General features: G+C 44.8%; 4 protein-coding genes and 1 long non-coding RNA gene across 5 annotated transcripts in view; 2 read left to right on the top strand and 3 right to left on the bottom strand.

The window, feature by feature from the left end:
* Positions 1-115101: 115101 nt before the first annotated feature.
* Positions 115102-266037, bottom strand: HSPBAP1 (HSPB1 associated protein 1). The gene is made up of 8 exons (XM_030210164.1): positions 265657-266037; positions 217123-217308; positions 208242-208426; positions 194995-195131; positions 184793-184964; positions 130613-130696; positions 115978-116088; positions 115102-115788 (listed from the first exon to the last, which is right to left on the bottom strand). Exons 1-8 carry the CDS (start codon positions 265739-265741, stop codon positions 115234-115236), a joined length of 1515 nt encoding a protein of 504 aa, XP_030066024.1. The 5' UTR covers positions 265742-266037; the 3' UTR covers positions 115102-115233.
* Positions 170740-184092, top strand: LOC115474619 (metallothionein-like). The gene is made up of 3 exons (XM_030210166.1): positions 170740-170748; positions 183714-183844; positions 183908-184092. The coding sequence occupies exons 2-3, from the start codon at positions 183748-183750 to the stop codon at positions 184000-184002; spliced, it is 192 nt and encodes a 63-aa protein (XP_030066026.1). The 5' UTR covers positions 170740-170748; positions 183714-183747; the 3' UTR covers positions 184003-184092.
* Positions 266038-266436: 399 nt separating the features above from the next.
* On the top strand, positions 266437-383915 carry SLC49A4 (solute carrier family 49 member 4). Its single transcript, XM_030209163.1, has 9 exons — positions 266437-266829; positions 300753-300846; positions 315093-315358; positions 316353-316482; positions 323335-323443; positions 324193-324260; positions 353499-353626; positions 369758-369940; positions 383057-383915. Exons 1-9 carry the CDS (start codon positions 266535-266537, stop codon positions 383170-383172), a joined length of 1389 nt encoding a protein of 462 aa, XP_030065023.1. The 5' UTR covers positions 266437-266534; the 3' UTR covers positions 383173-383915.
* Positions 364539-383992, bottom strand: LOC115473948. The gene is made up of 3 exons (XR_003942785.1): positions 383910-383992; positions 365141-365146; positions 364539-364551 (listed from the first exon to the last, which is right to left on the bottom strand). It is a non-coding gene; the product is annotated as an uncharacterized LOC115473948 (long non-coding RNA).
* Positions 383993-423582: 39590 nt separating this feature from the next.
* Positions 423583-470072, bottom strand: part of SEMA5B (semaphorin 5B) — a gene marked incomplete in the record, with an annotated part of 415784 nt that continues 369294 nt past the window's right edge. The window contains 4 exon segments of the mRNA XM_030209426.1: positions 423583-425503; positions 455398-455603; positions 457201-457245; positions 466528-466677. Of these exon segments, the coding sequence (XP_030065286.1) occupies positions 425348-425503; positions 455398-455603; positions 457201-457245; positions 466528-466677 (557 nt within the window).

Genomic DNA, 470072 nt, shown 5'->3' with positions numbered 1-470072 from the left:
TTCAGCAACATCAAATCAGTGTAGAATATATTAAATGGAAAAGAGAGGAACTACATCGAAAACACAGGACAGAGAAAAGGGAGGGGGAAAGAGTCTGTCTTCCAGATCAGAGCCCTGCTGCCGGGCAACTCACAGGCTGGGAACATTGAAAGCTTGAGTAAATAAGTGAGTTTTCGAAAACATGGATAGGACTGTTCAGTTCTAAGCTCAACAGGGAGTGCATTCCATAGGGTAGAGGCCATACAAAAAAAGGTCAAATGTCAAGTCAACTTTAGGTGAGAGAGGCAAATGAGGGGGGGGGGGGGGGGTGGAGACTAGAGGCCAAGGCTGAGAGAAGAGTTTGGGAAGGCATATAAGAAGTAATAAATTTGAAAAGATAGTAAGGGATCCCAGTGTGGAGGTTGTGGGTGAAGGTGAGGATTTTAAACTGTTTATGAAAAGAAAGAGGGAACCAATGATAATGAGCCAGCAAGGGTGAGACAAGATGAGATCTGCGTGCATGAGAAAATGCCCAAATGGAAGTGTTCTGGACTGTTTAAAGGCATTTGAGAAGGTATTTTGGGAAACCAGAGTAAATATTATTACAGTAATCGAGATGGGAAGAGACCAGGGAGCATAAGAGGGTAGAACAGGAGGATTAATCAAGGAGGTAACTATGTGAGGAGTGGATTTGGCAAAGAGAAAAGAAACAGGATTTAACTAAAGAGGAAATATGCAGGGAGAAAGAAAGTTAGGCATCAAAGGCCACATACAAGTATTTCAGGGTGGACACTAGAGTCAGGGGAGAATTACGAAGTAAGGGGGCTGACGTTGGGACTGAAAGTTTAAAATTTACTACTTTGTAGCTTCATTGCGTGCCCCCTAGACCTAGTATTTTTGGAAAGAGTGAACAAGTGATTCACGTTTACCTGTTCTGCTCCACTCATTATTTTATAGACCTCTATCATATCCCCCCTCAGCCTTATTTTTTCCAAGCTGAAGAGCCCTAGCCGCTTTAGCCTTTCCTCATGGAGAAGTCGTCCCATCCCCTTTATCATTTTACTACTACTACTACTTAACATTTCTAGAGCGCTACTAGGGTTACGCAGCGCTGTACAATTTAACAAAGAAGGACGTTTCCCTGCTCAGGTGAGCTTACAATCTAAAGGACAAAATGTCAAGTTAGGTGCCAAAGGCGACATTGAAGAGGTGGGCTTTTCTTCGTCCTTCTCTATACCTTTTCTAATTCCACTATATCTTTATTGAGATAGCATCCAAACAGGACTGGCGCTTTAACAGATCAGGATTGTACAGATTTTGGGTGGAAACAAGAATATCAGCTGCATAAACACAGAACTTGATAGAGGTCACTTGAATGAGCGACACCATAGAACTGAGAAAGATGTTAAACAGAGATGGAGAGAGCAAAGAACCTTGCAGAACATTACAACGGAGGCCGCGGGAAACTGAACTAGACTGAACTGAACTGCATCCGTCTGTTCATCCTGGCCAGGCGGGCGGTAGTACACTCCTATCACTATCCTTTTCCCCTTTACATATGGAATTTCAATCCACAGGATTCCAAGAAGTGTTTTGTTTCCTGCAGAATTTTCAATCTATTTGATTCAAGGCTCTCGTTAATATACCATGCTACCCCTCCACCAATTCGATCCACCCTATCACTACGATATAATTTGTACCCTGGTATGACAGTGTCCCACTGGTTATCCTCCTTCCACCAGGTCTCAGAAATGCCTATTATATCTAATTTTTCATTTAGTGCAATATATTTTAACTCTCCCATCTTATTTCTTAGGCTCCTGGCATTCGCATATAGACATTTCAAAGTATGTTTGTTGTTCCTATTTATATCATGTTTAGTACTTGACAGTATTAATTAATTATCATCCCATGGCTTTCGATACCATCTCTATGCTGACGACTCCCAGATCTACCTCTCTACCCCCGAAATCTCAACCAGCATTCAGACCAAGGTTTTAGCCTGCCTATCTGACATCACTGCCTGGATGTCTCAACGTCATCTGAAACTTAACATGGCTAAGACCGAGCTTCTCATCTTTCCCCCTAAACCCACCTCTTCTCTCCCCGTTTCTCTATTTCTGTCGATAGCACTCTCATTCTCCCTGTCTCTTCAGCTCGTAACCTTGGGGTCATCTTTGACTCCTCTCTCGCCTTCTCTGCTCACATTCAGCAGATTGCCAAAACCTGTCGTTTCTTTCTCTATAACATCAGCAAAATCCATCCCTTCATCTCTGAGCACTCTACCAGAACCCTTATCCACACTCGTATTACCTCTCGCCTAGATTACTGCAACCTGCTTCTCACTGGCCTCCCATTTAGCCATCTCTCTCCTCTTCAATCAGTCCAAAACTCTGCTGCATGACTCATTTTCCGCCAGAGTTGCTATGCTCACATTAGCCCTCTCCTCAAGTCACTTCACTGGCTCCCTATCTGTTTTCGCATTCAATTCAAACTTCTCTTACTGACCTATACATGCATTCACTCTGCCACTCCCCAATACCTCTCCACACTTGTCTCTCCCTACGCCCCCCCTCGGATACTTCGCTCTGTAGATAAATCTCTCTTGTCTGTCCCCTTCTCCTCTACTGCTAATTCCAGACTCCGTTCCTTTTATCTCGCAGCACCTCATGCCTGGAATAAACTTCCCGAGCCTGTTCATCTAGCTCCATCATTGGCCGTTTTCAAGTCCAGGCTAGAAGCCCACCTCTTTGACACTGCTTTCTACTCACTTACTCTGTACCCCACCTCTTTAATTCCCTTACCTCTTAGTTGTTCTGTCTGTTTACCTGTCTTATTTAGATTGTGAGCTCATTGAGCAGGGACTGTCTTTTCATGTTTACTGTACAGCGCTGTGTATGCCTTGTGGCGCTATAGAAGTGATAAGTAGTAGTAGTATTAATTTGCAATCTTTTGTCTGATTTTTATTTTTATTTAAGGACACCTGATCTACTACGGTCTCTTTTGCAACCTCACTATCAGGATACCCTATGTTCCCTGTTTTGGTGATATCTTTGAAAGATACCTTAGCCTGAACCATGCGCTTTTAAGCGACTGTCAGCCTCCCCCCCATTTCTAGTTTTAAAGCTGCTCTATCTCCTTTTTAAATGCCGATGCCAGCAGCCTGGTCCCACCCTGGTGAAGGTGGAGCCCATCCTTTGTGAATAGGCTCCCCCTTCCCCAGAATGTTGCCCAGTTCCTAACAAATCTAAAACCCTCCTCCCTGCACCATCGTCTCATCCACACATTGAGACTTCAGAGCTCCGCCTGTCTCTTGGGCCCTGCGTGTGGAACGAGTAGCATTTCAGAAAATGCTACCTTAGAGGATCTGGATTTGAGCCTAAATTTGGCTTCCAGAACCTCTCTCCCACATTTTCCTATGACATTGGTACCTACATGTACCAAGACAGCCGTCTCCTCCCCAGCACTATCTAAAATCCTATCTAGGTGACGAGTGAGGTCCGCCAACTTCGCACCAGGAAGGCAAGTCACCAGGCGATCCTCATGTCTACCAGCCACAAGTGGGCTCGAGTGGGCACAGGACCACCATGTTTGAGCTCAAGTCCACCCAGCAGTGGCACAACTGGTTTGTGGCTAGCAGGGATCCTCAAGCCCCACCAGCTGAAGACTCCCTGTGATCCAGCATCTCTTAACTTCCTCCCCCAACCCCCCTGGTATCTTTTAAATCTTCACTGCTGGACCAGCAGCGAGCAGTGACTCATACCTGCTGCTCATGCCAGCCCTGAGCCTCCCCTCTGATGCAACTTCCTGTTTCCAGGACCAGGAAGTTGCATCAGAGGGAAGGCTCAATGCCGTTGTGAGAAGCCAGTATGAGTCACTGCTTGCTGCCAGTCCAGCACTGAAGGATTTAAAAGGTCCTGGACAGCGAGAGGAGGGGGATTGGGAGTGTGATGTTAAGAGATGCTCGATCACCTGGGGGGGGGGGGGGAAGAGATGCCCAGCAGGGGACAGGGTTCCGGGACCAACCCACTCACCCACTTGAGGCTCAAGACTGCCCAAAATTGGGTGTCTGACTATGCACCTGGAAAAGTGCCCTTTGGGTTTTGAAAATGTGGCTTTTTTTTTTTTTTTTTTTAGTAGAGACACAGGAGAACAAGGGAAGCTGGCTGGAAAGTGTCTCGTCATAATCTATGTTTTGCCTTTCTGAGTTAGAAAGTCACTGCACATAAAAACAAAAGAGAACACTGAGCCATGAAAAAGCCATTTAACTTTTAATAATCTGTCCTCCAAAATTGTTATGATGTTGCTTTCCGAATGATCCATTTATCTCTGCTTCCAACAGCCTACCCAAGGGCATGGAGCGCGCCTTGTTTCCTTAAGTGTTCTGTGATGTCTACTCAAATGTTTCTTTTAGTTTCCACATAAGCTTGCCATTTATTTAGTAAGACATTTATATATTTCCTTATACAAAGCGGTGTATTTTTCAACAACTTACATACATTGCATAGGTACAAATCAGTGGCGTAGCCAAGGGTGGGCTTGGGTGGGCCCAGGCCCACCCACTTTGGGTTCAGGCCCACCCAGTAGCAGCATACCTACGATGTGGCTGGCAGGGATCCCACCAGCCGAAAACTCCCAACAAGGGTCCCTCCTGCATACCTTGTAAGTAGCAGATCTTTGCCTGCAGCAAGCAGCGACTGATACGTACTGCTCGCACCGGCCCCACAGCCTTCCCTCTGATGTATTTCTGCCTAGGCAGAAACAGGAAGTTGCATCAGAGGGAAGGCTGTGGGGGCCAACATGAGCAGTGTGTATTAGTTGCTGCTCGCTGCTGGTGAAAATCTGCTATTTAAAAGGTATACGGGAGAGGGGGGATGTTTGAGAGACCGTATGGCATGCAGGCGAGAAGGGGAGAGACCAAATCACCTGTGGGACTGGGCAAGCTTCTTCTGCCCATCCATCTTGGGCCCAGGCCCACCCAAAATTGGGTGTCTGGCTACGCCCCTGGTACAAATCGCTTCCATAAAGAGTTTAACATCTAGGTGGATGCCTGAAGCTACAGAAGGTACAGTGAGTTGTCCAAGGGCTCAAGGATTGTCAAGGGGAGGAGAAGGATATGCTCTGCTAGTTCCCAAATTGTTGTCCGAACAACTGGACCACTTCATCTCCGGCCATATGTTACAAGAGCCCCTTCTATTATCCAGTCCTCGAGACACACCTAGCCAGTTAGGTTTTCAGGAAAGCCCCAATGAATATGCATGAGATAGATTTACATGCCCTATCTCTATGGTATGCAAATTTATCTCATGCATAACCTGACTGGCTAGGTGTGTCTCGAGAACTGGGTTGAGAACCCCTATATTAGACTAAAGCTTCTCCTCAGCTATGCACTTCCTTTACTGCAAAGTGGAGACAGGAACCATTAGATCTGAGGGTTAGTTTCTCTGTCATGGTGACTTGGACATGCATCTTGCAGACTTCAACACAGCCCATTGTTATTAGAAGAAGCTGAATGAGGTCTCAACTCCTTCCATCCTTCAGTAACTGATGTTGGAGCCACTCTGGATCAAAATGAGCTGAAGGAGAGTCACTGAGTATCTTCCCATGCTGCTTCCATGCTGAAAAAAAAATGTGGCTGGCCCTCCGTGGAGACTTTCAAGCGAGCTGGATGAAGCAAGGCAAACTGGATATGCCGTTGATGGAGAGCAACGTGTATGCCTTCTGCATTGAGGAGACTCTTGCAGAAAAGTACTGGAAACACATTACTGTCTTGTTTTCATAGGTAAGAGGACCATGAGAGTGGCTAGCCGGTTAAAGTTTGGCTTTATGCATGTAGTTCAATAGTTTGAAGATTACCACTGTAGGATGAGCATCCAGCTGTCAGTAGGGCCTCGAGCGATGTGCCCACTTGATGCAAAGCAGGCCTGCTCCTGATTGAAGTTGTAAGGTGTTGACCAACCAGGACTCTAAGAAGCCCCATGTCCATGATAGACTTTGGGAGCCCAATGAACCGGAGATTCAAGGGACGTGACCTATTTTCAATATCATCGAGTTTTTCCTCCATAGCAAACAGTTTAGACTGAAGATCTGCATTTATGGTCATTAGCTTTTGCACGCAGTCCTCTAAATCCGAGACGCTGTGCTGAAAACTCCCCCCCCCCCCCCCCACAAGCAAGGCTTTCAATCGGCCATCCAGAATGTCCAGTTTGTCAGAGGAAGAGCTGGTTTTTCAGAATGGATCGACCTTTGAGGTGGTCATCTGCAAAGACAATAATAATATGTTTCTCATTGGCGCTGTTTTTTTTGCAAATTGTCCCTCCTTAGAGCAACCTCACTGGAGAACATGCGTGGGCTAAACATAAAGGAATCCTGTTCAGAAGGAATGGATCCTCAGGAGCTTAACTGAGATTGGATAGCAGAGCCGGTAGTGGGAGGTGGGGCTGGAGGTTGGGAGGCGGGGATAGTGCGGGGCAGACTTATACGGTCTGTGCCAGAGCCGGTGGTGGGAGGCGGGGCTGGTGGTTGGGAGGCGGGGATAGTGCTGGGCAGACTTATACGGTCTGTGCCAGAGCCGGTGGTGGGAGGCGGGGCTGGTGGTTGGGAGGCGGGGATAGTGCTGGACAGACTTATATGGTCTGTGCCCTGAAGAGCATAGGTACAAATCAAAGTAGGGTATACACAAAAAGTAGCACACATGAGTTGTCTTGTTGGGCAGACTGGATGGACCGTGCAGGTCTTTTTCTGCCGTCATCTACTATGTAGAACAAAACACAAAAAATGGCGGAAGATAAACCAAAACAGACCAAAAAAACCAAAAAACACAAGGGGGTAAGAGCGCCAGAAAAGTTTAATGGGACCCTACACGGTCCGTGTTTCGGCCAACAGGCCTTCCTCAGGGGTCAGCCAGTTGAGAACTTGAATTATCTTGAAGTATCGTTGGACTCCAAATCAACTTTCTTAACACAGGTTTCATCAGTACTCAAGTCAGGCTTTATGGTTCTCAGTGTCTCTAAGACCGCATTATCCGATTCCAATCAGCAGCAACCTACATATATTTCCTACTCCACTTTTTTCCGGTGGAGTAGGAAATATATGTAGGTTGCTGCTGCTCACAGAAACAGAAGCCTGCGCAGCCTTCTACATGGAATGTTGCTATTGGAATAGCAACATTCCATGTAGAATCTCCAATAGTAGTAACATTCCATGTAGAATCTCCAATAGTATCTATTTTATTTTTGTTACATTTGTACCCTGCACTTTCCCACTCATAACAGGCTCAATGCGGCTTACATGGGGCAATGGAGGGTGAAGTGACTTGCCCAGAGTCACAAGGAGCTGCCTGTGCCTGAAGTGGGAATCGAACTCAGTTCCTCAAGACCAAAGTCCACCACCCTAACCACTAGGCCACTCCTTTCTTCTCTGTAACACCAGTCACCGACCCTTTCGCATGCTGCCGCATATCAGGTTCAGATCCAGCCATGGGAAAGTCGCATGTTACCGGTGGTCACCGAGGTAACTGGTAAAGAAGAGTGCTTTTCTTTTTAAAATTAGTAGCCAGACTTTCGCTGCTTTGTATCTTTAAATATAAAAAATCAGAATAACAATTGCAGGATGTTCGTGCTCAGAGCTGCTGTTTTAGTATTTCCTAATACTGAAAATATGAGGGTTTCTCAAACTACAAGGTGTTAGACTTCCTGGCATCTCAGATCAGTATTTGCCACATGTTACACGCTATGTCCTTGAAATCATACTTAAGGCACAGAAAGAAGGGGAGCAGGCCTCTCGGTCACCCGTCATGGTTGTCCTTTGTCTATCCAACCTCCTTCAGGTCATTAGATAACATGGAGGGGCATAATTGAACGAAAACGTCTGTCTCCATGGGCGTTTATCTCCGAGAACGGGTCCGTGAAGGGGCGGACCGAACCGTATTTTCGCAAAAAATAGACGTCCATGTTTTATTCGACAATTTGTGAGCTGGGCGTTTTTGTTTTTCAGCGATAATGGAAAATGAAAGCGCCCAGCTCAAAAACGAATAAATCCAAGGCATTTGTTCGTGGGAGGGGCCAGGATTCGTAGTGCACTGGTCCCCCTCACATGCCAGGACACCAACCGGGCACCCTAGGGGGCACTTTTACAATAACAAAAAAAAAGGTTAAAGAGCTCCCAGGTGCATAGCACCCTTCCCTTGTGTGTTGAGCCCCCCAAATCCCCCTCAAAACCCACTGCCCACAAGTCTACACCATTATTATAGCCCTAAGGGGTGAAGGGGGGCACCTACATGTGGGTACAGTGGGTTTGGGGGGGGGGGGGTTGGACGACTAATAAGCATTAAGCAGCACAATTGTAACAGGTAGGGGGGGATGGGCCTGGGTCCACCTGTCTGAAGTCCACTGCACCCCCTAACAACTGCTCCAGGGACCTGCATACTGCTGCCAGGGAGGTGGGTATGACATTTGAGGGTGAAAATAAAAAAAAGTTGTGAAACATCATTGTTTGTGGTGGGAGGGGGTTAGTGACCACTGGGGGAGTCAGGGGAGGTCATCCCCGATTCCCTCCGATGGTCATCTGGTCATTTAGAGCACTTTTTTGGGACCTGTTTGTGTGAAAAAAGGGTCCAACAAAAGTGGCCTAAATGTTCGCTAAAAACGCCTTTATTTTTTCGATTATCGCCCTAACGCGTACATCTCTCCTTGGCCGATAACCGAGCCCCAGTTCCACCTTCGCCACACCTCTGACACGCCCCCATCAACTTTGTCCGCATCCGCGACGGAGTGCAGTTGAAAACGTCCAAAATCGGCTTTCGATTATACCGATTTATTCGTTTTTGTGAGATAAACGTCTATCTCCCGATTTGGGTCGAAATCTAGGCATTTTTCTCTTTCGATTATAAGCTGGATAGTAACATAGTAACATAGTAGATGACGGCAGAAAAAGATCTGCATGGTCCATCCAGTCTGCCCCACAAGATAAACTCATATGTGTATACCTTACCTTGATTTGTACCTGCCTTTTTCAGGGCACAGACTGTACAAGTCTGCCCAGCACTATCCTCGCCTCCCAACCACCAACCCCTCTTCCCAACCACCGGCTCCGGTACAGTTTTGATGCCATCACACAGCAAGCTAATGCAATCTGGTACACACCAAGGGCCGACGTAATCTCTCAAATGAATCCCTTTTCTCGCCAGTTCTGAGCACATTTCTGGCCTTATGAGGGATGCAGATAAGTAACTGTGACAGTGGTGCTTCTGCAAAACCAGATGGTGCCAAGGATCTTAATCCATTCTTGTCTTTTTTTATAGTAGACTTTTTTTTTTCTTTCCGTTAAACTTATTTCATCGCTCACTTTTTTCAGTTCAGCGTGTCTGAATGGTAAATGCAATGTTTCATCATGCCGTGGTTGTGTTTGAAAAATTTCCACCCTGAAAGGAGTATTTAATCACGAGGTGCACAGAAACAATGCTTCAATAATCAGGAAGCTTGATTCCCTTTTAGAAGGCAAAATCTATCTTATAATAAAGAGCTCATGTCTAAACAAACAGAGACCCAGGCATGTAGAACCGTCATTCTTTGGCAGTGTTAAACAGGGTCATATTTCATGGAGATCTATTTAGCTATCTTATCGTTCCTGTTTGCAATAGATAAGTCTACAAAAAGGAAAAACATATTCCTGAATGAAACAGATTAGACTACCATTTCAGAGGAGACCCTATGGCTCGGCTATAGGGCAGAAGAGTTTGCTTTAAGTCTACAGGTTATGGAAACTTATGTGTGATAGATCTGTTGCATAGGAGCCAACTTTTCAAAATTATTGGGGGTGCTAAGCCCAATGGAAATAACCCCTCCCTGGACACATACAAGGAATTTTCTCAATATTGGGGGTGCTCAAGCACCCACAGAGTTGGCTCCAATGTGTTGCACTTGATTTCTGAGGAAGGAGGGGCAGGAGGATACTACTATGATGACTCTGGTTGGTGCAAGAGTTCCCTGCCAACCTTTGATCAGCAAGGACATCTGAATCTGGCAGGGCGTGACATCTAGGGCGGGGCTAGGAAAATGGGAGACCTCCTCCAGCATTTCAAGGGGGCCGAAACAGAAATCCTTACCAACAATTTAACCTGCTTTTTTACCGTGGATTTTACTGGCCGAACAATGCAGAAATGATTTCCGTGCGGGTGTTAACTCGCAGGAAAACCACTGCAGCACAGTGGGTTAAAATGCACCAAACTGGATGGTAATGCGGTCATTAACAATTCTGAAGTCATTAAAAAATAGTTTCCGATGCACATTGTGTGCAAGGAAGGTGACCATCACGGAGCGGGTGTCTAGTGGTATCTTTTCTCTCCCTCAAACCCAACCATCCTGATCTGGATTGCTTTCGGCATCAGCCCCTTGCACTGCCTCACCAACATGACCAACCCTTCTGACATGAATGACTCCTCTCCTGCCCCAACCCCCGAAAAATATCCCTGGTGTCTAGTGGCACTGACTTCCTGCGTGCTCTGAACCCTCAAAATATTTCTAGTATCTAGTGGCACCCCTCCTTTCCTTTTGATGCCCTGACCTGAAAACAAAAGTCCTTGGTGTCTAGTGGGACTTTGCCCAGTTGCCCCCCAAGACCCCATACCTTAAAATAAGGCAGGAGCACTGCCTTGATCCTGCCTACAGCACTGTCATCTTCAAAATGGCAGTACCCTGCCCCATATCATGCTTCCTGGGATGTACCAGGCGGGGTCAATCTGCTTTGCTGTTTTCTCAAGATCTCCATGTTCCTCAACAAGAGATTCTCAAACTTCTAGAAAGAGTTCATCAAACTCCTTTGTTTTCCAAGGCCTGTCACTGACATTTTCTTTCCTTAACCAGCTCATCTTGTGACTTAAAATGGGATTTATCTAAGGGATTCCAACGTCCTGTAATTCTTTCATCGATTTGGGTAATAGAACTCCAGCCCTTTTCCAAAAGTGATCTTGTGAAGAGTCAAGGACAGAAGTCCCTTGCGCTACACTACTGGTACTAGTAGAAGTTTCTGGGCTCCAGGGGCCTTCACAAGGTAGAAGTAGTCAGCTGTCCTTTACTTATGTACTGATGTAGTCTCCATTCGGTGTAGTCTGCAGTCTGGTAAGCTACTCAAATATTTCCGATCTCACTGTGCATAGAATTCTTGGAGCTGGTACATCATCTCTGCCCAGGATGAACAGAAACACCTTTTTGGATGCTGAAATTCCCACAGCTATTTCAGTTCCACTGCTATCGGTGGCATAGGGGGTGCTTGCTCCTCAGGGGTAAGGTGACATCGCCATCCAGGAAGAATATTAAGGCAACTGATTCACTTCTTTGTCTCCTTAGGTACTCTTCTGGACTGTAGGAGTAGCCTCGTGGTTAGAGCACTTTTGATATTTCTGCTGCTTTTGATACCATCTGTCATGATATTCTGATTAATTGATTGCAAGAAACTGGATTAGGGGGGTGCGGCATTTAATTGGTTCCGTTCTTTTTTGTCTGACAGAAAGTTCAGAAAGTTTTGTTTAATGAACACTGGGGTTAGTTTGTCAGAAATCATGTCCTAAACAAGTCCCGCAGGGGTCATGTTGATCAGCAATTTTATTTAATATCTTTTTGCTTCCTTTGTGTAAACTATTGTAGTATTTTGCATTTCAGTTCAGAATCTATGCTGATGATACACAATCTCTGTGAAATATTGATAAATCTTTTGATGATTGTTTTGCTAAATTACACCCTTGCTTGAATTTCATTGCAAAAACTCAAATTTAATTGTTACCTGGCTTCCCTTCTGATGATGTGCACTCCCATTTTCAAATGGATGATTTTAATATTACAATTGCTCAGGCTATTCACAAATCTTGGAGTGATAGATTCTACCATTACGATGACACAGCAAGTCACTAGGATGATTCAACAGGTTTATTTCTAAATTAAGGACTGTTAGAAGGATAAAAGATTATAAGGTCCTTTTACTAAGCTGCGGTAAAAAGGAGTCTGCGCTAGTGTCAGCGTGTGTTTTTGATGTGTGCTTAGGCCCCCTTTTACCGCAGCAGGTAAAAAGCTGTCTTTTTTTTTTTTTCAAAAAGAAATGGCTGTGTGGCAGGGGGGTAGCCAGACTTCGGCGGGAGGGGGGGTCCAGAGCCCGAGGTGAGAGGGCACATTTTAGCCCCCCCCCCGCCGCCGCCACCACCACCTTGACCCCCCCTGCTGACGCCCCTCTCGACCCCCCTCCCGTTGCCAACCCTCCCCCGCCGTTACCTACCTTTGCTGGCGGGGGAACCCCAACCCCCGCCAGCCGAGGTCCTCTTCTTCCTTCGTTCTGTTTCTGAGTCAGCAAAGGTAGGCAATGGCGGGTTGGCGGTGGGAGGGGGGTCGAGAGGGGCATCGGCAGGGGGTCCAGGGCCAAATCTACGGGGGCCCAGGCCCCCATGGCCCCACGTAGCTACGCCCCTGCTGTGTGGTAAGTGAACCACTTGCTGCACTGCCATTTTTTGGGGGAAGAGGGGGGAGCACTTACCGCCAACCAAAGGGCTCTTGCGCTAACCCAGCGGTAACCAGGCAGCATTTATTGCTGGGTAAGCACCAGTGCTACAAGAATAGAAAATATTTTTGTAGCAGCAGAAATGGCATGAGCAGGGGGTGGGAACTACCACCGGGTTCCTGCGGTAGCCTGGCAATAGTTCCGGATTGGAATGTGGCAAGCCTGTTGCCAAGCGCCAACCCTTCAGTAAAAGGATCCCTTTGTGAATGAGTCAAATTTTAGGAGGATAGTTCAAAGTATTGTTTGTCCATCTTTTGATTATTGCAACTGGCTATTTACTGTAATAAAAAGAAAAAACACCCTGAAAGCATCGCAAGTGGTGCAGAATGCCACAGCTAGAGTGGCTACAGGAATTTCTCGTTTTTCACATATTACTCCACTATTTGGAAAAGATGCATTGGCTTCCTATTGAGCAGCAAATTAAGTTTAAAATTATATTGCTTGTTTTAACAAGCTGTATTTGTGGTTCTATCATCCAGTTTAAAACTTTATCAGCCATCGTGAACTTTGAGCTTGTTGCAAAAATATTTATTGGCTGTTCCTTCTTTTCATTCAGTCCAACTCGATGAGTGTAGATCTTCTTGGGCCCATTTGCTAAGCCACATGCGGTGCATGCCCAAATGAGATTACTGCCAGGCCACTTCTTCTGCTACCCTCCTGTTCTATATTTTGTCTTTTTTGATCTGCTTTTTTTCTTTTGATTTGCTGTTTCCAATACAGGTACAAATGTATGGGCATGGTCCATGATGTATCTCTTGTCCCTATAACAGATACGCATGATGTCTCATTTGGGAGTGGAGGAAAACGCATATCCAAGTGAATGAAGAGGTTGAATATTGTGTATTATACAGAGTAGGAAGCGTGACCCTATAGTTTAGTATCCAGAGAGCTAAGCTGACCAAGTCCTACTATTGTCCCATTTTCTGTATAAACATAGTTCTGATTTCCCAGCGGTCTGCCCCGGGTGCACGCCGCTGGGGGGGGTGCCATGCGCCTGTCGGTGCCGCTCGTTCCGTGCTCCCTCTGCCCCGGAACAGGTTACTTCCTGTTCCGGGGCAGAGGGAGCACGGAACGAGCGACGCCAACAGGCGCGCAGCACCCCCCCCTCCCAGCAGGTAAAAATGCACCCCGGGGGTGTGTGTCATTTTGCCGGGGGGAGGTGTCGTTTCGTCGGGGGGGGGGGGCGCTGCACCGGGGGGAGGAGGGCGCATCGGCGATCTGCCCCGGGTGTCAGCCACCCTAGGAACGCCACTGGTCTAACAACATCTCAAGGTGTATTGGTTCGACATGCTACACTAGCTGCTCATTGGAAGTCTCCGCAAGTTCCTTCTTTGATTTCATGGTTGAATAAGGTGTGGTATATTTGTGAAACGGAAAGATGGTGGGCTATAAGTCATCGCACTTTGTCTAAGTGGGAGGATATTTGGGTGCCTTTTAGAACTCACTGTTTGTTTTGAGATTTGGGGATTGGATGGGGTGAGAGAGAGAGAGGATGGGGTTTTTTTTTTAAAATTCTTTTGGGGAATGGGAGAGGGAGTACTTATAATAAAATAAAACTTAAAATATGGAAGTTCCTTTTTTTGTGTTATGGTGTATTTGGATACGTTAAGAGATTTCCATTTTGTTCCTTTTTTAAGGATGCTCTGAGAAACTGATCTATGATGTTTTCTCTTTGTTTTTGTTTTTTTTTAGAGCTGTTATGTAATATTTGCATATGATGTTGTATTTCTTCGAACAGCTGATTTTGTGTTATCTCTTCTTATTCAATAAATACTTCTTTAAATTTCAAAAAACCCAGAATATAAATATTTTATTTATTTATTTTTATGTATTGCACTTGTATCCCACATTTTCCCCACCTATTTGCAGGCTCAATGTGGCTAACAAAGATCTGTTATGGCATCGCCATTACAGGGTAGAAAGATACAATTGGTGTTACAGAGAGATCAAGGATGATAGAGAAGAACTAAGCAGACAGTTATAGAAAGACGTCAATCAGAGTCATGATGGAGCGGTGAAGTGTTGTAGTTATAGTTTATGCAGCAAAATCAGCAAACATAGTTGGGCTCCATTTTTGTCAGTCATAAATTTGGAAGCGTCCAACCCACTATGTTGAAGAGGCAGGACCGACACTTCCCACAGCCAAGATTTTACTGTCCCTTAGCCGAGTAGCCCTTAAATACACATCACACAAAGACTCCAACCTTATGCACCCTGAAGCTTGGATGATCTTGGCTGCCATTCAGTAGATCAGTAAATAAAGCTATTGATTTTTTTTTTTGCTTCTGGTTGAGGGTAAATTGTCATCCAACAGAAGAAGCAGCCCCCCCCCCCCCCCCCCACCCAAGCATGGTCAGATAAGGTGATTATATGGATACGTGTATACTAGAAACTGGAACTGTGCATTAGGAATTGGACCGGAAAATAATTTCATCAATGAGAAACGGCTAGACAGCAACCAAGACAATTATTTCATTTAGCCACGTTCCATCTTCTCCATCTGCGTCCTGGGTGTAATTAAATCATTATCTCGTTGCCTGCTGGAACTTTGCTAAAAAACTTTCCCCGCTTACGAATAAGCTCCGGTAATTCTCCATAGAGCTTTCAAGAGGTTTCCTGTAAATATTAGTCAGCTCTGTAACCCACTGGCTTGCTCATAATCCTGCTTAGTATCAGCGTTTAATTATTACTGCTCTTGTCAGAATCGCGGAGCTACTGGAGAGCAGAACATTGAAAAGAAAAAAAGGCATTAGTTACAGTTTCCGAAGCACAATTACCCGATAAACATGCCAGCGATAAGAATAGCCCAATTACCTAATACACTCACGCCAACAGCTGTATATCAGAAATCAACTCAGCCAAAAGGAACCGGACTATTAACTTAACTTGCTCATGATAATTAATTTATGATGATATAATCATTCATGGTTATAATCTCTAAACTGTACTGTGGTGGTAATTGATTTTTTTTTAGTCCAATGAATTTCAATACTATATAGTCAAAACTAATAACTAAATATCATTTATTTACACGTTGGCTGCAACTTTATAATCGCTCATGTTTTCTAATGGATAGCTAAGATTTTTGTCTCTAAAATATAATATCATTTCTGTTATATTTAAGTGATGGTTCTAAAAGTAAGAATCTCTCCAGATATGAACAGGAAACTATTAGCCATTCCGATTTAACTAGTGTTGTTTTTGGATGTTGCAGGCACAGTGCAGTTCAAACAACCGTTACAAATGATATGATTACAAACACGCTTAAATGCTTTTCATTGTTATATTAGATCAGCAGGTATAAATGTTTTCTACAATGAGAATAGTGGACCCAATATTCTTAAAAAGCTGAGCTCTTAAATTTATGCTCCTAAGGGGTCCTTTTACTAAGGTGCGCTGAAAAGTGGCCTGCGCTGGTGTAGACGAGTGTATTGGACGTGCGCAGGTTCATTTTCAGCGCACCTGCAAAAAAAGGCGGGGGTTTTTTGGTCAAAAATGGACGTGCGGCGAAATGAAAATTGGCGCGTGTCCATTTTGGGCCTGAGACCTTACCGCCACCCATTGACTTAGTGGTAAGGACTCGCGTGAACAAGGAGGTGATAGCGCCGTTGTATATGGTGAGGCCCCATTTGGAGACTGCACCTACGGAAAGATATAAACAGGATGGAGTCGGTCCAGAGGGCGGCTACAAAATTAGTAAGCGATCTTGAACGCAAAAATTATAGGGACAGGCTTATGAACCTCAACATGTATACGCTGGAAGAGAGGAGGGAGAGAGGAGACATGATAGAGACGTTTAAATATCTCAAGGGCATTTATGTTCTTCTGTTTGTCTTCTGTGCATCTTTCAGCAGCGCCACCTTTAGACTGCCTTGAGCACTACATTTGTATAATAAACTGTCTTCTGATTCTATCTGATCGTAACTCAATAGATATGGATGGGCTGGAGTGTAAATTTTAAGGGGCTTCAACATTAGCTTCAGAACGTTTTAGTACAAGAAGAGAGCTGGGCAGACTTCCACGGTCTGGGCCCTGAGAAAGGCAAGGACAAATCAAACTCGGGTATACATATAAAGTATCACATACCATGTAAAATGAGGTTATCTTGTTGGGCAGACTGGATGGACCATACAGGTCTTTATCTGCCATCATGTATTATGTTACTATGTTACTCTTTAGGGTTCTACATGGAATATTGCTACTAATTGGGATTCCGGAATGTTGTAACTCTTTAGGATTCCAGAATTTTCAGAACTTTTAGTACAAGAAGAGTGCTGGGCAGACTTCTACGGTCTGTGCCCTGAGAAAGGCAAGGACAAATCAAACTCAGGTATACATATAAAGTATCACATACCATGTAAAAAATGAGTTTATCTTGTCGGGGACACTGGATGGACCGTTCAGGTCTTTATCTGCCGTCATTTACTATGTTACTATTAATCTTTAAATGGCCTACTGTGCTTCACCGCTTTCAGCAGTATCTTTCTCCTCAGGTGATTTCTCTCCCCCACTTTCTTTCTCTCTGTTCTTCCTGCTCCAGGTTCACTGTGCTGTCTTTTCTAATTTGGGATACATCGCGTTTCAGCATATTGTTGTTTGTCACTTCTCTCCTGGAGATAACTTAGCTGCACTTCGCTTATTATCTCTCAATAACAATATCTCTTTCATCTCTTTACTTAACTCACTAACTTCTGGCCTCTGTCCAACCTAACATCTGCAACACTTATGTAACCATCGTAAGCATAAAAAAAATGTCTTTGGCTTCATTTCCCTTGTGATTTGAATAATCTTTGGCATTGGCATTTCTGAGCACTCCAATGTTTGAGATCTGCCTCTCCATTTTTATTCCTAGATTTCTTTATTTTGGATATTTACTATAATATCACAAAGATCAACACTTGTAACTGTACAATCTTTCATATATATAGGAATATCTTATAATGTATTTTGCTTTAATACAACCATGTATTTCACCACCACGTAACCCAAAACCCTCTGTAAAACCAAATGTATATTCTCTTCTATTTCCAGTATCCATGACGAATTGTAAGCCACATTGAGCCTGCAAAGAGGTGGGATAATGTGGGATACAAATGCAATAAATAATAATAATAATCTATATATATAAAACTCACCCTCAACATTCTGAAGACAGTGACGTCAGTGAAGCCAAGCCCTGACTTCCCTCAAAAAGGTTCGAAGGTTCGTGGTGGTGAAGCCACCAAAATCGCTCCGGGCCCTGCCCTCGAGGGTGGAGCAATGGCAGAACAACGAAGGGGTTGGCAGGGAGGGAGGCAGGGAGGGAGGCGGGGGTGGGTGGGAAATCGCTACGGGCCCCGCCCTTGAGGGCGGAGCAAGGGCAGAACAACGAAGGGGTTGGCAGGGAGAGAGGGAGGCAGGGAGGCGGGAGGGGTGGGAAATCGCTACGGGCCCCGCCCTCGCGTCAAACGTCATGACGTTGAGGGCGGACCAATGCCACAACAACGAAGGGATTGGCGGGGGGGGGGGGGGGTGTTGCCGACAAAAACCTTGCTAGCGCCCGTTTCATTTGCTCAGAAACGGGCCTTTGTTTACTAGTATACTATAATGTCAGAGTTTTCTATACTGCTCTTATTCCGAAAGGATTCAAAGCAGTTTACAGTAATAGAAGAGGCTTAAAATGATGAGGAGAAATTAACAGTCTGAAACTTACATGTTAACTAAGCTTATAAATACATAATAAAATGAACCCGAAACAAATTTAAAATCCAGAAATCTTTAAAGTAAATCAAAAAATGATTGCTCAAAGGAGTAGGTTTTTTAACATTTTCCTAAAAGAAAAATAAGAAGGTAAAAGCTTCCGTTCCAGAGGCAATTTATTCCATATTGCAGCTCCGATAAAAGGAAAAGAAACCTCAAAAACAGATTTGAATTGAATGGGTTTTTTTTTTTTAAAGAAGATAAACCTAATTTCAGAGTTCTCAAGAAATCTAATTTTCTATCTACAGATGGAAATACCAACAACTCACTTAAACCCTCAGAGTTCTAAAATGCAAATACCAAGTTGTAATGTCTATTGATTTTACCCTAGACCAGGGGTTCTAAACCCAGTCCTCGGGACACACCTGGCCAGTTAGGTTTTCAAGATAGCCACAATGAATATGAGTGAGATGAATTTGCATACAATCCTCATTCATAGTAAAGGGTAAAATAAAGAGTAAAGTGACTTGCTTAAGGACATGAGCCACAGTGGGATTTGAACTAGGATTCCCTGGTTGGCAGCCTGGTGCTCAAACCACTAAGATACTCCTTCACACATCAGATCAGCTTACAGAAAGTGAAGCCAAGCAATTTTCAAGCTATTCGCAGTACTGGCCAAAATAGAAACTACAGAGTCAAGTTGTGAAGCCCGACCCAGCACATCCCAGGATGTACTAGAAAGGGCTGGGCGCCGCCATTTTCGAGGCAGCGCTGCTGGAAGAGGACAGAGTCTACCTCCCTCTTCCAACAAAGTTGTGAAGCCCCACCTAGCACATCCCAGGATGTACTGGGCTGGTCTGGGCGCCGTCATTTTTGAGGCAGCACTGCTGGAAGAGGAGGGACTTTATCTCTCTCCTCCAAGAAAGGTATGGGGTGGGGGACAGGGAAGAGGGCTGCTAGTCCACGTGCTCGGGGGTTCTGATCATGGGGCCGTAGCAAAAGCAGGTCCTAGTATGGTGCTAATAGCCTCTAGCGCCTGCGTTTGCTTCTGATCATCGACCCATAGGGGACACCTGAGGAAGTTACACAGAAATACTTTTAAAACAAATAGAAGGAAATATTTTTTCACTCAACGAATAGTTAAGCTCTGGAAGTCTTTGTCAGAGGATATAGTAACAGTGGTTAGTGTATCTGGGTTTTAAAAAGGTTTGGACAAATTCCTGGAGGAAAAGTCCATAGTCTGCTATTGAGACATGGGGAAGCTTCTGCTTGCTCCGGGATTGGTAGCATGGAATGTTGCTACTATTTGGGTTTCTACCAGGTAATGCGGAGATTCTGTATAATATATCTGTTTCTTGGCCTTTTGGTTGAGAGGGGACCATTCCTTCCATAGGGGCTAATCTGATCTACAGGCTCCAGAGGGCTGGAATAAGAGAGAGATAGACTCACAAAAGCACTAAGAGCTGTGGACCTGGCAGGTAAAATGACCCCTGGAAACTCCTCCTAAAGACAGCAGTATCAGCCTACCAAGAAGAGGGGCCCAGCATCAGAACTGTCCTTGGGAGCACACTCAGGGCAAAGTGGTAAGGCCCTTGAGGCCACAATTGGTGCTTGGGGTCCAGCGGCAGAAAGGATCCTGGGAGCGCAATCGGTACTTGGAATCCAGCAGCGGCCCCTGGGAGCACAATCTAGGGTTACCATATGACCGGATTTACCCAGACATGTCCTCTTTTTGAAGGCATGTCCGGGCAACCAGGTGGGTTTTGCCAATCTGCCCGTTTGTCCGGATTTCTGGACAAACGGGCAGGCTGGTGGGCAGGCCGTCCTATACGGCCTGCCCACCAGCCTGCCCGTTTGTCCAGAAATCCGGACAAACGGACACTACTACTACTACTACTTAGCATTTCTATAGCGCTACTAGGGTTACGCAGCGCTGTACAAGTTAAAACATGGGGAAGGACAGTCCCTGCTCAAGAGAGCTTACAATCTAAAGGTAACAAACTATGTAGTCAGTGTATCGTGAATGGGGAAGGTGGTTAGGCGCCAAACGGACAGATTGTTAGCCTCCCCTCCCCTTACTTACTAGTGCCCTGGTGGTCTAGTGACCTCTTCCGCCTTCGGGGCAAGAAAGAGCCCCCTCTTTCCTGCCCGGAGTGCTGCCCTGCATGCATCCTTTCTGTTGGTGATCCTTGGCTCCAGTTCAAAATGGCCGCCGAGAGTTGAAGTGACCTCGCGAGACTTCAACTCTCAGCAGCCATTTTGAATTGGCGCCGAGGATCACCAACAGAAAGGATGCATGCAGGGCAGTGCTCCGGGCAGGAAAGAGGGGGCTCTTTCCTGCCCCAAAGAGGTCACTAGACCACCAGGGCAGTAGTAAGGTAAGTGGAGGGGGGTGATGGGGAGGGGGGGCAACGAGATATGTGACAGAGGGGAGGGAAAAATGTGACAGGGGCAGAGCGAGGGTGTGACAGGGGGGTGGAGTGAGGGTGTGAAAGGGGGAGGGGTATGAAAGGGGGCAGGGTGCAGTGTCCTCCTTTTTGGGGGACAAAAAATGGTAACCCTAGCACAATCGGTGCTCAGGGTTTAGAGAAGGCCCCTGAAAGCATAATAGGTCCCTGGGGGTACCCAGTCCAGAGTTCCCCAATAGAAGGACAGGGGGACATAGGTAATTCTTCTGCCATTTTGATTTAAAAAAAAAGATTTAAAGAAGGAACAGGGAGATATATTTGAAGAGAGCATCCTGGGATCTACTGGGTCAGGCTTCACAACTTTACTATGTAGTTTCTATTTCTACCACATTGGTACAAAGACTGACTGGTTCTAAGAGTACTGTTTAGAGGCTGCTTATTTTTTTTTGTTACATTTGTACCCCGCGCTTTTCCACTCATGGCAGGCTCAATGCAGCTTACATGGGGCAATGGAGGGTCAAGTGACTTGCCCAGAGTCACAAGGAGCTGCCTGTGCCTGAAGTGGGAATCCAACTCAGTTCCTCAGGACCAAAGTCCACCACCCTAACCACTAGGCCACTCCTCCACTCCAAGGTATCAAATACCTTGTTTAAAGAATGCTTAACAAGTTCCTTACTGAACTACTTTTCATAAAGTAAAATGTCCTACTAGATTCATACAATGTAAGTTGCAAATAGTTAAATGAGCCGTTTAATAGTTAAGCCAGCCTTGTTCACAGCACTCGTCTTGATTTTTTCCTAGGGGGAATCCTCCCACCCACTAACCCCTTTCTTCTCCTGGTGGAGGTACCAGGCGCCAATCGTACGAGAGACTGACAGAATTTACCCGAGGGAGACTCTTGCCAGGTTGACCCCAGACCAGAGATGCTTACAAAGGGGCGTTACATTCTCCTGCCAAAAAATTATCAGAAGATTGGGAGTCTCCCAAGATTACCTCTGTCCCTATCCTCCCTGCCATATCGCCCCCCCCCCCCACCCTAGAGTCTCCCCATTGTCTTTTCTTTCAAGTAACCTCATGATGAGATTTGTAAACCATTCACAGGCTCCAGGCAGTGGCGTAGCCAAGGGTGGGCTGGGGTGGGCCCAGGCCCACCCACTTTAGGTTCAGGCCCACCAAGTAGCAGCATACCTATAATGTGGCTGGCAGGGACCCCAAGCCCCACCAGCCAAAAATTCCCAACAACTGTTTGCTGCCGGTGAAAATCTGCTATTTAAAAGGTATACGGAGAAGAGGGGATGTTTCAAAGACCATATGGCATGCAGGCGGGAGAGGGAGAAACCAAATCACTTGTAGGACAAGGTGGAGTTCTGCCCACCCACCTTGGGTCCAGGCCCACCCAAACTTGGGTGTCTGGCTACGCCCCTGGCTCCAGGTCAGCCCTGCCTCTTCCTCCTGCACAGTCTTCTGGTTACCCTACAAATCAACTGTGGGGGTGATCTCTGCAGATTGTGAACAGGCATGCCAGCTTGGCAGAGGAAAGCAGCTGAAGCCTCAAAGGGCAGTCCTGGATAGCAGTTTTGCAATAGTGGCAGCATCCTGGAACCTATAAAATTTAGGCATCAGAGGGCAGTTGTTAGTGCCTGAATCTGAGCCCATTTTTCTCTGGTTGCAGAAAAGTGTGTGTATGTGTGCATGCCATTAACACTGAGCTAGTATTAGCAACAGAGTGCTAAAGAAGACAGTGTTATATCAAAGGATAATAGACCTTCTGCTGCTTATCTTCAATGAGGTCTCCTTTTGACTGCCTGCCAGAGCTGTTTCCATTAATCCTCAGGTTCAATTGATTTAGTCCCAGTTTCACAGGCAGGCTGACCGCAGGCTATGAAGTTGAACTAAATATGTGTGTCATGCTCCAGGAGGTCTGTACAGCTGCAGCCACTACATTTAAATTCCACTGCGGTTGACCATTCCTGTCAGGTATAACTTCTATCAGGTACAGCTGCAGTTGGTACATCTCCAGCGAGGCCAGATTTAACCTGCCACAAATTTATTTCACTTAACCGCTGATGGATGTGTTCCCCTCACAATGCATTTAATTAGGTGGGGGCCTGATTTATTAGGCGATCTGAAGTGCGTGTGAAGTATTTCATTTACAAGGTGGCAGTGTGACTCTGAATTAATATGTCGACTGTCTGATTGAATAGGCAATAAATCTGATTCAATAGAGGATGTATCCATTTCCATCCAAAATTCATCAAATTTAACTTGCAGCCTGTTTGCTACAACGTGTGGTACTGTACTGTGCTGTGAATGCTAAGCGTAAACATGTTGACGTGATAGGCACGCAGGCTTCGGAATTTTTAATTAAATGGAATTTCGTAGACGTGGCTTCTGATCACGCTGTCCAATTAACTACAAAACATTGCTAGATTCTCAAATGGCCCAAACTGAAGAGGCTGTCAGAGGCTTCTAAAATGTTTGCTTTACATCTGCAGAGAAGATGACGTTCTGACACCTCTCTAATAACTAAGGGGCCCTTTTAATGTCCGCCCAACGCACGCCAAATTGGAATTACCACCCGGTTACCGCATGGCCCTTGCGGTAATTTCAATTTTGGCGCGCGTCAGCTGTGTGCATCTGAAAAATATATTTTTATTTTCTGGTGTGCGGCAGCTACGCGCGTCAAGCAGCATTAGATGCGCGTAGACCATTACCACCCGGTTACCGCGTGAGACCTTACTGCTAGATCAGTGGCTTGCGGTAAAGGTCTCAGGCTCAAAATGGACACGCGTCAATTTTCATTTTGCCGCACGTCCATTTTCGGCAAAAAAAAAAGACATTTTTTTTGTAGGTGCGCTAAAAAATAATTCTGCATGCGCCCAAAACATGCTTCTATACTTCTGCAGGCCATTTTTCATTGCAGCTTAGTAAAAGATCTCCTAAGATGTTAATATTAAAAAAAAAAAACCCAAAACTGAGCTCCTAAGTTAGGTGTCTATTTTCAGTCAAACTTAGGAACCTAAAGTTTCACTTGATAATTGATAAAAACTTAGGAGACTATTTAGGTGTTTAGTGCTGAAAATCAGTGATAAACTCCTAACTTTTTTCTTCACCCTGAATCCATTCCACAGTATGGTATTTTATATCACATATATATCAAATGCTATGAATGCTATGTATCTCAGTGGGGGAGGGAAAGACATCTTAACCCTTTAGTGTCCAATGTTCTCATCAGGGGCGTAGCCAGACCGGCGGGAGGGGGGTCCAGAGCCCGAGGTGAGGGAGCACAACCGCTGCCTGCACCACCACCAACATTGACCCCCCCCCTGCCGACGAACCTCTCGACCCCCCCCGCCCACCGTCGCCTACGTTTGCTGGCGGGGGACCCCAACCCCCACCAGCCGAGGTCCTCTTCTTCCTTCGTTCTGTTTCTGAGTCTGACGTCCTGCACACACAACGTGCAGGACGTCAGACTCAGAAACAAAACGAAGGAAAAATACTTCGGCAGGCGGAGGTTGGGGTCCCCCGCCAGCAAAGGTAGCAGACAGTTGACGGCGGGAGGGGGGGTTGAGAGGGTCGTCGGCAGGGGGGTCCAGGGCCAAATCTACAGGGGCCCAGGCCCCCGTGGCCCCATAGTAGCTACGCCCCTGGGTCCCGTAATAAGCCATATGGGAACAATTGGACACTAAAGGGTTAAGGTTGAAATTACAGAGTAAAATGTTTTTAATGAGCAATATTATTGGATTATTGGTTTAATCATTATCATAATGAATATGATTTGCTCTTCAGACTATTGGCACGGTGGTGTGATATTGTGGCATCATGCAGAACTGACTAGACGTGATAGGTATGGTAACAAATTGCCATCTGTCCTGGTTGTGATGCCAGCGTTCATTCAATAAAGAGTGTGACCTGCACAGATTGGGCAGACTAGATGGACTGTACAGGTCTTTATCTGCCGTCATTTCCTGTGCAAACTCAAATACGTTAGCGTTTAACTTTAAAAAAGGAGACTATGGTAAAATGAGAAGAACGGTGAAAAGAAAACTTAGAGGAGTGGCTGCGAGGGTCAAAAATTTACATCAGGCGTGGATGCTGTTCAAAAACACCATCCTGGAAGCCCAGGCCAAATATATTCCGCGTATTAAAAAAGGAGGATGGCTAGAAAAAAACCAAATGGCTAGAAATGTAAGGAGGGGAGACAAAAACTTCTTCATGTATATTAGTGAAAGGAGAAAGACTATAAAGGGAATTGTGAGACTAAAAGATACAACAAAACGCTATGTAGAAAATGATGAAGAAAAAGCCAATTTGCTAAATAGATACTTTTGTTCTGTTTTCACTGAAGAAAACCCTGGGGAAGGACCGAGAGGGACTGGCAAAAGTACACCTGAAAATGAGGTGGATAGAGCGCCGTTCACGGAAGAGAGTGTGTATCAACAACTTGGAAAGCTAAAGGTGGACAAAGCCATGGGGCCGGACGGGATCCACCCCAGAATACTGAGGGAGCTCAGAGAGGTTCTGGCGGGTCCTCTTAAACACTTGTTTAATAAATCCTTGGAGACGGGAGAGGTTCCGAGGGATTGGAGAACGGCGGAGATGGTCCCTCTTCACAAAAGTGGGGAAAGGGAAGAAGCTGGAAACTACAGGCCGGTAAGCCTCACTTCGGTTATTGGAAAAGTAATGGAAGCCATGCTGAAGGAAAGGATAGTGAATTTCCTGGAAGCCAATAAGTTGCAAGATCCAAGACAACATGGTTTCACCAAAGGGAAATCGTGCCAAACGAATCTCATTGAATTCTTTGACTGGGTGACGGGAGAATTAAATCAAGGACGTGCTATGGATGTCATCTACTTAGATTTCAGCAAGGCTTTCGACACGGTTCCCCACAGGAGGCTCTTAAATAAACTAGACGGCCTGAAGATAGGACCCGAAGTGGTGAACTGGATTAGGAACTGGTTGACGGACAGACGCCAGAGGGTGGTGGTGAATGGAGTTCGCTCGGAGGAAGGAAAGGTGAGTAGTGGAGTGCCTCAGGGATCGGTGCTGGGGCCCATTCTGTTCAATATATTTGTGAGTGACATTGCCGAAGGGTTACAAGGTAAAGTTTGCCTTTTTGCGGATGACACCAAGATTTCCAACAGAGTGGACAACCCGGAGGGTGTGGAAAACATGAAAAAAGATCTGAAGAAGCTAAAAGAATGGTCTAACGTTTGGCAATTAAAATTCAATGCGAAGAAATGCAAAGTGATGCACTTAGGGAGTAGAAATCCAAGGGAGATGTATGTGTTAGACGGGGAGAGTCTGATAGGCACGGACGGGGAGAGGGATCTTGGGGTGATAGTATCTGAGGACCTGAAGGCGACGAAACAGTGCGACAAGGCGGTGGCAGTAGCTAGAAGATTGCTAGGCTGTATAGAGAGAGGAGTGACCAGCAGAAGAAAGGAGGTTTTAATGCCCCTGTATAAGACGTTGGTGAGGCCCCACCTGAAGTATTGTGTTCAGTTTTGGAGGCCGTATCTTGCGAAGGATGTTAAAAAAATGGAAGCGGTGCAAAGAAAAGCTACGAGGATGGTATGGGATTTACGTTCCAAGACGTATGAAGAGAGGCTTGCTGACCTGAACATGTACACCCTGGAGGAAAGGAGGAACAGGGGTGATATGATACAGACGTTCAAATATTGGAAAGGTATTAATCCGCAAACTAATCTTTTCCGGAGATGAGAAGGCGGTAGAACGAGAGGACATGAATGAGATTGAAGGGGGGCAGACTCAGGAAAGATGTCAGGAAGTATTTCTTCACGGAGAGGGTGGTGGACGCTTGGAATGCCCTCCCGCGGGAGGTGGTGGAGATGAAAACGGTAACGGAGTTCAAACATGCGTGGGACATGCATAGAGGAATCCTGTGCAGAAGGAATGGATCCTCAGAAGCTTAGCTGAAATTGGGTGGCGGAGCAGTTGGGGGGAAGAGGGGGTGGTGGTTGGGAGGCGAGGATAGGGGAGGGCAGGCTTATACGGTCTGTACCAGAGCCGGTGATGGGAGGCGGGACTGGTGGTTGGGAGGTGGGAAATACTGCTGGGCAGACTTATACGGTCTGTGCCCTGAAAAGGACAGGTACAAATTCAAGGTAAGGTATACACATATGAGTTTGTCTTGGGCAGACTGGATGGACCATGCAGGTCTTTTTCTGCCGTCATCTACTATGTTACTATGAGGATGGAAGACCAAACGACAGCCGGCGTGATTAAAAAGTGAGGTGAAGGAAGCAATTAGAGGTAAAAGAAAATCCTTCAGAAAATGGAAGAAGGAACCGACTGAAAATAATAACAAACAGCATAAGGAATGTCAAGTCAAATACAAAGTGCTGATAAGGAAGGCTAAGAGGGACTTCGAAAAAAAGATTGTGTTGGAGGCCACGAGCCAGACAGTCTACATCTTGCTGCTGAATGCACAGGTTCTGCTGCTCACCTACACTGAACCTGACTTTTTACTTCCGTTCATTCAGCATCCCATCCCTGAACCACCTTCATTCACCACAGCTCTTCCATCTCTGCCATAAAGCTTCCTTCTCTTCAAATTTCCATCTTCACCCTTTGTTACAGCTCTCAGAACTACGAAGTCTCTTGCCTCGGAGCAATAACTTCTGAGAATCTATTAACTGTGAATGAATTGGCTATATTTATTCAGTAAAAGTAAATTTCAGAAAAGGAAAGGAGTCTTCTGGTGTTTGCTGCCGTGCTGAGGTTGTATTATCTGATTATTTTAACACATATCTGCTTTAAGAAGATGTTAAATGAGAAGAATGGTGAAAAAAAAACTCTCGTCTCGTCTTCCGCCAGGGTCGCTTTACTCATATACTACCCCTCTCCTCAAGTCGCTTCACTGGCTCCCTATCTGTTTTCGCATCCTGTTCAAGCTTCTTCTACTAACCTATAAATGTACTCACTCTGCTGCTCCCCAGTATCTCTCCACACTCGTCCTTCCCTACATCCCTTCCCGTGCACTCCGCTCCATGGATAAATCCTTCTTATCTGTTCCCTTCTCCACTACTGCCAACTCCAGACTTCGCACCTTCTGTCTCGCTGCACCCTATGCCTGGAATAAACTTCCTGAGCCCCTACGTCTTGCCCCATCCTTGGCCACCTTTAAATCTAGACTGAAAGCCCACCTCTTTAACATTGCTTTTGACTCGTAACCACTTGTAACCACTCGCCTCCACCTACCCTCCTCTCCTCCTTCCTGTACCCATTAATTGATTTGATTTGCTTACTTTATTTTTTGTCTATTAGATTGTAAGCTCTTTGAGCAGGGACTGTCTTTCTTCTATGTTTGTGCAGCGCTGCGTTCGCCTTGTAGCACTATAGAAATGCTAAATAGTAGTACCGTAGTAGTAGTAATGTTACGCTTTAAGAGATCAGAAACATTGAATATGGCTAGTGGTCAAATAACTGCCAGCTGCCCCAGCACTGACCGGGCAGTACTAGGAGCCAATATTCGGCAGTTGTTACTGAATATTGATCACCAAGCTTATGAGCTTGATTTCACTAGGCAGGAGCTTCTCGCTCTTGCCTGATTAAATTGCTTCGAATATCGGGGCCAAAGATTTTTAAACGAGTCCTTTATCTCGGACATCCCATCCTGATTCGTTATGGTGCCAGTAGCACTGATTTCAAAATGGTGGAATTAGAGACTACAAATACCATGATGCATTGGAATGCAAGCTCAAAGACCAGGGCTGGCCAAAAGTCCTCTGTCCTTGAACTAGCTCACATGGCAGCTATGATATACAGAGCCATCTCCTGTGCCATTTTTCACATTTTTCCTTTTTAATCTTTACCGACACAGTATATGCCCATAAAAGTTATAGCTATTCCTGCTTATCTCACAGGTCATGCTTAACAGAGCACAGCTAAGTTTTAATTAGCATCCAAAGATTATTAGCCAGTTTACATTTCAGAATGAGTTACACTGTGAACCTACTAAAAAGCCTGTCTAAATATTTATTTTAGCATTTTTATGAAATTAGTTATTTAAGATTTGTTCTTCTTGTGTTCCATTAAGCGTTGCTTCTCCATACTCCGTCACTCCCTTGAGAAATTGTATCTATGTACTGGGCATATTAATGAACATTATAAATTGCCCATTTTACTGGCAAGGATCGTCACTCTTTTTTCCTCCGCTGACATCTGAAGGGATTCATGTTATGTTAAGACACATGGGAAAGAAAGAGAGTGGCCTGTGCACCAAGAAAACCATGTAAAACCACCCCTGTATGAGAAACAGGGGGGGGGGAACAGTAAGATACACAGGGGCCAATACGCAAAGATACTGCCAGTGTCAACATGCAGTTGACGCTGGGTTTGTGCACTGAATGCTCAGAGGGCTGAAGGGCTAGTATTAACGTGTATAGACCTGGTTTCCGCCTCAGTTGGGGGCCACAGGCTAAGCTCCCCGGGTCAGTCACCTGGGACCAGGGTCCACAAAACAGATTGTATTTCAGTCGAGCTGGGTGCAGGCTGGGGCCGGGCTAAATTCAGGTAGGCCGAAAGGCTCTTTCCCCCCGGAATAATCAGAAGTTCACTCTAAAAAAGAAAAAAAAAATGATGACCAGCAATCTTAGTAAGTAACTTCAACTTTCCTTTACTGAACAAACAACTCAAATCAAGTTCAGGAAAAAAAAAACAGTCTAGTATATACAATCCAGCTGCATATAGAGGTCTTAAGTCAAAAATCAAATAAAGTTCCATTTGTCTGTAGCCCGTACCGGATCAGAGTTATTTCTGAGCACTGGCTGTGACCCACCAGGAATGAGGCTCCTCCGCTCCCATTCCTTCCAGCCTGTGTTGTCCTCTCCCACCAGGATCTCCTTTCCTTATGGTTCTCCACATCAAGGAGACCAACTGCAGGCACCCTCTGCCCTTCGACAGGGATTTCAACCACCTAGGGTTAACATAAGGCTCCAGAAAAAGGGAGGACACATCAATCCAGTCCGGGTTTTGCTTCCATTGAAAGCAATGGAAGTGAAACCCAGACTGACTCAATCTGTCCTCCATTTTCTGGAGCCATATGGTAACCCTACATCCACCAGTCACCTCAGGTTTTAACTCACTCCATTCTAGGACTTTCCCTTCAGTGCTCATGATCTCGGCAGCGGCAGGCAACCAAAGACCTAATTTTATTTATTTATTATTTTATTGCATTTGTATCCCACATTTTCCCCACCTATATGCAGGCTCAATGTGGCTTATATAGTTTTAATAGCATAGTTATTTCAGGATATCAGATACAGTTAGTATTGTGTAAAGATTAAGCAGGGAAGAGAGCGGAAAGAAGGGATTGATTAGGGTAGTTATAGAAGGTGGACTTTCATAACTGAGTAGGTTGGTGTGATGGTTTAGTGATGTTATCGATTATCGGTTCTCATTGTAGGTTTTGTTGAAGAAGTGTGTCTTCAGAGCTTTGCGAAAGGTGGTTATTTCGTTGATTGTTTTCAGGTCTGTAGGTAGTGCATTCCATAGCTGTGTGCTCCTGTAAGAGAAGGTAGTGGCATGCACCAGCTTGTATTTTAGTCCTTTACAGCTGGGGGGGAGGCGTAGGTTGAGAAATTTGCGGGATGATCTTGTGGCGTTTCTGGGAGGTAGGTCCACGAGGTTTAGCATGTATATTGCGGCGTCTGCGTGAATGATTTTGTGTACAATCGTGCAGATCTTGAATGCAATTCATTCCTTGAGTGGGAGCCAGTGGAGTTTCTCTCTTAAGGGTTTTGCACTTTCATATTTGGTTTTTCCAAATATGAGTCTGGCGGCAGTGTTCTGGGCAGTTTGGAGTTTTTTGATAGTCTGTTCTTTACAGCCAGCGTACAGTGTGTTGCAGTAGTCCAGATTACTTATTACCATTGAATGTACCAGGGTACGGAAGATGTGTCTCGGGAAGAACGGTTTTACTCTTTTGAGTTTCCACATGGAGTAGAACATCTTTTTCGTCGTGTTTTTCACGTGGGTATCAAGAGTGAGGTTTCAATCAATGGTGACTCCAAGAATTTTCAAGTTTTGTGAGACAGGAAGAGAACAGTATGGTGTGATTATGGTGGAGAAATTTTCCCAAATACAATGCATTTTATTTTCTCCTCACCCTGCCCACTAGGGCTGGGCCTCTCCATCTCTACCCACAGGGACAGTGACTCCATCCCCCATTTCCAAATTGACCCCCAGGAAATTCTCCCACCTTCACTTTTTGGGGTCACACATGTGTGGTAAGCAGTGCATTTTGTCTAGCAAAAAAGGTGCCGGCACTCAAATGCCAGGCCACCCTTCAGGGGTGGAGTGATCATTGAGGGACTCACCCAACAATAGCCAGGACCCCTGCAACCAGTCGTAGAATCTATGACAAGGCAGAATTTGTATGTAGAACCTGAGCTCTTTCATTAAAATACAAGAACCATGGGTCAAGTTTAGCAGACAGTGGAAAAGGTGCCGGTACTCAGTACCCCCAAGTACCCCCTCAAAAAAAGCCCTGGTGGTAAGGATGGCCACAGATTCTATTGAAATGTATTGGAATGAGGTAAGTATTCCTTCTCAATGCACAGAAGGGAGTGCTGAAATGCTCAGAAGGAAATGAAGGCCTATAACACCGAAATGTTTTCACCAGGCCAGGGCAGCGTAGAAGGGTTTGAGGAGAGGATTTCTTGTCACTTTTCCCACAATGAACCGCTGGTTTTGTCTTCTCTAACGAACAGAAGGAGGATCCTTAACGTTTCAAAGACAGATGGGAAGGCGCAAACGTGTGCCCATTTCAGAGCAAAACCAAAAGTAAAACACACACCCTTCAGCACTTAAATCTGAGCCTCACAAATATTACTAACACATGGAATTTTTGCAAAGCTCATAGTTAGGAGCAGAAGAACAGACACTGATGTGTGCTTTTACTTTTGGTTTTGCTCTGACATGAGCACAAGAGCAGCACTTACTGCAAAACCTTTGTGTGCATATTTAAATTTTTTTTTTTTAATTTAGATTTTGTTCACACCTTTTTCAGTAGTACTTAAGGTACGTTACGTTCAGGTACACTGGATATTTCCCTGTCCCTGGAGGGCTCACAGTTTAAGATTGTACCTGAGGCAATGGAGGGTTAAGTGACTTGCCCAAGATCACAAGGAGCAGTAGACACGTCCCTCCCTCCATTTCCTGTTTAATAGCACAATTTAACTGCACATAAAATCTCTATATATAAAACGCACCTCCAACATTCTAATGAAGCCTCCATAAGTCCCAACATTCTAAATCTGTGGTGGTGTAGATCAAAGTTTGCCCATGAGTGTTTGCCCCGCCCTCGCATCCAACATAAGAGGGGGGGAGAGGGGGGGGGAGGAGGGAGGGGGGAGAAGGGTATAGGAGGGAGGAAGAGGAGGGGGCAAAGGGGAAGAGAGTAGTAGGGGGGAGAAACACTCACTCTCTCACACTCACTGTGTCTCACATACGCACTCGCACACAGTCATTCTGAAACACACACACACACTCACAGATACACAAGCACACAGACACAATCTCTCTCTGACACACAATCGCACAGTCACTCTCTCTCTCTCACACAGTCACTCTCACACACACACTCACTCAAACATACACACTACGAGGAAAACCTGGCTAGCGCCCGTTTCATTTGTTTTGGAAACGGGCATTTTTTACTAGTCTATATATAATTTGCATTGAGTATCGCTGAACTAGTTTTTTGCATTACTGTTGAGTTGTGGGTCCATCTGTGCGCGGTTTTGAGCATCGGCCTCACAGTGCGTCCGGAAAAGACAAAAATGCCCCCCCCCCAAGTGTCTCCCACCCAGCACCATGTTGGCATGAGCTGTTGACTACTCTTCCTAGTCTAACTCTACATTTCTGACACCTTGTCAGACAGCAAGGCTCAAAATTAATTTATAGCTGCGTTACAAAGGTTAGAACAACATCTCATGACAAAAACATGGCATGTAATTTATTTGTTCAATGGATTAAAAAATGTTAAAACACATCAGTTATGTGGAAAAGACAATCAAAAACAGGACTATGTTTTCCTGGGGCCTGATGCACACCAGCATTTCATTTCCATTCTTAACCAATCAGGAATAGCTCCCACTCCTGGGACTGGATTCATACCAATGTTCTTCCCTATTGATGCCAATCCTGTCTTATACATTTCAGTACATTTATATTATAGAAAATGATATGAAACAGAATACAACCAATGATGACTATTACCCTTTTTCCCTACTTCTAGAATAAAAGCACTCCCAAACCCTGTTTTTCAACTCAAAATGCAGGCAAATTTTTCTATTTATTTGCCTTCTCCAATATCCTTCGTTTTTCATCCACTGCTGAATTTGGAAGTATGGCTCAAGCCTTGATCATTAATTGAGGGCAAGACCAGAGAATTAATCAATGGAATATGAGCAAATGGAGCTCTGTGCCAAGGAATGCAGAGAGAAGGAAAGCACCAGTGCGGTTATATACCGGGATCGTAGCCAACTATCAACCGATTCAATACACACCATTCATTTCCAAAATCATAGAAATCAAACAAAATAAAACATGGAAAAGAAAATAAGATGATACCTTTTTTATTGGACATCACTTAATACATTTCTTTTTTTTAAAAATTTTTTATTTATAACCATTTAAATTTTTACAAGCGATAAAACAATTTGCCAGAAATACAGAGAAAGTAATATATAGGAATTATTTCAGTCAGATAATTCTATTCTCTTCCTTAGACCACTAAATAGGGAGAGTGAAACAAGACAAGGAGATCAATTAAACAGTAAACAGGGAAAAAAAATATGTGGTATTAACCTGATTATCCCCAGATATTTTTTTTTTTAGTTACATTTGTACCCTGTGCTTTCCCACTCATGGCAGGCTCAATGTGGCTTACATGGGGCAATGGAGGGTTAAGTGACTTGCCCAGAGTCACAAGGAGCTGCCTGTGCCTGAAGTGGGAATCAAACTCAGTTTCTCAGGACCAAAGTCCACCACCCTAACCACTAGGCCACTCCTCCACTGCTGCTACTATTTGAGATTCTACATGAAATGTTGCTATTCCACTAGCAACATTCCATGTAGAAGTCGGCCCTTGCAGATCACCAATGTGGCCGCGCAGGCTTCTGCTTCTGTGAGTCTGACGTCCTGCACGTACGTGCAGGACGTCAGACTCACAGAAACAGAAGCCTGCGCAGCCTTCTACGTGGAATGTTGCTAGTGGAATAGCAACATTCCATGTAGAATCTCCAATAGTAGCAACAGAATCTCCAATAGTAGCAACATTCCATGTAGAATCTCAAAGAGTAGCAACATTCCATGTAGAATCTCCAATAGTATCTATTTTATTTTTGTTACATTTGTACCCTGCGCTTTCCCACTCATGGCAGGCTCAATGCGGCTTACATGGGGCAATGGAGGGTTAAGTGACTTGCCCAGAGTCACAAGGAGCTGCCTGTGCCTGAAGTGGGAATCAAACTCAGTTTCTCAGGACCAGAGTCCACCACCCTAACCACTAGGCCACTCCTCCACATTACTCGTCTAATACATTATTCCACTTGATCATCTGGTTGGCTTCTTCAAGGCCAATACAGTGTGTAGCATTGAAAACATACTTATTGTCCAATATTAGTTAGAAATAACACATCTGATGACATTCTTTCTCTTTTAAAAACCAGAAGTTATTTAACAATACATATAGTTAAGTCTCTAATTCAAATCCCACTGATTAAAGTAATCCCAGTTTTCACAGGCTTCACTCCTTTAAAAGTAATAATTGAGGAACTATTTATCTGCCGTCATCTACTATGTTACTGTGTAAGTGACAATACATCATTCCTTCTTTTCTGGGGACCAGGGGAACGCATCTGAAGTCGCTCTGCTATTAATCCCCCCCCCTTGCCCTCAGCTGAAGATATTAAGGACTGAATTCTAGAAATGGCACCTAAAAAATCAGCACTGAAAAAAATAGCGCTAACTGCTATTCTATAAATGGCGCTTAAAGTTAGGGGCCGTTTCTACAATAGCACTTAGTGCCGGGAACCACAACTACGTTTAGGCGTGACTATTTACACCAACGAAAACTTGGTATACATCCCCATGTCTCAATTAGGCATGGATCCCCTTTATGCTAAACCAATGGGCATAAATTAAAGGAACACCCAAGATCCGCCTGTAACCCACCCATAGCTGTGTTCCCCCTTTCTGCGCCCACGCCTAAATTCGCATGCGTAAATGTAATTGAATCCAATTTGCACCAGTTATTTGCTTGTTAAGATCTCAATTATCGTCACTAATTGGCTTATTATTCAATTTGTGCAAATTGTGCACAAGCCCAAATTTGTGCACACAATTTTTAGTGCTTTTTATAGAACTTGTGGTAAGTCCTGTCAACATCGAAAATTGTACTCAAGTGATGATGAAATCAGAGGAAGAAGGGACTTGAGGTGCCGACCTTTGAAGCAATGGGTTCAGCAGTTTAATGACTCCAAGTGAAATACTGCTCTCAGATCTGATTAATTCTTTTTTTTTTTTTTTATTTATTTATGACATTTATATCCTGCATTATCCCAAACAAGTTTGGGTTCAATGTGGTTTGAGCACCGGTCTTGCAATCCAGAGGTGGCCGGTTCAAATCCCGCTGCTGCTCCTTGTGACTTTGGGCAAGTCACTTAACCCTCTATTGCCTCAGGTACAAACTTAGATTGTGAGCCCTCCTGGGACAGAGAAATATCCAGAGTACCTGAATGTAACTCACCTTGAGCTACTACTGAAAAAGGTGTGAGCAAAATCTAAATACATAAATAAAGATTCTAGAATTCTAAAGAATAACAAGATTCCATGCAGAATTTCAAAGTGTAGCAACATTCCATGTAGAACCCCAAAGAGTAACAAGATTCTTTGGGGTGGAGGAGTGTTTGGGGTAGAGGAGTGGCCTAGTGGTTAGAGCACCAGTCTTGCAATCTAGAGGTGGCCAGTTCAAATCCCACTCCAACTCCTTGTGATCTTGGGTGTCACTTAACCCTCCCTTGCCTCAGGTACAAACTTAGATTGTGAGCCCTGCTGGGACTGAGAAATATCCAGTGTACCTGAATGTAACTCACCTTGAGCTACTACTGAAAAAGGTGTGAGCAAAATCTAAATTAATAAATAAATACTATTAACCAAGAGCTAACAATTACAAGTGTGAGTAAGGGATTTACTAAAAAAAAAAATGCTTTCATAAGCTTACAAAATAACAGGTAATCAGTAACATATCTTCATGGATTAGGCAGAATATTCCATATCTTCATACCTTTATAGGTAAAGCCTGCATTATGAATAGATTTATAATGAAGCTTCTTACAACTTGGATAATGAAGGATGAGATAGTCCCTAGATATAGGAAGAGCATTTCGTAAAGGCAGTTCTATCAGGTTTTAATTTCTCCAGTCTCTACATCTCAGTCACTTCCTGTACCATCACTGTATTGTTTTTGATAAAATCTAGCATAATTTGATATTCAAATGGAAAATATGTATTATAAAAAGCTTCATTTCAAGTGATTATACGTAATTTGAGATTATTCTCCCAAGCGAGGAAATGTCTTTCATCAGGAGTAATAAAAAAACTTTAATTCTATGTTCACATCTCTTGTTAGTTCAGAGGTGCAAGAAGTATTTCTAACCAATAGATCATTTAAATATTCTCCATTTCCCTTCTCACAGCTGATAAAATCATATGGGTAAGAGGGTCAGGAGTACTACCAACTTGAAACAGGCCATGCAGCATGTCAGATCATGAGAGCAGTACTGTTGCAAGAATATTAGGCACCTTAGGCAAAACTTCATTTTTGCACCCCTTCCCCCATTCAGCATCTCTCGTCCAATCTTCTCCCACCCATACCTTTGCCATCATCACTGTCACATCTGTGCGGGAGCTATGGTAGCAACAATGATCATAAACAGAAAGGAAGTACACCGTGGGACCTTTGAACCCATACATATCCAGCTGAGCCCCGCCCCTTATGACAGACTTCCTGTTTGCATGAGGTCAGAATGTGGCTAGACTTTAACAGCACAATGTGTAAGGGCTCAGAGGTCCCACACTGTGCTTCTCATCTCTTTTATTGCAATTGCCAATGCCACAGGTCTAGGGGAGATGTAGCGGCAATAGTGGCAGGTGGGTGGGTAGGGCTGGGAGATTGGAAGCTGCTACTGAAGAGATTTTTGGGGGAGGCATCTTCTTCCATCCCCCAAAGTCTGGTGTTGAATGCAACCACCTAGTTCATTTAATGGTAATACTGGCTCTGCCTAACAGCCACAAACAGTCAAAGAGACACTGGAGCAGAGGAGTAGCCTAATAGATAGTGTAGCAGGCTGAGCACTTGAGGAACTGGGTTCAATTTCCACTGCAGCTCCCTGTGACCATTGACGAGTCACTTAACCCTCTATTTCTCCAGGTACAAAAACTTGTGTAACCTGGGTCTTGCCTGCACCACCACCAGCTCAGTTCCAATGGCTGACCCAGGCCACATCAAAAAGATTCATTTCACCCTGCTATACTCTCTCTCTACACTCCCTAGATTGCACAGTCTCTCCTGTTCAAGCTTGAGTGAGGTTCAAGGTGTGGCACTGGGGAATGAAGTCAGATTTCTAAGGGGCTGTCTACCTGTCCAGGGAGTAAGCGTCCTCGCTCCCGTTCCAAAGAACTACACTACACTCCAAGGATTAAGTCTTTTTGCAATTTCAGCTTTACTGAACTTTCCGCAACCAGCAGGTAAATCACTTTATAACTTCATCTGTGGCTTAGTGGTTAGGGTGGTGGACTTAGTTCCTGGGGAACTGAGGAACTGAGTTCGATTCCCACTTCAGGTACAGGCAGCTCCTTGTGACTCTGGGCAAGTCACTTAACCCTCCATTGCCCCATGTAAGCCGCATTGAGCCTGCCATGAGTGGGAAAGCGCGGGGTACAAATGTAACAAAAATAAAATAGATACTGTTGGAGATTCTACATGGAATGTTGCTACTATTGGAGATTCTACATGGAATGTTACTATTCCACTAGCAACATTCCATGTAGAAGGCTGCGCAGGCTTCTGTTTCTGTGAGTCTGATGTCCACGTGCAGGACGTCAGACTCACAGAAGCAGAAGCCTGCACGGCCACATTGGTCCTGGGAGGTGGTGGACTTTGGTCCTGGGAAACTGAGGAACTGAGTTCAATTCCCACTTCAGGCACAGGCAGCTCCTTGTGACTCTGAGCAAGTCACTTAACCCTCCATTGCCCCAGGTACAAATAAGTACCTGTATACAATATGTAAGCCACATTGAGCCTGCCATGAGTGGGAAAGCGTGGGGTACAAATGTAACAAAAAAAAACCTATTTGTTTCAGTAGCTCTCATGTTCACTCAAGATTGTGAATTACTTCCTCAATCCCTTTCCTACTCGTTTCCTTCAGTCAACCCCAAGATATTTACATGTATCAGTCCCTTTGGACTAGCAATAATCCAAGGCTGTTCCAGTTATTCCTGATTACAATCCAACTCCTTCAGGCACAAATCTCCTTCCAACGATATACTTCTTGAGCTGCACCCTGGCCTTCAACAGGCTTTCTCTGCTCCAGTTCCTGCTCCCGGGATGGGCTCCTCTTGCCCACCCAGAGCTTCTCATGCCTTCTCAGTTGCTACTGTTAAGTTATACTGCCACTCCAGGACCCCCCTCCCCTCCAAGGGTCCCAGCGGGGGTACAGGCAAACCGATTGTTAGGTGTGCCAATTTTATGTCATGCCAATGGCTGATACAAGTTGACAAGCTTAAGTGTGCCATACAATGTATGCCAGGGCCATAGCAAGTTATGTGCGGCTGTACAGGGTGCAAGAGAAGCCATCCATTGCAGTGATATCACCAAAATGGGTGGGGCAGGAGCGCACTGCATCAGTTGGGGGGGGGGGGGTGTCGGACAGGGTATATTGGGTGCTTGTAATGCTCCTGATGCATGCAACAAAATCAAAGCTTGTAATGGACATACTTAACTCTTCCTCTCTAAGGTCCCCCAATGTGTCTATCACACATGAACCTTATTCCACCACAATATCACCTTGTATTTGTTCATACCGGAATTGGCGAACGCCGATACGGTACTATGTAAGCCACATTGAGCCTGCAAATAGGTGGGAAAATGTGGGATACAAATGTAACAAATAAATAAATAGTATTCTATAAGTTCCTTGTTTTGTGTGGCAACATGTCCATGCTCTACCCATGTGTACGTCCCCCTGTTGCAGGTCCCCTGGCGCTGTGAACCCCGACTTAGCAGCAGCATCAGGCCCTGCCTGGCCCAGGAAACTGACGGATGAGAATAAGATCTAGGACTTTCACATACTGCTGCTGAGCCACCAAGCCACCCCCTCTCACTTCTTTTCTTTCATTTGATCTCCAAAACTGATATTAGGAAAGGACCGTTTTGGTTGTACAGTTATCCCTTTCATCTTAATTGCTATTGATTTCTTTGTGCTGACGCAGATCAGAATTACTGCTGACTCAGGAGCTCTCATCGGTGAATGCGGGCCGAGCAGACATTTTACTTTGGAATTTCAAGAGTAACCACGGTCATTCTGAAAGCACCGTGGAAAGCCAAGCGCTGGGAAGATTTACATAGTAACATAGTAACATAGTAGATGACGGCAGAAAAAGACCTGCATGGTCCATCCAGTCTGCCCAAGACAAACTCATATGTGTATACCTTACCTTGAATTGAATTTGTACCTGTCCTTTTCAGGGCACAGACCATATAAGTCTGCCCAGCAGTATTTCCCGCCTCCCAACCACCAGTCCCGCATCCCATCACCGGCTCTGGTACAGACCGTATAAGTCTGCCCTCCCCTATCCTCGCCTCCCAACCACCACCCCCTCTTCCCCCCAACTGCTCCGCCACCCAATTTCAGCTAAGCTTCTGAGGATCCATTCCTTCTGCACAGGATTCCTCTATGCATATCCCACGCATGTTTGAACTCCGTTACCGTTTTCATCTCCACCACCTCCCGCGGGAGGGCATTCCAAGCGTCCACCACCCTCTCCGTGAAAAAATACTTCCTGACATCTTTCCTGAGTCTGCCCCCCCCTTCAATCTCATTTCATGTCCTCTCGTTCTACCGCCTTCCCATCTCCGGAAAAGACTTCCGTTCAAAAATAAAACCATTTATTACATCAACCTTTTTAACACTCAAAATCCAGTTCCATTCAAGGGTCTTCCTTGAAAAACCGTAAACTGCTATTGATTTTAGATGAAAGACCTATCTTCTGATTACTATGCAGTAGTTCAGAAGTAACATAGTAACATAGTAGATGACGGCAGAAAAAGACCTGCATGGTCCATCCACTCTGCCCAACGAAAAACCTATAAGTGTATACCTTACCTTGAATTTGTACCTGTCCTTTTCAGGGCACAGACCATATAAGTCTGCCCAGCAGTATTTCCCGCCTCCCAACCACCAGTCCCGCCTCCCATCAGCGGCTCTGGTACAGACCGTATAAGTCTGCCCTCCACTATCCTCGCCTCCCAACTACCACCCCCTCTTCCCCCCAACTGCTCCGCCACTACTTAAAGGTGGATGGAGGGAGTCTAGCATCATGAATTTTATTTGATTTTAACGTCAAAGAAACTTAAAAAAAAAATCAAAACTATAAAAATCTTTTAAATTCCAAAATAATTCTGTCAGAAATCATAAAATTATGCATGAAAGTAAGCCATACATCCAAATATAACGATAAGAACAGAATATAGCACAGTGAGATCTAGGTGTCGTCGTTGATACGTTTAAACCTTCTGCTCAGTGTGCTGCGGCGGCTAAGAAAGCAAATAGAATGTTAGGTATTGTTAGGAAAAGAATGGAAAACAAAAATGAGGACGTTATAATGCCTTTGTATCGCTCCATGGTGCAACAGCACCTCGAATATTGTGTTCAATTCTGGTCGCCGCATCTCAAAAAAGATATAGTGGGATTAGAAAAGGTGCAGAGAAGGGCGACGAAAATGATAAAGGGGATGGGACGACTTCCCTATGAGGAAAGGCTAAAGCGGCTGGGGCTCTTCAGCTTGGAGAAAAGACGGCTGAGGGGATAGATCTACAGTCTATAAAATAATGAGTGGAGTGGAACAGGTAGACGTGAAGCGTCTGTTTACACTTTCCAAAAATACTAGGACTAGGGGGCATGCGATGAAGCTACAAAGTAGTAAATTTAAAACGAATTGGAGAAAATGTTTCTTCACTCAACGTGTAATTAAACTCTGGAATTTGCTGCCAGAAAATGTGGTAAAGGCGGTTAGCTTAGTGGAGTTTTAAAAAGGTTTGGACGGCTTCCTAAAGGAAAAGTCCATAGACCAGTATTAAATGGACTTGGGGAAAATCCACTATTTCTGGGATAAGCAGTATAAAATGTTTTGTATTTTTTTGGGGATCTTGCCAGGTTTTTGTGACCTGGATTGGCCACTGTTGGAAACAGGATGCTGGGCTTGATGGACCTTTGGTTTGTCCCAGTATGGCAATACTTATGTACTTATGAGTATGTGAGGCCATTACTCTAATTATTTGATCACTCTTAACCAGCCACCACCGAAGGCTAATGCTCTTTGGGATCCTTCTACTAAAGTGCACTAAACTTTGCAGTTAACATTGTCATGGCATTACCGTGACCCCGGCTCCAATCCTGCCAGACTTGCCCTTGGAGCGGCCTAACTTTAGGCTTAGTTTATACAATCATGCTATGCGCGTGGTTTTTCGGCGCCGATTTTTAAGGCGCCATTTTTAGAATTTGGCCCACTGTGAACCCATCACTTCATTGATGTAAAATAAGTATAGGAAGTCTTCAAATTAATTTGAGACCTAATTGGGAGCCAATGTAATGATCGCAGTAATGGGTTGGCTCTATTCCACACACCCCAACCCACCCCTCGGTTAATTATCTGACAAACAAAACAGCAAAGTGACCAATCAGATTATCTATTCATCCTTTGCAACCTATGGTGTTTGGTTGTACCACAGAAATGCAGTACATCAAATGCATGACCCATACAATACCATACCACTGTCTCCCTTCCATGAGGGACATATGACCTGATGAGGTTCAATCTCGTCTTGCCTATGCCATTGAGCTATTATAGCAGTGGATGAGATTTGAAGAATATCTGTAGTTGTTCATAAGTACATAAGTAATGCCACACTGGGAAAAGACCAAGGGTCCATCAAGCCCAGCATCCTGTCCACGACAGCGGCCAATCCAGGCCAAGGGCACCTGGCGAGCTTCCCAAACGTACAAACATTCTATACAATCAAGCCATTGTGACATCACTAATGAGGTTGGCTCTTATTGGTGGAATGAGCCACTATGACATCACAATAGGTTAAATCACTGCTCTATGTAATAAAAGTGAGCCAAGTAGAGGACATAAGTACATAAGTAATGCCACACTGGGAAAAGACCAAGGGTCCATCGAGCCCAGCATCCTGTCCACGACAGCGACCAATCCAGGGCAAGGGCACCTGGCAAGCTTCCCAAACATACAAGCATTCTATACATGTTATTCCTGGAATTGTGGATTTCTCCCAAGTCCATTTAGTAGTGGTTTATGGACTTGTTCTTAGGAAACCGTCTAACCCCTTTTTAAACTCTGCTAAGCTAACCGCCTCACCACGTTCTCCGGCAACGAATTCCAGAGTTTAATTACGCGTTGGGTGAAGAATTTTATATGGTTTGACATGCCTGGTTAATTGTCCAGGCCGGCATTGAATATCGGTGGTGTCCGGATTACTTCTAAGTTTGGCTCAAATCCATCCCTGGACTGTCACAACACTAATGGGATACATAAGTACATAAGTAATGCCAATCCAGACCAAGGGCACCTGGCAAGCTTCCCAAACGTACAAACATTCTATACATGTTATTCCTGGAATTGTGGATTTTTCCCAAGTCCATTTAGTAGTGGCTTATGGACTTTAGGAAATCGTCTAACCCCTTTTTAAACTCTTCTGAACCCATCTCATACAATTTGACGATATAGATAATACACAGCTTTTTCGGTGCCTATTGTATGTAATGGGACGCTTACGTTCCCTCGTCTCGTAACTTTATTGCAGGTTTTAGGAAACATGGCCATGTCAGGTGTCTTCTTTATTTGATTAATAAGTGTTCTGAAAATGAGAGAGGCAATTCTACAAGCGTAAAGTAAGGCCCCAAAGAATATGGAATAGCAGCACCTATGCACATGATTGGTGCCATTAAGTAGCTCTTACACATGCAACTGCTTGGCGCTATTCTATCGACTCAGCGTGCATTTTGCATTGCATGCAGATGCAAGTGTGCCACACCCTTGGGTTGAGGGAGAGGTGTCATGGGCACGTCGTGATGCAACATGAAGAACTTATAGAACACTAGCAGTGGCACACGTGGCATAGCGCACTTAGAAGCATCAACCTAACGTCAACCATTCACCTGGCATATGTGGTCAAGTCTAAGTTCCAGCATGCCAAAGTGGGTTTGCGCTAGTATTCTATAATGGGCTAAGCTTAATGCAATTATAGAATTGGCACCAACCTCCTAATTCTATAAAAGTTGCCAAAAATTGCACATGCAAATTTAGGCATGCGTGCCAATTTGCATGTGCAATTTAATTGAATAACGAGCTAATTAGCGCCAATGATCGGCTTTTTAACAAGCAATTTTTGGCACTAATTAAATTGGCATTTACGTGTGATCTGAAAAAGGGGGCTCAAAAATGGGAGGGTCATAGCTTGATGGAGGCGTTCCTAAAATGAACGCACATTGTTATAGAATAATGGCCGCACCTAAAGTTAGGTGTGATTCCCGTTCTATAAACCGGTCCTAACTTTAAGTGCAGCTTATAGAATGGCGCTTTTTTTCATGCCGTTTTTTTGGCGCCATACATAGAATTTAGCCCTAAGCGTGCCCCATTGTGGCACCTTAATTTAGGCCTCAATTTATTGAATTGTTCCCATATTTCCTCTGACTGATGGTTCGTTCACAAGACCTGTTGCTTTGGCGAAATCCTAGACAAAATGTCTCCCTAGGCTATCCAGCCGGGCATGGACACCTAGAAAAAGTAGCTAGGTTTAAAAAGAGGATTCATCATAAGGCAGATGTGAGGCTTTATTGCGTCCTTGTTATTTCAAAGCACTTCTGTAGAGATTTGTAGAAAGATCCGTCCATTTATTTCCACACATATTTTCTCAGTAGACCATTTGCTTCAGTGGTTTTATCAGCCTTTTACTACTTCATCAATCTTCAGGTATTTTAGGCCCCCCCGGGGGGGAGAAAAGAGGAATTTATTGTGTGAAGTTTTATGAGAAAGGCTGTTAGTGATGACAAAAGATTTTCCTTTTTGACCCATTCATTTTCTACTTCTATAAAGCTTCACCTAATGCATGTTCTTTGATATAAGGGGATAACCAGAAAGAATTGTACTTTATGCAAATGCAAAGTTGTAGCAGCCCTGATTCTGGAGAATGCTGGTATTTTCGTAGCTAGTGATATCTTTCAAGTGGACAAAGGGGGGGGGGGGGGGGGGGAATGTAGGAAATGTGTTTGAGAGCCTTCTGGAGTTCTTCTTCGGATGAGTCGAACATTAAATCTATTGCTGTACGGGGAGATAGGGAGGCAAAGTGTATGTAATGGGAGGGTTAGATCAATATATTTTAAAATAATAATTTCACTAGCTGTTTATAAAGTGCCTCTAGCAGAAAACTAAATTCAGCATACAAACCCTTTCTTGCTGTGAGGCAGAAATAAAGGGGCACTTTTACTAAGCGGCGGGGAAAAAGCAGCCTTAGCATGCCCCCACGCAAGTTTTTCCCACGCACAGGCCTTTTGTACTGCAGATGTGAAAGTGGTCTTTTTGCATTTTTTTTGTAATTAATGGCCATGCACTAATGTTGCCATCAGCGTGTGGCCATTGAAAACATTTACCGTGTCAGCACTTACAACCACCCATTTTGTTGGCTGTAAGGGCTCATGTGCTATCTGTACACTAATCAGTTACTGTGCAGTAATGTACAAGAACATAAGAATAGCCATACTGGGTCAGACCAGTGGTCCATCTAGCCCAGTATCCTGCTTCCAACAGTGGCCAATCCAGGTCACAAGTACCTGGCAGAAACCAAATTAGTAGCAACATTCCATGTAGAACCCCAATGAGTAGCAAGATTCCATTCAGAATCTCAAATAGAAGCAACATTCCATGCTACCAATGCCGGGGCAAGCAGTGGCTTCGCCCGTGTCCATCTCAATAACAGACTATGGGCTGTTTTATGGCTCATCTTAATTGATTCCAATTAGCGCCAGTAATTTCTTGTTAAAAAGCCAATGATTGGCACTAATTGGCTCATTATTCAATTCAATTGCAAGTTCAAATAGAGCACACGCCCAAATTTGCGCATGCAATTTTTGGCGAGTTTTATAGAATTAGGGGATAAGTGATTTCTAGAAAATGACTTTCAGTGTTTGCAAGTTTCGTTACAATGGAATGTAAAAACCACCAGGTAACAGTAAGAAAATAAAATATATTGCTGTCCTAATTGGTCTTAATGATGCAAGCAATAAAGAAATGACATCAAACCCAGAAAGACAACAATACAAAATTTACAATTTTGTCATGCACATCTCTATATTACTGTGCTGTTGCTTAGTCATCATTAGTCTTGCAGTGCCATCAAGATATTCATTAAAATGAAAGACGTGGTAACTTTTCCATTTCTTTTATTTAACAGTTTCCTTCTTCTTCGGATTCTGGCTCAATCAAATCTAGTCTTTGTTGGCCTAAGGCATCATAAGTCTTAATTTGCAACTTCTTGGGGGTTTCCCCCTATTTTTTTATCCCCTGTCTAACTCACCTACCCAAGCCGTTGCAGCAACACAGAGCCCTAACTCATGTTGGGACATGATAATGTGGACACAACTGAATCTCGTCACTAAGGAGATTAGTTACCAATGTGTGTTTGTTTATTTATTTATTTATTTTTGTTACATTTGTACCCCGCGCTTTCCCACTCAGGGCAGGCTCAATGCAGCTTACGTGGGGCAGTGGAGGGTTAAGTGACTTGCCCAGAGTCACAAGGAGCTGCCTGTGCCTGAAGTGGGAATTGAACTCAGTTCCTCAGTTCCCCAGGACCAAAGTCCACCACTCCTCCACTGTTGCTACTATTGGAGATTCTACATGGAACGTTGCTATTCCACTAGCAACATTCCACGTAGAAGTCGGCCCTTGCAGATCACCCATGTGGCCGCGCAGGCTTCTACATGGAATGTTGCTAGTGGAATAGCAACATTCCATGTAGAATCTCCAATAGTATCTATTTTATTTTTGTTACATTTGTACCCTACGCTTTCCCACTCATGGCAGGCTCAATGCGGCTTACGTGGGGCAATGGAGGGTTAAGTGACTTGCCCAGAGTCACAAGGAGCTGCCTGTGCCTGAAGTGGGAATTGAACTCAGTTCCTCAGTTCCCCAGGACCAAAGTCCACCACCCTAACCACTAGGCCACTCCTAAGGGAATAGCACGTTATTTGCCCCTTAATGCACATTAAATGGTAAAATCAAGTGTTATTTTACCATAACGCGCTTTAGGTTAAATTATCACAGGGTGCATAATAATGAAATTCAAAACTTGCAAATGTATGCAAAGTACCTCTTGAATATGCAAATCAAAAATATGAGCTTGTATTGAACACTGCAAGTAGTGTTATTTTTCCTGCCCAGGAGTATCAGGCTGCAAAATGTGGCTTGATGTTCTTAAGAACCATATTAAAGAGGCTGGATCTGTATTAATAGTGATCCCTCCTTCCCCCCACTGACAGCTTGACCCCTAGTGGTAGAACTGAGAGACTATAGGAATGGGTTACAGCACTACATTGAACCCAGGGCCGCAAGGGATAGGCACAACTAGGGACTGTTTATACCCCATTCCACTGCACCGCCAAGGTCTTCTGAAGCTAGGCCCAGGGGAGGTGGGAGGCCTACATGGGGGGGGGGGGTCTTTTGAAGGGGGGTCTGTCAGGGAGGGTAAGGGGACCAATATTAATTTCGCTTTGGCCCTTTTAAGAAGGCTTCTCAGGAGCATCAGGGCTCACGTTCTTGGGCCAATGCTCCAAGGGTGCTTGTGAGAGTGAGAGATACCAGATCTAATGAGGGGAGATGCTGAACTACAGTGGTGGGGGTGGAGGAATGGGGGGATGAGAGAGGGGAAGAGATGCTATATTGGGGGAAGGAAGTGATGGCAAAAGATGTAGAAAGACCAGACAAGGGAGGAGAGGGGGACAGATGCTGAACCAATGGAAGGAAGGGACGGAGGAAGAGAGAGAGAGAGAAATGCTGGTCCTAGGGTGGGGCATTGATTGTTGATACACAGGGCAGGAATAGGGACACAGAGAGGACAGATGCAGGAGGAGGATGTACATAAGTACATAAGTACATAAGTAGTGCCATACTGGGAAAGACCAAAGGTCCATCTAGCCCAGCATCCTGTCACCGACAGTGGCCAATCCAGGTCAAGGGCACCTGGCACGCTCCCCAAACGTAAAAACATTCCAGACAAGTTATACCTAAAAATGAGGAATTTTTCCAGTCCATTTAATAGCGGTCTATGGACTTGTCCTTTAGGAATCTATCTAACCCCTTTTTAAACTCCGTCAAGCTAACCGCCCGTACCACGTTCTCCGGCAATGAATTCCAGAGTCTAATTACACGTTGGGTGAAGAAAAATTTTCTCCGATTCGTTTTAAATTTACCACACTGTAGCTTCAACTCATGCCCTCTAGTCCTAGTATTTTTGGATAGCGTGAACAGTCGCTTCACATCCACCCGATCCATTCCACTCATTATTTTATACACTTCTATCATATCTCCCCTCAGCCGTCTCTTCTCCAAGCTGAAAAGCCCTAGCCTTCTCAGCCTCTCTTCATAGGAAAGTCGTCCCATCCCCACTATCATTTTCGTCGCCCTTCGCTGTACCTTTTCCAATTCTACTATATCTTTTTTGAGATACGGAGACCAGTACTGAACACAATACTCCAGGTGCGGTCGCACCATGGAGCGATACAACGGCATTATAACATCCGCACACCTGGACTCCATACCCTTCTTAATAACACCCAACATTCTATTCGCTTTCCTAGCCGCAGCAGCACACTGAGCAGAAGGTTTCAGCGTATCATCGACGACGACACCCAGATCCCTTTCTTGATCCGTAACTCCTAACGCGGAACCTTGCAAGACGTAGCTATAATTCGGGTTCCTCTTACCCACATGCATCACTTTGCACTTGTCAACATTGAACTTCATCTGCCACTTGCACGCCCATTCTCCCAGTCTCGCAAGGTCCTCCTGTAATCGTTCACATTCCTCCTGCGACTTGACGACCCTGAATAATTTTGTGTCATCGGCGAATTTAATTACCTCACTAGTTATTCCCATCTCTAGGTCATTTATAAATACATTAAAAAGCAACGGACCCAGCACAGACCCCTGCGGGACCCCACTAACTACCCTCCTCCACTGAGAATACTGGCCACGCAATCCTACTCTCTGCTTCCTATCTTTCAACCAGTTCTTAATCCATAATAATACCCTACCTCCGATTCCATGACTCTGCAATTTCTTCAGGAGTCTTTCGTGCGGCACTTTGTCAAACGCCTTCTGAAAATCCAGATATACAATATCAACCGGCTCCCCATTGTCCACATGTTTGCTTACCCCCTCAAAAAAATGCATTAGATTGGTGAGGCAAGACTTCCCTTCACTAAATCTGTGCTGACTTTGTCTCATCAGTCCATGTTTTTGTATATGCTCTGCAATTTTATTCTTAATAATAGCCTCCACCATCTTGCCCGGCACCGACGTCAGACTCACCGGTCTATAATTTCCCGGATCTCCTCTGGAACCTTTCTTAAAAATCGGAGTAACATTGGCTACCCTCCAGTGACACAGAGAGGAGATGCTGGACAGGACAAACAAGGGATGCAGAGGGAAGATGGATGGTGGATATGAAGAAAGAAGAAATTTCAAATGGACAGGAGACCCTGGAAAGAGAGTTCAGAAAAATAGAGAAAAGTAGAAAAGAGACACTTAGACCAAAACAAATGGAAAAATAAAATGTTCAGACAACAACGGCAGAAAAATATTTTATTCTGAATTTATTATTTGGAATACGTCAGCTTTGGGAACTGTGCATCTCTGATATCTTGCATTTCACATTCTATTTCTCTAGTATTGCTGTACATGCAGAGTCTGACTTCTTCAAGTTTCCAGTTGTATTACTGATGGTGGTCCCTTGTTTCCTGTTTGTTGAGGGTATGTCTGTGTGTTGCACATGTGACTGAGATGCGTTTTTCCGCTAACATGTAGGTTTATGTTTATTAAGATGTTTGATACACCACCTGGGCTGGCACACAGATCACAGCAGTGTACATAAAACTATAAAATGAAATGAAAAGAAAAGAACTCCAATTTAAAATAGGAAAGTACCAGGCATACTAAGGTAAACAAGACAAATCACAATTTATCATAGGTAATCCAGGAACACATCTCAGCACTCATTGCAACAGAGTCCCCTCATAAATTAAGGCACAGAAATGTGTCTTCAATAGTGTTTTAAATGTTGTGAAGGAACGTTCAGAACAAATAGTTGGAGGAAGGTCGTTCCACAGTCTGGGAGCTGGGTAAAAGAAATGTTTAGTTTCTATGTAGGGATCTGTACTAATCTGACTTGTTCTGTTTTTCCAGCAGGAAGTGTATCTATCCTAGGGTGCTGCCGTTTTAAGGTAGGATTGTTGGACACTAGTACTGCTTTATTATGACAGGTTTTCTACAGAGGTCTGGAATGTGTTTGTTTCTGGCAGGGTTTGGTTACCTGAGCTCCGAAAGGGGTCTATCCCTCCCCCCTAGACCCCAATAACTTGGGAGAGATGGTGTTACAGGGGCTCATCTTCATTTTTCTGCCCAGGGCCCATTCAGTCCTAGCTAGACCACTGTGGCTCCCTCTGTAAACTAATCTGCAGTAAATGTGAAGTTTACTAACTGCTCCCTTACACGTCTCCCTTCTCCCCTCCCGGGGCTGTGAACAGTGCCTCTGCAGCACCCCAACCCCGACTGGCCCAGAGAGAAGAAGCTGGCCTGGGAAATAGAACCAAGGGCATCTCCGTAGAAGTACTACTACTACTACTACTTATCATTTCTATAGCGCTACAAGGCATACGCAGCGCTGTACACCAAACACAAAAGACAGTCCCTGCTCAAAGAGCTTACAATCTAGATAAGACAGGTAAACAGACACAACAATTAAGGGTAGGGAATAAAGAGGGGAGGATAAAGGACAGGGCAAGTGAGTTAGGAGTCAAATGCAGTGGTAAAGAGGTGGGTGTTGAGTTTGGACTTGAAAACGGCCAAAGACGGGGCTAGACGTATAGACTCGGGAAGTGTATTCCAGGCGTGAGGTGCAGCGAGATAAAAGGAACGGAGTCTTGAATTAGCAGCAGAGGAGAAAGGGACAGATAAGAGAGATTTATCTACAGAATGGAGTACTCGAGAGGGGACGTAGGGGGAGACAAGAGTGGAGAGGTACTGGGGAGCGACAGAGTGAATGCACTTATAGGTCAATAGGAGAAGTTTGAATTGAATATGGAAACGGATAGGGAGCCAGTGAAGTGACTTAAGGAGAGGGCTAATGTGAGCATAGCGACTTTGGAGGAAAATGAGTCGCGCAGCAGAGTTTTGGACTGATTGAAGAGGAGAGAGATGGCTAAGAGGGAGGCCAGTGAGAAGTACTGAGCCACTAAGACACGTCTGATGGGATACTTTTTAAAAGTCTCTCAAAAAGGGGGTCCTGTGATCTTCAGGAGCAAAATAGGGCTCTAAAATTAGAAGCGATCGGGACAAATTATCTAGATGTGAAAAACCTTAACATGAATAATATAGTGCATCAGATACATTACAGATATCCATGGTTATAACAAGTAGGTTGCGAGGTGAGAACCTTGTTTGAGAACTTGGATATGAGAACAAATAATATATGCAAATTACTATAGTGAGAGGACTTCCTTTAGTAACTTAGAGCCTCTTTTACTAAACTTCGCTAGCAATTCCCGCATGGCAAATGCACCACAGCCCATTCATTGCTAGCGCAGTTTAGTAAAAGAAGCCATTGATTAGGAATTTCATTTTACTTTCAGGCTTATTTTCAAAAGAGAAGGGCGTCCATCTTTCGACACAAATCGGGAGATGGGTGTCCTTCTCCCAGGGTCGCCCAAATTGGCATAATCGAAAGCTGATTTTGGGCATCCTCAACTGCTTTCCATCGCGGGGACGACCAAAGTTCACGGGGGCGTGTCGGAAGCGCAGCAAAGGCGGGACTGGGGTGTGCCTAACACATGGGCGTCCTCAACCGATAATGGAAAAAAGAAGGGCGTCCCTGACAAGCACTTGGCCGACTTTACTTGATCCATTTTTTCTTATGACCAAGCCTCGAAAAAGGTGCCCGAACTGACCAGATGACCACCGGAGGGAATCGGGGATGACTTCCCCTTACTCTCCCAGTGGTCATTAACCCCCTCGCACCCTCAAAAAATTATTTTAAATATTTTTTCCAGCCTCTATGCCAGCCTCAAATATCATACCCAGCTCCATGACAGCAGTATGCAGGTCTGTGGAGTAGTTTTAGTGGGTGCAGTGCACTTCAGGCAGGCGGACCCAGGCCCACCCCCCCCCCCCCCACCTGCTACACTTGTGGTGGTAAATGTGAGCCCTTCAAAACCCACCATAAACCCACTGTACCCAAATGTAGGTGCTCCCCTTCACCCCTTAGGGCTATGGTAGTGTTGTACAGTTGTGGGTAGTGGGTTTTGGGGGGGGGGGTTTGGGGGGGGGTTTGGGGGGGGGTGGGGGGCTCAGCACCCAAGGTAAGGGAGTTATGAACCTGGGAGCAATTTCTGAAGTCCACTGCAGTGCCCCCTAGAATGCCCAGTTCTTGTCCTGGCATGTCAAGGGGACCAGTGCATTACGAATGCTGGCTTCTCCCACGACCAAAGGGCTTGGATTTGGTTGTTTCTGAGATGGGCGTCCTCGGTTTCCATTTTCGCTGAAAATCGAGGATGACCATCTCTAAGTTCGACCTAAATTTTTTGATTTGAGCGTCCCCGACCGTATTATTGAAATGAAATATGGACGCCCATCTTGTTTCGATAATACGGGTTTCCCCGCCCCCCTCGCTGGGACATCTTGCGAGGATGCCCTCTTGAAAACTTGGGCGCCCCTTTTGATTATGCCCCTCTTTGTTAGCTCATCGGTCCCTGTTACAAAGCGACGGTAAGCCCACCACGGGCTTACTGCGTGCCAATTTGGAGCTACCGCTGGCCCAACGCAGGCACTGGTAGTAGTTCCACCCCTAGCACGTGGTAATTCCGATGCTAGTGGAAATTTAAAAAAAATATTTACACAGGCGCTAACACGGTGGTAATCGGGCAACATGGTTAGCGTGGCAGAGTTTTAAAAGGGGTTGGACGGTTTCCTAAAGGACAAGTCCATAGACCACTACTAAATGGACTTGGGAAAAATCCACAATTTCGGGAATAACATGTATAAAATGTTTGTACATTTGGGTAGCTTGCCAGGTGCCCTTGACCTAGATTGGCCGCTGTTGGGGACACGATGTTGGGCTCGATGGACCTTTGGTCTTTTCCCAGTATGGCATTACTTATGTACTTATGTCCCCGGTTACTTCCGGGTTAGCGCGGAAGCCCTTACCACCACCTCAATGGGTGACGTTAAGCGCTTCCCCCTGTGTGGCCACGCAGTAAGTGAAATCTTACCTCATGGCCATTTCATTTTTCAGCCTTTTTATCCACTGCGGTAAAAAGGGCATCAGCGCGCCACAGTTGGTAAAAGGACCCCTCGACGCAGGGTGGATCTTACGGCATGGCGAGCAGTGGACCCTGTGCAATACATCCTGTCACAGACGGTCGCAGATAGCCATGCATCCAGGCAAAAGCCTCCAGGTTTATTGAATGGTCCAAAAATGTAATGTGGTTGGTAAGAATCACACTTGGACATATGCTGTACTGCAAGGCAGGGCGAGATTATTTGGCACAGGGGTCTCTGGAGACTGTGATATTTTTTCCCTTCTTCCAAATGCAACCTTGAAAGACTACAGTTTTAAAACAATGGGATTCCACTGTGCTTAGAATGTACTGCAACAGGCAAAGACTGCATTGTCTGATGGAGCTGTCTGCCACTTAGCTATGCGATTGGAAATCTCGTAATATTAAATATAGAATTGCTATATGCACAGTAATTGAATTTGATTACCTATAATAGAGCAGCCTTTCAGCAGTGTGACTAGAGACATTTCCATACCTATAGCATTGATATTGACCATGTGAGTACTTTTAATAATATTTGCTACATGAACAGATCAATTTATGGGACAGCCTTGGGTATTTCAAACATGGCTCAGGTCCTGTATTTACATATTTCCGGTGGTTTCTCATTACCTAGAAAATAATTTTTGCTATGTATGTGATCATAGCTTTGATTTTAGTCAGATCACAAGCACTTAAAACTGGATGCCACTATTGCTTGTGAAAGAAAGAAAGAAAAGGGGGTGGGGGTGAGTGTGGGGGGGGGGGGGGGGGGAGGCAAAAGAAAAGGAAGAAAGAGGGGGAAAGAAATGGATTACAGAGGAATGCCAGCAGGTGCATTAACATAGTAACACAGTAACATAGTAAATGACGGCAGATAAAGACCTGTACGGTCCATGTAGTCTGCTCAACAAGATAAACTCATTAAATGGTATGTGATACTTTATATGTATACTTGAGTTTGATTTGTCATTGCCTTTCTCAGGGCACAGACCATAGAAGTCTGCTCCTGTAGTAAGTTCAGAAGCTAACGTCAAAACCCCTTAAAATTTACACTCCAGCCCATCCCTATCTATTCAGTCACAATCAGGGCATAGACCGTAGACGTCTGCCCAGCTACCATTTTGTTTCCCAATTACCAGTGTCACCACCCAATCTCCGCTAAGATTCCGCGGAACCATTCCTTCTAAACAGGATTCCTTTGTGTTTATCCCACGCATGTTTGAATTCCATTACCGTTTTCATCTCCACCACCTCCCGCGAGAGGGCATTCCACATACAGTGGTGGAAATAAGTATTTGATCCCTTGCTGATTTTGTAAGTTTGCCCACTGACAAAGACATGAGCAGCCCATAATTGAAGGGTAGGTTATTGGTAACAGTGAGAGATAGCACATCACAAATTAAATCTGGAAAATCACATTGTGGAAAGTATATGAATTTATTTGCATTCTGCAGAGGGAAATAAGTATTTGATCCCCCACCAACCAGTAAGAGATCTGGCCCCTACAGACCAGGTAGATGCTCCAAATCAACTCGTTACCTGCATGACAGACAGCTGTCGGCAATGGTCACCTGTATGAAAGACACCTGTCCACAGACTCAGTGAATCAGTCAGACTCTAACCTCTACAAAATGGCCAAGAGCAAGGAGCTGTCTAAGGATGTCAGGGACAAGATCATACACCTGCACAAGGCTGGAATGGGCTACAAAACCATCAGTAAGACGCTGGCAAGAAGGAGACAACTGTTGGTGCCATAGTAAGAAAATGGAAGAAGTACAAAATGACTATCAATCGACAAAGATCTGGGGCTCCACGCAAAATCTCACCTCGTGGGGTATCCTTGATCATGAGGAAGGTTAGAAATCAGCCTACAACTACAAGGGGGGAACTTGTCAATGATCTCAAGGCAGCTGGGACCACTGTCACCACGAAAACCATTGGTAACACATTACGACATAACGGATTGCAATCCTGCAGTGCCCGCAAGGTCCCCCTGCTCCGGAAGGCACATGTGACGGCCCGTCTGAAGTTTGCCAGTGAACACCTGGATGATGCCGAGAGTGATTGGGAGAAGGTGCTGTGGTCAGATGAGACAAAAATTGAGCTCTTTGGCATGAACTCAACTCGCCGTGTTTGGAGGAAGAGAAATGCTGCCTATGACCCAAAGAACACCGTCCCCACTGTCAAGCATGGAGGTGGAAATGTTATGTTTTTGGGGGTGTTTCTCTGCTAAGGGCACAGGACTACTTCACCGCATCAATGGGAGAATGGATGGGGCCATGTACCGTACAATTCTGAGTGACAACCTCCTTCCCTCCGCCAGGGCCTTAAAAATGGGTCGTGGCTGGGTCTTCCAGCACGACAATGACCCAAAACATACAGCCAAGGCAACAAAGGAGTGGCTCAGGAAGAAGCACATTAGGGTCATGGAGTGGCCTAGCCAGTCACCAGACCTTAATCCCATTGAAAACTTATGGAGGGAGCTGAAGCTGCGAGTTGCCAAGCGACAGCCCAGAACTCTTAATGATTTAGAGATGATCTGCAAAGAGGAGTGGACCAAAATTCCTCCTGACATGTGTGCAAACCTCATCATCAACTACAGAAGACGTCTGACCGCTGTGCTTGCCAACAAGGGTTTTGCCACCAAGTATTAGGTCTTGTTTGCCAGAGGGATTAAATACTTATTTCCCTCTGCAGAATGCAAATAAATTCATATACTTTCCACAATGTGATTTTCCGGATTTAATTTGTGATGTGCTATCTCTCACTGTTACCAATAACCTACCCTTCAATTATGGGCTGCTCATGTCTTTGTCAGTGGGCAAACTTACAAAATCAGCAAGGGATCAAATACTTATTTCCACCACTGTATCCACCAACCTCTCCGTGAAAAAATACTTCCTGACGTTAGTCCTGAGTCTGCCCCCCTTCAACCTCAATTCATGACCTCTAGTTCTACCGCCTTCCCGTCTCCGAAAAAGGTTAGTTTGCGGATTAATACCTTTCAAATATTTGAACGTCTGTATCATGTCACCCCTGTTACTCCATTCCTCCAAGGTATACATGTTCAGGTCAGCAAGTCTCTCCTCGTACGGTTTGCAACGCAAATCCCATACCATTTTTGTAGCTTTTCTTTGCACCGCTTCCAGTCTTTTTACATCTTTAGCAAGATACGGCCTCAAAAACTGAACACAATACTCGCAAGTGGGGCCTCACCAACGACTTGTAGAGGGGCATCAACACCTTCTTTCTTCTGCTGGTTACACCCCTCTCTACGCAGCCTAGCATCCTGAGATGCACAGGCAGTTAGTATTTAAGTCGGGCTCAGTCTGTTCTAGTGGTAGTTTGGTGTCTCTCAGTAGGTGAAAAGGTAGGAACATTGGAGTTTTTTAGATCATTCACTTTTCTCAGGTAAAGTGAGTTTTTTGCTCTTGATCATTTTTTCTCCTTTGTTCCGTACAGGAACCAATGATAGTAATGGACTCCTAAATTGATAGTGGTTTCATCAATCCGGTAGTATTTACCCTATCTGGAACTTTGAGGTTCCTATTTACCGTATTTTTCGGACTATAAGACGCACTTTTTTCCCCCCAAATTTGGGAGGAAAATGGGGGGTGCGTCTTATAGTCCGAAGGTAGACTTCTCCCTACTCACGCGATCTTCCCTGGTGGTTTAGTGACGTTGGGGCAGGAAAGACCCTCCTCTTTCCTGCCCAGCGTGCTGCTCTCCATCCTCCTGTATGCAGCCTGACGGTCTCGGCGAGATTCAAAATGGCCGCCGAGACTTCAATTCTCGGCGGCCATTTTGAATCTCGCCGAGACCGTCAGGCAGCAATGCATACAGGAGGATGGAGAGCAGCGCGCTGGGCAGGAAAGAGGGAACTCTTTCCTGCCCCGACGTCACTAGACCACCAGGGAAGATCACGTGAGTAGGGAGAAGTGGTGACAGGGCCGGGGGGAGGGCGGGATTCGGACAAGACGCACCAGAGCACCTAGGTTTTAGAGTTGGGAAAAAGGAAAAAAAAATTTTTCCTATTTCCCTCCTCTAAAACCTAGGTGCGTCTTATGGTCCGAAAAATACGGTATGTAATTTGTTATAGATTCTTCATTGGAATCTTTACTAACCCAGGGGGGAAGACACCCACAAACTATATTTTTAATATTCAAACTTCTAGGAATTGTTGAATCCACAATATTTAAGTTTAAAATTCCCTGTGTAATTATAGAGTTTCTCTACTATGTAAACAGTACCATTTACACGTATACATCGCATACATGCGTAAATACCAATTTCAGATAGCTTCTGTTTACACCTGGAAATCTACACCATGCAGAAGCTTCAGAGGGACATAGTTTAGGCATTGGTTCCATCTCACGAATGAAATCAAGCTAAAATTGTAGTCTCACTGCACTTTCAGTTGTATATTTGCAAAATGAGGCAGCTACTCGTGGACGTGGTGCCACTTACGCACATGGAAAGTGTGACATTGCCACCTCCACATGGAAGCTGTCTGGTTTGTTCTCTTCATTTTTCCAACGCCTATATTTGTAAAATAGTTGCTTCTGCTGCTTGAAATACACGTGCATTTCTGCAGGTATTTTTAGAAAAGCTCTGTGTTGGCAGACCCTTTTCTAAAATACCGTTGGATTTGATCATGTCCCAACTTGGACATCTCAATTCCAATGTCTACGTTTTATATTAAAATTGGACTCCGCCTCCACTCTAGTGCTCTTCTCCACAGGCGTCAAATTTCCCAAAATTATTGGAAATGCTAAACCCAATGGAAATGACCTCTGTTATTAAGGGAAATTTTAGAAGCTTCACTGCCAGACCTTTTCAATGCTTCTTTAGAGTCGGGAGTGGTCCTGGATGACTGGAGACAAGTGGATGTAAACTGAGGTCTACATCCCTTCTGTTACTATTTGTGCCCATTTTCTGCAGTCCTACTCCTGGCCTTTCCTCACTGGCAACCAAACAGAAATATTTGTGGATTCCAGCGCTCACCTACCCTTGCTTATTCCTCTCCTACTCCCTTCACCCTTGCCCTTCTCTACCTATATTTTTTAGTTATTCGACTAAACATATTTTCTCTATCAATACTCTTAAGTAGAGGAGTGTGGTAGCCGTGTTAGTCCACTCTTAAGGTTATCAATAGTAATCAAACAAAATAAAACATGGAAAAGAAAATAAGATGATACCTTTTTTATTGGACATAACTTAATACATTTCTTGATTAGCTTTCGAAGGTTGCCCTTTTTCCTCAGATCGGAAATAAGCAAATGTGCTAGCTGACAGTGTATATAAGTGAAAACATTCAAGCATTACTATGACAGTCTGACAGGGAGGGAGGAGGGGGGTGGGTAGGAAGTATGCATGGGGACATCAAAGCATATCATTGATATTCTAACAGGATGGGTGTGGATAGGTGAGGGGAGGGTGATCAACACATACAGCTTTATGGTTTATAATGGGCTAGGAACTCCAGGTCCTTGTTAAGTCCTTTCTGTTGGGTGTTAAAATATTCAATCATTCTGACTTCAAAGGTCTTACGTTCTTGTATGGTTTTAAAGTTACCTTTGAGGATTCTCACTGTGAAGTCACTGGTACAGTGTCCTGGTCCTGTAAAATGTTGACCAACAGGCGTGGGAACCCTGCTGGCACCAGTATTGTTCATATGATGTCTATGTAAATTGAATCTTGTCTTAAGCATCTGGCCTGTTTCTCCAATATAGCATCCTTCGTTACATTTTTTACACTGAATGATATATACCACATTGGAAGATGAGCAAGTGAAAGATCCCTTTATGTTGAATATCTTTCCTTTGTGGATGACTTTGGGGTCCTGTGAAATATTTTGGCATAGTTTGCAACTGGATAAATTACAGGGACGTGTGCCCTTCTGTTCCTTTTCAGTCTGTGAAGGAAGTTTACTTCTGATTAGCTTGTGTTTTAAATTGGGTGGCTGTCGGAAGGCCAGTACTGGTGGGGATGGGAATATCTCTTTCAGTAATTCATCCTCCTGGAGTATAGGTTGTAGATCTCTTATGATTTTCCTCAGTTTTTCCAGCTCTGGATTGTATGTCACTACAAGCGGGATTCTGTCTGTGGATTTTTTCTTTTTGTACTGTAGCAGATTCTCCCTGGGTGTTTTGAGGGAGGAGGCAATATTCTTGGAGATTATTTTGGGGTTGTAGCCCTTCTGTTTGAAGGATTCAGTCAGGCTTTTAAGGTGTCTGTCTCTGTCCCCTGGGTCAGAGCAGATACGGTGGTATCTTGTGGCTTGGCTGTAAATGATGGATCTTTTTGTATGTGAAGGATGGAAGCTGGAGTTGTGGAGGTAGCTACATCTGTCTGTGGGTTTCTTGTATATAGATGTTTGTATACAGCCATCACTGATTGAGACCGTGGTGTCCAAAAAATTGACTTTTTCTGGGGAGTAGTCAATTTTGAATCTGATTGTAGGATGGTATGTATTGAATGCAGAATAAAATTGTTTCAGAGTTTCTTCACCCTCCGTCCAAATCATAAAAATGTCATCGATGTACCGGTAGTATTTTAGAGGTTTGGTCTGGTGTGTATTCAGAAATGTCTCTTCTAGCTCAGCCATAAAAAGGTTGGCATATTGGGGTGCTGTCCTGGTGCCCATCGCAGTGCCCATTATTTGCAGATAGATATCATTGTTAAAGTGGAAGTAGTTGTGAGTTAAAATGAATTTGATTAATTTTGTAATAGTTTCTGGTGAGTATTGATGGTCCAGTTGGATTTTTTTAGGAGTCTTCCACATGCAGCTATGCCATCCGCATGTGGAATGTTGCTGTATAGTGATTCTACATCCATCGTGACCAGAAGGGTGTTAGGTGGTAGTTGCTTGATATTTTTCAATTTATTCAGAAAGTCTGTGGTGTCTTGTATGAAGCTGTTAGTTTTGTGTACGAGTGGTTTCAGAATTCCCTCTATGAATCCAGATATTTCTTCCGTGAGTGTGCCAATACCTGATATGATTGGTCTGCCAGGGTTTCCCGGTTTGTGGATCTTGGGTAGCATGTAAAATGTGCCCACGGAAGGTTGATTTGGTATGAGTTTCTTCAGGTGAGGTTGCGCTTGTGTAGGAAATGTTTTGATAAGGTCTTTCAGCTGTTTTGTTTAATTCTGTGTGGGGTCCTCAGTTAGTTTCCTGTAGTATTTATTGTCTGAGAGCTGTCTGTGCCCCTCTTCAATGTATTTTTGTATGTCCATAATTACCACTGTGCCTCCTTTGTCTGCGGGTTTGATGATAATGCGTTCGTTAGGATGGCAGAGAAAGAGGGAAAACGGAAGGATGGGGAGAGAAAGAGGGAAAACAGACGGAAGGATGGCAGAGAAAGAGGGAAAATGGATGGAAGGATGGCAGAGAAAGAGGGAAAATGGATGGATGGGGAGAGAGACACTGGATGGAAGGATGGGGAAAGAAAGAGGGGAGATGGATGAAAGGATGCAGAGAGAAAGGGGAGAGACTGGAAGGATGTAGAGAGAGAAGGGACACTGAACAGAAAAGGGTAGAGAGCTAGACACTGGTTAGAAGGAGGGAGAGAGAGACATTAGATGGAAGGATCAGGAGAGAGGGTAGATGGGTGGAAGGATGGGGAGAGAAAGAGGGAAGACGCTGGATGGAAGGGTAGGGAGAAAGAGGTGACACTGGATGGAAGGATGCAGAAAAAAAGAGGGGAGACTACTGGAAGGATGGGGAGAGAAAGAAGAGAGCTGCTGGATGGAAAAGGAGAGTAGTGAAAGACTGGAGAATAAGAGGAAGGGGCATGGGGAGAACAAGGGTGAGAAAAAGATGAAAAGCTATAAGTAGATGAAGGAAATTAAAGAATGGATAGTAAGAATGAATTAAATCTGGACAGAGAGAGAGAGAGAGAGGCAGAAAAATATTGAAGAAAGCAAAGGAGAGAATAATGACAAATGGCCAGGAAAATCTGGCAGAAGAGTTAAGCGAAAACGAAGGAAAGCAGAATCTAGAGACTGGGAGCAACACAATGAGAAAAAGTAAACGGGCATACAACAAAGGTAAAGAAAATAATTTTATTTTTAATTTAGAATAAAGTAATATGATACCTGTGTTAATGAAGTTTCAGAGACCAATACTTCCTTCCTTAGGTCAGGCGAGGATACCGTAACAGCATTATACTGACCTGAGGCAGGAGTTTTTGGCCTCTGAAAGCTCATTGAAAAGGGTGTTAGGCTATTAAATAAATTGTCTGAAATCTGATGCACTGAAAAGCAGCACTTTACCCTGTGTGACAAATGCATCTGATTAGCGTGACTAAATTTTGCTGGGGGAGGGGGGTAGAGAGAAAATTTTGTGCCCACCCACTTTGGGTTCAGGCCCACCCAATATTGGCAGTCTGGCTACGCCACTGGCACAAATGTTACAGGTAGGGGGGATGGGCCTGGGTCCGCCTGCCTGAAGTGCACTGCGGTACCCACTAAAAGTGCTCCAAGGACCTACATACATGCAGGCCTCTAGGACTTGTTGCTGCTGTATAACCTTGGTACACCAGTTGACACCTAAACACTAATGTCTCCGAAAATGTCCTTTATTGGAATAAGGACGTTTACTCACAGTTAACTGCAGATCACAGGTTGTGCCCCACTGGCAAAGAGTCTCCCTGGTACTGAGATTAGCAGTAGGTCCCAGCTGGCAGAATGGTGTACAATGCCTTCTTTCAGCAACATTCAAGGTAAGAATTAAGTGCTGTAACGTGGCTAACACATGACCGGGATCTAAAACTGGCTTACAAAAATGGCCACTACCGGAAACACAACAGGGCACACTCTGACCCAGTAAGCAGAGGGAAAAGCACCATGGGAGTAGAGCCTACCAACTACCAACATCGTGAGCATTGAACACAAGCTAGTGGAATCACCGAGCCCAATACCCTACCCCCACCACAATGCATTGCTGATGTGACTCTGCAGTGCGCATAACAGAAAAGGTGTCACACTCACCCGAGACCCACATCAGAACCAGGGAAAGGCTGTCAGAGGATAGAACACATTCTGCTGTCATGGAGGTGGGTACGGCATTTGAGGCTGGCATACAGGCTGGGAAAAAAAGTTTGTAAAGTGGGTTTCTTTTGGTGGGAGGGGGTTAGTGACCACTGGGGGAGTCAGGGCAGGTGATCCCCGATTCCCTCCAGTGGTCATCTGGTCAGTTGGGGCACTTTTTTGGGACTTGTTCGTGAAAAAAAAGGGTCCAAAAAAAGTGACCCAAAATCGCGGTAAAAAGGCCTTTTTTTTTCGATTATCAGTTAAAGACGCCCATCTCTGCTCGGCCGATAACCATGCCCCAGTCCTGCCTTCACCACATCTCCGACACGCCCCCATCAACTTTATTCGTTCCCGCGACGGAGTGCAGTTGAAGCCGCCCAAAATCGGCTTTCGATTATACCGATTTGGGCACCTGCGAGAGAAAGACGTCCATCTCCCGATTTAGGTCGGAATATAGGCGTTTTTCTCTTTCGATTATAAGCAGGATAGTAACATAGTAGATGACGGCAGAAAAAGACCTGCACGGTCCATCCAGTCTGCCCAACAAGATAAAATCATATGTGCCACTTTTTGTGAATACCTTACCTTGATTTGTACCTGTCTTTTTCAGGGCACGGACCGTATAAGTTTGCCTAGCACTATCCTCGCCTCCCATCCACCAGCCCCGCCTCCCACCACTGGCTCTGGCACAGACCGTATAAGTCTGCCCAGCACTATCCCCGCCTCCCACTACCAGCTCTGCCACCCAATCTCGGCTAAGCTCCTGAGGATCCATTCCTTCTGGATTCCTTTATGTTTATCCCACGCATGTTTGAAATCCGTTACCATTTTCATCACCACCACCTCCCGCGGGAGGGCATTCCAAGCACCCACCACTCTCTCTGTGAAAAAATACTTCCTGACATTTTTCTGCCCTCCTTCAATCTCATTACATGTCCTCTCGTTCTACCGCCTTCGCATTGTCTTTGCATATGTAAGATGATGAATGTTGCAGCCGTAATAAATTGCACTTTTCTCGAATAAGGTGTCAAGTGTTGCTATGTGTAATGTATGGTAGGATCAGAAGAGTGCCAAGGTGCCGCCTGCCCAGTTTAGAACATCAGTCTCATATTTCAGGGATAACACTGGCTGTCAGCCATGCCCATCCTTGGTCACCCTGTTATTTTTAAAGCAGAAACTCATTTAGCACCTGCTTCAGCCTTAATGAGGGGTACATGGAGCTGGTAGGCTGTGAAATAAGCAGGATTAGCTCCTGGAATCTGACAACAAGCAGACACATTTTCAAGTTTACACCTCTAAGAGCTTCAAAACAGAATTTTGTAGAATGTCTCACAGTTTCTCACTTCTGTCACCTACAAAGAAGGATGTGTTTACTAGGTCATTGGTAAACTGCTTTGCTGTATCGTAGTAACATACTAGATGACGGCAGAAAAAGACCCGCACGGTCCATCCAGTCTGCCCAACAAGATAAATTCATATGTGCTACTTTTTATTTGTACCTGTCCTCTTCAGGAGACAGACCGTATAAGTCTGCCCAGCACTATCCCAGCCTCCCGCCACCGGCTCTGGCACAGACTGTATGTCTGGCCAGCACTATCCCCGCCTCCCAACCACCAGCCCCGCCTCCCACCACTGGCTCTGGCACAGACCGTATAAGTCTGCCCAGCACTATCCCCGCCTCCCACCACCGGCTCTAGCACAGACCGTATAAGTCTGCCCAGCACTATCCCCGCCTCCCAACCACCAGTCCCGCCTCCCACCACCGGCTCTAGCACAGACCGTATAAGTCTGCCCAGCACTATCCCCGCCTCCCACCACCGGCTCTGGCACAGACCGTATAAGTCTGCCCAGCACTATCCCCGCCTCCCAACCACCAGCCCCGCCTCCCACCACCGGCCCTGGCACAGACCGTATAAGTCTGCCCAGCACTATCCCCGCCTCCCACCACCGGCTCTGGCACAGACCGTATAAGTCTGCCCAGCACTATCCCCGCCTCCCAACCACCAGCCCCGCCTCCCACCACCGGCTCTGCCACCTAAACTCGGCTAAGCTCCCAAGGATACATCCTTGTCTGACTTTTAAAGGCGGTATACCAAAACACCAAATAAACCTTGCCGATGAGTTCTGCAGCGGAAAAATTTAAATGGAATCATCTTCAGGATGCTTCTTTTTATTTTCTACTAAGTTCTACTGTCTGATTTATTACTATTTTTTTTTAGGTTCGTTGAAAAGAAGTAAGAAGATTTACATAAATGCTACTGGCAGCATTTAAAACCCGGTTTCATTAAAATGCAGCCGAGCTTCTTGAGGGACGTTGGGCTTTGAAGGTTAGTTCAAATTGACGTCCAGCCAGATCTTGCAAATTCTGCCACAGGCTTCAGTTTTCCAGCAATTTTTCACTGATGTTCTCCAAAGCCCAGCGATGCCAGAGATTATGTAACGGATTGAACAGCGGGCTCTCTTGAGTAATGTTAAAAAGATCATATGTTTACGCCTTCCCTATGAGACCCAAACGCAAAAGTGTAGAAAAAAAAAAAACATATGCAAAATGCCTGAGCTCTAGTAACACTGGAAAATGTACAGGCAGTAAGTAGCTAATGCGACTTGAGAAAAACAATCAGATAAACACAGCTGACCACTGGTTCAGACGTGCAATTCATTTTACTAATTGCTTTTGCATCCAAAGGGGGTTTTGGAATAAAACATGCAATTACTTGAAGTTTGTACATAAGAAGAGTTGCAAAAATGGTTCTATTATGAACATATTTTTTCTGATCTACGAACGGGGGGGGGGGGGGGGCTACATGACTTGTTTAAAAAAAAAATCACATACTCAGGGGTAGATGCACTAACAAAAACGTTAAAGCCCTTCCCTTACCGATTCCTTAGCGAATCGGTAAGAAACGGGCAAGCGTCAAGGAAATCGCATGCAAATGAGCTGCTCGCTCTGCTAGCTCATTTGCATGCGATTTCCTTCCAAGCCAGTCGGCCAGCTGAGCATGCGCAGAGCAGCCAAGCATTATGCTGGCTGCTCTGCGCATGCCATGGACGTCCTTTATGGACGTCCTTCCCTCAAAAAACAACAAGGGGTGTTAGCAGCACGTCCGATCCCACTGCACAAGGGCTTAGCTGCCTGCCTTGGATCCAGACCAGCTGTCACCATCCCTCGTATTACCCCTGCCCTCCCCATACATTTTCCAAGACACCCCCGGGGCTGGAGCGTGGGCATGAGATCCGGTCCTCGCCTCCAGCTGCAACTTCCCGGGAATCCCACGCACTGAGTGAAAGTGAGCTGATCGCAGAGAGAGATGTCAAGAAGGAAACAGGCAAATCAAACGTAAGTGCCAAGCGGATCGCTTCACAGTAGAGAGCAGGGACAGCAGACCGAGCTGCGCCTCATGCAGCCCACACAGGACCGGCGCGCACTCCTCTCTCATGGCTTCCGCCGTTCTCTCCCTGCCAGTGACGCGCAAAGCTCTAGCCGGCTGCAGGACCACCCGAGGGAAAGGAAAAGTGCTCTAGTGGGCTGTCTCTCTTCATCTTCCTGTCCTCGCTGCGTTTGCTTCCCTGTTAATTGCCTTCTCTCACCCTACTTGCAGGGTTTCTCTTTTTTTTCTTTCCTTCCGATTCCCTCACAGCAGCCCCAACGAGAGGTGCAGACCTCCCGTTAGGTTTTCCACAGTAAGGGGATCGGAAAACGGTACTGCATCTCATTATAATATGAATTATACACATTATGATACTAATTTGCTCATCTGCATTCCGTTTTCGTTAGTTGCTACCGTGACAGGACAATGCCCTTTTGTGCATGTCCTGGTTTACTACTTGCACGTTAAACTGGCTAGAACCAGTTTAAAACCCACATTGCTGGCTCGTTAAAGTTTAGTGCATCTAGCCCTCAGTGCTGAAGTGGGTAATTAAGCCTGGGTTTTACAACTTTCACAACATGAGTTTTCAATCACTAGGCAATGCCTCCAGCTCTTCACTTTTGTGCCATAGGTTCCGCTGGTTACACAAATCACAACACTGGGTAACAAAACACTTATAGTTGTAAATTGTATCACACATATAAATCATGCAACAACTATCACTAAAATACACTTTATTATATATCCAACTTCTAAAATCAAATTCAATAGGGCACTGGGGCATAGCTGCAGGATGTGCCGTGAATTCCTGTCTACCCAATATCCATGAATGTGATTGAATCATCAATTTATTTATTTATTTATTTATTTGTTGCATTTGTATCCCACATTTCCCCACCTATTTGCAGGCTCAATGTGGCTTACAGTTTCCGTCATGACATATGCCGAACCCTGATGACGCTAAGGAAGCAAAACGCAGACTGTGTAGGGTGCGGGAAAATTGCAAGATACAGAGGGATTTTTTTGACCTGTGAAGATTTGTTGACTGGTTCCAGACATTTCAACTTAATGACTGCTTCGTTGAGGAGAAGCTCAATTCGACCCAGCCGTTAATTTGGTGATTTGGGACATTACATTTCAGCAAGAGCTCCATTGAACAGATATATATGGACCGCCAGTGGTGGAAGGAGTGAAACGAAAAATGTTGAAGACCCATCTCTTCAAGATAGCTTACTCTAATGACCCAACTTAACTTTTTAAGCCCACCCACATGATTCCTGCCGCAACGATTATTATACCTTTGACCATGTCTCACAATCTCCTTATGCTCATTCCTCAATCTCTTCCTCTCCATCCTTCCTACTCCTTACCCCTCCCAATCGCTTCTCCTTTTGCTCACCCTATCTTTGTTTACCTCTCCATGCTCAATTTACATATCCTCAAAACCCCACTACTACTATGTTTACTACAACTTGTAACATTCTCCTTCAAGACTTTGTAATTCTATTTACTATGTAAGCCGCATTGAACCTGCTATGTGTGGGAAAGCGCGGGGTACAAATGTAATTAATAATAAACAACTTTTGTGGAATGAATGTAAAGTAGGCTTTATGAAAGGACTCTAAAACTGGAGTACGGGGTGATTAGCGTGGTTGTGGATGAGGACATGCTGTTATAGCTGCACTGCATTAGGGAGGCATTTCTATTGTATTAGGTTGGAAACACTGAAATGTTTGGGTATTTGTGAGTTTTTATAGCTGATTTACCTACTGAATTTGATTTTAGAAGTTTGATGTATAATAAAGTGTATTTTAGTTGTTGCATGATTTATATAGGCTTAGCTGGGAGAAAGTGTTCTGAAAGGTGTCCTACTGACCCAGAACAAAACAGTAGAGATGACCAAAAGCAATCAATAGGGTAAAGCTGGATTTATTAGATGCTTTTGGTCATCTCTACTGTGTTGTTCTGCGTTTTTAGTGTGTGGAGATTGGTTCTTCTTTGGTTTGTGACTGTTTTACTGACCCAGAGCAGATTGGAACCTACAACACAATGGGAGTTAACATAGTAACATAGTAAATGACAGCAGATAAAGACCTGAACAGTCCATCCACTCTGCCCAACAAGATAATAAACTCATTTTACATAGTATGTGATACTTGATATATAACATAGTAACATAGTAGATGACGGCAGAAAAAGACCTGCCCGGTCCATCCAGTCTGCCCAACAAGATAAACTCATATGTGCTACTTTTTGTGTATACCTTACCTTGATTTGTACCTGTCCTTTTCAGGGCACAGACCGTATAAGTCTGCCCAGCACTATCCCCGCCTCCCAACCACCAGCCCCGCCTCTCACCACCGGTTCTGGCACAGACCGTATAAGTCTGCCCAGCACTATCCCCGCCTCCCAACCACCAGTCCCGCCTCCCACCACCGAATTTGATTTGTCCTTGCCATTCTCAGGGCACAGACTGTAGAAGTCTGCCCAGCACTGGTTTTGCTTCCCAATTACCCAATTTACCCACTCCTACAGTATCTGAGATAATATTTACCCATCTCTCTGACCTCATGCGCAACTTTCTCTAAATTAGTCACCTTACTTTCTAACTCTTCTTAGTCTCTTACCTCCCTATGTGTTCCATCTTTGCTTTACCCTTCACTATCAATTATAATGTTCTATTACATATTGTGTTGATATTGTAGGTAGCATACTATGCCATACTTTGTATTGTTCTTTGAATATTTTGACTGCTGTAATTGCCTATTGCTTATGTTTGATCTATTCTTACTGTACACCGCCTTGAGTGAAGTCCTTCAAAAAGGCGGTAAATACATCCTAATGAATAAATTACCGGAGTTGCCACCCAATTTCCGCTAAGATTCCGTAGATCCAATCATTCTAAACAGGATTCCTTTGTGTTTATCCCACGCATGTTTGACTTCCATTACCGTTTTTATCTCCACCACCTCCCGCGGGCGTTATCATTGCTAATGAAGTTTGCACATTGGTTTTACAATATATGTGTTTTTATTTGATTCAGGGAAAGGGGATAGGACTAGAGGAGACAAATTACATAGAAAAGCTGTCTCAGATTTCTTCCGTTACATTACTTTTTTTTCCCGATTAGGCTTGCCTCTCATAAAAGCAGCGATGAGGACCGGTGCATTAGCACTGAGGATGTCATGAGTGAGAGAAGAGGCCCAAAAAGCATATGAGTGAGATTGCCTTCAAATGAATGTGACACACAGGACAGTGCTGAGCTTTACATGCATGCGGCCTATGCAACTTGTCACCACTGCCAATGAGACGTTGGGTAGGGAGCAATTCAAGGCCTTATTTCCAAAACCCACTAAAAGGGGCATAATCGAACGAAAACGTCTATCTCCATGGGCGTTTATCTCCGAGAACGGGTCCGTGAAGGGGCGGACCGAACCATATTTTTGAAAAAAAATAGACGTCCATGTTTTATTCGACAATTTGTGAGCTGGGTGTTTTTGCTTTTCAGTGATAATGGAAAATGAAAGCGCCCGGCTCAAAAACGAATAAATCCAAGGCATTTGTTCGTGGGAGGGGCCAGGATTCGTAGTGCACTGGTCCCCCTCACATGCCAGGACACCAACTGGGCACCCTAGGGGGCACTTTTACAAAAACAAAAAAAAAGGTAAAAGAGCTCCCAGGTGCATAGCACCCTTCCCTTTTGTGTTGAGCCCCCCAAATCCCCCTCAAAACCCACTGCCCACAACACTACACCATTACTATAGCCCTAAGGGGTGAAGGGGGGCACCTACATGTGGGTACAGTGGGTTTGGGGGGGGGGTTGGACGACTAAGCATAAAGCAGCACAATTGTAACAGGTAGGGGGGGGGAAGGGCCTGGGTCCACCTGCCTGAAGTCCACTGCACCCCCTAACAACTGCTCCAGGGACCTGCATACTGCTGCCAGGGAGGTGGGTATGACATTTGAGGGTGAAAATAAAAAGTTGTGAAACATCATTTTTTGTGCTGGGAGGGGGTTAGTGACCACTGGGGGAGTCAGGGGAGGTCATCCCCGATTCCCTCTGGTGGTAATCTGGTCATTTAGGGCACTTTTTGGGGCCTTATTCGTGAAAAAACAGGGTCCAGGAAAAGTGCCCTAAATTCTAGCTACAAACGCATATTTTTTTTCCATTATCGACGAAAGGCGCCCATCTCTGTTCGGGTGAAAACCATGCCCCAGTCCCGCCTTCACCACGCCTCCGACACGCCCCCGTCAACTTTGTACGCTTCCGCGATGGAGTGCAGTTGAAAACGTCCAAGTTTGGCTTTCGATTATACCGTGTTATTCATTTTTGTGAGATAAACGTCCATCTCCCGATTTAGGTCGGAACTTGGGCGTTTTTCTCGTTCGATTATAAGCTGGTAAGTCCATTTTAGTTGCATGAAAGAAAAATCAAGAGGTGGAGTAAACATACATTCAAAAAGCTAAAACATGATAATTATAAGTCTTGTTTAAAATCTTGCATGAATTATGTGTTTGAAAATGTTGAATTCTAGAGAAACATATGCATTTTATTTCATGCCAGTCATATCACATAAATCTTGAAACTGAATCTCTCAGGGGCCCTTGTACCAAGCTACGGAAAGCACTAATGTGTGCTGGGGCACGCTGAGGCATCCTGCTGCAAAATCTTGAAATGCACACGCTGCCCACACGCTAAAACAAAAATGTTATTTTTTGGCCAAGGGAGCATGTCTGGGGGATGGACAGTGGACATGTCTGTGCTAATCAGTTAGTGCAGCCACATTGCTGTGTGCTAACTGATGAGAGCATGATTAGTTGATCGACACACAGAGAAGAACAAAAAAAACCTCCGCACAAGTGAACTGAAGTCGACAAACGCAGCAGGGGTGACACGAACGGCGACGCAATAAAACATCAAATGGACAAAGAAAGTTCACATCAGAAGCTTTATTCAGGATAAAATGGACTCAACACGAATCGTGTTTCGGCCGCAATGGTCTGCCTCAGGAGTCCCCAGGCAATACATAAAATCCATATAAATCAAAGACTGTCATAAAAACAAAAGTAAACAGATAAAACAAGTGCAAATTCAATGGCGTTACAGTTAATAACATGAAGCCTGGGCAGGAAAAGAAGGGGACTGCTTCTGCCTTGACCCACTGAAATATCAAAGATGACCCCCCCCAGTAGTTCTCAGGGAAGGTTAATAGTGGTGGGGGATGAGTGGCCTAGTGGTTAGGGTGGTGGACTTTGGTCTTGGGGAACTGAGGAAGTGAGTTCAATTCCTGGCACAGGCAGCTCCTTGTGACTCTGGGCAAGTCACTTAACCCTCCATTGCTCCATGTAAGCCGCATTGAGCCTGCCATGAGTGCAGGGTACAAAAAAAATAAATAAATAAATATATGTTGTGAAATAAGCATGTAGACCCATGGCAAATAATTAGGATATACATAAAAATATTATTATTATTATTAGCATTTGTATAGCGCTACCAGACGCACGCAGCGCTGAACACCTGACATAAAGAGACAGTCCCTGTTCAAAAGAGCTTACAATCTAAATAATACAGACAGGCAAGACAGTAACAGGTAACTTATTTTAATGTCTTTCTCCATATAAGGAGTTGGTTGACCCCTTGTGGTAGTACCGGATAACTACCACTAGTAATCAGGATGGCCATTTTGGAGGATGGCTGAAGCCTGGGCAGGAGAAGAGGGGGACTGCTTCTGCCTTGACCCACTGAACTATCAAAGATGACCCCCCCCCAGAAGTTCTCAGGGAAGGTTAATAGTGGTGGGGGATGAGAGGCCTTTGGGGGGGTAATTTTGTTCACAGGGAGTGGAGTTTCTGCAAGGGGGTAGAGTTTCTGCACAGGGATAGGATGGGACCACTGGAGGGCACTTGGATAGTCGGAAGAATGATGAGAAGAGGATTGGGCCATGGATTTAGGGATCACTGTTGCAGGGGGATCAGGGGATTCCAGGAGCTATGATGTGTGAGGAGGTTTAAAAAAAAACAGACTTTCAAAACATAAGTCATTAAAGAACAATAAAATACATAAATTTTGAGCACAATCTGACTTTAAACTCGTGGATTTAAATTTAAATGCACTTATCTGATATATTAGCTGTGACGAGGTTCAACTTGTGTGGTTCACCGCCTTGGGTCAGATACTATATAAAAACCTGCTACCAAAATAATTAATAATGTGGGACATCACTGTGTTTTGCCAGTGTTAATTTCTATTTGAGATGCACTGAAATACCCTAACACTTCATTAGCACAGATGTTACATTATTTGAATACTGTAGCGCTGAAATGACGACAATAAAAGCTCCTTCCGTCATCAAATTTATACAAATTCTATTCATCCCGAGAAGCCATTTTTAAAACAATGAAGACAAAATGGGCAGAAACAGTTGCACATTAATTTACTCTGTATAATCTGATTATTTATAAAGGTAATTTTCCCTAAGAAGGAATCCCATGGAGTATTCTGAATAAAAGCATCTGAATTAGAATACAGCCATCTAACTGTAAAAAATCTAATCGTCGCATAGGAATTATGATAGTTTTTTTCTCCCATAAGCACAAAGTACATAAGTATTGCCATACTGGGACAGACCAATGGTCCATCAAGCCCAGCATCCTGTTTCCAACAGTGGCCAATCCAGGTCACAAATACCTGGCAAGATCCCGAAAAAGTACAAAACATTTTATGCTGCTTATCCCAGAAATATTTTCCCCAAGTCCAATTTAATAGTGGTCTATGGACTTTTCCTTTAGGAAGCCGTCCAAACCTTTTTAAAACTCTACCGAGCTAACCGCCTTTACCACATTTTCTGGCAACGAGTTCCAGAGTTGAATTACACGTTGAGTGAGGAAAACTTTTCTCCGATTCGTTTTCAATTTACTACTTTGTAGCTTCATCGCATGCCTCCTAGTCCTAGTATTTTTGGAAAGCGTAAACAGACGCTTCACGTCTACCCGTTCCACTCCACTCATTATTTTATAGACCTCTATTATATCTCCCCTCAGTCATCTTTTCTCCAAGCTGAAGAGCCCCAGCCACTTTAGCCTTTCCTCATAGGGAAGTCATCCCATCCCCTCTATCAAAAGGAAAAACTCCTTCAATAATTCAGTGCTACAGTTCAGCTGAACTCAGTGTATGTGTTATGCTCAGTTTACAAACTAATTACCCTAGTTCACAGCTAAAGCAAAATGGGTACTGGATAAATCCCAAATGAGAAGCCGAATAGTGTGATTCCATTCAGATGCCATCTTAAAAGAAAAACAAGTAATGTTCTTTCCTCCAAGCTGAAGTATTCATAATAGAACAGCACGCATTTGGAGATTAGCCAAGAGTTGTTTGTACTATGGCTGTAAAATGCAGGGATATACAGATGTTAAATCTGGAGATGAATACAAAAGCTAGAAGGATAGACATTGTTGCTAACATTTGTATTAACTATTCATATCCCAGCATGCCCATCTCTACCATTCTCCTCTGAGGTAAACTGAATACAATGCGATGAAACAGTGAAACAAGGCGATGGCCCATGGCCAGAAGGATGCTAGGCCTGCATAAAGGGAAGAATAATGAGCAGAAGAAAGAAGGTGTTGATGCCTCCGTACAAGTCATTGGAGAGGCCCCTCTTGGAGTATTGTGTTCAGTTTTGGAGGCTGTACTTTGCTAAGGACGTATAAAGACTTGAAGCAGTTCAGAGAAAAGTGACGAAAATGGTATGGGGTTTGTGCCACAAGACAAATGAAAGACTTGATGACCTGAAGATGTATACTCTGGAGTTGTTGTTACATTTGTACCCCGCGCTTTCCCACTCATGGCAGGCTCAATGCGGCTTACATGGGGCAATGGAGGGTTAAGTGACTTGCCCAGAGTCCCACTAGCAACATTCCATGTAGAAGTCGGTCCTTGCAGATCACCAATGTGGCCGCGCAGGCTTCTGCTTCTGTGAGTCTGACGTCCTGCACGTAGGTGCAGGACGTCAGACTCACAGAAACAGAAGCCCGCGCAGCCTTCTACATGGAATGTTGCTAGTGGAATAGCAACATTCCATGTAGAATCTCCAATAGTATCTATTTTATTTTTGTTACATTTGTACCCTGCGCTTTCCCACTCATGGCAGGCTCAATGCGACTTACATGGGGCAATGGAGGGTTAAGTGACTTGCCCAGAGTCACAAGGAGCTGCCTGTGCCTGAAGTGGGAATCGAACTCGGTTCCTCAGTTCCCCAGGGGCAGACTCAGGAATAACTTCAGAAAGCACTTTTTTATGGAGAGGCCGGTAGATACCTGGAATGCCCTCCCGTGGGAGGTGGTGGAACGGAATTCAAAAATGCATGGGATAAACACAAAGGAATCCTTTATGGAAAGAATGGAACCAAACAAACTTAGTGGTGCTTAAAAACTCTGGTAATTGGGAAGCAATGCCAGCGTCAGGCAGACTTCTATGGCCCGTGCTCTGATCATAGGAGCCAACTTTTCAAAATGATTGGGGGTGCTGAATTTTTTTTTTTTTTTTTTACAGGCAATGCGTTCTCTCTCCCCCCCCCCACCTTAAAATCCTGTCTGCTGCAAATACATTTTTCTTGGGTCAAGACCCCACAGCCCATCTAAGAAAAGTTCTTGGAGACCCCTACCACCAAAAGAACTATCTTAAAATTTTCCCTGAAACCCTGGCTAATGCGACCCAAAAATCACAATTAAAAATTAAAATAAAAATTTTAAAACATGCAGAATTAAAAAAAACAATAGACAACAGTTCCAATATGAATTAAAATTGTTTTTATTAAACTGAATGTGTGAAATGAACCAAATCATACCACCCAAAAGCTGAGAAAGTTTACAAACGTTCCAAAAAAAGAACTGACATTATGCAAATCCCTAGAATATAGAGAACAAAGAGCATAAATAATGGAATATAGGAATTTAAGTGTCTGACTGGTTGGAAGATTGAACTGCGATTTGTACGGGGACTGAGCGTCCTGGGTATCCAGGAGTGAAAACAGTGAAGTCATAAAGTACAAGAGATTTTTTTTAAAGGAATTACAAAATTTCACAGCTGAAAGGGAAGACGCCTATGTGCTGGGTAGCTCGTGTAACTTTATGCGCATACAGGGGCCCTATTCTGGGACTACCGTTGGCCCAACACGGCTGCCAGCGGTAGTTCCGGGTTGAGCGCATGCCATTTCCTGGGGAACCCCCCCCCCTGAAATGGTTAGCGCGGTGATAACCTGGTGGTAATCGGGCATCGCCACACGCTGCCCGGTTACCGCTGGGTTACCGCGGGAGCCCTTACCACCAGACAGGTGGTGGTAAGGGCTCCCCGCCGCATGGCCATTTTGTTTTGGGGGCTTTGTACATTCTGCGGTAAAAAAAAAAGGCCCTTGCGCAAGAGAAACACAACCCCCGCCACTACCGCAGGGCCGCTTTTCCCACAGCTTAGTAAAAAGACCCCACAATATGCACAAGTACACATATTTTTTTTTTGTTACATTTGTACCCCGTGCTTTCCCACTCATGGCAGGCTCAAAGCGGCTTACATGGGGCAATGGAGGGTTAAGTGACTTGCCCAGACTCACAAGGAGCTGCCTGTGCCTGAAGTGGGAATCGAACTCAGTTCCCCAGGACCAAAGGCCACCACCCTAACCACTAGGCCACTCCTCCACTGTTGCTACTATTTGAGATTCTACATGGAATGTTGCTATTCCAACATTCCATGTAGAAGTCGGCCCTTGCAGATCATCAATGTGGCCGCGCAAGCTTCTGCTTCTGTGAGTCTGACGTCCTGCACGTACGTGCAGGACGTCAGACTCACAGAAACAGAAGCCTGCGCAGCCTTCTACATGGAATGTTGCTAGTGCAATAGCAACATTTCATGTAGAATCTCCAATAGTATCTATTTTATTTTTGTTACATTTGTACCCTGAGCTTTCCCACTCATGGCAGGCTCAATGCAGCTTACATGGGGCAATGGAGGGTTAAGTGACTTGCCCAGAGTCACAAGGAGCTGCCTCTGCCTGAAGTGGGAATCGAACGCAGTTCCCCAGGACCAAAGTCCACCACCCTAACCACTAGGCCACTCCTCCACTTTTATTTTATAAAAGAATGCACGTAAATCAATCATCCCCCCCAACATACCGACCCTCGAGTCCCTTAGAAGGACACATGATCTTCCCATTTCACGTATTTTTACAGTTTGGAGTTTGTTCAAGAATTTGATTTACTGCCATTTGGAAATTCCAGCAAACCGGTTTGTAATAGCCATTATAAAATACACTAAAAACAGATAAAAGAAAGAGTGAAACAGATATATAACCCATTATCTAGATAAAGAAAGGAGACATAGCTGTTCTTAGGTGTCCCGTGTCCTCAGCCAGTCTCGCTATACTTCACTGCTGCCTTAATTAGGTCTCAAAAGCATCTTTAAACAAGAAGGACTTATGACATTTCCTGATAAGACAGTAACATCCTTAAAAAACTGTGGCAGGCTGTTCCTGAGAGAAGGTCCCACGACACTAAAAATAAAATTATGAATATTGTCCAAATGTATAAATCAAAAAGATGATACTGTCAAAAGATTTTGCTGGGAAGAAAGCAGGTCTCTTGATGACAAGTGTGGTGCAAGAAAATGAGATAAAAAAGGTATATTACAGTGATGGATTTTATATACAAGGACTAAGGGGGAGATTCTATGTATGGTGCCTGGAAAATCCACACGGAACTCATTCTCACCTAAGCGTATTCTATAAGAGATAGGCACAGTAGATAGAATACACTTAGTTGATATCCTAGCACCTAAAACTATGCACACCCATTTAAACAATAACACTAAATACGATCTACACAAAACCGGAATCTTACCACATGACTGATTAACCCCTTTTCTATTAATGATCAAGCATTACCCATTAAACCTTAGTTCGAATAGGGTCTCTCTATAGTCAATGACCTAATGTATATTACAATCCAATGTATTACTTAGGTACCTTCATGCAATACCATAATGTACTTTGTTTTACCATGTATGTATACACATGATATACATATAACATAGTAACATAGTAGATGAAGGTAGAAAAAGAACTGCACGGTCCATCCAGTCTGCCCAAGAAGATAAATTCATATGTGCTACTTTTTTATTTGTACTGTCCTCTTCAGGGCACAGACCGTATAAGTCTGGCCAGCCCTATCCTCGCCTCCCAACCACCAGCCCCGACACAGACCGTAAAATTCTGCCCAGCACTATCCCCGCCTCCCAACCACCAGCCCCGGCACAGACCGTATAAGTCTGCCCAGCCCTAGCCCCACCTCCCAACCATCAGCTCTGCCACCCATGATCTGTTCCATATATGTTATGTTCCATGTATGTTACCATGTATGTATGCACCTTAACACAACACCAATTGTAATTCTGTTATCTGGAAATGGCAATCGCCATTACGGTAAATGTAAGCCACATTGAGCCTGCAAATCGGTGGGAAAATGTGGGATACAAATGCTACAAATAAATAAATACCAACGAAAACTTGTAAATCCCTGCACATAGATTAACACAGACTGAGCCATATTTTATAACAGCGCACATAAATTTGCAAACTTCCATGAAATACCCATTTCTCCGCCCATAGCCATGTCCCTTTTGAACTGCGTGCTTTAGAATTTAGGCGCAGTTCATTACACAATAGGCTTAGTGAGTTATGCGCATAATTTCTAATTATTGCCAGTTAGTGCTCATTATTGCTTGTTAAGTGCTGTTAAAAACGCTGATTGGCTTATTAAGCCAATTAAGTTACATGCGTTGTTATGGAATCCATGTAGATTTTAGTGGGGATCTCTAGGCACGCTATATAGAATCTGGGGATAGGGGTCTAATATTCAGCTTTTGATGGTAAGTGACTTGTAAGCTGCTCATAGCCATGAGCTGAATTAACCTGAAATATTCAATGCCAGGGTATGTCTGGCCTCTGACATTGAAACACCGGGTTAGTGCGACAAACTGGCAGTCAACCAGGTACCGGCCAATATTCAGACCTCTGCCTGTTTAACTTGGCAGATAATGTTAGGACAGCCTTTTTACTGTGCTAATTTTTTATCTGCTTATGGGAGTGAACACTGGTGAAATCACAAACGTTCCCATGAGAAGAAAATATGAACAAATCCAGAAACTCTCTACAAATATGTCAATGAAAATTGAACAATTCTTGTAGCGCACTACAGTATTCCTATATAATAATTCTCACCTCCAACGTTCTATGAGCCTGGCTGCCTGTGTCTGTAACTTTGGGCTCCGAAGCCCCAGCTGACGTCATTGGAAGCATTACGCCGAAATCCCAAGGGACGTGATCAAGTTGGAATCTGTTTGTGTGCGTGCATCAGACGTCAGTCGCATGAGCACAAACTGATTCAAACTTGATCACGTCATTCATCCACACTGCGTGGCCGAGAAGAGGAGACTTCGGCTGGCGGGGGTTGGGGTCCCCCGCCAGCACAGGTACGCGACAGCGGCGGGGGAGGTTTGGCGGCGGGAAGGGGGCTTGAGAGGGTCCCGAAAGGGGGGTCCAGGGGTCAGGAACTCCGAGGAGGGGTCTGGAAATCGGAGAGAGGGGGGTCTGCAAATCGGAGGGAGGAAGGCAGGGAGGTGGGCTCTGCAAATCGGAGGGAGGGAGGCAGGGAGGTGGGGTCTGGAACTCAGAGAGCGAGAGGGAGGGGTCTGGAATTCGGATGGAGGGAGGGGGGTCTGGAACTGGGGGGAGGGAGAGAGGGGTCTGGAACTCGGAGGGAGGTCTGGAATTCGGAGGGAGGGACAGGGGTCTGGAATTCAGAGGAGGGGATGAAAGGGGAGGAGGGGGGAATGCACCATCTGTAAAAAAAACTAAAAAATAAAAAAAAGGGGGGACTACCCTGGAACTCGGAGGGAGGGGGACGACGTCGACGACCCTGGAACACAGAGGAATGGGGGACACTGGAACTGGGTGGGAGGGAGGGACCCCAGGCACACACACTCTCTCTCACAGACACACACTCGCACACAGTCTCACTCACTCCGTCACACACACACACTCGCAAATTCACTCTCTCACACACAGTCACTCTCACACACACTCTTTCAAACATACACACTCTGAGGAAAACCTTGCTAGTGCCTGTTACATTTGTGCCTGAAACGGGCCTTTTCTACTAGTATCTTAATAAAACAAATGCGAGACCATCAGTGTTTGACAATAAAGGCAGCCAACACTTACATAAAAAATGCTGTCCGTATGTCAGCTGCTTCACCATTAGCAAATGTTCTTTGCTGTGGGGTTAATGTCACTCACATGACGTCATCGGTCTCTTCAACAAAAGTAATCAGTGTTCAAAATTCAAAGTCTAAGTGTCCATAAAGTGCCCAACAAAATCATTAAAACACATTCAAATAATTGCCATAAATTGCTATAAGCGTGAAGGAATGCTGTCACTTATCTATTGCTCATCTTAGCACGACTCGCTCATGGCTGCTTCCTTCGGTCTGACGAAGCTCCTCGTTTTGATTCCAGCTTCAGAGACCTTCAGATTGCTCTGCCGGGCCTCTCAAAAATACCACACATATGTTCAAAGGGCTTGACATTTAGGCAGTTGGCCACTAGAGGGAGCTGTAGGGGAAACTTCCTACACGGCCACTGGTAATCCAACAAGAACTCCTACTCGGCAGCAAGAGATGCATTAATAAGACATTGTCTCCTGGAGTGGAGGAGTGGCCTAGTGGTTAGGGTGGAGGAGTGGCCTAGTGGTTAGGGTGGTGGACTTTGGTCCTGAGGAACTGAGTTTGATTCCCACTTCAGGCACAGGCAGCTCCTTGTGACTCTGGGCAAGTCACTTAACCCTCCATTGCCCCATGTAAGCCGCATTGAGCCTGCCATGAGTGGGAAAGCGCAGGGTACAAATGTAACAAAAATAAAATAGATACTATTGGAGATTCTACATGGAATGTTGCTACTATTGAGATTCTGTTGCTACTATTGGAGATTCTACATGGAATGTTGCTACTATTGGAGATTCTGTTGCTACTATTGGAGATTCTACATGGAATGTTGCTACTATTGGAGATTCTACATGGAATGTTGCTATTCCACTAGCAACATTCCATGTAGAAGGCTGCGCAGGCTTCTGTTTCTGTGAGTCTGACGTCCTGCACGTACGTGCAGGACGTCAGACTCACAGAAGCAGAAGCCTGCGCGGCCACAGTGGTGATCTGCAAGGTCCGACTTCTACATGGAACGTTGCTAGTGGAATAGCAACATTCCATGTAGAATCTCAAATAGTAGCAACTGTGGAGGAGTGGCCTAGTGGTTAGGGTGGTGGACTTTGGTCCTGGGGAACTGAGGAACTGAGTTGGATTCCCACTTCAGGCACAGGCAGCTCCTTGTGACTCTGGGCAAGTCACTTAACCCTCCATTGCCCCATGTAAGCCGCATTGAGCCTGCCATGAGTGGGGAAGTGTGGGGTACAAATGTAACAAAAAAAAAAGATGCGGGACCAGTCTCACAATAAGACCTGTGATATTTCACAGCTCTTATCATGGGACTGTTCCTGCAGCAGCAGGTGTTCTGTTTGAGTTGCTTATAAAGTTTTTTTTTTTACCGAATCGGTGTCTCCCAGGTCTCAGTGTCTAATTTATGTAGAGCACGGACTTTGGTGGTTCCTAGGAAAGATTTTTCTCACTGGGTGCTGCACTGGAATACTGAATTGAAGATTTGTCTTCGTGAACCTGAGATGCTTTTTAAAAAAAAACTTATTTATCAGTTTAGTGTTTTTATTGATTTTCAATACACAGGTAAGACAATGAATAACAATCTTGAAGCGAGGAGCACTGTACATATTTGTCTAAAAGACAATAATGAAGAAGAGGGAGGGGAAAAAAGGAGGAAATGTGACAAAACGTATTTCACGCATAAGCCATAGATAGCATGAAATACAACAAATAAGCAAACATAGCATACGAGACTAAGCATCTTTAAAATAAGATACAAGTGGAGACCATTTTTGCACAAGCAAAGCAAAATGGAATGACTTTTTAGCAAAATAGGTTTCATACTTGTAAGTTTAAGTAGAGGAGTGTGGTAGCCGTGTTAGTCCACTCTTAAGGTTATCAATAGAAACCAAACAAAATAAAACATGGAAAAGAAAATAAGATGATACCTTTTTTATTGGACATAACTTAATACATTTCTTGATTATTTATTTTGTTTGATTTCTATTGATACTTGTAAGTTTGAAACAACAAATTCCACCATTCTTGGCAAGTAACGTTATATAAGGATTTCCAATGCAAGAAAATTACTTTTAAAGCGATAGATAGCATGGTATTAATAAGGGTATTTATTTATTTTAGGTCATTTATACCCTGCCTTTTGCCGCAGTTTAGCAGCCTCAAAGCGGCTTACAATGAACTATTAAATAAATACAATACAGTGCACAGTAAAATCAGTTACAGTTACATTACATTAGGAAGAGCGAAAGAACAGGGTAAGAAGGGAAAGGGAAAGGGAAGAGAGACTTAGATGGACGGCAGAAAAACAGGTGAGCCAAGAGGGATGATGATGATCCAGGCAAAACAGAGTGGCTCGAACAGGTCCGGCAAGGCGATCCTCAAACGGGAACTGCAGCAGGGCCCAGATAGCACAGATGAGGCACCGAGGAAACAGCAGCAGCATGCGGAAACGATCACCAGAGTTAACGGTGCAGGATCCAAGATGCTGGTTCAAACGGACCTCCTCTGCAGCTCCAACCGTCGGGGTCCTCCAAGCCAAGGGTCTCCGCCACTGCTCCTCCATCAGACCGGCAGAAGAGGAAGAACCGGCGGTGCCAGCAGGGGAACAACTCCAACACACCAGCCAGAAGATCACCTGGGCCAGGGCAGCAAAGGCAGCAGACTCCCCGACAGGAAGGATGAAGTACGAGGAAGAGGCAGCCGCAGCAGACAAACAGCGAGCCACGGCACCCCGGGCCAAGACAGGCTCAGACCCGGTGAGGAGCAGGCGATCAACGAACAAACGCCGACTGATTTCCCATGGAATCTCACGAACAGCGGGACAGGCCTCATGAGCAGGGACCGCGCAATCGGGCTGACAGCCGGCCCACCGACCCGCAGGAAGCGAGCTATGCATTCATTAGATTTAAGAACACCTTTAAAACATTGGTCTTTATGTACCACATACTTGTAGGACATTGAACCAGAAAGATGGAATACGTCTACCGTTAATAGCCATGTGTCATTCCAATAACTCTGAATACACATACAATCAAACACAAGGTGCTTTAAATTGCCTTGCTGAGATTGACAAGACCAACATAAGTCAGAGCTAGAGGAATCAATAGTGTGCAATTTAAGAGGCGTCCACAATGATCTGTGCATGAAAAAGTATAAAGATTGCAATGTTGATGAGGATTTAGAACACTTAAATAAGGAACTCCATAGCTGCTCCCATAACTTATCTGAGATAGATTGTTGGATGTCCTCCTCCCAGCATCTACGTAAACCTGAACATTTAATAGGAAGCTTACTTAGGATATATTTATAAATGTGGGAAGCAGCGTGGCCTGTAATGCTGGAGCCGTAAATTTATGTCAACAAGTTCTGGAGTTTGAGGCATGTGCTGAATTTGTAAGCTGCTTTTCCTCAGCATAGAGGTAATCTGTAGCCCTTGATAACATTGAGAATCAGGCAGCGAGAATTCAGTTTTCATATCTGCGAAGGATTTCCAAGTTTGTTTTTTTAAAGTCAATAAAATCATTAAGGGTCCATATGCCTATGCGCTGCCAATGAGACCACGAAATTTGCTTTTTATCAGTTTTAAATTTAGGGCTGTTCCAGACAGACACACATGCTGTAGGGGACCAGGGAATACTTAAAGACTTATCAAAAGATGACAGCAACTTATGAGTAGTATTAATGATCGGATTAGAGACAATATTTTTTGGAAGACGCATGCCAATTAGATGAGAGTGCAATAATGGGTGAATGATAACTTGCTCAAATGCTAATATGGGAAGGAAAGCAGCGTTCAATGGAGCAATCCATTCCATGCCTTGACGCATAATAAAAGCTCTATGATACAGTAGAAGGTCAGGAAAACGGACTCCGCCAAGTAATCTAGGCAGTTTTAATTTACGCAAAGAGATTCTAGGTAACTTGAGATTCCATAGAAAATTAGAGAGCTGCCACTGCTGGGTTTGGAACATCACCGTGATGAGGTAAAATGCCTCACTCAACGTGTAATTAAACTCTGGCAATGTGGTAAAGGTGGTTAGCTTAGCAGAGTTTAAAAAAGGTTTGGCCGGCTTCCTAAAGGGAAAGTCCATAGACCATTATTAAATTGGACTTGGGGAACATATTTCTGGGATAAGCAGTATAAAATGTTTTGTACTTTTTTGGGGATCTTGCCAGGTATTTGTGACCTGGATTGGCCATTGTTGGAAACAGGATGCTGGGCTTGATGGACCTTTGGTCTGTCCCAGTATGGCAATACTTATGTACTTATGGCTTACTGCGGGAGTTTTGGGGCTGGTAAGAATTTTCAGTAGCATTATGGAGATGGTGCTGCTGAAAATTCACAGATAAAGCACTTACATGTAAGTATTTGCGTGCGTCGGACCCTAGGTAGACTGGCAAAAGAAGAATTATAATGAACGTTATGACCAGCTGAGAATCTTCCAAGTTAATGTTGCCAATCTGAAGGGAATGAATCGAGTCACATTAATATTCCCTGCTAAATCTAGTTAAGCGTGCGCTATAGCAGAGAGAGGCTGATTAATTCTTATGGTTTTCACTGCTGCAGGTGGTTAATGCACTAATTGTCTGGGGTATGAACGCCAATGGTAGCAATTCTGGAAAGTTCTTTGGAGAAAACAAAAATATCATCCAGTTCTCACCTTGACACGGATTATGCAACTTTAAGCCTGTGACTTATTTTCCTTTAGAAGGCTCCTGAGGCAGGACTTAACAGTCATGCAATCTGAGTTATTAAATAAGGGGAAATTACAGAGCTGGTTATTATTCCTAAGTACAACTAATTTGTAATAGAAATCATTTTCAGTGCTAATGGTGCCAGGATCTGAACAATAAAACCATTCCCTCTTTCAAATGTTCTCACTGTAGTCATGCATTTAATAATCATTTATTATAATTACTACTACTACTAATGTATTACTTTTTGCATGTTCATCAATTTATTACCCTTTGGACCAGGGCCATTTTTTGGATACTGTCTACACAAATAGACATCTGAAACCTAACTGATCAAATCAGTTTGTTAATCAATTGCAGGGGAAAAAGCAGATTGACAGATTCTTCAGAACTATGTCTGTGAGGTGACTATACACTACAGTCTGCATTTTACATAGTAGACGATGGCAGATAAAGACCTGTACGGTCCATCCAGTCTGCCCAACAAGATAAACTCATAAGTATAAGAGCCCCCTCTTTCCTGGCCGTAGTGCTGCTGCTAGCTGCCCTGCTGCATCCTGTACGAGTCCGGCTCTCGGCGTTTCAAAAAAGATATAGTAGAATTGGAAAAGGTACAGCGAAGGGCGACGAAAATGATAGTGGGGATGGGACGACTTTCCTATGAAGAGAGGCTGAGAAGGCTAGGGCTTTTCAGCTTGGAGAAGAGACGGCTGAGGGGAGATATGATAGAAGTGTATAAAATAATGAGTGGAATGGATCGGGTGGATGTGAAGCGACTGTTCACGCTATCCAAAAATACTAGGACTAGAGGGCATGAGTTGAAGCTACAGTGTGGTAAATTTAAAACGAATCGGAGAAAATTTTTCTTCACCCAACGTGTAATTAGACTCTGGAATTCGTTGCCGGAGAACGTGGTACGGGCGGTTAGCTTGACAGAGTTTAAAAAGGGGTTAGATAGATTCCTAAAGGACAAGTCCATAGACCGCTATTAAATGGACTTGGAAAAATTCCGCATTTTTAGGTATAACTTGTCTGGAATGTTTTTACGTTTAGGGAGCGTGCCAGGTGCCCTTGACCTGGATTGGCCACTGTCGGTGACAGGATGCTGGGCTAGATGGACCTTTGGTCTTTCCCAGTATGGCACTACTTATGTACTTATGTACTATGTAAAATTATCAACAACCGTTGCAAAATATTACAAATCTTTATTAAATACTTTCCTTTAACATTACTGTTTATCTATTGTTATCTGAAAAATCCTCAATCACATTCAAACACAGTCACTCATACCAAACACATTCAACTATGTAAAATCACATTATTGCTTATACACATGATACATGAACCCCGAATGGTTATACCACACACAATTTCTGATATTTAAATAACTAGTAAAAAAGGCCAGTTTCTGCCTGTGATGAAACGGGCGCTAGCGGGCACGGGACTCCCTTCCCCTCCCCTTACGCTAGTATCCCTGGTGGTGTAGAGGTACCTGTTCACTCGGGGCAGGAAAGAAAGAGCCCCCTCTTTCCTGGCCGTAGCGCTGCTGCATCCTGTACGAGTCCGGCTCTCGGCGTTTCAAAATGGCCACCGAGAGTTGAAGTCTCGCGAGGCTGCTTCAACTCTCGGCGGCCATTTTGAAACACCGAGAGCCCGACTCACAGAGGATGCATCAGGGCAGCTAGCAGCAGCGCTCCGGGCAGGAAAGCGGGGGCTCTTTCTTTCTTGCCCTGAGCGAACAGGTACATCTACACCACCAGGGATGGTAGCGTAAGGGGAGGGGAGGTGACAGGGGGGAGGGAAGGTGATGGGGGGGGAAGAAGAGGCGACTGGGGGCGGGGTGCTAGCATTAAAGGGGCGGAGCAATGGCGCAAAAGGGGCGGGGTGATGGGCACGTCCTCGGCGGCTGCGATTTGTTGGAAGGGGAGGAGTACTCGTCCCCGTTCGTTCATTTGCGTGGTTGTGTACATGTTCCGCCCTCGACATCATCACGTGTGACGCAAGGGCGGGGCATCGAGACATGGTGAGTGTTCTGGCTTCACCACCATGAACTTACGAACTGGTGTCTGAGTGCCTGCAGTGACGTCAGTGTCCTCAGAACGTTGAGGGTGCGTTTTATTATAGTAGATACACAATTCTTCACTTGAGTTAACGCTCAATAACTAGTTGCGTATAAACTATATACCAATTACACCAACCGTTGCTTAATGTACAAATCTTTATTGTACGCATGTGTGAGCGTACTTTGAGGCGCTCCCACGAGCACACCGGTAACTGTGAGTTTGGCTGCCTAGTAGAGCCGACTTTAGACCCCTGATGACGCCTTAGAAGCAAAACACGATCGTGTAGGGTCTACATTGAAACACCTCAAGACATGATTATGTGACAAGTTTAGAAGTATATGATGTAAAGGCTACAAAAGAAGAAATAAGTGGTATCGAGATTGAGGAGCCACTGTGATGTTGGGGTACAAGGAGAAGAACGTTTTGTTTTGAATCCGTTGTGGAATACAATAGTGATTAACTTTCAGACTTGGCTCCGGATTAAACAAGAACTGAGAACTACAAAGATTGTAATAACATGGACATATACACATGATGATATCTTGTGATCCACAGAAATGTTGTTAATGATGTTGTAGATTTAATGAAATATTGTGAATTACGATAATTTCGTTCATGATGATAAATATTTATGAAGTTTGTAGTTTGATGAAAATACCAGCACCAGGGCACTAAAAGATAGATATGTAGAGACAGTTGTGGAATTTTAGTGATATGTATTTAGAAATGGTATGAATGATTGAGTGAAAGTGGTGGGGAGTTTTAATAAGACAGGAGGAGCCTCCACGGAAAGTCAAAGCAAAACAGCAAAAGTAGAGGCTGACAAATGCGCAAACCAATAGGGAGATAATCTCAAAAAACAGTTTATTCAGAATATTCATATCAATATCAAGGACCCGACACGGTCTGTGTTTCGGTGCCAAAGCGCCTGCCTCAGGGGTCACAATCAACTTTCTCTGAGAAGAAGCTGATAGGCTTGAATTCCTTTATGTATGCAAGTTAATCCACAGAGAGAACAAAGGAACAGCCAACCGATCAGCAAACACATGTGTCCTTGATATTGATATGAATATTCTGAATAAACTGTTTTTTGAGATTATCTCCCTATTGGTTTGCGCATTTGTCAGCCTCTACTTTTGCTGTTTTGCTTTGGGGAGTTTTAATAACAATGTTAATAAAATGTTACATTTAAGTATTCAATAAAGATTTGTACATTAAGCAACGGTTGGTATTATTATAGTAGATTATATATCTGTAAACTATTCTGCAATACTTTTGTTAATAAGAACACACTACTTTCCCACACCAAGCATTACATCATCTTTGGAGCATGCTATTAGTTCACCCAAGTTCATCAACAGTCCCACATCATTCTTATACCTCTTCTCTTATGGGTTCTTGTTGTTTTCCCAGAAAGCTACTATAGTGTTTGAAGCACTTCCGATTCAAACGAATCCATCTACAACTTCATCTTCCACAACAAATTCTAGTATAGAATGTTCTTCAGTTATGTGGCCATAATCATCACGGGAAAGATGCTCTGTATTCTTTTATACAAAATTTTTCTTCGCAAGGCACTGCACCATGTCCTTACAATGAATCACTCTCCTTTCTTCCGTCCATTGAGGCAACCTCATTCAGAGAGTATAAGGTATGATACATATATTTGATCCTGATTTGTCCTTGCCACTTTCAGGGCATAGACCGTAGAAGTCTGCCCAGCACTGGCCTTGTTCTCCAGTGACTGAAGCTGAATCCGTCCAGCCATGGTCAGGGCACAGACCTTAGAAGTCTGCTCAGCTCTGGCTTTGCTTCCCAACTACTGGTGTTGCCATCAAATTTCTACTAAGCTTGTTGGGTTCCACGCCTTCTATACAGGATTCCTTTGTGTTTATCCCATGCATTTTTGAATTTTGTTACCATTTTCATCTCCACCACCTCCTGCGGGAGGGCATTCCAGGAATCTACCACCCTCTCCATTAAAAGTACTTCCTGACATTATTCCTGAGTCTTCCCCCCCTACTACTACTACTTATCATTTCTATAGCGCTACAAGGCATACGCAGCGCTGTACACCATACACAAAAAGAAAGTCCCTGCTCAAAGAGCTTACAATCTAGATAAGACAGGTAAACAGACAGAACAATAAGGGTAAGGGAATAAAGAGGTGAGGATAAAAGGACAGGGCAAGTGAGTGGTGGTTAGGAGTCAAAAGCAGTGGTAAAGAGGTCGGCTTTAAGTTTGGACTTGAAAGCGGCCAAAGACATGTCCTCTACGTCTACCACTTTCCCATTTCTGGACAAGGTTTATATGTACATTTTAAGACCTCAATGCAATAAATGCTGAGTTAGAATGTTCCGCTAAGCTCCAGTTCGCAATGCAGACACTAAAACAAATTTGTACTCCTAATTCAGGGGCCATTTTACTAAGCCGGGTAGGCGCCTAAGCACACCCAACACATGCCAGTTTCGAACTACAGCCCAGTTACCGCGTGGCCCGGGCGGTAATTTCATTTTGTACGCGCATCCAGTAGGCGCGCCAGAAATTTTCCAGCGTGTGGCACTTACCGGGTGGTAATCGGCATTGTACGTGCGTTGATGATTACCTCTTGGTTAACGCGTGAGACCTTACCATGTAGTCAATGGATGGCGGTAAGCTCTCAGGCCCAAAATGAACGCGCCAATTTTCATTTTGCCGCACATCCATTTCCGGCCAAAAAAAAAAGGCCTTTTTTTTCAGGTGCACTGAAAAATGAACCTGCACACGTTCAATACACGCGTCTACACCAGCACAGGCCACTTTTCGGAGCACCTTAGTAAAAGGACCCCTCAGTAAACTACTGGCATGCAAAGTACGTACTGCAAAACAATAAAATTGTTTGAATTTTTCTGTTACCCGTGGAGATTCCCTCCTGCCATGTACACTCCATTACTCTTTTTCTGCCGTCATCTACTATGTTACTATGTTAGTCTGCTAAGCAGGTGACCCAGTTTACTAAGTGGTCCTCATTGTTTCAAGAGCAAAATGGAAATAATACCCAAGATTTCTAATATCTTAAAAACCAGTGGTTGAATTCACAGAGGATATTGATTAGATTAGAACTTGATACCATGTCCTTGGTAGAGTATGAGGGGCATTTTCGATATGACATCTAAGTCCGACTTTGGACGTTTTGCTCAAAATGTCCAGAATCCGAATAGCAAATAAAGTGATTTTTAAAATAACAAAACATCATCTTTTTTTCACTTGCTAAATATTTTTGGTCCATTTCGCAAAACAAAGGTCCAAGTGAAAAACGCACAAAATCAAGCCATTGGGATGTAGGAGGAACCACGATATATCATTTTCATCTCACTCCAAGCTCCAGTGATTCGTCGCCATTTACCTGAGCAAGAGCTGTTTTTCTTAGGTTGTACCATACTGCGAACCACAAGCAACACCAGACCCTCTTTGCTTTTCATTTGATATTGCGAGCGAAGCGCTGGCTTTATGTAAGTAGGATCTTTGTTTTAATGCTCTTTCAACGGCGAATTTGAAATTGAGTTAAACAAATACACTATTGATCTTTTTATAAACCATGCACAGAATTACGTTATCGATTATACATAGAGACAAACACATTACTGTCTCCACTTCTTTTTAGATCAGTGGACCATGTTTCGAAATCTCTGACTCAGCTGTTTTTTTTCCAAACCAAACCTTGATGCATGTGAGTCCAATATATATTTTTTATAACAAGTTTGGCTCTTCATTTTAGTATATAACAGTGATACTTACTCATACAAATCTTTTGAAATTAACAGGATTTCTACAGTTTGCCTTAGACTTGGCAACAAAGGATTTTCTGTATAGGTGGGTGTCTTAGCCTATGTCAATCTAATTTACTCTTATGTATACATAGGGTATAGCTGTTCCTTTTCTTTTGATTTCTTTTGAGTTCTGTTTTATCAATATTTGATATAATTTTAGATGATGTTCTCTATATATGTATTGTCCAAGCGATAAGTGTTATATATAGTGCATGCTTTATGAGATACATATGATTTTAAATTTATGTATGTATATACATGATATATTTGTTGTACGTGCATATACATGTATGTATATTTTTTTATACATTTTATATATATGTTACCTGGATATGTAATATTATAGCAGATTACTCACCAATTTTAATTATTTTTTTAAATATCTTTTATAGCCCCTGAAGCAGCCCAGTTGGGCGAAACACGGCCTGTGTCGGGCTGTTTGTACTCATATAAATACTGTTGTATTGTTTAAATAAATTGCATTTCATTTCCACATGATCTGCTCTTTTTGTTTTCCATCTTGGAGTTTGCAGACCGTCTGCCTTCGTGCTTTCTTGAGCGTACACAGTAACCAGAAGGACATAACGGTGCACAAGCACAGAACCATTTTCATACAACCTATTTCCCCCTAATGAAAAGAAAAATCTGTCTTGCTTTTTAACATAACATGAACAGGGGCCAGATCTTCTGGAACCGAATGTGCACTAATCAAATTATAGCATAGCCTCATCCCATATAATATTTAGTGGAATAGTTACCAAATTACTCCTGGACCACAGAAGGTGGCAGTTGTACTCAAAATAAGAAACATGGCTACCCAACCTCCAAAACACTGGTATAGTGCTGTAACAAGAAATGATTTATCTTGGGGGAAGGGCTGTGTGTACCTCAAAAGCAAGTTGAGAAGCACTACCCTAACTTACACTCTTGATCATGTAACGTAACTTACTAAACTTATTAAAAACCTTTCTCTTCCCAAAGACTGCTTCATAACAATCCATCATGACCTCTACCTCCTAGAATCATCCATTATCTTTTCCTTCATGTTTTTAGTCTCATGCATTAATCCAATGGTCTCTAATGTTTCTCAGACCTCACACTAACACTATCTGCTTTTGTCTCACCTAGAATGTAAACCACACTGAACCCTGGAAAGAGGATATTAGCGGTATACAAGAATTGATTTGAATTTGAATATTACTCTTCTATCTGGGTAATTATTTGCTAGTGACAGTGTGTTTTCATAAAATACAGCTGCTTTTAGGTTTCTTTCTTTCCATGATTGGAGCATTTCCAGCATAGCCAATTTTTTAATTCGGTTCTAGATACAGATTATTTTTTGTTAAACAGTGGAATTCATCTATTATAAGAAAGGTTTTAAATCTGAAAAACATTCTCTACATGTGTTCGTTTCATTTATTCCATTATTCTGTATTTTTTCTGATGAATACCCAAAGTATTTTCCGTCGTTATGTTTTGCAATTTGGTATTAACAAAACAAGCTAAAGTGATAAACCTCATTTGCAAGCAAGTCAAAAGTAGTTTATAATTTTTCTGTAACTGGTTGTGCTGCATTTTGAGCAGCTAGCAATTGTAAATAGCTGTTTCAAGAAAGCAACTTTTACAGCATATAAACTTGACCTGGCAGGGATTGTATGGTCTGGACATGCTGAAGGCAGTGATGCACTAGGTTCCCAGAAAGAGAATAACTCTGTGCAGCAAAGGAGACCCCTGCTGGCAGAGAAAGGAACTGACACTTTCAACGTGGGCTGAGGAGTGTGGTAGCCGTGTTAGTCCACTCTTAAGGTTATCAATAGAAATCAAACAAAATAAAACATGGAAAAGAAAATAAGATGATACCTTTTTTATTGGACATCACTTAATACATTTCTTGATTAGCTTTCGAAGGTTGCCCTTCTTCCTCAGATCGGAAATAAGCAAATGTGCTAGCTGACAGTGTACATAAGTGAAAACATTCAAGCATTACTATGACAGTAAAATAGATACCATTGGAGATTCTACATGGAATGTTGCTACTATTGGAGATTCTACATGGAATGTTGCTATTCCACTAGCAACATTCCATGTAGAAGCCTGCGCGGCCACATTGGTGATCTACAAGGGCCGACTTCTACATGGAATGTTGCTAGTGGAATAGCAACATTCCATGTAGAATCTATAGAAATCAAACAAAATAAAACATGGAAAAGAAAATAAGATGATACCTTTTTTATTGGACATCACTTAATACATTTCTTGATTAGCTTTCGAAGGTTGCCCTTCTTCCTCAGATCGGAAATAAGCAAATGTGCTAGCTGACAGTGTATATAAGTGAAAACATTCAAGCATTCTAGGTGAGACAAAAGCAGACAGTGTCTGAGAAACATTAGAGACCATTGGATTAATGCATGAGACTAAAAACATTAAGGAAAAGCACTTGCTTATTTCCGATCTGAGGAAGAAGGGCAACCTTCGAAAGCTAATCAAGAAATGTATTAAGTTATGTCCAATAAAAAAGGTATCATCTTATTTTCTTTTCCATGTTTTATTTTGTTTGATTTCTATTGATAACCTTTAAGAGTAGACTAACACGGCTACCACACCTCTCTACATGTAGAACCCCAAAGAATAGCAAGATTCCGGAATGCTAAAGAGTGACAAGATTCCACAGCAGAATCTCAAAGAGTAGCAACGTTCCATGTAGAACCTGATCTGACGAAGAAGGGCAACCTTCGAAAGCTAATCAAGAAATGTATTAAGTTATGTCCAATAAAAAAGGTATCATCTTATTTTCTTTTCCATGTTTTATTTTGTTTGATTTCTATTGATAACGTGGGCTGAGAATTCATTGCAAGTCCAAAGGCAGCAGCATGCTTTCTATTCTCCCAGGCAGGTAGAGGTCATGAAAACAGGAGAAAAACTCTAAATGATATAGCTCACACCGTTTCAGTAGTTGCTCCAAAAAGGCTTGCAATCTAAGCTTGTATGTGGAGACAGTAGAGGGTAAAATGACATGTTGAAGGTCACAAAGAATATCCATGAGATTTGAACCCAAGCTTCTCCAGCTTCAATGTTCTAACCGCTTAGCTACTTCTCTGTGCCATCTTCCATAGAACCTAAGGCTTTGCATATCATAAACATCACAATTTCTTGTTTTTTATTGACATATCTAAGAGAAAACTAGCCTCCCCGCATGGGTGGCGGAGCCGGTGGGGGGAAGAGGGGTTGGTGGTTGGGAGGCGAGGATAGTGGTGGGCAGACTTATATGGTCTGTGCCAGAGCCGGTGGTGGGAGGCGGGGCTGGTGGTTGGGAGGAGGGGATAGTGCTGGCAGATTTATACGGTCTGTGCCCTGAAAAAGACAGGTACAAATCAAGGTAAGGTATACACAAAAAATGGCACATGTGAGTTTATCTTGTTGGGCAGACTGGATGGACCGTGCAGGTCTTTTTCTGCCGTCATCTACTAAAACAGGTACAAATCAAGGTAAGGTACAAATCAAGGGCAGACTTATATGGTCTATGCCCTGAAAAAGACAGGTACAAATCAAGGGCAGACTTATACGGTCTGTGATGGAGGTGGGACTGGTGGTTGGGAGGCAGGGAATACTGCTGGGCAGATTTATACGGTCTGTGCCCTGAAAAAGACATGTACAAATCAAGGTAAGGTATACACATATGAGTTTATCTTGTTGGGCAGACTAGATGGACCGTGCGGGTCTTTTTCTGCCGTCATCTACTATGTTACTATGTTACTATGTTATGTTACTATGTATATAAAGTGGTTAAAAGATAGAAAGCAGAGAGTAGGGTTAAATGGTCAGTATTCTCAATGAAGGGTAGATAGTGGGGTTCCCCAGGGATCTGTACTGGGACTGCTTATTTTTAACATATTTATAAATGGCCTTGAGCTGGGAGTAACCAGTGAGGTAATTAAATATGCTGACAACACAAAGTTATTCAAAGTTGTTAAATCGCAAGAGGATTGTGAAAAATTACAAGAGGACCTTACGGGACTGGGAGACTGAGCATCTAAATAGCAGATGACGTTTAATGTGAGCAAGTGCAAAGTGATGTATGTGGGAAAGAGGAACCCAAACTATAGCTACGTAATGCAAGGTTCCACATTAGGAGTCACTGACCAGGAAAGGGATCAAGGCATCTTCGTTAATGATACATTGAAACACTCTGCTCAGTGTGCGGAGGTGGCTAAGAAAACAAATAGAATGTTAGGTATTATTAGGAAAGGAATGGAAAACAAAAATGAGGATCTTATAATGCCTTTGTATTGCTCCTTGGTGCGAATGCACCTCGAATATTGTGTGCGATTCTGGTCATCGCACCTCAAAAAAGATATAGTGGAATTAGAAAAAGTACAGAGAGGGGTGAAAAAAAATGATAAAGTGGGTGGGATGACTTCCCTATGAGGAAAGGCTAAGGTGATTAGGGCTCTTCAGCTTGGAGAAAAGACGCCGGAGGGGAGATACGATAGAGGTCTATCAAATAATGAGTGGAGTGGAATGGGTAGACGTGAATCACTTGTTTACTCTTTCTAAAAATACTAGGACTAGGGGGCACGCAATGAAGCTACAAAGTAGTAAATATAAAATAAATCAGAGTAAGTATTTCTTTACTCAACATGTAATTAAACTCTGGAATTCGTTACCAGAGAATGTAGTAAAAGCAGTTAGCTTAGCAGGGTTTTAAAAAAAAAAGGTTTGGATAGCTTCCTAAAAGAAAAGCCCATAAGCCATTATTAAAATGGACTTGGGGAAAATCCACTACTTATTTCTAGAATAAGCAGCATAAAATGTATTGTACTGTTTTGGGATCTTGCCAGGTACCTGTAAACTGGATTGGCCACTGTTAGAAACAGGATATTGAGCTTGATGGACCTTCGGCCTGTCCCAGTATGGCTATACTTATGTACTTATATCACTAAACACTGAGACTAGTCAAAATAAATTAGTGATGTCACTAAATTCTGTATTAGGATACAGGGAATCATATCCAAATGAATCAAGTTAATGGTGAATGTGGGAGCCCTCAATATGAAAGAGAAGAACTAATGAATATAGCCTCAATACTAGGAAATCATTAATGCATTTGAACACATCATTTGGCTCCCCCAACATGTGCAGGTGTACTAATGTGTAGTAAATTAAAGTTCAATCATGTGAAAAAAGAAACAGCATCAGTAGTGTTTAAACTCTATTTTTATTAAGCTTTTTAACAAACATAATTTCAGATTTATGAATGATAATACACAATTTGGAAATGAAAATTATATAAACTACTACTACTACTACTACTACTACTATTTAGCATTTCTATAGCGCTACAAGGCGTACGCAGCGCTGCACAAACATAGAAGAAAGACAGTCCCTGCTCAAAGAGCTTACAATCTAATAGACAAAAAATAAATAAAGTAAGCAAATCAAATCAATTAATGTGAACGGGAAGGAAGAGAGGAGAGTAGGTGGAGGCTCAGTCCACCAATAAGAGCCAACCTCATCAGTGATGTCACAATGGCTTGATTGCCTGATACTTGGCTCACTTCTGATATTGTGATGTCATAAGGGAAAGGGAAATGGAACTTGATATACCGCCTTTCTGAGGTTTTTGCAACTACATTCAAAGCGGTTTACATATATTCAGGTATTATTTTGTACCAGGGGCAATGGAGGGTTTAGTGACTTACCCAGTCACAAGGAGCTGCACTGCACTAACCAATAGGCTACTCCTCTACTACTACTACTAATACTATTTAGCATTTCTATAGCGCTACAAGGCGTACGCAGCGCTGCACAAACATAGAAGAAAGACAGTCCCTGCTCAAAGAGCTTACAATCTAATAGACAAAAAATAAATAAAGTAAGCAAATCAAATCAATTAATGTGAACGGGAAGGAAGAGAGGAGGGTAGGTGGAGGCGAGTGGTTACAAGTGGTTACGAGTCAAAAGCAATGTGAAAGAGGTGGGCTTTCAGTCTAGATTTAAAGGTGGCCAAGGATGGGGCAAGACGTAGGGGCTCAGGAAGTTTATTCCAGGCGTAGGGTGCAGTGTAGGGCGAAAGAATTCAGCAAGGGTCTGAGGAGATAATGAAGGGGGAGTTGGGGGAGGGGGCACCTTTAGGAGAGAGTTCAATGTGGTGAAGAGAAGTCGAGGACTAGAGCCAAGAGAGTTGGTCAGTTGGATATAATAATCTTGTTTGGCACGTAAAAGAGCAGATTGGAAGGAGGTCAGCATGAACTTAAAGTGTAAGAAATCAGCAAGGGCCCGAGATTTCTGCCAGAGGCGTTCGGCGGAGCGGGTACAGGAATGTAGGTAGCGGATATTAGAAGTCAGCCAAGGTTGGGGTTTTGAAGTCTGGCAGTCTCCCTGGAGGCCCAATGTTGAATGGACCTAGAGCCAAACCCCATTCTCACCCTAGGGGATGCCTACAGAGCTGCACTTCCTCACACAGAAAGGTTGATTTCTGGCACTAATTGAGGAGTAAGAATTAAAACGAAGCAAAAAGCACCGTTCTTTCAGCAGCACACAAGTTATACCTATTTTTATTAAGCTTTTTAACAAACATAATTTCAGATTTATGAATGATAATACACAATTTGGAAATGAAAATTATATAAACAAGCAAATTACTATTTAAGTTTCATAAAATTATCCACCACAAGAATAAGAAATCAATCCAAGATGTAAGATTAATCATATAATCTAAAGGAAATAATCGTACATTGTAAATTATATTAATGAGGTGTCATGTCCCGAGTGATTCACTCCAAGGCTGTTAAACAGTGTACATATGGGATTAAACCACTACATTAACCTCTTCCCTACTAATTAGAAATTCCTCTAGTTGTTTGGGGTCGAAAAATTGAAACTGTTTAGATTGAAACATAATTCTGCATCAGTAGTGTTTAACGTTGATCATTTGGTACGTACAATGAGTAAAAACACAGCATAACTGTTGACTGTTGTTTTCTAGGCCATGCTTCTCTGATAAGGAGTTACTTCACAATCGTCCTTCATTTGGCTCCTCTGTTCTCAAGGATTACCTCTCCTGTCTTTTAATAAAAAAAAAAAAAAAAAAGCCCAAATCATTCCCATTTCCTTAGGCTCACCTGCTGGGAGGTCTTTCTTTAGTTTCCCCTGCACAGTTGCTGTTAGTCCTCACTCCCCACAAATAGTCTTTTGTCCTCTAGAGTCCTGGTCAGACAGAGATGTTCTCCCCTCCTGCCCCCTTCCGGGGCCTAACAGGGTTATGTTCTCCCATCCAGGGTTTTCTCAGCAAACAGTGTTCATAGCTCACTTTCTATATGCAAATGAGATGCAGATCTCTCTCCAGTTAACAGTGGTATTCTTGGCTTGCTCCCAGAGTACAGGGAATTGTAGTAGTGGAAATCTTGAAGAGTTAGTCCCCCGTCACCTCCCCTGTAGCCTTCCCTGATCAACTACAACCATCCATAGCAAGGTTCCAGTCCAGGCGCCGTAAGTGTACAAATGAACTATGAAACCAACCTCACACACAGGTTTCCAATCTATAGGCCTGAGTTCTGTTCCATCTTCCTTGGACTTCTTAGTCCAAGCTACCCTGTGGTAGAATATATATTCTCATGTGCCTGTAGATGGACAGATTCAACAAAAACTGTTTTGGAGAATAAATCCTTCTTCAGGAACCCCAATCCATCGGTAAATGAATCATGGGGTAAGGGTTATGCACTTGAACAAAGATGATGGGTACACTGACAGGAGCTGCTTAGTCACTCAAAAAACTGTGTTTAGTTCTGGAGGCCATACCTCCAGAAGAAAATAGACAGAGTAAGAAAAGACATTCTAGAATGTGACGGCAGGAGGAGGCTCAGAGGAGGTGGACTCAAGAGCAACACTGGAAAATATTTTTTTCACTAAAAGGGTGGTGGATGCCTGGAAGGCTGGACAACTTCCAAGGGAGGCGATGAAAATAGTGATAGAATGAAAGAAAGCACTGGGGACATCGGTAATCTACTTTGAGCAGTGGTCCTTGGAACACACTCAGCCATCAATGAATATGCATGAAATAGATTTGCATACCCACAGATCCATCTTGTATACATTCACTGTGGAACACCTACAAAGCTGACCTGAAAGATAGGCTAAGAACCACTGAGGATAATTTATATTGTAATAAACAGAATACCAAGACCAAGTGAATAAATAAGCAGATGGGGGTCTATTGGGGGCATTTCCATTTCCCTGGATGAATGAGTTATTTTGCCCACCTTTGCTGCAGGTAAAAGTAGATATTGATGGTTCTTTGAGTTGTGCAACTTTCAGAATGTATTGTCTTGCTTTGATTGCTACTGCCCATTGCAATTGGAGTAGAGGAGTGGCCTAGCGGTTAGGGTGGTGAACTTTGGTCCTGGGGAACTGAGGAACTGAGTTCGATTCCCACTTCAGGCACAGGCAGCTCCTTGTGACTCTGGGCAAGTCACTTAACCCTCCCATTGCCCCATGTAAGCCGCATTGAGCCTGCCATGAGTGAGAAAGCGCAGGGTACAAATGTAACAAAAATAAAATAGATACTATTGGAGATTCTACATGGAATGTTGCTACTATTGAGATTCTACATGGAATGTTGCTATTCCACTAGCAACATTCCATGTACAAGGCTGCACAGGCTTCTGCTTCTGTGAGTCTGACGTCCTGCACGTACGTGCAGGACGTCAGACTCACAGAAGCAGAAGCCTGCGCGGCCACATTGGTGATCTGCAAGGGCCGACTTCTATATGGAATGTTGGAATAGCAACATTCCATGTAGAATCTCAAATAGTAGCAACAGTGGAGGAGTGGCCTAGTGGGTAGGGTGGTGGACTTTGGTCCTGGGGAGCTCAGGAACTGAGTTTGATTCCCACTTCAGGCACAGGCAGCTCCTTGTGACTCTGGGCAAGTCACTTAACCCTCCATTGCCCCATGTAAGCCGCATTGAGCCTGCCATGAGTGGGAAAGCGCGGGGTACAAATGTAACAAAAAAAAAAAAAAATCCACCCAACCCAGTGGGAAGGCTGTAGGGCCAGTGTGAGCAGTATGTATCAGTCGCTGCTCATTGCAGGCGAAGATCTGATATTTACAAGGTATACAGGAGGGACAGTTGTTGGGAGTTTTCAGCTGGCGGGGGGCTTGGGGATCTCTGCCAGCCACATCATAGATGTGCTGCTACCGGGTGGGCCTGAGCATAGCCGTCTGCCCCCTGCATTGAAATCGCAGTCTCACCTCCGTGAAAGCAGCGCTGCAGGCAGAAGAACGCCTCCCTTTGGCCCTCCTTCCCTCCCTGTGTCCCGCCCTCATCTGACGTAACTTCCTCGAGGGCGGGACACAAGGAGGGAAGGAGGGCCGAAGGGAGGCGTTCTGCTGCTTGCAGCACTGCTTTCACAGAGGTGAGACTGCGATTTCAATGCAGGGGGCTCGGCCTGGTGGCGGACGGAGAGGGGAGCGGCGGTGGCGGCGACCTCGGGGGGTGGAGGGGGGAGCAGTGGCTGCGGCGATCTTGGGGGTGAGCGGTGGCGACCTCGGGGGGGGGGGGCGGGGTGGCGAGGGTGGCAGGGGCGGGGCCCCAGGGGTGGCCTTGCCCCTGGCCCGGCCCAGTCTCTCGGCGGCCCTGGGCCTGAGCCCAAAGTGGGTGGGCCTGGGCTCAACCTTGGCTACGCCACTGCCCCGTGGTAGTGCATTTTGGCACACAGGAAGCATGCGGTAGTGCTTGCCACCACAGTAAAAGGATCCCTAAATTTGTACCTGAGACAATGGAGAGTTAAGTGACTTGTCCAAGATCACAAGAAGTTTTCTTTTTATAAGAAAAAAGATCAGGTTTCAGTACTGTGTGCTTTTTTTTTTTTTTTAATTCACATTCTTCTGTACCTTTCCCTTGGACCATTTGCTGTGCTTCTCACCTCATTTCATCCCAAGTGATGCTGCTTTCAGTGCTTTTATTTCTTAAAGCATTGGCTTTAATTTTTCAGTACTTCTTACAAATTTTGCAGGTAGTTGACTTTTGATTGTTAAATCATTTGGAATAAAAGCATAAGCCATTTCCTAACAGAGATGCATACACAGCAGAAATATGGAAGAAAAGAAATGAGGGATCTGTTAATATAGCTAAGAACACCTAAGGTACAAGATGGGAACATAATGAAAGAGCAGCAGCAGAACTGAAGCTGAATTCAATTTCTGCCCCTGCAATAGGTGCCTGTTTCAGCTTTCAGAAATTGGCCAAAACCACGTTTCTAAGGAAAAATAATTACTTGCAGTTTTTGGTTAGCTGATAACTATACCGAGCTCTTCTGCTGTTCTTATAACATGGTCAAGGAGGAGAGAACAGGAAATAGCATCCCCTGCAGGGCCACCTGGTTACTGCATCCAATCCACTGCAGAAGGTCAATGGCATGGTGGAAATTGGCACGCAGTAACACATTACAACGGGTGATATTACAGCTCCTGGATGTACTACTACAAATATAATTGTAGTCAGGCAATAATAAGCAGTTTGTACATGTCCCACATTCATTAATTATATGGTGCAAACTCCACGTTAGTATAAGCAGTGCAATGTTTTAAAGCGAACTAGTTTATACCGTTAGCATATTTTAGTTTAATGTATTAGATGCACAAATAACAAAAAAAAAATGTCTACACTTAATACAAAGAGACTTTTCTTCTTCATGCTCTGGCAACGATAAAGCACTTAAACTTCACTCATGTGGTTTATGATGACCCCAGAAAACTTTGATGGAAATGTATTTTGACAGTAACCTCTAATTCCTCTTCCTCCATATGGATGTGCCACTGTGACTCTTCTCAAGTTTTCCGTTTCTCCCCCGTTGTGTTTTTGTTTTCGGGTTCCTTCAAGCATGAAATCAATCTCCTAGATTGGAGCGGTGGTATTTTTGAAATATGGGTCTACAGGAAGTGTCAGAGAGCAAAATGCTAGAGCAGATATGGTTTTGTAGGGCACCGTAAAGTCTGAGCGTAGCGCTGAAGCTGCCGTAAATCACAGTTATGAATCCACGCCTTCCCTCGTAGTGATGCAGTAAAACTCAGGCTTGAGATCGTCTGGTCACTGAATGTGTCCCTCTCCTAGTTTTTAACAATATTTCATTACAGATTTAGACTTTGCAGTTTTAATCTATTCTGCCATCTCCCTCAGTCAGGACCATTTCTTAACGGAACTTTCAGCTGTAGATACTATTTCATTTAAATCATTAAATCGTGCTTAAGGTTCAACAGTGATGTGAGCGGAACCTATGTAGCGACAATAGCAGATCTGAAATTTTGCTCTTAATGGAAAGGATGAAAAAGACTGAGGAGGCAACAATAGACATTTGTGAGAGTTTTATATTTAGAACTAATAACACAAGGTGTGAGAAGGGCCATATACACAGGGCTGACTTAATCATTACGCAGACTGGATGGTCACTTAGGGTGACAGCTTCTGGGGGGGTGGTTGGGTGGCAGCAAGGAATGGCTTCAGTCAACGCAGAAGGCCAAAAACCACGGTCCATGTCGGGTCTTCATCATAAATAAAGGACTACATTTTTCTCAATCCTGAAGGCCCAGTGTTTACCTTGTTTGTTTGGTTGCTTCAGTCAACGCAAAACAGCAGGTCCTGCCAAGCACTGAAACGCAAAGAGCCATCAGCACCTACTTTTACTCAGAAGGAAGACCGGGGTAGACACCTGGGTAAATTTTTAGAAACTGCCCTTTTATATATGTATATAAGAGGGATGGTGTTGCGATTTCAAGATTGTTGAGTTTAATTATCAGAATCTGAAGGTGTTAATTGAGGAGGATAAAAGGCAGAAGTTCATATAGGGCAAGGTAATTACCTTGCACCAGCCCTGCAATAACACGGGGGCCATTTTGACAGCTGAAGTAATAGTACTGAGTTAGACCAGTGGTCCTCTTTCCAATCCTGAAAGCACACCTAACCAGTTGGGTTTTTGAGATTACCACAATGAATGTGCATGGCCCCGAGTATCTGAAGAGTAGGATGATTCTCCACACACTGCCAAGGACACTAAGGTCCTCCCAAGGACTTTCACTAACTACACCCTCTCCAAAAGACATTACACAATGTGATACCTACAAGCGAGCCTTCTCCAGAGTAGCCCCCACACTCTGGAATGCATTGCCTTAAAGGCTCCGCTTAACACAAGACTATCTGTACTTCAGGAAGCAGGTGAAAGCTTGGCTCTTCAACCAAGCCTTTAACGGAAGAAGTAACTAACTTGTTAGTCTCACTCACATACACACACAAGGATTGACTCGGGCTGCACATACTGCAGCGGGACATGTTTATCCACTCCTACTCTAGCTGAGATAATATTTAACCATCTCTCTGACCTCACGTGCAACTTTCTTCAAATCAATCACCTTACTTTCTAATTCTTCCTACTGTTTTACTCATCTATATGTTACAACTTTGCCTTACCCTTCACTACCAATTATAACGTTCTAGTACATATTGTGTTGTCATTGCAAGTAGTATACCATGCCATACTTTGTATTGTTGTTCGAATATTTTTACTGCTCTAATTGCCTCCTGTTCATGTTTGATCTATTCTTACTGTACACCGCCTTGAGGGAATTCCTTCAAAAAGGCGGTAAATAAATCCTAATAAATAAATACACTTGTATACAGTGGAATTCCAATATTTGTAACTGGATCTCATGCATATTCTTTATGATAATCCCTATAACCCAACTGACTAGGTGTGTTTCCAGGAGAGGGGCAAGAAGCACTGGTTTAGACAATGCAGGAGTCCATTTCTGCATCATGACATCCTGCAGGTTGGACCATCTAGTGCTGTGGTTCTTAACCCAGTCTTCAGGGGCTGCTTGCTTGGCCACTGAGGTTTTCAGGATATGCACAGTTCCCCTGATATTCAATGCTATTTAACCAGTCAGAAACAGCTGCTGACCGGTTAAATAATGTTTTTGCAGCTAACTGCGAATATTCAGCGGGAGATAACCGGTTATCTTCTGCCGAATACGCGCGGCTATGGCATGACTTATCTGGTTAGGTGTGGATATTCAGCAACACAGCAAAATATGGACCGTACTAGACTTCTATCACCACCCCCTCTTTATTTCTTTGTTGTTTTATACTGATGTCTGGTACATGCTTACTACTGTACTATGTATTTGTACTATTGAACCGGAACCTACCTCTGCATTATTGTGTAAGCCACATTGAGCCTGCAACTAAGTGGAAAAAATGTGGGATATAAATGTGTTAAATAAATAAGATTAGCGGTTAAATCAGACCGCATAAATAGCAGTCCTATCTTTAACCGCTATAACTTGCCGCTGAATATTGGCTTAACTGGCCAAAGAAATTACAGAACAGTCTTGATTATCTGACCTAAATGGGACCGACCCGTTGTCGGCTAAAAGTGAAAAGTCAGATAATGTGGAAAACAATGGTAACCCCTTAAACAATGCATAAACAAAGGCATGTAGGGCCACCTTTTGCCAAGCTGCGGCAAAAGGGGGCGGGCGCTGCTGTCGGCGCATGTTTTACTTGCAACGCTGAGGCCCCCTTTTACCACAGCTGGTAAAAGGGAAGATCTCGCTTTCCTGCAGGAAATGGCTGGGCAGCAGCAAGTAAAGCATTTGCCACATGCCATTTCGGGGGGGGGGGGCCCTTACTGACACCCGTTGAGGTTGGCGGTAAGGGCTTCTGAACTAACCCGGCGGTAACCAGGCAGTGATTAACAACAACAACAATCATGTCTAAAGCGCTACTAGGGTTACGCAGCGCTGTACAATTCAAACATAGAAGGACAGTCCCTGCTCAAAGAGCTTACAATCTAAAAGACAAGAGAACAATCTAAAGACAAGTGAACAATCTAGAGGACGAGTGAACAGTTAATCTGATAGGGTGGATAGATTGGGGTATTTTATATTTCTCGAGCGGTTAGGCGCCGAAGGCAGCATTGAAGAGGTGAGTTTTAAGCAGAGATTTGAAGATGGGTAGGGAGGGGGCATGGCGTATGGGTAAAGGAAGATTATTCCAGGCATAGGGTGAGGCAAGGCAGAATGAGCGGAGCCTGGAGTTGGAAGTAGTGGAGAAGGGTACTGAGAGAAGGACTTTGTCCTGTGAGCGGAGGTTGCGGGCGGGAAAATAGGGGGAGATGAGGGTGGAGAGGTAGTGAGGAGCCACAGCCTGAGTGCATTTGTAGGTAAGGAGGAGCAGCTTGAATTGTATGCGATATCTGATCGGAAGCCAATGAAGTGATTTAAGGAGAGGGGTGGTATGAGTATAACGGTTTTGGCGGAATATAAGACGTGCAGCAGCGTTCTGAACGGATTGAAGGGGGGATAGATGGCCGAGTGGGAGGCCGGTGAGGAGTAAGTTGCAGTAATCGAGGCGAGAGGTAATGAGAGGCGAGAGGCGAGATTACTATTGGGTACAGACCCGGCACTACAAAAATATATTTTTGTAGCCTGGAAATGACGGCATGCTAGGAGTGGGAAGTACCGCCGGGCTGCTGTGGTAGTCTGGTGGTACTTCTGTTATAGCGAGCGGTAAGCCCGTGTTGGGATTGCTGCCACTTCGTAAAAGGAGCCCATAGTTTCTGATTTTCAAAAATTCTCTTAACAATAGGTTTTCTTTAGCCTGAAACAACTTAGAACTGATGATGACGTCACCGGAGGGGTCTGTTGGATATGCTGGATGGTAGGATTAGCGAAGGTCAGATAAACGAGACTGTGCTGCGCCAGATATTCAATGTCAGTCGCTGGAAAAGGCCTGGCATTGAATATCTGTGTTTAATACCAGTGGCAGGCAGCGAGGAAACAGTGTGAAAAGGCGGTGGCCGTAGCGAGAAGGTTGCTAGGCTGTATAGAGAGAGGTGTGACCAGCAGAAGAAAGGAAGTGTTGATGCCCCTGTATAAGTCATTGGTGAGGCCCCACCTGGAGTATAGTGTTCAGTTTTGGAGGCCGTATCTTGCGAAGGATGTTAAAAAAAATGGAAGCAGTGCAAAGAAAAGCTACGAGAATGGTACGGGATTTGCGTTCCAAGACGTATGAAGAGAGACTTGCTGTCCTGAACATGTATACCCTGGAGGAAAGGAGGAACAGGGGTGATATGATACAGACGTTCAAATATTTGAAAGGTATTAATCCGCAAACAAATCTTTTCCGGAGATGGGAAGGCGGTAGAACGAGAGGACATGAAATGAGGTTGAAGGGGGGCAGACTCAGGAAAGATGTCAGGAAGTATTTTTTCACAGAGAGGGTGGTGGATGCTTGGAATGCCCTCCCGCGGGAGGTGGTGGAGATGAAAACGGTAACGGAATTCAAACATGCGTGGGATATGCACAAAGGAATCCTGTGCTGAAGGAATGGATCCTCAGAAGCTTAGCCGAAATTGGGTGGCAGAGCAGGTGGGTGAAAGAGGGGTTGGTGGTTGGGAGGCGAGGATAGCGGAGGGCAGACTTATACGGTCTGTCCATAGCCAGTGATGGGAGGCGGGACTGGTGGTTGGGAGGCGGGAAGTACTGCTGGGCAGACTTGTACGGTCTGTGCCCTGAATAAGGCAGGTACAAATCAAGGTAAGGTATACACATATGAGTTTGTCTTGTTGGGTAGACTGGATGGATCGTGCAGGTCTTTTTCTGCCATCATCTACTATGTTACTAGTGGTTAGTGCAGTGGACCTTGATCCTGGGGAACTGAGTTTGATTCCCACTGCAGCTCCTTGTGACTCTGGGCAAGTCACTTAACCCTCCATTGCCCCTGGTACAAAATAAGTACCTGAATATATGTAAACCGCTTTGAATGTAGCTGCAAAAACCACAGAAAAGCGGTACATCAAGTCCCATTTCCTTTCCTTAAAGTGCTGCCTGCTGCCAGCTGAATATCAGATCCAATGAATATATATATGAGAGAGATTGAAATACAGTGGAAGCAGTGCATGATCTCTCTCATGAATACTCATTGTGGATATCCTGAAAACCTGACTCACCAGGCGGTCCCTCAGGTTTGAGAAGCAGTGATATACGGCTGGAATGAGACAGAAGTATCCTTCACAACTAGGATATCAAGGATAATAGATACTCTAGCAAATCTGCTGGCCAGGAAAAGGTCAAAACTAACTGGACTGATGGGTGAGGTGGGGTGTCTAGAGAAAGACAGGCAGCTGCCATGAGGGCGAGAGAGAGGCACCACCAATGAGGTGCCTTGGGGGCCATTACACTGGGTGGGCCTGCGGCAAGAACCACCCATAGCTATGCCACTTGCTAACACACCGACTCATGGTAAAGGTATACTTTCCTCACTGTTATCACTCTCTTATCTAATAAATAATAAATCAAAGCAGGACATTTGGGTGCTGCTGTTTTGGCATTGCCATTTCTGTGCTGCTTGTTACGTTGCTGCACTTTTAGCTGCAGGACTTTTGGGTACCCAAACAGCAGCATCTAGAAGTCCTCCACTTCGCTCCCATGCACTGACTTCCAGTACTCATCAGGAGCAAGGCCAGTGCCTCCTCGCTGCTACAGCCATGGGGTCCCTGGGGGAAAGGGAAATGTAGGCTGCCCACGGTGATGCCTGTGAAGGAGGTCTGAACAGGTTTCCTGAAGAACTGTCCTCCCTCACAGGCACCACCCTGGGCAGCCCACATCTCCTTTGAGACTGAGGATCTCCAGCTGCAGCAATGATCAGGACGGCCCCTGCTCCCAATGAGTTCCAGAGGTCAGCGTAGGGGAGGGAGGAGTGAGAAGAAGAAGACTTTTAGATGCTGCCATTTGGGTGCCAAAATGGCGGTGCCAAGAGCATGTACACATAATAAACATCTCTTATTCTTCTGGAGACTTCACTTTCTAAAAGATATAAACAGGATGGAGTTGGTCCAAAGGGTGGCTAGTAATATGGTCACTAGTCTTCATCATAAAGCATACGGGGACAGACTTTAAGATCTCAATATGTACAGTGGGGGAAATAAGTATTTGATCCCTTGCTGATTTTGTAAGTTTGCCCACTGACAAAGACATGAGCAGCCCATAATTGAAGGGTAGGTTATTGGTAACAGTGAGAGATAGCACATCACAAATTAAATCCGGAAAATCACATTGTGGAAAGTATATGAATTTATTTGCATTCTGCAGAGGGAAATAAGTATTTGATCCCCCACCAACCAGTAAGAGATCTGGCCCCTACAGACCAGGTAGATGCTCCAAATCAACTCGTTACCTGCATGACAGACAGCTGTCGGCAATGGTCACCTGTATGAAAGACACCTGTCCACAGACTCAGTGAATCAGTCAGACTCTAACCTCTACAAAATGGCCAAGAGCAAGGAGCTGTCTAAGGATGTCAGGGACAAGATCATACACCTGCACAAGGCTGGAATGGGCTACAAAACCATCAGTAAGACGCTGGGCGAGAAGGAGACAACTGTTGGTGCCATAGTAAGAAAATGGAAGAAGTACAAAATGACTGTCAATCGACAAAGATCTGGGGCTCCACGCAAAATCTCACCTCGTGGGGTATCCTTGATCATGAGGAAGGTTAGAAATCAGCCTACAACTACAAGGGGGGAACTTGTCAATGATCTCAAGGCAGCTGGGACCACTGTCACCACGAAAACCATTGGTAACACATTACGACATAACGGATTGCAATCCTGCAGTGCCCGCAAGGTCCCCCTGCTCCGGAAGGCACATGTGACGGCCCGTCTGAAGTTTGCCAGTGAACACCTGGATGATGCCGAGAGTGATTGGGAGAAGGTGCTGTGGTCAGATGAGACAAAAATTGAGCTCTTTGGCATGAACTCAACTCGCCGTGTTTGGAGGAAGAGAAATGCTGCCTATGACCCAAAGAACACCGTCCCCACTGTCAAGCATGGAGGTGGAAATGTTATGTTTTGGGGGTGTTTCTCTGCTAAGGGCACAGGACTACTTCACCGCATCAATGGGAGAATGGATGGGGCCATGTACCGTACAATTCTGAGTGACAACCTCCTTCCCTCCGCCAGGGCCTTAAAAATGGGTCGTGGCTGGGTCTTCCAGCACGACAATGACCCAAAACATACAGCCAAGGCAACAAAGGAGTGGCTCAGGAAGAAGCACATTAGGGTCATGGAGTGGCCTAGCCAGTCACCAGACCTTAATCCCATTGAAAACTTATGGAGGGAGCTGAAGCTGCGAGTTGCCAAGCGACAGCCCAGAACTCTTAATGATTTAGAGATGATCTGCAAAGAGGAGTGGACCAAAATTCCTCCTGACATGTGTGCAAACCTCATCATCAACTACAGAAGACGTCTGACCGCTGTGCTTGCCAACAAGGGTTTTGCCACCAAGTATTAGGTCTTGTTTGCCAGAGGGATTAAATACTTATTTCCCTCTGCAGAATGCAAATAAATTCATATACTTTCCACAATGTGATTTTCCGGATTTAATTTGTGATGTGCTATCTCTCACTGTTACCAATAACCTACCCTTCAATTATGGGCTGCTCATGTCTTTGTCAGTGGGCAAACTTACAAAATCAGCAAGGGATCAAATACTTATTTCCCCCACTGTATACTATGGATGAAAAGTAGGAGAGGGGAGACACGAAAGGGATATTTAAATACCTCCATGGCACAAAAAGCGCAGAAGGTGAGTCTCCTTTCACTTGAAAGTAAGCTCTGGAATGAAGGGGCATAGGATGAAGGTGAAAGGGGACAGCCTCAGGAGTAATTTCATGAAAGGGTGGTGAATTCATGGAAGGGCCTCCCAGTGGAGGTAGTGGAGATGAGGACTGTATCTGAATTCAAGAAAGCTTGGGACAATTACATAGGATCTCTAAGGGTGAGGAAAGGTATGGATGGGCAGACTGGGTAGGCCATATGGTTAGGGTTACCATATGGCTCCAGAAAAAGGAGGACACATTAATCCAGTCCGGGTTTTACTTCCATTGAAAGCAATGGAAGTAAAACCCAGACTGGTTCAATCTGTCCTCCTTTGTCTGGAGCCATATGGTAACCCTACATATGGTCTTTATCTGCCTTTATTGTTTTCTATAAAATTACCTATCACGTGTCTCCATAAAATTTGCTCCTTTTCTGCTTTAGGTAGGTACAGTCCCATAATAGGAGATTCTCTCACAGAACAATTTATACATAGAAGTGAAAATTCTACTGTTCTCCCAGTCAGATAGTAAAATCACAGGGCCAAGGAAATATTTAATTACCAACCTAAAGCCATAGTGTGAATCTCTGCTGCTGGGAACAAGGGAGAGAGGATGAGGCTGTAAGGGCCTTCAAGCTGAAATATAATTAAAAATAAATGCCAGATTCCTTGCCATCCACCAGCCACCTGCGATAGACTAATTCTTTATTCTCAGTTTTGAAGAATACTGTCATAAAGGGAGAAAATCAACTCCATGCGCCTAAATGATTCAGTTAAATGGAGATGCATTGGTAAGAAACGAAACACAATGGCTTATTAGTGGGCCAGAAATACTGGCAATGCAACATGAAATTTAATTTTAAAAGGCAATTAGGGCTTTGTGAGTATTCACATTGTCCCTTTAATAAGCCAAACACATTAGTTAAAAAATTTAAACTTTTGCATAAGGCTGTAACATAAGCTAATGAATGTTATTTTTGTATCAGCTGGTTTATACAGATGAAGTGGATGTCATGAAAACTCTAAACAGAGAGCAATGTGCCAAAGTATGAGAGCTAAGTAATGACTTGAAATAAATAGCAGATTTTTAATGCTTCGTCGTTGATCCAAAAAACTCATTTGTATCTAGGAATGAAAACATTCGTAGGCAGTGAATGTCTCTCTTAGATCTGCTTTGCACTGTCCCTTTTCTTCTTTGTTACTTCCTGTGGTTGTTGCCTGTGATAAAGAACGCTCAACGAGGACATAGTTTTGTCTGAATCACATAGGATGATGTATGACCACCTTTATTTTCACAAGAAATTTTATGCAAGATCACGAGCGATGTTCTTGATCATATACAAGCGTGGACACAAAATAACGGATTAAAAATAAATCCTGAAAAAAAAAATTATGTTTTTATGGATAGGTCATAGAAATGACGAATTACCTCGGGCTAATCCAATTTTTGATGGTTCTACTATTTCTTTGCAGGATGAAATCAAGTGTTGGGCATGACAATTGATGCCAAACTATAGAACCTTGTGTAGATATGGTAGCCAGGAAAATCTTTTGCAACCTAAGGTTGATTCATTGGATTAAAACCTAGCCGGAACCTAAGTATTTACAGATTGTGCAGGCTATCGTCCTATTCCACTTAAAGTACTGCAATAATGTTTTCTTGGGTCTGTCAGAAAAGCAATTTCATAGGTTACAGGTTCCGCAAAATGTAGTGGCCGAATTTGTATTGGGGGAGGGGGTGGACTGAGCTGCACCATACTTGGCTAAATTGCATTGACTTCCGGTGAGGGTTCCAGCAAATTATTGTTAAGATTTTATGTGATGTTGGCACCAGAATATTTAATCATTTATGCACTTAACACCAGTATATACTAGTATCTATTCTTTTGTACTCTAAAATAATTTTTTATTTTATATATGCAGTGCTCAGTGTGAGTCTACATGCTCTTAAACCAAATACTTTAAAAAACTGTATTAAATGCTGAGATTGACTGGTGGTCTTTATTTTGAGCTGACTGGGAGTCTCCATTCTTAGCTGATTGGCTGTTTTTCTGCCTATCAGGGCTCAGTGTTCTTGAGTCAGCTGTAGTCTATTTAAAGCTAAAGACCACACTTAGATGCTGTGGCCATTTTGTTTCTATGCAGGCGTATATGAGACATATGTTTTGGTGAGTGCTCTGTGAAAGGAATTGAATATCTGATCTTTAATATATGAGGGATCAATGTAATTCTGTTATATTATATCTGAGACTTTGTTATCTGTTTTTCTTTTAGAGAACCTCTTCCCTGAGGAAGTTTTTTTTACAAAACCTGGTCATGTCGGTGGAGGTTCTCCTGCTATTAGATACTGTCGCCAGCTTATTAAGATAAGTGTTATGCTGTGCTGTACTACATTTTTTGTAAAGAATTATAAAATACTGCATAAGATATATGCCAAAAATTCACAAAATCAGGATGATCTAATGACGATTTGCACCGCAACTATTTTTTTCAATATGAAGAAGGAACAAGATGTTCTAATGGTGTGAGCTACATTAAGATCTGATGATCCCCCCCCCCCCCAAAATATTCTTATATAAAAAATGTCATATTGTTGTAGATTTTGTAGCTGAAATCAACCATGGCAGCACACGATTATGAACAACAATTAATACAACATGATAATCAGATGAAAAGGTTTTCACAGGAAATTAGGGCCCATAATGTGGCCAAATACAAACGTGATGAAATGGGTTATACAAAAGGTTATGTGTTCCCATGGATGGACAAAGGGAGAAAAATGAGACGCCCCAGAAGGAACAAGAGAATTGCATTTAATACCTCCAGTGAATCATCGAGTGATAATAGTGGCCCTCCAGATGTAGCAGGACCCCATATGGAAAACTCTGCACAGCAAGATTTTTTTACCCATCAGTCAGTCAACCATGCAATCATATCCTGACCAAGCACCCTCCAAACAACTCAGGGCTCGACGTCAGAAGACCAGCAAACAGTAGTCTTCAACTTATCCTCTAAGCAGTTAACTAGTGCACAATATCAAGTATTGGGCCTGGGTTTGTCATTCGTTCCCACTCAGCGGTATGATCCATTCTATACCAGGAAGTTTCTGTACAGATTTTTTAGAGCGTTAAGGTTGCGCCTACTTTTTAATGAACCACTAGACCACACAGAACACTCAAATGAGGGTGACACGTCATTTATGAGAACACACAGGCTCCCGTCTACCTGGGTTCCCCCAGGGGTCCCAGATGCCACCGTAGAAACTTTCACCCAATTAGTTCTTAGAGACTTAACTCATTTGGAAAATTCTTTACAGAACCCAACTGACAACTTAGCAAAACAACAGTGGCAGGCTCTAATGAATTTACAACATGATCCTACCATAGTCATCTTAAGAGCAGACAAGGGAGGAGCAATAGTGGTACAGAACAAAGACCAGTACATTCGAGAAGCTCAGCGTCAATTATCTGATACGGATTATTATGAATCATTACCTATCGACCCTACGGCACAGTATCAGTTAGAGGTCCAAGATTTGTTAATAACAGACAATCAGAAGGGAGTAATTACCCTCAGGGAATTCAAATACCTGTACAAATCCCATCCTCAGACTCTACGGCTATATTTCATACCTAAAATACATAAAAATTTGAGGGAACCTCCAGGCAGGCCAATAGTATCGGGTAAGAATTCTCTATTAGAACCTTTGTCTCAGTACTTGGACAATTTCCTACAACTGTGCTTGCAAAATATTGCTTCATACATCAAGGATTTGACACATCTACTACAGATCCTGGCATCCAGTCCACTTCCCACAAATAGACAAGTTATGCTTGTAACGTTAGATATTCAAGCACTGTACACGAATATTCCCCAACGAGGAGCTCTGCATGTTATTGACGCTTGTGTACACAATTTGGAAATATCACCCGACAAGAAACGATTTCTACTTACTATAGCGGACTTGGTGTTACAACGTAATTACTTTTGTTTGGAACAATCCCACTACTTGTAGATTAAGGGAGTCGCCATGGGGGGCTACAGTCGCCCCCACGGTGGCTTGCTTTTATATGTCAGAATATGAAAATACTTTTATATACCCCTCGGCGTAGCAGCAAAATATAGTCATATGGCGCCGGTTTATCGATGATGTTCTACTGGTATGTGACGGCAACAGAGCAGACCTTGAAGACTTTTTGATGTACTTAAACAGATATGACCACAATATACGGTTTTCATCGTGCATAGGAGACCAGAGTGTGGACTTTTTGGATATTCATATTTCACTAGAACAAGGGAATATACATACATCATTATTCAAAAAGCCAACTGACAGGAATACCATTCTTCACTATACCAGCTGTCATCCATTACCTTTGAAAAAAGGAATCCCGATAGGTCAATTTCTGCGGGTAAAAAGATTATTTAGCAAAGAGGATTCCTTTAAATATCATGCACATCAGATGATTAACAAGTTTAGGCAACGTGGTTACCCTAGTAAAGTAGTCAAACATGCCTATAAGCGAGCACGGTATGCTCATAGACAATGGTTGTTGTTGCCTCGGCCCACAGACGCGAGTATTCATAATACTGTGCAGTGTGTCTTACCGTATACCTCTCAGGGGTCTAAAATATCTAAGATTATCCATAGGCATTGGCCTATTCTACAACTGCATTCACAATTTGTTAATAAACCTTGTACAGCCTACACTAGGGCAAGAAACATGGGAGAGATGTTATCCATATTCCGGTGCAATAATTCACAGATAGATGAACAAGAAAGGGGACATACAAGCTGTCAACATTGCATTTAATGCACGCATGTAATGGAGGTGAAATATGTCATTAATCCAAACAAGGGCAAAAGATATTATCTGCGAGAGCGAACAGATTGCAATACGCCACAAGTGGTCTATGCGATCCAATGCCCTTGCCAGAAATGGTACGTGGGCCAAACAAGACGGAAAGTGAAACAGCGTATTGGAGAACATTTGCGCAATCTTCAAAATAAAAAAAGGGACGCCCCATTAGTAGATCACTGGGATCTTCATAAACATCAGGAATCAGATCTAAAGTATGTAGTATTGTCACATATCCAATTATGCTGGGGAGGAAATGTGTCAGCTGCTTTGGTCCAGGTGGAGCAACAGTTCATTTTCCAATGGGACACGGTTCAGCCAAAAGGCTTAAATAAAGAGATAGATTGGTTAATTTAACCTGTCTTAAAACACACTTTACTCAACCTCATAGTTATCAGCTGCACGATACAAATACAGGAATAAGGGAGCATGTGCCAGCTTTCTGGTTGTAAGGAGGAGTACGGAAAGGGATTACTTCCCGGAGAGACTGCAAGTCAGATTTTGAAACAAATTGTTTGAAAGGTAACTTCAATATATAATTATGTTTAATAGTGTTTAAAAGGAGCAGGAAGCGTTGACAGTGTGGTGTTCTATTGATTTTTTTCAGTAGATTCCCCTGAGGACGCCGACTAGGTGAAACGTGGTACCCACGTTGGGAATAAAAATAAGTGGAGACGTTAAGAAGATGTTTAATTTGATTTTATAGCACATATAGAGCACACGACACAGATTTCAGCAGCACACACCAAGCAGCACTGAACGGGACCTGCAAGCAGGGCTGCTGAGAGACTAGGCCGGGCCCGGGGCAAGGCCGCATCACCTCCGCCCCCTGCCGCTGCCGCCCCCCGTCGCTCCCCCTGCCGCTGTAGTCCACTGTCTCACCTGCCTGCCTCCACGGTTCCGGGCCCCCTTCATTTAAAGCGGCAGTCGCAGATCGCGTCTCTTCTGGCCTTCTCTCCCTATGTCTCGCCCTCGTCTGATGTAACGTCCGGTTTCCGCGAGGGTGGGACACAGGGAGGGAAGGCCAGAAGAGAAGTGATCTGCGACTGCCGCTTTGAATGAAGGGGGCCCAGAACCGGCAGGTGAGACTGGGGACTGCAGCGCCGGCGGCCTGACCCTGGCGCCGGGCCCCCCTTAGAGGCCCGGGCCCCGGGGAATTTTGCCCCCCCTCTCGGCGGCCCTGCCCGCAAGAACATCGCAATAAGCTAAGTGATTAAGCTTCAAGAACTTTTAAATTCCTTTAATGATAATTAGTTCATCTATTATCCATATAGGCAGGTCAGGAAAGGACAGTGCAATGATGGCAATTGGTCGATGTGCTTTTTCCAGGCCCCTCTGCACCCACATACCATCTATATTTTTAAGCCCTCTTCCCTGCACCCACATTCCATTCACTTTTCCCAGCCCCTCTCCCTGCATCCACATTCCATCTACCTTTTTTCCAGCCCCTCTCCCTCCACCCACACGCTAACTTAATTCCCAGGCCCACCCTGCACACACACACACACACACCATTTATCTTTTTTCCAGCCCCCTCCCTGCACCCACATGCCATCCATATTTTTCCAACCCCCTCTCTACACCCACACTCCAGCCTCCCTCCCTACACCCAAACTCCAGCTACTCTGTCAGTTCTCATCTGAGAATCATAACAAAGACTGACTGCTTTGGTGACAAACCACAACTAACTGCCACTGTGCAAGTCCTCTGAGTCATCCCTTCAGTAATTCAGCACCGCATTTGCTGTCTGCCTAGGCTGATGCAGCAAGGCTCACACTGACACATGAACGGACCAGCTGCACATGGAGGTCACTACACGCGCATGCGCCAGTAGATCAGACGACCTCTGATGCCACTGGCCCATGCGTGTGTCAGTGTGAGCCTTGATGCATCAGCCTGGGCAGAGAGCAAGTATGGCTGCACTGAATTATTGGAGAGAAAGAGACAGTACTTGGACATCTTGGAGGACTCTGGGTATGTAGGTGGTCACCAAGGGGCTTGTACACTCCCACAGGAGGTGAAGCGAGAAACGCTGCTGAACCTGGGCTTAAATCATCATTGAGAGCCAGCTGCAGCAGAGCGCACACAGCTGCAGAGCCAGGGAAGGTCAAGCCACAGGAGATCACTGCGGCATCCCCTCTCAACTGTGGCACACCTGGTGAATCTCTGCGGCATACTGCTGGGCAGACGTGTACAGTCTGTGCCCTGAAAAAGGCAGGTACAAATCAAGGTAAGGTATACACATATGAGTTTATCTTGTTGGGCAGACTGGACGGACCATGCAGGTCTTTTTCTGCCGTCATCTACTATGTTACTATCAGGCATATTTTCAAAGCACTTTGGGAGGCTAAGTTCCATAGGTTTCTATGGAACTTTGGGAGGCTAAGTGCTTTGAAAATGAGCTTGTATGTTACCTAACCAGTCAGGTTTTTAGGATACCTACAATGACTATGCACAAGATAAGATTGAGATACTATGAAGGTGGTATATGCAAATTTATCTCATGCATAGTCATTGTGGGTATCTTGAAAACTTGACTGGCTAGGTGTGTCCCGAGGAGACTGGGTTGAGAACCCCTAGTTTAGGGAGGACAGCATTGAAGTGCTCTGGGCCTTAGCCAGTATAAAAACAGCCTTTTCTGGCTGAGCACTGTAATCTGAATCAGGCCCAGCACGTTGAATTTGTTGTAATTTCTGAAATGTTTGCTGCTAGAAAAAGCACTCCATGAAAACTAAACAACACGACGGGTGTGGGTTATGCAAGCACGTAGTGCAGTGAATGTGTTAGTTCATCCATCTGTGACCTACAAATGAGAGAAAGAAAGCAGATACATTATGTTGTGAATTATTTTATTAGACCTGGCTGGGATACAAAAGATCAGGTTTATTAAGGGATTTTAAAATAACGATACATCCCTTTGTTTTTTTAATCTTCAATTTAGAAGCACTTCCACATTAAGAACTTTGCCTCTCAAGCAAAAGACGAGTCACTAAATGGATTACCTGAGGATTAACCAAACAATCAAGGAAATCATTAGTAGAGATGGGCTTTGGGGGAGAGCATGCACTCCTGCCAGAAAGGGCTTGCTCTGCCAATGTCTCATTTCTATTCATAACAGACTCCTTCCAGGCGCTGTGAAATTCCTCACTACGTTCCCCTTCCATTTTGCGGACCTGGTGGCTGCTGCTGCCACTTTCACCTTCGCCTTTTTTATCTCCTTCACAATTCGCTCTTTCCGACTGGGGGACAACTGGGACAAGATGCAGGCTAAGAGGCAGTTTCTCTTTTCTTTTTGGCATTGGAAGACTGGGCTCATGCTCACGGGGCTTGCAGTCACTTGAATTACTGCTTCTCTCCATTTTCATCCTCTTGCATTGTGCAAATGAGTCCTGTTCGCTACTTGCTCTGTGCTGTTTGGGCTCTATCGCAGCTTCCCTTTGGTGTTTCAAATAAGCAGCAACAGCAGCATGCAAATACTTGAGATTGATGTCATGGGATGTTGCATCAACCTATAAAAAAATTAATTCCATGTATTAAAAAAAATAAATCACTTGTGTTTATGCAAAAATTGTAGTCTGATGTACATTATTGATATTTTTTTTCATTATAAAAGTTTTATTTTGAGAGCGTGCAGAAAAGGCGGTATTAGAAAGCAGCTATTTTGACATTGATTTTAGTACACAGAAAAGGAATCATACTTCTGTGGGATTTAACCAGACTTCTGCGGTGCAGGGGTCTTCTGCAGATTTGATGGCACACACAGTTAATCGGGTTATTGCTTCTTCAACACGGGCTTTGTGGTCTTCTTCCTGATCATTAGAGAACAGAAGATAAATATTATCTACATTATGTACTGTTCACGTTAATGACAAACATTTGGCTATTAAGATCTCATAAAGGAAGCAAGTTTAAACCTGCATATTGTGTGATAAGCTCTTAAGAGAGGGGCACACAATTTCAGCCATCAAGGGCTGAGACAAGTAAGGTTTTCAGGATATCCCTAATGCATCTGCATAAACATCAATCTGGTGACCACGTTTCAATTTTACTGCATTTTATTTTTCTTACAAATATACCAGATTTAAATATTTATATTTTCTCATGGTATTCTTGTATCTTCATTCACTCACTATCACACATCTCTTATTGCCTCACACTTTATAAATCGCATGAATATGCTTAAACACTAAGGTATGATACTGGGATTCCACTAATCCCCTACGTATATAGTTTAGCTGCCACCAAGTCTATTGAGGTGTTTTAAGTAGTCCTTGCTCCCTGTTGGTTCGAGTAAATCTTACTTCTCAGTATTTCTTATTCATGACAGCACGTCTGTGGCAAAGAGTATTCTCCCGACTTTGCAAATGGCGAATTGTTCTTGCCGTTCGCGTTCCACCAAAGTTCGTTATCTCTATTATTACGTTACTTCCTTGGATTATTTTCAATAGCCTTGGCTTATTTTATTGACCACTACCTAATTCATCAGTGCACATGCATATGCAAGAGATAAATTTGACACAATAGATCTGAATGCATAATACATCCATCTTGTGCCATTCATTAGGGATAACCTTAAAACTCAACTTCTCAAACACTTAGGTCATCTCAACAGAACTTGCTCATTGTTCCTACCTGTCTTGAAATTATTTATGAAACCATACACTCCAGTTTTTCAGGTCAGGGCCCAGTGCTTTGGAATAAACTGCCACCTCATCTTAGGCTTTCATCCTTTCTTCAGCAATTCAAAATGGATCTCAAAACCTTCCTCTTCATTGATGCCTGTAACTAATACTGCCCAGTACTGCACTCGTGAGGGCACTGGCCACCAGCCTGGACCACACATCCCCCTCCTTTTGTGATCTCCCACCCTATTTTCCTATTGAACATTGTAATTCGCCCGTTCTTCCCCCCACCAGCCTGTCATTAGATTCTCTCACATCCTCCCCTCTTACTTTAGAATGTAAGCTGCCCAGACATTAATTTTGATGGATGGGGTAGAAACTCTGACATAAACTTGGAAACATGGACCTTGAGGACTAAAGTTGTGCATCAATGCCTTACAGAAAATCAGAATTGTATAGCTCTAGGGTGGTCTCATTGGGGCTAATTCTATAACTTTGCATCCATATTTGATGGATTACTAGCATAACTGAGTATATACATGTGTAAGCGCTTGGGTGTGAGTACTTACACCACCGTAGAGCCGGGGGTACCTTTAGTATTCTAAGACACTGTTTCCAAAGTCCAGTCCTGGAGTAACCCTTACCGGTCAGGTTTCCAGGATATCTACAATGAATATGCATGAACTTGATTTGCATACACTGTCTCCATTATATGAAAATCTCTTTCATGCATATTCATTGTGGATATCCTGAAAACTTGACCGGCAAGGGGTACTCCAGGACCGGACTTGGGAAACAGTGCTCTAAGATACGCATGGAATTGTGCGTTCCACCTAGACTCTGTCATCTGTAAAATTTACAGAATAGTGCTTGGGTGGATTTTTGGCATATAAACCTATATGTGTTCACCAGTGGCATAGCTACATGGGGCCACGGGGGCCTGGGCCCCCCCAATTTCCTCTGGGCCCCTGGTTTTGCTGTCAGGGGTCCTCAACCCCGGCCAGCTGAAGCCTTGTCCAGCACCGGTCTCTGGTGCCGCCATGGTGCCTGCCCTGCTCTGTCTTCCCCTCATATCCTGCACGCTCCTTTTAGTAAAATTGAGCACGCTCAGTTTCACTAAAAGGAGCGTGCCGGACGTGAAAGGAAGACAGAACACGGCAGGCACACTCAGTTTCACTAAAAGGAGAGTGCCGAACGTGAGAGGAAGACTGAGCAGGGCAGGCATGCTCAGTTTCACTAAAAGGAGAGTGCCGGACGTGAGAGGAAGACTGAGCAGGGCAGGCACGCTCAGTTTCACTAAAAGGAGAGTGCCGGACGTGAGAGGAAGACTGAGCAGGGCAGGCATGCTCAGTTTCACTAAAAGGAGAGTGCCGGACGTGAGAGGAAGACTGAGCAGGGCAGGCACGCTCAGTTTCACTAAAAGGAGAGTGCCAGACGTGAGAGGAAGACTGAGCAGGGCAGGCATGCTCAGTTTCACTAAAAGGAGAGTGCTGGACGTGAGAGGAAGACAGAGCAAGGCAGGCAACGCGGCAGCGCCAGAGACCGACACTGGACCCGGCTTCAAGCTGGCAAGAGTTGGGGACCCCCACCAGCCAAGGTGGCGGGGGTGGGAAGTGGCAGGGTGGTGAGGCAGGGGGCAGTGACGAAGCAGCAGACCAAAATGTGCCCCCCACCTTGGCTCTGGCCCCCTCCCACCACGAGGTCTGGTTACGCCCCTGCTGTTCACCTGCTTCTATTCCAGTATTCTATTGATTTATACACATAATTGGTACATAAAAAAAGCGCCTGCATTATACAATTACCCTCATTGTGGCTGTTGCATTTTAACATCCGCACACATCTATAAAAGCTTCAATTTAGTGAGCTAGTAAAAATATATCAGGGCACATTTTAGAAGCAGTTTATGTGGATAAATATCAATTTACCTGGGCAAACTGACTATCTGAAAACTGTCTACCCTTTTTCTGTGTGGGGTTAAGTAACAGCCATCCTTTTAACTGGGGAAGAAGTAAGTCACATCTGGGTAGAGCACTGTGGTTTCTGTAGTAATCAAATTGAATGTATAGAAATACATGTGTAATTAGCGATTTCAGAACAGGTGCAGATTTGACTGGGAAATTGTCTGGGTGTGGTTCGGCAGACATGTATTTCCTATTCTACAATGGAAACACGCAAAAAAGGCAATTTTATAACTGGGTCCGTGCAGCTACATGCACCTTGTCCCTTTTAAGTGCACAGAAAAGCGCCGTTACATACATATATGCACTACAGCACGTAACTGTAAGAGGGTGTACAACAGCATGGGGGAAGGCATGAGCGTGTCTCTGACTTACTCACACAATTTACAGTATACTATAAGTTATACCAGTAGTTCCCAAATTGGGCCCTGGAGGCACCCCAGCCAATCAGGATCTTGGACATAAAACATATAGGCACAGGCTGATGAACCTCAACATGTATACGCTGGAACTGAGGAGGGACAGAGGAGATAGGGAAAGGGAAATAGGACTTGATATACTGCCTTTCTGAGGTTTTTGCAACTACATTCAAAGCGGTTTACATATATTCAGGTACTTATTTTGTACCAGGGGCAATGGAGGGTTAAGTGACTTGCCCAGAGTCACAAGGAGCTGCAGTGGGAATCAAACTCAGTTCCCCAGGATCAAAGTCCACTGCACTAACCACTAGGCTACTCCTCCACTAGCAACATTCTATGTAGAAGCCTGCCCTTGCAGATCAGCAACGTGGCTGCGCAGGCTTCTGTTTCTGTGAGTCTGACGTCGTCAGACTCACAGAAACAGAAGCCTGCGTAGCCACGTTGCTGATCTGCAAGCGCAGGCTTCTACATGGAATGTTGCTAGTGGAATAGCAACATTCCATCTAGAATCTCAAATAGTAGCAACAGAATCTCCATAGTAGCAACATTCCATGTAGAATCTCAAATAGGGAAAGGGAAATGGGACTTGATATACCACCTTTCTGAGGTGTTTTTGCAACTTCATTCAAAGCGGTTTACATATATTCAGGTACTTATTTTGTACCAGGGGCAATGGAGGGTTAGGTGACTTGCCCAGAGTCACAAGGAGCTGCAGTGGGAATCGAACTCAGTTCCCCAGGATCAAAGTCCACTGCACTAACCACTAGGCTACTCCTCCACTATGATAGAGAGGTTTAAATATCTCAGGGGCATTAATGTACAAGAAGTGAGCCTCTTTCAAACTCTGGAATGAGGGGGCATACGATTAAGCTAAGAGGAAATAGGCTTAGGAGGAATCTAAGAAAGCATTCATTCACGGAAAGGGTGGTGGAAGCATGGAATGGCCTCCCAGTGGAGGCTGTGGAGACAAGGACTGTGTCGGAATTTAAGAACGCGTGGGACAGGTACGTGAGATCCCTTAGGAAAAGGAAGAGTTATTGGTTATGGAGGATGGACACACTGGATGGGCCATTTGGCCTTCATCTGCCATCATGTTTCTATGTTTTCAGGATATCCACAATGAATATTCATGAGAGAGATTTGCATGCACTGCCTCCACAGAATGCAAATCTTTCTCATGAATATTCATTGTGGATATCCTGAAAACCTAATTGGCTGGAGCACTTAGGGACACCCATTTACGCTTACCGTTGTTCTAGCGTACAAGGTCATGCCTACATTTTGGGTGTGTTAATATGGGTTTATGCTAGTATTCTTTATACAAAAAAAAACAGAAGACACCAGTCTCTGCAAAAAACAGTTGAAAAGCAAAAACAGCAAAGATGACTAAAATCAAAAATGAAAAAAGACGACCTTACAGAAATCAATTTTTGAAAAAGTTTGATTATAAAAATTAAAAAGGGAAGGTGATTGGGACTCGACACAGCTGTGTTTCGGACTTTCAGGCCTGCATCAGGAGTCTTTTACCATACAGAAAATCTTGTTTTCATTCACAAATAATTGTATTGAAAAACTTGTACCGGAGCTTCTGCTCGGTCTATTCTTCGGGTTTCTCGTAAGAGCGTTTCTCGTTAAAGGTGCAGCAAAAACTGTATCAATAAACTGAGCTCTGGTCAGCGTCTTGCATCTGAAGAACGCAAGACGCTGACCAGAGCTCAGTATTTTTTAATGGCATCTTCGCACACTGATGCTGTTATAGAATTGGCACACCAATTTACAGAATTGCCCCCATATACTGCAAAAATATTTCCTTGCTGCCATTTACATTGGCTTTGATGCAGCCATAACTGGCAAGTAACTGCTCATTTGGATCTGGGATTTGGAGAAGTGATTGAGGGGAGAATTAATTTTACCTCTCTGGGATTCAAAACCACTTTATAGAACAAAAATTTGAGTTTCGAAGCTCAGTTTCCCTTTCACATGATTAAGTACATAAGTAACGCCACACTGGGAAAAGACCAAGGGTCCATCGAGCCCAGCATCCTGTCCACGACAGCGGCCAATCCAGGCCAAGGGCACCTGGCAAGCTTCAAAAAACGTACAAACATTTTATACATGTTATTCCTGGAATTGTGGATTTTTCCCAAGTCCATTTAGTAGTGGTTTATGGACTTGTCCTTTAGGAAACCATCTAACCCCTTTTTAAACTCTGCTAAGCTAACCGACTTCACCACGTTCTCCGGCAACGAATTCCAGAGTTTAATTATGCATTGGGTGAAGAAAACTTTTCTCCGATTTGTTTTAAATTTACTACACTGTAGTTTCATCGCATGCCCCCTAGTCCTAGTATTTTTGGAAAGCGTGAACAGACGCTTCACATCCACCTGTTCCACTCCACTCATTATTTTATATGCAGTTTTGTAACTCCACAACTTTCACGTGCATATGCTGCCATTTTACTCATGCTTCTAATTTTGAATTTGTTTGTTTCTAAAATCAGTATTCCCTCTGTATATGCCACCAAATACACATAATGTTTCCTCTGTTCTTATATGTATTTTACAAAAGGCTCTGTTCTTAATGAGCTTTTTAGAAAATATGTTGCAAACTGTGAACATTCTGACTTGGAGGTTTCTTTTCTGACCTAAATCACCTAAACAAAATTAGACTTAAGAATGCATTATGCTAGTCCGATAAAAAGGTTTTACCTTTTTTTTTTTGTCTCTATTTATTAACCTTTATAACTCTGGGTAGAAATTCCAGCTCTGCAGCAGGGAATGAAACAAGCTTTCTCATTCAGAAATTGAAAACATGAAAGCTTTCATAACACCTTTTAAATTATGCATTTTCTGATAACTGGATCTAATGATGTGTGGATTTATTTATACATAAATAAAAATTCAGCAAACACTGTCAACAGATGAAAGAACATGAATGTCACAGAAAGCCATAAGAGTAGAAATACTTTTCTATTACCATACAAAATGCCATGGTATTAATACGGAATGCAAAATAGCCTGAGTTTTATTGTGAAACAGAGATATTGTCAGGTTTTAATCCATTGATATAATTTCTATTAGACCACCTGGCCGCAGTTCACATTACACAAATCATAAACATCCATTACAGAAAGTGCCCTGCTTCTCCAGACAGATCACAACACATTTCTGTCATGTTGAACACAATGTATTCAAATTTTCAAAATATATATCAGTAGAGGAGTGTGGTAGCCGTGTTAGTCCACTCTTAAGGTTATCAATAGAAATCAAACAAAATAAAACATGGAAAAGAAAATAAGATGATACCTTTTTTATTGGACATAACTTAATACATTTCTTGATTAGCTTTCGAAGGTCGAAGGTCGAGGAAGAAGGGCGACCTTCGAAAGCTAATCAAGAAATGTATTAAGTTATGTCCAATAAAAAAGGTATCATCTTATTTTCTTTTCCATGTTTTATTTTGTTTGATTTCTATTGATAACCAAAATATATATGAAAGCCCAAACCTTTGTCTTTGGTTACAAAGACAGATATTTCACAGATGCAGGGCCTCTGATTTTAGATTTTAATCAAAGAACACTGATAAACACCCCCCCGATGCCAAAAAAAAAAGTTGTTTGTTGGATACCACTTAACTGAACATTTTCTTAACTCTCCCCTAACTTGTCTTGTACCTTCCACTCTGGTTTTGAACCTTTTCTGCACAAACAATTCCTAAGTAACACAAACGTACATATTTGGTTGCATTAGAGAAAGGTACCCAGCAATGGTACCTGTTGATTGCCATAGCTTGGTCAATGACCACAAGGATCACCTGGGATCTGTAGGAGTATTTACCTGCGATCTCACCTTTGCTGTTCTTGGCCTATACAAGCCAAACCATTCTGTTATAACAATATGGATACTTCTGCCTGTGGCCTGCATGCATCTGTAACCATCAGAAACCAGCTTTGCTACAAAAGGAAAATTACTGCTGAGCGTACCATGATGACTTCATCCAAGGCCATATTATTGGTTGCAAACTAGCCCAGTTATCTCCTGGGAAGAATGGAGGAGAGAGACACACATGGTTCCAGGAGTATGAGATCAGACAGGGAGGTTTGCATGCCATTGATAAGTTTCTTTGCTATAACAAAGGCCTCTCTTCATGACCATGAAGCTGGCTGGACATTATTACACCTGCTGTGATTGGTTCACAGGGATCATCTGACCCTTGGATGCCAATGGGGGCAGAAGGGAGAGGACCAGAAGACTGGCAGGAGGATAGAAGGCTCGGAGAGAGAGCAAGAGACTGATTTCATAAACACCAGTGAACTGCATACCTTGTAACAAACTCGCAAGGTTAGCTCAGCTACAATACACGACCTTACCTAAAGACTGTGCCATTTGCATCCAGAATACCGATCTCAAACTTTATTCCTGGACTTAAGAGGCTCGCTGAGGCTTCAGCTTGAGTCTACTACTACTACTTAACATTTCTAGAGCGCTACTAGGGTTACGCAGCGCTGTACAATTTAACAAAGAGAGACAGTCCCTGCTCAAAGAGCTTACAATCTAATAGACAAGTGAACGGTCGGTCCGATAGGGGCAGTCAAATTGGGGCAGTCTGGATTCACTGAACGGTAAGGGTTAGGTGCCGAACGCAGCATTGAAGAGGTGGGCTTTAAGAGTCTCAGAGGAGGAATCTGCTTCTTTACTATTGGAAGTCTGCCACAGACTGCAGGGTGAGATAACAGAATTTGCTACCTATTAGTTAGGGGATAACTAGTTCTTGGCTTTTGTCTGAGACAGATGGGTTTTATGTCATGATTTATGGTCTGTGAATTTAGCTGCTAACTGTGTATTTTGCATAAGACGTATGGTGTAAGTTCTCATAATAATCATTAGGATATCAGTATTGTGATTGGTTGTGTAATCACTCATTTAGTTAGTCCATTAGGAAAATCATATATCATTATCTATATTTTGGTGATAATCTATTTTTATAGCAAGTTATTTTGTATTTTGCTTTGCCGTTTGCTTCGGATTGGTGATAATCTATTTTTATAGCAAGTTATTTTGTATTTTGCTTTGCCGTTTGCTTCGGATTTATATATATATATATACATACACCTAATAAATAATATAGATTCCATCTGTGGCATTGTTCCTTTTTCCAGCACAGCTAGCTAGCCATAGGGCCAAAGAGGTACGTTTCCCCTAGACACGAGTCCAGAAAAATTGCTATTTAGTGGTGTCCTGTCAGCTAAGTACCTCAGGATATATATATTAGGAGTTGTCCTCCTGAACATATACCCCTAAAGATCCTGGGCCTAGGTTGTGTTTTCACTTTTAATAGCCCCTTTCTCTTCGGGTTATACCCTCTAGTAGTTGGAAGACCAAGGCAGAGCAGACCCACAGTTGCCAGATTGAAAGAGGCAGAAGATAGAACTTCAAAGTTAGTTCCAACAGGGCAGTCTTGCAGATCAGAATACCACCAAAACAGAAGGTAAAAAAGTGATCAGGAAACAGACTCTCAAGCAGATGATCAAAAGCCCCGCACTGTTCCAAACAGCGCTCTAAAAATAGTGCTGGAACAGCATGGGGCGTTATTGGACCTATGATCAGAGATAATGACGTGCAAATTTAAGCACGCAATTATTTCTGATCATTCTCCCGCACTTGTTTGACAGGTCCGCTCCCCCCGACCTGGTTCAAGGGGGGCTGGACATCTGGTGGGTCTCCAGCCCCCCTACCCCCCCCCCCCCACCATTAACAAGAAATCCCTTGTGGTCCTGTGGGCCGCTGTCAATCCCCCACCCCCACTACCTTGAGTTGGAGGAAGGAAGTGGTCTCCCTCCTCTTCCTTTGATGCCACCTGCAATATGGCGGCACCCAGCCCTGCCCAGTGTATCCTGGGATGTGCTAGGCAGGGCTTAACACCATATAAGGGAGTTTCTCCCTTATATGGTGTGAAGCCACGCCCAACACATCCCAGGATACACTGGGTAGGGCGCCACCATTTTGTAGGCGGGTGGTAGAGGGATTGACAGTGGCCCACTGGACCACCAGGGACCGCTTGCTAATGCTACTACTACTATTTATCATTTCTACAGCGCTACAAGGCATATGCAGGCCTGTACACCAGACACAAAAAGACAGTCCCTGCTGGGGGGGGGGGGGGGCTTGCTTCATTGGGGGGAATGGGGACCTGCTAGCATGCAAATAGAGAGATCTTACAGAGCTAAGAACCACAATTGCAGTAAGAGGTAGTTTTTCCTTGAGAAAGCCGAGGACGGTAAAATGGGACCCCGTCGGAACAGAACGGAGTTACCAACTGCAATTCGCAACATCAAGATAAGTGTTGAATTAAGTCTGTTTATACCTACAATTGCATCAGGGAGGTTTTTCTGCTGATGAAGATTTTGTCTCTAGTATTCAGATCAAATATTCTGAACCGGGAACTCAGAGGCTTTTTCCTCCATAAATACAACACGTATGAATACACTTTCTTTCTTATACAAGATATGTTTCTATGTTAAAAAAAATATTTTTATTCATTTTTTTTTCACTTTTTATTTTTTTCCTTGTGGCTGTTTATCTTGGTATAAACTGAAGACAATGCCACTGCTTTACAAATATGTTCAATGGAAGCAGAGCAAAGGAGAGCCACAAAAGCCAGCATAGTTCAAACTTGATGTGCTTTAACTATCTCTCTATATAAAACGCACCTCCAACGTTCCATGAAGCCTCTTTTAGCCAAAAGTGAAGGGGGTGAGATCCCATTGTGTCTGCCCCGCCCATGCGTCAAACGTGATGACGTCGAGGGCGGAGCAATGACACTCAACCAATCGCATCGGTCGGCAGCGAAGCGTCAGGGAAGGAGGCGGCGCTCTCGGCGTCTAGCCTTCCCTTCGCTGTGTTCCGCCTTCTTCTGACGTCAAGGATGACGTCAAAAGAAGGCGGAACACAGCGAAGGGAAGGCTAGACGCCGAGAGCGCCGCCTCCTTCCCTGACGCTTCGCTGCCGGAACCGCCACGGAGGTAAATTTTAAAAGAAGAAAAAAAAAAAAAATACAACCCGATGCATGGATGCGAAGGAGGGGGGGGGGCATGGATGCGAAGGAGGGGGGGGGCATGGATGCGAAGGGGGGGGGATGCATGGATGCGAAGGGGGGGCATGGATGCGAAGGGGGGGAGGAGAAGAGGGCGGGCCAGGCTGGGACATGGGAGAGAGAGGAGCATGGATGCGAGGGGGGGTCATGGAAGGGAGAGAGGGGACTTGCTGGAAAAGGATGAATGGAGGTGGCAGGGGACAGAGGAGCATGGATTGCAGGGCAGGCCTCAGGCAGAGAGGGCAAATGCTGGATAGGGATGAATGGAGGGGGCAGGTGACAGAGTTACATGGATGGCCATGGATTGGGACAGCAGGGCTCAGGGAAAGGGGAATTGCTGGATAGGGATGAATGGAGGGGACAGATGGCCATGGATGGATATGGATTGCAGGGCAGGCCTCAGGCAGAGAGGGGAAATGCTGCATAGGGATGAATGGAGGGGGCAGGTGACAGAGTAACATGGATGGCCATGGATTGAGACGGCAGGGCTCAGGGAAAGGAGAATTGCTGGATAGGGATGAATGGAGGGGACAGATGGCCATGGATGGATATGGATTGCAGGGCAGGCCTCAGGCAAAGAGGGGAAATGCTGGAAAGGGATGAATGGAGGGGGCAGGGGACAGAGTAACATGGATGGCCATGGATTGGGAGGGCAGGGCTCAGGGAAAGGGGAATTGCTGGATAGGGATGAATGAAGGGCACAGATGGGCATGGATGGATATGGATTGCAGGACAGGCCTCAGGCAGAGAGGGGAAATGCTGGAAAGGGATGAATGGAGGCGGCAGGGGACAGAGGAGCATGGATTGCAGGGCAGGCCTCAGGCAGAGAGGGGAAATGCTGGATAGGGATGAATGGAGGGGGCAGGTGACAGAGTAACATGGATGGCCATGGATTGGGACGGCAGAGCTCAGGGAAAGGGGAATTGCTGTATAGGGATGAATGGAGGGGACAGATGGCCATGGATGGATATGGATTGCAGGGCAGGCCTCAGGCAAAGAGGGGAAATGCTGGAAAGGGATGAATGGAGGGGGCAGAGGAGCATGGATGGCCACACACACACACTCTCTATCACACTGTGTCTCACATACACACTTGCACACACTCTCATTCTCACACACACACTCTCTCACAAACACACTCACACCCAGACTCACTCTCTCTCTCACACACTCACACTTTCACTCTGACTCTCAAACAGTCACTCTCACATACACTCTCCCAAACATACATACTCCGAAGAAAACCTTGCTAGCGCCCGTTTCATTTGTGTCAGAAAAGGGCCTTTTTTACTAGTGTCAGATAATTACCAACTTGCCAGATGGTAACAGTGATATATGGAGCCACCTGGATTGGAATTTTAGATTTGTTACTCACCTTTTCCATATTCAAGCTCAAGTTAAGTTATACTCACATATACAAGCTATTTCCTTGATCAAATGGGCTCACAATCTAAGTGGCACCTGAGGCAATGGAGGGTGAAGTGACTAGCCCAAGACTATAAAGAGTGTTTATATACCTTGCTACTAACTGTAGCCCTAGGAAGAATGAAGTAAAGACGACCAAGAAGTAAGAACCAAGGAGACCTGGTTCCCAAAGTGAATTCTTTATTCTGTATCCAACAGAACAATTCCAAGGATTCCATACAGACTGTTTCAGCAATAATGCCTGCATTAGGAATCCAAAGATCTGGTAGGCTGCATCAAACAACACAAATAATCAGGGTGTGAATTAATCTGACAGGAGTCACTTGTACCAGCGAACCTACATGAACGTACTGCCTTTAAGATTTTAAGATATGCACCTTGATTCATAGGATTATTTACGGAGATGTTCCTAGATACATGTTAAGTCTAATAGATCTACCACCCAGAAACAGTTTCTACTCTTCCCGATCCTTCCTAAATTTACATTATCCAGACTGCAACGGCCTTAAATACAAATCTACCTACGCATCCAGCTTCTCCATAGGCACACAGCTATGGAATGCACTACCCAAAATCTTAAGATCAATTCAGAACCGTCTAAATTTCAGGAAATTACTGAAGACCACCCTGTTCAAGAAGGCTTACCTTCCAGACTCAACCTAACTTACTTCTTCTTTTTACAGCAAAATTCATGGACTTTATCATCCTTAATTATCTTTTATTATCTTTGTTGTCTTATACGTTGCATATTTGATTACTATCTTATTATTACATTGTTAAATTGTATTTTACTAACTGTAGCCTGCACTACGGTATTATGTAAGCCACATTGAGCCTACAACTAGTGGGAAAATGTGGGGTATAAATGGAGTGGCCTAGTGGTTAGGGTGGTGGACTTTGGTCCTGGGGAACTGAGTTCGATTCTCACTTCAGGCACGGGCAGCTCCTTGTGACTCTGGGCAAGTCACTTAACCCTCCATTGCCCCAGGTACAAATAAGTACCTGTATACAATATGTAAGCCGCATTGAGCCTGCCATGAGTGGGAAAGTGCGGGGTACAAATGTAACAAAAAAATAAAATATATATATGATTGTAAAAAGCACTAAGCACTGATCTCACGCTTTCTTCTTGGTCATTCCTACTTTATTCTTCCAACTTATTTTTCTGTGGGGAATGGTCTATATATATATATTTTTTTTTTACTAACTGTATCTCTGCCATTACCATGATGGTCCTTAGGCAAGAAATCACAAACCACAAGTCTCTTCAGAACCCTAAAACCACAGTCCCTAAAGTTTACAGTAACTGCTAGGTGTCACCTTTAACAATGGCTGATGTTGAAAATGAGTTTTTAAATCGCTATTCCCATCCCTTATCTGCTGTTCAAGTATCAGTCTCACAAATGCAATATTACTTATAGTACAAGTACCTTAATACACTCAGCTCCTTCAGTACTGACAATAAACTGTTGGTTTTTGCAGTGGCGTAGGAAGGGGGGGAGGCGGTCCGCCCCAGGTGCACGCCGCTGGGGGGGGGTGTCCGCTCCGTTGGTTCTTTGCTCCCTCTGCCCCGGAACAGGTTACTTCCTGTTCCGGGGCAGAGAGAGCAAGGAACCAACGGAGCTGACGCAGCTCCCAGCGACGTGGATTCGGGGGCGGATCGGCCCTCCCGCCCGCCTCTCGCTTTTAAATCAATTAAAAATGCGCTCCGGGGGAGGTGGGGGAGGGTGCGCACCGAGGGGGGGGGCGCCGTGCTGCACCGGGGGGGGGGGGGGGGGGGGGAGTGCGCAGCGGCAACCTGCCCTGGGTGTCAGCCGCCCTCGCTACGGCACTGGGTTTTTGCCACGTGCCCACCAGTGCACCTCTTCTTTGTAACAGAAGGACATCTACCGTACAGTAGATCATACAAATGCAGATAAATGAACTATTAGTTGGCCTATCTTCTTTGCATGCATTCTTATTCTCTTATTTTTAGGAACACAAACAAATCAACTAGGAAAGGGTATTCTGAATATTGGTACTCCAAGTGCACCATTTTGAACAGCATATTTCCATAGACTGAATAAATATTCAGAGTTTTTAATTTGACAAATAGTCTTTGGATACAGGTAGAGCGTGAGTTCATCATTCTACTCACATACACAGGACTGTGCACTATAAGCCAGTAGATGTTGTGATAAATGTCTCCCATTAAGAAATTGTTTCCCTGAAACCTGGGTGAGGTAGCTGAGAAACACAGCAAAGCTGTTTTGGAAGCTTAGAACCACAGAATGGATTTTTTTTTTTTTTTTTAATACCCTGTAAGCGCTCTCACTGCCCCTATTTCCTGTAAGTACACACAAACGCTGCAATTTGTTTATAAAAATGGAAATTAAACCAGTTGACTTAATTAAGTTTTGTGTTTTGTTTTAGACTCCTCTAGCATTTACCAAATGTACACTGGGAAAAAAAACAGATGTGTTGAGCTGTTTTGCAGTGTGTCGAGAAAATGTTCCATTCCTATAAAGAAAAGGAAGGTATTGGAATGCTTCCAATTTCTGCACCATGACTGACTCCATCTCTCAAGAGTAATTTATATTTTTTAATAGACTAAAGCCTTTAATCTGCATGATCCTGTCTCCCTGGAGCACTGCCTTTAGTCTTTATATCAATGCAGAACTGACAGAATCATCACCCAAAATGACACTTGATCACCTGTGCCGTGGGCTATTTCTTTTCCTGTCTAGCGCCCACACTCCATAATGCAAATGGTTGTGAACTAGAAAACATGTAAAGCAGGGTTATTCGACATGGAAAATACCGTAGAAAAAAACACACCAGTTCAATCCAGGAATTTACGCTGACAGTGATGGGGTCAATAGATTCCACATAGTGCCACCAGTGTCTGGGAACAAACAGGACCTGAAAGCAAGGAAACCAGCTAATTAGAATCATAAGACTGTAAGAACATATGATGGAGCCATATTGTGTCAGAACAAGGTCCATCGAGCCCAGAATCTTGTCTCCAACAGCGGCCAGTGTTGGTCACAAGTGTCCTGCAAATCCCAAAATGTAGATCAGTTTTTCATATCTGATTTTCAAGGGTCAGTGATGGCTTTCCTGAGTCTACCTGGCTAATAATTTTTAAGGCCCTTTGCTCCTGGAACTTGTTCAAACCTCTTTTGAACCCTGCTCTGCCTGTTACCTACCCTTATTACATCCCGCAGTAACAGATTCCACAGCTTAATTAATGTAAACATAAATTTCTCTTTTTTGTCTTGCCCTTTAATTAAAAGCACCATCCTACACAGCAAGCAAAACCCTGGCTGAAGTAATTTGCAAATAATAAAACATTAATATTGTGATGATCCCAGGCTGTCCTGCTCCTGGATCCTCAATGCTCTGGGCCCATGCCTTCTATAGGCCACTGTGACAACCCTGCTAAGGCCTTATTAAGCAGTCACTACTTCAGAGGTTTTCAACCCAGTCCTCAGGCACACCCCCAGCCAGTCGAGGTTTTCTGGATATCCCCATTGAAGCAATGGGGAAATCCTGAAAACCCAGATTGGATAGGTATATCCCGAGGACTGGGCTGAAAACCTCTGCATTATTTTCAAGGGCTTCACACACTAAAGCTTTTCAAAATCAAAAGCTTTAATGTTTCTTAACAAAACTCATGTCATCTTCACATCACAGACTTGGGATTCTTTCCCTTCCCAGTTGCAACCATACAACAGGTAAATACAAAGTCTATGCGCAGGTACTGCCCAACTTTAACAGACCTTCTTTATTATGCACCTCTGCTTCATATTTCAGAGCAATCTTTTGCATCTTCTGGGGTTACCTTTAACCTTTCCCTCTTTTATCACTTTCCTTCTAGAATCTGGTTTAAGAGCAAATCTACCCAAACTACAAACTAGAACCAAATCTTCCTATAAAGCCAACTCACAGGTAACTTCCTGCATAGGTCTTTCTTCCTAGACTGGTTTTCACCCTTGCACCCACAGGCTTTTAAATAGGGCCGCCGAGAGACTGGGCCAGGCCCGGGACAAGGCTGCCCCCGGGCCCCCCCCCCCCCACCCGAGGTCGCCGGGCCCCCCTCCACCAGGCCCTCTCTCTACCCCCGGGCCCTCTGCATGCCACTGACCTTAAGCGCCTCATCGTCTCCTTCGAAAGCGCAGCAAGCAGCGGCAGACCTCTCCTTTCCGTGTCCCGCCCTCGCGGAAGTTACATCAGGCGAGGGTGGGACATGGAAGGAAGGAGTGGTCTGCTGTTGCTTGCTGCGCTTTTGAGCGCTTAAGGTCAGTATCAGGGAGCGACGGCGGGCGGGCCGGACTGCAGCGGCGCCGCCCCCCCCCCCCCCCCCGGAGGCCCGGGCAATTTTGTCCCCCCCCTCTCGGCGGCCCTGCTTTTAAATAACTTAAGCTCCTTAAGCGGCTGACATGGAGGCCAGCCTCTCCTCCTTCCTCAGACTCCCAGTTATCTATTGTGAAGCCCAAATAACTTCCCAAGCTCATCTGCCTGTACCTAGGAAAACGAGCAAGGAGAGGGAACCTTGCTACAGTGGCTAATCACCCACTCTCTGGGGGAAATCCTTCCTCATTTCCCCATAAGCTGTGTCATACTGTGTGCCCTGGCTATGTCTCTTCTAAACGACAAAACCTTCTTTTAAATTCCTCTCATAGCATGAGAGGCCTTAGTAATCAAACACCTGGGAGCTTGCTAATTCACCCTCCTCCCAGGTCCCTCAAGCACCTGCTCTTTCCTAACTCCAGCCCTACTGCTTGCCAGGGTTGCCAGGTGGAAAATGTTTCCTCACCCAAACCAGCCCAAAACCTGCCGAAAGTCAAACCCCGCCCCTGACACCCCCACCCCCGCGTCATCGCCCCCGCCGTCATCACCCCCGCTCAGAACGTCACTAACCCCGCCCAAAACATCACTAACCCCGCCCAAAATGCCACTAGCCCCGCCCAAAATGCCACTAGCCCCGCCCCCGCGGCTGAAAAAACACTTAAAAAACCGCCCAAAAGACCCAAAACAAGCCCAAAAAAACGCAACCCGCCACGGGCAAAAATTTCCCGCGGCGGGTCGCGGAAAACCGCCCAATTGGGCGGTAAAACCGCCCACCTGGCAACACTGCTGCTTGCTGACAAATGTAGTCTGACTTTCTCCACCCTCAAAGCACATGCTCCCTCCAATTCCAGCCCTACTGCCTGCTGGGAAATGCAGTCAAAACCCCTTTTTAAAGGGACCAAGTTTAAAAGGGCCTGAACTTGAATACAGAACTTTCCAGGCTACATCAACAGTGGCCTCCAGGCTACAAAAAATTCAATAGTCTGTATATCTTATTATCATTTGAATCAAAATGCAAATAACCAGAAGCACAGCTAATTTCATTCCAGTGTAAATGAAATAAAAAGCAGCGGTTTTATGGTCCTGGCCTCGACTGATTAAAATGTTCCTCCCAGAAAGAATGTTCATAGCAGGCATAATCCAAGTATATCATTCTTTGTACCGGACCATGGTTGAAAAACATTTTTTTCGATAAAACTTTTTTTCCTCTTACACTAAGCAGAGAATGCAGCACATACAAACTGCCCTTGCGACAGTCTACAGTTTGCAAAACTTGAAGAAAGGGCATATTGACAAGATTTGAAAGTTTAAAAATATCATGATATATTATTACCCACTACTACTATTAGCATTTATATAGCGCTACCAGACGCACGCAGCTACCCACCTACACATCTCCATTACTCTGCTAAGCTTAGTCTGTACTCTCTACACTTTACTTTGTAATCCTATTACTATGTAAGCCGCATTGAACCTGCTATGAGTGGGAAAGTGCGGGGTACAAATGTAACAAATAAATTTAGTACACACTCATCCCATTCTCTCTTAAGGCTGGAGTTCAAAAAAATCTTCCAAAGGTGTTCTTTACATTCTAGGTGCCTGTATGGCTGTTCAACCCCCAGTCCATTCTCTCTTCCCTTCTGTCCCCAATCAGTTTTCATTCTTTTATCCCTTCCCCTGCTTTACTCAACTCCTTCCTCAGTTACCTCCCTTGTCCTTGGTCATTCCTTTCCCATCATCTCATGTTCCCCCTTCAACAGCTTATTCTCTTATCTCAGCAAAATGTGGAGGCATCCCCTGTCCCCACCTCAGGAGTATTACTCAGCCTTAACCTATTCCTCAGCATTCTTCAAGCCCCAGGTCCCCTGTTTCTACATATGTGTTGATCTGTGGAAAGCACCTTCTAGCATCCCGAAAAGAAACCAAATTGAGGCTTAGAGTCGCTGACTGGCAGTGTGCTACCTGGTTTTTAGCAACCAGTTTAAAAAAGTCTGGTAGGTGAGAGACCTAATGGCATCAGATTCCTTTCAGAGCAGTGGCGTAGCCATTGGTGGGCCTGGGTGGGCCAGGGCCCACCCTATTTGGACTCAGGCCCACCCAAAATTGTGGCACTCTTGCTATGGCTGATAGAGATCCTCAAACCCCACCAGCTGAAGATTTCCACCTCAGGCAGCTGGCTTAACTTGCCTAGAGCTGACACTAGCACCAGCCCCTCTGCACATGCTTAGTTTGTTTTCATGCATGCAGAGCCTGCTGGCCATGGCATCAGCTCGAGGAAAGTGCTGCTGGCTGCTGTTTAGAAGAGAACTGACTGCCTGAGCAGGAGGAAATCTTCAGCTAGTGGGGTTTGTAGATCCCCTCCTGCTCAGGTATTTAATATTGTGGGCTTGCAGGTGGAGGGAAGGATGAAGAGAAGACAGCGGAGCAAAGCAGAGCAGAGGGGGCCTAGGGACAGGGGGCATGAATTCTGTGCCCACCCACCTTGGACTCAGGCCCACCCAAAATTGTCTGGCTGGCTACGCCCCTGTTTCAGAGAAGCATGAATTTGCTCCATGGAGATCCTACTTTTGCTCTTGTAGTTGTTTCTGATCTTTGAGCACGAGCCACCAGTCATGGCCTCCGGAAGTCTGTTGCCATTTCTCTTATTCATGGATGCTAGGAGGCTCATTTTCAAAAGAGAAAAACATTCAAAAAGCAGCATTTGGATGTATTTCTTTTCAAAACGTTCAAATCTGTATTTTCAAAACCTTTTTTGCAAATGTTTATCTATGCATTTTGTTTGCAATGTGTGCAAATCACAAGGGGGCATGTTGGAGGTGGGAATAGGGCATGCCTAACACTTAAATGTTTTTGCAGCCATAATGGAACAAAACAAAAACGTCCCGTGCGAAAATCTAAATGCTTGGGGCTAGACCTGTTTTTAAAACGAGTAAGGGACAAAAAGGTGCCCTAAATGACCAGATAAGCACTGGAAGGAATCAAGGATGACTCCCCTTACTCCCCCAATGGATCGTTAACTCTCTCACCCCCCCCCCCCCCCCAAATTGTGGATTAAAAAATTACTCACCGGCCTCTATGACAGCCTCAGATGTTATAAGCCAGGTCTATCAGAGCAGCATGCAGTTCCCTGGAGTAGTGGAGTGGTCGGTGCAATGCACTTGTAGACAGGTGGTCCCAGGCCCATACCTCCCCCTACCTGTTACACTTGTGGTGAAAAATGTCGGCCCCCAAAACTCACCCAAACCCTCCTCTACTCATATATAGGTGCCCCCTTCACCCATAAGGGCTTGGGGGCAGTGGGTTTTGGGTGGGTTTAGGAGGGCTCAGAAGACAAGCTAAGGGGTTAACGGTGAGATGTATACCTGGAAGCATTTGTATAAAGTCTAATGTATTATTGTTTTACATATATTTTATCAATAGACCTCTGAGGCAGGCGTTTTGACGCTGAAACACAGTCCGTGTCGGGTCAACAGTGCAAGTTTTATTCAACTGCATATTTGACATTTTAATTAAAAGTTTTTGTCCCGCTTGTGAAGGCCCCTGGTACTTCTTTTTTTGTGTGATGGAAAAGCAAAGCATCTTGACTAGGAGAGTGAATCAACAAGGCACGTAAAGATAGTCTATTCCAATGGCTCTAGTAGCCATTTGAACAAGTTGTACAGCTTGGCAGAATCTCGTTTAGGCACATGACAGATCAAGGGTTCGTTAAGAGAAACTCTTTTAGCTGTGTTTCTCCCAGCCTTTCAAGCATCAGCACTAGGCAAAATTCAAAGGTTGAACTACCTTGCTTTTTTTTTTTTTAAGTGTATGCATGTTCTTGGTGTAAAAGTTTCTACCCTATATTACTTTGGAGTTCTTTCTACCATTATTTATTTATTTGTAACATTTGTATCCCGTATTTTCCCACTTATTAGTAGGCTCAATGTGGCTTACAAAATACCGTAATGGTGTACGCCAAGTACGGTAGGTATTAAACAAATACAATTAGAAAAAGGGTCAAGTAAGGTAGGGGTAAATGGGTACAATAAGGGACAAGGAAATAAGAAATAAAATGTCCACTGCAATGTATGTAGAGATGCATTGTAGAGTTGAGGCATTTAAGTAGAATCAGTAGGGTAGGCCTTGCAAAACAGATAGGTCTTTAAACTTCGCTTGAAGTTTTGATGGTCGTGCATCATTTTCACATTCTTTGGTAACGCATTCCACATTTGCGTACTAAAGTAAGAGAAATTGGATGCATAGGTTGATTTGTATCTGAGTCCAATGCAGCTTGGATAGTGAAGGTTCAGATAAGTATGTGATGAACTGGTTCTGTTTCTGGCTGGAAGATCTATTAAATCAATCATATATCCTGGGGCTTCACCATAGATTATCTTGTGGACCAGAGAGCAAATTTTGAAAGTAATGCGGTCCTTGATATTTTATTTTAGTTACATTTGTACCCCGCGCTTTCCCACTCATGGTAGGCTTAATGCAGCCAATGTAGTTTTAGTTGAAGAGGTTTAGCGCTATCAAATCTTGTTTTGTTGAATATCAGTCTGGCAGCTGTGTTTTGGGCTGTCTGGAGTTTTTTCATAAGCTGTAATTTACAACCCGCATATATATTCCATTGCAATAATCTGTGCGGCACAATAGCATTGATTGTGTCAAGTTACGGAATATATCTCTCGGAAAGTAAGGTCTTATACGTTTAAGTTTCCACATAGAATAAAATATGATATATTGCATTTTATTTTGCATCGCCCTGACCTGCTTATTCAGATAGGGCGGTATATCATATTTTATTAAACAAAAACATCTGTCACTGGTCCAACAAGATGTCGAGAATGGGACCCTAGCCTGTATTAACAAGTTCCAAGGTAACTGTTGTGTGGAGGTCAACACAGAAGTTGCTACAAACATTTCAGAGAGATTTTATGAGATCAAGTTACAGATGGAATTAACCATTCGCACTAGACTCACAGTTATGTGTACAGGATATATGTCAGACTAAAGATCAAATATGACGTTCCATAAAAATAATTAATACATTTGTTATGTTTCATTTCAGAACTGTACTTAGCTTTATTCTTATTCACTGTGGTGAAGCCTTAATTCCCTGTTTTAGAAGTGCATAAGTTGTTTAAATGTATTCATACATAAATATCCACTCCTACCCTAGATAACATTTAATCATCTCTCTGACCTCATGTGCAACTTTCTTTAAATTAGTCTCCTTGGGGTCCTTTTACTAAGGTGTGGTGAAAAATAGCCTGCGGTAGTATAGACGCATGTTTTGGGCGTGTGCAGAATTATTTTTTAGCGCACCTACAAAAAATGCCTTCTTTTTGTGCCGAAAACGGACATGTGGCAAAATGAAAATTGCAACGTGTCCCTTTTGGGTCTGAGAACTTACTGCAAGCCACTGACCTAGCGGTAAGGTCTCGCGTGGTAATGTTCTACGTGCATCAAATGCCACTTGACACGCGTAGCTGCTGCGCGCCAGAAAATAAAAAATATTTTTCAGTTGCGCACCAAAATTGAACTTACCGCAGTGGCCACGCGGTAACTCCAATTTGGCGCGTGTAGGCGCCTACGCGGCTTAGTAAAAGGGCCCCTTTATTTTCTAACTCCTCTTACCTATCTATATGTTCCATCTTTGCTTATACCATACACTGTCTATTAAAATGCTCTATTACGTATTGTGTTGACATTGTAAGTAGTATACGTAATCACAAAAGAGAGGGTAATACAGCATACAAGCATACAACATAAACAAGAAAAAGCAACACTGGGCCTTCAAGAAAGAGACAATGGCAGTCCTTTATTGTGAAAAAGACCCGACATGGGCCATGTTTCGGCGCACATGCCCCTGCCTCAGGGGTCAGAGTAGGTCTATATGAGCAGGAATGTTCAGACAGTCTGAGTAAATTGCCAGCCACCACTCAGCGTTTGTTCAATCCTACCAGACGCTGTCTGTGTGAAAACTGCCAAAAGATAGGACAGACGCCATTACCGGCACTTGTGCGCCGAAACACGGCCCGTGTTGGGTCTTTTTCAAAATAAAGGACTGCCATTGAGGCTTATTTTCGAAAGAGAAAAACGCCCAAATTCCGACCTAAATCGGGATATGGACATCTTTCTCTTGTGGGTGCCCAAATCGGTATAATCGAAAGCCGATTTTGGGCGTTTCAAAACTGCACTCCGTCGCGGGAACGCATAAAGTTGACGGGGGCGTGTCGGAGGCGTGGTGAAGGCGGGACTGAGGCGTGGTTATCGGCTGAGCAGAGATGTGCGTGCTCGGCCGATAATGGAAAAAAGAAAGGCGTTTTCAGAGAGAATTTAGGTCACTTTTGTTGGACCCATTATTTTCACGAACAGGTCCCAAAAAAGTGCCCTAAATGACCAGATGACCACCGGAGGGAACCGGGGATGACCTCCCCTGACTCCCCCAGTGGTCACTAACCCCCTCCCACAAAAAAAAAACGAATGTTAAACACTTTTTTCCCAACTTGTAAGCCAGCCTCAAATGTCATCCCCAGCTCCATGACAGCAGTATGCAGGTCCCCGAAGTAATTTTTATTTTAGTTAGTGCTGTGCGGGACCCATGCAGAGAGGAAAAATCGGAAGAAAAAAAAAAAACAAGCAAGTGCAGTCAGGGCGTCTAAATTACCTGGATAGTAAAAGGGGGAATTGAACCAGCAACCTTCTGATTACAAGCTCAGTGCTCTAGCCAGTGAACCACATTATTCAGGTGCTTAGATGTCCTTCCCTTTCCATTAAGTCCCTCCAAGTTTCTGTCAGCCAATCACCGCTGTTTAGCTGACACAGATGTCAGCTAAATGAGCTGTGATTGGCTGACAGAAACTTGGAGAGACTTAATGGAAACGGAAGGATGTCTAATCAGTGGTGCACTGGCTAGAGCACTGAGCTTGTAGTCAAAAGGTTGCTGGTTCAATTCCCCCTTTTACTATCTTTTAATTTGGACGTCCCTGACTGCACTTGCTTGCTTGTTTTATTTTTCTTCCGATTTTTCCTCTCTGCATGGGTCCCGCGCAGCACCAACTAAAGTAAAATTGCTCTGGGGACCTGCATACTACTGTCATGGAGCTAGGTATGATATTTGAGGCTGGCACAGAGGCATCTCAGGGGGACCAGTGCACTACGAATGCTGGCCCCTCCCACGACCAAATGCCTTGGATTTGGTCGTTTTTGAGCTGGGACGCTTCGGTTTCGATTATCGCTAAAAAACAAAAACGCCCAGCTCAAAAAAAACGCCCTAATCCAATGTATTTTCGAAAAAAAAAGATGGACGTCCATTTTTTTTCGAAAATACAGTTCGGCCCGCCCCTTCACGGACCCGTTCTCGGAGATGGACGTTTTTACAAATGGGCGTTCACGTTCGATTATGCCCCTCATTGTCTCTTTCTTGAAGGCCCAGTGATGCTTTTTCTTGTTTATAAGTAGTATACTATATCATACTTTGTATTGCTATTTGAATATTTTTACTGCTGTAATTGTCCACTGCTTATGTTTGATTTATTCTTACTATACACCACCTTGAGTGAATTCTTTCCAAAAAGGCATAAATAAATCCTAATAAATAAATGCTTATGTTTATAAATACGGGCTGTTAAAGGACATAATTCTCATGATGTTTCTGTACAATAGCATATTTTCTCAACAGAGTAAATGGGTTTTGAGAGCCAAACTTTGTGGCAGAAATTTATACACGATGAAGGATACGACTCTGGCAAAAGCTCAAACACTTCAATGAGCCAAGACCATCAGGATAAATATAAACCATAATGTACCAGAGGGCAGAAAATTGATCGATATACCAGAGTAAACAAAAATCCCAGAAACTTACACAAAAGGAAATTTCTCCTTAGAAGTAGGAGTTCCACATTAAATTGAAAGAACAGAGAGCTTGATGTACAAAAAGGTTGCAATGAAACCACAGGATGGGGCAAGAATCTTTGATAAAGGGGGCTTATTTATTTATTTTATTGCATTTGTATCCCACATTTTCCCACCGTTTTGCAGGCTCAGTGTGGCTTACAATACATTATGAATGATGGAAATACAATTTGTTACAACTCGGTTATGAATTACATTGTGAAGAGTTTTAGTCTGGACACTAAAGCTGAATTGTAATAGCAACCAAGACACACGCACAGAGCTGTCCAAACATAACCATTCAGAGTGTTAGGGGCACCGATTATGGTACTGAGGAGCTAAAGGCTGAATTCTGCCAAATTCAGGAGTTGCATAACACGCCAAATAATTGACAGATACCAGGTACAAGGGTTTGAGATGACAGTGTGGACGTAGACTCCCCTGACACTATTCTCTCTGGCCAGAAGGTGCTCAGATTTAAGTTACCCACATATACATGGCAAATGACAGTATTCTATCTAAGCCAGGGGCGTAGCTAGGTGGGGCCACGGGGGCATGGGCCCCCACAGATTTAGCCCTGGCCCCCTCTACTTTTGAACCCCCCGCCGCTGACCCTCCCCCACCAGGTACCTTTGCTGGTGGGGGTCCCCAACCCCCGCCAGCCGAAGTCTTCTGCAGCGCCGGTCTCCTGTACCTTCGCTGATCTGTTTCTGTGAGTCCTGACTCCTGACATCCTGCGTATACGTGCTGTATGTAGCCCCGTGCAGGATGGGGGAGGGTCAGTGGCGGCAGGGGGGTCGGCGGCTGGGGGAGGCGGGCTAAACTGTACCCCCCCCACCTCGGGCTCTGGACCCACCGAGGTCTGGCTACGCCCCTGAGCTATTCTGCAAATACCAATTTAACTTTCATAGCGGTTATTTGCAAGGGGGGGGGGGCACATAGAGGAGGAGCATGGGTGGAAAACAGGTGCTTATGTGAGTAACTTAAGGGGCCCTTTTACTAAGCTGCGGTAGGGTTAACGCACTGGTAGCGCGCACCAAATTGATACTATCAGCAGATGCCCGGCGGTAATTCCAAAGTTGGTGCACGCTATTTTTTCCTACGGGAGCATGACCACATTAGCGCACACTACCTGATTACCACACGAGTAGCAAGGGAGCCTTTATCACTAGGTCAATGGCTGGCGGTAAGTGCTCAGGCAGTAAAAAGCCGTGTGCTACTTTTAAAATGCTGCAAAGTTTGCAAATGCAGTACGGTGAATTATGTTACAGGATACTGAGGGTGCCATTCCTGACTTCACCATTCCTTTTAAACATCTCCAGTATGAAAATGTTTCAAAGGCTTTTAGAAATAATTTCTATAGCTGCCTAAAAAAAATGGAAGGTCATTGTTCCCATCAGATGTCAGGATTTAAAAAATAAAGGCTCTGGCCCTCAAAAGACATGTCAAACTTCATTTCACAGCTTATGAACCGTGAAACGACAGAAAGAAAATGTGAGAACGGCTTCAAAAGAAGACCCACAAAAATAGAAGCCGGCCTGCTTTTGTTTAGACTCGGAGAATTTACAGTTACATGAACTGTAAGAGAAACACAGAGCAAAAAGCAAATTAAACAAGAGAAGACAATGGAAAAAAAATGATATTCTGTAACGTCTTGGGTCACCTTCATTTCAGACCTTCAATCCCTCCTCACAGGGCAGCTCATCATGACAGAAATTGATTGCAGTGGTTATAGCTCTAGAGAAATCAATTTGAATAAGCTTTAAAAATTATACAAATCATTCCTCCTCCACCCCCAGTGTATTATTTGAATATTTTTACTGTTGTAATTCTCTTGTTTATGTTTGACTTATTTTTGCTGTACACCACTGACATTCCTTTTGGATTTACTAAGTATCAACATAGTAACTTAGTACATGACGGCAGATAAAGACCTGTACGGTCCATCCAGTCTGCCCAACAATTGCATGAGCTACTTTATATGTGTACCTGACCTTGATTTGTCCTTGCCATTTTCAGGGCACAGACCGTAGAAGTCTGCCCAGCACTAGCTTTGCTTCCCAATTACCGGTGTTGCCACCCAATCTTCTGTGGAACCATTCCTTCTGAACAGGATTCCTTTGTGTTTATCCCACGCATTTTTGAATTCCGTTACCATTTTCATCTCCACCACCTCCCGCGGGAGGGCGTTCCAAATATCCACCGCCCTTCTCCGTGAAAAAATACTTCCTGATATTTTTACCACCTTCCTGTTTCCGGTAGAACTAGAGGATATGAACTGAGGTTGAAAGGGGGCAGACTCAGGAAAAATGTCAGGAAGTATTTTTTCCACAGAGACGGTGGTAGATACTCAAGATCATGTTGATACTCTCTGCGTTTATATAAAGACCAGTTATATTGTTTTGTTTTTTTTCCAATTGCTGTGAAAGAAACAATAAAAAACTTGGGACGTTTCTGACCCCTGATGCAGGTGTATTCATACCGAAACACAGCCCATGTCGGGTCACCCTTCAATAACTTTTCTCCGTTGTCCTAGTCTTGAAGGTCCTCGTGTGCTTTTTTTTTTTTGTTTTGATTTGTGTACCCTTGATCCCTCTTTCGTTTTCTCCTTGTGCTAGTAAGAAAGCAATTTGGATTACAGATAAACACTAGTAAAACTAAACTTCTGATATAGACTGGGGTAATGTAACATCTGTACACGCAAGGGACATAAGATTTCTTGATGAAATCAAGGACAGCTTCATGGAACAGCTAGTTCAGGAGCCGACAAGAGAAGGAAAAATACTAGACTTAGTCCTTAGTGGTGCTCATGATCTAGTGCAGGGGGTAACGATACGAGGGCCGCTTGATAACAGTGATCATAATATGATCGGTTTTGATATTGGCATTGAAGGAAGTGAAACTAGGAAATCAAGTACGCTAGCGTTTAACTATAGAAAGGGTGATTACGACAAAATGAGAAAAATGGTGAAAAAAAGACTGAAAGGAGCAGCTCGCAGAGTAAAAAACTTGCATCAGGCGTGGATGCTGTTTAAAAACACCATCCTGGAGGTTCAGGACAAATATATTCCACGTATTAGAAAAAAGGGAAAAAAGACTAAACGTCAGCCGGCGTGGCTAAACAGTAAGATAAAGGAAATCATTAGAGCCAAAAAACAATCCTTCAGAAAGTGGAGAAGAGAACCAACTGAAAGTAACAGGATAGATCATAAGGAATGCCAAGCCAAATGCAAAGCGGAGATAAGGAGGGCAAAAAAGGACTTTGAGAAGAAATTAGCGTTGGAAGCAAAAATACATAGTAAAAACTTTTTTAGATACATTAAAAGCAGGAAACCGGCCAAAGAGTCGGTTGGGCCGCTGGACGAAAATGGTGTTAAAGAGGCGATCAAGGAGGACAAAGCCGTAGCGGAGAAATTAAATGAATTCTTTGCTTCGGTCTTCACCGAGGAGGATTTGGGGGGGACACCGGTGCCGGAAAGAATATTTGAAGCGGGGGAGTCGGAGAAACTAAACAAATTCTCTGTAACCTTGGAGGATGTAATGGGTCAGTTCAGCAAGCTGAAGAGTAGTAAATCACCGGGACCTGATGGTATTCATCCCAGAGTATTAATAGAACTAAAAAATGAACTTGCGGAGCTACTGTTAGAAATATGCAATCTGTCCCTAAAATCGAGTGTAATACCGGAAGACTGGAGGGTAGCCAATGTTACTCCGATTTTAAGAAAGGTTCCAGAGGAGATCCGGGAAATTATAGACCGGTGAGTCTGACGTCGGTGCCGGGCAAGATGGTGGAGGCTATTATTAAGAATAAAATTGCAGAGCATATACAAAAACATGGACTGATGAGACAAAGTCAGCACGGATTTAGTGAAGGGAAGTCTTGCCTCACCAATCTAATGCATTTTTTTGAGGGGGTAAGCAAACATGTGGACAATGGGGAGCCGGTTGATATTGTATATCTGGATTTTCAGAAGGCGTTTGACAAAGTGCCGCACGAAAGACTCCTGAAGAAATTGCAGAGTCATGGAATCGGAGGTAGGGTATTATTATGGATTAAGAACTGGTTGAAAGATAGGAAGCAGAGAGTAGGATTGCGTGGCCAGTATTCTCAGTGGAGGAGGGTAGTTAGTGGGGTCCCGCAGGGGTCTGTGCTGGGTCCGTTGCTTTTTAATGTATTTATAAATGACCTAGAGATGGGAATAACTAGTGAGGTAATTAAATTCGCCGATGACACAAAATTATTCAGGGTCGTCAAGTCGCAGGAGGAATGTGAACGATTACAGGAGGACCTTGCGAGACTGGGAGAATGGGCGTGCAAGTGGCAGATGAAGTTCAATGTTGACAAGTGCAAAGTGATGCATGTGGGTAAGAGGAACCCGAATTATAGCTACGTCTTGCAAGGTTCCGCGTTAGGAGTTACGGATCAAGAAAGGGATCTGGGTGTCGTCGTCGATGATACGCTGAAACCTTCTGCTCAGTGTGCTGCTGCGGCTAGGAAAGCGAATAGAATGTTGGGTGTTATTAAGAAGGGTATGGAGTCCAGGTGTGCGGATGTTATAATGCCGTTGTATCGCTCCATGGTGCGACCGCACCTGGAGTATTGTGTTCAGTACTGGTCTCCGTATCTCAAAAAAGATATAGTAGAATTGGAAAAGGTACAGCGAAGGGCGACGAAAATGATAGTGGGGATGGGACGACTTTCCTATGAAGAGAGGCTGAGAAGGCTAGGGCTTTTCAGCTTGGAGAAGAGACGGCTGAGGGGAGATATGATAGAAGTGTATAAAATAATGAGTGGAATGGATCGGGTGGATGTGAAGCGACTGTTCACGCTATCCAAAAATACTAGGACTAGAGGGCATGAGTTGAAGCTACAGTGTGGTAAATTTAAAACGAATCGGAGAAAATTTTTCTTCACCCAACGTGTAATTAGACTCTGGAATTCATTGCCGGAGAACGTGGTACGGGCGGTTAGCTTGACGGAGTTTAAAAAGGGGTTAGATAGATTCCTAAAGGACAAGTCCATAGACCGCTATTAAATGGACTGGAAAAATTCCTCATTTTTAGGTATAACTTGTCTGGAATGTTTTTACGTTTGGGGAGCGTGCCAGGTGCCCTTGACCTGGATTGGCCACTGTCGGTGACAGGATGCTGGGCTAGATGGACCTTTGGTCTTTCCCAGTATGGCACTACTTATGTACTTATATGTACTTATGTAGATTAAAAATGCAGGTAGTGACACCATACTTGAACGTTTTATAGAAGCAAAACCCCTCCAGCGAGTTGATACTTTATATATTTGGCAAACACAGCTTCTAGTTATAACATTAATAAATGCAGATATTGCATATCACACCCAGTTAGCATCTAAAGTGTCAGGAAGGTTATCAAAACAACTTTGGTATCAGCACAGTATCATTACAGCAACTTAAGGTGGTGACTGACTGTACTGTAGTGGTAACTGCACACTGCATTCTATAGAAACACCAGCCCTACATAGGAGGAGTGGCCTAGTGGATAGCGTGGTGGACTTTGGTCCTGGGGAACTGGGTTCGATTCCCACTGCAGGCACAGGCAGCTTCTTGTGACTCTGGGCAAGTCACTTAACCCTCCATTGCCCCAGGTACAAATAAGTACCTGTATATAATACTAGTAAAAAATGCCCGTTTCTGTGAGAAATGAAACGGGCGCTAGCAAGGTTTTGCTGTCCAGCGACCCTCCTCTCCCCCGGCCCCCCCCCTGCAGCCACCCATGGCCAGCGACCCTGCTGTCCCCCTAACCCCCTCCAGTCACCCTGCTGTCCCCCTAACCCCCCTGCAGCCACCCATGTCGTGCGACCGTCCTCTCCTCCTGCCCCCTTGCAGCCACCCATGTCCTGCAACTCTCCTATCCCCCTGCCCCCTTGCAGGCACCTATGTGTAGCGTGGAGGCTCCTGTCCCCCTGCCCCATTGCAGCCACCTATGTGCAGCGGCGACCCTCCTGTCCCCCTGCCCCCCCCCTGCAGCCACCCATGCCAGCGACCCTGGTCTCACCCTGCCCCCCTGCAGACACCCATGTCTAGCGACCCTGCTGTTTCACCTGCCCCTCCTTCATGCACTGCGGTTGTTTTTGACAAAAAAGTTCCTGGCAGGCAGGAAAGATCCACGTTCCTGCCTGGCCGCGGCTGTCGCTCCGTGATGCCAGTTGCCTGTTGAAAATGGCCGCCGATGTGTAGGAGGAGATCGCGATTCGTCAAGTGTCATTGCTCCGCCCTCGATGTCATCACGTTGTGATGCGAGGGCGGGGCAGACACTCATGGGGAAACCGCTTCAAACTTCTGGCTGATGCTTCATTAGAACTTTGGAGGTGCCTTTTATATATAGAGATGTAAGCCGCATTGAACCTGCTATGAGTGGGAAAGCGTGGGGTACAAGTGTAACAACAACAACAATAAAAACAAGTCTGTTACATATCTCCAGCAGATTCAGGAAATTAAATATCAAGACCTGCGTTCCAAACACTTAGGTATTGTGAACAGCTGAATGTCCTGTACTGAGGGGCTTACAACAACTGACAGGCCATGTTGCCTATCTGCCTGAGCGTGGAATCCCAAACCTTATCCTTTATGGTGAACTTAAGAAAGGGAAATGATGAAAGGAGGAGGTCAAAAGCTATATTATAAGAACGTCTAGAAAAAGAATAAGAAGAAAGCAAGTATCAGCCTAGAGCAGGGGTGGGCAACCATGGTCCTTGAGGGCCACAACCCAAATTTCCACAATAGCGAATGCTACATACCTGTAGAAGGTATTCTCCGAGGACAGCAGGCTGATTGTTCTCACTGATGGGTTGACGTCCTCGGCAGCCCCCTCCATCGGAAAGTTTACTAGCAAAGGCCTTTGCTAGTCCTCGCGCGCCCATGCGCGGCCGTCTTCCCGCCCGAAACCGGCTCGAGCCGGCCAGTCCAGTATGTAGCAAAACAATACACTTCAAGGGAAGACTCAACTCCAAAGGGGAGGCGGGCGGGTTTGTGAGAACAATCAGCCTGCTGTCCTCGGAGAATACCTTCTACAGGTATGTAGCATTCGCTTTCTCCGATGACAAGCAGGCTGCTTGTTCTCACTGATGGGGTATCCCTAGCCCCCAGGCTCACTCAAAACAACAACCATGGTCAATTGGGCCTCGCAACGGCGAGGACATAACTGAGATTGACCTAAAAAATTTACCAACTAACTGAGAGTGCAGCCTGGAACAGAACAACAGGGCCCTCGGGGGGTGGAGTTGGATCCTAAAGCCCAAACAGGTTCTGAAGAACTGACTGCCCGAACCGACTGTCGCGTCGGGTATCCTGCTGCAGGCAGTAATGAGATGTGAATGTGTGGACAGATGACCACGTCGCAGCTTTGCAAATTTCTTCAATGGAGGCTGACTTCAAGTGGGCTACCGACGCAGCCATGGCTCTAACATTATGAGCCGTGACATGACCCTCAAGAGCCAGCCCCGCCTGGGCGTAAGTGAAGGAAATGCAATCTGCTAGCCAATTGGATATGGTGCGTTTCCCTACAGCCACTCCCCTCCTATTGGGATCAAAAGAAACAAACAATTGGGCGGACTGTCTGTGGGGCTGTGTCCGCTCCAGGTAGAAGGCCAATGCTCTCTTGCAGTCCAATGTGTGCAGCTGACGTTCAGCAGGGCAGGAATGAGGACGGGGAAAGAATGTTGGCAAGACAATTGACTGGTTCAGATGGAACTCCGACACAACCTTTGGCAAGAACTTAGGGTGAGTGCGGAGGACTACTCTGTTATGATGAAATTTGGTGTAAGGGGCCTGGGCTACCAGGGCCTGAAGCTCACTGACTCTACGAGCTGAAGTAACTGCCACCAAGAAAATGACCTTCCAGGTCAAGTACTTCAGATGGCAGGAATTCAGTGGCTCAAAAGGAGGTTTCATCAGCTGGGTGAGAACGACATTGAGATCCCATGACACTGTAGGAGGCTTGACAGGGGGCTTTGACAAAAGCAAACCTCTCATGAAGCGAACAACTAAAGGCTGTCCTGAGATCGGCTTACCTTCCACACGGTAATGGTATGCACTGATTGCACTAAGGTGAACTCTTACAGAGTTGGTCTTGAGGCCAGACTCAGACAAGTGCAGAAGGTATTCAAGCAGGGTCTGTGTAGGACAAGAGCGAGGATCTAGGGCCTTGCTGTCACACCAGACGGCAAACCTCCTCCAATGGAAGAAGTAACTTCTCTTAGTGGAGTCTTTCCTGGAAGCAAGCAAGATGCGGGAGACACCCTCTGACAGACCCAAAGAGGCAAAGTCTACGCCCTCAACATCCAGGCCGTGAGAGCCAGAGACTGGAGGTTGGGATGCAGAAGCGCCCCCTCGTCCTGTGTGATGAGGGTTGGAAAACACTCCAATCTCCACGGTTCTTCGGAGGATAACTCCAGAAGAAGGGGGAACCAGATCTGACGCGGCCAAAAAGGAGCAATCAGAATCATGGTGCCTCGGTCTTGCTTGAGTTTCAACAAAGTCTTCCCCACCAGAGGGATGGGAGGATAAGCATACAGCAGGCCCTCCCCCCAATCCAGGAGGAAGGCATCCGATGCTAGTCTGCCGGAGGCCTGAAGCCTGGAACAGAACTGAGGGACTTTGTGGTTCGCTCGAGATGCGAAGAGATCCACCAAGGGGGTGCCCCACGCTTGGAAGATCTGTCGCACTACCCTGGAACTGAGCGACCACTCGTGAGGTTGCATAATCCTGCTCAACCTGTCGGCCAGACTGTTGCTTACGCCTGCCAGATATGTGGCTTGGAGCACCATGCCGAGACGGCGAGCCCAGAGCCACATGCTGACGGCTTCCTGACACAGGGGGCGAGATCCGGTGCCCCCCTGCTTGTTGACATAGTACATGGCAACCTGGTTGTCTGTCTGAATTTGGATAATTTGGTGGGACAGCCGATTTCTGAAAGCCTTCAGAGCGTTCCAGATCGCTCGCAACTCCAGAAGATTGATCTGTAGATCGCGTTCTTGGAGGGACCAACTTCCTTGGGTGTGAAGCCCATCGACATGAGCTCCCCATCCCAGGAGAGACGCATCCGTGGTCAGCACTTTTTGCGGCTGAGGAATTTGGAAGGGACGTCCCAGAGTCAAATTGGAGCAAATCGTCCACCAATACAGGGATTTGAGAAAACTCGTGGACAGGTGGATCACGTCCTCTAGTCCCCCAGCGGCCTGATACCACTGGGAGGCTAGGGTCCATTGAGCAGATCGCATGTGAAGGTCGGGCCATGGGAGTCACATGAACTGTGGAGGCCATGTGGCCCAGCAATCTCAACATCTGCCGAGCTGTGATCTGCTGGGACGCACGCACCCGCGAGACGAGGGACAACAAGTTGTTGGCTCTCGCCTCTGGGAGATAGGCGCGAGCAGTCCGAGAATCCAGCAGGGCTCCTATGAATTCGAGTTTCTGCACTGGGAGAAGATGGGACTTTGGGTAATTTATCACAAACCCCAGTAGCTCCAGGAGGCGAATAGTCATCTGCATGGACTGCAGGGCTCCTGCCTCGGATGTGTTCTTCACCAGCCAATCGTCGAGATATGGGAACACGTGCACCCCCAGCCTGCGAAGTGCCGCTGCTACCACAGCTAGGCACTTCGTGAACACCCTGGGAGCAGAGGCGAGCCCAAAGGGTAGCACACAGTACTGGAAGTGGCGTGTGCCCAACTGAAATCGCAGATACTGTCTGTGAGCTGGCAGTATCGGGATGTGTGTTTAGGCATCCTTCAAGTCCAGAGAGCATAGCCAATCGTTTTGCTGAATCATGGGGAGAAGGGTGCCCAGGGAAAGCATCCTGAACTTTTCTTTTAAGAGATATTTGTTCAGGGCCCTTAGGTCTAGGATGGGACGCATCCCCCCTGTTTTCTTTTCCACAAGGAAGTACCTGGAATAGAATCCCAGCCCTTCTTGCCCGGATGGCACGGGCTCGACCGCATTGGCGCTGAGAAGGGCGGAGAGTTCCTCTGCAAGTACCTGCTTGTGCTGGAAGCTGTAAGACTGAGCTCCCGGTGGACAATTTGGAGGTTTTGAGGCCAAATTGAGGGTGTATCCTTGCCGGACTATTTGCAGAACCCACTGGTCGGAGGTTGTGAGAGGCCACCTTTGGTGAAAAGCTTTCAACCTCCCCCCGACCGGCAGGTCGCCCGGCACTGACACTTGGATGTCGGCTATGCTCTGCTGGAGCCAGTCAAAAACTCGCCCCTTGCTTTTGCTGGGGAGCCGCTGGGCCTTGCTGAGGCGCACGCTGCTGACGAGAGCGAGCGCGCTGGGGCTTAGCCTGGGCTGCAGGCTGTCGGGAAGGAGGATTGTACCTACGCTTACCAGAAGCATAGGGACCAGTCTTCCTTCCCCCGAAAAATCTTCTACCTGTAGAGGTAGAGGCTGAAGGCTGCCGGCGGGAGAACTTGTCGAATGCGGTGTCCCGCTGGTGGAGAGACTCTACCACCTGCTCGACTTTTTCTCCAAAAATGTTGTCCGCACGGCAAGGCGAGTCCGCAATCCGCTGTTGGAGTCTATTCTCCAGGTCGGCGGCACGCAGCCATGAGAGCCTGCGCATCACCACACCTTGAGCAGCGGCCCTGGACGCAACATCAAAAGTGTCATAAACTCCTCTGGCCAGGAATTTTCTGCACGCCTTCAGCTGCCTGACCACCTCCTGAAAAGGCTTGGCTTGCTCAGGGGGAAGAGCATCAACCAAGCCCGCCAACTGCCGCACATTGTTCCGCATGTGTATGCTCGTGTAGAGCTGGTAAGACTGGATCTTGGCCACGAGCATAGAAGAATGGTAGGCCTTCCTCCCAAAGGAGTCTAAGGTTCTAGGGTCTTTGCCCGGGGGCGCCGAAGCATGCTCCCTAGAACTCTTAGCCTTCTTTAGGGCCAAATCCACAACTCCAGTCATGAGGCAACTGGGTGCGCATCAGCTCTGGGTCCCCATGGATCCGGTACTGGGACTCGATCTTCTTGGGAATGTGGGGATTACTTAGTGGCTTGGTCCAGTTCGCAAGCAATATCTTTTTCAGGACATGGTGCAAGGGAACAGTGGACGCTTCCTTAGGTGGAGAAGGATAGTCCAGGAGCTCAAACATTTCAGCCCTGGGCTCGTCCTCCACAACCACCGGGAAGGGGATGGCCGTAGACATCTCCCGGACAAAGGAAGCAAAAGACAGACTCTCGGGAGGAGAAAGTTGTCTTTCAGGAGAGGGAGTAGGATCAGAAGGAAGACCCTCAGACTCCTCGTCAGAGAAATATCTGGGGTCCTCCTCTTCCTCCCACGAGGCCTCACCCTCGGTGTCAGACACAAGTTCACGGACCTGTGTCTGCAACCTCGCCCTGCTCGACTCGGTGGAACCCCGTCCACGGTGGGGGCGTCGAGAGGTAGACTCCCCTCGCCCGCATCGGCGAAGCTCCCTCCGCCGACGTAGTCGGGGAGCCTTCCTGGGAGGTGGCCGCGGTCGGCACCGCACGCGGGTACCGACGTCGGGGACCTCAACCTGGGCGATGGGCCAGCCGGCGCCACGCTCGACGGTACCGGAGGCGCAAGCACCGCCGGTACCGGAGGGGTAGGGCGCAACAGCTCTCCCAGAATCTCTGGGAGAACGGCCCGGAGGCTCTCGTTTAGAGCGGCTGCAGAGAAAGGCTGAGAGGTCGATGCAGGCGTCGACGCCAGAACCTGTTCCGGGCGAGGAGGCTGTTCCGGGCTGTCCAGAGTGGAGCGCATCGACACCTCCTGAACAGAGGGTGAGCGGTCCTCTCGGTGCCGATGCCTGCTGGGTGCCGAATCCCTCGGCGACCCAGAGCTCTCGGTGCCGACGCGGGGAGGAGACCGGTGTCGATGCTTCTTCGACTTCTTCCGAAGCATGTCACCGGAGCTCCCCGGCACCGACAAGGAGGACGTAGAATCCATCCGTCGCTTCCTCGGGGCCGAGACCGAAGAGGGTCGATCCCGGGGGGGCTGTACCGCAGGAGCCCTCAGGGTAGGAGGAGACCCACCCGAAGGCTCACCGCCACCAGCAGGGGAATGGACAGCCCTCACCTGCACTCCTGACGATGCACCTCCGTCCGACGACATCAGCAGACGAAGTCTCGGTACCACCGACGTCGATACAGTCGCCCGATGCCTCGGCGCCGATGCAGAGGTCCGATGCCTCGATGCAGTCGATGGAGCGGCAGCCAAGGAAGATGGTCCGGACGCTGACGACGTCGATGCACTCGATGCCTCCGGTGCCGATGCCGACGAAGAGCCCGAGAACAAAACGTTCCACTGGGCTAATCTCGCTACCTGAGTCCGCCTTTGTAACAGGGAACACAGACTGCAGTTCTGAGGGCGGTGCTGGGCCCCTAGACACTGAAGACACGCAGAGTGCCTATCAGTGAGCGAGATTACCCGGGCGCACTGGGTGCACTTCTTGAAGCCGCTGGAAGGCTTCGATGTCATGGGCGGAAAAATCACGCCGGCGAAATCAAAAGCCGAAATGGCGAAAATTGAAGCACCAAAATTTAGAGGGAGAAAAATCTCGACCGAGGCCAAAAGAGGCCTACCCCGACAATGAAAGAAAACTTACGGGGCAAAAACTAAGAAATACGGGAAGGGCAGAAAACCCGAAAGGGTCTTCCGGAATACTACCGGAGCGCTTCCCGAACTTTTCTCAAGGAAAAAAAGGACAAAAACACGTCGAAAAGGACGCGCGAGGTCGACTCTCTGGGGCACGAACGGCGTAACACGACTGTACCGAGTGCGGACGAAAGAAGACTGGCCGGCTCGAGCCGGTTTCGGGCGGGAAGACGGCCGCGCATGCGCGGTGCGCATGGGCGCGCGAGGACTAGCAAAGGCCTTTGCTAGTAAACTTTCCGATGGAGGGGGCTGCCGAGGACGTCAACCCATCAGTGAGAACAAGCAGCCTGCTTGTCCTCGGAGAAAAATATGTATGAGGTCTATTTGCATACAATGAAAGCACTACATGCAAATCAATATCATGCATATTCATTGTGAAAACCTTGAAGATCCGACTGGGTTGTGACCCTTGAGGACCGTGGTTCCTCACCTCTGGCCTAGAGAATTGGAAGATGTTGCTAGACATAGATATAAATGCATAATGATTTTGTTCAAGTAGTTAATGTATATAGAAAGACATTACAGCAGTAAAACCATCCTCAGTAACTACTACTAATTTCTAAAGTGCCACCAGGCATACACAGCACTGTAAAGACACATGTAACAGACAGTTTCTGTTCAACAGACTTTACAATCAAGTGAAGACACATATACGACAAACAAGAAATTCCAGGAAAATGTATTACAGTAATACCTCGGTTTTCGTTGACTTCGGCTATTGTTGGTTTTGGTTTTCGTCGATTTCTTTCACGAAAAATTTGTCATGGATTTTGTCGGTTGCCTCGGATTTCGTCGGCGTGCCCATGTGACCTCGCTGCTAATTTTGCCAAAACAAAGGGCGACCCACGGGTTCTCCTGCTCAGTGTGGCGTTGTTTTTGCCCAGGATATGTGCATGAGAGAGATTTTGAAGGGTTTGAGCCTTTCCCTGATGATCCTACACATTGCCTCGGTTTTCGTCGGTTTCGGATTTCACCGATTGTTTTCAGACGGATTATCGACGAAAACCGAGGTATCACTGTATATAGAACAGTGGTTGCAATGTAAATGGATTGAGACAGCACATGATACACTGACTCACAAAATCTGTTCCAGGCAAACACTGCAGCAAGGTTGAAAAAGGAGAGACAAACGTTATCAATGGAGGAGAAGGACACAAATAAGATTTACGTGTCAGGTGAATGGAGTTCACGAGGAAAGTGTAGGGAGAGAGAAGAGAAGTTTAACTAATGATCTGTTGAAGAATTAATGAATTTGTAGGTGAGCAATAGAAGTTTGAAGTATATGTGGAAGTTATATAAGAAGCCAATGTAATGACTTGAAAAGAGAGCCGTATCAACACTGAAGGAAGATAAGTCAGGCAGCTGCATTTTGAAGAGACTGCAATAGGGAAAGACGGTTCCATAGAAACCCATGAGAAGTAGGTTGCAATAATCTATGTGGGAGGCAATGAGAGTGTACACATAGCTGGCAGCATGCTCACAAAGAAAGAGATGGATTTTAGCAATACTGAAAAGGAAGAATCAAAATACTTTAGCAGTGTTTTGGGATGTGCATACAGAAGGAGAGCGAATATTCAAAGCTAACCTGAGACTACAAGCCAAGAGAACTGGAAGGATGAGAGGGCCATACACAGAGATGGAGGAGGAGAGAAGAGGAAAAAGTAGGCTTGGGGAGAAAGATAAGGCGTTCTCTCTTGGCCATATTAAGTGTAAAGTTTAGGTATGACACCCAGGCAGAGATGTCAGACAAGAAGCCTGAATTTGGGACTGGAATCTTGGTGAAATTTCTAGTGTAGAGTCATCATCATAAAAAATGGTACTAAAAGCTATGCGAGGACATTAGAGCATCAAGGGAATTAGTGTACGGAGAAAAGAGAACTTTTGTGCAAACTATAACAGAAGTTTCATTTCCCTCCCCTACGTCATTTATACAGTGGACAACTAAATCTGTTTCTAGATCACTTGCCTGAATGTAACTTGCCTTGAGCTACTACTGAAAAGGTGTGAACTAAATCCAATATCCTTTCCTTTCACAGCCTCTATTCCTAATGGAATACTCAACTCTTGTAAAGAGAAATTCTCTACAGAACTTAGGCTCATATGTGAGGCACTTCTATAAATTCCCAATGCCTCAATGCCATGCGCTTACCCCCGGATTCTATAGAGCGTGTCTAGAGATCCACACCGAAATCCAGGTGGATTCTATAACAACGCACGTAACTTAATTAGCTTAACAAGCTAATTAGCATTGATAACAGCACTTAACAAGCAATAATGAGCACTAATCAGCAATAATTAGAATTTACACGCACAACTCACTAAATGTATTCTGTAATGCACTGTGCCTAACTTCTAACACGCACAAAGGGGTGTGGTTATGGGCGTTTCATGGGCGTTCCAAAATTTACACAGTTATAGAATATGGCCCTCTGCGCCTAAATCTACGCACTGGGATTTATGCCATTTTTCATTGGTGTAAATGGACACATGTAGTTTTAGGTGCTGGGGAATCAACTAAGCCTAAATTTAGGTGCCACTTATAGAATACACTTAGGCGAAAATGTTTTCTGTGTGGTTTTGTTTTTTTAGGTGCCAGATATAGAATCCCCCTTGGTGCCAAGATTCTGTTCTAGAATACTAGCATAGGTCGGCATTGGCATGCCCATGTTTAGGTACATCATATCAATGGAAGGTATAAGTTGGCGTGCCTCAGTGTGCCAGGAGTTGTGCGTTTTATAATATGCTATAAATTATGCATGTAACTGGGAGACTTGCCCATGGCAAGTGTCCCGTTCCGGGCCCTTACCTGGCGGTCCGCGGGCCGAAGCGCGAGGCTGGGGCGCCCGTGGGATGCGGGGCAGCGGGGGAAGGCTGCCACGGGGATCGCCGCGACTGCAGGCTGCTCCGAGGCCGGCGATCCAGAAGAGCAAGCGCCGGCCTCGGAGAAGGAGATCCGCCGGCCAAGATGGCGGCGCCGGCGTCGTCGTCCTCCTCGCTACAGCGGGACCAGCGAGGAGGCTCCGCCCACTTGCTCCGGATTGGCGCATCCGCATAGGAACTCCGCCCATCGGACGGGAGGACCAATCCGGGCTCCCGCTGCCGGCCTGGGCGAAGAGGATTGGTTCCAGCGGTTCCCCAGCCAGGACGAGCGGGGGATTTAAACGGGAACACGGAAGGGGTCCAGTGCTTCCGTTTTGTTGTTTGAAGCCACATTCCAAGACTGTGTTTGTTCCTCGTGCCAGCTAGCCGTCCTGCTAGCTATTTCCAGTAAAGACTGTGTTTGTTCCTCGTGCCAGCTAGCCGTCCTGCTAGCTAGTTCCAGTAAAGACTGTGTTTGTTCCTCGTGCCAGCTAGCCGTCCTGCTAGCTATTTCCAGTAAAGACTGTGTTTGTTCCTCGTGCCAGCTAGCCGTCCTGCTAGCTATCTCCAGTGAAGACTGTGTTGTTCCTCGTGTCAACTAGCCGTCCTGCTAGCTATTTCCAGTGACGACTGTGTTTGTTCCTCGGGCCAGCGAGCCATCCTGCTGGCTATTGCCAATAAAGACTGTGTCCGTTCCCCGTGCTCAGCTAGCCGCCCGGCTAAGCCACGCTCACCAAGGACTCTGTACCCACATCCAGCCAGGCCAGCCGTCACCCCGCGGTTCCAGCAGTCCTGCTGGCCGCCCGCAGCTGAGGGCTCAACCCTCGGTGAACGGCGGTCGCCGCGGGTGAAGATTCGGGGTGCTCGGTGATTTCCTGGCCCTAGTGGGGCTCGGGAAGACTCGAGAGCTCACCAATACCGGAGTGACATCAGAGCTGCGACAGAAAACAGAAGCCATGAGCTCGCCGACGCAACCTGATCTACGGGACCTGGCCAAGGTTCTCCAGCAGCAACAGGAACAGCTCAATGCCCTGTCTGGGGCGCTCCAGAATGTATGTTCTCAGCTCTCCACGCTTCAGGTACAGAACCAGGCCGCTGCGGTCCAAGGGGTCGCAGCGGCTCCCCGTATGGGAGGGTTCCGCGTGGGACCTCGGTTCCCTGAACCAGCACGATACGATGGGACCCCGGGAGGTTGTCGGGGGTTCCTCAACCAGTGTAACCTGGCCTTCCGGATGCAACCGGAGGCCTTTGCCTCGGACCAAAGTAAGGTGGGCTACATTATGGGCCTTTGTGAAGGAAAAGCCCAGGACTGGGTGGCCCCCCTGAACGAACAACATGACCCCATTTTGGATGATTATAGCGAATTTCAGCGCCGGTTCCGGATGGTGTTCGACCTTCCGGGAAGACCTTCCTCCGTGGCATCGGAACTGCTCCGGATTCATCAGGGAGAAGGTACGGTGGCCGATTATGCCATCCGGTTCCGTACCTTAGCCACGGAGCTGCGTTGGAATCCGGAGTCCTTGATGGCCATTTTTATGGAGGGATTACAAGAACGAATCAAGGATGAATTGGCGGGACGGGAGATTCCCGGACAATTGGATGCCCTCATATCACTCTGTATACGGGTGGACACCCGATTCCAGGAGCGAGCCAGAGCCCGGGCGGAGCGGCAGAAGTGGGCACGAGGGACCTCCCGGACGAGCAAAGGGCCGTCCTCTCGCCAGGGGAACCGGGACACTACGGAGCCCGGGGAGGAGCCGATGGTGATGGGCCGGCAACGGTTGACTCCCGCCGAAAGACAGCAACGACAGTCAAACGGACTGTGCTTCTATTGTGGGAAGGCTGGGCATTTCCTCCGGACTTGTTCCATCCGGCCGGGAAATGCGCTCCCCAAGGCACCCTGAGGGGAGGGTTCTTGGGGCACTCCGCTCCCCTACCAGACACCCTGATCATCCTACCGGTGACCTTACGGTGGCAGGAAGCCACGGTTCAGACCCGAGCCCTGGTGGACTCGGGGTCAGGGGGCAATTTTATTGGGCTCGAACTGCTGCAGCAAATGGGCTGGCCCACGCTCCCCCGGAGGCCGATGCTGCGGATAACCTCCATCCAAGGAACTACCCTTCCCCAGCCGGTCACTGAGATTACTCCCATGTTGGGACTGCAAGTGGGGGAGAACCATCGGGAGGAAGCCGAATTCTTAGTATTATCCCGGACCATCCACCCTGTGGTTCTGGGACTGCCATGGTTACGATACCACAACCCGGTTATCGACTGGGCCGGGGGAAGAATTCAAGCGTGGGGTAATTCCTGTCAAGAGACCTGTTGTAAGGGTCGGGCTGGCAGCTGTCCGGCCTTAAATACGTTGCCCGAGGAGGGACCGGGTGAACTGGGCTCCTTGCCTATGGATTATAGAGACTTTGCAGATGTGTTTAATCCCAAGGAGGCGGAGGTACTACCACCGCATAGGTCTTTTGACTGTGCTATCAATTTGAAGACGGATACGGTACCCCCACGGGGCCGACTGTACAAACTGTCCCGAGAAGAGTTCAAGGCAATGCGAGAATACATCCATGAGAACCTACGGAAAGGGTTCATTCAGCCGTCTACATCCCCAGCCGGGGCAGGGTTCTTTTTCGTTACCAAGAAGGATGGGTCGCCGAGACCTTGCATTGACTATCGGGGATTAAATGCCATCACCGTGAAGGATCGGTTCCCGCTGCCGCTCATTCCCGAGCTCTTGGACAGACTGCAAGGAGCTCAGATCTTCACGAAGTTAGATTTGCGGGGGGCCTACAATCTAGTCCGAATCCGGTCCGGGGACGAATGGAAAACGGCTTTCAACACCCACGAGGGACATTTTGAATATCGGGTGATGCCGTTCGGTCTCTGCAATGCCCCTGCGGTGTTTCAACGCCTTATCAATTGTGTACTAGAGGATTTGCTAAATTCCACGGTGATTGTATATCTGGACGACATCCTAGTTTACTCTAAGGACCCCCTGGAGCATCCGGGCCATGTTCGTGCAGTACTGCACCGCCTACGTCAAGCCCATCTATTTGCTAAGCTGAGTAAGTGCGCTTTCCATCAGCGATCCTTACCCTTTTTAGGGCATATCCTGCTTCCAGGGGGGTTACAGATGGAGCCAGACAAGCTCCAAGCCATTCGAGAGTGGCCTCAACCGAAGGGCCTGAAGGCCTTACAACGATTCCTGGGCTTCGCCAATTACTATCGCCAATTTATTCCCCAGTACTCCCGGTTGACAACCCCGTTGACGGCGCTCACCCACAAGAACGCGAGGGTCAGGGATTGGCCGCCCGAGGCGCAAGCGGCTTTTCATCGGGTAAAAGAGGCTTTTGAGTCCGCGTCCATTCTGTTGACCCCCGACCCTGAGAAACCTTTCATTGTAGAGGTGGACGCTCCGCCCTAGGGGCCGGGGCGGTCATTTCTCAAATCAACCCCGAAGGCCGGCGCCAACCGTGCTCCTTCTTTTCACGTAAATTCTCCCCAGCCGAGCGGAATTATACGGTAGGGGATAGAGAACTCTTGGCTTTGAAACTAGCACTGAAGGAGTGGAGACACTTGCTGGAAGGAGCGGAACACCGGTTCACGGTCATCACGGATCATAAGAACCTCCTATACCTCCAAGAGGCTCAACGGTTGAATCCCCGACAGGCTCGGTGGTCATTATTCTTTGCCAGGTTTCATTTTCAATTAGTGTTCCGGGCGGCCTCCCAGAATACCCCGGCAGATGCGCTCTCCCGGGCCTTCGAGGTACCAGAAGAGACTAAGGAGACTCATCCGATGTTAGACCCCGCTTGTCTCAGTGCGGCCACAGGGGAGGTTGCACCGATCCAGAAATTCGTGGCGGCCGCCGATCGGAAAGAGGTTCTGCAATGGGGGCACTCGTCTAGATGGGCCGGGCACTTCGGGTACCAAAAGACACTCCGATTCATCACACGACATTATCGATGGCCACAGATGAGACGAGACATCCTCCAGTTTGTTACCTCGTGCCCGGTATGTGCCCGAACCAAGCCAGTAGGAGGACCCCCCGTGGGAGACCTACAGCCACTGCCCGTGCCGACCAGTCCCTGGTCGGAGATATCCATGGACTTTATCACTGACTTACCTCGCTCCCAGGGTCATACCGTGATCTGGGTTGTGATAGATCGGTTCTCTAAAATGGCTCACTTTGTTCCATTCGCGAACCTCCCGTCGGCCGCCTCTCTAGCTCAAGCCTTCATTCACCACATTTTTCGACTACATGGACTACCCACTCGGATCATCAGTGACCGAGGACCCCAATTTACCTCCCGCTTCTGGAGAACTTTGTGCACGGCCTTGGGGGTGGAGAACCATTTTTCATCCGCTTACCATCCTCAAACCAACGGCATGGTTGAGAGGATTAATCAAACCTTGAAAGGATTCTTACGAGCTTTTGTCAACCAACGACAAGATAACTGGGTTTCTCTACTTCCCTGGGCCGAGTTCGCCTATAACCAAAGTGACCACTCGTCCTCAGGGCAGTCCCCGTTCTTCCTGGTATATGGACGACATCCTCGGCATCCAGGGCCGTTCCCGGCTACCGCCATAACCCCGGCGGGGGACCAAGTCGTGGCCGACCTACAAAAGGTCTGGAAGATGGCTCGGGAACAATTACAGAAGACCGCGACCAAGGACAAGATCTTTGCTGACCGCCATCGGCGGCCCGCTCCCGTGCTCCAACCAGGACAGAAGGTGTGGTTAAGCACGAAACATCTGAGATTCCGAGGTTCTTCCCGAAGATTGGGACCTCGATATGCGGGACCATATGCAATCCAAGAACGAATTGGGCCAGTAACGTATCGGTTGCGGTTACCCGGCACCCTACGAGTGCATAACGCCTTCCATATCTCGTTATTGAAGCGGTTCCGGGGGTCCGGGTGGCACCCGCCCCCGGCCCAAGAAGAAGATCTCCAGGTGGCCCTGGACCCGGAGTACGAGGTAGGAGAAATTCTCGACTCAAAGTGGCGGCGGGGAAGACTGCATTATTTGTTATCATGGAAATCTTTTGGCCCCGAAGACAATTCCTGGGAACCCGTGGCTAATGTTCATGCCCCAGAATTGGTCAAAGCCTTCCACGCCCGATATCCGTCCAAACCCGGGCCACGGGAGAAGGGGTCATCCGGGGAAGATACTGTCCCGTTCCGGGCCCTTACCTGGCGGTCCGCGGGCCGAAGCGCGAGGCTGGGGCGCCCGTGGGATGCGGGGCAGCGGGGGAAGGCTGCCACGGGGATCGCCGCGACTGCAGGCTGCTCCGAGGCCGGCGATCCAGAAGAGCAAGCGCCGGCCTCGGAGAAGGAGATCCGCCGGCCAAGATGGCGGCGCCGGCGTCGTCGTCCTCCTCGCTACAGCGGGACCAGCGAGGAGGCTCCGCCCACTTGCGCCGGATTGGCGCATCCGCGTAGGAACTCCGCCCATCGGACGGGAGGACCAATCCGGGCTCCCGCTGCCGGCCTGGGCGAAGAGGATTGGTTCCAGCGGTTCCCCAGCCAGGACGAGCGGGGGATTTAAACGGGAACACGGAAGGGGTCCAGTGCTTCCGTTTTGTTGTTTGAAGCCACATTCCAAGACTGTGTTTGTTCCTCGTGCCAGCTAGCCGTCCTGCTAGCTATTTCCAGTAAAGACTGTGTTTGTTCCTCGTGCCAGCTAGCCGTCCTGCTAGCTATTTCCAGTAAAGACTGTGTTTGTTCCTCGTGCCAGCTAGCCGTCCTGCTAGCTAGTTCCAGTAAAGACTGTGTTTGTTCCTCGTGCCAGCTAGCCGTCCTGCTAGCTATTTCCAGTAAAGACTGTGTTTGTTCCTCGTGCCAGCTAGCCGTCCTGCTAGCTATCTCCAGTGAAGACTGTGTTGTTCCTCGTGTCAACTAGCCGTCCTGCTAGCTATTTCCAGTGACGACTGTGTTTGTTCCTCGGGCCAGCGAGCCATCCTGCTGGCTATTGCCAATAAAGACTGTGTCCGTTCCCCGTGCTCAGCTAGCCGCCCGGCTAAGCCACGCTCACCAAGGACTCTGTACCCACATCCAGCCAGGCCAGCCGTCACCCCGCGGTTCCAGCAGTCCTGCTGGCCGCCCGCAGCTGAGGGCTCAACCCTCGGTGAACGGCGGTCGCCGCGGGTGAAGATTCGGGGTGCTCGGTGATTTCCTGGCCCTAGTGGGGCTCGAGAAGACTCGAGAGCTCACCAATACCGGAGTGACATCAGAGCTGCGACAGCAAGTTACAGCGCTGCGTAACCCTAGTAGCGCTCTAGAAATGTTAAGTAGTAGTAGTATGGCCCCCTTACTCTGTCTACATGCACAACCCATTTGCAGTTAGCTGCTACCTTATAGGCTAGTGCCTAATGCACACAGGGCAGTGGCGTAGCTACGTGGGGCCACGGGGGCCTGGCCCTGGACCCCCCCTGCCGACGACTCTCTCAACCCCCCCTCCCGCCACCAACCCTCCCCCGCTACCGCTGTCGTCGCCTACCTTTGCTGGCGGGGGACCCCAATCCCCGCCAGCCGAGGTCCTCTTCTTCCCGCGCAAGGCTTCGTTCTGTTTCTGACGTCCTGCATGTTGTACGTGCAGGACGTCAGACTCACAGAAACAGAACAAAGCCTTGCAGATCAGCCAGCAATGCTAATAAATATTTGGGGGCATTACCATAAAATATCCTACATCGGGCCTCTAGAGGGAGCCAATACAGTTTTCCAAAAATCAATTTTGCTACTGTGTTCTGTAAAACCTGCAGACACCGCAGGTGCATACCTCTAGGCGTCAGTTTATAGAATTGCCCCGACAGAGTTTAATTTAGTAGTTTCACCCACAATATAGATGAATTCTCAGGGGTGAAATGGGTGCTTCTCTTTCCACATATGTCAAGACACAGAAGCACTGATCAAGGATGTCCAACCTGGATCCTCGACGGCCACAGTCCAGTTGGGTTTTCAGGATTTCCACATTGTATGCAAATAGATCTCTTGCACATTCATTATGGAAATCCTGAAAACCTGACCTGGCGAGGGCTGAGGTTGGACACCTTTGCTCTATAGCTTAGTAGTGAAAAAGAACATATGACTAATTTAGCAGAGAGGATTGCAAAGGTCTCAAATACAAAACCTACTATGCATCCAACTTCTCCGTTATAGGCAGCCAACTTTGGAATGCCATACCAAGATTCATACGAACGACAAATGAACATCTAAGCTTCCGAAAGCTGCTGAAAACATACCTCTTCAAACAAGCCTATCCCAACGACCCAATTTAATTTACGACCACAATTCCACGCTACTAACACTAAACATGCCTCAATCCTCCCCCCACTTCTCTTCATCTTGTCCTTCTCTATACAATTGCATTATCTCTGTGACTTTTTACACCCACACATTGTATTACCCCTTTGATACCTTGTATTACCTCTATGACACTTTGTACCCATACATTGTGCTATCCCTGTGATACTTTGTACCCAAACATTGCGTCACCTCTGTGATACTTTGTACCCTTACATTGTAAGCCGCACTGAACCTGCTATCAAGTGGGAAAGAGCGGGGTATAAATGCTATAAATAAATAGATAACAGGAATTACTCATGTAATTTACTGGGGCTGAAAAGTGTCTCCCTCTATACCATCAGCAGCTTCATACAGCCACCAAGTTTCACAAGATGATATTTAGTCCTGGGGAAAGGGGCAGTTCTTGACATGGAGAAAGTAAAGTACATGCAGGGATATTATTTTCAAATGCCTTTATGTAGTTTCTCTCATATGGAATATGCCTTCAGGTAAAGCATAGGCAAAGACCACAGCTATTTTTATACCCTCAGATTCTGTCAAAGCTCATCTGCAAAGTGAAATTATGTGAGCAGTTTCTCCTTGAATATTTGCAAGAGTGGGTTTTGAAAATTGTCCACTTGATATATAGCTCTAACACTATGACGCACATAAAATTTAGGACAAAAACAATTTTCTTTTTACATTTTATAATGACAGAGGCAGCAAAGCCTGGGATGATAAGAACTTTAGCTTAACTTTGTATTTATATTATGACAAAATAGGCCATGAACCATCAATTTCATGGTCTGAAGACACTAATTTTTTTTTTTTTTTTTAGAGTGAAAGATGAATTCCTGTAATAAACAAAAGTCTTTTGACCATCTTTTCTAGCTCATATATACACAACACATTTCTTTATAATTTGAAAAATACTTTTCTAAAACCTAGAGGGGCATAATCGAAAGGAGCGCTCAAGTTTACCTGAGGACATCCTCGCAGGACGTCCCGGCGAAGGGGTGGGGAAACCCGTATTATCGAAAGAAGATGGGCGTCCATCTTTCGTTTCGATAATACGGTTGGGGATGCCCAAATCTTGACATTTAGGTCATCCCTAGACTTGGTCGTTTCTGATTTTCAGCGATAAGGAAACTAAGGACGCCCATCTCAGAAATGACCAAATCCAAGCCCTTTGGTCATGGGAGGAGCCAGCATTCGTAGTGCACTGGTCCCCTTGACATGCCAGGACACCAACCGGGCACCCTAGGGGGCACTTCAGAAAAAGCTCCCAGGTACATAGCTCCCTAACCTTGTGTGCTGAGCCCCCCAACCCCCCCCCCCCACCCAAAATCCACTACCTACAACTGTACACCACTACTATAGCCCTTATGGGTGAAGGGGGGGCATCTAGATGTGGGTTTCTGGTGGGTTTTGGAGGGCTCACATTTATCACCACAAGTGTAACAGGTAGGGGGGGGTGGGCCTGGGTCCGCCTGCCTGAAGTGCACTGCACCCACTAAAACTGCTCCAGGGACCTGCATACTGCTGCGATGGACCTGAGTATGACATTTGAGGCTGGCACAAAAGATTTTTAAAGTTCTTTTTTGAGGGTGGGAGGGTGTTAGTGACCACTGGGGGAGTAAGGGGAGGCCATTCCCGATTCCCTCTGGTGGTCATCTGGTCAGTTCAGGCACCTTTTTGTGCCTTGGTCATAAGAAAAACTGGACCAGGTAAAGTTGTCCAAATGGTCAGGGAAGCCCTTTTTTCCCCATTATGGGTTGAGGACGCCCATGTGTTAGGCACACCCAAGTCCCGCCTTCGCTACGTCTCCGACACATTCCAGGGAACTTTAGTCATCCCCGCGACGGAAAGCAGTTGGGAACGCCAAAAATCAGCTTTCGATTATGCTGATCTGGGCGACCCTGTGAGAAGGACGCCCATCTTCCGATTTGTGTCAAAAGATGGGCATCCTTCTCTTTTGAAAATAAGCCTGCTAGTGTTTCACATCCATTTATTCATATAAGTACCTTCGTCTTTCTGACGAAGAGATGGTCAGAAAGACGAAATTCATTCATTACCTCCAAATACCTGAGAAGAGCCCGTCTCACATCGAGGCAGCGAAGAGCCTAGAATTGTTCAGGGTAATCTTCCCGGCGGAAGGCCGGAAAATGCAGGGACTGCCCCAAGTGGAATCGAGAAACCACCTTGGGCAAAAATAAAGGAACTGTCCTAATCGATACCCCCACCTCTGTAAAATGCAGGAAGGGGTCTCTGCAAGAAAGGGCCTGCAACTCTGAAATTCTCCGAGCGGAAGTAATGGCTACTAGGAAAATCGCTTTCAAGGTGAGATCCTTAATCGTAATCCCCGATAAGGGTTTGAAAGGAGGACGCTGAAGCGCTTTGAGAACTAGATTAAGGTTCCAGTATGGCAGAACTGGCACGTGAGGAGGGCGCAAATGATTTACGCCCCTCAAGAAACGAACCACATCAGGGTGGGAAGCGATGGACCCCCCTGAAGCCGGCCTCTAAAACATGCCAGAGTTGCCACCTGCACCTTAAGAGAACTCGACGAGAGTGATTTCTGTACACCCTCCTAAAGAAACACGAGGATAACTGATACTAAAGCCGAAGCTGCTGACAATCTCGAACTCGCACACCACGAATCGAAGGTACGTCACACCCTAGCATAAGATATCAAGGTGGATCTTTTCCAAGCCTACAGCATCGTAGCGATAACTGCGTCCGGATACCCTTTTCTTCTCAACCTCACTCTTTCAAGGGCCAGGCAGTAAGACCAAAGGGGGAGGGATCCTCCATTGTGACTGGCCTCTGCAGCAGGAGACCGTCCTGCGCTGGTAGCAGAAAAGGACGATCGAACAGAAGCCTGATCACATCTGCGTACCAGGGTCGTCTGCGCCAATCCGGGGCCACTAGGATCATTCGACTGGGATGACTGGCAAAGCGAGTCAGTAACCTGCCCACCATTGTCACGGGGGAAAGGCATAGAGCAGGCCCCTGGGCCAAGGTTGAAGAAGGGCAAGATAATGATGCGCGGTGACCGCTAGGGAAACCTTCTTCGTCGAAGCCCTCAAAAGATCATAAAGAAGATCCGCAAAGAAGGCTATACCGGACTCCAAGGCTGGCAAAACAACCATGAGATCTTCTGGAGAGGAGGCTTTCTGTACCCATGATAAGCATGCCCGCGCCGCATAGGAGCCACAAACCGATGCCTGCAAGGAAAGGGCAGCTACTTCAAAGGACAGCTTCAAGCAAGTCTCCCACTTACGATCCTGAGGGTCCTTGAGTGCCGCGCCACTCTCCACAGGGCGAGTGGTTTTCTTAGTGACTGCTGTGATTAAGGAATCCACCGTAGGGACCTTCAGCAAGTCTAAGTCAGGAGCAGGTAGCGCATAAAGATGCAACATAGCTCTAATCAACCTTAAGACCACTGTCCGGCGTATCCCACTGCGCCGAAATAAGGATCTTCAAGGCCTCATGCACATGAAAGGAACGAGGAGGGCATTTGGTGCCAGATATAATAGAGGGCAACGGAACTGTAGCCCCTGACGATTCAGGGGGGTAATGGCCAAAACCTCAAAAGCCCTAACAATCAGGGAGGGAAGCTCTTCCCTGCAAAAAAGGCGGGCAGCCGTCGAATCATCCCCCTCCTCAGAGGGCAGGTTGACCTCATCTGCCAAATCCAAAGATTCTGAGGGAGAGCCCGGAGACAAAACCGGGCCATCTGTGTCAGATAGCTCCTCGGGATCCAAAATCTCCACCCAGGGACGTTTTGGCAGGAAAGACTGAGAGACTGCAGCAATCGAAGTTTCCTGAGGAAGAGACGGGGCTGCCTGAAGAGAAGCTCCTGACTTCTTCAAAAGAAAGGCACTGTGCATTCATAAAACAAAATCCGGGGAAAAAAGAACTACAAGGGACTCCCCTGCTTCCTGTACATCACTTCCCTCCATCGGAGCCTGTGCCACAGAAGCACACTGCGCCTCTTGTCTATCAACGGCCACGTGCGGAGCAGGTCGTCCATGAGAGGAAAAAATGGCGCCCACCAAAGCGCGCTGCACTAACTGCCCCGAGGAAACTGCCGAAACTATCCCCTACGCTTCCGACTCACCGGACGCCTGAGGGGAACCCCCGTCGTGCTGAACACCCGCTGAGAGTTGACGGTGGCAGGACTCAAACTCCTCCAAATGCTGCTCTCCGGCCCCCACACCGGGAGCAGCGCTTAGCCGCCTCAGAAGGCGCTGACATGCTCCACAAATGCCTGCCCCAAAACTGACTCGGCAGAACGTCTAGTTCCTCCATATGATTAAACAAAAAGTCTCTTACCGTTTTTTTTTTTTAGTCAGAAGAGAAAGGAAACACCCGATCAGGCCAACAGCCCCGGGCGACAGAAGAAAGGTAGGGGGAGACCAGGAGGGACCTGACACCACCAGGTGTACATCACAAGCTGCAAACAGCCACTCAACCCCTGTCTGTGCTAAACTAGGTCCAAAGGACACCAGTAGCCAGATCAAACCAGAGCTGCACAGAGATGTCCCTCCACCTGCTAGATAGAGAGAATACTGAGGTTCAGCTGACTGCACAGGTCCACATATAGCAAACCTCGGAGGTTCTCTCTACCTCCACCTGCTGGTAGAAGGACACAACCTACAAGTCTCTCTGGATTGATCTGTGGGACGCCATGGAAATTATATATGTCAGGGCCTTAAATTGCATTATTTGCACCTTAACATGACTTAATGGGCTATAATACAGCTTGTATATTTAGGTTACTATGGGATACATAGTAATGAAATGTATAACATTGAAAAGAATGTTAATGTTAAGTAGCTCATTACAACTGTCATGGTATGGACATAAAATTTAATTCTGGCATTTACAGTATAATCAGCTTAACCATCAAGTTCAAAGTGGAGAACAATCTCACAATCTTGTTTTTTTTGTACCTGATGCAATGGAGGGTTAAGTGACTTGCCCAGGGTCATAAGAAGCTGCAGTGGGAATCGAACCCAGGATGCTGGGATCAAAGCCCGCTGCACTAACCATTCGGTCAATCCTCTACTCCATTGAATACACTAATAATGAAGATTTAAAAAACCTAGCAAAAAGCTGGGGTTATTTTACTGTGTCAGGAGCACTGTGCCTTGAAGCTCCAGGGCTATAGCATAAAGGAACTGGTGCTGTCCCCCTCCCCCAATCAAGTACTCCCCCCTCCCCATCACACTTCTCCTCCAATCGCCCCATCCCTGATCACATCCCCCCTACAATCAAGCTCCCCCACCTCCCAAATGGCCTACCACCATCTACTGTGGTCTACCAGCCCTGTACCTAGTGGTCCAGTGGTCTCAGGTAGGAGCAACCCTCAGTCGATCCTGCCCTGCTGGTGCCATCTCAAAAATGGTGCCCTTAGTCTACTGTCTGATGATCATATTTCTGTATGAGGGCTGTTCACGCTTTCCAAAAATACTAGGACAAGGGGGCATGCGATGAAACTACAGTGTAGTAAATTTAAAACAAATAGGAGAAACTTTTTTCTTCACCCAACGAGTAATTAAACTCTGGAATTCGTTGCTGGAGAACGTAGTGAAGGCGGTTAGCTTGGCAGAGTTTAAAAAGGGGTTGGACGGTTTCCTAAAGGACAAGTCCATAGACCGCTACTAAATGGACTAGGGAAAAATCCACAATTTCGGGAATAACTTGAATAAAATATTTGTACGTTTGGGTAGCTCGCCAGGTGCCCTTGACCTGGATTGGCCGCTGTCGGGGACAGGATGCTGGGCTCGATGGACCTTTGGTCTTTTCCCAGTAAGGCACTACTTATGTACTTATGATGGTGGGGGGACGGCACTGGCATTCATTATGGTACAGTCTGGGAGCATCGGGAAGTGGCTTTGAGGCCTGATGCTCCCAGACCACTGGAATAATGCTGCTTGCGAAGTAGCAGAGTCTAATAAATCAAGGTATGGTAAAGGCTCGCTTTTACCACACCTTGATTACTTCCCCCTTAGAGTACTGAACTGTGCAAGTCAAATAATATTACAATCAGCGCCATCCTGACCAGCCAAATGTCACACAATCCATAACATTGTTAGTACATCATTAAACCTCATGAAGCTACTTTTCCCAAATAAAATTCACATGTTATCAGATGCACATAAAATTCTGCAGATAAAAAGGAAGGACACTGTCAGAGACATTACATAAAGGGCCTGATTCAACAAGGTTTTAACCCAGAACACTTTACAGAACCAGGTCCTAAAATGATGTTCTAAAATGTCAGCTAAAATCTGAAATGCAGGACTCCATATCAACAGAATGAGAAGGCAATTTACTTGAAACCCCCCCCCCCCCCCCCCCCACAATACATCTTTTTATAGTTTCACTACTACTACTTATTTCTATAGCGCTACCGGAAGTACGCAGCGCTTCACATTTGAACATGGAGAGATAGCCCCTGCTCAATAGAGCTTACAATCTAATTATGACAGACAGACAGGACAAGTAAGGGATAAGGGTTAGGACAGACAGCATATCAGGGATAGGGGACAGTTGAAGGTTTAGGTTTAGGAGTTAAAAGCAGCATCGAAGAGGTGGGTTTTTAGCCTAGATTTGGCCAGAGATGAGGCTTGGCGTACTGGCTCAGGAAGTTTATTCCAGGCATCCGGTGCAGCAAGATAGAAGGAACGGAGTCTGGAGTTAGCGGTGGAGGAGAAGGGTGCAGATAAGAGAGATTTGCCCAGTGAGCGGAGTTCCCGGGGAGGAGTGTAGGGAGAGATGAGAGTGGAGAGGTACTGAGGAGCTGCAGAGTGAATGCATTTGTAAGTCAGTAAGAGGAGTTTGAACTGAATGCGGAAACGGATAGGGAGCCAATGAAGTGACTTGAGGAGAGGGCTAATATGAGCATAACGACACTGGTGGAATATTAGTCGTGCCGCAGAATTTTGAACAGATTGAAGAGGAGAGAGATGGCTCGGTGGGAGACCTGTGAGAAGCAAGTTGCAGTAAATGTTTTGCAATTATTAGGATTAATTTGACATGATATTAGACTAGTTACTGTCATTAGCCTCAACTTGAATTTTATGGCTTCTACCAGATGGTTCTCTAATTTATTGGTATATACCAAAATTTCATTAGATTTCAAGTCATTTTTTAAATGAAACAGAATCTCTATATACAAGAGGGCAAGGCAACCCCAGATAAATAATTTTCAGGCATCTCCACCAAGTCCTTCACACAGCTTTAGATTCTTTTAGAATTTTCTCATGCAGAAGATAATCACTGATGCACAGAAGGGTCAACCTCATTAACACTGCTAATGCAGCAAGGCTAAGACAAACTCTTGGCTATTACAATAGTTCAACCGAAGACTCGGGGAGATTCATGGAAACACTACAAGACCTCAATATAATATCTGGAGTTTTTCAAACCAGAGCTAGGAAGAGTGAACTCCAAAACATATAATACATGATTATTATTATTACAGTAGAAGTCCACAAATCTGGACTGCTCACGGATCGGGTTGTCCAGATTTTTGGACTTTCCAGATTCTCAGGCAGTACTTGTTTTACCATGATTTACCCAGCAGCCAGCCCCTCTTCTACTTTCCCAGGCCCCCAAGACCTCCTTGGCTACACTTTCCCCCTTCTCTGCCCTCTTGCTCTTTGCTACTTTTCCTGAAGTCTTTGTTGCTGCTGCATCAGTGGCAGCCTTACTCACTAGCTGACTCCGGCATGCACTGGGCCTTTCCCCTCTGACTCGTCTCACCCCTTCTGATGCAACTTCCTGTTGTTGGAAGGGTGGGACGGGTCAGAGTGGAAAGGCCTGCTGCATGCCAGAGGCAGTGTTGCCAGATGGGCGGTTTTCCGCAACCCGCCGCGGGAAACCTTTGCCCGTGGCGGGTTGCGTTTTTTTGGGCTGGTTTTCTTTCTTTTGTGCGGGTTTTGGGGTGGTTTTTCGGCCGGCGGGGGTGGGGCTAATGGCGACAGAGGCGGAGTTGTGACGTTTTGGGCGGGGTTTGCCGACATTTTGGGCGGGGCGATGACGGTGGGGACGGGGGTGATGACGGCGGGGGCAGGGTGATGACGTAGGGGGTGGGGTGTGTGCGGTTTTTGGACTGTTTTGTGTGGGAATTTTTTTTTTTATATGGCAACCCTGGCCAGAGGCAGCCAGTGAGTAAGGCTGCCGCTGGTGCTGCAGCACCGAAGACTTCAGAAAAGGTAACAAATAGCAAACGGGCAGGGCCTGGAGTGGGGGGAAAGATGCTGGACCATGCGAGGTAGGGGGGAGGGAGGAAGAGAAGGGGAGGCATAGCCATGGGGGGAGCTAGGAGAGTGAGAATAGAAAGAATGCAGGGCCAGGAACAGAGGGAGAGAAGCTGTATGTGGGGGGGGGGGGGGGGGGGGGGGGGAGAAGAGGGGGAGTTCAGATTCTCGGGCAGTTGGCAGGTAAATTTTAGGGCCCGGATTCTCCTCAGGATTTGCAGACTTCTATAGTACAATGTTTTCTTAACTGCCTTAAGAACATAAGAGTTACCATACTGGGACAGACCGAAAGTCCAGCAAGCAGATTCCTTTCCCTTCACACCTGGAATTTCTATCCATAAAGATTCCATGCTGCTATCTGTTTAATGTAGAATATTTATTTTGTTTGACTCATTTTCCTCTTTAACATATAGAGCAACCCCCCCTCCAATTTGATTCACTCTATTATTGCAATATAATTTGTACCCTGCTAACACAGTGTCCCATTGATTGTCCGCCTTCCACCAGGTCTCTGAAATGCCTATTATATCTACCTCCTCATTTAGTGCTACAGTGGGGGAAATAAGTATTTGATCCCTTGCTGATTTTGTAAGTTTGCCCACTGACAAAGACATGAGCAGCCCATAATTGAAGGGTAGGTTATTGGTAACAGTGAGAGATAGCACATCACAAATTAAATCCGGAAAATCACATTGTGGAAAGTATATGAATTTATTTGCATTCTGCAGAGGGAAATAAGTATTTAATCCCTCTGGCAAACAAGACCTAATAAGTACAAAAGTACATAAGTAGTGCCATACTGGGAAAGACCAAAGGTCCATCTAGCCCAGCATCCTGTCACCGACAGTGGCCAATCCAGGTCAAGGGCACCTGGCACGCTCCCCAAACGTAAAAACATTCCAGACAAGTTATACCTAAAAATGAGGAATTTTTCCAGTCCATTTAATAGCGGTCTATGGACTTGTCCTTTAGGAATCTATCTAACCCCTTTTTAAACTCCGTCAAGCTAACCGCCCGTACCACGTTCTCCGGCAATGAATTCCAGAGTCTAATTACACGTTGGGTGAAGAAAAATTTTCTCCGATTCGTTTTAAATTTACCACACTGTAGCTTCAACTCATGCCCTCTAGTCCTAGTATTTTTGGATAGCGTGAACAGTCGCTTCACATCCACCCGATCCATTCCACTCATTATTTTATACACTTCTATCATATCTCCCCCTCAGCCGTCTCTTCTCCAAGCTGAAAAGCCCTAGCCTTCTCAGCCTCTCTTCATAGGAAAGTCGTCCCATCCCCACTATCATTTTCGTCACCCTTCGCTGTACCTTTTCCAATTCTACTATATCTTTTTTGAGATACGGAGACCAGTACTGAACACAATACTCCAGGTGCGGTCGCACCATGGAGCGATACAACGGCATTATAACATCCGCACACCTGGACTCCATACCCTTCCTAATAACACCCAACATTCTATTCGCTTTCCTAGCCGCAGCAGCACACTGAGCAGAAGGTTTCAGCGTATCATCGACGACGACACCCAGATCCCTTTCTTGATCCGTAACTCCTAACGCGGAACCTTGCAAGACGTAGCTATAATTCGGGTTCCTCTTACCCACATGCATCACTTTGCACTTGTCAACATTGAACTTCATCTGCCACTTGCACGCCCATTCTCCCAGTCTCGCAAGGTCCTCCTGTAATCGTTCACATTCCTCCTGCGACTTGACGACCCTGAATAATTTTGTGTCATCGGCGAATTTAATTACCTCACTAGTTATTCCCATCTCTAGGTCATTTATAAATACATTAAAAAGCAACGGACCCAGCACAGACCCCTGCGGGACCCCACTAACTACCCTCCTCCACTGAGAATACTGGCCACGCAATCCTACTCTCTGCTTCCTATCTTTCAACCAGTTCTTAATCCATAATAATACCCTACCTCCGATTCCATGACTCTGCAATTTCTTCAGGAGTCTTTCGTGCGGCACTTTGTCAAACGCCTTCTGAAAATCCAGATATACAATATCAACCGGCTCCCCATTGTCCACATGTTTGCTTACCCCCTCAAAAAAATGCATTAGATTGGTGAGGCAAGACTTCCCTTCACTAAATCCGTGCTGACTTTGTCTCATCAGTCCATGTTTTTGTATATGCTCTGCAATTTTATTCTTAATAATAGCCTCCACCATCTTGCCCGGCACCGACGTCAGACTCACCGGTCTATAATTTCCCGGATCTCCTCTGGAACCTTTCTTAAAAATCGGAGTAACATTGGCTACCCTCCAGTCTTCCGGTATTACACTCGATTTTAGGGACAGATTGCATATTTCTAACAGTAGCTCCGCAAGTTCATTTTTTAGTTCTATTAATACTCTCGGATGAATACCATCAGGTCCCGGTGATTTACTACTCTTCAGCTTGCTGAACTGACCCATTACATCCTCCAAGGTTACAGAGAATTTGTTTAGTTTCTCCGACTCCCCCGCTTCAAATATTCTTTCCGGCACCGGTGTCCCCCCCAAATCCTCCTCGGTGAAGACCGAAGCAAAGAATTCATTTAATTTCTCCGCTACGGCTTTGTCCTCCTTGATCGCCCCTTTAACACCATTTTCGTCCAGCGGCCCAACCGACTCTTTGGCCGGTTTCCTGCTTTTAATGTATCTAAAAAAGTTTTTACTATGTATTTTTGCTTCCAACGCTAATTTCTTCTCAAAGTCCTTTTTTGCCCTCCTTATCTCCGCTTTGCATTTGGCTTGGCATTCCTTATGATCTATCCTGTTACTTTCAGTTGGTTCTCTTCTCCACTTTCTGAAGGATTGTTTTTTGGCTCTAATGATTTCCTTTATCTTACTGTTTAGCCACGCCGGCTGACGTTTAGTCTTTTTTCCCTTTTTTCTAATACGTGGAATATATTTGTCCTGAACCTCCAGGATGGTGTTTTTAAACAGCATCCACGCCTGATGCAAGTTTTTTACTCTGCGAGCTGCTCCTTTCAGTCTTTTTTTCACCATTTTTCTCATTTTGTCGTAATCACCTTTTCTATAGTTAAACGCTAGCGTACTTGATTTCCTAGTTTCACTTCCTTCAATGCCAATATCAAAACCGATCATATTATGATCACTGTTATCAAGCGGCCCTCGTATCGTTACCCCCTGCACTAGATCATGAGCACCACTAAGGACTAAGTCTAGTATTTTTCCTTCTCTTGTCGGCTCCTGGTGGCAAAACCCTTGTTGGCAAGCACAGCGGTCAGACGTCTTCTGTAGTTGATGATGAGGTTTGCACACATGTCAGGAGGAATTTTGGTCCACTCCTCTTTGCAGATCATCTCTAAATCATTAAAAGTTCTGGGCTGTCGCTTGGCAACTCGCAGCTTCAGCTCCCTCCATAAGTTTTCAATGGGATTAAGGTCTGGTGACTGGCTAGGCCACTCCATGACCCTAATGTGCTTCTTCCTGAGCCACTCCTTTGTTGCCTTGGCTGTATGTTTTGGGTCATTGTCGTGCTGGAAGACCCAGCCACGACCCATTTTTAAGGCCCTGGCGGAGGGAAGGAGGTTGTCACTCAGAATTGTACGGTACATGGCCCCATCCATTCTCCCATTGATGCGGTGAAGTAGTCCTGTGCCCTTAGCAGAGAAACACCCCCAAAACATAACATTTCCACCTCCATGCTTGACAGTGGGGACGGTGTTCTTTGGGTCATAGGCAGCATTTCTCTTCCTCCAAACACGGCGAGTTGAGTTCATGCCAAAGAGCTCAATTTTTGTCTCATCTGACCACAGCACCTTCTCCCAATCACTCTCGGCATCATCCAGGTGTTCACTGGCAAACTTCAGACGGGCCGTCACATGTGCCTTCCGGAGCAGGGGGACTTTGCGGGCACTGCAGGATTGCAATCCGTTATGTCGTAATGTGTTACCAATGGTTTTCGTGGTGACAGTGGTCCCAGCTGCCTTGAGATCACTGACAAGTTCCCCCCTTGTAGTTGTAGGCTGATTTCTAACCTTCCTCATGATCAAGGATACCCCACGAGGTGAGATTTTGCGTGGAGCCCCAGATCTTTGTCGATTGACAGTCATTTTGTACTTCTTCCATTTTCTTACTATGGCACCAACAGTTGTCTCCTTCTCGCCCAGCGTCTTACTGATGGTTTTGTAGCCCATTCCAGCCTTGTGCAGGTGTATGATCTTGTCCCTGACATCCTTAGACAGCTCCTTGCTCTTGGCCATTTTGTAGAGGTTAGAGTCTGACTGATTCACTGAGTCTGTGGACAGGTGTCTTTCATACAGGTGACCATTGCTGACAGCTGTCTGTCATGCAGGTAACGAGTTGATTTGGAGCATCTACCTGGTCTGTAGGGGCCAGATCTCTTACTGGTTGGTGGGGGATCAAATACTTATTTCCCTCTGCAGAATGCAAATAAATTCATATACTTTCCACAATGTGATTTTCCGGATTTAATTTGTGATGTGCTATCTCTCACTGTTACCAATAACCTACCCTTCAATTATGGGCTGCTCATGTCTTTGTCAGTGGGCAAACTTACAAAATCAGCAAGGGATCAAATACTTATTTCCCCCACTGTATATACAACCTTATTTTTAAGGCTTCTAGCATTTGTATATAGACACTTCAAATTGTCTATTTTCCTTGCATCTACAGGCTGCTTTGAAGTTAATGGGGACAATTTGCATCCTTTACTCTTTTCATCCACTGAACATTCCTGGCTTTCTTTCACCATTATTGAAACCTCTCTATCGGGATTCCCTAAAGATTGTTTCAATAGCATCCTTCAAGGATACTCCACACCGTACCATGCACTCCTGGGTGTCTGTCGGCTTTCCTCCTGATTTTAGTTTAAAAGCTGCTAATCAGGTTGTATATCAGCTCTGTTATTGCTGGAGGATGAATATCTAGGTGGCTTAAGTGTGTTTATCAAATAAGAGTTCTGATAAGTGTTCTCCTATCTAGCGTACAACCAACTTCGTCTTTGTTTTCCTCCGAGTTCCTTACAGCTCTTACTTTTCTCTCCCACACTAACTACCACACTACAGTGGAGGAGTGGCCTAGTGGTTAGGGTGGTGGACTTTGGTCCTGGGGAACTGAGGAACTGAGTTGGATTCCCACTTCAGGCACAGGCAGCTCCTTGTGACTCTGGGCAAGACACTTAACCCTCCATTGCCCCATGTAAGCCGCATTGAGCCTGCCATGAGTGGGAAAGCGCAGGGTACAAATGTAACAAAAATAAAATAGATACTATTGGAGATTCTACATGGAATGTTGCTACTATTGGAGATTCTACATGGAATGTTGCTATTCCATTAGCAACATTCCATGTAGAAGGCTGCGCAGGCTTCTGTTTCTGTGAGTCTGACGTCCTGCACGTACGTGCAGGACGTCAGACTCACAGAAGCAAAAGCCTGCGCGGCCACATTGGTGATCTGCAAGGGTCGACTTCTACATGGAATGTTGGAATAGCAACATTCCATGTAGAATCTCAAATAGTAGCAACAGTGGAGGAGTGGCCTAGTGGTTTGGGTGGTGGACTTTGGTCCTGGGGGAACTGAGGAACTGAGTTCGATTCCCGGCACAGGCAGCTCCTTGTGACTCTGGGCAAGTCACTTAACCCTCCATTGCCCGCCGCATTGAGCCTGCCATGAGTGGGAAAGCGCGGGGTACAAATGTAACAAAAAATTAAATAAATACCTCTGCTTATATTTGGTTACTTGATCCACTTGTAAATAAAAAGCATTTATTTTTTTTTGCAATCTCTGAGCCTGGTGTCATTTGCTTGTCAGTTCCAGGAGTGATAGAACTTGGAGTCATATAATTTGTTGGATGGGGTTTAGAAAATTCTGGTAACAGCTACCATTACACAATTTCCCTGTCCCACTGTTATCGTGCATACAGGAAGCACTATACCGTAGCTAGCTCTGCCTACATTTACTCTAATAACAGTTTATGGACTTGATAGTATGGAATCTTGTTATTCTTGGGGATTTTGCCAAGTACTTGTGACCTGTATTGGCCACTGCAGAAGCAAGATACCTGGCTAGATGGACCATCAGTCTGATCCAGAATGGCTATTCTTATGTTCTTACATAGTAACATAGTAGATGACGGCAGAGAAAGACCTGCGCAGTCCATCCAGTCTGCCCAACAAGATAACTCATATTTGCTGCTTTCTGTGTATACCCTACTTTGATTTGTACCTGTGCTCTTCAGGGCACAGACCGTATAAGTCTGCCCCGCACTATCCCCGCCTCCCAACCACCAGCCCCACCTCCCAACCACCGCTCTGGCACAGGCACAGACCGTATAAGTCTGCCCAGCACTATCCTCACCTCCCCAGCCCTGCCTCCCAACCCCGGCTCTGGCACAGACCGTACAAGTCTGTCCAGCACTATCCCCGCCTCCCAACCACCAGTCCCGCTTTCCACCACCGGCTCTGGCACAGACCGTATAAGTCTGCCCTGCACTATCCCCGCCTCCCAACCACCAGCCCCACCTCCCAACCACCGGCTCTGGCACAGGCACAGACCGTATAAGTCTGCCCAGCACTATCCTCACCTCCCCAGCCCTGCCTCCCAACCCCGGCTCTGGCACAGACCGTACAAGTCTGTCCAGCACTATCCCCGCCTCCCAACCACCAGCCCCGCCTCCCGATCTTGACTAAGCTCCTGAGGATCCATTCCTTCGGCACAGGATTCCTTTATGCTTATGCTTACAGCTGCTTTTTCCATATCCTCTGGCTTCCAGTGCTGAACTGTATGAAGAGTGAAAAATATTTTTTCCTATATGTTTTAAAGTATTACAATGTCACTTCAAGGTATGTCCCCTGTAGTCTTTGAAAAAAAAAATTGATTTGCATTGATTGTTTCTTGCTGGCTATACAAGATTTTGTAGACACCTATCGTATTCTCCTTCACCGATTTAACCTCTTTAACCTTTCCTCATATGAAAGTCATTGTATCTCCTTCACCATTTTGGTCACTGTTTTCTGTATCATTTCTATTTCCACTCCGGTCAATATGCAGTCAGAAGTAGGTCAGTGTTTAAGCACTGAAAACCAACGGCTAAATTAGACCAAGATATTCAAAGCCAGGCCAATATCTGGTAACCGGCCATGAATATCTAAGGCCTGGTCAGACTCAGAGATTACTGGCTGACAATATTTATGCAGGTCCTGGCCAATATTCAGCCGAGACCCACATTTATCCGGGTCATGGCTGAATATCTGTAGGCACCCAGATAAGGATGTCAGTCAGAAATGTGACAAGTCTTCCATCTACCCCCCCCCCCCCCCCCCGATGCCAATTCTCCCTCCCGCCCTGATCTCCCTTGTTATTTGAAGCTCCTGATGCTGATTCCCTTTCCCCACCTATTTGGAGGTGATCATATCTGACAATCTTAAGATGGCCAAACAGTTAAAAAAGGAAACAACAAAATCCAGAAGGATGCTTGGATGCATAGGAAGAGGAATGGCCAGAAAACAGGAGATGATAATATCTCTGTTTAAGTCTCCGGTGTGGCCCCATTTAGAGTACTGTGTACTAGAGCTGTACCAAATAGCATATTTTACTATTCCACCAAATACAAATAATGAAAACTATTATTCGGCTGAATACGAATAAGGGGCATTGAGCTTTTACATATCAAACATATAAACGGCAAGTGACCGACTCACCTGCAAATGCGCAGTAGAGTCGGAACGCTGAGGGTGTAGAAGTCCAAGCCCCGCCTCCACCAGCAGTACAGCCCAATAGGGAGGAGGGCTTGGACATGGGCGTGGAAATCGGAGGAGGAGGGAGCAGGGAGGGGGCGGAACCAAGGGAAACAGACGCAGCGATGGAGAACTGACGACACGACGACGGCGGAAAGAGGGGGGGGGGGGCAACGCCGGGGGAACGGCGAAATGGCGGCGGTGGGGACGGCAGGGCACAGGAGGTCACAATCACGGTGGATGGGAGCCCGAGGATGGAGGGTAGGGGAGAGAACAGTTGATGGACACGGGTGGATGGAGCGGATGGGAGGGGGGAGAGGAGGGTTGCTGGACATGGGGTGAGGGCAGGGGAGAGAGCAGGGTTGGTGGACGGGGGGAGGCCATAGGAAAACAAAAAACTAGCCCGTTGTTACGGGCTTAATGGCTAGTCAAATAATAAAAGAAGCATCGTGAAATCAGAGATCAAGTGTTTATTTCAGTAAGATTTAGCACAGTGGAGACTCGGATTATTTGTATTCGAATTTAAATCACTATTTGGCCGAATACGAATAATATATTTGGGGCTGAATAGAATTGAATATGAACATTCGGTACAGCCTTACAGTGTTCAGTTCTGGAGACTGCACCCTCAAAAAGACACAAACAGGATGGAATCGGTCCAAAGGGAAAAAAAAAATTAATCCTGCATACAACTCCACATCATGGGAAAATCGGCTGACTATAGTTACATAAAAGAAAAAAAAAAGGGTGGAGGGAATTTAAAGCAAAACCCCTTCACAAATGGAGATCAGAAACTTATCAATTACATATAACTCAATTTAAACCTGCATTAATAAGAGTAGAAAGCACACAAAAATTAAACTAAAGATTTTACCTTCTCTAACAGAAAAGTTTCCAGGGGTATAGGATCAAGAAAAAATAAAAGGCATTATCATCATGTGTTACAAGACATTTAAAGGGAAATTTTAAGAAAAAAGAAGCTCCTAAAGCAAGAATCCCTACAAAAGCTTTCTGTCATAGTTGAGTAGGTCTGGCTACATCAGGAAAAGTTATAATAGGCTGTCCAGAGCAGAGGCGTAGCTATGTGGGGCCACGGGAGGCCTGGGCCCCCTCAAATTTCCTCTAGGCCCCTGGTTTTGCTGGCGGGGGTCCCCAACCCCCGCCAGCTCCGGTCTTTGGCACCGCCGCATTGCCTGCCCCTTCTTCCCCCTCACCTCCTGCACGCTCCTTTTAGTGAAATCCAGTTTCACTAAACAGAGTGTATAGGACGTGATGGAGAAGAGAGAGGAGGGAGAGGGTGGTAGACTCTTGGAATGCCCTCCCGCGGGAGGTGGTGGAGATGAAAATGGTAACGGAGTTCAAACATGCGTGGGATATGCATAAAGGAATCCTGTGCAGAAGGAATGGATCCTCAGAAGCTTAGCTGAAATTGGGTGGCGGAGCAGGTGGGGGGAAGAGGGGTTGGTGGTTGGGAGGCTAGGATAGGGGAGGGCAGACTTATACGGTCTGTGCCAGAGCCGGTGATGGGAGGCGGGACTGGTGGTTGGGAGGTGGGAAATACTGCTGGGCAGACTTATACGGTCTGTGCCCTGAAAAAGACAGGTACAAATTCAAGGTAAGGTATACACATGAGTTTATCTTGGGCAGACTAGATGGACCATGCAGGTCTTTTTCTGCCGTCATCTACTATGTTACTATGTTACCCCCCCACCTCGGGGTCTGGCTACAAGAGAAAGGAACACTCTTCTTTGCAAAATAAGCCTCATAATAATAATAAACTTATGTTCCTCTTTTGTGACTCTGGGCAAGTCACTTAACCCTCCATTGCCCCATGTAAGCCGCATTGAGCCTGCCATGAGTGGGAAAGCGCAGGGTACAAATGTAACAAAAATAAAATAGATACTATTGGAGATTCTACATGGAATGTTGCTACTATTGGAGATTCTACATGGAACGTTGCTATTCCACTAGCACATTCCATGTAGAAGCCTGCGCGGCCACATTGGTGATCTGCAAGGGCCGACTTCTACATGGAATGTTGCTAGTGGGACTCTGGGCAAGTTACTTAACCCTCCATTGCCCCATGTAAGCCGCATTGAGCCTGCCATGAGTGGGAAAGCGCAGGGTATAAATGTAACAAAAATAAAATAGATACTATTGGAGATTCTACATGGAATGTTGCTACTATTTGAGGTTCTACATGGAATGTTGCTACTATTTGAGGTTCTACATGGAATGTTGCTACTATCGGAGATTCTACATGGAATGTTGCTACTATTGGAGATTCTACATGGAACGTTGCTATTCCACTAGCACATTCCATGTAGAAGCCTGCGCGGCCACATTGGTGATCTGCAAGGGCCGACTTCTACATGGAATGTTGCTAGTGGGACTCTGGGCAAGTCACTTAACCCTCCATTGCCCATGTAAGCCGCATTGAGCCTGCCATGAGTGGGAAAGCGCAGGGTACAAATGTAACAAAAATAAAATAGATACTATTGGAGATTCTACATGGAATGTTGCTACTATTTGAGGTTCTGTTGCTACTATCGGAGATTCTACATGGAATGTTGCTACTATTGGAGATTCTACATGGAATGTTGCTAGTGGGACTCTGGGCAAGTCACTTAACCCTCCATTGCCCCATGTAAGCCGCATTGAGCCTGCCATGAGTGGGAAAGCGCAGGGTACAAATGTAACAAAAAAAGAAAAGATACCAAAAATGTTGCCCTCTTAGTGATAGGCTTATTATTCTGCAATTGTGTTAACCAAGTTTTCCTAAGTATATTTCTGAATATGTTTATTTTGTACAAATGAGAAATTTTTCAATTAAAAAAAAAAATCTGTCCAGAGGACGACAACTAAAATGGTCTGTAGTCTTCATCATAAAGTGTATGGGGACAGATTTAAAGATCTCAATACGTATACTTTGGAAGAAAGGTGGGAAAAAGAAGATATGATAGCGACAGTTAAATACCTCCGTGGCATTAACGCACATGAGGCAAATCGTTTTCAACTGAAAGGAAGCTCTGGAATGAGAAGGCATAGGATGAATGTAAAAGGGGATAGACTCAGGAGTAATGTAAGCAGTGGTGTTCCTAGGGGGGCTGATACCCGGGGCGGATCGCCGATGCGCCCCGCCCCCCGGGTGCAGCGCCCCACCCCCCTGGTGCAGCGCGACCCCCCCCCCCCCCCCGGCGAAAGGACACCCCCACCCCGGCGAAAGAACCCCGCCCCCCCACTGGGTGCACGCCGCTGGGGAGGTGCCGCGCACCGGTCAGCTTCGTTCGTTTCCATGCTCCCTCTGCCCCGGAACAGGTTACTTCCCAGTGACTTGCACCCGGGGGGGACCGCCCCCACCGCTCCCCCCTTGGTACGCGCCACTGAATGTAAGAAAATACTTCTTTTCAGAAAAGGATGGTATGCGTGGAATGGCCTCCCGGTGATGGCTGTAGAGTTGAAAGCTATATCTAGATTCAAGAAAATATGGGGCAAGCATACAAGATCTCTTAGGGAGAGGAAGAGATAGTAGATGATAATGAATAAAGCAGTTTCTTGTGTCTTTCTCATCTGGCTCAATGAGTAACACCTGTTATGTAATAAAGCTGTGTCCTAATTACTTTCAATATTTGATGTCAACTGATTTCATTTGGTTAGAGGAGAGGTGGATGCATGATGGGATTTTTCAGGGCTGTCCATATCATACATTAGCTCATGCTAACGCTAATTTTACCCATTTAAGTAATGTGTCCTGGGAAATTAAAAGTTTGCAAACCAAACCCAAAGTCTATTAGCATAACTCAGATCCAAATCCAACCAAACAAACAACAAAAGATTATGCAAGCACATCTCTGTTCATTAATTAAGTTAGCATCCTCATCAGAATCTCAGCTTTCTTTAAAAGCATGGTTAAAATTACAATAAACATATCTCAGATATACTGAATTTGATAATATATAAGTCCTTACTATATCAAGCTACTTAGGCTGGGCAAGCTTTTCCATTAGGGACTTGTTCCGTCCCATCAAAATGGAAATTAAGGCAATTTTGCTGGCTTTGCAAGCACATTACACAGGAGATAGTGTTGTAGCATAAGGCTGGGTACAATGCAAACCTTCACTGCTCTTAAAAATACTTGTCTGGCTCTTAAAAATAACATGATTTTTTTTTACTAGCATGTACATGTGAATGCAATGTTAGACTGAGGCCTTATTAAAATACTAGTAAAAAAGGCCCGTTTCTGTAGGCAAGGAAACGGGCCTGAGGCAGGCAATTCCCCCCCCCCCTACGGCCCCCTTGAACCCCCCCCTTCTGCGAACCTGTCGTTCCCCCCCCCCCCCCCGTGCCGGCGAAAACTGCCCCCCCCCCCCCCCCGCTGCCGTGCTACCTGTTCTTACAGCCAAAGTGTTGTTCGTTCCTTCCCACTGGTTCTTCAATCATCTTGTCGGGAAGTTCCTCTGCGTGCGTCTGACGTCAGATGCACGGAGTTAAACTTTCTGAGAAGATGATTGAGGAACCCACCCAAAGGGCAGAACAACACTTCGGCTGTCAGCACAGGTAGTGCATAACAGCGGCAGGGGGTGGGGGTGCGGTTTTCGGCGTTCCGGTGGGGGGGGATCGACAGGTTCGCGGAAGGGGGTGACAGCTGATTTCGAGGCAGTAGGAGGAGTAGGGAAACACGCTGCGCGTGTTTCCTTACTCCTCTCCTTGCCTTGGAATCAGCTGTTTTAACGTCAGTGACGTCCGTGCGTGTCTGCCTCGCAGACCACCTGCAGCCAGGGAGCCACGGTCCCAAGCATAGAACGTTGGAGGTGAGAATTATTATATAGGATAATAAGAGGTTTCAAATCACACTGCAGGCATCAAATGCTGTAAAGAATCCTGGATAAAACACTGGTTGTTTTTCTATTACCAGTTGTTCTGCCGAAGTCCGCGGATTTGAAATGGATCCTCAGAATTGTAAATGCGCTACCGGTGGCTCTTGTACTTGTGCAGATTCTTGCAAATGCAAGAAGTGTGCATGCACCTCTTGCAAAAAAAAGCGGTGGTGGTGGGTGGGATTTGCAAGTTTGAGAAGTTCTGAGAGAAAAGGACATTTTTCTGGCTGCTGTTCCTGTTGCCCAGCTGATTGTGGCCAGTGTGAACAAGGATGTGTGTGCAAAAATACAACTTCAGGATCCTGCAGCTGCTGTCCTTAAATTGACGCTCTGGAAAGAATGCTTCTCTAAGAAAATATTTTTGTATTTTGGCTATGTATGATAGTCAGCTATCTAATAACAGATCTATATCACCAGATTATAAGCTCACATTAGAGGTTTATTGTGGCAGGATATAGTGTTTGAGTCTGCAGCCAGACTCATATTTGGAAAAACGAGACATGAAATCGCCAAACCCCTACGTAAAAAGCTACATTGGCTTCCAATCAAGGAACGAATTGCGTTCAAAATCTACACCCTAGTTCACAAAATCATTCACGGCGAGGCCCCGATCTACCATCCAGAAATGTAAAAAGGTCATCACGCACATACCTGAATCGCCACTACCCAAGCTGCAAAGGATTAAAATATAAATCAACTTATGCATCCAGCTTCTCCTACATAAGCACGCAACTACGGAACGCACTACCAAACATCTTGAAAACAAAGCACGACACCTAACAATCTTTCGAAAATTATTAAAAACATATTTGTTCAAAAAGGCATATAATAATGACCCAACCTAAACATCGGAACCACAACAATACAACGAAACTCATACAAGAATTGGACTAAACCTAACCCTTCCTCCCTGACTACCCAATGTACCCTTTCAAATATTGATCCTTAATGCAACTACCACTCTGTATTTCTCATACCGGAATTGGCGATCGCCATCACGGTATTATGTAAGCCACACTGAACCTGCAAATAGGTGGGAAAATGTGGGATACAAATGCAACAACAAACAAATAAAATGTTCCAAAGAATTGTGAAATTTACTTTAATTTACCTGCCCTGGATGCAACGTAACCACAGATGTCTGTGCTTTTCTAAATTGCGGGAAGCATCTCAAATCAGGATTGACCACATTTACTTGGCTAAAAACACTGGATTCTTCATACGGGATCCTTGTAGGGTACAGGAAAGCCCCGTCTTCAGGGGGGAAAAGATGCCATCTTTTCCTGAAATAAGATTAAAACAAAACACACCATGCAGGCACTATTTGCATAAAGAGGGGGCCAATTTGCAGGGCTAAATTTTAAAACAGGTCTTGACAAATCTTCTTTGGATCTAGAAGCCAATGGCTGAAAGTTCATCTAAGGGCCAGTTCTAGAAATGGTGCTAAAAATCTGCGTGCTACGATAGCATTCTATAAGGGCATCTGGGCACCAAATTCCATTAAAGAATAGAGCGTAAGTCAACATTTAGGGGTCCTTTCACCAAGCTGTGCTAGAAAGTGGCCAGTGCTGGTGTCAGCACGTGGGGTTTTCACGCACTGTGGCCACTTTTACTGCCGCAGCAAAATGGCCACCGTGCCGCATTTTATTGCAATGGCCATGCGCTAATTTTCCCATTAGTGCGTGGTTATTACCGCAGGAGCCCTTACTGCCACCTGTTTAGGAGGCGGTAAGGGCACCCGCGCTACTCCCATGCTCTTCAGGTAGATTGCGGTCATGTGCCCACATTACTCGATTAGCTCAGGCACGCCTACTCTCCACCCATGGGCACGCCTCCCGCACTGAAAAATAAAAATATTTATTTATAGCATTTATATCCCACAATACTCCCACCCATGGGCAGGCTCAATGTGGCCTACAACAGTCTATAAAAACATACAACAGTTTAGCAAACAAACAATCAATATGGTAAGAGAGAAAGGGAAAGAGTAGCGGTGATCAGTATGTCGCTACGACAGTTGGAATTCAGAAGGAAGAGACGCCAGGCGGGTTTGAAGCGTTTGCTCTACCAAAAAGGAAGGTCTTGAGGCGCTTCTTGAAGGTCGGGTGATCAGGAGTAAGTTTGACCAATTGAGGCAGCCCATTCCACAACTGAGTGCTGAGATAGGAGAAGGAGGATGCATAGGTGGTCTTATACTTGAGGCCACAAAAAACTGGGTAATGGAGGTTTAGGTACGAGCGAGCTGATTTGTGAGAGTTCCTAGGCGGCAGGTTAATTAGGGTGTCCATATAAGCAGGGGCTTCACCGTAGATGATTTTGTGCACCAGAGTGCAAATTTTAAAAGCGATTCGGTCCTTCACAGAAAGCCAGTGCAGCTTGTCATGCAGTGGTCTTGAACTATCGAATCTCGTTTTACCAAAGATGAGCCTAGCTGCTGTGTTCTGGGCTGTTTGTAGTTTTTTTAGGAGAATGTCTGTGCATCCCCCATAAATTCCATTGCAGTAATCAAGGCGGCTTATAACTAGTGATTGAACTAAGCTGCGCCCGCACTGAAAAATAAAAAAATATATATCTTCCAGTGTAGGATTAGTGCACACTGAGTGGGAAACTACCACGGGATGCCTCCGTGTGTCTCGTGGTAGACCTGCATTAGTAAAAGGGCCCCTTAGGCACCATCATTTATTCCATATATGCAATGCAACGTACAGTATTTTAAGTTTTGCATGTTAAGTGTATGCCCCACCCATGTGTATACACTTCCTTTCAGTTACATGCTACCTGACAGAATAAGCGCCTGGGGGAGGGGGTGTCCTTTTACTAAGGTGCTCTGAAAAAAATGACTTGCGGTAGTGTAGGCGTGGGTTTTGGGCGCGTACCGATCCATTTTACGCATGCCTGTAAAAAAAAGCGCTTTTTAAATGAAAATTGCCGTGCGTCCATTTTGGGTCTGAGACCTTACTGCCAGCCATTGACCTAGTGGTAAAGTCTCACGCTGTAATGACCTACAGGTGACAAATGCCACTTGGTGCGCGTCAGAAATAAAAAAATATTTTTCGGGCGCACGTAGCGGATGCGCGCCAAAAATGAAATTACTGCAAGGGCCACACGGTAGCTGTGCGGTAACTCCATTTTGGCATGTGTAAAAAGGCCCCTAAGTTCAGTTACACTTATCCCCATTTTGGCACATAATTTCTGTTTTAGTGCCTATTAGACCCTAACTTTTGGTGCATTATACAGAAGTAGGGGGTTAATCTCCTTAAAAACAATGCACGATCTGACAGCCTTCCGGAAGTTACTGAAGACTAACTTGTTCAATGAGACTTATAAAAAGAATCCTTCATAAAAGACTTACCATCAAAACTGTACCAGAACTAGTCAACATTGAACTCTTTAATTTGGTTACTTTAATCACATTGTTATTATTGAACGTTATATTTTATCCTAGATCTCACATATCTGATATGAATTATTTATTTCTTTACTTCTAATTTTCTTGATATTTTATGCACCTTAATTGTAATAATACTCTGTTCTTCTCATTCCGTTAATGGCGATTGCCATTGCAGCATAATGTAAGCCACATTGAGCCTGCAAAGAGGTGGGAAAATGTGGGATACAAATGCAGCAAATAAATAAATAAATAAATAAATCAATCAATCAATCAATCAATCATTTCCACTGAATACACAGAGTGGCTGGCATGGCAGAAGAGACATCAAAGGCAAGAAGAGCTAACCTCCACAAACAAAGCACCCCAGAAGGACTCAGTGGAGATGACCAGTGAAAGAACAATAGCCACTGATCGTGCACAGCAATTTTTATTAACTTCTAGGCTGACTCGACACGGGCCCTGTTTCGGCTACGTGGCCTGCATCAGAACTGTGCTTGTATAGAGCAAGTGTTGTGCACTGTTGTATCAAACACATTCGCCTTATAGGCACATTATATATGACGACTAAAATCTAGGCGTGTTCAATTCACGCGACTAGCTGTATTCTATATGCCACGTCTACATTCAGATACGGTAGATACGGTTTAAAGAATAGCGCAAAGGCTGGGTGGACGCACCTAGATCTAGGCACAGCCACTTATGCTAGTAAAAAAAGCTGGTGTTAATGCCTGCGACTAAATCTAGGCGCGCTCCCCTGAATTCTATAACCACGTGCGTAGATGTGATCGATGGCCCCGACACACCCACGCTCCTGCAATGACCGTGCCCCCCCTTTTGGCTGTGCGCATGGGAATTTATATGCGCTGCGTTTTAGAATACGCCTAAAAAGAAGCGCGCGTAAATGTCAATTATGCCTTAGTATTGATAATTGGTGTCAATTATCAAGGCTAATTGGCTCAGTACTTCATTTAATAGAGCATGTAAATTGGCTGCGTGCACAAGTTTATGCGTGCTACTCGGTGCGCCATATATAGAATCCGGGGTACATGGATAACAACAAGTTGTTTGCAAAGCAATCCAAGTAAAAAAAAACAAAAAGTCACTGAGCTCTGTTTAAGTATTGCAAACTTGCTGTTATCCATATAGTGTGCCTATAAGGCGAAGGTTGTGTGTTTGATACAGCAGTGCACAGCAGTTGTTCTATATGACACAATTCTGGATTATGTCAGACTCCTTATGTAGGTATAGGAGAAAGTGGGAGAAAGTGGGATGTTTGACCACGGAGATACAAAGCCTTATTAGTCTATCTTGTAATAGATTTTCATTATAAATTGTTTTAGCTTTTTATATTTAAGTTTTACATCTGAGTTTTGAACTACATATAGTTTTTGCTCTTATCTAATGTTTATGTGTATATATGTGTTTTGTAGACTCCTGATGCAGGCCTAACGGCCGAAACACAACAGTTGTGTCGCGTCTTTTTTCATCAATAAACAAGTGTTTTTAAGATCCATCTCTCCAGGTTTTGTATCTCCGTGGTCAAACATCCCACTTTCTCCTATACCTGTGTTCTCCCATGGGGCGTTCGAGTTCTCCGCTTGCCTGCGGATCTGTCTGAACAGACTCCTGATGTAGGCCACATAGCAGAAATACGGCCTGTGTTGAGTCTCATCCTAGAAGTTAATAAAGATTGCTGTATACAACCTGTGGCTATTGTGCTCCACTGTGTCCTTCTTGGTGGCAGAAAAGATAAGAGAGAGGTTCAAAGAGATTTCCAGTCACTGACTCCTAATTTTTCAGGGACCTCCTCTGAGATTTGCCTCTGTATCTCTGGACCTGATTTATTACGATTGTTTTCCTATTTTTTTGTGTACAGGTTAAAAAAAGAAGAAGCTAAAATACATACTAAAATAAGGGTCCCCCATCTCCCATTTCTACCAAGTGTGCTGTCAGTAGCTTCCTGATGTCCCTTTGATAACTGAGTTCGATTCCCACTTCAGGCACAGGCAGCTCCTTGTGACTCTGGGCAAGTCACTTAACCCTCCATTGCCCCATGTAAGCCGCATTGAGCCTGCTATGAGTGGGAAAGCGCAGGGTACAAATGTAGCAAAAATAAAATAGATACTATTGGAGATTCTACATGGAATGTTGCTACTATTGGAGATTCTACATGGAATGTTGCTATTCCACTAGCAATATTCCATGTAGAAGGCTGCGCAGGCTTCTGTTTCTGTGAGTCTGACGTCCTGCACGTACGTGCAGGACGTCAGACTCACAGAAGCAGAAGCCTGCGCGGCCACATTGGTGATCTGCAAGGGCCGACTTCTACATGGGATGTTGCTAGTGGAATAGCAACATTCCATGTAGAATCTCAAATAGTAGCAACAGGGCCGTGCCTAGGGTCTCTGGCGCCCCCCTGCAGACTATCAGTTGGCGCCCCCCCACCCCCCCCCCCCCCGTGAAAATGATCACGCCCCCCCCCCCCCCCCATGAAAATGATCGCTCACCACTTGCCACACTGAAAGGAATTGTCAGCAATATTCTTAGAAACAAATTGCTATACATTGCAAAATAAGATAGCAGATGTAAATTCTCAAAGTGGACATATTCCAAACGCTAAAATGAAAATAAAATAATTTTTTTCTACCTTTGTTGTCTGGTGACTTTCTTTTTCAATCATGCTGGTCCAGTATCTGATTCTGCTGCTATCTGTCCTCTTAACTCCATTTCCAGGGCTTCCTTTCCATTTATTTCTTTACTTTTCTCCTTTCTTCTTCATTTCTTGCTCTATATCCATTTCCAGCAATTTCTCCTCTCTCCCTGGGTCCTGCCCTCCCATCCATGTCCATTCTTGTCCCTCTCTGCCCTTCCCTCCTCCATCCATAGCCAGCAAGCCTCCTCTCTCCCCTCCCCTCCATTTCCAGCAATTTGTCCTCTCCCTGGGCCCCCATGTCCATCCTTGTCCCTCTCTGCCCTTCCCTCCTCCATCCATAGCCAGCAAGCCTCCTCTCTCCCCTCCCCTCCATTTCCAGCAATTTGTCCTCTCCCTGGGCCCCCATGTCCATCCTTGTCCCTCTCTGCCCTTCCCTCCTCCATCCATAGCCAGCAAGCCTCCTCTCTCCCCTCCCCTCCATTTCCAGCAATTTGTCCTCTCCCTGGGCCCCCATGTCCATCCTTGTCCCTCTCTGCCCTTCCCTCCTCCATCCATAGCCAGCAATCCTTGCCTCCTCTATCCCCCTCCCCTCCATTTCCAGCAATTTGTCCTCTCCCTGGGCCCCCATGTCCATCCTTGTCCCTCTCTGCCCTTCCCTCCTCCATCCATAGCCAGCAATCCTCTCTCCCCTCCCCTTCCAGCAATTTGTCCTCTCCCTGGGCCCTGCCCTCCCATCCATGCCTCTCTGCCCTTCCCTCCGCACCCTGGGGCCTTTAAATCTTTTATTTCCGGTCGCAGCAGCGTCAGTGAAAGCGGAGCGCTGCCGACGTCTCCCTTCCCTTTGCGCTCTTGGTTCCCTCAGTGTCCGCCTTCTTCTGATGTCAGAAGAAGGCGGGACACTGAGGGAACCAACGAGTGCAAGGGAAGGGAGACGTCGGCAGCAGTGGCGTAGCTAGGGTAGTTGACACCCGGGGCCGGTCATTGTTTAACACCCCCCCCCCCCCCCCCCAAATCCAGTACTAGGCATACCGAGAATACAAAACACTCACGACCTATAGAGCAATTTTACCATACCATAAGCAGTCGTTTCTACGAGTCACACAAGAAAAAGGAAAGCATCTTAAACACTACAGTGAGCACTAGAACATCAATTCACCTATTGTAAAACGAAACCAGACAGAATAGTACAGATCGTAGATCCTGCACAGTCAATGCCAACTGAAAGCCATGTCTTTTTCACAAACACAGATACACCCTAATCCACTATAGGATAAGTAATCATAAACTTTCTATTTAGACAAAAATTAAACTGAACCGATGCCAGACTCTGCATACAATGCAACACCACAGAAACAGAAAATGTCCCCTAGTACTGTGCAAAATATAAAGACAGCAGATGTAAATTTGAAAAAACTAACAAATACCAATCACCACTTTACAAATTAACAAATAGAAATAAAACATATACAGAAAATAAAATAATACCATTTTATTGGACTAATACATTTAGCTTCCAGAGGCCAAAATCTCCTTCCTCAGGTCAATACAGTATAGTGCTGTTACAGTATCCTATCCTGATCTGAGGAAGGGGGTTTTGTTCTCTGAAAGTTAAGTCAAAATGTATTAAAATTAGTCCAATAAAAAGATTACCTTATTTACATGTTCTATTTATAAACATTTATTAACACAGCTAAAATACTATATCCTAAAGCAAAATAATAAAAATATATATTTACAGTTTGTTGTCTTTGGTTTCTGCTTTCCTCATCTTCTTTTCACCGTCTTCCTTCCATCCAGCATCTGTCTTCGCTCTCTCTCTGCTCTCCAGTGTCTACCCTCTCTAATGTTCCTTCCATCCATATCTGCCCTCTATTTCTGCTCCTTCCATCCACCATCTGCCCCAGTCTGCCATCTCTCTCTCCCCCTTCCATCCACCATCTGCCCTCTCTCTCTCCTTTCCCTCTAGCATTTGCCCTCTATCTCTGCCCCCTTCCATCCACTGTCTGCTCTTTCACTCCCTTCTATCCACTGTCTGCCCTTTCTCTCTGCTCCTTCGATTCACCATTTGCCCTCTCTCTTTCCCCCTCCCATCCATTCAGGGTCTGCCCTCCCTCTCACTCCCCATTCCATCCAGGATCTATCCCCCCTCTCTCACTGCCCCCTCTTTTCGGCTCCCAGTTCCCATCCACCCCTGCCCCTAGTTCCAGATCCATTGATTCTCCCATCCACCCCTGCCCCAGGCATGACCCCATTCTCCCTCCTGCTCACTTTTCAGACCCCAGTTCCAGCTCCATGCCCCTTCTCCCATCTGTCTCCCACCCAGTCCCTTCTGCCCATCCGAGTCCCCCTCACCCCATCTGTCTCCCACCCAGTCCCTTCTGCTATCCAAGTGCCCCCCACCCTCACCCCATCTGTCTCCCACCCAGTCCCTTCTGCCCATCCGAGTCCCCCTCACCCCATCTGCCTCCCACCCAGTCCCTTCTGCTATCCAAGTGCCCCCCACCCTCACCCCATCTGTCTCCCACCCAGTCCCTTCTGCCCATCCGAGTCCCCCTCACCCCATCTGGCTCCCACCCAGTCCCTTCTGCTATCCAAGTGCCCCCCATCCTCACCCCATCTGTCTCCCACCCAGTCCCTTCTGCCCATCCGAGTCCCCCTCACCCCATCTGTCTCCCACCCAGTTCCTTCTGCTATCCAAGTGCCCCCCACCCTCACCCCATCTGTCTCCCACCCAGTCCCTTCTGCTATCCAAGTGCCCCCACCCTCACCCCATCTGTCTCCCACCCAGTCCCTTCTGCCCATCCGAGTCCCCCTCACCCCATCTGTCTCCCACCCAGTCCCTTCTGCTATCCGAGTCCTCCCCCACCTTCACGGTCACCCCATCTGTCCCCCACCCTCACCCTGCCTCGTCTTCTCCCTGCCATCCGTCTTTAAAAATAAATTGTTTGCCGACGCGATAGCGAGCGCAGCACCTCGTGTGGAAGTAAAAGAAGCGAATCCGATCATCTCATTGGGCCTTCCTTCACTGTCCCGCCCTAGAGGAAATAGGAAGTTGCGTCAGAGGAGGGCGGGACAGTGAGGGAAGGCCCAATGAGATGATCGGATCCGCTTCCTTTACTTCCACACGAGGTGCTGCGCTCACTATCGCGTCGGCAAATAAATTTAAAGGGCTGGTGCGGGGGGGGGGGGTGCCAGGATGAAGAGCAGTGGGAGCGGCGGCACCCCCCTTTCTGGTGACACCCGGGCCGACCAAAAAATTTAAAGGCCTCGGCGGGGCGAGGGTAAGCACCGCGGCGGCGCCCTCCAGAGGTGGGCGCCCCCCTGCGGCGCTTACCTCGCTTACCGCATCGGCACGGCCCTGAGTAGCAACAGTGGAGGAGTGGCCTAGTGGTTAGGGTGGTGGACTTTGGTCCTGAGGAACTGAGTTCGATTCCCACTTCAGGCACAGGCAGCTCCTTGTGACTCTGGGCAAGTCACTTAACTCTCCATTGCCCCATGTAAGCCGCATTGAGCCTGCCATGAGTGGGAAAGCGCGGGATACAAATGTAACAAAAAATAAAAAAAAAATAATTGAAGAAAAATGGCAATTGCCTCAGGTGTGGCATCATTAAGGTAGGGATTTCCAACAACCTCTTTCATATCCTTCACTCTTTCCCCGGAAATTTCCTTCTCTCTCATTGCTTCCCCTTGTCCTCATCCAGTTTCTCTGACCCTAAACCTCCTCACCCCTACCAGCTTCCCGCTCTCCCTGCCTCCCAGTCTCCCTCTCTCTCGCCCTCATCCCCAGCAGTCTCCCTCACTTTCTCGAGCCCCAGCCCTCATCCTTAGCAGTTTCAGCTTCCTATCTGCAGCCAGCTATTCCTCTCCTTCCCCATCCCCTACCCTCCAACAGTTAATCAGCTACCCCCATTTAACCACCCCTTTTTGCCTTCCCCCTCCCAATCGGTCACCAGCTGTGAAACCTGAGATCACAGTACACCTTATAGTTTAAATTCACAGAGATCCACACAGTGCAGGCTCTGACAGGAAGAACTATTCTAGCATCAGCTGTAGCAATAGCAGGAGCTAGAATGGGCCCAGAAAATCCCTGGCTCCACAATGGGTAGGGTTACCATATGTCCGGATTTACCCGGACATGTCCGGGCAACCGGGCGGGTTTTGCCAATCTGCCCGTTTGTCCGGCCCGCCCGCCAGCCTGCCCGTTTGCCCAGAAATCCGGACAAACGGGCAGATTGCTAGCCTCCCCTCCCCTTACTTACTACTGCCCTGGTGGCCTAGTGACCTCTTCCGCCTTTGGGCCAGGAAAGAGCCCCCTCTTTCCTGCCCGGAGCGCTGCCCTGCATGCATCCTTCCTGTTGCTGATCTCGGCGCTGATTCAAAATGGCCGCCGAGAGTTGACGTGACCTCGTGAGACTTCAACTCTCGGTGGCCATTTTGAATCGGCGCCGAGATCAGGAACAGGAAGGATGCATGCAGGGCAGCGCTCTGGGCAGAAAAGAGGGGGCTCTTTCCTGCCTCGAAGAGGTCACTAGACCACCAGGGTAGCAGTAAGGTAAGGGGAGGGGGGTGACCGGGAGGGGGAGTGACGGGGTGTGTGACAGGGGGGAGGGGAAAATGTGACAGGGGGCAGAGCGAGGGTGTGAAAGGGGCAGGGTGGGCGTGAAATAGGGCGGGGCATGTGCCCTCCTTTTGGGGGGACAAAATATGGTAACCCTAACAATGGGGAGCATAGAAGTCTGGAAGCCAGGTTTTGTTGAGCTCAGAGGTGGGATTAGGTCAGGGGAGGTAACAATGCGCGCAGTTCTTCGTTTCCAAAACTACGCATGTTGCTTTTCAGGTTTAAAAAAAGTATCTGCAGGAAAAGCAGGTGTAAATCTCTGTGGGGACTTTTTCCTTAAGTTATTCTTTAAGGGATGTCCATATATACTTTGTCTTTGAGAATTGGTGTTAAATCTGCAGGTACATAAGTATTGCCACACCGGGACAGACCAAAGGTCCATCGAGCCCAGCATCCTGTTTCCAACAGTGGCCAATCCAGGTCACAATTACCTGGCAAGATCCCAAAAAAGTACAAAACATTTTATACTGCTGATCTCAGAAAAAGTGGATTTTCCCCAAGTCCATTTAATAATGGTCTATGGACTTTTCCTTTAGGAAGCCGTCCAAACCTTTTTAAAACTCCGCTAAAGTACCTGTAGGCTTTGTCTTTGATATAAAGGATTAATAACTTTCATAACTACACTCCCAAAATAACATGGGTGTTGGTTACCTTCCTTGCACCTGCATCACTAGGTTGCAACCATAGGAGTCCATGTGACATGGTGTGTTTGCTTCTCTGGTGCCAATCCACAATGTGCTCTCTCGTCCATTTCTTCCAGGGAAACCAAAGTCAGACCACATTACGTCCTGTTGCACAAACAAATGTCATATCAAAAAACATAAGAAAAAAAAATTGAAAGCTGTCTGAATGATCTATGTCAGTAATGTTGCAATGAGCCATGTGAAGGAGTAGGTACCTTATGATGGTTCCAGAATTAAGGTCAGTTTATGACAAGGGTGAATGATGCTCACTCCATGTCCCAGTTGATGCCTGGCAACTTCTCCACACAATGAAAAAATGGTAAGAAGGGCAGGGCACATTCAGTCACAGAGATTAAACTACTCATTCAGGATTTGACAGGGTTAAGTAGATTAGATTACTTGGAGGGGCATAATCGAAAGGGACGCCCAAGTTTTGCTGAGGACGTTCTCGCAAAACGTCCCAATGGAGGGGAGGGGAAACCCGTAATATTGAAACAAGATGGACATCCATCTTTCATTTCAATAATACGGTCGGGGACGCCCAAATCTTGAAATTTAGGTCGTCCTTAGAGATGGCTATCCCTAGACTTGGTCGTTTCTGATTTTCGGCGATAATGGAAACCAAGGACGCCCATCTCAGAAACGACCAAATGCAAGCCCTTTGGTCATGGGAGGAGCCAGCATTCGTAGTGCACTGGTCCCCCTGACATGCCAGGACACCAACCGGGCACCCTAGGGGGCACTGCAGTGGACTTCAGAAATTGCTCCCAGGTACCTAGCTCCCTTACCTTGTGTGCTGAGCCCCCCAAATCCCCCCCAAAACTACTACCCACAACTGTACACCACTACCATAGCCCTAAGGGGTGAAGGGGGGCTCCTACATGTGGGTACAATGGGTTTTGGAGGGCTCACATTTACTACCACAAGTGCAACAGGTGGGGGGTGGGGGGGTGGGGATGAGCCTGGGTCCGCCTGCCTGAAGTGCACTGCACCCACTAAAACCTGCTCCAGGGACCTGCATACTGCTGCGATGGACCTGAGTATGACATTTGAGGCTGGCATAGAGGCTGGCACAAAATTTTGGGCCCTTTTTATTTATTGGATAGGAGGCCTCTGTTCCCAAATAAGCTTATAGTGAGTTCCAAAGGGCGGCCATAATAAAGAAAAATATCATTTGGCAAGTATCTTCAAGCTAGGAATGTGAGATCAGAGGAGTCATACACTGAATGTGTGCCATGGAAATGGAACAGGGGGCAGAGCAAGGTTGTGTGTATGTGCCAAAGGGATGGGGGGAGCAAGAAAGGTTGAGTGTGTGCCAAAGGGATGGGGGGAGAAAGAAAGGTTGAGTGTGTGCCACAAGGATGGGGGGAGGGGCAGAGCAAGTTTGAGTGGGCATGTCATTGGAATGGAAGAGGGGGCAATGAAAGGTTGAGTGTGTGCCATGGGGATGGAAAAGGGGTGGGGGGCAAAGAAAGGTTGAGTGTGTGCCAAGCGGATGAAAGGAGTGGGGGGGGGGGCAAAGAAAGGTTGAGTATGGGATATGGGGATGGAAGGGGGAGCAAAGAAAGGTTGTGTGTGTGCACCATGGGGATGGAAGGGGACAGAGCAAGTTTGAGTGGGTGCCATGGGGATGAAAAGGGTGGGGGGTCAAAGAGTGTGTGCCATGGGGATGGAATGGAGGGGCAAAGAAAGGTTGAGTGTGTGCCATGGGGATGGAAAGGGTGGTGGTGGTGGGGGGGGGGGGGGGGTAAACAGTGTGTGCCATGGGGGTTGAAAGGGGGGGGCAATGAAAGGTTGAGTGTGTGCCATGGGGATGGAATGCAGGGGCAAAGAAAGGTTGAGTGTGTGCCAAGGGGATGAAAGGAGTGGGGGCAAAGAAAGGTTGAGTATGGGACATTGGGATGGAAGGGGGAGCAAAGAAAGGTTGAGTGTGTGCCATGGGGATGGAAAGGGGGGGGGGTAAAGAGTGTGTGCGCCATGGGGATGGAAGGGGGCAGAACAAAGTGAGTTAATGTGCCATGAAGATGGGGAGCAAGCAATTTGGGAGTGTGCCACGGGGATGGAAGGAGAAACAGACGAGCTTCAGAGTGTGCCATAGGGGAAGGTGGGGTGGAGAAATAATGAAAGCCGGGGAGACGAGGAAAAAGAAGTAGAGTTTGTGCCTCAGAAGAAAGGAGAGGTGGGTGTATTGTGTGCAAGGGAAAGACGTTGGGACAGACCAATTTAGGGGTCTTGCTGGGAGTCAGAGGAAGTGAGAACTGCAGCTAAAGTGACAGAGGGAATTGGGGAAGCTAAAGAGGGAAAGACAGTGGTGATTTCAGGCCTGAAAGAAGCTTCAGGCCTTATGATGGGAGAATTCTGCTCAGAACAACCCCCACTACAAATAAACTATGCAGAATTTTAAAATATTGTGTGCAGAATTTTCAATCATTTTTGCATATAATTCAATTTTTCTTTTTAATGTAGAATTCACCCAGGAGCATATTAGCAAACACATAATACATAGGCTGCATTAATATTAAAATATTGCAACAAAAAAAAAAGCAACTTTAAGGATGGAGATTTTGGATATTTGTAGTCTATTTATAAAAGACTCCAACCAACTGAGTGCAGACCAAGGATAAAGCATATTTTGCCTTCTAGAGAATCAAAAGTGCTGCAAAGGGAAAAATGGAAGGAAGGATGACAGGAAGTAATGTCTCTATAGTTAGGAAACAGTGAAGAGGAAAGGCAACTATGGCCAACATTAGCATGGTTTAAGCAGAAAGAAAAGTCCCTTGGAAAGGCTGGGGGCAGCAGGCCAACAAAGGGTCAAGCAGCTGCCAGGTGGAACTTACAGTGGTGGAAATAAGTATTTGATCCCTTGCTGATTTTGTAAGTTTGCCCACTGACAAAGACATGAGCAGCCCATAATTGAAGGGTAGGTTATTGGTAACAGTGAGAGATAGCACATCACAAATTAAATCCGGAAAATCACATTGTGGAAAGTATATGAATTTATTTGCATTCTGCAGAGGGAAATAAGTATTTAATCCCTCTGGCAAACAAGACCTAATACTTGGTGGCAAAACCCTTGTTGGCAAGCACAGCGGTCAGACGTCTTTTGTAGTTGATGATGAGGTTTGCACACATGTCAGGAGGAATTTTGGTCCACTCCTCTTTGCAGATCATCTCTAAATCATTAAGAGTTCTGGGCTGTCGCTTGGCAACTCGCAGCTTCAGCTCCCTCCATAAGTTTTCAATGGGATTAAGGTCTGGTGACTGGCTAGGCCACTCCATGACCCTAATGTGCTTCTTCCTGAGCCACTCCTTTGTTGCCTTGGCTGTATGTTTTGGGTCATTGTCGTGCTGGAAGACCCAGCCACGACCCATTTTTAAGGCCCTGGCGGAGGGAAGGAGGTTGTCACTCAGAATTGTACGGTACATGGCCCCATCCATTCTCCCATTGATGCGGTGAAGTAGTCCTGTGCCCTTAGCAGAGAAACACCCCCAAAACATAACATTTCCACCTCCATGCTTGACAGTGGGGACGGTGTTCTTTGGGTCATAGGCAGCATTTCTCTTCCTCCAAACACGGCGAGTTGAGTTCATGCCAAAGAGCTCAATTTTTGTCTCATCTGACCACAGCACCTTCTCCCAATCACTCTCGGCATCATCCAGGTGTTCACTGGCAAACTTCAGACGGGCCGTCACATGTGCCTTCCGGAGCAGGGGGACCTTGCGGGCACTGCAGGATTGCAATCCGTTATGTCGTAATGTGTTACCAATGGTTTTCGTGGTGACAGTGGTCCCAGCTGCCTTGAGATCATTGACAAGTTCCCCCCTTGTAGTTTAGGCTGATTTCTAACCTTCCTCATGATCAAGGATACCCCACGAGGTGAGATTTTGCGTGGAGCCCCAGATCTTTGTCGATTGACAGTCATTTTGTACTTCTTCCATTTTCTTACTATGGCACCAACAGTTGTCTCCTTCTCGCCCAGCGTCTTACTGATGGTTTTGTAGCCCATTCCAGCCTTGTGCAGGTGTATGATCTTGTCCCTGACATCCTTAGACAGCTCCTTGCTCTTGGCCATTTTGTAGAGGTTAGAGTCTGACTGATTCACTGAGTCTGTGGACAGGTGTCTTTCATACAGGTGACCATTGCCGACAGCTGTCTGTCATGCAGGTAACGAGTTGATTTGGAGCATCTACCTGGTCTGTAGGGGCCAGATCTCTTACTGGTTGGTGGGGGATCAAATACTTATTTCCCTCTGCAGAATGCAAATAAATTCATATACTTTCCACAATGTGATTTTCCGGATTTAATTTGTGATGTGCTATCTCTCACTGTTACCAATAACCTACCCTTCAATTATGGGCTGCTCATGTCTTTGTCAGTGGGCAAACTTACAAAATCAGCAAGGGATCAAATACTTATTTCCACCACTGTATAAGGGGCAGAGATAATATTTAAAGCTTTTCTTTCCCCAAAGATCCCACTACTTAACCATTCCTGCTACCATGAATCCAATTCTATCAAAAAACTGTATAAACACTAACAAATACTAACCCGGCCAATCAGAAAATCTGATGATATAAACACCATAAAGACCATCTAGTCTGCCTAATGTGCTTCCTTTTACAATCCTTTGCAAATAAAGATTTATTGTGCTTAACCCAGGTCTTCATTTTGGCTATATCCATTTGGAGGTCTGCCCTCCTTCTAAACAGCGGAAATGTAGTAAAACAAAAAAACTATATTGGGGCCTGCAGGTTCTGGCAGAAAATCACCACCAACACCAAAACTGGACCAAGGCTTCCCAAACTGTGCATGCCGCACTTGGGGTCGTGGTTGCATTTGGGGTTGCAAACCAGCCCAGAAGTACAAAGGCATGTCATAATTTTATTTATTTGTTGAATTGTACCCCACATTTCCCCACCTATTTGCAGGCTCAATGTGGCCTACTTAGTACCGTCAGAGGCATCTGCCCAGTCGGTGGTTAACAAATACAAAGTTGTATAGTGATCGTATGAGGTTTAAGTGGAGGGTCGGAATGGATGAAGATTGTGTGTTGTCCTGTTCGATCATAGTCATGCTGTGTTGGTAGGTGAAGAGGGTTAATGACAAGCCTTGGTGTGGTAGCAGCCTGAAAAAGACTGGTAATCCTTCCGGCCTTGGTTAGAAGGATGCTAGGCACCATAGAGAGGGGAGTGGACCCTCTCCAGTTAAACTGTGGCCCCGGAGCCAATTTGGGGGGCCCAGGACCCTGTAGCTATGCCACTGGTACGAGGAGAGACTTGCTGACCTGAACACGTATACCATGGAGGAAAGGAGAAACAGGGGTGACATGATACAGACATTCAAATATTTGAAAGGTATTAATCCACAAACAAACCTTTTCTGGAGATGGGAAAGCAGTAGAATTAGAGGACATGAATTGAGGTTGAAGGGGGGCAGACTGAAGAATAATGTCAGGAAGTATTTTTTCACGGCAAGGGTGGTGGATTCATGGAATACCCTCCCCAAGGGAGGTGGCGGAGATGAAAATGGTAACGGAATTCAAAAATGCGTGGGATAAACACAAAGGAATCCTGTTCAGAAGGAATGGATCCACAGAAGTTTAGCGGAGATTGGGTGGCAACACTGGTAATTGGGAAGCAAAACCAGTGCTGGGCAGACTTCTATGGTCTGTGCCCTGATTGTGACTGAATAGATATGGATGGGCTAGAGTGTAAATTTTAAGGGGCTTCGACATTAGCTTCAGAACGTTTAGTACAAGAACAGTGCTGGGCAGACTTCTACGGTCTGTGCCCTGAGAATGACGAGGACAAATCAAACTGGGGTACACATATAAAGTATCACATACCATGTAAAATGAGTTTATCTTGTTGGGCAGACTGGATGGACCATTTACTATGTTACTATATGCTCACAAACGGGATCAGGAATGCCTGAATCCCCTAGTTAAAAATCACCTCAGACACAGGAATTTTAGTTTAACTTGTCTGTCAAGGAAAACAACAGTCCCCATAAATACCCAATACTAATACTCCCTCTAATCTGAGTGGGAGTCCACTAACAGCACTGCTGCCAGTGGGGGGTTGTACTTCAGTATTGAGTTTTCAATCGCTAGGGATAGGCAGGTTCCTTGGAGTCCTGCAGAGCTTCCCTGTCCCTCAGTATTGAAAATGCGATAGTAAAACAGTGCCCCCCACTGGCAAGACTATAGGTGGAGGACTCCTGCTCAGCTTAGACAAGCCAGATGAGCTCTGCGAGGGCGGGACCAGAGCTGAGAGAGAAGGGAAGGCTGAAGCCGAGTCTGCTTGCCTTTCGCTGCTGCCGGGACCGAGCGAGGTAAGATGAGTTTTAAATTCTGGGCGACAGGAAGGCGAGGACGGAGGACTGCTGTGGGAGACGAGGTCGGGCTGGGGTTGGGACTGGCACTCAGAGGAGAGGGGGGGCATAGAACTCAGAGGAGAGGGGGGGTTGTAAAGGGGCAGGTAGTGTTTGGGGCGAGTTACTGGACATGGAGGGGGGAGAAGAGAAATTGCTGGACATGGAGGGGAGGGGAGAGAGGAGAAATCGCTGGACATGGAAGAGAAGGCAGGGGAGAGATGAGACTTGTTGGACATGGATGAAGGGAGGGCAGGGCAGGGCAGGGGAGAGAGCAGAATTCACTGACACGGATGAGAAAGGAGGGTAGGGGCGAGAGGAGAATTGCTGGATATGAATGGAGGAGAGGGCAGGGGGAGAGAGGAGAATGGCTGGATATGAATGGAGGGTGGGGGGGGGGGGGGGGGAGATGGGGCAATGCACCACCTGTAAAAAAAAAAAAAATTCAGCACCCCCAATCATTTTGAAAAGTTGGCTCCTATGGTGCTGGGTGTATTGATACGTGGTTGGGTGGCTCCCGCCATTAAGATACTGTGGATATTTAAATTGATTTATTGAAAGGTTTTCTTTTTGGTATGTGCACACCATGTCTGTAAACTTTTGGCCAGAGCCTAACTAAATATAATGCTACTAGAGGATTGAAGAATGCTATTGCCAGAGAAGTTTTAGGGGAGTTACAATGTTGGAAATATACAAAATCTTTTGAGTTATTAAAATTGATCTTGAGTATTAACAGCTCCCGTCTCCAGTGAAGGATTTATTGCAGGGATCTGCAAGAAGACTGTTTCAGGGTTCAAGGCAAGCGCAAGGTAGCATGTGTTATGCTAAAGCCGTCCAGCAGGAGGTATTCTGAAACAATATGAATTCTACAATTACTTTTTGAAGGTGCCAGGGGTGCAATAAATATGAAATATGATTTAGGATAAAAGCCATTCCTAATCAGTGAACTGGGAAATAAGACTTCTACAATTTTCCAGCAAATGCTAGCTTATTTGCCAACGGTAAGGGAAGACATTAGAAAATAAAATGCATTTAAACAGTACATCACCCAGAGCAGACACAGCATTATCTAGAATTACATTTATTTCTTTTGCAATTCTTAATGGAGTTAATATCTCCCGCTCTGCTACTTTAAAATGTCTCTTTCCTAGTCAGTCTCTCTGCAGGTGTCTTTTTTTCTGATTTATATCTAAAAAAAAAAAAAATGCAGAACAGCTAGATCCTGCTTATGGCTTAGAATAATAGAATCATTACATTTACCCGCACAACTGTAAATGACAAACACTGCAACTTATTTTTCCACAAATAACTTCTAAATGGCTCTATAAATCACTGTAAAACCCTCTGCAGGTGCCTAGCATTCCATTTCCCTTTCAAGACACTTCAGGAAAAGCCAACATGAACCTCAGTGAAAAGAGGGGCACAATCTCAGATCTGAGGAGAGGTGGGACGGGATTTACTTTTACAAAATCCCGTTCCAATGGGCTATACCTTCCAAGGGGTGATTTTCAAACTACTTACTGGGGACAAAGTCACTTTGCCTCATATTTTTCAAAGCAAACGTACACACACCTTCTTTCATTTTGCAATCGAGGATCTCAACCAGTTCTCGGCCTTTGAAACAACATTTCGTATATCAACCAAGGAAATACCTTTAGGTGTATCAAGAATCGGATTATGGAAACTTAGGACAAACCGCCATTTGGGGCACAGGAACTGCAGATTCCAAGAGACTTACTGAGTACTGAGGGGACACTAACCCAGTGATGGACAAAACCATCTGGAAAAAGACCCCCAGCCTAGGTTACTAAGGAAGTAGCGGGTGGAGTTGGGGTAGGCCTACCCCCTGAACTCAAGGAGGGACCTAAACCCAAAGAACCATCAGAAGCAACTAAAGAGTTATGAGCTGTAACATGTTATTCCATTGGGCCTGCAACCCATGGTGTGCTAGTCATATTAGTTGATATTTGAGGTTTTACTTTGGCTCCGCGCTTACACATTATCCTACAAAATAGAAAAAAATGCAGTTTAGCCAGGATAAGACAAACAGAGTCCCGGCTCCTCCTGGGCTCCCAAGGGGTGCGCTGTGCTCCTTTGGGCATGCCCCTTCAGGCATGCCCCTGCGGCTATACGTTGCAGAGGTGGCTGCAACTTATGCAGGAGAGGATAGCTCAATAAGGTGAAGTCAGACTTCATCCTCAGATCTTCCTGGCAGATCAACTCCTCCCAAAACCATGAAACTCACTCTCTGCTCCCCCTTCATGCATAGTCTTTAAGGATATCCTGAAAAACCAGACTGGCTGGAGAGGAGGGAGGAGACCAAAGGACTGGGCTAAGAACCATTATAGCTTAACAGACATATGAAAGGGCAAAACCTCAGAGAATATCTTTCCTCTCACTTTGCAGTTATTTTAAGGCTGTTTACTAAATTGAGTTAACACCATTAATGCATGCGGTTAGTAAATAGGTTCTATTGCATAAAATGGGACCTATGATAAATGACGTGCATTAACGCAGTAGCATCTTTCAGTAAATAAAGTCCTTAAAGGGGAGGTTATCAGTGTGGGCCACCGTTACGATGGGTTATTTTACTGTTAATCTGGGTTATTAGTAACTAGGTCTCATTGCATAAAATGGGATTTATACTAAAACTAGTAAAAAAAAAGGCCTGTTTCTGACAAAAATGAAACAGGTGCTAGCAAGGTTTTCCTCGGCTCCCCTGCAGCCACCCATGTCCAGCGACCCTCCTCTCTCCCCTGCCCCCCCTGCAGCCACCCATGTCCAGCGACCCTACTCTCTCCCCTGCCCCCCCCTCCAGCCACCCATGTCCAGCGACCCTCCTCTGGACATGGATCAGCTGTGAGGCATGTTTTTTTTTCCCCCGGGTTCTGAAGTTGACATCATAATGGCTACAGTGATGTCAGCCTGATCTAGGGAATCTAGCAGACCAACTCGGAATGAGCCATGGTCCCAGGCAGCAAGTCAGAACGCTGGAGGTGAGAATTATTATATAGGATAGCACAAATTATTTTAAAACAACCTGTCTTAACTGTAGCCCATGTTGATAACTACGCCCCCCCCCCCCCCCCCGAGTTTCTTGTTATCACCTTCCAAATTATGCTGGTCTCCATTGCAGAAAGAGCTCCAGTTATCCCTAAGGGGCCCTTTTACAAAGTGGCGGTAGAGCTACCGCTGCTTTGCCGCGTGCCAAAACGGGACTACCGCCGGGCTAGTAGTTCTCACTCCTAGCACATGCCATTTCCGTCACTACAAAAATATTTTCTATTTTTGCAGCGCCGGGGCTTACTCAATTACCGCTGGGTTAGCACGGGAGGCCTTAACGTCATCTAAATAGAGAGCAGTAAGGGCTCCCCCTGGAAAGGGTCATGCACTGATCCCTGTGATTAGCGCATGGCCATTTCCTGTTTAAAAAAAAAAACAAAAAACAGTCTTTTACCCGCTGCAGAAAAGGGGGCTTGGCACATGTCAAAAACACACAGTGACACTACTGCAGGCCCCCTTTTACTACAGCTTGGAAAAAGGGGCCGTAAGAATCTGCTCCTGGAATCTATTTAACAGGTTAGTTGAGGCTTGATGGATGGGTTGGGAAGCAATGTTCTAGTGTACAGGTGGATACTGGAGGCCTCTGAAGAGGTCATTGTTCACAGATTTACTGCAATTTTTATTCTTTTTTCGTATTTCATATAAGTGTCAAATTTAAGGCATATCCATGAAGACAAATAAACAGCCTTTTTCTCTTAAAAAGAAATGAGGTTTTTAAAATTCTTTTACAGATAGACAAAAAAGTAGAATTAGTCAACTGAAATATGTATCCTTGAAGCAACTGAATGCAGACAATACACTCATCACCAATATGATTTTTTTTAAAAAATGATCTACTAGCCAAATCTCTCTCTTTATTATATATCTATATATATACACATATACATATATTTATTTTTTTACTTATTTTATTGCATTTGTATCCCACATTTTCCCACCTATTTGCGGGCTCAGTGTGGCTTACAATACGTTGTGAATAATAGAAATACAATTGGTCATAATACGATTAGGGGTACATTGTGAAGAGTTGTGGGAAGACAAAGTCAAAGTCAAAATATCATCTAGGAATAGAAACAATGGAATGTGACAATGGGGAAATGATAGGGCGATAGGACAATAACGAAAGGATATTAGGGTGTAACAGTTTTATCTGTGAGTGTGGTTTTAAGTGTGGTGAAAGTATGGGGAAGAGAATTCAGAAGAGAGTGAATTGGTGCTTTTCTATAGTGTGTGTGAATTCATATGTTTTGGTCCTTGCAGTAGATGTTCTCGAAGAGATGAGTCTTCAGTAGTTTGCGGAAGTCGGTTAGTTCGTAGATCGTTTTCAGGTTGCATGGTAGTGTGTTCCAGAATTGTGTATACACACACACTCCTCAATCTCTGATTGGCATGCAATTAAAGATTTTGGGGCCCTTTAACGAAGCTGTGCTCAAAAGTGTCTGGCGATGTTGTAGCGCATGGATTTTCTGCACGCAGTGGCTACTTTGAGCACAGCAGTCAAATGGCCGAAATTGTCTACCGTATTTTTCGGACTATAAGACGCACCTAGGTTTTAGAGGAGGGAAATAGTAAAAAAAAAATTTGCTTTTTCCCTCCTCTAAAACCTAGGTGCTCCGGTGCGTCTTGTCCGAATCCATCCCTCCAAGTTCGGGATCGCCCTCAGGGTTACCTCCTCCCCATCCCCGGCCCTGTCACCACCTCTCCCCTTACTCACGCGATCTTCCCTGGTGGTCTAGTGACGTCGGGGCAGGAAAGAGTCCCCTCTTTCCTGCCCAGCGCGCTGCTCTCCATCCTCCTGTATGCATTGCTGCCTGACGGTCTCGGCGAGATTCAAAATGGCAGCCGAGAATTGACGTCTCAGCGGCCATTTTGAATCTCGCCGAGACCGTCAGGCTGCATACAGGAGGATGGAGAGCAGCGCGCTGGGCAGGAAAGAGCCCCCTCTTTCCTGCCCCGACGTCACTAGACCACCAGGGAAGATCGCGTCAGTAAGGGGAGAAGTGGTGACAGGGCCGGGGGGAGGGCGATCCCGAACTCGGAGGGAGGGAGGGAGGGCGGGCGGCCTGCCAGCCAGCCAAATCTCTACCTTCGGACTATAAGACGCACCCCCCATTTTCCTCCCAAATTTGGGGGGAAAAAAGTGCGTCTTATAGTCCGAAAAATACGGTAATTCCCTGCAATGGCCATGCACTAATTTCCCAATTAGCATGTGGCATTACTAGTCACTAAGGGCTCTGGTACTACACCCGTGTTAATCAAGCAGTGCACACTACCCAATTAGCGCTGAGCATGCCTACTCTTTGCCCATAGCCACACCTCCCGCATCAAAAAAGAAAAACTATTTTTTAGTGTGGGATTAGCGCGTGCTGATCAGCACATTACTGCAGGACGCCTCAGCACATCCCACGGCAGGGCTTTTTGGCGTACAGTAGTTACACACTAGAGCCTACAGTGGCTTAGTAAAAGGGCCCCTTCGTTTGGTATCTAACGCCACAAAAAAAAATTAACATTTCAACCTGTTGCTGAAAGTATTACAAAATTCTAGGGACTTTTTATACATTCTTGATGGGAATGCCAGTTCATACAACAATTTTTGGTAATAGTATGGAGAACAATTAAAACTATTATAGGCGAAACTGCCTTTATGGACCTTAAGTTTTCCTTCTGGGGATTTGCCAAGTCATGTCGGACCTCCTCAGAGAATTTAACTTGAACTTGCCATTTATTGTTAGCTGCTACGTGATGTATAGCTAGGATTCTCGAAATGGGATACATTCTCTTCAAGAGCTGAATAAATTCAGAAAATCTGGGAAGTGGTTCAGATATAAAACTTATTAATTTTGATATTAAAAGGGAAAAATGACAATTTCTATAAAGTATAGAATTCCTTTCAGAAACTTAGGGGGGCCCTTTTACTAAGCCGCGCTAAAGAGTGGCCTGCGCTATTTTTAGCGTGTGGGTTTCCTATGTGCTGAGGCCACTTTTAGTGCATATGTAAAATGGCTGCAATTTCTTTTTTTTTTCACTAATGGCCAATTGGCAATTTCTCAATTAGCTCAAGAGCCCTTACCGCCACCTATTTTTACTAGGCAGTAAGGGTTCCCATATTAAATGACGACACACGATGATTTGTTGATTAGCGCAGGACACGTCTACTCTCCTTCCCTAAACATGCAGCACCTTTTAGCATGCAGTAAGCACACGTTAGTGCTTACTGCCACTTAAATTTTGAAATAAAGTTTTAGATTGAGGAGCTGATTTTGCAGTATTGGAATTTTCTTGACTGAAATGGATTGAAACCTGGAAAAGAAGCCCCATGTAAAGTTGAAGCTCTTGGTGTGGCTTGTTTTGCCAGCAGGATTTATCTCTATCATCTTTATACCTGGACTTCGTGGATTACATAAGAATAGACATATTGGGCTAGACCGATGGTCCATCTAGCCCTGTATTCTGCTTCCAACAGTGGCCAATCCAGGTCACAAGTACCTGGCAGAATCCCAAATAGTACTTAGCAAGATTGGGTGATGTCCCATCCGTGTTCTCTTTCCTGCTGCCAAGCTACATGCCAACTAACACTACATGCAGGTGTGTGGGAAAACAAAACCGTTTGGATCAGTCATCTAATTACAGTGCATGGAATGATGGCAGGAATCAGCTCCTTTCTGAGAAACTGCTTAGGAATATGGTTGGATGCTAACTCTGAGTATAGTTCTTGGGGGACAAGGAACTAAACTCGTTGGGTATTGCTCCAGTTTAACCTATGCAGTATAATTTCTTACCTGCAGCTTTTCTGTGTGATCTTCAAAGAGAATGGACATGTATTTGTAGTCTGCATAGGCCCAATATTCAGAAGAATCATAAGAACTGAATGGTCCAGAAGAGCAAGGAGACTGTGCGTAACTCCAAGCTATGAACTGTTCAAGTGTCGCTTGAACATAACTGCACTGGGTTTCAAACTGAGGGGCTGCAAATAAAGGCAATATTATTTGTATATTAAATGTACAGTAAAGTCAATCAAACAAGCTGGTCACTCTATCATGTGCTTCATATGGTAACAGATTCACTTAGGATGGAAGTTATAAAACTGTATTAGAGAATTAACCTACAATATTTGTCCGTTAACACAACTTAAATGATACTAACACTGGCTGCAGAACCCTAATGCAGTGATAACTGTCACCACGAGCTACATCGTAATAAGATACAAAACATGCAAATACATGTAAAACAGCTCATTACTATGTAGCTGTGGTATAGCCTGTAAAATAACCCTAAAGGCTCGATGATTCAGAGCTGTTGCTTACAGGGGCCAGCACTGGGTCAATCATTGGTCTCCCACTCACCCCTTTCTCCCTTAAAAGAAAGACCCTGTTAAGGGACCCCCCCCAACAGTACACCCCAACTGAAGAACCCTTCAAGCCCCACCACCCCTAAAGGCTTCTATCCCCCCCCCCCCCCCCACTGATCCCTTAAAAAATTCATGGGGTCTAGGGGGTAGGCAGAAGCGATCCCCAGTCACTCCGACCCTTGCTGGTGCCATAATCCAAAATGACAGCATAGACCCCCCCCCCACCCCCCGGCGGTAATCTCATGGTACTACCACTGGGGGCAATGTTTCCATATACCCCCTAATTCTATAAAAGTTGTCAAAAATTACGCACGCAAATTATGACATGCATTCAATTCGCACATGTAATTTTATTGAATAATGAACCAATCAGTGCCAATAACTGGCTTTTTAACAAACAATTATTGCCAGTAATTAGAATTAGAATTTACGTGCCTAAATTTTACATGTGAGTAAAAAAAAGAGGGTGCGGAAATGGGAGGGTCATGGGTGGAACAGGGGCATTCCTAGCATTTACACATTATAGAATAATGGGGATATGTGACTAATTTAGGTGCATACATTTGTACCACGTTTTTCAGTTTGTGCAAATGGCCTCACCTAAAGTTATGAAAGATTCCTGGGATTAAGTACTATTCTATAAACCGTGCCCAATTTTAAGTGTGGCTTATAGAATAGGACTTTTTTTGGTGCCATATGTAGAATTAACTCCATAAGGGCTTCTTTGCACATTTTTTTTAGTTATTTATTTTTAAAGGTAATTCCTGGGAGTGACTGGTTAATTAAAATGGAAGGGATGGTGCAGCTATGAATTTTATTGGTGTACCAGGCTCCAAAGATGGAGGAGGTAGCTCAACAGGGGAAGACTGTGCAGTCTGCAAATGTCACTGCCTTTGGGGATTTTAACATCCACCATCATGCTACTCATCCATTTGAACACTGTTGAAAAGGAGGGAATTAGGCAATTTAGATTTTTCACAGATTGTGGAAAGTCCTAGTCACGCAGTCAGCCACATCATAAACCTGATTCTTTTGCTCATTTGTCCTGTCACCTTGTTCTGTACCAATTCGTACCAACACAGAGTCAGACATATTGTGGAGAAAGCTAGGTTGATGCTGGTGTGTTGAGGAGACTAGGCGTTGCCACTGAGATAAGATCTGCAACTTCCTCCCACATGAGGAAGAAGTGGATCGGGGTGGGGGGTGGGGGGGTGCTTCAAATCTGGTGCAATCCTACAACTTAGATTTGCACCAAATGTTTGGGGTATTGGCACTGCCTAGTTGTTAAGTCTAGAAAAAAGCACATTACTCTATGGTATTAAGAAATGTGGTGTGATAAGTTGGCATATAAGGGTTTAGAGAGGAAATGGTGGAACAGACAATTGACAAAGCAGAACAAAGTTTTTTATTCTTCCATCTTAAAATGCATGACACAAAATGTGCAAAATTACAAGCGAACCTTATGAGATTGGGAGACTTGGCGTCTAAATGGCAGATGACGTTTAATGTGAGCAAGTGCAAAGTGATGCATGTGGGAAAGAGGAACCCGAATTATAGCTACGTCATGCAAGGTTCCATGTTAGGAGTCACGGACCAAGAAAGGGATCTAGGTGTCGTCGTTGATGATACGTTGAAACCTTCTGCTCAGTGTGCTGCTGCGGCTAAGAAAGCAAATAGAATGTTAGGTATTATTAGGAAAGGAATGGAAAACAAAAATGAGGATGTTATAATGCCTTTGTATCACTCCATGGTGCGACCGCACCTCGAATATTGTGTTCAATTCTGGTTGCCGCATCTCAAAAAAGATATAGTGGAATTAGAAAAGGTGCAGAGAAGGGCGATGAAAATGATAAAGGGGATGGGACGACTTCCCTATGAGGTAAGGCTAAAGCGGTTAGGGCTCTTCAGCTTGGAGAAAAGGCGGCAGAGGAGAGATATGATAGAGGTCTATAAAATAATGAGTGGAATGGAACAGGTAGATGTGAAGCGTCTGTTCACGCTTTCCAAAAATACTAGGACTAGGGGGCATGCGATGAAGCTACAATGTAGTAAATTTAAAATGAATCGGAGAAAAGTTTTCTTCACTCAACGTGTAATTAAACTCTGGAATTCGTTGCCAGAGATTGTGGTAAAGGCAGTTAAGCTTAGCAGAGTTTAAAAAAGGCTTGGATGGCTTCCTAAAGGAAAAGTCCATAGACCATTATTAAATGGATTTGGGGAAAATCCACTATTTCTGGGATAAGCAGTATAAAATGTTTTGTACATTTTGGGGATCTTGCCGGGTATTTGTGACCTGGATTGGCCACTGTTGGAAACAGGATGCTGGGCTCGATGGACCTTTGGTCTTTCCCAGTATGGCAATACTTATGTACTTATATATACTTTACATAGAAAATCAGGCTGCCATCTGTTTTCTGAAGTACATCTTGTTTCTTACTTTGGTCATCTCAAAAATGTCTTCTTCCAGTTCTTCATGAGATAAAATTGTTAACAACTACAAAGCGAGTGTTTTCTTATATCGGACCTTCCTTGTGGAATTCATTGCCTGATGAGATTTGGTGGTGGTGCTTCTTATCTGGGTTTTCGTAAACTTGTGAAAACATGACTCTGTCAGCAGTGTTGGTTTTTTTTTAATCTGGACTTTTGTACAATTTTTGAAGATGAGGGTTTTTTTCAGTAGTGCTCCTCTTTATCTGGATTTTTGTAAAATTTTGAAAATATGCTTGTTTTTTTTTTTTGTTTAATTATGCAATTAAGACATAAGCACCGCCATGCTGGGGCAGACCAAGGGTCCATCGAGTCCAGCACCCTGTCTTCGACAGCGGCCAAAAGAACAAGCATTTTGTCCCGCCCATCCCAGAAACAGTGGATTATTCCTACGTCCATTCAATAACATTCTATGTCCTTTTTTTCCAGGAAGCCATCTAACCTTTTTTTAAAACTCTGCTAAGCCAACCGCCCCAATCACCTTATATGGCAACGGCTTTTCTTTGGAGACCCTGGACTACTCACAATGTCCTATTGCCTCACGTACCCTCTTAAATTATACGCTCTCTTGTACAAACACGTATTCAGTAGTGTAGCACAAATGGTATTATTATTAGAAATATATTTTTTTATTTTGTTCAACAGTTGCTAGCAATGTAACTGTTGCTGTAAAACAGATTATGTTATGTCACATGCAGAAGGTTTTTGACTTACGGCACAAACATAAAACAGGGAAACAGTTCTAAAGATTATTAATCCTGATTTCATGCAAATGTCCCTCTGGGTGGTACAACAAGGGGAAGACAAATGAAGCAAACACATGAATTTTAAAGGTTTTTAATCATATAGTTTTGAAGTATTCCATGATGCACCCGTGGCATATTACTATCGAGGTAGCAGCCTATCAATCATGTACATCGTTCACAAATAATAATTACTGTTATTAGTGCAAAAACTTGACAACCAGAGGCCCTGGCTGGCTGACATCCTTCACTAGCAAAAATGTATTGTATTATAAAATAACTGTAGAACAAGGTCTTTGCTTAGCAAATGAGGGACACAACAGAATACAGTGCCTTTACAACTTCTATGTTTTCACACCCTTGTATATTGTTCACATTTGGGTTTCTAAAAAAAAATAAAAATTAAAACACGTTGTTTCACTGATCTACAACAACATACTCTTCATCTTTCAACGTCAAAGAACAATTACAGAAATATTCACAAAAAAAAAAAAGAAGAATAAGAAACCAAACAGTCATGATGACACAAGACTCCACTCCTAATCATTTCTACAGCGCTATTAGATGTACACAGTGCTGTACACATTATATGTGCCAGAGCCGGTGGTGGGCAGCGGGACTGGTGGTTGGGAGGCGGGGATAGTGCTGGACAGACTTGTACGGTCTGTGCCAGAGCCGGTGGTTGGGAGGCAATAGTGCTGGACAGACTTGTACGGTCTGTGCCAGAGCCGGTGGTTGGGAGGCAGAGCTGGTGGTTGGGAGGCAGGGATAGTGCTGGACAGACTTGTACGGTCTGTGCCAGAGCCGGTGGTTGGGAGGCAGAGCTGGTGGTTGGGAGGCAGGGATAGTGCTGGACAGACTTGTACGGTCTGTGCCAGAGCCGGTGGTTGGGAGGCAATAGTGCTGGGCAGACTTATACGGTCTGTGCCAGAGCCGGTGGTTGGGAGGCAGGGATAGTGCTGGACAGACTTGTACGGTCTGTGCCAGAGCCGGTGGTTGGGAGGCAATAGTGCTGGACAGACTTGTACGGTCTGTGCCAGAGCCGGTGGTTGGGAGGCAGAGCTGGTGGTTGGGAGGCAGGGATAGTGCTGGACAGACTTGTACGGTCTGTGCCAGAGCCGGTGGTTGGGAGGCAGAGCTGGTGGTTGGGAGGCAGGGATAGTGCTGGACAGACTTGTACGGTCTGTGCCAGAGCCGGTGGTTGGGAGGCAGGGATAGTGCTGGGCAGACTTATACGGTCTGTGCCAGAGCCGGTGGTTGGGAGGCAGGGATAGTGCTGGACAGACTTGTACAGTCTGTGCCAGAGCCGGTGGTTGGGAGGTGAGGATAGTGCTGGGCAGACTTATACGGTCTGTGCCAGAGCCGGTGGTTGTGAGGCGGGGATAGTGCTGGGCAGACTTATACGGTCTGTGCCAGAGCCGGTGGTTGGGAGGCAGGGATAGTGCTGGACAGACTTGTACGGTCTGTGCCAGAGCCGGTGGTTGGGAGGCAGAGCTGGTGGTTGGGAGGCAGGGATAGTGCTGGACAGACTTGTACGGTCTGTGCCAGAGCCGGTGGTTGGGAGGCAGGGATAGTGCTGGACAGACTTGTACGGTCTGTGCCAGAGCCGGTGGTTGGGAGACAGAGCTGGTGGTTGGGAGGCAGGGATAGTGCTGGACAGACTTGTACGGTCTGTGCCAGAGCCGGTGGTTGGGAGGCAGGGCTGGTGGTTGGGAGGTGAGGATAGTGCTGGGTAGACTTATATGGTCTGTGCCAGAGCCGGTGGTTGGGAGGAGGGGCTGGTGGTTGGGAGGCGGGGATAGTGCTGGGCAGACTTATACGGTCTGTGCCCTGAAGAGCACAGGTACAAATCAAAGTAGGGTATACACAAAAAGCAGCAAATATGAGTTATCTTGTTGGGCAGACTGGATGGACCGTGCAGGTCTTTTTCTGCCGTCATCTACTATGTTACTATATGCAGATACTTTCTCTGTTCCTAGAGGGTAAATTCAATTTCTATGGGCTTCCTCTTGTTTGCTGCGTGGGAATCAATACTGCAGCTTTGTAAAAGAAGCCCTAAATTTTTGTACCTGGGGCAATGGAGGGTGAAGAGACTTGCCTAAGGTCACAAGGAGCTGCAGTGGGAATCGAACCCAGGCCACCATGATCAAAGCCTGCTGCACCAACCATTAGGCTACTCCTCCACTCACACTCTGCCATAACAAACCCATATGAGCTCGGTTTAAAAAAAAAAAACCCCAGCTGGAGTCATTGCTAATCGTTTCCCCAGCAATTTCTCCAAATACTAAAATACTGCTAACAACCCCTCCCCCCTGTACTTCCAAGCATCCCCATAAAGTATGAAAGAAGGTATTGCCCTGTCAATGACATTTGGTACACAAGGGGGGTTTTCTTGTATGCCTACTTGGGATGCCTGTGTTTGGGAAAAATAAGTCCTATAATTGTTCTAAACTGACACTTCTGTAGCTCTGCACTGAAAACCAATCTTCCAGTATCTGGTTAATGTAAGATCTAACATTAATAACATGAACTCCCATACCTGATTCTAATTCCCACTGCCCCAATACATGTGTATGACCTTTCGGGGGTAAAGTTCCATGAGATCTTTATAATATTGAGAGATGGAGCCCCATTCCAATATTTCAACCCCCAAATCTCACTCAAAAGACCCTCCGATCCTATTCTACAGTGCCTCAGAGTCTAATGACTGAATATAATGTGTCAATTGCAAGTATGTGTAGGGTGGTTCCCACTAGCTATCTTCATCTTGTGTTGAAAATCTGCATAGGATAGCAAAGAGCCATCCTCCTTAAGAAGAGGTTATAGTTGAGTAATACTGGCCCTAGCCCATCTACTAAAGATACCAGAACCAGTACTGAACTGGTTCAAATCTTTTCTGTCAGATCGTTCTTTTCACGTACATTTGGATCAACACTTGCCTTCAAAAAGCTCTCTAATGTGTGGAGTACTGCAAGGTTCCATTCTTTCTCCGCTTTTATTTAATATCTTTCTCAGTCCTTTAGCCACACTTATTCAAAGTTATAACATCGCCTTTCATATTTACGCAGATGACATTTTATTACTTTACCGAACCGATCTTCAATCTCTCAATATGTCCTCTCTTCAATCCTGTTTAGAAGCAACTGTCCAATGGCTTTTCGCCCATAAACTGGTTTTGAATCAAGAAAAAACAATAGCATGGTGGCTGACGGGTCATGTGCCACCACTCTCTGCATCTCTTTCTTTACTAGGAAGAGTGATCACCCATGTCTCCAGTTTCCACTATTTGGGCATTATTTTAGATTCTCAACTATCCTTTGAACCCCAAATTTCTTCATTTTGCAAGACAGGATTTTTTCTTCTGCGATAATTATGTACAGTACGGTCCCTTCTTCACTCACGATGCGTTTCACTCACTGATCTTAGAGCTTTTTGTGACCAGACTCAACTACTGTAATTGTGTTTATCAAGGAATTCCAAACTTCGTGCTTAACCAGACTCTTAAAAATAAGGCCTTTCGTCTCCTCTGTCATCTTTCAAGATCAGATCACCTAATGGAGTACTTGAAGGATCATCATTGGCTCCCTGTTAGATTCCCTTTCCAGTTCAAATTTTGCTACTGGTGTTTTGGGCTTTCCGTCAAGGAACTCCACAGTATCTGCCCAGTTCGACAATCCTCTACTCCCTTGCAAATGTCTTGAGGTCTCTAAATGATCACTACCTGCCAAGCCCTCAAATAGCTCAAGTGCAGAGCACTCACCATCATGCTTTCTTTTTTGTTGCCCTTGAACTATGGAATTTTATTGGAATAGCAAAGAGGCGCTGAATGTCTTGCAACAACAGAAGAGATAAACAGAGAGCAGACACTGAAAGTCCAAACAGTTTCTTTATTCGTATAGACCCGACGTGGCCACGTTTCACCAATAAGGCTGCTTCAGGGGTAGTGACATAAAACAGCTAACCAGGGACAAGAAAGGCTTAGCCCGGATAGCAAAACTGATCATCCAAGATGACTTCAGTAGTAGTCTGACAGAAGGTGGAGCAGCAGCTTCTTACAGAGATACGTACCCCTGCTGCAGCCTTAATGGTGAAACGTGGCCACATCGGATCTATATGAATAAAGAAACTATTTGGACTTTCAGTGTCTGCTTTCTGTCTATCTCCTCTGTGGAATTTTATGCCTCTATTTTTGCATAGTGAAACCTCCCTGAAAAAGTTTACATCACTATTGAAAACCTAGCTTTTGAACTACCTTACTCAAATATTTATTTATTTATTTATTACATTTGTACCCTGCGCTTTCCCACACACAGCAGGCTCAAATATGAACACCTGAGTACTGAAATGACCAACCTGGAAGTCAGTTATCTTGAAAGTATGTGTCTTGAACGTTCATTGTTCTCTTTATGAATGGCACATGCACTTTCCTATCAAATATTGTGGTTCCCTTTTCGTTTCTTCTGATTTTTGTTTTAGAATTGTGAACCGCTTTGCCCTGGTTGTAGGTTAAAGCAGTATAGAAAGTTTGGAACAAACAAACAAACATATCATTAGGGAATGGATACCTGGTTCTTTTTAGTTTCCACATTGATTTAAAGGTTTTTTGAGGACTGCTTGGACTTGGATGTTGAGTAACACGTAGGAATCAATTATTATACCAACATACATATTTTCAAAGCACTTAGCCTTCCAAAGTTCCATAGAAACCTATGGAACTTTGGAAGGCTAAGTGCTTTGAAAATGAGCCCCCAAGTATCTTTAGTTGGGATCCAATGGATAAGTTACATTATCAATTCATCTATCTGGGCTCCAAATGGTGGAACTCAATACGCAAGGCCGCAAGAAGCATATCCAGTTATCTACTTTTTGAATATTTCTAGAATTATTACACAATAAAAGCGTAGAAAATATTGTTAAGATCAATGAAACAGACTCTTACTTTTAATATATTTTGAATGTTATTTTTTAGACAGCAGAATTTGAAAAACGTACAAGGGTACATGGCTGCACAAAGAGAGGCTTAACCAGCAGAAGAAAGGAGGTGTTGATGCACCTGAAAATAATCGTATAATAAAGTGATACCTGTGTGATGGCTCTTCTTTCCAATCCTGAACTGTATTGACTTCCTATTCAGTACATCAGAAAGGTGGTCAACTGTCCACCTCCGTGCTGGCCAATCAGAAACCATGTCATAGAAGACTGCAGGCTGTTGAAGAGTCATCACAATGTCCTTGGCTTCTTGAGGAGTAAATGGTTTGGCATGTTTGCCTACAGATAAACAGACAGCTATAGTTAATGGTTTTGTATCAGAAATGGAGGGTCATATAATTTATACACTATGGGGCCCTTTTACTAAGCCGCATAGGCACCTACGCCCACTCAATATGTGCCAAATTGGAGTTACCGCCCGGTTACCACATGGCCCTTGTGGAAATTTCAATTTTGGCGAACGTCCGCTATGCGCGTCTCAAAATATTTTTTATTTTCTGACAAGCGTAGACCATTACCGCCCGGTTACCACGTGAGACCAATGAAGGTCTCAGACCCAAAATGGACGTGCAACAAGTTTCATTTTGCCGCACGTCTGTTTTCGGCAAAAATAAAAGGCATTTTTTTTGTAAGTGCGCTAGAAAATAATTCTGCGCATGCTCAAAACATGTGTTTACACTATCGGAGACCATTTTTCAGTGAACCTTCGTAAAAGGACTCCTATTTCTTTTACAGAGCTGCAATGCGCATTCTAGGGAATAGCTTTTTTTTTTTTTTTTTATTAACCACTGTTTCAACATGTACTTATTAAAGAACATAGAAAAATACTTCCTCCTTGTCCCCACAATTTTGCATGTAAGATTTATTCAGATGTTCTCATAACAGGATTTGCAGCTTAAGAAAATCGAGCTTATCCACCTATAGACTGCAGGATGAGGCACCATTTTTCTTAACATATGCAATCTCTTTATACAATTTCATCTTTATTTCAGGCATGTATTTTCTCTCCAAAACCTATTTGATATATCAGAATTATTTTTGGCACCGTAGTTTCCTCCTTTCATTTGGCCATCCACCTCAACTGGAAAGACAGTTGCCATCTGGCAAGATAACTTACTCAATGGCAAAAAACATGGGATAAAAAGTCTTAAATAATTAAGATGTAGGATGAATTTTCTGATTTATGTAAAACTTTTTACTGTATGTTTTAATTAATATTTGTTTTTATTCTCTTTTATTTTTATGTCTGCTGATGTTTTTGTTTGGGAGCTTGCTTTGGCAGCACATACACTAAAAAAAAATGTATTTTGGTCAGAAGTGTTTCTGTTTCTTTTAAATCAACTGTACTCCACTTTGATTGCACTTCCACAAATAACAGGGACAATCCAACTTCCACAAATAACAGGAACAATCCACTTGAAATATAAGGAAGTGAAGAAACACTGCCAGTTTTGGTACACATTTCCCCCTGAACAAGTCCAAGAAAGTTGTGGGTGCAACAAGACACCGTTAATAAATAAATACAGTCTGTATGTGATACATGACTGTTATGAAGATGTTGTCAATATGTAATTGTTCAAAAACCTTAATAAATAAATATAAAGAAATAAAAAAAAGTTATAATACAAAAATTCCATTAGTGATAAATTTGAATGCCGTTAGAGGGAAGGCTTTGGAGATTTTTTTGACCAAAGATGAATCATGTATCTTCACAGTGCTCTGGAGAAAACAGACTGAATGCAATAGATTTTTGAGGTCTTTTTCCCTCCATTTTTTTGTAAAACTGTTTATCAGCATTTGGTGATTAGTTTTCCACTTTGTCTTCTGTAAGCTCCACTTTGATTGGCCACACCAATTATGTGGCCATTTAAGACGATGACATCACTTCCTCCTGAATAGCTCTTTTATAATATGACTTTTCATTTGCTATGATTAACTGCTAAATTCTTTGGAGCCTGTTACAGTGCTAGACTCTCAAAGCTGAATAAGTTGTATTGAGAGCTTTCTTCCCCTTCAAGGTAAGTGAAGTATACACATATTGAATGCGTAATTCTGTAACAGGAAGCCGAGGATATGAGGATAAACAGGCACTTATTTCAAGCCTATTCTATAAAGAAAAGAAGGCACCAATTTTATAAAATATTAGCACAAGTGGCAGAAAGCTCACCTATACTTAGGAGGAAATCACACAAGCCTTATGGCTGATGTAGACTGTAGCAAAGGGAAAGGGGATGGGATTTGATATACTCCCTTTATGTGGTTACAAGATTCTATACACTAACAACCTGGCACGAACATTTACATGTGTGCTCTGCTAAACTCTACCCACGTGCATGCTCCCCAGCAAAGTATGCGCCTTTAAAACTTTGCAAATATTTTCTGCTAATCAGTATGCTGTTAGTGGTCATTTACACATGCAGGTGGCCACATGAATATATGACTAGAATACCACCATTTATACACGTTTCTGCTGCCTAAACAAGGTGAAATTCTTATGGTACTACCCCTTGAATGGCATAAAATAGTTTGAGTTCTATTCATTATGGTGCACGGAAAGTGGTATCGCCACATAGTAGCTGTGCAGAAATTATAACTACTAAATTAGATGGAATGATGGACGCAAAAGGAAAAATGAACAGTGCACCCGAGTTATGCATTTATATTTGGTTTTTCTTTTGGATGCTCTAATCTATATTCTCTTAACAGATACACTCAGAGATATTTCATTCATAATTATATCACAATCTTATAACATTTGCTGAAAGGTAATATAATTTTCCAAAATGTCTTTATAAATACTGCATTGGTTTTAAAAGGAACTCTTTAAATATGATGATATTATACATTTGGTTGAAAGGAAGATCTCATTGAAGGATACTATAAGATATTAATATTTATATAAAGGTATGACCTTGCTTCGGAGGAATTCCAAATTCTAATTTGTTTGTAGTAAAAATATTGTATTAGTGTATATTGAAAATTTTTTCTATACATTTGTCTTTGTTATTACAGACACATCATATTGTATACCCTCTTCAGTAGGCAGTGGTTAAAACATGACAATGTTGGGTTTTACTTTGTTTTAATTATTAAAGTAGATCTTGTAGCTCTTATTTTATTATTTATGTATTTGCCTATCCGTTCTTTGGCTGTGGTCTCTTCCTCACACCTTTGTGTGCAGGTGGATTGCTTCTATTTTGTCCCTCCAGTCTTTGCAGACTGTGGCTCGCTTTGGAACCTGTGAATATGTACCCTTAATCTGGCCTGTAGGTGTCACCGTTGAGCAACGGCTGAGAGTTCCATCTCCAAGGGACTGTAAACTTTGATTCAACAGCATCCCCAAGTTCAGCCTGGTCAGCAAAAACTGGACCTGGGATTCAAACTCAACACAGCACTCCATAGCATTTATACTGAGCAACCAGTCTGGCCCGTACACCAATATTCTAAAATAAATCAAAAAGAGATGGTCTTTGCGTATTGAATATAAATCTTATTTAGTTTGGGGAGTTTAGGATTAGCTCATGAAAGTTCTTCCCCAATATCTGTTAACAGAAATTCGGAGGGTCAAAAATCAGTTTACCCCTGACACTAGATTATTTGCAGTTCACTGAAAAGCAAACAGAAAACGACATGTACATGAAGTGGCAGATAGAAAAGCAGGAAGCCACCATGGAAGTGGAGCATGCTATGACCCGGCACCAGAAACAGGTTGCTGTTAGGGAACAGGAGCTTAGAGTCAAGTGTAAACAAAAGGTGACCCAGCTAAGGAGGACACTGGAGAATGAAGCAAAGCTACATAAGGCACAGAATGGAGAGCTGAGCCAGGAGCATGAACTGGCAAACAACACTTCTAGAAAAGCAAGATCAGGCTTGGCAGCAGTTTGTAGTAGGTGAGAGGAACATTGTCTCCCCCCTGCCCCCCCCCCCCCAAATGTTATAGCTGTTAATACTGGAAGGGTCTCTACCTACTCAGTTCCAATATGACTTCATACCCTCTGCCCCATTGTACATCCCAGTTCTGTAGAAATCCTGACACTCCGGAGCTACATTTACAAGAGGAAAGGGTTCATTAGTTCTAGGAACAAGTACAAAATGTCTCTTGTGGCTGTGAACTCTTTTCCTTGGCCACCTTTAAATCTAGACTGAAAGCCCACCTCTTTAACATTGCTTTTGACTCGTAACCACTTGTAACCACTCGCCTCCATCTATCCTCCTCTCTTCCTTCCCGTACACATTAATTGATTTGATTACTTTATTTTTTGTCTATTAGATTGTAAGCTCTTTGAGCAGGGACTGTCTTTCTTCTATGTTTGTGCAGCGCTGCGTAAGCCTTGTAGCGCTACAGAAATGCTAAATAGTAGTAGTAGTAGAGGTGCTATTGAACAGCTAAAGCAAACCAAAGAATTGAAAGATCTTCAGAAAAAGTGCGTCAAGATGGAGGGAATATCTTAAGGTGTAATTAGCAGGACGGGAACATCTAAGAGAAGCAGACAAGCAGTGGGCAAAATTGAAAGCAGATATTTTAAGGGTTGTGAATCTTTTCGTTAGGAAGATAAGGAGAAAATGAGGCTGTGGTTTTCAAAACTGAACTGAAAAGGCAAAGAAAGATGCTGCTGCTATGCTAAGAACTAAGTGTTACCATGCTGGGACAGACCGAGGGTCCATTAAGCCCAGCATCCTGTTTCCAACATTGGTAAATCTAGATTACAAGCACCTGGCAAGATCTGAAAACAGTACATTTTATGCTGTTTATCCTAGTAGCTGAAAAGCTAAGGAAAAAGAGGTTAGCTTCAATAAAACTACAAGAAATCACAGAAAAAGGAAGACAAACAACAATATCTAGAGAAGGTAAAGGGAGTTGGTAAAATTGTTAAGAAAGCAAAGATGGAAATGGAATTTAAAATAGCCACTACAGTAAAGGATCAGTCGCCATTTTGAAGAGTACTGCGGTCCTAGACAAGTTCTCTAGTGGGTGTTTTAATGTCGGCTTCCTGATGAAGGAGTAATTTCCAAAATGGAGCTTTGTAGAACTCAACTAGACTCATCCTACTATCCAGATAAGTTTTTCACTTGACTGATACAATTTTGATGTTGAATTGAGATTTCTTAGGGACAGCATATACTGTTTGTGAACTGCTCAAGGACTGCTTTAACTAGTGACTGCATGTTTGACAATGCTTATTATAGTCTGTGTTGATAATAGAGACATTGCTTTATATATATATATATATATATATATATATATATATATATATATATATATATATACTAGCCGTTGATTCCGTAACAACGGGCTAGTAAAGGAAGGGGGGGGTTGAAAGCCCCCCCCCCCCCACGGATAGGTCACAGCCGCCCCCCCCCCCCGGGCCGGGTACCTGGCTTCACTATTCAAACCGCTGGAACGCAGCACACAGCTCATCTGAGCTGCCATCGGCCTTCCTTCTTCTCTGCGTGTGTTCCGCCGTCGTGTGACGTAACGTCGGCGAGGGTGGGACACAGCCAGGTAAGGAAGGCCAACGGCAGCTCAGATGAGCTGTGTGCTGCGTTCCGGCGGTTTGAATAGTGAAGCCAGGTACCCGGGCCGGGTGGAGGGTGGGTGGCGGCAGCGACTCCGGGTGGTTGGGGGGAGCGGTAGCGGCAACCCTGGGGGGGGGGGGAGCGGTGGCGACTGCGGTTCCCTCACTCGCAGGTGCGCAGGTTCCCCCTCTGTCAAACCCCCGTCATCACGTATTGACGCGGGGGCGGGACAGAGAGGGTCTCTACTGCGCATTTGCGAGTGAGTACGCCTCTTACCATTTACATGTTTTATATATATATATATATATACATACTCTTTTCACTGTTTATTTTTGGTGCATTTATTACACACAGAATTGTGTCCAATGATAGTGTGAAGTTTCAACATTGATTCCACTTGGCTGTAAGGGAAGAGCATTGTGTCTATTTTCCACCTCTGAAATCCCACACTGAGGACCCAACATACACAAATATCATTGTTTTTTTTAATATGTCAGTATTTCTCTATTAGCTATACCTACGATATGATTTTTGGAGAATACCTTTTGGATTTGGTCTTACTTTCTTGAGGGTTCTTAAATATTACTACAGTAAAGTGGGCAAACCAAACTTTTTTTTTTATTTTTTAAGATATGTTAGTAACAGAAGGAAATGCAAATGTCTGATTGCGAGACTCAAGGGTGAGGAATATTTAGCGGTTGATCAGGATGAAATGGACTTGCTTCACATATATTTCTGTTCTGTGCTCACAGATGAAGGGCTAGGAATAGGATCTTAGAAAACAAACACAAATAGGAATGAAGTGAGGTAGACCTCAAACGATTGGGGTTCATGAGGGGGGAAGCTAAATTAAAAATAGGCAACATGTTGCGTCAAGATGGCATGGTATTGAAGGAACTCAGAAAAGTTCTGGTAGTACCACTGTCTGATCTTTTGAATGCTTCTTTGGAGTTGGAAGTGGTCCCAGAGGACTGATCCCGTCCGGAGCTAGCTGCTCCCTGAATAGCCTCAATTCAAGGTCCACCCCCCCCCCCCGGGCTCAGGGCTCTCCGTCTCTACGGAGGCTGCTCCATGCGGAGAATTCAAAATGGCGTCCATTGCCAGCTCTGAGCGGGAAGAATCATCGCTCGCCATGCTCGGGCCGGCTCTTACACCTGTACAGCACGATTTACAGAGCCCCGCTGCTGATTTGCGCTTGCCACACCAGGAACAGCGCTTTACATTCTCTGCAGCCATCGCCGAAAACGGCCGGAAAATTCAAAATGGCGGTTTCGCGCCAAAAACGCCCCGATCGCGGGCCCACCCCGGAGGAGTTAGAAAACACCCTTACCTCACCGGACCGAGTATCACAGCTCCGGTCCCATAGAAGAATCAAAGGAAAACCTCTGTTCCATTTTTTTTTTTTTTAAACGCTGTGAGGAAAGCAGAGGTAATAAGAACTCCGGAGGCTCAGATGAGTGGGAAAGGCAGGGAAAGGCGAACCAATGTGCCTGCATCCACTGAGTGGGAAAGGACAGGGAAAAGCAAGCTAATATGTCCACATCCACGGGGGCATGGGTAAGGCAGGGAAAGGGTTAACCTATGTGCATGTGGTTCTTCTCCACAAAAGAGGATGAAAGAAGGAGGTTAGAAACAACAGACCAGTTAGTCTGACCTCTGTGATAAGTAAATTAATGGAAACTGCTAAAAAAAAAAAAAAAAAAAAAGGATAATGCAGATTCCAGAATCTTGGGCAGTGTGCTTTTCCTAGAGGCAGTTCTAGTCAGTGTTGCCAGGTGGAAAATTTTTTTCCCACCCAATCCAGCGTAAAAACCGCCCAAAACCCGCCCAAACTCAAACCCCGCCCCTGACACCCCCACCCCCGCGTCATCAACCCCGCCCCCGCCGTCACCGGCCCTGCCTCCCCCGTCATCGGCCCCGCCCAAAACGTCACTAACCCCGCCCAAAACGTCACTAACCCCGCCCCCCGCGGCCGAAAAAAACGCCCGAAAAACCGCGGAAAAGAAAAAAAAGAAGCCCAAAAAAACGCGACCCGCCGCGGGCAAAAATTTCCTGCGGCAGGTCGCGGAAAACCGCCCAATTGGGCGGGAAAACCGCCCACCTGGCAACACTGGTTCTAGTCAGATGAATCTGTTTAATTTGTCTGGGTGATCAAAGTGTTGGATTGTGGGAACAGTGCTAGATGTTGTATACTTATGTTTCTGCAAGGCCTTTGACACAGTTTTGCGTTGGCAACTTACAAATGAACTGAAAGCCTATTGGTATGGGTCAGAAACCACTTGAGTGGTAGGAGACAGAGGGTACTGGTGAATGGAGTACACTGTGATGATAGGGCCATTACTAGTGATGCACCACAGGGATCCTATTCCTTGTAACATTTTTGTAAGCGATATTGCAGAAGGACTGTTGGAAAAGATTTGCCTCTTTGCAGATGACACCAAAATCCAACAGGCTAGATACTTAGGAAGGACGAATAATATGAGGCTGGATCCAATAAAGATTGGAGAATAGTCTAGAATTTGTCAGCTACAATTTAATGATAACAAATGCAGAGCCATCCATTTGGACTGCAAAATCCCAAGGGATTAATATAGTACAGGGAATAAAGTATTTCTGTGCATGAAAGAAGAATGGGACCTTGGAGTATTGTGTTCGGTTTTGGAGGGCGTATTTTGCTAAGGATGTAAAAAGACTTGTGGTTCAGAGAAAAGCAACAAAAATGGTATGGGGTTTGCGTAGCAAGTCGCATAAGGAGAGATTTGCTCACCTGGACAAGTACACCCTGGAGGAAAGGACAAAAATGGGTGATATGATACAGATGTTCAAATATTTGAAAGGTATAAATCCGCAGACAAACATTTTCCAGAGACGGGAAGGTGGTAGAACTAGAGGACATGAACTGAGGTTGAAGGAAGGCTGAATCAGGAATAATGTCAGGAATTATTTTTTCACTGAGAGGGCGGTAGCTACCTGGAATGCCCTCCTGAGCGGGAGGTGGTGGAGATGCAAATGGTAAAGGAATTCAAAAATGTGTGAGATAAACACAAAGGAATCCTGTTTGGAAGGAATGGATCCAAAGAAGCTTAGCAGAGATTAGGTAGCAACACCGCTAACTGGGAAGCAAAGCCAGTGCTGGGCAAGACTTCTACTGTCTATGCCCTGATCATGGCTGAATAGATTTAGATAGGCTGCTGTGGAGCTTTTCAGGGGCTTCAACAACTTCAGAAATTTAGAACAAGGACAGTGCCGGGCAGACTTCTACGGTCTGTGACCTGAAAATGGTAAGGACAAATCAAGATCAGGTATACATATGAAGTATCCCATCATACCATATGCAATGAGCTTATCTTGTTGGGCAGACTGGATGGACCGTACAGGTCTTTATCTGCCGTCATCTACTATGTTACTGTGACCTGGTGGTAACAGTATCTGTTCTTAAGCTGGCAAAACAGATGGAAAAAGTGCTGGCGAAAGCCAGAAGTATGCTTGCATGCATAGGGAGAGGAACTACCAGCAGTAAAAATGAGGCGATAGTGCCTCTAAGTCTCTGGTGAAACCACATTTGGAGTATTATATAACAACTAGTAAAAAAGCCCCGTTTCTGATGCAAATGAAACGGGGGCTAGCAAGGTTTTCTTCTGTGTGCATGTGGGAGTGTGTGTGTCCCTGCCCTCTGCCCTCTCTCCCTTCCCCTGTGCTGTCTGTCCCCTCTGCTCTCTGTCCCCTCCCCCCTCGGAGTCGAGTCCTTCAGTGTTAAGTTTCCTGCTGTGCTGTGTTTGTGTTACAGAGATAGTGAGGGCTTCTGCCCTCTCTCCCCTCCCCCCTCTGAGTCCTTCACTGTTACAGAGAGAGCGATTTGATTTCGTGCTTTGCTGTGTTTTCCTTCACTGTTTGTGTTACAGAGAGAGCGAGGGCGGGGCAGACACTCATGGGGAAACCGGATATCTCTCCCCCTTCACACTTCCGGCTGGAGGCTTCATTTAGAACGTTGGTGGTGCCTTTTATATATAGAGACTAGTAAAAAAGGCCCGTTTCTGACACAAATGAAACGGGCGCTAGCAAGGTTTTCCTTGGAGTGTGTATGTTTGGGAGAGTGTATGTGAGAGTGAGTGTTTGAGAGTCAGAGTGAAAGTGTGAGTGTGTGAGAGAGAGAGAGAGAGTGACTCTGGGTGTGAGTGTGTTTGTGAGAGAGTGTGTGTGAGAATGAGAGTGTGTGTATGTGAGACACAGTGTGAGAGAGAGTGTGTGTGTGTGGGCAAGAGACAGAGTGTGTGTGAGACACAGATTCTCTGTGAGAGTGAGTGTATGACACCAAGCGAGTGTGTGAGTGACTGTGTGGCACATAGAGAGTGAATGTGATACTGTGTGAGACAGAGTGTGTGAGAGTGAGAGTCAGAAAGACATTGTATATGAGAGAGACAGTGTGAGCCGTGCCCTCCCAATCCATGGCCATCTGTCCCCTGCCCCCTCCATTCATCCTTTTCCAGCAATTCCCCTCTGTCCCTGAGCCCTGCCCTCCCAATCCATGGCCATCCATGTTTGTCTGTCACCTGCCCCCTCCATTTTTCCCTATCCAGCATTTTCCCTCTCTGCCTGAGGCCTGCTCTGCAATCCATATCCATCCATGCCCATCTGTCCCCTCCATTCATCCCTATCCAGCAATTCCCCTCTCCCTGAGTCCTGCCCTTCCAATCCATGCCCATCCATGCTCCTCTGTCACCTGGCCCCTCCATTTTTCCCTATCCAGCATTTCCCCTCTCTGCCTGAGGCCTGCTCTGCAACCCATATCCATCCATGCCCATCTGTCCCCTCCATTCATCCCTATCCAGCAATTCCCCTCTCCCTGAGTCCTGCCCTTCCAATCCATGCCCATCCATGCTCATCTGTCACCTGGCCCCTCCATTTTTCCCTATCCAGCAATTTCCCTCTCTCCCTGAGTCCTGCCCTCCCAATCCATGCCCATCCATGCTCCTCTGTCCCCTGCCCCCTCCATTCATCCCTTTCCAGCAATTTCCCTCTCTCCCTGAGTCCTGCCCTCCCAATCCATGCCCATCCATGCTCCTCTGTCCCCTGCCGCCTCCATTCATCCTTTTCCAGCAAGTCCCCTCTCGCCCTTCCATGACCCCCCCCCCCCTCGCATCCATGCTACTCTCTCTCCCATGTCCCAGCCTGGCCCGCCCTCTTCTCCCCCCCCCCCCCGTTCGCATCCATGCCTCCCCCCCCTTCGCATCCATGCCTCGCATCCATGCCCCCCCCCCCCCCCCCTTCGCATCCATGCATCCCTTTTTTTTTTTTTTATTCTTTTTAACTTCACCTCCGTGGCGGTTCGTGCAGCGAAGCGTCAGGGAAGGAGGCGGCGCTCCCGACGTCTAGCTTTCCCTTCGCTGTGTTCCGCCTTGTTTTGAAGGCGGAACACAGCGAAGGGAAGGCTAGACGTCGGGAGCGCCGCCTCCTTCCCTGACGCTTCGCTTCCGTATTTGTTTGTTTAGGCGCGAGGGCGGGGCAGAGACGGCTGGATGGCTTCACACCACGAACGCCACGAACCCCACGAACCCACGAACCAGGGAGTGACGTCAGATGGCTTCAGAACGTTGTCCTCAGTAGAACGTTCACGGTGCGTTTTATTATATTAGAAGATTATAGCGATTGTACCTTCAAAAGAAAAAAAAATGGGATGGAGATGGTCCAAATGGTCACTGGTCTTTAGCATAGGAACATACTTCAAGTTTTCAATATGTACACTCTGAAAGAAAGGCAGAGGCATCTAAATACCTCTGTGCCAAAAGTATAGGAGGTGGGCCTAATTCAATTGAAAACATTCTCTGTAATGAGGGGGGTCATGAGATGAAGCAGACAAGACTCGGCAGTCATCTAAGGAAATATTTCTTTAAGGAAAAGGTAGTGGATGCATGGAATGGCCTCCCAGAAAAGGTGGTGGAGACTATGACTGAGCCAAATTAAAGAAAATAGGGGACAAGCACAAATTCTCTCTAAGGCAGAAGATGGGATTGTAGAGCTTAGTAGTCCGTGTGGACGGGCAGACTGGATAGTCCGCATGGGCTGTCCACAATTTGTATGTTTTATGAATTATTAACCTGACTGTAACTGATAATAAAGTATGTTGCAGCCACGTACATAGGATCCCAGATGGACAGACCTGATGACCTATCTTTTTCAAGTACAGCTCCATGATGACTGCCCAGTTATGCACTCCATGCCCTAACAGGCTGAACTCGTTCAGACACTTCTACAGTACTGGATCTACCATAAATTGATAGCAGATGGAGGGTGCAAGGGGAATAATGTTCAAAGGTTGAACAAAAAGGCTCTCCAGTCCAAGCTTTATGCATTCCTTTAAATTACTGATTATTGCAAGATTAAAAAAAAAAAAAGCAGATATATATATATCTGGACAGTACAGATAGTAAATTGTAGCATTGGTGGATGACCAAAGTTCAGATCCACTTCTAAAGACGGCAGGTGGATAACAACTGGAATACACATCTCAGGAGGGGAAAAAAAATAAACCAACCGCAGGACAAGTATTTAATATAATTTTCCCCAACAAAAGCTATGACTGCTCAAAGAATATGTGAATCACAGATTTCAAATTTAGCACTCAGTTGCTGGGAGATTTATGTGCACTGCTGGAACTGACAAGCTTGGATAAACTCAGCAGTTCTACAATAACTTTCCCATAGAGAGATTTTGAGAGAAAAAGACCTTTAAAAAACAAAAAAACAAAAACAACAACCCACAAAACAAAGCAGCTCCCTTAAGCTGCCATCAAATGGATACAACCATCACTGTAACCTCCTGTAAACTTAAATGATACAGCATTTGTGTGGGAAGAATTATACAGCCATAGAATCCTGCACGACTTCAGATTTTCCCTTTTCTAACATTCTTACAAATTATACAGGGAAAGACATCCAAGTAACTCCCCCCAACCCCCCCCCCCCAAAAAAAAAAAAAAACCCCAGGGGCAGAAAAACAGATGAAATTTGGTATTCTGCCCATAATATTCTGTATTCCGCCCAATAATGAAAGAAAGAAGGCCACTAGCTTGTCACTATTCACAGTGGAATTTTCACAGCAGCAAGCCTGACAATTGACATGCAAAACAAGACAGGAATACCATTAATTTTCACTGCTGTTAGATTTGCTATGGTGTGAAAAGAAAAAAAAAAGTCACAAAAGAACAGAAGAAAAGACAGAGTACCATTTGTGTCAATAACAACTGGAGAACTAGAGAGACTGGCAAAGATGCAGACACCTGGACTGGGACATTATTAAGGAAGAGGAGGAATTGATACGGAAAGCTGAAGCGGAAACCTACAGAGATACATCCTGCAGAATCAGAAGCATAAACTGTGAAACCTGAGGAATCAATATGGACTGCATAACAACTAGTAGTTACCTCCACACCATGACAATTACATCATGGGGAGAGACGGACCAACTGTTCTATACTTGAATGTTTTTTTCCTGCGTTTTATCTCCATATATTCATTTACATGCAGCCTGGCTATGTATTATTATTATTTGTTGCATTTGTATCCCACATTTTCCCACCAATTTGCAGGCTCAATGTGGCTTACATTATGCCGTAATGGCGATCGCCATTTCCGGAAAGAAATTACAAGTAGTATCGCCTTAAAGGGAAGTCTCATACACAGTGGTGTTACATTGAGGTTCCTGAATTGTATAGTGAGTAATAACAAAAGTTAATAAGCTATGGCGAGTTCGTTTCCGGTATGAGAAATGAACTAGTAGTGCCTGTATGTATATTAAAACAAATGAGAGAAATTAGTTTAACTTCATCTAACTCACCAAATTTCACTCTATTTTAAAGTCAGAAGAAAGACGGGAAGTGTGAAAGACTCTGTTTGCTCATGGGCCGATGCTCAGAACTCCAGCAGTAAGCCAACAGCGCAGAACCCATACTGCTGGAACAGCGCAGAAACGTAGCTCAAAGGAAATGGTATTTAAATTATATGTGCGCTGTAAAAAGCCAACGCAATGGGGGAGGGGGAATGTGCTCGGTGCATGCGCAGATGAGTTTTGCGGTAAGCTCAGCTCCTGTATGCATGCGCCAGACAAATCCGAAAGTGAAGCACACATTGGCATCTGTTTTCTGCACTTTTAAATATAAGATTAAATCAAGCTTTAGAGCCCACCACAGAACTGAAACAGTGTTGATCACACTATTAGCCAACTTCAAAAAAAGAAATCTCACATGGAAAAAAATATTCTTCTACTACAATTCGACATGTCAAGCACACTTGAAATGGTGGACCATCAAATCCTCAAAAAAATTCTCAACAAAATTGGGATAGGAGGGAAGGTACTCAAATGGCTTCTAGGATTCCTAACTACCTGATCCTAACAGGTGAAAATGAATTCCTCTCTCTCCCCTCCATGGAAAGTTGTATGTGGAGGGCTCGCTGCTTCAGAAAAGCATTGAAGACCCAACTATTCAAGGAAGCCTACCCTAACGATTTAACTAACCAAAGCATGCCCACATGATTCTTACCAACGATTGTTATATATTGACCATGCTTCCCATAATCCTTATTGCTATCCCTAATCTTTTCCTCTCCATCTTTTTTTTTTTTTGTACCCCGCACTTTTTCCCACTCATGGCAGGCTCAATGTGGCAGGCAATGGAGGGTTAAGTGACTTGCCCAAAGTCACAAGGAGCTGCCTGGGCCGGGAATCGAACTCAGTTTCTCAGTTCCCTAGGACCAAAGTTCACCACCCTAACCACTAGGCCACTCCTTTCCTTCCTACGCCTACCTCCTAATGCCCATTTCCTTCTACACCTAATTCCTCCTATGTTCAATTTACTTATCTGTTAACCCCATTAATATTACGTTTACTACAAATTGTATATTCTTCTTACGACTTGTAATTCTTTTTTATTGTTACTATGTAAGTCGCATTGAGCCTGCCATGTGTGGGAAAGCGCGGGGTACAAATGTAATAAATAAATAAATATACACTGTTAAATCTAATGATGGCCCCTCTTGCCAGAACATTAGTCAAACAAGGATTTAACTTACGCCGATGACGTGTCAGTATATATCCCGTTCAAAAAGAACCTGCACAAAATCACAATCAGAATTACAGATAGCATGGAATCCTGGGCATCAGTGTTCAAGCTTAAACTTATCAAGGACAAAACACAATGCCTGATAATCACATTGCCATACAATACCGCCCACTTCCCAAACATATCCGCCATGGGCACATCCCTCCCAATATCTGACAATCTAAAGATACTAGGCATTACCATAGACCGTAATCTGACCCTTTACTTATAAATTTCAAACACTACAAAGAAAATGTTCCACACCGTGTGGAAGCTGAAACGCATTAGAAACTACTTCCCAAGAGATGTATTCCGCACACTTGTCCAATCCATGGTCCTCGCCCATGATGGCTACTGCGACAGAATTTACGCTGGATGCAGGGAACACTCACTAAAGAGACTACAAAGCACAAAACACATCAGCACGACTAATCTGCTGAAAAAAAACGATTTAAAAGTGCACAACCACTACTCGAAAACCTACACCAGTTAAAGCACAGATATCCTTCAAGATATGCTGTCTAATCTACAGAATAATCGTTGGGACTCGCACTGGAACACATGACAAACCTAACAGAATTATCTATACGCAACGCAATCAGGGGCGCAAAAACCTCTCTCACCCTTCACTTCCCCAAATGTCAAGGCCTGGCATACAAATCTTCAATACTCAACCAATTTCACATACATCTGCCCCAAGATATGGAACACATTACCAAAAGCTCTCAAATGCATGAACAGCTATTTAACATTCCGAAAACACATTAAGGCCCACTTCTTTCGAAAATTCTTCTCCAATGAACCCACATAATCAAACTGACCTATAACCAAAACATTACGATACCTGATCGCTAACTGAAACTGAACAAAGACAAACACCAACTTGCAAAGGCTTTGTAACATGTTTAACTGAAGTGACTTGTAAGCCACATTGAACAGACTACCTGATTGGAAAATGTGGGGTACAAATGCATAAATAAATAAATAAATACATAAACCATCTACATTTTTTTTTTTTTTTACTTGGAAGGCTTCTATTTATATGCAGGAAACAGGTACCAATGTGTGCTTTCACTTTTAGGTTTGCTCTGATTCACACACATTTATCTCTCATTACCAATGCTCAGAGGCTTGCATGGGCTTCTTCTGCTTCCAAATTAAATAAAAACCAGCAGATTAAAAAAACAAAATCTCTCTTGAAACTCCCTAAATCCTGCTCCGAGCGTTATTTTTTCAGTGGTAAGGCAGCTTTGTTTTGCGGACTGTTCTCTAAGCATTGGGAGAGAACAGGCAATGACCTCATTAACATCCGTTTGACTACCTTTGCATGCTATTTGCGCTAATTTTTCGCACACACTTGTCTCTTGCGCTAGAGCCTTTGAGCATTCTGTGCTCATTAATGCGGGTGCTAGTCCAGCGCTAATCGCCCCTAGCTCCTGTGTTTGGTTCAGAACATCGGCCCATCAGTTAGCAAGTGATCGCAGGAGAAACTTGAATACACTTTTCAAGTTCACACTGATCTATGAGTTACATGGTACTGGAGTGATCTCTCATAATGAGAAATGATTATTCATGTCGGTCCAACAACCATTGATGAGAACAGGGCTGCAAAATTCCCCAGGCCTCCAAAGGGGCCCCGGCGCCAGGCCACCGGCGCTGCAAGTCCCTGGTCTCACCTGCCTGCCTCCTCGGCTCCGGGCCCCCTGCAAAGCGGCAGTCGCAGATTGCCTCTCTTCTGGCATTCCCTCCCTGTGTCCCGCCCTCGTGGAAACCGGAAGTTACATCAGAAGAGGGCGGGACACAGGAAGGGAATGCCAGAAGAGAGGCGATCTGCGACTGCAGCTTTGAATGCAGGGGGCCCGGAGCCATGGAGGCAGGCAGGTGAGACTGCAGAATGGAGTGGCGGGGCGGCCTTGCCCCGGGCCCGGCCTAGTCTCTCGGCAGCCCTGGGTGAGAAACTTCCCACTGATTCCGGTAAAATGCCCAATAATCCACACAACCATTCCCTAGCTGCATCAGTTATTTGTCAGCATCCACCACCTATCAAATTACACATTTTACTGTGTCAGGGAACATGTTCAACTGGTAATAGTTACCTGAAAGCCCGAATAACTCTTCTCAGACTACAGGACCTTGGCTCAGACAACAGCACTCAGTTTGTGTTCTCTAACAAATGACATGTCTATGTGGCATAATGATACCAAAGTCTATCGCCCCCATTGTTACAATATCTTCTCACTGAACTTAGCAAGTCCACCACCCTAACCACTAGGCCACTCCTTCACTGTTGCTACTATTTGAGATTCTACATCGAATGTTGCTATTCCACTAACAACATTCCTGCAGATTACCAATGTGGCCGCGCAGGCTTCTGCTTCTGTGAGTCTGACGTCCTGCACATACGTGCAGGACGTCAGACTCACAGAAACAGAAGCCTGCGCAGCCTTCTACATGGAATGTTGCTAGTGGAATAGCAACATTCCATGTAGAATCTCCAATAGTAGCAACATTCCATGTAGAATCTCCAATAGTATCTATTTTATTTTTGTTACATTTGTACCCTGCGCTTTCCCACTCATGGCAGGCTCAATGTGGCTTACATGGGGCAATGGAGGGTTAAGTGACTTGCCCAGAGTCACAAGGAGCTGCCTGTGCCTGAAGTGGGAATTGAACTCAGTTCCTCAGGACCACAGTCCACCACCCTAACCACTAGGCCACTCCTCCACTTATGTTTTCTAGATCCCTTTATTGGGGACTTACATATTTGTATTATATAAATATACGCTTATGTTGGTAGGATTATTATATGTTATTGTGAATAAGGATTAGGCCTTTCTATATTTATTTATTAGGATTTATTTGCCGCCTTTTTGAAGGAATTCATTCAAGGTGGTGTACAGCAAGAATAGATCAAACATGAGCAATCGGCAATTACAGCAGTAAAAATATGCAAATAACAATACAAAGTATGGCACAGTATACTACTTACAATAACAACACAATACGTAATAGAACATTTTAATTGATAGTGAAGGGTATAAGCAAAGATGGAACATATAGATAGGTAAGAGAATAAGAAGAGTTTGAAAGTAAGGTGACTGATTCAAAGAAAGTTGCACAAGAGGTCAGAAATAAAATAGTATTTCCCAATCCAATCATAGAGGACACATAACCAGTCTGGTTTCTGGTAACTCATAATAAATACCAAAACACAACATAAAGCACCAAAAGCCTTCAAAAACGGGACACAGTAAACATACATATAAAGTCTTTGTACATTGCAAATAAACATCTCTCTATATAAAACGCACTTCCAACGTTCTATGAAGCCTCTTTTAGCCAAAAGTGAAGGGGGTGAGATCGCATTGTGTCTGCCCCGCCCAAGCGTCAAACGTGATGACGTCGAGGGCGGAGCAATGACACTCAACCAATCGCATCGCTCGGCAGCGAAGCGTCAGGGAAGGAGGCGGCGCTCTCGACGTCTAGCCTTCCCTTCGCTGTGTTCCGCCTTCTTAAGGATGACGTCAAAAGAAGGCGGAACACAGCGAAGGGAAACCTAGACGTCGGGAGCGCCGCCTCCTTCCCTGACGCTTCGCTGCCGGAACCGCCACGGAGGTAAATTTGAAAAGAAAAAAAAAAAACGGATGCATGGATGCGAAGGGGGGGCATGGATGCGAAGGGGGGGGGGGAGGAGAAGAGGGCGGGCCAGGCTGGGACATGGGAGAGAGAGGAGCATGGATGCGAGGGGGGGTCATGGAAGGGAGAGAGGGGACTTGCTGGAAAAGGATGAATGGAGGCGGCAGGGGACAGAGTAACATGGATGGCCATGGATTGGGACGGCAGGGCTCAGGGAAAGGGGAATTGCTGGATAGGGATGAATGGAGGGGACAGATGGGCATGGATGGATATGGATTGCAGGGCAGGCCTCAGGCAAAGAGGGGAAATGCTGGATAGGGATGAATGGGCAGGGGACAGAGAAGCATGGATTGCAGGGCAGGCCTCAGGCAGAGAGGGGAAATGCTGGATAGGGATGAATGGAGGGGGCAGGTGACAGAGTAACATGGACGGCCATGGATTGGGACGGCAGGGCTCAGGGAAAGGGAAATTGCTGGATACGGATGAATGGAGGGGCAGATGGGCATGGATGGATATGGATTGCAGGGCAGGCCTCAGGCACAGAGGGGAAATGCTGGAAAGGGATGAATGGAGGGGGCAGGGGACAGAGTAACATGGATGGCCATGGATTGGGAGGGCAGGGCTCAGGGAAAGGGGAATTGCTGGATAGGGATGAATGAAGGGGACAGATGGCCATGGATGGATATGGATTGCAGGACAGGCCTCAGGCAGAGAGGGGAAATGCTGGAAAGGGATGAATGCAGGGGGCAGGGGACAGAGGAGCATGGATTGCAGGGCAGGCCTCAGGCAGAGAGGGGAAATGCTGGATAGGGATGAATGGAGGGGGGCAGGTGACAGAGTAACATGGATGGCCATGGATTGGGACGGCAGGGCTCAGGGAAAGGGGAATTGCTGGATAGGGATGAATGGAGGGGACAGATGGGCATGGATGGATATGGATTGCAGGGCAGGCCTCAGGCAGAGAGGGGAACTGCTGGAAAGGGATGAATGGAGGGGGCAGGGGACAGAGGAGCATGGATGGCCACACACACACACTCTCTATCACACTGTGTCTCACATACACACTTGCACACACTCTCATTCTCACACACACACTCTCTCACAAACACACTCACACCCAGACTCACTCTCTCTCTCACACACTCACACTTTCACTCTGACTCTCAAACAGTCACTCTCACATACACTCTCCCAAACATACACACTCCGAGGAAAACCTTGCTAGCGCCCGTTTCATTTGTGTCAGAAACGGGCCTTTTTTACTAGTCAACATATAAAATCTTCATATATGGCACTATTCATTTGTTTTTACATCATATATTCTACAAAAAGTTTTGTTTATGTTTTGATACTATTAGAGTTTTTTAATACTGTTATTTACGTTTGATGCTGACCCCTGACGCAGGCGCTGTGCTTCGAAACACGGCCCGTGTCGGGTCCACATTGAAAGACTGACTTTAAATTTCACAATTAAAGGAACCGTGTCCCGTTTTTGAAGGCTCTTGGTGCTTTTTTTTGTGTTTTGGACTTTGTTTTGTACTTTGGACCCTCTCTGTGCTGTTTTGTTGAACTCATAATAAATTTACACGAGAAATTTCCATACATTGGTGATCCAGCGTGTGCCAATATTTTCATTATATGAAACAGCAGAGGCTGTAATCTACACACAGATAGTCCACAGGAGAACAATGCAGACCAGAGTGAAAGTAGAAATACAATCTTTATTAAAATCAACTGCCTGACGTGGCCACGTTTCGCCAACAGATGGAACTAATTCACAGCTGCAGTTCGAAGAAGTGCCTAGCTAAAAAATATGTCTACAGAAGAATCACTCGTCAACTTGTAGCATCTTTGGAACACACTGACTGCTGAAGCTCTCCAGTTCCCCTTAGAAAGGTTGATGTGCTGTTTAGACTGCAAGAGGCTCAGTCTTCAGACAGGTAATTGACAAACGGTGCTAGCAAACTGTTTTTCCGCATCAGAAGCAAGAAAAACTCAGGTAGACCCACTAGAAAAATAAATGGCCGGCCCCACATAAAGCACATCTATGGAGTGGAGAAGTAGCCTAGTGGTCAGTGCAGTGGACTTTGACCCTGGGGAACTGAGTTCGATTCCCACTGCAGCTCCTTGTGACTCTGGGCAAGTCACTTAACCCTCCATTGCCTCTGGTACAAAATAAGTACCTGAATGTACGTAAACCACTTTGAATGTAGTTGCAAAAACCTCAGAAAGGCGGCATATCAAGTCCCATTTCCCTTTCGTTCCCTTTATTAAATCAAAGAGGGTAATAAATGAACTGTAACCTGACAAGCTTAACTCAAGTTCATTTCTTGAATCTAATTAAATAATGTGGCACAGATGTTTCTTATTGTTTACTTATTTCACTGCCATTATATTCCAAAATAATTAGTTGCTGATTGAAAGTGGGCTTAAAATATAGAAAAGTTTAATGGGTAAAGGCTGAGCTGCAAATGATCAGAGATCCATGGCTTGAGGGTAAATTTGGAAGGCTGCTTCTAAGTTTGCTTATGGTAATTAGGAGAACATGGAATAAATGAAGGGAACCAGCAAACTTAGCCTACTGCTGCAGTCAGGGGTCCTGCTCCTATAGCTCAATGGTATAGGCTCTTGTCAATCTATATATGTGACCCGATTTAGAAGACATGCAGACTTTTGACTTTTTCTTGTTTTAGTAATAGGAGTTTATTAATGTAGAAGACAAATCACTACAGGCATATCAGGTTAGAAATGGTTTTCCATTTGGCAAAAGCACTAGTGGAGATATATATATATATATATATATATATATATATATATATATATATATATATATATATATATATATATATATAATTTCCGCTTGTGTTTTTGATATGTCCCATATTGTGGGCTAGTGGTATATAAGGATGTAATGAGAATTGAAGCGGTGCAAAGAAAAGCTACGAGAATAGTATGGGATTTGCGTTACAAGACGTATGAGGAGAGACTTGCTGAACTAAACATGTATACTCTGGAGGAAAGGAGAAACAGGGGTGATATGATACAGACGTTCAAATATTTGAAAGGTATTCATCTGCAAACGAACCTTTTCCGGAGATGCGAAGGCAGTAGAACGAGAGGACATGAAATGAGATTGAAGGGGGACAGACTCAAGAAAAATGTCAGGAAGTATTTTTTCACGGAGAGAGTAGTGGATGCTTGGAATGCCCTCCCGCGGGAGGTGGTGGAAATGAAAACGGTAACAGAATTCAAACACGAATGGGATAAACTTAAAGGAATCCTGTTCAGAAGGAATAGATCCTAAGGAGCTTAGCCGAGATTGGGTGGCACAGCCGGTGGCTGGGAGTCGGGGATAGTGCTGGGCAGACTTATACAGTCTGTGCCAGAGCCGGTGGTGGGAGGCAGGGCTAGTGGCTGGGAGGCGGGGATAGTGCTGCGCAGACTTATACGGTCTGTGCCCTGAAGAGCACAGGTACAAATCAAAGTAGGGTATACACAAAAAGTAGCACATATGAGTTGTCTTGTTGGGCAGACTGGATGGACCGTGCGGGTCTTTTTCTGCCGTCATCTACTATGTTACTATGTAAGTACTATATTTATAATTTTGGTAGCTTGTTTCAATTTGGCAAACCATTTCTGTAGCTAACACCATAAAATTCAGATTGGCTAGAAGAACTTGCACCTTACAGATAAAATTGTCTAGAGGAATAAATACTGCTTAAAAGAATTAAGAGACTTAGAATTGTAGATCATGCGATCTTTAAGAAAAAAAAAATAAAAGACTCCTGAGGAAATTAAAAAGTCATGGGATAGGAGGCAATGCTCTGTTGTGGATTAGGATAGAAAACAGAGTATGGTTAAATGGCCATCTCTCAGTAAAGGAGGATGAATAGTGGAGTACCCCAGGGATCTGTCCTGGGACCAGTGCTATTTAACTTACTTATAAATGATCTAAGAATATCAAAACATAAGAATAGCCATATTGGGTCAGACCAATGGACCATCTAACACAGTTTCCTGCTTCTAGCAGTGGCCAATCCAGTTGACAAGTACCTGCAGAAAACCAATTAGTAGAACCATTCTATGCTACCAATTCCAGAGCAAGCAGTAGCTTCCCCCATGTCCATCTCAATAAGAGACTATGGACTTTTCCTCCAGGAACACGTCCGAACCTTTTTTTAAACCCAGATACGCTAACCACAGTCACCACATCTTCCGGCAACGAGTTCCAGAGTTTAACTATTCTTTGTTTAAAAAATATTTCTTCTTATTTGTTTTAAAAATATTCCCATGCAATTTCATTGAGTGTCCCCTGGTCTTTGTACTTTCTGAATGAGTGAAAAAACACGATTCACTTCCACCTGCTCCACACCACTTAGGATTTTGTAGACGTCAATCATATCCACACTCAGCAGTCTCTTTTCCAAGATGAAGAGCCCTAACCTCTTTAGTCTTTCATCATATGGGAGTACTTCCATCTCCTTTATTATTTTGGTCGCTCTTCTTTGAACCTTTTCTAATTCTGCTATATCTTTTTTGAGATATGGTGACCAGAATTGAACACGGTACTCAAGGTCAGGTCCCACCATGGAGCGATATAGTGGCATCATAATATTTTTGGTCTTATTTTGCATTCCTCTCCTAATAATTCCTAGCACCCTGTTTGCTTTTTTGGCTACCACTGCACACTGGGCAGCAGATTTCAGCATACTGGGAAAGATTCTATATATGGCACCTAAAAAATCTGCACAGAATACATTTCCACCTAACTATAAAATAGAAGCGGTGCAAAGAAAAGCTACGAGAATGGTATGGCATTTGCGTTCCAAGACGTATGAAGAGAGACTTGCTGACCTGAACAGGTGTACCCTGGAGGAAAGGAGGAACAGGGGTGATATGATACAGACGTTCAAATATTTGAAAGGTATTAATCCGCAAACAAATCTTTTCCGGAGATGGGTAGGCGGTAGAACGAGAGGACATGAGATGAGATTGAAGGGGGGCAGACTCAGGAAAGATGTCAGGAAGTATTTTTTCACAGAGAGGGTGGTGGATGCTTGGAATGCCCTCCCGCGGGAGGTGGTGGAGATGAAAACGGTAACAGAATTCAAACATGCGTGGGATATACATAAAGGAATCCTGTGCAAAAGGAATGGATCCTTAGAAGCTTAGCCGAAATTGGGTGGCGGAACAGGTGGGGGGGAAGAGGGGTTGGTGGTTGGGAGGCGAGGATAGTGGAGGGCAGACTTATACGGTCTGTGCCAGAGCCGGTGATGGGAGGCGGGGAATCCTGCTGGGCAGACTTATACGGTCTGTGCCCTGAAAAAGACAGGTACAAATCAAGGTAAGGTATACACTATGTTATAGGGCAAATAAAAAAGCAGATAAGAAAATTAGACAAAAATGGAGAAAAAAAGAGAAGAAAACAGAAGGATCAGTGTCAGAGATGGATGTAGGAGAGGAAAGAAAAATGACAGGGAGAGTGAAGAAACAGAAAATAGATGTGAGCTCCTAGAAAAGAAGAAAGCCAACAAAAGGAGGTGGTGAAGAGAAACCAACTACGAAAACAAAATAATCAGTCAACGAAAGCTAAAAAATAATTATATTCAGTTTAAAGAAAGAATATATCAACTCTGAAAATAAGTATTTCCTTGTATTTTGTCCCATAGAGGAGGATGTACGTTTCCAGTGTTCAGAGTCTGGTTTCTTGGGTTTTCTGTTTCATTTTTTGTCTAGATATTTGGTTTTTTTTTTAATCTGCAGTCTATCATTCTTTACTAGATGATGTCCTGTGTTTCCTATGTGTAACTGAATGAGTGATTCTGTTAACATGAAGGTTCTGTATGGAAATCTGTAGTAGTCTGTCTTGTTATGAATAGCAAAGGACAAATTAAACTTGGGTATACATATAAAGTATCACAAACTATGCAAAATGAGTTTATCTTGTTGGGTAGACTGGATGGACCATTCAGGTCTTTATCTGTCGTCATTTACTATGTTTTGTTTTCCAAACTGGAGGTGTACTGATACTGCAGAATATCTGCAGTACTGATTTTTCATAGGTAGGGTTGGTGCAGTTTGAATTATAAGTACGTAAGTATTGCCACACTGGGACAAACCAAAGGTCCATCAAGTCCAGCATCCTGTTTCCAATAATGGCCAATCCAGGTCACAAATACCTGGCAACATCCTGATAAAATTTAATACATTTTATGTTGATTATCCCAGAAATAAGCAGTGGATTTTCCCCAAGTCAATTTAATAATGATCTATGGACTTTTCCTTTAGGAAGCCGTCCAGACCTTTTTAAAGTCAAGCGCTAAGCTAACTGCCTTTACCACATTCTCTGGCAACGATTTCCAGAGTTTAATTACACATTGAGTGAAGAAACATTTTCTCCGATTCATATTACATTTACTATTTTGCAGCTTCATTGAATGCCCCCTAGACCTAGTATTTTTGGAAAGAGTAAACCATACCACACCAGCACTTAGACTCGGTGCTGGTATGGTACATGGTAAGTTGCTGAGTGTCTGCTTGCAAAGTTATGTGTTACTTCACACAGAGTCTATTGACAAGGAGAGTGGAGAGTTTGTGTTGCTGTCACTGATGTGAAACCAGAATTTGAACATTATTTTTTTGTATGTTAAGCTGTGATACATCGTACTTCTGCTTTGCAACTACTGTTGGGGGAGTTTTACTGACTGGTCTGGGAATGTTCCATGCGAATAATTATAATCACAGGCTACATGATTTACAATAAAATGTATGTTATAATCAAACATATAAATGGCAAGTGACCGACTCACCTGCAAATGCGCAGTAGAGACTTCCCTCTCTGCCCCGCCCTCGCGTCAAGACGTGATGACGTCAGATGGCGGAACAGAGAGGGAAACGGAGTCGGACTGTCAGCCACTGGAGCCTGGAAACGAACATCGCGCGCAGTCGCGCACCAACCTCCACCCTCCCCCACCATCCCTGCCGCCGCTTCCGCCCCCTCCGTATCGGGCCCCCTGCACTGACCTGACAGCGCCTCTCACCTCCGTGTTGAAGTGCTGCAGGCAGCAGAGCGATCTGCTGCTGCCTGCAGCGCTTTCACACGGAGGAGGTGAGAGGCGCTGTCAGGTCAGTGCAGGGGGCCCGGCGCGGAGGGGGGAGGGAGCGGCGGCGAGGAGGGTAGCTGGAAATCACGCCCGTTTTAACGGGCTTAACGGCTAGTGAAATTATAATAAGCGGATTAAACTGGCTGTGGTTGGAATATAATCAGAAGTGGCCAATCAAGAGAGCTGAATGGCCAACTGGAGCAGGGTTTGCATTTCTACTGTAGGAGCTAACTGCTTGCACTCTTCCTACTGGCTGCCACTGGACTCACTAGGCAGTAAGGGGGCTTTAGGAAAGATGGTTCAGAATCTGCACATGCACAGATACGGAGGCAGAACATGGCAGCAACAGCAGAAAGTGAGAGTGCATGTTCATGGACCCGTCGCCAGCTCTCTTACGGTGAGGGGCCATTCTTGTAGTATGAGCCCTGATATCTGTGCAGTTCATATGCATGATTGGCCTCAAGATGGGGGGGGGGGGGGGGGCGAGGGCACCTCAACCACTTGAGCTGGCCTTAATTTGCCTTGTAACAATAAAAATATAACATAAAACTGAGTTAACGCTAACCTACATACAGAAAAAAATCCATAATATATCTATCAGGCTAAAGGCTTTCTAGGGGGGTCATCCAACATAGCTGAAGACCAAAATGTCTTAAATTTTAAGCTCCCCACTCCCTTCCCAACATCACTAGCCCTGGGAAAAAGGAATGACGACATTCAGATTATAAGTTTTGATTCACTAAGCTTTTCTCCTGTTCTGTGCCTACGGGGCATGGGGAGTAGAGGAGTGGGAAAGAGGGAGGGAAACGTAGACAATTAGGCCCACAGTCATTAATATTTTAACAGTGAAAATTCGAGAAATTCATTAGGAAGCAATTACTATTCTCTCAGCAACAATTGCATTCTGCCGATTAAATATTAAGTAATTATTTCCTGTAGCATTTTCATTTAACTATATTCATCTTGCAGTATATAGCACTATTGTTCCTTCTTTTCATCACTAAAGACATAAATTGAAGGCAGATAGACGTCTGGAAGAATCCAGAAATTGGTCTAAGGTTCAGCAGCTGTAATTGTGAAGTTTCAAACCTTGAAAATAGCACTTGATTACTTCTCTTCCCGTAAGCAGTTTTCCTAATGACGGAAGTTTTTATAAAGTTCCTTTCTTCACTTTATGCTGAGAGAAAAAGGCCCATTGAAAATATTTATAGCTCAAGCCTCACCCAGCTGTTTTCTCTGCAAGATCTTGAAATTGCTATGAAAACAATTCTCAGATGTTTTGAAAGAGGAGTGTGTCATTCATAAAGAACCGGAGAAACCTGATGTTTTTAAACACAGTAATCCAGACATATAGAGGGGAGAAAACTGTCACTCAAAGGACAAGAACATCTCATGACAAAGAACTAATACCTACTATTCTCAGAAATTGTACAAGGAATATTTTCATAAAACAGTATGCATTTTCTGACTTCACAAGATCATATGAATTGTCATAGTATCCTGCTTCCAACAGTGGTCAATCCAGGTCACACGTACCTGCAGAATCTCAAAAAGCAGCAAGAATTCATGCTACCGATCCCAGGGGAAAGTAATGACTTTCTCCCATCTACCTTATGTTAGGTTTTCAAGGCAGAAACTAGATTTGTGAACCCTTGGGCCACTGTCGAGGAGCGGCAGTGGCAGGCAAAACCACCCCACACGAGATAAGGCAGAACTCTGACAGAAACAGCTAGACTTCACCTGCACTTGAGCGCCCTTCCCCAGGAGTTGAGCCCCTGGGTGCAGGCGGCCGGTAGGACTTAACCGGACAGGGCAGGAACTGAATACCAACTAGGCTGAACAGGGACTAAGGGTCAGAGGGGAAAGGAATATGCATGGGCAGCAAGGCAGGAAACTGGGCTAGGACTCACAGACAGACAATGCTACACAAGGCAGGAAATGGACAAGCTAAAGGACAGGAACTGAAAGCTGCCAAGCAGCCACTGAAAAACACTGACAGGCAAGAGTCAGGACTGAAACCTGCAGAGCAGCCACTAAGCAAGAACACAGACAAACAGAAACAAGACCAGGAATACAGAACAGAAACAAGACTAAGAAATAAGCAACAAACCTAAGCTAAACTACACACAGACTAACTAGAACCTCAAACCAGACTAGGCAGAAGTGCAACAAAGCACCAACAAACCAGGGACCTTAGACGATGCAAAGGCAAACACAGAAGTTTCCAGGTGGGGGGGGGGGGGGGGGGAAACAGACAAGATTCCCCCAGGCCCCGCCTCAAGGGGGGGCCTGGTATAAGTACATAAGTACATAAGCACTGCCACGCTGGGAAAAGACCAAAGGTCCATCAAGCCCAGCACTCTGTCTCCGACAATCCAGGCCCCAAGAACCTGGCAAAAACCCAGAATTTAATAACGATCAATGGACTTTTCCTTCAGGAATCTGTCCAGACCCCCTTTAAATTCAGCAAGGCCAGCTGCCGTCACTACCTTCTCCGGCAATGAGTTCCAGAGTCTAACCAAGGCACAAGGTTCTGCTGCCTTGGTCTGTCTGTCTCCTGCTCCTGTGTGTCCGGACCCAGGTGACTATGTTAATACTATAACCTGGGACCCGACACACAGAAGAAGAGTGACAGACTGAGGCGGCAGCAGATGCAGAAGGTAAGGGGGCGGCAGCGGCCCAAGCAGAGCGGAGTTGAGGCTTTTGTGGCCCTGTCCCAGTCCTAGCTCTGTCTCTCGGTGGCCCTGGGTTGAGAACCCTTAAATTAGGCCGAGATTGCTGTTCTCTGCTCTTAATTATGGGGGTATCTGAATAAGGACAGGTATGGTTAGTGAGACAGGGTGCATTAAAGAAGCAATTTTTAGTGCTGCTAAGTCTTAGACATATGGATGGAATTATTTTGCTTACACTTCAAAGTGCTTTATAAAGTTTTCATTTCATGTTGTTTCCCCATGTCGTTTCTCAGAAAGTTCTCCCCCCCCTTCATTCTGCCATCATGGAAGCAATCCTCCCCCCCCCCCCCCCCCCCCGATACACAGCATTATTTAACCAGTCAGGAATGGCCAATTATCTACCACTGAATATTGCCGGTTAGCGCCTAACCAACTATATGATACCATTTATCCGGTTAGGTAACAATATTCAGCGCCTAATTGGTTAAGTTTACTGATCAAATAGGACCACATAAATAGCTGTCCTACCTTTGACCGTTAAAAAGTTAGCCAGTTAGCACTGAATATCGGCATAACCGTTAACTTTTCAGTGGTTAAAAAAACCTGGATAGTCATTGCCGTTGACCGGAAACAGCCCGGCATTGAATATACGGGATTAACACCAGTGGTGGACAGCCAAAGCGCTGCTCACCATTGGCTGAATATCGGGCCTAATGTCTTTAAGAGTGTGCTCTATTCACAAACGCACTATTGACGGCATAAAATAGAATGTCATGTTTTTCTGCTCATTTTCATTTGCCAATGATATGAAATTTCCACATTTGACATTTTATTTTGTTTTAAATGAATACACATCCCTACTCTAAATATCTACTGTAAAAACTGTTTCACTCTGAAGCATAAACAAAATAATTTCATTCGTATATCTAGGACTTAACAGCATTAAAAACTGCTTTTTTTCAATGAACCCCATTTCCTTAACCCATACTTATTCAAGCACCCCCAAAATTAGGGGCAAACCAAATCTGAAAAAAAAAAAAAACTTACTTGATCTGGTTGTATTCAAAAGGTTTATTCTAAATAGTTGAATACAGTTGGCATCAATACTTCATAACATATGCATAAGGCTGCAGTTCCTAAATGGCCTTGATAGTTCGATAACTTGTACTCAAAAGGTATCATCATTTTCTAACAGTCTAAATAAATTTCCAATATGCAAATCAAATTCTATATAATAATTTACACCTCCAACATTCTACGTCTGGATGCCTTGGTTCGTAACATCGATTCCCACTCATTGCCCCGCCCTCACGTCAAAATGTAATGACGTCAGAGGGCGGAACAATGAGGGGGAAGAGAACGCAGGCGGTAAGATGATGTCAGGAGGAGAGAATCGCCAGGCAGCTCTTGGACGGTCCATCCGCTCCTTCCCGCCCTCAGCTCCCCGATAGACAGCCAGCCAGAGAACGTTCAGATACAAATCGAGGGGAGGAGAGAATCGCGGGACATCGAGGAGAAGGAGGGAGGGAGGAAGGGGAGGGCAGGGCAGAGAAGAATTGATGGACATGGATGGGATGGGAGGACAGTAGAGGAGAGAATCGCGGGACACAGATGGGAGGGCAGGGAAGAGGAGAATCGCTAGACATGGAGAGGAGGGGAGAATTGCTGGACATGGAGGGGAGGGCAGGGGAGAGAGAGAGAGAGAAAAAAAAGCTTACACGACAGCCTTCCTAGGGCCCGTTTCATTGATGAAGAAACGGGCATGGTTCCACTAGTCTTTATATATTATGATGATGATGAATTTCTAACAGTCACTTAACTTGCCTAGGAGAGGTGATCCAGCTTATGAAAGTACCTGGCAAGAAGAGGTTTAAGAGCAGCTAAGATCTACTGAAAATAAAAGGGCTGCTGAGTGTCAGGAGAGCCGAGGTTTGCAGTACTGACCAGCAGGCGTGCCAAAAGCCTTAATCCTGCCCCTAAAGTCTCTGAGTGGAGGCAGCGGAAGAAAGTTCCCTCTTCCTCATGAGTAAGCCCACTGGACCAGAAAGCGGTGCATCCACCTTATATAAGGAAGTCAGCCCAGCACACTTGCTGATCTGACAAGTCATACAATGGGCTTGTCCCATGCTTGGCTTTTATCCAGTTCTACTCTTTCACTATTCTTATCTGCTGACTACTCAGCCTTCTGTCGCTAGTTTCTGCTGTTTTACCCGCTTATCATTCACTCTTGCTCCCCACTCTGCCTGCCATTTCACCCCGGCCTGGCATTCTCTCTGTTTCCTACTTGTCTGAACCATCCTTACCTGGGCCTTGCCTTTCCACCAAGCTCTTGCCTAGGTTCTGACAAGAGTTCTCTGCTTGCTTTGTTTTGCATCAATCTCCTTGGAAAAGTACACATTGAGCACAATATCATTGACATGAGGGGTAGCCAAAACAAAAGCTTGAAGAAATCCTAAAATGTCCCTATGCTCATCTTTAAAATAAGAAAGTCCATTAAAAAAAACCATTCTCTCAGTCTCTTCAGTTCTTTTACCACTACGACAAATCATTGCTATAGCGCTACCAGTCATACGCAGCGCTTCACAATTGAATATGAAGAAAAGACAGCCCCTGCTCAAAAGAGCTTACAATCTAAATCAGGACAGACAGACAGGACAAATAAGGGATAAGGGTAGGACAGACAGATAGGACACATAGGGAAAAGGGACTATTGAAGAGAGGAAGACAAGATAAAGGTTACGAGCAGGTGACAAGTTAGGAATTAAAAGCAGCATCAAACAGGTAGGCCTTTAGCCCGGATTTGAAGGCGGCCAGGGATGGAGCTTGACGTAATGGCTCAGGAAGTCTATCTCAGGCATAAGGTGCGGCGAGATAAAAGGAACGGAGTCTGGAGTTAGCGATGGAGGAGAAGAGTGCAATTAGAAGGGTTTTTACGCTGCTACACAGTAGAGCTATACAACAGGGACGGAGTGCAGAAGCTCACAGTATGAGGGTCTTTCTGTCGGCAATCAGCAGTGCCTAGTAGGGTGAAAAAAAACAGCAGAAGGACTGTGGTACATGAGCCTAAAGAATAAGGTGCAGTGAGAGGGATGGCAAATTGGAGTTTGGGGCTGCAAGCTGGGCTGGTTCACATTTCTTGAGGAGTGGTGACTATTGCTGGAGACAACAGTCAGTAGCAGTAACCAGAACAGAACTCTGTACTCTAAGGAATGAATCAAAATGATCATATTTGGGTTCAAGTATACTAAGCTTTCTTCCCTACAGACACATAGTGGTAAATCGGAGCAGGCGCATACCTCCGTGGGAAATAATGCAATGGGTTAGATATAACCAAGATCCTCCTGAGTATGCTATCCCCATCATTTTACCCACAATGATTGTCTACACTAACACGTTCCACACGCAATTTTACAGCCTACAAACAGTAATTTAAATGCAGCATTACCCCATGTTAATTAAGCAGCTGCCTGATCTATAAGGTTATTAAAGCCCATGGCTATATTATCTGCATATTGGATTTCAGAATTATGAAGCACGGCTGAGCAATCTTATGCAAAATTAAAAAAAAAAAAATGCTATGATGAACATTTGGAAGCACTATCTTCAGTTATTTCTTTTCTAGAGACTTGGGAGACATGATTGGATTAGCAAAGATGTTCTCCCTGGCTCCTTTTAAAAAATAAATTTAGGCATGGGTGCACTGATTTCCTGTATTAGTAAATCCAGATTTAATATACCGACTGCATAAAATACTCCTCGGGATTGGTTTAGTTTATTACAAGGTTGATTTACTCCCAGATTCTTTGGGGCAAAAGAAGATGAACAGCATCCCAACTGCGGGTTTTACACAATATCTGGTGTTTTTAAAGGAGAAAGTTTGCCTGTACTCAGTGCACATTGAAGCTTTCCAAAGGCTAGTTCCAATGATATCAAAACTACAGGAGGGGGAGCCAGCCTATATAGTAAATATAGTAAATGACGGCAGATAAAGACCTGTACGGTCCATCCAGTCTGCCCAAGAAGATAAACTCATTTTACACGGTATGTGATACTTTCTGCCCAGTACTGTTCTTGTACTAAGTTCAGAAGCTAACCTCGAAGCCCCTTAAAATTTACACTCCAGCCCACCCCTATCTATTCAGTTACGATCAGGGCATAGACCATAGAAGTCTGCCCAGCTCCCGTTTTGTTTCCCAAATAATATGCTTCATTATAGGAGTTGGCTCCACCCTTGTTACAGCTCTCAAAATATTGTTCTCTTGAACACCCCCCCCCCCCCACACACACACACTCAAGCCCCCAATCCTCTGTCTACCTTTTTCTATCATAGATAACACTGGCAGATAAGGATTCACACATTGGCTTTTAAACTTTCTCTGTTGACACAGGATCAAAGCCATAAAGCAGCCAGACAAGGTTGAATGAAGTTCCACCCTGGTGCTGTTTCTTATCACTCTAAGAGGTAGATGCACTAAACGTTTTTCATCGTTAAATGAGCCCTCAGGGAAGAATTTCCTATCCTTTCCATGCACTTAAGCCTATTTTCCGACGACAGTAGCAGCTAACGAAAACGGAATGGAGATGAGCAATTAGAGGTAGATGCACTAAACGTTTTTCATCGTTAAATGAGCCCTCAGGGAAGAATTTCCTATCCTTTCCATGCACTTAAGCCTATTTTCCGACGACAGTAGCAGCTAACGAAAACGGAATGGAGATGAGCAATTAGTGTGAAAACCCCATTGAAACGACATGCACTAACCTTTTCCGATTGCCTTTACGCAGGAAAAAGGCAGGAAAACTAACGAGAGGTCTGGACCTCTCGTTAGGACAGCTCCGTGGCAGGAAAAAGTGCTAAGTGAAAAAATAAACAAACTTTGAGCCAATCCCAGCGCATTAGCAGAGCTAAAAGCGCTGTGATTGGTCCAAAGGACCTCAGAAAACACATAAAAAAATAAAAATAAAAAAAGGATCGGGAGGGGGCAAGGGCGCTCATCAGGAGCGTCCTGTACGGACGGCCTTGCCCCCCCCCTCCCCACTTTCCGCCGCTCCCCCCACCCCGAAAAAGCAAACTTCTAGAAGCCCCTGCCCCCCTCCCTTCCTCACTACTCTCTCACCTCAGCTCCGCCTCCCGACATCCTCCATCCGTGCCCCGCCCCCTTTTGGGGTCGTCGCCGCCATTCCCCTCCTCCATCGGGCCCCCCTTCCTCTTACCGGGCCCGTGCAGCGCCTCTCTCCTCTGTCCGAAGGCGCTGCACGGGCAAGAAGAAAGCTGAATCAGCTGATGCCTGCCTTCGCGATGGCGCGTCTTTCTTCTGCTGCGCCCGCCCCTGTCTGACGTCAGTAACCTACGTAGGTTACTGACGTCAGACAGGGGCGGGCCCAGGACGAGAAAGACGCTCTATCGAAGCTAGGCGAAGGCAGGCATCAGCTGATTCAGCTTTCTTCTTGCCCGTGCAGCGCCTTCGGACAGAGGAGAGCGGCGCTGCACGGGCCCGGTAAGAGGAAGGGGGGCCCGATGGAGGAGGGGAATGGCGGCGACGACCCAAAAGGGGGCGGGGCACGGACGGAGGATGTCGGGAGGCGGAGCTGAGGTGAGAGAGTAGTGAGGAAGGGAGGGGGGCAGGGGCTTCTAGAAGTTTGCTTTTTCGGGGTGGGGGGAGCGGCGGAAAGTGGGGAGGGGGCAGGGGCTGCTAGAATTTTGCTTTTTCGGGGTGGGGGGAGCGGCGGAAAGTGGGGAGCAGCGGGGGGGGGGGGGGGGCAAGGCCGTCTGTACAGGACGCTCCTGATGAGCGCCCTTGCCCCCTCCCGACCCTTTTTTTTTATTTTTGTTTTTATTTGGGAGCCATGTGCTTGCGATTTGACTGTGTTTTGACTGTTTGTGGCATGCGCAGAGCAGCTAACATAACGCTTGGCTGCTCTGCGCATGATTTGGGGGCCGATTAACGATGTGTATTGTGATTCTTTGATACATTGTACGTTTCACTACCGATCTCAGCATGTGTGACTTTTTTTTTTGGTGCATTTTTCGTTATTTTAAAATCGTTAGGGACTTTAACGATTTAGATTTTTTTACGTTTGGTTGCTGCATCTGCCTCTAAATGACAGTCTCATGATCCCTTCTGGAATTGACAGTGACTGCTGCAACCAAGAAGGTTAGATAAAAACAGAAGACAGGATAAGGTCAAAATGTTGAAGCCAATTAGGTTAATCTCCGTTCCCCCTTCCCCATGCATACACGCAAAGCAAGCAAACCTATGAGCTGCTGCATCCACGTTGTCATTCTTTATAGTTGGTCGCATTTTAATTTTAATCTCACTTATATTTTCAAACATGTCAGCTTATACACAGAGGAAGTATAATAATTGGAATAACTTTACAGAAGCAGAGTAGTAATCTCTCTATATAAAAGGCAACCCCAACGTTCTATGAAGCCTCCACGGAAGTTGAGGCGCCCGAGATATCCGGTGTGCCCTGGAGTGTCTGCACCGCCCTCGCGTCAAAACGTCATGACGTCGAGGGCGGAGCTATGACACTCAAGGGCCGAAACAGAAACGCCACAGGCACGGCCACGGGGGCGCAGCAAAAAAAAAAAAAAACCCAAAACCCTCCCCACACACAGCGACGCGAACCCCGAACAAGGCAAGTAGCTCGGAGGGACGAAGGGAGGGGGCCCCTTGCTAGCACCCGTTTCATTGCGCTCAGAAACGGGCATTTTTTCCTAGTTTGTTATAAATCGTACTCAGTATGCCATTTGGAGAGACTGATTATAGGACACTCTAAAACTCTTATATTTGTGCAGAGATTTTTTTTTCTCCTGGTAAAGGGGCACTAAAACAGATATCATCTTATCAGAATCAGGTGCTCAACATTTAGAGTTTCTATTTATTTAGGGGGTCTTTAATTAAGGTGCACTCAAATTTTTAGAATGCGCTAAATGTTAGAGAAGCTCACAGGAATGCATTGGTGTCTCTAACATTTAGGGGACACCTATTTTTAGCGCGTGCTAAAAACGTAAGCACGCCTTAGTAAAAGGGGGTCTTATTTACTTAAGACATTTATACCCAACATTAACCATGAATTAGGATGAAACTAGGAAGCATTTAAAATCTTTTTTTTCCTGTGCCTACATCAAAAGAAAAGGATGGCATGTGGAAACTTGCTCCTTTTGTTTTGTGGATTGCAGTGGTATATTACAAAAATGCACTTGCCTTTTTTATTACTACTGTTTCACAGAGATGTATTACATAATAACATAGTAGATGACGGCAGAAAAAGACCTGAACGGTCCATCCAGTCTGCCCAACAAGACAACTCATGTGTGCTACTTTTGTGTATACCCTACTTTGATTTGTACCTGTGCTCTTCAGGGCACAGACCGTATAAGTCTGCCCAGCACTAGCCCCGCCTCCCAACCACCGGCTCTGGCATAGACCGTATAAGTCTGCCCAGCACTATCCCCGCCTCCCACCACCGGCTCTGGCACAGACCGTATAAGTCTGCCCAGCGCTATCCCTGCCTCCCAACCTCCAGTCCCGCCTCCCACTACCGGCTCTGCTATCCAAGCTCGGTTAAGCTCCTGAGGATCCTTTCCTTCTGAACAGGATTCCTTTATGTTTATCCCACGCATGTTTGAATTCCGTTACCGTTTTCCTCTCCACCACCTCCCGCGGGAGGGCATTCCAAGCATCCACCACTCTCTCCGTGAAGAAATACTTCCTGACATTTTTCTTGAGTCTGCCCCCCTTCAATCTCATTTCATGTCCTCTCGTTCTACCGCCTTCGTATCTCCGGAAAAGGTTCGTTTGCGGATTAATACCTTTCAAATATTTGAACGTCTGTATCATATCACCCCTGTTTCTCCTTTCCTCCAGGGTATACATGTTCAGGTCAGCAAGTCTCTCCTCATACGTCTTGTTACGCAAATCCCATACCATTCTCGTAGCTTTTCTTTGCACCGCTTCGATTCTTTTTACATCCTTAGCAAGATACGGCCTCCAAAACTGAACACAATACTCTACATGGGGCCTCACCAACGACTTATACAGAGGCATCAACACCCCCTTTCTTCTGCTGGTCACACCTCTCTCTATACAGCCCAACAACCTTCTAGATACAGCCACCGCCTTGTCACACTGTTTCGTCACCTTCAAATCCTCAGATACTATCACCCCAAGGACCCTCTCCCCGTCTGAACCTATCAGACTCTCGCCACCTAACACATACGTCTCCCGTGGATTTCTATTCCCTAAGTGCATCACTTTGCATTTCTTCGCATTGAATTTTAATTGCCAGACCTTAGACCATTGTTCTAGCTTCTTCAAATCCTTTTTCATGTTTTCCACTCCCTCCGGGGTGTCCACTCTGTTAAATAATGCTTCCTTCATGCTGAAGTTCTGTCCAGAGTCAGTCTAAATGTGCCAGCTTGATAAAGCTTTTAGCGAAACCTGGCCATGTTGGTGGGGGTTCCCTAGCGTTGACAAGCTGCCTTCATTTAAAGATAAGTTGATGTTCTGAGACATGTTGGAGACATTTTTAAAAAGAATTTTTGCTAGATTGCTTAAACCATATGACCTATATGATTTGGGAAAGAAACAGTGGGAAGAAGGGGATTCAATGAGGATTTGCACCACACCATTGCGCCTGGAACGCAAAGAACAAAGTTGTTCATATGGATGTGAGATGCATTCAGATCTGACGAACCCCGAAAATAAATTGGAGTAAGTTGCTTACGTTTGAACAAAACCTTTGCAAATCCTGCAGTGAATGTATATGTTTGGGACACTATTAGGATATTAGCTGGATGGTGATGGCACAAAGAAAGCAAGTTTGGTCCAGTGAAGACTAACTCAAAATAACCTGTTCCTTAGCTGGACTCTAGTATTACCATATTGAAAATGCAACCATACCATGCCTCTGTGGTTATGTTCCACTAATAAATTAAACAATTAACTGGCTGTCTTGAAAGGATTATATAAACTTTGAATGAATAAATAGGGACCCAAACGCACACTTATTTATTCAATACTAGTAAAAAAGGCCCGTTTCTGGAACAAATGAAACGGGCGCTAGCAAGGTTTTCCTGGGAGTGTGTATGTTTGAGAGAGAGAGAGCCAGAGTGAATGTGCAGGTGTGTGACAGTGTGAGACTGTCTGTGTGACAGTGTGTGTGTGAGAATGAGAGTGTGTGACAGGGCCCCCTCCCCTGTTCCTAATGCCCCTCACCCCGTTCCCTCCCCTCCTTTTCCTCTTCCTTCCCACACTTTGGGTTCCTTAAGGCTTTCAAAAGTCTATGTACCCCCATGGCCCTAACGCCCAGTATCCGGATACCCCACCGCTTTCCTCCTCACCCCTCCCCCAAGATGTAATACTTTCACGTCCTTCATTTTTTTTTTAAAGTGTCCTATCTACCCTGTGTCCAAATGCCCAGCCTTCAGATTGTGTTCCTCTCGTAAATTTTCATTTCTTTCATTCATTCAGAACTTGCCCCCCCCCCCCCCCCAAACACTTTTGGTTCCTTCAGTCTTTTAAAATTCTCCTATGTACCCTGTGTGCTAATGGCCAGCATTGAGATTGTTTTCCTGTCCCAAATTTGCATGTCTTTCGGTCATTCACAACTCCCCCCCCCCCCCCTTCTCCAGTTTAACACTTTCGTTTCCTTCAGTCTTTTAAAACTCTCCTATCTACCCTGTGTCCTAATGGCCAGCACTCAGATTGTTTTGCTTTGCCAAATTGTCTGTCACTATGAGGTCAGTGCATGCCTGCCTAGCAGACCACTTCCGGCAGGCACGGTCCCAGGCACATCCTGTTGGAGGTGAGAATTATTATATAGGATCACAATTCCTCATGTACAGCTACAAAACAACATTTTAGAGTGGATGGTGTTCACAATGAGCTCCTTATATTATCAACCAGATAGAAAAGATAAAGAGTTTTCAGTTTTGCCATAGAATAAGAACAAAATGTAAGAAAACCGATAGACTGCAATAGGGCCTTAAAGCCCATTTAGTTAAGTTTAAACAAAAATGAGAGATCTGCATGAAACCAAATATTTATTTTTATTATTTTGACTTATAAAACCACTTGTCCCTGAAACATGCTCAAAACAGAATAATCCATTTGTACATCTAAAATGTAAACTTCTACAAATGAGATAAGATGAAGATGTGATTCCCATGTGCTACAATAAAAGGGGAGTTCAATTTTACTTCCATTTAATTTCAATATATTCCATCTTTATAACACCAGGCTTCCCAAGGCAGATTACAACTAGTAGGTAAGATGAACCCACCAGGAAACAAGATATCCTTACTGAAATTTGGCCATTTATTACTGTACTGTATAGAACAGTATAGAAAAATGAGCACAAAATAGAGTTTATAAAACTGCTGTTTTTACCAGCTACAATAATTTTAAGCTGTTTTAGTGATATTCAATTTTTATTTCATGATATTTATATATAACTTTCAAATAAATCAAAACCTGTCAAATAAGTAAACAAAAAATACACCTTTTGTCCTCCATTGTTTAAAGGCACTTACTATCCAACTGGAACAGCTTTAGACTTTTTACAGATGGACCACATATAGGCAGTCCCTAAAATAAATCTTTTTACTATTGTTTTCAATAGCGTTTGCTATTGTTTTGGGTGAACCAGTGTGTCGGCAATCTCCGCCTACGGCCTTCAGCCCATATAATGGGCTTGATAGGCCTATCCCATCTCCTGTTTTTATCCAACCTCCTTGGTGGAAACAATTGCCCCAACTACATCTTCACACATCTGCTCCACTCCCCCCCCCCCCCCACCACCCCATTCATACCATTTCTCACTATCTTAAATATGAAGTCACACTCCTGCACTCACACCAAGCATACAGAAACACATATACATACCACTACATCGTATTTCATGTTTTAACTGATAAACACACAAACAAACCAAAACATATTGGTCTATAATCATCAGAGGAACACTACCTTCCCTGGATACTCCATTCTTATGTAGTTTTGCTAAACCAATGAATACACTTTATTTGATTCTGGAAAATGTACCCAACAAGAGCACCATAACAACTTCTTTTATATTCTCAAAGAACCTTAATTAGCTAGAAAATAAACAAATAAAACACAGAAACCCTACCTATACTTAATAGAAAGCACAGAAGATAAAGTGCCCAACAAAACAGCAGATCAATGATATAAAAAGGTCCAGTGATGTAAGTGGGTCCAAATTTATTTACCACACATAAAAGAATACATAAATAATTTAAAGCCCAACACGGCCATGTTTTGCCCTTTCCAAAGGCTGCATCGGGGGCTGTAAAAACCAGAAGGCGTGTTCCAAAATGGTCACCTAATGGTAAAAGGGTTTCTCTCCACCACCTACTGCTCTATGGTGTTTAGTCGGCTGTAAGGGTCTCTTTTACAAAGCCATGCTACTGATTCTCGGTGCGGCAAATGAGAGGAAGCCCATTCAATTCCTATGGGAATTGCTAGTGCGGATTTGTAAAATAAGCCCTTAGTTTCTTTTATTTAATATTTGTTGATTTATAATTAGAATTGTTTTGTATTATCTGAATTGATTGGTTCACCTATTAATGATACACTCATTGAACTGTTTTTGGTATTTGCAGGCTACAAGTCCTCTGTAAAGTACCAATCACCACTATACAAATTAACAAATAGAAATAAAACAAAAATGCAAAATAAAATACCATTTTATTGGACTAATACATTTTTCAATTAGCTTTCAGAGGCCAAAACCTCCTTCTTCAGGTCAGGTCAGTACAGTATACTGCTGTTATGGTATCCTATCCTGACCTGAGATAGGGTGTTGTGGTCTCTGAATGTTAAGTCAAAAATATATTAAAATTAGTCCACTAAAAATATCACCTTATTTCCATTTTCTGTTTATAAACATTTTTTAGCACAGTTACAATACTACTTTATCTTAAAGCAAACATAAATAAAATTAAATTCTTTTCCACCTTTGTTGTCCCAAGTTTCTGCTTTTTTCATCCTCTCATCATTTTCTCCCTTCCATCCAGCATCTATCCCTTTCCCTCCTTTCCATTCAGTCTGCCCCCTCTCTCTCTCCCTTCCATCCAGAGTTTACCCTCTCTCTGTCTCCCTTCCATTCAGCATCTGTCCTCTTTCTCTGCCTCTTCCATCCACTGTCTGCCCTATTTCTCTCTTCCATCCAAAGTCTTCTCTCTCTCTCCTTTCCATCTAGTCTGCCCTCTCTCTCTCCCTTCCATTCAGTCTGCCCTCTTCTTCTGCCCCTTCCATCACGCGTCTGACCTAATCCATCCTGTGTATGCCTTCTCCCCCTTCCAAATGGCATCTGCCGCCTTTCTCTCCCCTCTTCCATCCAGCTTCTCTCCACACTCGTCCTTCCCTACACCCCCTTCCCGTGCACTCCGCTCCATGGATAAATCCTTCTTATCTGTTCCCTTCTCCACTACTGCCAACTCCAGACTTCGCGCCTTCTGTCTCGCTGCACCCTACGCCTGGAATAAACTTCCTGAGCCCCTACGTCTTGCCCCATCCTTGGCAACCTTTAAATCTAGACTGAAAGCCCACCTCTTTAACATTGCTTTTGACTCGTAACCACTTGTAACCACTCGCCTCCACCTACCCTCCTCTCTTCCTTCCCGTTCACATTAATTGATTTGATTACTTTATTTATTTTTTTGTCTATTAGATTGTAAGCTCTTTGAGCAGGGACTGTCTTTCTTCTATGTTTGTGCAGCGCTGCGTATGCCTTGTAGTGCTATAGAAGTGATAAATAGTAGTAGTAGTAGTCTCTTGTAACCAGAGCTAATATTGTGATGTCATAATGCCTCAGGCCACCAATAAGAGCCAACCTCATCAGTGATGTCACAATGGCTTGATTGTCCTATACTTGGCTTACTTTTATTACATAGCTCTTTGAGCAGGGACTGTCTTTCTTCTATGTTTGTGCAGCGCTGCGTATGCCTTGTAGCGCTATAGAAATGCTAAATAGTAGTAGTAGTAGTAGTAGCTTCTACCCTCTCCCTTTCTTTTTCACATAATCCAGCCCTCTCTCCATCTTTATTTTCTGTATGCCCTCTCTCTGTCCTTTCCCCCCACATGCTGCTGCTCCTGTTCCAAACTAGCAGCAGCATCAGCGGCATGCTACCTATCTGCGGCTGAAATGAAAGTGACATCAAAGCGAGGTGCGATCAGCAGTCACGGGACGTGGGTAGATACAGCACAGACCCCATTATCATGATATCTTTAACTTATTTTGCCACCACTGCTGTTAGTCTGGAGGAGCAGAAGCAACAGCGGTGGGGTTGGCAGCTGGAGGAAGGTGTGGAATGGAAGGCTTGGTGCCACACACTACAGTTAAATGGTTCCCATACATCATTCCCTCTTAAGCACCCTCCTATGATCTGTACCCGGGGCAGGCCGCCCCCACCACCCCGCCCTTGGCATGCCACTGTGTTCAACAGAAATTTGACTCTTTCTGCCACCTGTGTAGAAAAGATATGGTAATTTGTTAGACCGCTGTGCCTAGATCACAGATCCAGCGTGTAGAGAGCGTGAATTCTCCAGGCTGAGACAGTAAACTGTTGGGTTTTTTTTTCCTCTCAGAGTTAATAAATCCATAGTGATTTCTCACCTGCTGCGGCTGTTGTGCTATTGTGGCTGCAGATGTTATTGCTGTTTCTTTGAGTATTTCAGTTCCCTCTCTCTGGGAGAGGGGCTAATCACAGACACAAACTCACTCTGTACATACAGAATCCCTAATCCGGCTCAACACAACTATAAGTGACTGGTTTATCTTATCATCAATGAAGAATTGGATTAAGGATGGAGTCTCTTCTTTGGTAATAAGCAGGGGTGGGCAATGCCTACAAAATTCAATCACAATGAATCGCATGATCGAAAATTCAAATAGCGCGATTAATCACGGCGTGCAATTTGGGCACATGCTTTTCCAAATTTTTAAAAATATTGACCCAAACATCCTTTTGAGCAGATGCTCAGCATGGCTGATTATCCTTCACAGAAAGGAATACATGGAATGATTACATATACATAGAAAAATCCTTCACAGAAAGGAATACATGGAATGATTATATATACATAGAAAATTATATATAGAATATAATGTGAGATTCCGCAAATTACTAAAGCTTTTTCTATTAATAGACAACTAATGTAGTCTTTTCTCTTATACGTTTCAAACTAACCAATATTTAGCTTCATAATAAACACACAATTATTCCTAATATGTTAAATATTACAATTACTTAACTGTATTTTAATTTCATGTTTTTCTTGCATGTAAGCCATACTGAACCTAAGCTTGTTCAGGATAATGTGGGATACTAATTCAGGGATGCCAGATATTGTGAAGTACCAAGATGTAGTGTCTTGTGAGCAAGAATAAGGATTTTAAACTGTATTCAACATGTCACAGGAAGCCAATGAACTACTACTACTACTATTTAGCATTTCTATAGCGCTACAAGGCGTACGCAGCACTGAATCATGAGGAGAGTTACTGAATCAAATCATTTAGCATTAACAATAGACAACAGCTGAGTTATGTAAACTTTGTAGGCAACGAAGTTGAAATTGTGGTAGACCTGAATAAACCAGGGGCATAGCCAGACGCCCAATTTTGGATGGGCATGGGCCCAAGATGGGTGGGCAGAAGAACTCCGCCCTGTCCCACATGTGATTTGGTCTCTCCCTCTCTCACCTGCATGCCATATGATATTAAAAACATCCCCCTCCCCTGAATACCTTGTAAATAGCAGATCTTCGCCTGCAGCGAGCAGCGACTGATACATACCATTCGCACCAGCCCCACAGTCTTCCCTCTGATGCAACTTCCTGTTTCTGCATAGGCGGGAATATATCAGAGGGAAGGCTGTGGGACCAGTGCGAATGGTATGTATCAGTCGCTGCTCACTGCAGGCATCTGCTATTTACAAGGTATGCAGGAGGGACAGTTGTTGGGAGTTTTTGGCTGGTGGGGCTTGAGAATCCCTGCCAGCCACATCATAGGTGTGCTGCTACTGGGTGGGCCTGGGCCCACCCAAGCCCACCCTTGGCTACGCCACTGGAATAAACAGTATTAATAATAGTCAAGATGTGAAATAATGAAGGCATGAATTAGTACTGAAGCAAAATCAAGAAAGTGTTGGATAGAGCAGAGTCTACGAAGCCAGAAGAAACCTGTTTTACGACTTGAGAAATGTGACCCGGGTTGCTAGATGGGAAAACATTTCCCAGTCCAACTCGAACCCACAAGGAGCCCAAATATAACCCAAGCTCTCAAGCTGCCCAATGGGCTATCTGAAGAGCAGGGGTGGGGGTGTTCCACTTGTGCAAGTGCGCCATGTCTGCCTCTGCTCTGTTCTCCAGTTCGCCGTGGCTCTCATCTGCTCCATGTCATGTGCTGCTCTCAGAGTCTCGGACTTGCTCCTCCTCTCCAGACCAGAGCATCAGCATGAGTCATCAACAGCTAATAATGATTACCTCATCACCCATCACACCCTCCTATTGCTCTCAATTTAGCATATAGTCCTTGCATGTGCATTTTTATTCTGGATTTTGGTATAATTTATGCAGTGTAGACCAGTGTCTGGACTCCTTTACGCTATTTTAGTAAGAATCTCTCTCCCCTGTTTAGTAAGCCGCACTAGTGGCTGCCTATGCTAACACAGATACAGCCCATTCACTTGGTATTGCTGCACAGCTTAGTAAACGGGGAGGCAGGGGGGGAGGGAGTATATCATGCTTGTCCTTAATCAGTTTTATAACTGAATACAAAACAGGAAACATCTCAATGCTAATTTCTTTTGTTACTTGTCCGCAATTTGGGTAAGCATAAAAAGCTGGTAATCATTAAAAATATATATTTTCTTTACACATTCTAATAAATAAACTGAGTGTCCTCGGTACAGGCCCTAAAGTGACTAATTGGGTTAAAAACTGGTTAAGTGAGGCAGAGGGTAGAGGTAAACGGAGCTCACTCTGAGGAAAAGGATGTTATCAGTGGTGTGCCGCAGGGATCTGTCCTTGGCCCAGCTCTTTTTAATACCTTTGTGGAAGGACTGTCTGCTAAGGGTCGTCTCTTTGCAGATGATACCAAACTCTGTAATAGGGTAGACACCCCAGAGGATGTGGATAGCAAGAGGAGGGATCTAGTGAAGCTTGAAGAATGGTCCAGAAATTGACAACTAAGATTCAATGCTGCAGGGTCATGTACTTGGACTGGAAAAATCCACAGGAACGGTATAGAATAGAGGATGAAGTACTTCTGTGTACAAAAGAAGAGCGAGACTTGGGGATGATTAACAGATAGAAAAGGCGACAGTAAAAGTCGGAAGGATTTTTGGGTGCATAGAAGCATGGCCAGAAGGAAAAAAGAGATGATAGTGCCTTTGTATAAGTCTCTAGTGAAACCCCATATAGAATCCTGTGTGCAATTCTGGAGACCACACCTTCAAAAAGATATAAACAGGATGGATTTTTTTTTTCTGTGTGGTAAGCCGGATTCTCTCCTATTCCTTTACCCTTTACTATTACTGTCCAAGTTATTACTGTAGTTCTTTTTTGATTGAGACTTTCTTCTACACCACTATGATGATATCCACCTTAGTGGTACATCAAATAAAGCGAAACTGAACCGGACTCGGTCAAGAGGGCAGCTACAAAACTGGTCTGTGGTCTCTGTCAAAAAGCGTATGGGGACAGACTTATAGACCTCAATATGTAAACTCTGGAAGAAAAGCGGGAGAGAGGGGACATGAGAGAGACGTTTAAATATCTTAGTGGCATTAATGTACAGGAGGAGAGCCTTTTTCAAATTAAGGAAAACTTTGGATTGCGAGGTCATAAGATGAAGTTATTCAGAAATACACCAATGCATTCTCTTCTGAATTCTCATCCCCCGTAATTTTATCACATTTATACCTTTACTCACAGAAAAATGTTATACCGAATGTTCTCTTGCTAATGTTCTATTACCCTATCAGTTTCCCGTTGTCTCTTTCCACTGTTCCATTGTTCTCTTCCTTTGTCCTATTCCCTAACGACACTTGACTCTGTCTTCACATAACTGTCACAATGTAATCCATAACTGAGTTGTAACAAATTGTACTTCCATCATTTACAATGTATTGTAAGCCACACTGAGCCCGCAAATAGGTGGGAAAATGTGGGATACAAATGCAATAAATAAATAAAATAAAATAAATATAAGCTCAGAAGCAGTGGCAGCCCTTCCATTAGGTCAACTGAGGCAGGGGCCTCAAGCGGCACTCTTCATGCAGCGGTATTTTGCCACTGCCGCCTGCTGGCCAGCATGCTTACATCTCTCCTTCCTCCCGGGCCAGTATCGTTCCTTTCCACTCCCTACACCGGCTGCCGACTGGATTCTCCCCCCTTCTATTCTCAGCCCCTTGCCCCAAGTCTACCTTCTTTTTTTGTTTTCCAAAACTCAGTAGCACCAGCGATTCCCACACACTGCCCTGCCAGCAGCACCGGCTTCTTTTCTGTACTGTGGACCACTTCTCTAACAGTAGAAAGAAGAAGCCAGTGCAGGCAGCAAGGCAGCATACAGGAATCACTGCAGACGACTTTTGGAAAACAAAAAAGGAAGGTAGACTCAGGGAAGGGGGTTGAGGAATGAAGGGGGGAGATGCCAGACCATAGCCAGATTGGGGGGGGGGGGGTGAAAGTGTGAAAGGAGACATGTTAGACTGGGGGGGTGGGGGACATACAAGGGGGTCAGAGTGCCATCTCATCCCTCGCCTAATGCAGCAGATTGCCTTGGGCTGCCCCTGCTCAGGAATAATCTAAGGAAATACTTAAGAATGTAAGAATAGCCATACTGGGTCAGACCAATGGTGTATCAAGGCCAGTATCCTGCTTCTTACAGAGGCCAATCCAGGTCACAAGTACCTGGCAGAAACCCAATTAGTAGAACATTCCATGCGACCAATCCCAGGGCAAGCGGTAGCTTCCCCCATGTCCATCTGAAGAACAGACTATGGACTTTTCCCTCTGGAACTTGTCTGTACCTTTTTTAAACCCAGATACGCTAACCACAGTCACCACATCCTCCGGCAATGACTTCCAGAGCTTAACTGTTCTTTGAGTGAAAAAATATTTCCTCCTATTTGTTTTAAAAGTATTTCCATATAATTTCATTGAGTGTCACCTTGTCTTTGTACTTTTTGAAAGAGTGAAAAATCGATTCACCTTTACCTGTTCTACACTACTCAGGATTTTGTAGACTTCAATCATATCCTCCCTCACCGTCTCCTGTCCAAGCTGAAGAGCCCTAACCTCTTTAGCCTTTCCTCATATGAGAGTAGTTCCATCTCATAATTTTGGTTACTCTTCTTTGAACCTATTCTAATTCCGCTATATCTTTTTTGAGATACAGCGACCAGAATTGAACGCAATACTGAAGATGAGGTTGCACCATGGAGTGATACAGAAGTATTATAATACTCTGTCTTATTTTGCATTCCTTTCCTAATAATTCCTAGCATCCTGTTTGCTTTTTTTTTGGCCGCTGCTATCATACACTGGGCAGATTTTTGCATATTGTCTATAATAACACTTAGATCTTTTTCTTGAGTGCTGACTCCTAAGGTGGACCTTAGCGTCTCTTTAGAGAGAGAGAGATCTGCTCATGTTTGTGTATATATCTGTGAAGCTGATAATTAAATTATTTATATCTAGGTAGAGGCACCAATTTTCTGGATAAATACCACTGACCAATATCCAGCAGCTGGCATCACACCTAGATTTTCAGCACTGTGATATCTGCCCTGATTATTCGAGAATATATTTAAATAGTGTTGTTGGCATTTAAAGGTTTGAATACCGATATGTATATGTATTTATATAGATCTACAGATCTGTATACCCGTCCATATACCTGTATAGAGAGAGCGCAGCGTATGTGTAAATATAAAGGAAATACACTGATCTAATTTGGATGGCAGAGGCGGGGCTGGTGGTTGGGAGGCGGGGCTAGTGCTGGGCAGACTTATATGGTCTGTGCCCTGAAAATGACAGATACAAATCAAGGGGCTGGTGGTTGGGAGGCGGGGCTAGTGCTGGGCAGACTTATATGGTCTGTGCCCTGAAAATGACAGATACAAATCAAGGAGCTGGTGGTTGGGAGGCGGGGCTAGTGCTGGGCAGACTTCTACGGTCTGTGCCCTGAAAAAGACAGATACAAATCAAGGTAAAGTATACACAAAAAGTAGCACATACGAGTTATCTTGTTGGGTAGACTGGATGGACCGTGCAGTCTTTTTCTGCGGTCATCTACTATGTTACTATGTACTAGGAAACGTGCCTCTCACATCTCAGGGCACAATACTTTTTTACATTAGGGGTGGTGGACACATGGAACAGCCGCCCGGTGGAGGTGGTGGAAACAAGGACTGCATTTGCATTCAAGAAAGCTTGGGACAGGCATGTGGGATTGCTTAGGGAGAGAAGGAGATAGCTGATGCTGTGGATGGGCAGACTGGATTTATTTTATTTATTTTGTTACATTTGTACCCCGTGCTTTCCCACTCATGGCAGGCTCAATGCGGCTTACATGGGGCAATGGAGGGTTAAGTGACTTGCCCAGAGTCACAAGGAGCTGCCTGTGCCTGAAGTGGGAATTGAACTCAGTTCCTCAGTTCCCCAGGACCAAAGTCCACCACCCTAACCACTAGGCCACTCCTCCACAGTTGCTACTATTTGAGATTGGCCTTTGCAGATCACCAATGTGTTCCACTAGCAACATTCCATGTAGAAGTTGGCCCTTGCAGATCACCCGCGCAGGCTTCTGCTTCTGTGAGTCTGACGTGCAGGACGTCAGACTCACAGAAACAGAAGCCTGCGCAGCCTTCTACATGGAATGTTGCTAGTGGAATAGCAACATTCCATGTAGAATCTCCAATAGTAGCAACATTCCATGTAGAATCTCCAATAGTAGCAACATTCCATGTAGAATCTCCAATAGTATCTATTTTATTTTTGTTACATTTGTACCCTGCGCTTTCCCACTCATGGCAGGCTCAATGCAGCTTACATGGGGCAATGGAGGGTTAAGTGACTTGCCCAGAGTTCCACTAGCAACATTCCATGTAGACGTCGGCCCTTGCAGATCACCAATCTGGCCGCGCAGGGTTCTGCTTCTGTGAGTCTGACGTCCTGCACGTCAGACTCACAGAAACAGAAGCCTGCGCAGCCTTCTACATGGAATGTTGCTAGTGGAATAGCAACATTCCATGTAGAATGTCCAATAGTAGCAACATTCCATGTAGAATCTCCAATAGTATCTATTTTATTTTTGTTACATTTGTACCCCGCGCTTTCCCACTCATGGCAGGCTCAATGCGGCTTACATGGGGCAATGGAGGGTTAAGTGACTTGCCCAGAGTCACAAGGAGCTGCCTGTGCCTGAAGAGGGAATCAAACTCAGTTCCCCAGGACCATTGGGCCTTTATCTGCCATCATGCTTCTATGAGGCTGTAGATGCCTGTTAGCAACCTCACAGGCACAAGCACAAATGTCAGGCCATCAACCTGCTGCAGCTACCCATTTACCTTGACAGGGTCCTTCAGCATCGCTTCTCTTTCGTCCGCCCTCTTTCCCGTCTGTCCCCGCACGCTTCTCTGAAGGGCTCTGCATGCTGGAGCCACTCCAACCACTCTCCCTTACTGTCCTCCCGGCGCGAACTCTTCAAGGTTCAGGCAGGGCTCCGCGCGCGCCTCTTCTCTCCCTGAAGAGCGCCGTTTCCTCCTCAAAGTGCCCGGCCACTCGCGCTACTAGGGTCCCTTCCATTAAGCATCCTGCTGCAACACCGGCTACGGTTTCTTTCATTTATTTTTAACCCCTATTTACATTTACAAACGTCCAAATCAGAGAAAACACAGAAAGGTCAAGATACCCGGAGCTTGACAGAAAGAGAGAAAGAAACCCCTAAACCTACTTCCTGACTGAGCTATGTAAACCAGTTCCCCATTGGTGGCTATCGGCGGTTTCCTATTGGTCCGCGAACGGTGCTTTTTCATTGGCCCAACGTTACTGGGCTTCCTCCCGGGTTAGCGTTGACAGGGAGCGTCTGCAAATTGTAGCGCGCAGGAGAGTGCCTTTAACTCCAGAAAGCAAATGTCAATTCGTTTTTCAGTTTCTTTTTTGGGGGGGGACTGGCCACATGGTAGCTAGCCTTGAAAAACGGGCTGCTGGGGACTGACAGAAACACCAACCTAAAGAACTGAAGTGCAACACTTTTCAGACGGTCCCTCCCCTGCACGGTGTGGGTGGGGGCTGGCGTAAGGTAGGTGGTTCCCTTGTTGGCTTCCTTCCCCAGTGCTCACGAGTCTTGTTGGTGAAATCCCGGGAGCGGCGGCTGCTCCACTGTTTAGCCCCACAACAACAGCAGCAGCAGTAGTGGAGGACCGGCGGTGGTTCGGGTGCCACCATGGGCTCGGACTGGAGTAGTCCCGAGGAGAGGGAAGCCCTGCTCGTGCGGGCCCCGCAGCCGGCTCCGGGGGTGGGCGGCCGAAGCCGGGTGTACAGGCGGCGCTGGCTCGTGCTCTTTCTCTTTTCGCTGCTGGGCTTCGTGCAGGGCCTGGTCTGGAATTCCTGGGGCCCCATCCAGAACTCGGCCAAGGCAGCTTACGGCTTCTCCAGCTTCGACATCGCCCTGCTGGTCCTGTGGGGGCCTATCGGCTTCCTTCCTTGTTTCTTCTTTATGTGGCTGATGGATAAAAAGGGTGAGCTGGCTCTGCCCTGTTTGTTGGGGCTTTATTTCTTCATGGGGGGGGGGGGGTTCTTGCGGGTGCTGGGCTGATAGATTATGTAAATGCAATTGGTAGGTCATCCTCTCATGAAGGGGAAATGGGACTTGATATACAGCCTTTCTGAGGTTTTTGCAACTACATTCAAAGCGATTTACATATATTTAGGTACTTATCTTGTACCAGGGGCAATGGAGGGTTAAGTGACTTGCCCAGAGTCACAAGGAGCTGCAGTGGGAATTTAACTTAGTTCCACAGGATGAAAGTCCACCGCACTAACCACTAGGCAACGCCTCCACTCATTCCACCAATAAGAGCCAACCTCATCAGTGATGTCACAATGGCTTGACTTGGTTCACTTCTGATATTGTGATGTCATAAGGGAAATGGGATTTGATATACCGCTTTTCTGAGGTTTTTGCAACTACATTCAAAGCGGTTTACATATATTCAGGTACTTATTTTGTACCAGGGGCAATGGAGGGTTAAGTGACTTGCCCAGAGTCACAAGGAGCTGCAGTGGGAATCGAACTCAGTTCCCCAGGATGAAAGTCCACCGCACTAACCACTAGGCTACTCCTCCACTCATTCCACCAATAAGAGCCAACCTAATCAGTGATGTCACAATGGCTTGATTGCCCAATACTTGGTTCACTTCTGATATTGTGATGCCATAAGGGAAATGGGATTTGATATACCGCCTTTCTGAGGTTTTTGCAACTACATTCAAAGCAGGTACTTATTTTGTACCAGGGGCAATGGAGGGTTAAGTGACTTGCCCAGAGTCATAAGGAACTGCAGTGGGAATTGAACTCAGTTCCCCAGAATCAAAGTCCACTGCACTAACCACCAGGCTACTCCTCCACTCCATTCATGAGGGCTTTCTCCTGGTAAACAGCTTTATTTTTTCTTGGAAGTCCATGGAGTGGTTCTCGCTGTTCAGTGCTGCTACGCCATGCAGTCAAATAAAGAAAACAGGAGACGGGGTGTTCCTATTTAGTAGGCGGAGCTTGCCGCCGTTTTAGTTCACCCAAAACTATAGCAAACGCTACTGACAACAATAGCAAAATATTTATGCGTGGTCCATCTGTAAAAAGTCTAAATCTGATCCAGTTGGATAGGCAGTGCTTTAAAAGGTGGAGGACATATTTTTTTTTTGTTTACTTGACAGCTTTTTAATTTATTTGAAAGCTTTCCACATCTATTACTACTACACTACTACAAATCATTTCTGTAGCGCTAACAGTCATACGCAGCGCTTCACAGTTGAACATGAAAAAAGACAGTCCCTGCTCAAAAGAGCTTACAATCTAAGTCAGGACAGACAAATAGGACACACAGGGAAAAGGGACTATTGAAGAGAGGAAGACAAGAAAAAGGTTACGAGCAGGTGACAAGTTAGGAATTGAAAGCAGTATCAAACAGGTAGGCCTTTAGCCCGGATTTGAAGGCAGCCAGGGATGGAGCTTAACGTAATAAATATCATATATATATATATATAAACCAGAAACTATATTGACTCAAAAATAAAACAAACCAAACACCCCAAATAATAAATTAAATTAAATTAAATATGTGCTCAGTTTTTTTGGTGTATAAACACAGACTCAGGAATTGAGATGTTATAACACTTTTTCAGACATCATAGCACGCCCTGCCTCCTCCTAATAAAATTGTAGCTCAAAACAAATTGTTTATATAAATAAAGCTGTTACTTAGCTTAGTCAGTAGATGTGATGTAGTTGCTGTTGCTTGGCGTGTATCATTCACTTAATGTAACTTCCTGGTCAATGTATTACTTTTATAGTGCAAAAAATCTTCAATCAAAACCATTGAACAAAACAAAATAAATTCCCAAGTTCCCTACATGGACCATGTTTCAACAACATAGTGGCGTCTTTAGGGGAACTAAAAGTGCAGCAGCTTTGGAAGGAAACCACTCCAAATTGATCTCATGACATAAACATTGTATAGCAGTAAGACAGCTTAAAACTTATTGTAGCTAGTAGAACAGCAGTTATAAACTCTGTATTTTGTGCTTATTTTTCTACACTGTTCTGTACAAATACAGATGGCCAAGTTTCAGTGAGGATATCCTGTTTCCTGATTGGTTCATTTTAAAAGTAATCTGCATTGGGAAGTCTGGTGTTAACAAGATGGAATAGACTGCAATTAAATGGAAGTAAAATTAAACTCTAATTGGGGCACATGGAATCACATCTTCATCTCATCTGTTATGTAGAAGTTTACATTTTAGATACACAAATGGATTCTGTTTTTAGGCATGCTTCAGGGACAAGTGGGTTTTTTTTTTTTAAGGCAAATATTTTGTTTCATGCAGCTCGCTTTTGTAATCATTTAACTTCATTAGTGGAACATAACCACAGAAGCATGATATGATTGCATTTTCAATATGGTAATACCCAGCTAAGGAACAGGTTATTTTGAGTTAGTCTTACTGGACCAAACTTGCTTTCATTGTGCCATCACCATCCAGCTGGATAAGCAGTGTCTTAAAAGGTGGAGGATAAAGGATTTAATTTTTTTTTTTTTTTTTTTTTTTTTTACTTTTGTCTCACATTTACCCAAGCAAATGCAGTTTCAATGTGGTTTACATTTGAAAATACAGTGAGACAGAATAATATAATTCAGTTATATCATGGGAGCAAGTACATGGATATGTTTGAAACATTTAACAAAGATTAGGTTACCTTATATACCCAGCTGGGTATTTAAAAGTCTGTCCTTCTAATGATGCCGCATGTTCACAAATCATAGCCGTAAGTATAGATAGTAATAACTATCACATACATATACCAGAACAGGCATGCATGCACACATTGCAAAAGTAAACAACTTCTACAGAGTACATCCAAAATTTTAAGTTTTATTTTCTCATTTCCATCTTCCAAAATTCCAGTCAGCAGATGTACAGATCAACAGGACCCAAAGCAGTCAAAAGTTTTAAAAAAAAAGAGGGAACAAAAATACAGTTTATACCTAATTGTTTAACCACCCTTAGGATTCACCTTTGGATTATTAAAACAAAGTTTACAGCAAATGCCCTTAATATGTAATACTTGGTATCGCTAATGAACAGTGATGGAATATTCACATAGCAAGCTGCCTGAGCCAACAGATTTATTTTCCATTGAACATAATTAACTTTGTATGAACTTGGCTGCTGATACTGTGCTGAAATGGACAATGTTGTCAAATTTAGACTGCCTCTGGACAGAACTTCCGCATGAAGGAAGCCCCTACCTCTTCAGTACATATCTGTGAAACAGTAGTAGTGAAGTGAAAAAAAAAAAAAAAAAAAGCAAGTGCATTTTTATAATATACCACTGCATTCCACAAAACAAAAAGGAGCAAATTCCCACATGCCATCTTTTTTCTTTTGATGTAGGCACAGGAAAAAAAAGATGTTAATGCTACCGTTTTCAACCCAATTAATGTTTGTTTTTTTTTAATTGTACTTAGCAAACATATAAACGGCAAGTGACCGACTCACCTGCAGATGAGCAGTAGAGACTTCCCTCTCCGTCCCGCCCTCGCGTCAAGACGTGATGACGTCAGAGGGCGGAACAGAGAGGGAAACGGAGTCGGAGTCACTGTCGGATGCTGCCGCCTGGAAACGAACATTGTGCGCACCAACCTCCACCCTTCCTCCCCCATCCCCGCCACCGCTCCCGCCCTCCTCCGCATCGGGCACGGAGGGTAGCTGGAAATCTCGCCCGTTTTTACGGGCTTAACGGCTAGTAAATAGTAAGTCTGATTAAGTGCTTGATTCTCATAACATGATGTCTGTTTTGGTAGCCCTTTACTACTTTCTATGTAACACTAACTGGTATCTCCTAATCTACTAACAACGACGCAATAAATCAAATACTAGGTGAAAACATCTCTGCATGAATACAGGAAGTGCCTCCACATGACACAATGATTTAAAATGTAGAACAAATTAGTACTCTAACCAATGAAACCAACACTTCCTCTGTGTACATCCGTATGCTGCACAAGCCATAATGTTGGAAAATATAAGTGAGATTCAATAAAAATGCTACCAACAATAAAGAATGACGGGGATTCAGCAGCTCCTAGGGTTGCTTGCTTTATTTTGAGTGTACTAATGATGACTGCGCGGGGGAATGGGAAACGGCGACTAACCAAATTGTCACCCCCCATCTCCTGTTTTCTTCAACCTCCTTGGTCCTCCTCATTCTTCTGTCTATGGTAGCAATCATAGTGAAAGAGTAATTATAAAGGGATTGATTAAATGATTAGTCCTTCTGAGCATTTTATGACAGTCTATACAATTGCACTTAACAGTTGTAGTTATTATTGCTATTTAATATTTATATACAGCTCCAGTGGTGTAGTAAGGGAAGCTAGCACCCAGTGCCAGCAGTCCACCCCCTGCCCCATTATGCCGTTGCTGTGGACAGCCTCTTACCTCCCTACCACTGGATCATAGATGAATTACTTCTTTACTCTTTCCAAAAATACTAGGAGTAGTAAATTTAAATCAAATCGGAGAAAATATTTCTTCACTCATTGTGTAATTAAACTCTGGAATTCATTGCCAAACAATGTGGTAAAATCAGTTAGCTTAGCAGGGTTTTAAAAAGATTTGCATAACTTCCTAAAAGAAAAGTCCATAAGCCGTTATTAAGATGGAGTTGGGGAAAATCCGCTGCTTCTTCAACAAGGCCTACAATGAGAACCTATAACCTCACTAAGTCACCTCACCAACCCACTCAATTATGAATGCCCACCTTCTATAACTATCCTAATCACTCCTTTCCTTCTTCCCTTCCTTGATCGCTACACACGACTAAATGTATCTGATATCCTGATATGACAATGTCAATAAATCTATGTAAGCCACATTGAGCCTGCAAATAGGTGGGGGAACGTGGGATACAAATGCAATAAATGAAAAATAATAAAAATCATCCTTTACCCTCCTGGTTCCAGAACTTCCTTTTAATTGAAAGAAACTTGCCTTCTATGCGTTTATGCCTAGGAGATATTAAATGTCTATCTTATCTCCCCTTTCTTGCTTTTCTTCTGAAGTATGCATATTGAGATCCATCCAGCTACCTAATACATGTCCATCTCATAGCAAGAGTTTTGCATTTTATTTCTAACTAGCCGTTGAGCCCGTAAAAACGGGCTGGTATTGGGGGTTTTCCTTCCCCTCCCCTTCCCCACGAGGTCACCACCGCTCCCCCCCCTCGGAGTCGCCGCCACCCCTCCACCCGCCCTGGGCCCTCTCTTCCCTTCTGAACTTATACATCCATTTGCGGAACGCAGCAAGGCACATCAGCTGAGCTGCCGTGGGCCCTTCCTTCTCTGCCTGTGGTCCCGCCCTCCTGTGACGTAAAGTCAGCGAGGGCGGGACACAGGCAGAGAAGGAAGGGGCAGCTCAGCTGATGTGCGTTGCTGCGTTTGGCGAATGGATGTGTAAGTTCAGAAGTGAAGAGAGGGCCCGGGCCGGGTGGAGGGGTGGCGGCGGCGACTCCGAGTGGGGGGGGGGAGCGGTAGCAACCTCAGCGGCGCAGTTTCCCCCTCTGTCCCGCCCCCCCTCCCGTCATCACGTATTGACGCGGGGGCGGGACAGAGAGGGAAGTCTCTACTGCACATTTGCGAGTGAGTCGGTCACTCGCCGTTTATATGTTTGATGGAGCCATAGAGATAAGCAGTGGTATGATAAAATAATAAAAGGGTTTCTTAACATATTTGTTAAGGGGTCGTGTCTAAATTGCAGGATGAACTTGTCCCTACCACAAGCAGTTACATACCTGACATCAAAATTCTTTTTGGGAGTTAGGCATTTCCCCTTAAATCACAGGTCTGGAACCTAGGGGTACTCGACAATCTATGCTGATCCCACAGATCTAAGCAACTTTTCAGGAGCTGCTTCTGTCGTCTGTGACTATACTATCTCTCTTCATACATCAAGAAGGCTGGATTACTGTAATGCCCTTTGTTATTGTGACTACAGAGAGTTTGCACCAGCTCCAATTGATTCAGAACACCATAGCAAGCTTCTCTGGCTACCAGTACAATACATAATGTAGTAGGTGATGGCAGATAGAGGTGAATGGTCCACCCATTCTACCCAACAGTCACACTCAGTTCACAATTAAACCAGAAAGGTAGGGTCACATGCTGCACTGGGCTGGTGGGGGGGGGGGGGGGGGGGCGAAGGGAATGGAAGAAGGATGGAGAAATAGGGGGGGGGGTGGAGGGAAGAGATGTTGGATAGTGGGTGGAAGTTTGGGAGGGAGAGAGATGGAGATGTTGGGTGGGGAGAGCAGAGAGGGAAGAAACTGGACACGATGAGGGATAGAGACACAGAAAGGAGATAGTGGGCATGGGGGAGGTGCTTAGAGACAGACACAAAGCAGTAATGAACATGGGGGGGGGGCACAAGGGACATCCTAGACATGGGGAGCATAGGAACAGGGACACAGAGGGATGGTGCTGGATATTGAAGGATAGGGGTGATGTTGAACAAGGGGGGCAGGGTCAAAGAGGGGAGATGCTGAACATAGGGGGGAAAAAGGGACAGGGACACAGAGGGAGATGGATGATGGATGTGGAGAGAGAAGAGAGGAGAAATGGACAGAAGAGCCTGGCAGTATTTAAGAGAAGACAGAGGAAAGTGGAAACCAGCGACTAGGACCCACATATTAAAAAAAAAAAATCAAGTGACCAGACAGAGATAGAAAAATCATTTTTTTATTTTCTATTTAATGATTAGAAAATATCAGTTTTTTGGAATGTTCAACTACCAGAGCTGGTGTTGGACATGAATGAGGTCCATGACAGTAATTTTGGGAGGAGACCAGGCTGTTCTTTCTTCAGGTTCAGGGAGGCTTAGGGCCTTCTCTGGCCAGGGAGTAGACAGTTGCCCTTGTTGCACCACCATCTCAATACTATGCCTGACAGCTGGTATCTTTATATTTTGTACAGTACAGGGGGAAGTGTATATTTCTGTTTCTCTGGTGGTGCAAGAGTTGACTTCATGGGGTTTTAGTTTCATTTCTGTTTACATATTTCTATTTCTAGTTTGCAGCCACTTATTCTGTATTTGGTATCTGTGTGATCAAGACTGGGTATTCTATTGGCATGTGTTTTCTACGTAGCAATCTGTAGTACTTTGTTCAGTTTTCCCAATAGTTGTATTGATGTTCTAGGACCCACTGTAATATTTAGAGCACTGCCTTTTTTGTAGGTAGTGTTTTTGTTTTGGAAGTTAATGCAAAATGCTAGATTTTGCTCAGTGTCCTGAGTGACTTTTTTGTAGAGCTGTGTAAACTTCACATTATGCCTGGTATTGAAAAGGTTTATGTTGTGTTAATGAGATTACACCAGAATCAGAAATGTTTTTATATGGTGAATTTTAGAGGGGAAAAATAGTGCTGCTTGTGTGGCATCCTGGAGTTATTTTGGCAGTGGGGGGCAGTTTGGGTGTGGCAGGTGTGGGTTTTTGTCTTTCAAAACAAAACTGGCTACCCTAGGCAACTTGGTCTCCAAGAAGCAGCATAGTAAATGAATGACGGCAGATAAAGACCTGTATGGTCCATCCAGTCTGCCCAACAAGATAAAGTATCGCATACCATGTAAAATGAGTTTATGTGTATACCCGAGTTTGATTTGACTTTGTCTCATTAATCCATGCTTATGTATATGCTCTGTAATTTTTTTCTTTATAAGTCTCTATCGTTTTGCCTGGCACCCCATTATAAAAGTTACCCCCATACTGCCAATCACCTCAATGAGTACAGGACTTTGAGAACCCCAAGCGATCTCAGCCCATCCTGTTAAAGGCATCTATCAGTTATATAAGAACATAAGTATTGTGGGACAGACCAAAGGTCCATCAAGCCCAGCATTCTGTTTCCAACAGTGGCCAATCCAGGGCACAAATACCTGGCAAGATCCAAAAAAGTACAAAACATTTATGTTGCTTATCCCAGAAATAAGCAGTGGAGTTTCCCCAAGTCCAAGTCCCAAGCTAGCACATTTGCTTATTTCCGATCTGACGAAGAAGGGCAACCTTCGAAAGCTAATCAAGAAATGTATTAAGTTATGTCCAATAAAAAAGGTATCATCTTATTTTCTTTGATTTCTATTGATAACCTTAAGAGTGGACTAACAAGGCTACCACACTCCTCTACCCAAGTCCATTGTAATAATGGTCTATGGACTTTCCTTTAGGAAGCCGCCCAAATCTTTTAAAAACCCCGCTAAGCTAATCGCCTTTACCACATTCTCTGGCAGTGAATTCCAGAATTTAATTACACGTTGAGTGAAGAAACTTTTTCTCCGATTTGTTTTAAATTTTCTACTTTGTAGCTTCATCGAATGCCCCCTAGTCCTAGTATTTTTGGAAAGAGTAAACAGATGCTTCAAGTCTACCCTTCCCACTCCACTCTATCATATCTCCCCTCAGCTGTCTTTTCTCCAAGATGAAGAGCCCTAGCTGCTTTAGCCTTTCCTCATCTGGGAAGTCGGCTCATCCCCTTTCTCATTTTTGTTGCCCTTCTCTGCATCTTTTCTAATTCCACTATACCCTTTTTGAGATGCGGCGACCAGAATTGAACACGATATTCAAGGTGTGGTCGCACCATGGAGTGATACAAAGGCATTATAACGTCCTCATTTTTGTTTTCCATTCCTTACCTAATAATACATTCTAACATTCTATTTGCTTTCTTAGCCGCCGCAGCACACTGAGCAGAAGGTTTCAACGTATCATCAGTGACAGCACCTAGATCCCTTTCTTGGTCTGTGACTCCTATCGTGGAACCTTGCATGACATAGCTATAATTTGGGTTCCTCTTTCCCACATGCATCACTTTGCACTTGGTCACATTAAAAGTCATCCGCCATTTAGATGCCCAGTCTCCCAGTTTCATAAGGTCTTCTTGTAATTTTTCACAATCCTTCCGCGAATTAACAACTTTGAATAACTTTGTGTTGTCAGCAGATTTAAAAACCTCACTAGTTAATGAGCATCTGACTGCATCATGTCCCGCCCTAATGAAAACCTGATCAGTGTGGGCACAGTCAACGCGTACTTTCATCACCACACTCTCTTAACAAACATTTGTCCTTCCTCAGCCAGCCTTGCTAAGCAGTGGCATGCGGTGAAATGTATAATAGCAGATTCAGTAAATGTGCCAAGCAAGAGGGGCACAACACAGCACTTCCCAACATCATAAAAGCAAGAGAGGCTCAGCAGCCCCAACATCATATCTCCCACTTCAGCAAGAACACCAAAGGTGGCTTGGTGGCCCCAACATAACAGCTCCCACCCCGGAGATTGTGGAACTCAGTGACCCCAACACAATACCACCTGTTTCACGTCTTGGTCCTCTGTCCCCCAGTAACTATATCCAACAACTTTGTGCAATGTACACACAGTGGTTGGCGTGCCAGGAATAATGTGGGGTATCAATGTCTTAAATGCAGTATTTTTATTAGCATGTGTGTGTGTTGCGCACCTTGGTCTTGAAAGGCTAGGAAATACTGTTGTAGGAAATGAAATATCAAGGGTGACAATGAAATAAAATGTTTATTCCTATTCACGACATATTAGCAGTTGATATCAGTGATATGGAATCCTCTTGTGTCTGCTCCTCATCTAAACCCACCTGAACTCCCTCAATTCTTTCCACATCTATCATGACACTTCAGTTTCCCAGTGTAGGAGACATCTCACACCGAATTCTAAGCTACTACGTGACTCTAGTCTTTTTCCTATGACAGAGACTAAAACCTGTTCTCCTCCAATTTTTTCCAACCTATCACAATTTTGGAAAGAAATTAGACATAATGGGCCAGGAAAACACTAACCTAAAAAAGTAAAATTGGAGAGTTTTTTTTTAAACTATTGAAATACTAGTAAAAAAGCCCCGTTTCTGATGCAAATGAAACGGGGGCTAGCAATGTTTTCTTCTGTGTGCATGTGGGAGTGTGTGTGTGTCCTTGCCCTCTCTCCCCTCCCCCCTCTGAGTCCTTCACTGTTACAGAGCCAGCCATTTGATTTCGTGCTCTGCTGTTTTCCTTCACTGACTGTTTGTGTTACAGAGAGGGCGGGGCACACACTCATGGGGAAACCGGATATCTCTCCCCCTTCACACTTCCGTCTGGAGGCTTCATAGAACCTTGGTGTTGCCTTTTATATAGAGAGAAGAGGCAAGGGGTCATAATAGCCTCCCATACTGTATATATGTCGATTTTACAGCTCGTTTTTGCAACACCCCAAACAACGGAATAAGATATCCCGATGTAGTTTCTCTTACCTTGGCAGCTCAAGTTAGATTAACCTTCCAGAAGGGCAGCGATGTATCTTGCTGCCCCTCTAGTGCTAGGAGGCAGGCCCTTCTCCATTGTCTGCACTGCCGTACCCTCTCTTGAATCTGCCATACTTCCAGGTACTGATTTTTGTCCTGGGCTGTGTGAAGCCTGGTTGGCACTAAAGTCTGCCACATCATCTGGTGCTCCTCCAAAATTGGGTACTCAGCACCTGACAAGTGTGTCTGGATCATCCGCTATAGGGCCCCTGCTCTCTCCTTCTGCTCTTCCATCTCCTTGCAGAAAAAAAGGAGTGCTAATGCTGAGCAGGCACAAATTTGAGGTGGGGGTGGGGTGGGGGCCCTCTCAAACATCTACTACTGATGCCTTCTTGACCACGTCCTCAGTTTGTTTGTTTCTTTAAATATGTACAGAATATGCACTTTTTTTTTTTAGGCTTTCCTATTCAAACTATGCTCTTATGTATTTCTTTCCCCTTCTAAAAACGTAAACTCTAATGGTAATAGTGCACTGAAAACTTCAATAGCACACCTAAAATTGGTCATAGTGCAAAAGCATTTAGCACCTCCTATTGAGACACTGCTAAGTAAACCCTCACTAACAGCAAAAGTCGCAGTGCATGGTGAATACTAAGTACTAACTAATGTGCAGTTCTAGTTCTTTCTCTATCTAGTTCCCACCCTGTATAACAACTTTGAATTTAACCTCCAAATTTGCGCTTGCTAATCGGCATGACGCTGCGCTGTTAGCATGGATTAGCTGCTACTTCACAAGTGTGCTAATTCACGCTTTTGAACAGGTTTATCTCCGTAGTAAAAGGGCCCCATGGTTGCCCTCGCTCTGTATGCAGAGAATGCTTTTGATAGGGTGGAATGGAAATACCTCTATATCACTATGGAAAAATTTGGTTTTGACCCAAACTTCATAAATATGGTCAAATTATTATATCAACACCCAAAAGCAAGTATTTTGGTCAACAGTAACTATCCTCTTTTTTTTTTTTTTTTTTTTCTGTGTCCAGAGGGGCAAGACAAGGGGCCCCTCTTCTTTTTAACTAGCTATTGCCTTAAGGACTAACCCCAATATAACTGGTTTTAACCTAGGTTCCTGCTCAGTCAAACTATCCTTATACGCTGAAGATCTCTTAATTTATACCACTATTCCATCGATTCCACGTGTTTTATCATTAATCTTGTCCTCGGGCTATAAGATATAATGGGGGGAAAATGGAATGTCTCCCACTTCATGAGGTCATACTCATAGTCCTTTCCATTTAAAGCATAATTGTCTTAGAGAAAATATCTTGGTACATACTTAGGTAGAACTCTTCAAGACACTATTGATAAATATATTGAACTGATCCTCGAAGACCTCTTACTTCAAAGTGGTCTCCCCTGCATTTAAGCTGGTGGGGTTGGCTTGAAATCATAAAAATGACTCTAGCTCCTAGAATTAACTGCTTATTAAGTATGCTGCTAGTAAAGCTTCCTGATACGTTCTTTAAATCAATAGACGGCTACTGACAAAGTTCCACTGGAATTCATACATTTCCTCCCCCTGCATATCTATCAAAACACTGAAATTGCCCAAACAAAATGGCGATGTTAACTTTCCTGATGTTAGTTTAGATCATAGCTCTTTTATTCTTTCTAAAGATTCTCATTGGTTCCCACTTGAACAATATTTTGCTACTTGATCATCTTATTCCATTATATGTGTTGGCTAACTCTGACCCTCATCTCAATTTTTTACCACACAGAAAGAGAAATGTTTTGTTTTTTATTACCCTAGCATTTTTCCAACTGGCTACTTTACTCAGTCTTCTACTGTTATGAATGATCTAAAAACCAAATATTACAATTCTGCCATATAAACCAATTGGGAAAAAGTGCGGGGTACAAAAATAATAAAATAATAATAACCATTTATTTATTTAGTTGTAGCATTTGTATCCCACATTTTCCCACCAATTTGCAGGCTCAATGTGGCTTACATTTGCCGTAATGGCGGTTGCCATTACCGGGTAACAGAATTACAAATGGTATTGCATTAAGGTGCATACATACATGGTAGCATATATGGAACAGATCATGGTATATGTATATACCATGTGCATACATACATGGTAAAGAAAAATAAATTATGATATTGCATGAAAGTTTATGAGAATAAATTGGATTGTAACACACATTAGGTCATCGATTATAGAGAGTCCCTATTCAGCATAAAGTTGAAGTGATAATACTTGATCATGAGTATCGGAGGTTAATCAGTCATGAGGTAAAAGATCGATTATGTATAGATCGTGTATAGCGTTGTTATTTAGTATTTAAGATGGATGTTTATGGTATGCCTTCTTGAAAAGGTCTGTTTTCAGTAGCCTTCGGAAGATGGTTAGATCCTGCATTGTTTTTATGGCCTTCGGTAGTGCGTTCCATAGCTGCGTGCAGATGTATGAGAAACTGGTCGCATATGTGGATTTATATTTTAGCCCTTCACAGTTAGGATAACGGAGATTGAGGAATGTGCGTGATGATCTTTTTGCATTCCTAATAGGCAAGTCTATAAGGTCTGACACATAGGTCGGGGCTTCCCCGTGAACGATTTTGTGGACCAAGGTGCAAACTTTGAACGCAATTTGTTCTTTTAGTGGAAGCCAATGTAGTTTTTCTCTTATAATAATTTCTTTTTTTCCCCACATTAGATCATTCAGAACAGTAGAAGACTGTGAGTAAATAGAATTTAACTTGTATTAACAACACTTCTGCTGTAAACAATTGCACAACTTCAATCTTGATTTATTCCCGATTCCCAATTCTTACAATGGCATCAACTGCGTAGCGTAATTAAATCGACAAAATAGAATTTAACTTGTATTAACACTTGTGCTGTAAACAATTTTATTAAAGGTCCTTGTGTTTTGAATAATCGTGCATCACTGTTCTATAAAACATCGCAATCATATACCAAATTTTCATGCAAGGGTATTCGACAAGTATGGGGGAAAAGAGCTTAAGGGCTCTATTTCAGATGCTCATTGGTCTACTGGTTCGAGAGCATTTTTATCTGCATCCATCACACAATCACTTTTTTCATGTTCCATAGAGCTCTTTGCACTCCAAGGAAATGTAAGGCAACTGGATCTTCTAAATCTGACCTTTTGCTGATCGATCAAACTACGCACAGGAGCTCTAATGCATCTCTTATATGACTGTCCCAATATTGCCATTTATTGGTCTGATTGGAACAAACTAAAAGGTATCTTCAAATTTCAATCACTACTTTCACCAAAATACATAATTTGGAAGTCCGTATCGGTTCCATTCTCTCTCCAATGAAGATAAATTACTGTTTTGACTTTTTGCTTACTATTGCCTTAAAATTGATTAATTTCTCACTGGAAAGACAACTCACAAGTAAACATTTTACATGTGGTGGAATTGGATTTTGCTTTACAAAACGTATGAACAAGCTTAGTTTCTCTTCACCAGGATTACCAGCCAGAATTAAGAAACGGAAACCTTTAGATTTTTTTTTTTTCTCTTAAATAAGGATTCTTTTTAAAAATGTTCATGTTTTAACTCAGCATCTACTTTTCAACCTACTCATTTATGTCGTCTGTTTGATATTGTATTTGTTATTTTGTTACTGTAAAAATCAATTACAATTTTTTTTAAAAAGGGCCACATAGTCGCTGAATGGGGTACCAAGTTTTGATATTAAAATGTTTGTCTGACAAAACTACAAATAAGAGGCCTTGAAAAAGTGTGAACTTTCTTTATCCTTTCTGTAATACTAGTAAAAAAAGGCCCGTTTCTGACACAAATGAAATGGGCGCTAGCAAGGTTTTCCTCGGAGTGTGTATGTTTGAGAGAGTGTATGTGAGAGTGACTGTGTGTGAGAGAGAGTGAGTCTGGGTGCAAGTGTGTCTGGGAGAGAGAGAGTTTGTGTGTGAGAATGAGAGTGTGTGCAAGTGCGTATGTGAGGCACAGTGTGAGAGAGAGAGTGTGTGTTTCACACAGATACAGTGTGTGTGAGAGAGAGAGAGTGTGTGAGACACAGACTCTCTGTGAGACTGAGTGTATGAGACCAAGAGAGTGTGTGAGTGACTGTGTGACACATAGAGAGTGAATGTGATAGTGTGAGACATAGAGTGTGTGAGAGAGAAAAAGACATTGACTGTGAGAGAGTGTGTGAGAGAGAGTGTGTGTGTGACATAGATACCTCCTTCCCCCTCTCTGGTGTCAGGCCCCCCCCCCTCCCTCCCTCCCTCTCTCTGGTGTTAGGCCCCCCCTCTCTCTCTGGTGTGTGAGCGTTACTGTGCAGGACGCTGTGCTCTGGCTATGCTTCAAGGAACTGACCAATCCTATTTAATAGAATGCACCTCCAACATTCTGAAGCCGAGAAACCTCGTGTGGTTGGTCACTTCTGCTTGTGACGAACCCGGAAGTACGTGATGTCAATTCAGGAGATGGATACAGAGAGCAGGAATGCCTCAGCCATGCAGTCAGCGTCAGAATGTTGGAGGTGCCTTTTATTATATAGGATGAGGCTCATTTTCGAAGCATGTAGACTTACAATGGTTACTATGTAAGTCTGTGCTTTGAAAATGAGCACCCATATGTCACAAAGATGACATTTTGGAAATGGAAAGGATTCTTATTAAAATAATCTTTCCCTTCTTTTCCGATTTCTTACTATTAGCAAAATAATGTGAGCTTTGTGTATTGACTTGACTTGCCTAAAGAAAGGGTCAAAGTCTCTCTTTAAACTAGTGTAATAGCCTGGTAAGTTGACGCTTAGTTCATCTGCTTTCCTCATCCTACATTCAGCAGTAGCATAAATCATAGCAACCGTGTAACTAGAGTTGGCAGGTGAACTGAGGTCATTAGTGAGAGGTGAATAAGGTCTGTTTAAAAAAACAAACAAACAATAAAGCAAAACCTTTTTTTAAACCTCTCCCTAGAGTGGCATGCGGTATTTATTGTTTATATTTAGATGTAGTAGTTCGTGTCTTTTCAGTAATAGCTCAAGCCTAGTTAAATCAGGTATGCTAGGTGCTACTAATGTTTTATGCAGTACATTGTGTTGTACGCCTAAGCCATAGGAGTAGCTAAATAAAGTGACTTGTTTTCTGTATACTAAGATGAAAAATAATTTTTATGAAATGAAAGTGTGAGTTGTAAATTGAGGTAGAGCACCTTGCTCTCTCAACATACAGAAATTAGAGATCTCCAGGCAGTGTGCACAAAAACAGCAGGTTAAAGTAACAGATAAACAGGATAATTAAATCATAAAAAAGAACTGACCTTATAAAACCCAGACACATCATTAAAATCTCAAACAACCTGAAATATCTAACTCTATCATATTATCGAAAGCTGTAACAAGAGGGGGACAGCATGTGGAGCATGGCTCGTAGAAATCTTTCCAACTCCACTATATGCTTATGTGGGTGGAGAGGCAGGGTGGATGGGTTGGGGTCATTTCAGGCAGAGGGTAGCTGGGGAGTTGAGGAAAGCTGAGTAAAAGCAGTTTGCGAGAGATCAATTCCCTAACTGTTATGTTTCACTCTATGTAAGTTTGGGGGTTGGTTGTTTTGTTTTTAATGCCGCAGAATCTGGAATGGCTCCTACAGAAATGCATTTGGCCATTTGTTTTTGCAGGGGGGGTGTTATTTCTCTGGAACCCCAGTCCACTCTGGTCCATTATCAAATGTGATGTCTCTTCACTGGCTTTGTCTCCATTCCAGCTTCCACTTCATTTAATTTTCAGAGAGCTATTTTCTTTTTTCTCCAGACTGAGATGAGCAGATATTTCTTGACTGCTCTTTATGATTCTTTCCAACTTTCATTGGGATAGAAAGAATAAAATATGGAAACTTAAAGAAAAGAATTTAAATTGGAATACTATAGCATTAATTTTCAAAGCAGATGGATGTTTTTATGGGTATTTTGAGACGTCCACCTGCTAAAAACATCCAAATCTTGATTTTCGAAAGGCAGAATTTGGACGTCCTATGCAGCAGTTTGTCCAGATAGCAAGGGGGCGTGTTTAGGGCAGGACTAGGGAGGGCCCAAATTTAGGACCTTCAGCAGTGATAATCAAATGGGAAGAAGTTAAAAAAAAAAATAGGGTGTCCTAAGTTGGACCCATTTTTCTTATATCCAGGTTATAAAAATGTTCCCGATGGCATAGCTGACCACTGGAGGGATTAAGACATGACCCTCATGAATTCTGTAGTAGTTACTGTCCCCCTTCCTCACCCCTGAAAGGAAAACTAGGCTTCCTGACATCGGTTATTTATGGGGCATTCTGAACACAGCGACAGCGAACTAAAGGGTAGTATAGGGGACTATGAAATGGGAGACCCAGGTTTAAAATCCCATTTTACCTATAGATTGTGAGCTCTCCTGAAACAGAAATAGATGTAATGTACCTAAATATTAGACACCTACAAGCCTATTGAGGTGCTGCACTTTCAGGTACAGTTGGTATTTCCTCATCTCTGGAGGGCTCAAGAAAAGAGCTGCAGTGGAATATGAACCTGGGTGCCTTGGATTAAAGTCCACTGCACTGACCACTAGGCTGCCCTTATGCAGGGACATCCTTATCCCTGGGTTTTTGGAGTTCATCATTTTGGATGTTTTATTTTGGAAAATGGCTGTTCAGTTTGGACGTATCCCACATTTTCCCACCTATTTGCAGGCTCAATGTGGCTTACACAACCTGTTATGACGGTGTTATTCCAGGGCAAAAGATACAATTGGTGTTACAAAAGATCACGGATAACAAGAGATGGAGCATTAGTTATAGAGGGCTTGTAGGGAAGGGTGGAGTGATGAAGTGTTGTAGTTAAGCTATGGGTTTTCGAGGTAGGCTTTGCTGAAGAGAGATGTTTTCAGAGATTTGCGAAAGTTAGTTATATCGTTAATTGTTTTCAGGTGAGTTGGAAGTGCATTCCACAGTTTTGTACTCGTGTAGGAAAAGCTGGCTGCATGTGTTAGTTTATATTTTACTCCTTTGCAGCTGGGGAAGTGTAGATTAAGGAATGTACGAGCAGATCTTTTAGCATTTCTGGGAGGGAGGTCTACAAGGTCTAGTATGTAGGACGGGGCATCTCCATAAATAATTTTATGAACAGTCGTGCAGATCTTGAAGGTGATACGTTCTTCAAGTGGGAGCCAGTGCAGTTTTTTTCTTAGGGGTTTTGCACTTTCATATTTTGTTTTTCCAAATACGAGTCTTGCTGCAGTATTCTGGGCTGTTTGGAGTTTCTTGATAGTCTGTTCTTTACAGCCGGCATAGAGTGCGTTGCAATAGTCCAGGTGACTTAGTACCATTGATTGTATTAGGTTGCAAAAAAATGGATCTTGGGAAGAAAGGTTTTACTCTTTTGAGTTTCCACATGGAGTGGAACAACATCTTGGTTGTATTATTCATGTGACTATCGAGTGTAAGATTACGATCAATGGTAACTCCAAGGATTTTCAGAGTGTTTGAGATGGGAAGGGATACGTTTGGTGTGGTGATGGTGGTGAACTCATTAGTATTATATTGTGAAGTGAGTATAAGACATTGTGTTTTTTCTGCGTTGAGTTTTAGCTGAAATGCGTCCGCCCAGGAGTGCATGATTTGGAAGCTTTGGATGATGTCATTGGAGTGCATGATTTGGAAGCTTTGGATGATGTCATTGGTGATTTCCTTTAGATCATGTTTGAACGGGATGTAGATCGTGACATCGTCTGCATATATGTATGGATTGAGGTTTTGATTGACTAGTAGCTTGGCTAGGGGTATCATCATTAGGTTGAAGAGGGTTGGTGAGAGGGGTGATCCTTGGGGAACTCCACATTCAGGTGGCCATGAGTCTGATATGGTCGCGTTAGCGTTACTTGGTATGACCTTGTAGTTAGGAATCCTCATATTTTCCCTGTTTGAAAAAGGCTGTGAAATGGACGTTTTGTTGGACGTTATGAGCAGGATGTGCTTTCAGAAATGCCTCTCCATATATGCACTATGTATCCAAAACAATTAAACTACCCTGTTTTCACAAAGTATGTAAACATGAAATACAGACACTCACATATGTACGTTTCTGGAATAAATTCCAGTTCCAGAGCTTGGGTGCTGCAGGCAAATGCATGCTAGCCTTGACCAGTTTCTGGTATTTCAACAATCTTATGCAAAGAGGACCTTGTATCTGGAAGAGGCTAATATTTTGAGTCCTTTCTTTAGATAAGCTTCCCTTATGTGCTGATCAATGTGTTTTAAAAGTAAGCCATAAGATCTTAAAACTGAGTCCATAAGGGCACAGGAAGCCCAAGGAATTCATGTCAAATCTAAAACCTGCAATTTCCTGAACTACAGTATTCTGTGTTGTAATCTGAGCATTTTCTTAGCAGGGAGACCAATAATTGTTAAAAAGCCTAGCGTTGTAACATGTTATGCCATATTATTAGCATACTTATCATTGATGGGACCATTCAGTTAAAAAGAAAATGCAGGTTTTGCTTTAGAAAAAATGCATTCCTCAGTATTTCGAGCAGACTGCAATACCCTTCAGCTTCAAACTAGGGATTAAAGAAAGGATAACCTCATCCAAAGTTGCATGAATAAGCAGCTCCTTTCTGTTTACCTCTTTATCCTTCAATACCTTTGTTTTACTAGGGTTTAGATTAGCTTTGTCCAATTCAAGATAACATTTAAACGTTGATTTAAGATTCATAAAATTTCTGTTGGCTGAAGGCTTAATGTGCAGTAAAGCTGGATATCATCAACATGTATTTGGAATTTAATTCCAAACGGTCTGATAATATCCATTAGAAGACGAAGGTAAATATTAAACAGCATGGGAGATAATATAGAACCTTACAGGTCTCTGGACTCCTGTTGTTTTGGAGTGGAATTGTTAATTCTGAATCAATTGCATGTTGTTTTGGGGTGGGGGGAGGAGGGGAAAACTGAACTACCTATTTTCAACACCTACAGGGGTGATATGATACAGACGTTCAAATATTTGAAAAGTATTAATCCGCAAACGAACCTTTTCCAGAGGTGCGAAGGCGGTAGAGCGAGAGGACATGAAATGAGATTGAAGGGGGGCAGACTCAAGAAAAATGTCGGGAAGTATTTTTTCACAGAGAGAGTAGTGGATGCTTGGAATGCCCTCCCGCGGGAGGTGGTGGAAATGAAAACGGTAACAGAATTCAAACACGCGTGGAATAAACATAAAGGAATCCTGTTCAGAAGGAATGGATCCTAAGGAGCTTAGCTGAGATTGGGTGGCAGAGCCGGTGGCGGGAGGCAGGGATAGTGCTGGGCAGACTTATACGATCTGTGCCAGAGCCGGTGGTGGGAGACGGGGCTGGTGGTTGGGAGGTGGGGATAGTGCTGGGCAGACTTACACGGTCTGTGCCCTGAAAAGGACAGGTGCAAATCAAGGTAAGGTATACACAAAAAGTAGCACATATGAGTTTATCTTGTAGGGCAGACTGGATGGACCATGCAGGTCTTTTTCTGCCGTCATTTACTATGTTATTATGTTACAGCAAAAAGCCTAGCCAGTAGATTTCTCAGTCCATAGTACTAAAGGTAGCTATCAGAGCAAGCAAAGTCAGTAGCTACTGTCGCCCTACTTAGTCTTCTGTAATCACATCGACGGGCATCCGTCCGTCTTTGTAAGACAGCACTAGAACTGATACACCCTTAACTAATAAACAGGTCCTTTTACTAAGGGGCCCCATGAAGTTCCCGAATACATGTTAGATCTGGTGGATCTACCACCCAGAAACTGTTCCAGTTTCTCCTGATCCTACCTAAATTTACATTATCCAGATTGCAGTGGCCTTAAATACAGATCTACCTACGCATCCAACTTCACCTTCATAGGCACACAACTATGGAATGCACTACCCAGAACCTTAAAATCAACTCAGAATTATTTAAATTTCAGAAAATTATTGAAGACCACCATGTTCAAAAAGGCATACCTTCCAGACTCAACCTAATCTCAATTATTCCTGTTTTCAGCAAAATCCATGGACCTTATTATCTTGTATTACCCTGTACTATCTTTTATTATCTCTGTTGTTTTATATGATACCTATACGCTTAATAACCTACTATTCTCCGAGGACAAGCAGGCTGCTTGTTCTCACTGATGGGTGACGTCCACGGCAGCCCCTCCAATCGGAATCTTCACTAGCAAAGTCCTTTGCTAGCCCTCGCGCGCCCGCGCGCACCGCGCATGCGCGGCCGTCTTCCCGCCCGAAACCGACTCGAGCCGGCCAGTCTTCTTTCGTCCGCACTCGGTACGGTTGTGTTTCGCCGTGTCGAGCCCCGGAAAGTCGACCTCGCGCGTCCTTTTTCTCTTCGACGTGTTTTTTTCTTCGGAAAATCTTTAAAAATTTGTTCGGGAAGTGCTCCGGAAGCCCCCTCGGGTTTCGTTTTGCCCCTTCCCGTATTTTCAGACTTTGCCCCGGTAAGTTTTCTTTCGTCGTCGGGGTAGGCCTCTTTTCGGCCTCGGTCGAGATTTTTCTCCCTCAAAGTTTTGGTGCTCACTTTCATCATTTCGGATTTTGATTTCGCCGGCGTGATTTTTCCGCCCATGACATCGAAGCCTTCCAGCGGCTTCAAGAAGTGCACCCAGTGCGCCCGGGTAATCTCGCTCACTGACAGGCACGCGTCGTGTCTTCAGTGTCTGGGGGCCGAGCACCGCCCTCAGGCCTGTAGTCTGTGTTCCCTTTTGCAAAGGCGGACTCAGGTAGCGAGATTGGCCCAGTGGAACGTTTTGTTCTCGGGCTCTTCGTCGGCATCGGCACCGGGGGTATCATGTGCATCGGCGTCTTCAGCGTCCAGAGCTTCATCCTCGGCCGCCAGTGCATCGAGTGCATCGAGTGCATCGAGGCATCGGCCCTCTGCATCGGTTCCGAGACATCGGATAGCTGCATCGACGTCGGTGGTACCGGGACCTCGTCTGCTGATGTCGTCGGACGGTGGTGCATCGTCTGGAGTTAAGGTGAGGGCTGTCCATTCCCCTGCTGGTGGCGGTGAGCCTTCGGGTGGGTCTCCCCCTACCCTGAGGGCTCCTGCGGTACAGCCCCCCCGAGACCGACCTCCTTCGGCCTCGGCCCCGAGGAAGCGATGGCTGGATTCTACGTCCTCCTCGTCGGTACCGGGAAGCTCCGGTGACATGCTTCGTTCCAAGAAGTCGAAGAAGCATCGTCACCGGTCCCCTTCCCGTGTCGGTACCGAGAGCTCTGGGTCGCCGAGGGAGTCGGCACCCAGCAGGCATCGGCACCGAGAGGACCGCTCACCCTCTGTTCAGGAGGTGTCGATGCGCTCCACTCTGGACAGCCCGGAACAGCCTCCACGCCCGGAACAGGTTCTGACGTCGACGCCTGCATCGACTTCCATGCCTTTCTCTGCAGCCGCTCTGAACGAGAGCCTCCGGGCCGTTCTCCCAGAGATTCTGGGAGAGCTGTTGCGCCCTACCCCTCCAGTACCGGTGGTGCTTGCGCCACCGGTACCGTCGAGCGTGGCGCCGGCAGGTCCATCACCCGAGGTGAGGTCTCCGGCGTCGGTGCCGCGTGCGGTGCCGGCTGCTGTCGCCTCCCAGGAAGGCTCCCCGACTACGTCGGCGGAGGGAGCTTCGCCGATGCGGGCGAGGGAGTCCACCTCTCGACGCCCCCATCGTGGACGTGGCTCCACGGAGTCGAGTCGGGCACGGTTGCAGACACAGGTCCGTGAACTTGTGTCTGACACCGAGGGTGAGGCCTCGTGGGAAGAGGAAGAAGACCCCAGATATTTCTCTGACGAGGAGTCTGAGGGTCTTCCTTCCGATCCCACTTCCTCTCCTGAAAGACAGCTTTCCCCTCCTGAGAGTCTGTCTTTCGCTTCCTTTGTCCGGGAGATGTCTACGGCCATCCCCTTCCCGGTGGTTGTGGAGGACGAGCCCAGGGCTGAAATGTTTGAGCTCCTGGACTATCCTTCTCCACCTAAGGAAGCGTCCACTGTTCCCCTGCACCATGTCCTCAAAAAGACATTGCTGGCGAACTGGACCAAGCCTTTAACTAATCCCCACATCCCCAAGAAGATCGAGTCCCAGTACCGGATCCATGGGGACCCAGATCTGATGCGCACCCAGTTGCCTCATGATTCTGGAGTTGTGGATCTGGCCCTAAAGAAGGCTAAGAGTTCTAGGGAGCATGCTTCGGCGCCCCCGGGCAAGGACTCTAGAACCTTAGACTCCTTTGGGAGGAAGGCCTACCATTCTTCTATGCTCGTGGCCAAAATTCAGTCTTGCCAGCTCTACACGAGCATACACATGCGGAACAATGTGCGGCAGTTGGCGGGCTTGGTTGATGCTCTCCCCCCTGAGCAAGCCAAGCCTTTTCAGGAGGTGGTCAGGCAGCTGAAGGCGTGCAGAAAATTCCTGGCCAGAGGGGTGTATGACACCTTTGATGTTGCGTCCAGGGCCGCTGCTCAAAGTGTGGTGATGCGCAGGCTCTCATGGCTGCGTGCCTCCGACCTGGAGAATAGAATCCAGCAGCGGATTGCGGACTCGCCTTGCCATGCGGATAATATTTTTGGAGAGAAAGTCGAACAGGTGGTAGAGCAGCTCCACCAGCGGGACACCGCATTCGACAAGTTCTCCCGCCGGCAGCCTTCAGCTTCTACCTCTACAGGTAGACGATTTTTCGGGGGAAGGAAGACTGTTCCCTACTCTTCTGGCAAGCGTAGGTACAATCCTCCTTCTCGACAGCCTGCGGCCCAGGCTAAGCCCCAGCGCGCGCGCTCTCGTCAGCAGCGTGCGACTCAGCAAGGCCCCTCGGCTCCCCAGCAAAAGCAAGGGGCGAGCTTTTGACTGGCTCCAGCAGAGCATAGCCGCCATCCAAGTGTCAGTGCCGGGCGACCTGCCAGTCGGAGGGAGGTTGAAAGCTTTTCACCAAAGGTGGCCTCTCATAACCTCCGATCAGTGGGTTCTCCAAATAGTCCGGCAAGGATACACCCTCAATTTGGCCTCAAAACCTCCAAATTGTCCACCGGGAGCTCAGTCTTACAGCTTCCAGCACAAGCAGGTACTTGCAGAGGAACTCTCCGCCCTTCTCAGCGCCAATGCGGTCGAGCCCGTGCCATCCGGGCAAGAAGGGCTGGGATTCTATTCCAGGTACTTCCTTGTGGAAAAGAAAACAGGGGGGATGCGTCCCATCCTAGACCTAAGGGCCCTGAACAAATATCTGGTCAAAGAAAAGTTCAGGATGCTTTCCCTGGGCACCCTACTTCCCATGATTCAGGAAAACGATTGGCTATGCTCTCTGGACTTGAAGGATGCCTACACACACATCCCGATACTGCCAGCTCACAGACAGTATCTGCGATTTCAGCTGGGCACACGTCACTTCCAGTACTGTGTGCTACCCTTTGGGCTCGCCTCTGCGCCCAGGGTGTTCACAAAGTGCTTGGCTGTAGTAGCAGCAGCACTTCGCAGGCTGGGGGTGCACGTGTTCCCATATCTCGACGATTGGCTGGTGAAGAACACGTCCGAGGCAGGAGCCCTGCAGTCCATGCAGATGACTATTCGCCTCCTGGAGCTACTGGGGTTTGTGATAAATTACCCAAAGTCCCATCTTCTCCCGGCGCAGAGACTCGAATTCATAGGAGCTCTGTTGGATTCTCGGACGGCTCGCGCCTATCTCCCAGAGGCGAGGACCAACAACTTGTTGCCCCTCGTCTCGCGGGTGCGAGCGTCCCAGCAGATCACAGCTCGGCAGATGTTGAGATTGCTGGGCCACATGGCCTCCACAGTTCATGTGACTCCCATAGCCCGCCTTCACATGAGATCTGCTCAATGGACCCTAGCTTCCCAGTGGTTTCAGGCTGCTGGGGATCTAGAAGGCGTGATCCACCTGTCCACGAGTTTTCTCGAATCCCTGTATTGGTGGACGATTTGCTCCAATTTGACTCTGGGACGTCCTTTCCAAATTCCTCAGCCACAAAAAGTGCTGACCACGGATGCGTCTCTCCTGGGATGGGGAGCTCATGTCGATGGGCTTCACACCCAAGGAAGCTGGTCCCTCCAGGAACGCGATCTACAGATCAATCTCCTGGAGTTGCGAGCGATCTGGAACGCTCTGAAGGCTTTCAGAGATCGGCTGTCCCACCAAATTATCCAAATTCAGACAGACAACCAGGTTGCCATGTACTACGTCAACAAGCAGGGGGGCACCGGATCTCGCCCCCTGTGTCAGGAAGCCGTCAGCATGTGGCTCTGGGCTCGCCGTCACGGCATGGTGCTCCAAGCCACATATCTGGCAGGCGTAAACAACAGTCTGGCCGACAGGTTGAGCAGGATTATGCAACCTCACGAGTGGTCGCTCAATTCCCGAGTGGTGCGCCAGATCTTCCAAGCGTGGGGCACCCCCTTGGTGGATCTCTTCGCATCTCGAGCAAACCACAAAGTCCCTCAGTTCTGTTCCAGGCTTCAGGCCCACGGCAGACTGGCATCGGATGCCTTTCTCCTGCATTGGGGGGAGGGCCTGCTGTATGCTTATCCTCTCATTCCTCTGATGGGGAAGACTTTGTTGAAACTCAAGCAAGACCGAGGCACCATGATTCTGATTGCTCCCTTTTGGCCGCGTCAGATCTGGTTCCCTCTTCTTCTGGAGTTATCCTCCGAAGAACCGTGGAGATTGGAGTGTTTTCCGACCCTCATCACGCAGGACGAAGGGGCTCTTCTGCATCCCAGCCTCCGGTCCCTGGCTCTCACGGCCTGGATGTTGAGAGCGTAGACTTTGCCTCTTTGGGTCTGTCAGAGGGTGTCTCCCGTGTCTTGCTTGCTTCCAGGAAAGATTCCACTAAGAGGAGTTACTTCTTTCTATGGAGGAGGTTTGCCGTCTGGTGTGACAGCAAGGCCCTAGATCCTCGCTCTTGTCCTACACAGACCCTGCTTGAATACCTTCTGCACTTGTCTGAGTCTGGCCTCAAGACCAACTCTGTAAGGGTTCACCTTAGTGCAATCAGTGCATACCATTACCATGTGGAAGGTAAGCCGATCTCGGGACAGCCTTTAGTTGTTCGCTTCATGAGAGGTTTGCTCTTGTCAAAGCCCCCTGTCAAGCCTCCTACAGTGTCATGGGATCTCAATGTCGTTCTCACCCAGCTGATGAAACCTCCTTTTGAGCCACTGAACTCCTGCCATCTGAAGTACTTGACCTGGAAGGTCATTTTCTTGGTGGCAGTTACTTCAGCTCGTAGAGTCAGTGAGCTTCAGGCCCTGGTAGCCCAGGCCCCTTACACCAAATTTCATCATAACAGAGTAGTCCTCCGCACTCACCCTAAGTTCTTGCCAAAGGTCGTGTCTGAGTTCCATCTGAACCAGTCAATTGTCTTGCCAACATTCTTTCCCCGTCCTCATTCCTGCCCTGCTGAACGTCAGCTGCACACATTGGACTGCAAGAGAGCATTGGCCTTTTATCTGGAGCGGACGCAGCCCAACAGACAGTCCGCCCAATTGTTTGTTTCTTTTGATCCCAATAGGAGGGGAGTGGCTGTGGGGAAACGCACCATATCCAATTGGCTAGCAGATTGCATTTCCTTCACTTACGCCCAGGCGGGGCTGGCTCTTGAGGGTCATGTCACGGCTCATAATGTTAGAGCCATGGCTGCGTCGGTAGCCCACTTGAAGTCAGCCTCCATTGAAGAAATTTGCAAAGCTGCGACGTGGTCATCTGTCCACACATTCACATCTCATTACTGCCTGCAGCAGGATACCCGACGCGACAGTCGGTTCGGGCAGTCAGTTCTTCAGAACCTGTTTGGGCTTTAGGATCCAACTCCACCCCCCGAGGGCCCTGTTTGTTCTGTTCCAGGCTGCACTCTCAGTTAGTTGGTAAATTTTTTAGGTCAATCTCAGTTATGTCCTCGCCGTTGCGAGGCCCAATTAACCATGGTTGTTGTTTTGAGTGAGCCTGGGGGCTAGGGATACCCCATCAGTGAGAACAAGCAGCCTGCTTGTCCTCGGAGAAAGCGAATGCTACATACCTGTAGAAGGTATTCTCCGAGGACAGCAGGCTGATTGTTCTCACAAACCCGCCCGCCTCCCCTTTGGAGTTGTGTCTTCCCTTGTCTTTGTCTTGCTACATATGAGACTGGCCGGCTCGAGCCGGTTTCGGGCGGGAAGACGGCCGCGCATGCGCGCGAGGGCTAGCAAAGGACTTTGCTAGTGAAGATTCCGATTGGAGGGGCTGCCGTGGACGTCACCCATCAGTGAGAACAATCAGCCTGCTGTCCTTGGAGAATACCTTCTACAGGTATGTAGCATTCGCTTTACATTGCTCATTTATACTTTCTGAACTGTAGCCTACCCTACGGTTGTGTGTAAGCCACATTGAGCCTACAACTAGTAGGAAAATGTGGGGTGTAAATGTATTGAATAAATAAATAAAGTGGTGGTAAGCCGAACGCGGGCTTGCCGCTTGCTAAACAGGAAGTACTGCTGGGCTACCGCAACAGTCTGGCGGTACTTCCCACCTCCCAGCGCACTGTCATATATCCAGCACTACAAAAATATATTTATTTTTGTAGCGCCGGGGTGTACCCGGCAGTAATTGGGGCAGTGCCACGCAAGCGCTGGAGCAGTTACTGCCACCTCAATGGGTGGTGATGAGGACTCCCCGCTGAAATGGCTGCGTGGCAAGTGCTTTACTTGCCCTACAGCCATTTCCAGCAGAAAAGAAAGAGTAACCTTTTTACCGGTTGCGGTAAAAGGGGGCCTCTGCTCATCAAAAACACACGCCAACGCAGGCCCCCTGCTGCAGTTTGGTAAAGGGGGTCCTAAGCCACCTAAAACAGCTTTAAAATGACATACTGCAGAATGTGCTGATGCTTCCCGTGGTGGCTGCCGGATTAAGGCACATTAGCTGCTCACTAAAGAATATTTCTTTTTAAATATTTATCTCGCCGCACCCTATGCCTGGAATAGACTTCCTGAGCCATTACGTCTAGCTCCATCCCTGGCCGCCTTCAAATCCGGGCTAAAGGCCTTCCTGTTTGATGCCGCTTTTAATTCCTAACTTGTCACCTGCTCGTAACCTTTATCTTGTCTTCCTCTCTTCAATAGTCCCTTTTCCCTATGTGTCCTATCTGTCTGTCCTACCCTTATCCCTTATTTGTCCTGTCTGTCTGTCCTGATTTAGATTGTAAGCTCTTTTGAGCAGGGACTGTCTTTTCTTCATGTTCAATTGTGAAGCGCTGCGTACGACTGGTAGCGCTATAGAAATGATTTGTAGTAGTAGTAGTAGTAGAAGCCTGCCCTTGCAGATCAGCAACACGGCCGCGCAGGCTTCTGTTTCTGTGAGTCTGACGTCCTGCACGTACGTGCAGGACGTCAGACTCACAGAAACAGAAGCCTGCGCGGCCGTGTTGCTGATCTGCAAGGGCAGGATTCTACATGGAATGCTGCTAGCGGAATAGCAACATTAACATTCCATCTAGAATCTCCAATAGTAGCAACATTCCATTTAGAATCATTCCTATGTGTCCTTCTACCCTTATCCTTATTGGTCCTGTCAATCAGTCCTGATTTAGATTGTAAGCTCTTTTGAGCAAGGACTGTCTTTTCTTCATGTTCAATTGTGAAGCGCTGCGTACGACTGGTAGCGCTATAGAAATGATTTATAGTAGTAGTAGTAGTAGAAGCCTGCCCTTGCAGATCAGCAACACGGCCGCGCAGGCTTCTGTTTCTGTGAGTCTGACGTCCTGCACGTACGTGCAGGACGTCAGACTCACAGAAACAGAAGCCTGCGCGGCCGTGTTGCTGATCTGCAAGGGCAGGATTCTACATGGAATGCTGCTAGCGGAATAGCAACATTAACATTCCATCTAGAATCTCCAATAGTAGCAACATTCCATTTAGAATCATTCCTATGTGTCCTTCTACCCTTATCCTTATTGGTCCTGTCAATCAGTCCTGATTTAGATTGTAAGCTCTTTTGAGCAGGGACTGTCTTTTCTTCATGTTCAATTGTGAAGCGCTGCGTACGACTGGTAGCGCTATAGAAATGATTTATAGTAGTAGTAGAAGCCTGCCCTTGCAGATCAGCAACACGGCCGCGCAGGCTTCTGTTTCTGTGAGTCTGACGTCCTGCACGTACGTGCAGGACGTCAGACTCACAGAAACAGAAGCCTGCGCGGCCGTGTTGCTGATCTGCAAGGGCAGGCTTCTACATGGAATGCTGCTAGCGGAATAGCAACATTAACATTCCATCTAGAATCTCCAATAGTAGCAACATTCCATTTAGAATCATTCCTATGTGTCCTTCTACCCTTATCCTTATTGGTCCTGTCAATCAGTCCTGATTTAGATTGTAAGCTCTTTTGAGCAGGGACTGTCTTTTCTTCATGTTCAATTGTGAAGCGCTGCGTACGACTGGTAGCGCTATAGAAATGATTTGTAGTAGTGGTAGTTTGTAAGGGGAGATGTCAGTATGAAGAATGGGCATTCTGTGCTAATCAGCACAGCTACATTACCATGTACTGACTGGCTAGTGCAGGAATACTGCATAAGCCTTTCCAACACCCATTTGGTAGGTAGTAAGTGCTCACGTGGTAAACGTTTTTGAATGGCCGTGCTCTAATGACAACATTAGAACATGGCCATTTATATAAAAAATACAAGGCTATTTTTATGCCTGAAGTAAAAATGACCTTAGTGTGCAGGAAAAACCTGTATTAAGTGCATGCTAGGGCCACTGCACCAAAGGGAGATGGGGAGGAAGTGGGGGAGGGACCTGGGACCCCTGAGTTTAGCACCCCAGAGCCTGGAGAGGGGAAAAAAATTGCCCTCTCCCTAGCCTCTATACTGGATTCCCCAGGCACAGAAGGGTATTTTTTTTTTTTTTTTTAGAGAGAGACTAATGGGCTCACCTTCTACCGCCTGCTGGAGACTGAGAAAATACTGAGGCTAGGGTCACGTGGCCAGGGCTCTTATTGGCTCTCTAGAGTCAGAAGTTTCTCAGTCTCCACCTGCTGGAAGGCGTGCACAACCCATCAGTCCAACCCTGGGCCGGTCCGGAGGGACTAAAGGAAAGCAAATTAGCAGGTAAGATCTAATTTCTCCTTAGTGTGCAGGAAAAACCTGCATAAATGCATGCTAGGGCCACTTTTTGTCACAACTTAAGTAAAAGGACCCTAAAGTAGTTGCTGAATTTTTTTGGTTTTTTTTTTTTCCTGCAAAGAAGTTTTGTTGCACTCATATAACTACTACTTATCATTTCTATAGCGCTGTACACTTGAACATGAAGAGACAGTCCCTGCTCGACAGAGCTTACAATCTAATTAGGACAGACAAACAGGACAAATAAGAGATAAGGACAAAGAGTAGCAAGATTCTGGAATCCCAAAGAGTACTACTACTACTTATCATTTCTATAGCGCTACTAGACATAAGCAGCGCTGTACATTTGAACATGAAGAGACAGTCCCTGCTCGACAGAGCTTACAATCTAATTAGGACAGACAAACAGGACAAACAAGAGATAAGGGAATATTAAAGTGAGGATGATAACAAAAAATAACGGTTCTGAACAAGTGAGTAAGGGTTAGGAGTTAAAAGCAGCTAAAGTAGATCCTCAAAGTACCCCAGGCCTGCAAGGTATATTACAACCATGGCAACCTCAAACCATCCAACACAGTTGCCTGGTTTAGTGTGTTGAGCACCAGAAGTACACTGCATTGTCCAGCATTTTTGTGTCTTGAATAGTTTTAAATAATTCAAAGGCCTTGACTAGAATCATAATTAGTTTGTATTTAAACTGCACATTTTCTTGCACTGTAGCCTACGCTTTAAGAAGTTGAAAAACACTGGTATTTCTGGCTTTTCATATGTTTTTTGCATACAGAGTGTCATGATAAATTTTTTTTTTTTTTTTTGCGTAGAGAGGTGTGGTAGCCGTGTTTGTCCACTGGTAATCAATAGAAATAAAATAAAACATGGAAAAGAAAATAAGAAGATACCTTTTTTATTGGACATAACTTAATACATTTCTTGATTAGCTTTCAAAGGTTGCCCTTCTTCGTCAGATCAGAAATAAGCAAACGTGTTAGATGACAGTAAAGTGAAACATCAAAGCATTTCCGTGATAGTCTCTCTGTCCCTCCTCTCACCTATCCACCCCCATCCTGTTAGACTATCACGGAAATGCTTTGATGTTCCCATGCATATCTCCTATCCACCCCCACCCTGTTAGACTGTCACTGAAATGCTTTGATGTTTCACTTATATATACACTGTCATCTACCACATTTGCTTATTTCCAATCTGACGAAGAAGGGCAACCTTCGAAAGCTAATTAAGAAATGTATTATGTCCAATAAAAAAGGTATCATCTTATTTTCTTTTCCATGTTTTATTTTATTTCTATTGATTACCTTTTTTTTTTTTTTTTTTTGAGGAATTGGGCCTGTTCCATGGTAAGCTTTGCATGTAATATGCTGACCCTGAAAGTTTATGCAAATTTTTAAACTATTACTGTGATGCAAAAGTATACAAAGTTCATTATTTGTCATTTTTTTCAATCCAGCACATAAACATCCTTGCAGATTGTTGACGTTCGTAAAATGATAATAATTAAGGAGATCTATTTTTCTAAGACCCCATTGTTAAGTTCCTACAGAGCTTATTTGCATCCTTAAAAAATGTTCATATAATCTTTGTCTCCATCACTTCTAGACCTGCCAGTTAAGGTAGTGGTTGCCACCAATGTGATTCTCCTTGGCTGGGGAGCTCGCTGATTGGACTGAGTAGCACAAAGATGTTGGTCTCTGCTGGAAGCCTCTTGGTCCATCAGCTGTTTGGAGACCTGGACAGTCAGGTTGGCTGTGATGGAGTTCTTTTCACCTGCTTTGGGGAAAAGTGGTCCAGGCCATGATGGAAAATGCCATGGTGGTGGCCTATATTAAAAATAAAAACAGGGTGGCACTGGGAAATCGGGTGGTTGCTCTGTATTCTGATGCCCTCTGTCACTGGGCGGAGGCAAGTTTGCTGGCCTTGTGCACTTATTCATGTGGGCTTTCTCAGTTGGTCTCCCCAGGGGAGTGGGAGCTGGGAAGGTGGTTTTTCAGCTCCTTCTGGACTTGTGTGGGCAAACCATCTTTGACCTCATGGCCTTGAGCAGCAATTCCAAAACGGAGACTTTTATCCACTGCAGAGAAGTGGCCTTGCAGATATTCCCTGGTTCTTCTATAGCCCAGGGCAAAGCCCTTGTTTGTCTTCCGTCCGTTCCTTTGATAGGCTGGTAACGCACAGGATTGCATACTATCCCTTTCTAGAGCTCCTAGAAGCACCAGAATTTGCCTTGCAGACCTGGTTCATCTGTTGGTGGGTGATCTGCTTCCTCTTGCCAGGGCTTGCAGATTGCTGAGGCCAGGGCTCAGTGGAAATAGAAGATCCTGATCCCTTTTGACTTAGTTTGGCTCTTGAGAAGCAACCCTTAACAAAGAAAGGGTTCTCACCACCATCTTGTTTAAGGTACGCAAGTCTTCCACATGTCTGGGTTTGGAATATTTTTGAGAGCTGGTGTGCCCATTGCTCACTTTCTCTTTGGAAGGTGCAGATTCTTGAAGCACTCAGGTTTCTGCAGCATGGGTTTTGACCAGGGGCTGGTGCTGGTGCTTTCCTGGTTTATGTGGCACGGTTCTAGGTCTCTTGCTGCTCATGGAGACGCTGCTTGATTTTTGAAAGGGGGTCTCATTTGTGCCCCCCCCCCCCCCCCCCCACAAACCCCCTTCTGGGATTTGAATTTGTTGCTGAATATTCTTTCCAGTCCTCCTTTTGAGCCTCTCAAGTCGGCCTCGGTTAAAGAACTCACTCTGAATACAGTTTCCTGGTGGCCAATTTGTCAGCCATATGGGTATCAGCTTCAGGCTCTGTCTTGTTGGGACCCCTGTCCCTCTTTCTTGGAGGATTCTGTCATCTGAATGGTTCTTGCTTACTTTCTTTCTAAGGTGATCTCCCCCTTCCATGTGAATTAGATCTCTGTGCCGTCCTTAGTGGATTGGGTCCAGAGGCGGGGCTGGTGTTTGGGTGGTGGGGCTAGTTCTGGGCAAGACTTCTACGGTCTGTGTCCTGAAAGTGGCAGATACAAATCAAGGTAAGGTATACACAAGAAGTAGCACATATGAGTTTATCTTGTTGGGCAGACTAGATGGACGGTGCAGGTCTTTTTCTGCTGTCATCTACTATGTTACTATGTTCTGCTTCAGGAGGCTTTGCAAGTTCCTGCTATGGTACTTGCAGGAAACAAATGAGTTTTACCTCTCAAATCATTTTTGTCCTCTTCCAAGGCCCCAGGAAGGGTCAGGTGCTGTCCAAGTCCTCTGCTACATATTGAATCAAGGAAGCCATTGAGATTACTTATATTTGTGGGAACAAGAGTAACTGCTGGGTCAAAGGCTCAGTTGACTGTCGGGTGGCAGTTGCTGCATTTCTTTGTGAAGTATTACAGACCTGATGTGCTAGCCAGAGCCCACTCAGACTTTGGCAGTGACCCACACCCAGTGAGTTTTGCTGGGGTACGTCCGGTCAGTTAGGAAGATGCAATCAGGATAAGGAAGGTGTTAATTTCAGTCATACGTGTTAATTTCCTTTCCTTTAGTCCTAGGTGTATCATCCTAAGACCCTTCCACAGAAGAGTGTGGCTATCAGGACTTTTGGTGTTCTTCTGTCTCTCCAGTGCTGTTTCAAAGCAGCAGTGGTTGATAGGCTATAGGTGTGTCTTTTGGGACCTTCTGCTTTTGGCAGAGGCATTCAGGAACTTTCTTATACCACTGGTGATGTCACTGGGAGAGATCAGTTTTGCTATCTTCCTTTGCTGGCAGGAAGGGGTAAAACCTGCCAAGCAGAGTGATGCAGCCAGACTAAAGGAAAGGAAATTAACAGGTATGTGTAAACTTCACCATTGTGAATGTTTGTGCATTAACATTTGTAAATATGAGCACTTGTTATAGAATTGCCCTGCTAATGTAGAATGAGCAGTGACTTCTCCACCACCGCCAACTCCAGGCTCCGCTCATTCTGCCTCGCCTCACCCTATGCTTGGAACAACCTTCCTGAACCCTTACGCCAAGCCCCCTCCCTGCCTGTCTTCAAGTCTTTGCTTAAAGCCCACCTCTTCAATGCTGCATTCGGCACCTAACCCTTACCGTTCAGTGAATCCAGACTGCCCCAATTTGACTGCCCCTATCGGACCGACCGTTCACTTGTCTATTAGATTGTAAGCTCTTTGAGCAGGGACTGTCTCTCTTTGTTAAATTGTACAGCGCTGCGTAACCCTAGTAGCACTCTAGAAATGTTAAGTAGTAGTTAATTCAGCATGTCGGTCAGTAATATTCCAAAAACGTAATACAATTTAGATGGTCTTTTGGTCTAGCATTGTGACACTTTATTATTTTTCATTTACTGTTTACATTTTTACAAAGCATTGATGAAGTGTATAAAATATCTGGTTCTGCATATTAAAATGATATGAATATTGTAATAAGTAATATAATATATTTTATCTTAGGCCTACGTTTGACAGTGCTGCTAACCGCTTTCCTCATGGTAGTTGGAGCTGGGATAAAATGTGTGTCTGTGGCAGATACATTAATAAAGAGAAGGTAAGGCTGTTTAATTTATGGTTGTAAAGTGGCCTGTATCTAAAAATATGCAGCGTGTCGTTATCTAGGAATAACTCTGTTAATAACAAAAATTTAATCTTTGATTTCTTGTTTTTTATTTTGTTTGTTTCTGCGTTATATCTTTTTGCAAGCATGAAAGTGGCTTTTCACTACTGCTGCTTTCCAGACATCTTTGTTTTTTTTTGCTTTTGGTTTAATTTTGATTCACTGGGATTCTAATCCAGCCATAATGTATAAGGAGTGGGAGTACGACCAAGGATACCAGAAACTGGAAGATGTTCTAAAATAAAACTTTATTAAAGGTTTGAAGACTCGACACGTTGTGTTTCGGCCGACAGGCCTGCATCAGGAGTCTACTATGCAGGGTTTTGCAAAATAATGCTGGTAGGAATCCTCTGAAGATTATGCAGAAGTCTCTTACACGGAGAATTACTGAATTGCTGAATGCTAATGAGGTTGATTCTTCAGAAATAGCGTAGTAGTCTTTAGAAAGACTGTTTGTAAAAGTTCGTCAGAGGCGCTGCACGCACAGTAGGTAATGTGCGTGCAGCGCCTCTGACGAACTTTTACAAACAGTCTTTCTAAAGACTACTACGCTATTTCTGAAGAATCAACCTCATTAGCATTCAGCAATTCAGTAATTCTCCGTGTAAGAGACTTCTGCATAATCTTCAGAGGATTCCTACCAGCATTATTTTGCAAAACCCTGCATAGTAGACTCCTGATGCAGGCCTGTCGGCCGAAACACGACGTGTCGAGTCTTCAAACCTTTAATAAAGTTTTATTTTAGAACATCTTCCAGTTTCTGGTATCCTTGGTCGTACTCCCACTCCTTATACATTATTGTTTTTACCGTGGGGTGCTTGAGTTTTCCGCCTGCTGGCGGATCTTTTCTCATTCTAATCCAGCCACCAGTCTTACAGATCCTTTACTAAGGGGCGCTAATGAATCCTCTTGTTCGGAAGGAATGGATCCTCAGAAGCTTAGCCGAGATTGGGTGGCAGAGCCGGTAGGGGGAGGCGGGGCTGGTGGTTGGGAGGTGGACCTTGTTCTGGCAGACTTCTACGGTCTGTGCCCTGAAAATGGCAGAAACAAATCAAGGTCAGGTATACACACAAAGTAGCACATATGAGTTTAAATTGTTGGGCAGACTAGTTGGACCGTGCAGGTCTTTTTCTGCCATCATCTACGATGTTACTATGTAATGGATTTAGTTCACACTAATGATTAGCGTGTGCTAAATAAGATGCTTATTATATTCTTATGGGTGTCCTATCATTTAGTGCACACTAATCGTTAGCATGCTAAATCTGCTGGCACACCTTAGTAAATGGACCCCTTAATCTTTACTTGCACATGAAGTCTGAATCGACCAGTCAGTGAGATCCCTCTACAACTAAAAATTTGTCTACACTCGGACACTGGGAAGATAAGAAAACAAAACTAAGAAATGGGAGAGAACATGTCTAAATCAGTAAAATGAGGGAGGGGGCCAAGATGACTTTTCTGATACATTAGTAACGGAAGGAAGTGCAAACATGCGCCATGAGATTGAAAAGGTGAGGGGCAAGAATCTGGAGAGGCAAGCAGAATTGCTTAACAAAAATTTCTGTTTGGTGTTAGGACTGCAGAAAGACACAAATAAGAATAGAAGCGAGGTAAACCTCAAATGATTTTCAGTAAACTGTAAGGAGCTTGCTGAACTCAAAACAAAGCAATTGAGCCAAAGTTGAGACATCCAAGATTATTGAAAGAACTTGAAGTCTCGGTTGTCCCGCTGTGTGACCTTTTCCCACACTTTAGCGCTTGCACTGATCTTGAAAGATTGGAGACAAGTGAAAGTGTTTCCTCTTCACAAAACCGGAGTGGAGGAGGAGGCTGGGTAACCTGACCTTACTACTACTAATAGCATTTATGTAGCGCTTCCAGACGCACGCAGCGCTGAACATTTGACATAGAGAGACAGTCCCTGCTCAAAGAGCTTACAATCTAGGTAAAACAGACAGACAAGACATTACGGGCAAGGGAATTACAGGGTAAAGAGGAACGGGAGGAGGAGAGCAATGAGTAGCGGATAGGAGCCAAAGGCAGCAGTGAAAAGGTGAGCCTTCAGCATAGATTTAAAAACAGGTAGAGATGGAGCTTAGACGTATGGGCTCGGGAAGACGGTTCCAGGCATAAGGTGCAGCAAGATAAAAGGAACGAGGAGAAGGGGGACGACAAGAGAGACTTGCTCAGAGAGTGGAGTTCACGGGGAGGAATGTAGGGAGAAATGAGAGAGGAGGGGTAATGAGGGGTCATAGAGTGGATGCATTTCCTCACCACCACCAAGGTCAAACTCATGACTAAATAGAATTATAGAAAAATTGAAGTCTAGTCTGTCCATCCATGCCATCTGCTCTCCCTTAGAGATCCTATGTTCTTGTCCCAAGCTTTCTTAAATTCAGATAGTTTTCGTCTCCACCCCTGATGGAATGATGAGCCGCTACGGCAGCTGCGTATTTGATGGGCTGCCCTAAAATATTTGTCCTCCCTGTTCTGCCTATTACAATTACTTAGGAGCTAAATTTTACATTATATAATTAACCAGACGAGTTGAATGTTACATTTAAAAACACAAAACGTCTTGCCTATACTGTTCAAAATTCTGCTGCACGTATTCTGCCAGGGTCTCTATGCTCATATTTGCCCTCTCTTCAAGTCGCTTCATTGGCTCCCTATCCATTACCGCATTCAGTTCAAACTCCTCTTATTGACTTACAAGTGCATTCTCTCTGCAGCTCCTCAGTCCCTCTCTACTCTTCTGTCCCTATATTCCTCCCTGGGAACTCTGTTCATCGGGTAAATCTCTCTTACCTGGACCCTTGTCCTCCACTGCCAATTCTAGACTCTGTTCTTTTATCTTTCTGCACCATATGCCTGGAATAGACTTCCTGAGCCAGTACGTCAAGCTCCATATCTGGCAGTCTTCAAATCTAGGCTAAAAGCCCACCTTTTCGATGCTGCTTTTAACTCCTAACCCCTATTCGCTTGTACAGTACCCATGTATGTTTTATCATTTCCACCTTAGTAATTCTGTTATCCCTTATTTGCCCCGTTTGTCCTGATTAGATTGTAAGCTCTTTCGAGCAGGGACTGTCTCTTCATGTTCAAGTGTACTGCAGTGCATACATCTAGTTGCCCTATAGAAATAAGTAGTATTAGTAACTATCCCACAGATTCTGGAATAGTGGGAAGGGCTATCTGGTAAGAGACCTAATTTCGCCTTATCCTGAAAAGGTGTCCCACATGGAGCCTTGTTGGTCAGGTGGACATTTGGAGTGCTAGCAGTGACAGAAGTGACCCATAAGGAGCGTTGTTACTGAGGAGGAGATTCTGTAGCAGCCCTGTTGGCAAGATCAATTAAAAATGTTAGTCTGGTTCTTTTTTGCGGGGGGAGGATTCTGAAATACTACTGTGAAGGGTGGTGAGGTGGATGAAGACTTGAGACTTTGGGGGAGAGGTGAGATTCATAGAGGCTTTGCGGTTAAGGATAGAAGTATATAAGTATTGCCATACTGGGAAAGACCAAAGGTCCATCGAGCCCAGCATCCTGTTTCCAACAGTGGCCAATCCAGGTCACAAATAACCGGCAAGATCCCCAAAATGTACAAAACATTTTATACTGCTTATCCCAGAAATAGTGAATTTTCTCCCAAGTCCATTTAATAATGATCTATGGACTTTTCCTTTAGGAAGCCGTCCAAACCTTTTTTAAAACTCCGCTAAGCTAACCGCCTTTACCATTTTCTCTGGCAACGAATTCCAGAGTTTAATTACATGTTGAGTGAAGAAAATTTTCTCCGATTTGTTTTAAATTTACTACATTGTAGCTTCATCGCATGCCCCCTAGTCTTTTTGGAAAGCGTGAACAGATGCTTCACATCTACCCGTTCAACTCCACTCATTATTTTATAGACCTCTACCATATCTCCCCTCAGCCGCTTTTTCTCCAAGCTGAAGAGCCCTAGCCGCTTTAGCCTTTCCTCATAGGGAAGTCGTCCCATCCCCTTTATCATTTTCGTCTAGACTGCCACTGTGGCTGCTGGGAGTGGGCAAACGGTTGAGGGAAGCTAAAACTGCAGCTGCACCACCCATTCCTCCCCTCTCAGCCTTAGTAGGTACAGTTTTAGCCTCTCACCTTATTTGCCCCAGCAACCATACCCTAAAATCTGGCAGCGGAGGGAGGTGTGGTTGGGTGATAGGATGAGCAATAGCCTCTTATCCACACATTCTTTGCTGCTTTAATAAATAGCTTGCTATATATCCCCCCTTGAGAATATTATGAATGTGTGACTTATACATCTGATGTATTTAACAAATTACAGTTGTTTCAAGTCTGGCTTCTAGATTTTATTTATTTAATTTTTAGGCTAGCTCCTATATCCTAAGAAAGTGTCAAGTCCTGACTGTTGTCATGTTACTCTGTCACCCTGTGGTTGAACTGTAAAATCCATCCGTTGATATTTAATGGTTTTATGTACTATCACACTTGAGAATCACGTGAAAATCACAACGAAAAAGATGTTCCACTCAATGTGGAAATTTAAAAAGAGTAAAACCATTCTTCCCAAGAAACGTTTTCCGGAATCTGGTACAATCATTAGTACTCAGTCACCTAGACTACTGCAAAGAGCAAATACTCAAAAAAAACTCCAGTCAGCCCTGAACACAGCAGCCAGACTCATATTTGGAAAACCAAAATACGAAAGTGCAAAGCCCCTACGAGAGAAGCTACACTGGTTACCACTCAAAGAACGCATCACGTTCAAAGTATGCACCCTATTACACAAAATCATCCACGACGAGGCCCCAGCCTACATGTCGGACCTGATCGACCTACCACCCAGGAATGCTAAAAGATCATCTCGCACATTCCTTAATCTTCATTTCCCTAACTGCAAAGGCCTAAAATATAAACTAATGCACGCATCAACCTTTTCCTATATGAGCACGCAATTCTGGAACGCACTGCCACAGAACCTAAAAGCGACCTATGAACTGACCAACTTCCGCAAACAGCTGAAGACCCATCTCTTCGACAAGGTATACCACAAAGACCAAAACATGTGAAATCCCCACATATATCTAGTAATGTTAAGAATGCCTTATGTTATATCACTATCATGTATTCCATTACCATGCAACCCAAATTACTTCTGTAACACTGAATGTCAATTCTCCTCTCATTTCCACTATCTATGATATATTGTAAGCCACATTGAGCCTGCAAAGAGGTGGGATACAAATGCAATAAATAAATTGTATTATTCTTTCCAAAACAGAATGAGTAGTGTTCCTTTGAGACCACCCCTCCTGTCTCAAGTCAGAGAACGTACAAAGAAACTGCACATATAAATACGCACATGGGCGCACACACACAGAGGTTGGAAAGAATTCCATGTGCCATGTGCTTTCCTTGCTTGTCTGCATTTAATGCTCGTGTACCATTTACTTCCCGTCATACTTTCTTTCCCTTTAAAGTGTCTGCAGTCTAAGACTTGTTCTTTGGCTGCCAGAGATATCCTGATGCTGATAGCAGTGGGTTTCTAGACAGCAGTATCAAGGCTTTTTTTTTTTTGTTTATTTTTATTTAGATCAATGTGAAGAATTGTCATAAACCTTCAAGCACATATTTTCTATTTATAAACTTCGGGGGGGGGGGGGGGGAGCAGATCATTTTGGAATTGCACGTTTCACATAAGACGTATGTGTTGAAAAAAAGAAAAGTTTGTTTCTGTATTTTAAGGCATTGGAGCTTTTCAAGCTGCAGTACATTTTAAAAATGTAGGTTAAAAATGAGTCAATGACCTGCATTGCAGATGCAGCAATGCCAGCCCAAGACACTGACATTTTTCCGAAACAGTCTTGACAGCTACAGAGCGGTAACAGAGCACTTCGGAGAGACCCTTGACAGGGCAATGATGACTTCACTGAAATCCTAACATCCTAGCACCCTGTTATTGCACAGTAATCAGAGCTGTCATAGACACCAGCTGAGTGGTTCTGTGTTGAGAGCTTTATCTGTCTTTTGAAACAAGCAAACATTTGTCTAGCCTTTTATCATAGCTTTTTCAGATATATAGTCTATTACAAAAGATACTTGGATAAAAACAAAACGTTTTTTATCCTTTTCTCAGAGCTCTTGTAAACCTGAAAAAAAACCTTGGGCATTATGTATGTACAGTTTTGTAGTAACCAACTCATCAGTGGTGTTCTTAACCTTTCCTCCTTATGCTTCATGATCAGTAGAGCCTATTCATTGTTTGTATATCTTTCTATACTCGATGTCTGTCATCTTATCTTAGGGGAAAATAAATTCTGTTTATTAGCTCTTTAGTTCCCTGTTGAAATTGTAAAGGCAAGACCATGGTCAGTTCATATTTTCTTCCATGTCTTCACTGTGTTGCCCTCTGCATATTTGGCCATCAACCAATGAATTCATTATGATGCATCTTGCAGTAGGTAATATTTAATATACCAGCCCATCCTATATAATAAAACGCACCTCCAACATTCTGAAGCTGACTGCATGGCTGAGGCATTCCTGCTCTCTGTATCCATCTCCTGAATTGACATCACGTACTTCCGGGTTCGTCACAAGCAGAAGTGACCAACCACACGAGGTTTCTCGGCTTCAGAATGTTGGAGGTGCATTCTATTAAATAGGATTGGTCAGTTCCTTGAAGCACAGCCAGAGCTCAGCGTCCTGCACAGTAACGCTCAGACACCAGAAGGGGGGGGGGGGCAGGTATCTCTGTCACACACACACTCTCTCTCTCACAGACAATCTCTTTCTCTTTCACTCTCACACACTGTCTCTCACACACTCTATGTCTAACACTGTATCACATTCATTCTCTATATGTCACACAGTCACTCACACACTATCTTGGTTTCATACACTCAGTCTCACAGAGAGTCTGTGTCTCACACATTCTCTCTCTCTCTCGCACACACTGTATCTGTGTGAAACACACTCTCTCTCTCACACTGGGTCTCACATACACACTTGCACACGCTCTCATTCTCACACACACACTCTCTCTCTCTCTCACAGACACACTTGCACCCAGACTCACTCTCTTTCTCACACACACACATACACTCGCACATTCACTCTCTCTCTCACACACAGTCACTCTCACATACACTCTCTCAAACATACACACTCCGAGGAAAACCTTGCTAGCGCCCATTTCATTTGTGTCAGAAATGTGCCTTTTTTACTATTTGGTAAATATTTCATGTTCTTGTCTTTTTGGAAGAATTTTGAATGTCATGATCATTTTGCTTCTTTTTGTTGTTGTGCTGCTCGCCACATGCAAGCATTAAGACATTAAGCTTAATGTCCTTAATACCCTGCAATAGGCAATAATACTCAAAAGACAATTTCTGAATCAAGGAAGTACAGTGCACATGTTTGGGAATCTTTTTAAGGGATGGTTCTTGGGCTTTGCACAGAAGTTTCTCAGTCTTGATGTCCAGACATTGAGTAGTGCTAAATTTGCATGCTTTTAAGGGTCAAGGGTAATGGATTTTATATATTGCCTTTCTGTAGTACAACCAAAGCAGTTTACATTGATTATATATAGGTGCTTTCTCTGTCCCTAGTGGGCTCAGTCTGTTTTTTGTACCTGGGGCAATGGTGGGAGTGGGTTTAAAGCAGTCACTTACTTTCTCCTTAATTTAAAAGCTTAGTGCTGTACTTCTGACTATAAGGTGGTCTTTTACGAAAGCTTAACTTGAGTTATCTGTAGCAGGGCCCATAGGAATAAAATGGGCCCTGCTGCAGATAACTCAAGCTAAGCTTTAGTAAAATACCCTCTAAATATTTTATTTATTTATTTTATTTGTTGCATTTGTATCCCACATTTTCCCACCTATTTGCAGGCTCAATGTGGCTTACATAGTGCTGTAGCGGCGGTCGCCAGTTCTGGTCTGAACAAATACGTAGTGTGCTCAAGTACAAGTTGTGATTGTGGTAGGGTATGGTTCAAATTCGGTAAATGCATTGGGAAACATTAAGTGTGAAGAGGGGGATAGGAGTGAGTCCATTATAGTCTTGGTGGTGTTGTGTAGCAGGTTTTCTGGTTCTTATGTTGGGTAGGTGGGGTATGCCTTTTGGTTCGTTTTTAGTTTTTTCCGGAACTTTAGGTAGTCGTATGTTGTTTTTACTGTTTTTGGTAGTGCGTTCCATAGTTGTGCGCAAAAATAGGAGAAGATGGATGCATATGTTTTGTATTTTGAGTCCTTTGTTGTTTGGGTAGTGGAGGTTAAGATACGTTAGAGCTGATCTTGTTGTGTTTCTGGTTGGGATTTCTATGAGGTCTTTCATGTATCCTGGGGCTTTGCCATAGATGATTTTATGGGTCATGGAGCAGATTTTGAAAGCAATACGTTCTTTGGGAGCCATTGACGTTTTTCTCGGAGGGGTTTGGCACTTTCAAAACGCAATTTTCCAAATATAAGCCTGGCTGCTGTGTTTTGAGCGGTCTGGAGTTTCTTTATGATTTTTTCTTTACAGCCCGCGTAGATTTCGTTGCAGTAGTCTGCATGGTTCAGTACAAATGTTTGTATCAAGTTTCGAAATATTTCCCTCGGGAAGAATGGTTTCACACGCTTGAGTTTCCACATTGAGTGGAACATTTTCTTTATGGTGGAATTCGCTTGATTCTCTAGTGAGAGATTCCGGTCGATTATTACTCCAAGGATTTTCAGATTGTCTGCAATAGGAAGGGTGTGGCCTGGGATGTTAATATTTGTGGGTTTGTATGTGTTATATTGTGATGAGATTGTTAGACAAGGGTTTTTTCTGTGTTGAGTTTTAGTTGGAATGCGTTTGCCCATGAATCCATGATGTTCAAACTGAGCTTGATTTTATTGGAGATTTCTGCCAGGTCGGGTTTGTATGGGATATATATTGTGATGTCATCAGCATATATGAATGGGTTAAGGCCTTGAATGGATAAGGATTTGGCTAGTGGGGTCATCATGAGGTTGAAAAGGATCGGTGATAGTGGTGATCCCTGCGGTACTCCGCAGTCTGGTTTCCGAGGTTTTGGTCTGAGGACAGTTTGTGTGAGAAAAGGTCGAATGTGTGTCCTTTTGCATAGCTTGTTTGCATTTGCGGCCATTTCAGTTCATATAAGTGAAGGAAATCCTTGCAGTCGCGAGCGCTGGTAGAGTTTGGGTCTTCTAGATGAAGGTTGATGTCTCCTAATATTAATGTGTTGGAGTTAGAAATGCAAGTGTTTGTGATGAAGTCCACAAAGTTTGGCTGGTTTTCCTTCCAGTTACATGGGTGGTCTATAGAATAGGACACAGTTTAGATGGTTGAGCAGGGTTTTATATTTGATTCTGATTGAGGCTATTTCAAGTTGGGTTGTTATGGATTCGCCTGTGGTTCCGATGGTGAAATGGGATCGGTATATGAGCACTATTCCTCCACCTCTGTTTTCCTTCCTGGTCCAGTGAGTTATTTTATATCCTGGGGGGGCATAGGTTTAGTATGATTGGGTCTTCTTGATTGTGGATCCAGGTTTCAGTGATAAAGAGTAGATTTAGTTTTTCTGATATAATCCAGTCCGTTGTTATTAATGCCTTGTTTACTACAGACCTGGCATTAACATAGCCTGCTTGTAGTGTGTGGTATGGATCTTTTGTGTTTGGTGTTATGTGGACTTTTGTTAATTGCCGTTTCGTGGTATGTGAGGGATTTTTTGGATTTTTCTTGCCCTTTTGTTGTGGGTGTTCATTTGTTTGTATTTTTCTTTCGTTGTGGTTGTTGGTGTGGTAACGTGTGGTGTGTCTGTTAGGTCTTTGGTAATTATTCCATATGGGTATCGTGTTATTATCTGCGAGTGGTTTGGTAAGTGTTTGGTGGATTAGTGAAAGGGAATAGATTGCTAGAAGAGCTTTGACAGTGTTCATTGTTTCGGCTCTGTGAACTGTGGTGCACTGTGGTGAGCCTAGCTCTGTTTATGGTTTCGGGGTTTTCAATCAGCCGGCCATCCAGTTTACCTTGTGAGTATGCTGGGCACTGAGTCAGCAGGGTTGCGTCTGTTCGATTATGGGTGGAGCTGTTTCGCCAAGCCATCTGTAACTCACCGTGCAGCAGCCCGACACTGCGACTGTGTTCGATGGCCCGTACAGCGGCCTAGTGGTCTGGAGGTCCCCGAGGTGCTTTGAAGCCTCGCGTTCTCACTTTGATTACCAGGTGAGATCTCCATTTGGGCCTCTGGTCAGGGTTTACGTAGGTCAGAATTTGATTATAGTGGGGAGCTATTTCGCCGAGTCTTCTGTCCGCCTCAGTCGTGGTGCAGCAGGGCGTCGCAGTATAGCATGGTGTGTCGGCCCGGAACAGCGGCTCTCTCTCTGTTCAGTGTGTGGTGCTGTGGCTGGATATTGTCCCATGTATACTGGGAAGGTCAGGATATATAACTGTTCACAGAGCCTCAGCAAAGAGATCTGTCTCTCTTTCCTCCCGGGCTGAAAGGGGAAAGAGGAATATTTGGGCGATTTAAAAAAAAATAAATAAATAAATTATTTTTTTAAAATTTATAACACTTTGCAACTGACATTTCCAGAGAAGGGAAAGTGGTAAAATTAGAGGACATGAATTGAGGTTGGGGGGGGGGGGGGGGTAGAATTAGGAGTAGTGTCAGAATATTCTTTTTCACAGAGAGGGTGGTTGATGCCTGCAATTTTGATTTTGTCCAGTAGGCTTAGAAGAATTCTGTGATCGACAGGTCACACTCTTAGCAAAATTAAGAAACGAGTTCTGCAAAGGCAAAAAAATTCTTCTCTTACAATTAATTTTGCAAAGAGTGTGATTAGCACTGTTTAGGTACTGAGCAGAGGGCAGAAACCTGATTGATAGTCGTGCAGTACGGTGTATCTAAGTATTCCATTAGGTGAGAGGCCTCTAGTCCTTCCGTTAGCTTTGTTGTTAGAGGTATAGTTGATGAATATTTTATTGGAAACCACCTAGGTTTAGGTGGCCTATACAATTTTAAAATTTGTGGTTTTCTTCCTTTTTTTGTTTTTTTCTAATTTATTATCGGTGTTAGGATATTGCCGTTTTTCTTTTGAGAACAAGGCTTTGGACAGCATGTAAGAAAAGAGCTTAGTTGCAGTGTGTTGGGGCTGTTTGCGTTAGGTAGCTGGGGCAGCTGTGTAACAGGTAAAATGCTTTGGAAAATTTTCTGCACCAGTTGCTTCACTGTTGGATTGAAGGATGACCAAGTTCTGTTGGCAATTACGTTGTCGTGTGAACCTTCCAGTTCATCAACATATGTTTCTAGGTTGTAGTTTCCTTTCGGGTGTTCCTTTCTTAGACCAGTGATCTTGTTTTTGAAGTATTTGACCAAAGTATCAGCTGAGGGGGGTGTTATCATTTAGTGATGCAGATGTTTGGGTGGATGTTATTTTATGTTGTCAAGGACGTATTCCTCATCAGCTGTCTTCAGAAGATTGAAAGTATGAGCTGTTTCTCTCTTCTTCAGATATGGAGAGAATCAAGCTGTGGAATTTATACTAGAGCAATATAATACTAGTTTGAAACCACTGTGTAGGAACTCTAGATTATATAGAATAAAATTACAGAACATATGTTTAATGGGACAAAGTCAGCATGGGTTCAGCCAAGGGAAGTCTTCCCTCACCAATTTGCTTCATTTCTTTGAAGGCGTGGATAAAGGTGAGCCGGTTGATGTAGTGTATCTAGATTTTCAGAAAGCTTTTGATAAAAGTTCCTCATGAGAGACTCCTGAGAAAATGAAAGAGTCATGGGGTAGGAGGCATTGTTCTGCTGTGGAGTAGGAATTGGTTATTGGACAGAAAACAGAGGGTAGGGTTAAATGGTCATTTCTCTCAGTGGAGGGGGGTGAACAGTGAATACCGCAGGGATAAGTACCGGGACCAGTGCTATTTAACATATTTATAAATGATCTGGAAATTGGAACGACGAGTGAGGTGATTAAATTTGCAGATGACACAAAACTATTCAAGGTTCTTAAAACGTGTGCGTACTGTGAAATATTGCAGGAAGACCTTAGGAAATTGGAAGACCGGGCATCCAAATGGCAGATGAAATTTAAGGTGGACAAATACAAGATGATGCACATTGTAAAGAATAATCCAAATCATATAGTTGATGCTACAGTCCACCTTGGGGATCAGCACCCAAGAAAAAGATCTAGGTGTCATTGCAGACAGTAAGCTGAAATCTTCTGCTTAATGTGCGGCAGCGGCCAAAAAAGCAAACAGGATGCTAGGAATTATTAGAAAAGGGATGGTGAATAAGACTGAAAATACTATAATGTCTCTTATCACTCCATGGTGTGACCACACCTTGAGTATTGCGTTCAGTTCTGGTCACCGTAGCTCAAAAAAGATATAGCGGAATTAGAAAAGGTTCAAAGAAGAGTGAGTAAAATGATAAAGAGGATGGAACTCTCTCATATGAGGAGAGGGTAAAGAGGTTAGGACTGTTCAGCTTGGAAAAGAGACGGATGAGGAGAGATATGATTGACGTCTACAAAATCCTGAGTAGTGTAGAATGAGTAGAAGTAAATCGTTTGCTTTTATTTATTTATTTTTTTCACTCGTTCCAAAAATACAAAGTCTAGGGGACACTCGAAACTACATGGAAATACTTTTAAAACAAATAGGAGGAAATATTTTTTCACTCAATGAATAGTTAAGCTCTTGATCTTTGCCAATGGATGTAGTAACGGTGATTAGCGTATATGGGTTTAAAAAGGTTTGGACAAATTCCCTGGAGGAAGTCCATAGTCTGCTATCGAGACAGACATGGGGAAGCAACTGCTTGCCCTCTGATGGGTAGAATAGAATGTTTCCATGATTTGGATTTCTGTCAGGTACTTGTGACCTGCCTTGGCCACTGTTGGAAACAGGATACTGGGCTCGACCATTGGTCTGACCCAGTATGGCTACTCTTATGTTCTTACAGAAAGCTGTGAAATATCCAGAGAGACTAAATGAAATGGAAAATAGAAATATGCAGTATAGCAGTTACATAATAAGCTTACTCTTAAGTATATAAAAGCATGTGCAGCTTCGTTAGTCAAAAGTAATTAACATTTGCCAGACTTCCTCACATGGACGATAACTTTCAGTGGGAGGCGGGAGGATTTAATCGGGATTTTCTGGTACATATGATAGTGCTACAGATTGCTTTTCATGTTTCTAATGCCACTAGCAAGCTGAGGGGAAAGAAATGTGCTCTTCTGGTGACATGGCACGGCAGATACCACTGTAAACAAGAGCATTGGTGGAGTAACCTGCATGGAGTTGTAGTACAGCCATAACCACCTTACTGGGCAGACTAGATGAGCCATCCTGCTCTTACTCTGCTGTCATTTGCTGTGTCCAGAAAGCACAGTGTAAATGCCATGCTTCCCTTTCCTCCTAAAATTGACTGTTTTTCCTTTCTATTCTCTTCCAGTTATCTCCCCCCCCCCCCCCCCCCCCCCCCCCACACACACACACAAAGCTTCTTTTCAGCTAGCTAAGGTCTGGTGTTTTCCTCCGTCCTCTGCTATAACACAGCTTCTCCATACAGTGATACAGGGCGTTAGATCCTTTCCCTGTTCTTTACTTTGCCCTCTTTCTGCTCTCCTCAACCCCTTAGCATGCACATTAGCTGTCTCCCTCCCCTCTCCCACCCCTAATGCTGCTTTGCATAGCATGGTACTGGCACTTTGATCAGGAAAGGCTACTCATAGGCTGCTGTTCCCAACACTTTTGAGGCCTGTTGATTATCAGCGTACGCTAATAAGCGTATGTGTAGAGAGAAGCAGCAGCATTTCAGTGAAGTGTCATGCCTCCAGATATGATGTAATGTTTGAATTTAGTGCCAGGCTCACTCGTTATGATTTTTAATTGCCTGTTATGACTGGAAAGGTTGAATCTTCCCTATATACAACTTCACTTCAATACGTTGCCTAAAATGCTGGCTATCTTCCTTGCCATTCTGACGTTTTTGATTAATTTCCCCTGTGGTCGTTGTTTGATATCAATCTGTGGTGATTTTTCCTTGTGTTATAGAGCAAAATATTTAAGCTAAAATAATTTCATCTATCAATATATTTCCATGTGTATATATATATAATTCTTGATCTAGAATGTTCTTCTGTTTTCCATAAATTCTTGTGTTCCAGACTAATCCACGCAGGGCAGCTGTTAAATGGATTGGGTGGTCCAACTGTGATGAATGCCGCGCCATTCCTTTCCACTACTTGGTTCTCTCCGGACGAACGAGCCACAGCGACAGCTATCGCATCAATGCTCAACTACCTTGGAGGAGCATGTGCATTTCTGGTTGGGCCACTGGTGGTTCCAGCGCCTAATAAAACAACACTTCTGTCAGCATCGCCTAGGCATATTGGCTGTATAAGGGATCGCATTGAGGCTGTAATGTATGCAGGTATTGTAAACTTTATTTTATTAATGCAAACAATTGAGAGCTTTCTTTCGGTAAGAACCAAAGAATCAGCTAACCAATGTGTCTTCCTGTTGCCAGGTATTTTAAACAGTAGTCTCTTTGAGACATGTTAAAATGTTGTGTCAGTACAGTTTATTTAATGTAGGTATAGTCCCATGTGATTAAAGCGTGGTAACTTAAGTGCCACAGTTCTCAGTAAATCCCACATTGGTGCTGGGAACATGCATTGCCAGAACAGCCCATCTGTTTTCCCAGCCAGGGCACTGCATAATCATGTCCAGAGCTGCCATATTTTAAAGGGGAAGTAGCGCTGAGTAAAGTTTTTTTTTTTGGGGGGGGGGTTTCCTTCACACCTACCTTCAGCAGAAATAACCCTGTAATAAATTGAATCCTCTGCCTCAAAGAGCCCCCCAAAAGTTGCTGTGGGATTACCACAGAAGTATAGTCAAAATCCGACTCCAGAATGAGGCTTAGAATGCACTCGAGGGCAGTTGGAGCACCAGAATGAGGCTTGGAACACTCATTGATTGAATAGTGAATACCATTCAGAAAACCATGGGAGACTGTTGGGGTTGGGAGGAAACAAGAGGGCTGCAAGCCAGTAAATAATATCAACACGTACGGGTGGGGATGGGTTAGATTCCATTGGGGATGGGTGAAACTTGTCCCCGTTTCACTCTCTAGTTAGCAGCCAATTATTAGTTCTGATTGGCTTATTAATCAAGTTGTATATGCAAATCAGCTACGTGTGTTGATTTGCGAATGGAACTTTAGTCGCCATATATAGAATCCGGGGGTTATTGTGTAATTCTAAAACCCTCTCAACTTTGGAGCGTGCTGAAAGATGAAAGTTTTATAAAAAGGGTCTGTGTTCAAAAGGTATCTTCCTTTGTGCAGACGGTTGCTTTATTTTTATAGCAATTTTAAAAAAATCTTTTTTAAATACAAAATCCATTCCAACTGTCTCATTTCCTAGAGTTTGGCATCGTCTCTTTGATATTTACTGCAGCCCTGGCCTACTTCCCTTCTCGCCCTCCAGCCCCACCTAGTGTGGCAGCAGCCAGCCGAAGACTCAGCTACAGGAACAGCATTTGCAAACTGCTAAGGTACGTGAACCACAGCTCGGTTTTTTTTGTCTTAGTCCTGGCAATGTCTGGCTGGTAGTATAGAAAACAGAACTAAGAGGCAATTCAGCGACAATACAGGTAGGAAAGAGTCCATATTTTTCCTGCTCTTTTGAGGCTTTCTAGTGCACTGTGTCCTGAACCATGGGACTGGTCCGTGTTCAATTGTAACCTGAAGTAGTGCTCACTCTCCTGTCACTTTGGCAATTGTGTTTGCTGGACTGTCTACAGTGAGAGTTATTGATTGGCGTCACCATGTTTGACAGCCTTATTTATTTACTAGTAAAAAAGTCCCGTTTCTGACACAAATGAAACGGGTGCTAGCAAGGTTTTCCTTGGAGTGTGTATGTTTGAGAGAGTGACTGTGTGTGTGAGAGAGAGTGAATGTGTGAGTGGGTGTGAGAGAGAGAGAGAGTGAGTCTGGGTGCGAGTGTGTCTGTGAGAGAGAGAGAGTGTGTGTGTGAGAATGAGAGTGTGTGCAAGTGCGTATGTAAGACACAGTGTGAGAGAGAGAGTGTGTTTCACTCAGATACAGTGTGTGCGAGAGAGAGAGTGTGTGTGAGACACAGACTCTCTGTGAGACTGAGTGTATGAGACCAAGAGAGTGTGTGAGTGACTGTGTGACACATAGAGAGTGAATGTGAGACAGTGTGTGAGAGAGAGAAAGACATTGTGTGAGAGAGTGTGTGTGTGACAGAGATACCTCCCCCCCTCTCTGGTGTCAGCCCCCCCCCCCCCTTCTCTCTGGTGTCTGAGCGTTACTGTGCAGGACGCTGAGCTCTGGCTGTGCTTCAAGGAACTGACCAATCCTATTTAATAGAATGCACCTCAACATTCTGAAGCCGAGAAACCTCGTATGGTTGGTCAGTTCTGCTTGTGACGAACCCGGAAGTACGTGATGTCAATTCAGGTGATGGATACAGAGAGCAGGAATGCCTCAGCCATGCAGTCAGCTTCAGAATGTTGGAGGTGCCTTTTATTACATAGGATGTAGCAATTGTTAAAGGTATTTACAACAGTAAAATCCAGACAGATATGTACCAAAAGTGTCCTGAAATATGATCTCTTATATTTTATTCTGAATCTGATTTTCTTAGCTTTCATGGTGGGGGTGGTAAGAGTACTTGGGCCATGTCCTAGAGAGTTCAGCCACCACTAATCCTCTCAACAGCATACATGCGACTTTACTGTTTCTTTTTCGTTTATAGAATAGTGGGTCTTGTAAATGCTGTACAAAATAAAGATAGGAAAAATGCTCTAGATTATAAGGGTGGGAGGGGTTGCCCCAAATTTGAAATCATTACTTCAAAATTGTTTCCTGAAGACAAAATGTGAACAAAAAAAAAAAAAACAATGTTGTTGTTCGCCCCCTTTTTAAAAATGCTTTCAAACAATGAAACCTTGTTTTCATCCTTGAACTTGTTTTGGATGCCTTTTCGTTCCTGAGAAGTAAACCTTTCTCCAAGTGAATGCCATGAGATTCGTGTGACAGCTCTTACTTAATTTCCTGGGCTGAAGATGACGACACCCAGGTTTAATGGCTTCACCTACAGAGAATGGTGAATGTGTGCCCTTTCAGCAGACAGTAGGCCTGCATTTTTTTTTACAAAAGCAAGTTCACGAGTGCATAGAGTCACTTGTTCGCAATAAGTTTTTTCCCTTTGTCTAGGATGATTATATCCCTTGGGTGAAATTTTTCATTTTAGAAGCAAAACCCTTTGGTTTACGTTCTTGCTTTCGTAGATCAGATTTGCTCAATTTACTTGTTAGAATATTTTTTTATAGTCTCGTTACTGCACTATGAAAACAGTTCATGATATTCAAGAAGTTTCTCTTCTCTCCCATTACTAGACAATTAACGAAACTCAATAGACTGTATAACATAGTAGATGACAGCAGAAAAAGACCTGCACGGTCCATCCAGTCTGCCCAACAAGATAACTCATATTTGCTGCTTTTTGTGTATACCCTACTTTGATTTGTACCTGTGCTCTTCAGGGCACAGACCGTATAAGTCTGCCCAGCACTATCCCCGCCTCCCAACCACCGGCTCTGGCACAGACCGTATAAGTCTGCCCAGCACTATCCCCGCCTCCCAACCACCGGCTCTGGCACAGACCGTATAAGTCTGCCCTGCACTATCCCCGCCTCCCAACCACCAGCCCCACCTCCCAACCACCGGCTCTGGCACAGACCGTACAAGTCTGTCCAGCACTATCCCCGCCTCCCAACCACCAGTCCCGCTTCCCACCACCGGCTCTGGCACAGACCGTATAAGTCTGCCCAGCCCTATCCCCGCCTCCCAACCACCAGCCCCGCCTCCCGATCTTGACTAAGCTCCTGAGGATCCATTCCTTCGGCACAGGATTCCTTTATGCTTATGCTTACAGCTGCTTTTTCCATATCCTCTGGCTTCCAGTGCTGAACTGTATGAAGAGTGAAAAATATTTTTTCCTATATGTTTTAAAGTATTACAATGTCACTTCAAGGTGTGTCCCCTGTAGTCTTTGAAAAAAAAAATTGATTTGCATTGATTGTTTCTTGCTGGCTATACAAGATTTTGTAGACACCTATCGTATTCTCCTTCACCGATTTAACCTCTTTAACCTTTCCTCATATGAAAGTCATTGTATCTCCTTCACCATTTTGGTCACTGTTTTCTGTATCATTTCTAATTCCACTCCGGTCAATATGCAGTCAGAAGTGGTCAGCGTTTAAGAAATGAAAACCAATGGCTAAATTAGACCAAGATATTCAAAGCCAGGCCAATATTTGGTAACCGGCCATGAATATCTAAGGCCTGGTCAGAGATTACTGGCTGACAATATTTATGCAGGTCCTGGCCAATACGCAGCCGAGACCCACATTTATCCGGGTCATGGCTGAATATCTGTATAATGTGGCTTGATGAAAGAGTACAACTCATCTCTACTGCGCAGTAAAATAGTCGAGAGAACAAAAGCAAGCAAAATTAAAAAGCTTGTCCTAATACCTTTGCTAAGAGAATAGGAAAATGGTAATCTTGTATAGGCTGGGTAGGAGATGTGACCACCTGAGAGGCTCTTTTACTAAGTGTTGGTAAGCTGGAACTACCGCTGGCGATAGCTCTACCCCCCCACCCCCCCAGCACACGGCATGTCTGGCGCTAGGGAAAATAGGTCTCTCTTTTTTTTTTTTTAATATTTATTGATTTTAATTATAATACAAACAAATCAAGTTTGTAAGGCAATACAGAGAGTTATTGAGGAAAGAAAAAAAAAATATTCCATTTAAACATACATGTCAAACTTATTTATCTTATCTCTCTTCCTTAGACCACCATAAGATAAGGGGGGAGAGTCCAAACAAATTTAAGGAGAATTATTACTCTAAAAGAGAAGGAAAAAAAAAATCTTAGCACAAATTGGCATAGTCCTGATTTTACTTTCTCTTAATTCTTGCTGATATCAATCGTTCTTCCTATTCAGCTAGATGGATTTTTAGCGTCCAGAAAAACCTTTAACTGAGATGGCTCAAAAAAGACATATTTAATGCCAGAGGTCTCTCTTTTTTTTTTACCTCAGCGGTTACCTGGTCCTTGGGTGACGGTAAGTGCTGCTCCTCACATTGCTACGCAGTAAGTGCAATCTTACCTCACGGCCATTTCTTTTTTCAACCTTTTTACCCGCTGCAGTAAAAAGGGCCTCGGTGCACGGTAAAAACGGCTGCCACGGCTAGCATAGGACCCCTTTTACCTCAGCTTAGTAAAAGGGCCCCTTAGTGTACTTAAAGGGATGGAAAACAAAACAGAAGGATGTTATAATGCAGTTGTACCGCTTCATGGTGCGACCGCACCTCGAATATTGTGTCCAATTCTGGTCGCCGCATCTCAAAAAGGATATAAAGGAATTGGAGAAGGTGCTGAGAAGGGCAACGAAAATGATAAAAGGGATGGAACGACTTCCCTATGAAGAAAGGCTAAGAAGGTTAGGGCTCTTCAGCTTGGAGAAAAGGCGGCTGAGAGGTGATATGATGGAAGTCTACAAGATAATGAGCGGAGTAGAGCGGACAGATGTGAAGCGTTTGTTTACACTTTCAAACAACAACAAAACCAGGAGACACAAGATGAAGCTAGAATATGGTAGATTTAAAACAAATAGGTTTTCTTTACTCAGCGTGTAGTTGCGTGTAGTTGGACTGTGGAACTCGTTGCCGGAGAACGTAGTGACAGCAGCTGGCCTTATGGAGTTTAAGGGGGATTTGGACTGATTCCTGAAGAAAAAGTCCATTGAACGTTATTTAAAAAAAACAAAAAGGGAAAACATTATTATTTTAATTTTATTTTCTTTTTTTTTTTTAATTTTTGTGGGGTTTTGCCGGGTTCTTGAAGCCTGGATTGGCCGCTGTCAGAGACAGGATGCTGGGCTTGATGGACCCTTGGTCTTTTCCCAGTATGGCGGTGCTTATGTGCTTAAGCTACGAGGAAGAGGCCACACAGTTTATAAAATAGTTATGTATTGACAGAGTGCAGATGAGAAGGTAAAACAAAAAAAAAAAAAGTAGAGGAAAAAGGAGAACTCAGAAGCTCCCCCCGTTTTCTATTTCTGTTGATGGCTCTCTCATTCTCACTGTCTCCTCAGCTCGAAACCTTGGGGTCATCTTTGACTCTTCTCTCTCCTTCTCTGCTCATATCCAGCAGATTGCCAAGACCTGTCGTTTCTTTCTTTACAACATCCGTAAAATCCGCCCCTTTCTTTCCGAGCACTCTACCAAAACCCTCATCCACACCCTTGTCACCTCTCGTTTAGACTACTGCAATCTGCTTCTTGCTGGCCTCCCACTTAGTCACCTCTCCCCTCTCCAGTCGGTTCAAAACTCTGCTGCCCGTCTCGTCTTCCGCCAGGGTCGCTTTACTCATACCACCCCTCTCCTCAAGACCCTTCACTGGCTCCCTATCCGTTTTCGCATCCTGTTCAAACTTCTTCTACTAACCTATAAATGTATTCACTCTGCTGCTCCCCAGTATCTCTCCACACTCGTCCTTCCCTACACCCCTTCCCGTGCACTCCGCTCCATGGATAAATCCTTCTTATCTGTTCCCTTCTCCACTACTGCCAACTCCAGACTTCGCGCCTTCTGTCTCGCTGCACCCTACGCCTGGAATAAACTTCCTGAGCCCCTACGTCTTGCCCCATCCTTGGCCACCTTTAAATCTAGACTGAAAGCCCACCTCTTTAACATTGCTTTTGACTCGTAACCACTTGTAACCACTCGCCTCCACCTACCCTCCTCTCTTCCCTCCCGTTCACATTAATTGATTTGATTTGCTTACTTTATTTATTTTTTGTCTATTAGATTGTAAGCTCTTTGAGCAGGGACTGTCTTTCGTCTATGTTTGTGCAGCGCTGCGTATGCCTTGTAGCGCTATAGAAATGCTAAATAGTAGTAGTAGTAGTAGTAATAGAGAAGTACTGACCACCATCTCTCAAGCTAATCCCAGCACTAACCAGTAATCCAGTGATACCCAAACTGGGTTCCTTGAACTCTCAAGAAAATTATAGAATCTATTTGTATGAACATATGTTTACCTAAATTGATGGTTCCTCAGTGTATGAATAAATATTTTAGGGGTTCTGCCGTAGTAAAAGGCTTACGCCTGTGTTCATTAAGCAGCGGTATGGGCGTGTTAGCGGTTAACGTGCCTTAAATTTACAAGCGTGTTAAAAACGTTAACGCACCTTAGAAAACATACCCCGTAGTGCCATGCATGTACCCATTTTTTTATGACCTAGATGTGTACTTGTGTGCCACATCCTATTACCCTTTTTTAAGAAATGACGCAGAGGATAATTCAGTAACAGGCGTTAAACATTTACACACTGCTATGGCATTTTACACATGTATGTAGGATTCCACCTAAGCACTATTCTGTAAATATGTGCTTAACTTGCATAGTGCAGATTTGCAAGAGGGAACATACACATGGGTTCTTACAGATTATTGCAAGCTAAGCGTGGATCTGCAGCTTTCTGGCTGGTGAAAGTAGTGGTGCCTAACTTTTAAAGCATGTATTTAAGTGGTTTCACTACACGCTTTCCCTTATTGAATAGGCTCCTGCCAGGTGCCCAGTGTTAGAACTGTCCTCTGAATGCATAACCCTCTATATATATATGTGCATGTACTTGGACACATATTTATTTATTTATTTATTAGGATTTATTTACCACCATTTTGAAGAGATTCATCCGAGACATCTATCAGTCTGAACATAGGCAGTAGGCATATTCTTAAAATTACATAAGAATAAGGAAAGGCATTTCCAAGGCGAAGCATTGTTGACCAACAGAAATGGCCTCTTAGAAAATTGCCCACCGGTATGTAGATAAACTTGTTGTACACAGCCTGTGTACACATTCGATTAACTGTATGAGGTGTCGTTCTCAAGGGCATATGTGTGTATTTTAACCCAGAAAAATGGTACACCCCAGAAGTAAACGGTTTTCCGGGGTTAATTTCAAAAGTGGAAGTATGTACATACTTACTTTCACTTTGAAAATCCAGTGGAGGCTGCAGAGAGTATGTACATATGCTTTTATCCATTCATGTAGTTAAGTTAGTTCTCTGAATGAACTTCAGCTATTAAGATTCCGAATGAAAAACTCTAAAGTGGCTTGGTCAGTTATTGATTTTTTAGAGTCCGTGTCTCCTATACAGCTTGGTGTATTTGAAAATTGAAAAATTAATTCCTTTAATGTAAATTTTTAGAACAATGAGATGAGCCTTATGGACCACTTAATGATGTATTTTGAATTTAAACAAAAGTTTTCTTGTCTTGGTACGTTCCTTTCTTTTCAGCAACGTGTGTTTTCTGATGATCGCTTTAGCCTATGCTATACCCCTAGGAGTATTTGGTGGATGGTCCGGTGTTCTAGATTTGATATTGACACCAGCTGAAGTGAGCCAGGTAGGAATTTTCAAGCTTGTATGCTGTACTTGCTCCAGAGAAGGTGTAAATTTGTATATGTACTCCACAAATTCATTCACGTATTGCAACTGCACCCAAATTGACCCAGTAACAGTGGCGTTCCTGGGGGGAGGGGGGGGCGGTGGGGGCGGTCCACCCCGGGTGCACGCCGCCGGGAGGGGGGGAGGGGGGTGCCGCGCACTCCTGCCCTCCGTTGTTCCATGGTTCTTCTCTGCCCCAGAACAGGTTACTTCCTGTTCCGGGGCAGCGAAGAAGCATGGAACAATGGAGAAGAGGCGCGGCGTGCACCCGGCGGGGGGGGGGGGGGGGGGGTTCCTTCGCGGGGGTGTTCTTTCGCCGGGGGGGGGGGGCGCTGCACCCGGGGGGCGGGGCGAATCTGCGATCCGCCCCGGGTGCCAGCCCCCCTAGGAACGCCACTGCCCAGTAATGCCCACATGTAGATTGTGTTGACGTAGGCACACTGTGTGGCTACTTTTTGCTTGCTATTGTCTCACATTTTTATGAAAGCCCTTTTTCTATATGTAAAACAAGCAAAAATCGCCCCTTTTTATTAGTTTGTACCTGAATGTATCAGTTGGTTACCCTGGTCAATTCTATGAGCTTCACGCTCCACTTGAGGCAGGAACAGATAGCATCTTATTTCACAAAGGTTGTTAAGAAGGAATTTTTCTCAAATGTTGCTCTGCCTGTTCGCTAATGAGTTTGTCTATTTATCTGGTTCTCTGCAGGTGGATGCAGGTTGGATTGGGTTTTGGTCTATAGTAGGAGGCTGTGTACTCGGGATAACTATTGCAAGGTAAGAATATGATATCTCCGAGATGAATGAGCAGTTCTATTAAAGTATTTTGAAGAAGGAGTCCATAGCAACGCTACATATTAAAGCTAAGTGCTTATGTTTAAGTAAAAGAAAAAATATGATTAAAAAAAGTTGGTTTAAGTGATATTAAATGTTGTGGATCAAATGAGGAATACCTGCCCACCATGAAAGTGCCTGGCTCACAATACTAGCCTGTATGGTGGTGACAGGGAAATCTAAAGGATCCTATACAATGTGATAAATACCTTTGAATGCAAAAGAAGCTATTGAAAGTTTTGAGAGCTGGGTAATAATTTATGATATACAGTGATACCCCCTCTACTGAAACAGTGATACCGTATTTTGTGGATTATTATTATTTATTGCATTTGTATCCCACATTTTTCCACCTCTTTGCAGGCTCAATGTGGCTTACAATGTGTTGTTATTGGTAGATAGTAGATTAGGAGATAGTGTTACATAAAGAATAGCATAATAGGTGTAAAAAGAATTGAAGCGGTGCAAAGAAAAGCTGTGAGAATGGTATGGGATTTGCGTTACAAGACATATGAGGAGAGACTTGCTGAACTAAACATGTATACTCTGGAGGAAAGGAGAAACAGGGGTGATATGATACAGACGTTCAAATATTTGAAAGGTATTAATCCGCAAACGAACCTTTTCCGGAGATGGGAAGGTGGTAGAACGAGAGGACATGAAATGAGATTGAAGGGGGGCAGACTCAAGAAAAACGTCAGGAAGTATTTTTTCACGGAGAGAGTAGTGGATGCTTGGAATGCCCTCCCGCGGGAGGTGGTGGAAATGAAAACGGTAACGGAATTCAAACATGCGTGGGATAAGCATAAAGGAATCTGTGGTGAAGGAATGGATCCTCAGGAGCTTAGTCAAGATCGGGAGGCGGGGCTGGTGGTTGGGAGGCGGGGATAGTGCTGGACAGACTTGTACAGTCTGTGCCAGAGCCGGTGGTTGGGAGGCAGGGCTGGTGGTTGGGAGGCGGGGATAGTGCTGGGCAGACTTATACGGTCTGTGCCAGAGCCAGTGGTGGGTGGCGGGGCTGGTGGTTGGGAGGCGGGGATAGTGCTGGGCAGACTTATAGGGTCTGTGCCAGAGCCGGTGGTGGGAGGCGGGGTTTGTGGTTGGGAGGCGGGGATAGTGCTGGGCAGACTTATACGGTCTGTGCCAGAGCCGGTGGTGGGAAGCAGGACTGGTGGTTGGGAGGCGGGGATAGTGCTGGACAGACTTGTACGGTCTGTGCCAGAGCCGGTGGTTGGGAGGCGAGGATAGTGCTGGGCAGACTTATACGGTCTGTGCCAGAGCCGGTGGTGGGAAGCGGGACTGGTGGTTGGGAGGCGGGGATAGTGGTTGGGAGACGGGGATAGTGCTGGGCAGACTTTATACGGTCTGTGCCCTGAAGAGCACAGGTACAAATCAAAGTAGGGTATACACAAAAAGTAGCACATATGAGTTATCTTGTTGGGCAGACTGAATGGACCGTGCAGGTCTTTTTCTGCCGTCATCTACTATGTTACTATATAATCGAAATTTAAACAAGTAAATATAAGTAGTAAACAGTACTGATGATAGGTAAGGTGGAGTTGCCATAGAAAATAACGTAATCGAAATTTAAACAAGCAGATCTAAGCAAAAACATTGTTGATAATAGGTAAGGTTGTGATGTATTACATTTATAGTTGCTGCTTTTATTAGTATGCTTTATTGAATAGGTGGGTCTTCAGGGATTTGCGAAAGCTAGTTAGTTGATAAGTAGGTTTTAAGCTGCGCGGCAATGCGTTCCATAACTGTGTACTCAGTTAAGAGAAGTTGGACGCATGCATTAGTTTGTATTTTAGGCCTTTACAACTGGGGAAGTGAAGATTAAGGAATGTGCGGGATGACCTTTTAGCGTTCCTGGGTGGCAGGTCTACCAGATCTCATGACTAAATGGGTAGAAATAATTGCTTTTCTTACCTGTATATCTAAAGAAACTGTCAATTGCTTAACGTTTACTCTGGTGTTCAATTGCAACTTGAGAATTCAGAATAGAATTGAATAGTTTTTTGTTTTTTTTAATCGCCTCACAGGCCAAAGGTACCTTGTTAATAGTACACCTCTGATCTGGCCAACATCATAGGCTCCTCCTCCTTCCGTGAAAACACCCACAGAGTAAAAACTTCCGTGATTAAAAGGTTTTTTTGGAAGACAAAAAGTCTGTGGCAGAAAAACACGTCAGGAGGGGTCTTATATGTATCTAAATTCTGATGCTTTCAAATAGCAATATAATGTTCACATTTTCATGATTGAAAAATTTTTTTTAAACCAATCATATAATATTGAGAGTAAAACAGGACTTGAAGTACTTGCAAATTCACACCCACTCATTAATTATATAAAGTAGAAAAAATACAGACGGAATACAACAATTTTAGCATTTACTTATATATCTGCCATTTACTTTTTAAACTGTAATTTCTAAAACAATAATTGTTGACATGGTTAACCAAGTGGTTAAGTTGCTGTTCTTCATGCTACCATGCAGAAGGCCTGGATTTGGTTTCCCAGGTCAGGTCTTGGGCTGGCAAGGGCTGGGGATGCAGCATTCACAGCCTCTGGTGGGGAAAAGTAGAATCCACATCATTGCTTAGTGGTGACATGGAGGAAGGGGGTAATTCTAAAAAGGATTTTCTGTATATAAAAATGTTTTACATACTCAGTAGCCTTTTAAAAAATTACTTATGGTTAGGGTGGTGGACTTTGGTCCTGGGGAACTGAGGAACTGAGTTCGATTCCCAGCACAGGCAGCTCCTTGTGACTCTGGGCAAATCACTTAACCCTCCATTGCCTGCCGCATTGAGCCTGCCATGAGTGGGAAAGCGCGGGGTACAAATGTAACAAAAAATAAAAAATATATGTATATAAAAGTGTGCCTGGTGACAAGACAGTACAAATTATTCATTTTCTGGCTATAGGCATTCCGGGGAGCTTAACTTGGACACTACAGTGGAAAAGCTTTAGCATACACACATCTAATATAATAAAACGCACCCTCAACGTTCTGAGGACAACGTTCTCTGAAGCCTTGAAGCCATGAAGCCATCTGACGTCACTCCCAGGCTGAAGGGTTCGCGCCGGATTCGTGGTGTGAAGCCTTCAAGCCAGCCAGCCGTCTTTGCCCCGCCCTCGCCTCAAACCAAACAAATCCGGAAGCGAAGCGTCAGGGAAGGAGGCGGCGCTCCCGACGTCTAGCCTTCCCTTTGCTGTGTTCCGCCTTCAAAAGAAGGCGGGAGACAGCGAAGGGAAAGCAAGACGTCGGGAGCGCCGCCTCCTTCCCTGACGTTTCGCTGCACGAACCGCCACGGAGGTAAAGTTAAAACGAAGAAGAAAAAAAAAAGGATGCATGGATGCGAAGGGGGGGGGGGCATGGATGCGAAGGGGGGGGGATGCATGGATGCGAAGGGGGGGACATGGATGCTAAGGGGGGGGAGAAGAGGGCGGGCCAGGCTGGGACATGGGAGAGAGAGGAGCATGGATGCGAGGGGGGGGGTCATGGAAGGGAGAGAGGGGACTTGCTGGAAAAGGATGAATGGAGGCGGCAGGGGACAGAGGAGCATGGATGGGCATGGAATGGGAGGGCAGGGCTCAGGGAGAGAGGGGAATTACTGGAAATGGATGAATGAAGGGGCCAGGGGACAGAGGAGCATGGATGGGCATGGATTGGGAGGGCAGGACTAAGGGAGAGAGGGAAATTGCTGGATAGGGATGAATAGAGGGGACAGATGGGCATGGATGGATATGGATTGCAGGGCAGGCCTCAGGTAGAGAGGGCAATTGCTGGATAGGGAAAAATGGAGGGGCCAGGTGACAGATGAGCATGGATTGGAAGGGCAGGACTCAGGGAGAGGGAAATTGCTGGATAGGGATGAATGGAGGGGACAGATGGCCATGGATGGATATGGATTGCAGGGCAGGCCTCAGGCAGAGAGGGAAAATGCTGGATAGAGAAAAATGGAGGGGCCAGGTGACAGAGGAGCATGGATGGGCATGGATTGGAAGGGCAGGACTCAGGGAGAGGGGAATTGCTGGATAGGGATGAATGGAGGGGACAGATGGGCATGGATGGATATGGATTGCAGGGCAGGCCTCAGGCAGAGAGGGGAAATGCTGGATAGGGAAAAATGGAGGGGCCAGGTGACAGAGGAGCATGGATGGGCATGGATTGGTAGAGCAGGACTCAGGGAGAGGGGAATTGCTGGATAGGGATGAATGGAGGGGACAGATGGGCATGGATGGATATGGATTGCAGGGCAGGCCTCAGGCAGAGAGGGGAAATGCTGGATAGGGATGAATGGAGGGGCCAGGTGACAGAGGAGCATGGATGGGCATGGATTGGAAGGGCAGGACTCAGGGAGAGGGGAATTGCTGGATAGGGATGAATGGAGGGGACAGATGGGCATGGATGGATATGGATTGCAGGGCAGGCCTCAGGCAGAGAGGGGAAATGCTGGATAGGGAAAAATGGAGGGGCCAGGTGACAGAGGAGCATGGATGGGCATGGATTGGAAGAGCAGGACTCAGGGAGAGGGGAATTGCTGGATAGGGATGAATGGAGGGGTCAGATGGGCATGGATGGATATGGATTGCAGGTGTTGAGAATTGGGGGGTCCTGAGCCCCCCCAAGAAGGCTAGAGTGACCTTAATCTGACTCCATCTCTAAATAACACTAGTACTGGGGTAATCAAGGAGTTATTGCCTCTAAGGGAGACGTTAGGTCTAAGGAAAAGATACCAGCCTTGTGACAAACTGGATTTAGATTACAAGTTATACAATGCATTTATACTTACAGCCTTTCATCATTAAGTGAAGCCCACAAATCATCATTTGGAATGAGGAGTTTATTTGCTAAGGTACAAGTCAAATCAGTGATTGACAACAGGCATGTACAATCAATTAATTATAGGAATATAATAAGCTGCAAACAGGTGTTAATTATTTGCTAATGTTTTATAATTTCTTTTACCAATTAGAGGTTTTACAAGGGAAAGCAATTAGGTAATTTGTCAATTCTGCTGGACACATTGGTTTCCCTTGGAGAGAGAGTGCCAACCCTTTTCTCTCTAACTCAAACCAGGAAATACCCGGATTTTTATAGGTGCCCTCAGGATATGGGTAATATGACAGTAGATATACCTGATTGGATCTATGCTAATGTCATGGTTGTCACTGATTGGCTCATGCTAATGAGTAGCTTCTATCTTGCTAACATGGTTTTATCTTTAGCTCGCTTCTTAAGCAAGACCCTGCTCACAGGAAAGTCTCCCTCCTCTCTTGGACAGCTAGTTCCCTATTTTCTCTGCACCTGGCATGACTCACTCATTGCTCAACTTGTTTTTCTAACTTACATTAGAGAAAATTCCACTTTGTAACAGATACGGGCTTCCATTTTGTGCTGAAATCCTCCATTTTGTTTCCATATCTATTAACTTAACTTTTAGGCCTCAATCCGGGCTACAAACTAGGCCATACTTTTCCAGTAAGCTCCCAGTTATGTCAGCCATCAGATTTCTGACTCAGCCAAGGTCTGTAATGGCCTGGGCCCTCCACCATTCCAGTGGGGGGGTCTCTGGCTGTACCATAATTATACACAGGGCAGGCCTCAGGCAGAGAGGGGAAATGCTGGATAGGGATGAATGGAGGGGGCAGGTGACAGAGAAACATGGATGGCCATGGATTGGGAGGGCAGGGCTCAGGGAGAGAGGGGAATTGCTGGAAAAGGATGAATGGAGGGGGCAGGGGACAGATGGCCATGGATTGGGAGGGCACGGCTCACACTCTCTCTCTCATATACAATGTCTTTCTGACTCTCACTCTCACACACTCTGTCTCACACTGTATCACATTCACTCTCTATGTGCCACACAGTCACTCACACACTCGCTTGGTCTCATACACACACTCTCTCTCACACTGTGTCTCACATACACACTTGCACACACTCTTATAAGTACATAAGTAGTGCCATACTGGGAAAGACCAAAGGTCCATCTAGCCCAGCATCCTGTCACCGACAGTGGCCAATCCAGGTCAAGGGCACCTGGCACGCTCCCCAAACGTAAAAACATTCCAGACAAGTTATACCTAAAAATTCTCACACACACACTCTCTCACAAACACACTCACACCCAGACTCACTCTCTCTCTCACACACTCACACTTTCACTCTGACTCTCAAACAGTCACTCTCACATACACTCTCCCAAACATACACACTCCAAGGAAAACCTTGCTAGCGCCCGTTTCATTTGTGTCAGAAACGGGCCTTTTTTACTAGTGTTTTATAAAATAGGCAATGCATTGCCTAAGACCCCTTTTTGTGGGGGGAAAATTTGGATCTATCCGGATGTAACTTGACAGACTCAAGATCGGAGAAAAGATTTCCTGAAAATGAAACAAGAAGTTTTGAAAATAGGAGGGACTTTTTTTCTTTCATACCCTTGCAAGTGCTTAATCCGGTTTGCTGATATTAAATATACTTTTTTTGTTCCTGAACCGTTAGAGTTTTCTAGATTCTAAACAACTTTAATAATGTTGGGCTATAAAAGACTAGAAGTCATCACGCGTAACCTTTAATTTAGTTTGAATATTCCGCTGATAATCTTCTATAAATCTGTACGTACTCCCCATCTATAGTGGTCTAAGAAAGCGACAATTGAATAGTATGTTAATTTGGGGGAAGGAAAAATTGTCTTTTTTTATTAGTGTATCTTTATATTCTTTTGATTTGCTGTATTGCCAAAACAAGTATATGCTTGTTAAAAGTTTGAAAAGTTTAATAAATAAATTTTAAAAAATATATAGGCAATGCATGTGTTGAGTATACACACATTATACCTGCCTTGGAGCAGGAGTAAATGTGTTGCTTTGGGGCTGGATCTGAGAGTCTATTTTATAAAGTCACATAGTTGCCTATGTTGCCTTTTTATAAATATGTTGGAAAACCAAAAAGACACCTAAGTGTCCTATTATAAAATCAGGCCCATGGTGACCAATTGAGGACCCATGATTGCAGGGTTCTGGAAAGAGCTCTCATGCCCTAGCTGAGAACTGTTTGTAATGACTACTGTAAACTTAAGGGGGGTTTTACTAAGATGCACGCTAGCATTTTTAACTCCAGCTAGAAATTAGCTGGCAATAAATGCCCATATGGGCATCTCAGCATTTAGTGCAAGCTGATTTCTAGTGTGAGCTAAAAATGCTAGTGCATCTGAGTAAAAGAACCCCCTAAGTGATTTAAAAATGAGATAAAAGTCCCAGGTAGTTGTAAACCTAAACCCAGGCTTCAATTGAGAAGGCCAAACGGGTAGGAGAGAACAGCTAGGTTCCTCTAAAAATGACAAAATAATGCATGAAAATATTTTTAATTTGGTCAGTTTTGCCGTCGTCTTTGTGACACAGAAAATAAAAAGGCAGTATAAATTGCAGCCACAATGTACATAGTCGTTGATATCATGTATGGTAAACTGACAGTATAGCCTGCTTGTTAATGCACAGAGCCAAGGAACTATCAGTCCCTGAGTTTGGAAGGATTGCACATAGTTATTGAAAGGCTCTTTACCCACACTCGACTTAAACTGAGGATTTCCACAATAAATATACTTAGGCACTATTTGTATGCATTTTCTCCATTGTATGAAATAGATTTCAAGTGTATTTGCAGTAGAAATCCTGAAAAGAGGACCAAGATAGCTGTCGAGTAAGGATGTAGGATAGAAGTCAGCTTAACTGAGCTCCTTGTCTTCCCACCCAAACCCTCCTCTCCTCTTCCCCCACTCTCTGTCTCTGTTGACAACGCCCTCATCCTCCCCATCTCGTCAGCCCGCAATCTCGGAGTCATTTTCGACTCCTCCCTCTCCTCTGCCCATATCCAGCAGACAGCTGAGACCTGTCGCTTCTTCCTCTGTAATATTAGCAAAATCCGCCCATTCCTCTCTGAACAGACCACCCGAACCCTCGTCCACTCACTCGTTACCTCTCGTCTTGACTATTGCAACCTTCTCCTTGCTGGTCTCCCACTTAGCCACCTATCCCCCCTTCAATCTGTCCAAAATTCCGCTGCACGTCTTATCTACCGCGTGAACCGATACTCTCATATCACCCCTCTCCTCAAGTCGCTTCACTGGCTCCCGATTCACTACCGTATTCAGTTCAAGCTTCTCCTAACGACCTTCAAATGCACTAAATCTGCAGCCCCCCATTACCTCTCTACCCTCCTCTCCCCCTATGTCCCCACCCGTAACCTCCGCTCTCAGGACAAATCACTCCTATCTGTACCCTTCTCCACCACCGCTAACTCCAGACTCCGTCCCTTCTGCCTCGCATCACCTTATGCCTGGAACAGACTCCCCGAGCCCATACGCCATGCACCCTCCCTGCCTATCTTCAAGTCCTTACTCAAAGCCCATCTCTTCTCCCTTGCTTTTGGCGCCTAACCACCTTCCCCATTCATGATACACTGACTACATAGTTTGTTACCTTTAGATTGTAAGCTCTCTTGAGCAGGGACTGTCCTTCCCCATGTTTTAACTTGTACAGCGCTGCGTAACCCTAGCAGCGCTATAGAAATGCTAAGTAGTAGTAGTAGAAGTCAGCTTAACTGCATCTTGAAATTTCCTGCTGTAGTTTCACGTTTATTTAGAACTTTCTATCCGGTTATCAAATAAAACTTCTAAGCAACCTGTGATCTAAAATAGAAGGGGAGAGATAAAGAAAGAAAATGACTTCAGAGCTAGAGAAGGAGGAAAGTACAGTTTCAGAAGTGGGAGGGGAGGGGGGGAGAAGGAAATATAAAAGGACAACTGTGTAGTCAGGGGTGTGCTGGTAAAGTTTTAACAATAGGCTCTTTCTCCGGACGTAGCCAGCTCTGCAGTTGGGCCAGGGGTGGCCGGGTGGAGGGGGGGGGAAACAACACTTGCCTCTCTCTCCTCCCTCCCTTTGTGCGGGCACGCTAGGCTTACCTTTGCTGGTAGCCACCACTCCCAACGTCTTGCTCTGAGCAGCATGCTGAAACTTCTCACACATGCTGGAGAAGTCCCAGCCTGCTTCTCAGAGCTGGAAACAAGGAGCTGGGAGCAGCAGCAGTCTATTTACTTGGCTGGCAGGGCTCAGCATCCCCACCAGCAAAGTAAAAGAGAATTCAGCAGGGGGCCCAAGCCCACATTTTGGGAGCCAGTTCTTAAAGTAGCCATGGAGGGCCCTACTTTAACAACCGGCTCCCAAAATTCTTAAAAACTTAACAACCGGCTCTTGCGAGCCTGTGAGAGCCTGCTCCAGCACACCACTGTGTGTAGTCCAGGATCACACCGGTCAGACCCCACTAACATTTGTATGTGTCAGTAAAAAATGTGTGTGTGTGTGTGTGTGTGTTTTTTAAAAATTCATTCTTAAATTTTTGTTGGCATGTTTAAAGTCTGAGTTTGTGGTAGCAGATTCCAGAGCTGTAGACCCTGAACTAAAAAGATGGATCATCTTATGGTATCATAAATGATTTTCCTGAAAGAGGGAGCGATGAGTCAGTTTTGTTGCAATGATCTAAGTGTTCTAGACGGGCAGTATGGAGTTAGATATTGGGTGAGGAATAGGGGTTCACTAGAAATCGTGATCTTATGTACTAAGATGAGTATTTTATGTAATGTATGATTGGTAGCCAGTGGGCCTCCTTCAGTAACAGTTGTAATATGGTCCTATTTCCTGTGCACAGTGATAGCTGTATTCTGTATTTTAAGACGTTTGTTCCTTGGCCTTGATTCCTGGTCGAGTTGGCTGATCACTAAAGAGTAGACAAGGATATTTAATGCTGAAGGCTATAGTAGTGATCTTGTGGAACGAATCATTCTAAGCTTGGGAATGAACATTTGATTACCTTCGAGATTTGTGAAGAGAATGTTAAGGATTTAGCAATGATTACTCCTAGTTTCTTGATACTATCAACCAATGGAACTGGGACTGAACAAAAGAGGATGAGAATGACAAAGGTCTTGTCAGAATGATCAGTAAAAAGAATAGTCTTAGACTTATTGGGATGGAGAGCAAATCTATTCTCCAAGCCAGAATGTGACGTGAGATGATTTGTGATTTATATTGGTGTTCAATGGTGCACAGAACCTGAATGTCATCTGCATATGAGTATGTAGTAGAGTCTAGTGATCAAAGCAGTGTTAGGAGGGGTGCCAAGATAAGTTGGCTAATGTAGATGCTAAGATGGATTCCTGCAGGAACAGAGATTATATTGATGTTCAGTGGTGCACAGAACCTGAATATCATCTGCATATGTGTATGCAGTAAAGTTTAGTGATCAAAGCAGTGTTAGGAGGGGTGCCAGAAATAAGTTGAATAATGTAAGTGCTAAGATGAATCCCTGCAGGAACAGAGGATAACGTAAAAGGTGACTAGGTGGATTCACCAACTCGAACGGTGTAGACACGATAAGATAGATGCGAACCAAGTGAGAGTGGTGTTCCTAGCTGTTGTAGTCTTAGTAGTAGAAAGTAGTCAACCAGATCGAAAGCGGCAGAGATGGAAAGAAGAACAGATTTGGTATGATCTAATTGAGAGTAGATATAAGTAGTAATGCTCAGCATAGTTGTTTCTGTGTTATGGTGTCATCTGAATCCGGTTTAGATAGGGTGAAGCAAATTTGTTGTAAGAAATCTTGTATTTGTGAATGAACTATTGGTGCTAAGGTTTTTGCTGTGAATGTGAGGTTAGCAAGAGGATAGAAATTGGCACAGTCACTTGAAGGTTTTGTGATATCTTTAAGTTTTGGTCTTTATAGTGGCTGTTTTCATGTAATTGGTACACAGCCTTCAGTAAGGCTGGTGAAGGCTAGAAGTAAACAGATAGTAGAAATGGAGCTAATGCTGTTGGTCTTCACAAGGCCAGACGGGAGGGGATCTTGAGGGGCAGTGCTCGTCTAAACAGATCTAATAACCAGAGAGAGCCTACAGAGCGTTGGGAGATTGACGTTAGCGAAAGATCTGCAAGGCAGTTTAGTAGGGGTGGTAGAGTGGATGAAGCTGGAACCACAGGCAACGTGTGGCATAGGGCTGGTAACGTTTGCTCAAAGTGAGCAGCTAATGCTTGGGGGCTGTCAAGGATCTCTGAATCTGTGGGAGCACGAGGAGTTGTAAGGGTTTTAAGTATATTATAAAGGATAGCGGTGTTCGGTATATTTGATATTTTCTTGGGGTAGAAATCTTTCTTTTTTAGAGGTAAGAAGAGCTATTTTGTATAAGTTAGCAATGTTCACATATGCCGTATGGGCAGTGGGAGTGCATTGGCATCTCCATCTGCATTCAGCCTGTCTGAGCTGTTTGAAGATCAGGTGTGAACCAAGGTTCTCTGTGGCTGGAAGTGAGAAGGAAGGGTTAGCTTCGCAGGTGCCAAAGAATCTAAAGCAGTATGATGAGATGTCATCCATGTAGTTAATTACACTGGCTGCCTGTTCAGGAGCGTATTGCCTTTAAACTCTGCTCCTTGACCCATAAAATTATCTATGGGTTTGCCCCGGAGTATATGCACCCCTTGATCGACCTCCCGCCCAGGAATGCCAACCCTGCTGCTCGTTCCTTCCTCCACCTTCACTTCCCAAACTGTAAGGGTGTCAAGTACAAGAGGATCTTCGCCTCATCTTTCCACTATTGGAGTCCTAAGCACTGGAATGCTCTCCTGCAACACCTTAAAACTCAAGCGGACCACGCCTTCTTCAAGAAGTTGTTGAAGACCTACTTCTTTGCCAAGACCTACTCCTCACTTTATACCGCTGCTTGATGCACCCTCCCTGGCTCCTACCCTGATAGTTCACCCTGTTAGATGCTTCTCCCCCTGCATACTCCTTGTATGCTCTTCTAAGTTTTCCTATTCTGTATTTTATTTAATGTTTGTAAGCCACATTGTGCCTGCATGAGTGGGAAAATGTGGGATATAAGTGAACAATAAATAAATAAATCTAGTGACAGTGTGGCAAAGCTGTTGATGTGCATTCCAGATTGTGTAAGTACTGTTTCAGCAGTAAAGTACTGAGATCTCTATAGGTGGAGTTTGGTGATGAATGGGCGGTGGTAGAGATGGTGGTTGTAGTGTAGTCAAATAATAGGATCTGTCCATGGAAATGGAAAAATTGTGAATTTTTCTCTCAGTGGGTCATGGTTGTAAATGAGAGTATCAGGTCCAACGTGTTGTGAAAGATTAAGATCCAAGATAAATCTGCCTGAGGTAGTTGCCAAAATCTGTCTTGCTTCCAGAAAAGATTCCAGTAAGCGGTGTTATTCTTTTAAATGGAGAAGGTTTGCCATCTAATATGAGAGCAAGGCCCTAGATTCTCTTGCCCTATATAAAAACTGCTTGAATACCTGCTGCACTTCTGAATCTGGTTTGAAAACCAACTTTGTAAGGGTACATCTCGGTGTAGGTGCAATCAGTGCTTAACGTTTTCGTGTCGGGGGTAAGCCCATCTCTGGGCAGCCTCTAGTTGTTCGTCGTCTTCTCTTTTAGCCTTCTTTATCAATGCTTTGCATCTAGTTCTTGACAGTGCTTATGATGCTTCTTATTTTCTTCATTCAGATCCTTTGGTGTTAGCGTAGTACATCCGTTGTATACAAGCTTCTCATACATATTCATCAAGGATGTCTTGCAAACCTGGCTTGTTTGCAGCCCTTGAGGACAGGCCCAGCTGATGAAAGCTCCTTTTCAGCCGCTTGACTCCTCTCATCTGATGTATTTGACCTGGAAAGTTGTGTTTTTGGTGGCGGTTCCTTCAGTGAGCTTTAGGCCCTAGTAGCTGATCCACCTTACACGAAGTTTCATCACAAACCCTAAGTTCCTTCCTAAGGTAGTGTCAGAGTTCCATCTTAACCAGTCAATTGTTCTGCCAACGTTTTTCCCAAAGCCGCATGCCCATCCTGGGGAAAGTGTGCTGCATACCTTAGACTGCAAGCGAGCTTCAGCCTTCTATCTGTAGCAGGCTAAAGCCCATAGACAGTCCATCCAGCTTTTGTTTTGACCCAAACGGTGGGGGTAGCCATCTTTTCCAATTGGCAAGCAGATTTGCGTCGCCTTTACTTATGCCGAGGCTGGGCTGACTCCAGAGGGTCATGTCAAGGCTCATAACATCAGAGCCGTGACTACATTGACTCATTGAGGTTAGCCTCTTATCGAAGAGATTTGCAAGGCTGCAAAGTGGTCTTCGGTCCACTCATTCACATCTCTCTGCTGCCTTGAGCAGGATACCCAGTGAGACAGCCAGTTTGGTTAGACAGTTCTGCAGAATTTGTTTGGTGTCTAGAATCCAACTCCACTCTCCTTGGCCCAGTTTCCTTATGTTCTGGGCTGCACCTTCACAGCAAGTTTTTCATGGCCTCTGTTTCGAGTCCCTGTTGTTGTAGTGTTGTTTTTGGTGAGCCTGATAGCTAGGGATTCCCATACGTGACAATGGCCTGCTTGTCCTTGGAGAAAGCAAAGTTACTCATCTGTAGCAGGTGCTTTCTGAGGACAGCAGGCCAAGTATTCTCACATATCCTTCCACTGCCCCTAGGAGTTGTATTCCTTCAGCTATGTATATATATATATTTTTTTACTGAGGAACCTGCACTTGTGTGTCGGTGGGATGCTGCTAGAATTTTCTACTTGCTGTACAAGCTGAGATGTGAGAATACTTGGCCAGCGCTTTCACATGGAGGTGAGAGGCTCTCTCATGTCAGTGCAGGGGGCCCGGCACGGAGGGGGTAGGGAGCGGCAGAGAGCAGGGTAACCTGGACATGGGGAGAGAGCAGGGTTGCTGGACGGGGGGGAGGGCAGGGGAGAGAGCAGGGTGGGGGGGGAGGCCAAAGGAAAGAGGAGGGTTGCTGGATATGGGGGGGAGGGCAGGGGAGAGAGGAGGGTCGGTGGACGGGGTGAGGCCAGAGGAGACAGGAGGGCTGCTGGACATGGGTGGGGGGAGGGCAGGGGAGAGAGCAGGGTTGCTGGACATGGATGATGGAGGGGAGGGCAGGGGAGAGTAACTTTACTATTTTTCACTAGATTGGGACCCTCAAGGGCTGAGTGTGGGGACCAATGAGTTAAAATTGCTAGTATGCTTTCTTTGGATGCAGTGTGGTATATGTGGAGAGCTGTAAACACCAGCAGCATTTATTACCAATAGGTTAATTTTACAATTTAGATATAAAATTAAGGAATCTAATGTTCCATATCTTGGTCCAGTGGAAACGTTTATCAGCAATAAGCCAAATATTCCAAATTGGTCAGACAGGTTACTGCATATCCAAATGCTGGCATTTCAGTTCACTCTTGACCCTTCCAGTCAATTGGAACGGTTGTTTTTGAGCATGTAATATTGGTAATAAATTTGCTTTATTGATTTTAACTTAGAGTGTCTAGCTTGCTGCTGTTTTTCTAGGACGTTGCCATTTTAAATGGCCTGTGATGCTTGATCCATGAGCACCCGAAGCATTAGATTTTATCATGTATCCTAAATTACTGCACTGCAGGGTACAATCGGTTGATTTTTTTAAAGTGAGCTGGCTGCATCTCTGCATTTTATCTTGTGTGATATAAAACAGGGGTGCACAGATTCAGCCCTCAAGGGCTGCAAACAAGCCAGATTTGCAAGATATCCTTAATGAATAGGCATGAGAGAGGCTTGCATACAATGGATTCAATATGCTAAGACCAAAGAAGCAACCTTTTTTTTTTTTTTTTTCAAATGCAGCTCGTTTGCCCTCTTAAGGCATTTACGAAGACTTTAGTTTTAGGAAATGGTTAAAATTGCACCATTTTTTATGCAGGTTTTTATTGTATGAATGCACAGGTGGTAGCGATTTAAATATTTGTTTGGATGGCTTTGTCTTATTTGTGTTGTGTAGAGTTTTATGAATATGAATGTTTTATTGTATTCCACATAGGTGGTAAACCTGAAAATAAATGATTGCATAAATAAATCCTGAAAACTGTCTGCTTGTGACTCTTGAGGACTGAACTTGTGCACTCCTGACGTAGGACTCCAGGGAAAAGAACAAGCAATATTGGTTTAGGGGCCTATTTTTACTAAGCTGCAGTAAGCATTATCGTGTGCTTACTGCAGCAAAACAAGATGCCTCGCAGTCATTTGTGCATGCGCTTTCCACATGCCAAAATCGTTATTTTTTTTAGCACTGGAAGCAGGTTGGGGAGCAAAGAGTAGGTGTGTTCTGCACTAATTGGTTAGCACAGCAACATGGCTGTGCACTAACCAATTAGCACATGACCCCTTACTTCCTACAAAATAGGTGTCGTTAAAGTGTTCATGTGCTAATGGGAAAATTAGCGTGTGGCCATTTTACCCGTGCGCAAAAATTGCCTTAATGCATGGGAATGACGCATCTAAGCACGTTCTAAGACAACTTTTTACCGCAGCTTCGTAAAACGACCCCTTATTCATTCCCATAATTTATTTATTTTATTTATGAACGTTTATACCCCACTTTTTTTCGACATTAAGCAGACTCAAAGTGGCTTACGATGTACAGGAATCAAATACAATTACATTCAAACATGCGTGGGATAAGCATAAAGGAATCCTGTGCCGAAGGAATGGATCCTCAGGAGCTTAGTCAAGATCGGGAGGCGGGGCTGGTGGTTGGGAGGCGGGGATAGTGCTGGGAAGACTTATACGGTCTGTGCCAGAGCCGGTGGTGGGAAGCGGGACTGGTGGTTGGGAGGCGAGGATAGTGCTGGGCAGACTTGTACGGTCTGTTCCAGAGCCGGTGGTTGGGAGGTGAGGATAGAGCTGGGCAGACTTATACAGTCTGTGCCAGAGCCAGTGGTTGGGAGTCGGGGATAGTGCTGGGCAGACTTATACGGTCTGTGCCCTGAAGAGCACAGGTACAAATCAAAGTAGGGTATACACAAAAGGTAGCACATATGAGTTATCTTGTTGGGCAGACTGGATGGACCGTGCAGGTCCTTTTCTGCCGTCATCTACTATGTTACTATTAGGGTAAAAGGAACAGGGTAGGAAGTAAAAGGGAAAGGGTAAAAGAGTCTAAAATGGACTGTGGAAGACCAGATGCTGAGACGGATCAGGGTGGGTTGAACAGCTCTCGGCAAGATAATCCATAATTGGGAACTGTGGTAATACCCAGGAAGGAACAAGCCGTAGGAATCTTGCTTTGATGGAATGCTGGAGCTTGCAGTTAACAACATTGACGGCATTTGGATTTCCCGCAAATGCCTGAGGTAGATTCCCGATGCTGAGATGTTGTGGAATGATGTGAGCAGCTTTCAGCGGGGTTGTAAGGATACCCATCCAGACAAGTTGATATAATCGTGCTGCGATAAGAATCATCATTGTTGGCAGGAAGAGAAGCGAGTTGTTCGAGCAGACCACGACGGCCCTGCTCCGTGGAAAAGGTGCCAAGATCCGCACCACCCATCCGTCTACTCCAGCCCCCGATGCAGCGATCCACTCACTATCGGGCATCTTCAACGAAAAGCAGCTGATCAAGTAGTGGAAGCCAACGAACTGCAGGCAGTTAAAGCAGGCGAACCTCGTCAAGTGGAACCGACAAGACAAGAGGAGACGGGGCTCCCCACCATGAAACGCACCCTCAAGAGGCCCCAACGGCAGTGGTCAATGGTCGGCGATCGAGCGGCAGGCTGAGCGACAGTAGGCGCAGACAGCGCACGCCGGGGGGATACCCGCAGAGCAGAGGAAGTCAGCGGCCCGGATGAACAAAAGGAAGCCCGAAGTCACTGGCCCAATCGAGCCCCCTGCAATGATAATGCAAATCTCGGTCTTTATGGTAGCCATTGTTAGCTTAATCTAACCTGCTTTTTCACTGCAGCGACTTAAATATCATGCTGTGTTGTTGGACTGGTAGTTTGGAGAGTTCAGGCCCTTGCGTTTTAAGGGAAAGGGGTTAGGACTTGATATACCGCCTTTTCTGTGGTTACAGTTAAAGGCGGTCTACATATTATATACAGGTACTTATGTACCTGGGGCAATGGAGGGTTAAGTAACTTTTAAAAAATATATAGGTTATCAATTGAAATCAAACAAAATAAAACATGGAAAAGAAAATAAGATGATACCTTTTTTATTGGACATAACTTAATACATTTCTTGATTAGCTTTCGAAGGTAGCCCTTCTTCGTCAGATCGGAAATAAGCAAATTTTGGTAAGTAACAGCGTATATAAGTGAAACATCAAAATATTGCAGTGGTGGTCTGAAAGGATGAGAGACGGGTGGCCTAGGTGAGAAACAGAGAGGGCTGAGAGGACTGGAACACAATTTTAAACGAAAGAACACATATTTCACCCCACAATGTGGACAAAACAATAAACCAGACGGCTACATAGAAAGTTTCAGGTACAGGGTAAAATCACAACTTTCCAGCAAACAAAAGAAATCAAACAAAATAAAACATGGAAAAGAAAATAAGATACCTTTTTTATTGGACATAACTTAATACATTTCTTGATTAGCTTTCGAAGGTTGCCCTTCTTCGTCAGATCAGAAATAAGCAAATGTGGTAGCAGATAGTATATATGAGAGAAACATCAAAGCATTAGTTTGACAGTCTGACAGAGTGGGAGGGTGGGGGTATGCATGGGGACATCAAAGCATTTCATTGATATTCTAACAGAATGGGTGTTGGTAGGTTAGAGGAGGGTAATAAACAGAGAAATACAGCTTTATGTTTTATGAGTTAGAAAACCCAGATCCTTATTAAGTCTTGTTTGTTGGGTGTCAAAATATTCAATCATTCTTATTTCAAAGGTCTTACGTTCCTGTATTGTTTTAAAATTACCTTTCAGTATTCTTACTGTGAAATCACTGGTGCAGTGTTCTGGTCTAATGAAGTGTTGGTCCACAGGGGTGGGGGGCCTGACTGGCACCGGCTATTTTCATGTGATGTCTGTGTAGATTGAATCTTTTCTTAAGCATCTGGCCTGTTTCTCCAGTATAGCATCTGAGGAAGAAGGGCAACCTTCGAAAGCAAATCAAGAAATGTATTATGTCCAATAAAAAAGGTATCATCTTATTTTCTTTTCCATGTTTTATTTTGTTTGATTTCTATTGATAACCTTAAGAGTGGACTAACACAGCTACCACACCTCTCTACTTAAAAAATATATATATATTTAAAAATATTTGGGTAGTGGGTCTCCAACTATCTTTCTAGCTCTGACATTGTATAACCCATCTCTGAGCTTTTCAGGAAAGATGACTCGTTCTCAGGCCCATTCACTTGTCTGTATCAGACTGAATCAATGACTAGCCTTGATTGTAATCTCCTGAAAGTTGTAATTAGGAAATTGACAGGCAGATGTATTTAAACGTCGGCATGGTGACATATGATGGAAGTAGTTATTGTTTTCTTTTAGACAGCTTTATTGTTTTGTTCAGCCAGCTGTTAATTTGCAAAGCCTAAAATATTGCAGTTTGGGAATAGTGTCTGTTTACCTTTTTATTTCCCTCTCAAAAGAGAAAGTGACTAGCTGTGATTAGGCCTGTCAGTAAGGGATATAATAGTTTAACTAATTTGCCACACTGTAACTGGGAAATCTGTTCTGAAATTGTAAAAGCCCTCCTTCCCTTTATTCTTCATCATGAAGGAACCATCCATCCATGCTAGGTGGTTGTCTGACGGTGTTTTTGTGTGACAACATTTAAATCCAGAGCTCTAGCAGGGTGGCAAATAAGGTGACACCTTCTTTATTTATCCTGCGCTTTTCAGATCACCCTTACACTTTTTTTTCTTTCAAAAGCAGCAGGAATTTAAATCGAAATCCAGCTTCAGGCAGAGATTGCATTCCAGAAGATGGTGCATGTTTGTTTTGGTTCTTAGTTTTGGCTCTTTATTTCAAAGTTTGTATTGATTTAGTTGGGTTTTTCTCACACCTGTTTCAGAAGTTGCTTAAAGGTGAGTTACAGCCAGATATGCTGTGCATTTCCCTGGCTCCAGAGGGCTTACAATCTAAGATGCACTTGTATTAAGCTGCAGTAGAAAGTGGCCTTTGGTCAAGTTTTTCCCATGCGCCAAGGACTTTTTTTTTTTTACCATAGCCGTAAAAATAGCCTTTTTCTATTAAAAATGTATTTTATTATTATTAATGGTCATATGTTAATCTATATAAATAATTCTCACCTCAAACATTCTGAAGCTCACTCTTTGGCTGGGAAACACTGAAGCCCTGCACGGTTGAGGCTGTCAGCACCACTCACTGTCACTCATGCACCACTCACTGTCACTCATAGACCCGCCGTCAGCCACGCCCCTTCTGGACATAATTCGCAACCCCAACGTTCTAATGAAGCTGCAACTTCCACTTGCATGGTGGTGTAGATCGGAATTTTCCCCCATGACTGTCTGCCCCGCCCTCGCGTCACAATGTGATGACATTGAGGGCGGGGCTATGACACTCAGCGAATCCCAAAATATGAAGTGTTAGCCAGCTCCACTTTTAGCCGATCTTCGGAAAGCTAAACGACAGAAAATGAAACTGAAGACGAAGCCCCCTCTCCCTTCAGCAAACTTCTCCCCGTTACGTTTCACAATCGCCCTTGAAGCACAGCCACTTTCCTTTCTACATCCTACAGCTGCAAAGAGCACTGACTCTGAGTGGGCTACAGCATTTTTATTTCTTTTTTCCTGTTACCAGTTTTGAAAGGCAGGGTGAATGCTGGGTTCCCCGGGCCCAGAGAAAAAACAAATTTCTTTTTTATGTCCAACAATTTTATTGCTTTTACAAAAACAGAAACAATTTATCAAGTAATATCAATCTCTCTATCACACACACACACTCTGTCACACACACTCACACATTCAACTCTCTCTGTCACACACACTCACACATTCAACTCTCTCTTGTCACACACACACACACTCTGTAAAACACACACACTCCGAGGAACACCTTGCTAGCGCCCGTTTCATTGCTCTCAGAAACGGGCCTTTTTGTACTAGTGTTAATATAAATTACTAAATCCGAGACTGAATATGCTGTATTAATAATGAAGCTACTAGCTCCATAAGCAATGTCTATCTTTATTAAACAAGTTTGTTTGCTTTATAGAACTTCTTTTTCTTCTTTCTTGCTTTTATTACTTAAAGAGTGCCCTCAGCATAAAACCACTGTTTGAGGCAATTCATTTCTATGCCATCTGGTATAGCACTTCATTCACTGGGCTACTCTTTGTTATTATGTGCTATAGCCTATAAACAGTGCTTAAATTTAACTGTGAAAAACTCAGAACGTGAACTTGTTTCTTAACGTTCTCAGCGATGTGCACTGTGCTTCTTGCTTGCCACTTCACTCTCCTTGATCACTGTGTCTGACCGATTTGTCTGGCTTCCCCATATGTTAATGTTGCCATTAGCATGCAGCCATTAAAAAAAAAAAAATTAGTACATGTGCAATTACTACCTACAAAATGGGTGGTGGTAAGGGCTCACACGCTATTCCTGCACTAACCAGTCACTATGTGGTAATGTAGATGCGCTAACTGAATAGCACAAGAATGCTCCTTCTCCGTCCTCCCCCCCCCCCCTCCACAGACACACCCCTTCAAAAAGAATTAATACTCTTTAGCACACGAACATTTGGCCCTTACCACAAGATGCATGAACGTGACCCACTGTTCACCATTTTAGGCTGTGTTGGGCGCCTAATTCAGCTTGGTGAAAGGGCCCCTCGGTTTGTAGCGGAGGCGGCAGAGGGTTAAGTAACTTTCTTTCACCAAGACGACCAGGAGCAGCAGCAGGTTTTGAACCGGGCTTCCTTGGTTGTCAGCGGGGGTGCTCTAACCACTCGGTTACTCCTCCGCTCCTCTGAATTGTGGTCAGAAAAAAATATATATCGTTCAAGTGTTAGCATGTAATGGTACAACAGGAAAAGGAACTGAGTGAGCTTTCAGCGATGACAAACTTCATGCATTTGAACTGAAACTTGAGATTTAAAGATCCCATGGTGCTAGATGGTACAGGTACTTGTATTGTTGCAAGAAATCTGCATTCTCCTTATTTTTTTTTGGTGGGGGGGGGGGGGGGCTTTGTTTCTGTATGCCAGGGTTCCAAACTCTAAGGTTTTTTTTTTTTTTTTTTTTGTTACATTTGTACCCCGCGCTTTCCCGCTCAATGCGGCTTACATGGGGCAATGGAGGGTTAAGTGACTTGCCCAGAGTCACAAGGAGCTGCCTGTGCCTGAAGTGGGAATCGAACTCAGTTCCTCAGTTTCCCAGGACCAAAGTTCACCACCCTAACCACTAGGCCACTCCTCCACTGTTGCTACTATTTGAGATTCTACATGGAATGTTGCTATTCCACTAGCAACATTCCATGTAGAAGTCGGCCCTTGCAGATCACCAATGTGGCCGCGCAGGCTTCTGCTTCTGTGAGTCTGTCGTCCTGCACGTACGTGCAGGACGTCAGACTCACAGAAACAGATGCCTGCGCAGCCTTCTACATGGAATGTTGCTAGTGGAATAGCTTGTGTACACAAACCAGGACTCTTAGCCACCCACTTCAAGAAAGTGCTAGCAAAACAGTTCACACCAGTATAATGTGGCAGATCTATAATTTATGTGGATAGAGTACCCTCAGATATAAACCACTGTAACTGCAGTCAATAATGCTGCTAAGAAGTGGCATAGCACTTCTTTCATTAGGTAACTAACAATTTTTTTGGGAGAGCAACATATGCTCATTTTTTATGCGTCCCAATCACCACAGTGCTATAAAATCACTTGTTACTTTTAAAATAGTATATACTAGGTGAAAACTGTGCACTTATCTTTTAAGTTCTTGCCTCCCTTGTTTTGTGGATTGCTTGAACAAAGAAAAGAAGCAACAAAGAAGGAGGAAGATAACATCTATGCAGCCTTAACCCTTGTCCCTGAGGAAAGTGATTGAAACCCCGCGGAGTCGGGCAGTTCCAGGGGAAGGCAACTGATAAATGTTTCAGCAAGGCAAGATAGTTCTGCCTGGGAGGCAAGAACTTAAAAGATAAGTGCACAGTTTTCACCTAGTATATACTATTTTAAAAGTAACAAGTGATTTTATAGCACTGTGGTGATTGGGACGCATAAAAAATGAGCATATGTTGCTCTCCCAAAAAAATTGTTACTTACCTAATGAAAGAAGTGCTATGCCACTTTTTAGCAGCATTATTGACTGCAGTTACAGTGGTTTATATCTGAGGGTACTCTATCCACATAAATTATAGATCTGCCACATTATACTGGTGTGAACTGTTTTGCTAGCACTTTCTTGAAGTTGGTGGCTAAGAGTCCTGGTTTGTGTACACAAGTTGTTGAATGTTACCAGAGACATTGATATTGTGAATTCGCTTTCTGCTAGTGGAATAGCAACATTCCATGTAGAATCTCCAATAGTAGCAACATTCCATGTAGAATCTCCAATAGTATCTATTTTATTTTTGTTACATTTGTACCCCGCGCTTTCCCATTCATGGCAGGCTCAATGCGGCTTACATGGGGCAATGGAGGGTTAAGTGACTTGCCCAGAGTCACAAGGAGCTGCCCGTGCCTGAAGTGGAAATTGAACTCAGTTCCCCAGGACCAGAATCCACCACCCTAACCACTAGGCCACTCCTCCACTCCACTCTGATTTTGAGCAAAGAGGAACATGAAATATCATCAAAGCTGTAACTTAAGACACAGTATCGTCTTGATGTTTGCCTTCCTTATCTTTGGTTAGGTCTTTAACCTACTGTTCTCCATCTAATTTGAGGAGTCCGTTAACATTCTCTGATGTATTGACAGCAGCGAGTGTCTTCTAAACTGCCACGATGCTAGTTTTTAAATGATTTCTGTTCTGCCTTTTGGCTAAATTATTTTCAGACTTTGGGCTTCAGTTCAAACATTTTTTAATTCTTTAGTCCTGCAGTAGAAGATGCACGGTTGCTTCTGCATATTAATATACAATAGTAAATTCAGCAGTCAAAATCCCTTTTTTTTCATGTATGCCTAAGAACACTTCATTCTGGAAATAGGTCACAGTCTTCAGTCTGGGTGTAGCAAATCCTAACACATTTTATGCCCATAGGGGTATGAATTCCAGAGTTTAATTACACATTGAGTGAAGAAAACTTGTCTCTGATTCATTTTAAATTTACTATTTTGTAGGTTCATTGCATGTCCCCTAGTCCTAGTATTTTTGGAAAGAATAAACAACTGATTCACGTCTACCTGTTCCACTCCACTCATTATTTTATATACCTCTATCACATTTCCCCTCAGCCGTCTTTTCTCCAAGCTGAAGAGACCTAGCCGCTTTAGCCTTTTCTTATAGGGAAGTCGTCCCATCCCCTTTATCATTTTCGTCGCCCTTCTCTGTACCTTTTCTAATTCCACTATATCTTTTTTGAGATGCAGTAACCAGAATTGAACACAGTATTCGAGGTGCGGACTCACCATGGAGCGATACAAAGGCATTCCTATTCTTTTCCTAATGTGTTTCTAAATCAAGTTTTTTTTGTTTTGCTTTTTTTTAATCTGCCAAAATTTCATAAATGGTATTATGAAAAGGAATATAGATAGATAAAAGGGTTTAACCCATAGGTAGCCAATCTTTTTCCAAAGGGGGCCGTTGGGGAGCTAGGTGAACCCTGCGGTACTCTGCATTCTGATCTCCATCCTGATGGCAAGGAGCCTGATATTTTTACCTGATAAGATCTATTTCCCCCCCAAAACCTTGAAACCATTTATAAACGTTTCCAGTTATACCAGCATAATCAAGAAGCTGCAATAACACACTGATCTACAATGAACTGGAGGAGTGGCCTAGTGGTTAGGGTGATGGACTCTGGTCCTGGGGAACTGGGGAACTGAGTTCAATTTCCACTTCAGGCACAGGCAGCTCCTTGTGACTCTGGGCAAGTCACTTAACCCTCCATTGCCCCATGTAAGCCGCATTGAGCCTGCCATGAATGGGAAAGCGCGGGGTACAAATGTAACAAAAATAAAATAGATACTATTGGAGATTCTACATGGAATGTTGCTACTATTGGAGATTCTACATGGAATGTTGCTATTCCAGTAGCAACATTCCATGTAGAAGGCTGCGCAGGCTTCTGTTTCTGTGAGTCTGACGTCCTGCACATACGTGCAGGACGTCAGACTCACAGAAGCAGAAGCCTGCGCGGCCACATTGGTGATCTGCAAGGGCCGACTTCTACATGGAATGTTGCTAGTGGAATAGCAACATTCCATGTAGAATCTCAAATAGTAGCAACAGTGGAGGAGTGGCCTAGTGGTTAGGGTGGTGGACTTTGGTCCTGGGGAACTGAGGAACTGAGTTTGATTCCCACTTCAGGCACAGGCAGCTCCTTGTGACTCTGGGCAAGTCACTTAACCCTCCATTGTCCCACGTAAGCCGCATTGAGCCTGCCATGAGTGGGAAAGCGCAGGGTACAAATGTAACAAAAATAAAATAGATACTATTGGAGATTCTACATGGAATGTTACTACTATTGGAGATTCTACATGGAATGTTGCTATTCCAGTAGCAACATTCCATGTAGAAGGCTGTGCAGGACGTCAGACTCACAGAAGCAGAAGCCTGCGCGGCCACATTGGTGATCTGCAAGGGCCAACTTCTACATGTAATGTTGCTACTATTGGAGATTCTACATGGATTGTTGCTACTATTGGAGATTCTACTAGCAACATTCCATGTAGAAGGCTGCGCAGGCTTCTGTTTCTGTGAGTCTGACGTCCTGCACATACGTGCAGGACGTCAGACTCACAGAAGCAGAAGCCTGCGCGGCCACATTGGTAATCTGCAAGGGCCGACTTCTACATGGAATGTTGCTAGTGGGACTCTGGGCAAGTCACTTAACCCTCCTTTGCCCCATGTAAGCCGCATTGAGCCTGCCATGAGTGGGAAAGCGCAGGGTACAAGTGTAACAAAAAAAAAAAGGCACTTGACATATCAAACTGCTAAATAATGACTACTACCACAACTAACCTCTTTTCTAAGTTCAGAAATAAGTGTTGCTCCAGCAGTCTCAGTACTAAATTTGGGGCTAAATCCTGACTCTGGATCATGAATAATTTCCTTTGTAAACCGCCTCATTGTCATTTTGGCGCTTGGGGGGTATATCAAATAAATGGAAATAAATCTGTACAAAAGTTATCATACATCTTATGCTAAGCAACAACATTGAATGCTGTGAAAACTAACGCTCTGGTTTACTAAGCAGCGCCAGTGCTGACTCGGCCCAGTGGGCCGTGTAGGCATTAGAACATGAACAGCCGCCAGCACTGCCCCGCATACAGACCCATACATTTTTGTTACTGGATTATAATCCAGATCCTTTAGTAGGTCATATCTTAATAGGGCAAACAGAATATCTGTTACTTTCTATCATCAAAATATTAGGGCCCTGTCTACTGAACCACGCTGTAGGCGCACCAACCCCCCCCCCCCCCCCCCCCCAGTGCGTGCTTAAAAAGTTAGCGTGCCTACTGCACGGCTTATTAAATGGAAAGGGAAATGGGACTTGATATACCGCCTTTCTGAGGTTTTTGCAACTACATTCAAAGCGGTTTACATATATTCAGGTACTTATTTTGTACCGGGGGCAGTGGAGGGTTAAGTGACTTGCCCAGAGTCACAAGGAGCTGCAGTGGGAATCGAACACAGTTCCCCAGGATCAAAGTCCACTGCACTAACCACTAAGCTACTCCTCCACTAGCAACATTCCATGTAGAATCTGAACTAGTAGGAACATTCCATGTAGAATTTCAAATAGGGAAAGGGAAGGACTTGATATACCGCCTTTCTGAGGTTTTTGCAAATACATTCAAAGCGGTTTACATATATTCAGGTACTTATTTTGTACCAGGGGCATTGGAGGGTTAAGTGACTTGCCCAGAGTCACAAGGAGCTGCAGTGGGAATCGAACCCAGTTCCCCAGGATCAAAGTCCACTGCACTAACCACTAGGCTACTCCTCCACTTGCTCACCATTAAGTAGTCAATGGTGAGACTCCAAAACTCGGTGACCATCAAAGAATAACGAAGCTATGAGTGTAACTTTTAAAGTGTGGACACTTGTAATTCTTTTAATAGAAACTTTTCTTTCACCTTGAAATCAGTAGTACAGGATAACATATCAAAGAGAAGGAAGTGGGATCTGTGCTGAGAAGGCCAGAGCGTTGGCAGGGTTCCCAACAACCCTTGGCAGAAACTAATGACCCAATTAGGGCATGGACAAGGTCAATGACTTCCCTTCCACTGGCACAAGAAAAGAATTCAGAAAAAAAAAAAAAGTCCCTCACCCCACCTACAGCCTCCTTTTTTTTTTTTTTCCTTCTCAGGCTCAATAAGGGGGGGGGGGGGGGGGCAGATTAAAAAAAAAAAAAGCAACAGCAGACCTGGCAGTAAGAGGTTTTTTTTTGTTTTGTTACATTTGTACCCCGCGCTTTCCCACTCATGGCAGGCTCAATGCAGCTTACATGGGGAAATGGAGGGTTAAGTGACTTGCCCTAGAGTCACAAGGAGCTACCTGTGCCTGAAGGTGGGAATCGAACTCAGTTCCTCAGTTCCCCAGGACCAAAGTCCACCACCCTAACCACTAGGCCACTCCTCCACTGTTGCTACTATTTGAGATTCTACATGGAATGTTGCTATTCCACTAGCAACATTCCACGTAGAAGTCAGCCCTTGCAGATCACCAATGTGGCCGCACAGGCTTCTGCTTCTGTGAGTCTCAGACTCACAGAAACAGAAGCCTGCGCAGCCTTCTACATGGAATGTTGCTAGTGGAATAGCAACATTCCATGTAGAATCTCCAATGGTAGCAACATTCCATGTAGAATCTCCAATAGTAACATAGTAACATAGTAGATGACGGCAGAAAAAGACCTGCACGGTCCATCCAGTCTGCCCAGCAAGATAACTCATATGTGCTACTTTTTGTGTATACCCTACTTTGATTTGTACCTGTGCTCTTCTGGGCACAGACCGTATAAAGTCTGCCCAGCACTATCCCCGCCTCCCAACCACTATCCCCGCCTCCCAACCACCAGTCCCGCTTCTCACCACCGGCTCTGGCACAGACCGTATAAGTCTGCCCAGCACTATCCTCAACTCCAACAGAAGCCTGCGCAGCCTTCTACATGGAATGTTGGTAGTGGAATAGCAACATTCCATGTAGAATCTCCAATAGTAGCAACATTCCATGTAGAATCTGCAATAGTATCTATTTTATTTTTGTTACATTTGTACCCTGCGCTTGCCCACTCATGGCAGGCTCAATGCGGCTTACATGGGGCAATGGAGGGTTAAGTGACTTGCCCAGAGTCACAAGGAGCTGCCTGTGCCTGAAGTGGGAATCAAAATCAGTTCCTCAGGACAAAGTCCACCACCCTAACCACTAGGCCACTCCTCCACTCTCTCCAGTCATACTTCTGTGCTTTCAGAATTAAAAAAAAAAAAAAAATTACACTAGCTTCTCTCCTCAGACACCTCTCACCAGAAGAGGAGTGTGCCCGGAAGAGCCCACTCTCTATACTCTAAACAAGGACAGGAGAGAGGGGATATCTCCACAGGCACTCTTCTTGCTTTGATGAGAAGTGACTCAGAAGGAAAGAGAAGCTCGTGAGACTTATCAGTCTAAAAGTGGAATGGAAGGGCAGGAGAGAGATTCCTTTCAGCCAGTGTTTTGGGGAGAAAAAAAAAACCCCAAACTTTTTATACCACATGAGGAAGAAGAGGCTGCCGGGGCTCTTTTATTTGAGTCATGGGAGATAACCCCGCTCACAGCAGTTCTGCATCCAGCTTAGCCTATGAGTCCCAAACATACTGTAGATGTGCTCGTGTCTACCAATGGAGAAAAGAATCATGTCATTGTGTCACACTTAGTATGAACTGTCCAGTGCCTTTGCTGTCTTCTAAGAATGCTCAAAATAAGCTAGTCTAAAGCTTATACAGGGCAATTCTGTAACTGGGCACCTGCTTGCAAGTGCTGAGAAATGACACTTATGCATATAATTTTACTGTTCTTTAAGGTAACATGTAACTGCAAGGGGAGTGTAGATGTGGGCAGATAATTGGAGGGACATGGGTGTGTCTAACACATAAACACATAATGTACAGAATACTGTAAGTTACATGCATTGCATGGCATACTTAGGCATGCCCATTTATGACTGTCATTGATTGGTATGAATGGTTGAACCTAAATGTAGGTGTGCTAATTCAGGTTTACTTGAGTATTGTATAATTTCATCTTGGGGCAGGAGCGTAGCCAGATGGTCAAATTTGGTTGAGCCTGAGCCCAAGGTGGGTGGGCATGGAATTCACATCCCACCCCCAATCCCCCTCTGGTTTGCTCCTCTCGTCACCCTTCCCTGCCCACAGACCCCAAATATTAAATACTTGAGCAGGCGGGGATCCCCAAACCCTGCTTCCTGAAGATTTCCTCCTCCTCCTCCTCGAGGCAGCAGGCAGCACTTGCCTCAAACTGATGCTGCTACCGGCTTGTCGTGCATGCTCATTGTTTATGCAAGTGCGAAAACTGAGCATGTGCAGAAGGGCCGGTCTCCAGGCAAGTGCCGTTGGCTGACATTTGGAAGAGCGCTGGTGCCCAAGGAGAGAAAATCTTCAGCTGGCAAGGTTTGGGGATCCCTACCAGCCATAGCAAGAGTGTCACAATTTTGGGTGGGCCTGAGTCCAAAGTGGGTGGGCCCTGGCCCACCCAGGCCCACTTGTGGCTGCTTCACTGTCTTGGGGCACAGGTGCCATTTTAGAATTGGCGCTCAGCGCACTTAACTGGAAGCACCAGGTTATAGAATCCGCCTCCCCGCACCCGGTCATCTGCAGAGTAGTTATTGCTACTACTTATCAGTTCTATAGTGCTACTAGACATAAATGCCAGCGCCGTACCAATTAAACAGTTCGCCAGTAGCTCACAAATGAATAGGGTTTGTGTTATTTTTGCTTTCACTTAATTAATTTTCGAATATAATATATGCTCAGTACCTCTGCAAAAAGGACTAATTCCATTGAAATGAAGTTGAGCCAGCTGATGGGTTTTTGATTAACAAAAGTCATTAAATATAATAGTAAATACAAAAAGATAGAAATTCTGTCTAATCTTGTGAGCCGTATTTTTTTCATTTCTTTCAGATTCAGTCTGTTTGTCTTTTTGCTCTTTTTCAGGTTTGCTGATTTTATCAGAGGCATGCTGAAACTCATACTAGTGCTGCTTTTCTCTGGTGCCACGCTAGCGGCCACGTGGTTCACACTGACCACTCTGACCAATGTTACACATCTGCCTTTAACGTCAGGTATGTAAAAGCTGGCTGTTTAGAATCCACTGTAAGAAGATATCCTCTACAGTGAGTTGCTATACACAGGGATGTGCCAAGTCCCCCCAGTCCCCTCCTCCCATCGCCATGCAAATATACTACTACTACTTATCAAAACCTGTCGTTTCTTCCTCTATAACACCACCAAAATTCGCCCTTTCCTTTCTGAGTATGCAACCAGAATCCTCATCCACACTCTTATCACCTCCCGCTTTAGACTACTGCAATTTGCTTCTCACAGGTCTCCTACTGAGCCATCTCTCTCCTCTTCAATCTGTTCAAAATTCTGCTGCACGACTAATATTCCGCTAGTGTTGTTATGCTCATATTAGCCCTCTCCTCAAGTCACTTCATTGGCTCCCTATCCGTTTCCGCATTCAGTTCAAACTCCTCTTACTGACCTACAAATGCATTCACTCTGCAGCTCCTCAATACCTCTCCACTCTCATCTCTCCCTACACTCCTCCCCGGGAACTCCACTCACTGGGCAAATCTCTCTTATCTGCACCCTTCTCCTCCACCGCTAACTCCAGACTCCGTTCCTTCTATCTTGCTGCATCATATGCCTGGATTAAACTTCCTGAGCCGGTATGCCAAGCCTCATCTCTGGCCATCTTCAAATCTAGGCTAAAAACCCACCTCTTCGATGTTGCTTTTAACTCCTAAACCTTCAACTGTCCCCCTATCCCTGATATGTCCTGTCTGTCCTAACCCTTATCCCTTACTTGTCCTGTCTGTCTGTCTCATAATTAGATTGTAAGCTTTATCTAGCAGGGACTGTCTCTCCGTGTTCAAGTGTGAAGCGCTGCGTACGTCCGGTAGCGCTATAGAAATAAGTAGTAGTAGTATATTTGCATGGCGATGGGGGGGGGGGGCGGAGGGGGGGGACTTGGCACATCCCTCTCCTCGCCTTCTAATACTGCTTTGATTTTCATGTGCTGGCTGTGTCAAATGGACATCTCAACAAAACTCACATAACAAACTTGAAAATAGAAGAACCAACTGTCATTTATTACAAGGTGGGGAACTATTAAACTATAAATCTTCTATGATAGAGAGGATTATAATATATAAGGTGATAATTTTTTTTTTTAATTGGATTTGGTTTAAAACTTGCATGTGCATGGCTATTGAAGGTAGAACCATAGAGGTAGATATTTAACAGATCTAGGCACTTAAGGAATTATCCACCTAGATCTCCCCAAATGGAGCCCCCAACTAAGTACCTATTTGTACTGGGCTGGGTTTTTATGTGTGTGTTCTTGCTTTCAGTTCTTATTTATGAACATAAGTGGTGAATCTTTCACAAATTATAGAATCAAGAGATCAAGGAAGCGAAGCACAAAAAAGTAGTAAACAACTAGAGTAGCCTAGTGATTACTGCAGTGGCCTGAGAATACGAGGAACTGGGTTCCATTTCCACTGCAGCTCCTTGTGACTCTGGGCAAGTCACTTAACCCTCCATTGCCCCATGTAAGCCGCATTGAGCCTGCCATGAGTGGGAAAGCGCGGGGTACAAATGTAACAAAAATAAAATAGATACTATTGGAGATTCTAGATGGAATGTTGCTACTATTGGAGATTCTACATGGAATGTTGCTATTCCACTAGCAACATTCCATGTAGAAGCCTGCGCGGCCACATTGGTGATCTGCAAGGGCCGACTTCTACATGGAATGTTGCTAGTGGAATAGCAACATTCCATGTAGAATCTCCAATAGTAGCAACAGTGGAGGAGTGGCCTAGTGGTTAGGGTGGTGGACTTTGGTCCTGGGGAACTGAGGAACTGAGTTCGATTCCCACTTCAGGCACAGGCAGCTCCTTGTAACTCTGGGCAAGTCACTTAACCCTCCATTGACCCAGGTACAAATAAGTACCTGTATACAATATGTAAGCCACATTGAGCCTGCCATGAGTGGGAAAGCGTGGGGTACAAATGTAAGAAAAATAAAAAATGTGACCTTTCTGTGGTTACAATCAAAGTGGTTTACATATTATATACAGGTACTTACTTTGTACCCAGGGCAATGAAGGGTTTGAGCTGTTGACCTGGCTAGACTAAACATATAATCATTGGACCCTCCTTGTATCATCATCAAATGTGCTTAAGTGTCCATTTTAAACTATAATTCTTATCAAAACCCTGCCCAGTTCAGAGTAATCTGTCAGTGTCCTACCTATCCCGAGTAGTACGGCTGTAATTGTGCTCTCTGGCTTGTAACCAAGCAGTCTCTGAAATCCAGTTCCACACTTTTTAGTAATCACTTCATTGGGGTTGCAGAAATTGCCACATTTTAAGCCATTGATCACATTCATAAGGGCTGTGCCTCAGGTCTGGCATTAAGTTAATCAATATATACAGTGCCACTACGCTTATATAGTAGGGTTTTTTTTCAATGCAAAGGCATGTGAGGCAATGGTGGCCCTAGTTGACAGCCCCCTCCCCCCCCCCCCCCCCCCACACACAACATCATACTCCTCTGACCTCCCAAATCGCACTGCCCTTCTTTGCATGATTCAGGAAAAGGGTTGGCTATGCTGTCTGGACATGAAGTATGCCTATAGTTACACATAGATACTTCCCAGTCATAGGCAGTATCTTGGATTCCGAGTAGGGAAACACCACTGCAGTATGGCATTCTGCCTGTTGGCCTCGTTCGGCTCCCAAATATCTAGCAGTTGTTGGGGATTTATGTGTTTCCCTACCTGGACAATTGGCTGGCCAAGAGCACATGATAAGAGGAGGTGCAGGAGTCAATGCAGAGAAATATTTGGGTATTAGAGCCTACTAGGGTTCCTCATAAACTACCCCAAGTCCTACCTTCTCTCAGTACAGCAATTGGTGTACAAAGGAGCTGTGCTAAATACAGTGCAAGCTTGGGCTTTTCTGCCCCAAGCAAGAGTTGGATATCTTGGTAGCAATCGCCTCACAAGTCCGAAGCAGCGAGCAGATCAGTCACAGATCACAGCTCGGCAGATGTTGAGATTGTTGGGCCATGTGGCCTCCACAGTGCATGTCGCTCCCGTGGCTCATTTACATTTGAAAGAGGTCCAGTGGATCCTAGCTTCCCAGTGGTCTCATGCAGCTAGGAATCTAGCGGATGTCATCCAGATCCCCTTAGAGTTGAATTGCTCTCTTCTCTGGTGGACAGTGCGGCTGAAATTGACTGTGGGACTGCTGTTCCCAATTCTGACACCTCAGAAGGTACTGACAACAGATGCATCCAACTTGGGATGGGGGGAGGGGGCTATGTTGATGAGCTTCACACCCTAGGGACATGGTCTGCTGAGGAAACAGAGCTCCATATCAACCTCCTTGAGCTGAAGGCTATTTGGAATGCTCTAAAGTTTTTTGTTTTGTTTTTTTTTTGTTTTGTTTGTTTTTTCCAGAGAGCAGCTGCAGAAAGTTTGTGGTTAATCCTATGTGTACTAATAATAACTCGCTAATCACTTCTGTAATAAACTGTACCACATAACTTTGTAACTGTAATGCATCAGTTGTAATCTCTAACAACTGTCAAGGGTAAGCCACATTGAACTGAAACTTATTTTTGGATAATCGTGGGATACAAGCATGAATGAATGAATAAATAAATAAATAAATAAATAACCAAATTCATCCAAACGGACAATCAGATTGCAATGTGGGTATGAAGTCCTACCCTTTGTTAAGAAGCAATAGGGATTTGGCAGTGGGCTCTCCTGCACAGGATGGTCCTGCCAGCCACATGCCTAGCAGGAAAGGACAACAGCCTGGTGGACAGACTGAGTTGGGGTAATGCAACTTCGAGTGGTATCTTAGTATGGGTGTAGCCCGCAAGATCTTCCAAGAGTGAGGCACCCTCTCAGTAGGTCTCTTTGCCACTCATCTCAACAACAAAGTCCCCCCCCCCCCCCCCCCCCCGTTCTCTTCCAGGCTCAGGCCACATGGCAGACAAGCATCCGATGCTTTTCTCCTACGAGACAGGCCTTCTGTATGCATATCCTCCAATACCTCTCATAGAGAAGGCTTTGCTGAAACTCAAGCAAGATCAGGGAACTATGATCCTATTCAACCTTATTGGCCGAGGCAGACCAGAAGTTGTTCTTTGAAGAACTGTGGAAATTGGAGTGTTTTCTGACCCTCATCTTGCAGAACAAGGGATCCCTTCTGCATCCCAACCTCTAGTCCTTGGCCCTCATGGCCTGGATGTTGAGAGCGTAGAGTTTGTGTCCCTGAATCTGCCTGAGGGTGTCTCCAGATTCTTGCTTGCTTCCAGGAAAGGCTCCACTAAGAGGCGTTAGTCTCTTAAGGTGAGGAGATTTGCCGTCTGGTGTGAGGGACAAGGTTCTAGATCCTCCTACTTGTTCTACACAAAAACTGTTTGAGTACCTCCTGCACCTCTGAGTCTGATTTGAAAACCAACTCTGAAAGGGTCCATCTCTGTACAGCCTCTAGTTACTGTATTTGAGAGGTTTGCTGTTAACAGAGCCCCTTGTCAGGCCTCCCACTTTCATGGAATCTCAATGTTGTTTTCACCTAGCTGATGAACGTTCCTTTTGAGCCGCTCGACTCCTGTCATCTGAAGTATATGACCTGGAAAGTTATGTTTTTGGTGGCAGTCCCTTCAGCTTGCAGAGTCGGTGAGCTTCAGGCCCTAGTAGCTGATTCATCTTATGCAATTTCATAACAGAGTAGTTCTTTGCACACACCCTAAGTTCCTTACTAGGGTGGTGTCTGAGTTCCATCTTAACCAGCCAACAATTCTGCCAACATTTTTCCCAAAACCAAATGCGCATCGTGCCAAAAGTATACTGCTTAGTTTCGAGTCTTAGCCTTCTGTCTGGAGCGGGCTAAAGCCCATAGACAGTCCACCCAGCTTTTTGTTTCTTTTGAGGGGTAGTTAAGCAAGAGATGAGGAACTGATTTAAGTTGCTATGTGTAGCAAGCTAGTCCAGGTGGGTATTACATTGTACAGTTTCTTTTGATGAAGGTACAGATAGTAATGATCCTTGAGAGGACCTTACAGGTCTTGAAGGTGTGTAAAGGGCTAACTTATTCTTAAGTACTCTGGCCCATTTTGTCCGAAGACCGCAAAAATAAAACAGAAGGTACTGGTAGCCAGTGTAGCTTTTGCAGGAAGGGTGTGATGTGGTCACGCTACTCGCAGCCTTCTATCAGTCATGCTGCGGCATTTTGAATTACTTGGAGCTGATACAAACTCTTTTTGGTTTGACCAGTGTACAGGGCATTACAGTAGCCTAATCGTGGCATGGACCACTGTGGTCAGACTCGTATTTTCAATATATGGAGAGAGATTTTGTAGCTGCCGTATGCATGTGAAATCTTACCACTTGGCTTATAAGGACCTAGAACATGTAGCATTGCTTTCACCATCTTAAATGTTTGAAAATGTTGAATAAATACAACTGACAGCAAAAGAGACAGCCTACTGAATGTAAGCCTAGAACAGACTTGAAATTCTAACCACAGGCAATGGATCATGGCAATCAAACATATAAATGGCGAGTGACCGTACTCACCCGCAAATGCGCAGTAGAGACTTCCCTCTCTGTGCTGCCCCCGCGTCAATACGTGATGACGGAGGTGGGACAGAGAGGGAAACTGCGCGAAGGGGAGGGAGGGAGGGAACCGTCGCCACCGCTCCCCCCACCCGGAGTCGTCGCCGCCACCCCCCCCCCCCCCCCCCCCACCCGGCCCGAGCACTCTCTTCGGTATTGAACTTACATTACCGACACACAGCAGGCAGATCAGCTGAGCTCCCGTCGGCCTTCCTTCCCTGCCTGTGTCCCGCCCTCACCGACGTTACGTCACACGAGGGCGGGACACAGGCAGAGAAGAAGGCCGACGGGAGCTCTGCTGATCTGCGTGCTACGTTTCGGCGACATAAGTTCAATAGCGAAGAGAGGGCCGGTGGAGGGGTGGCGGCGGCGGCAACTCCTGGGGGGGGGGGCCTGCAGCAGCGAGGGGAGGGGGCCTTGGAAAAACCCCCTACTAGCCCGTTTTAAGGGGCTCAACGGCTATTCATTTGTAAATGAGATGAGGTTCTCCAAGTTGGTAAAGCAGCTGTGAGTTCTTCCTATTGAAAGAAAAAGGCAGATACAATGAAAAAAAAAAAAGGCAAATAATAATTGGCAAGTTTTGCAGCTTATGTTTCACAGCATTTTCCGCAGCTGAGTTATTGAAGTTGAGCCAGAATGTTCAACTAATGATCCAGAAATAGGTGCAGCAAATTGAAGTACATGGCATTTAATGACTTCCTGGATTGTGAGCAGTTGTAATGCATCTGTGCAGAAACACTGATCAGTCATTTTCCCCAGTGGATGAAAGAATGGTACTTGTAGGTCTATGAATCTCTCGATCTTTGTCCTTTTTGTTTTGTTTTTAAAGGTTGCTCGGCAGGCGGTGCCAGTTTTCTCCGCTTCCAGATTCTTGGTATTGATTTAATGTTCAAATTCTTGTTTAGAATTAAAACCTATTGGGTCCGTGTTGAACGCAAATTATGCTTTTGCTGGCTGCTAGTGAAGGCATAATTTGCTTATCTATAGATTTTTTTTTTTTAAACTTATAGTATCAAGTCATTTTAAATTACTGACAGTGTTGGGGCACTTAGCATGGGGGCAGGGCAGAAGCAGCCTTAAAAATTATCTGTTTAGCATTAATAGTGCTGGCTCAGCACTGTACCTGTATGGATAATGCTGAATATATGGATTAAGTGGTAGCACTTTCCTTAAGCCAGTGACCATGCCAGCTGGAAATTACCCTCTATGAGGATAATTCTATTACGGGGTGCTTAGAATAAGAGGTAAGTAAATGCCTATTTTATGAAGAAAAGTAGGCACCTATTTTTCTTTATAGAATTCTAGCACAAGTGGCAGAAAATGCAGCTATATTTAAAGTGTGATCACTTATACAATCTCTATGGCTGTAAGAATGTACGTAAAGTATAAAATACTATTTATCAAATTTATATCCCACTTATCCAGCTCCTCTGAGCGGGTTATAACTAACGCTCATAAAACAAAAAAACAACATAAGATACATTAATTATAGGATTTTTATTATTATTAACATAGTAACATAGTAACATAGTAGATGACGGCAGAAAAAGACCTGCACGGTCCATCCAGTCTGCCCAACAAGATAACTCATATGTGCTACTTTTTGTGTATACCTTACCTTGATTTGTACCTGTCCTTTTCAGGGCACAGACCATAGAAGTCTGCCCAGCACTATCCCCGCCTCCCAACCACCAGTCCCGCCTCCCACCACCGGCTCTGGCACAGACCTTATAAGTCTGCCTAGCACTATCCCCGCCTCCCAACCACCAGCCCCGCCTCCCACCACCGGCGAAGGGGCAGGGAAACCCGTATTATCGAAGCAAGATGGGCATCCATCTTTCGTTTCGATAATACGGTCGGGGACGCCCAAAACGAGTAATTTAGGTTGACCTTAGAGATAGTTGTCCCCGATTTTCGGCGATAATGGAAACCGAGGACGCCCATCTCAGAAACGACCAAATCCAAGCCGTTTGTTCGTGGGAGGAGCCAGCATTCATAGTGCCCTGGTCCCCCTCACATGCCAGGACACCAACTGGGCACCCTAGGGGGCACTGCAGTGGACTTCAGAAATTGCTCCCAAGCGCATAGCTCCCTTACCTTGGGTGCTGAGCCCCCCAAAACCCACTACCCACAACTGTACAACACTATCATTGCCCTAAGGGGTGAAGGGGGGCACCTACATGTGAGTACAGTGGGTTTGTGGTGGGTTTTGGAGGGCTCACATTTACGAACACAAGTGTAACAGGTGGGGGGGGGGATGGGCCTTGGTCTGCCTGCCTGAAGTGCACTGCACCCACTAAAACTGCTCCAGGGACCTGCATACTGCTATCAGGGAGCTGGGTATCACATTTGAGGCTGGCAAAAAATACTTTTAAAACTTTTTTTTTTTAGGGTAGGAGGGGGTTAGTGACCATTGTGGGAGTAAGGGGAGGTCATCCCCGATTCCCTCCGGTGGTCATCTGGTCAGTTCGGGCACCTTTTTGAGGCTTGCTCGTGAAAAAAAATGGGCCAAGTAAAGTCGCCCAAATGCTCGTCAGGGATGCCCTTCTTTTGTCGATTATGGGTCGAGGACGCCCATGTGTTAGGCACACCCCAGTCCCGCCTTCGCTATGCTTCCGACACGCCCCCGTGAACTTTGGTCATCCCCGCGACGGAAAGCAGTTGAGGATGCCCAAAATCGGCTTTCGATTATGCCGATTTGGGCGACCCTGGGAGAAGGACGCCCATCGCCCAATTTGTGTGGAAAGATGGGCGCCCTTCTCTTTCGAAAATAAGCCTGTTAGTGTAATTTATTTACTGTGCTATCTTTCATTTCCACAACAAAGTGGTTTCCAGTGACCTCGCTTGGCTTCAGCTGCACATTCCTTCAGGGGGGTTCCTGCTTTCCTGCCACAGCTGCTCTAACCGTGAGCTTGAGCCATGGGCAAAAGAAATTTGGGTTGGTCTCGTGAGACCAACCCGAATTTCCTTCGTCCATGGCCTCAAGTTCATGGTTATTGGAGTTGCGGTGGGGAAGCAGGGATTCTGTGGGAAGAATCTGAATTTTCAATGGACCTTCTGCGGGCCAGAAAAATGAAGTTGGTGGGCTGGGATTTGGCCCATGGGCCGTAATTTGGACAAGCGAGCAGTGTCTTACTTTGATCTTCCCATCCTGTGATCAGCTCTTAAGAAAACCGTTAATCATTTTCTTTAATCGCTTGGTCATGGGAGGAGGCATGTGCCACTTAAAAGTTAGTAGTTGAGAATGGCTCTCATTCTGAATTCTGACATCAAAAGGGTTTAAATATATATAACTAGCCGTTAAGCCCGTTAAAACGGGCGAGTTTTTTTAATTTCACCTCCATGTGTAGCAAGTCTGCTCTGTCCCCTGTCCTCCCCCCATGTCCAGCAACCCTCCTCTGTCCTCTTCCCTCACCCCATGTCAAGCCACAGTCCTCTGTTCCCTGCCCTCCCAAAGAGACAGTGAGTGTGAGAGTGAGCAGCTAGTGTGTGTGTGCTTGGGTGTCTCTGTGTGTGTGTGTGAGTGAGTGAATGAGAGAGAGTGTGTGAGTGAGTGAGAGAGAGTGCTTGTGAGCTGTTAGTACTCCCTGTCTCAGTGGAGGTTCAGTGTCTCCTTGTAGTCAGTTGTTGGAGCTGTGTGTCAGTGGAGGTTCAGTGTCTCCTTGTAGTCAGTTGTTGCAGCTGTGTGAAAGTAGAGGTTCAGTGTCTCCTTGTAGGCAGTTGTTGGAGCTGTGTGGCAGTGGAGGTTCAGTGTCTCCTGTGTGGCAGTGCAGGTTCAGTGTCTCCTTGTAGTCAGTTGTTGGAGCTGTGTGGCAGTGGAGGTTCAGTGTCTCCTTGTAGTCAGTTGTTGGAGCTGTGTGGCAGTGGAGGTTCAGTGTCTCCTTGTAGTCAGTTGTTAGAGCTGTGTGGCAGTGGAGGTTCAGTGTCTCCTTGTAGTCAGTTGTTAGAGCTGTGTGGCAGTGGAGGTTCAGTGTCTCCTTGTAGTCAGTTGTTGGAGCTGTGTGTCAGTGGAGGTTCAGTGTCTCCTTGTAGTCAGTTGTTGGAGCTGTGTGTCAGTGGAGGTTCAGTGTCTCCTTGTAGTCAGTTGTTGGAGCTTTGTGGCAGTGGAGGTTCAGTGTCTCCTTGTAGTCAGTTGTTGGAGCTGTGTGGCAGTGGAGGTTCAGTGTCTCCTTGTAGTCAGTTGTTGGAGCTGTGTGGCAGTGGAGGTTCAGTGTCTCCTTGTAGTCAGTTGTTGGAGCTGTGTGGCAGTGGAGGTTCAGTGTCTCCTTGTAGTCAGTTGTTGGAGCTGTGTGGCAGTGGAGGTTCAGTGTCTCCTTGTAGTCAGTTGTTGGAGCTGTGTGGCAGTGGAAGTTCAGTGTCTCCTTGTAGTCAGTTGTTGGAGCTGTGTGGCAGTGGAGGTTCAGTGTCTCCTTGTAGTCAGTTGTTGGAGCAGTGTGGCAGTGGAGGTTCAGTGTCTCCTTGTGGTCAGTTGTTGGAGCAGTGTGGCAGTGGAGGTTCAGTGTCTCCTTGTGGTCAGTTGTTGGAGCAGTGTGGCAGTGGAGGTTCAGTGTCTCCTTGTGGTCAGTTGTTGGAGCAGTGTGGCAGTGGAGGTTCAGTGTCTCCTTGTGGTCAGTTGTTGGAGCTGTGTGGCAGTGGAGGTTCAGTGTCTCCTGTGTGTCAGTGGAGGTTCAGTGTCTCCTTGTGGTCAGTTGTTGGAGCTGTGTGGCAGTGGAGGTTCAGTGTCTCCTGTGTGTCAGTGGAGGTTCAGTGTCTCCTTGTGGTCAGTTGTTGGAGCAGTGTGGCAGTGGAGGTTCAGTGTCTCCTTGTGGTCAGTTGTTGGAGCAGTGTGGCAGTGGAGGTTCAGTGTCTCCTTGTGGTCAGTTGTTGGAGCTGTGTGGCAGTGGAGGTTCAGTGTCTCCTTGTGGTCAGTTGTTGGAGCTGTGTGGCAGTGGAGGTTCAGTGTCTCCTTGTAGTCAGTTGTTGGAGCTTTGTGGCAGTGGAGGTTCAGTGTCTCCTTTTAGGCAGTTGTTAGAGCAGTTTGAAACGCAGGCTCATTTTTCAGTCGTGTGCCGGTCTCCCTCCCCCCTTCCCCCCTCCCCGCATACATGTTGTTGTTCCGCCCCTTTTGCTGACTCCTGCTGTTCAGTGAGCCAAAGGGGCGGGACAGCTATGTCTTTGCTTCATGCAGCAAAGCAGGACTTGTGTGTGTGTGTGTGTGTGTGTGTGCTGTGAGTGAATACACCTGTTTACCTTTTACTGTTGGCCCCAGAACGTTTTTGGATCCCTGCTTGGTTTCTGCTGTGGGTTTTTTTAGTTGCCTTGGCCACTTCGTCGTTCCTGCTGTGCCCTTGTACATGGTGGTTCTCTTCTCCATCCTCCCTCCCTCCCAGTGTTGCCAGGTGGGAAATTTTTTTCCCACCCAATCCAGCACAAAAACCGCCCAAAACCCACCCAAACTCAAACCCCGCCCCTGACACCCCCACCCCCGCGTCATCGCCCCCGCCGTCATCGGCCCCGCCTCCCACGTCATCGGCCCCGCCTCCTACGTCATCGGCCCCGCCTCCTACGTCACTAACCCCGCCCAAAAACGTCACTAACCCCGCCCCCTGCGACAGAAAAAGCCGCACAAAAAACCGCCCTGAAGCCCAAAAAAACAGTCCAAAAAACCGCAACCCGCCGCGGGCAAAAATTTCCCGCGGCGGGTCGCGGAAAACCGGCCAATTGGGCGGTAAAACCGCCCACCTGGCAACACTGCTCCCTCCCCCATTGATGTCCACGCCCCCTCCTTCCCTCCCTATTGGCTGCATTACGTCCTCCTTCAATTTCCACGCCCCCTCCCCTCCATATTGGCTGCATTACGTCCTCCTCCGATTTCCACGCCCCCTCCCCTCCCTATTGGCTGCATTACGTCCTCCTCCGATTTCCACGCCCCCTCCCTATTGGCTGCATTACATCTTCCTCCGTTTTCCACGCCCCCTCCCCTCCCTATTGGCTGCATTACGTCCTCCTCCAATTTCCACGCCCCCTCCTTCCCTCCTTATTGGCTGCATTACGTCCTCCTTCGTTTTCCACGCCCCCTCCCCTGCCTATTGGCTGCATTATGTCCTCCTCCGATTTCCACGCCCCCTCCTCCCCTCCCTATTGGCTGCATTACGTCCTCCTCCAATTTCCACGCCCCCTCCTTCCCTCCCTATTGGCTGCATTACATCCTCCTTCATTTTCCACGCCCCCTCCCCTCCCTATTGGCTGCATTATGTCCTCCTCCGATTTCCACGCCCCCTCCTTCCCTCCCTATTGGCTGCATTACGTCCTCTTCCGTTTTCCACGCCCCTCCCCTCCCTATTGGCTGCATTACGTCCTCCTCCAATTTCCACGCCCCCTCCTTCCCTCCCTATTGGCTGCATTACGTTCGGTACAGGAGCTGCTGGTGGAGGCGGGGTTTGGAGTGTTGCTCCTTGAATGTTAGGTCTCTACTGCGCATTTGCGGTGAGTACGGTCACTCGCAATTTATATGTTTCATATTTTCAAATATAGAGGTGGTATTAGTGATTAAACCTCAGTCAAGAGCTCATAGACATCTGTTGTCTCTCCCTACATTCCTCCCCGTAATCTCCGCTCGCTGGACAAATCTCTCTTGTCATCCCCCTTCTCCTCCACTGCTAATTCCAGGCTTCGTTTCTTTTCCCTCGCAGCACCTTATGCCTGGAATGAACTTCCTCAGCCTGTACGCCTAGCTCCATCTCTACCTGTTTTCAAATCTATGCTGAAAACCCACCTTTTCACCACTGCTTTTGGCTCCTAACCACTACTCAGTTCCCCTATCCTTGTTCCTTCTCACCCAGTACTTTCCTCGCCCTTAATTGTCTTGTCTCACAGAAACAGAAGCCTGCGTGGCCTTGTTGCTCATCTGCAAGGGCAGGCTTCTACATGGAATGTTGCTACTATTAAGATTCTACATGGAATGTTGCTAGTGGAGGAGTAACCTAGTGGTCAGTGCAGTGGAACATGGAATGTTGCTACTATTAAGATTCTACATGGAATGTTGCTTCTATTGGAGATTCTAGATGGAATATTTTGGCTCCTAGCCACTACTCAATTCACCTATCCTTGTTACTTCTCACCCAGTACTTTCCTCGCCCTTAATTGTCTTGTCTGTCTGTCTATTTTTAGATTGTAAGCTCTATCGAGCAGGGACTGTCTCTCTGTGTCAGGTGTTCAGCGCTGCGTGCGTCTGGTAGTGCTATACAAATGTTAATAGTAATAACATTCCATGTAGAAGCCTGCCCTTGCAGATGAGCAACACAGCCGCGCAGGCTTCTGTTCCTGTGAGTCTGACGTCCTGCACATACGTGCAGGACGACAGACTCGAAGAAACAGAAGCCTGACAGACTCACAGAAACAGAAGCCTGCGTGGCCGTGTTGCTGATCTGCAAGGGCAGGCTTCTACATGGAATGTTGCTAGTGGAGGAGTAGCCTAGTGGTCAGTGCAGTGGAACATGGAATGTTGCTACTATTGGAGATTCTACATGGAATGTTGCTAGTGGAGGAGTGGCCTAGTGGTCAGTGCAGTGGAACATGGAATGTTGCTACTATTGGAGATTCTACATGGAATGTTTCTAGTGGAGGAGTGGCCTAGTGGTCAGTGCAGTGGAACATGGAATGTTGCTACTATTAAGATTCTACATGGAATGTTGCTACTATTGGAGATTCTAGATGGAATATTTTGGCTCCTAGCCACTACTCAATTCACCTATCCTTGTTCTTTCTCACCCAGTGCTTTCCTCGCCCTTAATTGTCTTGTCTGTCTGTCTGTCTATTTTTAGATTGTAAGCTCTATCGAGCGGGGACTGTCTCTCAGTGTCAGGTGTTCAGCGCTGCGTGCGTCTGGTAGCACTATACAAATGTTAATAATAATAATCTGTAAAATCAGAAATTAAGATTAGCAATAGAAACTTAATATTCTTAAGCTTGTGTCACAGCTGGTCATAGGGACAATAATACTTTTTCTGCCATATGTTAATGGTAATGTTTTAAGTTGCTACAGGCTGCATTTTCCCTCCCCCCCCCCCCCCCCCCCCCATGATTCAAAGTTGGGAAATAAAACATTTCAGTGTAAACAAATCAACTAATAGCATTGCAGCGGGTCCCTTAATTCTGAATTTGTAGCAGAACACTTGATCTATAAGCATATAAATCTGACTGGAAATAACTCGGTTGTAGAGTCTGTGCTTTCAACCCCCTTTTTTTATTGGAAATTTCATCACTAAATATTTTTAATGACATTTGTAAGTTCAGTTAGTAGACAACTTTACTTATTTGTTCTTCAAACTGTTACTAATCAATTTGCACTCAAAATGATTTGTGCTCCAGTCAATAAATGAGCCTGGAAACTACATTATATGGCTTGTAATTCAAAATATAACCTATCCATATATTTCAACATTTAATCTCTACATCAGTTCTAGGTTTCACCTGAAATCATTCTCTAATTAAACTGAAACATTCACATTTTTAGAAACATTAAGAATGGATGTCTTAATTCAAAATATAACCTATCCATATATTTCAACATTTAATCTCTACATCAGTTCTAGGTTTCACCTGAAATCATTCTCTAATTAAACTGAAACATTCACATTTTTAGAGACATTAAGAATGGATGTCCAATAGATAATAGAGGTATATAAAATAATGAGTGGAGCGGAACAGGTGGATGTGAAGCGTCTGTTCACGCTTTCCAAAAATACTAGGACTAGGGGGCATGTGATGAAACTACAGTGTAGTAAATTTAAAACAAATCGGAGAAACGTTTTCTTCACCCAGCGCATAATTAAAGTCTGGACTTTGTTGCCGCAGAACGTGGTGAAGGCGGTTAGCTTAGCAGAGTTTAAAAAGGGGTTGTTTCCTAAAGGACAAGTCCATAAACCACTACTAAATGGACTTGGGAAAAATCCACAATTCCAGGAATAACATGTATAGAATGTTTGTACATTTGGGAAGCTCGCCAGGTGCCCTTGGCCTGGATTGGCCGCTGTCGTGGACAGGATGCTGGGCTCGATGGACCCTTGGTCTTTTCCCAGTGTGGCATTATGTACTTATGTCCTCTACTTGGCACACTTTTATTACATAGAGCAGTGTTTTAACCTATTGTGATGTCATAGTGGCTCATTCCACCAATAAGAGCCAACCTCATTAGTGATGTCACAATGGCTTGATTGTATAGAATGTTTGTACGTTTGGGAAGCTCACCAGGTGCCCTTGGCCTGGATTGGCCGCTGTCGTGGACAGGATGCTGGGCTCGATGGACCCTTGGTCTTTTCCCAGTGTGGCATTACTTATGTACTTGATTAGGAATGGCAGGAAAGGAACATTTCTTCAGCAACGAGTCAGAAATCTTGTACATCAACAACTCTGAACTATTCATTCTGTTCTGTTTTTTATTTATTTTAATAATGTTTTGGTTTGGGGGAAAAAAAAACATATTGCAAGGAAGAGTCATGTCAGTTGCCAAAAATAGCACCATTGATAAGCATGCAATGAAAAACAAACTAATCCAGGTAATTTTGTTACAAATAGGTTAGGCCTTGGTCAGCTGGCCCTGGATCTTTGCAGAAATAGTGTCCACAGGCCCTGGAAGAGAGAATCCTATTGCATTGCTGACACTTAATGGAGTTCTGATGCACTGGCCCCTGATCAAGGACCATTACTGCAGTGACTGGATGAAAATAGGAGTGGCCTAGTGGTTAGGGTGGTGGACTTTGGTCCGGGGTAACTGAGGAACTGAGTTTGATTCCCACTTCAGGCACAGGCAGCTCCTTGTGACTTTGGGCAAGTCACTTAACCCTCCATTGCCCCATGTAAGCCGCATTGAGCCTGCCATGAGTGGGAAAGCGCAGGGTAAAAATGTAACAAAAATAAAATAGATACTATTGGAGATTCTACATGGAATGTTGCTACTATTGAAGATTATACATGGAATGATGCTATTCCACTAGCAACATTCCATGTAGAAGGCTGCGCAGGCTTCTGTTTCTGTGAGTTTGACATCCTGCACGTATGTGCAGGACATCAGACTCACAGAAGCAGAAGCCTGCACGACCACATTGGTGATCTGCAAGGGCCGACTTCTACATGGAATGTTGCTAGTGGAATAGCAACATTCCATGTAGAATCTCAAATAGTAGCAACAGTGGAGGAGTGGCCTAGTGGTTAGGGTGGTGGACTTTGGTCCTGGGGAACTGAGTTCGATTCCCACTTCAGGCACAGGCAGCTCCTTGTGACTCTGGGCAAGTCACTTAACCCTCCATTGCCCCATGTAAACTGCATTGAGCCTGCCATGAGTGGGAAAGCGCGGGGTACAAATGTAACAAAAAAAAATAGCCTGGGAAGGGGATATAAGGGGGAAACGGGGGAACAAATGCTAGATTAATTGGAAGATGATGGTTTAAGATGTCATAACACAAGATAAGCTGTTTCTGATTGTTCTGCAGTAGAAAATGCAAAGGAGTAGAAGAAAGTTACAGAATAAAAGTATAAAACTTGTATCCCCTTTTTCTTTTTTGGTTTCAGCTACGCTGTACACATCTTGCATCTTGCTGGGAGTCTGTCTGAACAGTAGCGTACCGATATTCTTTGAATTGTTTGTGGAAACAGTCTACCCAATTCCAGAAGGAATAACTTGTGGATTTGTTACCTTTTTAAGTAATGTTTTCATGGGAGTCCTATTGGTTTTCCTTACTTTATATCATACAGGTAAGAAGGAATTCTGTTTCACCATTAATCATGTTATAACCAGAGCCCATTTCTATCTTCGCTTCACAACCTGTTCCACAGTCTAGGGGCCACAAAAAAGAAGGCTGACCGCCAGGTAGTTTCATAATGGGTAGGTTTAGGAGGGGGCAGCACTAGGTGATTGAAATGTAGTGAATGGAGGTCATGGGTAAGGGTACGCGGAATGACAACAAAAAAAGAGATATGAAGGAACTCCTAGATGTAAGGCTTTGTGAATTAGACAGAGGATCTTATAACGGGAACAGTACTCCAGGAAAGGGGCGAGACCTGATCAGGTTTTCAAGTCCTACAGAGAAAACAGGCACAGTTGTTCTGGAGGGTTTGTAGTCGGCATACTTGAGTGCAGTCTACCAACATAAATTGAATTGCAATAGTCAATCTGAGAGATGACAAAAACATGTATTAAAGTATGATGTGATTGGAAATCAAGACAACTACGAATGGCGTACAAACAGCATCATGAGAGACTCCATGGGAGGAGTGGCCTAGTGGTTAGGGTGGTGGACTCTGGTCCTGGGGAACTGAGGAACTGAGTTCGATTCCCACTTCAGGCACAGGCAGCTCCTTGTGACTCTGGGCAAGTCACTTAACCCTCCATTGCCCCATGTAAGCCGCATTGATCCTGCCATGAGTGGGAAAGCGCGGGGTACAAATGTAAAAAAAACAAAAACAAACTTGAAAGATTTGATCCACAAAGGAAAGTTGAGAATCTAAAATAACCTCCAAATAGCAAAAGGAACAAACCGTGGCAATAGAAGCATCAAAGAGTAGTGGGACAAATGATAGGGGCGTTAACATACCAGAAATCCAACAAGCAGTAATTGTGGAGTGATTTAAGACCAACTTGTTATCGGACATCCATTGAGATAATGTAGTGAGACACAGTTGCAAAGGATGAATATCAATAGAATCCAGAAAAGTGGGGAAGACCAAGAGAATATAGTCAGCGTAGATGAAGAAACAAATATTACAATCCTGAATCACAGTAGCCAAAGGGCTCAAAAAAATATTAAAAAGCATGTTCATTATGTTTTCTTTGATCCAGAAAAATTGAAGCTCCTATTAATAAGTAAAGAAAGCAGGGATCTTCAAGCCTTGGAGGCACCAGTAGGGAGTTGAAACCGCAGGCAAACTTGTGATTCTGTCCTCCTTATGTTTATTGTAAGAGTTTCTTTACTCTTTTGGTTTCCTTTGATTATTTCGTTGTATCTTGATCGTTTATAGTGGACTAAGTAAGAAAGATAATTTCTGAAAATCCATGGAAATGTAACGGATGGTTCTTTATTTCTTTGGATGTATTTCCTGTTTTCTATACATTTATTTTTGTGAATGTATTATTTTGAAATTTAATAAATAAATAAAATAAAAATATTAAAAAGCAGAAGCGATAGTAAAGAACCCTGAGGAGCCCAACAAGAGAGAGCAAATAGCAGAAGATAAGCAAGTTGTTAGTGAAAAGGTACGACCAAAGAGATGGGAAAATAACCAAGTTGGAACAGTACCCGAAAGTCCAAGCAAATGAAGACGAGAAAGATGTGAGTGATCAACATGGAACAGTACCCGAAAGTCCAAGCAAATGAAGACGAGAAAGATGTGAGTGATCAACATGGAACAGTACCCGAAAGTCCAAGCAAATGAAGACGAGAAAGATGCGAGTGATCAACAAGATCAAAGGCCACAGATAGATCTAAGGAAACCAATAGGACGATTGCCCCAGAATCAAGGTGAGAATGTAGTTCACTAACCAAGGCAGCAAATGTTGTCTCAGTGCTGTGAATAGAATGAAGAACAGTTTGAGGGTGAAGGATAGAAACTTGCTCAACATGTGAGAGTAATTGATCAAAACAATTTTTCCAGAACTTTTAGATATAAACCAAAGATTAGAGACCGGATGATAATTCTCAGGGAGAGTGGGATCCAGTGAGGTCACCTTAAGGATCAGGCAGACCACTGAATGTTTCGAGACTGTAGGAAGCAAACCCAGGGACAGACTGTGACAAACCACATGCAAAACCAGAGGCAACAAGACATGCTTAGGAAACGGCCATCTGGATGGAAGGGGATCAAGTGATGAAGTAGTCAAGTTCATATTTTTCACCAAGTGAGTCAATTGAGTTAGAGTTGGTAAGGAAAAAGGTTGACCAACTAGAGGCCTGAACAGACAGAGGCCACCTTCTGATCAGAAAAAGGGGAATTAACTGAAGGGAATGATGAGTTAAGAATTTCAACATTAGATGAGAAGAAGGGTATCTGAGGATGGTTGAATGATGGTATTAGAAACAGGAGTAGTTAAATGAGAGGTGATACTTTTTTTTTTTAATAGGATTGTGAGAGCCAGAAATCTGCCTAGAATAGAAAGCCTTCTTAGCTTGTTTAATATGGTAGTTATAGAAACAAGTATTCTTTAAATGTGAGTTGAGATTCTAACGTACGGCGCTTGCACCAAATGTGCTCAGATTTACACAGGTGCTGTTTAAGTAGTCTTAAACTGTCATGGAACCACGGTTGGTGACTAGCACGATGCTTAGGGTGAAGTGAGATTAATAGGATCGGAAGAAAAAGTCAATGTCTGATTCCAACAAAGACTCATGTCCACTAATGATAGAGAGAAAATTATTGGGAAACCAGGTAAACAAAGGAGGGTAATTGGAGGTGTCTTTAAGTCTAGAAGATGAAGAGGGATTGACCACGGAGAGCCTTAAGTAGGGGAAACTAAGTTAGCACGGGAGCCCTAAGCACCAACAAGAGGCTCTTATGCACCTGCTCTCCTGGGTTATGCCATTGCCCTTAAATTTTATGGCCTTTAGTTTAGAAGTTCTGTTTATGTTTTGGATGTCGGAAAACAGCCGTTTAGATATCCATGTTGCATAGATGTCCAAATCCCACTTTTAGATGTCCCTATCCTGACTTTATAAAACTGAAGTATATCCATATGGCAAGTCAGCGTGGCCTGGGCAGGACTAGAGAAGGGACCAAACTATGGACATCCAGAAGGGTAAAGGAAATCCATGTCCAAAAAGATGGATGCCCTATTTAGACTAGTACTTGCCATGTCCAAGTTACAAAAAGATTCTTGAATTCAGCAGTTCTCCACTGGAGGGAGTAACGGAAGTCAGTAGGTATTTCTTTCTGTCCCTAAAGGGCTTGCCATTTAAAAAGGAAAATAAAATTACAAAAGAGCCGCAGTGGAGCTTGAACTGGCATACTTTGGTTCTCCGTCCTTGTTCTTAGGTAGCTGCTCTAACCATTAAGCTACTCCTCCACATGAACATCTATGTGGCCATTTTATAATATGGTCGTTCTGTTTTTACCCCATTCATAGTTTGGATGTTTGTTTGTAAAATAGATACGCTGGATGTGGCCAGCACTTTGATTGTCCATTTCTCCTCTATTTTAGAATAGGTTGTCGGTAGATCCTGTTCTAAAATACATGGGAAATAGACATCCATATGTGATGTACAGATTTGAACGTCCTTTCTAAAATGCCACTTCACATCTCAGTTTTATAAAGCCTCGTTTTATATCTGTGTAATTGAAATTATATTTGAATAGTATGAATGCACACTATACTTCTCTTTGAATCATTCTTTGGGATCAAAATAGTTGGTTTAAATGGCTGTAAAGAGCAGTTAACCTTTCTAAGTATTTGTGAATTATAGCCAGTCCAGTTAAGCACAAAAATAGCCTTTCCCTAGTAAGAAAGAAGGAAGGGTTGAATAGTAAAAATAAAATCAAAAAGCTTGCAGTTGATGTATTGTAAGGCCAGATAAGAGAGAACATCCTGTATAATAATTCTCACCTCCAACGTTCTAATGGGCCTGCCTGTGTCCGTGGCTCCTTCGGAATTACTGAGCTAAGCTCCGAAGCCAAGCTGACGTCACTGGAAAGGAGACACCAGATTGGCTGCAACATAAGGAGCAGGAGCCCCCCCCCCAACATTGTGCATCACCAAACCCCCCCCTCGGCGCACCAACGCCCCCATCTCAGCGTATCAACCCCCCCCCCTCCCTTCCAGTTCAAGGCCCCCTCACGCCCCTCCCACCGAGTTACAGACTCCCCCCCTCAAATTTCAACACCCTCCCCTCCGCGTTACTGACCCTTGGACCCCCCCCTGCCGCAACCCTCCCCCGCTGCCGTTGCATACCTGTGCTGACGGGGGATCCCAACCCCCGACAGCCGAAGTCCTGTTCTCAGCTGCCGTGGCGTTGCTTGCTGAATGATCTGATCAAGTTTCTGTGCGTGCGTCTGACATCAGACGCACGCACAGAAACTTGATCAGATCATTCAGCAAGCAACACCGGCACAGACGAGAAAAGGACTTTGGCTGTTGGGGGTTGGGGTCCCCCGTCAACACAGGTACGCGATGGCGGTGAGGGAGGGTTGCGGCAGGTGGGGTCCAAGGGTCAGTAACGCGAGGGGGGGTGTTGAAATCGGAGGGAGGGGGGAGTCTGGAACTCGGTGGGAGGGGCATGAGGGGGCCTTGAACTGGAAGGGAGGGGGGTCTGCAACTCGGAAGGAAGAAAGGGAGAGAGGGGGGCGTGGGTCTCGGAGGGGACAGAGCGAGACAGCGAGGGAGGATGGGGGATTACCTTGCTAGCACCCGTTTCATTGCTTACCGAAACGGGCCTTTTTTACTAGTTATTTTATAAGAGTCTTTCAAGAAAAGGGATATTTAATATGGTGTAAATAAATGTATTAGAAAAGATGTTTTTTGTTTTTTTTTGTTCAGGCACCTTATCTCAGATTTTAGCTCTAAGCTTCTTGACTGTCTTGTGCTCCAGAACATAAATTCACCCTTACCTCTAGCCATATGAATTATAGATTGAATGGAGGTAGTAGGGCTGAATCCTCTAATATAATTATTGGAGCAGGAGGCAGTGTTTAGAATTCTGTGGAAATACTGAATGAGAGAGAGACCGTCCATGACAAAAATGATACTTCAGCATATAGCCTAAAGGCTCAGACAAAATACTAATAAAAGGTAGCCTGTGTGTCCTGGCTTTTCGATTAAAATAGCTAAATTAATGATATAGTACTGGAGTCTCCTAAATGTGAGTCTGTCGTCTAAAGCTAAAATTATTTGACCATAAATCTTACTAAGTATAATCACATTCTTTGTTTAAAGCAGGGCTCGACAAAGTTTAAGATCTGGGAACCAGGCTTGGAACGACTGGAATTTTTATTTATTTGCAGGAGTGGGTAAGAGGTTACTGCTCTCCCCATCACCCATATAAAGTGTATCTAGCAATGGAGAGGCTTTAGCCTTTAGTTCTGGGGCAGTGAGAGAAAGGTATACTGCAGCTCCTAGGGTTGGATGGGGGAAGGCAGAGAGTCCGCTGTGGGGGATGTGTGTGCTGGAGGGAAGGGCAGAGAGGTAGAGAGCCATGGCGTACCTCAGGGTTCTGTTCTTGGTCCCCTCCTCTTTTCTATCTACACTTCTTCCCTTGGCTCATTAATCTCATCCCATGGCTTTTCCTACCATCTCTATGCTGATGACTCCCAAATCTACCTTTCTACCCCTGATATCTCACCTTGCATCCAAACCAAAGTTTCAGCGTGCTTGTCTGACATTGCTGTCTGGATGTCTCAACGCCACCTGAAATTAAATATGACCAAAACCGAGCTTCTCATTTTCCCCCCCAAACCCACCTCCCCGCTCCCCCTGTTTTCTATTTCTGTTGATGGCTCTCTCATTCTCCCTGTCTCCTCAGCTCGAAACCTTGGGGTCATCTTTGACTCTTCTCTCTCCTTCTCTGCTCATATCCAGCAGATTGCCAAGACCTGTCGTTTCTTTCTTTACAACATCCGTAAAATCCGCCCCTTTCTTTCCGAGCACTCTACCAAAACCCTCATCCACACCCTTGTCACCTCTCATTTAGACTACTGCAACCTGCTTCTTGCTGGCCTCCCACTTAGTCACCTCTCCCCCCTCCAGTCGGTTCAAAACTCTGCTGCCCGTCTCGTCTTCCGCCAGGGTCACTTTACTCATACTACCATGCTGAAGGAAGCCATGCTGAAGGAAAGGATAGTGAATTTCCTGGAAGCCAATAAGTTGCAAGATCCGAGACAACATGGTTTCACCAAAGGGAAATCGTGCCAAACGAATCTCATTGAATTCTTTGACTGGGTGACGGGAGAATTAAATCAAGGACGTGCTATGGACGTCATCTACTTAGATTTCAGCAAGGCTTTTGACACAGTTCCCCACAGGAGGCTCTTGAATAAACTAGAAGGGCTGAAGATAGGACCCGAAGTGGTGAACTGGATTAGGAACTGGTTGACGGGCAGACGCCAGAGGGTGGTGGTAAATGGAGTTCACTCGGAGGAGGGAAAGGTGAGTAGTGGAGTGCCTCAGGGATCGGTGCTGGGGCCCATTCTGTTCAATATATTTGTGATTGACATTGCCGAAGGGTTACAAGGTAAAGTTTGCCTTTTTGCGGATGACACCAAGATTTGCAACAGAGTGGACACCCCGGAGGGAGTGGAAAACATGAAAAAAGATCTGAAGAAGCTGGAAGAATGGTCTAACATTTGGCAATTAAAATTCAATGCGAAGAAATGCAAAGTGATGCACTTAGGGAGTAGAAATCCAAGGGAGGCGTATGTGTTAGGTGGGGAGAGCCTGATAGACACGGACGGGGAGAGGGATCTTGGGGTGATAGTATCTGAGGACCTGAAGGCGATGAAACAGTGCGACAAGGCAGTGGCCGTAGCGAGAAGGTTGCTAGGCTGTATAGAGAGAGGTGTGACCAGCAGAAGAAAGGAGGTTTTAATGCCCCTGTATAAGACGTTGGTGAGGCCCCACCTGGAGTATTGTGTTCAGTTTTGGAGGCCGTACCTTGTGAAGGATGTTCAAAAAATGGAAGCGGTACAAAGAAAAGCTATGAGGATGGTATGGGAGTTGCGTTCCAAGACGTATGAAGAGAGACTTGCTGACCTGAACATGTATACTCTGGAGGAAAGGAGGAACAGGGGTGATATGATACAGACGTTCAAATATTTGAAAGGTATTAATCCGCAAACGAATCTTTTCCGGAGATGGGAAGGCGGTAGAACGAGAGGACATGAAATGAGATTGAAGGGGGGCAGACTCAGGAAAGATGTCAGGAAGTATTTCTTCACGGAGAGGGTGGTGAACGCTTGGAATGCCCTCCCGCGGGAGGTGGTGGACATGAAAACGGTAACGGAATTCAAACATGCGTGGGATAGGCATAAAGGAATCCTGTGCAGAAGGAATTGATCCACAGAAGCTTAGCTGAAATTGGGTGGCGGGGGGAAGAGGGGGTTGGTGGTTGAGAGGCTAGGATAGGGGAGGGCAGACTTATACGAGGTCTATGCCAGAGCCGGTGATGGGAGGCGGGACTGGTGATTGGGAGGCGGGAAATACTGCTGGACAGACTTATACGGTCTGTGCCCTGAAAAAGACAGGTACAAATCAAGGTAAGGTATACACATATGAGTTTATCGTGGGCAGACTAGATGGACCGTGCAGGTCTTTTTCTGCCGTCATCTACTATGTTACTATGTTACCCCTCTCCTCAAGTCGCTTCACTGGCTCCCTATCCGTTTTCGCATCCTGTTCAAACTTCTTCTACTAACCTATAAATGTACTCACTCTGCTGCTCCCCAGTATCTCTCCAAACTCGTCCTTCCCTACACCCCTTCCCGTGCACTCCGCTCCATGGATAAATCCTTCTTATCTGTTCCCTTCTCCACTACTGCCAACTTCAGACTTCGCGCCTTCTGTCTCGATGCACCCTACGCCTGGAATAAACTTCCTGAGCCCCTACGTCTTGCCCCATCCTTGGCCACCTTTAAATCTAGACTGAAAGCCCACCTCTTTAACATTGCTTTTGACTCGTAACCACTCGCCTCCATCTACCCTCCTCTCTTCCTTCCCGTTCACATTAATTGATTTGATTTGCTTACTTTATTTATTTTTTGTCTATTAGATTGTAAGCTCTTTGAGCAGGGACTGTCTTCTATGTTTGTGCAGCGCTGCGTACGCCTTGTAGCGCTATAGAAATGCTAAATAATAGTAGTAGTAGTAGATATATGTACTGGGGGGAGGCAGAGAGAAAGCCATGGGGTATGTGTATATGCTTAGGAGCATGGATGGGGAGAGAACTGGGGGGCGGCTTGCTGGAGAGCATGGGGGGAAGAGAGAAATTGGGAAGTAGCTACCTTCACCAGGAGGATATTTGGAGCATTAGCAATTGTAGACGTGGCCCATAAGGAACATTGTACTGCGGAGGCAATTCTCCAGCAATTTAAAAAGTTTTAAAGACGACTTCTGGTGAAGCCGTCGGCCAAGATGGTTGCTGCATGTTGTGCTCCTGTAGCCTCTGCCTGCAAACCCCCCTGGTTTTGGTGACCCAGAAACTCTCCTTCTGCAGTATCACTAGCCTCACCCTCGTCATTTAGCCTACCTCCTTCGGGGGCGCTGTTGCTTTTGGTTCTGTTGCACAGTTATCCCACTCTGCAGTGTAGGACTCTGAAGCTGGTGACGCACAATGGTGCCCCTCCCCTCATGGTTAGTGCGGTGTTCTGGTCTGGAAGATCGGCGGAGGAGCGAGGCAAGGTAGGGCGACCCGAGATGTAGCAGCGAGATCGGAGGGCGACAGAAGCAGAGAAGGCACCAGGGAGTGCCACGGGACTGGCTGAAAAGGCACGAATCTCTTTGAGCTCCAATAATCGTTTTCCAGCGGTTGCTGAAAGAAAGAGAAGACAGGTGGATTTACCTCACCTTCCCTCTTGCTGCTCCTTGGAATTGGACTGGGTGTCTCAGAGCGACAGTGGTGTTGGGCCTTTTGCTCAGTGCAGGTAGCCCAAATTCTCATCCAGGCCTGCATCTGTGGATGCTTTCTACTTTGAGGCCTGGGCAGTGCTGAGAGGTGTTTTACTGGTTTCTACCCTCCAGCTCTCGAGGTGCTCTCCACTCAAAAGCTGCTCATGTACCATGCTTTGGATTTTTTTTTTTCCTTTCTCCTTGGTAGTGCAGTCGCGATACTTTTTCTCTGCTCTCTCCCTCCTAGAGACATTCCTGCGTTATTTTGGGTACCGATTGAGGCCCTGGCCTACTGTTGCTGCCTAAGGAGAGGAATGTTTCCACGTGGCGTCCCATGGTCCCAGAAAAGACATAGAGAAGGCCTAAAAATGGCAGAGAAACGTGCCCCTTCCTTGCCTACAGTGAGCTCTGAATGGGCTTCTGAAATTGTTACAGAGGTCAGCCTGGCTGTGGAACCAGGCCATGGGCACACAATTACAACAAATTATTGATGAACTGGATGACATGGAACAACAATTTACTACTTTAACCAAAGATCTGCAGGAGGTTCGATAGAGAGTGGGAGAGGTTGAGACCCTCGGCTCAGGAATCTTCGCTGGAAGACAAGGTGGATGACCTAGAAAACCGCTCTTGCAGGAATAATTTGAGACTGGTTGGATTACCAGAATTGGTACAAGAAGCAGAACTATGGGGATTTCTGGATGCATAGTTCCCCATATTTTTTTTTGTTTTTGTTACATTTGTACTCATGGCAGGCTCGATGCGGCTTACATGGGGCAATGGAGGGTTAAGTGACTTGCTCAGAGTCACAAGGAGCTGCCTGTGCCTGAAGTGGGAATCAAACTTAGTTCCCCAGGACCAAAGTCCACCACCCTAACCACTAGGCCACTCCTCCCTCCACTGTTGCTACTATTTGAGATTCTACATGGAATGTTGCTATTCCAACATTCCATGTAGAAGTCGGCCCTTGCAGATCACCAATGTGGCCGCGCAGGCTTCTGCATGGAATGTTGCTAGTGGAATAGCAACATTCCATGTAGAATCTCCAATAGTAGCAACATTCCATGTAGAATCTCCAATAGTATCTGTTTTATTTTTGTTACATTTGTACCCTGCGCTTTCCCACTCATGGCAGGCTTAATGCAGCTTACATGGGGCAATGGAGGGTTAAGTGACTTGCCCAGAGTCACAAGGAGCTGCCTGTGCCGGGTATCAAACTCAGTTCCTCAGTTCCCCAGGACCAAAGTCCACCACCCTAACCACTAGGCCACTCCTCCACTTGCAAGATCAAAGTACTGCTGACCCTTTGCGTATAGAACATGCACATCACTTGGGTCTCCAAAGATCAAACACAGATCACCACAGGGTAGTTTATTTTTAGATTACTCCATTATCACCATAAGATGGAGATACCGTCTGCTCTGAGAAGTGATAAAACACTGGACAATGAAGGACATAAGATTTTGTACTTTCAGGACTATTCCACCAAAGTCTCGCTCCAGTGTAAACGGATTGCTCTGCTTTGTGGCTGCTTTTCACAATTCTGTCATTAGTTGGGGAATGTTTCTGGGGTTGTGCTACTTTCATTGCCTCTGGTTCCTCCACAGTACTTCTTTTTTTCACCATCATAATGATGCAACGCTGCAAAAGAATTTGACGGGGGCAAAGCTTGGGAGGGCGAGTGTTTCTGTGTCACAGATCTTAGTCTACCAGAGCCTACTGTGACCCATCTATTCCTCTGATGTTTCTCTGAGGCAGTGGTGGTGGTAAATTAGCTGGGAAATGAGTAACCCTGGATGCTTCTTTAATTGTAGCTAATTATGGAGAAAAAATTACCACTTCAAAAAACCCAGTATTATACTAATGTGCTAGCCCAGTCACGACCCACTGAACCCAAGAGTAATTTTCAAATGACAAAAAGGCATTAACAAAGCAAAAAGTCCAATGTGAGCTCAAATAAGTCCCACAAAAGTTAGCTTTCACTTGTCTTAGAGTCCATAGAAACATGAAGAATGTCTTTAAATCTCTAAAGGAATGTCAGTTTCACTGAGCAAAGCGTGGCCTCGTGGTTAGGGTGGTGGACTTTGGTCCTGGGGAACTGAGTTCGATTCCCACTTAAGGCAGAGGCAGCTCCTTGTGACTCTGGGCAAGTCACTTAACCCTCCATTGCCCCATGTAAGCCGCATTGAGCCTGCCATGAGTGGGAAAGCGCAGGGTACAAATGTAACAAAAATAAAATAGATACTATTGGAGATTCTACATGGAATGTTGCTACTATTGGACATTCTACATGGAATGTTGCTATTCCACTAGCAACATTCCATGTAGAAGGCTGCGCAGGCTTCTGTTTCTGTGAGTCTGACGTCCTGCACGTACATGCAGGACGACAGACTCGCAGAAGCCTGCGCGGCCACATTGGTGATCTGCAAGGGCCGACTTCTACGTGGAATGTTTGTTGCTAGTGGAATAGCAACATTCCATGTAGACTCTCAAATAGTAGCAACAGTGGAGGAGTGGCCTAGTGGTTAGGGTGGTGGACTTTGGTCCTGAGGAACTGAGTTCGATTCCCACTTCAGGCACAGGCAGCTCCTTGTGACTCTGGGCAAGTCACTTAACCCTCCATTGCCCCATGTAAGCCGCATTGAGCCTGCCATGAGTGCGAAAGCGCGGGGTACAAATGTAACAAAAAAAAAAAACAAGTCTCAACAAGGAATTCCCTGTTTCGCTAGGCTGCGTCAGAAGATGAAACGAAACTCACTCGTAAGTCTGCTGCAAAATGGGCAAAGTGTTTAAAGGTGTTCTCACTAGCTCCGCCTACCGTGATGACTGCGATTGGCTCATTGCCTTAGATCCAAATCAGCCAATAAATAGAACTATGCAGGGAAACCACAGCAGGAAACTAACAAAAAGAGAGCTTCCCATTCTATTGGACCATTGATTGTATATTACCTTTCAATATCTCCCCTGTCCCGCCTTTCCTCTAGGGTATACATAATTCAGGTCTTCAAGTCTGTTCTCAAACATCTCTTGATACAAACCCCATACCATTTTTGTTGTCTTCCTCTAACCTGCTTCAAGTATTTTTATGTCCTTGGTGAGATACGGCTTCCAGAACTGAACACAATAGTCCAAGCAGGACCTCACCAGTATCTCGTACAAGGGCATTGTGTATGTGTCGGCAGATATGGGTAATGACTCTGAATACTGAATTTACACACATTCTTGCCATCTAACTTTGGACAGCTCCATATAGAACTAGAAAAGGTGCAGCGAAGGGCGACTAAAATGATAGCCGGGATGGGACGACTTCCCTATGAAGAAAGACTAAGGAGGCTAGGGCTTTTCAGCTTGGAGAAGAGACGGCTGAGGGGAGACATGATAGAGGTATATAAAATAATGAGTGGAGTGGAACAGGTGGATGTGAAGCGTTTGTTCACGCTTTCCAAAAATACTAGGACTAGGGGGCATGCGATAAAACTACAGTGTAGTAAATTTAAAACAAATCGGAGAAAAGTTTTCTTCACCCAACGCATAAACTCTGGAATTCGTTGCCGGAGAATGTGGTGAAGGCGGAAAGCTTGGCAGAGTTTAAAAGGGGGTTAGATGGTTTCCTAAAGGACAAGTCCATAAACCACTACTAAATGGACTTGGGAAAAATCCACAATTCCAGGAATAACATGTATAGAATGTTTGTATGTTTGGGAAGCTCGCCAGGTGCCCTTGGCCTGGATTGGCCGCTGTCGTGGACAGGATGCTGGGCTCGATGGACTCTTGGTCTTTTCCCAGTGTGGCATTACTTATGTACTTATGTCCTCTACTTGGCTCACTTTTATTACATAGAGCAGTGATTTAACCTATTGTGATGTCATAGTGGCTCATTCCACCAATAAGAGCCAACCTCATTAGTGATGTCACAATGGCTTGATTGTATAGAATGTTTGTACGTTTGGAAAGCTTGCCAGGTGCCCTTGGCCTGGACTGGCCGCTGTCGTGGACAGGATGCTGGGCTCGATGGACTCTTGGTCTTTTCCCAGTGTGGCATTACTTATGTACTTATGTAGATGACTTGCCCAAGTTCACAAGGGATATTAGTAGCAGGTTGGGATTTTAACCCGACTTCCCTGATTCTCAGCCTGCTGTTTTAACTTCACCACTTCAAAATGAAAATGGTGTTAGAGTTGCTTTCCAGATAAAGGTAGCAAAGTAAATAATATGCTGATTTTTTTTTTGATTTTTTTTTTTTTAGCTTGCCTGAATTTTGAATCCTTTTATGTTTTTCTCATTTGCAGATTTGTCCTGGTTGAACTGGTGCCTCACCGGATCCTGTTTACTCAGTCTCCTCTTCATTATGTGCTTCAGGGAATCCTATGATAGACTGTATCTCGATGTCCTTGTCTCAGTGTAGTAACAGTTAACCCACAGGCATTGTAAAGAGACTGGAAATCAATATATACTGCACATTTCACTCAGAATTGCACAAGTGAATGGAGCACAAGCGAAGAGGACCACGGGAACTTCATTCAAGCATCTTGATCAAAATGTATTTGTGTGCCTATGATTTTGTACATATTCTGCTTATCATCATGGCTAAAGTAGGCAAACAATCTCGGTGCATTTTAAATGAGAAATCCAATTGGAGTGTGATGGTGAACTTTTGATTGGTTTTCTGTGCTTTTCTTAACCTGCCTGACAGTTGATCTGTAAGTAGGTCAAAGAGTGGTAAATAAGCACCTGTCTGCCTCTCCTGATCCCCAGAACATGTCGGCTGCTCAAAGAAAATGAAATAGGAAAAAAATAAATTCAGGATTTGCATTTAATATATACAAAAATAATTAATCCAAAGGGTCTTTTTGTAACAGTTCTGTTTTTGCACTAATTTTTAACCTAGGGAAGGCCCTGTCTATAGGGTGTGGCATTCTTGATTTCCCTGCTGCTCTCTGGTTAATTTCTGAGATGATTATCTTTGGCTAGAATTGTTTTAAGTGCACAAATGTGCATTTTAAGATCAGATTTATTTACCTTTTCTTGTTGCTGTGAAAGATTTGTGCCAATACCAATTTTTGTTTTATTTCAGTTTGAAATGCACATTTTTAAAGTAACAGTGCCTTGAATTTGCCAGTTTGTGATTTACTTTGAGTCTACCCCCTCTGCTTAAGTACCTCAAACACTTCTTTCCTGCCCCTCATAACATGCTTTCAGGAACAATTTAAGCACGTGTACCAGTGCGTCATTTTTTCTGGGTTTTTTTTTTTTAGATTCACCACTTTTTTTCTGCATTGTGGGAAGCAGAATTCCAATCTCGTTGCCTAGCAAGTCTGTGGAGAGAAGTCTGGGAGGATTGTAGGTATGCTAGGCAGAGACTGAGGAAAAGGTACAGCAGTCCCCAACTTTCAGAGAAAGAAAACGAAGTGTTCCTAGATTAGCAATTAGAGGAGCAAAAAAAAAAAGTGCGTGTCTTCCAGGATTGAGGAAATATGTTTTGTGTACTTTATGGGATGTTCATTTGAAGACTTTTCCTGTAAAGAGCAGGGATGCATATGAACTGCTGTGTGCATAACCAAGGGCCCTGTTGACTAAGCCGCGCTAGTGTTTTTAGCTTGCGCTAAAGTTAGCACGTGCTAAACACTAGTCGCCCATATGTTCCTACGGGCGACTTAGCATTCAGCACATCCTAATCTGCGGGCGCTAAAAAAACACTAACGCACCCTTAGTGCTGCTTAGTAAACAGGGCCCCGAGTGTTTTGTAAGGTAAAAGGTAGTTCAACCTTGAGTCTTATATCGGAATAACAGTAATTTATAAAAAGCTTCAATTTCAAGTTTGTTCTTTAATTCTAATTTGAAATGCGTTACTCGCTTGTGATACTACCTTGTCAATTTCTGTTATAAGACTTTCACTAGGACGGAAACCACTTCCATCACTTTCATTTGGGATTTTCCCCATTGCTGTTCCAAAGGACTTGGTTCCAAGAGGAACGCGGGGTGCGAGTTGAATACAGGGCTTGCAAGTCTGTTACACCAGCTACAATGATATTACTACCTCCATCTCAAATGTAACACTGTACCGAGTCTGAGCTCTTCATGCAAAATATTCCTGCCATTTCCGATGCACCTTTTTAGTATATTCGGCATGAAAAGTACTTGTATATATTGTTAGCTTTGTTTCATAGGTATAAGTTGTTGCTGTAATGTAAAAATAAGTGTTGGGATCTAGTCAGTCAAGTTTGAGCATCCAGAAAACGTAACGTAAGTAAATTTTCCTTCAGTATCGCAGTATTTAGTATTTTTAGGCACGTTCTCAAAACGAGCAAGAACCACCTTGTGTTGAGGGTTCATGCCGTTCGTCCGTCCATACATGTCTGGGAGCGGGCACGCATGCGCAGGTGAATCTGCGCTTCAGAGCGGTTGAACTCCAATGGCTGTGCGTGCAGTCAAATTCCCCAGGGAGGGAAGCAGGAGCCGTTGATGCAGCCACCTCCCCACTGTAGTTTGAGTAGAGGAATGAGTGGGAGGAGCAGCTGGCATCAAAAACCCCCATCATTCCCATTATTCTACCCCATCGGAGAAGGGAGGAGAGGTACCTAGAGGGAAATTATGCTGCTGTTCACTGCTTCAGGCAGACTCTTAATAAACCTGTTTGTTTCTTCATCTACAGTGGGGGAAATAAGTATTTGATCCCTTGCTGATTTTGTAAGTTTGCCCACTGACAAAGACATGAGCAGCCCATAATTGAAGGGTAGGTTATTGGTAACAGTGAGAGATAGCACATCACAAATTAAATCCGGAAAATCACATTGTGGAAAGTATATGAATTTATTTGCATTCTGCAGAGGGAAATAAGTATTTGATCCCCCACCAACCAGTAAGAGATCTGGCCCCTACAGACCAGGTAGATGCTCCAAATCAACTCGTTACCTGCATGACAGACAGCTGTCGGCAATGGTCACCTGTATGAAAGACACCTGTCCACAGACTCAGTGAATCAGTCAGACTCTAACCTCTACAAAATGGCCAAGAGCAAGGAGCTGTCTAAGGATGTCAGGGACAAGATCATACACCTGCACAAGGCTGGAATGGGCTACAAAACCATCAGTAAGACGCTGGGCGAGAAGGAGACAACTGTTGGTGCCATAGTAAGAAAATGGAAGAAGTACAAAATGACTGTCAATCGACAAAGATCTGGGGCTCCACGCAAAATCTCACCTCGTGGGGTATCCTTGATCATGAGGAAGGTTAGAAATCAGCCTACAACTACAAGGGGGGAACTTGTCAATGATCTCAAGGCAGCTGGGACCACTGTCACCACGAAAACCATTGGTAACACATTACGACATAACGGATTGCAATCCTGCAGTGCCCGCAAGGTCCCCCTGCTCCGGAAGGCACATGTGACGGCCCGTCTGAAGTTTGCCAGTGAACACCTGGATGATGCCGAGAGTGATTGGGAGAAGGTGCTGTGGTCAGATGAGACAAAAATTGAGCTCTTTGGCATGAACTCAACTCGCCGTGTTTGGAGGAAGAGAAATGCTGCCTATGACCCAAAGAACACCGTCCCCACTGTCAAGCATGGAGGTGGAAATGTTATGTTTTGGGGGTGTTTCTCTGCTAAGGGCACAGGACTACTTCACCACATCAATGGGAGAATGGATGGGGCCATGTACCGTACAATTCTGAGTGACAACCTCCTTCCCTCCGCCAGGGCCTTAAAAATGGGTCGTGGCTGGGTCTTCCAGCACGACAATGACCCAAAACATACAGCCAAGGCAACAAAGGAGTGGCTCAGGAAGAAGCACATTAGGGTCATGGAGTGGCCTAGCCAGTCACCAGACCTTAATCCCATTGAAAACTTATGGAGGGAGCTGAAGCTGCGAGTTGCCAAGCGACAGCCCAGAACTCTTAATGATTTAGAGATGATCTGCAAAGAGGAGTGGACCAAAATTCCTCCTGACATGTGTGCAAACCTCATCATCAACTACAGAAGACGTCTGACCGCTGTGCTTGCCAACAAGGGTTTTGCCACCAAGTATTAGGTCTTGTTTGCCAGAGGGATCAAATACTTATTTCCCTCTGCAGAATGCAAATAAATTCATATACTTTCCACAATGTGATTTTCCGGATTTAATTTGTGATGTGCTATCTCTCACTGTTACCAATAACCTACCCTTCAATTATGGGCTGCTCATGTCTTTGTCAGTGGGCAAACTTACAAAATCAGCAAGGGATCAAATACTTATTTCCCCCACTGTATATTTTAATGCAGAATTCAGATTTTTTTTTTTTTCCCTTTAACATGACACATGTATTGCTCCACATTTCTTTTGGTTTTTTTGCCCCACACTCTATATGTCACCTGCTCAAGCCCTTGCATCATCCTTTCACGGATCCTAAACTGTCCTCAGTGCCAGTGGAGATGAACATGTCATTCCTATAAATATTTAATGTTATGCCTGCAGAGGCGCACTCGCCTCCTTTGCTATCAGTGTCTTCAGGTACATTCATCCAAGTTTCACCTCCTTACGGTTTATCTCAATCGGGGAAATAAATTCGGATCAAATTGAACTTTACATTTCTTCATAGCGATCTGTGTTTAGCCGTAATTGAGATCCGAAAGCTTTAGGTATATGAAGATGGCATCTATTTCCAATGCTCTAACCTGATTGTTGGATCCACCAGGAATGGACTTTTTGTGTTTGTTAAGAATTATTTTTTTTTTTTTGAAACTGGTCAGTAATAAAAGCTCGTGGTAAGTTTTTGTGAAGGTGCTGTGTGTTAACAGAACTTAGTATGACTCCTCCCCAAAACCCATTAATCTGTGGTAAAACATCTGGATTGACAGAATTCTGTCTAGAGATCTAAATATGTAGATAATATAAATATATCCTTTAACAAAAAACTCTGCTGTGCTGATGGTGCAGCACTTTATAGTAACTGCCTGATTGTAGTCATGGCATGCATTACGTTTTTGTAGATATAAACTTAAAATATATCAGAAGGAAACTGGTTCCATTCATTCACTGTACTTATAAATACAGAACACAGTTATCAGCGTGCAAGTCAGAGTTCTTCGATTAAAGGAGGAAAACGCCTCAAAAACAAGCCCCTCCCACAAATATAAATGGGGGTAAAGGCTACAACTTCATCATCACAGGCGTTTCTATAAACCTCCTCTTTTTTAAAACATTTTTTTGAAAAGTTCTTTTTCTTGATGCTCTATAACAAAGCCGCTCTGCCGAGTATACTTTACAAAACTTTTTTTTACTTAACTTCGGCTGACTGCAGGCTTTCTCCTCCCAGACCGTGATTCAACTGCAGTCAGCCGAAGTTAAGTAAAAAAAAGTTTTGTAAAGTATACTCGGCAGAGCGGCTTTGTTATAGAGCATCAAGAAAAACAACTTTTCAAAAAAATGTTTTAAAAAAGAGGAGGTTTATAGAAACGCCTGTGATGATGAAGTTGTAGCCTTTACCCCATTTATATTTGTGGGAGGGGCTTGTTTTTGAGGCGTTTTCCTCCTTTAATCGAAGAACTCTGATATGCATTAAGTTTTTGACATAGCACAGATAGTAAAAATGGCTGCAGTTGTTTACTGGTGGAAAGTTACACTTGATCCAACCTTGCATCGCACAAACGATCTCATTAGTTTTTTTGAATGGATTTCTAAAGTAGACCTATTCGTGTCAGTTATTTATACTAGTTTGTATTTGTTACTGCACTGTATGTATTGTATATGCTCACAAGTGTTCCAAATGTGGTTTGTTTTTAGCTCTGCCGTTGTATCTTATATATCTGCAGAATAATCATAACTACGGTTTGCTGCAGACTGCGCTTATACCTTGCATTCCTAACTGATCAAACCAGATTGCAAGGAACTCTTGTCGCTGAAGGCATTACTGGGTTATCTGCAAGTCCACGTGACTGAAGAAGAGCATTATTTTAAGCTCCTTTGGGTTCTGGTTGTAGTGGATTTTGCTTTGTGAAGCAATGCATATGAGTGTGGTTATTTTGGCATCTGCTATTTTAAAAAAAATAATAAGAAGAATTATGCCATGTCATCTTGGGATCTGGAGCTTTAAATTTGCTGCTCATGGGAATGTTACTTGCTGTCATACCTTTGATATTAGAAATGAGCAAGTTCTCAGCTCCTTTCAGATTCCTAGAAGTAATTTTATGGGTTTGGTTGTGCCTTGATAGACTTTTTTTTTTTCCTACAGTTTCTCCTGGTATCTATAATAAGAAAATGGCGTGTTCTGTGTTATAATAGAGCATTATCTTTTTAATCCATTGCATGGTAATGTAACTTATTTTGTCAAAAAGCTGTGAAAAAAAAAAAGTGATTTGGAAAATTGAGACACATCAGTATTGTATGATGGTGATTTCAAGTATAGCAAAAGCTTGTGCATACTGGCCTTTTCATACATGTTGTCATATTTCCTTCTGGAGTAAATGATTACACATAAGGGACGTTACAATTATGTCTGGCCAAATTAAGACGTCTTGTGAGTCAGCTAGTTTAAGGGATCCCAATGAATTACCCGTATTAGGAATTCATATTGCCATGGAATGTAACTTTTTATCCTCAAAACATAAGGGAATTATTGTACTGTGCTTTGATTATTTTCTCATGTTTGTGTTGAGTAGGTTTTCTTTTTTATTCCTTTGTTCTATGTAATGTAATATTCTGTATTGTAATGAAAATGTTTCCTAATAAAGCATCAACAAGAAAATCGCACACGGTTGGAGACTACTTCACAGGACACGTATCTATGCTTAGGTGGATTTAAAAAAAACCACCAACACTACCATGCCATGTCCCACAAAATCTGTGTGTCTAACTACTACTACTTAACAGTTCTAAAGCGCTACTAGGGTTACGCAGCGCTGTACAGTTTAACAAAGAAGGACAGTCCCTGCTCAAAGGAGCTTACAATCTAATGGACAAAATGTGCAGTCAATGAAATTGGGGCAGTCTAAATTTCCTGAATAGAGGTAAAATGGTTAGGTTCCGAAGGCGACATTGAAGAGGTGGGCTTTGAGCAAGGATTTGAAGATGGGCAGGGAGGGGGCTTGGCGTATGGGCTCAGGAAGATTATTCCAAGTTTGTTGGGTGGGGAGGTAGGGGGACGTAGGACACACACATAGGCATGGCAATCTCTTCCCTTTGGAAAATGAGAGAAAAAGTAAATGGATCAAGATCTGGATATTGTAATGAGACAATTTTCAGAAATAGTAATGCCAAATAAATGTAGCCTTCCACTTTGTAGAAGACAGTGGCCTTCATTTTACAAGCCCTATTCAGGTTTAATATGTGCCCAGACTGGCACTTAGATGTTTACACAAGATAAAGGTTGAAGTCCCCATTTTGCAAGGTCTTGCATATGAATGTATTAGACCCAAGTGCCTTCAAATGGCAAGGAGAGGGGGGGGGGGTATGGCCGTGACCTTGGCATCTTTGGGGTGGGACAAGGCATGTCAAATTCATAGTCCCCTTCTGAAATGGTGTCTTAAGTGCTTGATTCTGTATATGGCACCAACCCCCCCCCCCCCCCCCCCCCCATGTAAACAGTATTCTTTCTATAAGCTGTGCCTAAAATTTGGCACGGTTTATAGAATTATCTTAAGTAGAGAGGTTATGTGAAAATTTTGGGCACAGCTATTTGCTCCAAAGAAAATGTGCAAAAGCCTTTGCCTAAATTTATGCACGGAGCACTGTTCTACAATGACACACAACCCAGAATCATGTCCCCTGTCTGAAATGCACATGACCCTCTCATTTGCACACACACCCTTTTTTTTTTTTAGACCACGTGTAAATTTTAGGCACAGATCCCATGCCAAACTTTATATGGGTAAGTCCCACTAGTGCCAATAATTGCTTGTTAAAAAGCCAATTATTGGCACTAATTGGCTCATTCTATTAAATTGCGCCTAAATTTTGATGCAGCTTTGTAAACAGAATTGTTAGAAACATAGCTACTTATGTTCCGGCTATTCTGGGGGTGGGGGGGGGGTAGTTAATGTTTATGGTGCATGCAACCGATACTTAAAACATCCATTTCCCTATATTTTAGAACAGGCTATAAATGAGCAGTTTATTTACAAAATGCAGGTGAAAATTGAGATTCACTGGCCTGTATGTCTCAGTTCCTACTTCTATATCTTATCTAGTTTATTAATCCTGTTGTGGGTTTTGATAGAACTTGAAGCATTTAAAACATCCACGTTTCATTTCATTTCATTACTATTTGAGGAAAGGAGAAACAGGGGTGATGTGATACAGACGTTCAAATATTTCGCAAACAAACCTTTTCCATAGATGGGAAGGCGGTAGAACTAGAGGACATGAAATGAGATTGAAGGGGGGCAGACTCAAGAAAAAAGTCAGGAAATATTTCCTGCCCCCCTTCAACCTCAGTTCATGTCCTCTAGTTCTACTGTCTTCCCGTCTCCGAAAAAGGTTCGTTTGTGGATTAATACCTTTCAAATATTTGAACGTCTGTATCATATCACCCCTGTTTCTCCTTTCCTCCAGGGTATACATGTTCAGGTCAGCAAGTCTCTCCTCATACGTCTTGTAACGCAAATCCCATACCATTCTCGTAGCTTTTCTTTGCACCGCTTCAATTCTTTTTACATCCTTAACAAGATACGGCCTCCAAAACTGAACACAATACTGGGCATTAAAACATCAATAACCCTACTGGAAAACTGAACAAGCCAGATTAGTACAGATTGATCCTGCAGTTAGTTCTAACAGAAAACCAGGACTTTCACACATGCAGAACACAGACCCTTACCAGTATAGAATAAGCAGCCATGAGCTAAAAATAGAAAATTAAACTGAACCCAGATGAAGCCAGCCTCTGCAAAAAATGCAAAACCAGAGTGATAGCAGATGGAAATTAAAAAAAAAACCTGACATATTCCAATGGCTACATTACTAATTAAAAAATATAAAAGTTTTAAAAATGGAAATTATATCATTTTATTGGACTAAATACATACTTCAATTAGCTTTCAGAGGACAAAAATCACCTTTTACAGGTCAAGATGGAATCCTGTCCTGACCTGATGAAGGAGATTTAGGTCTCTGAAAGTTAGTATAACAAGGTATTAAATATATTTTATTTCCATTTTTTTTTTTTTACATTAGCACACCTACCACACTACTTTATCTTAAACTAAACATTTTTTTTTTAATTCTACCTTTTTTGTCTGGACATTTAGGGCCTCTTTTACAAAGCCACTGATTTTCAGTGCGGCAATTGAGAGGAAGCCCATTCATTTCCTTTGGGCTTCCTCTCATTTGCCACGCAGGAATCACTAGTGTGGCTTTGTAAAAGAAGCCCTTTTTTCAATTGTGTTGGTCCCAGTCTCTGGTTTCTGCTTTCCTTGTCTTCTCTTAACTCTTGCCAAGATTTTCTGTCTATTTTTCATTTTTCTCTCCTTTTTCTTTTCAGCTTTCTTCAATTTATTTTCTGCCTGGGTCCAAATTTCTTTCTTCCTTTCCTTTCTTTCCTTCCTTCCTTCCATGTCTATCTATAGTTTGCCACCTTTTTCCTTTATCCTGGATCATATAAGTATTGCCATACTGGGACAGACTGAAGGTCCATCAATCCCAGCATCCTGTTTCCAACAGTGGCCATTCCAGGACACAAGTACCTGGCAAGATCCCCCAAAAGTACAATACATTTTATGCTGCTTGTCCTCGAAATAAGCAGTGGATTTCCCCCTCAAGTCCTTTGCCTTTAGGAAGCTATCCAAACCCTTTTTAAACCCCACTAAGCTACCTGCCTCTAGCAATGAATTTGAGTTTAATTACACTTCCTCTTATTTCCTAGCTGTCACTAATATAAAAGCATATATTTCTAAAAAGGCAAATATCAACATGTATGTGCTGGCTTTCAGCCCATAGACGTCAACATCTTTTTCTCTCTAAAATAGATGTTTATACCACCCACACTCAGGGCTAGATTCTATATACGATGCCTGAAAATTCAGCATAGAAAAAAAAATGCACCTAGGTGTATTCTCTAAAGCACACCTATAGTTTATATAATAGACTTAGATTTCCACACAGTATCAAGAATACCCATGTGGGAGGGGGGTTGAAGTGATGTTGAATTTTGCATGGCTGGGGTGTAGCACTTCTGGGTGGGCCTGGTTTAAGCACTATTCTATAAACCGTGCCTAACTTTAGGCATGGCCAATTGCACCAATGAAAATGTGGCACAAACGTCCACACCTATATTTAGGCACGGAGCCCCCTTGTTCTATAATTACACCAGAATTCGTTACCAGAGAATGTGGTAAAGGCAGTTAGCTTAGCGGAGTTTTAAAAAAAGGTTTGGACGGCTTCCTAAAGGAAAAGTCCATAAACCATTATTAAATTAGACTTGGGGAAAATCCACTATTTCTGGGATAAGCAGTATAAAATGTTTAGTACTTTTTTGAGATCTTGCCAGGTATTTGTGACCTGGATTGCCCACTGTTGGAAACAGGATGCTGGGCTTGATGGACCTTTGGTCTGTCACAGTATGGCAACATTTATGTACACGTGTAACTAAAAGTCATGGCCCCAATCTGAACATGGACATCCCATTTCTGAGCCCCTTTTATTGACTTGCACATAAAATTTAGGTGTGTACATGTTAATTGAATCTAATTAGTGCCAATTGCTTGTTAAAAAGCCAATTAGTGGTACTAATGAGCTATTATTCAATTAAACTGTTCTGGCAAATTGGGTGCATGCCCAAATTTGCATGAGCATTTTTTAGCGCTTTTTTTAAATAGAATTAGGGAGCTAACGTAAAGCACTGCACACTTCTAATAGTGCTATAGAAATGATAGGTAGTAGTAGTAATTGTCAACTAGGCCAACGCTGATAGGAGAGTCCATCTACTCATGGTTTTCCTGGCATCCCCAGTTCTGAAATGATTTCTTTTTACATTGCAAGGGCCTTTCTCCATTTTCGCCCTCACTTCAACCCTATTAGAAAGCCACTATTCACTCCATTGCAGTAATAATACTTTCCAGAACAAACAAGTAAAAAAAAAGTGCAGTATACCAAAATGATTTATAGATGTTAATTGCTTTAAACTGCTTGGTTCAGTTTTGTATCAGTACTTGTTATTAACAGGATAAATGGTGATTATATTTTTGGGGAGTTGAGTGCTTAGTTCAGGTTGGAAGTGAAAAGTTAATGGTATAAAGTAAAGTCATTATGGGAAGAAAGAGATTTTCTCATTAGCATTATGTTCAATAGACCAGAAAGCTTTTTAATTTGAACACTAATACACGGAATATCAAAAAGGGAAGGATAAAACTGGTTAGTCTAAAATAGAGATGTTTGGTTTGTACAATATGTAAAAGGTACTGATGCAGACAGTTGTCATGGCTGTATATCAATGACTCCAAACTTGCTGCCAAAGAGTTTAAAGAAAATAAAACAAGAAATAAATCTCACACACACACAGTATCGCTTCTGTCTGAGCCCACTGTAAATCTGAGTTTAGCTAGCATTGAAAGCCAAATTCAGATACTGGTTGTGTTGATTGCAAAAGCTGGTAATAAAATATGAAAGGAGACCTGGGACTCAGAATTAGACTTAAGGCCTGAAATGGCCTCATGGTGGAAATGATGGCAGAAGGCAGCACTTTCAGCAGATTTTGGGAAAGCTTGGACCAGATATGGAAGACAGTAGTCATGCAAGGTTCCACGTTAGGAGTCACGGACCAAGAAAGGGATCTAGGTGTCGTCGTTGATGATACGTTGAAACCTTCTGCTCAGTGTACTGCTGCGGCTAAGAAAGCAAATAGAATGTTAGGTATTATTAGGAAAGGAATGGAAAACAAAAATGAGGATGTTATAATGCCTTTGTATCGCTCCATGGTGCGACCGCACCTCGAATATTGTGTTCAATTCTGGTCGCCGCATCTCAAAAAAGATAGAGTTAGAAAAGGTGTAGAGAAGGGCGACGAAAATGATAAAGGGGATGGGACGTCTTCCCTATGAGGAAAGGCTAAAGCGGCTAGGGCTGTTCAGCTTGGAGAAAAGGCGGCTGAGGGGAGATATGATAGAGGTCTATAAAATAATGAGTGGAGTTGAACGGGTAGATGTGAAGCGTTGGTTCACGCTTTCCAAAAATACTAGGACTAGGGGGCATACGATGAAGCTACAATGTAGTAAATTTAAAACAAATCGGAGAAAAGTTTTCTTCACTCAACGGAATTCGTTGCCAGAGAATGTGGTAAAGGTGGTTAGCTTAGCAGAGTTTTAAAAAGGTTTGGATGGCTTCCTAAAGGAAAAGTCCATAGACCATTAATAAATGGACTTGGGGAAGATCTACTATTTCTGGGATAAGCAGTATAAAATGTTTTGTACATTTTTTGGGATCTTGCCGGGTATTTGTGACCTGGATTGGCCACTGTTGGAAACAGGATGCTGGGCTCAATGGACCTTTGGTCTTTCCCAGTATGGCAATACTTATGTAGTTATGTAGTGAGTAAAGGGTTACCATATAAAAGGTGTAAGAGGTGGCAGAGAAGTTTGTGTTGAGCTACATATGAAAAGTTCATCTACTCAAAATGGAAGAATCTCTCATGGACTGGGTATCCAAATGGTAGATGAAATTTAATGTGGACAAATGCAAGGTGATGCATGTTGGAAAGAATAATCCGAATCATAGTTACCTGATGCTAGGGTCCACCTTGGGGGTCAGCGCCCAAGAAAATGTTCTGGGTGTCATTGTAGATAATATGCTGAAATGTTCTGCTCAGTGTGCAGCGGTGGCCAAAAAAGCAAATAGGATGCTAGGAATTATTAGGAAATGGATGGTGAATAAGACCGAAAACACTATAATGGCTACTCTTATGTTCTAAGTTGCCCCAAGTACAAAATAAGTACCTGAATATATGTAAACCGATTTGAATGTAGTTGCAAAAACCTTAGAAAGGCGATATGTCAAGTCCCAGTTCCCTTTCCCTATTTGAGATTCTACATGGAATGTTGCTACTATTGGAGCTTCTATTGCTACTATTTGAGATTCTACATGGAATGTTGCTATTCCACTAGCAACATTCCATGTAGAAGCCTGCCCTTGCAGATCAGCCACGCAGGCTTCTCTTTCTGAGAGTCTGACATCCTGAACGTACGTGTAGGACATCAGACTCACAGGAACAGAAGCCTGTGCGGCCGCATGGCTGATCTGCAAGGGCAGGCTTCTACATGGAATGTTACTAGTCGAGGAGTAGCCTAGTGGTTAGTGCAGTGCACTTTGATCCTGGGGAACTGGGTTTGATTCCCACTGCAGCTCCTTGTGACTCTGGGCAAGTCACTTAACCCTCCATTGCTCCAGGTACAAAATAAGTACCTGAATATATGTAAAGTACCATTTCCCTTCCCTTCTAAGTGATAACCCAAAGTGCCCAACCTATTAGCTACTTTTACCCTTGAACCAGATAGAAATATTCTCTTGCATTTTACTTTAGATATTAGAATGAGTTATTTTTAGGGTCAAAGATATGAGAATTTCTTTTTTTTGTTTGTTTCAAAAATTGTTATTGCATTGAAAATCAAACTTTAACACTGTAACAGCAGTAACCATGACATACTATCCAAAACCAAAACAGAAGCATACTAGACACAACATGTGTTAGGACAGTACTACTACTACTTAACATTTCTAAAGCGCTACTAGGGTTACGCAGCGCTGTACAAATTAACAAAGAAGGACGGTCCCTGCTCAAAGGAGCTTACAATCTAAAGGACGAAATGTCAAGTTGGGGCAGTCTAGATTTCTTGAATACAGGTATAATGGTTAGGTGCCGAATGCGACATTGAAGAGGTGGGTTTTGAGTAGGGATTTGAAGATGGGTAGGGAGGGGGCTTGGCGTATGGGCTCAGGGAGTTTATTCCAAGCATAGGGTGAGGCGAGGCAGAAAGGGCGGAGCCTGGAGTTGGCGGTGGTGGAGAAGGGTACCGAGAGGAGGGATTTGTCCTTTGAGCGGAGGTTTCGGGTAGGAACGTAAGGGGAGATGAGGGTAGAGAGGTAATGAGGGGCTGCAGACTGAGTGCATTTGTAAGTTAGACGGAGAAGCTTGAACTGTATGCGGTACCTGATCGGAAGCCAGTGAAGTGATTTGAGGAGAGGGGTGATATGGGCATATCGGTCCTGACGGAAGATAAGAAGCGCAGCAGAGTTCTGAACGGATTGAAGGGGGGATAGATGGCTAAGTGGGAGGCCAGTGAGGTGTAGGTTACAGTAGTCAAGGCGAGAGGTAATGAGAGCGTGGATGAGAGTTCGGGTGGTGTGCTCAGAGAGGAAGGGGCGAATTTTGCTGATGTTGTAAAGAAAGAAGCGGCAGGTCTTGGCTGTCTGTTGGATATGGGCAGAGAAGGAGAGGGAGGAGTCGAAGATGACTCCGAGGTTGTGGGCAGATGAGACAGGGAGGATTAGGGTGTTATCTACTGAGATCGAGAGTGGAGGGAGAGGAGAAGTGGGTTTGGGTGGGAAGACAATAAGCTCGGTCTTGGCCATGTTCAGTTTCAGGTGCCGGTTGGACATCCAGGCAGCAATGTCGGATAAGCAGGCCAATACTTTGGCCTGGGTTTCCGCAGTAAAATATTGCTATCCCATAAAATGCACCAGACAGTTCCCCCCCCCCCCCCCCAATACCCCCATGTCCATCAAAAAGTTGTGAACACAATACAATAGGCTGCACCTCTCTGGCATTACTTGTCAGAATTAAAGCTAGACTGGGAGTTGGCAACAATGGTGGATACATCACAAAAGAGAAAGAGAGCAAGGCTACCAAGTAATAAAAAAAAAGAAAAAAAGCTCTCATAATAGCTGTGGCACAGAAAAAAGTACTTGAATCTACCCCACTAAAGATTCTGTGGAGTGTATCTGTTCTGATTTTGAAAATACAACAAGGGAAAAGCCTCAGAATTCCCCAACCTACAGCCTATATATATATATATATATATATATATACTAGTTAAAAAAGGCCTGTTTCTGAAGCCAATGAAATGGGCGCTAGCAAGGCTTTCCTGTGGCCCCCCCCCCCCCCACCCTCCGTCGTCGATGTTGGTGAATTGCTCCGCCTCCACCCTCAACGTCATAACGTTTGACGCGAGGGTGGGGCCCAGAGACTGTGATTTTCGAGGCTTCAGATCTTCGAACATACGAACCTTGGCTTCAGTGACGTCAGAAGCCAATAGAACGTTGAGGGTGAGTTTTATATATATAGATATATACAAGGCTTCACATTGAGAGCCGTAGTGCTCTTCTAACATCGGAGGGGGTTCTCATCACAGACAGAAAAACCCTCGTGTTTCAAAAAGGTAAAGGATACTAAAAGAATCCCCAAAATCAAAAAAGGAGGGGATCCATATCAAAAGAACTAATAATAACAAGTTGAACTTAACTTTTAAGCATGCAGGTATAGATAAAGAAGGGTCATGGGTTCCAAACACACCAGTGGCTACAACATAATTGTGCACCGGGGAACCAAAAGAACATTTAAACTTAGCCATCCTTCCATTCTTCTTCACTGTGTGGCCTCATATTTATTTATTTATTTATTTATTACATTTGTATCCCGCACTTTCCCACTAAAAGGAGGCTCAACGCGCCTTACATAGTAAAAGGTAACACAGAATTTTGTTTTGTAAAGTAGGAAATTAAGTATAACATAATAATAGGATGGATGGGTAGGTAGAGACAGGTGATAGAGTCTGGGTCAATGTCGTTTCCTCTTCAGTATATGTAAGGTAGATGGGTTCAAGAGATTAATCTGGGTCTTTTAGAAATCAGACTGTTTGCCACCAAAAGTGCAAGTTCAGTAAAGAACAATTTCTTCTGTGTTTGCACTATATCGATACTAAGCAAACCTGGCTGTCGGTGACATTCCATCGCACGTTAAAAATATTGCACAAGATTCCTCCATATGACAAGGGAAGTTTAATCTGCAAAGTTGTTGCATAAAAGACCATATATGCTGTCAAAAAGTTTGAAAATTATGATGTCTTATAACATGTTCCAAGGTACCTAATATGCTTCTTGCAGGACTAGCATGTATATGAGACATTCTGTGAAGCTTAACAGGTGCCCACACTACCTGTCTTGCTATCCAAAATAACGACTGACGTGAAGAGGCTGAAACTCCTCATCTCAAACATTTAGTCCAAAAGTAGGACCATTGATTAAGGCACATACCCGTCTCCTTCTCCCAGAGAGATTTGAGACCATCCACATGACTGTGACAGATTTTCAATTGCACCAGTACCTTGTACCGACAGGAGGTTTCGTGGACCAACTCACCGATCCATCTACAAACCAGTTCAATAGTGACTGATTTTTGCACTTGTGCTACAGGCGGCAAGATATGAGTATTTCTTAAATTATCTAGAGCAGGGGTTCTTAACCCTGTCCTCGGGACACACTATGCTAGTCTGATTTTCAGGATATCCACAAAGTATATGCATGAGAAAGATCTGTGCATAATGGAGGCACTGCATGCAAATTTTAACTCATGCATATTCATTGTGGGTATCCTGAAAAACATGACTGGTTGGGTGTGTCCCGAAAAGTAAGTTGAGAACCTCTGGTTTACAGTGACCCAGAAGAGATGCCATGACATTTTGACTAATAAGCCAAGAGCCCTGGTCTTAGGGGCTACTTAGGTGGTATCTGGAAAAAAAAAACAGGACCCCCCAACATTTTTTCAAATAACCCAAAAACAAATGTACTACTAATCATTTCTATAGTGTGATACTAGACATTTGCAGTGCTGTACACATTATATGCAGGTACTTTCTCTGTCCCTAGAGGACTCACAATCTAAGTTTTTAAGCCTGGGGCAATGGAGGGTTAGATGACTTGACCAAAGTCACAAGGAATTGCAGTGGGAATTGAACCCAAGTTGCCAGGATCAAAGTCCACTGCACTAACCATTAGGTCACTCCTCTCTCCCTGTCATTGAAAAAAAAAATTACTGTCATTGATAGGTGTTACTGCAAGATGCTGTAAAAACTGGATGATTCCTGTTTTCAAAATGACATCATTGAGGAAGTGGTCAAAACCAAAAAGTAGGGGTGGACCAAGAAGTCTCGCCAGCCAAATGTTGAGGCGATCTCAGCTAAATCTGGTTGATGTGGTACAGATTAGTCAATTTCAGCACGCTCCAGGAGGAGTGGCTTTGTGCTTAGGGTGGTGGACTCTGGTCTTGGGGAACTGAGTTCGATTCCCACTTCAGGCACAGGCAGCTCCTTGTGACTCTGGGCAAGTCACTTAACCCTCCATTGCCCCATGTAAGCCGCATTGAGCCTGCCATGAGTGGGAAAGCGCAGGGTACAAATGTAACAAAAATAAAATAGATACTATTGATTCTACATGGAATGTTGCTACTATTGGAGATTCTACATGGAATGTTGCTATTCCACTAGCAACATTCCATGTAGAAGGCTGCGCAGGCTTCTGTTTCTGTGAGTCTGATGTCCTGCACGCAGGACGTCATACTCACAGAAGCAGAAGCCTGCGCGGCCACATTGGTGATCTGCAAGGGCCGACTTCTACATGGAATGTTGCTAGTGGAATAGCAACATTGTAGCATCTCAAATAGTAGCAACAGTGGAGGAGTGGCCTAGTGGTTAGGGTGGTGGACTTTGGTCCTGAGGAACTGAGTTTGATTCCCACTTCAGACACAGGCAGCTCCTTGTGACTCTGGGCAAGTCACTTAACCCTCCATTGCCCCATGTAAGCCGCATTGAGCCTGCCATGAGTGGGAAAGCGCGGGGTACAAATGTAACAAAAATAAATAACCTCTTGGTGCTTTCCAACCTTCTGCGCTTTGTAGTGCTCTTCAGCAATATATTTTACATTTGCAGATATTATTTGTATTTCGGTTTCATTTATGCACCCATGCGTTGTGATACTTCTCAGCAGGGCTTTTTTTGAGGGGGTACTTGGAGGTACTGAGTACTGACACCTTTTCCGTGGTCTGCTAAAATTGACCCATGGTCCCCAAGTTTTAATGAAAGGGCTCAGGCTCTACACACCAATTCTGCTTTGTCATAGATTCTGTGACTGGTTGCAGGGGGCCTGGCTATTGTGGGGTGGGTCCCTCGGTGATCACCCCACCCCTGAAGGGTGGCCTGGCATTTGAGTACCGGCACCTTTTTTGCTAGAAAAAACACACTGCTTCTCAGAACTATTTTGATCCCTGAGGCAGATGGTTGAACTGTCGAAACACGGTCCATTGTCGGGTCATACACATATTTGGTGCCAATAAAGTTACTTCAATCAACCTCTGGCTGGCAAGACTTCTTGGTCCATCCCTACGTTTTGGTTTTGACTGCTGTTACACTCGTGGGGGTTTCTTTTCCCTGACCTGTTGGTTGCTGTTCTGACATAATTGAGGAAGTGACCATTAAGATCCATTTTAGCAAAATGGTGTTTAACGAAGAAGAGAAAGTTGTGATTAAATTTTTGCTACCAAATAAGGCATATGGCACAAAGCATTTGCTAAGGGGAGTTTTCTAATAAAAGCTGGACTAATGTTTAAACAATCGCTAGGTATTTTGAAACTATGGGCTTCTTTTACTAATTGGCGGTAAGCTCAACGCGGGCTTACTGCTTGCTATACAGGAAGTACTGCCAGCCTGGCGGTGCTTCCCACCCCTAGCGTGCCTTCATTTATTTATTTTTGTAGCGTTGGAGTGTACCCGGGTTAACGCGGGAGCCCTTACCGCCACCTCCATGGGTGGCGGTAAGGGCTCCTCCCCGAAATGGCCACACGGCAAGTGCTTTACTTGCTGCCTGACCACTTCCTGTAAGGAAAACGAGACTTCCCTTTTACCAGCTGCGGTAAAAGGAGGAGTTGGCGCACATGCAAAACATGTGCCGACACCAGCACCGGCCCCCTTTTGCTGCAGCTTGGTAAAAGGGGCCCTATGTAAGGAGTCCCGTTTTTTTCCCGGTGTATATGTTAAAATTTCCCTGCAATTGTGTTACTTTTGAATATAAATCTTATTTGTTCTTGGACCCAAAAGAACTCTTGGAATTTATAGGGCCATGTTTACTAAGCCGCGCTGTAGATGCGCTAGCTTTAGTGCGCAGTAATGATAGAGACACCCATTATATTCCTTTGGGTGTCTCTAGCATTACCGTGTGCAAATTTTCAGTGCATGCTAAAAAGTTTGCGCACCAACAGCGCAGCTTAGTAAACAGGGTCCATAGTTTCGAAAAAGAATTTGAAGGTCTAAGCTGTGATTTCCGAGTTAAGTACCGAGGGAAGCTGCAGCATATATCATGCGCGTCTTTGTCTAGTTTTTTTTCATATATTGTTTTTTAATGTGGTTGTTTATATCATTTTTATATTATATATTTGTTATTTTATGTGTTATTATTTTGTAGCCCCTGACGCAGCCCTGCTGGGCGAAACACGGCCTGTGTCGGGCAATATTATTGTATGACACATCATTAATAAAGTTCATATACATCTGCCACTGATCTGCTATTCTGTCTTCCGTCTTTGTCTATTCCATGGTGTTTAAAAAAAAATGATCTTGATCTCTTTTTTTTTTCTGTTTGTGGTCAAAGTTTTCAATTGATGTCCTGTAAGAACTGGATTTCCTATTTTATTTTCTATTTTTGTCTACGTCATGCAATTGGTTGTGATTGTTATTTGGACATTTACAAATAAAAGAAAAACGCCAAATGTATTAGATTTTTTTTATTCAGAACTATTTTACATTGTACAGTTTGTAAAAAGAAAAAAATATATATATGTACATATATATATATATATATATACACACAGAGTATCAAATGAAAAACAACAAAAAAAATCCCTCTTGAAAACCAAAACAAAGAGTTAAAAATGAATTCACAGTGTCTAAAGGCAGCGATTACAGTCTAGGTCACATTATGCTATTAACACTATCAAGTTCAATTGCATAGGAAGGGTGATGAGCCTCCTCTCTAGAGTCCACTAATACTTAGGTTTTGCCTAAATCAAAATTGTTTAGGTACATACTTCATTTATAAAGATCCTGTATTGCATTATGTAATGCTCCATTTCTTGAATTACAAGAACTCTAGGGTAAGCTACTAGAAGGCTGCACAGGCTTCTGTTTCTATCTGATGTGCTGCACGTACGTGCAGGACGTCAGACTCACAGAAGCAGAAGCCTGCGCGGCCACATTGGTGATCTGCAAGGGCCGACCTCTACATGGAATGTTGCTAGTGGAATAGCATCTCAAATAGTAGCAACAGTGGAGGAGTGGCCTAGTGGTTAGGGTGGTGGTGGACTTTGGTCCTGAGGAACTGAGTTCGATTCCCACTTCAGGCACAGGCAGTTCCTTGTGACTCTGGGCAAGTCACTTAACCCTCCATTGCCCCATGTAAGCTGCATTGAGCCTGCCATGAGTGAGAAAAACGTGGGGTACAAATGTAACAAAAAAAACAAACAAACAAAAAAAGATGCATAGGCACCTATGCGCCCAACACATGTCAAGTTGGAGTTACCATGTGGCCCGTGCAGTAATTTCATTTTTGACGTGTGTCCGCTACATGCATCAGAAAATATGGTTTATTTTCTGGCACATGAAGAAAATCGGGTGGTAACTCCGACTTGACGCACATAAGTGATTACCATACAGTTAGCGAGAGACACCTTACCGCTAAGTCAGTGGCTGGTGGTAAGGTCTCAGACTCAAAATGGACGCGCGCCAATTTTTATTTTGCTGCACGTCCATTTTTGGCAAAAAAGTTTTAAGGGCCTTTTTTTTACAGGCGCGCTGAAAAATGGATCCGTGCGTGCCCTAAACACGTGCCTACACTAGCGCAGCCCATTTTTTGGTGCACTTTTTCTAAAAGGACCCCTGACACTCCTGTCTTGCTGTCTAGAAAAAAGTGTGAATGAGTTTGACTCTCAGTGGACTCTGGCCTGTAAGACCCCAACTAGACAAAAATGTTAGGTCTGGCATTTTGTGAATGTGACCATCCCAAAGTGCCAGTATTGGCATTTCTGGGTAAAGAGAAAATACATCTCCCAAGAGTTGTGCCGCAGACTAAGAATGAGAGGGTGGGGATGGGGGAACCCTTTGAATCCAGAGCTCAAGAATCTATCTAAAGAATATTTTGCTTCTAATACTTATTAAAATCTGGAAGCAGAATTTCAAGCCTGCTGGGGAAAAAAAAGGACCAAGGACAAGGTGACCTTAAATTGCAGGTCAGTTAGCACCATGTTCCCTCTAAGCTGAGCTGGAGTCCTATCATATTTTCAATAGTGAGGGACAGGCAAGCTCCGCAGGACCCCAGGGAACCTGCCTGTCTCTATCGGCCATTGAAAACACAATATTGAAGCACCTCCCCCCACTGACAGCAATGGAGTTGAGGACTCCTGCTCAACTTAGAGGGAACAATGGTTAGCAATAGCCACCTTGCTCTTACTTAAAAAGTCATATTTTTATAATATAGTGGAGTTGTAGGTGCATAATTTCAGCTTTCCATTAATTAGTTAATAACAAGGAAAACTTCAAGAAGGAGGGGTTTTCTATCTGTTCATCAAGCTACGTAGACCCTTCCCACAAACCATTTGACAACAAAATCATCTTCTGGCTCCAGCTTTAGGGAGTGGCTTGTGTGAGGATATATCTTTGTGATGTCGATGGCATTCATGAGCTTAGAATGAGTTGTATTGAGTGGTGCTTAAATTCTACTTCCAGCTGTGAGGAACTAAAGCCAGGGCTGGACGGATCTCTATGGTCCGTGTTGGCTGCTAACCAGGACAGATCGCCGCTGCGCACTCCCCCCCCCCCCCCCTTCGCATTGCCTCCACCTCCCCAGTGCATCAACTCCTGGGGGTGCAAGGAGCAGTTGCACGGCTGTCGGCTTTGCTGGTTCCCTGCCCCTCTCAGAGGGAGCAGGAAACCAGCCACGTGGCTGCTCCCTACACCCCCTTGCAGCATGCACCCGGGCCGGACCACCCCGCCCTTGGTACGCTACTGGTCCTGTGTATGACAAGACAGATCAGGATAGGCTGGAGTGGACTTTGACAGCAGCTCCAGTAGTTGGGACATCAAGACAGTGCTGGGTGAACTTATGTTGTCCATGTCCTGAAAATGGCAGATGAAGATTAAGTATATATGTATTTTATACTACATTCATTGTTGGTTTAATCATGAATTGTTGACTGGATGAACTGTGCAGGTCTTTATCTGTCATCATTTACTGTTGAACTCAGACCAGCAGCAGGTGTTGGCTTTAGTGCTACTTCAGCTGCACAGTTCATTGAAGAGGAAGATAATATTCAAAACCTTTGCCATGGGGTACATCAATGTTTTTCCTGTGAAAATGGGATCTTTGAATGTTGCCCAACATACAGAGCGTTGCCCTCACAGTTTAGTGGCATTCGTGAGGGTGGAACTAGATTACTGGAGGGAAATGTTTGTCGTTTTAGATTTAATAAACTAAATAAAGTGTTTTTGCTAGATGTACTACCGGGAGCAAAAACATGTGCAAATTTCGACAGGTAATTCTTCCTGTGGCAGTATTGAAGATAAAGCTATCGCTGTAGGTTGGTGTGGGTGTGAGAAATGATCAAATTTGCAGATGCCACAAAATTATTCAAAATTGTTAATTTACATGCAGACTATGAGGAATTGCAGGAGGACCTTAACAATAAGAATAACCACAGTGGATCAGACCATTGGTCCATCTAGCCCAGTATCCAAATGGCAGATGAAATTGAATGTAAACAAGTTCAAAGTGATGCACTAAGAGGTCCTTTTCCTAAGCCATCCTAGAAAGTGACTGGGCGCTGCGATTAGCGCTTGGGTTTGCCGCATGCTCCGGCCACGTTCTAGCATGGCTGAAAAATTTCCATGTGCTAATTTCAATCAGCAGTGGTTACCTAATGGTACTGTGTAGCTCAGTGAACAATTTGTGTTGCATCCTACTTGTTTATATAATACTTATTTTTTTGTTTTTTAATTTTTAATTTTTTATAGACCCATTCTCTAGATTTTATTGTTTTATTTGTATTGTTAAGAAAAGAGATTATAAATCTCTTTTCTTAAGCACATAAGCACCGCCACGCTGGGAAAAGACCCAAGGTCCATCAAGCCCAGCACTCCGTCTCCAACAGCGGCCAATCCAGGCCCCAAGAACCTGGCAAAACCCCCAAATTTAATAACAATCAATGGACTTTTCCTTCAGGAATCTATCCAGACCCCCTTTAAACTCAGCAAGGCCAGCTGCCGTCACTACCTTCTCCGGCAATGAGTTCCAGAGTCTAACTAAGCGCTGAGTAAAGAAAAACTATACAATACAAATAAAACAATAAAATCTAGAGAAAGGGTATATAAAAAATTAAAAAATAAGTATATAAACAATAACTGCTGATTGGGATTAATTTTCATATTCATGTGCTAATTTCCCCATTAGCGCTTGACCATTACCACCGGGAGCCCTTATTTAGGAGGTGGTAAGAACTCCCACGCTACTCCTATGCTAATTAGGTAATGTTATATAATGTGCCCACACTGCCCAATTAGCTCAGGGCATGCCTACGCCCCATCCTCTGCGCTGGAAACTAATTTATATTTTCTACCGCAGGAATCAGTGCGCGCTGATCACAGCAATACTGCAGGCCGCCTCTGCGCATCCCGCGGTGGTGCTGTTATGGCAGGCGCCACCCGTGCAGTAGCCCTACCGCCCTTTAGTTAAAGGGCCCCTTTGGGAACAATAACCCAAATTATAACTACACGATGCTAGATTCCACCTTAGGAGTTCCCATCCAGGAAAGATCTACGTGTCATCTTCTGCTCAGTGGGCAGCTGTGGCCAAAAAAAGCAAACAATGTTAAAAGTTGGTAGGAAAGGAATAGAGAGAAGAAAGAATATTCTAATACCTGTGTATTGCTCTATGGTGCAATCACACCTTGTGTGGAAATCTGGTCGCCACATCTAAAAAATATATACAGTAGTCTTGAAAAAGGTACAAAGTAGGGCCACCAAAATGAATAAGGGGATGGAGCTCCTATAAAAGGCTAAAGAGGTTAGGGCTCTTCAGTCTGGAGAAGAGACAGCTGAGGGGGGAAAAGACAGAGCAGTGGCGTAGGAAGGGGGGGGGGGGCGGTCCGCCCCGGGTGCACGCCGCTGGGGGGGTGTCAACTCCGTTGGTTCACTGCTTTCTCTGCCCCGGAACAGGTTACTTCCTGTTCCGGGGCAGAGAAAGCAGGGAACCAGCGGAGCTGACGCAGCTCCCACTGATGTGCACTCGGGGTGGAGCGGCCCTCTCTCCCGCCCGCCCTCTTTGGTAAGAATGTGCTCCGTGGGGGGGAGTGCTCGCACGCTGAGGGGGGGTACATGTGTGCGCCGAGGGCGGGGGTGTGCCATGCTGCACCCAGGGGGGGGTGCCCAGCGGCGAACCGCCCCGGGTGTCAGCCGCCTCGCTACGGCACTGAGACAGAGGTCTACAAAATCCTGAGTGGAGTGAAATGGTTAAACGCAAAAGGATTGTTTACTCTTTCAAAAATGTCCAAAGACTAGGGGACACAACATGAAGTTACATAGTAAAAATTTTAAAACAAGAGTATGTTTTCATTAAACACATTGTTAAGCTCTGGAATGTGTTGCTGGAGCATGCGGTTACTATAACTGTGTTTATAAAAAAAAGTTTGAACAAACTCCTTGAGGAAAAAGCCCATAAACCATTATTAAAATCAGTGCTTTTTTTGTGCCGGTACGCAACGGTACGGCGTACCGGCACCTTTTTTTTTTGCTCCCCCCCCCGCCCCCTGAGTCCATGTCCCGCACGCAGTGCCAGCCCCCATTTCCGGCCGCTGCTGCTTCTCCTGTTGAGCAGCAGCGGCCGCTACACAAAGAAAAAGATTTTAAAATAAACTTCAAACCTGGCTGAAACGCGGCACCCCGGCACTGTAGACAGCCATTAGGCATTGGCTGTTGCCCCGCAGCCGCTCCTCCTCTTGCCTCTACGTCACTGCGCTCCTCCGGGGTCTTCCTCCAGGGGCAGTGACGTAGAGGCAAGAGGAGGAGCGGCTGCGGGGCAACAACCAATGCCTAATGGCTGTCTACAGTGCCGGGGTGCCGCGTTTCAGCCAGGTTTCAATTTTTTTTTTTTTTAATCTTCTTTTTCTTTGTGTAGCAGCCACTGCTGCTCAACAGGAGTAGCAGCAGCGGCCGGAAATAGGGGCTGGTGCCGCGTGCATCGCGACTTCGCGCCGTTCGCGGGAAACTTGGCAGGGAGAGGGAAACCAACAGAGGGAAGGATTGGGGAGAGAGAAAAAGAGGGAAAACAACAGAGGGAAGGATTGGGGAGAGAGAAAAAGAGGGAAACCAACAGAGGGAAGGATTGGGGAGAGAGAGAAAGAGGGAAAACAACAGAGGGAAGGATTGGGGAGAGAGAGAAAGAGGGAAACCAACAGAGGTGAAGGATTGGGGAGAGAGAGAAAGAGGGAAAACAACAGAGGGAAGGATTGGGGAGAGAGAGAGGGAAAACAACAGAAGGAAGGATTGGGGAGAGAGAGGAAGAGGGAAAACAACAGAGGGAAGGATTGGGGAGAGAGAGAGGGAAAACAACAGAGGGAAGGATTGGGGAGAGAGAGAAAGAGGGAAAACAACAGGGAAGGATTGGGGAGAAAGGGGGGGGAACGGAAGGATGGGGAGAGAGGGAAAAACAGATGGAAGGATGGGGAGAGAGGGGAAAAACAGATGGATGGGAAGAGAGAGAGGGAAAACAACAGGGAAGGATTGGTGAGAGAGAGAAAGGGAAAACAACAGAGGGAAGGATTAGGGAGAGAGAGGGGAAAACAGATGGAAGGATGGGGAGAGAGAGGGAAAAACAGATGGAAGGATGGGGAGAGAGAGGGAAAACAACAGAGGGAAGGATTGGGGAGAGAGGTGAAAAACAGATGGAAGAATTGGGGAGAGAGGGGAAAAACAGATGAAAGGATGGGGAGAGAGAGGGAAAAACACAGATGGAAGGATGGGGAGAGAGGGAAAACACAGATGGAAGGATTGGGGAGAGAGGGGAAAAACAGATGGAAGGATGGGGAGAGAGAGAGAAAAACACAGATGGAAGGATTGGGGAGAGAGGGAAAAACAGATGGAAGGATGGGGAAAGAGAAAGGGAAAACAGATGGAAGGATGGGGAGAGAGAGAGAGAGGGAAAAACAGATGGAAGGATGGGGATAGAGAGAGGGAAAACGGAAGGATAGGGAGAGAAAGAGGGAAGACGCTGGATGGAAGAATGCAGAAAGAAATAGGGGAGACACTGGAAGGATGGGGAGAGAAAGCAGAGCTGCTGGATGGAAAAGGGGAATAGAGAAAGACTGGAGAATAAGAGGAAGGGGCATGGGGAGAACAAGGGTGAGGAAAAGATGAAAAGCCACAGGTAGATGAAGGAAATTAAAGAATGGATAGTAAGAATGAATTAAATCTGGACAGAGAGAGAGCCTGAAAAATATTGAAGAAAGCAAAGAAAAAGGAGACAAAAATGACAAATGGCACAGAAGAGTTAAGCGAAAACAAAGGAAAGGAGAATCACAGACTGGGACCAATATGGAAAGAAAAACAGTCACCAGACAACAAAGGTAGAAAGAAATCATTTTATTTTCATTTTAGTGTTTGTAATATGTCCAATTTGAGAATTTACATTGGCTGTCTTATTTTGCACTGGGTATACTGGAGCTGTAAGAGCTTACAGAGATTATTTATAATGAAAAAAAAATCACGTTATTTTTTTCTCCTATAGTACTGTAATATTTTCAATGATGTCTGTTTATATGCGCCATGGCTGGTGTAGGGGGTGTGGTTAATGTGGGTGTGGCTATCATAGGGGTGGAGCCATATGTGGTGACCCCGCCCATAATGAGTACCGGCACCTTTTTTTGTACAAAAAAAGCACTGATTAAAATACATATGTCCAAGGAAAGCCACTGCTATGCTTGGGGTAGAGAATGACATGGGAACAAAGACTATCCCTGTCCCCACCCCATCCCTGCAAACTCAACCCTCGAACAGTTATGTAGTACAATGCCAGAGATATAGAAAGAGATGCATTTACTCCTGTACTGTGCAAAATATAAAGACTGCACATGCCAGGGATGGAGTAAGGGGAGTGCAACTAGGGCAACTGCCCTTAGCCCCTGACCAGAGAGAGTCCCGTGCATGCTGGAAGCTGAGGAAAGTGCAACCTGGTAGTGGGGCTTTGGGGTCTCCTCTCAAATTTCTGCCCTGGTCCCCAGCCATGTCTAACACCAGCTCTGGCAGGATGTACATTGCAAATCTGACATACTCTAATCACAAAATAGAAAATAAAATTATTTTTTCTACCTTTCGTCTGGTCATTTTATTTTTCAAACCATTGTTGGCCTCAGGCTCTGGTTTCTGATTCCCTCTGTCTTCTCTTAACTCACTCATCAGGGTCTCCTGTCCACTTGATATATCTTCTCTCTCCATGTCCACCATCCATCTTCCATCTCTGTGTCGCTATTGTCCCCCATGTTCATCATCTCCCTTTTCTGTGTCCTTATACTTTCCTGTCCAGTATCTCCCCTGTGTTTATATTCCTGCATCCATCATCACCTATTTCCCTATCATCTCCCCCTGTGTCGAACATCACTGCTCTATGTCCTTATGCCCTCTATCTCCTTTCTATTTTCCCATTCTACCTCATATCTAACATCTCCCCTCTGTGTCCATATACCCTCCTCCTGTGTCTGGCATTGCCCCTCTTTGTCCATATACCATCCCCATGCAGCATCTCCCCTTTTTGGACTTGTCCATATGCCCCCCCCCCCCCCATGTACATAATTTCACTTCACCCCAATGTGTCTTTCTCCTCTCCAACCCAACCCAGCTTCTCTCCCTCTCTTTACCCCCCCCCCCCCCTTTTTCCAGCATCTGGCTCACCTGCCTGTCCTCCTTCCCTTTCTCCTTCCTGCTGTGGATTCAGTATCTAACTCCCTCTTCCTTAATCCCCTTGGTCTGGCATCGCTGTCCCTTCCCTTCCCTCCTCCCTACTGTGAGTCCAGCACCTCTCTCCATTCCCTCCAGCCCCTCTTCCTGGCATGGTCTAGAGCCTCTCTCCTTTCCCACCAGCACCCCCTCCTCCCATGGGTCCAGCACCTTTCTCCCTTCCCTTTAGCCATCACTCCTCCTCCTCCTCCCATGGATCCAGCCAGCCCCTCTATCTCTTCCTGTCCCTCCCTGCGGGTCTGGCATATCTTTGTACCAGCTGCTTGTAGCTTACATTTTCCTGTGGCCTGGTGCAATTCAAACAGGCTGGCTCTGTGACCTTCCTTCTGCCACATCCCACCCTCTCTAAAACAACTTCCTGTTTAGTGGTCAAAACAGGAAGTTGCAGTACAGAGGGTGGGACATGGCAGAAGGAAGGCCATGGAGCCAGCCCTGTGTGAATTGCTGCCAGACCACAGGAACTTGCAAGTTACAAGCAGCAGGTAGAAAGAAGTGACAGACCTGTGGGGAGGAGAACGGGAAGGGATCAAAGGACTTTTTTTTTTTTTAATGTGGGAACAAGGCTTCCCATGGGGTGGTAAAAAAGGTTTTTGGTTCCTCATGCCCGGTAATTCTGATTTCAGTGTTACTGTTTACTGTGGTAAATCTACAATATGCTAAGCCCTCCTCTAGCCTGGGGGTTAGGTAGCATAGAAGTTTGCTATTGTTTGGGATTCTGTTGGCTACTTGTGAGCTAGTTGGGCACTATTAGAAGTAGGACACTGGGCTTGATGGACCTGTGGTCTGACCCAGTATGTAATTCCTATGATTACTGGTGCAAAGCCCATAGGTGAAATCTAGCAAAAGGGTTTGGCACTAATGTGGGTATTTCTGATTGTTGCCTCTTCCAATTCATAGTTTTTGCCTTTGAACTTATAATCATTTTTGGCCAGTAGCCGGGAAAGGAAAGGAACTCGTTCATACGGTATTACAGATCAGAAAAGTAGAACTGGCCAATGGCAAATTTGGCATTTTGTCTCTGAGCCTGAAATGGGGTGGTGGTGGGGGGGGGGGGGGGGGGGTCTACCCACAGTTAGGAAAGAGGTGGAGAAGCAGAACAAAGGCAACATGGAGTTTAATTCTCCCAAAATGAATCCATTCATCAGGAAGAAATTCACTGGCAAACAAAAATAATCAAACCTATTTCTACAGACCTTGATTCAAAGGGTGAAAAAAAGAATAAACTTCTTTTATGTAAGGTTTTAGGTCAGCACCCACTAAGGGTAAGGGCCAGGGTAACATAGTAACATAGTAGATGATGGCAGAAAAAGACCTGCACGGTCCATCCAGTCTGCCTAACAAGATAAACTCATGTGTATACCTTACCTTGATTTGTTCCTGTCTTTTTCAGGGCACAGACCGTATAAGTCTGCCCAGCACTATCCCCGCCTCCCAATCACCAGTCCCACCTCCCACCACCGGCTCTGGCACAGACCGTATAAGTCTGCCCAGCACTATCCCCGCCTCCCAACCACCAGTCCCACCTCCCACCACCGGCTCTGGCACAGACCGTATAAGTCTGCCCAGCACTATCCCCGCCTCCCACTACCGGCTCTTGCCACCCAATCTCGGCTAAGCTCCTGAGGATCCAATTTACTTTACTTAATTTATGGATTTAATTTACTACCTTTCTGTGGTACAACCAAAGCAGTTGTAAACCTACACCTAATTCTATGGGACCGCGAACCATAGAACAAATGAAAGGATAATATCAAATAGTTTGAACTTTGTGTCTCATTCACTTCCTCTAAACAAACATTGTTTTAAATAACTGACCTCAAATCTCCCGATAGGGAATAATACACTAAGTACTGAAAGAACCACTATCATAAATGGGAGTCAGTTATTATCGTAGGTCCATTTTTTTTAAAGAAAGAAAAAGGAAAAAAGAATCAACATCAAAAACTCATGGAGAAAATCTACTGATTAAACAAAAAAAAAAAAAAAACCTTCTTTCAAATACCTAGATCAAAGTGAATGAACACACAAAACTTAATAAATTGTTGAAAAATCCACAATCCTAATAATACTTAAACTAGAACGAAGCAAGTAAGCTTACTGCATTCAATGTCCATTACAAAAAAATCAGAGGAGCATAACCAGCAAACAAGGTGACATACAGGTCCTTTCTCTGTTCCTACTGGGCTCTCAATCTAAGTTTAGTACCTGGGGCAATGGAGGGTTAAGTGACTTGCCCAGAGTCACAAGGAGCTGCAGTGGGAATCGAACCCAGTTCCCCAGAATCAAAGTCCACTGGACTAACCACTAGGCTACTCCTCCACTAGCAGCATTCCATGCAGAAGCCTGCCCTTGCAGATCAGCAATGCGGCCACGCAGGCTTCTGTGAGTCTGATGGGCAGGCTTCTACATGGAATGTTGCTAGTGGAATAGCAACATTAACATTCCATGTAGAATCTCAAATAGTAGCAGCATTCCATCTAGAATCTCCAATAGGGAAAGGGAAATGGGACTTGATATACTGCCTTTCTGAGGTTTTTGCAACTACATTCAAAGCGGTTTACATATATTCAGGTACTTATTTTGTACCAGGGGCAATGGAGGGTTAAGTGACTTGCCCAGAGTCAAAAGGAGCTGCAGTGGGAATTGAACCCAGTTCCCCAGAATCAGTCCGCTGCACTAACCACTAGGCTACTCCTCCCACTTGCAACATTCTATGTAAAAGCCTGCCCTTGCAGATCAGCAATGCACCTGCACAAGCTTCTGTTTCTGTGAGTCTGACGTCCTGCACGTACATGCAGGACGTCAGACTCACAGAAACAGAATCCTGCGCGGCCGCGTTGCTGATCTGCAAGGGCAGGCTTCTACATGGCATGTTGCTAGTGGAACAGCAACATTCCATGTAGAATGTCAAGTAGTAACACCAAAATCTCAATAGTAGCAACATTCCATGTAGAATCTCAAAAGAATCTGAAATAGTAGCAACATTCCATGTAGAATCTTCAAATAGTAGCAACATTCCAGAATCTCAAATAGTAGCAACATTCCATGTAGAATCTCAAATAGGGAAAGGGAAATGGGACTTGATACACAGTCTTTCTGTGGATTTTGCAACTATATTCAAAGCAGTTTACATAGTATATAGAGGTCCTTATTTATACCTGGGGCAATGGAGGGCTAAGTGACTTGCCCAGAGTCACAAGGAGCTGCAGTGGGAATTGAACCTGGTTTTCAGCCCACTGTACTAACTGTTAGTCTACTCCTCCACTCCATAGAGGCTCACTTCCTAATGTCTAGCACCCACTAACACTGAAATCATACAATATCTGCTGCAGGACAAGCCCCATTTTATGCCTGCATAAAAAGATCATAAATGATATAATTATGCTCATTATAAAATGCATGGCTCAATATTGCTTTCTCAACATGCAGAGCTGCTCTTCTCATTGAGCATATTCACCATTCTGTGTGTTCAAAAAACTAAGGCTCAAAACACATACCCACATGTTGTCCATCTCTTTACCTTATCTATGCTCTAAACCTGTTATGTACCTCAACTCCATAGGAATCAATGGGAAAAGTATACTATAAGCTAACATAGTAGATGACGGCAGAAAAAGACCTACACGGTCCATCCAGTCTGCCCAACAAGATAAACTCATATGTGCTACTTTTTGTGTATACCCTACCTTGATTTGTACCTGTCCTCTTCAGGGCACAGACCGTACAAGTCTGCCCAGCACTATCCTCGCCTCCCAACCACCAGCCCCGCCTCCCACCACCAGCCCTGGCACAGACTGTATAAGTCTGCCCAGCACTATCCCTGCCTCTCAACCATCAGCCCCGCCTCCCACCACTGGCTCTGCCACCCAATCTCGGCTAAGCTGTTGTTAAACTCAACACAAACTACTCCAGACCACAGTGAATTCTGTTTGCACATATTTACTGCTTCTAAACCAGTGAATAAAGTTGTACCTGTAGTACCTGGGCTTATCATTTTTATGGGCAAAATATTTTGTGTGACTCATGGTAAGTAGTTACCTGGTCTTTATGAAGTACTGTCTGGAAAGGTATTGAATGGACTCTATTCCCATTCTCTATCTCCATTGTTTTCTCTTTACAAATAAGGCATTAGGAAACCAAGTTAGTTGTAATAATGCACATTGCTTGTTTCTAGTCTCTGTGCATGCTCACTGTTTACAAAGATTTGCACCCTTCTCGACTGCTTCATATTTACACATGTAAATTTACAGACATGCATTCATTACAATAATCCATCAAGCCCCATTGTGGAAGCCACATGGAGCAGGAGTAATGTTTTTTTGCAGTAGAGTTCAATGGGACGGAGTGTCCCAGCTGGCACTTAACTGACAGCCTGGTGAAGAAGGAACCTCTGAAGAAAAGAAAAAGGTTTATAAAGAAGCTCTGAAGGTCTTCTCCTTTCACAGAATAGACAGTGATTTTCTGAAATGTAACATTTTAAAATAGGTTGTTCTGGCACCAGTGGCTTTCCTAGGGGGGCTGACACCCGGGGTGGATCGCAGATGCGCCCCCCCCCCCCCCCGGATGCAGCGCGATCTGCCCTCCTTCTGCGTGCTGAACAGTCTCTGCAGCCGCCCGTGCGAGCCCCGTCCGTGAGCCGCCCCCAGCACCTCTGCACTCCCTGCTCCCGCCGCTGCAGCTGTGCTCAATGAAAAGCAGGCGGAGGGCGGGAAAGGGCTGAAACCGGCCAATCCCCACAGCCCGGAAGCTACCACCGGCCTCCTCACAGGGAGAGGTTCTGCTCACCGTCCGCCTGCTGCTGCACGGAGACGGGGGGCTACCCTTCAGGGGGCTTCACATCGGCTCACGCCATCGGATGCTGCTTTGCTTTGTCCTTTGGAAAGGGGAGGATAACAACCGTGCAGACGTGGGCAGCTTTTCTGACACAGCTGAAGCACACTAGAAGGAAGGAAGCGCGAAAGGACACCCCCCCCCCCCCCCTGGGTACAGGAAGTAACCTGTTCCGGGGCAGAGGAAGCGTGGAATGAACGACGGACAGGCGCGCGCGCGCGGCACCCCCCCCCCCTCCCCCCCCCAGCGGCGGCGTGCACCCGGGGCGGACTGCCCCCACTGCCCCCCCCCCCTTTGGTACGCCACTGTCTGGCACACAGAGCAACAGTCAAATTTGGTGCTGCCTGCAGGTTTTAAAAAATTTTTTTTTTACAGTTCTCTATTACAGGGGTGGGCAATCTCGGTCCTTGAGGGCTTCAACCCAGTTGGGTTTTTCAGGATTTCCCCAATGAATATGCATCTTACTTCTCATGCCAGTCAAAAAATCCAAAATTCATTAAGCATTTATAATTTTCTCCATCTTTACTGTAATATTTTGTACAATAAACGTTTTCATGTGGAAACACTTCCTGTTTATACTGCGTAGACACAAGTCAACCTGAATATATATATTATAACATAACATCTAATAAATACCAAGCATACCACCATTCATACTTCAATGGAGCTTATTCTCACCACTCTTTTTTACTCAAAATACAAATGCAATACAAAATAACCATCCAAGGCATAAACTTGGAGAGGTTTACGCTGATGAGATAACGCTGCGCTATAGCGCCACAGAGTTTTGGACTGTGAGGCTTATCCCTGCTTCCTTAGCCAACCATGAAGCCGACAGAAAACTAGGGAGCCTATAAGGTTGCTCAAAGATAAGACTTTTTGGGATTACAAATCCAGAATTGTTCTTCAGAAGACAAGGGGCGTTCTGTTGCCAAAGTAAAAGCGTAACTTTGTTACGGACTGGTTTAGGACAATTGTTTATGCCTAGGATGGTTTCCATATGAAAGCATTTATTGTACAAAATATTACAGTAACGATGGAGAAAATTATAAATGCTTAATGAATTTTGGATTTTTTTGACTGGCATTAGAAGTAAGATATAAATTGTATGCACAGTTTTAGTACGATAACTCATATAGTACTATATTAATAACAATGAATATGCATGAGATCTATGTGCATACAATGGAGGCAGTACAAGTAAAATTTTTAATGCATTTTCGTCGAGAAAATCCTGAAAACCCAACAGGGTTGCGGCCCTCGACGACTGAGATTGCCCACCCCTGCTCTACTGGAACATCTGTATACACACTCACATGTGAGCATCTGAGGAACCAAGGCAACACTAAGTCAATGAGAACTCCAGCCCTTAAATGTATTCAGCAAAACATGAAAAACAGAAATATATCATAAACAATGCAACAAATATTTGCACAAGGATTCCTCTGCTAGCATTTGCCTCTGTTAAGCTGCGCTTTGAATATCTTGTGCATTATTATTATTATTTTTCAGTCATTTCACTACTGTTTCCTTGCTTACAACATAATGCCTTTCTCTCTAGGAGCTCTCAGTTCCTTATCCTACCGGCTTTTTAAAATATTTGACTCTTGTTCAAATATTTGTGTGGGAAATCACAATGCAGGAAATTATTCTGCATTTGCAGCAGTTGGAATGAATCGTCCTCAGGCCTTCGGACTTGAGGCATATTACCCTGCACTTTGTAGGAAAATGAAGCCTGCAAACTCAGAAACATTCTAGGTGAATGCACGAGAGAGATAGGCAACCAGGGATAGAGCATATCATTTGGGTTTAATGATTAGGATCATGAAAAGCTACCACCTTACCCAGGTCCTTCAAAAGATTTCCCCTTCCCCTGATTTTACTCCATTGAACGTAGGGGGCTGTAATCCTAATTTTCTTATGAAAGTCAGAACTACCGTATGCATGTAGTGGATCTGCCATTCTGTGCTGAGCTAGGTGTGAAGGCACCCTTTCTATGGTGTTGAGAGAATAGGCCTTAGGCATCATTACTTGTAACTCTATCACTACTCTTAGTCCCGATTTCATTTGTCCTTCTCTCCAATCACAGCCCCCCACCCCCAGCACACATACACACACACAAATATGCACAGATTTGGTCTCTGTTTCCAAACCTGCCCTAGGCAATCCCATAACCAGTTGGCTTTTTTGAGATCTCGGCAATGAATGTGCATGGCATCAATTTGCATAAAATTGTACAGATCTTATACAATACAGACTGGCTGTAGAATCACTAGGACGGGTTGAGCGAGAAATCAGAACTAATCATAGTGCACTTAAGGATACTAAAACCCAGACTGGATCAACTTGTCTTTAAGAAAAGTGGAGGTGGTTGCTGACCTTTAAGGTGGATGAGTGCTTAATCACAGGTACATATGAATACATTTCATCTCTTTGTTTGCATTTTGCCATCACACAGAATGACAGATGGGTTTCATGCACTGGTAGTAAGGTAAGACCAACGGGTCTCTGAGTTGGTGTGCACTCGTTCAAGTATATCACATTCAAGACAGCGGCAGCCTGTCGCACATTCTATCACCTCTGTCTTAAAATGAAAATTTAAGATTGAGCTATTAAAAAGAGCAAAATAGGTTTCCGGTGCACTAAACACACATTCGGTTGACCTTGGATACTGGAGACTCATAGCAGTCTAATATCAAGCTGGGGTAGGAATTCAATCTGCTAAAGGCATTACAGCATTGAAGATGAGGCTTGTGAATTACCCATGAGAATGGAAATACAAGAACATCATTGGATATTGTCATTAGCCTGTCATGCATTGTAGAGTTTATAGGGATTTCAATACTTTGGATTATGCTTTTAACGTTGTTGAAGAATTACACTTGCAGCCAAAACGTTATTTGAGTATTAGAAGTCCAGATATTTCTTACTGTAATTTCTGGTCCTCAGCATTAAACAAGAAATTGGCAATTACGCAAAAAGCAAATTCAATCTGATTACTAAGAAGAGTGAACATGAATTTCTATCCTCCCTTGCTGTAAAAATATGCTCTTTGCATTTACAACAAATAAAGTGATTTTCCTTAAAGGAACACTGCCACATTTTCCTTAACATCAGCCTTCCTCTTTCTGCCACGGTTTGATGATGATTCCTTCTCTGAATTAGTGTCACACCAAAAGCCTAACTCTATGGTGCCATCAGAGGAGCTTTCAAGAAAAAAGAAAAAGAGGCCATGATTTTGCCAGATGGTATCCATATACTCAAGGGATCCTGAGACTTCTGATAAAAATGATAATCCCACAGTCTGTCTGCACTGTGCCTATTTCAAATGCTTTTTAAAAATACACTATTAATGACAGATTCAGCCAGTGTAATTCAAGGCTTCTCGTTTCGGAGACAGGAAGTTAATTATTGCTTGTCAATGGATGGAGAATGTAAAATTATATATGGTCGAAGTCAAATTAATCATTTAACAACTGAAGTATCTCTTTGTTTAGGGTTCTTGAGACATAAAACAAAGATGCTTACAAGAAGCAGGTGTTCTACAAGGAGTACAGGAAAAGCCTTTGCTATTGGGTGACATTATTTGACAGTGTCCAGCATAGTGTTGTGGGTAACAAGCCCTGGACTTTTACAGAGTTTTTCAGCATGGATTACTATTCATGTGTGCGACTTCCCATGCTGCCATCATCACAAGACCAACTGGGTACTTTACCGAGCTAACAGAAGTTGCAATGTAAGAGAAGCTGAGTCTTAGGTGAAGGGGTGGATTTATTGAGGACTTAGGTGCTACTTTTCTCGGAGAACTTCTGTTACAGGTCAGTAACTTTACTTTCCTCAAGTATAAGCAGTTCAAGGCCCTCAAGTCTAGGAAGCGATGGAGTTATGCTGATTTGTTTTAGGCTCGGGAAATACTTGGAATAAAAACTCTGCTTGTTTTCACCTGGTAAAATGGGTTCAACCCCATTGGCCTAGAAAAGGGAGGAAAGTGACGTGTTGAGAGTTTGACCATGAGGCTCTCGGGGAGGGCAATTTGGAGGGATCGATACCCATTTCTTACTATGCTGAGAATCCACGAGTCCAAGGTTATACTGTACCAGCAGTTTATGAAAAGCTTCAGCCTTCCCTGATTGGAAGGTTCTCTGGCACTGTGTGAAGGAATGTGTAGGAGAACCCTATAGTCGTCCTTTTGAGATGACAGGACAGCCCACTTTACCAGAAATAAACGTTGGGAAACTTGTCTTAGAAGGAGAAACAGGAGGCCCAAACCAGGAAGAGGGAGTTCTCTAGGCTATACTTGAACAATTTGTTTGAAGGGAAGAAATCCTTCTGTAAAGTTTGTGAGGGTATGCCAAGCATTTGTATTCTGCTTCCAGCGCTGAATAAAGCTTTGCTTTATACTGTAAATTTGGCTCAGTTGGCTCTATTTGCTTGAAGGGCTTCACCACCAGCAGGGATGGACCTAGGATTGCTGGTGCTCCTCTGTAGCTTTTTCTGGTGTCCTCTAAGCCTGAATGGAATACTAAGCCTGCTGTTGTCTATCCTCCCCTGGGTCCACTGCTGTCGTAGGCACTGTCATCCTGCCTCATGGCCATCCTCTTCCACAGGCCTACACTACAGTGCTCCCACGTCCTGCCTTCTTTGATGACTTCCTGTTGGAAAGGGTGGGATGAGCAGTGCTGGAGCGGAGGTCTGGCACTGCTGTAGGCAAGGTAAGCATGGCACCCTAAAATGTCAGTGCCCTCCTGCCACACTTACCTTGCTTACCATGTTCTTCTGGCTTCGACCACCAGTCCAGAACTCTTCAAACTTACAGTACACACGGAAACTGAGATTCTAGCTGTGTCCTGGATCAATCCTAGGTTTGACTGGGTAGCTGTCTGGTTCTTTGGACCCTTAGCTGCCTGGGGTGAGGCCCCTTTTCTTGTTGTGAGTTCAAACAGGGGTGGAAGAAAACATCTCTTCCAAGGACAGAAATATTTCCTAGATGCACCGCTCCGGTGCCTCTTTGAAGTAGCGAAGGCTACAACAGCAGTGGCAGCAAAGACAGTTTGAAATGTGGAATAGTGGTCTTTCATTCGAGCCACTTCCTCCTTGAGTTTATCTCCCTTATACAGCATGCCCACGAGTTGTTCCTGCACATAAAACCTGAGGGCTGAAGCCCATAGTCATGACAGCTTATGAGCACCAATCCCTACTGCACTGCAGAGGCTCCAAAACACCAATGATTGAATGAACCATCTGTTTTTCACCTTCCTAAGTCTGAGTTTGGACCTGGCTAACAGAAAAGGCTTCTACAAAGTATCTTGTCTGTTGTATGACCCAATGAAATTTCCTGCTCTAACACACGATATAATTGTTGAGGCAACCGGCACTAAGGCCGATGAACCTTTCTGTTAAGACTCCAGACCCTGCTTCAGTCTTTAAAACTGGCTGCACCAAAGCTAGCCTTAGTGTCAGTGCTGTAGGGGTTGAGGCAAGGAATTAAGGCAAGCACTCGCAAGACACATTGACAATAGATACCCTTCTCCAGATTCTCCCCAATGATTCCTGGGGTGTAGACTCTGTGGCCCATGGTAGGTATGCCAGAATTGAACCAGCGGCTTAAATTGGGACCCTTAGATGTTGGCATACATCCACAAGCATCAGAGGGAAGAGGGGAAGAGAATTTTGATCTAGGTCATGGCTTTTCAGTAGCTCAAAGAGAGTTACATTCAGGTAGAAAAGGAGTGGATGAACAGTCTTCTGCATAGGGGCGTTTTGAGGAAGTGATGGCAGGCACCTCTATCTCCATGTTCCCAGCATTTTGCTTCAGTGAAATCTGATGCCAGCACTTTGTCTCTGCTTAATGCATGGCGTCAAAATTCTTCAATGGTAATGTTCTTTTAAGAAAAAAAGAAGGTACTAGGGCCAGGACTGGAGGAAAGTTCCACCTTCTACTCTAACTGCAATGATAAAAGGAAGCAAGTATCAAAAGGTTCAGGGTTCGTAACCTAGCAGGAAGGTACCACTGAAGCAAACCAATTTACTATTACAACTCTAAGGTGCATCATTTAACTGTAGGCTGATTTTTTTTTAAACAAAATTTGCTATATGGATTTGGCATGTTTGTAGGGTTGCTAGCCCTACGCATTTGTATCGAAGGTCCAATAATTGGCAACTAAGATTTAATGCTAAGAAATGCAGGGTCATGCACTTGGGTTACAAGAATCCAAGGGAACAGTACAATATAGGGGGTGAAGTGCTTCTGTGTACGAAAGAAGTACGTGACTTGGGGGTGATTGTGTCTGCTGACCTTAAGGTGGCCAAACAGGTAGGAAAGATGATGGTCAAAGCCAGAAGGATGCTTGAGTGCATAAGGAGAGGGATGACCAGCTGGAAAAAAGAGGTGATAGTGCCCCTGTATAAGTCTCAGGTGAGGCCCCATTTAGAGTACTGCGTGCAATTCTGGAGACCGCACCTACAGAAATATATAAATAGGATGGAGTTGGTCCAGAGGGCAGCTACAAAATTGGTAAGCAGCCGTAGTCATAAAACATATAGGGACAGGCTTATGAACCTCAACATGTATACACTGGAAGAGAGGCGGGAGAGAGGGGATATCATAGAGACATTAAAAAATCTCAGTGGCGATAATGTACAGGAGGTGAGTCTTTTTCAAACGAATAAAAACTCTGAAATAAGAGGGCCTAGGATGAAGTTAAGAGGAAATAGGTTTGGGAGGAATCTAAGAAAATACTCTTTCATAGAAAGGGTGGTGGATGCGTGGAATGACCTCCTGGTGGAGGTCGTGGAGACGAGGACTGTGTCCGAATTTAAGAAAGCATGGGGCAGGCACGTGGGATCCCTTAAGAAAAGGAGGAGTTAGTGGTTACTGAGGATGGGCAGACTGGATGGGCCATTTGGCCCTTATCTGTGGTCATGTTGATATCTGTATATCTCTTAGTAGCTTTAGACTTCACGGCACTCAGCCCAATGTATGCTCTCAATTTGTGCTACATATTTTAACCCTTTAGTGTCCAATGTTCCCGTAATAAGCCATATGGGAACAGATTGATGGGAACATTGGACACTAAAGGGTTTTAATTAAACAAGCCCTTTCTAATCTCTGCACGACATGAAGAAAGTTTATTAAATGAAGAGAGTCAAAGAAAATCTCTTTAAAACCACTCACAGGCAAGAGAATGGCAGATTATTTCGAGTGGATGCACAGAAGTGTTCCAGCTCACTGACTTTTGTAGTGTCTTGGAACTCATGGAGGTAGCTCGCTGAAAGCATTAAGAGGAGGGCAGCAGGGCACACAGAATCCCCATTGCTGTTCTGATGCAGGTTCAAGGTGCTATAAATGATAACTGTGGTTGCCTAGGAATTTTCAATTATCAGTTTCTGTTTCATACAGTCTTCCTAATACACTTGGGGTTCAGCAATGTGTCAGCAGTGCCAAGGTACTATGTACCAATCACCAGCATAAACCAAACCTAAGCCGTAGAACAGTGGAAATTATTACTGAAGTTAAAATGTATTTGAAAGCCCACTCTTTACATAAATTTGCCTTTTATTAATAGACTGTACCTCTACTAATCCTGAAGGAAATAGGAACTGCAATAATTTGTGATACCTTTTATTCAGTCAGCATCTGAAGAAAGAATGTTGGGGTCGCAAAAGTTCAAGTGCTACATCGTTTTTCATGGACCAACTAAAAGTATTTCAACCTACAAGAATTCCATTTGAAAATAACCTCCACTTTGCATTGGTTTACATAAGTAGTTCATAGTCTAATTTAATAGAACCAGGGCTATTTTTGAGGGGGTACTGAGTACCGGCACCTTTTCCATTGTCTGCTAAAAGTGACCCATGGTCTCCAAGTTATAATGAAAGAGCTCAGGCTCTACACACCAATTCTGCCTTGCCATAGATTCTGTGACTATGTGCAGGGGATCTGGCTATTGTGGGGTGGGTCCCTCAGTGATCACCCCACCCCTGAAGAAAAAACGCATTGCATAGAACACTACATTTTTGTTACTCACACTCATTAGGAGGAGTTTTGTGGAATTACCTGCCTGGTTTTAACCTCAGTACCCTATATTTTAACTTTAACTTGCGGTTTGACCAAACTACTAGGCATGCTACAGGGAAATGAGATTTTCAACACCTGATACTCCTCACCTAATGAAATGTCACAGTGTTTGTGCTCCCTGTAAATACATTCCGAAGCCACCAAGCTAAAACGGACATTTTAAGACTATTTTGTAATACAATCAACAAAGTACCACTGATCCAGGAAATCACAACTATAACGTGATAAGAACGGTAACGAGGTACAAAATAAAATCTGTAATAGGAATCAAAGTATAGTGAATAAGATGGAGAAGATGTAATTCAAGGTGCTGTGTAAGGATTTCATCTCGCTAAAGCATCAAGACGGAATTTAAGGGATAAGAGAAGATGGTGTTGATTTTTTTTTAAGTTCCACAAACTTCCAAATATATTGTATTGCCTCGTGTTCAATGACATACATTTGGGAGGACACATGAGAACAAAAATGGCTTCCAAGATTGGACAGTTGAACTCCACAGTAGAACTTGTCTTTATTAGTTTTAGTAGATTTTTTTTTTTTTGCCCTAGGAAATAGAAAATATATTGGCAAATTATGACTGAGCTGCATTCTTCAATGGAAATACTAGTTGGAAGACGTGCAAATCTGCAGCAAATAATCTGGTACATTTCACTATGAAGGCATTTCTATAAAAAAATATTGACCCTCCCCCACACAAAAAAAAACCTCTGAATTCTCCCCTTCCTCTCTGTCAAATCGTAAATAAAAAATATATTGGAAATTGCAAATAAGAGCATTTTCCCGGGGAGCATAGTGACCATCAACGTTTTATCGGCTTAAAGACAGCATAGCCAAACCAAGAGGCCGAATCAATGTCCTTAGAAGGATGCTGCCACCATTCTCCGCTTCTCAACTGTCTCTTCCATCACTAAGAGGATTACATGAAAGATTTTGTAAATTAAGTCCACAGTTTTACTTTAGCTTCTCAATGTCTATGTAATTTTGTTTTGCTGTAGATTATAAACATTTATAAATGGGGTTTTTCTGGGGGGGTCAGTACTTAGGGAGCTTCTCTCGTTACCTTTGAAGCTGACCTAAATACTGCCAAAAAGAAAAGATTTTAGGCTCATTAGTGCTAAGAGGAATTTTCGGGTTATATTGCGAATGCTCATTGAGAAGTAACTTTAGTGGAAATCTGAACTCAGAAACATACTGTAGTTGTCAAGCTTGGAGGACGGACGTCCGTAGTAGCCCATCATGCAATGTAGGCCGTCCGTTGTCTGTTATTTTCGCTTGTTTTATTTAAATGCACAATGCGTTTTGATGGATAGTCTCAAGGCCAAGCAAAGTTTACGATTGCGTTCCTTGGAAAAATCTGACAGCAGGTATTGTTCACAGTATATTTAGCCGAAAGACAATGTGGGAGCTGAGACAGAATTGCTGATCTTCTGACCATAAATATTCACAGTCTCATCAAAGTGCCTTCTCCGTCTGGGTATCCATGACAGTCTGCAGAGAATAACCTCGGATCTGGCCACCCTCCTTAACTAACCGGTTGCGTGCACTCAAGGAATGCAACAGAAGAGCTGGGTCCAGTGTACCATAGCAACAGCTCCTGATTTGGTCCACAAAACAACTGAGAAAAAAAAAATGAATGACAGGAAATAATCCAGTATTTGTAGGATCTATAAATTCTCAGCTATTAGTGAAGGTCCTTCCAGGAGAGGCCTCGGGCCTGTAATCGTATTTGTTCATTGTAGCAGGATAATATGTCGTAGTATATACATTGGTCTGCTGTAAAGGGTAAAAGTTGGTCCTTTCATCTGGAATTAAATTGTTCTTATTAAGTGTCTGCAAAAAGAGGAAAAAAAAGTTGTCAATACAAATGTTTACATACGTTCACGTAGTGCTGTTGAATACATGTGTAAAGAGTATCCTGTTGACTTCTGGATTGCTACTTCTTTATCAGTTGAAAATATCCACTCTAAATTCTATATGTGGCACCTAAAAATCCATGCGGAAACCGGAACGTATTCTATAACAATGTGCATAACTTAATTGGTTAACTAGTTAATCAGCACTGTTAATCAGCGGGGCTGGTGGTTGGGAGGCGGGGATAGTGCTGGGCAGACTTGAACGGTCTGTGCCAGAGCCAGTGGTGGGAAGCGGGACTGGTGGTTGGGAGGTGGGGATAGTGCTGGGCAGACTTATATGGTCTGTGTCAGAGCCGGAGATGGGAGGCGGGGCTGGTGGTTGGGAGGCAGGGATAGTGCTGGGCAGACTTATACGGTTTGTGCCAGAGTCGGTGGTTGGGAGGCGGGGCTGGTGGTTGGGAGGCGGGGATAGTGCTGGGCAGACTTATACGGTCTGTGCCCTGAAGAACACAGGTACAAATCAAAGTAGGGTATACACAAAAATTAGCACATATGAGTTATCTTGTAGGGCAGACTGGATGGACCGTGCAGGTCTTTTTCTGCCGTCATCTACTATGTTACTATGTTAACTGGATGGTAACAAGCAATTATTAGCACTAATTGGCATTAACTGAGATTTACGCGCACAACTCGCTGTGTATTCTTTAACATGGTGCTCCTAAATTCCAAGTCGCACAGTTGAAAAGGGGGCATGGCCAGGGCCGTTTCTAAAATCTACGTACACGATTATGGAATACACCCGATCTGCGCCTAATTTAGGCATCGGGCTTTACACCAAGTATGACGTGACCTAAATGGATGCAACCAAATCTATTCATCTGGCGAGCTGCTCATGGTATTCTATATATTGCGTGGAAATTTAAGTCTATTCTATGAGTAGAGAGGTGTGGTAGTCGTGTTAGTCCACTTTTAAAGGTAATCAATAGAAATAAAACAAAATAAAACATGAAAAAGAAAATAAGATGACGAAGAAGGGCAACCTTCGAAAGCTAATCAAGAAATGTACTAAGTTACGTCCAATAAAAAAGGTATCATCTTATTTTCTTTTCCATGTTTTATTTTGTTTGATTTCTATAGATTCTACATGGAATGTTGCTATTCCACTAGCAACATTCCATGTAGAAGTCGGCCCTTGTAGATCACCAATGTGGCCGCGCAGGCTTCTGCTTCTGTGAGTCTGACGTCCTGCACGTACGTGCAGGACGTCAGACTCACAGAAACAGAAGCCTGCGCAGCCTTCTACATGGAATGTTGCTAGTGGAATAGCAACATTCCATGTAGAATCTCCAATAGTAGCAACATTCCATGTAGAATCTCCAATGGTATCTATTTTACTGTCATAGTAATGCTTGAATGTTTTCACTTATTTACACTGTCAGCTAGCACATTTTGCTTATTTCCGATCTGAGGAAGAAGGGCAACCTTCAAAAGCTAATCAAAAAATGTACTAAGTTACGTCCAATAAAAAAGGTATCATCTTATTTTCTTTTTCATGTTTTATTTTGTTTTATTTCTATTGATAGTCTATTCTATAAAATTTAGGCATACTTTACAGAATACGCCTAGCTGTATTTTTTACCGCACGGATTTTTCAGGCGCCATATATAGAATCTGGCCCTATGGGGGTAATTCTGTAAGTGGGGCCTCACTTATTCCAGAACAGCATCTGGGAGCCCAAATTCCATTACAGAATATAGTGTAACCCAGCCATATGCCTGGTGTAACCGGACACACCTAAATGCAGCAAAAAGGCATATGTACTTATAGTATTTTATAAGTGACATACATAACACCCATGTGCCGCACGTATCACGCTTGTATTTGCAGGAAATGTCACTTACAGTAGAGTGCTTACAAAGCTTATTTATGAATTTATTTATGACATTTTTACCCCACATTAGCCCGAGAGTGACTCGGGTTCAATGTGGCTTACATAACAAGAACTGGCTTATGAGACTATTTTTTCAAAACCGAGAAAAACGTTTTCTTGGGTTAAAGGTTCGACTCTTCCCAGATGTTACAAAAGAGACACAAAAACGAAGAAAGAGATGTCTTTTGATGAGACCAGGTGTACTCCAATTGGCTGGAACCTTTTTCCTGAAGTACCCCTGTAAACGCATTATAAAATATCGGACAAAGAAATTTGTCTTCTTTGAACCCTCACAGCTTTCAACCTTTCTGGCAGTCCAAAAAACAAAAAACAAAAAGGCAGACAACTGCTTACAAAACAGTAGATAAAAAAACAACAAAGCAGTGGAATCAAATGCATTTATGCACTAACCCTGGCCAGTTAGGTCTGAATATTGGGACCTAACCGGACTCCACCCTTGGAACGCCTCGGACATAACTGGCTTTGTTTGGCACTAACCGGTCATTTTCAGTAAGGATGACCGGTTAAGTGTCGCTGGAAATGACCAGATTGCCATGACCAAGCGAGTTAACCAGCCAGCGGCCATTTGGTTAACTTGGTTTGAGTAGCAGCTACATTGCTCCTGTCCGTATAGTTACTACTACTACTACTTAACACTTCTATAGCGCTACACGGCATACGCAGCACTGTACACCATACACATGAAGACAGTGCCTGCTCACAGAGCTCACAATCTAAATAAGACAACAGGTAACAGACAGAACAACTAAGGGGTAAGGGGAATTAGAGAGGAGGGGATAAAAGGTACAGGCAAGTGAGCAGTGGTTAGGACTCAAAAGCGGCGTCAAAGAGGTGGGCTTGTAGCTTGGACTTGAAAATGGCCAAAGATGGGGCTAGACGCACATGCTCTGGAAGTCTATTCCAGGCGTGTGGTGCAGCGAGATAGAAGGAACGGAGTCTGGAATTAGCAGTAGAGGAGAAGGGGACAGACAAGAGAGATAGTTGGCTGGAATGTCCTCGCTCTATCCCAGTACTGTATAAATAGTGCCAGAACAGTCTATCCATAGGATGCCACTGGCCCAGAGCTTACAAAAAAAATACAGTCTTCATTACTGAATTAAAAGCTCCCAGAGGTTCAACATAAAATGACCGACATGGCCATGTTTCGCCAGTTCAAATGGCTGAGTCAGGGGCAGTAAGTGACTGCAAATAGAACATTTAGAAAGTATTCAATATCTTATCATTAAAAAAAAAATGAATGCAAATACAAAATTTAAAAAACATTCAGTATTTGTCATAAAAGTACAGTGATACCTCGGTTTTCGTTGATAATCCGTCCGAAAACAATCAATGAAAACCGAAACGGATGAAAACCGAGGCAATTATTTCCTTATGAATCAATGTAAATCCAATTAGACACTCCAAAATACATGCCAAAAACACATTTTATAGAGAATAAATATAGACCCATGATGGAGCTAAAGGGAAAGGGTTAACTTATTAGCAAGGGAAACACTTAACAGGGAAAATGAGATTTGAGTACATGTGATTTTATCTTGCGTGCGTTGCGTTAGACGCGCGGGGCGATGCTCACACAACGAGAAACGACGACACAATCAGCAGGAGAACGCGTGGGTCGCCCTTTGTTTTCGCAAAATTATCAACGAAAACCGAGGCAACCAAAATCCGAGACAAATTTTTCACTGAAAAAATCAACGAAAACCGAAACCGACGATAACCGAAGTCAACGAAAGCCGAGGTTTCACTGTAAATAGAAAGCTCAAACAAATAAAAAGGAGGAACTCCCAGGACAAAATCTTCAACATATACTTACGTATAGAAGCTAAATAGCTGAACGATCAGAATAGTATCAAAAGTTAAACAAACTGTGAGGCTCTCAGGGCCCCCTTTTAGAAAGCCGTGGTAAAACGTGGGCTGCGGTAGTGTGGGGCACGTCTTTTGGGAGCGCCCTGGGCCACTTTTTACCACGGCTGGGAAGCAGGCCGTTTTTTTAATGGGCTGGGAAAAAGAGGCGTGCGCAAAAATTAAAACAAGCGCGTGCCTATTTACGGCCTGAGCTCTTACCGCCAGCCATTGACTTAGCGGTAAGGGCTCATGCGGTAACCATGCAGAGTGCACCAGCATGGCTGTGCTGCCAGTTACCGTTGGGAACGCCCCCCCCCCCCCCCCCCCCGTGGTAGAAAATAGAAAAAATATTTTCTACCACGGGATTTGGTGCACGCCAAACTCAGAATAACTGCCAGGTGGTTGCAATACCCTGACGGTAGTGCCGATTCGGCGTGCGCTACCTGCACGTTAACCCTCCCAAGAAGCGCCCTTAGGGCTCCTTTTACTAAGCAGTGGTAAGCCCAACACAAGCTTACCGCTCGCTGTACAGGAAGTACTGCCAGGCTACCACAGTAGCCCGATCGTAATTCCCACCCCTATCACCCCACCCCTATCATTTCCAGAATGTACCTGGTGGTAATCGGGCAGTGCCGTGTGCTGCCCAGTTACGGCTAGGTTAACGTGGGAGTTCTTATCGCCACCTCAGTGGGTGGGGGTAAGGGCTCCCCACCGAAATGACCGCACAGCAAATGCTTTACTTGCTGCACGGCCATTTCCTGCAGGAAGGCGAGACTTCCCTTTTACCAGCTGCAGTAAAAGGGAGCCTCGGCGTGAGTGTAAAACATGCGCCGACACCAGCGCGGGCCCCCTTTTGCCGCAGCTTGGTAAAAGGGGCCCTTATTCTGTAATTATGCACGTAACTCAAAACTAAGCCTCAGTTAAGCCCGAAATGGCCATAACTGTCTTTCTATGCCCCTTTTTGGGCCACACGTAAAATTTAGGCTTGGATTATGCACCTAACTTTACATGCATAGCTCCCAATTAAATCTAATTAATGCCAATAATTGTTTGTAAAAAAAAACAATTATTGGAACTAATTGGCTCGTTATCTTATTAAATTGGCACTGCGCCTAAATTTGCCTGTGTAATTTTCGGCAACCTTTACAGAATCAGGGGGTTAATGCCCAGAAGTAAAAGGGCCCCTTGTTTCTTACATCCTTGATATACCATCTTTCTATGGTACAATCAAAGTAGTTTACACAAACTACATTTTTTTTTAAATCCCCGGAGCAAGGGTGGGTTCAGTGATTTGCTCAGGTCTCAAGGAGCCACATTGGATTTTCTCAAGCCCATCTTAATCATGATTTATGGAATTTTCTTTTAGGAACTTGTCCAAACTTTTTTAAAACCCTGCTATACTAACTGCTTTTACCACATTCTCTGGCAATGTATTCCAAAGCTTTAATTAAAATTTGAGTGAAGAAATTTTTTTTCCAATTTGTTTTAAATGTATTACTTAGTAGCTTCATTGCATACCTCCTTCTATTTTTGGAAAGGGTAAATAAGCGATTCACATCTACCTGTTCCACACCACTGAGTATTTTACAGACCTCTATCATATCTCTCCTCAGCCGTCTCTTCTCCAAGCTGAAGAGCCCTAACCTCTTTAGCCTTTCCTCATAAGCAAGATGTCCCATCCAGTTTATCACTTTGCTTGCCTTTCTCTGTACCTTTTCTACTTCTGCTCTATCTTTTTTGAGAAGCAATGACTAGAATTATATACAATACAAAGACATTATAATATTCTCAGGTGATTTCTTTCCTAATAATTCCTAACATTCCATTTGCTTTCTTAGCCGCTGCTGCACACTGAGCAGAGGGTTTCAAGGTATCATCCATAGATCACTGTAATGCTGCTTAATTCAAAAATGTAAATGGGGGAATCTAAATGCAAGGATGAAACCTTGCCCACCTACTGCTTTCTTTTCTAGGACAACTGCAGTAACTGCAAAGCACAGTCACCACTGTGTACCTTCACCTCTGCTTTCAGATCCATCTATCTATCTATCAGAAAGCATGATGGAAGATCTTTTCTGCAGAAAGCATGTCAGCAAAATGCGTTAATGTGGCCAAAGCCCATTCATCAAAGTCGTGCTTGAGAGTGAATTTATATTGATAGGGAAGAATCTGGATGTTGTGAGATAGATGTCAAAGGCACAATACAATTCTTTCCAAGGGAAACTTTTCGCAACCTGATACAATCTATGGTACCAAGCCACGCAGACTACTGTAATGGAATTTACGCGGGATGCAAAGAACAAATCTTAAAGAAACTTCAACCGCTCAAAACACGGCAGCTAAACTTATATTTGGTAAAACACGATTTGACAGCGCAAAACCCCTCCGGGAAAAATTACACTGGCTCCCAATCAAAGAAGGCATTGCTTTCAAACTTTGCACCATGGTTCACAAAATTATCTACGATGAAGCCCCGGGATACATGACAGACAGGATCGACTTACCAACGGGAAACACATCTGAATCTGCACTAGCCAAGCTGCAAAAGTCTTAAATACAAAACAACTTACGCATTCAGCTTCTCCTACTTAAGCACACAACTGCGGAACGCATTACCAAAAGCCTTGAAAACAACACATGACCATCTGAAATTCCGTAAAGCACTAAAAACCAACCTGTTCAAAAAGGCATACCCTACTGATCCAACTTAAATGCCCGATCTCAGCTACACAACAAAACTAAAGAACGTAATGGACGTGACACAACTCTTCCGTTGTACAATTCCCTAACGTGGCTGTGCCACAAGAACTTTATCTTACCGCAACATCACTTTGTATTTGTTCACACCGGAGTCCGCAAACGCCTCTCCGGTACTCCGTAAGCCACATCGAGCCTACAAATAGGTGGGAAAACGGCAGTAGGAAACTAGATTTTCCTAACCTCCTGAAAGTACAGTGGTGGAAATAAGTATTTGATCCCTTGCTGATTTTGTAAGTTTGCCCACTGACAAAGACATGAGCAGCCCATAATTGAAGGGTAGGTTATTGGTAACAGTGAGAGATAGCACATCACAAATTAAATCCGGAAAATCACATTGTGGAAAGTATATGAATTTATTTGCATTCTGCAGAGGGAAATAAGTATTTGATCCCCCACCAACCAGTAAGAGATCTGGCCCCTACAGACCAGGTAGATGCTCCAAATCAACTCGTTACCTGCATGACAGACAGCTGTCGGCAATGGTCACCTGTATGAAAGACACCTGTCCACAGACTCAGTGAATCAGTCAGACTCTAACCTCTACAAAATGGCCAAGAGCAAGGAGCTGTCTAAGGATGTCAGGGACAAGATCATACACCTGCACAAGGCTGGAATGGGCTACAAAACCATCAGTAAGACGCTGGGCGAGAAGGAGACAACTGTTGGTGCCATAGTAAGAAAATGGAAGAAGTACAAAATGACTGTCAATCGACAAAGATCTGGGGCTCCACGCAAAATCTCACCTCGTGGGGTATCCTTGATCATGAGGAAGGTTAGAAATCAGCCTACAACTACAAGGGGGGAACTTGTCAATGATCTCAAGGCAGCTGGGACCACTGTCACCACGAAAACCATTGGTAACACATTACGACATAACGGATTGCAATCCTGCAGTGCCCGCAAGGTCCCCCTGCTCCGAAAGGCACATGTGACGGCCCGTCTGAAGTTTGCCAGTGAACACCTGGATGATGCCGAGAGTGATTGGGAGAAGGTGCTGTGGTCAGATGAGACAAAAATTGAGCTCTTTGGCATGAACTCAACTCGCCGTGTTTGGAGGAAGAGAAATGCTGCCTATGACCCAAAGAACACCGTCCCAAAAGCATGGAGGTGGAAATGTTATGTTTTGGGGGTGTTTCTCTGCTAAGGGCACAGGACTACTTCACCGCATCAATGGGAGAATGGATGGGGCCATGTACCGTACAATTCTGAGTGACAACCTCCTTCCCTCCGCCAGGGCCTTAAAAATGGGTCGTGGCTGGGTCTTCCAGCACGACAATGACCCAAAACATACAGCCAAGGCAACAAAGGAGTGGCTCAGGAAGAAGCACATTAGGGTCATGGAGTGGCCTAGCCAGTCACCAGACCTTAATCCCATTGAAAACTTATGGAGGGAGCTGAAGCTGCGAGTTGCCAAGCGACAGCCCAGAACTCTTAATGATTTAGAGATGATCTGCAAAGAGGAGTGGACCAAAATTCCTCCTGACATGTGTGCAAACCTCATCATCAACTACAGAAGACGTCTGACCGCTGTGCTTGCCAACAAGGGTTTTGCCACCAAGTATTAGGTCTTGTTTGCCAGAGGGATTAAATACTTATTTCCCTCTGCAGAATGCAAATAAATTCATATACTTTCCACAATGTGATTTTCCGGATTTAATTTGTGATGTGCTATCTCTCACTGTTACCAATAACCTACCCTTCAATTATGGGCTGCTCATGTCTTTGTCAGTGGGCAAACTTACAAAATCAGCAAGGGATCAAATACTTATTTCCACCACTGTATATAGGCAAAAACGTGTTTGTATTAAATATAAAAGTCATAACAATGGGGACAATTCTATAAAGTGGCACTTAAATTAGGCCGCCACAAAGGGACACATTTACCCGATTCTATAAAAGGCGTTAAAAATTATGTGCACAAATTTGGTCGTGTACCCAAAATGCGTGCATAATTTAACTGAATAACAAGCTAATTAGCACCAATAACGAAATCATGTCCTCAGACCCACTGGTGACATGGAGCCAACGCCACCAAAGACAACTGCAGCCACTTGTGCCATTAACAAATCATGACATACAGGCACCGGAAGAATGGAAGGAAGGAAAGTGAGCGACTTACTACTACTACTATTTAGCATTTCTATAGCGCTACAAGGCGTACGCAGCACTGCACAAACATAGAAGAAAGACAGTCCCTGCTCAAAGAGCTTACAATCTAATAGACAAAAAATAAAGTAAGCAAATCAAATCAATTAATGTGTACAGGAAGGAGGAGAGAAGGGTAGGTGGAGGCGAGTGGTTACAAGTGGTTACGAATCTTGCATGGAATCTTGTCACTCTTTACAATTCCAGAATCTTGCTATTCTTTGGGGTTCTACATGGAATGTTGCTACTCTTTGAGATTCTGCATGGAATCTTGTCACTCTTTAGGATTCCAGAATCTTGCTATTCTTTGGGGTTCTACATGGAATGTTGATACTCCTTGAGATTACTACTACTACTATTTAGCATTTCTATAGCGCTACAAGGCGTACGCAGTGCTGCACAAACATAGAAGAAAGACAGTCCCTGCTCAAAAAGCTTACAATCTAATAGACAAAAAATAAATAAAGTAAGCAAATCAAATCGATTAATGTGAACGGGAAGGAAGAGAGGAGGGTAGGTGGAGGCGAGTGGTTACAAGTGGTTACGAGTCAAAAGCAATGTTAAAGAGGTGGGCTTTCAGTCTAGATTTAAAGTGGCCAAGGATGGGACAAGACGTAGGGGCTCAGGAAGTTTATTCCAGGCGTAGGGTGCAGCGAGACAGAAGGCACGAAGTCTGGAGTTGGCAGTAGTGGAGAAGGGAACAGATAAGAAGGATTTATCCATGGAGCGGAGTGCACAGGAAGGACGAGTGTGGAGAGATACTGGGGAGCAGCAGAGTGAGTACATTTATAGGTTAGTAGAAGAAGTTTGAACAGGATGCGAAAACGGATAGGGAGCCAGTGAAGGGTCTTGAGGAGAGGGGTAGTATGAGTAAAGCGACCCTGGCGCAAGACGAGACGGGCAGCAGAGTTTTGAACCGACTGGAGAGGGGAGAGGTGACTAAGTGGGAGGCCAGCAAGAAGCAGATTGCAGTAGTCTAAACGAGAGGTGACAAGGGTGTGGATGAGGGTTTTGGTAGAGTGTTCGGAAAGAAAGGGGCGGATTTTACGGATGTTGTAAAGAGAGAAACGACAGGTCTTGGCAATCTGCTGGATATGAGCAGAGAAGGAGAGAGAAGAGTCAAAGATGACCCCAAGGTTTCGAGCTGAGGAGACAGGGAGAATGAGAGAGCCATCAACAGAATAGAAAACGGGGGGAGCGGGGACTTAGGGGTCCTTTTACTAAGCTGCGGGGAAAAAAGGCCCTGTGCTGGCAGCAGGGGCCGTTTTTCTTGTGTGCCAGGGTCCTTTTTCCCGCAGCTAGTAACCCCCCCCCCCCCCAAAAAAAAATGGCCACTCGGTGAGCTAATTCTCACCATGTAACCATGAGGTGGGGAGCCCTTACTGCCACCCATTGAGGTGGCGATAAGGGTTCTGCCCGATTACTGCCGGGTTACCACTGCGCCAGCCGTTTCTGGGGGTTTTCTTTTTCCCACAGAAATGGCACATGCTCGGGATGGGACTACCTCCGGCGGCTGCATTGGGCCAGTGGTAGTCCCGAGAGAGTGAGCGGTGTCCGCACTGGGCTTACCGCCACTCTGTACAAGGATCCCTTAGTGAGAGAGAACCAGGGCTTTGTTTGAGGGGGTACTTGGGGGTACTGAGTACTGGAACCTTTTTCCATTGTCTGCTAAAATTGACCTGTTGTCCCCAAGTTTTAATGAACGAGCTCAGGCTCTACACACCAATTCTGCTTTGTCATAGATTCTGTGACTGGTTGCAGGAGGCCTGGCCATTGTGGGGTGGGTCCTTCAGTGATCACCCCACCCCTGAAGGGTGGCCTAGCATTTGAGTACCACCACCTTTTATGCTTGAAAAAACACACTGGACAGAACACACCAATATCTTCCCCAAACTCCTTCCAAAATAGGCTCTTCCCCCCCTCCCATCTTGTATCTATAGGAAATGGCTTTATTGAATAAGATTCTTCCTCTCCACTTTTATTTGTGAACTTTCAGCAATACAAGTAACAAACTTGATCATAATATAACATTTCAACACCAAATATAACCATAGAAAATGGAAAAAGATAGAGGAAAATTCTATTCCATCCACACAATTCCAAGAAACATTTTCAGAAAATCAGACACAACTGACTCTGCTGAACCAATCCACATGGGGAAGAACCAGGCCTCTTTCTACGAATCACCACGCGATAGGCACTTGGTGAAGAACTGGGAAGAAACAGGCTGTTTACCTACTAAAAAGCAAGTCAACTGCTGACGCCCATACAATCATAAGCCTAATATTTGGTGCAGTGGGCTGAGAACTGGGTTCAAATCCCACTGTGGCTCCCATAGGAGGCAACTTTTCAAAATGATTAGGGGTGCTGAAATTTTTTTTTTTTTTTTTACAGGTGGTGCATTCCCCCCCCCCCCCCCCCCCCGCACGCTTTTTATCTCTGCTGCTGGCCGCCGTAACCCCGACAAGGTAAGTCAAGATGACTTAAAATTCGGAGGGAGGGGGCCTGGAACTGGAAGGGAGGGAGGGAGGAAGGGAGGGACGTCGACCCTGGAACTTGGACGGAGGGAGGGATGGCCGGCGACCCTGGAACTTGGAGGGAGGGACGGAGGGACGGACGGCGAACCTGGAACTCGGAGGGATGGAGGGAACGAACTTCCGGTGGGTGAAATATTGGGGGTGCTCGAGCACCCACAGCACCAACGGAGTCAACGCCTATGGTGGCTCCCTGTGATCTCGGAAGTCACTTAGGGGTCCTTTTACAAAGGCGTGCTGAAAAATGGCTTGCAGGTTTTGGGCACGCGCTGATCCATTTTTTAGCGTGCCTGTACAAAAAGGTCTCTTTTTTTTCGTTACCGAAAATGGACGTGTGGCAAAATCAAAATTGTCGTGCATTCATTTTGGGTCTGAGATCTTACCGCCAGCCACAGACCTAGTGGTAAAGAATCTTGGTGTTAATGACCTACATGCGTCAAATGCCACTTGGTGCGCATCCGTTACGCGCGCCAGAAAATAAAAAATATGTGTCAGACCTGCGTAGGAGACGCGCGCCAAAATTGAAATTACCGCAAGGGCCACCCGGTAACCGAGCAGCAACTCCAATTTGGCACACGTTCGGCTCGCATAGGCGCCTACGAGGCTTAGTAAAAGGGGCCCTTAACCCTCCGTTGCCACAGGTACAAAACTTAGACTGGGAGCCCACTGGAGACAGAGAAAATAACTACTGTACCTGTATATAATATGTAAACGGCTTTGGTTGTACCATGGAAAGGTGGTATATCAAGAATCACCCAGCTGCAAATTCCTAGGTCATAACAGGAATTCTTTCTCCTTTTCTGGGCTGTTCTAATAACATCTGGAAAACACATATCTTTCTGTCCATAAAACTCTTCTCTTTTCTGAAAAAAAGGGTTTAAGTATGCAACCCCTGTAAGGAGATGACATCAAATCTACAATCCCCCCCCCCCCCCCACACACACACAACTGTGCGTATCCGCACTGGAGGACCATGGTTGCCCACCCCTGTATTATAAAGCAGTGGCGTAGCCAGACTTGCTAATTTGGGTGGGCCTGAGCCCAAGGTGGGTGGGCACACACTTCTTCCCCTCCCCCCCCCCCACACACTTGGATGTCACTAAAAAAAAAAAAAAAAAGCATTTACAAGAATTTATTTATTACCTGCTGCTGGACTCGAACTGGAATGATTCTCGATTGAATTCCAACTAGAACCTTCTTCTTCTTTCCCTTTCCCAAATTCCCATGTTTCAGGAGGGGCCAGGGCAGGGGCAGGGGCAGGGCAAGGCTGAGGCTCGCACTAATAGTCAACCCCCCTGCCCTGCGTGCTGTGCGTGCACGTGCAGCAGCTATGCCCGAGCGAACCCGAACCGACGACGGAGCCGAGGCCGAGGAGGAGCGAGTCGAAAGCGAGGCTGCTGAGGGGAAACCCCGCCGCCGCGCACAGTCACGTCGCGTCCACGTAGAATGGAACAGCTACGAGCGAGCCTATGACCGTGGCGTGCCTGGAGTGGAAGATCATCAACTGAGCCTGCCCTGAGCGGGTGCTGCTCCCGCGACATGTAGTACTAGTAGGTATGCTTACGGCAGGCAGGGTCAGGCTGCTGCTTCGCTGCTGCAGTGCAGTCTCTATGTATTGTGCGACATGAGCGCTAAGCTTGGGTGGCATGGTGGGCGGGCCAATCGGGCTGGAAGCAGGAAGAAACCTCCTGGAGAGATCAGCAGCTGAGCCAGAGCGCGAGCGGGTGCCGTCTGTGCTGTATGGTCAGCTACGCTAGGCTGCTGCTGCAGTGTGTGACTTGCGTGCGCTTGGGTGAACGGGCCTGGGCCAAAATTGGGTGGACCTGGCCCACCCAGGCCCACCCGTAGCTACGCCCCTGTTATAAAGTAGATGAACGCGACTTTTTTAAAATAAAAGCAATAATATAAGCCTTTATAAAACAGAATCCTACAGTTATTCCCAACTGTGCGCAAATGCTATTGCATAAAGTTAAGCCAGCTATGGTAAGTGCATGTATTCTAGGCAAGTATCCTAGAATGCCTATGCAATTTTATAATAGATATTTTCCATTTGTTAAAAACAATTTTCTTTATGCAAAGCATCGTTTGCAAATTAGCTCCCAAATTGTACATTTCAATCAGGTTCACCATATTCTTTTTGTTCCCGCTGAGTACAACAGTTCAATCTAAAGCTTAAGTGCCGTGGTAGATCATGATTCCAAGGAGAACAGTTCAGAATTTTCTTCAATCAGCTGTGTTGTGTCAGCGGTTGACTAATGCTTGAACTTTGCAGCCCGTCCTCGCTGAAGCCTGAACAAGGCAATGTAGGGGTCATAGCAGCAAAAGTGTAAGCTTCGATCACAAGAGCCAGTGCCGTGGGCATTGTACCATGACCAGGTACAGGGAGGAGAGCAATATAATTGGAACTGTAGCATTTCTCATTCAGTGTTATTGAGGGTGATTTATTGTGGGCTAGAGGGAGAGACTTGAACATGATTCAAATGAAAGTTTATCTAAGGGAAGGGGAGGGGAGGAGACGAATGCACATCAAGTTCAGCGTGCATTCGATGAAATCGATTGGGTGACCTCCCTGCCTGCAATGTACAGTTCTACACAGCAACCAAAATAGAGAAAACCCCGAGGAACTGAGAATTAAGCACCATGCAAAACAGTGATTCAAACCCGGGAAGATATTTGAAAGCACTGCAGACTAAGGAGGGAGCGCTAATTAAGCAGAGAACCGGGAGAAATAGAGGTGGGAGTCAAGACTAGTTATAACAGCCAGCTTTAGAAAATGGCTTCCAGTGACTTTTTCTTAACCTTAGATGTTTTCCTCAATTCCATTTCTCTTTTGCGTGGACATGAAAGATGATGCATCATTAAAATCTTTTGGATGAGTTAAACAGAGTTACAATGACCTGATGCATAACCAAGAGTATGTTCAAAAGAATCCGCAAGCTAGCGGAGAACTCGAACGCCCCAGCATAACCAAGAGTAGCCAGTTTTAAAGCCTTTACATCACTGCTACTTCCAAGAAGCAAATATGAATCTTTATTGAATGTCTTGCTTTATGGTCATTTAAAAGACATAACAAAGTCCAAGGACAGCACGCTCTTATCATGTAAACCTCAAAGTAGTGTCATTTCATAGATAGGAAGCCACCATACATTATGCTGGAGTAAATTTTCAAATAGTAACTGAGGGGGAATTTTACTAAGCAGCAGTAAGCGCAATGCGAGCTTACCGCTCGCTAAACCGGAAGTACCGCCGGCTACCGCAGCAGCCTGGTGGTACTTCCTACCCCCAGCGTGCGTCATTGCCGGTGCTACAAACATATTTTTATTTTTGTAGTGCTGGTGTTTACAGGTTAGCGTGAGAGTCCTTACCGCCACCTCGATGGCAAGTGCTTTACTTGCCACATAGCCATTTCTTAAAAAAACAAAAAAACCCCAACCTTTTACCTGCTGTGGTAAAAGGGGGCCTCAGCGCACGTTGACACACGCTAATGCCAGCACAGGCCCCCTTTTGCCACAGCTTAGTAAAAGGACCTCTAAATGATCAAATTGGCCAGCAATTTATCTGGCTACTTCTAGGATAAGTTTAGTTGGCCAGCTTTAGGCTCACTAGTTGTAACCAAAAGGGCACACGGTCAAAAGAAACCAGACAAAAAAAGCTCTAAACAAAAAACGTTCCCGACATAAAAGTCCCTGACAAAATAGACTCCCGACAAAAGATTTATAGATTTATTTTTGAATGGTACAAATTTGAAGGGTACAAAGAAGTGGAGGAGCCATAAATTACTGAGAAAGTCCACGGCTTCTCACTTGAAAGTCCTGACACCTGCCTAGGGCTTGACTTCACTATCCACACTTGGTATCTAGTGAGAATCATAAATCTGCTTGAAAACATAATCCAGCTTGATTAAGAGTCTATTTTGTCTTGGGTTGTTTTGTTGTGGGGTTTTTTGGGGAGGGTTTTTTTTTGTCATGGTCTGTTTTGGTTTTAGTCTGTTTTGTTGGGTTTTTTTTTTGTCGGGTTTTTTTTGTATGGTCTATTATGTCGGGGTGCCAACTGAAAGTTACCTTAGATCAACTTAGCCAGCTAGACGTTAGCCAGCTATTAAAATGGTCGGTGGTCTTGGTCATAAAAGTCTAGATTCAGCAAACGGCGCTCAAAAATCGGTGCTCAATGCTTTTCTATAATGGGCACTCAGGACTTACACCTATTAAAACCAGGGGTATTGAAACTAGAGCAACTTTAATTGTCACATTTGTATTTCTTCAAGATAAAGAAGCTCTACTAAGACTTTATTTTAAGAATATTCATCCTAAATTTAAAGGAAGCAAACTTTCAATATTCCCAGATATTTCAAGATGGACACAACAGAGGAGGAAGACGTTTCTGGATATGAAACAAGAATCTATTGGGATAAATGCTCCTTTTCAATTGAGATTTCCTTGTAAATGCTTGGTACTTTTTAAAGATAAGAGATATTTTTTGTTACATGTGTACCCTGTGCTTTCCCACTCATGGCAGGCTCAATGCGGCTTACATGGGGCAATGGAGGGTTAAGTGACTTGCCCAGAGTCACAAGGAGCTGCCTGTGCCTGAAGTGGGAATCAAACTCAGTTCCCCAGGACCAAAGTCCACCACCCTAACCACTAGGCCACTCCTCGTTTTCTTTGAACCAGAACAGTTGCGTCATTTTCTAAATATGCAAAGTAATAAGGAGGAGGACCAGATTTGATGCGGCCACTCCTCCACTGTTGCTACTATTTGAGATTCTACATGGAATGTTGCTATTCCACTAGCAACATTCCATGTAGAAGCCTGCCCTTGCAGATCACCAATGTGGCCGCGCAGGCTTCTGCTTCTGTGAGTCTGACGTCCTGCGCAGGACGTCAGACTCACAGAAACAAAAGCCTGTGCAGCCTTCTACATGGAATGTTGCTAGTGGAACAGCAACATTCCATGTAGAATCTCCAATAGTAGCAACATTCCATGTTGAATCTCCAATAGTAGCAACATTCCATGTAGAATCTCCAATAGTATCTATCTTATTTGTACCCTGCGCTTTCCCACTCAAGGCGGCTTACATGGGGAAATGGAGGGTTAAGTGACTTGCCCTAGAGCCACAAGGAGCTGCCTGTGCCTGAAGTGGGAATCGAACTCAGCTCCTCAGTTCTCCAGGACCAAAGTCCACCACCCTAACCACTAGGCCACTCCTCGTTTTCTTTGAACCAGAACAGTTGCGTCATTTTCTAAATATGCAAAGTAATAAGGAGGAGGACCAGATTTGATGCGGTTCAATTGATCGGGGTAACCTCCTGCTCAATTTCCTTTGACACAACTAATTGTGGACTGTTAAACAAATAATTTATTTTTATGTTAATATAATCTTTCTTTTTTTAAGAATGTTATTGAAGTATTGGTATATCTGATCAAAGATTGTATCTTTGTGTTAAATGAAAATTAATAAAGAAGTTAAATATAAAACCAGGAGTAATTCCCGGAGTCCAATTTGGGCACACATCAGTGTTCCCTCTAAGGCGAGCACATAAGTGATCAATCATGCATTCCAGGAGCGTTGCCAGGGCTTTTTTTGAGGGGGTACTGAGTACCGGCACCTTTTCCAGTGTCTGCTAAAATTGACCCATGGACTACAAGTTTTAATGAAAGAGCTCAGGCTCTACACACCAATTCTGCCTTGTCAGAGGTTCTGTGACTGGTTGCAGGGGGCCTGGCTATTGTGGGGTGAGTCCCTCAGTGATCACCCCACCCCTGAAGGGTGGCCTGGCATTTGAGTACCGGCACCTTTTTTGCTAGAAAAATTGCACTGAGCGTCGCTAATAGTTCTTACACGGGCACTCACAAACTGTCATGTCCTTCCCCGTGTTCCCCTCTCGATGCCCCGACGCACCTGGAAAGTCAGTACACCAAACCAAACCCATAAGAAAAAATGCTATGACAATAAACTTCAGAATCTGTATCCATCATTAAACCTGGTCAAGCCTTCCTGTCGGGTCTTGCGACCTTCTTCGGGATGGTGGTTTGCATTTCTACAACTCCTTCAGTGTCGGCTGACGCCAGCTTCTGGGTACGCGCGTGCTAAAAGAACTTGTATTAAGGACTGGCATCAGGAAGCACTGGACCCTGCCTTCCCCTCAATGCCTTGCCTGATACATAGGAGTTTCTTTTCTATTTATGGTATAGGAAGAGTTGATGGGGGAGGGGAGGGTGTTACTAAATGACAGTCCCTAATTGTGGGGCAACAGTGGGTAAAGGGTTGTGGGAATAAGGGGGTAAAAGGGGGCAAAAGAAGGGTACAGAGAAGGGCAACAAAAATAATAAAGGGGATGGGATGACTTCCCTATGAGGAAAGGCTAAAGCAGCTAGGGCTCTTCAGTTTGGAGAAAAGATGGCTGAGGGGAGATATGATAGAGGTTTATTAAAAAACAGGTAGGTGTGAATCGCTTGCTTACACTTTCCAAAAATACTAGGACTAGGGGGCACGCAATGGAGCTACGAAGTAATAAATTTAAAACGAAATTGGAGAAAATATTTCTTCACGCAATGTGTAATTAAACTCTGGAATTCATTGCCAGAGAATGTGGTAAAAGCAGTTAGCTTAGTGGGGTTTAAAAAAGGTTTGCATAGCTTCTTAAAAGTCCATAAGCCATTATTAAAATGGACTTGGGAAAATCCATTGCTTATTTCTGGGATAAGCAGCATAAAATGTATTGTACTTTTTTGGGATCTTGCCAAGTACTTGTGACCTGGATTGGCCACTGTTGGAAACAGGATGCTGGGCTTGATGGACCTTTGGTCTGTCCCAGTGTGGCAATACTTATGTACTTATCTGCCATCATCTTCTGTTTCTGTATTAACTGTCTAGCTTCTGAACAGCTTAGTGAAAATGTGTACCTTCCTTAAAAACGACAAAACAAAACAAAACAAAAAAAAACCCCACAGTCTTAACCCCAGAACCACAATGCTAAAAAAAAATTCACCCCCCCCCAAGTCCGTGTTCTTGCCACCTTCCTTTCCAATTTCATTTTAAAAAGTAGTCCCCTAGACAGTGCTCCCATTCCTCATCTCTCCCAATCTCATAAAATAAACGTCCCCTTGATCTCATCTCCCATCTGCCTGTTCTAAAACAGGAAATGTGGAATATTTTGAGAAGAGTGAGCAGTATGAGCCTCTGTCATTTCATAGTTCTACCCTTGCGCCTGTTAAAATAATAGCAAATCATTGGAAAACCATCTCATAAATTGCTGAAATAGCTGGCAAACGGTTTGTGCGTAATCACAACTTGCCAAAAAGAGATTAAACATTTTTCAGTAAAAGCAGGGTGATGAAACCAGCGTAGTTGAGACTAAAGGTGTCAAAATGAGCTGCGGGTCAGTCATTGTATTAACACTTCACATCTGTTCTATCTGCTATGAATTACATGTCTTAAGCTGTCAGCGATGACAAATTATTAAATTTCCAAGTGTTAAGCTATATAATTAAAGACACTAAAGTGTAATTTAAAAATAAAGTAGGCAAGCAGGAAAAAAAAATGCGCAATTTTCTACAGAACCCTGTCCTGTCCACTAGTTGCTAATGTAATAAATCACAGGGCACATCTGTTTACACGCACACAGTCTGGACAATTTAGAAGAAGTCATGTCTGTGCATAAAGCTTTATTTTATGCAAGTAAATGGCTTTTAAAATTACCCCATGGGGAGGAAATTTTCATCCCATCTCCATTAATTTTAGATGGAAGGCATGCACACAGTTTAACTTTGAAAAATGCTGAAGAACCCCCCCTCCCCCATACATATACTCTTGTACTCCTTTATCTGCACTTTCCAATTAGAACAACATGTGCAGTTTTGAAGGGATGAGAAGGAAAACTCATTTAGGTCTAGTGCTTATTAGAATGCAGGACTTGGTGTGCGAGGTAACCGTGCTGGGGCTGCTTGGCAGAAGGGATCAGAAATGATCAAATTTGTCAAACTTCAGGAAAGGGCAATGTTAAAAACAACTACTGCGGTAGCATTTTATTTTAAAACATGAGATTTTGACAAAATTAAATTAGAAAAAAAACTATAAAGGGCAGTCGCCAAGGTCAAAGGTTTGCAATAGATGTGAACATTATTTAAAAATACCATTTTGGAAGCCCAGATAAAATATATTCCATGCATTAAAATAAGGTCACAAGAAGGCCAAATAACGGTCAGTGTGCTTTAATAGCAAGGTGAAAGAGGCAGTGAAAGCCAAATGAGCATCTTTCTGATAATGGAAAAGACCCTAACAAATAAATAGGGATGAGCATGTGCACTGGGCACAAGGAAGGCCAAAAAGAGTCTTTGAAAATAAGCTTGCCTAGCAGCAAAAAATAAAAATGTTTCCAGATATATTCAAAACCAAAAGCCCATGAAGGAGTCAAGTGGAGCACTACATGACCAAGGGGGAAAAAAGGAGTGCACAGAGAATGCAATAGCAGAAAAACTAAGAGGCCCTTTTATTAAACAGCATTAAAAAGTGGCCTACGCTATTTTTAGCGTGGCAGTAAAATGGCCACAATTTCTAGTTTCCCCCTAACGATCACGTGCCAATTTCCCAATTAGTGTGTGGTCATTAGCTTGTGAGCCCTTACTGCCACCTTTTACTAGGCAGTAAGGTCTCCCGTGCTAACCCGAAACTAATCAGGCAGAGCGCAGTGATTTACCCGTGCTACCCGATTAGGACAGGGCACATCTACTGTCCGTCTCTGAACATGCCCCCCCCCCCCCCCCCCCCCCGCAGTAAAAAATATTTTACATTTTACAGCTCATGATTGGTGTACACCAATCCCAGAACTACTGAGGCACGCCTGAGCGTGGCCTGCAGTGGTGCCTTTTTAGCGCGCGCTGTGCATGCGTTAGTGCTTATTGCCACTTTTTAAAAGGGCCTCTTTATGAATACTTTGCCTTCGTCTTTACTGAGAAGAATGTTGAAGTCATACCAAAAATCTTTTTTTTTTTTGACAGTATGATTTGGAGCAACTAAAGTGAATCACTTTAAACCTACATCACCTTGAGTGAATTCCTTCAAAAAGGCAGTAAATAAATCCAAATAAATAAATAAATAAATAAATAAATAGGAGGTTCAAGGGTCATAGATTTGATATATCATCTTTCTGTGGTACAAACAAAGCAGTTTACATGTATTATATACAGGTAAGTTTTCTGTCTGTACCTGGGGCAATAGAAGGGTTAAGGGCCCTGTTTACTAAGCTGTACTAGCGTTTTTAGGTCATGCTAAAATTAGTGTGTGCTAACTGTATAGATGCCCATAGAATTATTATGGGCATCTACACAGTTAGGGGCCCTTTTACTAAGCCACATAAGCGTCTACACGGGCACCAATGCCACCAAAGTGGAGGGAGCATGTCATGGGCGGAGATTTGGCGTTCCATGCAGGGGCGTAGCCAGACACCCAGTTTTGGGTGGGCCTGGGCCCAAGATGGGTGGGCAGAAGAACTCCACCTTGTCCCACAAGTGATATGGTCTCGGTCTCTCTCGCCTGCATGCCATATGGTCTCTCAAACATCCCCCCTCCCCCGCATACCTTTTAAATAGCAGATTTTCACTGGCAGCGAGCAGCAACTAATACACACTGCTCATGTTGGCCCCACCGCCTTCCCTCTGATGCAACTTCCTGTATCCACATAGGCGGGAATACATCAGAGGGAAGGCTGTGGGTCCGGAGCAAGCAATATGTATCACAAAAACATGACGGCAGATAAAGGCCATATGACCCATCCAGTCTGCCCATCCTCTGTAACCCCTAATTCTTCCTGTTCCTAAGTGATCCCACGTGCTTATCCCATGCCTTTTTAAACTCTGAAACAGTCCTCACTGCTCACTGGAGGCGAAGATCTGCTATTTACAAGGTACGCAGGAGAGACAGTTGTTGGGAGTTTTCGGCTGGTGGGGCTTGGGGATCCCTGCCAGTCACATCATAGGTGTGCTGCTACTGGGTGGGCCTGAGCGCAAAGTGGGTGGGCAGAAGAACTCCGCCTTGTCCCACAAGTGATTTGGTCTCTCCCTCTCTCGCCTGCATTCCATATGGTCTTTCAAGCATCCCCCTCCCCCGCATATCTTTTAAATAGATTTTCACCGGCAGCGAGCAGCAACTAATACACACTGCTCATGCTGGCCCCACAGCCTTCCCTCTAATGCAACTTCCTGTTTCCGCATAGGTGGGAATACATCAGAGGGAAGGCTGTGGGGCCAGAGTAAGCAGTATGTATCAGTTGCTGCTCACTCCAGGCGAAGATCTGTTATTTAAAAGGTATGCAGGAGGGACAGTTGTTGGGAGTTTTCGGCTGGTGGGGCTTTGGGATTCCCGCCAGTCACATCATAGGTGTGCTGCTACTGGGTGGGCCTGAGCGCAAAGTGGGTGGGCCTGGGCCCATCCCGGCCCACCCTTGGCTACGCCATTGGTTCCATGTTATCCATGTTAGCAGATTATGATTAGCATGTGCTAACTGGATAACACAGAGTTAATATGGAAGCTCCTGGCGCTTCTTAAATAGGAGATGGTAAGTGTTTCCGTATTAATCGTATGCAGGCGCACAACCTGCTTATTTTTTTTAACCCCTATAAAAGTCGCCTTAAATGGCTGGGATTAGCACACGGGGAAGTCCCAGGTTAAAACGCGTTACGCCCAGATTTCACTGCACTTTAGTAAAAGGGACCTATAGTAATGAGCTGCTTTACATGCATTTGCATGTTTAGCATATTCCCCCTGATTCTGTAAAAGTCGTCTAAAAATTGTGTGTGCAAATTTAGGTGCGCCCCTCATTTGCGCATGCAAATTAATAGAATGAGCTAATTAGTGCCAATAATTGGCTTTTTAACAAGCAATTATTAGCACTAATTAGATTTAATTGGGACTTGCATGCCTAAAATTTACACACAGCCCGAAAAATGGGGCACGGAAATGGGAGCGTCATGGGTATTTTGGAGTGGATTGGGAGGGGGGGTGGTGGTGCTCCCCGTGTAAATTTTACATGTGGACAAAATGGGACCCTGCTCCCCACTAGACAGCGTTAAGAGGTGCAGGTGAGATTGGGCTAAGCTTGCCTTGTGGGAGACTGGAAGGGAATAATTGATGTTTTGCGGAGTTGTATTGGGAGGAGGGATGATTATCAGGGAGCAGAGGGGAGTGAGGGGATGGCTGCTTTCAGGTGCAGAGATTTTAAAAAGCTGCTCCCATGCACATTTGGCAGAAAACGGCAAGCTTTTTTATCCCCCCAGGTGGAAACGTTTTAAAATTCTGTTCCTTTTGGATATGGTGAGATGTCAATGTGCCCTTCTGCACATCTGTATACAGTGGGAATTCTCCATGTCCCGACCTGGACGTCTTAATTCCCCTCACCATATTCTATCTAAAATGGGCCTTTATATGGGTTTATCAGATGCAAGAACTGATAACTAAGCTTACGTATAGGTGCTTTCTTATATGTAATCAACCTGCATAGCACATTCCTACTATCCGATAAGACTAATAGTAATTTTTAACACCTTATCATTACCTAGTCATTAGCATAGCCAAAATAAGCCTTTTTCTAATAAACAATAGCTTTATTTTCACACATACTTACGAAAAATCTTTACTTCTTACTTCTGAAGGAAGTGTATGTTTTTCTGCTATTGTTACCCAAAGCCAATTTCTGTAGCATGGATGAGCCCCTCTCAGAAATGACCTCTGACCCATTGCTCAAGCCTGAGCCTATTCATAGCAACAAGTCAGGATGTGCACTTATTTATTTATTACATTTGTACCCCGCTCTTATTTGAAACAACATCCTATATAATAAAAGGCACCTCCAACATTCTGAAGCTGACTGCATGGCTGAGGCATTCCTGCTCTCTGTATCCATCTCCTGAATTGACATCACGTACTTCCGGGTTCGTCACAAGCAGAAGTGACCAACCACACGAGGTTTCTCGGCTTCAGAATGTTGGAGGTGCATTCTATTAAATAGGATTGGTCAGTTCATTGAAGCACAGTTACAGCTCAGACACCAGAGAGAGAGGGGGGGGGGGGGCATCTCTGTCACACACACACACTCTCTCTCTCTCTCTCACAGTCAATGTCTTTCTCTCTCTCACTCTCACACACTGTCTCTTACACACTCTATGTCTCACACTGTATCACATTCACTCTCTATGTGTCACACAAGTCACTCACACACTCTCTTGGTCTCATACACTCAGTCTCACAGAGAGTCTGTGTCTCACACACTCTCACTCTTGCACACACTGTATCTGTGTGAAACACACTCTCTCTCACACTGTCTCACACACGCACTTGCACACACTCTCATTCTCACACACACACTCTCTCACAGACACACTCGCACCCAGACTCTCTCTCTTTCACACACACTCGCACATTCACTCTATCTCTCACACACACTCGCACATTCACTCTCTCAAACATGCACACTCCGAGGAAAACCTTGCTAGCGCCCGTTTCATTTGTGTCAGAAACGGGCCTTTTTTACTAGTAAGAAGTTAAATGTGGGGTTTTATCATCAATGGTGCACATCATTGACTTACCAACCAGAAACTCAACGAGATCAACACGCATATACCTGAATCTCCACTACCCAAGCTGCAAAGGACTCAAATACAAATCAACCTAAGCATCCAGCTTCTCCTATATAAGCACGCAACTATGGAACGCACTACCAAACGCCGTGAAAACAACGCAAGACCTATCAAACTTCCAGAAGTCACTGAAAACGTACCTGTTCAAAAAGGCATATCCGAATGATCCAACTTAAATGCCTAAACCCTGCAACACAATGAATCTAACGCTCGAAATGGACATAACATAACTCTTCTCCTTTCCTATTCCATAATGTGTCTGTCACACATGATTTCTACCATAATATCACTATGTACTTGTCATACCGGAACTGGCGATCACCAGCACGGTGCTATGTAAGCCACATTGAGCCTGCATAAAGGTGGGAAAACGTGGGATACAAATGGAATAAATACATTATTACACAATAGCATGCACTATTGCTCAGTGGTGCATCTTATTGCTCAATAGTGAGCATTATTTATTAGTAGGCGTGCAGTACTGAGCAATAGATTGCACTATTGATGACACTGCTCCGCAAACAAAAAAGAATAACACAAAGGGATTCTTTTACTAAGCTGCAGTAAGCACTAATGCGTGCTTTATGCAGCTTAAAATGCCTTACCTTGGGGGGAGCTAGAGTGTCCCGCAATAATTTTGGTATCTGCATGCACTTCCCATGCACTAAAAAGTATAATTCATTTTTTACTGCTGGGGTGGGTTGAGGGCGAAGAGTAGGAATGCACAGCGTTATTCAGTTAGCGCAGCTATATCGCCACATGCTAATCGATTAGTGCATGTTTAGCTCCTGAACCCTTACTGCCTACAAAAAAGGTATTGGTAGGTGTTCACATGCTAATGGCCATGTGCTAATGTGAAAATTAGTGCATGGCCATTAATTAAAAAAACAGAAAACTCGCCATGCAGTAAAAATGACCTTAGCATGTGGGAATGACCGGCGTAAGCATGTGCTCAGGCCACTTTTTACCACAGTTTTGGTAAAAGGGCCCCAAAGAAAAACCCTAAATAAAATTTAAAATCCTGTAAAAAAAATACAGGAAGCTAAATAAAACAAAACATTTTGGCCTGCACATTCGTAGTACAACAAAAAGCGGGAATAAGCACAACAAATGCAAAGAAGAAACCAAGAGGGTGAAGCTGGCTTTAGGAAATGGATAATCCAATTGTGTATTGCAGGTCCCAGCACATACCACATTTCAGCTAATAGCCTGCATCAGAATTCTACAAATTATTACCCCCACACACACACACTTACAAAAAGCAAACTTAAAATACATAGATAAGAAACACAAATATAAATGTTTAAAAATATTATGCAAAAAGCATTAACCCAATAAGACATAATAAAAAAGTGATTACAAGCATACAGTCAAAATATTATAAAACATGCAAAATCATAAAACAAATGATGAGAGATAATACTATATTTAAATGACACATTCAATACGTCACAATCACCAATGTATCTACAGTAGAAACAAAAAAAGGAAGGAGGTCAAATAAACACGAAACGCCAAATGCTACTCATGAAATACAACATAACGTAATGGTCTATTAAAAACACTGCTGGAGGGAAAACCCTATAAAAAAACGAAAGACTATACTCTAAACCCTTTGACCAAAATTGTCATGATTCTTCTTGGTTAAAAAAGCATATTAAACTACAATTTGAAATATTTGTCCATTCCATCTCAAATATGTTACCAATTAACATACTGCATAATTCCGAGCCAAAGAAGCTCAGTTCAAACTTTCAAATCATAATTTAAATACATATGAATTACCTTCTAAGGAAAAAACAGACACAAATCATGCACGTTCAAATACTAAGGGGGTGATGCTATAAGTGGCACCTCCTCAGGAACTAGTTGCCAGAGGATGTGGTATTGGCAGTTAGCTTATCTGGGTTTAAATAAGTTTTTCATAAGTTCCTGGAGGAACAGTCTGTAGCTTGTTATTGAGATAGACATAGAGAAGCCATTGCTTGCCCTGCAATTGGTATTATAGAATGTTGCTTCTATTTGGGTTTCCATCAGGTACTTGTGACCTAGATTGGCCACCATTGGAAGCAGGATACTGGGTTAGATGGACAATTGGTCTGACCCAGTATGGCTATTCTGATGTTCTTCTGGGTGCCCCAATGCAGAGCAGGGAGCACCAGCTCTATAACACATTCTGGGCACCATGAGTCTGCTATAGAATATTAGTGCCATCCCGTGTCTGTGCACCCAAAACGTGTCAACGGAAGGCATAAGTGGGTGTGTTGAAAAGACCACTCAACATGCACATACGATAGTAATTTATAAGATGTGTGGGTTGATGTGGACATGCCCATGGCCCGCCCATATGTATGCCCCCCTTCAGGGCCGCCGAGAGACTGGGTCAGGTCCGGGACAAGGCCGCCCCTGGGCCCCCCCCCACCCGAGGTCGCTGGGCCCCCCTCCACCGGGCCCTCTCTCCACCCTGGGCCCTCTGCACTGACCTTAAGCGCCTCACCTTCGAAAGCGCAGCAACAAGCAGTGACAGACCACTCCTTCCTTCCATGTCCCGCTCTCACGGAAGTTACGTCAGGCGAGGGCGGGACACGGAAGGAAGGAGTGGTCTGCCGCTGCTTGCTGCGCTTTACAAGGTGAGGCGCTTAAGTTCAATGCCAGGGAGCGATGGAGGTCAGGTGGGTGGCGGCGGCGCTGGGCCCCCCCCCCGGAGTCCCAGGGAATTTTGTCCCCCCTGTCCCCCCTCTCGGCGGCCCTGCCCCCCTTTGCAGGTGCACGTTACCTTACACACCTTGTGCTTTATTGTAAATATGGGTGCCCCCCCCTAGTGTGCACAAAGCATGGGAAACTGCTGCGTACCATTTCTAGAACTGCCTTATAAACCTAAAGTGAGGCAGCACCGTGCATGTAGACTCAGTGCCAGCCAAATATTTTTAAAACAAACCTCAGATGAATATAAAACTTAAAAAAAAAAATATATATCCCATCTCTGTTCTCCTTACATACTGCACTAACTAATAATTTAACCTGCAAGCTCAGTGATCATGCCTGTAGGTTAAATAATGTGTGAATGCAGTACATGTACATATGTAATCATATTAATTGGTTGATCTCCCTTTTTTTTTCCTTCTACTAACCTATAAATGTATTCACTCTGCTGCTCCCCAGTATCTCTCCACACTCGTCCTTCCCTACACCCCTTCCCGTGCACTCCGCTCCATGGATAAATCCTTCTTATCTGTTCCCTTCTCCACTACTGCCAACTCCAGACTTCACGCCTTCTGTCTCGCTGCACCCTACGCCTGGAATAAACTTCCTGAGCCCCTACGTCTTGCCCCATCCTTGGCCACCTTTAAATCTAGACTGAAAGCCCACCTCTTTAACATTGCTTTTGACTCGTAACCACTTGTAACCACTCGCCTCCATCTACCCTCCTCTCTTCCTTCCCGTACACATTAATTGATTTGATTTGCTTACTTTATTTTTTGTCTATTAGATTGTAAGCTCTTTGAGCAGGGACTGTCTTTCTTCTATGTTTGTGCAGCGCTGCGTACGCCTTGTAGCGCTATAGAAATGCTAAATAGTAGGAGGAGGAGGTTTTCTTTAAGCTTTTAATCTACCTTAAATCCATAGTGTCCTAGGCAGAATAGAAATCTTTAACAGTATAGTATAGTATATATTACATTATATTATATTACATTAAGAACAATTATATCCCACACTAGCCTCAAAAGTTCAGTGTGGCTAACAAATTCACAGAGCGTAGTATAATATATAAGAACAGAGATGTGATATTTTAATTATTTTATTTTTATTTTATATTCATGAGGTTCCCCTCATTCTATATAATGTAAAGCAAGCTGAGTTGCTGAAATGTCTCTGTTTCCTTGGATGAGAGGGGAAAAGCAAAACCTTCCCCTAAAAATGCAGGTGCACCTCTCATTCCAGCCCGAGGCGCACATGTATTGCTGCTTGGAAATGTCTTTCTGTTGAAAGAATAACTTATCTGCTTGCTTTGGGAATTGATTTTAACAGACTTTGGAATGATTAAAATCCTAATTTTCTTTCTGTCTCCTGTTTTAAATGATCAGATACTCTAATTAAAATGTTTCTGTATCTCTTCTCCAGTAGTACCTTAATGTTTGAAAAAAAATGGGCTGTGAGTCAGAGAACCTAGGATCACTGTTCCTGTAAGCTGAGTTGGAGCCCTCTGCCTACAATCTTACCAGTAGGGGGTGATGTTTCACCATCACATTTTCAATAGTGAGGGACAGGCAAGATCTACAGGGCTCCAGGCAGGGAACTTGCCTGTCCCTAGCAATTGAAAACAAAATATTGAAGCACCACCCCCTACTGGTAGCAATGTAGTTGGAGGACTCCCACACAGCTTAGAGGGAACAGTGCCCAGCATTTAAATCCCCCTTCTCACCGTGACACCCTTTCCCTCACATTCTATAAATGGCACACAAACTTAGATGTATAATTGGATGCAGGGTTATAGAATAATGTCAGTTATGTGCTGTGCATAACTTAGGGTCCTTTTACCAAGCTAAAAGGTGGTCGGTGCTGTTGTCAGCACATGGCCACTTTTAGCATGGTGGTAAAATGGTCGCCTTGCCTTAATTTTTTGTAATGGCCATGCACTAATTTCCCCATTACTGCAGAAGCCCTTACTGCCACCTATTTAGGAGGTGGTAAGGGCTCTCGTGCTAATCAGTTTTAGAGGGTGCAGTGCACTTCAGGCAGGCGAACCCAGGCCCATCTCCCCCTACCTGTTACACTTGTGGTGGTAAATGGGAGCCCTCCAAAACCCACTACCCACAACTGTACATCACTACCATAGCCCTTAAAGTGTAATGGGGGGGCATCTAGATGTGAGTACAGTAGGTTTGTGGTGGGTTTTGGAGGGCTCCCATTTACCACCACAAGTGTAACAGGTAGGGGGGGATGGGCCTGGGTTCGCCTGCCTGAAGTGCACTGCACCCACTAAAACTGCTCCAGGCACCTGCATAGTGCTGTGATGGAGCTGGGTATGACATTTGAGGCTGGCATAGGGGCTGGAAAAAAATGTTTTTAATTTTTGGGTGGGAGGGGGTTGGTGACCACTGGGGGAGTAAGAGGAGGTGATCCCCGATTCCCTCCGTTGGTCATCTGGTTAGTTCGGGCACCTTTTCAAGGCTTGGTCATGAACAAAAAAGGACCAAGTAAAGTCGGCCAAATGCTCATCAGAGCCGGCCTTCTTTTTTCCATTATCGGCTGAGGCCGGCCATCTCTTAACCACGCCCCCGTCCCGCCTTCGGTACACTGCCGACACACCCCCTTGAACTTTGGCTGGCCCTGCGACGGAAAGCAGTTGAAGCCGGCCAAAATCGGCTTTTGATTATACCGATTTGGCCGGCCTTAGTAGAAGGCCAGCCATCTCCCAATTTGTGTCGGAAGATGGCCGCCCTTCTCTTTCGAAAATAAACAGGATTGGCACTTTATTGGCGATAAGTATCAATAATTGACCTTAACAAGCACTAATTGGCAATAATTTGTAGTTACGAGCATAACTGACTTAGCCCCTTATTCAATAAACCAAGCGCTTAATTTCTATGGCACACAGCATCAAAGGGGGCATGGATCTGGGAGGGCATGGGCGGGTCTAGAGGGTGTGGCAAGCTATTAGGTACAAAAATGTGGACTTACGCTAGTATTCTATAAAAGCAGTTTGATGCCAGGCTGCGATTATAGAATTCACACTTAGCATGTATCATCCTGGTGCCTAAATGTAGGTACTTTATACAGAATTACCCCCTTTGTGACCTTAGGTAAGTCACTTCATCTTCCATTGTCTCCGGCACAACTAGACTGTGCACCAATTTAAGCAGGGAAACAACCCAAGCCCCTGAATACATAACTTGCCTTCAGTTTGGATTTTTGAAAGACAAGTAACAAATCTAAAATCCAAACCCTCAAATCCAAGTATTACACAAACAGCAGTCCTAAAGGGCACCTTGTACGATATCCTACCTTGAATTCCATTGGCGTATACTTCTCATTTTTGGGGGTTGTGTTGCCTTTAAATTGAAGATGATTGGGGGTAGTTGGGTGGATGACTGTTGACTCCTGCGACTGCCTCTGACATCGCTGACAGTAGACATAAATCACAAACGTCAGAAGACTGGAACCTAAAAAGCAGGAAACTCCGGTGGCTATTAGATGGATAAGACTAAAACCTGCAAAAGACAAACAAGCAGCAGATTTTAGAAGTAAATGGAAATACAGCCGCTATAGTTTTGGCATCTGCGCATGCTTTCCACGTGCCACAAAAATACTTATTTTTTAGCGCTGGGCTATGTTTGGAGGACGAGTAGGCGTGCCCAGTGTTAATTGGTGAGCACAGATGCATTGCCGCACACCAAGGGGTCCTTTTACAAAGGCACATATGCACCTATGCACGTTCAATGAGTGTCAAATTGGCAGTACCACCTGGCTACCATGTGCTCCGGGAGGTAGTTCCACTTTTGCGTGCGCCCAAAACACACGGTAGAAAATATTTTCTATTTTCTACTGGGGGGGCCCTTACCTGGTGGTAATCGGCAGTTGGTACTTGCTGCACACTTACCGCCTGGTCAGCATGTGAGACCTTACCACGAAGTCAATGCGTAGAGTTAAGACCTCAGGCTGAAAATGGACGTGTGTTAGTTTTCATTATGCCGCATGTCCATTTTCAGGCACATTAAGCAATTCTCTTCTTTCCAGGTGCGCTCAGGAAATGGACCGGCGCGCATCCAAAACATGTGCCTACCCCAGCGCAGGCCACTTTTCAGCGCACTTAGTAAAAGGGTCCCCAACTGATTAGTGCACATGATTAGCATATGAGCTCTTCTCGCCTGTAAAAGAGGTGTCAGTAAGGGCTCACACGCTAATTGGGAAATTAGCACATGGCCACTATTGGGGGAAATAGGAAATGCGGCCATTTTGCAGCCGTGCTAAAAGTGGCCTCAGCACTAGTCATAATGCAGGCCACCTCTCAGCGCAGCTTAGTAAAAATGCCCCTGAATGTGCACTAACTTTTCTGATGACTCTGGAAATACCATGACGTTTGTTTTCCTTTCTAAAATCTCACTTAGCTACCTTGCAAGCACCGTAGGGTATGGACTAGTGTTTGAAACAAAGGGTTAAAAAAAATATTACACAGGAGGTAAATGTCAGGCAAAAATAAAGAAGAAAACCAGGGCCCCTTTTATTAAGTGGCGGCAAGCCCAACGCTAAACAGGAAGTACCGCCGGGTAACCACAGCAGGCAGGCGGGACTTCCCACCCCTAGCGAGCCATCATATCCGGAGTGTACCCGGCTGTAACTGGGCAGTGCCACGTGTTGCCCGGTCACCGCCGGGTTAGTGTGGGAGCCCTTACTGCCACCTCAATGGGTGGTGATAAGGGCTCCCCTCCCCTCCACGAAATGGCCACGTGGCACTTGCCACACGGCCATTTCCTGCAGGAAAGAGAGACTTCTCTTTAGCCCGCTGCGGTAAAAGGGGGTCTCGGCGAGAGTGAAAAACATGTGCCGAGGCAGGCACAGGCCCCCTTTTGCCACAGCTTGGTAAAAAGGGCCCCCAATTTCTTCAATCTGTTTGGTAATGGGTATAGTTAGAGCCAAGCAAAGATAGGAAACAACAAAATAATAATTATCCAACTCAACTGTTGGCATTAAGAATGCTTGCAGTCTAATTCAGACAGGAATGTCTCCAAGATTTCATCTCTTTGTTGCATGCGAAGATACAGATTAATGGTTCCAAAGTAAGAACCCTAGATAAAGAAGGCAGCCTACCTCCGCAGTTCACATCCTCATCAACACTGGATGCTGGCAGAATCACTAAACAAAAAAACAACAACAAAAAAAGAGTAATTGTTCTGCTTTAGCTCTATTTACTGAGCAGCATTAATAAGCCAATGCGTATTAATCTGAATTAAACATATGCCCCTGGATTCTATAAATAACACCCAATTTGCATGTGCGATTTAATTGAGCAATGAGCCAATTACTGCCAATAATTGGGTGCTAACAATCAATTACTGGGATTAATTGACAACAATTTGGATTTGCGCACACATCTCGCTAAGCGCACACAAATACTTTTAGTGTGTAATTGAAAATGGAGCATTGTGACAAGGCAAGCCCCAGAGATTCCCCCAGTGAAGCAGTTGAGCCCAGAACTACAGGTCCCAGAAGTCCTTTCAAGGATGAGTGAGGAGAGTAGTCCTAAAAAGATGGAATGGATTCCCAGCCCCAGCAGGGGGAGCAATGGCTCGAGGCAGGGTGAGCCTGTTACTCCCTTCCCCACTAGAGGGCGAGGGAAGGATGAAGCTCAGTTTCCATGGCTTCGCCATCAGTATATAACAGTGGCGTAGCCAGACCTGACATTTTGGGTGGGCCCAGAGCTAATATGGGTGGGCACTATGTATATATAGGTGTGAGTAGTTTTCTTGGGGATCCTAAATCATTTTTAATAAACAGTCTGCCCAACAGCTGTCCTACAGCAACATAAACCACATACATATTCGGAACCTATGTTGCAAACCTTAAAACCACCATACCGAGAATACAAAACACACAGGACCTATAGAGCAATTCTACCAAATCATAAGCAGTTATTTCTACGAGTCACACAAGGAAAAAGAAATCATCTTAAACACTACAGTGAGCACTAGAACATCAATTCACCTATTGTAAAATTAAACCAGATCTTCCCTTTCATCTTTTACCATTTTTCTTTTTCCCCTCCTTTTCTTTCCTTCCATTTCCTTTTTTGACCCTTTCCACTTTCCTGTCCTCATTTCTCTCTCCCTTTTTTCTTCTGTTTACCCTTTCCATCTTTCCCCCTTCTTCTTCTTCTTTTCCCTCCTCACCTTCCCTTCTCTCTCCTCCCCCTTTTCTCCTTCCCCTTCTATCATGCCCTTTTTCTTCCACTTTTCCCTTTCCACCTCCTTTCTTTCCTCTTCCCCTCCTCTTCTCTTTTCCATTCCCTTTCCCTCCTCTTCTCTCTTTTCACCTAGTAAAGGGTCACCAAAACAGACACCAGATGCAGATGTGATTCCATATGCCCCAATGAAAGGAGAGTTTAATTTTACTTTCATTGAATTTCAGTATATTCCATCTTTATAACACCAGGTTTCCCAATCCCAAAGGCAGATTACAGAAACAGTTAAGATCAAGGAACATTCTCACAGAAATTTTGCAATGTGTATTGTTTAGAACAGCATAGAAAAATGAGCATAAAATACAGAGAATTATAACTGCTGTTTCTACCAGCTATAATCACTTTTAAGCTGTTTTACTGATGTTCAGTTTTTATTTCATGATATTTACTTAAACCTAGATACCGGAAACTTTTTTAATAAATTAAAAAGCTGTCAAATAAGTAAAAAGAACACAAAACCTTAGGAAGGAACACCTCATCTTCTGTTTTCTCCAATTTCCTGGCTGCCCTGTCTGTGCTGTGTCCGGGATGGGTCGGGTGAGCTTCTGCAAGTGCCACAGAGGTGGACTTGACCCGACCTGTCCAATTCCAGGATCCATCATCCCCCCCACCCAGTAGCCCACACCACACACGCAGTCAGCACCCACAGCGGGAACTATGCCGATGGTCGCCTGGTCGCGGTCCCTACCTTAAGAAGAAGAGGCTTCAGTTGAATTTATTGATGATGACATGAGTCAGTCAGGCAGAGGCTGAGCATCAGTCTCGCCTCACGCAGCCAACAGGCCAAGCCAGCGCCGCCACCGCCGTCGTCGTCAAACAGCTGGGCTGCAAGGCAACAGTGAGTGCAGCCTGCACCACACACTGAGCCGGGCAGGCCGTGTGCTGAATGCAGAATTGCAGATTAGGACCTGGCTGACTGGGCCTGTCACGGGAGACAGCCACCTGGAGCGTGGGGTGTGCGGGCAGCTCACAGTGGCAGGCAAGTGAATCGCGACGCCGACGATCTGATAATCCGAGGCATTGTCTGTGGTACCATGTGGCGGGCGGCGGTGCAGGGCATGTTCATAGGTGCCACGTGCAACTGCCAGGGGAAATGGTGCTGCCGGCCGCACAGCGCATGTGCACATAGGCGCCTTTTTTTTTACAAATCTAGTTGGGGAGCGACCGCCTTAAAAAAAAATCAATGAAGCCGTTTGACAGGCAGCGCTTCACATCTGCCTGTGTTTATTGCAAAGAAGGAAATTGTCTTCAGGCCTTCTCTCACTGTGTCCCACCCTCGGAGGGCGGGACACAGTGAGGGAAGGCCCGAAGACGATTTCCTTCTTTTGCAATGCACGCAGGGCAGACGCGAAGCGCTGCCTGTCAAACGGCTTCACAGATTTTTTTTAAGTGCCCGATTTTCCGCGCTGACTGGGTGGGCCTGAGTTGTGATTGGGTGGGCCTGGGCCCACCCAGGCCCACCCGTAGCTACGCCCCTGGTATATAATTCCCCCCAGCTGTGAGAAGGAGAGAGCAGATTTCCTGGAGGCTATAAATGGAGAGAGAGATTACATGGAGTATGTGGAGGAAGGAAGTAGCCTGCCACTAGAGCTGCCTAAAGGAGAGGAGCCAGCTACCATGGAGTGGGAAAATTCAAAGGTTGCCCTGCCCAGCACTTGAAGGCGGCAAGGTGGGAGAAACTGCCAAACCTGCTCCTTACAGGGTTTCCTCTGTGCTGTGAAAAGGCAGGTGATTTGTGGTATTGGTTTGATGTGCAAAGACTGTCCATGATTTGTTCTGAACTGTTGTGCTATATTGGAAGTGTGCTGAACTCTTACTAAACCCTTCTGAAGGAGGGGGAAGGGAAGGCTAATGCCCTAATAGAAGACCTGAGGTCTTGAGGAGCTGAGCGTTTGCTGAGGGATTTTGAGACCTGGACTGTACCTTTTTCTTTTGAAGATTATCTTATGAGGACTGTACCTTTTTCTTTTGAAGACTATATTAAGAGGGCTGTACCTTTTGTTATGAAGAATTAATTATGATTTTTGGTATGAAATTGCCTTGATAATAAAATACTTTGGCCCTGAGTCCCAGTATCAGCAGCATTCTGTCCTGGAACCCTGGGAGTCCCGCAGGCTTGCTGGCTCCACCCAAGAGGAGGAAGCGGACCTCCCTTTTACAGCATGTCTTGACACCCAAAAGTTGAGCGTGGATCCTGGCGTTATCTGCTATTCTATAAACAAAGCCCAACTTGGAGCACCATTTATAGAATAGCGCTCAGCGTGCATTTTTTGATACCCAAATTTGGGTACCATTTACTGAATCTAGTCCATATAGGGCAATTCTAGAACCGAGCACCTGCACTTATGCACCCCTTGTGCGAGTAAATGTGCAGAATACTAGCACTGGTGCATGTACTACTACTACTACTTAACATTTCTAAAGTGCTACTAGGGTTAAGCAGCGCTGTACAATTTACATAGAGGGACAGTCCCTGCTCAAAGAGCTTACAATCTAGAAGACAAGTGAACGGTCAGTCCGATAGGGGCAGTCAAATTGGGGCAGTCTGGAATTACTGAACGGTAAGAGTTAGGTGCCGAACGCAGCAATGAAGAGGTGGGTTTTAAGCAAAGACTTGAAGATGGGCAGGGAGGGGGCTTGGCGTATGGGCTCAGGAAGGTTGTTCCAAGCATAGGGTGAGGCGAGGCAGAATGAGCGGAGCCTGGAGTTGGTGGTGGAGGAGAAGGGTACTGAGAGGAGGGATTTGTCCTGTGAACGGAGGTTTCGGGCAGGAACGTAAGGGGAGATGAAGGTAGAAAGGTAGTGAGGGGCAGCAGACTGAGTGCATTTGTAGGTAAGAAGGAGAAGCTTGAATTGAATGCGGTATCTGGTTGGAAGCCAGTGAAGTGACCTGAGGAGAGGGGTGATATGAGTATATCGGTTCTGGCGGAATATAAGACGTGCGGTAGAGTTCTGAACAGATTGAAGGGGGGATAGATGGCTAAGTGGGAGGCCGGTGAGGAGTAAGTTGCAGTAGTCAAGGTGAGAGGTAATGAGAGCATGGGCGAGAGTTCGGGTGGTGTGTTCAGAGAGGAAAGGGCGAATTTTGCTGATGTTAAAGAGGAAGAAGTGACAGGTCTTGGCTATCTGCTGGATATGCGCAGAGAAGGAGAGGGAGGAGTCAAAGATGACTCCGAGGTTGCGGGCAGATGAGACGGGAAGGATGAGGGTGTTATCAACTGAGATAGAAAGTAAGGGGCACCATTACCCGTGAATTGAGGACATGAATTGAGGTTGAAGGGGGGCAGACTCAGGAGTAATGTCAAAAAGTATATTTTCACGGAGAGGGTGGTGGATATGTGGAATGCCCTCCTGCGGGAGGTGGTGGAGATGAAAACGGTAATGGAATTCAAACGTGCGTGGGATAAACACAAAGGAATCCTGTTTAGTAGGATTGGTTCCGTGGAATCTTAGCAGAGATTGGGTGGTGACACCAGTATTTGGAGAGTAAAACTGGTGCAGGGAGGACTTCTATGGTCTGTGCCCTGATCATGAGTAGTTTATAGTTCATTAAAACTTGCTCAACCGCCCAAGCTGACTTGCAGAACTGAGTGGTTTACATACAATTAAAAAAAAAAACCCAAGCCGAGGGTTCAGCTCCTTAAGAAGCAGAAGTCAAACAGGGGCTCTCTGTCGAGCGTTCCCTTCCAACTCAGCTACAGCTCAGAGAAGTGGCTTTTCGACTTAAAAAATATAAGAAGAAAGATGGCTGTTTTGAGACATAGTCCATTACCCTCCGGAGGCGTTTGACAAGTGAGGAGCTCGCAGCGTATCCAATAATTACTGACAATCAGTCTACGTTGGATATGAAGCAACCTGCCAACTCTCAAAATACATGAGAGCAGTGAGAAGGCAGAGCGACTGAAGTCTTTTCCTCCGATAATAATAAAAATTGAAGGTTGAGAGTACTACTTGTGATCAGTACATATTGACTATTTCTTCATTTACAAGAACCATAGGAAGAGTAAAATACAATTAAAAAAAAAACAATGGGTAAGCAGACTAGGAAAAGAACTACAAAATTTGATAAGAAAGAGAATAAAAACCAATCATACTAAATGGCACACAATGCAAAAGAGAAAGAAAGGGGACTTGATATACTGCCTTTCTGTAGTTTTTGCAACTGCATTCCAGTGGCGTACCAAGGGGGGGGGGGGGGCGGACCGCCCCGGGTGCACGCCGCTGGGGGGGGGTGCCGCGCGCCGGTCAGCGTCGTTGGTTTCCATGCTCCCTCTGCCCCGGAACAGGAAGTACCCTGTTCCGGGGCAGAGGGAGCATGGAAACCAACGACGCTGACCGGCGCGCGGCACCCCCCCAGCGGCGTGCACCCGGGGGGGGGGCTCTTTCGCCGAGGTGGGGGGGTGTCTCTTCGGCGGGGGGGGGGGGGGGGGGGGTCGCGCTGCACAGGGGGGGGGGGGGGGCGGGGCGCATCGGCGATCCGCCCCGGGTGTCAGCGCCCCTCGGAACGCCACTGCTGCATTCAAAGCAGTTTACAAAGTATATACAGATACTTATCTGTACCTGGGGCAGTGGGAATCAAACCCAGTTCCCCAAGATCAAAGTCCACTGTGCTAACCACTAGGCTATTCCTCCTGAAGAAAAAACCCCAAATAGATCATTCTAATGAAAAATCCTGTTTAAAAAGCCAATTTTTAAGGCAGCTTTAAAAGTCTTAAAAGATGATTCAGCCCGGAGAACGAGAGGAAGAGAATTCCAGAAAAAAGGAGCAGCGAAAAAGAAGGCATGGCGACGAGTGAATTCTAATTGTGCCGACTTAGGGTTAGGATGGACTAGTCTGTGATCAATTATAGAGCGAAGCAGGCGAACAGGGGAATAAAGTATAGTAAAAGTGGCAAGGTAATCCAGGAGACCAATTTTATGAGCTTTGAAACTACGAGTGAGTAATTTAAAAAATAACGCGTTGTTTGATGGGAAGACAATGGGATTTTTGCAGCAGGGGAAAACATGATCGAACTTGGGGCATGACAAATAAGTTTAATGGCTGTGTTCTGGACAGATTGCTTGATGAACTACTCCCCCTTAGTGGGTTAGACCAGGAGCGTAGCCAGACCTGCCATTTTGGGCAGGCCCAGAGTTAATATGGGCGGGCCGTTCCCACCCCCACCCCTGTACAGTTATTTAAAAGATTTCCCTCTGCCCCCCGCCCCCCGCATCTGCTTCTCTCTCCCCCGGCCTACCTGGGCAGCGCTTTCTCCCTTCGCCATCCCCTCTCCCGAGCTTTGCATTTCTCTTGCCCGCTCTCCCCGTCCGCGTGGTCTGGTCGTTTTTGCTGCCATGAGGCGCTGTTCTCCCTCTGGCAGCAGCGGCGATTCCCAAGGTCAGCCTTCTGCCAGCGTGCGTCGTTGGGGGCGAGTCCTCTCCTCAGGCGTGCGTCCCACCTTTGTAGAAAACAGGAAGTTGCAGAGTAGGCGGGACGCGCCTGGGGAGAGGCCCCGACAACGCACGCTGGCAGGGGGCTGGCTATGGGAGTCGCCGGCGCTGGAGGGAGAGCGGTGCTTCAGGGCAGTGGAGGTGAGCAGACCACGCGGACGGGGAGAGCGGGCAGAAGAGGCAGGAAGACATTGGAGCCTCGGAGAGCTACGCTACTGGTTGGGTTGGGGCTAGTTAGGGTGGGCGGGCCTGGAGCAAAAGTGGCTACACCCCTGGGTTAGACTATATCATTGCACTTGAGCCAAGTCTGAGGTGGTTTCCAACTGGACCCTTTCATTGCAAGTATTGACATTTTTGTTGCTAACACACACAGAAAGGTACAGTCTTCACTATCGTCCAGAGCAACACAGCACTATTATAAAAGCTTCACTGTTATCCTTGTCTTATTTACTGCATTGTTTATTTACACTGCAGCCAGACTCATATTTGGTAAAACAAAATACGAAAGTGCCAAACCCCTAAGAGAAAAACTGCATTGGCTTCCACTCAAAGAACGTATTACGTTCAAGGTCTGCACCCTGGTTCATAAAATCATTTACGGAGATGCCTACATGTCAGACCTCAAAGACCTACCACCCAGGAACGCTAAAAGATCAGCACGCACATTCCTGAATCTCCACTTCCCCGGCTGCAAAGGACTAAAGTACAAATTAACACATGCGTCCAGTTTTTCCTACATGAGTTCGCAGTTGTGGAATGCACTACCATTTGATGTGAAAACAATACGCGATCTAATCAACTTTCGGAAATCACTGAAGACTTATCTCTTCAACAAAGCATACTCCAACGATCCATCATAAGAACCGTAACGCATTAACGCTTTATCTATTATTCCGACTATGACCTCTTCATACTGATTGCTCAATTCTATTATGTCACCCATGTTCTTTATGTAATACTAATTGTATCTTTTACTCTGGAATGGTGATTGCCATGACGGAACAATGTAAGCCACATTGAGTCTGCAAATTGGTGGGAAAATGTGGGATACAAATGCAACAAATAAGTAAATAAATAAATTTACCATTATGAGGTTAATTTTCAAGTTGTCTCTACTGGAACAATGACCGCATATATTTTTTACGTCCACACTTTGTGCCAATTCTCAAAGTGGAATTGCATGGGTGCTGGCAGAAAGGCTGGTGCAAAGATCTGAAAATATCATCTGTGTTTCACAGTTTTCCTCTCTGCCCTAAACCTGCTCTGGGAATATTGCTATCAGTGGGCATTTTGTTTCGCAAGGAGCAGCCCTGTTGATGTACTGAGGGAAAGTGAACCAATTCGCCAATTAGCAAGGGTCCAGCACTTTGAAAACTGACCTTTCCAGGTTCTACATATAGCGTTATAATACCGATATAATTATGGGACAGTCTGTGCGCAATCAATATATTCTTTACGTAGTTCAATGAACAATGGAAACTGTAGTATAAGGACGCTTGCTTGATGATATTTGCCAGTATGATGCTTACTAGGGATTGTGCAAGCCAAACATTTTTGTTTTATTTCATTTCTTGTGTTATTTACAGGAAAGTTTTAAAAAACTTTTTTGTTTGTTTGGGGGTGACATCATCAGTAGTGCACCCTACATAAGTACATAAGCACCGCCATACCGGGAAAAGACCAAGGGTCCATCAAGCCCAAGGTCCTGTCTCCGACAGTAGCCAATCCAGGCTTCAAGAACCCAGCAACCCCCCCCCCCCCAAAAAAAAAAAAAAAAAAAAAAACTTAATTCTTAATAATGTTCAATGGACTTTTCCCTCAGGAATCTGTCCAAACCCCCTTTAAATCCCGTAAGGCCAGCTGCTGTCACTACATTCTCTGGCAATGAGTTCCTGAGTCTAACTACACTCTGAGTAAAGAAAAACTTTCTCCTGTTTGTTTTAAATATACCATATTCTAGCTTCATCTTGTGTCCCCTGGTTTTGTTGTTGTTTGAAAGTGTAAACAAACGCTTCACATCTGTCCGCTCTACTCCGCTCATTATCTTGTAGACTTCTATCATATCACCCCTCAGCCGCCTTTCCTCCAAGCTGAAGAGCCCTAACCTTCTCAGCCTTTCCTCATAGGGAAGTCGTTCCATTTCCTTTATCATTTTTGTCGCCCTTCTCTGCACCTTCTCTAATTCCTTTATATCTTTTTTGAGATGCGGCAACCAGAATTGGACACAATATTCTAGGTGCTGTCGCACCATGGAGCAATACAACGGCATTGTGTTTGTTTTCCATCCCTTTCCTAATAATACTCAACATTCTGTGTGCTTTCTTAGCCGCCGCAGAACACTGAGCAGAAATTTTTAACGTCTTCTCAACGATGACTCCCAGATCCTAGTGAAGGAATAGCCTAATGGTTAGTGCAACAGCCCGAGAACCAGGGGAACTGGTTTCAATTCCCTACTGCAGTTCCGTGTGACTCTGGGCAAGTCACTCAACCTTCAATTACCCCAGATACAAAATAGGTACCTGAATATAATAGGTAAACTGCTTTGACTGTAACCACAAAAAGGTGGTATATCAGGTCCCATGCCCTTTCCCTTTCCATTTTGACAACACAGAGAAAAATCCTCAAATTTTGCTTTTACTTCCTGATACTTGGGCGATCCATAGGAAAGGACAGGGGTAATGTTATTAACATTTCCAATGTCAATTTCACAGAACTGTACATCCCTAATGCTTGCAAACTCAACCTACCTGGAATTTCATTGAATATGCAGTCACGGTACTGTGTACTATTTCCAGTGCATTGAGAAGATCCTGGATTGTGAATTTCACAGTAGCGGCTACGATACTGGACTCCATCTTCATTGCAAAGGCTCCAGTCTGACCAGTCTGCCCAACCACCTTAAGATTCAACAGTAGGAGATAAAAATAAGATACACAAAGTGCGGAGGAATAACTTACAGGGCAATTCGATAAGAAATATGTGCGCCATTGGCAGCAAGAATTGACATATTCACGCTTAAGTGCTAGGCGCTATTGTATAAAGTACGTGCCAAATTCACTTAAGACTAGATTCTATATATGACGCTGAAAAAATTGGCGTGGAAAGAAACGCACATAGCGCTATTCTATAAACCACGCCTAATGTTAGGTGTGGTTTATAGACTACTAGTAAAAAAAGGCCCGTTTCTGTCAAAAATGAAACGGGTGCTAGCAAGGTTTTCCTCGGAGTGTATGTTTGAGAGAGAGAGAGTGTGTGTGAGAGATGGAGAGTGTGATAGACAGAGAGTGTGTCAAAGTCAGTGTATGTGATAGACAGAGAGTGAGTGAGTGTGAGTGTATGTGTGCACCCCCTCCCCCCTCCCTTTATGGTCTGAGGCCCCCCTTCCACCCCCACCTTTCTGGTCTTAGGACCCCCCTCACCCCCTCCCTCCAGCCACCCCTGTCCAACGACCCTCCTGTCCCCCTGCCCCCCCTGCAGCCACCCATGTCCAGCGACCTTCCTCTCCCCTGCCCCCCCTGCAGCCACGCATGTCCAGCGACCCTTCTCTCCCCCTTCTCCTTCTTCATCCACCCAGGTTGTGTAACGAAATCTTCAGGGCAGGCAGGAAAGATCCACGGTCCTGCCTGCCCGCTGCTGGCGCTCCCCCGCTGCCGGATCACTGTTCAAAATGGCCACCGAGACTTCCAATGGTGGTCTCGCAAGGCTTCTGCTGAAGTCTTGGAGGCCGCCCTTGTAAGTATCGGAGGCCATTTTGAACAGTGATCCGGCAGCGGGGGAGCGCCAGCGCCAGCAGCGGGCAGGCAGGACCGTGGATCTTTCCTGCCTGCCTCGAAGATTTCGTTACACAACCTGGGTGGATGAAGGAGGGTCAGGTGAGAGAGCAGGGTTGCTGGACATGGGTGGCTGGAGGGGGGGGCAGGGGGAGAGGAGGGTCGTTGTTTGATGCTCCGCTCCCTGCCACTTGCTCTGCTCCCTGCCACTTGGAATCAGCTGTCAGTGACGTCAGCCTGGCTACGGAGCCTAGCTCAAGAAGGAGGCACAGACACAGGCAGTGCAGTGCCAAAAGGCGGCAGTGCAGTGCCAGTGATTCCAATAGGCTGCCCTGCCACCAGCACCAGCCTCTTCTCCCTCTGCAACCCACCTCTTGATGTAACTTCCTGTTTCCTCAGAGGCGGGACGCAGTAGCAAAGAGGCCGGCACTGCAGCAGGGCAGCCTGTGGGAATCGCTGTCGCTACCGCCTTTTGGAAAAAAATAAGGTAAAAGGTTCAGGAGGGAAGGGCAGAGATGCTGAAGTGGGTGTGGGAAGGGCACGGGAGGGGGGGCAGAGGCAGCATTTCATCTCTGCCTCGGGCAACAGATTGCCTTGGGCCACCCCTGCTTTACAATAATGTTCTATAATGGCTTAGGCGTTGCTATTAGTGTTTAGAGTACCGGCTTCTGGCACCCAGGAAGACTGTTTCAAATCCCACTGCTGCTCCTTGGGACAGGGAAATATCTACAGTACCTGAATGACGCTCACCTTCAGCTGCTACTGAAAAAGGTGTGAGCATAATCCTAACAAATAAATACTTAAGAAATATATTGTCCATCAAAGATCCTCACTTGAAGGGTCAGGGATGTCTTTTCCATTCAGTGTTAATCTAAAGGCACTGTCAATCTTGCAGCTGAGCATCCCAGAGTACTTTAGGCTTTGTAACATGTTCAGCTCAAACATATCATCACCTTGGAAAGCAGATGCAACTTACTCCTCACCAGCCTCCCACTCAGCCATCTATCCCCCCTTCAATCCGTTCAGAACGCTGCTGCACGTCTTATATTCCGCCAGAACCGATATACTCATATCACCCCTCTCCTCAAATCACTTCATTGGCTTCCGATCAGATATCGCATACAATTCAAGCTCCTCCTCCTTACCTACAAATGCACTCAGTCTGCGGCTCCTCACTACCTCTCCACCCTCATCTCCCCCTATGTTCCCGCCCGTAACCTCCGCTCACAGGACAAAGCCCTTCTCTCACTACCCTTCTCCACCACTGCCAACTCCAGGCTCCGCTCATTCTGCCTTGCCTCACCCTATGCCTGGAACAATCTTCCCTCACCCATACGCCATGCCCCCTCCCTACCCATCTTCAAATCTCTGCTTAAAACTCACCTCTTCAATGCTGCCTTTGGCGCCTAACCGCTTGAGAAATATAGAATGCCCCAATCTATCCACCCTATCAGATTAACTCGTCCTCTAGATTGTTCACTTGTCTTTAGATTGTTCTCTTGTCTTTTAGATTGTAAGCTCTTTGAGCAGGGACTGTCCTTCTATGTTTAAATTGTACAGCGCTGCGTAACCCTAGTAGCGCTTTAGAAATGTTAGTTAGTAGTAGTAGTAGTAGAATGCGGAGTACCTCAAGGATCACCACTATCGCCAATCCTTTTCAACCTAATGATGACCCCACTAGCCAAGTCCTTATCCAACCAAGGCCTTAACCCTTTCATCTATGCAGACGATGTTACAATATACATTCCTTACAAACATGATTTGACAGAAATCACCAACGAAATCAAGCTCAGCTTGAATATCATGAACTCATGGGCAAATGCATTTCAGCTGAAACTCAATACAGAAAAAACACATTGTCTCATCCTCTCATCCCAATACAATATGAACAAACCCACAAATTTAAATAACCCAGACCATACCCTCCAGGGCTGTGCCTAGGGTCTCTGGTGCCCCCCTGCAGACTATCAGTCCCCCCCCCCCCCCCCCCGTGAAAATGATTGCTCACCACTTGCCACACTGACAGGAATTGTCAGCAATATTCTTAGAAACAAATTGCTATATATTGCAAAATAAGATAGCAGATGTAAATTCTCAAAGTGGACATATTCCAAACACTAAAATGAAAATAAAATGATTTTTTTCTACCTTTGTTGTCTGGTGACTTTCTTTTTCTGATCATGCTGGCCCAGTATCTGATTCTGCTGCTATCTGTCCTCTTAACTCCGTTTCCAGGGCTTCCTTTCCATTTATTTCTTTCCTTTCCTCCTTTCTTCTTCATTTCTGGTCCTCAGCTTCTTCATCCATGTGCAGTTTTTCTCCACTCTTCCTTTTCCCTCATTTCATCTCCTTCATCTCTCTTCCCTCCCCTCTATGTCCAGCAATTTCTCCTCTCTCCCTGAGCCCTACCCTCCCATCCATGCCCATCCATGCTCCTCTGTCCCCTGCCCCCTCCATTCATCCCTATCCAGCAATTCCCCTCTCTCCCTGAGCCCTGCCCTCCCATCCATGCTCCTCTGTCC

The sequence above is a fragment of the Microcaecilia unicolor genome, chromosome 7, assembly GCF_901765095.1.
Source record: "Microcaecilia unicolor chromosome 7, aMicUni1.1, whole genome shotgun sequence".
NCBI lineage: Eukaryota > Metazoa > Chordata > Amphibia > Gymnophiona > Siphonopidae > Microcaecilia > Microcaecilia unicolor.
This window is presented reverse-complemented; position numbering and strand designations above follow the sequence as displayed.

Excerpts from the sequence above, each read along its gene's own strand:
- HSPBAP1 (XM_030210164.1), bottom strand. The coding sequence starts at position 265,741 with ATGCAGAGCCCTTCAGAGAAGCGTGCGGGGACAGACGGGAAAGAGGGC. Across the intron at positions 217,309-265,656 it reads TGCTGAAGGACCCTGTCAAG|GCAAACATGCCAAACCATTT; the intron begins GTAAATGGGTAG and ends GTTTATCTGTAG. Across the intron at positions 208,427-217,122 it reads AAAGAAGAGCCATCACACAG|CCCCTCAGTTTGAAACCCAG; the intron begins GTATCACTTTAT and ends CTTTATTTGCAG.
- SLC49A4 (XM_030209163.1), top strand. The coding sequence starts at position 266,535 with ATGGGCTCGGACTGGAGTAGTCCCGAGGAGAGGGAAGCCCTGCTCGTG. Across the intron at positions 323,444-324,192 it reads CACCAGCTGAAGTGAGCCAG|GTGGATGCAGGTTGGATTGG; the intron begins GTAGGAATTTTC and ends GGTTCTCTGCAG. Across the intron at positions 369,941-383,056 it reads CCTTACTTTATATCATACAG|ATTTGTCCTGGTTGAACTGG; the intron begins GTAAGAAGGAAT and ends TCTCATTTGCAG.
- LOC115474619 (XM_030210166.1), top strand. The coding sequence starts at position 183,748 with ATGGATCCTCAGAATTGTAAATGCGCTACCGGTGGCTCTTGTACTTGT. Across the intron at positions 183,845-183,907 it reads ATGCACCTCTTGCAAAAAAA|GCTGCTGTTCCTGTTGCCCA; the intron begins AGCGGTGGTGGT and ends GACATTTTTCTG.